At 38.3% G+C, this 449,140-nt stretch overlaps 2 protein-coding genes across 7 annotated transcripts; one reads left to right on the forward strand and one right to left on the reverse strand.

Moving 5' to 3' along the window:
* The first annotated feature begins 91,236 nt into the window (after positions 1-91,236).
* Positions 91,237-188,155, forward strand: dy (dusky). 5 transcript variants are annotated; one of them, XM_067782873.1, is made up of 6 exons: positions 93,958-95,458; positions 95,641-95,673; positions 95,736-96,712; positions 130,498-130,694; positions 181,109-181,298; positions 181,363-188,155. In XM_067782873.1, the coding sequence occupies exons 4-6, from the start codon at positions 130,635-130,637 to the stop codon at positions 182,979-182,981; spliced, it is 1,869 nt and encodes a 622-aa protein (XP_067638974.1). In that variant the 5' UTR covers positions 93,958-95,458; positions 95,641-95,673; positions 95,736-96,712; positions 130,498-130,634; the 3' UTR covers positions 182,982-188,155. The 5 variants fall into 5 exon arrangements, with proteins under 5 accessions (XP_067638972.1, XP_067638974.1, XP_067638973.1 ...); XM_067782871.1 differs by adding an exon at positions 91,237-91,509 and having other exon boundaries at positions 95,296-96,712; XM_067782872.1 differs by having other exon boundaries at positions 93,958-95,673.
* Positions 188,156-207,940: 19,785 nt separating this feature from the next.
* m (miniature) lies at positions 207,941-439,250 on the reverse strand. Of its 2 annotated transcripts, none has more exons than XM_067779048.1 (7): positions 438,341-439,250; positions 281,769-281,871; positions 265,982-266,135; positions 265,788-265,915; positions 218,436-218,583; positions 218,137-218,259; positions 207,941-209,776 (listed from the first exon to the last, which is right to left on the reverse strand). In XM_067779048.1, the coding sequence occupies exons 2-7, from the start codon at positions 281,841-281,843 to the stop codon at positions 208,383-208,385; spliced, it is 2,022 nt and encodes a 673-aa protein (XP_067635149.1). In that variant the 5' UTR covers positions 281,844-281,871; positions 438,341-439,250; the 3' UTR covers positions 207,941-208,382. The 2 variants fall into 2 exon arrangements, with proteins under 2 accessions (XP_067635149.1, XP_067635148.1); XM_067779047.1 differs by lacking the exon at positions 438,341-439,250 and adding an exon at positions 390,345-390,733.
* Positions 439,251-449,140: the final 9,890 nt, after the last annotated feature.

Raw genomic sequence — 449,140 nt, forward strand, 5'->3', positions numbered from 1 at the left:
CCCCTGGTCCACCTTAATGGGGACATCTCGAAAAGGCGTCCACCGATAGACCTAAGGCCCACTCCCTCTTAAAATGCTCAGTAACACCTTTCATTTGATACCCATATCGTAAAAACAAATTCTAGAGTCAGCCCTGGTCTACCTTTATGGCGATATCCCTAAATGGCGTTCATCCATAGAACTATGGCCTACTCTCTCTTAAAATACTCTTTAATACCTTTCATTTGATACACATGTTATACAACCACATTCCAGGGTTACCCCAGATTGATTTTCCTTATTTTGTCTCCATAGCTCTCAACTGAGTATGTTATGTTCGGTTACACCCGAACTTAGCCTTCCTTACTTGTTTTTTTTTAATTTCCTATGTACTTAGCAGTTGCTGTTTTTATACTCAGCTGAGCAGAGCTCACAGAGTATATTAATTTTATTCGCATAACGGTAATCCGTAACGGCATAAACTAATCGAGATAGATATAGACTTCATTATATCAAAATAATCTGGGCGAAAAAAGAAATTCATTTAGCCATGTCCGTCCATCTGTCCGTCCGTCCGTAAACACGATAACATGGGTAAGTTTCGAGGTATCTTAATGAAATTTGGTATATAAGTTCCTGGGCACTCATCTCTGATCGCTATTTAAAATGAACGAAATCGGACTATAACCACGCCCACTTTTTCGATATCGAAAATTTCGAAAAACCGAAAAAGTGCGACAATTCATTACGAAAGATACGGCTAAAGCGATGAAACTCGGTGGGTGGGTTGATCTTATGACGCAGAATAGAAAATTAGTAAATTTTTGGACAATGGGCGTGGAACCGCCCACTTTTAAAAGAAGGTAATTTACAAGTTTGCAAGCTGTAATTTGGCAGTCGTTGAAGATATCATGATGAGAGTTATCAGGAACGTTACTCCTATTACTATATGTGTGCTAAATAAAAATTAGAAAAATCGGATGACGAAAACGCCCACTTTAAAAAACAAAAATTTTAAAAGTCAAAATTGAATATCTTTACAGTATATAAGTCAATTATGTCAACATTCAACTCCAGTAATGATATGGTGCAACAAAATACAAAAATTTAAGAAAATTTCAAAATGGGCGTGGCTCCGCCCTTTTTCATTTAATTTGCCTAGAATACTTTTAATGCCATAAGTCGAATAAAAATATACCAATCCTTGTGAAATTTGCAAAGGGCATAGCTTCTATGCCGGTAAATGTTTTCTGTGAAAAAGGGCGAAATCGGTTGAAGCCACGCCCAGTTTTTATACACAGTCGACCGTCTGTCCTTCCGATCGGCCGTTAACACGATAACTTGAGCAAAAATCGATATATCTTTACTAAACTTAGTTCACCTACTTATATGAACTCACTTTATGTTGGTATTAAAAATGGGCGAAATCCGACTATGACCACGCCCACTTTTTCGATATCGAAAATATCGAAAAATGAAAAAAAATGCCATAATTCTTTACCAAATACGAAAAAAGGGATGAAACATGGTAATTGGATTGGTTTTTTGACGCAAAATATAACTTTGGAAAAAACTTTGTAAAATAGGTGTGACGCCTACCATATTAAGTAGAAGAAAATGAAAAAGTTCTGCAGGGCGAAATCAAAAGCCCTTGGAATCATGGAAGGAATACTGTTCGTGGTATTAAATATGTATATAAAAAAATTGAATGCTGTTGGAACAATTTTGCTGAATTAATAGAATTTTTTTAAAATTTTTTTAAATGAGGAAAATTCTTTCATATGATAATAAAGTCAATTCCAAACTCTTCAAGTCCTATTTTCCACACTGTGCAACATTGCATTTCACGATATTCCAGAACTTCAAGGGATTATTCATTAGCTGTTGGAAATAATTCCGTAACTGCCAATTTTTTTTTTTAATTTGTAGCTGATTTCGTTTTTTTATTTTTAGATCTCGTCATCTATTTATGTGGTCTTCGTGCGCCACCACAATCAGCCGAGCAGTACAAACGATTGTGGATTGCAGGTCAACCGAGGGAAATTCACGTTGGTGACTGTGAAATATTTCTAGCTAAGACTACGCATTAGGAATGCTACTAAACGTCGTAATTAGAGAATTACTGTATATTCGCGTAAACCTTCCCAATTATGTTTGTGAATATTTATAATCCAATAATAGAGTGAGCTCAGGAAAAGGGGGCACAAATTTTAAATAAGACGAACTCCTTCATACCACATATTGAGCATAATTTTTGATAAAACAAATTATACCATACTTTTAGGATTTTTTCTAGTAGCAAGGTTTTATACACTTTTCATTCCGAAGATGACATGATAACATTTAACCTTTAAGTCGCAACGGAAAGGTAGGGAGCCTCGGGATGGAGGACAGGCCTGGCTGGTCTATGTCTTCCTAAATGCAAAGGCTGACATCATTGCCTTACATTAAGAAAGAAAAGACTTTGCCATCAAGTATGGTCATTCGTACCTGTGAGCGACCGTACCGCGTAATCCGCATCAAAGTTAGACTCTACGCATTGACAGAGGAGGCCACCAACATGCGTAAGGACTAATTTTATGATAAACTAGAGTACGCCGCAGACTTTGTTCTAACCGAAAATGCATTTGCCTAAATTTAAAAATTGAGCCTCGCTTCCCGTTTTTGTTGTTGTTGTAGCGATAAGGTTACTCCCCAAAGCCTTTGGGGAGTGTTATCGATGTGATAGTCCTTCACCGGATACAGATCCGGCACGCTCCGGTAACACAGCACCATTAAGGTTCTAGCCCGACCATTTTGGGAACGATTTATATGGCCACATTAAACCTTCAGGCCATCCCTCTCTCCTCACCCCTAAGTTCCATGATGAGCTTGGGGTCGTCAGAGCCTCGCCTGTTAGTGAAACAGGATTCGCCACGGATAGTTGAGGTTGAAAATTGGGTTTGGAGAAGCTATATATTGTGCTAGCAACCTGAAAGGGTTGCGCTACGCAGCCCCACGGTTCCCGTATTCACTATCTATCCCATTTTCTTCTACTCTTTCTTCCAATTTTCTTATAATTCTTGTCCCTCCCTTATTCCATTTGTCTGCCTCCCACTTCCCAATCCCACCACCACTCCTAATCCCTTTCCCCCTACTCCTTCCGCTAAAGTCCACACTCCTATTCCCACTTCCAGCCCTAGTTCCACTCCCACTCTCGACTCAATATCCTCATTTATTGCATTTCTTTGCCAAATATCGAATACCTGCTTCACCTGGTCGACCGATTTCAATATCTTTGTTTGTGTAAACCCTTAGGGAACTATATTAAACCAACTTAAAAACTTAAAACGGCTCTCATTTTTTATCAATAAAAATAAAGATAGATAATTGACAAATTCCCAACTGCCCGATTATATTTCTCCCTGCGGTGTTATTGCTCTACCAGTAAAAAAAGGCATTTGTTATATCGTCGCTTCTGAAAAAAAAAATTTACTTCTTACCTCTCCCCATTTCTCTCCATGGTCCCTGTCTCTCCTCCGTATCTTCTCTCTATTACATTCTCGAATTTTCTCTCTTCTGCTCTTCCTCAATCTTCTTCTATTCTTCCTCATTTCCTTCCTTGTACATGTGTTCTCTCCTTTCCATCCTCCCCTCGCACTTTCTCATTGTTGGTTCAATTTGTTTGAAATGTATTGTTTCGTCAGCTTTTTGAAAAAGTAAAATAAGAGATTGGAGTGGGAATACAAAAGTAGAAAAAAGAGAAGGAGAGTTAGGGAGAGGTCAAAAAGTGTGCATAGATAACTTTTTATATCCTTCTCTTTTTTCTACTTTTGTATTCCCACTCCAATCTCTTATTTAACTTTTTCAAAAAGCTGACGAAACAATACATTTCAAACAAATTGAACCAACAATGAGATTTTCTGGAACATATAGGCCCCTGATCCACTTCCCGGAATGAAAAGTTTATGAAACATCTTTATCGCCTGTACCGAATTTCAAGATAAATAAGATTTTTTTGGAATAAGTCGGTCCTTGGTCCAATTCCCGGAAAGCAAAATGTCTCAAGTAATAAGATAGTCACGGAAGAACCCCTATATTAAATTTCAAGTGAATCGCACCAGACATTTTATTTAGAATGGGTCGGGCCATGGTAAACTTCCCGGGTCCACTCTTCTCTCTTTCAGAACCATCCTCGTACTTCAAGGAAAAATAAAAAAAAATTGCGAAATCGGTCCAATCGTTCTGGGGTTTTGCGCTTAGCTATCAAGGCATGCAAATCTTGTTTGTTAACTTCACTGCCGAAAATCAGGGGAGAACCCAGAACCGGATCGAAAACCTTGGCCGAAAACGGAACCCATACAAAACCACAACCCGAATCAGAACGCAAAGCTTGAACAAAAACCGGGACCGAATGCAGAACTGAAAGAGGACCGAAACCGTACCGGAACAGAAACCAGACGGAGATCAGACCAAACCCGGAAGCTTGTAGATAGAACCAGAAACGGATCGAAAACCGGAAACGAGACCGGAACTGAAACAGAATCGAAACTCGGACCAGAACCGGAACTAAAACCTGGCGGAAATCGGACCAAACTGGAATAGAAACCGTAAGCCTTCCGGATATGTAGCCAGAACCGGAACTGGAACCGACAGTAACTGAAACCATAACGGTAAACGAACTAAAACTGAGAAAAAACGGGAACCAAAACCGGAATCAAAACTGCATCAAACCCGATTCTAACAAAAAAAAAACTAAGATGAGCTTGAAACCACAAGCGTAAATCACACCGAAACTGATACTACAAATAACACAAAATTAAAACTAAAAATCGAAGTATTATTAAGAATCGATTTTTCAGCGAAACCAGAAATAAAAAAATTGATCAAAACCTGTATACCATGTTCCAGATTCCAGGTTTGGTTCGAATATATTAAACTTAACCGAACTTAAATTGTGAAGAAATACCGAAATTAAAGTCAGATTTAAAATCTAAAAAATACGAAATCGAAACTGCAGTCGAAAATTATGTAGTTTCAGGCTGAGGAGTGAACAGGGTCAACGGGCATAACGTTAGTTGGCTTTATGACCATATGAAAAGGTCACATTAAAAATACACACATTCAACGATATTCACATTATGACCATCCTGCTTTTCCGAGATGGTCATAAATAATGAAAAGAGACTTTTCTTATTTAGAATGTTTGAATACGGCGCTCCTTTCCCTATATTTTAGTCCCTATCTAGTAAAAAATTGGACAAAAGAAATTACCCAACTAAAAGTGCGATTTTTTATTCTAAATTTGCGTTTGTGACACTTTTTTTCTATATTCCTGTCTTAAAATATATAAATGTAAGGCGCGATAACCTCCGAAGAGATTTTAGGCCGAGCTTCTCTTCAAATTTGCGTCGTGCTCCTTTTAATTTTTCCTACAAAATGACGGGACGGGGCCCACATGTTTCCCGCCGACTCCGAACGGCATCTGCAAGGCAGATGAGTTTTCACTGAGAGCTTTTCATGGCAGAAATACACCCGGAGCGCTTGCCAAACACTGCCGAGGGTCGACCCGCTTAGACAAATTTTTCTTCTAATTGAAAAACCTTTTTTTAAAATTTTGATTTTTTTTGCCCGGGGTGTGAACCCAGGGCATACGGTGTGGTAGGCGGACCACGCTACCATCACACCACGGGGGCCCCCAAATAACCAAATATCCGTTTACTGTCACTTTTTTCGCATTTCACATCACACAGTCGCTCTCGAGCTCATCTATTTCATTGTTTGTTTATTAGTTTGTAAGTGTTATGTGTGATTGTGATTGTTGTAACATTTTCAATTTGCACTTTTCATTTAAAGTTGATTTGTCGAGAAGACGGATTCGAAAGTTCAATTGCATTTACCAAATATGTACAGTTATAATCTCTTTTTCTGTATGGAAGTGCGTGCTACTGTCACTCGGCGGCCGTTTTAATTGTAATTGTTAAGAGTTTCGCATGGATTGTTCCTACATTGTCAGCATTTTTTTCGCTGTTTTGTTTACATTATTGTGGAAATTTTGTTGTTGTGTTTGATTATTGCGCCTCTTCGTTTTGATGGAAAATTGCATTTGACTTAATTCCCATCACGGCGACATTGTGACAGGCCAAAGCCAAAAACTTGCCACAGATCTAACCAACAAGCTTTGAGGCTGCAGTTTAAGCAGTTGAGCTTTTCTTCATCTTTCATTCATCCATTTATCCATTTGGTCAGCGCGTGGTCTTTGGTTACCTGTTAGCATATGTACATAACGCACGCCTTGATTAAAACAGTGGTCAACTAAAAAACAGCGTTTTTCAGAAACTGAGAAAAACTTAATCCTTCTCCCATATGCGTTAATATAATTTTTTGTTTTCATCTATCATTTTTCGGTGTTTAGTGAACTTTTTTTTAGAGAAGTGATTCTGCAGATCAGTCACTATTGAATAAAGCACTGTCTAGTATGCAAAACTTCAAAAATCTAACTTTTTGATTTAGCTAATTTTCGCCCAAGTGTGCCATATGTGAAGCGTCATATTGTCACATCGGCTCTTTTGTTGTTTGTAGCAATGTCAGCATTGTGTTCATTCAGTTTCAGCTGTTGTTTGTTTACAGTGTTGATGAAATCTTAATTAGTCTGCCCCTTCCTTGGCATGCATTGACTTACTGACTCAGACGCTTAATGTACACATACTTATATATGTATACACATATATATATGGCGCATTTTATGCCAACTCATCTAGGCTTGGCAACGCCGGTTTTACTGAAATTTTTACATTTAGAAACATTTTTTAAGATTTATTTTGTCGAGAATTCGGAAAATTTTTTTAAATAGCCAGAAGACTTAGAGTTTCGGGACTATTTTTGAATGATTTCGGATAGTTTCCGGAGTTTCTTCGGAATTATTCGGTAAGATAATTTTCAATAACTTTCGGAGAAATTTTGGGAAAATTTGGGTATTGTTTTTGTGATAATTTCTGTACAACTACGGGAATGATTTCGGGATCAATTAGAGATTAGTGCTAACGTGCTCTACCTGCCACAACGAAGGTTCTGGGTTCACGTCCCAAGCGAAGCAGTGTATTCTGCCATGAAAAGCTTCTCAGTGGAAAAAAAACACGTCCCGCTGATTTGTAGGAAAAATTTAAAAGGGGAACGACGCAAATTGGAAAAGAAGCTCAGCCTTAATATCTTCGAAGGAAAATTGCGCAACGTGCTTATTTCCTACTTTTCAAAACTATTTCGGGATAATTTAAGAGTATTTCCGTATCATATTGCAGTTGCTTTTGAGATTATTTTGATTATATTTCGGGACCGTTTCGGGATAGCATTCGGGATCATTCCGTTGTTTCGGTATCACTTCGGGAAAAATTCGGAGTTGTTTTAAAGGTCATTCCAGATCAACTTCGGAACAATGTCGAAATGATTTCGGAATATTTCCCAATTCCTCTCGGAACTTTGTTTTTCAAATTGCTTCAACTTTGAGTCTATCCAACTAAAATTAAAATTTCTTTTCAACGAAATTGTATGCTTAATTTTTCTTGCGCGTAGCAGCAGGTAAAAGCTACTACTGACCTTTGAAACTTATCTAAAACGCATGTTTAAAAACCACGAAGATCCAAAAAAAAATGTTAAAAAAAACAAATTCGCTGATACAAGTGAGCCGTAATTTTTGATAAGGGCATAAGTACACTGTAAAAGTTTTTTTTGTGGTACTAATTATAGTTAATAAATTTATCCTGTTTACCAAATGAATATTATCATGTCTTATGCCATTATCAAAAACAACGGCTAAAATATATATATTCAAATTACAGCCAAATTCATTACCAAAAGTATGGGCGTGGAATGCCCCTTTTATACAAGCACTTACACTGCAAATGTTGCACACTTCAACGCTTCAAACAAACTGAAATTCTTTCACTTTCTAATTGTAGAAAATTACGCATTTCAACTGTCATGATTAAAGTTGACTTTTCTACATAACTTTCGGATTAAAAAAAATTTAACTTATATAAAAAAATCTTAAAAAATTATAAGTTGAAAATAAACTTAAGTGATTTAATGTGAAGCGATCAATGAGTCAGTATGAATGAAAATTTTACTGTAATTAAGCTGAAGGCTTTGAAAGTAGTGAATAATTTTTTAAACTTTCTCATAAAATTTATATTAAAACATTTTGCAGAAATTTCATTCATTCTCAATTGGGTCATAAGTGAAAATGAAAGCTGGGGGATTTGTGCACGTGAATAGCGTATACTTATATATGTATGTGTATGAATATCCATTAATTTCAATACTTATTAAATATAAGAGTAACGAAATCGATAATTTTTCTTATTTTAGCTTAATTAGTTTTTTGAGGAATTTAAATATTCTGCCTAATGTATTTTAAATTTCATTCTTATTCCCATCTTCAATGTCATTCCCGTCCCCCTTATCGTTCTCATTCTCATTGTCTTTTTTATTCGCATTCTCCTTCCCGTTCGCATCCTCATTCTCACTTTTATTCTCATTCGCATTCCCACTCTAATTTCCATTCCCATTCTCATTCATATTCTCGTATTCACTTTTAAGGAGGCTGGCACTTACTTATAGATCAACTCGATCTGATTAGCATTATCATCATTAATTGGCGCTTAACCGCCTAAGCGGTTTTGGCCGTTTCGCAACAATTTACGCGAGCCATGCCTGTCTCTGACGCCAATTGGGAGCACCAAGGTAGGTCAAGTCTTCTTCCACCTGCCTCTCTCAACTCAGAGGAGGTCTTCCTATTCCTCTGCTTCCGAATTGCGGTCTTCGTCCATTCTCATAATATGATCTATCCAGCGAAGGCTTTGGGTTTTTATTCGCTGCACGTCAAATGTCATACAGATCATCATTATACCTCCTTCGATACTCGCCGTCGGCATCACGGAAAGGACCTTAAATCTTCCGGAGAGAACACTTCATCTCATCTTCTCTCGCCACCATCTATGATTCCAAGCCCTACATCAGAACAGGTATGGTGAGCGACTTATAGATGGTGATTTTTGTTTATCTAGAGCGGATTTAACTTTCAATCGCCTACTCAGTCCAAAGTAGCACTCCGTTTGTTTTCTAAACTGACATTGTTTTTGCTGTTAATGCTGGTTCCCAAATAAACGAAGTCCTTCACAATCTCGCTTTAGTATTGTACACATTACGTTAGATATAAACTTATACGCGATATTAAGCAGGCTGATCCCTTGGTAATTGGCGCTATTTGCGAAATCACCTTTCTTGTGGATTAGGAAGAGTACACATAAGTTCCAATTTGATCGTATGCCCTGATCCGACCATATTTTGCATATGAGTTGATGCATGATCTTAACCGACTCTTCGTCTCCGTAATTGAACAACTTCGCGGATATTCCGTCATTACTTTTATTGTCATTTTCACTTAGTCATAGTTGGGTGCGGGAACGTGTTTTCCATCATCGTCGACTGGGCTTTCAGGTGCGTCTTCTCCGTCGCCTGCTGTCAATGAGGAGAAGTGTTCCCTCCACTACTTAAGCACACCCTGTACGTCAGTTACTAGGTCGCCATTATCGTTGCTGCAGTAATGTGCCCCGGTCTTTGAAACCTTCTCTCATCCGCCATATTTTTTTTTAGAGTTTTCGGGCAATATTCCTACCAGCCAGTATCTGCTTATTGGACGAATGGGCCATTAAATCGTGGAACGGCACATAGAACAACTTTCCAGCACTTAACACGCGCACTTCAAAGCAAATCCGAAGGGACATCATTCCATGCTATCACCAGTAGGAAGGAGCTGTGCTGTCCCCTCTACTGTGAAGCCTAACGGCGAACACCTTGTTACTAAGGCTAGAAAGAATCGGTGGCTAAGCTATCTCATAAAACGATGACATTGTTAGAGCGATCTGAAAACATCCGAAAAAATTTTCAGACTATACGAGCTACTGCAGACCGCATTAATCCTCGTAGAGTACTGGTCCCGTGCAAGCGGCCTCAAAGTGGATCGTGCGAAGACTGAAACTGTTCTTTTTCCCAGAAACTTTGAAATTCCACTACTTAAACCTCCTCAATTAAACGGAGTAATACTCTAACTCTCTAATAGATCCAGAAAAGCCATAACTGCACCCATTTGCCTCCAAATCCGTGTGGTTTTAAGCCCCACATTTCGCACTGGTTGTACTATGTACTAAACAGTCGTTAGACCCATCCTATTATGTAGTATTACTGTTTGGTGGCCGCCACTCGACAGAAACACCCCTTCAGCAGGTTGGTTAGACTGCAGCGATCAGCTTCAATACTTAAATCAGACTGTCCCTACCGTCCACACCCACAAAGGTGTAAGAGGTTACACTCAACCTTCTCCCAATAGCTCTATATTGTAAGCTCCAGGCGAGTTGTAATGCGGTAAAACTGAATGCAGCCCTGCCTTACAACGACATTAGAATTGGCCGTACCACCATCCGGGAGCCATCCCGGAAAAGTTTTTTCAACTTGATTATACTACTTCGACCCCTCCTCTAGACAAAATATTGTCCATCAGAATCTCAGAGCGACATGAATGCATACACAGAATCCACAGCAGTCCTTATGGATGGCTCCAAACTGAATGTGGTATCTACTCAAAAGATTTTTCGATTGGCTTAAGTATTAGGTTCCAGAGCAATTGCCGCGCTTTTCATGCGGCACTAACATCCAGAAAGGAGACGGCTCAACGGCTACAATCTAAGAATCTCACGTCGGTTGCAATTTATTTTAGTATCTTCAAGGCAGGAGGACTTCCTTAAAGTTTGCAATATAATGCAGACAGTACCTTAACGAACCTAACGGGTCACAGTGGTGTACTTGGGTACTGTGTTGCTGATAAACTGGCGAAGAAGGCCACTGAAAAGGCCAAGCCGCATCGTTTTTCCTCTTGCCAAGTGCAAACAAAACATCATGTCTACAATTACAGAGAAAGCTAATGTTAGATGGGCACTATAACCCATCAGTGAGGTGCCTCAGCAAATTCTCTGCACATAACTGAAAACTGAACTAGGTTTCTTATTAACCTCATTCGTCTCTCCTTAGGTCCACTATTCGGGATTATAACGGGAGAGTACTTACACGGCGAACGCAAATGAATCCCAATGAATGACTTTTGTTAAAGATCTAGTGACGAGAAAGAAATAGAGTGTTGAGAATTTCCTCTGCAGGTGCCCAGCTCTAATCAGAACATGCATGAAATATTAGAACAAGCACTTTGGCTCAACTCTTTACACATATAAAAGAGGAATGGCATTCGCTCATTCATTTGTATCACAGTAGGCCATTTGGCCTAAGTGTGCCCCACGGCCTCGCAGGGCCCAACATAAGCTATTATATTCCATGTTCCATTCAGTTCCCTTGTATCTGTTTTGTAAGTCATTGTTCAAAGTGCACCATTTTCTTACAAGTTTCGACGCTCTTAGAGTACGCAAATGCTGAATGGCCCTATGACCCTGCTTGCCTTTAAGCATATACACTTCTTGAAGCCACAGGCCCACTTTATTTCTAGTATCTCTGCTTAGGAGATATGAGGCAAGTTTGGAGAAGGGTTGGAGAATGTCACTTTTGCTGTTCGGAGAAGAGAGCTGTTCCGACACCATATTTTGCACCCGCTGGTCGGGTGAGATACGACGTCCTTGTTATATACCTCTCTTGTCTCTTCTCGAGAGCAACCTCACCTCAAAGTACTAGTCCAAGTTCCATGTGGGAAATACGTGTAGTCCACTAAGGCCATGTTAATTATCGTTCCAGCTTCAACTGAGGGATTTTGGTTTTATCATTGAAAATCATTAGTTCTTGCTCAGGTTTCCTCTGAGTGCGCTTGATGCGGCCGAGCTAGCTAACCTAGAAAGAGCGAACCCTGCAGGGTTTAACTTAGCTTTGGGGGAACAGAGCCGTTCAAAAGAAGACTTCAAGAAGTTGTTAAAACTTCCTTGGGCGAAGGTTATTGAAGGCTGAGACTCAACTTCAACATGAAGTAATATAAGTGAATTTAGAGAAATAGCAAACTTTTTCTCATCTTTTATTTTTTCCTTTTTTATAACCACAAACATTTTGAGGTGATTTACGTGATATGAGGAAATGAATTCGATTTATTGCCTATATTTTCGAGCGCACATTCAACTATGTAACACAAACAGGATTGGTTTAATGTGCGTGTGCGCCCATTAGCTTCAAGTTCATGGCGAAATCGCAGCGGCAATGCTTTTGCCCATTGGCACTTCAGAGCGCGCGTCACAAACTGCCGCCAACAAATACGACCAACTCGTATCTCCTCCTTCTTAGTCCCCCATATACTACACACATGGGCTATATCAATGAACTGCAGTGACAACGAAGACAGCAGGGATGAATGAGGAGCAGTGTATACGTAAAATAGTGATGCACGGAAAAGCGGTTGTTTAAAGAACTATAGGGTCTGATTCTAACATCAACTGAAAATAAAGACAAGACTTAATGAGATTGGATCCCAAACTTTGTACAGGGATTTAAAATTGACTACAGAAACCGTTACAGGAGGCTTCCTTTAGTCTCTGTTTTGGGTCGCGGTTGCGAACGACCTGGGGGTTGAGGGTACCAAATGGTGGCTTTTACTGATGACCCCGAAGTCCTTCTAATAGAGACATTTCTGAACACATGTGGGAGGGAGGGGGAAATAGGGCTTCGATGTGAGGAATAAAAGCTTGTGGATTATGTATACTCCAGCACGAGGCCAGGGTCACAACTCATACACTTTCAAGAGAGGAACGGAGTAGTTAATTAATATGCACTGAGACTCTTTTAAACTATTGCACGAAATGTTGGGTAGGGTTAGGGGGTGAGTATGGTAATGTTTTGCTAGGAGCTCATTGTTATATAAATTTTCCGTTTGCTCTTTGCCCTTGGACAGCTGTGCCTCAAGTCAGCTAAGCAGGCACTGATCTGACATCTTTACTCACCAAATATCGCTGCCTTTCCGGACAATTGTTAACTCCAATAGCTCGGCGGAACTGTTTGTCTATTCATGGTAATTGGAACGTTCGCTACCCAATGGAGTTCTTTACTCTTCCGTTTACCAATACATCCTCACGCTTCAATTTTCCCATCTATGACCTAGATTCAGTAAGTGCGACTTATGAAATATATACTTTTTACGCCATTAACTTTCAGACACAAAGATAGAAAATATAGCCACATCCCAGGCGTACGCAAGAAGAAATCCATTGAGGTAAATTGAAAATTATATAAGGGTTAATGAAGGTGTGGAAAATTTTGCGGGCAGTGTTGTACATTTTTACCTCAGTGAAAAAAAAAACTAAATTACCAAAATCATGATTACAGCCTAAAAAGGAACAAAATTGAAAAAAGGGGCCAGCGGCCCGAATGGAGAAATGGAGTTTGTACATTTTTTGTCCAAATGGACCAAAGTGGCAACCGTGCTGTAGTTTTCTGTTGCGACAAATTCTCACCACAGTAAAACAAAATTTTACCATAGCAATGTTTTTAGGGCCGTTTTCACCATCTCTGGTTGGTTGGTTGGTGTGCCTCCCAGATACCAAGTACCGAGCTCAAGTAGCGCATGGGGCGCCATTTTTATGCAAATTCCTCCTGGAACCGATTGCTGCTGTTCAAAAATGGCTCATCGGTACAACATTCGAACCATTAGTTGCGGACAATGAACCTGCTGATATCTTTTACAAAGCATTTCGCTACTTCCTTGAGTTCCGGCAGTAATTAAATGCTCATAGCTAAAACTAGGCATTGACACAGGGAGTGCGCGACAATTCTCTCAGCATGGAAGCCATGCGGCCAGTATCCGTGATACTAAAAATTTCTTTCCTTGAACTATTCAGTAGGTCCTCTGTTCTCCTACGATTGTAATTCGGCTAGGTTTGCTTGTTTATCTTGCAGGTGTCCAAGGAGTGCCAGTTGGAATCTGCCGTATCTAGTTAATATAGAAAATATCTGGAGTATAGCAATCCTTCAGATAGCTTCATCGATAATTCTGAATATTTTGTAGAACAAATCGCTCAAATCAATTGTGAATACACGAAAACAAACAAAGCAGCTGATTTTTGCTTACACTTGTTGGCGCTAACAATTATAAAACAGATGTGTCTGAAATAAGAGTTTGGTTAGGTTATCATCCGGAATCGGAACCGAACTTGAAAGATCCGCTTCATAAAACACACTGAGTCGAAGACCCCTAATACATGAAGATGCACGCATGTGAATATATGTAGTTATGTGATGCGACGTAAAAGTTGTCTCGATCGCAAGCCAAAAACCTGTCATCAGGTGACAGTGGCACTAGCAATAATCGACGCAACAACAACAACGACAGCAATTGCTGCAAATGTGGCAGCGATAAACTTTTCCTTCATTCCCTCATTGCGTATGTACAGTAACGCATGCGCGCAATGACATTGTTTTTTTTTGCCGTTTTTGCCTTTATCGCTTCGTTGGTTGTGCGCGGCACAGGTTGGATTGGTTTGATTTGGATTGGTTGGCTTTTGATTTTTACCTTTTACAGGTGCTGGCTACACGATATATAGGTTAGGAGGTCTTAAGAATTTGTATTGTTGTCTTTATTGTGTATAAATATTTAGTTGTCCGCTGAATGCTGATTGGAGGTTTTGATAACTGTAATAAGAGGACAATACAGATTAATCCGGAATGTCCCTCAACAGGTTTTCGTTGTTCTCTTTGTTGATGGGAAAGTATTTCCCTTACGGGAGGCGTAGAATGCCAAGAAATCTGGCAACTTTCACTTCTTGTTGCTTAATAAAACGAAGGAGATTTTAACGAAAGTTTTCAAATAAGTATTTGTAGCGCAAGTTGTTTCTTAAACTGATGATCTAGTCGACATAGCTGCAGTATTTTTTTTACAGATAAAAAAACAACAAAATGGGTGGACTTGGAGGCAACATCCCTTCATGCATACGCGGATTTTTACTAATTTAAAATTTTTCTTGCTTTTTTACGTTATCTATACATTCAAAATGAATGCCATTTTTCGTTGTGATTTTATAACTCAAGAACAGGCTCACCTATCCAAACCAAAATGTTAGGCTTTGTTCTGACTATTCAGTAGATGGTTTGTGTTTCGAAATTTTAAGAATCGGATGCCAGGGTCTCGAGATATAGGCCAAAACGTGGACCCGGATAACGTTAGAATGTGTTTGTACAATATGGGTAGCAAATGGGAGCTGTTGATGATTGCTATAGTATAGATTATTTTGCATGCCTCTCCGTGACTAGGGTCTCGAGATATAGACCAAAATGTGGACCCGGATAACCCTAGGATGTGTTTGACCACATGAGTATCCATTGTAAGTTGTTGATAAATGCTAATGAAAAGAGGGCTTTTCTTTCGCTGGGTAACTGAGGACTCGAGATATAGACCAATTGGGAACTCGCCTTCGGGTTAAGAGATTGCATTCTTATGTACTACAACCAGTTCGTGAATTGGATCAACGTTGTGCAATTGCTTTGAATACAAGACGAGAAATTATTTGTGAGCTACAAAGGTTCTCCATCAGCATAACGCATTAGTTCAATTCTTCAAAATTGCTCTCGATCGTATGCCATCTGATAATCACAAAATCGTAATAAGGGCTGATAGAACACCTTTTGGAGAGCATGAAAGGTGATTTAATGCACCGACAATTGATGAGGTTGCAATTGTAATTCTTGGTGATCAGTTTCAATCACGTGATATTATACTTCATCGCAGAAATGAGCAATTGCAACGTGTTTCGGAACTTCATCGTAGTTACGACGCATTACAATACCCAATATTGCATTGGAAAGGTGACGATGGCTACCATATCAATATACCAATGATTGATCCACGAACAGGTAAATAATACTTTCAGTGTATTGACATTTCATCATTTGTATAAATTTCTTAAGTCACATTTTGCACTTATTTTCAGGTCAACATGTACAGAAAAAAGTTAGTGCCATGAATTTTTATTCGTATCGATTGATGGTTCGTACAAAATTATATTTTGAGATGTTTACCACTCTATATCATCAGTACATCGTTGATATGTAACTTAACAAGGGGGCAGACACACTTACTTGTAGGAATGTGCTGACACCACACTTCAACAAACACAAGCAAAGCCAACGATCCGATATCATATTGTGTAAGCAGACAAAATGCAATCCATGGGAACTGCAGCGTAAGCGATATGATATGCGGACAAAATGCAAGCCGTGTGATTCGCCACACAAGCGAAAAATATTATTTTGGCCAACCGTGGGAAGTGCAGTGTCAGCAATTATGAAATGACTTAGATTAATGTAGAAGCTTAGAGCTTAGGTTAAGTGAATGATAGAGTCAGTCTGTTTTTGACATTGAACGGAAATAAATGGTAAATATTGTTAAGCGGAAAAACCTATTTTTATTTGGATCTTTTCAGGTTGCAATGGGGCCGCGGGGCGGCCCCCAACTTTAACTTTTTGGAGCCCTAGTCCTTGGGCTCCTTAACTGGCGCCCGAGCAGGGACCCACTGGCAAGTGGGTCCTTCAAAAAGGACCTCCTTAAATGTGAGGTCCATAGTGATTAGTGACAAAGTGATAGTGATAGTGGAGTGCTAAGAAAAAAATAATAATAGAAATTTTACCGATAAAGGAATAAAAAAATATAGAGAGGCAAGACCTCAGCTTAGATAATTTAAGGCTTGTACAGCCAATAACGAAAATACCAAAACCGAGATTCACCTTCGAGGGGACCCTCCGGTTATAACGATAGCTTAACTCTGCGATTCCCTTCGGGACCCTGCAGGGTATAAAAGCTCCTCTCCCCAGGAGAGGTAAAACGAATAATAAAAAAAACAAGTGAATAACAAAAAGTTGAGTGAAAAGTGATGCTACACGCAGTAAATTACTACGTCCAATCCTAAAAGCCCTCAGAGGGCTATACAGGAATAATATTAAAATAAACGAGCCTGTGACCCCTAAGATCCTCTGGCGCGCGAATAAAATTCAACACGAAAATTGAAACATTTTATAAGTGAATTATCCTACGGCCCCACTATTGCTATTCCAAGTGCACGTATAATCACACTGGCTAGGTGAGTCCGTATACCTATACTTCTAGGACGGACCTCACCATACCAAAGGCCGAAAAATGGTTAACGACTTCTGTGACCGTGTCATGTACAATTTTTTTTTTTTGCAATATGCAACTTGCCACTCCCTTCAGGATACGGCAAAAATTTCCTTCTGAAAAAGTTAACCCGAGCGTACACATAAGAACACACTGGGCCGGCTTTAAAAGTTAACCCGAGCGTACACATAAGAACACACTTGGGCCGGCTTATCCTTTTGTGAAGTTTCCAGGGTACACATCAGCGCACACTGGAAACGGTCACTCGTTACTTGCGATACTTTCAGCGTACCCATAAGAACACGCTAATTATTCGCAATATGTCCAGGGCGTTGTGGAGCAACTGTGCTTTAGTAGGTTGCCTTCAATCTGATTGTCGACGACTAAAAAGGAGTGACACAGCCTCCCCTGACCAAAACCATAATTATTTAAAGACTAATGTACTGTGAAACGCCAACTTGGTACATGTCGCCGTTGCCATAAGAACACGGTAAAAGTTTCACAAATGTAACTAAAGTCCTCTTTTTCTTTGCAGGAAACTGTCAAAGTGTAAGGACAACCTTAAAACTAAAACAAAAAACAAATAAATCGTCTATGCTATAAGGACTATCCCGTCAGGTGATCGCGAACGCCAGTAAATAACACAAAAAAATAATAAAAAACAATTTTTAAAGAGCCACCGTGTGCCAAATTAAAATTTAAAAATATGTTTTTTAATCTCAAACTAAAATTTTTTTTTTTATCTGAAATGGACGCTTTAGCCACGAAAGTTAATGAACTTAATGGGGGCATTAATGCTCTGCTCGAGCAGATTAGGCGGCTTGAGACACGCCTTGGGGGTATAGAAAGCAACGGTGTTGCTCTGAACTCTAGGCTAGGGGAAATTGAATGCAATAACGCGAGTTTAGAACAAAATCTTGCCAGAATCGATGAGCGATTGGGAAGAGTAGAACAGGGTGGCGTAAGAACGCAGCCACAGGGGGTATTGGCAGCGGTGTGAACACCACTGTCGGAGCAAGACCTAAACGATATTGGCAGACTCCCCGACTGCGTGAAGGAGCTGCAAGTTTTTGAAGGCAGCCCTTCTCAATACATCTCTTGGGTTCACAGCGTTGAAGGAATTCTGTCGGACTACGATATCGTCAAGGAAAGGCCCCTGTATCGTGCCATCCTGCAACATATTAGGCAGAAAATCCGTGGCTTTGCCGATGCAGCACTGGTAGCATATAATGTTTTCGATAGCGATTGGGTAGAAATAAAAAGGGTATTATCACTGCATTACGCAGACAAAAGGGACATTAGGACTTTAGAGCACCAACTGAATCAGCTAGCTCAGAGAGGTTCAAAATTAGATGATTTCTACGCAACGGTCAATCATCAGTTGTCTCTAATAGTGAACAAAATCAAGTGCGATGACTATAGCCAGGAAACCGTGTCGGTCCTTGTGGAAACGTACCGTAACAGGGCACTCGATGTTTTCCTACGGGGCCTCAGTCCAGAATTTTCACGTATGCTTATAGTGTAGAAGCCAAAAACACTGCCAGAAGCGTACACGGCCTGCCTTGACATCCAGAACCTAACATTAAGGAACACAATAGTCCATGCAAACACTCCAAATAGAGTAGTTGTCCCCACCAATACCCTGTCGCAAGTTACTCAGAGACCACCGTTACCTCCTCGATCACGGTCTACATACAACTGGACGAATCGGAACAATACTCAAGGGAATGGCCGGTCATCCTACAACAGATTCCAAGGCAATCAAGGGACGAACACCGCACCTCCTGCTAGACCCGCAGCCCCAAGACCTGCGGAAAGAATGGATGTCGACGACAGTGTTCAAACCAGACAGGTGAACTACATGAACCGACCGACGAATTACAACGCCTTCAAAAGGGGACCTGCATCATTGATTGAAAAGATGCCCAAACAGCAGAGGCTCTACAACATGGAAGCCAACAGCGCAGATGTAGAAAGCGGACCTTCGACATATGCTGAATCGACAGAAGACAACTTCCAGCAGGTAAATTTTATGGCGGACGGGCCACCAGCCTATTTCATATGAGCACTACCGCGCAATCCAGTATACCCTATCTCACTTGTTTGACACCAAACAAAGTAGCCCTAAAGTTCTTAGTTGACACAGGGGCAAATAAAAATTTTATAAAACCTGAATTGGCAACTAATACAGTCCCAGTCAATCCACCTTTCTCAGTAACCACCGTAGCGGGACCTGTAGTAATAAACAAAAAAATCAGCGGGAGATTTTTCCAAAATGCTGGTAACGAAGCTATGGTGACCTTTTACGCACTTCCTGGTTTAAGCTCGTTTGATGGGATAATAGGCGATGACACCCTCAAAGAACTGGGTGCCGTCATAAACAGGAAAAAACATGTCCTTACAATAGATCCCAATATAAGAATTCCGCTCAAAAACAAAGTCGTAGGAAGCCTAAATTTTTTTGAAACTGACGATATACCCGACGCAATTCTCCCAAGCCTAAAAGCCATGATAGAAAAGTATTCTCATTTGTTCGGTCCACTTAACATCAAATCAAATATTAAAACCACAGTTCGAGCTGAGATAAAGACTACCACGAATGAGCCCATATACACGAAAAGTTACCCATATCCTGCAAACATGAGGGAAGAGGTAGAAAAACAAATTACTGAGTTGCTTGAAGAAGGAATTATACGACCATCCAAAAGCCCGTACAATTCTCCTATTTGGGTAGTTCCGAAAAAACCCAAACCCTCTGGTGAAAAGCAGTATAGAATGGTAGTGGACTTCAAACGTCTGAATGCAGTCACCGTGCCAGACGCCTATCCTATCCCAGATATTAATGCAACGCTGGCCAGTTTAGGGAACGCAAAATATTTCACAACTATAGATCTGACCTTAGGCTTTCACCAAATCACAATGAAAGAAACAGATATACCCAAAACAGCGTTTTCAACAATGAATGGAAAGTACGAATTTCTGAGATTACCTTTTGGGTTAAAAAACGCTCCGGCTATATTCCAGCGAATGATTGATGACGTTCTTAAAGAGTATATAGGGAGGATATGCTACGTGTATATCGACGACATTATTGTCTTTGGAAAAAGTACCGACGAACATTTAGTAAATTTAGAGATAGTGTTTAAACGGCTTGCGGATGCTAATTTGAGAGTGAATTTGGAAAAAACTAAGTTTATGAGAACGGAAGTAGAATTTCTGGGATATGTAATAACATCCGACGGGATGAAGGCAGATCCTTCAAAGGTCCAAGCTGTAGAGAACCTCTCACCCCCAGAAACGCTTAAGGAACTAAAAAGTTTTTTGGGAATGACGTCGTATTACCGAAAGTTCATTCGAGATTACGCTAAGGTTGCTAAACCCTTGACCAATCTCACACGCGGTGAGAATTCGCAGGTCAAGGCAAACCAATCTAGAAGAGTGCGTATCAAAATGAATTCCGAGGCCGTTCAGGCCTTCGATACTCTAAAAAAACTACTCGTTTCCTCAGATATTCTCGCATTTCCAGATTTCGGAAAACCGTTCAACCTTACCACCGACGCCTCAAACTATGCCATTGGTGGGGTGCTATCCCAAGGAGAAACAGGGAAAGATCGACCCATCGCCTACATCTCAAGATCTTTAAGCAGAACAGAGGAAAACTATGCCACAAACGAGAAGGAAATGTTGGCTATAGTTTGGGCTCTAGACAACTTGAGATCCTACCTCTATGGGGCGAAAAAAGTTAGAATTTTCACTGACCACCAGCCTCTCACTTTTGCGTTAGGAAGTCCAAACTATAACGCCAAGTTGAAGAGGTGGAAGGCTAGAATAGAAGAGTATAACCACGAACTGATTTACACTCCTGGTAAATCGAATGTCGTGGCGGATGCTCTCTCCAGAATTCCATGCCAGGCAAACCATTTGACAGCACCATCGGAACCCAACGATGCACCAACAGAAGCTAGAAGTGACGAGGGGACAGCTCACAGTGCTGAACAGGATTCTTCGGACCTTATTCCACACGTTGAAGCCCCTTTGAACGTTTTCCGAAACCAAATAATTTTTACAGAGGGGAATGCAATGACTTGTGTTGAAAACCCACATCCAGGATTCACTCGTCATTATGTGAGACTAGATGTAATTGAAAAGTCCAGCTTAACCGAAGCCTTGAAGGAACGCCTAAACCCGGCACTCATAAATGGAATAAAGATTCCAGAAAGTTACTTACAACTCCTACAAGAAGTATATATAGAAAATTTCCTTTTATACAAAATTAGGATAACTCAGAGGGTGGTCGAGGATGTGGCCAACGAGGATAGGATTTGCGGTATAATAGAGACAGAACATAGGAGGGCCCATAGAAACTCAAAAGAAAATAGGGAACAAATCTTGGAAAAGTATTATTTTCCCAAAATGGCTAGTAAGATAAAAGTTTCACTTCTAACTGTGAAGCCTGCCTTGTTAACAAGTATGATAGGCATCCGGCAGTACCACCGATAAAAGAGACCCCAGTGCCGAAATATCCATGCGAAATAGTGCATGTGGACATTTTTGAAATTCAAGGGGAGAAATTTTTATCTTGCATAGACAAATTTTCAAAATTTGCCAAGCTTTTTCACATTAAAAATAAAGCATCCGTCACTCTCCGCGCTAAGCTAGCCAAAGTAATACACTATTTCACAACTCCTAAAATGATAGTCACCGACAATGAGAGGGGATTTATGACTCCATTGGTATGTAACTACATAAGAGGTTTGGGAATCGAACTATATCAGACTCCAATTCAAAGAAGTGAATTAAACGGCCAGATCGAAAAATTCCACTCTACCATTATTGAGATTTATCGGTGCCTCCGGAAAGAAATTAATAACGCTAGACCAAAGGAATTGGTGTATATTGCTGTCGATCGTTACAACACAACAATACACTCTGTAACAAAGAGGAAGTCTAGCGACATATTTTTCAACAGAACCGAAAGAATTAACTACCAAGGCCTAACCAACTTCAAAAGTAGGGTCCACAAGGAGATCAGGGAACAAATCAAGAGAAACCAGGAGTTAAGAAATCTCCGATTGAATAAAAAAAGGAAAAGAGCTAAGGAATTTAGGCCAGGAGATGAGATTTACGTCAGGGATAAACAGATAAAATCAAAACAAAAGGCACTTTACAAAAAGGAAACGGTTGGTAAAGACAATACAGTGACATTGCTCACAGACACTGGCAAAAGGATTCATAAAGCGCAGCTAAAAAATACGCCAAAAAAATAAAAAAAAAAAAAAAAAAAAAAAAGGAGAGAAAAAAGAAAAAAAAGAGAAAATGAGATAAAAAGGTCACCACGGGAAGTCAACAACAAAAAGATTTCCCAATAAGGGACCCAAAGATTTGAAATTCTATAGCACAGACGACGCGAAAAAGGCGTCAATTTCAAGATCAAAGATCTTTTCTATAACAAACCACATAAGCGATTAAAGAGGCAACATAAAATATTGCAAAAAACAAAAAAAAGAAAAAACAACATCAAAAAAATACAAAAAAACAGAGGAAACGATTTTTCGTTTAAAAAATTTTTTCAATGAAGCAATATCTGCCCACAAGAATATTAACTACACGCTTAATAAAAGAGGCAAAATAAAAAATAAATTTTTTTCTTAAGAAATCTGCCCACAACAGAAAACTAATTATGCGCTTACTAAAAAAGGCAAATTAGACAAATAGAGAAAAAAAAAAAAAGAAAAAAAAAACATAAAAACTTTAAAGAAGGGGGTAAAGAGGAAACATTTCAGTAATTCTTAGAAATATTATCCTCTTTCCTCAGCTTCTTTACCACGAGTTTTTGTAAGGCGGCAGGATCCAAGGGTAGTAGCCTTTAACGCTACCTTTCAAACAAAAGTAAAGAATTACAAACTACCTCCCTTTCATATCCATGCTCTCGGATCCTGTGGACCTTCCAAGTACCACGATGGGTAGCCGGGGACGGTGGTAGAATATAGGAATACATTTAAACGCAACAAAAAACACATAAATAAAATAATAAAATTCAAAAAAGCACACAAAAAATTTAATTTTTTTTTTAACTCTTCCCTTAGTGTGGAAAGATTTTTTTATTATACAATAGAATGTTCTTTAAATAATAATAATAAAAGGAAAAAATACAAAAGAAAACAAGATTTACATTATGTAACCATTTGTTATTAGTTCACCGTCCCTGGGATAAATAATAAAAGTGCCTAAAAACAAAAAATGGTCAATACTAATCTTACCAACACTAATGAGTTTTTTTTCTCTCCATAATGGAACACATTTTATTTTTAATATCTGGCGTGTACGGCCTCAACATCTACAATTATGGCTCCCCACTAGTAACTATTGAGCACGGGCGTGGTTGGATCCTGAACGGACACTTCAGTTTAGTCCATGTGGTCGACCTAAACTACTTCAACATGGCTTTGGTCAAATTGATGGAGTCAACAGAGCACGATATTACAAGCAGGGCTGTGCGGACTGTGCTACAATTCCACCTAAATCAAACTAAGCTGCGTCTCGACGAACTACAAATAAGCAAATCACGAAGGGTACGTTCCATTGACTGGATTGGTTCAGCATGGAAGTGGATAGCTGGGTCTCCAGATGCAGCGGATTGGGACTATATTCTTCGAAGCATGAATGACGTGATAATAAACAACAATCACCAGTACCGGGTCAACGAAAAACTATTCAACGGTACCCGCGAGGCAATCGAGAAAGCAAACGAAGCGATGCTCCACATTAACGCTATAAGCAAAAACATTAGCGAGGAGAATATCGAACTACTTGACCTAAGAAAAGTCCTTATCTTGAAGGAACAGGTGTCAGAAGTCGTCCAAGCGTGCCAAATGGCGAAATCTGGCGTAATCAACACAAATCTTCTTGATCGAGACGAGATTGGAAGGCTCATAATGGAGGAAGATTCCCTACCATATCAGAACACCATTGAAGCCATAGAGTACGAGTCGGCCTCCGTGTATTCAAACGGTAGAACACTTTTGTACGTACTCTCAATGCCAAAGGTAAAACCAGATGGCTACCGACTCCTAATAACACGGGCCGCTGTTATAAAAGGACAACACGTTGACCTCAGCTATAAAAAAATGCTAATAAACGAAGTTGAAACGTTCGGGGTGACCGAGGATTGCCCTTCGATCAGCAACACAACAATTTGCTCTCCCAAATCCCTGACTAAACTACGGGAAAACGGGTGCCTAGCTAGGCTAGTTAAAGGTGGCGATGCCAAATGCCGCTTTGAACCAGACATCACCAAAACCGTCGAGATGATCACAGACTCAACAATATTTGTTACAAACTTTGAAGGCCTATTACAAGGGAAGAACTACTCCACAACCCTAAATGGAACGTACGTCATTATTTGGAACAACGAAACAGTCACGGTGGGAAATCAAACATTCACCAGCAGATCAGTACGCACAGCGCAGGCCCTGCCACCGCCCTTGGTAAACATCACGAGCGAAGGACTAAAATTGAACCTTAACTACATTCACGGCCTGAGCATGGAAAATATTAATCAGCTTAAACAACTTGGCAATAATTTTCACTTTTCGCTAATTTTTGACGCACTTGCCTTGGCCGTTCTAGCAGCCGTATGCTACATTATCTGGAGAAAACTCACTACTACAATCAACTTTCCTAGACTAAATCAGACCACAGATCAGGACCAGCCAAGCCATGCAAAGGATCCTTCTGAAAAAGGAGCTCACCTGCGGGACGCAGATGTTTAAAGGGGGGGTACTTAACAAGGGGGCAGACACACTTACTTGTAAGAATGTGCTGACACCACACTTCAACAAACACAAGCAAAGCCAACGATCCGATATCATATTGTGTAAGCAGACAAAATGCAATCCATGGGAACTGCAGCGTAAGCGATATGATATGCGGACAAAATGCAAGCCGTGTGATTCGCCACACAAGCGAAAAATATTATTTTGGCCAACCGTGGGAAGTGCAGTGTCAGCAATTATGAAATCACTTAGATTAATGTAGAAGCTTAGAGCTTAGGTTAAGTGAATGATAGAGTCAGTCTGTTTTTGACATTGAACGGAAATAAATGGTAAATATTGTTAAGCGGAAAAACCTATTTTTATTTGGATCTTTTCAGGTTGCAATGGGGCCGCGAGGCGGCCCCCAACTTTAACTTTTTGGAGCCCTAGTCCTTGGGCTCCTTAACTTGTATGCCAAAATAGAAACAGAACGTCTTCATTTTATTCGTTTCAACCAAGCAAAATTAAGATCTGAACAATATATTCATTTGCAAGATGCGATAGCGAATGATGCTAATATTAATGACATCGGACGTTTAACTATATTGCCATATTCGTATATTGGTAGCCCACGGAATGTGAACGAATATGCACAAGACGCAATGTGTTATGCACGAAAATACGGTAGACCGGATCTGTTCATTACATTTACATGTAATCCGCAGTGGGATGACATCAAAAACAATTTATTTGCAGGACAGTCGACAACCGATCGTCATGACATTACTGCGCGTGTTTTTCGGCAAAAATGTAAAGCACTTATGGATTTAATTGTGAAATTATATGTATTTGGGGAGGTGCGTTGCCATATGTACTCCATCGAATGGCAGAAAAGGGGATTGCCGCACGCACATATACTAATTTGGCTGGTATATAAATAACTCCGGATCAAATCGATAACCTTATATCAGATGAAATTCCTGATCACACTGCTGATCCTTAGTTATTTCAAGGTGTCGTTAAAAACATGATACATGGACCGTGCGGTGAACTAAATGTGAATTCACCATGTATGATTGATGAAAAGTGTTCGAAACGATACCCAAGGCAATTTACTTCAGACGCAATAACGGACAATGACGGATATACGTTGTATCGACGTAGCTCACCTAATGATAATGGCAAAACGGTAGAATGCATAACCAGGAAGTTGAAGTTGATAATCGTTGGGTGGTTCCGTATTGTCCATTATTATCGAATATATTCAATGCTCATATAAATGTGGAATATTGTAATTCTGTCAAATCCATTAAATATATTTGCAAGTATGTAAATAAAGGGAGCGATATGGCAATTTTCGGTGTTGCTGGTGATAATACAAATGATGAAATTACTCAGTATCAAATGGGGCGCTATATTAGTAGCAATGAAGCTGTCTGGAGGATTATGTCGTTTCCAATGCACGAAAGACATCCTGAGGTTGCCCACTTGGCTGTACATCTTGAGAATGGCCAACGTGTTTATTTTAATGTAGCAAATGTATTGGAAAGAGCAGCACAACCACCAGCAACTACGTTAACGGCTTTTTTCAAATTATGCGGAACTGATACATTTGCGATAACTTTGTTATATTCTGAAGTGCCTCAGTATTACACATGGAATGTGTCTTCGAAAAATTTCAAAAACGTAAACAAGGAACAGCAGTTCATGGGCATCGTGGCATTTTTTAAACAGATGCAATTGGGAGAATATATACAGTACATCCAAAAAATGTTGAGGGTTTTTATTTGAGATTGTTATTAATTAACGTGAATGGCACAAAATCATTTCAAGAATTGAGAACAGCAAACGGTCATTTGTGTCAAACATACCGTGAAGCCTGCCAACTTTTGCATTTGTTGGAGGATGATGCACATTGGGATTCAACACTTCATGATGCATCTATTTCGGCTCATCCTCAACAAATACGAATGCTATTTGCCATTATATTATAAACATGTATGTCATCAAATCCACTTGAATTATGGAACGAACAAAAACATTATATTGCAGAAGATATATTAATTCGTATGCGTCATCATGCAAGAAATCCCGATTTGTTGATAACTTTGGAAATGTACAACGAAGCTTTGATAATAATTGAAGATATGTGTCTAACGATTGCAAATAAAACATTAGTACAATTGGGTATGATCGCACCAAATCGTCAGATGCATGATCTGTTTGATCGTGAATTGCAACGTGAGCAGGAATTTAATTCTAATGATTTGCGTTTATTTGTACAATCGAATATAACCAAAATGAATATTCAGCAAAAAACATGTACATGACACAATTATGCAAGCCATTTCCAATAATGCAGGTGGATTATATTTCTTGGTGGTAAAGGCAAAACGTTCGTTATATCACTGATTTTAGCGACTATTCGATCGGAACAGAAAAATGCATTGGCACTTGCATCTTCGGGAATTGCTGCTACATTATTAGAAGAAGACAGCACACTCTGCATTAAAATTGCTATTGAATGTACAGGTGATTGAAACTCCAACTTGCAATATTTCAAGAAATTCTGCTATGGCAAAAATTCTGCGATTAACGTCAATTATTTTATGGGATGAGTGTACAATGGCGAATAAAAAATTACTAGAAAAATTTAATCGAATAATGCAAGATTTACGTGGTAATCAACAGTTTTTTGGTGGTGCTTTGATATTATTGTCAGGGGATTTTCGACAAACATTGCCTGTTATTCCTCGATCAGCTCCTGCTGATGAAATAAATACCTGTTTGAAGTCATCAGTTCTTTGGAGATATGTACAAAAATCGACACTGAACATTAATATGTGTATTCACCTACAAAATGATCCAGCTGCCCATGAGTTTTCAAAACAATTGTTAGAAATTGGTGATGGCAAAATACAAATCGACAGAACCAACGGATTGATCACTGTACCGAACAATTTTTGTACAATTACGAAATCGATAGATGAATTGATTGAATGTGTGTTTCCAAATATTCTTCCGAATTACAGAAATCATGATTGGTTGAGAGAACGCGCCATTTTAGCACCGAAGAACATTCATATCAATGCCATTAGTTATCAAATTCAAGCAAAACTCCCAGGTGTATTCACGACATATAAATCAATTGACAGTGCTATGAATCAAGATGAGGCAATGAATTATCCAATTGAATTTTTAAATTCATTAGAACCGGCTGGCATGCCAACGCATTGTTTGAATCTGAAAGTGGGTTCTTTGATTATATTATTGCGAAATATTAATCCATCCAAACTGTGTATTGGAACCAGATTGGCAGTGAAAAATTTATTGCCAAATTTTATTGAAGCTACGACCTTAACTGGTAAATCAAAAGGAGAAGTTTGTTTAATACCGCGTATCCCTATGATTCCAACTGATATGCCATTTGAATTCAAACGATTACATTATCCTGTGCGTTTATCATTTGCGATGTCCATCAACAAAGCCCAAGGGCAAACACTTAACGTTTGTGGTGTGAATTTGGAGGAATCATGTTTTTTCACATGGCTTACTTTATGTTGCCTGTTCCAGAGTGGGTACCCCGCTGTTTGTTTATTCATGCTCAAAATGGAAAAAAAAATATTGTTTATCCAAATGTTTTGGATTAAGTTTTAAAATAGCTAGCAAATAATAAAATATCTTTTTTTTGTAATAAAATAGTTTGATTTAATATTTCACTTTATAAGTAGCGAAGCACGTACCGGGCCGTTATACCAGGTACAAACACACAACAAATTGGCAATTTATACCATTTGGGCAATTTATTACGCAATTTATCATATAATAAATTGTAATAACAAATTGCCAATTTAAAAAAAATTACGTAATAAATTGTTTCAAAATGCAAATACAACCTTGTAAAGTGTGTTTATTGAGTAGATTTAAACGTCAGTTGCGCATGCCTCAAATACATGGTTGGCTCATCTCATCAGCTTATATTATTTTTTTAATTTCACTGGAGTAGGAATTGTCAAAAGAGGATGGCAAACTCAAAATGAAACCAAAACATTGAACACATTTTCTTACAACACACAAAAATTTCAAAGTTTTATGTTTTCATTCCATTCCATTCGCCTAATTTCAACACGCACATTTTGACATTCTTAACAAAGGTATGTTGTTGAATTGTATGAACACCACTCAATTTAAATTGCCTCAATTTATTTTTCTGTTTGAACATAGTATTAGTCACTATATATTTACTTTACTTAATTGGCGCTTAACCGTCTAAACGGTTTTGGCCGAAAAAAATGTAAGGCGCGATAACCTCCGAAGAGATCTAAGACCAAGCTTCTCTTCCAATTTGCGTCGTGCTCCTCTTGATTTTCCCTACAAATTGGCCGGACGGGACCTACATGTTTTATGCCGCATCCGAACGGCATCTGCAAGGCAGATGAGTTTTCACTGATAGCTTTTCATGGCAGAAATACACTCGGAGCGCTTGCCAAACAGATTTGAGGGGCGATCCCCCTTAGAAAAATTTTCTTCTAATTGAAAAACCTTATTTCTAAAATTTTGATGAGGTCGATGAGGTATGTCTTTCGTAAGAGGCGACTAAAAATAGATTTCAAAGGGTTGTGTATCGCATCCCTTTCAAGGGGTTGCCAGCGCAAGATATAGCTTTACCAACCCAATTGTCAACTTCACCTATCCCTAGTGAATCCTGTTTCATTAAAAGCCGAGGCAATGGGACCCCGAACTCCTCATGGATCTAGGAGGTGGGAGGGCGATATGGCCTAGAAGGACGCATGTGGTCATAACAAATCGTTCCCGAGATGGTCGGGCTTGGTACCGGAACGTACCGGATCTGCAACCGGAAAAGGATCATCAACATCGGTAACACTCCCCAGGGCCTTCGGGAGAGTCCTTATCGCTACAACAACAACAACAACAACATGCGAGCTTAAGCTTTCACTTACTCAGATTTATTTGAAAAAAAAATGAGTAATAGTTTCCCCAGAAGATTTCGATTGAGTGGAGTTGAGTGCTCCTTCTTCTGATCTACAATACCAGGAAGGGTTTCAAAGGGTATGGCACCTCCTTAATATCAACCCTCGTTTACGGGTTCATATTAATTGGTGTTCGTATTTGGTTTGCAAAACAGACCGGGCAGACCTTGCCATGCCCGAAGTTTGCTTTGTCTGCATAATTTTAAAAGACCGTAGATCCGTTGACGGGTAATCCAACGCCGCGAGTTTGGCTGGTATCTTGTGGAACCGCCAAAGTCGTTGGTTGATGTCTATGGTCAAAACCAGTAATAAGCTGCAGTGATATTACTTCACAATAGGGCCGAGGTGAGATCAAGAAATAAAAAATCTTTATTTTAATTGAAGAATTTGTTTAAAAAATTTGATATTACTTTGGCCGGGGCGTGAACCCAGGATCTTCGTGTGGAAGGCGGAGCCCGGTACCATCACACCCCGACGGCTGCCGGGAGAGGGATAGTAATAGATAATACTTCTTGCGTTAGATAATAGTTAGCAGGAACTGGGACCTAAGCCCATTATGTGGTTATACACGGCGGTCATAAAAAAAATTCTACAGTACGGAGCGTTGTGGTGTCCAGCACTGGAAAAGAAATAAAACATTAAGAAACTAAACTTGAAGCAGCGGGCAGCATGCGCCGGGGTAACAGGAGAAGGCTGAGTGCAACGGAAGCGCCAAATGTTATCCTTAACCAGCTGCTATTGAACCTTGATATACACTTGACAGCTACAAGCTCAGCCATCAGACTTTGGGAGCTTAGAAGCTGGAACGAAAAGCTGTATCCTAAGTATGCTCCCAAAGTGAATGCAACGGCAGATTATATTTCACACAAATTGACCTTAGACAAGAATCTCAAGGTGAATTTTCCCTCAAGAACAGATTGGTAAGGCAACATAGTTTACAAAGAGAGTGTAACCTACTCTAAACTGAGGGGTACAAAATGGCCTGTGGTGTGGGTACGGGTGTTTTCTCCGAACGGCAAAAGGTCGCAATACTCGTCTGTTTTCCATACTCATCCAGTATCTTCCAAGCAGAGATGCAATGTATAGAGGCGGCCGGTATTTTCTTGTTAGATAACCAGGTAAGCGACAGTGAGATAGTCACCGATTTTCTGTGCAAGTGCGCAGCCATAGCGAATATGATGTTCCAAGCTCAAGGTAGTTTTGAGCTGCCCGACCTAGCGGCGGTGTCAAAATGTTCCATAAAGGACATCAGTAGGTTTATTGATCTGATTAAATGGTGTGGAATTAACACACACAGAGTACATTACGTAATTTATTATAGGGAAATGTGCACCAAAATAGCGCCTATAGCGCAACTTGAGCACGGTCTCTCCGGACGGGCAGCACAGCAATCAACCAATTAGCCAATAGATAAAAACTTCTTAAAAATCATACAGATAAACCAAAGTTAGGGCGCCCGTCGCATATATTAAAAAATTTCAATATACATCTTTCGGATTAACGTTCAATAATTTTATAAAAGTGACCTTTTTTGATCCACTCTAATGTAAGTTATGTGGAATTTACTAAATATGCTCCTTTTTACATATAAGTTATAAATAAGCACTTCCACTATTTTTTGATGGGCGTGATAATTTGAAGAATTTAGGAAAGTAAGAAACATATTTGAATAGTTAATTTACAAGTCAAAATCTCGATCTCGACTTTCTTCTTTTACACCGCAACATGTGATAAATACATATCAAAATCATTACATATAAAAATATGTACATACCTACGCATGTACAAAACATTAACAAATAGCCGAAGTACTGGTTGTATTGGCAATAATACCGGCACAACCTAACAGCCTTCAGACGGCAGGCAACAGCCGGCGGCAAAAAAACCTAAAACAGCAACAAAATCAACTGCAGGTAATAGTCAATATACAATACTATAAACAACATTCTAGTGGTAATAAATGTTACCACACGTTTCTCCCTCAGCCATCACAAATATGTAAGTTGCGCATGCGCATAATTTGCATTTGTCTGGTCATTTGAATGACATCTTCTGCAAGCACTGAATTCAAGATTCACAAGACGTCTTTTACGGGGAGTAAAGTGTTTGTCTAGTCGGATAAGTAATTATTTGCTCAAGGCATTTATATGCGTAACCGTTGTACATACACCCACTTTCTCATGGAGAAAAGTGTTGTCAGGAACTGCAAATATGTAGATACGTACTTGTATGTATGTATCAGCAATGTGGTATGTATGTAAATAATGACAAAAGGTATTTGGTTGTTGAACATTCCTAGGTAGGTTTATTTATCTTTATATGTATATTGATGATATAAAAAAATACCTAATAATCAGTACACGTTCACTTAGCTTCATTTGGTGAATCGGAGAAATTGTAGCGCTGCTGTTAGGGAGCATCTTTTTATTATTTACATAACTTCAATTGGCCATTGGGTATGAATGCTGTTAAGTGAATAGTTAATTTGGATAGTGAATTTATTATCGGCTTACATCCATCTGCACTTTCATACATACACATGTATGTGTGTCATGTAGAGAGAATGAAATTCACTTTCTATGCTTTGTGGAGATTTCATGAATTAAGCGCTGGTACAAAGATAAGAAACTTTTTATATTAAAATTTTTATTATAAAACTTAAAAAAAAGTACACCTAATATGACGGTGGTTTGTGTATACAAATGGTGTAAAAGAAATTTTTTCTCTCCATTAAAATATAAATGCCGTCATCTTCTTCCTCTTGTAGCAATAGGGAGAATCTCCGAAGGTTTTGGGGAGTTTTATCGATGATGTTGTGGGATCGGGCCTACGGACGGTGTGAAGATCGCGCAGTATATAGACTTTCTGATATCAAGACCGTAGTTCACATTGGGGGTGGACTGTGTTGGCACATTGGGGGAATGAAGTTCTTAATTTATATTAATGATATAGTTAACGCTATTGAAGGTTGTGAAATTAAACTATTCGCTGATGATGCATTAATAATGATTAGTGAGAATAATATTAATTCTGCACTTTCTAAAATACAACATGAACTGAATAACCTGTATAAATGGTTGTGCGGAAATAGACTGAAACTTAATATAAATAAAACGAAATTTATGATAATAACAAGGAGGAACGTTAATGAGGATATAATTGGTTTAAAAATAAATGATGAAAGCATACAAAAAGTTGACAGTATAAAATATTTGGGAATTATAATTGATAACAAACTAAAGTTTGAAGAACATATAAACTACACAGTCCAGAAAATTGCGAAAAAAATTGGGGTTATGCAGAGAACATCCAAATATATTCAAAAAAAGTACAAAATAATTATATATAAGTCCATTATAGAACCGCACTTTGTAAACTGCCCATCTATTCTATTCATTGTGTCAGACAAAGAAATAGATAAACTTCAAAAGATGCAAAACAGATGTATGAGATTTATTCTTAAAAAACCTAGAGATACTCGTACGGCTGATATGCTGAGAAGTTTGAACTGGTTAAGTGTAAAGCAAAAGATTTTTTTTCACGCTATGAAGTTTATATTTAATATTAAAAGTGAAAATGTACCTGAATATCTAAGTAAAAACGTAGTATTAGTTAAGCAAACACATAACATTAATACAAGGAATAAACACAATTTCAAACTGCCTTTATTCAGAACTGAAATAGATCAGCAAAATATTTTTTATAAAGGTCTAAAAAGTTTCAATGAACTGCCTATAGATATAAAAAGTTGTAATGAAATCGGGGCTTTTAAAGCAAAACTTAATGAATATTGTAAAACCTTAGCAATAAGATAGTAAATTGTAATATAATTTAATTTATGAATTAGGCTTTTTTGCCGTAATAAATAAATGAAATGAAATGAAAATGAAGTATCCGAGAGGTTCATCAATGCCGAGTCTGTCAAGGCTAAATACCGAAATGTAGTGACTAGTCGTGGCTTTCCAGAGGTGACCCCGTTTTTATACAGAAAGCTACGGATCTAGACTTGAAGGGTGTCGAATTTACCCTTTTTGTTTACCCTAACCCAAGGTGTCATGTGAATACGCGCGTATTAGGTGGTTTGCAGTAAGGGGTTTCCTACTCTATTCGAACGGAACCTCCCGAAAGGTCTCGTCTGAGTAGGTGACCAACGAACACTAAACTCTTACGGGGAAAGTCGACAATATGTGAAACCGAAAAGGCCAAGCCCTCCGAGGGCACGACCGGCTCGGATAAAAAGCGAACGGACTACCCGTCCCAGAGTAGGCCCATGGCAACAGTATAATACAGCCCAGAGGCGCCGCTCCAAACTCCTCGGCGAGGAAAAGCGTGGACCCTGTGAATTCGAAATGCGCTTTCCCAGCAGAGGTCAAAAGAAATAAAATAATTTAAAAAAAAATTTTAAGTTAAACGGTTTTATTGAAAACAATACTTACATGAAGTAATAATAATACTAAAAGCTAGAAAATAATTAGGTAGATCCTAGGTACTAGTCATCACACTCCTCATCAATCTAGGCCGTTGATCAGACAATTAAATAAAAGCATTGGGCGCATGAAATTTCTAAAAATGTGAGGCGTAGCATAACCTGATCAAAGTTCAGTTGGTATTACTTATGGCTATCAATAGAAATTTGACGCGTCCAACGCTTTTATTTAATTGTCTGATCAACGGCCTAGATTAATGAGGAGTGTGATGACTAGTACCTAGGACCTAGCTAATTGTTTTCTAGCTTTTAGTATTATTATTACTTCATGTAAGTATTGTTTTTAATAAAACCGTTTAACTAAAAATTTTTTTTAATTATTTTATTTTCAAGTTTTTAGTCTTTATTTAATTGGCTATTATTTCTTATTCTATTTAGTTCATTTAGGGACTCATTATTACAAGGACTCTTTCCTGACAATTTGTTACAATATAAGTCCTCAATACATAATCCTTCCAAAGACTTTACTCGACTCTGCGCCACGTGTGCTTGTCCCTCCTCCAATTCCAAAATATTTTGATGTCACTTCTACCGGACTGTATGTAATATTTGTTCCAAATTTGAGCCAAATCGGACATCATAGGTCGCTTTCTATTCATGTAAGTATTATGTGTTCCATATATGAGCCAAATCAGACCACAAAATATCTCGATCCTTGCGCCATCTAGCGTCGATTTTTTTACATATGTCGCTTTCTATTCATGTATGTATTATGTGTTCCAAATATGAGCCAAAATGGACCACAAATAAGATTTTTGTGAATATCTCGATCCCTGCGCCACCTAGCGGCGATATTTTTCATAGGTCGCTTTCTATTCTTGTATGTAATATATGTTACAAGTATTGTATGTAACATTTGTTCCAAATTTGAGCCAAATCGGACATCATAGGTCGCTTTCTATTCATGTATGTATTATGCGTTCCAAATATGAGCCAAATCGGACCACAAATACGATTTTTGTGAATATCTCGATTCTTGCGCCACCTAGCTGCGATTTTTTCATAGGTCGCTTTCTATTCTTGTATATATTATGTGTCGTAAATATCAGCCAGATCGGATCACAAATACGATTTTTGTGAATATCTCGATCCTTGCGCCACCTAGCGGCGATTTTTTTCATAGGTCGCTTTCTATTCTTGTATGTATTATGTGTTCCAAATAAGAGCCAAATCGGACCACAAATACGGCATTATATCATTGTCATCGGGTTCTGAACTATATTCCAAGTTTCAATCTTGTAGCTTATCGGGAAGTTACTTAAATTTCAATTACAAAATTCGTGCCAACCAGCTTGTCAAGTCAAGCTAAATAAAACCGTTTAAAAAGAAATCCCCATCCTCCGTCATAGCCCACCGCGAGTGGCGTGCGCTTGAGCAGGTCCCTGCTATAGAATTGACGGCGGAACAAAAGGCTTCCCTAGAATATGCAACGAAGATTTTCGCCGCGAGCTTGTGGTAATAGGTTTGTGCATGGTCTATGACAGTGTTTTGGAAAAACACCGGGGCCTTGCACCTGTTATCCGCGATAAGGAGGGGGAGGGTCACGAAGAACCTAGAAACACCTCGAGAGTACTAGGGAATGATGCCTCCACCATCTCCCAGTTATCTGTAGGCATGGATGGCCCATAGACAGCATCGTAAGTGAACTTGTGGAAACCCTCCCACTGGTCGGATGCAACCTCGCCACTGACTCCGAGAATTACACACACTCGGTCTCGAGTATGGTCACATTCGGCAAATGGGTGGGTTTGACAGAGAGCCAACTACTGGACTCTGAAGCGGAGGAAGAAGCTCATGACACAACAACTATAGCTGCTACCCAACGCGAAGAGCCAGTAGAAATAGCGCTAATCCTCGAGGTGAGTGTCCTTTAGAGTATTTTAGAGTATATTATCTCGGTAGCAAAACAAACTTTTTTGCCGCAAACAGAGAAGAAGTTCTAGATATCACGCTATTCTCGTCCGTCTTGTCGGGTCTTATTAGGAACTGGCACGTTCTAGACGAGAACTCTTTCTCCGACCACAGATATATACGTTTTTGCCTCCGTATGAGAACGCCCACTTCTGCAGCTTACAGGAACAAACGAAGCGTCTGAAGCCCAGTATATTACACTTGATATACACTGCGATCGTAAGGCCTATTTTATTCTACGGCATCCCAGCATAGTTACCGGCGCTTGAAAGGAACCAAGAAGGCAAATTCCAGATGGGCGCTGAAACCCACATGCGGGGTGTCCACGATGTTGATGGGCCTTTGTTGGATTATAATTCGGTAGCATGTTGAACCTTCTAGGTCATGAACTCCCTCGTTCAGTTGAGGACTTTGGTCGCCAGAGCATCACTCGCTTAACTCGCCACGGCAGGTGAGTTTAAAAATATGGTTGGAGAAGCTATAAATTGCGCTGGCAACCGCTCGAAAGGTTTACGCTTGTTGTATTAACACTTGTTGTATAGACACTCCCCATGTACTAGCCCAACCATCTCGGGAACGACTAATATGACCACATTATACTTTCTAGATCATTCCACCCCCTACCCCCTTTTGTCATGAGGAAGGTTGGTTCACCGGAGTATCGACTGTGAAATATATGTGTGATACATTCATATTTGTAACAGGATTGCCAGAGCGTAGGTGAGGTTGATAGTTGGGTTGCGGAAGCTCTGAAGCTATAAAGCTTTGAATTGCGCTTATCAACCCCTTGAATCCCAATTGAAACTGGACGATTTGGCAAAGGCTTCACATTTTTTCAGAATAATTCGTGAATACTCCGAAGGCAATAATCATACTTAACTGCTTGAAATTTGCCATTACCATGATCTTCTTATAGTATCAACTTTTTCTCGGAAAGTGAACTGGAAGACGACCTATTCTAACACATTTCTTCTATGGGGCGATTTCCTTCAACTGAGAAAGGAATAGGGAGATAAAAGAAGAGAGAAGAGCAAGATGGTAGAGAGATAGTGAAGGTGCGGGAGGGAGATGAAGAGGAAAAGATTGTGGTGTAAGGATATAGTTATTGAAAATGGAAGAGAAGAGCGAGAAAGGAGAAGATAGTGGGAGTGGTCGATGGGAGTATCATGAAACTATTTCAAATTATGCAGGTAAATCCAAGAAGGGAAGGACATATGCACGATATGAGAAGGAAGAGTCAGATAAATTAGAACGGACGTAGACTGAGAAGCAGAGATAAATGGAAAGGAAAATGAAATGGTATAAGAGAGAGACAGGGAAAGAAAAGGCGGAAGTAGAGGTAGATAGAAAGATAGGCACAGGATGAGAGAGGGCCGACGTAGAATAAGGCAGAGAGGTATAAGGGAAAGTGTGAGGGAGAGTAAGTGGGAGAAAGGAGAGGGCCGAGAACTACTAATCAAAGAAATCATGGGACGAGTTACCCATGTTGTCGAAGGCGAGTACTGAAGGTGGTATAGTGATGAGCTGTATCAGCTCTACGCAGATACGAAGATAGCTCAACAAATAGAAGCCTAAAGGCTTCGATGGCAAGGTAATGCTATGCTAATGGATGAATACGCCCCTGCCAATAAACAATTCCTATCGAAACTCTTATTTAGAAGCAGAGGAGGGAGTAGAAAAATAAAAAATAAATAAATGGCGCGATATACCTTCGAGTAGTTAAGGCCGAGCTTCTCTTTCAATTTGCGATGTGCGCCTTTTTAATTTTTCCTACAAATGGAGTGTTTGCCAAGCCACTATCACGGTTTTAAAATGCTTATAAAAAATTCTTTCTAATTGCGGACCTAGAACCCAGGGTCTTCGGTGTGGAGGAACGGAGTACACCTCCATACAAGTTGGGAGACACAGGTGGAGAAAGACTTGCTCTTCCTTGCCAACTTCAATGGGCTTTAGTTATTTTGAAATAGGGATAGCTTGTGTGGCTTTTCGCAAAATGGTCTAAATCGCCTAGACGCCCAAGCACGAGTTACTGAGTGAATGATTTAATATGATAGATGATCACAGCTGAGTATAATAATATCAAATATTCGGTTAGACTTAAACTTAGAGTTCCTCATTTGGTACTTAAACATTTTGTACACTTTCGCTACGCAGATTCATCTTCACTCAAAAATACTTGGCGGAATTATCTACGAGGAGAGTTAGGTAGAGTTTTTGGGCGGCTCCTCTTACATGCCGAATGTATCTCATTTTGCGATTATTTGGGTTTAATATCAAAATCATACTGCGTCAAAGGATGTACTTTACTTGTATTATTCCATTACTAGTCAAACCATTCTCCATTACTGTCATGCTTAGCTACTTGAACCGCTCATTTCACCAAACGCAGCCAATAAGTCATTTGCAAATCTCTCAACATTGCTACAAAGTTGCATTATGAATGTCACGAAAATTAAATAATTTATGTGCCCACACGTTTAGGGCTAAAACTACTAACAATATAAACAATAAATATTAAACACAAACGACAATGTATGAACTGACAAATAGAAAACAGAAATAGTGTTAACCTCTGTGCGGCCCAGCCGCACCCATAGCTGTTAATCTCTTCTAAAACTTGCCGCAGTGTGTGACAGTGCCTTAACACCCAAACAATAATTAAATTTCACATACAAATATTTTCAATTTCTCTAACATTTCGAAGGCGTGTGCCGAAGCACTTTCTTCCAAGTGCGTGTCAAATGCCTTTTAGCGAATGTGTCAATTGCTGCGACGAAACGCCTTCAAAGTTAACGCATCACTGAAGATGAAGATGCCAAAATTTACACTATGTGACGGCAGAGTGCCCCAAAGGTGACTGCGCCTGTCAAACAAATTCATAATGTATTATTGGAATTGAGTATTTTGTAAATGTGTACGGACTGTGTGGCAATGAATGAAAAATATGTCGATGTGTATGGATGAAGATCAAACGCATCGTAGAACTCGTTACAGGCTTGAAACACTACACATTGGTTTATTTACTCCACAGTATTCATGTCGAAATAGAAGGTACTCCGAGCAGCAGAGTGAAGTTCGTTGAGAGGTTGAAAAGGTTTTTTAAACGGTTTTATTTAGCTTAACTTGACAGGCCGGCTGGACGGCCAGCCGTTGTGAACGAATTTTGTAATTAAAACTTCCCGATATTCAAAAAAATCGTATTTGTGCTCCGATTAGGCTCATATTTGGAACACATATTACATACAGTTCGGTAGAAGTGACATCAAAATACTTTAGAGTTCGACTTAGATTGTAACGAATTGTCAGGAAAGAGTCCTTGTAGTAATGAGTCACTAAATGAACTAAATAGAAAGAGAAATAATAGGCCGCTTCCCAAGGCAGTCGGTTCTATGTACCGGAGCAACTCGGGATTTCTCCCGACCAAGGACTGTCAATTCAGTGTAACCCCATTTAATTTGTTGCGTCCCTCCCACAAATTGTCATCCTCCCAGCAGCTCCTTGCAGCGGGACTGATCCATATTCTTTTGCTCCGGGAAGGTATCGAATCCAAACCGGGTCCGTCTCCTGACCCCGGTCCTGAGAAATGGTTTTGCTGCATCTGCCGGAAAATAATCTTTTTAGGACGGTCATACTCTGTTCAGTGTGTCTCGCGTAAGGGATGGTTGCATCGGACAGGTTGTTCTGGGCTTGATCCCAAAACCCGGCGTCCACGTAACTTTTATAAATCTTTTGTGGCTCCTTGCTGTTCACGTCCAATGGCGTCCCGTATTATACGCCTTAGCGCCCCCCACTACCTTCCAGCAGCCCAGCTGCTCAGCAAGATACAACTAATACCCGCTGCTGCTCGCGCCCCGCGGCGCCACCAACTCAAACAGCTGCTAACACTCATAACTACTATCTTCGTAGTAGAGTCGGTAGCAATGCTGAGCATCAGCCCCTACCCCCGTCTTCTCCCCGCTCTTTTCCGGCAGCAATCGTGTAGGTCAGGGAAACAGACTCTTAGTCCCTAACCCCGTTTGACAGCACAGAATATATATGGGGTATTCCATCCCATTTCGACCAATTTTGAACCCGACCCCTTTAGAATTGGCTGAAAGTGTTTCTTCTTTTCTAGCTTACGAAAGACGTTTTTCAGAATTTTTTCAAATTTTTTCATTCAACTCAAAAAAAGTTATGAATTTAACAAAAAACACCGTTTTTGTTTTCAAAATGCTATAACTTTTTCAAAAATTGACCGTTTGGGATCTTTTTTTTTTTAAATTTGTTTTTAAATGTACTTTACGGAAAAAATATCAAAAAATTTTTAAAGTTTTTTTTTTGTAATTTTTCAGTTTTTCGAGATTTTTCGAATTTCGCCATTTTTTTTTTCTCATAAAAAACTTCAATCAATACTGCAATCATCCCCACTAATCCCGGCTTAATAACCAAACTGATTCATAACTCAAATGAAACTCTACTATTGGCCGCCAGATCGCGTGCTTAATCACTAACTGATTGATAGCTCAACTCAAACTGAATTACTTTTTACTCGCTTGTGCCGCTTTTATAGTTTACGCTGCCTACATCTAGGCTCTTCTATTTCCAGAACTTACCAACTATTTCGAGTGTTTATAGTTCTCATATAGTTTCTACTTGTTTACAATTTTCTACTTTTCAGCGTCTCTCAGATGTATGTGAGTTTGTAGTTTACAGTCTCTCGCACACACATAAGCGTATAAGTAATTGCATCTGTGTGTGACATCTCTCGGCTGCCTTATATATGTGTATACATGATTTGATTATTGACGTAAACACCGCTTAGCATGGCCTTAGCATCGCCTTAGTGATGGTATAGCTTAGTGATGCTAATATCCGTGACACTGCCCTCCACCTAAGTCTGATCGTCCCGATCAGATAAATCTCTCGATCTAAACGCTGCTAATCTCTACAAATGAACCACCCTTCTATTTCGTGGTTTTCCAATTGTTTGTATGCGGTAGATGGCATCACTGATCCTTTTTACAACTTTGTACGGGCCTTCCCAAATGCACCGAAATTTGGCTGGAACGCCTTTCCGCCGGTGAGGGTTGTTTAACAGTACCAAATCTCCCTCCAAGAACCCTTCCGAATTATTGTTCTCATTGTACCTGCGTTTGATCTTACTACTCATTATCCTTAGTTGATCCCTCGCACTCTGTTGTTTGACCAATGAACTACTTCGCAGAGCTTGCGCTTGACGGATTGGCTTGACAGTATCGTTCCGCCGTTTCCCAACAGAAGTGCGCGATGGCTTGAAACCACCCTTGCATGCTTCCTGCAAAATTCTTGCAGTCGTTTTAGTGCGTCCACTAGGGTTTGTCAATGCCGGTGTTTTTCTCGCAGGTACTTTTGATTTCGCTTTGTTTGGCCCATTCGTTTCATCAACCTTTACCTTTGACTTTCGTGGCCTTTGTCGACTTTTCTCCACCAGTACTCGATTACTGCTGAAACCTTTTTCCAAACTGAAGTTAATTGGCACATCCTGGTTCTTATAATGCATAATCCTTTTCTGCATGTCGATCCTGATGTCATAGTCAACTAGGAAATCCACTCCCAATATGGATTCATCAACGATTTCTGCCACAACGAATTTGTGTAGAACCATGACCTCCCCAATTAAGACCTCACATACCACTTCTCCCTGGACTTGGTTATACTCGCCAGTAATCATACGCAATCTTGCTCCAGGTAATGGCTTTACTTTCTTGTTGACCAAATCAGATCGGATCAATGAATGAGATGCGCCCGTATCTACAGTCAGTACACGCTCCTTGCCATCCACATTTCCTTTGACGGTAAGACTGCTCGATTTCCTTCCAGTTTGCGAGATAGGTATCACACAACATTCCATAGCTGGGGCAAGTCCTCGATTTTTACATTTGACTCGCTCTTGTTTATCTCCTCCAGCTTTGCGTTTACGACCAGCAAAGTTGGAACTACCATGACCGGTTCTGCAATGACGTGCAAGGTGACTTGGGTTACCGCACTTGAAACACTTCATAACTCCGGCATTTTTTTGTTGTAATCCCTTCAGTGCTTCCAAAATTGTGTCTACTCAATCTGGTCTTTCCACTTCCACAAGATGAGCTTTGTATGCTGGTTTACTCAATAGTGAGGCGGTTTTCTGAGTCAATGCATGTGATACCGTCTCTGCAAATGTTGGCTTTGGATTTGCGTATGTGGCTCGCTTCGTTTCGACGTCCCGTATGCCATTTATAAAGCTCTGAATTTTTACTCTTTCGGTGTATTCCACGGGTGCGTCGGCATTCGCCAAATGTGCAAGCCTTTCGACATCTGACGCAAACTCCTGCAAAGTCTCATTAGCTTTTTGGTAGCGGTTTTGCAAGTCTATTTGGTGTATCTGCTTCCTGTGTTCGCTTCCGTATCACCTCTCTAGAGCACTCATCAATGTTTCGTAGTTGTTCCGCTCTCCCTCGGGAATAGTTTGTAGGATTTCAGCAGCAGATCCTTTCAATGCCACGAATAGCGCAGCAACTTTATCTTCCGCACTCCAGTTGTTCACTGCTGCGGTCTTCTCAAATTGAAGCTTGAATACCTCGAAAGGAACAGAGCCGTCAAAAGATGGAGTTTTTATCTTCGGATTGCTCGCTGGACCAGCTGAGCGATTTAGTTGTAACTGTTGCATAAGACCTTTCAACGCTTCTATCTCGGCATCAATTTTGTCCTCGAGTTGTAAAATTTTTGCATCCTGCTCGTCCGGTTTCGCAAAGAGCTGCGATGATAACTGTTCCGAAATGTTTGTCGACATTCCAGATATACGTGCCTCTTGCGCTTCCAATTGAGATGACATATATGTCTTCTGTTCTTCTATTTGAGATGACACTTGCGACGCCATTTCGGAAATGCGTGCCTCCTGTGACTCCAGCTGAGATGCCATTGTCGATGTTTGTACAGATACTGTGTTCGTCACTGTCTGCGGTGTTTCGTTTTTTTTTCCATTTTTGTTGTTGTTTTGTCGCTATCATAATGAAAGTCATACTCCTCAGCATTGTAGATTCCTTCAAATACCATAGCTACACTTAGTCCTTTTTGTAGCTGGGATTTATCGCCAAAAGTAGCCACTCCACGGACTTCCAACTCCTCCTTCAGTTGCTGGATCGTCAATTCACTCAACTTTGGCATGTCCAAGTTTATTCGAAGTCTTCGGAATTTATTCAACAATTCCTCTTCTGACACCAATTGTAACGAATTTGCTGCAAATCCTCTTATTTGTCCTTTTGCTAGGTTCGTATCGCTAAACTGTTGAATAAATAACTCCAATATTGAATAATGGAAAAATGGCCTTTATTAAAGTACTTCACAATAACACTTATACTTTGCTACTCGCTGGCTTAATAACGAAACTGATTCATAACTCAAATGAAACTCTACTATTGGCCGCCAGATCGCGTGCTTAATCACTAACTGATTGATAGCTCAAATCAAACTGAATTACTTTTTACTCGCTTGTGCCGCTTTTATAGTTTACGCTGCATACATCTAGGCTCTTCTATTTCCAGAACTTACCAACTATTTCGAGTGCTTATAGTTCTCATATAGTTTCTACTTGTTTACAATTTTCTACTTTTCAGCGTCTCGCAGATGTATGTGAGTTTGTAGTTTACAGTCTCTCGCACACACATAGGCGTATAAGTAATTGCATCTGTGTGTGACATCTCTCGGCTGCCTTATATATGTGTATACATGATTTGATTATTGACGTAAACACCGCTTAGCATGGCCTTAGCATCGCCTTAGTGATGGTATAGCTTAGTGATGCTAATATCCGTGACAATACGTTTGGAAGAAATCAAAAGCAGACAGGATCAAGTAAGCAGGAAATGCGTGAAGAGAAGAATGGGGCGGCAAAATTTCTAAGATCATGTGCAAATGAATATGAATATGAACGCATCAGCAGGAAATAGCGACCCAAAGTTCCTTACGTAACTAGGTGTTGGGGGGATGACCTGGAGCGCCAACGTCGGGCTATACCTCAATGATGCTAGAAAACCGATCGTACCGAATATATATCCCGCAAAGGACCGATAATATACCGATAATGTTTCCCAAAACCTTCGGAAGATTCTTTATCGTTAAAACAACATCTACAACAAGAGTTACGAAGATGTCGCATTGCCTTGGGAACGACGAAACCAGTTTGGAGCTTCTACGAAGATCAAGTCTTATTACACCTGTCTCTCATAACTCTAAATACCCTCTCCTCTTGCGCCGAAATAGGGCATCGATCGCCGTGGTGTGCTCCACCTACCACACTGTAGGCTCTGGGTTCAAGTCCCGGCCAAAGTAACATAAAAAATTTAGAAATAAATAACTTTATCAATTAGAACAAGTAAGGAAGGTTAATTTCGGGTGTAACCGAACATTACATACTCAGTTGAGAGCTATGGTGGCAACATAAGGGAAAATAACCATGTAAGAAAATGAACCGAGGTTAAACCTGAAATGTGTTTGTATGACATGTGTATCAAATGAAAGGTATTAAAGAGTATTTTAAGAGGGAGTGGGCCATAGTTCTATAGGCGGAGGCCATTTAGGGATATCGCCATAAAAGTGGATCAGGGTTGACTCTAGAATTTGTTTGTACGATATGGGTATCAAATTAAAGGTATTAATGAGGGTTTTAAAAGGGAGTGGTGGTAGTTGTATATGTGAAGGCGTTTTCCAGATATCGACCAAAATGTGGACCAGGGTGACCCAGAACATCATCTGTTGGATACCGCTAATTTATTTATATATATAATACCACGAACAGTATTCCTGCCAAGATTTCAAGGGTTTTTTATTTCGCCCTGCAGAACTTTTTCATTTCATTCTACTTAATATGGTAGGTGTCACACCCATCTTACAAAATTTTTTTCTAAAGTTATATTTTGCGTCAATAAACTAATCCAAATACCATGTTTCATATCTTTTTTCGTATTTGGTATAGAATTATGGCATTTTTTTCGTTTTTCGTAATTTTCAATATCGAAAAAGTGGTCCGATTTCGGACATTTTTTATACCAATACAAAGTGAGTTCAGATAAGTACGTGAACTGAGTTTAATAAAGATATATCGATTTTTGCTCAAGTTATCGTGTTAACGGCCGAGCGGAAGGACAGACGGTCGACTGTGTATAAAAACTGGGCGTGGCTTCAACCGATTCCGCCCTTTTTCACAGAAATAAGTTATCGTCCCAGAATCTGAGCCCCTACCAAATTTCGCAAGGATTGGTAAATTTTTGTTCGACTTATGGTATTAAAAGTATCCTAGACAAATTAAATGAAAAAGGGCGGAGCCACGCCCATTTTGAAATTTTCTTTTATTTTTGCATTTTGTTGCACCATATCTTTAATGGTGTTGAATGTTGACATAATTTACTTATATACTGTAAAGATATTAAATTTTTTGTAAAAATTTAACTTTAAAAACTATTTTTTTAAAAGTGGGCGTGGCCGTTCTCCGATTTGGATAATTTTTATTAAGCATACATATAGTAATAGGAGTAACGTTCCTGCCAAATTTAATCATGATATCTTCAACGACTGCCAAATTTCAGCTTGCAAAATTTTAAATTACGTTCTTTTAAAAGTTGGCGGTCCCACGCCCATTGTCCAAAATTTTACTAATTTTCTATTTTGCGTCATAGGTTTTATTTATATTTATATTTATATTTATATTTATTCAAGTCTATGAAATACAGGTTTCTTACAGACTAAAAGCTATGCGTATCAAACAAACGTAAAAACTTAACAATATATTACAAAACTTTATTCAATATGTTAATAAGTTCACACTTAGATATTGAGAAGTCAAGCGAGACAGGGTTAGAGATCCTGTTAAGTTCATTGATAGCTTGAGCGATGGGAGCATTTCGAGCGTAATCAGTTCTAAGAATTTGCTCATAGAGGGGAACAACAATACGCAGAGATCTCCGCGGAATGTTAAAACTAATCCGAGCGAGAAGGGATGCACAATCTATGTCTCCACTGATAATGTTGAAAAAGAAAGATAATGAAAGAACAACTCGCCTTGTCTCCAGCGTTTTCAAATTTATTAGAAGTAACCGCGAACTATATGTAGGCATCGGCTCAGAGAAGTTTAATAAGCGTAGCGCGAACCTAAGAAATATTTTTTGGACCCTTTCAATTCTATTTATTGTTGAAATATGGTATGGTCTCCATATTATAGCACCATATTCCAAGTTTGACCGAACAAAGGCTGTAAAAAGTAATTTAAGAGTATAAGGATCCGAAATTTCGCACAATTACGCCTAATAAAGCCCAAAAGTGAGTACGCTTTAGGGATAATAAAGCTTATGTGGCTATTAAAAGAACAGTTCGAGGTAAAAATGAAACCAAGATCCTTAGTGTAGGGTTATATTTATATTCAACTTTAAATGTACCTACTTTAAATAAATTGAATTTTTTTTTTTTTTTTAATGTGGTATTTAATATATAAATCACTATTTAATAATAAGCACTATCTATTTTTATAAAATATTTTTATTTAATCGCTCCTAAAAATAGGTTACAAAACGTTTTTAAATATTTCAACCGAATGAAAATTTTTGAAAGACAATATTTTACAATTGAAAAATAAAAATTAACAAGAACAAAAAAATTCAATTTATTTAAAGTAGGTACATTTAAAGTTGAATATAAATATAACCCTGCAATACCCCCCTTCCGGAGATTTAATGTTAAATAAATTAAAAGTAACTTTCTGTTTTGTTTTTGTGTTAGGTATCTGTATTTTATCAATCATTGCTGGTTTTAAACGATCAATAGGAATAGATTTAATTTCATTGTTTATTTCAATTTTAAAGTTTTTAATATCTTTTTCAATAACTCTATAAGGACCTTCATACGGATGTTGCAAGGAATGTTTGTTTATTACACGTACAAAAACAAAATGACAATCTTTTAAATCTTTTGGAACAAAAATATCACTAGAATTTTGATGATGTTCCAAATTTGATTTAAAATTTTTAAAATGTTCACGCAAACTACTTAAAACATCCGTTGAAGTTATATTCTCTGTAGTTGAAACAAATAATTCACCAGGTAATCTTAAATTTTGTCCATAAACCATTTCAGCCGGTGTTGCTGAAATATCTTCTTTAAAAATCGATCGCAAACCCATAAGTACTATTGGTAACTCTTCATACCAATCTCTGGATCCATTCCTAGCCATTATTGAAGATTTAAGCTGTCTATGAAAACGTTCTATCATTCCATTAGCTTGGGGATGATAAGGAGAAGTTGTTATTTGATGACTTCCAAGAAGTTTCGTTAATTCTGAAAACAAGTTTGAAGTAAATTGAGATCCCTGATCTGTTGTTATTTCTAATGGAACTCCAAAACGTGAAATATATTCTTTAAAAAATTTATTTACAACCGTAACTGCAGAAATATCTCTTAGTGCGAATGCCTCTGGCCAACGTGTAAATCTATCAATTATAGTTAATATGTAACGATATCCTTTTGAAACAGGTAAGGGTCCAACAATATCTAAGTGAATGTGTTCAAATCTAGATTTTGGAATTGGAATTTTCATAACTGGAGATTTTGTATGACGATGTACTTTCGATTTTTGACAACTTATACATTCTTTAGACCAAGTATTAATCTCTTTATTCATTTTAGGCCAAAAATATTTCTTAACTATCAAACGACGTGTAGCTCTACTACCAGGATGTGAAATTCCATGTAACATATCAAATATTATTTTTCTTAAATTGTTTGGAATGAAAGGCCTAGGATTTTCTCCTGACACTTCGCACCATATATTAAAGTTAAGAACAGGAATTTTTATTAGTTTCAAATTTAAAAATTTTTGCTCTGAGGTAAGTTTGCTTAATTCACTGTCTTGTTGTTGTTCACTTTGTAAAATTTTTAAATTAATGTCCGAATTATTAATCGCTTCTACTTCAAACGCACGAGATAATGTATCAGCTACAACATTTTCTTGTCCTTTAATATACCTAATGTCATTCGTAAACTGAGCAATGAATTCCATATGTCTAGTCTGTCTTGGACTGCGTTCTGTTTTTGAATTTAAAGCAAATACAAGAGGCTTGTGATCTGCGAAAACTGTAAATTCACGTCCTTCTAGAAGGTAACGAAAATGTTTAATGTTCAAATAAATAGCTAATAGTTCCCTATCAAATGCACTATATTTAATTTCGGATGGAGACAATTTCTTTGAAAAGAATGCAAGTGGTTCTGACTTATTATTAAACGTTTGATGTATGACACCACCTATTGCCGTATTGGATGCATCTACATTTAAAGAAAGTTTGCATCTTTGTTAAAATGATTTAACAATATCGCAGATGCAAACTTTTCTTTAATGCATTCGAAAGCTTTATTAGATGTATCGTCCCAAATTAAAATCTTGTCTCGCTTCTTATTTGTTCTATTAATTAAATCATAGATAACTGTCGTAAACTCTGCTAATTTTGGTATATATCGATGGTAATAATTAACCATACCAATAAATTTTTGTGCCTGCTTAATAGATTTTGGACGATCAAAATTTCGAATGGCTAAAACTTTTTCTTCTGAGGGTCTAATTCCCGTTTCAGAAATATTATGTCCTAAAAAGTCAACATTTGTTACGCCAAAAGTACATTTACTTGGTTTTATATTTAAACCGTACTCCGTTAGACGCTGAAATAGTACGCGAAGATCTTTGAAATGTTGTTCCTCATTTTCGCTTGCCACTAAGAGATCATCAATATATGTAAAAACAAAGTCTAAATCATTAACTACTTCATTAATAAATCGTTGAAAAGTTTGCGCGGAGTTCCTAAGCCCGAAAGGCATTCGTACAAATTCAAACATGCCAAAAGGCGTAGTGATTGCAGTTTTATAGATATCCTCTTCTGCCATTGGAATTTGGTGATAAGCTCTTACCAAATCTAATTTTGAAAATATTTTCTTATTTCTTAGATTCATGTTGAAGTCATGAACATGGGGCAAAGGATAACGATCAGGAACTTTTACGACATTTAATCTTCTAAAATCTCCACAAGGACGCCAGTCATTTAACTCCTTCTTGGGTACAAGATGTAAAGGAGATGCTACTGCTGAATTAGAACGTCTACATATCCCTGTCTTTACTAAAAAATCGAATTCAGTTTTAGCTAATTTGAATTTAATGGGGTCTAAACGTCTTGGTTTAGAAAATGGCAAATTTCCTTCAGTGACTAATCTGTGAACTGTTGTATGTCTAACTGGTTGTGAATAATCTGGTTCAGAAAATAAAGAAGGAAATTCTTTTAGTAACTTTGTAAATTTGTTATCAACAGCGAAAACTTTTGGTAGCGAAACATTACAAACACATGAAATTGTGTTAACTGAAAGACTTGTTATCGGATCTACTAAGCATTTGCGTTTAACATCAACTAAGAGACCATATTTACACAAAAAATCAGCACCGATAATTGGTTTAGCTATATCCGCTATTAAAAACGTGAACGGAAATTCGCGACGCAGTCCTAAATTAATATTTAAAAGTTTTTTACCGTATGTCGAAATCGTTGAACCGTTAGCTGCAGTTAAAATAATATCTGATGACTTTTTCGAACTTGAAGATTTTGAAACCGGAAGCACTGAAATTTCTGCTCCACTATCTATTAAAAAATTAAGTTTGTTTGTTTTATCAAAAATAAATAAGCGACGTGTAAAGGTGTCTAAATGTCCGTTGTTTGTCGCCGTAACAACGGATAACTTTAGTTTGACGAACTATTATTTTTAAAAGCGCATGGTTGTTCGCACTTCAAAGCCTGATTACCAAACTTATAATGATACCTACAGAGCCAATTTTGGTTGTCACGAGACTTTGATCGATATCTAGAAGGACTTCTAAAACGATTCTTACTAAAAGATCGGGACCTTGAATAATTTTGACTTATCTGATTTGTAATTTCACTGATCTCTAATGACAATTTTTCAAAATTTTTGCACATCATGTTAGTTGTTTGAACCAAATTTGAAATAATTGTATTTTCGCTTTTAGAATTTGGAAAATTTCTAACTGAGGCTATTTCATTTTTATTATAAACTTCCCAAATATTATCGGCTAATTTAACTAATTCACTTATTTCATTCAAATCCGAACTAGTAAGAATAATACTTAATTTTTGGGCAACTTCCTTATCCAAAGCTTTTTAAGAATTTCTTTGCTAAAATTGTTTCCAGAGAGTAGCACTAGAGACCGATAAAACTCAGAAGGTTTACGATCTCCCATTTCTGAATCGGATAACACTCGATCTAATTTGGCATTCTCACTTAATGAGTGCCGTTCAATTAAAATTTTCTTTAATGCAGAAAATTTGTAATTTTCAGGAGGATTTTGAATAAAATCAAGAATTGTCATAATTACATCCTGTGGAAGTGCAGTTATGACATGTTCATATTTTGTCCCTTCCTGAGTAATGTTCTTTCGACTAAATTGCATTTCAGCATGGATGAACCATGCTTCAGGGCAATTAGTCCAAAATTGGGGAAGTTTTACCGATGTAGCAAAAATTTCATTATTTTGATTCACATATGGATTTGGTAAATCATTTTGATAATTTTCATTATCCAAATCAATAAGTGAATCGTTTACTTGATTTCGTGGTGTAGATGTACGTGTATTATTTGATGGTGAATGAAACATTGTTAATAGAAATAACTACAAAAAGTATATTATAGGAAGAAATAAAAATGTCCGGAAAGGAGCGTTTATAAAACCCAAATTATTAATCTATTTTGATACATATACAGATATATATAAATAATATTAATACTAGATACAGCTCACCAAATATTTGTCGCAATGGTTTTAAAATTGATTGATGAGTTTAGACAATGTATTGTGCAATGGCTTTAAAATTGATGGATGAAATTGGACAATGTATTGTGCAATGGCTTTAAAATTGATTGATGAAATTAGACAATGTATTGTGCAATGGCTTTAATTGTTTTGTATTTGTAGCTTTTGTTGTTGTTGCTCTTGCAATGTTTGATTGAAAGGCTGATGTTAATGATGCAGCGGTAACGCCTGAAATAATGATAATCCAAAAATACGTGGAAGACGACGTCGTGCAGTTGAAAATAAACTAATTTTATAGAAGTGAATCTAGTTTTTGGACCACCACGTCTACGTCAAATACGCGTTAGAGAGGGCTCTTGTGATGTTCACGATATATTTGGTATATATTTTCAACTTGTTTTTCAGATAATTCTTCGAGTAGTGAGGACACTTCACACTAGTTTAAAGGTACGAATTACAAAACTTTTAGCGAGTTAGAGCTGGACGTTGCAAGATGTTACGCACTTTATTTGAAAGTGAATTTAAATAAATCTCTTCGCTGGTCTTTTGTAAATCAATTAAAGTTTGTTCAAGTGCACCACCTTTAACAATTTGTTTAAGAATTTGCTGATAAAAACGTAATAAGTTGGATATAGTAAACAGAACTATGGTATCGTTTTCGGAAGTCAATATGGTTTCCACTCGCATAATATATAAAAGAATTAAAATTTGATTCGTTGTTTTTGAAGGATGGTTTTATGTTTGGCTGGCTAGATCGCCAAAGTGGTATTTAATATATAAATCACTATTTAATAATAAGCACTATCTATTTTTATAAAATATTTTTATTTAACCGCTCCTAAAAATATGTTACAAAACGTTTTTAAATATTTCAACCGAATGAAAATTTCTGAAAGAAAATATTTTACAATTGAAAAATAAAAATTTACAAGAACAAAAAAATTCAATTTATTTAAAGTAGGTACATTTAAAGTTGAATATAAATATAACCCTACACTTAGTTTCTTCTAAAGAATCTAAAAAAGAGTCATCAATCATATACGTTGAAGGGAAAACATTTTGTATCTTCGCGTACGTTATTTTGAAGCACTTTTTTATGTTTAAGGAGAGGTGAGAGTTTAAACACCAGACCTGCAGTTTATCAATATCTGCCTGAACCTTATTAATGTCGTGACGGTTTTGAATATTAGAATATATTTTTAGATCGTCAGCATATAATAGGTATTTAGCGAAAGAGAAGCAACTGCTTATGTCATTTATGAATAACACAAAGAGCAGTGGGCCTAAAATGCTTCCTTGAGGAACGCCTGAACACGCTATAAAAGGTTGTGAGTTGGTGTTATCAACAGTGACCACATATTGCCTATTAGATAGATAAGATTTTATCCACTTTAAAAAAACAGAATGAAATCCCAGGTGTTCAAGCTTACTAATTAGCACCACGTGTGATACTTTATCGAAAGCCTTGGAAAAGTTAGTGTATACGCAATCAACTTGAAGACCAAGTTGGAAAGACTCGAAGCAGTTTTCACTAAATTCAGTCAAATTAGTAATTGTAGAGCGATTTGGAATAAAGCCATACTGAAATGGTGTTATTAGACTTTTTGTTGCAAAATATATTTTCTCCTTTACAATAACCTCAAAAAGCTTCGAGATTGTGGACAGCTTTGAAATCGGACGATAATTACAAACATTATTCTTATTTCCACTTTTTAAAGTAGGAGTAATGCATGTAATTTTCCTATCTTCCACAAAATAGCCTGAAGCCAGAGACATATTAAAAATAATTGTAATTGGTACAATTAACGCTGGCGCATTTTTGAGCAAAAAAACCGAAATACCATCAATATCAGTTATTTCTGAAGGCTTAAGACCCATTACTCCGTTTAATACAACCTCAGATGAAAGTCTGAGAGATCCAAAATTTACGGAAGAAAAATTGTCTCGTGAACCATCCACAAATTGGGGGTTACTATCATCCAATATAAAATTAGAGCTAAAAAACTTCGCGAACAAATTTGCTGCATCAGTTAAGTTACTAGCCGATTCGTTCTCCAAGAATATAGCAGATGGAATACTAGAGATAGATTTTTTTGATTTGATGAAACTCCAAAATGATTTGGGACAGGCTTTTATAACCGACTCAACATTAAGTATATAATTCCTATAAAGAAATTTATCCAAACAGTTAAATTCCATCATGTATTTCTGATATGATTCAAAAAATATAAAGTTACCAGTAGCCTTGTACCTTTTAAAAAATTTGTTCCTCAGATTCTTCAACTTCTTCAGGCGACGATTGTACCATGGAAGTTTATATGTTTTTTTCCAGACAATGGGAACCCATTTCAGACACACTTCAGATAATATGTCTTTAAAGATACAAAAACTAGCTGAGACATCAGATGTAGAAAATAATTCCTCCCAATTAAGCTCAGATAAACATAAGTTTAATTCAGAAATTCAACTCACCTACCAAGTTTCATCGCTTTACTCGTCTTTGGCAATGAATTATCGCACTTTTTCGGTTTTTCGAAATTTTCGATATCGAAAAAGTGGGCGTGGTTATAGTTCGATATTGTTCATTTTAAATAGCGATCTGAGATGAGTGCTCAGGAACATACATACCAAATTTCATCAAGATACCTCAAAATTTAATCAAGTTATCGTGTTAACGGACGGACGGACGGACGGACGGACATGGCTCAAACACATTTTTTTTCGATCCTGATGATTTTGATAAATGGAAGTCTATATCTATCTCGATTCCTTTATACCTGTACAACCAACCGTTATCCAATCAAAGTTAATATACTCTGTGAGCTCTGCTCAACTAAGTATAAACAAATTCTTCTCAGTGGTGTCACCCCTTGGCAGCACTCTGAGTGTATTTCTGCCTAGAAAAGCTTCTATATAACATAAAACTGCACGACTCAAATTGGAAGAAAAGCTCGGCCTACATCTCCTCGGCGGTAAATGGCAAACAAATTTGCAACCACCCCCGCTTGTTTAGTTGAGGTATCTACAAGTACGAGTCTTTCTATGAATAACCTCAATTCGGCTCATACCCGCGCTACTATCATCTCACAGCACGCATAGTAACACAATTAAACATTTTCGATTTCATATTCGTTTTCTATTTTAATTTTGATTGATGCTTTTGTTTTTTTACAAATTAGAAATTGAAAAGCGGCAGCAGTATTGGTGGTGTGGCTCCCGCTCTGTACAGAAGTCATAAAATCATAAGAAACATCACTCATTCGCAACAATTTTTTTTGGTTTTTGGTAAATATTTGCACAAATGAAATGGAAATGCGTTAATAGTTAAGAGCAAGCGCGTAAAGGCAATTAATGGTTGAAGGTATAAGGCGTGTGACACATTTTTTAATGTCGGTTTCAATGTACGTACATACATATGTATGTATGATCGTTGGTATGTTTTGTACCATATGTAAATAATTTGTTGTTTTATGAACTCGAAATTTCTGACATGCCACCAAGCGTAAGAGCGATGCGGGATCATATCAGAAGAAAATTAATTAAGTGGAAAAATGCTTGATATTGCGGTACATGTAGTACAGTACGCCTGGCTAGAGTGTGATCGTCCAAATTCCACTTTCGAGTTCTCTTATAGACATTGGAAGCTTTCACAATACACAACAGTTGCTCAATTGCTAAGTGATCTCGTTCTGAACGTACCGTTGAGTTTTGCCAATCCGTTCATTTGCTTGGATTTTATTATTTTTAACAGTTCTCTGCCTTTCAAAGTGCTGTTTATGAATCATGCCTTACGTTTTCATGAAACATAGTTTTTATCACAAAACTGTGTTGAACATTTTGCCAACATATAACTAATTGTGTGTTCTGAAAGCGCCGATTGTGAGATTCGGCCAATAACAGCACCATATGTTAATAACCAAGTTTTTTATGAGAAAGCCCCTAATTATTACATTGTAGTCAAACATATCCCTACACCCTGAAAATATGGGTACCGATGCGTATACGTAACATTTTCATTAATAGATGGGTAAACAACTTTACTCACGGTATAAGGAAATCCAGAATGTAAGCATGAGGGAAGAGTAAGCGTAAGTGTAGTCTTTGAAAGTGGTTAGTATATGGTGGAGTACAGAGTGTAAGCGCAAGGTGAACAAAATTTAAAGGAAGGGAAGGGAAGGAAAGAAAATGTCTGTTATAGGTGTGTTATTGATAGGTCATAGACGAATTATCGATTTGTTATCGGAGTGTTACACATTTTTTATAGATAACAAATGCTGTTGATGAGTAATTGTTTGTTATCGCAGTTACCAACATTTTATCAAAAAATTGTCGTTTAGTTTCGGAATGTACTAATTCGTTTTCAGAGTGTTATCGAAAAGTTATCATTTTACTACTGATTTTATCGCAAAACTGTTCATAACAAGCGGAAATCACACGAGGTCCACAGCGACTATTCTTATTGCGTGTGAGCTGCCGTTCAGATTGTATTTCTCTGCAATCATTGCTCAGAGACAATTAATACAAAAAAACTTGTCGCGATTGACCTCCAAGTATATTTATTTTTATTTAGGGCTTGCAATGCTCTAGTTTTTCCTATCTTAGCTTCAGCATTTTCTTTTTTTTTATAGAAAGAACAGACGCTCATATTTTTTATGGATGAAAATGCGAACTGGTAGGTTTTGAACAGGTTTGCGTCTCTGCCTTGATGCAAAAATTGTGGCATCTCTCAGGTCAGGTTAGGTTGAACTGGCCTCACATAGACTGAATTTCCCCATAGTGTCTTCCTACATCTTAGCTTATCGCCCTATATCAATATATGTATATATTGTGGCGAATTTTGACATCACTTGGCTGTTAGTAAATAATCACGCAACAACAAAAACATGAAGCAGCCACTCTTATGTACATGTACATACTAAAGCTAGCAACACTTATGTACAAGGTAACGAAGAGATATCTCACACACACAGATGTAGTCATCAGCCGAATTAGTAACTCACACATACACACGAATATGGCTATCAGAAAACGATAAACTACAAATATACTTGTATATAGCTGGTAACCAAGCATGAGGTACAACTGTTCTCGAAACAACTAGATCTTAGGAGAAGTATGCGGAAGAGGCAACAGAGAGAATAAAAGCAGCGCAAGCTGAGGAATGACTAATCAGTTTTGATTTAAACACGCTATTGGTTGTGAAGTATAATTGTGAAGTACTACTCCCAAAGTTATCTGAATAAAGACCAGTTTGCAATACTGAATATTGGAGTAATTTGTTCAACAGTTTAGCGATTCGAAAGTTAGCAGAAGGTGCATAAATATCAGAAATCCCCAGAATTCGTTACAATATATTGGCGCGAATGCAGCTTAATCACGCTTCCTCCACAGTTTCTGCTGTTTTTTGAATGCTCTAACTTCCGCCTGAAAGACACTGAAATAATATGGTAGCATGTAGGATCTACTTATTTCTTGATCGACCCAGTTAACAGCAGACCCGACCCTTTCAATTAACTTAGAAATATCGGTATACATATGCTCTGCCATTTCCGCTCACTTGCACTAACCCTTCGACTTTGTCGTGGTCCCACGATCTCTTTCGCAGCTCAAGCACGGGACCATGTAGTCTATTCGCCCTGTATGAGACGCCGCTATGGCCATACTGCCTGAAATGATTCCCTTCTAGCTGCCAACTCCATTCCAAAATTTTCTTCAAATTTCACTCTTAGGGAAACAGCTTATCACCAAAAAGCTTGCAAGAAACATATAAAAAAAAACTCCTTGCGCTTTTTCTGCAGAATTGCACAGAGGTCTTTTAATAAAAGTGAGTACACAAAATTCTACTGACATCTGCAAAACAAATATGTAGAAAGTGAAATAATTGTGAAGGAAGAGCCAGAAATACATGTTCCGACCTATAAGTTCTCAAATACCAATTACTACATATTAGGTTGCCTTTCATCCTTTCACCAATAGCAGTCGGAAATGTCAACGACATATTTTTCGAATTCTTTTTTAGATATAAATTAACTTGTTTCACATTTAACGATACTTGCCACATATTCGCACGGGTTCACATATACAGACATACATGCAACCATGGCCATTATGAACAAATGCTACTCCACCTGCATTCGGCCAGCTGAACTCATAATTATTGCATGTAAATAATAAGTGAGGGTATAGGGGAAACAAACAAAATATTTAAACTTAAAAAATATGTTGAAAAAAACTGGAAATAAAACAATGGGAAGCAGTGCTGATGAATGCGAATGAATTTGTGTTAAATTGATTAAATAACAACACGCGATGCAACAACACCAAATAATTTAGTAGAATGGGAAGTATGTATGTACATATGTAGTATGATGAAGTAGAGGCAGGAGAAGAAAAAGAATATACACAAACCATCACTAAGACAGCTTTGTTGCTGGTTAGCGGACGGATTGATGCTCGTTGTTGCCATAGCAACAACAAAACTTGCAACCAGTATGGGTATACGTGTCTGTCCGTTCGCTTGCAAGTTTTTCGCTTTGTTGTTACTGTAAATCTTTGCCTCCTCTTATAAATGTACATAAATGTGTATGTATGATTGTATGCTGACACGTGCAGCATCGGTGAGTGCTTCGGTGCATTGTTGATGTTTTTGGTTTGTTTTTTAATAAAGCTCATTGTTTGTTGCTGTCTTTGTAATAGTTTGTTTGAGTCCTACAAATCATTACTTAGGCCTTTCATTCCCATCATCCACCATTCACATCTTCCAAGTTGCTACGCTGCTTTCTTTGTTGTACATTCCTATTCCACTTATTTCTAGGTGTGTGGCCTACAGGCGCGGATGCAAGAAAACTTTTTGAGAGTGGCGTTTTCGGCGTTTATATATAAGCGGTGGCTGAATTTAACACATTTCCATCTACAGCTGTGTCTTATGTTTGAATGGTGGAAAAAACACAATGAGATATCAATCAGTACAGGAGATCCGCCCTTCAGGCGTTCAGCGCTCCACACGGATCCACTCGGATGTTGTGTCATAGGTCAGGAGGCACTTACTTACTTAATTGGCGCTTAACCGCTTAAACGGTAATGGCCGTCCAAAAAGGCGCGTCAGTCGCTCCTTCTCTCTGCCAACCGGCGTCAATTGGTCACACCAAGGGAGTTTAAATCGTTTTCCACCTGGTCCTTCCAGCGGAGTGGGGGCCGCCCTCTACCTCCGCTTCCATAGGTGGGTTCTGATAGAAACACTTTGTTGGCCGGAGCGTCATCTTTCAATCGCATAAAATGGCCTAGCCAGCGCAGCCACTGCGTTTTAATTCGCTGGACTATGTTGATGTCTGCGTAGAGCTCGTACAGCTCATCGTTAAATCTTCTTCGGTACTCGCCATCGCCAACACGTAGAGGTCCATAAATCTTTCGAAGAACTTTTCTCTCGAACACTCCCAGAGCCGTTTCATCTGATGTTGTCATGGTCCATGCTTCTGCACCATATAGCAGGGCGGGTACGATAAGTGACATACAGAGCATGATTTAAGTTTGCCGAGGACTTTACTCATGATGGGTATTGTGACTGGACACTGCCTTCTGGTGTCGCATGCCTTTAAATTAGGCTGGCCTGTGATAGAAGATGTAGAAAGTGCGGTTTGGAGGACACGATTGAGCACGCTCTGTGCTGTTGTTGTTGGTGTTGTAGCGATAAGCGCACTCCCCGAAGGCTTTGGGGAGTGTTATTGATGTTAATGGACCTTTACCGGATGCAGATCCGGTACGTTCCGGTACCAAGCCCGACCATCTCGGGAACGATTTGGTATGACCACATGCGACCTTCTAGGCCATACCGCCCTCCCACCCCTAGATCCATGAGAAATTCGGGGTCACCAGAGCCTCGGCTGTTAATGAAACAGGATTCGCCACGGATAGGTGAGGTTGACAATTGGGTTGGAGAAGCTATATATTGCGCTGGCAACCCCTTGAAGTTGCGCTACATAACCCTTGAATCTATTTGGTATTTTAGTCGCCTCTTTCGACAGGCATACCTACCGCGGGTATATTCTAACCCCCTAACCCGCTGGGGGACACGCTTTGCCCTTGTGCACAGCAATTGCCAGGCTAAGATTAAGGCTATGTATAAGGAGTGGTACAGCTGTTAGATCTAGAAGAAACAAGAGACATAGGGCCCAGAAAGTTTCTGGTATTAGCCAAGAGGGCGATGTTATTTTATAACAAACATAAGTCCTGGTAAGAATGTGAACTCATTCAGACTATGCGAGGTCCTCACAAACATGCAAGTTCAATTATATCTGCTTCGATATATGAAAACTCTGACGCCCCTAGAGAGCTCAGGACACGAACACTTGTTCAACCGCTTCTTCCTGCAGCCCACATTTCCTACATCTTCTGCTACTGACGGCGCCTAATTATCATGCATGCGAAGCTCGAAGGTTGTGTCCAGTTATTGTGCCAATCATGAGCACTCTTGCCTCCTTTTGATTTCCATCTAGTAGATTGGAAGGTCTACCGTAGTTTTAATGAGTACTGCACTCGATTTCGGGTACCGATACGAATAGCTTTTGCATTAGGTAGTTTTAGTTCGACGCGAGGTTATTTTCTCCCTTAAATGCCATGTAATCCTATCAAATTTCAGTAACCTCAAAATCTCCCCCATCAACATGCTGGATCCTCCATCAGACAGGCTGCTGAGTTCATAATTCGTTCTCTTTTTTTTCAAATAAATGTCTGGTTAAATTGTGCGTGGCGTACTCCTTTAATGTCAGTTTCTTCAGCTTAAGCTGTAGTCATTGGTGCCGTTTGTCGTATCACTGTAGTCGTATCCCGAACGTAATCAGCTGTTTATCGTTACGACGGTAAGCCGAAAACCAATTGGTTGGTTACAATACGGTTACGACCTTAGCGGCACCAATAATCGATTACATTTATTCTCATAAGGTTGGTCGAATCAGCTGTTATAAGGTTACCGATACGGTTACTGATAAAGCACCAATGTCTGCAACTTAGCGCCCTTCAGTTACCTTGAGGGGCTTGCAGCAAGTCACTCCGTGGCGGTACATGTCAAATAAAAAATATGCACCTATGCCACAGCTACAGTTTGAGTTTGAGATCCGAGTGAAATATCTATGAGTAATATGTGGCATGAGCAACAGTACGTAGTTTTGCAAGACCCGCCAAAACTCCCTAAATCCACGCCCGTCGCCGCACGTGATGTATTCCAACAACATTTGCACATTGCTTTTGCACTACATTAAATCCAGCAATTCATTCATACAAGTGACTACTATACATGTGAATGTGTATGTTTGTGCGCATTTACTTCCATGTTGAGCTTAGCTAAAGAAAAGCGGAGCTTGCCGGCCGGTTTTTTCATCGCCTTAACCCATTTTCTCTGCTTTTAATTCCGTTTTAATTTCTTTGAAAAAGAAAAATGCTTTTCACCTTGACTCAAAATCTTGGTAAATAAATTCTTTTATTGCCTTAATATTTTAAGCTTGTTTTCACTTAATCACTCTCCCGTTTTTTCGTTGTTAACACTTTTAAATTATGGGAAGTAATTTTGAAATATTTGAGTGACAGACTAAAATGAGTTGCAGCGACTCACGCCGTGTAACCATATTGAAAGAAGAAAAGTACGGCAGCTCGTTTTGTTAGGTTGAATCTGCATTACATTTTCTTCTTTTTGAACGGGTATGTACAGCTGTTCCCCAAAACACAACATGCGTACACTAAAGCCGTGGAATATAAGGAATACTCCTTGGGAGTATTCTTAGACATTGCAGAAACTTTCAACAATGTCTCAAGACAGCCGATCATGGAGGATCATAAGTATATTGAAGTACATCCATACCAATTCAGATGGATTGGTTGCATGCTTAGTTGAAGGAAGATCACTTCGCATGGCGGGGTATTGTTACTTCTGCTGTGGACGCTGATAATCAACCAAGCCGGCGGTTCGATGTGGGACCCGTGAAACTTATGGCGCACGCATATGACGTTGCAGTTGTCTTTAGTGAAAATTGCAGTACAGCAATTGCTATTTGATAAATCGGACACTTCAGGATATAAATATCTGGTCATTTAATTCCGGGTTGAGCGGAGGTAGAGAAACCTTGTGGCAAATATCTAGAAAGTAAGTTGTCGTGGAAGCTCAACATGGAGGAGAAAGGGAAGAAAACCTTGACTGCACTTTATGTATGTAAAATAATGCAGGGATCTACGTGGGGCCTATAGCCCTCTCTTTTATTGAATATTTACAGCGACCTGTAGAACTGGTGGCGAAGAACACAGCGTTAACAACTGCAACTAGAGTCAAGCCTCGGAGCAACTTGTGCGCAGACTATTCAGTTATATTAGTATAGCGTCATCAAATATTGGACGGACATACTTCCTTGTTTCCTCCCCGCGTTTCGATGGACCTCGTAGAGCCACAATATAGGTTGAAGATTTGCACAAGTGCGCTCAAATGGCACACCAGGCGATACACGCTGATGGTTCCAAAGTAGTGAAAGGAGTTGGGTTTGCGGTATACTGTGCAGATCCGGAAATAAACAAATCCTACACGCGATCAGATCACTATAATATTTTTCAGACGGAAGACTTCAATCTCTCATAGCACAACATCTAAAACTGTCTTAGAGCGTTAGCAATTTCTGGAAAGAATCGGGATAAGGAGAGAGGTACATCTATATTCGATCCCTGGGTATGGGGTAGAAACCAAAAAAAAAAAAAAGGATGAGCTAGCTTATAAGGGCGCATCGCTAAAAGCTTGTATCGTAGACGTTACAATCAAATTGGATTAAAAGAGGTCGAGCCCTGCCCATGATCGATCAAGCAGGAAAGGCGCGAAAACAAGCGAGAGGCGGCAAATGTCTTAAAAGCTTGTATTAATAAAGTTACTCTTATCATTGGGAAGGGAGGACTATAGGCTCAGGATAGTTGCTCTGACTGGATACTGCCTTCTGACGTCACATGCATTTAAATTAGGATTGGTCAGTGATAGCAGATGTAGGTAGTGCGGGTTGTAGGAGGAAATGACATAGCACGTTTTGTGCTGTTCTTGTGTTTTGTGTGTTGTTATTGTAGCGATCGCGACACCCCCTCGAAGGATTCGGGAAGTGTTATCGATGTTAATGGTAATTTGCCCGATATAGATCCGGTGCGCTGCATTAACAAACACCGTTGAGGTAGTATCCCGACCATCTCGTGAACGATTTAATATGACCACCTTCTAGGCCATACCAACATCCCGCGTCCACCCCTTTAAGTGTATTGAGGTCAGTGTCCTGAATACTCATCTTTTTAAGGCGCATAAAAATACTGCCTTAGACCCAAGACATTTTCCCAAGCTGTGAGTGCAGCACATCTTCCGATTCTTTATTAATTTGGATGATATGGTATGGTATGGATTTTTAATGCTGCCCGGTATTGGGAGGGGGTTCTTTTAAGCTCCCTGTCTCGTTGTTCCCGTTCCAACGTTAGTTCTTTGTACGGGCTGGTAGACTGCACACTATCATCGCTATCACGTCCGATCCCCGGCTTGCGACACCATTTTCTTTTCAATCTCCTCCTTACTTTGTTTAGAAGCTTATGCGTCCATCTTGGATGTACGGCCACCTGCCCGACAAGGCGGGCTTAGCGATTTAATGTTGGAAGTGCCGATACAAACCGTCCGCCACAACAGCGTCACTTGCTGTGGTAAGGCGATCATTACTTCCCGAGGCCACCCGGTATCGGTCCGCATAACACCCTGGTTTAGGAGGTTGGCAGTTCTTGGTCACTGACATCTCGCTGCCCTCCTATGAAGCTAAACTGCGTAGATTCAGGCCCTAAACCGCTCAGTCCCATACTCGGGCGCTATGGAGTTTGGCTAAGCCCTTACACAAACGACAAGATTCTGCTATAGAGAGGGCTCTTTGCTCTTAAATCGATAGAGAAAGAATGACGTCGTTACTTAAATTGTAACCGTAACAGTGAGCGAAGTAGTCATTGTAACACCAGTCTTGACCGTAATCCTAACCATTACGTGTTCGTCCTCGCCCCTTTGTCTTCTCTTGTTGTTTGGTATTTTAATCCCTCTTATGACAGGCATACCTGCCGCGGGTATATTCTAAGCCCCCTAACCCGCTGGGGATTTGAAATTACAGAAGTCTGAAATTATATAAGGGTTGAAGAAACTGACTGTCTTATCTTCATAATTAACAGTATCATTAGAAACAGCATCATCTTTACAATCGACATCATTATTATCATTGCAACTACTCTTCGTTTCCTTCTTCCTCTTTTTCAGATATGTTAGGTACTGGACGAATCTGCAACCACTCAATTTCTGATGAACTTCCAATTTTTAATCGCTCTAGTTTGTTTTGATTACGTCTATCCGTGTCACCACTGATTTTCGCATTTTCAGTTTAAACAATCCTCACTGCTAGCGATGACAATGAAATAAATTTCAAGGCTGACAGCTGCTCATAAATAGAGACAACGTAGGACAGGGTTGCGATGACAGGCATGGACTGGCTTTCATAACGAAAGCGATCTGCGTCTCCGACGGTCTGCGCCCAGTAGCACAGTTGGAAGTAGGGAGTAGCCTCCAATTATTGATGAATGACGCTGATGACTTGATTTATGTGTACTTCCTGGGTCTTTCTCTCGGTGTTCAGTTGTGCGCATGTGGTCATACCAAATCGTTCCCGAGATGGTTGGGCTAGTACCGTTATGGTGCTTGTTACCGGAACGTACCGGATCTGCATCCGGCAAAGGACCCACATCATCGGTAACACTCCCCAAGGCCTTCGGGGAGTGCCCTTATCTACAACAACAACAACAACAACAACAACAACAACTATATTACCAGTTACCAGTGGATGCATTCCTCCATAACGTAAGTAAATATTGTTAAAAATAAAAAAAGAGCCATTAAGAGGGCGATTTCTTGCGTAAATTTGTCAGAGTTAAGATCATAACAAATTATTGAAAAACTATTTGCCTGTTTTATTTAAAGTATTAACTCGAATGGATTTGTGAAATATGAAGTACCATATCCATATTTACATACATACAACCATAAAACACTGATAGTGTAATTCCATCGCTAAGTACGTCTTTTATATCTATAAAACATCTCGTAGCGGTAGTAGATGTGTAGGCGGTTGCAGTGGGTTTGTGGAAAAGGTGTTTTCACTTTGTCATTGTCATTGTTTTATATTTCCTCATTGTTTTACAATTTATGATGCGAGTACAAGTATGCACAAATTTTTAGTCGTTCCGTAGTATTTTCTGTGTGAATTTTGATTTTGTTAGCAGATGTTACGATGTTGCTCATGACAATGTTGTTGTTGGTGGTAATATTGTTGTTGATGATGATGATGATGCTCTAGAGATGATGACAGACCATTTGTTGAAGGTTATATATTTGTACAAACAACAACAACTATGAAAACTGCTATCAAATTATAACATATGTACATATATAAACATATATCTATACATACATATGTAAGTATTTATATAGTTGACGTTGCATTACTTGTTACTTTGGGTTTTTTGTTTTATTAACCGTTGTTTTGTTGAGCTTCTGTTCTTGTCACAGAGCGGCATGTTTGACAAACGATGGTTGAGACACGGCCACTGATGGCGTTGATGGAGTGTCAATGTAATGAAAAATAAACTTATAAATTATGAGAGTGACCCAAATATTTTGTTAGAAAATAGAAAAGTGAAGAGCAAAGCTAATCGTATATGTAGATATATGTACATGTGTACTTACTTCCATATATACTTTTGTGTTTCAATGTAAATATGTAGATAAAAGTACATAAATAAAAACTATTCTGTTTATTGATCCACATATGTATGTATTAGCGTTGCCAAATGTCCCGTATTACCCGGGACCTCCCGTATTTTTCACAAATTTTAAAGTGTCCCGCCGGGAAATGCTATGTCCCGGAATTTTCACAATATCAAAATTAATAAATTATAATCTGCTACGAAACATGGCCATATTTGCGGCTTCGATTGTATTCAGCTCATTAGCATGCAACACTGCAAAGAAGAAAAATTCATCCCTACTGTTGTTCTGAATATTGTCAATGTTTGACATTTCTCACACGTAAATATTCATTTTGTATGGGGAAGTGTTGTGTTTTAAAATAACGTATGGAAAATGAATCCATAGAATAATTCGCATTAAACACAGTAAACGTATTAATCGTTAGTCTGTTTCATAAAAATATTTGTTATAAATAAATGAGTTTAAAAAGTTTAATTCTATCTAAAAATTATTTTGCCGAATGAGCAACCCATACAAATGTATAGGTGTTTCTTATTTTCAAATGTCCCGGGAAGTTTTTAAAGTTTATAAAAATCTGGCAACCCTAGTATTTATGTGTGTGTGAGTAGTATAATATTAACAAGTAAGGAAGGTTAAGTTCGGGTGAAACCGAACATTACATACTCAGTTGAGAGCTATGGTGGCAACATAAGGGAAAATAACCATGTAAGAAAATGAACCGAGGGTAACCCTGGTATGTGTTTGTATGACATGTGTATCAAATGAAAGGTATTAAAGAGTATTTTAAGAGGGAGTGGGCCATAGTTCTATAGGTGGACGCCATTTAGGGATATCGCCATAAAGGTGGATCAGGGTTGACTCTAGAATTTGTTTGTACGATATAGGTATCAAATGAAAGGGGTTAATGAACATTTTAAAAGGGAGTGGGCTTTAGTTATATAGGTGGACGCCTTTTCGAGATATCGCCATAAAGGTGGACCAGGGGTGACTCTAGAATGTGTTTGTACAATATGGGTATCAAACGAAAGGTGTTAATGAGTATTTTAAAAGGGCGTGGGGCTTAGTTCTATAGGTGGACGCCTTTTCGAGATATCGCCATAAAGGTGGACCAGGGGTGACTCTATAATGTGTTTGTACGATATGGGTATCAAATTAAAGGTATTAATGAAGGTTTTAAAAGGGAGTGGTGGTAGTTGTATAGGTGGTCGCCTTTTCGAGATATCGCCATAAAGGTGGACCAGGGGTGACTCTAGATTGCGTTTGTACAATATGGGTATCAAACGAAAGGTGATAATGAGTATTTCAAAAGGGCGTGGGGTTTAGTTCTACAGGTGGACGCCTTTTCGAGATATCGCCATAAAGGTGGACCAGGGGTGACTCTAGAATGTGTTTGTACGATATGGGTATCAAATTAAAGGTATTAATGAGGGTTTTAAAAGGGAGTGGTGGTAGTTGTATAGGTGGTCGCCTTTTCGAGATATTGGCATAAAGGTGGACCAGGGGTGACTCTAGAATGCGTTTGTACAATATGGGTATCAAACGAAAGGTGTTAATGAGTATTTCAAAAGGGCGTGGGGCTTAGTTCTATAGGTGGACGCCTTTTCGAGATATCGCCATAAAGGTGGACCAGGTGTGACTCTAGAATGTGTTTGTACGATATGGGTATCAAATTAAAGGTATTAATGAGGGTTTTAAAAGGGAGTGGTGGTAGTTGTATAGGTGGTCGCCTTTTCGAGATATTGGCATAAAGGTGGACCAGGGGTGACTCTAGAATGCGTTTGTACAATATGGGTATCAAACGAAAGGTGTTAATAAGTATTTTCAAAGTGGGCCATAGTTCTATAGGTGAACGCCTTTTCGAGATATCGCCATAAAGGTGGACCAGGGGTGACCCTAGAATTTGTTTGTACGATATAGGTATCAAATGAAAGGGTTTAATGAACATTTTAAAAGAGAGTGGGCCTTAGTTCTATTGGTGGACGCCTTTTCGAGATATCGCCATAAAGGTGGACCAGGGTTGACTCTAGAATGTGTTTGTATAATATGGCTATCAAACGAAAGGTGTTAATGAGTATTTTAAAAGGGCTTGGGGCTTAGTTCTATGGGTGGACGCTTTTTCGAGATATCGCCATTAAGGTGGACCAGGGGTGACTCTAGAATGTGTTTGTACGACATGGGTATCAAATTAAAGGTATTAATGAGGGTTTTAAAAAGGAGTGGTGTTAGTTGTATAGGTGGTCGCCTTTTCGAGATATTGGCATAAAGGTGGCTCAGGGGTGACTCTAGAATGCGTTTGTACAATATGGGTATCAAACGAAAGGTGTTAATGAGTGTTTTAAAAGGGAGTGAGCCTTAGTTCTATAGGTGGACGCCTTTTCGAGATATCGCCATAAAGGTGGACCAGGGGTGACTCTAGAATGTGTTTGTACGATATTGGTATCAAATTAAAGGTATTAATGAGGGTTTTAAAAGGGAGTGGTGGTAGTTGTATAGGTGGTCGCCTTTTCGAGATATCAGCATAAAGGTGGACCAGGGGTGACTCTAGAATGCGTTTGTACAATATGGGTATCAAACGAAAGGTATTAATGAGTATTTTAAAAGGGAGTGGGGCTTAGTTCTATAGGTGGACGCCTTCTCGAGATATAGCCATAAAGGTGGACCAGATGTGACTCTAGAATATGTTTGTACGATATGGGTGTCAAATGAAAGGTGTTAATGGGTATTTTAAAATGGCGTGGGGCTTAGTTCTATAGGTGAACGCCTTTTCGAGATATCGCCATAAAGGTGGACCAGGGGTGACTCTAGAATGTGTTTGTACGATATGGGTATCAAATTAAAGGTATTAATGAGCCTTTTAAAAGGGAGTGGTGGTAGCTGTATATGTGAAGGCGTTTTCCAGACATCGATCAAAATGTGAACCAGGGTGACCCAGAACCTCATCTGTTGGATACCGCTAATTTATTTATATATATAATACCACGAACAGTATTCCTGCCAAGATCTTAAGGGTTTTTATTTTCATTTCATTCTACTTAATATGGTAGGTGTCACACCCTTCTTACAAAGTTTTTTTCTAAAGTTATATTTTGCGTCAATAAACTAATACAAATACCATGTTTCATTTCTTTTTTCGTATTTGGTGTAGAATTATGGCATTTTTTTCGTTTTTCGTAATTTTCGATGTCGAAAAAGTGGGCGTGGTTATAGGCCGATTTCGGCCATTTTTTATACCAATACAAAGTGAGTTCAGATAAGTACGCGAACTGAGTTTAATAAAGATATATCGATTTTTGCTCAAGTTATCTTGTTAACGGCCGAGCGGAAGGACAGACGGTCGACTGTGTATAAAAACTGGGTGTGGCTTTAACCGATTTCGCCCTTTTTCAAAGGAATAAGTTATTGTCCCAGAATCTAAGCCTCTACCAAATTTCACAAGGATTGGTAAATTTTTGTTCGACTTATGGCATTAAAATTATCCTAGACAAATTAAATGAAAAAGGGCGGAGCCACGCCCATTTTGAAATTTTCTTTTATTTTTGCATTTTGTTGCACCATATCATTACTGGAGTTTAATGTTGACATAATTTACTTATATACTGTAAAGATATAAAAATTTTTGTTAAAATTTGACTTAAAAAAAAATTGTTTTTAAAAGTGGGCGTGGTCGTTTTCCGATTTTGCTAATTTTTATTAAGCGTACATATAGTAATAAGAGTAACGTTCCTGCCAAATTTCATCATGATATCTTCAACGACTGCCAAATTACATCTTGCAAAATTTTAAATTACCTTCTTTTAAAAGTGGGCGGTGCCACGCCCATTGTCCAAAATTTTAATAAATTTCTATTCTGCGTCATAAGTTCAACTTACTTACCAAGTTTCATCGTTTTATTCGTCTTTGCCAATGAATTATCGCACTTTTTCGGTTTTTCGAAATTTTCGATATCGAAAAAGTGGGCGTGGTTATAGTCCGATATTGTTCATTTTAAATAGCGATCTGGGATGCGTGCGTAGGAACTTACATACTAAATTTCATCAAGATACCTCAAAATTTACTCAAGTTATCGTATTAACGGACGGACGGACGGACGGATGGACGGACATGGCTCAATCAAATTTTTTTTCGATCCTGATGATTTTGATATATGGAAGTATATATCTATCTCGATTCCTTTATACCTGTACAACCAACCGATATCAAAGTTAATATACTCTGTGAGCTCTGCTCAACTGAGTATAAAAAAAAAGTTAATATCTTTACAGTATAAAAGTAAATTATGTCAGCATTCAGCTCCAGTAATTATATGGTGCAACAAAATGCAAAAATAAAAGAAAATTTCAAAATGGGCGTGGCCCCGCCCTTTTTCATTTAATTTGTCTAGGATAATTTTAATGCCATAAGTCGAACAAAAATTTACCAATCCTTGTGAAATTTGGTAGGGGCTTAGATTCTGGGACAATAACTTATTTCTTTGAAAAAGGGCGAAATCGGTTAAAGCCATGCCCGGTTTTTATACACAGTCGACCGTCTGTCCTTCCGCTCGGCCGTTAACACGATAACTTGAGCAAAAATCGATATATCTTTACTAAACTCAGTTCAAGTACTTATCTGAACCCACTTTGTATTGGTATAAAATATGGTCGAAATCTGACTATGTCCACGCCCCCTTTTTCGATATCGAAAATTACGAAAAATGAAAAAATGCCATAATTCTATACCAAATACGAAAAAAGGGATGAAACCTGGTAATTGGATTGGTTTATTGACGCAAAATATAACTTTAGAAAAAAACTTTGTAAAATGGGTGTGACACCTACCACATTAAGTAGAAGAAAATGAAAAAGTTCTGCAGGGCGAAATTAAAAGCCCTTGGAATCTTGGCAGGAATACTGTTCGAGGTATTACATATATAAATAAATTAGCGGTACCCGACAGATGATTTTCTGGGTCACCCTAGTCCTCATTTATGTCGATATCTCGAAAACGCCTTCACATATACAACTACCACCACTCCCTTTTAAAACTCTTATTAACCTTTAATTTGCTACCCATATCATACAATCACATTATAAAGTCACTGGTCCACCTTTATGGCGATATCTCGAAAAGGCGTCCACCTATAGAAATAAGGCCCATACCCTTTTAAAGTACTCATTAACAACATTCGTTTGATACCCATATCGTACAAACAAATGCTGGAGTCACCCCTGATCTCGCTCAATCTTGTTGGGACATCTACTGTATATGCCTCAAACTGTACGTCCTCATATGACCTATATTTGTGCCAAATAAATGTGACGACGAGGGATACCGTAAAAGGATGTTTAACATCGATATCTCAACTCGTTTCGTAGAGAGCGGCAACATGTGTATCAACCGAGCGTTACGTATTGGCAAGGTGATTTTTTATATTTAGCATGCTTTGCACACAGAGTATATAAACTTTGATTGGATAACATTTGGTTGTACAGGTATAAAGGAATCGAGATAGATATAGACTTCCATATATCAAAATCATCAGTATCGAAAAAAAATTTGATTGAGCCATGTCCGTCCGTCCGACCGTCTGTCCGTTAACACGATAACTTGAGTAAATATTGAGATATCTTCACCAAAGTTAGTACACGAGCTTATGTGGACCCAGAATAGATTGGTATTGAAAATGAGCGAAATCAGATGATAACGACGCCCACTTTTTATATATATAACATTTTGGAAAACACATAAAACCTGATTATTTGGTAAATAATACATCTAGAATGTTGAAATTTAACGCGTGGACTGATATTGAGACTCTTGATAAAAAATTGAATAAATTTTTTAAAATGGGCGTGGCACCGCTCACTTGTGATAAAATCAATTTTACAAATATTATTAATCATAAATCAAAAATGGTTAAACCTATCGTAACAAAATTCGGCAGACAGGTTGTCTTTACTATGAGAAATGCTTTGAAGAAAAATTAACGAAATCGGTTAAGAACCACGCCCACTTTTATATAAAAGATTTTTAAAAGGGTCGTGGACGAATAAAATAAGCTATATCTTTGCAAAAAAGAGCTTTATATCAATGGTATTTCATTTCCCAAGTGGATTTATAACAACAAATAGGAAAAACTTCAAATTTTAAAAAATGGGCGTGGCACCGCCCTTTTTACGACTAAGCAATTTTCTATGTTTCGGAGCCACAACTCGAAGAAAAATAAACGCATCGTAATAAAATTGGGTACCCAAATTTTCCCTATAGCAGGAAATATTTTTAGAAAAAATGGACGGGATCGGTTAAACACCACGGCAACTTAGATATGAAACAAGTTTAAAAGGGTCATAGACTAGAATAATAAGCTAAACCATAGCAACAAATAGTTTGATTCAATGATATTTCACTTATCAAGTTTTATTGTAAGAGGGAGTGGGGAGACATTTTTTTAAACGGGCGGTGCCACGTGTTATGTAGAAAAGTAATTTATCTGAAATTAAATGTACAATTGAAGCTCACGCTGAGTATATAAAGTTCGGTTACACCCGAACTTAGACACCTTTACTTGTTTTTAATTATCTTTACTGATCTCCAAAATATACATACAAAAGTTGGAAAAGTTATAATGAGCGCTTCCTTTTTCAGTCGAATTCTTTTACAATCTTTGCTTAGGACTGCTTATTGTTTTGAAAACGAATCAGGCCGAAGGTAGAACCCCTCGACAAAGGTGTAGAGGGCGAGAAAAAAGGAAATGAGAAGATAAGCAACTATTATAACTTATGCTTTTATTTTTTTTGAAGACAAAAAAGTTATTTAGCACGAAGAAGACCCCGATAACATCCTCTAATATATACTAAAATAATTTTTTTAAAGGCTATGAAGACATTTGTTCCTTAAGGAAATGCCGCGTTCTTCCACCCCTTTGCATTCATCAGGGTTAGTGTTTGCTGGTACTGTTTAAAATACTCTGTTATGATGGCGGGTGTCCGGTTTGTTGGGGTTTGTAATGGACTCTCTGAAGGTCATTCTTAAGTCCTGTTTGTCCTATGTAATTTTTTGACATTCGTAGGTATGATTGTATACGCCATTTCTATCAAAAGAGTTCTCTGAGTTTGTATTGGAGATCTAGGAAAAGGAGGAGACCTCCACTGAGCTGGGAAATGCTTGTGGAGAAAGACTTGACCACCGTTGATGTTCCCAATTGGCGTTAGTTATAGCCAAACAGAGATAGCTGGCACAAGTTTTTACGAAACGGCCAGAATTGCCTAGGCGGATAAGCGACAATTAATGAATAAATGAATGAATGTATTTTGACTTAAAATGTTTTCCTTTGCCACTACATTGGTTTCTTCTGTGTTTATTCTCTAGGGCCTTATGATTACATAGCTTGCAGCTATGTTGTGTGATATTTATTCAGTCCAATCACGCAATCCATCGTAAACTCTTTTTTCGGGATTCGTAACATTCGAATTCGTAATATTGCTAGGATGGATTGCATGATTGGGCTGTTTGTTTTAAATATTTTTCGTGTTTCGTAAATTTTCTCCATTGGCAAGAACTTGTCGTGGAAAATTTCAAATAAACGTCAAAAGTTTACGTTCCGAGTGAGTTCAGTGCTGCCACTGTACGAATTTCGAATTTACTTATTTATTTTCGGAGACGTCGAATTGCGTAAGAGAAATTTCGTAACTTTCCCGAAAAAACAGTCTACGATGGATTGCGTGATTGGTCTGATTGTGAATTTTGATATTATCTATACATTAATACGCTAACAAAATTTCCATACAATCAATTGACAAGCTGTTTCGCATACTTAGCATACGTAAAATCATATAAAAGTTTTATGAATCGATTCGTATTGATCAGCCGCAGTGCATAGGCCTATTTTTGTTAACAAATATTAGTCTATTTGTTTATAGTTAATAGAAAAAGTTTTTGTAAATTCGAAAATCTGTGCAACTATCGAAATTGCCATCTGTAGGACGCATTATGTTCACAAACCCCTCTGAGTACATAGCTCCAAATTCTCAATTGTCGCGTTGCTCAAATGTTTCATCTCTACATATGTATATATTTGTACACGCAAAACGGTGAGAGAACTACTGCTTCGCTCATTTCCAGTTCAAATAAAATATTGTTTCCCATTGTTGCCTTTTATCTATATTGGTCTGTACCAAAATCCTTAAAAAATTCTTCTAAAATAATTGTTAGCGCACAAAAAACTTTAAAGAGAAGTAATAACTTAACCGGCCTATTTTTTTTGGACAAATTTTACTTACACGTAAAAGCATAGGTCTTTATTTCACAGATTCTTTGTTTTTCATTTCAGTTGCTTTAAAAAAAATGAAATCAGAAATAATGAGTCAACTTTTGTTCAAACTCACTAAATTTATTTATTTATAGCAATTAATTGCAAATTTATCCCAAATGTTTTTTGCATTTCCAGATTTTATGCTCATTTTATAGTGAAGAAAAAATAAATAAATTTGCTACAAAGATATTACACTAAAATTTGTATATTGTCTTTTATGCTAATTTATTTTGATATTTCTTATTTTATTTTATTATATTATCTTTTATTTCAACTTAGTGTATTATTATTTAAATGCATTTTGATTGAATCGGAAAATTTCACGTTGTATATTAAACGAAAAAAAACGACCCAAAAACGTTTCGATTTTAGGTCGAAATATTGCATAGGCAGTATATTACCCACTATCTATTTATATATTAATACGCTAACAAAATTTCCATACAATCAATTGACAGGCTGTTTCGCATACTTAACATACGTAAAATCATATAAAAGTTATATGAATCGATTGGTATTGATCAGCCGCAGTGCATAGGCCTATTTTCGTTAACAAATATTACTCTATTTGTTTATAATTAATAGAAAAATTTTTTTGTAAATTCGAAAATCTGTGCAACTATCGAAATTGCGTGGCGTGAAATAGGCTAAATTCCTTAAGCACATTTCTTCGTTTTTAACTAAAAGTTCGTGGTTTTGAATTATGACACTATTGAAGTAAATGGACGATATATGTATATGGGAGATATAGGCCTACTGGCGAACCGAGCACACAAAACTAACTTCGGTAGTGCCCCAACGTGGACCTCCTGCTAAAAAGCAAGTAATTTCACCTTAATTCTATGTCAATTTTTTTTGATTTCATATATTTTTTATATTTTTGTTAAAGGGGCTCCATACCAAAACGTTATAATTACATTTGAAAATTTTGTAGAAAATTTAAGAAAATACAATAACAATTACAATGTCTTAATGAAAAATTTAAGTAAGTTAGACCAGTTTGCTGTATTTCCCCTCACTGCTTAACTATTAACGCATTATTTCACCACCCCCAACACTGGATGCATAGATTGAGTTGAAAAAAATAAGAGTTGGTCGAATTTCGACCACAGGCGATACTAGTTATTATTTATCGCTTCAGCAGCTTTAAGAAGCAAATTCCTCAAAACTATTACATATACAATATTTTGAACTTAACTTGATGTTTGTATGACGAATAATGATGCAAACATTTAACAATGAACGTTGTCAAATTGACTCGTAGAATTTTTACCATCAGTTATATTATCTACATAGGTCTATGCCAATAGATTTATTTATTTATTACTTAAACGAGAACATGTTTCACTTCCAATATATCTGGCAAATATGTCGTGTAAGCATTGCTTAAATGAGCTCGTAAATTATGGCAATAGAAACGCTTGCAACGCCGCAAAGCTACCCCGCCCAACCCCCTACAAAGTTTGCTTGGTAGTACAGCTGCTCATGCGTGCTTACGTTGTGCGTTAGAAACCATGAGAGCAATTGTAAGGCTCAACGATAGTGCAGATTCATATTATGGTGTGGTGAAAGTAACAAGATACACGTACGTATGTACTCTCGTTGGTTTGCTCATTGGCCAGCCATTGCATCGTGCAGCGCATGCGTCTGCAATGACCTTTGTATACATATGTATGTCTGTAGCTTGCCGCTAAGCTGTCGCTGATGGTGATGATGATGATGACAAGTGTGTCTGCGCATAAGCTTATGATCAAGTAGACAACTTGAATAACTTAAATAGTAAGCATAAGCAACCCGGTAGTTAAACTTACAAGATTTTATTTAGTTAAATATTTATCGGCTTCTTTCTGTTTAATTGCTTCTGTGTTACGCATGAGTGCTACCTGATTAAGGGTTGACATGATTTAGTTATACCCATATTGGCGAAGGATAAATAGGTTTATAAGTTTATACATCTTCTTCTTCCTCTTTTTAATACCCACGTGCCCAGTGTCCGCGCTGAGATCTCGAATGATGGGCACCCTACGCCAAGTAACCGCTTTTCGGCCAGGATGAAATCACATCATGGAAATAGTTTCGTTCACCGTGGAGCAATCCAGCTGGATCTGTAGTCAGAATGTGTTATTTTTTACCTTCGAAAGCGACACTTATTAGTTCTTATTTTAGCTTCTGATCACCTGCCTATGCTCCCTTCAATTGAGCGACCTGCCAATTTTATCACCTCTGAGAAGCGGACTTTCATTAATTTTAACAAGTAAGGAAGGCTAAGTTCGGGTGTAACCGAACATTACACACTCAGCTGAGAGCTTTGGAGACAAAATAAGGGAAAATAACAATGTAGGAAAATGAACATAGGGTAACCCTGGAATGTGTTTGTATGACATGGGTATGAAATGGAAGGTATTAAAGAGTATTTTAAAAGGGAGTGGGAGTAGTTCTATGGGTGGACGCTTTTCGAGAAATCGCCAGAAAGGTGGACCAGGGGTGACTCTAGAATGTGTTTGTACGATATGAGTATCAAATAGAAGTTGTTAATGAGTATTTTAAAAGGGAGTGGGCCTTAGTTCTATAGGTGGACGCCTTTTCGAGATATCACCGTAAAGGTGGACCAGGGGTGTTTGTACGATATGGGTATCAAATGAAAGATATTAAAGAGTATTTTAAAAGGGAGTGGTCCATAGTTCTATAGGTGGACCAGGGGTGACTCTAGAATGTGTTTGTACGATATGGGTATAAAATGAAAGGTGTTAGTGAGTATTTTAAAAGGGAGTAGCTCTAACTTGTATATGTGAAGGCGTTTTGGAGATATCGACAAAAATGTGGACCAGGGTGACCCAGAACATCATCTGTCGGATACCGCTAAGTTATTTATATATGTAATACCATGACCAGTATTCCTGTCATGATTCCAAGGGCTTTTGATTTCGTCCTGCAGAACTTCTTAATTTTCTTCTACTTAATATGGTCGGTGTCACACTCATTTTACAAAGTTTTTTCCAAAGTTATATTTTGCGTCAAAAAACCAATCCAATCACCATATTTCATCCCTATTTCCGTATTTGGTATAGCATTATGGAATTTTTTTAATTTTTCGAAATTTTCGATATCGAAAAAGTGGCCGTTTTCATATTCGGATTTCGCCCATTTTTATTACCAAGATAAAGTGAGTTTAGGTAGGTACGTGAACTAAGTTTTGTAAAGATATTTCGATTTTTGCTCAAGTTATCGTGTTAACGGCCGAGCGGAAGGACAGACGGCTTCAACCGATTTCGCCCATTTTCACAGAAAACAGTTATCGTCATAGAAGCTATGCCCTTGCCTTCACAAGGATTGGTAAATTTTTGTTCGACTTATGGCACTAAAGGTATTCTAGAAAAATTAAATGAAAAAAAAAAAACACAAGTAAGGACGGGACTTCATACCTTTCATGAATGGGGCTGAACAATAATCTTATACCGTTCGTAATCTCCAAATAATCGGATGATAAGATAAGAAATATATAGTGAACAGATGTACATACCTAATCCATTTTTAAGATAAATATAAAATAAAAAATGGCAAAAAACCCCCTTATCTGAACGATCGGTTGTATGGGATATATACTATATATAGCTCCGATCAAAGTGATTTTTTTTCAGAAAATCTTCTATGATATATTAAAATATACATCACCGAGTTTAACGTTTGTACTTTCTAAATTGCGGCAGGAATGACCAAAATCGTCCTATCTGAACGATCGGTTGTATGGGAAATATATGTTATAGTGGTCCGATCCTACCAGATCCGGCAAATGTCTATTATAATACAAAAATACATCCTTGTGCAAAATTTCATTGAGATGTCTTAAAATTTGAGGGACTTGTTTGCGTTGAAGCAGACAGACGGACGGACAGACTGACATGGCTATATCAACACAGTTCGTCGCCCTGATCAATTCGGTATACTTAATGGTGAGTCTATCGTCTATATTTCTCAACGTTACAAACATCGGACCAAAGTTAATATACCATTTCATGTTCATGAAAGGTATAAAAACGGAGCCACGCCCATTTTGAAATTTTCTTTTATTTTTGTATTTTGTTCCACCATATCATTACTGGAGTCGAATGTTGACATAATTTAGTTATATACTGTAAAGAGATTCAATTTTTTGTTAAAATTTGACTTAAACATTTTTTTTTTAAGTGGGCGTGTTCGTCATCCGACTTTGCAAATTTTTATTTAACACACATATAGTAATAGGAGTAACGTTCCTGCCAATTTTATCATGATATCCTTAACGACTGCCAAATTACAGCTTGCAAAACTTTAAAATTACCTTGTTTTAAAAGTGGGCGGTGCCACGCCCATTGTCCAAAATTTTACTAATTTTCTATTCTGCGTCATAAGTTGAACTCACCTACCAAGTTACATCGCTTTATCCATCTTTGGTAATGAATTATCGCACTTTTTCGGTTTTTCGAAATTTTCGATATCGAAAAAGTGGGCGTGGTTATAGTCCGATTTCGTTCCTTTTAAATAGCGATTGAGATGAGTGCCCAGGGACCTACATACCAAATTTCATTAAGATACCTCAAAATTTAATCAAGTTATCGTGTTTACGGGCAGACGGACGGACGGATGGACATGGCTAAATGAATTTCTTTTTTCGCCCAGATCATTTGGATATATAGAAGTCCATATCTATCTCGATTAGTTTATGCTGTTACGGGGTACCGTTATGCGAACAAAGTTAATATGCTCTGTGAGCTCTGCTCAGCTGAGTATAAAAAATCCAATTGGGATGACTACAAAACCTTTATAAACCAATCTTTTTCCATGACTAAAGCATTATTAACACTGGAGGAAAATAGTTTAGCCCGTAGCAGCCCGTAAATTTTAACATTGGCAGCGAATCAGCAATTAAGGCTGTTATCTTTATAGCAACCCTCTAAAAGTGTGTTAGAGTGTATGCAATCCCTGGAAAGAATCGGGACGGGAGAAATATATATCTATATTGGATACCGGGGTATATGGGAATAGATGGAAATGATGGGCTGCAAATTGTCAAAGATCATTTGCGGTCTTATAACCTTAGATTCACAAAGTTACTCTTATTATTGAAAAGAGAGGAATGTGGGCCCATTTTCGGTATTCGGGCTGTACGCTACCTCCTGGTGTCACATGCTTTTAAAGTAGGTCTTGTCAGTGATAGCAGATGTAGGAAGTGCGGGTTAGAGGAGGAAACGGTGAAGAACGTGGCACAGCTAACATATCTGGAGACAGGAAGTAGTTAGAATGGGCCCTAGAAAGCTTCTACTATTTTCCAAGAGTACGGAGTTAGTTTATAACATAGGTCCTGGTTGCTGATAGGTTTTTCAGTTTGGTCGTTGAGCAAACTTTTGGCAGAACTATGATCTCATTCAGTCTATGTGAGGTCCTCACGGAACAGCCCGTGCAACCTAACCTTTAATGCGAACAGAGTTGCAGGTAAAAGCTTTTATTCAATAAAGCAGACTCAGTCGGCTTTATTGAAGTTAATATGAGTCCGCGTGTTAATTCACACAAAGATGGTTATTAGATACTTTTTCTTCTTTAGTTGAATTAAAGTGGGAAATAAGTTCTCTTAAGGTAAAACTTGCTTTGTTTGTTTGTTTGCTTTGTTTGAAATAAAAAGTAGTTCTGAAACTAGTTAATGTATCTCATAACTAAATGCCACGTAATTTCGCTGAGGGGAAAGCAATTATTAAGCGAATCGGGAGCCAGCGTGACTTCAATGGTTTGTGTAAGATGTGTTCATGAGAGTTGTGATGCATGTTGCGGTCGTTTTATGATGCGTGAAACGTTCATATGGAAATTATGAAAAGTCACTTAAGATTTGCTCTACTCATAAATATTTTAAAATAATATATTTTTAGAAATTGAAAGGACACATTGAGAATGTTAATTTTAAATTGTTATGACCGCAACGTAATGATGGGCTTTATTTAGGTAATTCCATGACCACGGGTATATCTGATATACACGCCCAATTAGATATGTAATTGTAAAAAAAAATATGAATATATTAATTTTTTGAATTTCAAAGTTTTTTCAAATTCCAGCCTTAAAACCACAAATTTTAATGTTAAATATATATCAACTTTGGTTCTGCCTTAGCAGGTTGAACGCGCTCGCAGCCGGGCGGTTCCATTGATATTTGGGGAGGGACAGATGATCTGCGCCATGACGTTTGCTCGCGAACATTGAGAATCTCTTGAGGGGATGTTGTCCTGTCCGCACTTGGAACAGATCGTTTTTATGAGGCTCGATCATTGGAAGCGGCGGTGTCCGTGTTCCTTCCAGCGCCAACAGCATTCCCTACCATTATACTCTATTTGGAGGTGAAACAGGCCGTTGAGTACCACTCTTCACATTTTGAATTTCTCGGTTTTAGGGGTGGTATTCTTCTGCTGGATCAAGAAGCTTCTCGATCGCCCTCAACTCGCTGCGCTTAACGAAAATGTAAATGTGGTTTTCTGCTAAAGAGTGGTTCTTTGTGGACCATATATAGGATCAGTGTTGAAGGATCAGCGTTTACATAGCAAGGAAGTTGTCTCTGGCCTTGGTCGAATGGCCTTCTCTTAAGGTAGGTGCCCCTTCGGTTGAAATAATGTCGGCATCTCTGTATCTCATTCCATATGTTGATTTGTTGTTTTCGGATTCGATACCATTGGAGTGCTTAATAGTTCCTACAGGATTGGGAGGAGTCAATCCACAGGGATGCGGATGCTGTGAGGTCTCCCCTGAAAAAGTCTGAGGTAACGTAGTTGTTGCTAGACGAATTGCACCTATTTTATGTGAATCTGCAGTCGCTGTTTAATAGGCCTTTCCTGCTTAATGGATCATATGCAACTCCTGCCTCCCTTCCACTAAAAAACTACCCCAATAGCAGCATCGCTTGCAATTCTACACATCCGCCTACAGGCTTGATGGCCAAAAATACAGCGTTAGCCACTGCAACAAGCCTTCAGGCGTCGGGCAGCTTGAGTGCAGGCCGTATGGCCATAGCAGTATAGTGCCATCTAATATTGAGCAAACGGATTATGTGGTCTCGTGCCTGAGCTTCGAAAGAGTTTGGAGGGCCACAGTTGAGCCGGAGGTTTGGCGCCATGCAGAAATGGCAGAACATACTATTCACGTGTATATCGATGATTCCAAGCTAACGGAAGGGGTCTGATATTTGCCACACATAAACAAGTAGATACTACAGTGTGCCAGATTGCTACAGCGTCTTTCAGGCGGATGATATAGCCGTGAAGAAAGTAGCAGAAATTCAGGAGGAATCGTGCTTAAGCTGCAGTCGCTTCAATATATACATCGTTAGTCGGGCGGCGATTAAGGCAATCATCTCTCATAGTACTTCATAAAGAATAGAATGTAACGAAATTACCAATGAGTTGGCAAAGGAGGGTGCAGCATCGAATGGACGGTTTACATATCCCAATCCGTTTGGGAGATATAAAAATGACTGTCTTCTGCCTAAGTTGCATATGATCCATCAAGCAGGAAAGGCGTGAACAAAAGCGAGGCAGCAATTGGGCTGCGTCCTTGAAAACTTCTAATATTTGGCAAGAGGATGGAGTTATTCTATAACATAAATCTTGGTACCTGATTGGGGTTCTTACGTTTTGTCGTCAAACAAATTCTGGTAATACTATGGACACATTAAGTCTATGTATTATTGACCAGCTAGTTAATCCTAATCTAACCTGTCTCCCTTTGATCCATCCCAAAAGGATTGGGAAGTTTACCGTCGGTTCTTCGAGTGCTGCACCCTTCTTTGCCAACTCATCGGCTCTTTCGTTACATTATATCCGTTTATGGCCGGAACCCAGTTAAAATGTATCGTACGGCCTGAACGAATTCTCGCCAATGCTGATTTGCTTTCCAGGACACTTTTTGATGAAGTACAGTTTGAGATTATTGGCATGATCGCCGCTTGACGATCAATATACATACATATATACTGACGCCACTGCAGTTAAAGCACGCTTCCTTCAGAGTTTCTAATGCTTTCATTACGCTACAATTGTTGCTACAATTGCGCAGGGAATAATGCTTTGCGCCAGCTGGTAGAAGTGAAAATTGTCGTGCTTTCTGTCTTGGCTATCACTGGATGTCAACGGCTGCTAGCGCATTCGTCAGCTATTTTTGTATTTCTTTGCCGTATAGTCAGGCGTGAACTTATAATTGTTGTAGAGGTGAGAGCATTAACATACATACATAAATTTTATTAAGTTGTAATGCTTGAATGAATAAGAAATTTGAGATTGAGTTGACATCCATAATACAGAAACTGTCTTCGGAATTTCAATGCTTTATTAATATTTATTTGTTTTGATCGTTCACACTGATCTGCATGAATTTTAAGTTTGTTAAGTTTTTAAATGAAATCACTTCGCTGTTTTGAATCGTTGATAAGCCAATACAACTCCAAAATTAGGTACACATACACACATACACTCATGTCATCAATGCGGAAGACAAATAAAGGCTTTGTTATATGGAAGTTTCTTGCAGTACATATTTCCACTTTCTCCCCTTGGAACATGTTTTAAAACTCTTGAGGCCTAATTGTAATTCTACGGCCGTTATAGTCCTTTCCCTTTCCTCAACACTTGTTTTTGTTTTGTTAGTAAGCTTTACTCTAAATAAAAAAGTAAGGACGGGACTGTCTTCTGCTGTGCCGAAGACTTCATACCTTTCATGAATGAGGCTGAACAATAATCTTACCCCGTTCGTAATCTCCATATAATTGGATGTATAAGATAAGAAATATATAGTGAACAGATGTACATACCTAATCCATTTTTAAGATAAATATAAAATAAAAAATGGCAAAAAACCCCCTTATCTGAACGATCGGTTGTACGGGATATATATTATATATAGCTCCGATCGAAATGATTTTTACAGGAAATCTTCTATGATATATTAGAATATATATCACCAAGTTTCACGTTTTTATATTGGAAATTAAGGGAGAAATGGCCAAAAATCTCTTATCTGAACGATCGGTTGTATGGGATATATACTATATATAGCTCCGAACAAGGAGAAATTTATCAGGATATCTTGTATGATATTGCTGCAGGAATGACCCAAATCGTGTTATCTGTATGATCGGTTGTATGGGAGATATATGTTATATTGTTCCGATCCTACCGGATCCGGCAAATGTCTAATATAATACAAAAATACATCCTTGTGCCAAATTTCATTGAGATATCTCAAGATGTGAGGGACTAGTTTGCGTTCACACAGACAGACGGACGGACAGACGGACATGGCTATGGTGAGTCCATCTTCTATATTTCTCAACGTTACAAACATCGGACCAAAGTTAATATACCATTTCATGTGCTTGAAAGGTATAAAAATACTTTTATAATTTTGTTTCGCGATAGCGATGCATACTTTTTTGCCCTCATTATTGACATCGAAATAGTCGGGTATTTACTTCTGGGTAGTCGCTAGACCGGTAAATAATAACTTCCACAAATCAATTTCCTAACTCCTTGTTGCAACAAAAAAAGTGAAAATTGAAGAAATGTGGAAATGTGAATGAACCAAAAGTTCTAAGTCTAAGATCGTATTTCACTTTGGTGGTTAACCAAATATTTAAATATTTATTTTTAGAAATATTATTTTATTTACTTTTGAGTTTAAATATTTTCAAACTAATTAGAATTTTCTTTTTTTGAAGTTATTCAAAAATTTTAAGTTAACATGAAAACTCAATTAAAAATTATTTTAAAAATTAAAGTAAAGAATACAAAGTAGTTAACACTATATTTACTCCTATATAGTGCTAAACTATATTTTTATAAAAAATTTATTTCACAGTCAAATTAAATATTTTCACATTTTAAAAATTCTAAAATAACTGATTTGAAAATTTTCATTTTGAAATAACATTAAAAGTAAAATAACATAAAAATAATTTACAAAATTAAAGTATATTTTACAAAGTAGATAACCCTACATATACTCCCCCTCCAGTGAAACCAAAAATTTATTTTTTAAATGTTAATTTACAGTGTATATTGATTACTGTAAGAATTTTGTGTTGTAGTTTAAAAAATTTTTGAATTTTGTGTTGTAGATATATTGTATTTTTATTTTTAAATTGTCAGAATTTTGAGAAATGTATTTTTGTGTTAATTGCGTTAAAAGTTTATGTTGGTATTGATGTAAGTACTCAATCTTTTGATGATTCGATGTACTTGATAGTTTATTTTATTTTTTAATTTTCGGTAGGTGTTGTTATTGTTTACTAATTGTAATAACATTTTATCATATTAATATTAAGTTGTGTTATTGCTATGTTGTTGAGGCTAAAAATAACTTAATAGCTGTTTGTAAAATATTGTCAATTATAATTATGTTTTTGAAGAAATTAGAATGAGGTTGAATGATAGTAGATGGCAAATTTGTGTGCACAATCATTCAAAAATTAAAATCTTGTATTATGCAGAATATATGTTCAATATATAATTGTACTCTGCATAATGTTGGTGATAAGGAATGAAATGTTGATTCCTTTATTCGTTTGAGGTAGATATGAAATTGTCATGATTTTAATTTCAATATGAAAGAATTGATATGTCAATAAAAATTATTTAAAGAAATCTTTTGAGATTTTTAAAATTGATTATAGCAATTATTTTTATTTTAAAAATTTAAGGTTATTTCTTTGCTCTTTGGGTTGTTAAATATAAATTTACTTGTATTGTGACGTTTGTATGTCTGTTGTTGTAAAATTTCTTAAATGTGTTAATGATATATATTTTTGATTATAAACTGGAGAAAGAGTATAAAATATAATATAAATAATAAATTTACTATTGTTTTAAACCAATTACTATAAATTTTTAAATAATGTAACATTATTATTCTAAATGCAATTATTTTTTTTAGATTAAATTTTCATTTCATTGTGTAACAAAAATTGAAGAAACAAACTTCTTTTTATGAATATAAATATTTTGTTGGGTACACCTTCCTTTAGTTAATTATACATGAATTTTCTTTTGTATATGATATATATATATTTTTAATTAGTAATTGTAAAAACTAATATTTTTAGTCATATGTTTTTTTGCATTTATAGGTATATATCCTCGCTAACAAACATGTGCAGTAGAGCGTGAGGGATGTGATTGTAATCTTGATTTGTTTATTGTTTGACCCGACTGGCTTAATGGTTGGTTAAGTGTCCAAAAATATATTTATTATTTCTTTTGTTTGTATAATTAATTGGAAATGCATTTCAATCTCGATTTGTTGCATTGTTAAATGTTGCTTGCATAGCGCGTCGTTTATCATTTGTAATATATATTGCAGTTAGGAAAAAGAAGATAGCACCCAAAACTTCAATAAAACTTGTCGAAAATAATGAATATTGTAACGCTTTAAATTTAGTTATATCGGTATCTTAGAAATTCGCAGTCCTCAAGTCAATATCTTCATTATTATATGATAAGACACTTGAATCCGTAATAACATCTGTGATATTTTGATGTACATATAAAATTGGTAGTAACTATTTGCAAATAAATCACTAATAGACTAAAACAAATTTAGGTCCGTTGGTAGAATCGCCAATATATTTGGTGGTTAACCAAATATTTAAATATTTATTTTTAGAAATATTATTTTATTTACTTTTGAGTTTAAATATTTTCAAACTAATTAGAATTTTCTTTTTTTGAAGTTATTCAAAAATTTTAAGTTAACATGAAAACTCAATTAAAAATTATTTTAAAAATTAAAGTAAAGAATACAAAGTAGTTAACACTATATTCACCAAGGATCTAATACTAGATATTGATTAGACTAGGGATGGGTTTAACATGCACTACACTTTTTGGTTATCAAAAAAAAAAGTAAAATTTATTAGCTACGAGGGACTTGAGAGTTTTTAAACACCGCATCCTTAATAAATAATTGTGCTGGTTGAAAATTTGAGGTTTTCTTCTAGCTCAATATTCTTAGCATCCCCTGAGAAGGACGGAAGCCTTCAGTGTTAAAACCTTTAGCTCATATCTCAAAACTTGGTCAATGTGGTGCTTATTGAGCTTTAAATTGGATATGTTCTGGAAGTTCCGCTAATTTCGACAAGAGCTATCCATTAAACAGGTATACATTATTTGTTGAGAGATGCCAGCTGGAAATAACTATTACGGTGGGATGATCGATGGCCGGCACAAGTCCAGCAAAAGATCGATAGAGTAGCCAAAGAAAGCAGTCGACCAAAAAGCAAAGTAAGCAATGGGGAGACGACAATTGTTGGCGTAGTAAAGCTGTCGAAAAGCGTTGAGCAACGGGTAACCAATAGGAAGGATGAAGCGACGGAGAGCGAACTAGTAGTGGAGTTGGAGGGAATGGAGCGCAGGTATCTGTTTCCGTGGAGCTAATTATGTAGGGTAGATACTTCGTTCGGTGGAGGGGGGGGGGGGGGGGGGGGGAGTAATCTACAAAGAAAACTACAAGGATTCATAGGACAATCTGTGGTTTGGAAAAAGTGTACCCACCTAAGATGATGCTGTACTGGTTCACTTGCTGAACAAAACCGCCTCCAAAATTGCACATTATATGGTACTTTCTTCATCCGATTCGTAGGCTTAGGGGCATTCAATCTACATGCGCAGCAGTAGATCTTCGTACTCACAAATCTACACACTTTCGGAGACAAAACTGAGGGGAGGGGATATTAGATGTGTGACAAAATTCGGAGTTGGACTAAAATGGCAATTAAAAAAAAAAAAAACATTCCATATTGTTGGTTGTAAGGGACGGTCTTGAAACACTATGGGATGAGCCTTGTAGTATTTGGAATGGTCCTCCACGTGATGCCATAGTCGTGTATGTAAGGAAATGAAATGATGAAATATATGAAGTTGTATGCAAGTATGAACATAGCACTGGATTATGCTGTCTTTATCATGTGTGAATGTGTGAGGTTGCTGCGGCTCAAAATTGACAACAGCAGCAACATTTAACGCTAAGAAACCCTGACCATCATTCTTTGCTACGAGACGGCCAAAATCGCCTAGGTGGATGGTTTACAAATAATTACGCTGATAATAATATTCGGGGTTATGTTTTGGGCTTCGGGCCTTCCAAATAAAAAGAATTTGAAATAAAAAGCTAAAAAAAGTCTCGAATGAGATCAATATTTTTTGTTGCCAACCATGGCCATACATGCCGGCAACGGTGACTGCTTTGTTGTGTAAGTATTGGTATCAATTCCAATTACGGAAACAAATGAGGATGTCTGGCACGTTCGAGAGACTACAACGACTCCTGAGCGTACCATAATGCATCTTATCCGCAAGCGCAATCACACGCACACAAACATCTAAACCAACTTTATACATACCTACAAAAAAATATGAGTCTAGTAACTCCATTGAGGCTTACGTTCAACGACGGCGTCATTATAATCAACGTTTGTGTTACTTAAATTGTGGATAAAAAATCATGAACATCATTGGACAGTACAACAACACAGGAAAACATTGGCGAGCATTTCCGTAGCGGAGGCAGTCTTATACATACCAAAAACTCATACAACAATTCCATCAACATTGTTGCCGGCGATGCGAAATTACTCCAATTTCAAACAGGCTCAGCCATTTTAAGCAAACAGGAACAAACTTTAAAAGCTCAAAGTGACTTGAATGGCGATGAAATCGATGCAACCTACCCTAAGTTGTTGTACACCATTTGTATGTCGTTATATATGTATGTATACCCTGCAAAAATTGTTGGATTACGAGTTCAATTTTCTTCATGTTGGAGTACTCTAACAATACTCCTTTGCAATGCGTTTGCGGACCACCATCAGCCGTTCATTGCTCGTTTTTTAACGACAGTGATCACGACACGATGACGATCGAACAGAGTTGCCAAAAGTAAAATATTGAATGCAAATAACTAATAATAAAATTTTACTTTGGCAACTCTGATAAAATGCAACAGCCCTGCAAAAATCGTTGGACCATGTGGTCCACTGGAGTACTTACCATTCTACTCCACTGTAATGCAGCGATGGACCTACTCATGTTTCTACACGAACATGTTGTAAGCCGATCATTCCTCGTTTTTAACGATTGTAATCACTACACAATGTTTACTGGACTGTGGGTACTCCATGGATTACTCTGATGTAATGCGGAGATGGAGTATATGGTCCGGTCCTAGGACATCGCAATGTTAATTGGACCATATTTTGTGTATGAATTGTGGTTAATTTTGGAGCACTCGCTTGGTCCATAGCGAGTACTCCATACATGCATGCATGGAGTACTCGCGATTTTTGCAGGGTATTCACGCAAATGCTAAATAACATAAGAATATTCGTAGTATAAAATATAAAAGTTGTATTGCCCCTCTTCATTTACTTTCATTTTAAATTAAATTCACTTCGATAATTCTTTCCGACACAATTCCTCTTTAGTACTTTGGCATATGATCCTCGGTGGGTGCTCCAAGGAGTACTACAGTGAAAGTACTTTGGAAAGTACTCTCACGTATGTACTCTATGGAATACTCACAAACAAAGCGAGAGTGGGATCACCTACTCCTCTCCTAGGACATCGCATTGTTAATTGGAGCACATTTTTTGTATGAATACAGATTAGATTTGGAGCAGTCCTATACTCCCAAAGGAGTATTCCTTACATTATTTATAGAGTACTCGCGTTTTTTGAAGGGTATATGTACGTAAAGCTAGTTAGGTTAATAGAAGTTCAGTTGTGGCGTTTATCCGGTCTATGGAAACACATTCCCAAAACACACATATTGGTACACATATAGAGGTAGTTCCACGCGTAGTTAGACTAACAACAGTTTTGTCCACCTCGATTTATGCCCTCCAATTGACCATTCACGCAAGTGGGATCGTCTATTTGGCTGGCTTGCAGGTTGGTTGTCTGTCTAGTACATTGTTGCTGTTGTTGTTATTGTGCCAAAGTCATCAACTTATATTGCTGCGATGAATTGATACATAAATAACAAGCAGTAGATACAAAAAAAAAAAAAAAAACTATAACAACCTAATAGTTATTGGCATTGGCCACCATCACCGGCTTGGCTCAACATACGGAATAAAAGCGCGGGGCAGGCGCAGAGGGGGTTGGCGGTGTAGAAAAAAATCGACTACTAAATGTGGAAAAACGTTTTGCAAATATTTTATGGAAAAGTAGGACACGCAATAAAATCACAGCAAATTGCATGAATGAAATCTGATCGATATTAATTTGTGTCTTTTTATGGTATTTTTACGACATTCGTAGACGCTCCAACTGCAACGAGCATGCACAGAACATTGTTTTATTGCCGGATTTATTGTATTTAGTTTTTATTGCTTAATATTCGTGTGTGCTTATTGTAATCTTTCAATTATTCTATAGTAACAGTAAATCAAACAAGATAATAAAATAGACAAAAAAAAAATACACTTTCATTTACTTCGTTCATTGGTGCTGCGCCGTCTATACGATTTTGGCTACTTAGCACCAAACCGTGCCACTTTTCACTTCTGCGCGACAACCGAAGCCAGTCGAAAAAAAAGGAGCTCCAAGTAATCCCCCACCCCTTTTCGGACGCATAAATGTTGGTAACTCTTTACGCTTAACTATTGATTGATGTGTTGATATGAGCGCAATCAGAAACCAAGAGAAAAACTCAAGGAGTGAACATAAACCAAACCAGAACAGGACTTACAAAGAATTAAGTGAAAGGGGGAACATGAAAAGAAAAAAATTCAAAGTACATACTGTAGAATAATTATATCGAGTTTGCTTTTGTCAATTGAGTCCAATAAAACCTCGGATTAAGGGTCAATCAGCACATCTATTGTGAGAGCGTGCATGGGAGGTATTTTTGTCCATTTTGAATGCCCTCGGTGAGTGCGGGGTGGCAGCAAATTCAACCAGATTACTTCCTAGCAGTTCTCAACCAACCACTTGCTTTCTTTGATAAACATAAGTAGGAGCGAAAGATCTCCTTTCCCAACCTAGAAATCTGTATGGTCTTGTTTGCAATCGGACATAAGCAGATGTGAAGTGATGAATCAACTCCTCTGTCTCTGCATCGTGGAAACTTCTGCGGGGAGAGCTTCGGTAAGTGTTTCGGTATTACAACAAAAAAAAGGCCACCTATGCTTAGTTCTGAATTGTTTTTGAAAAGAAATTTTGGCTATTCATGCAAGCGTGCGTATGAATATATTTTTTTACTCTATTACAAAAACTAAATACACTAGATAGAAAGTATTCCTAAACAGATAAACTGATAGTCATAGTGACGTGAATGGACCAATTGCTTTAATTTTGATTAAAATATCTATTTTAGAGCCAAGTTATGTATAACGCAACGAGGCAATTTTTTCGTGTAAACAAAAACTCGCATGATAAGAGCATTCATTCTCTTCATAAGAAGAATAATCCGACATTTGCTTTGGCTAATGCTGCTTTCACACTTTGCAAGTGAAATTATTTTTCCCACGTTTTTATACCCAGCTGTACTTGTATACAGGGTATTATAACTTTGATTGGATAACGGTTGGTTATACAGGTATAAAGGAATCGAGATAGATATAGACTTCCATATATCAAAATCATCAGTATTGAAAAAAAAATTTGATTGAGCCATGTCCGTCCATCCGTCCGTCCGTCTGTCCGTTACCACGATAACTTGAGTAAATATTGAAATATTTTCACCAAATTTGGTACACCCTCTGGACCCAGAATAGATTGGTGTTGAAAACGAACGAAATCGGATGATAACCACTCCCACTTTTTATATATATAACATTTTGGAAAACACAAGAAACCTGATTATTTAGTAAATAATACATACATGATATTGAAACTCTTGATAAAAATTTGAAAATTTTTTTTAAATGGGCGTGGCACCGCCCACATGTGATAAAATCAATTTTGCAAATATTATTAGTCATAAATCAAAAATCGTTGAACCTATCGTAACGAAATTCGGCAAAAAGTTGCCTTTACTATAGCGAATGCTTTGAAGAAAAATTTACGAAATCGGTTAAGGACCACGCCTACTTTTATATAAAAGATTTTTAAAAGGGTCGTGGACGAATAAAATAAGCTATATCTTTGCAAAAACGAGCTTTATATCAATGGTATTTCATTTCCGAAGTGGATTTATAACAATAAATAGGAAAAACTTCAAATTTTAAAAAATGGGAGTGGCACCGCCCCTTTCTATGTTTCGGGAGCCATATGACTTCGACGAAAAATCTCACGGCGTTATACATAAAAATGGTGCTCATCTCTTATCGCATATAATATCCATGTTATCAATATTGGTGATATATGCAAGTAACAAATATTCTCCAGCTGGCTCCCACGTGCCAATTGAAATCCAAACTGCAAATCTTATCAAAACAAACTTTTTTTTTGCCTACGAAAAGCAATGAAAATAGTGAAAAAGGAGAAAATACGGAAAATTGGTAGCATAAGCTTCAAATGCTTTAGACTTACATACAGAAACATATAAATAAACAAGGTGAGTGTTTATTGAGTGCCAAGTTAACAACACCAATGGACACCAGCTTAAGCAACTTAAAAGTCAAGCAGTAGCAACAAGAAAGTCAACAATAATAACAACAAACATAACAACAAGCAAAAGTAAAATGTGTAAGCAACAAAAGCGAATGAGACAAAAACCGACCATCTTCAAGAGCAAGCCGAGTAGCCAGACAGGCGGATGATTAGACAGACAGTCAAGGTGTCGGTTACTGTCAATATTAAAACCAAATCAACGACAAACAAAAACAAAAACAATTTCATTCAGTGTGCAAAAACAGCATAAAGCAACAAAAACAACAAATAACAATACTTTTAGTGTTGGCAGCAACAGCAGCAATGTGATCGTCAATGAAACGAAAAATTTTCGCCGCCACTATATTGCGCGACTTTCTTATATTGTTGGTGTTATTGGTTGGTGCGCAAGCGCATATGCGAAGTGTTTCGCTATGTGAAAGCAGGTGCATTTACCATTCTGCGGTTACCCACGGCCACGATCAGACGCGCCCAATAACGATGTCGCGATAAAATTATTCCGATATTACTTGATTATAATACATCAAACCGAACGATCATTTGGGATGAACGACTTTTGCAATTGAAAAATTATTTTATTCTAAAATTGCAAAACTATTTACGAAAAAATTAAAAAATCGAGTTAAAATTGCCGACGACAACTTTTAAATAACCAGACTTAGATAAATACATACATACATATTAGTGCAAGGATAATTGAGTGCTGTTTATTATTACAAGTGAAGAGGTGTTAAATATTTGAAAAAAAAGCTAGATTCTTAAGGACATACGGCGCATGCTAAACAAGTTTAAATCCTGTATAAGTCAACGACGAAAGTTGAAGATTCTAATAAAATAAAACAAAAAGACAAAATTAAAAGTTAAAAAAATAGAAACAAAAAATTAATAAAAAAATAATAACACAACCCAATTTTATAAAAAAAAATTGGTTAAAAAACTGAACGACAAAAATATAAAAATTAATTAAAAAATTAAAAAAAAAATTAAAAAAAAATTTTTAATTTAAGTAACTTAAATATTAAAAAGAAATTAAAATTTTAAAAACTAAAATCAAATAAATAAAGCCAAATACAATATTACAAGTAAGGACGGGACTGTCTTTGACTGTGCCAAAGCCTTCATGCCTTTCATGAATGGAGCTGAGTAATAACCTGATCCCCTTAGTAGTATCCGAATAATTGGCTGTATAAAACATGTAACTTATAGAGAAGAGGTGCATGTACATATACACGATATTTTCGGCACATAAAAAAAAAAAATATATATGCCAGGCGATATAACATCTGAATAGATTTTAGGCCGAGTTTCTCTTACAATTTACGTCATGCTCCTTTTAATTTTTGCTACAAATTAGCGAGACGAGACTTACATGCTTTACCCTGATTCAGAGCGGCATCAAGGCAGATCAGTTTTCACTGTGAAGCTTTTCATGGCAGATATACAATTGGAGTGCTTGCCAAATCACTGCCGAGGAGCGACCTCGCTTTAGAAAAACTGTTTTTTCTAATTTTAACAACTTGTTTTCAAAATTTTTGATGTTGCTTTGCCCGGGGCTTGAACCGAGGATCTTCGGTGTGGTAGACGGGCACGCTAATAAATAACAGATCGTTAATCTTCACTGTCTGAACGAGATAACTATGTGATAGCTATGACCATGAATCTTTCATCTGAACAATAGGTTGTATGGAATATGTACTATATATACTACCGATCTATAAGATTTTTTTATACAACAATATAAGCCATATACGGACACATTTGGTGAGATTTTAAGCTTATCGCTGTTAAAATTGGACAGAAATTTCAAAGAGATTCTTACCTGAAGAATCGGTTGTAAGAAATATATATTATATATACAACCGATCTCTACGATATTTTTGGACAAAAATTGGAAGTTGCTATTTCTGAGGCAGATATTAGAAAAGCTTCTTTCCTGAACAATCGGTTGTAAGAGTTATATGCTATATGTACGACCGATCACTAAAATGATACACCTGCCGCACAAAAATAAATGCTATATATGAAGTAGTTTTATGAAATTTGCACAATCAGTAATAAGGGATATATATTTTTTTTAGACAACAATATATGTACATATGCGTAAGAATTTGGAGAAATTTGAAGCTTTTATCTGATAAATTGAGGAAAAACCGGTTGTGTAGGGGATATATGCTATAGTGGTCCGATCCGGCTGGCTACGATAAATGTCTGAGCGGCCACCTAAATATACCCGTTCACCAAATTTTATCAAAATATCTCAAAAATTGAGCGACTAGTTTGGGTTCAAACAGACAGACGGACATGGCTAAATCAAACCAGATTGTTAACCTGATCGATTCGGTACATTAATTAGTTGGTCTATCTCTTCTCCTTTAAGGACTTACAATTTCGAGCGTGACAAACATAATATACCATTTCCTTTTCATGATAGTAAGAATATGTGGGGTGGAACCGAATATTCTGAACACGGTGTATATTTTAAGTAACAACACTGCAGTTTGCTTACTTATGTGAAGTATATAGCACCGAGCAGAAAAATAGCAGTATCAATTTTTTTTTCAAATATTCTTTAATTGAGATCTTCTTTCTTGTAACTCTCTTTTATACCAAATAATAAAAGAAATATGTTACGTATGCTAAAACAACGGTCTTCATTTGTACCGTTGGTCTGTTCAAATTTTAATTCGAAAATAGTCTCTCAGAAGCGGTCCCTTTGGTTGTTGATTGGTAATCGGTTCAATCCCTTTGCGCCCAACGTGGGGCTCAATAATTTAATAGTTTAGAACAGGGATGCACCTTAACGTTAAGCTAATCGTTTATCAAAAAATTTCCACCGTTTCCGTTGAAACACTTCGAAATATTATCGATAAAGAAATTATCAAAATAAATTGTATCTCGTTTTTAACCGAAACGAAAAGCTTTCGTTAACGTTAAAAACGTTAACAAAAACGTGATACTTTATGTTTGAATTGTGCTGGCAATGCTACAGCCATGGTGAAGCCGTAAGGTGGCAACAACGAGCGCACATACACACACAAACTCTATGTAATTTGTTTGTGTAATTCGTTGGTGGTAATGTCAAAAATACTCTGAGAAATGTTCGTACTGTCAAAATTCAAGAGAAAAGTTGCAATCAGCTTGGCTAATGCTTTCACCTTTAATGACTCCGCCATCAATCAGCTTTGCCAGCATAGTTTGAAATTAATAATCAACATAAACGATTTGATTTCGTTTTGATATGGCAGAAAACGAAACGAAATCATTTCGTTAATTTGACGATCTTAACGTTAATAAACGAAACGAAATGAGTTCGTTTCGTTTATTAACGTTGATTATCGTAACGAAATGATATCGTTTCGTTGGTTAAGCATGCCTGGTTTAGAATATCTTGTCAGTAAACAATTTGAGTGACTGTAGTTGTTTTGAAAATTTGGGTGTATGTATATCAAAATAAATGCACTGGCAGTTTGCAGGTCAAGTTAAATGCTCGAAACACAAATAGTAAGAAAAAATGGTCAAGTTTAAAAGAACGCCATGAAATGTTCTTGCGGGAAATAATGCATTAGAGTGGCAGGTATGCATCTACTTTATATCTTCAGAAGAGTATGAGGTTTTAATAAGGGAATAACCTACAAAATTTGAATTTTCATAATATAATAAAAAAGCGATGCAACAAATAAACAATAAATAAAAAATAAATGTAAGGCGCGATAACCTCCGAGGAGATCTAAGGCCGAGCTTCTCTTCCAATTTGCGTCGTGCTCCTCTTGATTTTCCCTACAAATTGGCCGGACGGGACCTACATGTTTTATGCCGACTCCGAACGGCATCTGCAAGGCAGATGAGTTTTCACTGAGAGCTTTTCATGGCAGAAATACACTCGGAGCGCTTGCCAATCACTGCCGAGGGGCGACCCCGCTTAGAAAAATTTTCTTCTAATTGAAAAACTTTATTTCTAAAATTTTGATGTTGCTTTGCCCGGGGTGCGAACCCAGGGCATACGGTGTGGTAGGCGGAGCACGCTACCATCACACCACGGTGGCCGCCAAATAAACAATAACACTATATAAAAAGAACTTTGTTAAAAGGATAAATATAATTTTTTAACAATAATGTTTTAATAAATTAAATTGAAAAAGAAAACTGAAGTAAGGAAGAAAACAGATACAACCAGGGTAGACTAATAGTTGGGCAACTACATTTTTAGTCGAGTTGTACGTAGGTCGATTCTCGATGAAAAATTTTAAAACATTACGAAGTTGTCCGACAATGATTACCAAGCAATTTTCGAAATGGTATCAACGCAATATGCCAGTATATGTTTTTTCTTTTTAGTTTTTCACTAAAAAACAAGAATGATAATTTAATAAAAATTTAATGTTAAGCAGTGTTAAGCACATCAAGTTAAAGAAAAACTATTAATTCCAATAAATTTTATATTCTCAAATAACAAGTTCAACTTCACTTTTGTCATTGGCCAATTGAACTTATTTCGTTCTTTCATTTTCTGTAGCAAACGCTGCTTTAGCTACAACTACAACTACAACTTCATAACTCAGCATCTTTATCTACACATCACCTGCTGTCATCTATTGTGCACATCTTATAAAACTATCACTACATACAATCCAATATAACTACCACTTTTACTTGATGCATCTCTGCAAATAAAAAAAGTATTAAATCAATCGAAGACAAAAAAGATTTAAAAACTTTGAATGCTGCATTTTTTCGCCATTTCCAATCTGTGATTTTTTCTACCTTTTCTACAAACTTTTATTTCAATTTTATTTTCATACTCTTAATACACTTGTTGCGCCACAAACGACATCCGCGTGCTTTTGGTGCATGTGGCAAGTATTTGACTGCTGAAGGTAACAATAACAACAAAGTAAGTGAGTGAATTTGTGCATGTGTATTTGTGTGCGGTGTATATGTGTGACCCATTTACAGGCGCCAAGTAACCAAGAAAACCGAGTGAAAAGGGCAAAAAAAAAAAAATTGTTAACAAGAAAACTTTAATAAAGCAGTAGAATTAAAAAACAATATAACTAAAACAAAAGATAAACTATGCGCTATCACCGAAACCACAACAGCAATAGCAACAATAAATACAGAAAAGCACGTGAGTAACCACAACAAAAGTGTGGGGAAGTGTTACCAAGATTTGTAAAAACGAAAAAAGTGAAAAAAAAATCGAAAACAACAATTGCAACAGCAACAACATCGACACGACAACTACGCGCGCTTCTTTGCTATTTTCACTTAAGGAATTCCCAGCAATAGCAACTAAAACAACCAGCGAACAGCAATAAATTGTATATCTCATATTACACGCCAACAACAACAACGATTCATGAGCCGCGCCAAAAGTGCAACAATTGAGTGCCTTCATCGTGCATTATTGGTCAAACTTAAAAGCAAAGCATAAAAGCGACAAAACACTCGGAATAACACAATAAAAGAAGGAATTTGCATAATTCATTTTGTTTGCTTTTGTTGTTCCTGTTTTTATTTTCGCTTTTCCAGCTGTCATGGAAAATTATTAAATTCGGCAAAATTCATAAAGACCTTTCGCCAACTTTTGCAAATTTTATGTTTCACGCACAATAAAAATAAAAGAAAAACACAGCACGCCAACCATTAAATTGAAGCGTGTGAATAAATTTTCTGCATTCGCTGCGCATGCTCACATGGAATAGGAGTAAAAAAAACATTTTAATTGCTGCACCTTCGCTGATATTGCCTGCGGCGAACTGTTCCTAACAACACCATCGCCACCGCTAGCAAATTTCAGTTGGTTTTATTGCCGTGAAGGCTGGCGGCTAGGCTCGTGTAGGCGTTTTTCCATTAACTAACGAACAAATTGTATAGACTATAATAAAGCAAAGCGACGCTAATCGAATTTGCTTTCGGGAGATTGCAGTTGAGTGAGTTATGACTTTTGTATATTTTGTCCATATGCAAAATGGTAGCAAAAAAGGGAATGCATTTATATATTTACATGCAAATATATGTATTTAGAAAAGAGATTTACCTACTTTTACAAAGCTATGTCGGGAGCCTTTCCTTCCCATTCTTTGTAATCACCGTAGTAACAAATCGTTACCGGCTGTTAAAAAGGAGTTTATATTAAGCGTTAATTAAAGTGACACTTATAAATGTACCCGTAAAAAAGATGTTTTAAAAGGGTCTACCACGTTATCCCCAAAATCAAAATCCCCAAATCAAAATCCCCAAAATCAAAATCCCCAAAATCAAAATCACCAAACTCATAATCCCCAACACAAAATCCCCATTTTATGTGTGAAATAAATTCAAATTAGGTTTAAAATCGTCGCGACCAAAAAAGGCTAATAATCCATACCAACTTTCTGTATAGGCGGCCCTCGGCCGCGCTTATAAAAAACAAATAAGGAAGGTTAAGTTCGGGTGTAACCGAACATTACATACTCAGTTGAGAGCTATGGTGACAACATAAGGGAAAATAACCGTGTAGGAAAATGAACCGAGGGTAACACTGGAATGTGTTTGTATGACATGTGTATGAAATGAAAGGTATTAAAGAGTATTTTATGAGGGAGTGGGCCATAGTTCTATAGGTGGACGCCATTTAGGGATATCGCCATAAAGGTGGATCAGGGTTGACTCTAGAATTTGTTTGTACGATGTGGGTATCAAATGAAAGGTGTTAATGAGTATTTTAAAAGGGAGTGGGCCTTAGGTCTATAGGTGGACGCCTTTTCGAGATATCGCCATAAAGGTGAACCAGGGGTGACTCTAGAATGTGTTTGTACGATATGGGTATCAAATTAAAGGTATTAATGAGGGTTTTAAAAGGGAGTGGTGGTAGTTGTATAGGTAAAGGCGTTTTCCAGATATCGACCAAAATGTGGACCAGGGTGACCCAGAACATCATCTGTTGGATACCGCTAATTTATTTATATATATAATACCACGAACAGTATTCCTGCCAAGATTTCAACGGTTTTTTATTTCGCCCTGCAGAACTTTTTCATTTTCTTCTACTTAATATGGTAGAGTCACACCCATTTTTCAAAATTTTTTTCTAAAGTTATATTTTGCGTCAATAAACCAATCCAATTACCATGTTTCATCCCTTTTTTCGTATTTGGTATAGAATTATGGCATTTTTTTCATTTTTCGTAATTTTCGATATCAAAAAAGTGGGCGTGGTCATAGTCGGACTTCGGCCATTTTTTATACCAATTCCAAGTTAGTTCGGATAAGTACGTGAACTGTGCTTAGTAAAGATATATCGATTTTTGTTCAAGTTATTGTGTTAACGGCCGAGCGGAAGGACAGACGGTCGAATGTGTATAAAAACTGGGCGTGGCTTCAACCGAATTCGCCCTTTTTCACAGAAATAAGTAATCGTCCTAGAATCTAAGCCCCTACAGAATTTCACACGGATTGGTAAATTTTTGTTCGACTTATGGCATTAAAAGTATCCTAGACAAATTAAATGAAAAAGGGCGGAGCCACGCCCATTTTGAAATTTTCTTTTATTTTTGTATTTTGTTGCACCATATCATTACTGGAGTTGAATGTTGACATAATTTACTTATATACTGTAAAGATATTACATTTCTTGTTAAAATTTTACTTTAAGAAATTTTTTTGTTTTAAAGTGGGTGTGGTCGTTCTCCGATTTTGCTAATTTTTATTAGCCATATATATAGTAATAGGATTAATGTTCCTGCCAAATTTCATCATGATATCTTCCACGGCTGCCACATTACAGCTTACAAAACTTTTAAATTACCTTTTTTTAAAAGTGGGCGGTGCCACGCCCACTGTCCAAAATTTTACTAGCTTTCTAATCTGCGTCATATGTTCAACTCACCTACCAAGTTTAATCGCTTTATCCGTCTTTGGTAATGAATTATCGCACTTTTTCGGTTTTTCGAAATTTTCGATATCGAAAAAGTGGTCGTGGTTATAGTCCGATATCGTTTATTTTAAATAGCGATCTGAGATGAGTGCTCAGGAACATACATACCAAATTTGATCAAGATACTTCAAAATTTACTCAAGTTATCGTGTTAACGGACGGACGGACGGACATGGCTCAACCGATTTTTTTTTCGATCCTGATGATTTTGATATATGGAAGTCTATATCTATTTCGATTCCTTTATACCTGTACAACCAACCGTTATCCAACCAAAGTTAATATACTCTGTGAGCTGTGCTCATCTGAGTATAATAACCCTGGGCTACGCCATGCCAAGTCCGGGTGTGTGGTATAACCGTGGCTACCGCCACTGTGATGTCCTTCTGCGTAGTACACGCTTCTGTTAGCTTGTTCGTATTAGACCGAATAGCAGTCCTATATATGGATAAGTAAAAATATGTATTGCCAAAACGTGAATATATAGTTATACATACATAAATATGAATGAAAGAGGAAGGAGATATTGCTATTTTTTACACGGTCATGATGTTTATCATAGCACTGGGATTTTGTGTTTGGGGATTTTGATTTTGGGGATTTTGAATTTGGAGATTATGTGTTTGGGTATTTTTTTTCTTTGGGGATTTTGTGTTTGGGTATTTTTTTTTTGGGGATTTCGTGGCACTCCCGTCTAAAAAAGAAAAGTTCAGTAAAAACGAGATAACTCTTATGAAAACTATATGGTGTGTCTCCTTTTTACTGCCGGCCATTCATATGTATGTACTTATTTGCCCTAAATGTCATGTACATATACATAATATTAGAATCAGTCAGTGATGCTCTGCGATCTTTGTTTTTATCGATTGTGTTTGATCTTTCAGCCCGTTACTGTATGTGTAGGCTTGAACAACTTCTTAATGTTTTTTATGAAGATATTAAGAGTGACGTCACCCAAATGGGAGATTCTTTGCCTCATCAAAGCGAGGCATTAGTGAGAATGTGAACCGGCGTTTCATCCTCCAGCTCACAAAAGCAATGTGTATGAGATAGTTCTAACTTACTTAGGTGATATCGTAGACTACAGTATGCCGTATAGTACTCAGTGAAAGTTCTCTGGTTATATTAATTAGTTTTGCTGATACTCTCATTGCTGGGTGTATAAACAACTTGGTCTGTCTTTGCCCTGGGCATTCAACCCAGTGTTGTCTGAACTGCTTTTTTCCCCAGTTACTTATGGTTTCCTAGTGTGTGCTCTTGTGAGTCCACAAAAGCGCTCTGGATCATAGAATGCTGTTATAGCACCCTGCTTGTCTAGGTAATCTGCCTGTTCATTACCTTCATGTTCCAGATGCTCAAAAAGCCTAACAGAACTCTGTTTTTGGCTACCAGATCATTTAGGACTTCAATGCATTCACCCACTAGCATAGTAGTAAGGAAGATTGCAAAGCACGAATACTGCCTGGATGTCTGAAGTAATTAGGACACTCCTCGAGTATAAGCCTCTATGTAAATAATCTCTACCTAAAACTTCTATTGTGTTGATTTCTGCCTGAAAAATAGTGGGGTGGGATCGAATTTGTATCGATATCTTGAAATTCGTCCTATAAATACCAGCTCCAGTCATGAAACTTTGATCCATTCTTGAACCAGACCTCTGAGTATAGTAAATATTGTTTCACTGTTTCCAAAAAGTTCAGGTCACAATGAATACCTCAAAATTCCAAGAGATTCTGAGGGGAGGGGCCATTACATCACGTAGTTGTAAAATGGGATTATCTATGAATTTTCCTATTACTTTCCTATGCCCTGTGAAGTTTCCGAGCTTAATCTCAAAAATACTTAAAGTCTCAAAGAAGGAAGTGTTGCCTCTTTCTCTACAAGAATAGCGAAGGGAGGAATTCCCACTAAGTCGGTAAATGCATCAGAAAGATGTCATCGCACACCCATTATGACAATACAAACTAGTCGATGCGGTTTGCTTCATTTTGTATTTGCTGTTCTTTGCGTGGTCTTCGACCACCAAACTAAGGAAGCATAAGGGTCCTATTGGCTTCATTCGCTATCCTAGCAGAAATCGAAGCAAAGGCGACGTGAGGATCGTGGGGTAAGCTGAAGATGTGGTAATCCTGATTTCGGGCTCATTCCCTTCCGAGATGAGAGAAATTATGAAAAGAACGTTGAAAAGAACAAGTACGTTTAGCTTAATTCGGAGAAGATAGCACAGTAGAAACTGCCTACTTTTGAATTGCTGAGGCTAAACGGCCAACAAATAAAATAGTATATAAAGTAGTACCAAGTATCTGGGACTAACAATTGGTTGTGGCGGGTGGATATTCAGAAAGCGCGTAACGGTATTCCTAATTTGCTTCCGACGGGAACATTAAAAATCTACATCCAGTTATGGGGGCTACAATATATTCTTCTACTCTCGGTCTTGCTAGAATTACATGGCGAGACTACAATGAAAGTACCGTCACCCATAAACTTACAACAGTTTGCACTAGTTATTGGGCTTAACTTACGCATACGGAAAAGACGGGCAACATGTTAACACAACAACAACATGGGTAACTACCAAAAACACTATTGAGTATTTTATTTGTAAATTCTCGATTCTAGGTAGAACACGTCTAAAAACCTCCTAAGCCAGAAATAGGGATTGAGAGTCGGGCGCTTAAGAGCTTAAGCCATTTGGGCTGTTTCAAAATAAGTCACGACAGCCATCCCTGTTTCGCGGCAACTGACGACCGTTGGGAGCACCAAGGAGGTCAAGTCTCCCTCCACCTGCCTCTCCCAACTCAGGGAGAACACATCGCGGTGTAGACTGAAATACTTTTTTAGTCGGAGCGTACTCGTCCAATCGCATAACAGGACCTAGCCAGCGAAGATTGAGTTTTTATTCGCTGCACCATCTTCGTAGCTACGTAATGCTCATACAGGTCATCATTATACCTCCTTCGATGCTCGCCGTCAGCTTCACGAAAAAACTATGAATCTTTCGGAAAAGTTTTCTCTCGAACACCCGAAAGGCCTTCTCCTCTTCTCACGACACCAATTATGATTCCGAGCCCTACATCAGGACAGATATGATGACCGACTAGACTTGTGATAGCTTACAGTTTAATTATTTTGCAAGAAGTCAATTGCATCTTTAATCAAATATAAATATCCACTCTCAAGGATGTTAATGCTTTGACTTGTGATCTCAAAGTTATGTTAATGCTTTGACTTATGATCTCAAAGTTATGTTAATGCTTTGACTTATGATCTCAAAGTTATGTAAATAATAGGGGAAGTGGTAGATAGAAGCGGATTTTTTTTTAGATATTCCCTTGCGTGACTGGGATTTAAGAAAAATTTTCCTTTTCTTTGAAATCAAACGGTCAACCAAGAAGTAAGATCCAGTGTTTGCTTGCAAACTCGATACAGAAAAACAAGCAACACAAGTTACGTACGTTATTTTAGAGGAAAATCTCAAAGGATTTTTATGTTTTTCAAACGGTTTTATTTAGTTTGACTTGACAGGTCGGCCGGGCTGTGAACGAACTTTGCAAGTAAAATTTAAGTAACTTCCCGAAAAGCTACAAACTTGAAACTTCGAATATTGTTCAGAACCCGATGACAATGCAATAATATGAAAAAACACCGATAGGTGGCGCATGGATCGAAATATTTCGAAAATTCGTATTTGTTGTCCGATTGGGCTCATATTTGGAACACATAATACATATAAGAATAGAAAGCGACATATGAAAAAAATCGCCGCCAGGTGGCGTAAGGATCCAGATATTTAAAAAAAGCGTATTTGTGGTCCGATGTTTTATACTCATATTTGGAACAAATATTACATACAGTCCGGTAGAAGTGACATCGAAATACTTTAGAGTTCGACTTAGATTGTAAAAATTGCCAGGAAAGAGTCCTTGAAGTAATGAGTCACTAAATGAACTAAATAGAATGAGAAATAAGAGGCAATTAAATAAAGACTGAAAACTTGAAAATAAAATAGTTAAAAACAATTTTTTTAGTTAAACGGTTTCATTGAAAACCAAACTTACATTAATAATAATAATACTAAAAGCTAGCAAATAATTACGTAGGTCCCTAGGTACTAGCCACTCCTCATAAATCTATGGCGTTGATCAGACAATTAAGTAAAAGCGTTGGGCGCGTCCTTCCTTTCTTTTATTTCTTTTCTTTTCCTTTCCTTTCCTTTAATTTCCTTTCCTTTCCTTTCCTTTCCTTTCCTTTCCTTTCCTTTCCTTTCCTTTCCTTTCCTTTCCTTTCCTTTCCTTTCCTTACCTTTCCGTTCCTTTCCTTTCTTTTCCTCCCTTTCCTTTCTCCTCCTTTCCTTTCCTGACCTGTCCTTTCCTTTCCTTTCCTTTCCTTTCCTTTGCTTTCCTTTCCTTCCCTTCCCTATCTTTATTTTCCTTTCCTTTCCATTCCTTTCCTTTTCTTTCTTCTCCTTTCCTTTATTTTTCTCTTTCTTTTCCTTTCCTTTGACAAAATCTGATTCCAATCGTAAATTTTTATAAAACTTGATGTTTTCAACAGGAATTAAATAGTTAACCATGCCTAAAGTCCTAAGCTCGAAAGCCGGTGATTCAGCTGTATTACAAATAAGTAACACAAATTAACAACAACAACAATATTCGATCACTTTGTTGTTGTTATTTTTTAGAGTGCGTGAGCAGTGAAATCCGTCGGCCTACAGATGTGTCATCAGTTTTACGTTGAAGTTTTATTGGTGTCTGTTTCGTAAAAACCGATGAGTTCAAACATAACAGATTGCTGTCACTTCAATAGCAAATCGAATAGTTTTAGACAACAAATCTATAAGCTTTGCATAATAAACCGAATAATTTCTAGACTGATTCGATAACTTTTTGTTATAATACCATATTCTTGCAATGATGAATTGATGTCACGGCGCGAACATATCGATACAATTTCTATTAACAAATCGATAAATCTTTGATAGTATATCTATAAATAACTTTTTGGTAAGATATTCGACCTTTCGATAGTAAGTCTATTAGTTTTCAAAAAAATGGAGACCTTTTCGATAACAAGTATATAAGACGCCGAGAGAAATTAGATAAAATTTTCGGTTTCATTTTTAGCTTCGGGTTTGATTTCTAACGTTTTATTTCCTCTCCCTCGTTTTTCTTTTCCTTTCCTTTCTTTTCTTTTCTTTTCTTTTTTTTCTTTTATTTTCTTTTCTTTTCTCTTCTTTTCTTTTGTTCCCTTTCCTTTCATTTACTTTCCTACATTTTTCATTCCTTTCCTCTCCTTTGCTTTCCTTTCCTTTCCGTTCTTTCCTTTCATTTCCTTTCCTTTGCTCTCCTTTCCATCCCTTTCCGTTCTCCTCCTTTCCTTTCCTCTCCTTCCCTACCTTTATTTTCCTGTTCCTTCCATTTCTTTCTTTTCCTTTTCTTTACTTTCCTTTCCTTTCCTTTCCTTTCCTCTCCTCTCCTTTCCTTACTTGTAGTTTACTTCATTTTTCTCTTTCTTCTCCTTTCCTTTCTTTTCCTTTCCTGCCCTTTTCTTTCCATATCTTTTCTTTTCTTTTCTTTTTTTTCTTTTTTTCTTTTCTTTTCATTTCTTTTCCTTTCCTTTCTTTTCTTTTCGTTTCTTTTCTTTTCTTTTCTTTTCTTTTTTTTTTCTTTTCTTTTCTTTTCTTTTCTTTTCTTTTCTTTTCTTTTCTTTTCTTCCCTTTCCTTTTCTTTCATTCATTTTCCTTTCCTTTCCTTTCCTTTTCTCTCCTTTCCTTTCCTTTCCTTTCCTTATCTCATATTTTCTTTTCTTTTCTTTTCTTTTCTTTTCTTTTCTTTTCTTTTTTTTTTTCTTTTCTTTTCTTTTCTTTTCTTTTCTTTTCTTTTCTTTTCTTTTCTTTTCTTTTCTTTTCTTCCCTTTCCTTTTCTTTCATTCATTTTCCTTTCCTTTCCTTTCATTTCCTTTCCTTTCCTTTCCTTTCCGTTCCTTACATTTCATTTCGTTTCCTTTCCTTTCATTTCCTTTAATTTCCTTTCCTTTGCTTTCCTTATCTCATCTTCTCTTTTCTTTTCTTCCCTTTCCTTTTCTTTCATTCATTTTCCTTTCCTTTCCTTTCCTTTCTTTTCCTTTCCTTTCCTTTCCTTTCCTTTCCTTTCCTTTCCTCTCCTTTCCTGTCCTTTCCTTTCATTTCCCTTAATTTCCTTTCCTTTCCTTTCCTTATCTCATCTTTTCTTTTCATTTCATTTCTTTTAGTTTCTTTTTTTTTTTTGCTTTTCTTTTCTTTTCTTTTCTTTTATTTTCTTTTCTTTTCCTTTCTTTTCTTTTCTTTTCTTTTCTTTTATTTTCTTCCCTTTCCTTTTCTTTCATTCATTTTCCTTTCCTTTCCTTTCCTTTCCTTTCCTTTCCTTTCTTTTCCTTTCATTTCCTTTCCTTTCCTTTCCGTTCCTTTCCTTTCATTTCATTTCATTTCCTTCCTTTCGTTTCCTTTCTTTCCTTTCCTTTCCTTTCATTTCCTTTCCTTTCCTTTCATTTCCTTTCCTTTCATTTCCTTTCCTTTCCATTCCTTTTCCTTTTGTTTCCTTTATTTTAATTTCCTTTCCATTCCTTTCTCTTCTTTTCATTTCTTTTTATTTTCTCTCCTTGCCTTGCTGAGAAGAAGCATTTGTTTTTATCATCCCTCATCATTATCGATTTTTTTATAATTCCGTTTTTTTTCCTTTTCTTCTTCTGTTCCATCTTCTCTACATTCGTTTCTTTTAAGCTGTTGTTTCACTTTCATTTTTATATGTCATCGATTTGTTCTTCTGCTTCCAATATTACGCTATGGACTTATTCAGTCTATGTGAGGTCCTCACAGAGGGGCAAGTTCAACTTCTGTATTTCTCCATATAATATACCAAGAGCACATCAATATAGCATTGTACAATGTATACTCTTAGATTTTAAAAGAAAATGGTTTCTGTTGGCGCTAATGTTCAGCGCTGACATCAGATTCATAAATCTTCTTTATTGAATAAATTCTTTCCTATTTATATAAAAGTTCTTAACCTATACGTATATACATTCTTATATTAATAATTACATACTAGAGGTGCATGACTCAATAGTGAGGAATGATTTGTTAGCGAATTATTATATTGACTTACATATTGGGTATGACGCATTAATGCATTAGATGACTTGGTGAACGCGAATGAACTTATGGTAGTTACCTGCGTCAATGAACGTATGTTTGTAATGTTAAGCGTGTTTGAAGTGAGGTGAATTCCACGCGATACTACAGCATACCACTTCCAAGCACTACGCTTACGCTTCGACTTACCTTACGATTACATTAATTTTAAAATACCGTGAGCAAAGGTGTCTACACATCAAAAAGGGGCTTTGTCGATGTGTGTTATTTATTATAAGTAATTCATAATTACTGTATACCTCGTCTTGGAGAAAACACTGATTTATTTATGATTCTGCGAATCAAATATTTACAAAGATAAAATAGATGGAAACTGAGTAAATAAAATAAAAGTGCAAGTAAGTAAGTCTTGTTTTCCTGTTCCTCAATGGCAAGCAAACAAATCACTTAGCAATAATTCACATTCATCACCACTTAATTCAAGTTACACACTTCAAACGTTTGGCACGATCACCTCAACAATACATCTATGATATATAGTAAAGTAATGGTGTGAAAACATTTATTATATGCACGAAGGAAGAGCGGGGAGTAGAAAAACATATAAAAGTAAACAAATTCGCACACACAATTGAATCGAAAGCGAAAACGTGAGCGTTAGCAAACAAAAGTGAGATGAAGTCGCAGGCAACAAATACACTAAACCATACGAACATGAAGATGGATCTTGTACAAGTTGTTGCTGCTTCTTGTCGGCTTATTGACCACCACCTTCCGAGTAAGAAGTGTCCTCTAAGTTTTTGTGTATGCTATTGTGGGTAACTTTTACTATGCATGTAATGAAATTTACGACCATATGTGAATATGATTTCTTCATAATTTATGTACATACTCGCATGCATAAAAAAAAATCATGATATGCGCGAAGCTGCCAAATACAAACGGCGTTGTTGGCAATTGAAGAAATTTGATGCTCATATTACGGGGATTGTGAGCGGATGAAGACGTGAGCGTGTAAATTGCTAAGATTTACTTCAATTTAAGCATAATTAACAGTGTGTTACCAGCGCGCAAATTTACAGCTCTAATAGAAACACGGTTGCCATATCGAACATAATTTTGGTTGTAAAAGTTGGGCTGAGTGAAGCTGGCACCCCGAAATGTGAATTTTATGGTAAAAACCATGTTATTCGTTTGCCTGCCTAAGCGAAACGGCCACTTTCTTAACAAGGGAGCTCAAGTCTTTCTGCACCTATCATCCCCAACTCAGGAGAGGTCTCCCGTTTCCACTGAATAAAAACTACTGAAATACTTTCTCCGTTCATGCGCATAACATGGCCTAGCCAGCAAAGCCTTTTATTCGCTGCAGTCTTCCGGGTAACTTTTCTTTCGAGGACGCCAAGGTTACGCCAGGATTGCCACACCTTTTTTCGTTAGCTCGCCCTGGGAAGGCCCCAGCAAGAAGAAAAGGGATACTAATTAGAAGAGGAATGAAACCAAAACATGCCTGTTTGGAGAGAGTTTGAGAGAAGGGTGGACAAAAGTAGCCTCGGCCGTGTAAGGGGCTTCTAATATAACCGCGGTCCCATACCTGCGTAAGAGGTGGCTGAATTCCAAACTCCAGAGTTAAGGAGTAAAAAAAACTGTTCTCACGACAGTCGAATTAGTAACAGAAGGGCGATTCTGTTACTAATTGGACTGGGAGCGGAGGCGGAATACCAAGAGAAACTTGGAGAGATAGGGAGACAAAACAGGGGTGTGAAAAAACAGACACAGTGAAAGGGAAATGGAATGTGATAAGGGAAAGCAAAGGGAAAAAGAGAAGGTGAGAATTAGACGAAAGGGGAGAGGAACAATAAGAGAAGGTGGAAGGGAATTAAGGTACATGAGAAGAGACGAAGAGGAAGAGCAGTAAAAGGAAGAGAAGGGGCATTAAAGAGGGTGGGGAGGGAAAAAGAAGAGGAGGAGGAAGTGGAAAAGATCAGAGAGTTCATCTACACGAAGGTTTTTATTAAGTTAAAATAATTTTTGTACGATGTGCCTCTCCAAACCGAGGGACAAGGCGCGTTTTAATGAATGCCCAAAGCCGTTTTAATGGTTTAGCGCCAATAAAGTAACATAAATTATGACCTTTCAGTTTCTGTTATAATTTGTATACCCAGATGTACTTGTACACAGGGTATTATAACTTTGATTGGATAACGGTTGGTTGTACAGGTATAAAAGAATCGAGATAGATATAGACTTCCACATATCAAAATCATCAGTATCAAAAAAACAAATTTGATTTAGCCATGTCCGTCCGTCCGTCTGTCTGTACGTTAACACGATAACTTCAGTAAATATTGAGATATCTTCACCAAACTTGGTACACGAGCTTATTTGGACCCAGAATAGAGTGGTATTGAAAATGAGCGAAATCGGTTGATAACTACGCCCTTTCTATACATATAAAACATTTTGGAAAACCCAAAAAACCTGATTATTTAGTAAATAATACACCTAGAATGTTTAAATTTGACGCGTGGACTGATATTGAGACTCTTGATAAAATTTGTGATAAAATCAATTTTACAAATATTATTAATCATTAATCAAATCTCGTTAAACCTATCCTAACAAAATTCGGCAGAGGGAGAAGCTATATCTTTGCAATGAAGAGCTTTATATTAATGGTATTTCATTTCCCAAGTAAATTTATAACAATAAATAGGAAAATTTCAAATTCAAATTTAAAAAAATGGGCGTGGCACTGCCCCCTTTTAGACTAAGCAATTTTCTGTGTTTCGGGAGCCATAACTCGAAGAAAAATTAATTCAGAATAGAAAAATATGTATATGGGATATTCCATCCCATTTCGACCATTTTTTTTTTTATCAATTTTATTTATATAACAAAAAAATGTAAGAAAATGATTTTTAAGTATTCTACGATTAAAATAACCAGGATTAATGACTTACACAGTAGACATGTAAGTTTTCTAAAAATAATGTAACAATTTATGAATTTATTTTCTGGCGTTTAAATATTTTACAAATTCTTTGTGCTTCTGAATTTGAAAAGTTTTTCACATACAAACAACCATTTTTGTCAGAAATTATGCAATGTAATTGTTGAGTTCCTGTAATCGATTTTGTTCTCAAAAATCTTTCATTCAAATCTTTTACTGCTGTATTATAATCATCTTCTGGGGAAAACTTGACTGTAATGTTTGGCAAGTTGTCAGGATCAGAAGTCCATTTAAAAAGTCCTTCAGGTGTCGTTATTTGATTATCAATCGCGAGTTGGAGACTTGCTCTTGCTGCATATCGTTTGGTAATGCCACCAATACCATCACACGGACCTTTGCCATGAGCAGTCGCAAAAAAGTGCCATTCGGCAGGAATGTCAAAATCATCTTCATGATAATAAAAACTAACAAAGTTTTTGAAGTTTTTAAATTGTTGAGGAGCTCCATCAGAAAAATAATAAATCTTGTAACAACGTCCAGGAAATGGCATCATGATTATTACAATCTGAAATAATTGCTAAGCTTTTATATTCAAGTTTGCCATTTACTTTATTATAAATTACTACCGGAAAATTGTTGCCTGGTTATTGTTCCAGTGAAAACCAGATGCCGCATTTTGCACTACGAATACGTAATTTTCTGCAAAATCACAAATAATAATAAATTCATTTGGTTTCAATGTTTCTTTCAACGGTTTTAAAAATTTAGCTTGTTCTTTGGCGATGAATGTGAGGTAGACGAGTTTTTAAGTCACCACAAAAATCTTCAACAAATTCTTATTTAGGCTTAATAAAAGTTTCTAAACTGCTTCTCGGCTTTGATGTCCAATACATAGATGTAATATTCTCAATTTCGTGGTTCTCAAAACATGTCAGTAAAATATTAATTAATTCATCTACCCCTGGACAGTTATTACATCTACCCAAATAATATTGAAACGATGGAGTTTCACATATAATCATGCTCAAGCAATCGCTATAGTGTTGAACGGGCTTTTCTGCATTTCTCGTTAAAGAATTAATATTAGCACCTGAAATGATTAAGTTAAATGAAAATTTACGCATTTATAATTATTAATAAATTTGATATTTACCAAGCATCATCAATTTAACGTTTTGATGGATCGTACATACACAGATGGTGTGTGTTCCACTTGCCCCTGCTAACACACAATATTTAGGTCGCAAAGCAGCAAATTTCGAAAATCCAATTTTCTCTGCAGCGTTTACTTCCCGAAAACTTTGGTATATTTCTTTTAAGTTAGACAGGACAAGTCTTTTTTGGACGTGCACTCGATTACCATCGTCACTTCGAACTGAAACAAAGTCTTTCATACCTGGCATCAGAGCACTGTACTCATCATCGTTATACAAATTTTGAACTTTCAATTTTACTTCATCTTCAATTTTCCTCCCTATAAAAAAAATGTAATTGAATTTTCAATTGTATTTCAAATATTAATTTTACGTAATATATATCTATAATCGATTCAGGTGTTGAAAGTATACCATTTTCTTCAACCAACATTTTCGCAAGCCTTGTCATATGTCTTGATGAATTCATAGTTTCACAAATACGCCTTTAAGTCCATTTTTCTGGTAATAATGTTAATTTTGTATTTTCAAAGACTTTTGTTTCTTTATCGTTGAATTTGTCACACAGCATTTTAATTAAAGCACGAAAATTTTCACCATCATCATCGATCGATTCTTCATCAGTAGAAGAGAGTAAATCCTTTTTCAAGTCCTCAGATATTTTATTTACATACATATTTGGTTGTACAAAAATTGATTGTCTTTTGCCGTCTTGATTGAATTGGCGATTGATTCAACAGTTGTAAAGCACGGTTTATTACAGGTAATTGAGTTGCAGCGCTAACTTGGGATGCCGAGGTTGATTGTAAATCATCTGTGTTACTGTCACTATCAATCTGATAATTGTTTTCATAACTGTTACTTGCGGGTTGCTTAACTATTTTCCAAGCTTCTTTACGACATGAACTGCATAGTAAATAATATTCACCTAATCCTAACACTACTTTCATAGCGTCAGTCGCTGGACGCAAACCAATTTTTTTATAATGAGACTCCAACTCAAAAGGATTGCAACATCGATCGAATTGTTTATTTGAAGCCATGATATTTCGATGAAATTATTTTAATAAACGTAGATAAGTATTGAATACGAATGTATGTGTATATCGGCCTAATGCAGTTGCTGGACAGCGAAAGCGAGTCATTTTAATCGTAGATTACCATAATATATAAAGAAAAGAATACTCAAAAATCATTTTCTTACATTTTTTTGTTATATAAATAAAATTGATAAAAAAAATTTTTATTTATGAAAATTTTTTTTTTCAATTAAATAAAAAAAAATATAAAAAAAAATCGACCCACTCCGGGATTAGTGGGGATGATTGCAGAATTGATTGAAGTTTTTTATGAGAGAAAAAAACAAAAAATGGCGAAAGTCGAAAAATCTCGAAAAACTGAAAAATTAAAAAAAAAAACTTTAAACATTTTTTTGTATTTTTTCCGAAAAGTACATTTAAAAACAAATTTCAAAAAAAAAAGATCCCAAACGGTCAATTTTTGAAAAAGTTATGGCATTTTGAAAACAAAAACGGTGTTTTTTTAAAAATTCATAACTTTTTTTGAGTTGGATGAAAAAATTTGAAAAAATTCTGAAAAACGTCTTTCGTAAGCTAGAAAAAGAAGAAAAACTTTCAGCCAATTCTAAAGGGGTCGGGTTCAAAATTGGTCGAAATGGGATGGAATGTGCAGCCTTTAACACTATTAAGCACACAAAACAAACAACAACAGCATTTCAAGTGTACAGCTGGGTATGTAACGTTCAGTTTCACCCGAACTTAGGATTCCTTAGTTGTTTTAATTAAAATTTTAATTGGGGTAACAAATATTTAAAATTGAACAAAATGGCAGCCTGCGAACAATGGAAACTTTGCCAGAAACAGATAATTTCAAGCTAGTTTAAAAGAGCTTCGGCGGCTTTTTATCGGTGACAAGAGATACCGTCAGGTAATTGTTTTATTGTCGGCTTATTATTATCGTCGGGTCATGGGCTTCGTTTCTTATTGGTTTACAATCGACGAATAACAAATACTTCATTGGCTTTATATTGAAGTTTAACGGTATCTTTATAACAAACCGATAAGTCTGCATAATAAATCGATAACACACCGAAAAAAGTTCTTAACACTCCGATAACAAGTTAATATCATTTCGAAAACAAATCAAAAGCTGTTTGATAACATATCGAAAACATTCCAATCAATGATCGATGAATTTTAGATAATAAATCGGTAAATTTTCGATAACAGATCGAACATTTTTTAGAAAAAATTGATAACTTTTCGCTTAAAATTTTTTAATAAGCAATAACAAGTTTTTACAGTGCAATATCAAATTGATGGCATTCGATAACAAATCGATAACTTTTTGATATCATTACTCAACTCATATGTATTCTGTCCTATCGATAGCAAGTTAATAACTCGTCTGTACGTCGTCGTCTACACACCCATAAAACGCGATACCTCGTCGATCAGAAATGAATAACGCCCAAATCCTGTCGATAACAAACCGATAGTTAGCAACCCGTTAACTCTTGATTTCGTTGTCTTTTCTTGCCTTGCTTTGGCTTTTCAACTACGGTGATAACCACAACCATCGCTATAATCATCCACATCATTATTGACATTATTATTCTACTACCCTTTTTCTTACTTCTATTGTTCTGTTTCATCTTCTTAAAATATACTTCGTTTTACCATCTCCTTTGTATACCAACGATTTGATTTTCTGCTTTCGCTTATTTCCTATTACGCATATGCAATCTACGATTACGCTTACACTTAGCCTACGCTTACATTCTGTATTTTCCCGTGTGCAACGATGTTCACTCATCAAAAATGATGAGATTTTTAAAAACGTATTTTGGCTATAATATCCGTATATATATGACCCTGACAGGTATTACATTATAGTTTATTTCGTTGGCGAAATATTTGACACAACATTTAACTAAAATATACCACTGTTTTGTGATTAGTTTATATTGAAATCTTACTTTTGCAAGTGCATTCTTCCATACGTAGCACCTACAAATGAAAATGTGTGATGTGCTTTAGATGTTGAAATATGTGTATGTTTGTAGTAAAAGTAAGCGTTCAATTATATATTCAATTGAAAGTGTGTCGAATCTTTGCATACACACTTACAAGGGCGGATACACGGGGAGAAGGGGGGGGGGGGGGTTGTTTTTGGCTACAGAATTTCGTATTAGGTTTTATCAATCCGATTATGGACATTCAAAGAAGCTAGACCATTCGCAGTAAAAAAATTGATCAAAAAGAGTTTTTAATTACAAGCAAATTGGTGTTTAAATTGTCAAAATTGGTGGAGCCTATCGGCTGCTATTCAACTTTAAAAGAAAAAAGACAAAGAAGATTCAAATGGTGATAATTAAGGATACAGTTTTTTTTTTGGAAAAATCGAAGACGGGCATTTGTTTGTGTTTGTTGTTCGATAGCTATTAAATAATACCTTTCTTGCTCAAAAATAAATTATGACGTTTTTCGGTAATCGCTTTCAGAAATTTTCGCTCTGTGAGGGCGATGCAGGCCTTCCGTACCCGCTCTTCGATGCATACTTTCCAATTCAACTTGCAGTCAATTGTTAATCCCAGATACTTGGTACTCGATGACAGGGTTAGTTGCTTGCCGTTTAAGAATGGTAGTCTGAAGGCAGGTGGCTTTTACTTGTCGGGATTTAACCTAAGGCCACATCCCTGTGCTCACCTGCTGAGTTTAGCCAAGGCCCTTTCCATGATTTCGCTCATTACGGAGGGGAAAGGACCAGAGACCAAAATCGCCACGTCGTCGGCATACGCCATGATCTTAACCCCCCTGCTTTAAGTTTTCTTAGGATTTCATTTATGGTGATCAACCAAAGCAGAGGTGAAATAATCCCACCCTGTGGTGTGTCTCTGAATACCTGCTTGCCAACAATGGCTCCGCCTAACTCTGCTGTTATTTCGCGGTTGCGAAGCAGGGCTGAAATCAAAAGCCGTAGTGGTTCTTCAACCCCTGCCCTACCGAGGGCAGCCTCAATCGCTTCAGTAAACTAGTGAGGGTGTCAAGTGCACAATTTTAATAAAAATATGCTTTTATTTGAACAAATACTTTATTTTCTTGTGTTTACAAGTTTGTACTAATTATTTAATTAAAACCGAAGTTATCTCAAAAACTAAGGTCACAGCTTATTTCGTGCACTGCGCCCTGCCTTAGAAAAACTACTTTTTTTTAGTTTAGTACCTCGCAATGACCACTTTTTTGTTAAACAACATCTTCAAGATGATTTTCCATAGATGCAATTAGTTTTTGAGCGGCTTCGGGTGTACCTTATGCCTTCCTTCGACAAGAGTACTTATTAAATCGCTAATCTTACTAATCTGCCTTTGCCGTGTAGCCGATTCCAAAATTGACCACAAATTTTCAATGGCATTTAAGGCGCAGATTGTGGAAGTGGTTTCATGCGGTGCGAACAGTTCGATATTACCCTTGCCTGCACAATCCCGGCACTATCCTGGATATGTGTTAAGGGTATTTGTCTTGGTTATTGCGAAATCGATCACGTACACTTAAGTTAGGGGCGATTTGCAACAAATTGCCTTTCGTAAGGTTAAATACAAATTTTTTTCCATTGTGGCATCAAAGAAAGTTATTTTGCCAATTCCAGAAGCAGCCAATTAGGCCCAAACTCATCACACTCCCACCGCCATACCACACAGTTGCCTTATTTTTTTATTTTTGAGCTCTGAAATTGCTTTTTGAGATCTGTATTTGCTTTAAACCTCACTTTAATCATGCCATATAAGCCAAATATATAAAAATATTGATTCAGTGATGATACGTGCGGTGTTAGGCAATTTCAGAGCTCAAAATTAAAAAAAATAAGGCAACTGTGTGGTGTGGCGGTGTGTTGAGTGTGATGAGTTTGGGCCTAATTGGCTGCTTCTGGAATTGGCAAAATAACTTTCTTTGATGCCACAATGGAAAAAAATTTGTATTTAACCTTACGAAAGGCAATTTGTTGCAAATCGCCCCTAACTTAGGTGTACGTGATCGATTTCGCAATAACCAAGACAAATACCCTTAACACATATCCAGGATTGTGCCGGGATTGTGAAGGCATGGGTAATATCGAACTATCCGCACCTCATAATCCACTTCCACAATCTCTCGCCTTAAATGCCATTGAAAATTTGTGGTGAATTCTGGAATCGGATACACGGCAAAGGCAGATTAGTAAGATTAGCAATTTAAAAACTACTCTTGTCGAAGGAAGGCATAAGGTACCACCCGAAGCCGCTCAAAAAGTAATTTCATCTAAGGCAAAATCATCTTGAAGATGTTATTTAACAAAAAGATGGTCATACGAGGTACTAAACTAACTAAAAAGTAGTGTTTTCTAAGGCAGGGCGCAGTGCACCAAATAAGCTTTGACCTTAGTTTTTGAGATAATTTTAGTTTTTATTAAATAATTTGCACAAACGTGTAAACACATGAAAATAAAGTATTTGTTCTAATAAAAGCATATTTTTATTAATATTGTGCATTTGAATTTTTTTGACACCGTCACTAGTTTCCTTTCTATATAGCTCTGCAATTTTTTTTCTGTAGCTGCACGAAATAAGCTGTGAGCCACTGTATATAAAGCAAAACCTGACGAAGAAGAACACAGAGATTTATAAGTAAGAAATGTTGGTCAATTGAATGTCTATATATATAGATTTATATATATGTATTTTTAATAAGTCTTTATAGAACTGCGAAACTAAACTAAGTTATTTTAATTCCTTTATAAATTGTACTGGGTCCTGAAGAAGACCACAATAAATAGTCGAAACGTCGGCAATTAAATAATAAAGGCGTTTTTCTAATTATTTAAACTGAAAACCCGAATATAGAAATTTATAAATATTTGATATTGGATTGCTCGGTTATTGTATGAACAAGTTATTTCTTCTTTATTATCCGGTTCTGATTTTAACTCAAGTATTTTTTACGGCGTTGAGACGCTCTTGTCCTATCGTATCGGGTTCTGGAGATTTTGATGTTCGAAAAACGAACGACAATGCATCGAGCGCATTTTAAACGTTTCGATCGCAAATTCGTTGCATCCACATTTTGACTTCAGAGACAAAATCACTTTCGGAACAAGCCAGTAATTCTTCATTTAAGTTGTAGACTTCTGTGCATTTCTTACCCTTCGTCGAGTTCTTGCTTGAGGGTTAACTGGTCAAAGCTTTGGAAAATTGATTTGGGCTTTTCGAAGCGACTTTGAGGGTGACAAATGTAAGTGTCAAGAAATGGTACATTAAATTTGATTATATTTTAATCACCAATTCTTTGATGTCCAATATTGGAGCAGCTTTTTGACTATTGCATAAACGTGGCTTTTTGATTTCAATGTCGTACTTGAAACACCTTTCAACGACCTTCTCAAAGGATAAGGGCCGGATTATGTATGACTCCATAACACTTTGCGTTGCAGTCACACACATTCACAGTCACCACTATATAATACCAAACATTTCATAAGGGCTTTCTGATTTACTGTCACTCACTGAAGTGAATTATAGGAATTTTGGTTCTCACGAGATAGAAATACTTGTTCCGTTTTTCATGAGTCAGCGTTTTGCAGCTTTTCCTTGAATTCATTCAAAGCATCATCTGCCAATTTTGTAACTCCCCCAGGTCTTGATTTTCAACTGCAATTCTCGGATGAAAGGCAATAGTCGGAAATTAGAAAATCAACGCTTTCGTAAACTGCCAGCAACAGGTATTTGGCGTTGGTTTATGATTTTTGTTTATTAAATTCCTTGCAAGATGAGACGGTAAAGGGCATACTCAAGCAATACACATTCGGTCCTTTTTTAAACGATTTACGTACATGACACCCTAAACTTCACGTCAATACCAAAAAATATTTTTTTTGAAAAACAACCAAATAAAACCACCTCTGGCCTTAATTAAACAATGAAAGGTTTTGAGGAATTGTAAATAAAGGATTTCCTCGAAATTTCAAAAAAATGGAACCCCCCTTCCCAAAGTCCTGGATCCGCCAATGATGCCAACAGATAACCAAATTATTTGAATTGAATTAAGAGAAATGAAAAGTGATTTCAATTGCATTTGTTTAATTTTCATGCCAAAATGTAATATAAACATTGTAAAGCTACAACAATTAGCATAATTAATTCTCGATGATGGTAAAACAATGTTTGGTAATTAAAAATTAATGCACACACAAAGTTGCAACCAATAAACGAAAGACTTAAGACTCGTGTTAATTATACTCAGTTGAGCAGAGCTCACAGAGTATATTAAGTTTGATTGGATAACGGTTGGTTGTACAGGTATAAAGGAATCGAGATAGATATAGACTTCCATATATCGAAATCATCAGGATCGAAAAAAAATTTGATTGAGCCATGTCCGTCCGTCCGTCCATTAACACGATAACTTGAGTAAATTTTGAGGTATCTTGATGATATTTGGTATGTACGTTCCTGAGCACACATCTCATATCGCTATTTAAAACGAACGATATCGGACTATAACCACGCCCACTTTTTCGATATCAAAAATTTCGAAAAACCGAAAAAGTGCAATAATTCATTACCAAAGACAGACAAAGCGATGAAATTTGGTAGGTGAGTTGAACTTATGACGCAGAATAGAAAATTAGTAAAATTTTGGACAATGGGCGTGGCACCGCCGACTTTTAAAAGAAGGTAATTTAAAATTTTGCAAGCTGTAATTTGGAAGTCGTTGAAGACATCATGATGAAATTTGGCAGGAACGTTACTCCTATTACTATATGTACGATTAATAAAAATTAGCAAAATCGGGGAAGGACCACGCCCACTTAAAAAAAATGTTTTTAAAGTAAAATTTTAACAAAAAATTTAATATCTTTACAGTATATAAGTAAATTATGTCAACATTCAACTCCAGTAATGATATGGTGCAATAAAATACAAAAATAAAAGAAAATTTCAAAATGGGCGTGGCTACCCATTAACACCTTTCGTTTGATACCCATATCGTACAAACCAAGTCTAGAGTCAACCCTGGAGCACTTTTATTGCGATACCTCGAAAAGGCGTCCACCTATAGAACTAAGGCCCACTCCCTTCTAAAATACTCATTAACACCTTTCGTTTGATACCCATATTGTACAAACGTATTCTAGAGTCACCCCTGGTCCACCTTTATGGCGATATCTCGAAAAGGCGACTACCTATACAACTACCAATACTCCCTTTTAAAACCCTCATTAATACCCTTAATTTGATACCCATATCGTACAAACACATTCTAGGGTTACTCCTAGTCCACCTTTATGGCGATATCTCGAAACGGCGTCCAACAATGGAACTAGGGATTACTCCCTTTTAAAATACTCATTAACACCTTTCATTTGATACCCATATCGTACAAACGCATTCTAGAGTCAACCCTGATCCACCTTTATGGCAATATCCCTAAATGGCGTCCACCTATAGAACTATGCCCACTCCCTCATACTCTTTAATGCCTTTCATTTGATACACATGTCATACAAACACATTCCAGGGTTTCCCTCGGTTCATTTTCCTACATGGTTATTTTCCCTTATGTTGTCACTATAGCTCTCAACTGAGTATGTAATGCTCGGTTACACCCGAACTTAACCTTCCTTACTTGTTTTTATATCGCTTCAATGCGTCGCTATCTATTAATTATAATCGCTTAAAAGCTACAAAAAGAAAGCTCACTAACTATTTATGATTGTAATAATTTAAATTATTGAATTAATAAAATGTAAATGCAATTAAAATAGTCGCGCTTGCATATGTATGTATATAAGTGTCATGTGTAGATGAGTTTTGTTTTCTTTTTCTTTCCATCAATTGAACAAACCAATTCGCTTTATATTTGCTGAGTCTATGCAAATTCATGTGAGTAGCTAAGTGTTTGAAAATTGTATTGATTGTCGTAAAAAAATTTCGAATGGATGAGAATAAAATTTAATACCAACAAATGTATTGAATTCCAATTTTGTAGAAATAATAGTTTTTTTACGATGTGTTAATGGAATGAAACGAAAATTTAAACCAATCAATGATATTATTTTACTTTGCAGATGGCGCGCAGATATCGCTTACACTTTAACATTTAATAGCAAAATTTTTGTACGCGATCAAGTTTGAACTAAAATATTTGAAATTTAGAAATTACAAAAACAATTAGTGCTTATAGTAAATTTATTATGCAAACAACAGCAAAGCAGTGAAAATGTTTATTTGAAACAGAGTAATGAATTCAAATGATTTTAATATTTTATGGTAATAATCTCATAAGATTTTAGTTTCAGTATTTAAGAAAAATTATTTTTCAATATTTAGTATCTGTGGCTAATCTTCGCATCCGTTCAGTGATTGACAATTATTTTTGAGTCGAACATTTATAAAACAATGTAACTCATTGTACATATAATAATGAATTATTGACCTAACGAAAAATAGTCACTGGCTCACATACAGTGCTGGACAAAAACAAAGCACCACAATTTTTTTGTTTTATCGACAAAAAACCTATGCTGTAATTAAAAATGTGAAGAGCGGAAATTATGACTTCAATGAGCTATATAATGTCCTGGTGAGTGCAAGGTTAGATTAGGTTGGATTGAAAGGAGTGGACCAAGAAGTTGCATAACAGCTCGACACTTTGGCCGCCAATGGATCCAATGTGATGCCCTGAACGGTAAGTAACCCTTACTTACTTATCAGCTACCGCGGATTTAACCACTTTGTAGAGCTAATAAATTTAACTATCGTCCTTAGCTTAGAAAGCTCTGTAAGATCATTAAAAAATGGTTAAAGGAGTGTAGCCAACCTCCACCCACTTAGTGCTAGAAAGTGGCATGGAAGACGATCCATGATTTAATTTTCTTCAATTCATCTACATCTGCGGCAGTAACCGTGAAACCCGCGGTATGCCTGTCGTAAGATGCGACTAAAATACCTAAAAGATTCAAGTAGCACAACCATTTCAAGGGATTGCCAGCGCAACTTATAGATTCTCCAACCCAATTGTCAACCTCACCTACCCGTGGCGAATCCTGTTTCTTTAACAGCCGAGACTCTAGCGACCCCAAGCTTCTCAGTGATCTAGGAGGTGGGTTCCTGAGATGGCACCGTAATGGTGCTTGCTATCGGAACGTACTGGATCTGCGTCCGCCGAATGATTATCAACATCGATAACACTCCCCAAAGCCCCCACAACCATCTTAATGAGAGATCTGAAACATTCAATCATCGACTTTGTTTTGTCGAAACATAGTCTAAGGCCAATTGCGCGCTCTAGTTGTCCGAGAAAATTATGACTTTTTTACCGTCTTTAGGCATAGGTGATTTATAGAACCTGCAATCACCTAATTGCTCTCCACTTCCATGAATAGGAGTACTTAGTTAACGGTCACCACCCAAAGTAGCGGAAAGGGAGCGCCCTTCGCCAGGTGCGCTACCAAGGTAGCTTATGTGGCTCCCTTATCCTCTTAATCGGGCAAGCCCTATCTAAAGCAGTCTTGTACTGCTGAATAAAGGTGCTGACGAGCTCTTTCTGCTCTTCTTTATTTGTGCACCACCTTACCCATTAAACTTTGAGGTTCCAAGACAGAGGGTGGAGGGGGGGGGGGAACTATCCAGTGCAGGATGAGTCGTATCAATAGTTTGTGATTTTGTCCTAGGACATAGATTGTATTTATCTGTACGTCAGGAAGATATGGTATTATGTTAAACGCAGAGAAGGTGCAATGGAGACCTAGAGAACATGAAACCAGCCGTTTAGGGTTAGGGAGCATAACCATTAACAGTTAGGTAGCACAAAAAATGTAATGACGTTGCGAGCTCCTCAAATAAACCTCCAATACATTACCGTTGCGTCCAGAGAACTTTTCTTATTATTGAAAAGTAAACTTCTGCGCAAGCATCGAATGCTTCAGCAACCCATCTATTGCGTAGGACACATACACCGGCGAACAGAAAAATGGCAGTGGCTATTTTTATCAAATTTCGACAACTAAATACTTCTTTGTTTATTTTCGATATTTTTACAAACAACTTATATTAATTTTGTAACAAAAATTATGCAAACCAATCTCGAAAACGTTTTCGAACAACTTCGAAAATTTGAGAACATTCAAACTTTTTGTTTCTTTTTGTTTTTGAGTTCTCTGCATTATTTTTCATAGGCAGCAATTTAAGTCTAACCAAGTACAAGTTAACAACTGATTTCCTAAAATCTTTTTTCCGAATGGTGTTGTTAATTCTGTGTACGTATTTTTATAAGGTTCAAATCTGAAACATCTTTTGGTAAAAATCAATGCGAATTAAGAGAGACCTTCAACTTTGCTTCGTTATACTAAAATTGAGTAAGTAACACTACTGCATAATCGAAAAAATTCAGAGAATATCAAATAAAAAGTTCGAAATTTTGGAAAACGTTTTTGAGATTGGTTTGCATACATTCAGTTAATAAATGAATAGAAGTATTTTAGTAATCAAGCTATTAAGACTAAGGATGAAGGACTAATAGTGGAACGGCCTGAAAATTGTTTCATTTCTGCTCGTTTTTGTTTCATCGAGTCTGGCGCGCCATAGAAGGTTTCGCTTCAATGATTACTTTTCCAATGTCTTATTTAAAATGTCTCAGTTAACGTGTTTAAACGTATATTTTTTCCCACTGAACATTTCTAAAATGCATTGATTAAGTAATTGATAACTACATTAAGCAAAGTGCTTAGAAATGTATGCAAGTTCAGACTTATAAATACATATTGATTGCTGCCCACCAAAGCAACGGTTCAGCGCACCGCTGGCTATTTACTTAATGGCCACGTCACAATCACCATTTCCATATAGATACGTTCAACGCAATCTTATGCATTTCATTGTACGTTGTTTTATGGAGAAAGGCAAATCGGGCGACACGAGCGCCATCTGACATAAAAAAGTTGGCAATCTTCAAATTTTGCTCCATGTAAAGCATAATCAGAAAAATTCAACATTTGCTTTGGCTATGAGTGCTTTCACACATTGCAAGTGAAAATATTATTACCACTGTTTGGTACTTTTCTAACGTTTTTACCAACTAAAAAGGGCATTTTCCAAAAATATTAGGAGACAAAATATGTTATCAAGTATTTTCTTGCATTATAACAATGTTTATAACAGTGCTTCGCGCAGTTTTGTATGTGAATGGGTCTGAAGTTTCTTTATATTTAAGAGCGCAACATCTTGCGTGATTGTAGCGATGTTACTAGTAACGTCCCAATGACGCGTGATCTAGATACGTATAGAAATTTCGATGCAAATGCAGCAACAACGTTTTGATCCTGATATTTATAAGGTTCAATTTCGTTTTGTTTTCTGTAGTAGATTTTTTGACAACTAACCACTTTTGAGTTGGTAGCACTGAAATAATTATGTGTACAATGCGTATACATTAAAGATTCCACCATATTTAAAAGCAACAAGTAAGGAAGGCTAAGTTTGTGTTTAACCGAACATTACATACTCAGCTGCCGAATCACAGCTTGCAAAACTTTTAAATTACCTTCCTTTAAAAGTGGGAGGTGCCACACCCATTGTCCAAAATTTTACAAATTTTTTATTCTGCGCCATAAGGTCAATCCACTTACCAAGATTCATTGCTTTATTCGTCTTTGGTAATGAACTATCGCAGTTTTTCTGTTTTTCCAAATTTTCGATATCGAAAAAGTGGGTGTTGTTATAGACCGATTTGTTTAATTTTAAACAGTGATCTGAGATGAGTGCCCAGGAACTGACATACCAAATTTCATTAAGATACCTCAAAATTTACTCAAGTTATCGTGTTTACGGACATATACTCTGTGAGCTCTGCTCAGCTGAGTATACAAATACGGCAAGAGTAAACACTGTTAGGGAAAAGAGAATGTGGACCACCACCATCAACCAAACAGATGTTTTATATTAGTGCTGCCAGCTCTCATAAAGTTAATCCAGATCGTTCCAATGAGATTTGACCATGAGCCAGAGCTCGATAACTCAATGGAATGCTCCTACTGTCATGCATAAGATTGCGTTGAACGAACCCACATACATTTATGAAACAGTTCATTCTGACGCGGCCATAACATTGATTGCTCGCTAAATGCAATGGTTAAATGCACATTGGCCTCTAATCAATTGACTATTATAATTTCTTATAAACTTATTAAGTCTATCGCAGCCACTTTATGTAACACACAGTATGTACATACATATATATCTTGTTGTATTTGTGTTTACATTGCCACTGGCACTTAGCCAGCGCTGTAATAAACACAGAAGCCATCAATGGACAGAATTAATTTCTCTTTTCCCAACGGTATTGTTATTATGATTTTCACTTGTTTACTTTTCATTCATTTAATTTGGTAAATAAATTTATCTTAATACATGTGTGTATGTATGTCCATATGTCAGTGCTCTGCAATGTTAAAGTTTAGAATATCATCATATCTTCTCTGGGTTTGAGGTCAATTGTTGGTAGCGTTGGCACTAAAGTTGCCTTAATGAATGGGCTGAATAAAACTTTATTGTTTTTGTAAATTGCTCGCATTTGCTAAACTCTTAATCTTTTCACTGTTACTTCTATTGCATTTTATTCATGTAGATGCGTACAACCGTGTGTGTGAATTTCTTCAAAAATTAGACCTCTGTAATTAATGTTTGGTCAAAGAGTTGCGTTGATTTCAATTGGGTTATTGTGTTGATAGTTGAACATTTTAATTGAAATGTAACAAAATTAAAAACTCAGTAGCTTTCACGAACTTATGAAAGATAAAGGGTGTATCTGGAAATAACACTAGAACACAATGCTACAAAAAAGACAAAAGTGCAAATAACCAGGAGGTCATACCATATTCTAGTAGCAAAGATCTAAGAATGACTGAATACAAAATTTTCCCCGGACACCCCCAAAATCGTAAGTTAACGGCAAAACCCCGTTTTTCGTAACTTTGGACTCTTGCAAGCCTTTGACTTTGTTGGCTAAAACCTGATTTTCTCTCCGGATCGGGTAACAAGAGATTTAGATCTTTCCAAAGATATATGTGACCCGGCCCATGAAAAGGTGGCTTATGACACAAAAAAGAAATTGCGAAAAACAGCTGTTAAAGATAAACAATGCATTTCTTCAGTTTCTTAGTAGTTTTTATTTTGCATTATGAAGAGTCATGCTCAAAAGGCAAAGCACAAACCAGTTTCTGACCGATATTTTGGCTCCATTGCCATCGAAAAAAATGCTATCAAAAAATCTGAGGATGCTTCACCATCCACCAAAGTGGCGTCGAAGGAACCAAAGGCTTCAGCGTCTTTCATTTGTGCTCTTCTTTCTCTACATTTTTAGTACACTGCTAAGCAAGTTAGGACTTTTTAGTTTTCACCACGTGAAAGCGCGTCTCAAAAATTTTGTTTGAATCATAAGCCACCTTTTAATAGACCGGGTCACATATATTAATTAGGAAAACATGACAAAACTGTGAAAATTTTCAGATTTTTTTCAATTTTTCTCGGGTTTTGTCCCTTTTGGTGCTTTCTGTATGCACTAATTATTTGTAAGAATACTATACCAAACCTGCATTTCATCGTAATTGTGAATACACACAAATGTTCACACATATCTTAAAAAGCGTCTCCGCCACGAAGAAAAAGGTAAACTGTTTAAAATCGGTTGGTATCTACAAAAAAATACAGTCATATTAATCTGCAGAGGGTGATTATAAACTTAGACACCAATAGGCCAAGTAAATATTTCTTAGTCGTTTTGATACACATTTAAATGTTTTTCATATTTTCTTTTCATTAAAATTTTGATAAATCAGTCAGTTTTTAGCATATATAAGTAGATTTATACTAATTACTCATAAATAATTTCCAATTATGCTGCAATGCAGGGTTCGTAAAGTGTTCTTATAAATTATTGCATAAAGAAAGCACCAAAAGTGACGAAACCCGAAAACAGTGAAACAAATCGCGGGTTCGAATCGAGCTCAAGGCCTAACAATAATTTTTTTATCATTATTATTGTTATGATAAATTTTTTCTTAATTGAAAAATTTTTAAATTAGAATAGAAGAAAGAAAAAATTTTAGACAACTGCCAAAGATCCATTTCGGGAACTGCTAAATTCCTTCATCGGCAACGTTTAGGCGCCGCTGCTATAACCATTCAGCCACCACAGCGGTTTTTTGTTTGTCTTCATTAATCCTACTTCCATTCTGGTTCGTGCCAATTGATATTCACAACACTGCGACATCTGTTGCAGAATAGCTGTGAAAATTGGACTTGTTTGTTGGCAATGCTGCCATAGTGTCATATTTTATTGACACTTTTCTCCCCGTGCTCTGGGATGTATTAACAATTTTTGTTGTTATATCGGCCTACTGATTTTAAGATCGCGGGTTCGAATCGAGCTCAAGGCCTAACAATAATTTTTTTATCATTATTATTGTTATGATAAATTTTTTCTTAATTGAAAAATTTTTAAATTAGAATAGAAGAAAGAAAAAATTTTAGACAACTGCCAAAGATCCATTTCGGGAACTGCTAAATTCCTTCATCGGCAACGTTTAGGCGCCGCTGCTATAACCATTCAGCCACCACAGCGGTTTTTTGTTTGTCTTCATTAATCCTACTTCCATTCTGGTTCGTGCCAATTGATATTCACAACACTGCGACATCTGTTGCAGAATAGCTGTGAAAATTGGACTTGTTTGTTGGCAATGCTGCCATAGTGTCATATTTTATTGACACTTTTCTCCCCGTGCTCTGGGATGTATTAACAATTTTTGTTGTTATATCGGCCTACTGATTTTAAGATCGCGGGTTCGAATCGAGCTCAAGGCCTAACAATAATTTGTTATCATTATTATTGTTATGATAAATTTTTTCTTAATTGAAAAAATTTTTAAATTAATTAATGAAGACAAACAAAAAACCGCTGTGATGGCTGAATGGTTATAGCAGCGGCGCCTAAACGTTGCCGATGAAGGAATTTAGCAGTTCCCGAAATGGATCTATACAACGAGCTTTGGCAGTTGTCTAAATTTTTTCTTTCTTCTATTCTAATTTAAAAATTTTTTCAATTAAGAAAAAATTTATCATAACAATAATAATGATAAAAAATTATTGTTAGGCCTTGAGCTCGATTCGAACCCGCGATCTTAAAATCAGTAGGCCGATATAACAACAAAAATTGTTAATACATCCCAGAGCACGGGGAGAAAAGTGTCAATAAAATATGACACTATGGCAGCATTGCCAACAAACAAGTCCAATTTTCACAGCTATTCTGCAACAGATGTCGCAGTGTTGTGAATATCAATTGGCACGAACCAGAATGGAAGTAGGATTAATGAAGACAAACAAAAAACCGCTGTGGTGGCTGAATGGTTATAGCAGCGGCGCCTAAACGTTGCCGATGAAGGAATTTAGCAGTTCCCGAAATGGATCTTTGGCAGTTGTCTAAAATTTTTTCTTTCTTCTATTCTAATTTAAAAATTTTTCAATTAAGAAAAAATTTATCATAACAATAATAATGATAAAAAAATTATTGTTAGGCCTTGAGCTCGATTCGAACCCGCGATCTTAAAATCAGTAGGCCGATATAACAACAAAAATTGTTAATACATCCCAGAGCACGGGGAGAAAAGTGTCAATAAAATATGACACTATGGCAGCATTGCCAACAAACAAGTCCAATTTTCACAGCTATTCTGCAACAGATGTCGCAGTGTTGTGAATATCAATTGGCACGAACCAGAATGGAAGTAGGATTAATGAAGACAAACAAAAAACCGCTGTGGTGGCTGAATGGTTATAGCAGCGGCGCCTAAACGTTGCCGATGAAGGAATTTAGCAGTTCCCGAAATGGATCTTTGGCAGTTGTCTAAAATTTTTTCTTTCTTCTATTCTAATTTAAAAATTTTTCAATTAAGAAAAAATTTATCATAACAATAATAATGATAAAAAAATTATTGTTAGGCCTTGAGCTCGATTCGAACCCGCGATCTTAAAATCAGTAGGCCGATATAACAACAAAAATTGTTAATACATCCCAGAGCACGGGGAGAAAAGTGTCAATAAAATATGACACTATGGCAGCATTGCCAACAAACAAGTCCAATTTTCACAGCTATTCTGCAACAGATGTCGCAGTGTTGTGAATATCAATTGGCACGAACCAGAATGGAAGTAGGATTAATGAAGACAAACAAAAAACCGCTGTGGTGGCTGAATGGTTATAGCAGCGGCGCCTAAACGTTGCCGATGAAGGAATTTAGCAGTTCCCGAAATGGATCTTTGGCAGTTGTCTAAAATTTTTTCTTTCTTCTATTCTAATTTAAAAATTTTTCAATTAAGAAAAAATTTATCATAACAATAATAATGATAAAAAAATTATTGTTAGGCCTTGAGCTCGATTCGAACCCGCGATCTTAAAATCAGTAGGCCGATATAACAACAAAAATTGTTAATACATCCCAGAGCACGGGGAGAAAAGTGTCAATAAAATATGACACTATGGCAGCATTGCCAACAAACAAGTCCAATTTTCACAGCTATTCTGCAACAGATGTCGCAGTGTTGTGAATATCAATTGGCACGAACCAGAATGGAAGTAGGATTAATGAAGACAAACAAAAAACCGCTGTGGTGGCTGAATGGTTATAGCAGCGGCGCCTAAACGTTGCCGATGAAGGAATTTAGCAGTTCCCGAAATGGATCTTTGGCAGTTGTCTAAAATTTTTTCTTTCTTCTATTCTAATTTAAAAATTTTTCAATTAAGAAAAAATTTATCATAACAATAATAATGATAAAAAAATTATTGTTAGGCCTTGAGCTCGATTCGAACCCGCGATCTTAAAATCAGTAGGCCGATATAACAACAAAAATTGTTAATACATCCCAGAGCACGGGGAGAAAAGTGTCAATAAAATATGACACTATGGCAGCATTGCCAACAAACAAGTCCAATTTTCACAGCTATTCTGCAACAGATGTCGCAGTGTTGTGAATATCAATTGGCACGAACCAGAATGGAAGTAGGATTAATGAAGACAAACAAAAAACCGCTGTGGTGGCTGAATGGTTATAGCAGCGGCGCCTAAACGTTGCCGATGAAGGAATTTAGCAGTTCCCGAAATGGATCTTTGGCAGTTGTCTAAAATTTTTTCTTTCTTCTATTCTAATTTAAAAATTTTTCAATTAAGAAAAAATTTATCATAACAATAATAATGATAAAAAAATTATTGTTAGGCCTTGAGCTCGATTCGAACCCGCGATCTTAAAATCAGTAGGCCGATATAACAACAAAAATTGTTAATACATCCCAGAGCACGGGGAGAAAAGTGTCAATAAAATATGACACTATGGCAGCATTGCCAACAAACAAGTCCAATTTTCACAGCTATTCTGCAACAGATGTCGCAGTGTTGTGAATATCAATTGGCACGAACCAGAATGGAAGTAGGATTAATGAAGACAAACAAAAAACCGCTGTGGTGGCTGAATGGTTATAGCAGCGGCGCCTAAACGTTGCCGATGAAGGAATTTAGCAGTTCCCGAAATGGATCTTTGGCAGTTGTCTAAAATTTTTTCTTTCTTCTATTCTAATTTAAAAATTTTTCAATTAAGAAAAAATTTATCATAACAATAATAATGATAAAAAAATTATTGTTAGGCCTTGAGCTCGATTCGAACCCGCGATCTTAAAATCAGTAGGCCGATATAACAACAAAAATTGTTAATACATCCCAGAGCACGGGGAGAAAAGTGTCAATAAAATATGACACTATGGCAGCATTGCCAACAAACAAGTCCAATTTTCACAGCTATTCTGCAACAGATGTCGCAGTGTTGTGAATATCAATTGGCACGAACCAGAATGGAAGTAGGATTAATGAAGACAAACAAAAAACCGCTGTGGTGGCTGAATGGTTATAGCAGCGGCGCCTAAACGTTGCCGATGAAGGAATTTAGCAGTTCCCGAAATGGATCTTTGGCAGTTGTCTAAAATTTTTTCTTTCTTCTATTCTAATTTAAAAATTTTTCAATTAAGAAAAAATTTATCATAACAATAATAATGATAAAAAAATTATTGTTAGGCCTTGAGCTCGATTCGAACCCGCGATCTTAAAATCAGTAGGCCGATATAACAACAAAAATTGTTAATACATCCCAGAGCACGGGGAGAAAAGTGTCAATAAAATATGACACTATGGCAGCATTGCCAACAAACAAGTCCAATTTTCACAGCTATTCTGCAACAGATGTCGCAGTGTTGTGAATATCAATTGGCACGAACCAGAATGGAAGTAGGATTAATGAAGACAAACAAAAAACCGCTGTGGTGGCTGAATGGTTATAGCAGCGGCGCCTAAACGTTGCCGATGAAGGAATTTAGCAGTTCCCGAAATGGATCTTTGGCAGTTGTCTAAAATTTTTTCTTTCTTCTATTCTAATTTAAAAATTTTTCAATTAAGAAAAAATTTATCATAACAATAATAATGATAAAAAAATTATTGTTAAGCCTTGAGCTCGATTCGAACCCGCGATCTTAAAATCAGTAGGCCGATATAACAACAAAAATTGTTAATACATCCCAGAGCACGGGGAGAAAAGTGTCAATAAAATATGACACTATGGCAGCATTGCCAACAAACAAGTCCAATTTTCACAGCTATTCTGCAACAGATGTCGCAGTGTTGTGAATATCAATTGGCACGAACCAGAATGGAAGTAGGATTAATGAAGACAAACAAAAAACCGCTGTGGTGGCTGAATGGTTATAGCAGCGGCGCCTAAACGTTGCCGATGAAGGAATTTAGCAGTTCCCGAAATGGATCTTTGGCAGTTGTCTAAAATTTTTTCTTTCTTCTATTCTAATTTAAAAATTTTTCAATTAAGAAAAAATTTATCATAACAATAATAATGATAAAAAAATTATTGTTAGGCCTTGAGCTCGATTCGAACCCGCGATCTTAAAATCAGTAGGCCGATATAACAACAAAAATTGTGAAACAAATTGTTCATTCTGAAAATTTTCACAGTTGAGCTATATATCGCTGGAGAGGTCTAAATCTCTTCTTACACAATACGGAGAGAAACTGAAAACCAGGTTACAACCAACAAAGTTATAGGCTCATAAAGGTCCGAAGGTACGAATAACGGGTTTTATACCCGTAACTCACGGTTTTGAGGGTGTTCGGGGAAATCATTCTAAGACTTTCGAGATCTACTGGAAAAATGGTATGCCTTTCCAGGTATTTTTTTGGTGTCACACATTGTAATTTAACTGTGGTCATTAAAAAATTGATCATTTTGGCTGACATTGTCAGCGTGTGCTATGTTTTCATTCAGAAAAGTATCTGAAACCACATAATCTCTTATTATTATATATTTGAAACAACTGAAGTAAATCCTATTTTTCTACTATGAAAAATAATTGTAAATGAATTTATATAATGCAATATGCTTTGCTTTTCATTTTATTTTACAGTTGTCATATTGCAGCTTCAATAAAAATATCAATCCACAATATTTCTTGCATATCGACGTGGTGAAAAAAGGCAACAGTAGCAAATAAAATTAAGGCTTAAAGAACATATACAACAACAATAACGAAACTTTAACACAATGAGAAAAATGCGGATCAAAAAGATTTGGTTGACTTTAATGTTTTTCCTTTCACTGCAGGTGAGTTTTTATGTTAACAAGAAAACTATGGATGGATTGTTATTATCCATTAAGTTAGTCAAATAGATTGACATTCAATCAATCCGGTTGTCAATTGAGCTTTAAGCATTTCAGCTAATATGTACATTAGGGCGGGTAGATTTGTGGGGAGGCAAAAAAATCGCCCATTGCTCTGTGAAAATCATATTCTAGGGATCAAAATAAGAAACTTTGCCGAAGGAACCATACCTCTAAAACGAGTCTGATGCCCCCCCCCCCCCCAGATAGGGGTAATTTTTGAAAAATCCCACTTCGCCCATTTAGAGTGCTCCAATCGAGTCCAAATATATGACCGACTCACACTAACTTTGTAGGTCCGACCCACCGATGCCAGTGGCACACCACCTGGAACCCCCCTAGGAGTTCACCATACAAACATTTCAAAAAATCGCCGGTTTTGCACTTTACATGAAAAAATCAGCAAAATGCCTATGTTTTTTCTTTTTGGAGTTAATTTTTCTCTTTAGAAATTTATTTAGTCAGAACATATGTAAATGAAAAAATGAATTTAACTTAGTAATAGAAAAGAAATTAAAAAAAAATTTTAGAAATTACCGTTTTTACAACCCTTTTAAAACCAAGGCATCACTGTGATGCATTTGCATGTCGTAAACATAGTTGTGTGGGTTTTTTATTCAACCGTTTTAAAAAATGAAGGTATCACTGTGACACAATTGCAGATCGTAAAATTGCTTGTGTTGTTTTTTTAAGCCATTTCATTCTTATTACCTCGTCTCGTAGACCATATATAACGCAACAGTTTTTGTGAATGCATTAAGTCGTTGTGTAGAACTCAAAGTGTGAAGTGCTAATTTCAGATTAAAAAATATTTCAAAAAAAATAATAAGTGAAGTGACCATTCCAAATCAAAAAGTTTACAATGAATCCACCATCCTCTACACCGCAAGATGAAGCAACTACATCAACAACTATCGGCAACCCAATGAGTCATATACCCAAGCATGATGTTACTGTTTTTGGTGTGTCTACTGATTTAACTGATCTTAATTTACCAACCCATCTGGATATCTTGAGATATTATTTTTACTTAAGCGAACGTGCTAAAACAGAACAAAAAAAGTTTTCCCATAAATCATTCACTATTCAAGTACAAGATAAGTTGATTGGAATTTGGGAAAAACTTGGTATGGAAATAATGCTGAAAAAAGTGTATTTAATAAATTGAATAAATTGCTTGACAAGTATCAAGAGCAAATCAAGAGAAGAAACAACATCCATTTCACGATTTCTAGAACCTCGTTTACGCAAAATTGTCAATCAAGTAATTAAAGATAATTCATATTATGCGCATTCGGAAAATATCTTGTTATCAATGTTGTTTGATGATAGCAAAGAAAAGCGCGACTGTGCCATCAAGAAAATTCTACGCTATCGAACCGATGTTGACGAGCCAATGGAACTTAGAGTTTATAAAAAACCAGATATAAACTTTAATTGCACAAGTTATACGGAAATGATCAATTTGAATGATATAAATATCGTATTTGAACCACCATTCACGCGAAGCATTCGGTACGATATATTGAAAGAATATTTAAATCAAGATGATCCACCGTTTAATGATCCAAAAATTCCATCACACATACAAGGAACGGAACGACATGTTCAATTGCTAGCTAGCGTTTCCAAACGGGTTATACCGGAAAATGTAGAGGCTGTTATGGCGACGACATTAGAGAGCCGTGCGAAATTGCCCAGAATTGAAAGTAAAAAAGACTTCAAACAATAATTTTTTTAGTTTCTTTTCTATAACTCACTTAAATTAATTTTTTCATTTACATATGTTCTGACTAAATAAATTTCTTAAGAGAAAAAATAGATATTATTATAAATAAATAATAAATCTAATCTAATATCTAATATCTAATCTAATATATATTATAAATGGGAAAGTTTGGATGTTAAGATGTTTGGATGTTTGGATGTTTGTCCAGACGTTTGTCTTTGTGACTCAATAACGCAAGAACGGCTGGACCGATTTGGATGAAATTTTGCACACATATAGCCAATAGTCTAGAAGGATCTACTAGCTATATATTTTTCAAAAGGGGCGTGGTCCCCGCCCCCCAGGAACAGTTATAATTTAATTATTATATTTTTTCGTCTTTGCGACTGAATCACGCCAGAAAGGCTACACGGATTTTGATGAAATTTGGGACACAGACAATAGTCTACTAGCGAAATTTTTTTCGAACATGGAAAGAGGGGTGGGGGTCCCAAGACCCCTTCTAGAAATTATTTTTCATAATTTTTACACATAATAACTTTACGTATACTGGCCTTCACCAATATCACAGACTCAAGGTGTCAAATAAGTCGAGGGCTTACAAAGTAAGCAGTGACACCCTCCGCCCGCCCCCCTTTATCTTCCCCTCTGGTGTAAAATCCATAAATTGTTATAACTCAATCTAAATTTTCTCCTAAATCAATAGTTTTTGGTATCTGGTACATACAGAACGAGATCTAGACAATTTTGGAGGAACGATCAGTGGGCCTCTCCTCTACTTCCGCCATCCGCCCTCCATCAATTGTTTTTATTAGCACGCTTTTATTAGCTTTACCTGTATGTTTCTATCTAACTTTTTATTCGCTCCAATGCGCCTGCTGCCTTATTAACATGGTTTTATAATTAGCTTCACCTTATTTGTAATCCCGTAAGGGTCATATCGAGACCCTTCCGGGATCATTTCTGGATGATTTTCGGGATCCGTACGGGATCCCGCCGGGGTAATTTCGGGACTTTTTCGGGACTATTCCGGAATAATTTCGGGACTATTTCGCGATCATTTTGGGACCCTTCCGGGATCATATCTGTATAGTTTAAGGGATCCGTCCGGGATCCCGTCGGGGTTATTTTGGAACATTTTCGGGACTATTCCGGAATCATTTCGGGACTATTTCGCGATCATTTGGGGACCCTTCCGGCATCATTTCTGGATGGTTTTCGGGATCCGTGCGGGATCTCGTCGGGGTCATATGGGGACTTTTTCGGGATCATTTGGGGGCTCTTCCGGCATCATTTCTGGATGGTTTTCGGGATCCGTCCGGGATATCGTCGGGGTCATTTGGGGACTTTTTCGGGATCATTTGGGGGCTCTTCCGGCATCATTTCTGGATGGTTTTCGGGATCCGTCCGGGATCTCGTCGGGGTCTTTTGGGGACTTTTTCGGGATCATTTTGGGGCTCATCCGACATCATTTCTGGATGGTTTTCGGGATCCGTCCGGGATCCCATCGGGGTCATTTCGGGACTTTTTCGCGACTAATACGGGATCATTTGGGAACCCTTTCGGCATCATTTCTGGATGGTTTTCGGGATCCGTCCGGGATCCCGTCGGGGTCATTTCGGGACTTTTTCGCGACTAATACGGGATCATTTGGGAACCCTTTCGGCATCATTTCTGGATGGTTTTCGGGATCCGTCCGGGATCCCATTAGGGTAATTTCGGGACTATTAGGGGATCATTTGGGAACCTTTCCGGCATCATTTCTGGATAATTTTCGGGATCCGTCCGGGATGCCGACGAGGTCATTCCGGGACTATTTCGGGATCATTTGGGATACCTACCGGCATCATTTCTGGATGGTTTTTGGGATTCGTCCGGGATCCCGTCGTGGTCCTTTCGGGACTTTTTTTTCGACTAATACGGGATCATTTGCGGACCCTTTCGGCATCATTTCTGGATAGTTGTCGGGATCCCGTCACGGCCATTTCGGGACTATTAGGGGATCATTTGAGGACCTTTCCGGCATCATTTCTGTATTGTTTTCGGAATCCTTTCGGGATCCCGTCAGGGTCATTTTGGGACTTTTTCGGGGCTAATACGGGATCATTTGGGGATCCTCTAGGGGTCGTTTCGTGACTTTTTCTGTTTTATTTCGGGATCATTTGGGGACCCTTCCAGGATAATTTATTGATGGTTTACCGGATCCATCAGGGTCATTTCGGGACCATTTTGGGATCATTTGGGGACCCTTCCGAGATCATTTCTGGATCCGTCCGGGATACCGTAGGAGCCATTTCGGAATTTTTTGTTACTTTTCCGGATCATTTCTGGATCTGTGCAGGATCCCATCTGGGTCATTTCCGGACTATTTCGGGATCATTTTGGGATCCTTCCGGAATCATTTCTGTATGGTTTTCGCGATCCGTCGTTGATTCCCTCGGAGCCATTTCGGAACCTTTTCTGGAGTATGTCGGGGTCATTTGGGGATTTTTTTGGGATCATTTGAGGCTCTTCCGGCATCATTTCTGGATGGTTTTCGGGATCCGTGGGGGATCTCGTCGGGGTCATTTGGGGACTTTTTCGGGATCATTTGTTGGCTCTTCCGGCATCATTTCTGGATGGTTTTCGGGATCCGTCCGGGATCCCATCAGGGTAATTTCGGGACTATTAGGGGATCATTTGTGGACCTTTCCGGCATCATTTCTGGATAATTTTCGGTATCCGTCCGGGATGCCGACGAGGTCATTTCGGGATTATTTCGGAATCATTTGGGATACCTACCGGCATCATTTCTGGATGGTTTTTGGGATTCGTCCGGGATCCCGTCGGGGTCATTTCGGGACTTTTTCTCGACTAATACGGGATCATTTGGGGATCCTTTCGGCATCATTTCTGGATGGTTTTCGGGATCCGGGATCTCGTCGGGGTAATTTGGGGACTTTTTCGGGACTATTCCGGAATAATTTCGGGACTATTTCGCGATCATTTGGGGACCCTTCCGGGATCATTTCTGGATGGTTTTCGGGATCCGTACGGGATCCCGCCGGGGTAATTTCGGGACTTTTTCGGGACTATTCCGGAATAATTTCGGGACTATTTCGCGATCATTTGGGGACCCTTCCGGCATCATTTCTGGATGGTTTTCGGGATCCTTCCGGGATCCCGTCGGGGTACTTTCGGGATCATTTGCGTACCTTCGAGAGATAAATTCTTGGTGGTTTCCGGGATCATACGGGACTTTTTCGGGGTTATTTTGGGTCCCTTTAGGCACCATTTCTGGAAGGTCTTCGGGATTCGTCCGGCATCCCGTCGGGTCATTTCGGGACTTTTTCGCGACTAATACGGGATCATTTGGGGATCCTTTCGGCATCATTTCTGGATGGTTTTCGGGATCCGGGATCTCGTCGGGGTAATTTGGGGACTTTTTCGGGATCATTTGGGGACTCTTCCGGCATTATTTCTGGATGGTTTTCGGGATCCGTCCGGGATCTCGTCGGGGTCATTTGGGTACTTTTTCGAGATCATTTGGGAGCTCTTCCGGCATCATTTCTGGATGGTTTTCGGGATCCGTCCGGGATCTCGTTGGGGTCATTTCGGAACTTTTTTGCGGCTAATACTTGATCATTTGGGAACCCTTTCGGCATCATTTCTGAATGGTTTTCGGGATCCTTCCGGGATCCCGTCGGGGTACTTTCGGGATCATTTGCGTACCTTCGAGAGATAAATTCTTGATGGTTTCCGGGATCATTACGGGACTTTTTTGGGGTTATTTTGGGTCCCTTTAGGCATCAGTTCTGGAAGGTCTTCGGGATTCGTCCGGCATCCCGTCGGGGTCATTTCGGGACTTTTTCGCGACTAATACGGGATCATTTGGGGATCCTTTCGGCATCATTTCTGGATGGTTTTCGGGATCCGTCCGGGATCTCGTCGGGGTAATTTGGGGACTTTTTCGGGATCATTTGGGGGCTCTTCCGGCATCATCCCTGGATGGTTTTCGGGATCCGTCCGTGATCTCGTCGGGGTCATTTGGGTACTTTTTCGGGATCATTTGGGGGCTCTTCCGGCATCATTTCTGGATGGTGTTCGGGATCCGTCCGGGATCTCGTCGGGGTCATTTGGGGACTTTTTCGGGATCATTTGGGGACTCTTCCGGCATCATTTCTGGATGGTTTTCGGGATCCGTCCGGGATCTTGTCGGGGTCATTTCGGGACTTTTTCGCGACTAATACTTGATCATTTGGGAACCCTTTCGGCATCATTTCTGGATGGTTTTCGGGAACCGTCCGGGATCTCGTCGGGGTCATTTAGGGACTTTTTCGGTATCATTTGGGGACTCTTCCGGCATCATTTCTGGATGGTTTTCGGGATCCGTCCGGGATCTTGTCGGGGTCATTTGGGAACCTTTTCGGGATCATTTGGGATACCTACCGGCATTATTTCTGGATAGTTTTTGGGATTCGTCCGGGATCCCGTCGGGGTCTTTTCGGGACTTTTTCTCGACTAATACGGGATCGTTTGTGGACCCTTTCGGCATCATTTCTGGATAGTTGTCGGGATCCGTTCGGGATCCCGTCACGATCATTTCGGGACTATTAGGGGATCATTTGAGAACCTTTCCGGCATCATTTCTGGATAGTTTTCGGAATCTTTTCGGGATCCCGTCAGGGTCATTTCGGGACTTTTTTGGGATCATTTAAGGATGGCTTTCAGGATTCGTCCGGGAACCCGTCAGGGTAATTTCTGGACTTTTCCGACACTATTTCGGGATCATTTTCGGACCTTCCCAAGATCATTTCCGGATGGATTTCGGGATCAGTCCGGGATGCCGTCAGGGTCATTTTGGGACTATTAGGTGATCATTGGAGTACCTTTCCGGCATCACTTCTGGATGGTTTTCGGTATCCGTTCAGGATCCCGTCGGAATCGTTGCGGGACTTTTTCGGGATCATTTGGAGTCCCTCCCAAGATCATTTCTGGATGGATTTCGGGATCTGCCCGGGATCCCGCCAGGGTCATTTAGGGATGCTTTCGAGATCTCGTCAGGGTCATTTCGGGACTATATCGGGATCATTTCTGGATGGTTTACGGGATCCGTCCAGGATCCCTTAAGGGTCATTTCGGGACTATTAGGTGATAATTTGAGGACCTTTCCGGCATCACTTCTGAATGATTTTCGGTATCCGTTCGGAATCCCGTCGGAATCATTGAGGGACTTTTTCGGAATCATTTGGGATCCCTTCCGGCATCATTTCTGGATGGTTTTCGGGATTTGTCCGGGATCCCGTCGGGGTTATTTCGGGACCTTTTCGGGGCTAATACGGGATCATTTGGAGATCCTCTAGGGGTCGTTTCGTGACTTTTTCTGTATTATTTCGGGATCATTTGGGGACCCTTCCGGCATAATTTCTTGATGGTTTGCCGGATTCATTAGGGTCATTTCGGGACCATTTTCGGATCATTTAGGGACCTTTCCGAGATCATTTCTGGATCCGTCCGGGATGCCGTAGGAGCCATTTCGGGATTTTTTGTTACTTTTCCGGGATAGTTTTTGGACCCTTCCGGAATCATTTCTAGATCTGTGCGGGATCCCATCTGGGTCATTTCCGGACTATTTCGGGATCATTTTGGGATCCTTCCGGAATCATTTCTGTATGGTTTTCGCGATCCGTCGTGGATCCCCTCGGAGCCATTTCGGAACTTTTTCTGGGGTATGTCGGGGTCATTTGGGGACTTTTTCGGGATCATTTGGGGGCTCTTCCGGCAACATTTCTGGATGGTTTTCGGGACCGTCGGGGATCCCGCCGGGGTCATTTCGGGACTTTTTCTCGACTAATACGGGATCATTTGGGGACCCTTTCGGCATCATTTCTGGATAGTTTTCGGGATCCATCCGGGATCCGGACGGGGTCATTTCGGGAATATTTCGGGATCATTTGGGGTATCTACCGGCATAATTTCTGGATGGTTTTCGGTATCCGTCCGGGATCTCGTCGGGGCATTTGGGGACCTTTTCGGGATCATTTGGGGGCTCTTCCTGCATCATTTCTGGATGGTTTTCGGGATCCTTCCGGGATCCCGTCGGGGTAATTTCGGGACTTTTTCGCGACTAATACGGGATCATTTGGGAACCCTTTCGACATCATTTCTGTATGGTTTTCGGGATCCGTCCGGGATCCCATCAGGGTTATTTCGGGACTAATAGGGGATCATTTGGGGACCTTTCCGGCATCATTTCTGGATAATTTTCGGGATCCGTCCGGGATGCCGACGAGGTCATTTCGGGATTATTTCGGGATCATTTAGGATACCTACCGGCATCATTTCTGGATGGTTTTTGGGATTCGTCCGGGATCCCGTCGGGGTCATTTCGGGACCCTTTCCGCATCATTTCTGGATAGTTGTCTGGATCCGTTCGGTATCCCGTCACGGTCATTTCGGGACTATTAGGGGATCATTTGAGGACCTTTCCGGAATCATTTCTGGATAGTTTTCGGAATCCTTTCGGGATCCCGTCAGGGTCATTTCGGGACTTTTTCGGGATCATTTAAGGATGGCTTTCAGGATTCGTCCGGGAATCCGTCAGGGTAATTTCTGGACTTTTCCGAGACTATTTCGGGATCATTTTGGGACCTCCCCTAGATCATTTCTGGATGGATTTCGGGATCTGTCCGGGATGCCGTCAGGGTAATTTTGGGACTATTAGGTGATCATTTGAGGAGCTTTCCGGCATCACTTCTGGATGGTTTTCGGTATCCGTTCAGGATCCCGTCGGAATAATTGCGGGACTTTTTCGGGATAATTTGGGGTCCCTTCCGGAATCATTTCTGGATGGTTTTTGGGTTCTTCCGGCATCCCGTCGGGGTCATTTCGGGACTTTTTCCCGACTAATACGGGATCATTTGCGGACCCTTTCGGCATCATTTCTAGATATTTGTCGGGATCCGTTCGGGATCCCGTCAGGGTCTTTTCGGAACTATTAGGAGATCATTTGAGGACCTTTCCGGCATCATTTCTGGATAGTTTTCGGGATACTTTCGGGGTCCCATCAGGGTCATTTCGGGACTTTTTCGGCATCATTTAAGATTGGTTTTCAGGATTCGCCCGGGATCCCGTCAGTGTAATTTCTGGACTTTTCCGAGACTATTTCGGGATCATTTTGGGACCCTCCCAAGATCAATTCGGGACTATTTCGCGATCATTTAGGGACCTTTCCGGCATCATTTCTGGATGGTTTTCGGGATGTGTAGGGGATCCCGTCGGGGTCATTTCAAGACTTTTTCTCGACTAATGTGGGATTATTTGGGGACCCTTCCGGCATCATTTCTGGATGGGTTTCGGGATCTGTACGGGAACCCATCATTTCGGGACTATTTCGGGATCATTTGGGGACCCTTTAGTGGTCATTTCGTGACTTTTTCTGCAATATTACGGGATCATATGGGGACCCTCTCGGCATCAATTCTGGATGCGTTTCGGGATCCGTTCGGGATCCCATCAGGGTAATTTCGGGACTTTTTCGGGACTATTTCGGAATCATTCTGGGACTCCTCCTGGTTAATTTCCGGATGATTTTCGGGATTTGTCCAGGTTCCCGTCGGCATCATTTCGTTACTATTTTGGTATCATTTTGGGACCCTTCCATGATCATTTTTGGTCTCTTCGCAACCGGTAGTTTAGCACACATGCCTTTTTAAATTATGAGCTTTTATGACCATGGATTTGCTGCAAATTATTCCAAATTAAAATTCCAATTAAAAGTATATTATAAATGGCAATGTTTGGATGTGAAGATGTTTGGATGTTTGTCCAGCCGTTTGTCTTTGTGACTCAATCACGCAAGAACGGCTGGACCGATTTGGATGAAATTTTGCACACATATAGCCAATAGTCTACAAGGATCTACTAGCTATATATTTTTCAAAAGGGGCGTGGTCTCCGCCCCCTAGGAACAGTTATAATTTAATTATTATATTTTTTCGTCTTTGCGACTGAAACCGCCAGAATGGCTACACGGATTTTGATGAAATTTGGGACGCAGACAGTAGTCTACTAGCGAAATTTTTTTCGAACATGGAAAGAGGGGTGGGGGACCCACGACCCCTTCGAGCAATTACTTTTTAATAATTTTTACACATTATAACTTTACGTATACTGGCCTTCACCAATATCACAGACTCAAGGGGTCAAATAAGACGAGGGCTTACAAAGTGAGCAGTGACACCCTCTGCCCCCCCCCCCCCCCCCCCTTTATCACCCCCTATGGTGTAAAATCTATACATCTATTGTTATAGCTCAATATAAATTTTCTCCTAAATCAATAGTTTTTGGTATCTGGCACATACAGATCGAGATCTAGACAATTTTGGAGGAACGATCAGTGGTCCTCTCCTTCTACTCGCGCCATCCGCCCTCCTTCAATTGTTTTTATTATCACGCTTTTATTAGCTTTACCTGTATGTTTCTATGTAAATTTTCATTCGCCCCAATGCGCCTGCTGCCTTATTAACATTGTTTTATTATTAGCTTCACCTTATTTGTAATCCCGTGAGGGTCATATCGATACCCTTCCGGGATCATTTCTGGATGGTTTTCGGGATCGGTCCGGGATCCCGCCGGGGTAATTTCTGGATGGGTTTCGGAATCCGTTCGGCATCCCGTCGGGGTTATTTTGGGATATTTTCGGGACTATTCTGGGATCATTTCTGGACTATTTCGCGCTCATTTAGGGACCTTTCCGGCATCATTTCTGGATGCGTTTCGGGATCCGTTCGGCATCCCGTCGGTGTATTTTCGGGATTATTTGCGTACCTTTGAGAGATAAATTCTTGATGGTTTCCGGGATCATTACGGGACTTTTTCGGGGTCATTTTGGGTCCCTTCCGCCATCATTTCTGGATGGTTTTTGGGATCCGTCCGGGATCCCATCAGGGTAATTTCGGGACTTTTTCGGGATCATTTGGGTCCCTTCCGGAATTTCTGGATGGTTTTCGGGATCCGTCCGGGATCCTGCCGGGGTCATTTTGGGAATTTTTCTCGACTAATACAGGATCATTTGGGGACCCTTTCGACATCATTTCTGGATGGTTTTTGGGATCCCGTCAGGGTAATTTCAGGACTATTTCGGGATAATTTGGGGTACCTACCGGCATCATTTCTGGATGGTTTTAGGTATCCGTCCGGAATCCTGGCGGGATCATTTCGGGACTTTTTCGGAACCATTTGGGGTCCCTGCCGGCATCATTTCTGGATGGTTTTAGGTATCCGTCCGGGATTCCGTCGGGGTCATTTCGGGATTTTTCGGAACCATTTGGGGTCCCTTCCAGCATCATTTCTGGATGGTTTTCGGGATCCTGGCGGGGTCATTTCGGGACTTTTGCGGGATCATTTGGGGTCTATTCCGGCATCATTTCTGGATGTTTTTCGGGATCCCGTCAGGGTCATTTCGGGACTATTTCGGGATAATTTGGGGTACCTACCGGCATCATTTCTGGATGGTTTTCGGTATCCATCCGGGATCCCGTCGGGGTCATTTCGGAACTTTTTCGCAACCATTTGGGGTCCCTTCCAGCATCATTTCCGGATGGTTTTCGGGATCCGTCCGGGATCCCGTCGATGTCATTTTGGGACTATTTCGGCATCATTTGGGGGACCTTCCGGCATCATTTCTAAATGGTTTTCACGATCCATACGGGATCCCGTCGGGGTCGTTTCCGAACTTTTTCTCGACTAATACAAGGTAATTTTGGGACCCTTTCGGCATCATTTCTGGATGGTTTACGGGAGCCGTCCGGGATCCCGTCGTCGTCATTCCGAGACTACTAGGTGATCTTTTGAGGACCTTTCCGGCATCATTTCTGGATGGTTTTGGGTATGCGTCCGGGATCCTGGCGGAGTCATTTCTGGATCATTTGGGGTTCTTTTGGCATCATTTCTGGATGGTTTTCGGGATTCGTCTGGGATCCCCTCGGGGTCATTTCAGGACTTTTTCGATATTATTTGGGGTACCTACCGGCATCATTTCTGGTTTGTTTTCGGGATCCCGTCGGGGTCATTTCGGGACTATTTCGGGATCATTTGGGGTACCTACCGACATCATTTCTGGATGGTTTTCGGGATCCGTACGGGACTCCGTCAGGTTGATTTCGGGACTTTTTCGGGATCAGGGTAATTTCTGGACTTTTCTGAGACTATTTCAGGATCATTTTGGGACCCTTCCAAGATCATTCCTGGATGGATTTCGGGATCTGTCCGTGATCCCGTTAGAGTCATTTAGGGATCCGTTCGAGATCCCGTCAGGGTCATTTCGGGACTTCTTCGGGACTATTTCGGGATAATTTTTTGGTGGTTTTCGGGATCCGTCCGAGAGCCTGTCTGGGTGATTTCGGAACTTTTTCAGGGCTAATACAGGACCCTTGGGGACCCTTCCGGCATCTCTTCTGAAAGGATTTGGGGATGTGTACGGGAACACATAAGGGTAATTTCGGGATGAATTGGAGACCCTTTAGGCTTTTTCTGTATTATTTCGGGATCATTTGGTGACCCTTCCTGCATCATTTCTTCATGGTTTGCCGGATCCATCAGGGTATTTTCGGGACCATTTGGGGACCCTACCGAGGTCATTTCTGGATCCGTCCGCGATGCCGTAGGAGTCATTTCGAGATTTTTTTGTTACTTTTTCGGGATAGTTTTGGGATCCTTCCGGGATCATTTTGGGATCCCGCAGGGACCATTTGGTGACCCTTCCTGCATCATTTCTTCATGGTTTGCCGGATCCATCAGGGTATTTTCGGGACCATTTGGGGACCCTACCGAGGTCATTTCTGGATCCGTCCGCGATGCCGTAGGAGTCATTTCGAGATTTTTTTGTTACTTTTTCGGGATAGTTTTGGGATCCTTCCGGGATCATTTCTGGATCCCTGCGGGATCCCATCGGGGTCATTTCCGGACTATTTCGCGACTAATACGGGATCATTTGGGTCCCTTTCGCCATCATTTCTGGATGGGTTTCGGGATCCGTCCGGGATCTCGTCAGGGTTAGTTCAGGACTATTTGGGGATCATTTGGGAACCTTTCGCGCATAATTTCTGGATAATTTCAAGAATCCCTCGGGGATTCCTTCATGGTCATTTCGGGACTATTTCGGGATAATTTTGGGGTACCCACCGGCATCATTTCTGGATGGTTTTCGGTATTGGTCCGGGATCCCGTCGGGGTGACTTCAAGACTTTCTCCGGGTCCGTCCGTGATCCCGACGGGGTAATTTCGGGATCATTTGGGGTACCTACCGGCATCATTTGTGGTTGTTTTTCGGGGTTCGTCCGGGATCCCATCGGGGTCATTTCGGGACTTTTCGGGATCATTTGGGGTCCCTCCGGCATCATTTCTGGAAGGTTTTCGAGATCCGTCGGGGATCCCGTCGGAGTCATTTCAGGACTTTTTCGGGATCATTTGGGGTACCTTCCGGCATCATTTCTAAATGGTTTTGGGTATCCGTCCGGGATCCCGTCATGGTAATTTCGGGACTTTTTCGCGACTAATACGTGATCATTTGGGGACCCTTTCGGCATAATTTTTGGATGGTTTTCGGGATCCGTCTGGGATTCCGTCAGCGTCATTTCGGGACTATTAAGGGGTCAATTGGGGACCTTTCCGGCATCATTTCTGGATCATTTGGGGTACCTACCGGCATCATTTCTGTTTGGTTTTCGGGATCCGTCCTGGACCACGTCGGGGTCATTTCGGGACTATTTCGGGATCATTTGGGGTATCTACCGGCATCATTTCTGGATTGTTTTCGGGATCCGTACGGGATCCCGTTAGGTTCATTTCGGGACTTTTTCGGGATCATTTAAGCATGGTTTTCAGGATCCGTCCGAGATCCCATCAGGGTCATTTCGGGACTTCTTCGGGACTATTTCGGGATCATTTTTTGATGGTTTTCGGGATCCGTCCGGAAGCCCATCTGGGTCATTTCAGAACTTTTTTAGGGCTAATACGGGATCATTTGGGGACCCTTCCGGCATCACTTCCGGATGGATTTCGGGATCTGCACGGGAATCCATCAGGGTAATTTCAGGACTTTCTCGGGACTATTTCGGTACCATTTGGAGACCCTTAGGAGTCATTTCATGACTTTTTCTGTATTATTTCGGGATCATTTGGAGGACCCTTCCGGCATCAATTCTTGATGGTTTGCCGGATCCATCAGGGTAATTTGGGGACTCTTCCGAAGTCATTTCTGTATCTGTCCGGGATGCCGTAGGAGTAATTTCGAGATTATTTTGTTACTTTTTCGGGATAGGTTTGGGACGCTTCCGGAATCATTTCTGGATCCGTGCGGGATCCCATCTGGGTCATTTCCGGACTATTTCGGGATCATTTTGGGACCCTTCCGGATTCATTTCTGAATGGTTTTCGCGATACGTCGTGGATCCCCTCGGGGTCATTTCGGAACTTTTTCTGGACTATGTCGGGATAATATAGGAACCCTTCCTGGATATATTCTGGCTGGTTTTTGAGATCCGTCCGGGAGCCCGTCAGGGTCATTTCGTAACTTTTTCGTGACTATTTCGGGATCATTTTGGTACCCTTCAGGGATTATTTCTGTGTGGTTCTCTGGATAAGTCTAGAATCGTGTCGTTGCCATTTCGGGTTTTTTGGGTCTATTCCGGGAACTTTTGAAGACCCTGTGGAGGCATTTCTGTATGGTTTTAGGGATGCGTCCGCGATAGCTTTGGGGTCATTTCTTGGCTTTTTATGGATAATTTCGGGATCAATTGGGGATCCTATCAGGTTATCAGCTCATTTATTTCTTTTTTTACCCAATTACAAATATAAAATGCATTACACAGAAACAAAATTGTAAACAGATAACTTGATAAGCAGGCTAACGTGAATAGCCCATATACTTCATTTTCTCCTTGCGGACGGGGCCGCGGGTAAAGGCTAGTATATTATAAATGGCAAAGTTTGGATGTGAAGATGTTTGGATGTTTGTCCAGACGTTTGTCTTTGTAACTCAATCACGCAAGAACGGCTGGACCGATTTGGATGAAATTTTGCACACATATAGCCAATAGTCTAGAAGGATCTACTAGCTATATACTTTTCAAAAGGGGGGAGGTCCCCGCCCCCTAGGAACAGTTATAATTTAATTATTATATTTTTTAGTCTTTGCGACTGAATCACGCCAGAACGGCTACACGGAATTTGATGAAATTTGGGGCACAGACAGTAGTCTACTAGCGAAATTTTTTTCGAACATGGAAAGAGGGGTGGGGGTCCCACGACCCCTTCGAGCAATTACTTTTTAATAATTTTTACACATTATAACTTTACGTATACTGGCCTTCACCAATATCACAGACTCAAGGGGTCAAATAAGTCAAGGGCTTACAAAGTGAGCAGTGACACCCTCCGTCTCCCTCCCCCCTTCTCTCCACCTCTGGTGTAAAATCTATAAATTGTTATAACTCAATATAAATTTTCTCCTAAATCAATAGTTTTTGGTATCTGGTACATACAGATCGAGATCTAAACAATTTTGGAAAAACGATCAGTGGTCTTCTCCTTCTCCTCCCGCCATCCGCCCTCCTTTAATTGTTTTTATTAGCACGCTTTTATTAGCTTAACCTGTATGTTTCTATGTAACTTTTCATTCGCTCCAATGCGCCTGCTGCCTTCTTAACATGGTTTTATAATTAGCTTCACCTTATTTGTAATCCCGTTAATGTCATATCGAGACCCTTCCGGGATCATTTCTGGATGGTTTTCGCGATCCGTCCGGGATCCCGCCGGGTTCATTTCGGGACTTATTTGGGACTATTTCGGGATTATTTTGGGACCTTTCCGGCATAATTTCTTTAAAGTTTTCGGGATCCGTCCGGGATCCCGTCGGGGTTATTTTGGAACATTTTCGGGACTATTCCGGGATAATTTCGGAACTATTTCGCGATCATTTGGGGACCCTTCCGGCATCATTTGTGGATGGGTTTCGGGATCCGTCCGGCATCCCATTGGGGTATTTTGGAACATTTTCGGGACTATTCCGGGATAATTTCGGAACTATTTCGCGATCATTTGGGGACCCTTCCGGCATCATTTGTGGATGGGTTTCGGGATCCGTCCGGCATCCCATTGGGGTATTTTCGGGATAATTTGCGTACCTTTGAGAGATAAACTCTTTACGGTTTCCGGAATCACTACGGGACTTTTTCTGGGTCAGTTTGGGTCCCTTCCGTAATCATTCCTGGATGGTTTTAGGGATCCGTCCGGGATCCCGTCGGGGCCATTTCGGGGCTATTTCGGGATCATTAGGGGTATCTTCCGGCATCATTTCTGGATGGTTTTCGAGATCCGTCCGGGATACCGTCGGGGTCATTTTGGGACTTTTTCTCGACTAATACGGGATCATTTGGGACCCTTTAGGCATCATTGCCGGATGGTTTTCGGGATCCGTCCGCGATCTCATCAGGGTCATTTCGGGATTATTTCGGGATAATTTGGGGTACCTGCCGGCATCATTTCTGGATGGTTTTCGGTATCCGTCCGGGATCCCGTCGATGTCATTTCGGGCCTATCACGGAATCATTTGGGGTACCTTCCGGCATCATTTCTAGATGGTTTTCGGTATCCGTCGGGGATCCCGTCGGGGTCATTTCGGAACTTTTTCTCGACTAATACAGGATCATTTGGGGAACCTTTCGGCATCATTTCTGGATGGTTTACGGGATCCGTCCGGGATCCCGTCGGCGTCATTTTGGGACTTTTGCGGGATCATTTGGGGTTTCTTCCGGCATCATTTCTGGATGGTTTACGGGATACGTCCGGGACCCTGTCGGGGTCATTTTGGGACTTTTGCGGGATCATTTGGGGTCTCTTCCGGCATCATTTCTAGATGGTTTTCGGTATCCGTCCGGAATCCCGTCGATGTCATTTCGGGACTATTTCGGCATCATTTGGGGTACCATCCGGTATCAATTCTAGATGGTTTTCGGGATCCGTCCGGGATACCGTCGGGGTCATTTCGGAACTTTTCCTCGACTAATACAGGATCATTTGGGGACCCTTTCGGCATCATTTCTGGATGGTTTTCGGGATCCGTCCGGGATCCCGTCGGGGTCATTTCCGGACTTTTTCGCGACTAATACGGGGTCATTTGGGGACTCTTTCGGCATCATTTCTGGATGGTTTTCGGTATCCGTCCGGGATTCCGTCGGCGTCATTTCGGGACTATTAGGGGATTATTTGGGGACCTTTCCGGCATCATTTCTGCATAGTTTTAGGGATCCTTTCGGGATCCCTACGGGGTCATATCGGGACCATTTGGGGTACCTACCGGCATCATTTCTGGTTGTTTTTCGGGATCCGTCCGGGATCCCGTCGGGGTCATTTCAGGACTTTTTCGGGATCCGCCTGTAATCCCGGCGGTGTTATTTCGGGTCTATTTCGGGATCATTTGGGGTACCTAGATGGATGGTTTTCGGGATTCGTCCGGGATCCCGTCAGGGCCATTTCGGAACTATAAGGGGATCATTTCATTTTTCATCTTTCTTTAAGGGGATCATTTCACCTTCCGGCATCATTTCTGTATACTTTTCGGGATCCGTCCGGTATCCCGACGGGGTCATTTCTGGCCTATTTCGGGATCATTTTGGGGTACCTACCGGCATCATTTCTGGATGATCCGGGATCTGTCCGGGATCCCGTGGGGGGAACTTCGGGAATTTTTCGGGATCATTTGGGTTCCCTTCCTGCATCATTTCTGGATCGTTTTCGGGATCCGTCTGGAATCCCGTCGGGTTTATTTTTTTACTTTTTCGGGAAAATGTCAGGGTAATTTCGAGACTGTTCTCGGATCATTTGGGGATCATTCCGGGATAATTTCTGGATGGTTTTCGGGATCCCGTCGTGGTAATTACGGGACTTTTTCACGACTATTTCGGGTTCAGTTGCCCTTAAAGATCATTTTTGGGTGGTTTTCGGAATCCGTCCAGGATCCCGTCAGGGTTATTTCGCGCCTTTTCGGGACTATTTCGGGATCATTTTGGGACCCTTCCGGGATAATTTCTCTATGATTTTCGGGATCTGTTCGGGATCCCTTCGTAGTTTTTTCGCGACTTTATCTGGGATAAATTGCGGACCCTTTAGAGATCAATTCTGGATGGTTTTCGGTATCGGTCTGGGATCCCCTCAGGGTCATTTGGGGACTTTTTCGGGACTATTTCGGAAACATTTTGGGACCCCTCCGGCATAATTTCTGGGTGATTTTCGGGATCTGACCGGGATCCCGACGGAGTTTTTTCGGGACTTTTTCCGGACTATTTCTGGATTATTTGCAGACGTTTCAGAGCTCAATTCAGGATGATTTTCGGGATCTGTCCGGGATCCCGTCGGAGTTATTTCGGGATAATTTTGGGACCCTTCCCGGATAATTTCTTCATGATTTTCGGGATGTGTCAGAGTTTTTCGTGACTTTTTCGGGACTATTTCGGAATATTTTGGGACCCCTCCGGGATAATTTCTGGGTGATTTCGCGATCTGTCCGGGATCCAGTCGGAGTTTTTTCGGGACTTTTTCCGGGCTATTTCGGGATCTTTTGCGGAACCTTCAGAGATTAATTCTGGATGGTTTGGGGACTTTTCCGGGATCATTTGGGGATCCCTCCAGAGTCATTTCTGGATGGTTTTCGGGATCCCGTCAGGGTCATTTCGGCCTTTTTCGTGACTACTATTTCGGAATCATTTTGGGACCCCTCCGGGATAATTTCTGGGTGATTTTCGGGATTTGTCCGGGATCCCGTCAGAGTTTTTTCGGGACTTTTTCCGGACTATTTCGGGATCATTTGCGGATCGTTCAGGAATCAAATCTGGATGGTTTTCGGGGTCCGTCCGGGATCCCGTCAGGGTCATTTCGGGACTTTTGGTGACTACTTAGGGATTATTTTGGGACCCTTCCGTCATCATTTCTGGATAGTTTTCGGGATGTGTCCAGGATCCCGTAGGCATCATTTCGTGACTATTTTGGTGTCATTTAGGGACACTTCCGGGATCGTTTTAGGTCTCTTCGAAACCGGTAATTCAGCACACATGGCCGTGGATTTGCGGCAAATTATTCGTAATTAAAATTTGGTATATTTTATCTTTAATATCTAACACAGCTTTTTCGTTCTATTTTTAAATGAATCCTGTAACGAACTGTTACAACTATAATTACAATTTTTGTAATATTTTAACCAACTAAATACCCGAAAAAGCAACACTGCTTTCATTTAAAAAATTCGTTTTGGTTTTAGCTAATTGTAGTTTCACTCCTTTGTTCTATGAGTAGTAATTCTTTCACCCCTGTCATATCAATTAATTTAACTTAAAAACAAAATATATTGTTTTTAATTCGAAAAAAGTGTATTGTACTATTCATGTAAGCGTGCCTATCAGCTTATTTAGTTCTTTTTTACTGTATTAAAAAATAAAATACATTGACAGAAACAATTTTTAAACAGACAACTTGATAAGCAGGCTAACGTGAATAGCACATATATTTTATTTTCTCCTTGCGGACGGGGCCGCGGGTAAAGGCTAGTATCAAATAAATTCAAAGCCTTTCTTGAAATACCTAGGAGTAAACATTGACTCAAAACTAACTTTTAAGGAGTAATTCAGGGCGGTGGGGGAGAAAGTTTCTGGAGTAAGTGGAGTCCTAACGCTAATAATGAACAACATCGAGTGGTCCAGACGAAGCTAGCCGTCAGCTATTATCCAGCGTAACCAGCTCGATAATATTATATACATCGCCAGTATGGCACGAATCTAAAATGGCCAACCAAAAATATATACTAGCAGCTATACGAATATATATGAATGATACGATCGACAATACGGTGAACTAAATTACCACCTCACACAGATATTGAGCAGGCACGGTGGCTTCAAGGAATATTTACATAAGCGTAGGATACAGGAGAATATTTCTGTCCGCACTGTCCCTCCAAATTGGAAAGCGCAGAACACGCAATGTTTCACTGCCCTCGTTTTCACGGCGAAAGACTCTCTGTACACAGAGTTTTTGGGGAGGAGCCTTCCATTAGGAATTTAGTTCCCCGAATGTGCAGACAAATAGATTGTAGGACTGCTGCTGCAATCACATTCAGACGAAGAAGAAGGAGGAGAGGGAGATAAGCAGAGGAATGGGGAGGAAAAGGAAAGAAAATGGAAGAAGGAAATGAAGATAAAACTGGAGAAAGTGTGAGGGAAAAATTTGAAGAAGAGCAAGCTAGAAAATGGACGGCAATGAAGCAAATCAATGATTGAAGGAAAGGAAAGAAAGTAGGGGTATATTTTATTATATTTATTTACTACAAAAACGATTGTGCGAAAGATGAAGCCCACATTGAATTGGGTAATTGGACCTTATCAGTGCGGCCTCATACTGGTAAATCTACCATCGACCACATTTTCACTATGAGCCAAATCTTGGAAAAAACCCGCAAAAAAAAAAAAGAATTGACAAACTACCCCTCTTCGTCGATTTTAAAGCCGCCTTTAAATGCCGCTGTGTTTGAATTTGTTTTCCCCGCAAAACCATCAGCTAACTCAGAATTGGGAAGAACCTATCCGAGCCGTTAGAAATAAAACTAGATTTCAGATAGGTTGACCCCCTTATCGTGCGATTTCTTTAATTTGGTGTTGGAGAAAATTATACCAGCTGCAGAACTTATCCGCTCTGGAATAATATTCTATAAAAGTGTGCAATTACCGGCGTATGCCAGTACCTGAGCACCTGCGCCGTAAGCTCCGCTTACTCCAAAGTAGAAAAGGAAGCGAAAAATATGGATTCGATGGTGAATCAGGACAAAAGGAAGTATTTGCTGTCATCGAGCCAACAGTCAGCGCATTAACGCCTTGGCATTTACGACACTGTTGGCAGCCATAATTTGGAAATCGTAAAGACGTTACATATTTGGTAACCAGCATCAGCACAAAAAACAATATCATAGAAGTTCCAATGATGAGGAATTGAAATGAGAGAGAGGTAGAGTGAGTCGAAGTGAGGGGGAATAGTAATGGAACTGGGAGCGTGAGAGGGTGCGAGAGTAGATTGGGTTTTGGAGTAGAAGTGAGAAGGGTAATTGGACTTACATAGGAGTGCAAGTGGAAGTGGAATTGGGCTTGGGAATGAGAGTGGGATTGGGAGGGAGAAAAATGGTATAAGGGATGGAGAAGAATAAAAAAAGGAAGATAAACAAAAAAAAGGGGTTAGAGAGTAAAGAGAACATCTAACCATGAATGTTATTTTTTTGTTTTTAAGTGGGAAGTGCTCTCTATACAACAAAAACTAACACTTATGGTAAGTGGTTTTGCTTCTAAATATAGGAGAAACGAAGTTTTAAAAGTTCCTTAGGGGCTGCTGCAGGTCGTTCGCGAACAATCTGAGTGGCCCGAAGGTTTAAGGCAAATATTTAAACGCGGGTGTCGTCTATACCCTTTTTTTAATTTTTATGTCGCACACCTAGAACTCAGGACCCAAGGAATTTTTCGTACAAACCTAAGCATTTCATTCATCGATAGAAGAAAGATGTTTCAAAAGTTTGACTGTTAAACGAATATTGTAGACAGGATTGTTATTTTTGTAGTTAGCTTAATATTGCTCAACCAATTCACATAAATCTTTTGGAATATTTTGAAGAAGTCAAAATGCTATTGAAAAATTAAATCTATAGTTTAAGTAGCGAAAAAAACTTATATAAATAAGGTGCTAAGGAAGCTTTCCTTTGTAAGTAATATCGCCGACACTTAAATTTAAGAACGTTTTGTAAATATATGGAGCTGTTATATATCAAAACTAGTGATCTTGGACAAAAAAAAATGAATTTTTCTTTTACCGCCAAAACGTATCTTATTCCACCAGTATCAAAAAGTCAGTTTGAGTGAAAAGTAGAGTTAGCGACTTTTATCGCAGCGCTGAGGATGGATTGAAAATGTATACAGGTTTTTGGACTCATTAGGTTTTATTTTAAGTCTTCTTCTTTTTTTCGAAAGTTTTGGGGATTATTATCGATGTTGATGGTCCTTTGCATCCGGCGTTCCGATACATTTCAGAAATAAGCACCATTAAAACTATTTAGGTTATATTATTATATGATCCGTGATCGAAATAAATTTTTTAAATGGCAATACCTCTGAAAAGGTTAATCGGATTAGGAAAATATGTGAAATGGCAGCTACCAGTACTCATTAGATCCATAATTTATTATTATTTTCATGAATCTTTTGACAGTTTTTTATATATCGATTAAGTGAAATTGCTCTTCGATAGGTGATCGTATACCACGATACGGGCCCTGGGCCCACGTATTGAAAAGCAATTCAACTCAAACGATAAATATGAACCTGTGAAGCTATTCGTAAAAATGATAATATATTATGAATCTAATAAAGACTTATAGCCACTATTTCGCGTTTTATCTCAATCCCAATCACTATTCCAGTGCTATTGTGATTTGAAAATTGAATTCGATCACGGATCGTATAGCAAAATACAGGCACAGGATTCTTTTATAAGTTAAAGGCCTCGTAGAATAAAATTAACAACTTAATGTCTTGATAAACCGCGTATTAAAATTTATATTAAAGTTTACTCGTTTTTTCTACTCAAGCAAAAATAATTGATACTCTTATTTAAGATTTAGGGGGAAAAAATCAATATTATTAATTTTTTTTTTACACAGAACAAAAGTATGTATGTATATGTTTTTCAATTCATATGAAAAATCATGAATGCTTAAACGTGATTCTGACTTACAACATTGCATATATTTGACAATTTACACAAATTGATGTCAAATATTTGGTCCAATTGTCTTCGACATAATAAAAGTCCTTCTGATAACCACTTAAACAGCACTAACTAAAAATCTTCAAAAAAACTTCAGTAAGCTTTAAAGCTACCACGAAACAAGTTACACATATACTGAAACAAGACAGGACGTTCGTAACTACTAAGAAATCTCTAATTCATTACTTTTTTAAATAAATAATCGATTTTGAAAATTGATTAATAAACAACACAAAATAACTTGCTATTCTTTATGAAGAGCTCATGTGCTAGGTTTGAAATTGTGGGTACAACGGGTTATATCTCCTTTTTAATAGAGAATGTAAGGGTCCACTTTTCCAATAAAAATATTTATCGCTCCATCTAGCGCTGAGTATTTGAGCTATTGGAGAATCGCTTATATTGCGTAGTCAGTTAGAGATTTTTATGGTGTGCTTAGTTCAAAATTTAAGATTTTTAAGTTAGACCTCTTTTGTTGTTTTTATGTGATAAATGGGATAACTACACAATAAGGTAAACGGTCACGAGCCATTCAATTTCCAATTTTTTAAGAGTGATTTTACTACAGAAATACACTTGCCTTGCCGAAAAACTTCCGAGGTTCCAACCGCTCTCAGGAAATGTCCAAAAAAGTTATCGGTTTGCTACCGGCTTGCCATTGCTGTGTTATCGGACTGTTATTAGTTTATTATCGCATTTATATTTAAATTTTTTTGGTATCTGCCTTATACCAAATCTATGAGTCGTCGTTAAAAAATCGTTGCAAATTGGTAATCTTTCGATAAGAAATCGATAACTTTTCGATAACAATTCAAAAGTATTCTGATAAAAAATCGAAGATTTTTCGATAGCAAATCGATATTTTTTGATAACACATCGACAACATTTCTATAAATACCCTATAAATTTTCGATAGTTAATTGGTTGGACTCAGATAAAAAATCGATAACTTTTCGGTAACCAATATATACCTCTTTTATCGATTAATTTTCGATAAATAAGAAATACATTTTTCTTTAAGCTAAAAATTGATAATACCCGATAACAAATCGATAACCTTTTGATAGCATAGCGATTACCTTCCCATACATAATTAAGAACTTTTTGATAGCGTTTTGATAAAAAACCGCTAACTTGTTGATATTAAATCGATAACTTTTCGATAATATACCGATAGCAAATTTATAACACTTCGATAACTCGTCTGACGGTTCTTATTGCTTTCCTTTCCTTTTCTTTCCTTTCCATTGTGTTATTTTCCTTTCCTTTCCTTTCCTTTCCTTTCCTTTTCTTTCCTTTCCTTTTCTTTTTTTCCTTTCCTTCCCTTTCCTTTTCTTTACTTTCTTTTCCTTTCCTTTCCTTTCCTTTCCTTTCCTTTCCTTTCCTTTCCTTTCCTTTGTTTTTCTTTCCTTTCCTTTCGTTTCCTTTTCTTTTCGTTTCTTTTCTTTTCTTTTCTTTTCTTTTCTTCTCGTTTCTTTTCTTCTCTTTTCTTTTCTTTCTTTTTTTTTCTTTCCCTTCCTTTCGTATTTATTTGGTGGAAATTTTCTACTTTTTCCTTATTCTAAAATTATTAATAGGAGCCACTTTGAGTTTTCGGATATAGAAGGGAAATTGAGCTACTAAGCGCTGACTCATAATATCGAGCGCGTTACTTTCATAAAACCAGAGCATATTCAAATTAAATTAATAACTTATTTAAACTTTACAACCTGATTAAATATGGAAATGGCTTGCGGTTAAAATGTTTTCCAATGTCCACGCTAAATATTTCCGTTAAATTGGTGCAACGAAAGCAAGCAAGCAAATTTTAAACGAAAATTCGTGTCGAAGAACAAATGTGAAAAAGGCAAAAAAACAAAAAATGTGATGTCAATAAAAATTGATGAGAAACGCCAGCGGCTTATAACCAAAAAGTAAAAAAAAACAACGATGCCATCACAATGATTTGCATATTCAAATATAATTTGATATGTTAAGAGAAAAATTGATACAACGGCAGCAAACCTAACCACAGACAAGGCGACGCGTCGTCATTTGATGTGGCAATGTCTCTGCATGGTTTTGCTTGTTATCTTCCTGCTGGCGTTTGCCTGTGGTAGCGGTAACCAAAAAAGCTTTACCGCTGAGTTTGTTTTTCTTGTGCATGATGATGACGTCGCTGATGATAGCACAGAAAACCAGTTAACCAAACAAAATGCGCCACGCTGCTGACCTCCAATGTGCAGCGCCGAAAAAGATAAAAGTTGGGAATAAATGGTATGAATAAATAAAAAAACGTGCAAAAATGTAAAATGAGTTGAAATACTTACATATGTGTGTATGTGTGTTCTTATGAGTAAGTAAATTCCGAGCAGGTTAGCAAACCAGCACAGCAGACATCCGAATGCCGAAAGGCATAATGGGACGCTGGTGATGCGCGGCATGGAGGCCGCAGTACTGCAGTGGCTGGTGAATTTCGCGCATACATACATACATGAATTGTTAAGTTGCTGTGTTTTTGGCAACATCCAAAATAAGGAGAAAGTGCACAAAGTTACGACGAGAACGTGATGGATATAACGATGATGATGGTGATGCTGGGCCGCATTCACTATAACTCTGCACGTTCGGATTTTTTGGGGAAATATTATGAACGACACAAACTTGACGAAAATTGTATGCAATCTTGTTCATAGTATAGTTTAAATTGAGTTTTTGTAACCCTAAAAGTCCCACCATCGTGATGTGGTCAGCGCGCTCAGTCCATATGCCAGATGTTGTAATCAACCTGTGACAACCAGTGTTAGGACGATGCTGTTCATGATTGAAAATAATCCGATCAAAAAATAAAAAATATAAAAAAATGCCTTGCTTTTACACTCAAAGTTTGGTTAGTTTAAGTGCAAAGGGCGTAAATGGGAATTCCCTGCATTTATACTCCAGAAACTTTTTCCCCAACTTGGGTGCGACCCTATGCGTCCAACCAAGTATATCGTACTTACTAAAATCTATGAACAAATTCCGTTCTTGACTTTTCGTTGGAGTGGACGTGCAGTGCCAGCCGAAATATATTCGGTGTTGAATCGATGAAGCTGAAAACAAAAATGGCCTTGAGAATCGCTTCTGAGCTCCCTTCAGCCAAATTCGCGGAGTTGGGGTCCCTAAACTTGAGTTAGAGAAACACTTTGCCGTCGTTGAATTATTAAAAACGCAAAGTCTTTTATGCTCTGTAACAGAGATCCTCTCTGAGAGTGTGACTCCCTTCTTCTCTCAATAGGCTATAAACCTATCTTCCAACGGCCACGCATTTTCCTGGGACTGCGTTTATCATTACTTAAGCACATTTGAGCTAAGGCAGCCGTGTTGCCCTTTTGCGGGAAGATCGTTCTTCGCATGCTTACTGACGTCATCTCTCGCTTTCGTAGTTCAACTTATTTATAACAATGCTTGGGGATACTGTCTCTTTAACCCTTCTTCTAGCTGTTCGAAGTGATTGCATTAAAAAAAGGAAGCGTATGTCGCCGAAGTGCACGCAGTATAGGCAGTTCGTATTTTAATCTGTTTTATTCTTTGAAGATATTCACGAAATAAGCCATAGCCAGAAGTCGACCTCTCTATGTAGCTGTTTCAATCATAACTTCAGCTCTAGATTAGTTCCTTGGCAAATTTTCCGGCACTGCTGCAGCTCCCAGCGTCGTCTCTTTTCAGACCTGCACTGCAGCAATGATAAGAAGGTGTTTTGTGTCGTCGCCGCAATGGCAAGGACGGGATCTGCAGATACCGTGCGGTAAGTTAAGGTGATTTAAAATGCCCTATAAAAGAGTACAGATCCAAAGCTAATGTATTGATCGGTTAGGATAGCCTATAATCTTAGCAGTCTTCGCAGGCACCTTGAAAGTGTTCTGAGAAGGTTGTATTGCTATCTTGCAGCACCCCATGGCTTTCCGTAAAGCTGCATGGTGGTAATTGGTCTCTTGGGGAGAATCACGTTCTCCGTCTTTACTGACGCCATTTAAAGTCCAAGGATATTCACCCATCTATTTAGATATCATATTACTTGATTTAATTTAAGCTGGGCCAACTTGCAGGTCCTTGCTGTAATTATAGCAAGAAACCTGCTTTCTGACATGTACACGCATTTCAGAGGTCGGAACCTAGCACCTTTTCCGGAACAGCTCCGCCTGTTATCCTCACCTTTCTCTGCCCCTTATTTGTTTCGCGCGTTAGTCAAAGATCGTTTGAGTAGTCCCTCAATACCGCAAGAAGATAAAAATTAAACAAAATCCAAGGCTCGAGGTATATCCTCCGAGGAGCTTTCGGGGTGAGCTTCTCTTCTAATTTGCGTCGTGCTATTTTTAAATTTTTCCTACGAATTATCGGAACGGGGCCTACATGATTTATGTAGACACCAAACGTCACATGCCCCATTGTACACTGTGCTCTTTGATTGTAAGACTACAAGACATTTACGTTTAACAACTTTGGCTGTGTTTTTTTCCATATTAGCACTTGAGACTTTAGCAACGTCAAATGCACATCATTATGAAGCTAAATTAATAATGACATTGGCTGGAATATTCTGCACCGCCGTCAAGGGAATATCTAGCGTTATGCTGCAGATCCAGTTGTGAGGTCAAAAGCCAGTCAGCTCTGGAAAATATGCAATGCCAGCTATGTGAGAAGCATCGTGACAATGGAAAGGAAGAGTGTCTATTGATTGTTCGTCGTTGTGTACCTTGACGCATCAGTTGGTAGATTTTCGCTTTCAGTTTATGTACGATGATGCCTGGCTTCTGACTTTTCTGTTGTAACTGGCAAATGAAAAGTGAAATCTTCCTTAATTGCTATGATTCAAGAGGCAGCTACAACAACAACAATAAAAGTAAGCTAACAAAAAGTAGAAATTAAAAAGCAAACAATGCAAATGTCAATATGTCTGATTTAACGGTTAAATGCATCGCGTTTTGGTTGTACCTACGCCTCAATTTGCTGCTACTGCTGCCGATAATGCATTGACAGTCGTTTCAAGTCAAGCGAAATGAGTGCATTTCACGTTTCAAACACAATGTTACGCTTGATAAGAGCGTGAGGTATGCTTTGGCGTATGAGTGACATTAGCAGTAAAATTTCGCTGTCAAGTGTGCATAAGATCGAAGATGCAGTTCATTTAAGGCTTGTACCTTGGCAGGGTAAAGTCAACATAAGTATTCATGTTTGGGATTACGGAAAAAGGTGAAATACATTTTTTATACGAATTTACAACACAATTATGCATTTTTTTTGAAAATATGAATTGACGACTATGAACCCTGTCGTTAATCCACAAGCTTCCTCATCATGAAACCCAAACCTTTTCTCTCCTTTTCCTGGCCAATGTATTTAGTAGCTGCTGAAAGGCCATATTGTCTACATGCCTTGCATCATTCATTGCATTTTGAAGGTCATCATCAAAATAAATAGTTCGTCTTTTGATTGAAAACTTATTTTTGAAGCGGGCCCCAATCCCGGTTGACAACCCTGACAAGGTTGAGCTGGCCGGTCAATAAAGACCTCACATAGAGTGAATGTGTCTATAGATAATTTCCTTTTTATAGACAGTACACACGTCCGCTTCTGGTGAACAAACACTACATATCTCAGCGAGTTCTGAAGTCGAGCTTAGGTGTCATACGGCTTGGTTACCGCATCATGCTCCTAGAATGTTCATTTTTCCCAGAGTGCACGAACGGCAACGTACCAGTGCCGACAGGGTATAGTCGCATGGCTGGGTCTGATTGTCCGACGAACAACCCGCTTACTAGACTGTGTTCAGATTTTCGAAACAAATTCTGATATGGCGTTCTTTAACCGATTGCTGAAGTACGACATTTCTTAAGACCAATTTGATCTGTGCGTTTTTCAAAAATTTACTGAAATAAGGCAAAACGGCAGACGAGATGGGGTGATATTTTACGCAGCAGTCGGCATCAATCTTTTCATTATTATTAGATGTTACTCTACGCGATACTGCTATATGTGGTCCGCTGAAGCTATCTTAGCAAGAACAGTGAAACATACATATAACTATGTAATACATACATGGAAACAGATGTTTTTTTGATATTGCTTGCCGTGCGTTATAAGTATAGAGAGAAGGTTAGAGAGTAATAAGTATGTCGTATCCAGGCATGAACACCCTGTAGGGTAGTCAGTAACTCTCAATATAAATATCTGGTTCAGAACTAGACCTAAACTACCAAATTAGTACTAGTTCTATAGTTATAACATACATTTTCTCTAGTTAAAATATCGCCAGTGTGAGTTTTTATATTCATTTACAAAAAACGGCTACTAGTTTTAAGGAGATTCGACTATGAATATGCCTTCTTACCCTACACTTTAAAACCTTTCCTTTACGTAAACTCCATAACATATATGTAAGCAAATTGGCAGCAAAGGGGTGTAATTTTTTCGGCATAGTACATTTAGGCAATGACAAGGAGTGTAAAAGAGCAGTTTCGGGGATCCGAAATATGTAATTTTTTTCTTTACACACATTATTATGAACGTGTTTCTGCGCAGAAATACATTGTATCGCGTAGTCGGTTTTAGACCGATGCAGTGATATTTATTCACAAAGCGACCGAAGACCGGCACAGAAAGGTACCATCTAAAATATTTAAAATTCTCGCCTGGATCAGTACTATCTTAAAAAGTAAGTTGTTATTTCCAATGCAGATATTTATGGAGTGGTTTGGAACCATCGAAAAAGGGAATAAAATCCTAATAGAAGCGCCATTTAGAGTTGGTTCGGAATCAAGGAAGCAGTGCAAACAAATGAAACTGATCTAAACTGTAAATTTTTACATTAGTTCGGAGCTAGCTGGTTCGGAATCAAGGAAGCAGTGCAAACAAAAGAAACTGATCTAAACTGTAAATTTTAACATTAGTTCGGAGCTATATAAAAAGTGCCTACAAATTTGTAGAGTGGAAATTTTTGCCTAGTTCGAAACTACAGAAAAGGCAATGCAGCGGGGGTAGTTTCCAGCCTAGGAATTCGCCATGTTAAATTCACCAATTCACAGCGAATTAGTTGTGGTTTGGAACGCACTAGAAGCGCACCAGTTAGGATATGTGTGTATCCCACTCTTTATGGAACTTGTCCACTACTTTCCTTAAGTGCTCCTCCAAGGTTACGAGTTTTTCGAATGCCCAATGTCGTACACATTTTTTGGAACACAGCTGATTCAAAATTCCTGCCTTGGTCAGAATATAATTCCACTGGTACCCCATACCTTGCAGCCCAATTGTTTTTAAACACCCAATTGTTTTATACCTCTGGCCATTTGCTGAAACAATCCATAACTACCAGTACATATTCGTTTCCGCGGTTGTTAGTAGGAAATGGACCTGCGACATCCATACCGATCCTTTCAAATGGTGCACCTGAGTTGTACTGCTTCATCTGGCCATGACTTCGGGTTTTGGCCATTTTGCTCTGCTGCAAACCTCACAGTTGGCAATCCACTCAGTGACCGACTGACGGCAATCAACCCAATAGAATCTTTGCTTAATTTTCTCCAGCGTCTTCGTGATTCCAATATGAACTTGAATCATTACTTAGCTCGCTGAGAACGTCAGAAATCCTCTCCCTAGGGACTACTATCAGTTTCTTCTTGCACAGGCCATCACACTCCCCCATATTCGATGCAGGCAACCAGATATCAATTGTAAACTCTTCCACTGGTCCCAATATGACTTCGCAATAGGACTCTCTGCTGACATCTCCTCTTTATTTGGTATTTCGTTTCGTTCGAGCCCGTGTATAACATGTGACAGATCTGTATCTTCTAGCTGGCACTTCCTTAGTTGTTCCTTGTCCCGTTCATGGGAACACGTTATAGTCATAAACCGGACACCTATGATGTCTTCCTTAGCCTCAGCTTTCGAACAGTGTTTGCATTCCAAATTCCATGGCCTTCGTGACATTGCATCGGCATTTCCATGGGTACTACCTTTTCGATGCTCAATGGAAAAGTCATAGCTTTGTAGTCGCTCGATCCACCGTGCCAATTGTCCTTCCTCATTACGGAACTGCAGAAGCCGTTTCAACGCTGCGTGATCTGTCCTGACGCGGAATCGCTGGCCGTAGAGGTATTTGTGAAAATGTTTAATGCACTCTACCAATGTCAACAGCTCTCTCGGTGTAACCCAATAGTTCCTCTCTGGTTTTCCAATCGAACGGCTGTAATATGCAACTACCTTCTCCTGTCCATCGACCAGTTGTGATAAAACGCCTCCTATAGCATATCCACTCGCATCTGTCTTATCTACATGTGACCGCGAAGGTGGACAAAAATACTAACATCGACTGTCTTGAAACTTAGATGTTTTGATGTCAAGTTACAGCTAAAACTCCAACTAAGAGAAGTTCTTAAGTTGTTTTGTGATAAAAACAACATTCTGCCTCACACACTTCTTCAAAGTATACCTATTTTCTACATACTATTTCATTTTGGGGTTTCTCACGTAAAAGTGGTCGCAGTTAAAAAATTTTTTAAAATACATTTTTATTCCTAGCAAAATCAACTTTTGCACTTTGCTTCATAAAAAAACATTTATACAAATATTTTTTTTTTATTAATAAATAAATATATGATTAAACATACAAAAATCCGAAAATTGGTAAACTTTGGAGACAAAGAAAACCCAAGTCGGTGAAAGTCGGGGACATTTTTTTTGTTTATGGTAGTTCGGACCTTCTACTAACAGAAACAATCGAATTTTCTTTCGTCTTCTTCCGCCTCGCGAAAATCTTCAATTTTGAAAAAGTGACTAAATGCTTTTTTTTGGTACTGCTTTGGCATTAGACGAAAGGCGAACAAAAAGATAATATAAATATGTGACATATTCATCTTCATCTGCATATTTAGCTTAAGCACAAACAAAAAGAGCTTTGCGAAAATGTACATTAGGGTGGTTCAATTGTTTTTTTTTTTTTTTTTGATTGATTTCTTTTATAATTTTGCTTACCTAATTAACCACTTTATCTGTGAAAAATTTCATATTTTTACTATTAGTGGAAGATAGCACCATCAACGCGATTTTAAAATTTCATGTATAACTTGTATTTGACATATTTTTTCTACCCATTAAACAAAAAAAAAAAATTTGGATTAAAAAATGTAAAACAGCAATGGGCACCCTTTATATCTTAACCGATTTTTCTTAAATTTAAAATTGAAAGTAAAGTATGAGTAACAATATACTGAAAAGGCCAACGTTTTTTTAATATAAACTTGAACCACCTTAATGCACATATGTACGAGTGAAAACAAGTGACCGCAGCAGGTAAATCAGCACTTGTTGATCTCACTTCAAAATAAAGTGTCGAAAGCCAAAGCATAAAACTTTTATAATAAATAAATAAAAATGTCAATTAAAATCAGAAATAGTGATATGGTAGATTTATGGTTAGAAACACCCCTTAAAGAAAGAATATCAGTCATTTTTTTGTTTGTTTGTGAAAAGTTAACTAATATTGAATGTGATAGAAATAATGTGGGGAAAATTGTTTATAGATTCAATTATGACATGAACAACAAGTGGAAAGAAGCTGCCTATAAAAAAGAGCGATTTATTTAAATGGAACTCATCTTGGCTTCAATGGGCAGTCTTTGAAACTGAAGATCCCGACAATGTATTTAATGTATGCTTTGTAGTGTGACAGTTTGTAATTGAATATAAATTTCAGATACCAAGCACCAGTGCGGGAAAAAGAGGTAGACCGCAAGTAGAGTTTTCAGTACCTTCAGAAAAGTCATCATCGCGAAAGATAAGTAAAATACCTGAAGAACATAATAAGGAAGAAATTACTTATGCTGCGCGGAAAGTAACGAAAAGTGAAAAAGAGCCTGATAACACTATAAAGAAGTGTCTTGAGCCCTTTGAAGCGCTGGCCTTATGTTTATATTTAGATTTATCAGAAGAAAAATATAATAAACTACGCAAAGTTAATAATATGCATACGGATTGTTTCCCAAGCACGTATGAGTTAAACAAACTCAAACACAATTTAGTACCACATATAGAAGCGACGGGAACTTCAGCAGAAGTGAATTTAAAGCCTCTTCTGCATATTACATCAAAACACATCATAGAAGTTTGTTCAGACAAACACCCAGTGGGCAAACTTTCACTTATATGTAAATGGGGAATGGATGGTAGTTCTGGGCACAGTCGATATAGGTAAAAATTCTCGGTGGAAGACCTCTCAGATGAATTTATTTTCGTAATTGCTTTGTTACCAATTAAGTTCGTATAAAATCAATTAGTTTCCAATGTATATATTGTAAATTTTTTAATTTTTTTTTACAATTTAAGGCTCATCGATTCCTCATCAGGTAATGAAATATGGGTCAACCGAACCACTCTTCTACTCTCTTCTATAGACCAGTGAAATTTATTTATATGAAAGAAGGAAAAGAGGTAAATCCTTCTGATTATAATAAAATGGTTCAGATTATTTATGATTTGGAATGCGATATTTTCAAAAATAAGAAGGGAATAGCTGAAATTTCCTACGTCATGCACTGCACTATGATTTACGGTGCAGTAGCTAATGTTTTAACAAATACCAATTCTTCGAGCAGATGTTTTATATGTCATGCAAGCCCAACGGAAATGAACAATATTGAAGAAAACAAAATACCAAATCCAGATCATTATAAATTTGGGTTATCAACCCTCCATTGCTGGATTCGATTCTTTGAATGTTTACTGCACATAGCCTACTGTCTGCCTTTTAAGAAATGGCAAGTCATAATAGAAAATAAGACTAAATTTATTGAAACTGAAGCCCGTATACAAAAATAATTCAAAGATAAAACAGGTTTGATAATTGACCAAGTCAAGGAAGGGTTTGGCCCAAATTACTTACTTACTTAATTGGCGCTTAACCGTCTAAACGGTTATGGCCGTCCAACAAGGCGCGCCAGTCGCTCCTTCGCTCCGCCAACCGGCGCCAATTGGTCACACCAAGGGAGTTTAAATCGTTTTCCACCTGGTCCTTCCAACGGAGTGGGGGCCGCCCTCTACCTCTGCTTCCATAGGCGGGTTCCGATAGAAACACTTTCTTGGCCGGAGCATCACCTTTCTTTCGCATAACATGGCCTAGCCAGCGCAGCCGCTGCGTTTTAATTCGCTGGACTATGTTGATGTCTGCGTATAGCTCGTACAGCTCATCATTAAATCTTCTTCGGTACTCGCCATCGCCAACGCGTAGAGGTCCATAAATCTTTCGAAGAACTTTTCTCTCGAACACTCCCAAAGCCGCTTCATCTGCTGTTGTCATGGTCCATGCTTCTGCCCCATATACGGGACGGGTACGATAAGTGACTTGTAGAGTATGATTTTCGTTCGCCGAGAGAGGACTTTACTTTTCAATTGCCTACCTAGTCCAAAGTAGCATTTATTGGCAAGATTGATTCTTCGCTGGATTTCAGTGCTGATGTTGTTGTTAATGTTGATGCTGGTTCCCAAATAAACGAAGTTTTTTACTATTTCGAAATTAAGTCTGCCAACAGTAGCGTGGTTGCCAAGGCGCATATGCGCTGACTCTTTGCTCGATGACAGCAGGTACTTCGTTGGCCCAACTAATGATGCAAATACAGCTCGATATTTTTTTTGAAAATATTGACGTTGCCGCAGAAATTACTCGTCTGGATAAGTCACTAATCCATAATTTTTCTCTGGTGCTTAGAGTCCTCTCTGGTGGAGAAGAAATAAAAAACCCAAGAGTTTAATGTTTTGTTGATCGAAACAAGAGAGTTATACCTAAAAAATTATGGTTGGTATAACATGCCAAGTTCTGTGCATAAAGTTTTAGTACATGGATGTGATGTAATTAAATACTTTGACTTACCAATAGGTAATGATTTTTAAGCTATGTTTTGATTTATTTGTCTTAATCTGTACTTCCACGTTTTTTGTCAGGTTCTTTATCAGAAGAAGCCTTAGAATGTTCACACAAAAACTGGAAGAGTACAAAGCAATACGGATTTAATGACCCGTTTGATATTATCATCAGATCCATTAGTTGCATTTAAAAGTAATATAAAGCAGAGAAACAAATATTCGAAGGGTTCTGATCTCAGCTTTAAAAAATATATTGTTGAAAGTGATGAAGCAGACAACGACATGGAATCTTCTGAAGACTCTGAAACTGATTGATTATAAAAAATAGTTCTGTTTTTATTTACATAGTCAACAGCGATTATGCTTTATTTTAAATCCATATCAAAATCAAAAAAATTTTGTTTTTTTACAGAACGGGTAAAATGTAAAAAAACCGACTTAATTTTTAAAATTACCGTAATGTATTAAATTACCCTAATGTAAAGGTGCGACAAATTATAACTAAAAATTATATTTTTCTGAACATTTACAAACAATTATATGCCACATTTCACTTTTATATAATAACGTGCAAAAACCCGTTTTTTTCAATCAGTTCTGGCGAGTACTTCGGTTTTTATAAACATATGTCTACGATGATTATGGCTTATTTTACCTTTTTATCAAATTGTAAAAAAACAATTTTTTTTAAATTAATTGGTAACCGGGATTGAATAACAGATTTTTTGTCTGAAATTGGCGTGATATAGTCCTTTGAGTTGTGAAGTTTCGGCCCATTCTGACTACTCATTCTACTTATATCAACACATGTCCGCAATAACTATTTTCATACAAAAATTCGAGAAAAACTCGGTTTCCTCGAAATTAGTAACCGGTACAGAAAAACCGATTTCATTTTTGAAATTAGCGTGGCATAATACTTTAAGGTGTGAACTTTCAGCCAATTTGGACCACTCCTTCTATTTTTGTCCATCTTTTTTATGGAGTCGCGGCACTGTGGACAAAGTTTGGTAAAAATCAGCGGTAATATGTGCACAGCCCAAAGAAACTTCTTAGTTCAAGCAGGTTCTGTGGTCTTGGCCAATCCTTTACAGCTTCTATCTTTTCATTGGCAGTGCAGATGCCCTCTGTCGTTACCTTGTGACCCAAATAACTTACTTCCTTTTTAAACAGTGAACACTTTTTGGCACTTAGTTTCATACCAACGCCAGCTATTCTCTGGAAAACTTCCTCCAAGTTCTTAAGATGTTCATCAAAGTTCTTACCCAATACGATGATGTCATCCAGGTACACCAATCATGTTTTCCAATGTAGTCCCTTCAATACCTGATCCATGAGTCTCCAAATGGCATCACTCTAATTGCCAAAGACCATCTCCGACACTGAAGTCTCTTTTCTCTTTGTCTTCCTCTTTCAACTCCACTTGCCAGTAGCCACTTTTCAAGTTCATTGTGGAGAACCATTTCGTACCAGATTGTGAGTCCAGAGTGTCGTAAATTCTTGTCAATGGTAGCTATCCTCTTTCGTAACGTCGTTCATCTTCCGGTAGTCAACAATATGACCTGGGTCGCCGTACTTGAAACATTTCATAACTCCGGCATTTTTCTGTTGTGATCCCTTCAGTGCTTCCAAAATTGTGTCTACCTAATCTGGCCTTTCTACTTCCACACGATGGAATTTGTATGCTGGTTTACTCAATTTGAGGCAGTTTCCTAAGTCAATGCATGTGATACCATTTCTACGAATGTAGGTTTTGGGTTTGCGTATGTCACTCGGTTCGTTTCAACATCTCGTATTCCATGGATAAAGCTCTGAATTTTTACACTTTCAGTGTATTCCATGGGTGCGTTAGCATTTGCCAAATGTGCAAGCCTTTCGACATCTAACGCAAACTCCTACAAAGTCTCATTAGCTTTTTGGTAGCGGTTTGGCAACTCTAATTGGTATATCTGTCTTTGCTTCCGTAACGTCGTTCTACAGCAGCCATCAACACTCCATAGTTATTTCTACTACAATAAGGAAAATCGGCCCAGTAGATTGTTTGTTTTAATCTAAGTAATTACGGCCCTTTGATTAATTGCATAGTAAAGACAAAGATGAATTCTTTAAGAGTTAAGGAATTAATTTCGGTTTTACATAAACTAAATGCTTGAAGTGAACTATCTCGTTAATCCGGTTGAGCTAAGCCACCTGTTTAGGGCCTGAGGCCCATGTATAAGTTGCCTGATTACTCAACAAAATATTTAGCACTTTTCGCAAACATTTAAATTCGAACCTCACTAATTCCACTTTCACTTTCATTAAATCTTGTGTAACCAATGACTAAAATACCTTCCTAATACCCAAAAATGAATACCAAATACGTAATTGATTTGTAACTTACTAAAGACTGTTATGAGTTTACATTTCTTTTCTTCAACGACTGTTGCGAAATTAAGTCAAAAAAATTGGAGCAAAAAAAAGTAATTAACATTTGAGTAGCCAAAACAAAGAAAATGCAAATTAAAGTTCAACGAAACAAATCGTAATATTCGAAGGTAGGAATTGAAAATGAGACAAAGTTTTATGACGCTGGTTCAAAATTTTTTAAATTAAGTCCAATAAAGAGCAAGTTGGCGCACATAAATGCTAAACAAAAATTGGTCTAGGTTTATAAACGATAGTCAGATAATGAAATTGTGAGGCGAAGGAGACTGACACAAAATGGGGTTGCCTTATGTTAAACGAGCTGAGGTAAAATCTTCAAAGTTTCCAGTTCGATTAAGCACCTTGACATTCTCTAATATGGCTTATCTGCCTGCTTAAAGTCATTTGCATACTAACATACATAATTATATAGGTAATTACGCGAAAATATTTGTAAGCGGCAAGAACTACAGAGTAACATTTTATCACTTCTAACGACTCTATACAAAATTTTTAATTAAATGAAATTCAATAATGACTTTCGGCGGCGAAATCATGCGGCAAATAAAAAGGAGTTTAATACAAAAAAGAAAACACAGAAATAAAGTTAACGGCCCAAAGTGCTTGCACAAAAAAAACAACCGAAAACCACCTTGGACCATGGGAATTTTAGCCACTTGAAGAAAACAAAAAGCAAAAGTGAAGCTAAAATGAAAACGAAATGCCACACACGATAAAAACACGTCCGCAACGCTGGTTGTAGCCGACAAGGAAACGCGTCCTAAATGCAACCTGTTCCAAGCATATTCAACACCAACAACATTATAAATAAAATTAACAAGTTAGGAATTCTACGTGAAATTTTACTATACCCAGCTGCATGTTTCGGCAATATCTTATAAAATTAACTGCAAAGTTTGGGATAATTTTAAACGGTTTTTTGTAATACTTATATCTATGTATGAATTTGCAAAAAAACCTTTTTTTTTGAGTGTATGTGAAACTTAATTAGGGTCTTAGAAAGATATTTTAACATGAGTAGTCTTGTTGATACAATCCAATTAAAATCGGTGGGGTAACAGAAGGTCTACGGCCATAAGGTAAATTAAGTCACATGACCTGAAATGAGAGCAACACCTGCTAAACTTACCAGTGGCTTACATTTTGCTACGTTTGGGAGCGGGAAATATAATTGACCTTTTGGCATCTTGAAAAATATGGGTTGACTTTATGACCGTGTAAGAAAACCAGCCAGCTGGAATTAGACGTTGCGACCTTTTCATATGGTTATAACTTAAATCGAACTTGTGGTCGTTATTAGTAGCAAGATCAATGAAAAAGAATTCCAAGTATTTTCCCAACTAATAACCCCAGCGGATTAGTGGGCTGAGAATATATACGCGGCATGGCATACTTGTCATAGGAGGCATCTAAATGGGTTGTGCGCTGTGTTTACGATCGGCCGCGCAAAACCTGAAACAACTAGGTCACACTCCCCGGATGAGACCTCTTTTCCCGATGGCGACCAAGAAAAATTTAAAGGACTATTAATCGAAAGCTAGTACCTGGAATATTCTTTCAGAAGGAAGTAAAGTTGTTAGCTTGCTTGATGTTCTCGTGAAGGCAAAAGTTGCCATCAGGAATCTGCAGTCAGAAAATCCGGCCTCCTCACTTACTTGGCTGTATTCGGATTGAAGAGCGCTAAAGCAAATTGATCACATCGAACTTGACGGCAGACATACTGTTGATATGTCCTAGAAAGTGGTATGCTGTGAGGGCTAAATATAGATTTGGACAACTTCCTTGTGGTGGCAGCGAAGAAAGTGCACAGTTTCCGAAAGTTCTACCAAAAAATGACGTAGATGGCAGAAGGTTTAAAAATTGAGGCAGACTCCTTACCAAGAAGTGCTACATTGTACTGATTGAGCAATTGAAAAGTAAAGTCCTCTCTCGACGAACAAAACTCAAGCTTTATAAGTCGCTTATCATATGATCGGGATCATGGACGGTAGCCGAAAGATTCATGACCCTTTCACTGATGCCCATGGCGAATATTGAAGAAAGTATAATGATGAGCCGTATGAGATCTACGCAGATATGATGATAGTGCAGCAAGCTACGCTGGCTAGATCATATTACGAAGAGCACCGGCCGAGAAAGTATTTCAATCGACACCCGTATTCCAAAACAGAGGAAGGGGAAACCTCCACTGAGTGAGGAGAGGCATGTAAAGTAAGACTTGATCTCCCTTGAGGCGAGAGTTCCCCCCATTAGGGAGAGAAGTGAATAGCCAGAAACCTGGGTATCGCAACGGACATCTGATTGATGAGGCTACACCTCCCAGGGGCTTGAGGGGTCATCTCCGTAAGCATTATGAGAAAATACGACAGCTGGAAACATAGCCATATGAACCAAAAAAGCACAAGCAGGTCCTCAGTGATATCCACAAATAGGCGTCGGACCTCTATGTCAGGAATTGCCCGGCGAAGTCAGTTTTTAAAGAAATATACCCAGAACTTGTAGAAGAGGAATGCACTCCCTAGGGAAACGCGCGTCACTCTAGCTCAACTTCGATCTGGATACTGTAACAGGTTAAAGTTTTACCTATTCAGAATCAACCCCAATACACAAAACGTATATCCGTCTTGCAATTTGTCCTCACAAGACACCAACCAGCTCTTCAATTGTAACGTGGAACCAACGCCTCGAGCACCTCTCTCACTATGGTCCACCCCTTTTGAAACTTCAAGTTTCCTTGGACTTCCGTTAGAGGACATTGATGACAATTTATTATAGGTCGCGCCTATTGAATGGGACGAAGCACTGCTACAACACCAACAACATCTCTCTTGGGTCTTCGAAATGGCGCCAGTAATTGCGTGTGCTTCTGGTGTCGAACTTAGCTGTCCATGCAATAAGCTTCTATGCGGGAGTATCTCCCTACAGCAATGACTTACTTCAAGTGTTATTCTGATCAAATTTAATGACAGGGAATTTTAGTGCTCCTACTAACCTCCGAACGAGCAATTTGGAGATTTAATGGTTAAGCTACATCCAAGGTTTCAGGATCGCTGACAGTCAGTGATGCCATTGATGTACGTGGTGATTGGTAATTTGAACTGAGCTCATGTAAACTAGATGTCCGTTGATTTTGGCATTTACAAAACAAATTATACGTTATACGACATTGGAGATATCAGAGAGATATTCGTTATGTACTACTTAATACAGCTGGGTATAAAGAAATTGAAAACTCGGACTGATATTAAGGAAAGTTTGGCAGAGATGAGCTGGTAGTGAATCCAACAATTAAATGAGCCTGCGCCACGCAGACTGGCTGCATTGTTGATTGGATTTTTGAATGACTCTTCATTTGGCAGAGTGCGCAGATTAAGGCATTTTGTTGCACAGCTTTAATGTTGTTAGCATATAACCGAAATGAGGATATTACTTTTTTCAATTTCTGTCAACTACCTCTGATTTTTGTTGTAATTGTGGTTGTTGTTAAGTTGTCAAACGACATGATACGCACCAAACGCACCTTTGCCGCACCGGCGCTTAATATTATGCATTTGTGTCGCTCGCGCATGCGCAAATGTGCGTAAGAGAATGCGCGCCGAACAGGAAAATATATTGTACAAAAAAGGATGCAAAATTCAATACCAAACATGCGACAAAAAAACAGAAACTGAAAAGGTGGCGCGAAGAAAGCAAAACAGACATAAAAATCGCAAATGAATGATCAGCGTGAAACGGCATTTAACATATAAGTTTGGTATTTTAGAATCGCTTTGGGTGAACCTGTTCGCGGTGGCCGCTTTTAACCTACTCAGCACATACAAACTCGTACTTTTACGAGCGTTTATGTTTTATGTGCTGTTTTTTTGTTGTTGTACACTAACATTCATCCTCTTATGGATGTTGCAGGATCGCAGTCAATGAGAATCGAGGAATTCGTAGCATTAAAAAGATGTCTGTCTGTCTGCTTAGGTGGTGGTGGCAGCCGCTTTTGGTAATGGTTTTAGTTGCGTTTTTTTGTCGTTTGCCAAAAATGTTGCTAATACTACTCGTATGTATGTATGTGCATATATGTATGTATTTCATTTTCTACTTGCATTACGGCTTTTCTAAAAACATTGTCGATTTTGTACATCACTGATTATATTGTTGAAGTGAAAGTTGTTTACTTTTGTTAGTTTGTCGGCTGATTTCATGGAAATGATTACTATCGCGTCACATTCTATATACTACATACTAACATATGTATGTATACACTGTGTATATCCGCACGTAGTAAGTGCGTGTGTAAAAATAAAGTCTTCGATCTAGTTGGGAAGGATGTACATATTAGCGGTTTACGCCGATCACTTTATCGGCGGCGGCGGCGGCATTGGCGGCGCGCCGGCGTACGTCGGTGTTCTTACTTTAAAAAGCTTGATTTTTCTATTTAAAAAAATAATATGATCATATGTATTTAATTAGCGAGCTTTGCTCATATTGCTTTATACAATGGTTTTTGTAATTGATATTAGAGAAAAATTGTAAGTTTACTAACGGCGATGGTTACTAGGACATGTTTCTGAATTTCACTTCTTCATCAGCTAGCTTTTCGGGAGCTGAGCGTTGAACTCGAATCTCCAACATTAGAGACCAATTATACAGCGAACAACGGGACATTCATATGGCCTAGCAGCTGAAAGGCTTGCACTGATATGAATGTTGGAGATTCGAGTTCAACGCTCAGCTCCCGAAAAGCTAGCTGATGAAGAAGTGAAATTCAGAAACATGTCCTAGTAACCATCGCCGTTAGTAAACTTACAATTTTTCTCTAATATCAATTAAAAAAATAATATTTAGGAAAGGGTTTGTTTGTATGTATTTAAGGAAATGAACGTGTTGGCCATTTCGGAAATATCCGGGGTTTTTGCCTCAAGATCTCGAAGACCGTTCAAAAATTTTCAGGAGTAGCTCCTTGCGGAGGGATTGTCCCTCGTTCGCTTACTCCAGAGGGGCTTCGAACCTAACCACGGTCTTTGGAATTGGTACTGCTGCGTCTGTTGAAAAGAAATAGAGATACATAAAATAGTCACACTTTTGTCAGTATATCTCGTGCAAAGCGTAGTTTCACCTAGGGATAACTCCTAATAATCGTCGCGAACACAATTTCTTTATATCATTTGTGGCTCCTTGGAGGTCACGCATAAAGGTGACTTACGGTTGCTATTAATGGTCTATTAATGCTCATGACTCTCGTGGCACAGCGCCTCCAGTTGTTTCGGCTGGTTTTAAGAGCTATTCCCGATTTGCGAACAGAAGCAATCCCGACCACCAGTCTCTACCACGCCTCCTGACCCTCACACCATATGCCAACACAGAAGCTATAGGACTGCGACTTCGAACTCATATCTTCGTTGACGTCATTTTCCTAGAAGCTCTAGGTGTAGCTCCGAAGACTTTCCAACGGATGCTTTTGTCGCGCTATGCTGCCGAGCTACACCAAAGAAACACCTTGAAACGTTAGGGAGTTACTATTCGGCTAAAGATGCCGCCCTAGAAATCATAAGCAGTCTAAGTGGATGTCATTGCGTAATGGGTGAAAATCGTATAATCTTCGGCGCATCTATATAATTAAAATTTTACAAGGACCCTGGATACAATTTTTAAAATGTAGACCAAAGTTTGCAGACGTTTGTGTTCACAGCATTGAGTTCAATAGTCTTCGTTAAATAAAAACGATATTTTAGAATGAAAGTCGACCGATTTTAAGTTGAAAGATTTTAACTTCTGTTTTCCGGCCTTATGATAAAGAGCTCAGTATGGATGACCGCGTAGCTTCAGTTTTCAGACTAGTTCGACTGTCCACTACGTAGTAGCACACACGGTCCTTAGTTCGACTGTCGTGGGAAAGCTTTTGCTTCACCACTTTAATTGTTCTTGCGAAGGAAAAAGCCTCACCTGGTAAATTTATGTGCCTACGTATTCACATTTGTAAAAGGAGCCGTAACGTGCAGGTGATATATAAACTTGGTTGATAGACTATAATCAATGTGATTCACTCCAAGGGACTAGTTTTGGATAAGGCCGCCATCTTTAGGAAATGTCAAACCGGGAGACTTGGGTGTTGAAGCATGAAGTGTGAGAATAAAAATTTATATTAACACAACAGATGTTTGAATGTAAGCCCAAGTGATTTTTCAAACCCTTCTCATAAGTACATATATCCTCAACTTAAATATGAGGTAAGAATCTTTTCAAAGGAGTGTTTATGCCCCAAGAACCTAATAAAGGATTTTGCATCACTGATTTCGCTTATTCTTTCAGCCAATCGCAATATAATTTTTTTTTTAAATCGGCACCTTTTTTGGGTATTTTGCTTTTTTTAACAACTTGACAATTTGAAAATATTTTCGCCTTGGGTCATTTTATTTGAATTCATTGTTCTTTATTAAATTTTTGAAAAAAAAATGCAAAGTGAGCACATAAATTTATTATATAACCTTTCTTTTAGTGTTTTGTTTTAATAACTTGGTGATCGGTAATTTGATTTATATATATATATAGGACAACCCTTATAATCAGAAATAAGACTAAAAAACAATGCTGGGGTCTGAACATCGCTCGAGACGTATACACCACGATCGCCCTGACATTTCAATTATGTGGCCGTGGCAAGTTTGGAAATGTGTCAGGTAATGAGTGACTTACTTTCGAACGGAAGCTGCAAGGTAAATCAATTCTTTCTAAGAGCCTTTCATGGCAGTAGTACACTCGGAGTGTTTGCCAAACCACTACCGAGGGCCGACCCCGATGTGATAAGCGGACCACGCTACCAGCGTACCACGGCGGCCGCAAAAAATACGCAGTTCGAAAATACGCTATCAAAAAATATTTTTCAAAAACACCCTGTTTCAGGATTTGTTTTACAACCGTATTATCTCAGAGTTCATTTGAATAAAGTCTTATCTCAGATAAGAGACCTATTTCACGTAATCATTTGTTGAATTTATGCTCAGATAAAGCGTTTTCCAATTTTGGGATAGGGAGTTTTCAAAACATATCCTGAGATAGGGAGTTCTTCAAGTCAATTTATGAAATAGGGCGTATTTTTCAAAAGGGAAACGGCAGGCAGCCGAGAATTGGCTAATATTCCACTCAGTAACTGTACACATTGTATATTGTAACCGCATAACCAAGTCGAAATAAATATCAAATTCCATCTGCTACGTCTACATCAAGACAGCGATCAATTAAAAAAGTCGCAACGTATATAAGCCAGTGTAGTCTTTATTTTGCACAAAGTCTTTTCTTACTCATTAGTGGAGGTATTATTAAATCGAGTATACAGTTGGGAAGCTCGATGGTACTCATAGTTTCCAAATTACAGATTTTTGAGTTATCTCCCTTAGATACAGGTCTGCGATTCATCAAAATGGTCAGGGTTTTGCACTCTGTTCGTTAAGCTCTTTCCGTCCGTAAAAAAATCGCGTTGGTTTTGAGATATCTTATTGATGTTTGGATTTATATAAGTTCCTTGCCTCCCAGCACACATCGCTTTTTGGTATGAGCGAAATTGCACGATAACTTGGCACACTTTTTACTTCTTTTATAATAGGTCAGTCACATATTAGTCACCAAATTTGAGTACAAAAATGGGATATCTCGCAAACGATTTTTGAGTAACTTTCTTCAGAGCTAGGGTTTCGAAGCTTGGAATATACTTTAGAACCCAAAGACAAGGCAACACGTCAGAAAAATAATTTGCTAGATAGCGTTCCGATTGTGATGTTCAAAAAAATTGGTCGGCTGTGGAAATTTCGCTGTGGAGTTTTAAGTAACTTTCTGGTAAACAAAGTATCTGAAATTGTGAACGTAACTTAGAGCCATATTATAATGCAATATTTAGGAGGAAACATTTTTCTATATTGGAAAGGAATTGAGATATTTAAAGATATTCAGAAATCCTACGGCGCATTTGAACTATTTCGGTTGATTTTTAATTTACTTCTTATATCAATCCTGGTGCACGGGTTGGGATCATGTCTGTTGTAGGGAGAAGATGCGATGGCCTTTTGAGTATTCGAAAGAAAATTTCAGTGGTCGATTTATGGTTCTTCCTGTAATGCCTGCGCCATCATGTGCTTGTATAAAAAGTCTATTAAATCCACATATCGAGTGCTGGGTGAAATATCACTCGAAAAAACATCCTCTCTCAGAATTGACATTGGCCACGCATCCTTCAACCGATTTCTGGGAAAGGGCATTGTAGGTTGTTTAAAAAATTTTTTTCGGGTAGGGCGTTCTCGAACTGGCAACGGTTATGAACTCTGAATGAGCTCCGCCGATTTTGCTAAAATTTTCAAGCCTTGAGAGTGTCTCCGTTATGTTGTTTTTTCGTGAAGTGGACAAGAACTGACCCATTACAATAAATCTTATTTAAACGGTTGAAACTATGCACAGGGGCACCTTTCTGACTAGCTTAACTTTTGACATACTTTTCTTTCCTAATCTAAGAAATCTCAATTTTGGTATGACTTGCTACAGATGCACCTCTTTGATAAGGTTAATATTTAAAAAACTTTCCTTTCCGTAAAAAGACCAGGGGTCCATATTTTGCAAAGTATTTTATTTTGCGCTACAATTTGTTAGAAATTCGGTACAAAGGTAGCCTTTCGAATAAATAATGATGCTTTTCCTTCCCGGAAGTGGACCAATTTTGAGAGAGGGAGAGGGAAGTGGGCGTAGGGGGAGAGGGCAATTTAAAAGAAGAGATGGAGTGTATAAGAATAAAGCAGGAAAAGGCGAGAAACAGAAGAAGTGGGAGAAAAATGGCAGAGAAAAGGCAGTGGAGTGTAAGTGGACGAGAATTAATCATGAGCTATAACTAAATCAAATGAAGTTTTTACTTAATGCTGATATATGAAATAAGTTTAACTGCGGCTGCAATGCCCTGGGTAATATCTAGTTATATATATTTAAGTACATATGTAGGAACAATATATAACTATGATTGTGATTGCATCTTGCTATGCGTACAAAGTTAATTGATTGAGTATTGTCATAGTAAATGCTGGCCTTTTTGTTGAGTAGAAGAAAGTACTGCGGATATATAATACAGCCGTATTCGCAATACTTGTCAACTACATACATATTTAAATTTTCCAAAGATTTCTAGCATTAACTATTCCAAACGCTTCTAAAACTTACTGTGGTTGAAGCATTGCTCATCCGCTTACAATTTATCAAAAGTAAATGTTGCTGCAATTTGATGTGTTGATGAGCAAGTAATGTCATGATGTCATGCTAGAGGCATATATGTGTGTACAAAAGGAGATTTATATACTTGCAACGTCAAAACGAGCCACAAATGGTATAATTGTTACCTTCAATAATAGTAATTTAGCACAGACGGTAATTTCCCCTATAGGCAATGTTGAAAGACTACAGATCAACAGCATAGACATCGTGTAGAAAAAAAACATGCACATACGATTGGATGCACTTGCACAGGCATACACTGCCTAAGCCATTCAATATAGCTCCGGTTTTGCGCCTAGTTTGCGCATGTGCAACATTTCCTTACCTGCCGCTTTGGAGTATCTTTATACATTTAATATATGATATTTACAATTTTTTACAACAATATGCAGTGCCTTATATGGTTAGTAATATTGTTGTGACACACGCATACTTTATGCACAATTTTCTACATAAATATTTAGATTCATTCATCTTAAATTCAAAGGTTACTGTTGATGATGGATTGATACACATCAACAATAGCAAACAATGTCGTATTATCAGCGAGTTTAGCACGCAGATAAATTGTCACCATTAATGTTAAAAGAAAGTCTACCAACAACTATTACCGGGAAGCGAAGCAACTAAATGCATAGCAACAAAAGAAAAGTGCGCTACTAAAGAAAAAGGCGAGAGAAAAAAAAAACTTGCACAAGAAACCCAGATTAGTAAGACTCAACAAACATTTAGGTTAGAAAACGATTAGAAGGCGAATCAAATTCTAATATATTTCTCTAAGGTAGAAGGTTAGAGGACGATTTGCGAAACTGTCGCGAATTATAGCATTCTCGACAAAAAGGGGACTTCGTTCTCCATATCGAGAAAAGGGTTAGAACTCTAATCGAATTTTAACGTCAATTTCTAATGAGTATTGAATGAAGTGATGCGCAATTAAGTTCAATTAATTAAAATCGGCGGAATTTTCATTGTTTCATTATATCAAATACTTTTATTTGGTTATAAGCTTATGTATTAAGAATGAACATATCTCAAAGACTTTTTCTGTTATACTAAATTAAAACCGTACTTAAAGATTGAGCACAGCGTTGGTTTGAGGTACGGATGAGGAAGCGTTTTCTTCATGCCGTTCAAATAGCCCTTCAATAATCTGCTCGCTTTCCTTTTCTTGATTAATTTTCACTTACTAGTATTTATTATTATAAATAAAAAAACTTATTTCGCAACTTATAATATATCAACACAACTTTTCACTGTTTTTATTTTGTTTATATAACCCTAAGGATGAGTGATCATGTCGTGCAAATAATCGATAAGTGTGACAATGATCATAACATCGCATTTCTAGTGTTTTTCGAATCGTTTCACAGTCGAATTCTAACCTAGTTCTCTAACCTAGTTTTCGAATCGAAATGCGTTAGAGAACTACATTAGAATTCTAGTGTAAAATAACAATATTTCTCTAACGTTAGAAACTGTGTTTGCTGGGGATTTATGTGAAAACTCAGCGCTGTGATAGCTCTTAATATTTTGTAGTATGTATGTATGTATACATGTCAACAGGTCGGTGGTACGCGCTTACTAGCCATGAACTAATTTTTTATGGCGTACACAACGGGAAACAGTCATAAGTGGAAAAGTGAAATTAGTTCATCATTTTGCGCTTTAGAACAAAATAATTATTAAACTTTGTTCGAAATATGTTTTTGATATCACGGGAAAGACTATAAATCTCTCAGAGAAATTTTCCGTTGAATATCCAAGGGTCACCCCTTATACCTTTGTACCGTTGATGAGAACTTTGCTCGCTGAAAGAGGACTTTAATTCTAAGTACTTACTCAGTCCATAGTAGCACTTGTTAGCAAAAGTGATTTCTTCTTCAATTTCTAGGTTTATTTTGTTTTGCTGTTGATGCTAGTTGTCGGATAGACTAACTCTTCCTTTTATCCGTTTGGCATTTTTTTTTTTTGGCAGAAAGTACTCTTCTTCGCGCCTTGGCAGCCACCACGCTGTTGACAATTATAAATTCGAGACCGTGAAGGACTTCGCCTATCTGGGAGCCTGCATTAACAGCGAATACAATATCAGTTTAAAAATTAAGCGGAGAATAATAACTCTTACCAATAGGAGTTGTTTTGAATTAAGTAGGCAATTTAAATAAAGTCCTCTCACCACTAACAAAAATCACGATCTAAGGCTTGTGCGCTGTCCTAATATATGGGTCAGAATCATGAACGGTTTCGAGAGATAATGAGATGGCCCTTGCAGCGTTCTAGGTAAAAGTTTTCCCGAAGATTTATATTCCTGTTCGTGTTGCCAATAGCGAGAATCGAAAGACGTATACAGATGAGCTGTAAGAGCTTTGCACAAATATGAAGATAGTGCAACGAATAAAATTGGCTGAGTCATGTTATGCGAACGGATAACGCCGCTCCGGCCAAGAAAGTATTACAACCGATACCCGTATTTGGGAGTATAGGAAGTTGGAGACCACTACTGCGTTGGGAGAGGCAGGCGGATGAGGACGTTAGTTTTTGGCGTCAGTTACAGCGAAAGAAGCATAGCTGGCATGTTTTGTTTCGAAACGACCAATACCGCTTAAGCGGCTAAGCGCTAATTAATGATGACTTCATACTTCTTGTTCTCGTTTGTCGAAAAACACAGTTTTTCGCCTTTTCGACCAACCCAGAGAAGGCAGAGTTTACGGCATCATTTTCAAGGTCAATGATATCAATTTCATCAGAATACGCTTGTAACTGTACGCTCTTGTGCCATTGCAGTTTAGATCTGCTGATGGAATTCTCTTCTCTAGCATCAAATTAAAGAAGCCCTACAATAAGTAGCCGCCCTGTTTCCCAATGCTTACAGAGCCAATAGTGTTGTCCAGCGTCTTTTGGAACATTAGTTTAAGCAGCATTGCCAATGTTGTTGTTAAGTTGAGAACGAGGCGCACCCTCCCTTTCTCTCTCGATGATCTTTACGTGGGTTGTATTCATGATTTGACGTATCGTCACATTTGTTCAATATTGAATTTTTCAGATTTGAAGCAACGCTGATGAGTGCCAGAAATGCTTCTGCTTTGGCTGATATATGCTGAGAAGCCCCAGCAAAGCTTCGAATTGGGTTGCAGAGAAAATGAGAAAGAAAGGGAAGAATTGTTTCCTCTTAGATCTTCTAATTAGCATCAGTAATCACAAAGCCGGAAGGGCTGGATAAAGCATAAATTACACATGTACATATATGATGGTGTATGTCTATAATATTCATTGTATATATTTCCCAACCATGTTGTTAGGGGTTTCCGCTTAAGTGAAATGAATTAAACAAGTGTAAAGAAGAAAGCGAAAAGCGTGCTGCTGGAGTTTTGGTCGTAAAGAGAGGGCATGATCATGTAATTTCAGTCATCCGCCTCCGTGATGCTCATTCAAATGAGGTTCTACAAATTATCATTTCTCAAGGCCTACTTGCCGAGGCACAAGGCACGCACTGACTTCTTTCAAGATTGACTAGAAAATACATATTACCGCTGCCCACACAATAGCAATGCTACTCAGCGACTTTGCCGTAGTAGTGGGCAAGTAAGGAGCAGCATTACCTGACAGGGAAGGATTGGCTTACACCGCGGCAGCGCGTTATATAGCCGACTTATCGCGGAACCGAATTTGTCAAGGCATACCGCAATTGGGGGTTGGTTCGGAAATATTTTTTGGGACTATTTCGTCACCATTTATTAGGGATCATTTGCTTTTGACCAAATTTGCTTTTGGTTTAGTTTCGAGATTTTCGAGACTACTTCTGATGGTTTTCGGGAGTGGTTTCAGAAGATATCGCAATTTTTTTCCTACAACGCTAAAGCAGAATAGAGGCCAAATTACCCATTCGATAGGAACAGACAATCATTTGCCTTGGTAAGCTTGAGTCGTCGATTTTACAAACGTCACTTGAGGCGATGATTTTTGTAGCGTTTTTTTACACCAATCGTCTCGAGAATGGGCTAGTCCACCGTGAATAAAGCTACAAACGGGCATGTTATCCACCTCTCTCGCAAATCTAGCTCTTGTTACCCAGAGTGCGCCAAATGACGACGTTAAGGGCTGAATTTGGCATAGTTACCTAACTCTACCTTCTTTGCCAGAAGTACAACTGCTTCGAATAGAGATTGAATAGAGAATTAAATATAAACACTTTTTGTATAGTTGAAGATTACGAATGACGACTATTTACGTGTTGTTAATGAAAACTTCTTATTTCCTATTTTAGATTGCGCTGGCAGATGACGTGGAAGGAGTTAAAAAGATGAGTGGCACAGAAGAAATATCCGATCATGAAAATGAGGTAGACCAGATGGCGCTTGAATCGGGACCCGAACCACAGCTACAACCAAAAGTAAAGTATCAACATAATATGCAACAACAACAACAGCAACAACAACAACTTGGTCCTGCACGAAGTAAGTTTCTGCTTTTAGGATGAAGAGTACCAACAAACAACTAATAAAAATTCCAACATTTTAGGCAATCATCAGAGTATTCCACTGAGTCTTGGTCAGCCATTCGGCCCACCGCCACCACCAGTACAGCTCGCCTACCAAGGACCACCTCCACCGTTACCACCACAACGGCCACCACCACAAGTGCATGTGCCACAAGTAGCGCCCGATTTAAGTGTTAGCGCTTCGAGTAACAATGAGATTTGGTCTTCCCCCGTACAGGATATGCCAAAAATAGTATCCTTGGATGTTAAGTGCGAGAAGAATGGCATGAAAGTATTTGTAAAATTCGATAAACCTTTTTACGGTATAGTCTTCTCGAAAGGTCACTATAGCAATATAAATTGCGTGCATTTACCTTCTGGACTTGGCCGCACCTCGGCTACATTCGATATTGGTTTGCATGAATGTGGCACTTCGGGTAACACCGAAAACGGTTTGTATGGTTATGGACATGAATCGGGTTCAGGTACATATTTCGAGAACATTATTGTCATACAATACGATCCACAAGTGCAAGAGGTATGGGATCAAGCGCGAAAGTTGCGTTGCACTTGGCATGATCAGTACGAGAAGAGTGTGACATTCCGTCCATTCCCTGTCGATATGTTGGATGTAGTACGCGCAGATTTTGCTGGTGATAACGTTGGTTGTTGGATGCAGATACAAGTGGGTAAGGGGCCATGGGCTTCCGAAGTTTCGGGATTAGTGAAAATTGGACAAACAATGACTATGGTGCTGGCTATTAAGGATGATGATTCTAAATTCGATATGCTTGTGCGAAACTGTGTAGCACATGATGGCAAACGTGCACCCATACAACTGGTAGATCAACGTGGTTGCGTTACGCGTCCAAAATTGATGTCACGTTTTATTAAAATAAAGAACTTTGGCGCATCAGCTTCTGTGCTATCATATGCGCACTTCCAAGCCTTCAAGTTTCCCGATTCGATGGAGGTGCACTTTCAGTGTACAATACAAATATGTCGCTATCAATGTCCCGATCAATGTTCTGATCCCAATTTGCAAGAAGTACATCACTTGCAAGTCGGTCCCGAGTCGCAATATGGACCACCACCACCACATTTACACGTCGACACATATCATGTCACTAGCGGTATTGGTAAGCGAAGAGATGAGCGACGCGTACAACGTCGTTTACGTGCCGTTGATCCTGAACCCGAAGTCGGACTCAATCGCATTATTAAAGTTGTTTCTTCGGGTGATCTTACTTTCCCGATTGATGATCAAGCCAATAGTACAACATCAACATCACCACAAATGATGGTATTTCCTGCGCGCGAAGATGGCCTAATTTGTATGACAACGCCTGGATTTGCTATCACTTTGATTATATTGCTTGGCATTCTTATGACGTCCTGTATAATATCGGCTATACTTTATATACGCTTACGGCCGTTCTCCGCATTTGGTCACTCGGAAAAAGAACGTGCTGTGGCTTATACGAATCCACAATTAGCGGGTGCTATGCCAGTCATACAAATACCGGGACCCCCACCGCCGGTTGTTAATCAAGGCACGTTGACTAAGGGCGTTCTTTCGAAGGGCACACTCACAAAAAACACCCAGCCGAAGGGAACACTCACCAAGGGTACACTCACCAAATCCCGAACGCATACATGAGCAATGAAGGCTAATAACGATACAACAAATACGAAATGGACTCGAAAACACGAGATTTCTTTAGATTTTTTACTAGAAGTACACGAACTGCATAGAGTTTGCAGCCCCCATTTGGGTGACCTGATTGTTGGCTGCATTAGCTGGGTACTGAAGTCATTGTTACAGCAAATTCAAAGTGGTCTTTTTTTCATTTGTCAATGCACTTGGGGCATTGGGGCGCTTAGAGGGTTAAGTTATTAGTATATAAAATAATTTAATTTAAGTTTAGAGTTAATAGTACTTGATCGCTTTCACGAAGTACTATGTCTTATGTTATGAGTATTTGTTTATTAGTTAGAAAGTAAGTTACTTAATTATGATGATGCATTTTTTCTTTCTTAAAACTTGGATTTCTTTCGACGAGCCTTTCGAGTCTGTTTGGGCCTTCTAAATTGGTGGCAGTTTAGCGCATTAAGTTTTAGTTTTAACTACAATAGTTTAAAAAAAATAGTCCAGCTTTAATGGTATTTATATATACAAATATATGTATAGTACAATAATCTAGTATATGCATACAAAGGAATCCGGTGCTAAGCCATACTCAAAGTTCAAATGCATCCAATGGGCCTGCGGTTGGAAGCTCTAAGTATACTGACAATAGTACATTAAAACCTTCAAAAGTACATATAAGAAACTTGGAAATTTTGGGTTAATAACTAGCCTTAAAGTATAATGCTTGGTTTTCACTAGGTTTAACTTGACAACAAACTCGGGCATATCCATGAAAACTCCTTGTCATACAAGGTCAAATACCTTTGCCGTCCATTATGAATACAAAAATGTCAATTAAAATCACCAATAAGTGAAAACAGCAGCTGCCCAAAGGTTTAGCAAAGATGAGATTGGTAATTCAGTTTCGTTAGATAACTGGCGTCCTATAACAAAAATGCCACAGCGTTTGAAAAATCGAGAAATATTAAAACGTGTTGTAAAATATATGAACAAAAAATTTAGCATTGGTTTTAACCATGCACTGCTTCATCGACTTCGAGTCAGTTGTGCGACGTAATGGAGGCTCCTTTCAGCCTAAATGACCCGCGAGTCACTTAAAGTCAGTTTTAGATGACAGTCAATTGACCTAGTAAAAACCAAGCAATATGCTGCTTCATTATAAATTAATGAGACACCGGGTTGCAAACGGAAAAAACCGCCACCATGTTGGCAAATGAAGTTTCATTGTAAAATTTGCTATACTAATAGGCAATTCCCGTTTGCACTTATTGGTTATTTTAGTTGTCTCCTTGTGGTCAAAACGGACGGTAAACACATTTGTTGACCAATGACAAGCCGCTTTTTTCATATGGCATGGTTTGCTGTCAAATTGGACGTAGTGAAAACCAAGCATTACGAGCCAAATATTGAAGGCCTCAGTTCACTTTGAATTTCACCGGTGTCTCACATTATGGCCGCTAGATTTTGCACATTTTGTATCTGTATGAAAAATACATAAAAATATATATATATCAGTATTTCCTATTACCAACAATACGCATTACAGTCACCAAATATAATACAACATAAATACCAAAATATGTTTGACGCATCCTAAAACTAAATATGCAACATTCAATTCATTGCTGATTAGACAAGTTTTATATCTAAAGCATAGAAGTCAAACAGAAACGATCACCTGATTTTTAAATCAGTATCGTGGTCTCATCAATCGCTGCAGATAGCCGTATGCGCCGCCATATTGAAGAACATCCTTCCAAAACGCAAAAAGAAGCCACCTAGAACATCCTTTCAGCCAGCGAACACAATGTTGATCAATCGTTGAGTGATGATTTTCTGAATGCACCGTTGAGTATTTTTGATTCACTCAACAGTTGAGATTTTACGTCATACAATTTGAGCATACAATTTTTTCGCTACATATGCGAACGTGTTTATTCGGCTATCCGACAGTTCTTTGACATTTTAAAGTGTTGGTTTTGAATACAACTTTTCCTCATAATAATATTATTGTGAAGTGTGAAAAATAATTTAAAAATACCTTTTTTTAAAATGTTGGTATAATTATTTCATTTGGGAGTTGGTCAGAGAACGACTTTCTATCAGTCAACTGACGGAAACATGTTTGCAACGTATTCATAAAAATATTGTTCGCTGTAAGGACTCAATGATTGAAATCGTACTTATCGATGAAATTGAATTTGTTACTACCTTTCATTCAAAAGTATATTGTGACCATGATACAAAAAATGGAGGTAGTTCCATTTAAGCTGCAGACATTGGTGCTCTATCGGTAACCGTATCGGTAACCTTATAACAGCTGATTCGACCAACCTTATGAGAATCAATGCAATCGATTATTTTGCTGCCGCTAAGGTCGTAACCGTATCGTAGCCAACCAATTGGTTTTTGGTTGACCGTCGTAATGATAAACAGCTGATTACGTTAGGGATACGACTACCGCGATACGACATACGGCACGAATGACTCCCGCTTTAGTGTGACGTTAGCCACTTGACTTTTACGGGGACAATGGCAATTTCACCAAAAACAAGCTACCAGATTGAAAAATATTATGAATTTTTCTAATTTTGATGGATTTATATTTACGAATACGACTAAATTACTTTCATACTTATTTTAAATAAAAAAGAAAAAAATGAGCCCCATGCCTTGGAAATATTTTAATACGAAATATCAACATAGAAAAGAAGGTTTTTAATAAGTTTTTCGAGCTCTCGAAAATTGTTTTGGTGGAAGAAACACGGATCGAAGTATGCAAAGCAAGGGAAGAAGTAACCTTCTTAAATGTTCGACGTTCGTTCAGAACATTTTGACAAAACATACACTGCAATTTCTTGATAAATTGGCTACAAGTCCACATTTTTTATATTTTTATTTATTGTATAATTCAAGCGTTGCGCTTTAGGAGGGCATTGTTAAACCATTTTTTAGGGAGAACATTACCCTGTAGCTCTGCAGGTTAGCCACTAGTTATTGCCCGTTGTACCAGATCACCTTGGGGCATCCCCGCCTATACACATTATGTGCGCTTTTAGCATTGACATAGATGTGCAGACTTTGGAGGTACACTTTTTCTGAACGTGCCTTGAGAAATATCCACTGTCGTTGCATGATAATAGGGCCATGCTAGAACAACAGGATTTTTCATGTATTTTTTTTTTCTGTCTAGGGGTCAAGCTGCCATAAAGATATGAGTCATTAACCAATGTATGAGTCATTATCCACTATTTTTCGATGCACGGTTTACTGTATTCTCAATATATATATATTCACATAAATCGTGCCAAAGCATATTATTATTGTCTCAGATGACCATTGCGTTTTCATCCTAAAGGAAATTTCCATCTCGAAAAACCACAATTTCGCCTTAAACAGTAACGATATGGCAACGCTTCTGGCAAACAACAAACATTATGAAACTTCAAAAATCCCCAAATCCGAAAAAAAAATTTGAGTGGAACTACCTTCTTTTTTGTATCATGTTTGTGACTTCTCAATTTATTCTTATATATTCGTTTCTCTGGTTTATCAAATAAACTAACGCACATAGTTAGTTTTATGTCCCCATAACAATAGTACCACAGCACACCTTTGGTTACTTCCCCATCTTTTATATCGGCTTCTTATCGGCGGGTTACAGATTTGTGATCGATTTTATAAAGAAGTTTATAGGCACCTGTTTCCTAACAAATCAATGAGAAGTCGTTAACAAATCGATAATACGCCGCTAACAAATAGAAACTCCGATAACAAATCGACTACTTTTCGACAACAAATCGACAAATTTATTATGTTAAATTTTCTATATTAAGTCGATAACTTTTCATTTAAACATCAATAACATTCCAGAAACAACAAATTCGTAGTACTCCAATAACAAATCGATAACTTTCCGATAATAAATCGATCATTTTTGATAGCAAAGCCTTTACCATCTTAACATTAACATATGTATTTCTCTCATTTTAATTTGTAAGACACTCATTCTATTTCTGGCTGTTCTTCCCTCATTGCCATTTATACCGGATTTCAAATCCGCTGATACCATCGAGTTCCAGCTAAAACCTATCATTGCAGTAGTGTGATCCCTGTCTCATGTACTCGATCGATAGATTGGGAGTATGTCCATCTTTATGCCATTTATGCACTCCCTCCTTTAATACTCTTCTAAGGTTCTTTTGAAACGCTGCATCATACTATCTTAACGAGAAAATAGTAGTGTTGATTGAGTTTTTCGTATGCCAGGTGACTTCCACATTTTGTAGAACCCTTTTGCTTAAAAATTCCTCCCTAGGTCGGAATGTAACTTCATTAGTGCATCATCGTTTGCTAGTCTAATGCTTCTGCCATGGTTTCTGCTTCTTGATTTGGGATTGGGTATAACTCTGGTCGTTTTCTGAAAAAATCCATAACTACTGTGTGTTTGTTTCTGAGTTTGCTAGTAGATTGTTTAGGCTTGATTCTGGATTTAAACAATTTTCCTTTGATTCTCGTAAGCACAATCTAAATAACTTACGTTAACAAAAATTTAAGTCAAGAAAGTTTAAAATTTATTTCAGATTTTCATTCCGTCAAGTATTATTGATTTGCTGAATGTATGTATGTACTTAAATGAAATTCTTTCGTAACGTAAAACTCGATCCTTTTTGTACTCAGTACTCATATAACGTCATTTACCTCTTTTAAATAATGCTTTACTATATCTACTTTTATAAAATAAAATTTAAAAATAAAAACTTAACTATATTTAGGTTAAAAATTTAAACATATATTTAAAAAATAAAAAAACATCATAAAACAATATAAAAAACTAATCAATTAATAATTAATATTATTAATTTAAAAACTCGAATTAGTCACTAAATATTTTAAGTGCGTTCATTAGTTCGAAGGTAATTATGTTAGCAAAGTAGCAGCTACACCAATATTTTAACTTAAAAACTAACCAACGAATAAAACAAAATATTATTTTAATATATTTGTTTCATTTCATTTTTGAGTTTTTTCTCTTGTGACTGAAAACTGTTTGTGCAGATGTTAAATAATCACAACTAGCTAATGTATTTCTTAATTATTTATTTTCTTATTTATTTAAGTTAATAATTTATTTATTGAATAAAACAAATCTTAAATGTACAATGTTTATCTTAATTAAAATTTATATTTATGCTTATTTATTTGTACTCTTAAAAAAAGTTAAAAAAATATTTTTCTTTCCGAAATGTGTTTTTTATTTCCTTTGCGATTCCGAGCCAGGAAAAGTTTGTTTTGATTAATTAAAATTTAATCAAAAATTAAAAAAAAAAACAGTCTACTACTTTGTGATCGGATGGTTCTGTCACTCCTGATAGATGGAAGACTAACCTGACCAGCATATACATATAACGAGAAAAAATTTTAACCGATTTCTTCTGAAATACGCATTACGCGTGCCCATCACAAGCTTTCAACCCGCTCGCTTTAGGGGTTTGTTAGTCCAATATTATATGAGTAGCACATGATTTTTGCGAATTTGTAACTCTTTGACAGCAAGACTTTTCTACTTGGTTAAAGATTTGCGACTTGTCATTTCTTTTTATCACACTCGATCAGATTGGGTTATCTACCAAAAACATCACTAGAGCTGCTAACCCTGGGCAACTTACCTCCTTTTAATTGCAATACTTGCGTTTATCAGCGGGGACGCAGTATAGGAAAATGTTTCTTCGTGAAACAAATAATTTTAATGGCTCTTAGCTCGGCTGATTGGCTCAGGTTTTTCAAACCGGTTTAACCAGATTTTTTTCCGAAAGTTTCAGCCTTATTTTTCAGGCTACAGAAAGAGATTGTTTCCCTAGTAAAGTATATTTATAAATAGTGCGAAGATAACGCGCTCGCGCGCCTCGTACTTCCACCATGAAAATTTTCTCAGCGAGTCAGCATAAAAGATGTAAAGGACCTGACAAAGTTGACAGCGTTATGACGTGCTATAGTCATAACCATATTTTTACTTATCCATAACAACTGACATCGGTTATTGGTGCCTTAACCTTAAATATGTGACATTTTAATAAGAAAGAGAAAATGCAAAAATTACGAACAAATTCCACAAATAATAAGTCACTTCGTCAAAACGTATCCAAAACAAACAAGTAAAGGTGTCTAAGTTCGGGTGTAACCGAACATTATATACTCAGCGTGAACTTTAATTGTACATTTCATTTCAGACAAATTACTTTTCTACATAACACGTGGCACCGCCCCACATAGGTAGATTTTAGACATTTAGGCGGCCATAATTGAATTTCTGAAAGTTTACACAATTACAAAAAAGCACTCCCACAGCTTAAGAATAGACAGGGGAACAATAATTCTACCCCTTTCCATCCATCACATACCTGGCGTTAGCTGTCAAGTAATCGGAAGTTAGCTATTTCTGAAACGCGTGTTATGTTTTTTTTTTTAACATATGTGAAATCGCATGTTTTAACGTGAATATTTTAACTTTTAAGACACTCGAATTGAGTAATTGTGATGGATTCTGATATCTCAGGTAAATACTAAAATTATTAATGGTGTTTATGATTTTTAAAAGTTATAAATTCATAAAGAACCTTTTTTATTTAGGATGTTACAAAAATGTTTTTAATTTTTTTTTTCTTTTTTTTTTTTGTGTTCAAAACCAGTTATGATATGTTTCCAAGTCCGTCCAAGTGAAAATTATTTCTGAACATGGTATTTCGCACAATTAGCTAGCCAACTGCATTAAATTTAGCTGCAGATACTTGCAGATAGGGGGTTAGATAGAGGGTTTGATACACCCTTCTTGCTGTACAACAAGAAAAATAGCCTCACTGCGCAGATATGTTTAGTGTTACACAGTGTAATATCTATTTTTTTAATATAACCGATTAATTACGCAAATTATTATATTTTTTTATTTATTAAACAGTTTTAAGAAGATATAGGCAATAAAATATTTTTTGCCACCTAAAACTTGAAAATCTACCTATGTGCGCCCGTTAAAAAAATAAAAATATCTCCCCATTTCCTCTTACAATAAAACTTCATAAGTCAAATATCATTGATTCAAAACTATTTTTTGCTAAGTTATAGCTTATTATTCTAGTCTACGACCCTTTTAAACTTGTTTTATATCTAAGTTGCCATCGTCTTTAACCGATCCCGTCCATTTTTTCTAGAAATATTTCGTGCTATAGGGAAAATTTGTGTACCCAATTTTATCACGATCCGTTAATTTTTGTTCGAGTTATGGCTCCCGAAACATAGAAAATTGCTCAGTCATAAAAGGGGAGGTGCCACGCCCATTTTTTAAATACGAAATTTTTCCTTTTTATTTATGAAATACCATTGTTATAAAGCTTTTTTTGTAAAGATATAGCTTACTTATCACTTATCGTACCCGTCCTGATATATGGGGCAGACGCATGGACCATGACAACAGCAGATGAAGCGGAGTGTTCGAGAGAAAAGTTCTTCGAAAGATTTATGGACCTCTACGCGTTGGCGATGGCTAGTACCGAAGAAGATTTAATGATGAGCTGTACGAGCTATACGCAGCCATTAACATAGTCCAGCGAATTAAAACGCAGCGGCTGCGCTGGCTAGGCCATGTTATGCGAATGAAAGATGATGCTCCGGCCAAGAATGTGTTTTTATCGGAACCCGCCTATGGAAGCAGAGGTAGAGGGCGGCCCCCACTACGTTGGAAGGACCAGGTGGAAAACGATTTAAACTCCCTTGGTGTGACCAATTGGCGCCGGTTGGCGGAGCGAAGGAGCGACTGGCGCGCCTTGTTGGACGGCCATAACCGTTTAGACGGTTAAGCGCCAATTAAGTAAGTAAGTAATAGCTTAATTTATTCGTCCACGACCCTTTTAAAAATATTTTATATAAAAGTGGGCGTGGTCCTTAACCGATTTCGTTAATTTTTCTTCAAAACATTCCTTATAGTAAAGGCAGTGGCGTAGCGACGGGAGTTTTTGGGGGTTTAAACCCTCACCCTCTTGCCTCAGGATAAATCACATTATCACATTTTAGGTCGTTACAATTCAAATATTTGACGTTTTTATGTCTATGTTAATAAATTTATTTATAATTCGGCTACGTATTTACTTTGTTGGTGATATTATATTTTTAATATGCAAGCATATGTATGTACGAAGTGAACACTTGTATATTTTAATCATATTCTGTTTCATAATAATTCTGCAATGAAAAGATATCGTGACTTCTTCAACGGCATATCAGTTATTGAAAGCTATACAATCTGCAGAATTTCAAACTTCAATTGTTGTCAGCACCGCGATTTTGTCCGTTACTCTATCGTTGAATCAGCAGTTTCAAGAAAAGAAAATCGAAATGAATAAAGCCATACGACTTTGCGATTTAGTACACGAAGAGCTCAAAGATATGCATATATCAGCTGGCGAGAAGTTCAATAATATGTACCAGACAGTAGAAGTAGTATGCTTTTCTAATGAAATCCCTATTATTTTGCCTAGAAAAAGTGATCAAACAAACGCGGAGGATCACAACCGTATACAAATTTTTATCCCATTTCTAGACTCAGCAATTCAGAATTTGGAATTACGATTTTTGAACCACAAAGAACTTCTGATGTCTTTTGACGCATTGCTTTCAAATGATGTCAACGACGTTCAAGCAAAAAATTTAATTTCTCGATATGCAAAAGTTTGCATTGTCGTGGTAATGAAAATATTGGCATGTCTGAAATAAAACTTTGGCAACGCCTTCTGAAATCTCTTTATGCCCAAAAATCAGAAAAAAGCTAGAATGCTCACGATTTGTTGGAGGTAAGTTGGTACATTAACAACACAGTCCGGGGCTACAGGGGAAAACCACTAATGTGTTTTTTACAATTAAAAAAATGTAACATTCAGTTTATTTTTTCATGTAAACTTCAAATTATTTTGAATGTGAAATTTACATTGAAGAAAAATGTAAAGTTTACATTATTTTTCCTGTAAATCTAACATCTCTTTGATGCAAATTTTAAATTTAAATAATGTTAAATTTACAGCATTTTTTTGAAGTACACATTTCCTATTTTGAAATATAATGCAAATTTGACATTATTTTCCATGAGGAAAACACATTATTATAATGGAATATTTACATTTTTTATGTCAAATACACATTTCAAAAATGTAAAATTTAAATTATTTGATAAATGAAAAAATAATGTTTTTTTCACATTTTAAAATGTAAAAAACACATTAATGTTTTTTCCGTGTAGATATGACTTTTTTAAATAAATTTTTTTCTATTAGATCAGTTTCTTCTTTTGAATTTTATGTACGTATACGTAAGACCTCATGCATAGGCTCAAAAAGCATGAATTCTACTTATTCCTGAAGGATGTACTTCTTTTTTTTTTATCAATTTATCTATGATAAATGTTACAGGAATGCGATGGCTTTTCCTTAATGTGATGTGGCTTTTCCTAATGTTCACATGTTGTTGAAAATCTTGAGTACGCTTCCAGTAACAACGGCAACGAACGAGAGATCTTTTTCAACTCTTAGGCTGACTAAAAACTATTTGAGAAATACGGTGAGTGAAAATCGATTGAATGGCTGTGCATCACTAAACATCCACCGTGATCAAATTGTCACCGTTGATGAAGTTTTAGATGAAATGGCAAAGAAAAGCCGACGCATGCGCTTGAGTTTTTAATATAACCTTTTTCATATCATATTCTAAATACACGTACTTTAATGTTAAAGCTAAAGACAATTTTTTTTTTATTTATTTAACTGAAAAAAATTTTTGGCTCAAACAAATTTTTTTTCGATACTGATGACTTTGATATATGGAAGTCTATATCTATCTCGGTTCCTTTATACCTTTAAACCGTTATCCAATCAAAGTTAATATACTCTGTGTACAAAGCATGCTGAGTATAGAAATAAAATATCCAAAAAGTTGGTGAGTCCACCAATTCAAATATTCATAGGTTATGGATATGGCGAATAACTAAAAACCAATTGGTTGGCTATGGTATGATTATGGCTAGGGCGTTATGATGGCCCCATTGACCAATTACAAAGATTTCCCTAAAGTTGGTTGGATCAGCTTTTTAATATGGATATGGATACGTAAACTTTGCGAGGACTTTAAATATCACTACGCCAATTTGTAATAACGAACTCATGTTTCTTTTTCATTAGGTCAAATTTGACCAGCAACTTGGCTATATCAATAAAAACTGCTTACCATACAACTTCAAGTGCATTTTCCGCCCGTTTTGACTACAATTTGGCGATTAATTTGTTCAGCGGTATGGCAAATTTGACATTCAAATTTCATTCGCATTTTTTTCATCAATAAATAATGCCACAGCGTGTGAAAAACCGGGAAATAATGAAACGGGTTGTGAAATAAATCAAAAAAATGTTAATGTGACATAATGGAGACGGGTCAGCTTGAGGCAGCTTTTCACGTCATTTTGACCTAATAAAAGCAAGCATAATAAAAACTATTTTACCCTAAATTCTGGCTAAAAACAAACATACTCCTTAATATCGAGTTGAAACAAAAAAATTTTATAGTTTGCACAAATTATTTTGGTAAATAGACTGCTTTCTTATTACTTTTTTCGTGTTTTCATATTGAAATATTTTAGGCGATTTATATATCACCACCGATATGGTATCTGCTTTGTGGATATGAACATCAGGGTTATAGCAAATTTTTCATTGAATTTCAATCCACCTTGGACACATTTATTCACATCAAACCGGTTTGCACCCAAATGACATTTTTCAAATAACTCGAAGACCGGATTTGAAAAAAGTGGTGAATAATCGAACACCCTGCTGCATATTCGTATTCTAATGCTTAGGTCAAAATAGCTAACTTATTTAATAATGTGGGAAAAATTTAAACAACGTGACATCAGGACGGACCAGGCGACAGCTGTTTTCATTATTCCTTGTAGATCTCTTTAAAGCCTTTTTCCGGGAGTGGGACTTGAACACGCACTCCTAGGAAGGTTGAGGTTTTAAAAACGCATTTAGCCCGTTTTTATCAATATGCAATATGGCAAGTTCGTGATCAAATGAGACCTAGTGAAAACCAACCATTGGTTTGATGGTATACTCTGCATTAACGACACTATTGTAGGCATTTTAAACGGAAATACGCTGGCAATGCAGTGCGTAACATTGTCGACGTGAGAGTTGCATACTTTTAGGCTTGAGTAGCAAACATTTACTGATCTGCCTATAAAGCTAGAACTCCATGCATTTACATTTCGACATTAACATTTTCAAAGCGTTTCTAGCGTTCATCATTCTTGCTAATGGCTTGAATTGTTACTTTGTTCAGAGCATAATCCAAATCAATGTCAGAGGGTGTTATCAAGGACTCTATGGTGTACATTGCACACTTATATAAGGACATTATAAACGAATCGTTTGATAGTGGCATTATTCCCAGCTGCTGGAAGATATCCACAATAATACCAGTGGCAAAAGTAAAAAATACAATGAAACCTGACGAGCTGCGTCCGATTAATACCCTACCTATTGATGAAAAATTATGGAAAGAGTGGTGAAAAAGCAACTAGTAGAATACCTAGACGATCATAATATAATCATACCAGAGCAATCAGGCTTCAGGAAAGGCCACTCCTGCGAAACAGCATTGAACATGGTAATTGCAGAGTGGAAAGAGGCTGTTGCTGATAAAAAGGTAGTAGACTTAAAGAGGGCGTTTGAAACAATCGATCGAAATGAATTGCTGAAGTTAATGGATAAAATGGGGATCAAGGGAAAAGCTTTGGAATGGTTTCGTAGTTACCTGAGTAACAGAAAGCAGAGGACGGTAATTGGAGACGCAGTTTCATTGGTTGTTGATGATATCATTGGGCTGCCACAAAGCTCAGTACTTGCTCCGATATTGTTTATAATTTACATCAATGATATAAAAACTTGCTTGAGAAATTGTAAAATAAGTCTTTTTGCGGATGATGCATTAGTTAGCATCAGTGACAAAAATGTAGATTGCGCTGTCATGAAAATACAAGAAGACTTAAATAATTTATTTAAGTGGCTGTGGAGTAGAAAGCTAAAACTTAATATTGATAAAACTAAGTATATGATATTTAACAAGAGCCATAATAACTTAATCCAATCTAGTCTGAAAATAAAAACCAATGCAATTGAAAGAGTAGATCAAATGAAGTACCTCGGTGTAATAACACTGGTCGACGGCCAAAATTTACCAGAGACGCCGTTATGAAATTCGTATGTAAAACCACCCCCTGATTTCAAAAATCGAGTTAATTTTTGATTCTATTGTACCGTTTTTGAGATATTTGCAATTTACCGTTATTCGAAAAAACCAAAAAGATTGCTCCCTTTAATTACGTATATCTCACCAAGCGGTCAAGCAATTACAAATAAGTTTACAGAATCGGAAAGACGATAAAATTTGCTATAAATTCATCATACATTGTTTTCGAGATATTAGCTCATCATTTCAGATTTTTGTTTTTTTTATGAAAAAATATGAAAAAAATTACTTTTTGCGAGGGCAGCATTCCAAAACCACGACTTTTTTTCCAAATATTTTTTATTTACGTAAAACTCTGTTTAATTAGAAAAAAGATAAGCTATCATCGAAGAAAACCGATGCAAAACTGCGTAAGTTATAAGCGATCAAATAAAAATACCCAGGTTACGCAATTTCAACGTATACCTCAAAACGTATGTATGGTATAAAGAAGAGTGAAATATCTAGCTATGCTCTGTTTCTATTTAGTTAAAAGTTCAATTTATGAATGAAATTACCCATATTTTTAACTTTTTTTTTAAATTTATTTATGTTTGTACTATATTCTAACACACTTTATCTTAATTTTATTTTACTATGTAGTCGAAATAATTATGTGTTCGACTTTGACGCTTATTCAGTTTAGGATCGGTTTCTCTTATGAGAAACCAGCAGTAATCACCCATCATTGCGACGTCCCAGAATCCTTTATATCGATTTTCAATTAATTTCATTTGCTGATGAAACCTTTCGCCATGTTCGTCACTTTCGTCGCCAAGATTTGCCGGAAAAAAGCTCAAATGTGAGTGCAGAAAGTGAATTTTTAACGACATATTTACGCCTGGAAAGAAAATATTAGTTAGGTAAACAAGTTATAGAATTTTGGGAAATTAATTTTAATAAGCCTTTAATATTTACCCATTTTCGCATAATTATTGATTAAGTCGTTCACTATCTGCTCGTAGTTAGGGCTTTTGTGTCTACCGAGAAAAGAAGCAAAGACGTTTTCAAAGGATTCCCACGCTGCTGCCTCAACTGATGAGAGTAGTCCTTTGAATTGATTATTGTTGATCAACTTTTTTATTTGTGGTCCGACAAAAATACCTTCCTTTATCTTGGCTTGAGAAATATCTGGAAAAATTGTTTCAAATAGTCGAATGCTTCGCCTTCTTTGTCCAAAGCCTTAACAAAGTTTTTAATGAGACCGAGCTTGATGTGTAAGGGTGGAAGTATGATTTTCTCTTTCTTGACAAGAGGGGTGTATTTGATGTTGTCTACACCAACGGTAAACTCGACTTTTTCCGGCCAATCCTTTCTGACGTAGTGGTCCTTACGAGCTCGGCTATCCCACTTGCAGAGGAAGCAGCAGTGCTTAGTGTAGCCACTTTGTAGACCGCATAGCATTGCAACGACTTTGAGATCAGAACATATTTTCCAATCATGCTCTTCATATTTGATAAATTTGAGTAGTTTTTGCATTTCCTCTTAGGTTTCCTTTGTATTTACTGCATGTGCTAGCGGGATAGAAGGCTTTTTGTTACCAATATGCAATAATACAGCCTTTAAACTCAGTTTACTGCTGTCTATGAACAATCGCCACTCTTTTGAATCATATGTTTGACCAAACTCTTTGAATAAACCAGGAATGCCGTTGCAGTAGCATATACTGTCTTTCTTGGTATAGTGTTTGGAAAATGGTTCGTGACGAGTTCTATAATATATCACCTTAACATCGGATGATACAAATTTAAATTGTTGCATACGAGAAGTGTGGATCTCGGCCTTTTCCTTGGATAGTTCCAAATCTCTTATCCAATCATTAAGTTGTGCTTGTGATAGAACGTTTCTCTCCTTTCCCATGCGAAATTCAGTACAACTTGATTCCCCGCACTCAGATGTTACTGTTGACAATGGAACTGAATCCGCAACTGCCGTTGAATGTAGTACTGGTAATGTCACTGTAGGTACGCTGACATAGATTATTCTTCTTGATCTTCCAACGCCAAGTACTTTTGTTTGACAAATATAACACTCTATTGAATGGCATGTAGGTTCTCTCCATATCATTGGTGTATCAAATTTTATTTGTTGTCCGGATTCCGACTGAATCAATTCTACTCGACACGATGTACACAAAGTGTTCGGTGTCCATGGTTTTTCAGCATTTTTAGGCTCAATGCCAAAATACTTGGAGTATAAAGTTTTGATATGATCTGAGAACACTCGTCGTCGCCTTATGATAGTGTATTGGCCACACATGAAACAGAACATATCTGGATCGTTATTAAACTCAAATTATCGCGTCCTTTTACTCATTTTATTTTTTTTACTAAATCATGGTTTTGAAATTTGACTTATGAACTGAACTATCTACGGCGAGCCTTGCAGATGTTATGAAGTTTCAAGGCGCATTAACTCATATTTATACTCGGAACAAGAATAAAATTTAAAAAATCAAATCTTACCTAGACAGAAAGGTTCCTTTTTATACGAAGCCGGGAAAAGAAAATACTACCTGCTTTAGATGTAGGCTTTAAAAATTTTCTGTGTCTTATAATTTTGAAAATCTACCTGCATACTTACCCATAAGTGACGGAAATACATGTTTATAACTACATGCCTACAGCAGCTTTCGAACCCAACCACTCTTCCTTTCGATGCAACCACTCTACCTACTATAAAACAATTCGAGTATTGAAAGTACTATTTGATTTACTTAAAGAAAAAGTATTATCATTGTTATGGTGTTATTCGTTTATCCGGATAATATCCCATTTGCACTTTATACCTTTAATATAATGTATTTATTTATTACGGCTTTCCTAAGCCTAACTTAAATCTATTTTACATGTTTATAATTGTCTTCTGGACTATGCAATCTAGAATAGTTACATCTATGTCCTACCTTGGAGTACTATGTATGTATACATACATTGAAGTTGCGCAACCTGGGTATTTTTATTTGATCGCTTATAACTTACGTAGTTTTGCATCGATTTTCTTCGATGATAGCTTATCTTTTTTCTAATTAAACAGAGCTTTACGTAAATAAAAAATATTTGGAAAAAAAGTTGTGGTTTTGGGATGCTGCCCTCGCAAAAAATAATTTTTTTCATATTTTTTCATAAAAAAAACAAAAACCTGAAATGATGAGCTAATATATCGAAAACTATATGGTTGAGCAAAAAACAATGTATGATGCATTTATAGCAAATTTTATCGTCTTTCCGATCCTGCAAACTTATTTGCAACTGCTTGACCCCTTGGTGAGATATACGTCATCTTTTTGGTTTTTTCGAATAACGGTAAGCTGCAAATATCTCAAAAACGGTACCATAGAATCAAAAATAACCTCAATTTTCGAAATCAGGGGATGATTTTACATACGAATTTCATAACGGAGTTTCTGGTAAAGAAAAAAAGTTGAAATTCGTGGTCCAGTGTAATTGATGAGAAACTAAGTTTCACAGAACATATGAATCATTTAGAGAAGAAAATTGCACAGAAAATATGATTTATGTATCGAACATGTAAGCATATTAGCCAACATCACAAAATATTAGTATATAGATCAATTGTAGAACCACATTTTATTTACTGCCCATCAATACTACTAGTAACAAATGATACGTTAATTAATAAGCTCCAAAGACAGCAAAACAAAGCAATGCGTTTGATACTAAAATGCTCTTATAGAACATCAAAAAATATTATGCTTCCTATGTTAAATTGGCTTAGTATTAAACAATTAATCTGTTATTACTCTTTGAAGTTTATACATTACATAACACAGGGAATATTACAAAATTATCTGAGTGATAGGATACAGTACAGTCATGAGATCCATAACTATGGAACTAGGAGTAGCAGAAATTTAAGACTGCCCAAAATAAGAACCGAGTTCGCAAAAAAGACCTTAGAATACGAAGGCTATAAAATGTATAATGAACTACCAGCAGAGATAAAGGACTGTGAAAACGTTGCTAAGTTTAAAGAAAAACTACTTCTATATTGTAAAAATTTAAATATGTAATACTAGTTAAACAATGAATTTACTCATTTCTTTTTAATGAAATAGTTTTAAGAAACAATTATGAATTTTGTAAATTGTACTATACAATGAATTAGGCTTTTTTGGCCGTAATAAATAAAATAATAATAATAATAATAAAATCTTGTTGACGCACCATTTTCTACGCCTTCTAACTAATTATTAAACGAACAAAATATACGTATATAATGAAATTCCAAACAAACCTTTCCATATTTGGTATTAAAAGATATACAAACACCATTTTAATTTTATTTATAACTTATTTTATTATAAAATTTATCCATTCTCATCATAAATATAGTGATTAATTATTACTAAATAAATAATATAAACAGACTTAACATTAATATTTCATTTTCAATTGTGTTGAACTTTCATTAGTGTTGATCAAAGAAAAATAAACAAAAACTAAATTTTGACTTTTTAATTCACACTCTTCATTTTTGAGGTTTGGGTACACCATGTAAAAACCTCCAGTTCATTTTTTATTTTGTAAGAATAAAAAACAAAAAGTAACTGAATAAAATTTGCGTAGACTCTTCTCGCTGGGTATAAAATACCATGGGTATTAGTAAATAAATATACTGTTTTATGCATAAAAGTTTAAACAACTAATGTGAAAAAAATGTTTTTAAGTATAATCATACAGACATATATCTTATAGCACCGATTTAGTCAATAAAAAAATCTTTATGCGTTTAAAGAAAAAAGAAATAATTTAATAGGGGTATTCTCTCTGTCTAGAGTCTATAGAAAACGTAGACAGTTTTCCATTTTACTCTCAAAAGATTACTATACGCAACAACAAAAAATTTTCTACGGTCTCTACGTTTTCTATGCTGAAACTCATGTTTATTTGAAAATTTATAAAGGCCCAAACCCGTTCGACTTTTGCGTGGCGTCACTTTGAAAGAACGCACTTTTGAAGTTTTCCTGCCACATCAAACGCAAAAGAAAAACTCACAAAAAAAATTTTATTTATTGGAAATTGTATACAATCAATTGAAAACAAAATCAATTCAAGAAAAATTCAAAGGCTGAAAGAAATGAAGTGACAACGCCAGTTAAATGTAAGTTTTTGAATTCCTTTTTCGTTACTTTGGCGTCTCCGTCGGATTGAGAACATACTCATGAAGACGTGTGTGTTCAAAGTCAGCTGTTGAATGTATTTGCACTTAAATGTAATAAAAATGTTGAAACTGAATTTTAAGTTAAAAATAAACAACAAATTTCTTTGCGCGGCAGTTTTGTAAACTTTTTAATGCATAAAATATACATTTCGTATATAAATTTTGGCGCTAAGTAAATGCAGGTTGAAATCGAAAGGATATTAATTGCGTAAGTGGTGCGTTCTCTGAGTGTTGTATATTTGGTCTAGAAAAAGTTGAATATTGTCTACGTTTACTGCGCTTCCTAGACTGAAAGAATTGCTCTAATATGTTTAATTGTGCGAGAAAAGAAAACGAACTATTTACTACTTACATAAATTTGTATTGCATTACTTATTTATATTTAATTTAGTGTGCTTATTGGGTTTAAATTAAAGTGCCTCACTTTCAATGTAAGGAAAGTATAGGAGTTATGAAATTTTACATTTTTAACTTAAGACGCGAAAATATTTCTAAGATTTTTTAATGATTATTTAACTTATATTATGCAAACACAGCGAATTGTGTACAAGTTCTTAAATGAATGAACAACGATTGCGCCGTTTAGACAGGATAATTTAATACCTGTGTAATCCTTTATTGCGAGCGTCAATTAGGTGCAGAGTGGACGTAATACTAATTGAGCCAATTCAACTTTTTGATGCCTTTCATGAACAAGAGATAATTTTTTATCTTTGGGTCGATAATCTTAAATATAAGAAAGGGGGAAAAATCGACTAATAGGTACCTATACTGAATGAAAATGCTTTTTTTAAATGCTCGTCTCTTGGCAAATTATTTTCTAAGCCTTAGATATATCTTTATTAAAATTGGAATGTGGAAAAATTACTATAATTATCATACAGTTTCCGTACAACTAATAATTCTGAAAAAGTGAAGCATAACTCATCAAATTCAAAAGCTAAGAGTACTTTTAAGCAAACTTTAGGGTAATATCTATAAATAGAACATCACCATAACAGTGGGTACTGAGGTTCGCCTCCCAGTACCTGAGAAACAAGCTGATGAAGAATCTGGCCTAGCAACCTAGTCATGTAGAAATTTTTTAATTTTTCTTTGAATGACAGCTGTAAAGATTACGCTACTATAACTTAACCCTTTCACCCCTGAGTTTTTTTTCGAAATCAGGCGGTGTTTTCATCATTACGACAGCTAATCCTGTAATATGACTAAAATATAAGATGTTTGGCATACCTGAATCCTTACCGTTATCCTGGGATATATAATCCCAATAACATTTATTAACATTTATAGGTGGGACCAATAAGTCCCATTAATACCAAAAGGGGCCAAAAATTTGTACACATCTCAAGGTATAAACAAATATTGGGATATTATTATCCCACACAAATGCATTATTGGGATTTATATGTCCCAATGCAGTTATAAATATAAAAAACCTACTTTTTTCATTATAATTTCTTTCCAATTTCAAAGGAATAATATTTATTCACACCTAAACTTTACAGCAAGCGGTATATTACGAATACAAACGGTACCAGATAGACGTTTCACACTGAAATACAACGCGTTACTGATGAAATTTCACGACATGTCTGTGCAAAATATTGCGTAACGGGAAATTTGATGTCAATAATGACGGAATGCGGTTACTGATCATCAAAGAAGTCTTCAAGGTTTTATTGGGCACATTTCTATGCGTAATTGGATAAAAATTAAAAGTTATACACATATTTGAAGTTTGCTGGGACGTATTGTCCCAGTAGGGGCGAAAGGGTTAAGGCATACCTACTAAGAATAATGGTATTTGAAATTTCACATACTACTACTAAGTAGAAATCGCATGCGCATGCACCAAACCTCAGAGAAACCAAGAAAATTACCTACTGAACAGACAGTGATCAATACTCTGTTCTGAGCTGTAGAACGCCACCAATGATACGTTTTTCTCTCTTAAAATGCCAGATAATTCATTCTTATTCGGATAAGTTGGCAACGTTCCCGTAATTATTATACCACGTACAAGATGCACGAAGGAAGCTACAACAGACAAGAATATGCACAAAAGGGTGGCAAGACTTGTGCGCACTCTACCTGGGAGCAGAACAAATGCAGGTAATACTTCAAACAAAAATCAACAGCTATTAGAAGTTGGTTTCGAAACCTCCGTATGTACAACTCCGAAAAATTTAGTTAACGATAAAAGCTGAAGATCAGACTCCCGACTAATATAACGTGTTCAAATTTAGCATGCGACAGAGAAAGGATATAACAAGGTACCGTTGCTTAGCGTAAGACAAACAAACGAGACAACCTCCGAAGAGATTTTAGGCCGAGCTTCTCTTCCAATTTGCGTCGTGCTCATCTTTAATTTTTCCAACAAATTGGCGGGATGCCACGTACATGTTTCACGCCATCTCCGAACGGCATCTGCCAGGCAAATGAGTTTTCACTGAGAGGCTTTTGATGACAGAAATACAAACGGAGTTATTTTGTTTTGTTGATTTTCCGACAATCGGAGTGTTTGTCAAATCACTGCCGAGGACGGCCACCAACTTTATGGCTTTGAACTCTACGCAAATGCACTTATGCGTGGTTTTCTTTCGGTAAAATTTGACACAAGTTTGGTCATATGAATGAAAATAGATTGTCATACGACGTCAAATGCGTTTGCCTTCCGATTTGCCCACAAAGTGCCAATTAAGTGGACCAATAAGTGAAAACGGCAATTGGCCAAGGGTATGGCAAATTTGACATTAAAACTTAATTCGCCAACATTTTGGATAGTTTTCTTTCGTATGCCAACTGGAGGCATGTGAAGCAAAGAAAAATAATAATAGAGGTTGTGAAATAAATGAACATCAAATTTGACGTTAGTTTTAATCACACACTGCTTTGTCGATTTCGAGTTAAAAGTGACTGTTTTCTAAGTGGCCTAGAACCCCACTTTTCCAGAGTTCCAGCCGTTCTGCCGGGATAATATTTGGTCAGCCGACAACACTTGGTCAGAAGCGTTTGACAGTTTTTGACAGCGTTCGACGTGGTTGGCCATAATATATGTATGTATGTAATATGTAATAAGTTTCATTTTCCAGCATAACAAATAATTTTTGGCAGATTTTACGAAAGTTTAAAACACAATGCTTGGTTTTCACTAGGTGAAATCTGAGCAAAAACTTGGCCATATCAATTAAAGTGGCTCGTCATACAACGTCAATGCGTTTGCCGTCTGTTTTGACTACAAAGTGATAATTAAATTGACCAATAAGTGAAAACGAAAATTGCCCAACGGCAAGTTTGACATTCAAATTTCATTTCCTAACATGTGGGCAATTTAGTTTTGTTTGCTCACTGGCCATAGTACAGGTTTACAAGAATGATATGTATGAGAAGGAAGCAATTCCTTTCTCTTTCTAACACACTGCCGTTTGAAACTTCGGTCAGTGTCAAACTATTGTGGAACTCATTGGAACCTGCGTGGAACATGAGTTTGACACTGAACGAAGTGTCAAAATTACCGGGGTTGCAGTCGTGGAAAGCGACGCAGGGAAACAAAAAAAGGAGCGGAATATCAGATATGGGTTGCTGTGATGATACATTTTTTTGAACTAATTTAGTATGGAAATGTAGTGCACCTATATGGGTCCTACAGAAAATTATACAAAAGTCTTGAATTGGGTTATCTGAGGACGCGTAGTTATTCCAGTATTAAGAATACAAACACGGGTGCTAAGTTTTTATACCCGCTCAAAAGTTCTCCGCGAAAAACAGTCTGAAACCGAGGTCAACTGCAATAACCCGTCCAAAAAAGTGGAAAGAGATATGTAAAGACGCGTTTTGTCCTGTTATCAATAGTCCAAAGGCGAAACAGTATTCGAATTATTGGAAGCGAGGCAAAAACGCGTCTATTAATACCTCCCACGATAGTTTTGATCGTGTTTAAGCAATCGTCCCCGGTAATAAAGTATCACAATTTGTTAATTGAAATTGTCCAAAACATATATATTTTAAGGGGAGATGTAATAAAGTGCTCGTTTCAAAGTAAATAAGGATATTTCTTATTTTACAATAAAAATTTTAAGCAGTTTTCGTTAGCAGCTACTACACTTTTCTTAGAAAACGAACAAGAACAAGCATTTTATCAGGTGAGCGTGGCTGTGTATGTGCGTGCTGCTACATATCCTACTTGTAGACCTGTACTATGTCACTGACGTCCCATCAGTAAATAATGCCACAGCGCGTGAAATCAAAGAGGATAAATACAATAAGAGCCGTCACTCGTTATTTTTTTGGCATTTACTCGATCTATACTGAGAGGTAGTCGCTACTTTTTTTTTGGGCGAGATATTTATAAATGGTTGTATACATTTTCATGGGGTATTTGTGTTTATTTTTCCGACTGTATTTAATTAACTATTTAATTCTTTTTCCAAAAAACACGTTTGCATAAAGTGACAAGACCACATGGATAAATGGGAGCTAATTCAAAAATGTCCCTCGTAAAACAAAAGTAGCGACTACCTCACAGTTTACATCGAGTAAATGCCTAAAAAATAACGAGTGACGGCTCTTATTATATTTATCCTCTTTGGTGAAACAACGAGACATAATGAAATGGATTGTGAAATAAGTGAACATAAAATCTTTGTGTGGGTTTTGACCACGCACTGCCTTATTGACTTTGAGTCAGTATCTAATCACAAATCACACACAGAAGATTGCGCATTCACGAGTTCAAAATTGCTTCGTTCTGGGCAGCTACGTCACAGTTGACTGCTTGAGCGAATGAAAGAAAGAGAGAAGAAAACAAGAGCTAAAGAAAAATGACGTAAAAATTGCCTATAAAAGCCAGCTAATCTTTTGTTTACATGTGCAATGCGCGATCTTCTGTGTGTGATTTGTGGTATCTAATGTGACATAATGGAAAAACCTTTGACCCCAACGGACCAGCGGGCTAGCTTAAGGCAGTTTGTCATGCCGGTAAATTTAACCTTATGAAAACCAAGCATAACAAATTTTTAGTTTCCTGTAAATTAATTGCAATATTTTCGGGTGAGGCACCCTAATGTACGTATATGTGCATGTATGTGTGTATTTACGTGTGTTTGTAGTATTTATTTGCTATTGCATAAATGCCCGAAAATGCTTTGTAACATTAACTTCAACTTCAACTTTAGCTACGAAAAAAAAAAAAAATTAAACGGTTTAAAAAGTTTTATAAATAAAAAAGATCTGATGAACAGAGCTACATAAATAAAAGGACGAAAGTTTTAATATTCCCTAATTACACTGTATTATAGCATTTTCAGGTCAAATGAAACTTTTTTCATTTTAAATGAAACTTTTTTCAAGTCATTTCAAATGAACCTTTTTTGATTTCAAATGAACCTTTTTTCATTTTAAATGAAACTTTTTTCAAGTCATTTCAAATGAACCTTTTTTAATTTCAAATGAAACTTTTTTAATTTTAAATGAAACTTTTTTCATTTTAAATGAAACATTTTTCAAGTCAAATGAAACCATACTACTAAGGATATGGTCAATATATTTATATCGTACTTTATAACGCTATTTATCAAATTTTTCTTTAAGACAACTATGTCTAATTAGCCACATTGAAGGCAAAATTTTTGCTTAAATTTTCTTTGTGAATTTAAGCTGCAGTTAAGGTCGGCTTAGTTTAGCCTTGCCTTTTGATCGTTTTAATTTTTTAATAGATAAAGTAGCAGGGTTATACGCTAGGCAACTTTAACCACCCACTGAAAATAAGCACCTATATTTTTTACTTGTATCTACTCTTATATATAAAGCACATTCTTCTACATATAATTCGTTAATAACGTAGGAATAAAGCAACGTAGAGAACAAATATAAGGTATTATGCTTTTCTCTTTGACCAACGTCTTACCAAACAACATAGAACGATAACAAGGCATGGAGAGATCTTTTTTAACTATGCTGAAAAACATAGCGGTAAAAAGTGATCTTTTCTACTCTATGGCGTAGTTGCATTGCACTTTACTCGTTTGGGCCTTTGAAAACATATATATTTGTTTTTATTCCATTATTTTTCATTGTATATTGTATTTAAATGTAATACTTAGAATGGGTCAGTTTATTAACCGATATCGCGCCATCTATTTTTCGATAGGATTTGGGGTCAGGAAAAAAGTTTTACTACGCATACTCAAACAAATAATTTCAAGCCTGCGAAATTAGATTTTTTTTTTTTTTACTTTTTTTTACTTCGATTTTTAAGGGTTTTTTCATGACCTACAAAAAAAAAATTCGGAGATTAAGTTTCCTTTAAACTATTCTGATCGATTTCGTTGTAGTGCGAATAAAAACAAAGTTTATTCTACCTTACGGCCCAACGTTTCGCCAAATTTCCTTGGCATCATCAGGAGCGTAATATTTTTAGATGTGGCGGTTGACAAAATTACAAATGAAAACTAAATAAAATTTACGAAAATTACACCATTAATTACATAGAAAATCGGTACCATCGATTTGTGGTACACTTTGTCACATTAGACACTATGAACACTATAAAATTTTCATTTGATTGTATAATTTTCATGTATACCAACGTTTTTAGCGGACGCTTTTGGGTTGGACGTATGACATTTTTTTTAGTAGGTCATGAAAAAGCCCTTAAAAATCAAAGTCAAAAAAAGTAAAAAAAAAAAAATGAAATTTCGCAGGCTCGAAATTATTTGTTTGGGTATGCGTAGTGAAATTTTTTTTCCTGACCCCAAATCCTATCGAAAAATCGTTCGCGCGATATCCGTTAATAAATCGACCCCTTCTAATATATATATTCTAAGTATTACATTTAAATACAATATACAATGAAAAATAATGGAATAAAAACAACTATATGTTTTCAAAGGCCCAAACGAGTGAAGTGCAATGTAACTACGCCATAGAGTAGAAAAGATCACTTTTTACCGTTATGTTTTTCAGCATAGTTAAAAAAGATCTCTCCACAGTCCACATGCTCTACTATATAGTTGGTAAAAGTAATGTTTCTCTCAATGCCTTGTTATCGTTCTATGTTGTTTGGTAAGACGTTGGTCAAAGAGAAAAGCATAATACCTTATATTTGTTCTCTACGTTGCTTTATTCCTACGTTATTAACGAATTATATGTAGAAGAATGTGCTTTATATATAAGAGTAGATACAAGTAAAAAATATAGGTGCTTATTTTCAGTGGGTGGTTAAAGTTGCCTAGCGTATAACCCTGCTACTTTATCTATTAAAAAATTAAAACGATCAAAAGGCAAGGCTAAACTAAGCCGACCTTAACTGCAGCTTAAATTCACAAAGAAAATTTAAGCAAAAATTTTGCCTTCAATGTGGCTAATTAGAAATAGTTGTCTTAAAGAAAAATTTGCTAAATAGCGTTATAAAGTAAAATATAAATATATTGACAATTACCTTAGTAGTATGGTTTCATTTGAAATGAAAAAAGTTTCATTTAAAATGAAAAAAGTTTCATTTAAAATGAAAAAAGGTTCATTTGAAATGAAAACAGTTTCATTTGACTTGAAAAAAGTTTCATTTGACCTGAAAATGCTATACAAAAATTAAAAAAGGCAAAAATGTGATACGGCAATTTAAAAAAAAGACAGACCTCTAAAACAATAAACCACCATCCCTTTAATCGCAAAACGTCATATTTTTTCAGTGCACTAAAAATAAACTTATGGTGCATTATTTCGAAGCCCTCTAACTTTAATAATTTCCATACTGACTGCATTCGTGTCTTTTTTGTTGGCTATCGCACAGTGTTCGTGTTGTTCGAATTTTCTTTCAGTCATTCACATATAAAATCAAAAAAATTTTAATATCTTGCAAATAATTGTTTTTAAATTCTTCGATTTAAAATCCCCCTTCCTCTACTGCACTGTCTCGTGCGTTACCGCTGCGGCTGCTGCTGCTGCTGCTACCGCCGCAACTGTACCGCTTATTTGCTGACATTGTTGTTGTTGTTCTTGCATATGTCGCACGCGGAAAAGTCTTAAAGTCATCCATGATGCAAATGTACCCGGCGCTGGTATTGGTGTCTGCTTTTCGAGCGCCTCCTTCTGCAGTTGATAGCGATAGAGCAGAGAACCGGCTATCAATGCCGAAACAATGGTGGCCGAAATAACTACAATGAAGAGTATGCTAAAGCCCGGTACCGGCATACAGATACCATACACGACTTCCTCGCTTATTTTGCCTTGGAACACTGTTACTGCTTCCTGTTTGGTATCTGGCGAGAAAGCAAGATCTGCTTCGGAGATGACATCATACAGTCCACTAACACCGACATCTGCGCTGCGTACTTTGCGATCAGAAATCACAATCGACCGCCGACGACGACTACTTGTTGCATTTTCTTCCGTATTGCTAGAATTCGATTTAATTGAATTTAGCATTATTTGCTCTTCATTCGCATCAAGATCAATGTGGTCTACACGTGACTTCGTTAAAGCTTCAGCTTGGGGGCGATAAACAGGATGTACTGCATCAGCATCTGGTTTGGGTTTCAGTGAACGTGGCCCAGCCATTGGAACGCCCATACGTTTTTGTGCTTCAAACTGACGTGGCCCGTGAGGAAATTTGCCACTCTTTTTCAATTCCATATATTGTGCCTCATCCAAATCGGCCAATTCGTCCTCACCAAATAATGAATCCAGATCTGCATCTTCGGGTTCTTCATGCACTGGTCGTGGTGACAGATTTGCATTCTTTTCATGCGTATTAAATTGGTCGAGTATATTTGCAATGCCACTATTAATCGATGAGAGTTGCTTGCGATTGTGTATAATGTCATCGTAGAAGATATCGTGATCGATCGCGCCATCACCGCCACCCATACCAACACCGCCTCCACCCCCACCACCCATACCACCACCATGACTAGCCATAGGAATACTATCATGTGCCGGTTGTTGGGCACTATGCATTCCATGTCCTATATCTTGGTTCAATTCATTATGGTTACCCTCGTTTATAAGTACATCTTTGCGTTCATTAACACTTCCGGTGAGTTGACAGTGATCAAGGCAACCATGCCGACAAATTTCAACTTTGCATTTTATATGTACGCTCAGTGCATCTGGAAACTTAAAGGCGTGAAAGAATGCGTAAGTTATGACAGTGGCACGTTCATCTGGTGCACGCGCCTTAAGGAAGCGTGAAATCATCTTTGGACGTAGCACGCAGCCAAATTCATCAGATAGATTGATAACATGACCTGAACCGTCCGAGGCCACGCATGACTTGACGCGCATATCGAATTCACCTTAAAGAAAAAATAGAAAGAGATGGTGATTAAAATTACGGAAAAATTTGTGAAAAAAAAAATGCAAATTGAGTTAAAAGGATAAAGTTTTGTAAATGGCGTCATCTAGCGCAGACATAATGGAAATGTATCTCTAAAAAATGCATTCCTCATATCATTTTAATTATTTAAATAATATGGGAAAAATAAGGAACAATCTATGAAATTCAAAAAAATTTGGGCTATAAAGTAGAGTTAATAAAAAATTTATTTAAAAATCAAACGTAAATCCCTCTTATCCTAAAAAGGCTTTTAGTTGAATTTATAAAAGTTTATTGAACAAATTTACCTTACGACACAATGAATAAGTTCAGAGATCCAATAAAGGATTTTGTTCTTATTGGGGTCAAATTCCAGAAAAACCATTAAAAAAGTCTATATATAGCTATTTGAATAAATGGTGGGCCCCTACGAAATTATTCACTTTGCATCATCCCATCTACAGTTTTATTAAAGCTACAAATTTCCGCTTGCATTTGTTTAAACAAGGCTTCGGATCGGTTCTTGAATTCCAGAATAAAAACTGTTCGTGTGGGAGTTCGTGTAATGCACAAGTTTATCCAAAAAGCGGTTCAAATTTCAATCACTATTTACTGTGTGTATTAGCAAAATAATATAGCTTCCGAACTCTATCTAACGAAGTTTCTTAAACTGAATTCGTGAGATGCTGCGCATTATGCAAATAACCGGAAGCCAAAAAGGAGTAAAATAATTTGAGAGAGGTTGAGCTAAAAAAAATGTGTGAGTATTAGGTACTCGGAAATTCGATAGTACCCCAATGTTTTAAATAAACTAGCGTTCAGGGGTTGAAATTAAACCACAACAAAAAATTTCGGACTTTTCGAGAAGAGCTTTCTTATGACTTCTTATCGATCGGCTTATTATCAATAGCGCATTATTATTGTCGAGTTATCTATTACTTTTGCTTGTTTTCGACGAGCTACAAATGTGTCATAAAACGTTATGTTGAAATTTTCTCGGTATCTTCTCCATAACAAATCGATGAGTGGGTGTTAACAAATCGATGATACGCCGATAACAAACTGGTAAAGTCTGTTGAAAAATTAATAGCTTTTCGATAGCAATCGAGAAATTGTCGATAACCATTTCGATCTATTCTGTCTGACCTTTGAGCTTATTACTGTATGTTGATGTTTTTAATATATTTAAATACCTCTTCAGGCTTTAACTTCAGATCACAAAGAGATTAAGAGGCACGTCACCTAAATGGAAGGGTCTCTGCATAACGTGAGCGTCGCATTAGCAGAGAACGTGAACCGGAATTTCATCCTCCAACTCCCCAAAGCGACAGATTTGTGTATCGGATGGATTTAACGTACTTAGGTGATATCGTAGACTACAATGTCCCGTATAGTACCCAGTGAGAGTTCATAGAGCCTCTCTGCTTAGTTTCATGAGATTGGCTGATAATCTTGTCGATTGAAGAACAAATAGTTTGTTGTTGTATTAACGATAAGTACACTCCCAGAAGGTTTCGGTAGTGTTATCGATACTGATGGTCCTTTGCCCAGTATAGATCCTGTATGTTCCGGTAACAAGCACCATTAAGGTACTAGCCCAACAATATCGGGAACGATTAATATGACCGCATTAAATCTTCTAGGCCATCCCGCCCCCACCCCCTATTTTCATGAGAAACCAGAGCCTCGCCTTCTAAATATGTGTATGATACATTCATATTAGCAGCAGGATTCTTGCTTTGTTTTTTCTTTTTATTGCTGTTCTTTGCGTGGTCTTCGGCGACCAAACTAATGTTTTGCCATAGATTCGAGTGCAGGTGAAGAAAGATCTTGCTGCTTTGTGTTAAGGTAGCATCTAGATCAGCATTCCATATGAGGGTTCGGTCCAGTGTTACCCTTATTCTTTTAAAAAACGGATGATACACCAAAAACAAATTGTTAAAATGCCGCATCTTTTTGATAATAATATAATAATTATATTCGATGAGAGTCCGATAAATAATCGAAAACCTTTTTGACAAAAGTAGCACAGTTTTCGATAGCAAATCGATAATATTCCCATAAAAAGATACTAAATCGACATCAAACCTTAAAATTGTGGATAAAGAATCGATAAATCATCTATACCTTGTCGATAACATACCTATAACAAAATTTTCCTCTCCCTTCCTTGCCTTTTCTGGGCTTGGCTTGTCTTCCCAACCGTTATTTTTATCCACATCATTATCGACATTATTATTATACCTTACTTTTTCTTCCTACTTTACTTCTATTACATATTCTTTATTTTTAATTTTTTCCCTTTGTCGTTACACCTGATCCATTATAAGCGATAATAGCTTTAGTTTGGTTATAATCTGGCTTCCCCACACTGTGAGCAACAATGTTAACACATCAAAGACAACCAGGGGCCGTGTAGCCACTTACGATCAGAGCTTTTTCATTCAAACGATAAATATGAGACTGCTCAACAATATTGAAAAATTAAAACACATTTCAGATCTTCCGGGTAAGCATTATCCCTAGTTTACATATCGTCGCCCTATATTTGGTACCCTCTATCAAAGCCCCATTTTTCAGGAGAGCAAAAACCAGTTTTGCAGTTACATATATGGTATGTAATTTGCTTATAATATGATTTGCTTATGGGTGATGAGAAGTCCCGTTTTGTATTCAAATCAGTTTTTTGTTCTAAACTCAGCTTAATTTAGTTTAAAACTTAGATAGGGAGTTTTGCTATCCGAATAAAAATATTTTTTTATAGAAAATGTGGTTGATGGAGGGAAATATTGGTTTTTTGAATGGAGTGTTTATGTTGAACCATGATTCAATTACTAGGGGTTTGTTCTCCAATGATGACAGAGCTTTGACACTCCCAATTTTAAAAATGTGGATGGGTTGCCTTTACGAAGTAAAGAAAACGGGGAATAATTGTATACCCTTCAGCGAAAATTGTAGTAGAAAAGTACCTTTAGTAGTATATTAGTAGTGATAATAAATTTGTAAACGCCAACAGGGAAATAATTCATTTTCTACTAAATATTTCGTGAATTGATAAAGAGTTATGTTGGTTTGCCCATTCTTTCAGAATTTGTTTCAAGAATGCCGCACGTCAGAATTTTATTCAAAAATATACCATCTCAAAATTTGTTTCAAAAACTCCCTATCTGAGCATAAGTTCCATGCATTTTTACATAAGAGGGAGTTAATGAAAAACATTATGAGATAAGGCGTTCTTCATTTAGTTCTGATATTAGGCGTATTTGTGACAAATCCTGACATGGGGAATTTTCAAAAAATATTTTGAGATAGGACGATTTCGAACTGGCAGCCGACATGCGGTGATACTCTACTCAGCAGCCGTAATGAACTTGCAAAAAATAAAAATAAAATAAAATGGCTTATTGTCTTAGAACTTTATTTTCCGGCCTTAACTTTGACAGAAGAGTTAAGCTTTTGTGCGGTCCTGCTACACAGGGAGTATTTACCTATTTTATTCTGAAATTTCGGAAAGCTCTTTTCCGTTTAAGTATTCATGGAAGTGCTGCGTATAAACCGTTAATTTAGAATATTCGGAACACGTTCGTTTGATACTACCTCACAAGGTCCGAATATTCCAAATAGGTATATACATAATACAACAGAATGAATAAGTTAACATGCTCAATGAGTACATTTCGTTATGGCATCTCCATTATTTACTAATGACATTTTTATGTGAATCGATTAACTAGCCGAGTTTTTGACCTTAAACGATGAATTTCGAATCGGTAAAGGTTTCGTATGTTCATAGGTTTACGAAAGTGCACGATTCCTTTGTGACCGTACCTTTCATAAATTTACCTGTGTTCGGTCGGATAATGGCATAGTTAATAAATTCATCATAAAGTTAAAAAAACTGTTCTAAGGAACAGTATTTGTCAACTGATTGCTTCCTATTTCTACTACTAATATTTTTCGAAAAATCGCAAAGAAACAGCACAGTTAACGGATGTCAACTCGTTTTGGGGGCAAAATGGCTGCAACTGATTGCTTCCTATTTCTACTACTAATATTTTTCGAAAAATCGCAAAGAAACAGCACAGTTAACGGATGTCAACTCGTTTTGGGGGCAAAATGGCTGCAATTGTCAAAAAATAGCCGCAGACGAACGGACGGACAGACCAGTCTGAATCAAAACATTTTGCAACATTAATAATATTGAATTATGGAAGTGGATGTGTATCCCGACACTTTTTCACCATTGCACCCCAACGTTATACGATTAAAGCTGTAATACATATGAATAAGAATACGAAAATGAACGCTGATAGAGGGTTTGCTTTTGAAAAAAATTTCATTGCTGATTGAGGAATTTTCAAAACTAGTAATTAATTAAGAATTAATACAATTTCAGCTAAGTTTAAAAGCTGGCATTAATGTCATATGTATATGAAAGGTGAGTCAGAGATTATTTTACCATCTAAAAGTATGGAGGGTATTGAACATAAGCCGACTCTATGTTATTAATCTGATTCACCATATGCAATATATTGTTATTTAAAAAACGGCAAGCAAGGAAGGAGATAGAGCTTGAATAGATAGGAGAGGGAAAGGGATAATTCCCGCAAAATTTTCTCACAACGCTGCGGACACACTGATGTTTTTACATACATACACACATATATATATGTATATATTTTGGGAAATGATTATTTTTGATTTCTTTGTTTGTAAGATAAAAATAAGAAAGACACAGACATTTAGAACATTATCTTATCACCGGAAATTGGCATGTCTCAAGATTTATCGAAAGGTTGTTATATGTAAATTTTGATGAATGATTAACTTAGTTACTGATTAAACTCCCATAATAGCTGATTTTAAAAGAAGAGCATTCCCTATTTATAAATTGAATGTCGACGCTTGATTAATCAGTTTCTGTTGTCATTTTGCATCGGAAAGTTCAGTGATGCAGTGTTACATGAAGATCACGTTATTGCTAGTTGTGAGTGTCATCTACTTGGTAGAGAGCTCTAAACTGAATACCACAGGAATACATCTCTACGACTTGGGAAATGCGGGCAACAGCGATGCTCAACTCGGATTACCATCTGCTGCCGATTTCGAACAATTCTACACTACGCTTTTGCTCAATTATTATAATAAGGAAAAGCAAAGAGATTTAATTGCTGGGAAACAAAATTTTACGAAAGAAGTTCAAACTGCGTCAACGAATTTAGAGCAGAACTCTTTTTTAACAAATTCTACAAACAAAGCAAATGTGTCATCATTCGCCAATATGGGGTATGCAGAAAACTTCGATTATTTATCTTCAAAACAAAATCTTTCGAAGCCAAACATGCAATCAAACTCTGAAGTAAATAAGCCACCAGCGCGACCAGTTGTACTCGAAGGCGCGCAAAATCAATATATCCCATTACAAACTTATCTTAATATGGCCCACTATATCTACCAAAGGCCGCAGCAACAAATGCAAAACCAAAATCACATGTTTCCCGCACCACTACAGGACTCTAATACATTCACATCAAATCTTCCTGCAATATCACCTTTACCAAATCCACCTAAAGCAGCTCTTGCATCAATGAATTCGTCGGTTTTGTTTGCGTTACCACAAAGTCAACAACCGAAACCGAAACCTCCACAGGCAATGAACACTGACGCAAATATCCGTACAAGATATCCGTCGAGTATTTTGCTGAATCGCCCTATACCTCCATCAAGTTTTACTCAAAGTCGTCCAGTATTGTCAAACTCGAATGTGATGTCGGAAGAAGCTAATAAAAATAAAGGAATTGTTGCTGCGCCTCATTCGTCTCTTTCAGATTCTATGTTGCCACCTGTGTCAATTATACAAATATAAATAATGTAAAAAAATGTTAACAAACCCAAGTGAAATGACAATAAATGATCGCATTAAATGAAATATAGAGAAAGGGAGAAAATACTGCTTGAGAAAGTGCGACGTAGGGTTTTATGCCGACTCCGCGCTACATTTTGTATGTTGCGCTTAGTTAGAATAAAATGGCTGTGGGTTAGAACTGTCGCAGTAGATCGGGGTGGAATCACAATTCAGAAAGAAGTGTGCACGTGGATTGCGGTCTTTATCGAGGTATTGTTGGATCTCCAGGCAATCCGAATCATAGGAAAATATCTAGGCAGCACCCTGACTCAAGTCTGCATCCCTAATTAAACAGATTTTGCAAGATTTTATTAAATTTCTGCCCTCAAATGGGTGGATACAGTAGTTATTGTCAAATAGGGTTAAATATCTTGGAATAATGCTGTTATTGTCGCCGCAAAAACTGCGGGATGTGGGCAGTCCTTTGGCGGAATCCGCATGGCGCTCATAGTGTGAACAACAAGTATTAACACATTTCCTAAAGAGGATTAGAGGGTTTAGAATATTTCCGCGTCAGGCATGACTGTCGTAAGAGAGGACTAAAACTTATACTAAATCGGACCCGAGATGATCGGTCTTGTATCTCAATGATGATAATTTCCTTAGCGCTAAAGAAGACCATATAGACTAAGACACATATTTTGAAGAAATGTGCGTGGTCAATGAACAGCGGTTGTTAGCCCTGAACATTTCGTTCGTGGGTGTCACCTTCATAAATATATCTTATTTGAACATTCGCAGCAGCACCAGTCTGTGGGCCCGAGAATAGATTCAACCCCTTTCGAAAGAAGAGAGTGAGGAGAAGTCCCGGTGCAAGGAATCACTTCGATAATGACAGCTCTTGATAAATTTAAGACAAATGAAACGGGGTTACTTTGAATTTGCTCCCCTTGGTAGGGGAAAGCCCCTGATGACTACTGCCAGACTGAACATAGTCTGACTTCATAATTGAGAAGCTAGCATATACACTTTTAAGCAGGGTTTCTTAAGATTTTGAAAGCACCACAGGCTTTAATTTCACTACCGAAGTCAATACACAGGCCAAGTTGGTTTACGGACTCATTTTTAATCCAGCTTAGATTTGTTTCTACACTGGCAGCGTAGTTTCATGACCTTCGTTCTTAGCTGCTCAAAAGGTATCCCCACATGTAGCCTTGGAGTTTATTTGGGTCAGACGACTTGCCTGGCGTTAATTGAGATTCCTTTAACTTCGTTATCGAAAAAGAGGTGGTGGCGAGCTTAGCTAGCTCTTTTAAGAGTCGAAGTTGTTGCAGAGCCTTAGCATTTGGACAGCTAGTTCTCCTAATGATATTGTAGTCGTATGCTGTCAGACTAAATATAATCGGCATTACCATTGCTTCTCAGAAATAAAACTGAGTGCTAATGGTTTGTAGATCTCATGAACTCATCGCCTTCTAGGACAGATAAATGTTTGCTCATAGCATCGAAGCACGCGAAAATTAAGCCTACTTATATCGTGGGACTTTTCTAGCTAAACCTAAGACATTCGATATGAAAAGCATGCCACTAGCCGCTATGCCGCTGCAGTTGTCGTCTAAACATAGCGGCGTAATTGATTAGACCCACTATCCATTAGCCATTAGCATGAAATTTAGTTACAATTCCGTTCACGCTATAATGTTCTCACATTACTCTCGTCTGCAGAGCTAATAAAAGCCCCGTGAAATCCAATCATTAATTGTAGACGATACGGCGTCACAAGCATTGATGTGGTAAATGTACTTACAATTTTGTCAGTATGTATCCGCAATGTACGTACATATGTATGAATGTAAAAATTGAAACGCTAATGATGATTGCTGGTGATGACAACAACCGCATCATTGCTTTTCTTTACTATACCCTCTCTTACATAAATAATTAGCCGTGTTTTTTAACACGCGTATATCCGTTTACGCTTAAACTTTATATTGACTGCTAAGAGACAAACTATAAATACACCTCTAAAATTGCTGCGCATAAATTTTGTCCTACTAAATTTCAATACGCATTATACTCAGATGTAACTGAAATATGTGTCTTTGTTTCACCCTGTACACTAATTCTATGTATTATATGTGTGTCCACAATTCATCGCAACTGATTCAGCTATATGTTATACCCTATGGCCATCAGAGCGTTGCGTCTCCGCTTTTCGGTACACCCTGTTGCTGTAGCTAGTTGTTTTACCACAGCCGCTAGATGGGTCTCCTAAGCATTATCTAAGCGAAGATAGGCGTTTTTTAACACGCGCAAACGAAACGTATACGCGCGTGTTAAAAAACACGGCTATTATCTATGTAAGTGCTTATGTGCGGAGATGCAAATGGCCATAATTTTGCACATGCAGAATTTCTCATGTTAGCAACTTTATTGCTCACTTATCATCCTTGTTATTAACTGTTTGCCCGATCGTATATTTAATGGGAACTTACCGCGATAATCATTTATGGCAACCACAAGTGTAAGTGTAGAACCTAGCGGCACAATACCGCTAACTGGTGGTGCCCATGGGCCTTTGCCGTGTTGTATTTCCATCCAACAGTCAACATTATCACCTTTTGGAAAAAAAGAAGAGAAAAAAATTAATTTAGTGAAAGAATACAAATTGTGCTGGATTAAACAATGGCATAAAATCATAAACTTAATGCTTTATCTATTTTGGAGCTAAATAAATAAATAACATCTTCTACTAATTAGATTCTAAGTTTTTGTGCATTTTTATTGAACTTACCGCGAAAATCCAGTTGTATTACATCTAAATCGGCAATAACCATTGGTGGTTTTGAAGCCGTCTTCTCATAGTCATTAAACCACTCGCAACGCAAGCGTTTCGCTTCATCCCAAACCTCCAGCAAATCTTTGTCGTATTGTACAACGACCTAAATATTGATTAGGAAAAATATATTTGTTTTCATTAGTTTAATTTTAGGTTTTCAGTATATATATATATGTATAGCAAACATTCTCAAAAAAGGAAAAATTTTGAGAGGCACCTCATTAAGTACATTTCAGCATATTTAGCTGGTGGCATACCATGGTGGCATTCTTAGGATTTAGTAATCAACAGGCAAAAGCCATTTAATTGTTTGGACGTCGACTACTTATGCATGTAAATATATGAATGATACAATGGCTATACAAATTTCCGAAAACTAAACCTTTTGTAGTTGTATTTATAAAAAGGATGAATATAAGCCGAAACTTAATTTTTTGCCCTGGGGCAAAAAAGCAATGGTTTTAACCAGGGATTGCATTCAACGGTTAACCAGAAAAAGGTATTCGGTTCATCAGGGGTAACAACTGATTTCCAAACACAAAAAAGGGCTTTCTCATTTCTGGATTGTTTGGGGATAGTTTTTGGATCGTTTCGAGGCGCTTTTGTTGTAATGTTGGGATCATGATGGGATTGTTTTGAGATCATTTATCATGGATATTTTCGGGATCAGGCGGATATTTCGGGATTATTTGCACAATTATTTCGGGACTATTTTGAGAATATTAAGGAAACATCTTGGGATCATTTCGGAGAAATTTCGTCATAATGTGTGGATTATATTATCGCCTATTTCGAGACTACTTTGGATTAATTTTGCAGGGTGCGGAAAAATAAATTTATGATAATTTGGGACTACTTTGGACTCATTTTGATGGGCCTCGGGAAAATTCATCAATAAAAGAAAAAACGACTTGCTATCGATAACAATTGTTATCGAAAAATTCTCGGATTTTTATCAAAAAGTTATCGATTAGCTATCGAAATATTATCCATTTTGGTAAAGCGATAACAAGTCTATAGTAAACCGATAACTTTTTGATACAAGTTTTTATTAACAAACTGACAGCTCTTCGGTAGCAAATCGGTAACTTCTCGATAAATCTTCGATAGCGAATTTTCAGCTCGTCTGTACCTCGTCGATAACACGACGATAAAAACTCGATAACAAATAGATAATAAAGCAATAAATCGTCAATAACAAAAGCTTTCGATAACAAACCGTTATTTCGTTCTTTTTCTTTCCTTTGCCCTAGCACATAAATAATTAACAGGTAAGTATGTTATTCACAGATACTTTGCAAACTAACATATACATATATATATTCCCTTGTTTTCTCTGTGAAAAAATCGGCATCACCGCTATTAAACAGTTATTTAGAGAGGGGTCATTCAGTACCATTTAAGAGTAAAAGCCTTTACCGCAAGCAGTGCGTATTAACGTAAGCGTAACAGCGTAACAGTAAACAGGCGTATTAGCCTCCAAGTGAACCTGCGTGAAAATGCACTAGCATGATATTGTGAAAGGGTGTCAGCGTGCACTAGCTTAAGGCAAATTAGCATTTGAGCATTTTGCCATAGTTGCGTATATTCGGATTAACGTTTCGCCGTTAAATCGTATAAACGTATCTATAGTCATATTCGTAAGCATAAAGGGTTAACATAGAATCATGTAAACATATTAGGGAACAAAATTCTTAACGCTTACGGACGTGAAGCGTAGAAGCATATTGTCGTACCCGCCTAAAAATCTATTCGTAGACGTAAACGTCTTGCAGTGTACGGGTGCAATATGGAGGCGAGAAATCATGAAAACGTATCTAATACGCAGATTAAGTAAGTTCACCAGAGTGAAAGAGTATCAACGTTTTGGCGTAAGTTCACATAAGTGTTGAGGCTTTAAAGAATAAAGCCTATTATTGTTAAAGCGTGTTGGTGTATATGCCCCTGTCGTATTGGCGTAACTGCGTTGCAGCGTATTATGGAGATTGCGAAAATTTGCGTATTTAAAGTCGCACTTATAGTCGAAGACATAGATGTAGTAGTTGCCGTAAATGTTAAGACGTAACCCCGGCCGGGGGGAGGGGGAGGGGGCAGCAAGGGCAATTGCCCTGGGGCCCGGCAAGGCAAAGCAGTATTGACAGCACTCTAACTAGGATTTCATAGATACATACATATTTTGTTGCTACAAAAAATTGTTAAGCTATTGCATAGATTTTATCGCGGGCTTTGAGCGTGTTAGCAACAGGCTGATGACATAAAATTGGATCTATTTATGCGAATATTGGTTGTTGTCTTTGGTGTACATTTATCTTCACTACTGCGCTGTAGATGGCACTGGTAACCGCCAGATGCGAGATGACCTGCACGTTAAGCTGGAGACATTGGTGCTTTATCGGTAACCGTATCGGTAACCTTATAACAGCTGATTCGACCAACCTTATGAGAATCAATGCAATCGATTATTGGTGCCGCTAAGGTCGTAACCGTATCGTAGCCAACCAATTGGGTTTTGGTTTACCGTCGTAACGATAAACAGCTGATTACGTTAGGGATACGGATACAGCGATACGACATACGGCACCAATGACTCCGGCATTAGATGATGCACACCAACACACACACACATGCTGTACATAATTGCCTTTGTTGCTGTTTAACTTAGTACAGTAATTACGTACATAGTTGTTCCCTTTGATTCCCTTTGATATGGGACCACCATTGACGCGGTATTTTCAAGATATTTAGAGGATATCAAATCTCAAACGTATGTTTCCTATTTCAGTTACCATAAACCTATAATTTCAAAGACAAAACTTGAATTTATATCAAAGAAAACAAAATGTTACATAAATATTATAATTGCATAAGTTGATAATATACAATAGCTTTACCGCGGCAGTCCCCGAGTGCCACACGTCCTTTTTATACCTTTCATGAAAATGAAATGGTATATTAATTTCGTCACGAAACCCAAAATTGTAAGTCCTTAAAGGAAAATAGATAGACCCACCATTAAGTATACCGAAATAATCAGGTTGAAGAACTGAGTTGATTTAGCCATGTCCGTCTGTCCGCCTGTCTGTTTGTATGCAAACTAGTCCCTCAATTTTTGAGATATCTTGATAAAATTTGGTGAGCGGGTGTATTTGGGTGTCCGATTAGACATTTGTCGGAACCGGCCGGATCGGACCCCTATAGCGTATATCCTCCATACAACCGATTTTTCAGAAAAAGAGGATTTTTGTAATATCTTACTCAATTTAACAGATTGAAGTTTCAAACTTCACCATGTACTTTCGTATATTGCACATATTGTTGCCTGAAAAAATTGATGAGATCGGTCGTGTATATAGTATATATCCCCCACAACCGATTGTTCAGATAAGAAACTTTTCGTAATTACTGCCCTATTTTAAGAGCTAGATGCTTCAAATTTCAACGAATGCTTACGTATATAGCATATACTAGCCTTTACCCGCGGCCCCGTCCGCAAGGAGAAAATAAAATATATGTGCTATTCACGTTAGCCTGTTTATCAAGTTGTCTGTTTAAAAATTTTTTCTGTCAATGTATTTTATTTTTTAATACAGTAAAAAAAAAGAACTAACTGAGCTGATGGGCACGCTTACATGAATAGTACAATACACTTTTTTCGAATTAAAAAAAATACATTTTGTTTCTAAGTTAAATTAATTGATATGACAGGGGTGAAAGAATTACTACTCATAGAACAAAGGAGTGAAACTACAATTAGCAAAAACCAAAAAGAAGTTTTTAAATAAAAGCAGTGTTGCTTTTTCGGGTATTTAGTTGGTTAAAATATTACAAAAATTTTAATTATAGTTGTAATAGTTCGTTACAGGATTCATTTAAAAATAGAACGAAAAAGCTGTGATATATTAAAGATAAAACATACCGATTTTTAATTACGAATAATTTGCCGTAAATCCACGGCCATGTGTGCTGAATTACCGGTTTCGAAGAGACCTAAAATGATCCCGGAAGTGTCCCTAAATGACACCAAATAGTCAGGAAATGATGCCGACGGGATCCTGGACAAATCTCGAAAACTATCCAGAAATGATGCCGGAAGGGTCCCAAAATAATCCCGAAGTAGTCACGAAAAGTCCCGAAATGACCCTGACGGGATCCCGGACGGATCCCGAAAACCATCCAGATTTGATTCCTGAACGGTCCGCAAATGATCCCGATATAGTCCGAAAAAGCCCCGAAAAAACTCTGACGGGATCCCGGACAAATCCCGAAAATCGCCCAGAAATTATCCCGGAGGAGTCCCAAAATGACTCCGAAATAGTAGTCACGAAAAAGGCCCGAAATGACCCTGACGGGATCCCGAAAACCATCCAGAAATGACTCTGGAGGGATCCCCAAATGATCCCGGAAAAGACCACAAACCATCCAGAATTGATCTCTGAAGGTTCCGCAAATGATCCCGAAATAGTCCCGAAAGTCACGAAAAACTCAGACCCATTCCGAAAATCATGAAGAAATTATCCTGGAAGGGTCCCAAAATTACCCCGAAATGACTCCGACGGGATCCCGGACAGATCCCGAAAATCATCCAGAACTGAGCTCTGAAACGTCCGCAAATAATCCAGAAATAGTCCGGAAAAAGTCCCGAAAAAACTCCGTCGGGATCCCGGACAGATCCCGAAAATCACCCAGAAATTATGCCGGAGGGGTCCCAAAATGATTCCGAAATAGTCCCGAAAAAGTCCCGAAATGACCTTGAGGGGATCCCAGACCGATACCGAAAACTATCCAGAATTGATCTCTAAAGGGTCCGCAATTTATCCCAGATAAAGTCGCGGAAAAACTACGAAGGGATCCCGAACAGATCCCGAAAATCATAGAGAAATTATCCCGGAAGGGTCCCAAAATGATCCCGAAATAGTCCCGAAAAGGCGCGAAATAACCCTGACGGGATCCCGGACGGATCCCGAAAACCACCCAGAAATGATCTTTAAGGGCAACTGACCCAGAAATAGTCGTGAAAGTCCCGAAACTACCCCGACGGCATCCCGAAAACCATCCAGAAATTATCCCTGAAGGATCCCCAAATGATCCAAGAACAGTCTCGAAATTCCCTGACATTTTCCCGAAAAAGTAAAAAAATAAACCCGACGGGATCTCGGACGGATCCCGAAAACGATCCAGAAATGATGCCGGAAGGGACCCCAAATGATCCCGAAAAATTCCCGAAATTCCCCCGATGGGATCCCGGACGGATCCCGGATCATCCAGAAATGATGCCGGTTGGTACCCCAAAATGATCCCGAAATAGGCCAGAAATGACTCCGTCGGGATCCCGGACGGATCCCCAAAAGTATACAGAAATGATGCTGGAAGGTGAAATGATCCCCTTAAAGAAAGATGAAAAATGAAATGATCCCCTTATAGTTCCGAAATGATCCTGACGGGATTCCCGACGGATCCCGGGAACTGTCCAGAAATGATGCCGGAAAGGTTCCCAAGTTATCCCCAAATAGTCCCGAAATTACCCTGACGGTATCCCGGACGGATCACGAAAACCATCCGGAAATGATGGCGAAAGGGTCCCCAAATGATCCCGCATTAGTCGCGGGTTCCGAAATGACCCTGACGGGATCCCCGAAGGATCCCGGAAACTATCCAGAAATGATGCCGGAAAGGTTCCCAAGTTATCCCCAAATAGTCCCGAAATTACCCTGACGGTATCCCGGACGGATACCGAAAACCATCTGCAAAAGTGGCCGGAGGATACCCCAAATGATCCCGAAAAAGTCCTGAAATGACCCCGACGGGATCCCGTACGGATCCCGAAAATCATCCAGAAATGATGAAGGTAGGTACCCAAATGATCCCGAAATAGTCCCGAAATGATCCCGGACGGATCCCGAAAACCAACCAGAAATGATGCCGGTAGGTACCCCAAATGGTCCCGATATGACCCCGTCGGGATCCCGAACGTATCCCTAAAACTATCCAGAAATGATGCCAGAAAGGTCCCCAAATAACCCCCTAATAGTCCCGAAATTACGCCGACGGAATCCCGGACGGATCCGGAAACTATCCAGAAATGATGCCGGAGGAGACCCCAAATGATCCCGCTAAAGTCCCAAAATGACCCCGACAGGGTCCCGGACGTCTCCCGTAAACCATCCAGAAATGATGCCGGTAGGTACCCCAAATGGTCCCGATATGACCCCCTCGGGATCCCGAACGGATCCCTAAAACTATCCAGAAATGATGCCGAAAGGGTCCCCAAATGATCCTGTATTAGTCGAGAAAAAGTTCCGAAATGACTCCGACGGGATCCCGGACGGATCCCGAAAACCATCTAGAATTGATACCGGAAGGTACCCCAAATGATGCCGAAATAGTCCCGAAATGACATCGACGGGAGCCCGGCCGGATCGCGAAAACCATCTAGAAATGATGCCGGAAGAGATCCCAAATGATCCCACAAAGGTCCCAAAATGACCCCGACAGGATCCCGGACGGATCACGTAAACCATCCAGAAATGATGCCGGAAGAGACCCCAAATGATCCCGCAAAAGTCCCAAAATGACCCCGACAGGATCCCGGACGGATCCCGTAAACCATCCAGAAATGATGAAGGAAGAGAACCCAAATGATCCCGCAAAAGGCCCAAAATGACCCCGACAGGATCCCGGAAGGATCCCGTAAACCATCCAGAAATGATGCCGGAAGAGACCCCAAATGATCCCGCAAAAGTCCCAAAATGACGCCGACGGGTTCCCGGACGGATCCCGAAAACCATTCAGAAATGATGCCGGCAGGTACCCCAAATTATCCCGAAATAGTCCCGAAATGACCCTGACGGGATCGCGGACGGATTCCGAAAACCATCCTGAAGTGATGCCGATAGGGTCCCCAAATGATCCTGTATTAGTCGAGAAAAAATTCCGAAATGACTCCGACGGGATCCCGGACGTATCCCGAAAACCATCTAGAATTGATACCGGAAGGTACCCCAAATGATGCCGAAATAGTCCCGAAATGACATCGACGGGAGCCCGGCCGGATCGCGAAAACCATCTAGAAATGATGCCGGAAGAGATCCCAAATGATCCCACAAAGGTCCCAAAATGACCCCGACAGGATCCCGGACGGATCCCGAAAACCATCTAGAATTTATACCGGAAGGTACCCCAAATGATGCCGAAATAGTCCCGAAATGACATCGACGGGAGCCCGGCCGGATCGCGAAAACCATCTAGAAATTATGCCGGAAGAGATCCCAAATGATCCCACAAAGGTCCCAAAATGACCCCGACAGGATCCCGGACGGATCACGTAAACCATCCAGAAATGATGCCGGAAGAGACCCCAAATGATCCCGCAAAAGTCCCAAAATGACGCCGACGGGTTCCCGGAAGGATCCCGAAAACCATTCAGAAATGATGCCGGCAGGTACCCCAAATTATCCCGAAATAGTCCCGAAATGACCCTGACGGAATCCCGGACGGATCCGGAAACTATCCAGAAATGATGCCGGAGGAGACCCCAAATGATCCCGCAAAAGTCCCAAAATGACCCTGACAGGATCCCGGACGGATCCCGTAAACCATCCAGAAATGATGAAGGAAGAGAACCCAAATGATCCCGCAAAAGGCCCAAAATGACCCCGACAGGATCCCGGACGGATCCTGTAAACCATCCAGAAATGATGCCCGAAGAGACCCCAAATGATCCCGCAAAAGTCCCAAAATGACCCCGACAGGATCCCGGACGGATCCCGAAAACCATTCAGAAATGCAGCCGGAAGAGACCCCAAATGATCCCGCAAAAGTCCCAAAATGACCCCGACAGGATCCCGGACGGATCCCGAAAACCATCCAGAAATGATGCCGGAATGGACCCCAAATGGTCCCGAAATGACACCGACGGGATCCCGGACTGATCCCGAAAACCATTCAGAAATGATGCCGGAAGAGACCCCAAATGATCCCGCAAAAGTTCCAAAATGATCCCGACAGGATCCCGGACGGATCCCGAAAACCATACAGAAATGATGCCGGAAGAGACCCCAAATGATCCCGCAAAAGTCTCAAAATGACCCCGACAGGATCCCGGACGGATCCTGTAAACCATCCAGAAATGATGCCCGAAGAGACCCCAAATGATCCCGCAAAAGTCCCAAAATGACCCCGACAGGATCCCGGACGGATCCCGAAAACCATTCAGAAATGCAGCCGGAAGAGACCCCAAATGATCCCGCAAAAGTCCCAAAATGACACCGACAGGATCCCGGACGGATCCCGTAAGCCATCCAGAAATGATGCCGGAGGAGACCCCAAATGATCCCGCTAAAGTCCCAAAATGACCCCGACAGGGTCCCGGACGGATCCCGTAAACCATCCAGAAATGATGCCGGAAGAGACCCCAAATGATCCCGCAAAAGTCCCAAAACGACCCCGACAGGATCCCGGACGGATCCCGTAAACCATCCAGAAATGATGCCGGAAGAGACCCCAAATGATCCCGCAAATGTCCCAAAATGACCCCGACAGGATCCCGGACGGATCCCATAAACCATCCAGAAATGATGCCGGAAGAGACCCCAAATGATCCCGCAAAAGTCCCAAAATGACCCCGACAGGATCCCGGACGGATCCCGTAAACCATCCAGAAATGATGCCGGAGGAGACCCCAAATGATCCCGCAGAAGTCCCAAAATGACCCCGACAGGATCCCGGACGGATCCCGGACGGATCCCGAAAACCATACAGAAATGATGCCGGAAGAGACCCCAAATGATCCCGCAAAAGTCCCAAAATGACCCCGACAGGATCCCGGACGGATCCCGTAACCCATCCAGAAATGATGCCGGAAGAGACCCCAAATGATCCCGCAAAAGTCCCAAAATGACGCCGACGGGTTCCCGGACGGATCCCGAAAACCATTCAGAAATGATGCCGGCAGGTACCCCAAATTATCCCGAAATAGTCCCGAAATGACCCTGACGGGATCGCGGACGGATTCCGAAAACCATCCAGAAATGATGCCGATAGGGTCCCCAAATGATCCTGTATTAGTCGAGAAAAAATTCCGAAATGACTCCGACGGGATCCCGGACGTATCCCGAAAACCATCTAGAATTGATACCGGAAGGTACCCCAAATGATGCCGAAATAGTCCCGAAATGACATCGACGGGATCCCGTACGGATCCCGAAAACCATCCAGAAATGATGCCGGAAGAGGCCCCAAATGATCCCGCAAAAGTCCCAAAATGACCCCGACAGGATCCCGGACGGATCCCGTAAACCATCTAGAAATGATGCCGGAGGAGACCCCAAATGATCCCGCAAAAGTCTCAAAATGACCCCGACAGGATCCCGGACGGATCCCGAACACCATCCAGAAATGATGCTGGAAGATACCCCAAATGATCCCGCAAAAGTCCCAAAATGACCCCGACAGGATCCCGGACGGATCCCGTAAACCATCCAGAAATGATGCCGGAAGAGACCCCAAATGATCCCGCAAAAGTCCCAAAATGACCCCGACAGGATCCCGGACGGATCCCGTAAACCATCCAGAAATGATGCCGGAGGAGACCCCAAATGATCCCGCAAAAGTCTCAAAATGACCCCGACAGGATCCCGGACGGATCCCGAACACCATCCAGAAATGATGCTGGAAGAGACCCCAAATGATCCCGCAAAAGTCCCAAAATGACCCCGACAGCATCCCGGAAGGATCCCGTAAACCATCCAGAAATGATGCCGGAAGAGACCCCAAATGATCCCGTAAAAGTCCCAAAATGATCCCGACAGGATCCCGGACGGATCCCGAAAACCATCCAGAAATGATGCCGGAAGAGACCCCAAATGATCCCGCAAAAGTCTCAAAATGACCCCGACAGGATCCCGGACGGATCCCGAACACCATCCAGAAATGATGCTGGAAGAGACCCCAAATGATCCCGCAAAAGTCCCAAAATGACCCCGACAGGATCCCGGACGGATCCCGTAAACCATCCAGAAATGATGCCGGAAGAGACCCCAAATGATCCCGCAAAAGTCCCAAAATGACCCCGACAGGATCCCGGACGGATCCCGTAAACCATCCAGAAATGATGCCGGAGGAGACCCCAAATGATCCCGCAAAAGTCTTAAAATGACCCCGACAGGATCCCGGACGGATCCCGAACACCATCCAGAAATGATGCTGGAAGAGACCCCAAATGATCCCGCAAAAGTCCCAAAATGACCCCGACAGCATCCCGGACGGATCCCGTAAACCATCCAGAAATGATGCCGGAAGAGACTCCAAATGATCCCGCAAAAGTCCCAAAATGACCCCGACAGTATCCCGGACGGATCCCGAAAACCATCCAGAAATGATGCCGGAATGGACCCCAAATGGTCCCGAAATTACACCGACGGGATCCGGGACGGATCCCGAAAACCATCCAGAAATGATGCCGGAAGAGATCCCAAATGATCCCGCAAAAGTCCCAAAATGACCCCGACAGGATCCCGGACGGATCCCGAAAACCATCCAGAAATGATGCCGGAATGGACCCCAAATGGTCCCGAAATGACACCGACGGGATCCCGGACGGATCCCGTAAACCATCCAGAAATGATGCCGGAAGATAACCCTAATGATCCCGAAATAGCCCCGAAATGGTCCCGACGGGATCCCGGACGGATCCCTAAAACCATCCAGGAATAATTACGGAAAGGACCCAAACTGACCCCGAAAAAGTCCCGTAATGATCCCGGAAACCATCAAGAATTTATCTCTCGAAGGTACGCAAATGATCCCGAAAGTACCCCGACGGGATCCCGGACGGATCCCGAAAACCATCCAGAAATGATGCCGGATGGGTCCCCAAATGACTGCTGTCACTGCTTACTTTGTAAGCCCTCGACTTATTTGACCCCTTGAGTCTGTGATATTGGTGAAGGCCAGTATACGTAAAGTTATAATGTGTAAAAATTATTGAAAAATAATTTCTCGAAGGGGTCGTGGGACCCCCACCCTTCTTTCCATGTTCGAAAAAAATTTCGCTAGTAGACTACTGTCTGTGTCCCAAATTTCATCAAAATCCGTGTAGCCATTCTGGCGTGATTCAGTCGCAAAGACGAAAAAATATAATAATTAAATTATAACTGTTCCTAGTGGGCGGGTACCACGCCCCTTTTCAAAAATATATAGTTAGTAGATCCTTCTAGACTATTGGCTATATGTGTGCAAAATTTCATCCAAATCGGTCCAGCCGTTCTTGCGTGATTGAGTCACAAAGACAAACGTCTGGACAAACATCCAAACATCCAAACATCCAAACATCTTCACATCCAAACTTTGCCATTTATAATATACTAGCCTTTACCCGCGGCCCCGTCCGCAAGGAGAAATTTAAATATATGGGCTATTCGCGTTAGCCTGCTTATTATCTGTTTAAAATTTTGTTTTCTGTCTAATGCATTTTATTGTTGTAATTGACTAAAAAATAGAACTAAATAAGCTGATAACCTGATAGGATCCCAAATGATCCCGAAATTATCCAGAAAAGCTACGAAATGACCCCCACGCTATTGCGGACGGATCCCGAAAACCATCCAGAAATGCCCCGAAAGGGTCTGCAAAAGTTCCCCGAATAGTCCCAAAAAACCCGAAATGACAGCGACACGATTCTAGGCGTATCCAGAGAACCACACAGAAATGATCCCTGAAGGTGTTCCAAAATGATCCCGAAAAGTTTCCGAAATGACCCTGACGGGCTCCCGGGCGGATCTCAAAAACCATCCAGAAAATATCCAGCAAGGGTCCCCAAATTATCCCGACATACTCCAGAAAAAGTTCCGAAATGGCTCCGAGGGGATCCACGACGGGTCGCGAAAACCATACAGAAATGATTCCGGAAGGATCCCAAAATGATCCCGAAATAGTTCGGAAATGACCCAATGGGATGCCGCACAGATCCAGAAATGATCCCGGAAGGGTGCAAAAACTATCCCGGAAAAGTAACAAAAAATCCCGAAATGGCTCCTTCGGCATTCCGGACGGATCCAGAAATGATCTCGGAAGGGTCCCCAAATGATCCCAAAATGGTCCCGAAATGACCCAGATGGATCCGGCAAACCATCAAGAATTTATGCCGGAAGGGTCCCCAAACGATCGCGAAATAAAACAGAAAAAGTTACGAAACGACCCCTAGAGGATCCCCAACTGATCCCGTATTAGCCCCGAAAAGGTCCCGAAATAACCCCGACGGGAAGCCGGACAAATCCCGAAAACCATCCAAAAACAATGCCGGAAGGGATCCCAAAAGATCCCGAAAAAGTCCCGCAATGATTCCGACGGGATCCTGAACGGATACCGAAAACCGTCCAGAAGTGATGCCGGAAAGGTCCTCAAATGATCACCTAATAGTCCAAAAATGACCCTGACGGCATCCCGGACTGATCCCGAAATCCATCCAGAAATGATCTTGGGAAGGTCACAAAATGATCCCGAAATAGTCTCGGAAAAGTCCAGAAATCACCCTGACGGGTTCCCGGACGAATCCTGAAAGCCATCCTTAAATGATCCCGAAAAAGTCCCGAAATGACCCTGACGGGACCCCGAAAGGATCCCGAAAACTATCCAGAAATGATGCCGGAAAGGTCCTCAAATGATCTCCTAATAGTTTCGAAAAGACCCTGACGAGATCCCGAACGGATCCCGAGAACTATCTAGAAATGATGCCGAAAGGGCCCGCAAAAGATCCCGTATTAGTCGAGAAAAAGTCCCGAAATGACCCCGACGGGATGTCGGACGAATCCCAAAAACCATCCAGAAATGATGCCGGAAGGGACCTCAAATGATCCCGAAAAAGTCCCGCAATTATTCCGTCGGGATCCTGAACGGATATCGAAAACCATGCAGAAGTGATGCCGGAAAGGTCCTCAAATGATCACCTAATAGTCCCAAAATGATTCTGACGGCATCCCGGACAGATCCCGAAATCCATCCAGAAATGATCTTGGGTAGGTCCCAAAATGATCCCGAAATAGTCTCGGAAAAGTCCAGAATTACCCTGACGAGATCCCGGACGAATCCTGAAAACCAATCTTAGATGTTGCCGAAAAAGTCCCGAAATGACCCTAATGGGACCCCGAAAGGATCCCGACAACTATCCAGAAATGATGCCGAAAGGTTCCGCAAATGATCCCGTATTAGTCGAGAAAAAGTTCCGAAATGACCCCGACGGGATCCCGGACGAATCTCAAAAACCATCCAGAAATAATGCCGGTAGGTATCCCAAATGATCCCGAAATAATCCCGAAATGACCTCGTCGGACGGATACCGAAAATTATCCAGAAATGATGCCGGAAAGGTCCACAAATGATCCCCTAATTGTCCCGAAATTACCCTGATGGGATCCCGGACGGATCCCGAAAACCATCCAGAAATGATGCCGGAAGAGCCCCAAAATGATCCCGAAAAAGTCCCCAAATGACCCCGACGAGATCCCTGGCGGATCCCGAAAACCATCCAGAAATGATGCCGGAAGGGTCCCCAAATAATCGCGAAATAGTCCCGAAATGATTCCGGAATAGTCCCGAAAATGTCCCAAAATAACCCCGACGGGATCCCGGACGGATCCCGAAAACCGTCCAGAAATGATGCCGGAAGAGCCCCCAAATGATCCCGAAAAAGTCCCCAAATGACCCCGACGAGATCCCGGACAGATCCCGAAAACCATCCAGAAATGATGCCGAATGATCCCGTATTAGTCGCGAAAAAGCCCCGAAATAACCCCGACGGGATGCCGGACGAATCCCGAGGACCATCCAGAAATGATGCCTAAAGGGACCCAAAATAACCCCGAAAAAGTGGCGTAATGATCCCGGAAACCATCAAGAAATGATGCCGGAAGAGCCCCCAAATGATCCCGAAAAAGTCCCCAAATGACCCCGACGAGATCCCTGGCGGATCCCGAAAACCATCCAGAAATGATGCCGGAAGGGTCCCCAAATAATCGCGAAATAGTCCCGAAATGATTCCGGAATAGTCCCGAAAATGTCCCAAAATAACCCCGACGGGATCCCGGACGGATCCCGAAAAACATCCAGAAATGATGCCGGAAGAGCCCCCAAATGATCCCGAAAAAGTCCCCAAATGACCCCGACGAGATCCCGGACAGATCCCGAAAACCATCCAGAAATGATGCCGAATGATCCCGTATTAGTCGCGAAAAAGTCCCGAAATGAGCCCGACGAGATCCCGGACAGATCCCGAAAACCATCCAGAAATGATGCCGAATGATCCCGTATTAGTCGCGAAAAAGTCCCGAAATGACCCCGACGAGATCCCGGATGGATCCCGAAAACCATCCAGAAATGATGCCGGAAGAGCCCCAAAATGATCCCGAAAAAGTCCCAAAATGACCCCGACGAGATCCCGGACGGATCCCGAAAACCATCCAGAAATGATGCCGGAAGAGCCCCCAAATGATCCCGAAAAAGTCCCCAAATGACCCCTACGAGATCCCGGACGGATCCCGAAAACCATCCAGAAATGATGGCGGAAGAGCCCCCAAATGATCCCGAAAAAGTCCCCAAATGACCCCGACGAGATCCCGAAAACCATCCAGAAATGATGCCGGAAGAGCCCCCAAATGATCCCGAAAAAGTCCCCAAATGACCCCTACGAGATCCCGGACGGATCCCGAAAACCATCCCGAAATGATGGCGGAAGAGCCCCCAAATGATCCCGAAAAAGTCCCCAAATGACCCCGACGAGATCCCGGACGGATCCTGAAAACCATCTAGATATGATGCCGGAAGAGCCCCCAAATGATCCCGAAAAAGTCCCCAAATGACCCCGACGAGATCCCGGACGGATCCCGAAAACCATCCAGAAATGATGCCGGAAGAGCCCCCAAATGATCCCGAAAAAGTTCCCAAATGACCCCGACGGGATCCCGGACGGATCCCGAAAACCATCCAGAAATGATGCCGGAAGGGTCCCCAAATGATCGCGAAATAGTCCCGAAATGATTCCGGAATAGTCCCGAAAATGTCCCAAAATAACCCCGACGGGATCGCGGACGGATCCCGAAAACTATACAGAAATGATCCCGGAAGGGTCCCAAAATGATCCCGAAATAGTCCCGAAAAAGTCCCGAAATTACCCCGGCGTAATCCCGGACCGATCCCGAAAACCATCCAGAAATGATCCCGGAAGGGTCTCGATATGACCCTTACGGGATTACAAATAAGGTGAAGCTAATTATAAAACCATGTTAATAAGGCAGCAGGCGCATTGGAGCGAATAAAAAGTTACATAGAAACATACAGGTAAAGCTAATAAAAGCGTGCTAATAAAAACAATTGATGGAGGGCGGATGGCGGGAGTAGAGGAGAGGACCACTGATCGTTCCTCCAAAATTGTCTAGATCTCGATCTGTATGTACCAGATACCAAAAACTATTGATTTAGGAGAAAATTTATATTGAGTTATAATAATTTATAGATTTTACACCAGAGGGGTGATAAAGGGGGCGGGCGGAGGGGGTCACTGCTCACTTTGTAAGCCCTCGACTTATTTGACCCATTGAGTCTATGATATTGGTGAAGGCCAGTATACGTAAAGTTATAATGTGTAAAAATTATTAAAAAGTAATTGCCCGAAGGGGTTGTGGGACCCCCACCCCTCTTTCCATGTTCGAAAAAAATTTCGCTAGTAGACTACTGTCGGTGTCCCAAATTTCATCAAAATCCGTGTAGCCGTTCTGGCGCGATTCAGTCGCAAAGACTAAAAAATATAATAATTAAATTATAACTGTTCGTAGGGGGCGGGGACCTCCCCCCTTTTGAAAAATATATAGCTAGTAGATCCTTCTAGGATATTGGCTATATGTGTGCAAAATTTCATCCAAATCGGTCCAGCCGTTCTTGCGTTATTGAGTCACAAAGGCAAACGTCTGGACAAACATCCAAACATCCAAACATCTTCACATCCAAACTTTGCCATTTATAATATACTAGCCTTTACCCGCGGCCCCGTCCGCAAGGAGAAAATTAAATATATGGGATATTCACGTTAGCCTGCTTATCAAGTTATCTGTTTAAAAAGATGTTTCTGTCCAATACATTTTATTTTTGTAATTGAGTAAAAAAAGAACTAAATGAGCTGATAACCTGACAGGATCCCCCAATGATCCCGATATTATCCAGAAAAATCCACGAAATGACCCCGACGCTATCGCGGACAGATCCCGAAAGCCATTTAGAAATGCCACGGAAGGGTCTCCAAAAGTTCCCGGAATAGTCCCAAAAAACCCGAAATGACAACGACACGATTCTAGACTTATCCAGAGAACCACAAAGAAATGATGCCTGAAGGGTACCAAAATGATCCCAAAATAGTCCCGAAAAAGTTCCGAAATGACCCTGACGGGCTCCCGGACGGTTCTCAAAAACCATCCAGACAATATCCAGGAAGGGTCCTTAGGGGATCCACGACGGATCGCGAAAACCATACAGTAATGATTCCGGAAGAGTCCCAAAATGATCCCGTATTAGTCCCGAAAAAGTCCTGAAATAACCCCGACGGGATCCCAGACGGATTCCGAAAACTATCCAGAAATGATGCCGGAAAGGTCCTCAAATGATCCCCTAATAGTCCCGAAATGACCCTGACGGGATCTCGAACGGACTCCTAAATGACCCTGACGGGATCCCGGACAGATCTCGAAATCCATCCAGAAATGATCTTGGAAACCCAAAATAATCCCGAAACAATATCTGAAAAGTCCAGAAATTACCCCGACGGGATCCTCACGGATCCCAAAAACTATCCACAATTGATGCCGGAATGTCCTCAAAAGATCCCCTAATAGTCCCGAAATGACCGAAAACCATCCAGAAATTATGCCGGAAGGGACCCCAAATGATCCCGAATACCATACAGAAATGATGCCGGAAAATACCCCAAATGATCCCCAAATAGTCCCAAAAAAGTTCCGAAATGACCCGGAAGGGATCCCGGACGGATCCCGAAAACCATTCAGAAATTATGCCGAAAGGGTCCCCTAATGATCCGATACCAGTCGATAAAAAGTCCCGAAATAACCCCGACGGGATGCCGGACGGATCCTCAAAATCATATAGAAATGATGCCGGAAGGTACCCCAAATGATCCCGAAATAGTCCCGAAATGACCCTGGCAGGATCCCGTACGGATCCCGAAAACCATCCAGAAATGATGCCGAAAGGCTCCCCTAATTATCCCGTATTAGTCCCGAAAGGGTCCCGAAATGACCCCGACGGGATTCCTGACGGATCCCGAAAAGCATCCAGAAATAATGCCGAAAAGGTCCCCAAATCATCCCGTATTACTCAAGAAAAAGTCCTGAATTGACCCCGTCGGGATCCCGGATGGATCCCGAAAACTATCCAGAAATGATGCCGGAAGGTATCCCGAAATAGTCCCGAAATGACCCTGACGGGATCCCGGACGGATCCCTAATCCCATCTAGAAATGGTGCCGGAAGGTACCTCAAATGATCCCGAAATAGTACCGAAATGACCCCGACGGGATCCCGGACGGATCCCGAAAACCATCTAGAAATGATGCCGGAAGGTACCCCAAATGATCCCGAAATAGTCCCGAAATGACCCCGACGGGATACCGGACGGATCCCGAAAACCATCCAGAAATGATGCCGAAAGCGTCCCAAATGATCCCGTATTCGTCGAGAAAAATTCCCGAAATGACCCCGACGGAATCCCGGACGGATCCTCAAAACCATATAGAAATGATGCCGGAAGGTACCCCAAAGGATCCCGAAATAATTCCGTAATGAACCTGACGGGATCCCGGACGGATCCCGAAAACCATCTAGAAATGATGCCGGAAGGTACCCCAAATGATCCCGAAATAGTCTCGAAATGACCCCGACGGGATCCCGGACGGATCCCGAACACCATACAGAAATGATGCCGAAAGCGTCCCCAAATGATCCCGTATTAGTCGAGAAAAAGTCCCGAAATGAACCCGACTGGTTCCCGGACGGATCCCGAAAAGCATCCAGATATGATGCCGAAAGGGTCCCCAAATGATCCCGTATAAGTCAAGAAAAAGTCCCGAAATGACCAAGACGGGATCCCGGACGGATCCCGAAAACCATCCAGAAATGATGCCGAAAGCGTCCCCAAATGATCCCGTATTAGTCGAGAAAAAGTCCCGAAATGACCCCAACGGGTTCCCGGACGGATACCGAAAAGCATCCAGATATGATGCCGAAAGGGTCGCCAAATGATCCTGTATTAGTCGAGAAAAAGTCCCGAAATAACCCCGAAGGGATCCCGGACGGATCCTCAAAATCATATAGAAATGGTGCCGGAAGGTAACCCAAATGATCCCAAAATAGTCCCGAAATGACCCTGATTGGATCCTGGACGGATCCCGAAAACCATCTAGCAATGATGCCGGCAGGGTCCCGGACGGATCCCGTAAACCATCCAGAAATGATGTCGGAAGAGACCCCAAATGATCCCGCAAAAGTCCCAAAATGACCCCGACAGGATCCCGGACGGATCCCGAAAACCATCCAGAAATGATGCCGGAAGAGACCCCAAATGATCCCGCAAAAGTCCCAAAATGACCCCGACAGGATCCCGGATGGATCCCGTAAACCATCCAGAAATGATTCCGGAAGAGACTCCAAATGATCCCGCAAAAGTCCCAAAATGACCGCGACAGGATCCCGGACGGATCCCGTAAACCATCCAGAAATGATGCCGGAAGAGACCCCAAATGATCCCGCAAAAGTCCCAAAATGACCCCGACAGGATCCCGGACGGATCCCGTAAACCATTCAGAAATGATGCCGGAGGAGACCCCAAATGATACCGCAAAAGTCTCAAAATGACCCCGACAGGATCCCGGACGGATCCCGAAAACCATCCAGAAATGATGCTGGAAGAGACCCCAAATGATCCCGCAAAAGTCCCAAAATAACCCCGACAGGATCCCGGACGGATCCCGTAAACCATCCAGAAATGATGCCGGAAGAGACCCCAAATGATCCCGCAAAAGTCCCAAAATGACGCCGACGGGATCCCGGACGGATCCCTAAAACCATCCAGGAATGATTACGGAAAGGACCCAAACTGACCCCGAAAAAGTCCCGTAATGATCCCGGAAACCATCAAGAATTTATCTCTCAAAGGTACGCAAATAATCCCGAAAGTACCCCGACGGGATCCCGGACAGATCCCGAAAACCATCCAGAAATGATGGCGGAAGGGTCCCCAAATGATCGCGAAATAGTCCCGAAATGATTCCGGAATAGTCCCGAAAATGTCCCAAAATAACCCCGACGGGATCCCGGACGGATCCCGAAAACTATACAGAAATGATCCCGGAAGGGTCCCAAAATGATCCCGAAATAGTCCCGAGAAAGTCCCGAAATTACCCCGGCGTAATCCCGGACCGATCCCAAAACCATCCAGAAATGATCCCGGAGGGTCTCGATATGACCCTTACGGGATTACAAATAAGGTGAAGCTAATTATAAAACCATGTTAATAAGGCAGCAGGCGCATTGGAGTGAATAAAAAGTTACATAGAAACATACAGGTAAAGCTAATAAAAGCGTGCTAATAAAAACAATTGATGGAGGGCGGATGGCGGGAGTAGAGGAGAGGACCACTGATCGTTCTTCCAAAATTGTCTAGATCTCGTTCTGTATGTACCAGATACCAAAAACTATTGATTTAGGAGAAAATTTATATTGATTTATAACAATTTATAGATTTTACACCAGAGGGTGAGATAAAGGGGGGGGGGCGGAGGGTGTCACTGCTTACTTTGTAAGCGCTCGACTTATTTGACCCCTTGAGTCTGTGATATTGGTGAAGGCCAGTATACATAAAGTTATAATGTGTAAAAATTATTGAAAAATAATTTCTCGAAGGGGTCGTGGGACCCCCACCCCTCTTTCCATGTTCGAGAAAAATTTCGCTAGTAGACTACTGTCTGTGTCCCAAATTTCATCAAAATCCGTGTAGCCATTCTGGCGTGATTCAGTCGCAAAGACGAAAAAATATAATAATTAAATTATAACTGTTCCTAGGGGGCGGGGACCACGCCCCTTTTGAAAAATATATAGTTAGTAGATCCTTCTAGACTATTGGCTATATGTGTGCAAAATTTCATCCAAATCGGTCCAGCCGTTCTTGCGTGATTGAGTCACAAAGACAAACGTCTGGACAAACATCCAAACATCCAAACATCCAAACATCTTCACATCCAAACTTTGCCATTTATAATATATACTAGCCTTTACCCGCGGCCCCGTCCGCAAGGAGAAAATGAAATATGTGGGCTATTCACGTTAGCCTGCTTATAAAGTTATCTGTTTAAAATTTTTTTTCTGTCTAATGAATTTTATTTTTGTAATTGAGTAAAAAAAAGAAGCTGATAACCTGATAGGATCCCAAAATGATAACGAAATTATCCAGAAAAAGCCACGAAATTACCCCGACGCTATCGCGGACGGATCCCGAAAACCATCCAGAAACGCCCCGGAAGTGTTTCCAAAAGTTCCCGAAGTAGTCCCAAAAAAACCCGAAATGACAACGACACGATTCTAGACTTATCCAGATAACCACACAGAAATGATGCCTGAAGGGTACCAAATTGATCCCGAAATAGTCCCGAAAAAGTTCCGAAAGTACCCTGACGGGCTCCCGGACGGATCTCAGAAACCATCCAGAAAATATCCAGGAAGGGTCCCTAAATTATCCCGACTAACTCCAGAAAAAGTTCCGAAATGGCTCCGAGGGGATCCACGATGGATCGCGAAAACCATATAGAAATGATTCCGGAAGGATTCCAAAATGATCCCGAAATAGTCCGGAATTGACCCAGATGGGATCCCGCACAGATCCAGAAATGATCCCGGAAGGGTGCAAAAACTATCCCGGAAAAGTAACAAAAAATCCCGAAATGGCTCCTACGGCATCCCGGACGGATCCAGAAATGATCTCGGAAGGGTCCCCAAATGATCCCAAAATGGTCCCGAAATGACCCTGATGGATCCGGCAAACCATCAAGAAATTATGCCGAAAGGGTCCCAAAATGATCCCGAAATAATACAGAAAAAGTCACGAAACGACCCCTAGAGGATCCCCAAATGATCCCGTATTAGCCCCGAAAAGGTCCCGAAATAACCCCGACGGGATCCCGGACAAATCCCGAAAACCATCCAGAAATGATGCCGGAAGGAATCCCAAATGATTCCGTAAAAGTCCCGCATTGATTCCGACGGGATCCCGAACGGATACCGAAAATCATCCAGAAGTGACGCCGGAAAGGTCCTCAAATGATCACCTAATAGTCCCGAAATGACCCTTAAGGGGTCATGGACGGATCCCATAAACCATCCAGAAATGATCCCGATATATTCCCGAAGAAGTCCCGAAATGACCCTGACGGGATCTCGAACGCACCCCTAAATGACCCTGACGGGATCCCGGACAGATCCCGAAATCCATCCAGAAATGATCTTGGGAAGGTCCCAAAATTATCCCGAAATAGTCTCGGAAAAGTTCAGAAATTACCCTGACGGGTTCCCGGACGAATCCTGAAAGCCATCTCTAAATGATCCCGAAAAAGTCCCGAAATGACCCTGACTGGACCCCGAAAGAATCCCGAAAACTATCCAGAAATGATGCCGGAAATGTCCTCAAATGATCACCTAATAGTTCCGAAAAGACCCTGACGGGATCCCGAACGGATCCCGACAACTATCTAGAAATGATGCCGAAAGGGCCCGCAAATGATCCCGTATTAGTCGAGAAAAAGTCCCGAAATGAACCCGACGGGATGCCGGACGAATCCCAAAAACCAGCCAGAAATGATGACGGAAGGGACACCAAATGATCCCGAAAAAGGCCCGCAATAATTCCGACGGGATCCTGAGCGGATACCGAAAACCATCCAGAAGTGATGCCGAAAAGGTCCTCAAATGATCACCTAATAGTCCCAAAATGACCCTGACGGCATCCCGGACAGATCCCGAAATCCATCCAGAAATGATCTTGGGAAGGTCCCAAAATTATCCCGAAATAGTCTGGGAAAAGTCCAGAAATTACCCTGACGGATACCGGACGAATCCTGAAAACCAATCTTAAATGATGCCGAAAAAGTCCCGAAATGACCCTGAAGGGACCCGGAAAGGATCCCGAAAACTAACCAGAAATGATGCCGGAAAGGTCCTCAAATGATCTCCCAATAGTTCCGAAAAGACCCTGACGGGATCCCGAACGGATCCCGACAATTATCCAGAAATGATACCGAAAGGGCCCGCAAATGATCCCGTATTAGTCGAGAAAAAGTCCCGAAATGACCCCGACGGGATGCCGGACGAATCCCAAAAACCATCCAGAAATGATGCCGGTAGGTATCCCAAATGATCCCGAAATAATCCCGAAATGACCTCGTCGGCATCCCGGACGGATACCGAAAATTATCCAGAAATGATGCCGGAAATATCCACAAATGATCCCCTAATAGTCCCGAAATTACCCTGATGGGATCCCGGACGGATCCCGAAAACCATCCAGAAATGATGCCGGAAGAGCCCCCAAATGATCCCGAAAAAGTCCCCAAATGACCCCGACGATATCCCGGACGGATCCCGAAAACCATCCAGAAATGATGCCGGAAGAGCCCCCAAATGATCCCGAAAAAGTCCCCAAATGACCCCGACGAGATCCCACACGGATCCCGAAAACCATCCAGAAATGATGCCGGAAGAGCCCCAAATGATCCCGAAAAAGTCCCCAAATGACCCCGACATACTCCAGAAAAGGTTCCGAAATGGCTCCGAGGGAATCAACGGCGGATCGCGAAAACCATACAGAAATGATTCCGGAAGGATCCCAAAATGATCCCGAAATAGTCCGGAAATGACCCAGATGGGATCCCGCACAGATCCAGAAATGATCCCGGAAGGGTCCAAAAACTATCCCGGAAAAGTAACAAAAAATCCCGAAATGGCTCCTACGGCATCCCGGACGGATCCAGAAATGATCTCGTAAGGGTCCCCAAATGATCCCAAAATGGTTCCGAAATGACCCTGATGGATCCGGCAAACCATCAAGAAATTATGCCGGAAGGGTCCCCAAATGATCCCGAAATAAAACAGAAAAAGTCACGAAACGACCCCTAGAGGATCCCCAAATGATCCCGTATTAGCCCCAAAAAAGTCCCAAAATGACCCTGACGGGATCCCGAAAGGATTCCGAAAACAATACAGAAATGATGCCGGAAAGGTCCTCAAATGATCCCCTAATAGTCCCGAAATGACCGTGACGGGATCCCGACAACTATCCAGAAATGATGCCGAAAGGGTCCGCAAATGATCCCGTATTAGTCGAAAAAAGTCCCGAAAGGACCACGACGGGATCCCGGACGAATCCCAAAAACCATCCAGAAATGATGCCGGTAGGTATCCCAAATGATCCCGAAATAGTCCCGAAATGACCTCGTCGGCATCCCGGACGGATCCCGAAAACCATCCAGAAATGATGCCGAAAGGGTTCCCAAATGATCCCGTATTAGTCGCGAAAAAGTCCCGAAATGACCCCGACGGGATCCCGGACGGATCCCGAAAACCATCCAGAAATGATGCCGAAAGGGTTCCCAAATGATCCCGTATTAGTCGCGAAAAAGTCCCGAAATGACCCCGACGGGATCCCGGACGGATCCCGAAAACCATCCAGAAATGATACCGGATGAGCCCCAAAATGATCCCGAAAAAGTCCCCAAGTGACCCCGACGAGATCCCGGACGGATCCCGAAAACCATCCAGAAATGATGCCGGAAGAGCCCCCAAATGATCCAGAAAAAGTCCCCAAATGACCCCGACGATATCCCGGACGGATCCCGAAAACCATACAGAAATGATGCCGGAAGAGCCCTCAAATGATCCCGAAAAAGTCCCCATATGACCCCGACGAGATCCCGCACGGATCCCGAAAACCATCCAGAAATGATGCCGGAAGGGTCCCCAAATGATCGCGAAATAGTCCCGAAATGATTCCGGAATAGTCCCGAAAATGTTCCAAAATAACCCCGACGGGATCCCGGACGGATCCCGTAAACTATACACAAATGATACCGGAAGGGTCCCAAAATGATCCCGAAATAGTCCCGAAAAAGTCCCGAAATTACCCCGGCGTAATCCCGGACCGATCCCGAAAACCATCCAGAAATGATGCCGGATGAGCCCCAAAATGATCCCGAAAAAGTCCCCAAGTGACCCCGACGAGATCCCGGACGGATCCCGAAAACCATCCAGAAATGATGCCGGAAGAGCCCCCAAATGATCCAGAAAAAGTCCCCAAAAGACCCCGACGATATCCCGGACGGATCCCGAAAACCATCCAGAAATGATCCCGGAAGGGTCTCGATATGACCCTTACGGGATTACAAATAAGGTGAAGCTAATTATAAAACCATGTTAATAAGGCAGCAGGCGCATTGGAGCGAATAAAAAGTTAGATAGAAACATACAGGTAAAGCTAATAAAAGCGTGCTAATAAAAACAATTGATGGAGGGCGGATGGCGGGAGTAGAGGAGAGGACCACTGATCGTTCCTCCAAAATTGTCTAGATCTCGTTCTGTATGTACCAGATACCAAAAACTATTGATTTAGGAGAAAATTTAGATTGAGTTATAACAATTTATGGATTTTACACCAGAGGGGGAGATAAAGGGGGGCGGGCGGAGGGTGTCACTGCTTACTTTGTAAGCCCTCGACTTATTTGACCCCTTGAGTCTGTGATATTGGTGAAGGCCAGTATACGTAAAGTTATAATGTGTAAAAATTATGAAAAATAATTTCTCGAAGGGTCGTGGGACCCCACCCCTCTTTCCATGTTCGAAAAAAATTTCGCTAGTAGACTACTGTCTGTGTCCCAAATTTCATCAAAATCCGTGTAGCCATTCTGGCGTGATTCAGTCGCAAAGACGAAAATATATAATAATTAAATTATAACTGTTCCTAGGGGGCGGGGACCACGCCCCTTTTGAAAAATATATAGCTAGTAGATCCTTCTAGACTATTGGCTATATGTGTGCAAAATTTCATCCAAATCGGTCCAGCCGTTCTTGCGTTATTGAGTCACAAAGACAAACGTCTGGACAAACATCCAAACATCCAAACATCCAAACATCCAAACATCTTAACATCCAAACTTTGCCATTTATAATATACTAGTCTTTACCCGCGGCCCCGTCCGCAAGGAGAAAATGAAATATGTGGGCTATTCACGTTAGCCTGCTTATAAAGTTATCTGTTTAAAATTTTTTTTCTGTCTAATGCATTTTATTTTTGTAATTGAGTAAAAAAAAGAACTTTATGAGCTGATAACCTGATAGGATCCCAAAATGATAACGAAATTATCCAGAAAAAGCCACGAAATGACCCCGACGCTATCGCGGACGGATCCCGAAAACCATCCAGAAACGCCCCGGAAGTGTTTCCAAAGTTCCCGAAGTAGTCCCAAAAAAACCCGAAATGACAACGACACGATTCTAGACTTATCCAGATAACCACACAGAAATGATGCCTGAAGGGTACCAAATTGATCCCGAAATAGTCCCGAAAAAGTTCCGAAATTACTCTGACGGGCTCCCGGACGGATCTCAGAAACCATCCAGAAAATATCCAGGAAGGGTCCCTAAATTATCCCGACTAACTCCAGAAACAGTTCCGAAATGGCTCCGAGGGGATCCACGATGGATCGCGAAAACCATACAGAAATGATTCCGGAAGGATTCCAAAATGATCCCGAAATAGTCCGGAATTGACCCAGATGGGATCCCGCACAGATCCAGAAATGATCCCGGAAGGGTGCAAAAACTATCCCGGAAAAGTAACAAAAAATCCCGAAATGGCTCCTACGGCATCCCGGACGGATCCAGAAATGATCTCGGAAGGGTCCCCAAATGATCCCAAAATGGTCCCGAAATGACCCTGATGGATCCGGCAAACCATCAAGAAATTATGCCGAAAGGGTCCCAAAATGATCCCGAAATAATACAGAAAAAGTCACGAAACGACCCCTAGAGGATCCCCAAATGATCCCTTATTAGCCCCGAAAAGGTCCCGAAATAACCCGACGGGATCCCGGACAAATCCCGAAAACCATCCAGAAATGATGCCGGAAGGAATCCCAAATGATTCCGTAAAAGTCCCGCATTGATTCCGACGGGATCGTCAACGGATACCGAAAATCATCCAGAAGTGACGCCGGAAAGGTCCTCAAATGATCACCTAATAGTCCCGAAATGACCCTTAAGGGGTCATGGTCGGATCCCATAAACCATCCAGAAATGATCCCGATATATTCCCGAAGAAGTCCCGAAATGACCCTGACGGGATCTCGAACGCACCCCTAAATGACCCTGACGGGATCCCGGACAGATCCCGAAATCCATCCAGAAATGATCTTGGGAAGGTCCCAAAATTATCCCGAAATAGTCTCGGAAAAGTTCAGAAATTACCCTGACGGGTTCCCGGACGAATCCTGAAAGCCATCTCTAAATGATCCCGAAAAAGTCCCGAAATGACCCTGACTGGACCCCGAAAGAATCCCGAAAACTATCCAGAAATGATGCCGGAAATGTCCTCAAATGATCACCTAATAGTTCCGAAAAGACCCTGACGGGATCCCGAACGGATCCCGACAACTATCTAGAAATGATGCCGAAAGGGCCCGCAAATGATCCCGTATTAGTCGAGAAAAAGTCCCGAAATGAACCCGACGGGATGCCGGACGAATCCCAAAAACCAGCCAGAAATGATGACGGAAGGGACACCAAATGATCCCGAAAAAGTCCCGCAATAATTCCGACGGGATCCTGAGCGGATACCGAAAACCATCCAGAAGTGATGCCGAAAAGGTCCTCAAATGATCACCTAATAGTCCCAAAATGACCCTGACGGCATCCCGGACAGATCCCGAAATCCATCCAGAAATGATCTTGGGAGGGTCCCAAAATTATCCCGAAATAGTCTGGGAAAAGTCCAGAAATTACCCTGACGGATACCGGACGAATCCTGAAAACCAATCTTAAATGATGCCGAAAAAGTCCCGAAATGACCCTGAAGGGACCCGGAAAGGATCCCGAAAACTAACCAGAAATGATGCCGGAAAGGTCCTCAAATGATCTCCCAATAGTTCCGAAAAGACCCTGACGGGATCCCGAACGGATCCCGACAATTATCCAGAAATGATACCGAAAGGGCCCGCAAATGATCCCGTATTAGTCGAGAAAAAGTCCCGAAATGACCCCGACGGGATGCCGGACGAATCCCAAAAACCATCCAGAAATGATGCCGGTAGGTATCCCAAATGATCCCGAAATAATCCCGAAATGACCTCGTCGGCATCCCGGACGGATACCGAAAATTATCCAGAAATGATGCCGGAAAGATCCACAAATGATCCCCTAATAGTCCCGAAATTACCCTGATGGGATCCCGGACGGATCCCGAAAACCATCCAGAAATGATGCAGGAAGAGCCCCCAAATGATCCCGAAAAAGTCCCCAAATGACCCCGACGAGATCCCACACGGATCCCGAAAACCATCCAGAAATGATGCCGGAAGAGCCCCAAATGATCCCGAAAAAGTCCCCAAATGACCCCGACATACTCCAGAAAAGGTTCCGAAATGGCTCCGAGGGAATCAACGGCGGATCGCGAAAACCATACAGAAATGATTCCGGAAGGATCCCAAAATGATCCCGAAATAGTCCGGAAATGACCCAGATGGGATCCCGCACAGATCCAGAAATGATCCCGGAAGGGTCCAAAAACTATCCCGGAAAAGTAACAAAAAATCCCGAAATGGCTCCTACGGCATCCCGGACGGATCCAGAAATGATCTCGTAAGGGTCCCCAAATGATCCCAAAATGGTTCCGAAATGACCCTGATGGATCCGGCAAACCATCAAGAAATTATGCCGGAAGGGTCCCCAAATGATCCCGAAATAAAACAGAAAAAGTCACGAAACGACCCCTAGAGGATCCCCAAATGATCCCGTATTAGCCCCAAAAAAGTCCCAAAATGACCCTGACGGGATCCCGAAAGGATTCCGAAAACAATACAGAAATGATGCCGGAAAGGTCCTCAAATGATCCCCTAATAGTCCCGAAATGACCGTGACGGGATCCCGACAACTATCCAGAAATGATGCCGAAAGGGTCCGCAAATGATCCCGTATTAGTCGAAAAAAGTCCCGAAAGGACCACGACGGGATCCCGGACGAATCCCAAAAACCATCCAGAAATGATGCCGGTAGGTATCCCAAATGATCCCGAAATAGTCCCGAAATGACCTCGTCGGCATCCCGGACGGATCCCGAAAACCATCCAGAAATGATGCCGAAAGGGTTCCCAAATGATCCCGTATTAGTCGCGAAAAAGTCCCGAAATGACCCCGACGGGATCCCGGACGGATCCCGAAAACCATCCAGAAATGATGCCGAAAGGGTTCCCAAATGATCCCGTATTAGTCGCGAAAAAGTCCCGAAATGACCCCGACGGGATCCCGGACGGATCCCGAAAACCATCCAGAAATGATGCCGGAAGAGCCCCCAAATGATCCAGAAAAAGTCCCCAAATGACCCCGACGATATCCCGGACGGATCCCGAAAACCATCCAGAAATGATGCCGGAAGAGCCCTCAAATGATCCCGAAAAAGTCCCCATATGACCCCGACGAGATCCCGCACGGATCCCGAAAACCATCCAGAAATGATGCCGGAAGAGCCCCCAAATGATCCAGAAAAAGTCCCCAAATGACCCCGACGATATCCCGGACGGATCCCGAAAACCATCCAGAAATGATGCCGGAAGAGCCCTCAAATGATCCCGAAAAAGTCCCCATATGACCCCGACGAGATCCCGCACGGATCCCGAAAACCATCCAGAAATGATGCCGGAAGGGTCCCCAAATGATCGCGAAATAGTCCCGAAATGATTCCGGAATAGTCCCGAAAATGTTCCAAAATAACCCCGACGGGATCCCGGACGGATCCCGTAAACTATACAGAAATGATACCGGAAGGGTCCCAAAATGATCCCGAAATAGTCCCGAAAAAGTCCCGAAATTACCCCGGCGTAATCCCGGACCGATCCCGAAAACCATCCAGAAATGATGCCGAAAGGGTTCCCAAATGATCCCGTATTAGTCGCGAAAAAGTCCCGAAATGACCCCGACGGGATCCCGGACGGATCCCGAAAACCATCCAGAAATGATGCCGGAAGAGCCCCCAAATGATCCAGAAAAAGTCCCCAAATGACCCCGACGATATCCCGGACGGATCCCGAAAACCATCCAGAAATGATGCCGGAAGAGCCCTCAAATGATCCCGAAAAAGTCCCCATATGACCCCGACGAGATCCCGCACGGATCCCGAAAACCATCCAGAAATGATGCCGGAAGAGCCCCCAAATGATCCAGAAAAAGTCCCCAAAAGACCCCGACGATATCCCGGACGGATCCCGAAAACCATCCAGAAATGATCCCGGAAGGGTCTCGATATGACCCTTACGGGATTACAAATAAGGTGAAGCTAATTATAAAACCATGTTAATAAGGCAGCAGGCGCATTGGAGCGAATAAAAAGTTAGATAGAAACATACAGGTAAAGCTAATAAAAGCGTGCTAATAAAAACAATTGATGGAGGGCGGATGGCGGGAGTAGAGGAGAGGACCACTGATCGTTCCTCCAAAATTGTCTAGATCTCGTTCTGTATGTACCAGATACCAAAAACTATTGATTTAGGAGAAAATTTAGATTGAGTTATAACAATTTATGGATTTTACACCAGAGGGGGAGATAAAGGGGGGCGGGCGGAGGGTGTCACTGCTTACTTTGTAAGCCCTCGACTTATTTGACCCCTTGAGTCTGTGATATTGGTGAAGGCCAGTATACGTAAAGTTATAATGTGTAAAAATTATGAAAAATAATTTCTCGAAGGGTCGTGGGACCCCACCCCTCTTTCCATGTTCGAAAAAAATTTCGCTAGTAGACTACTGTCTGTGTCCCAAATTTCATCAAAATCCGTGTAGCCATTCTGGCGTGATTCAGTCGCAAAGACGAAAATATATAATAATTAAATTATAACTGTTCCTAGGGGGCGGGGACCACGCCCCTTTTGAAAAATATATAGCTAGTAGATCCTTCTAGACTATTGGCTATATGTGTGCAAAATTTCATCCAAATCGGTCCAGCCGTTCTTGCGTTATTGAGTCACAAAGACAAACGTCTGGACAAACATCCAAACATCCAAACATCCAAACATCCAAACATCCAAACATCTTAACATCCAAACTTTGCCATTTATAATATATATTAGATTAGATTAGATATATTAGATATATTAGATTGTTGTCTGAAAAAATCATAAGGATCGGTGGTATATATAGTATATATATGGTGGTATATATAGTATATATATATATAGTATCTAATCTAATATATATTATAAATGGCAAAGTTTGGATGTGAAGATGTTTGGATGTTTGGATGTTTGGATGTTTGTCCAGACGTTTGTCTTTGTGACTCAATCACGCAAGAACGGCTGGACCGATTTGGATGAAATTTTGCACACATATAGCCAATAGTCTAGAAGGATCTACTAACTATATATTTTTCAAAAGGGGCGTGGTCCCCGCCCCCTAGGAACAGTTATAATTTAATTATTATATTTTTTCGTCTTTGCGACTGAATCACGCCAGAATGGCTACACGGATTTTGATGAAATTTGGGACACAGACAGTAGTCTACTAGCGAAATTTTTCTCGAACATGGAAAGAGGGGTGGGGGTCCCACGACCCCTTCGAGAAATTATTTTTCAATAATTTTTACACATTATAACTTTATGTATACTGGCCTTCACCAATATCACAGACTCAAGGGGTCAAATAAGTCGAGCGCTTACAAAGTAAGCAGTGACACCCTCCGCCCCCCCCCCCTTTATCTCACCCTCTGGTGTAAAATCTATAAATTGTTATAAATCAATATAAATTTTCTCCTAAATCAATAGTTTTTGGTATCTGGTACATACAGAACGAGATCTAGACAATTTTGGAGGAACGATCAGTGGTCCTCTCCTCTACTCCCGCCATCCGCCCTCCATCAATTGTTTTTATTAGCACGCTTTTATTAGCTTTACCTGTATGTTTCTATGTAACTTTTTATTCACTCCAATGCGCCTGCTGCCTTATTAACATGGTTTTATAATTAGCTTCACCTTATTTGTAATCCCGTAAGGGTCATATCGAGACCCTCCGGGATCATTTCTGGATGGTTTTGGGATCGGTCCGGGATTACGCCGGGGTAATTTCGGGACTTTCTCGGGACTATTTCGGGATCATTTTGGGACCCTTCCGGGATCATTTCTGTATAGTTTTCGGGATCCGTCCGGGATCCCGTCGGGGTTATTTTGGGACATTTTCGGGACTATTCCGGAATCATTTCGGGACTATTTCGCGATCATTTGGGGACCCTTCCGCCATCATTTCTGGATGGTTTTCGGGATCTGTCCGGGATCCCGTCGGGGTACTTTCGGGATTATTTGCGTACCTTTGAGAGATAAATTCTTGATGGTTTCCGGGATCATTACGGGACTTTTTCGGGGTCAGTTTGGGTCCTTTCCGTAATCATTCCTGGATGGTTTTAGGGATCCGTCCGGGATCCCGTCGGCGTCATTTTGGGACTTTTGCGGGATCATTTGGGGTCTCTTCCGGCATCATTTCTGGATGGTTTACGGGATCCGTCCGGGATCCTGTCGGGGTTATTTTGGGACTTTTGCGGGATCATTTGGGGTCTCTTCCAGCATCATTTCTGGATGGTTTTCGGGATCCGTCCGGGATCCTGTCGGGGTCATTTTGAGACTTTTGCGGTATCATTTGGGGTCTCCTCCGGCATCATTTCTGGATGGTTTACGGGATCCGTCCGGGATCCTGTCGGGGTCATTTTGGGACTTTTGCGGGATCATTTGGGGTCTCTTCCGGCATCATTTCTGGATGGTTTACGGGATCCGTCCGGGATCCTGTCGCGGTCATTTTGGGACTTTTGCGGGATCATTTGGAGTCTCTTCCGGAATCATTTCTGGATGGTTTACGGGATCCATCCGGGATCCTGTCGGGGTCATTTTGGGACTTTTGCGGGATCATTTGGGGTCTCTTCCGGCATCATTTCTGGATGGTTTTCGGGATCCGTCCGGGATCCTGTCGGGGTCATTTTGGGACTTTTGCGGGATCATTTGGGGTCTCTTCCGACATCATTTCTGGATGGTTTACGGGATCCGTCCGGGACCCTGCCGGCATCATTGCTAGATGGTTTTCGGGATCCGTCCAGGATCCAATCAGGGTCATTTCGGGACTATTTTGGGATCATTTGGGTTACCTTCCGGCACCATTTCTATATGATTTTGAGGATCCGTCCGGGATCCCTTCGGGGTTATTTCGGGACTTTTTCTCGACTAATACAGGATCATTTGGCGACCCTTTCGGCATCATATCTGGATGCTTTTCGGTATCCGTCCGGGAACCCGTTGGGGTCATTTCGGGACTTTTTCTCGACTAATACGGGATCATTTGGGGACGCTTTCGGCATCATTTCTGGATGGTTTTCGGGATCCGTCCGGGATCCCGTCTTGGTCATTTCGGGACTTTTTCTTGACTTATACGGGATCATTTGGGGACCCTTTCGGCATCATATCTGGATGCTTTTCGGGATCCGTCCGGGAACCAGTCGGGTTCATTTCGGGACTTTTTCTCGACTAATACGGGATCATTTGGGGACGCTTTCGGCATCATTTCTGTATGGTGTTCGGGATCCGTCCGGGATCCCGTCGGGGTCATTTCGAGACTATTTCGGGATCATTTGGGGTACCTTCCGGCATCATTTCTAGATGGTTTTCGGGATCCGTCCGGGATCCCGTCAGGTTCATTACGGAATTATTTCGGGATCCTTTGGGGTACCTTCCGGCATCATTTCTATATGGTTTTGAGGATCCGTCCGGGATTCCGTCGGGGTCATTTCGGGAATTTTTCTCGACGAATACGGGATCATTTGGGACGCTTTCGGCATCATTTCTGGATGGTTTTTGGGATCCGTCCGGTATCCCGTCGGGGTCATTTCGGGACTATTTCGGGATCATTTGGGGTACCTTCCGGCATCATTTCTAGATGGTTTTCGGGATCCGTCCGGGATCCCGTCGGGGTCATTTCGGTACTATTTCGGGATCATTTGAGGTACCTTCCGGCACCATTTCTAGATGGGATTAGGGATCCGTCCGGGATCCCGTCAGGGTCATTTCGGGACTATTTCGGGATACCTTCCGGCATCATTTCTGGATAGTTTTCGGGATCCATCCGGGATCCCGACGGGGTCAATTCAGGACTTTTTCTTGAGTAATACGGGATGATTTGGGGACCTTTTCGGCATTATTTCTGGATGCTTTTCGGGATCCGTCAGGAATCCCGTCGGGGTCATTTCGGGACTTTTTCGGGACTAATACGGGATAATTAGGGGAGCCTTTCGGCATCATTTCTGGATGGTTTTCGGGATCCGTACGGGATCCTGCCAGGGTCATTTCGGGACTATTTCGGGATCATTTGGGGTACCTTCCGGCATCATTTCTATATGATTTTGAGGATCCGTCCGGCATCCCGTCGGGGTTATTTCGGGACTTTTTATCGACTGGTATCGGATCATTAGGGGACCCTTTCGGCATAATTTCTGGATGGTTTTCGGGATCCGTCCGGGATCCCTTCCGGGTCATTTCGGAACTTTTTTGGGACTATTTGGGGATCATTTGGGGTATTTTCCGGCATCATTTCTGTATGGTATTCGGGATCATTTGGGGTCCCTTCCGGCATAATTTCTGGATGGTTTTCGGTCATTTCGGGACTATTAGGGGATCTTTTGAGGACATTCCGGCATCAATTGTGGATAGTTTTTGGGATCCATGAGGATCCCGTCGGGGTAATTTCTGGACTTTTCAGATATTGTTTCGGGATTATTTTGGGTTTCCAAGATCATTTCTGGATGGATTTCGAGATCTGTCCGGGATCCCGTCAGGGTCATTTAGGAGTCCGTTCGAGATCCCGTCAGGGTCATTTCGGGACTATTAGGGGATCATTTGAGGACCTTTCCGGCATCATTTCTGGATAGTTTTCGGAATCCGTCTGGGATCCCGTCGGGGTTATTTCAGGACTTTTTCGGGACTAATACGGGATCATTTTGGGACCCTTCCGGAATCATTACTGTATGGTTTTCGCGATCCGTCGTGGATCCCCTAAGGACCCTTCCTGGATATTGTCTGGATGGTTTTTGAGAACCGTCCGGGAGCCCGTCAGGGTCATTTCGGAACTTTTTCGGGACTATTTTGGGATCATTTTGGTACCCTTCAGGCATCATTTCTTTGTGGTTCTCTGGATAAGTCTAGAATCGTGTCGTTGTCATTTCGGGTTTTTTGGGACTATTCCGGGAACTTTTGGAGACCCTTCCGTGGCATTTCTAAATGGCTTTCGGGATCTGTCCGCGATAGCGTCGGGGTCATTTCGTGGATTTTTCTGGATAATATCGGGATCATTGGGGGATCCTGTCAGGTTATCAGCTCATTTAGTTCTTTTTTTACTCAATTACAAAAATAAAATGTATTGGACAGAAACATCTTTTTAAACAGATAACTTGATAAGCAGGCTAACGTGAATATCCCATATATTTAATTTTCTCCTTGCGGACGGGGCCGCGGGTAAAGGCTAGTATATATTATAAATGGGAAAGTTTGGATGTTTGGATGTTTAGATGTTTGGATGTTTGGATGTTTGGATGTTTGTCCAGACGTTTGTCTTTGTGACTCAATCACGCAAGAACGGCTGGACCGATTTGGATGAAATTTTGCACACATATTGCCAATAGTCTAGAAGGATCTACTAGCTATATATTTTTCAAAAGGTGCATGGTCTCCGCCCCCTAGGAACAGTTATAATTTAATTATTATATTTTTTCGTCTTTGCGACTGAATCACGCCAGAATGGCTACACGAATTTTGATGAAATTTGGGACACAGACAGTAGTCTACTAGCGAAATTTTTTTATTTTTTTTTTAAGAGGGGTGGGGGTCCCACGACCCCTTCGAGCAATTATTTTTTAATAATTTTTACACATTATAACTTTACGTATACTGGCCTTCACCAATATCACAGACTCAAGGGGTCAAATAAGTCGAGGGCTTACAAAGTAAGCAGTGGCACCCTCCGCCCGCCCCTTTATCTCCCCCTCTGGTGTAAAATCTATAAATTGCTGTAACTCAATATAAATTTTCTCCTAAATCAATAGTTTTTGGAATGTGGTACATAAAGATCGAGATCTAAACAATTTTGGAGGAACGATCAGTGGTCCTCTCCTCTACTCCCGCCATCCGCCCTCCATCAGTTGTTTTTATTAGCACGCTTTTATTAGCTTTACCTGTATGTTTCTATGTAACTTTTTATTCGCTCCAATGCGCCTGCTGCCTTATTAACATGGTTTTATAATTAGCTTCACCTTATTTGTAATCCCGTAAGGGTCATATCGAGACCCTTCCGGGATCATTTCTGGATGGTTTTCGGGATCGGTCCGGGATTACGCCGGGGTAATTTCGGGACTTTTTCGGGAATATTTCGGGATCATTTTGGGACCCTTCCGGGATCATTTCTGTATAGTTTTCGGGATCCGTCCGGGATCCCGTCGGGTTTATTTTGGGACATTTTCGGGACTATTCAGGAATCATTCCGGGACTATTTCGCGATCATTTGGGGACCCTTCCGGCATCATTTCTGGATGGTTTTCGGGATCCGTCCGGGATCCCGTCGGGGTACTTTCGGGATCATTTGCGTACCTTCGAGAGATACATTCTTGTTGGTTTCCGGGATCATTACGGGACTTTTTTGGGGTTATTTTGGGTCCCTTTAGGCATCATTTCTGGATGGTCCTCGGGATTCGTCCGGCATCCCGTCGGGGTCATTTCGGGACTTTTTCGCGACTAATACGGGATCATTCGGCATCATTTCTGGATGGTTTTCGGGATCCGTCCAGTATCTCGTCGGGGTCATTTGGGGACTTTTTCGGGACCATTTGGGGCTCTTCCGGCATCATTTCTGGATGGTTTTCGGGATCCGTCCGGGATCTCGTCGGGGTCATTTGGGGACTTTTTCGGGATCATTTGGGAGCCCTTCCGGCATCATTTCTGGATGGTTTTCGGGATCCGTCCGGGATCTCGTCGGGGTCATTTGGGGATTTTTTCGGGATCATTTGGGGGCTCTTCCGGCATCATTTCTGGATGGTTTTCGGGATCCGTCCGGGATCTCGTCGGGGTAATTTGGGGACTTTTTCGGGATCATTTGGGGCTCTTCCGGCATCATTTCTGGATGGTTTTCGGGATCCGTCCGGGATCTCGTCGGGGTCATTTGGGGATTTTTTCGGGATCATTTGGGGGCTCTTCCGGCATCATTTCTGGATGGTTTTCGGGATCCGTCCGGGATCTCGTCGGGGTCATTTGGGGACTTTTTCGGGATCATTTGGGGGCTCTTCCGGCATCATTTCTGGATGGTTTTCGGGATCCGTCCGGGATCTCGTCGGGGTCATTTGGGGATTTTTTCGGGATCATTTGGGGGCTCTTCCGGCATCATTTCTGGATGTTTTTCGGGATCCGTCCGGGATCTCGTCGGGGTCATTTGGGGACTTTTTCGGGATCATTTGGGGGCTCTTCCGGCATCATTTCTGGATGGTTTTCGGGATCCGTCCGGGATCTCGTCGGGGTCATTTGGGGACTTTTTCGGGATCATTTTGGGGCTCTTCCGCCATCATTTCTGTATGGTTTTCGGGATCCGTCCGGGATCCCGTCGGGGTAATTTCGGGACTTTTTCGCGACTAATACCGAATCATTTGGGAACCCTTTCGGCATCATTTCTGGATGGTTTTCGGGATCCGTCCGGGATCCCATCAGGGTAATTTCGGGACTATTAGGGGATCATTTGGGGACCTTTCCGGCATCATTTCTGGCTAATTTTCGGGATCCGTCCGGGATGATGACGAGGTCATTTCGGGACTATTTTGGGATCATTTGGGATACCTACCGGCATCATTTCTGGATGGTTTTTGGGATTCGTCCGGGATCCCGTCGGGGTCATTTCGGGCCTTTTTCTCGACTAATACGGGATCATTTGCGGACCCTTTCGGCATCATTTCTGGATAGTTGTCGGGATCCCGTCACGGTCATTTCGGGACTATTAGGGGATCATTTGAGGACCTTTCCGGCATCATTTCTGGATTGTTTTCGGAATCCTTTCGGGATCCCGTCAGGGTCATTTTGGGACTTTTTCGGGATCATTTAAGGATGGCTTTCAGGATTCGTCCGGGAAACTGTCAGGGTAATTTCTGGACTTTTCCGAGACTATTTCGGGATCATTTTGGGACCTTCCCAAGATCATTTCTGGATTTCGGGATCGGTCCGGGATGCCGTCAGGGTCATTTTGGGACTATTAGGTGATCATTTGAGGACCTTTCCGGCATCACTTCTGGATGGTTTTCGGTATCCGTTCAGGATCCCGTCGGAATCATTGCGGGACTTTTTGGGATCATTTGGGGTCCCTCCCAAGATCATTTCTGGATGGATTTCGGGATCTGTTCGGGGTCCATTCAGGGTCATTTAGGGATTCGTTCGAGATCCCGTCAGGGTCATTTCGGGACTTCTTCGGGACTATATCGCGATCATTTCTGGATGGTTTACGAGGTCCGTCCTGGATCCCTTAAGGGTCATTTCGGGACTATTGGGTGATTATTTGAGGACCTTTCCGGCATCACTTCTGGATGATTTTCGGTATCCGTTCGGGATCCCGTCGGAATCAATGCGGGACTTTTACGGAATCATTTGGGATTCCTTCCGGCATCATTTCTGGATGGTTTTCGGGATTTGTCCGTGATCCCATCGGGGTTATTTCGGGACCTTTTCGGGGCTAATACGGGATCAGTTGGGGATCCTCTAGGGGTCGTTTCGTGACTTTTTCGGTTTTATTCGGGATAATTTGGGGACCCTTCCGGCATAATTTCTTGATGGTTTGCCGGATCCATCAGAGTCATTTCGGGACCATTTTGGGATCATTTGGGGACCATTCCGAGATCATTTCTCGATCCGTCCTGGATGCCGTAGGAGCCATTTCGGGATTTTTTGTTACTTTTCCGGGATAGTTTTTGGACCCTTCCGGGATCATTTCTGGATCTGTGCGGGATCCCATCTGGGTCATTTCCGGACTATTTCGGGATCATTTTGGGATCCTTCCGGAATCATTTCTGTATGGTTTTCGCAATCCGTCGTTGATTCCCTCGGAGCCATTTCGGAACTTTTTCTGGGGTATGTCGAGGTCATTTGGGGACTTTTTCGGGATCATTTGGGGGCTCTTCCGGCATCATTTCTGGATGGTTTTCGGGATCCGTCCGGGATCCCGTCGGGGTCATTTCGGGACTTTTTCTCGGCTAATACGGGATCATTTGGGGACCCTTTGGATATCATTTCTGGATAGTTTTCAGGATCCGTCCGGGGTCCGGACGGGGTCATTACGGGACTATTTCGGGATCATTTGGGGTACCTACCGGCATCATTTCTGGATGGTTTTCGGTATCCGTCCAGGATCTCGCCGGGTCATTTGGGGACCTTTTCGGGATAATTTGCGGGTCCGGCATCATTTCTGGATGGTTTTCGGGATCCGTCCGGGATGCCGTCAGGACTTTTTCGCGACTAATAAGGGATCATTTGGGAACCCTTTCGGCATCATTTCTGGATGGTTTTCGGGATCCGTCCGGGATCCCATCAGGGTAATTTCGGGACTATTAGGGGATCATTTGTGGACCTTTTCGGCATCATTTCTGGATAATTTTCGGTATCCGTCCGACGAGGTCATTTCGGGATTATTTCGGGATCATTTGGGATAGATACCGGCATCATTTCTGGATGGTTTTTGGGATTCGTCCGGGATCCCGTTGGGGTCATTTCGGGACTTTTTCTCGACTAATACGGGATCATTTGCGGACCCTTTCGGCATCATTTCTGGGTAGTTGTCGGGATCCGTTCGGGATCCCGTCACGGTCATTTCGGGACTATTAGGGGATCATTTGAGGACCTTTCCGGCATCATTTCTGGATAGTTTTCGGAATCCTTTCGGGATCCCGTCAGGGCCATTTCGGGGCTTTTTCGGGATCATTTAAGGATGGCTTTCTGGATTCATCCGGGAACCAGTCAGGGTAATTTCTGGACTTTTCCGAGACTATTTCGGGATCATTTTGGGACCTTCCCAAGATCATTTCTGGATGGATTTCGGGATTTGTCCGGGATGCCGTCAGGTTCATTTTGGAACTATTAGGTGATCATTTGAGGACCTTTCCGGCATCACTTCTGGATGGTTTTCGGTATCCGTTCAGGATCCCGTCGGAATAATTGCGGGGCTTTTTCGGGATCATTTCTGGATAGTTGTCGGGATCCGTTCGGGATCCCGTAAGGTCTTTTCGGAACTATTAGGAGGTCATTTGAGGACCTTTCCGGCATCATTTCTGGATAGTTTTCGGGATCCTTTCGGGGTCCCATCAGGGTCATTTCGAGAATTTTTCGGCAACATTTAAGATTGGTTTTCAGGATTCGTCCGGGATCCCGTCAGGGTAATTTCTGGACTTTTCCGAGACTATTTCGGGATCATTTTGGGACCTTCCCAAGATCATTTCTGGATGGATTTCGGGATCTGTCCGAGATGCCGTCAGAATCATTTTGGGACTATTAGGTGATCATTTGAGGACCTTTCCGGCATAACTTCTGCATGGTTTTCGGTATCCGTTCAGGATCCCGTCGGAATAATTGCGGGACTTTTTCGGGATCATTTGTGGTCCCTTCCGGCATCATTTCTGGATGGTTTTTGGGATTTGTCCGGGATCCCGTCGGGGTCATTTCGGGACTTTTTCTCGACTAATACGGAATCATTTGCGGGCCCTTTCGGCATCATTTCTAGATAGTTGTCGGGATCCGTTCGAGATCCCGTCAGGGTCTTTTCGGAACTATTAGGAGATCATTTGAGGACCTACCCGGCATCATTTCTGGATAGTTCTCGGGATCCTTTCGGGGTCCCATCAGGGTCATTTCGGGACTTTTTCGGGATCATTTAAGGATGGCTTTCAGGATTCGTCCGGGAACTCATCAGGGTAATTTCTGGATTTTTCCGAGACTATTTCGGGATCATTTTGGGACCTTCCCAAGATCATTTCTGGATGGATTTCGGGATCACTCCGGGATGCCGTCAGGGTCATTTTGGGACTATTAGGTGATCATTTATGGACCTTTCCGGCATCACTTCTGGATGGTTTTCGGTATCCGTTCAGGATCCCGTCCGAATCATTGCGGGACTTTTTCGGGATCATTTGGGGTCCCTCCCAAGATGATTTCTGGAGGGATTTCGGGATCTGTCGGTCCGTCCCGGATCCCTTAAGGGTCATTTCGGGACTATTAGGTGATCATTTGAGGACCTTTCCGGCATCACTTCTGGATGATTTTCGGTATCCGTTCGGGATCCCGTCGGAATCATTGCGGGACTTTTTCGGAATCATTTGGGATCCCTTCCGGCATTATTTCTGGATGGTTTTCGGGATTTGTCCGGGATCCCGTCGGGGTTATTTCGGGACCTTTTCGGGGCTAATACGGGATCAGTTAGGGATCCTCTAGGGGTCGTTTCGTGACTTTTTCTGTTTTATTTCGCGATCATTTGGGGACCCTTCCGGCGTAATTTCTTGATGGTTTGCCGGATCAATCAGGGTCATTTCGGGACCATTTTGAGATCATTTGGGGACCCTTCCGAGATCATTTCTGGATCCGTCCGGGATGCCGTAGGAGCCATTTCGGGATTTTTTGTTACTTTCCGGGATCTGTGCCGGATCCCATCTGGGTCATTTCTGGACTATTTCGGGATCATTATGGGATCCTTCCGGAATCATTTCTGTATGGTTTTTGCGATCCGTCGTGGATCCCCTCGGAGCCATTTCGGAACTTTTTCTGGAGTATGTCGGGATAATTTAGGAACCCTTCCTGGATATTTTCTGGATGGTTTTGAGATCTGCCCGGGAGCCCGTCAGGGTCATTTCGGAACCTTTTCGGGATCATTTTGGAACACCTTCAGGGATCATTTCTGTGTGGTTCTCTGGATACGTCTAGAATCGTGTCGCTGTCATTTCGGGTTTTTTGGGACTATTCGGGAACTTTTGGAGACCCTTTCGGGGCATTTCTGGATGATTTCGGGATCCGTCCGCGATAGCGTGGGGGTCATTTCGTAGCTTTTTCTGGATAATTTCGGGATCATTTGGGATCCTATCAGGTTATCAGCTCATTTAGTTCTTTTTTTTACTCAATTACAAAAATAAAATGCATTAGACAGAAAACAAAATTTTAAACAGATAATAAGCAGGCTAACGCGTATAGCCCATATATTTAAATTTCTCCTTGCGGACGGGGCCGCGGGTAAAGGCTAGTATATATATATTTTCGCAATTTTAGCCCCATTTTAACAGCTAGAAGCTTCAAATTTCACCAAATGCTTACGCATATAGCATATATTGTTGTCTGAAAAAATCATAGAGATCGGTGGTATATATATTATATACTTCATATAAACTGTCATTTTTGCCCCTTTTTTACGGCTAGAAGCTTCAAAATTCATCAAATTTCATCAAATAGTTACCTTTAGGATATATTGTTGAAATACGGGATTCGTAGTCATAGTTTTTACACGCAGACCACAAAAAACTTGAAACTTTGCATCCTCACACAAAGTACCTACCTATTTTTTATTTTATATTTATCTTAAAAATCGTTTAGGTATGTAGATCTGTTCATTATATATTTCTTATCTTATACATCCGATTATTCGGAGATTACGAACGGCATAAGATTATTGTTCAGCCCCATTCATGAAAGGTATGAAGTCTTCGGCACAGCTGAAGACAGTCCCGTCCTTACTTGTTTTATACTCAGTTGAGCAGAGCTCAGAGAGTATATTAAGTTTGATTGGATAACGGTTGGTTGTACAGGTATAAAGGAATCGAGATAGATATAGACTTCCATATATCAAAATCATCAGGATCGAAAAAAAATTTGATTGAGCCATGTCCGTCCGTCCGTACGTCCGTTAACACCATAAATTTTGAGGTATCTTGATGAAATTTAGTATGTAAGTTCCTACGCACTCATCCCAGATCGCTATTTAAAATGAACAATATCGGACTATAACCACGCCCACTTTTTCGATATCGAAAATTTCGAAAAACCGAAAAAGTGCAATAATTCATTACCAAACACAGATAAAGCGACGAACCTTGTTAGGTGAGTTGAACTTATGACGCAGAATAGAAAATTAGTAAAATTTTGGACAATGGGCGTGGCACCGCCCACTTTTAAAAGAAGGTAATTTAAAATTTTGCAAGCTGTAATTTGGCAGTCGTTGAAGACATCATGATGCAATTTGGCAGGAACGTTACTCCTGTTACTATATGTACGCTTAATAAAAATTAGCAAAATCGGAGAAGGACCACGCCCACTTTTAAAAAAAAATTTTTTAAAGTAAAATTTTAACAAAAAATTTAATATATTTACAGCCTATAAGTAAATTATGTCAACATTCAACTGCAGTAATGATATGGTGCAACAAAATACAAAAATAAAAGAAAATTTCAAAATGGGCGTGGCTCCACCCTTATCAATCCTTTTGAAATTTGGTAGGGGCATAGATTTTATGACGTTAACTGTTTTCTGTGAAAATGGGCGAAATCGGTTGAAGCCACGCCCAGTTTTTATACACAGTCTTCCGTCTGTCCTTCCGCATAGCCGTTAACACGATAACTTGAGCAAAAATCGACATATCTTTACTGAACTTAGTTCACGTACTTATCTGAACTCACTTTATATTGGTATAAAAAATTGACGAAATCCGACTATGACCACGCCCACTTTTTCGATATCGAAACTTACGAAAAATGAAAAAAATGCCATAATTCTATACCAAATACGAAAAAAGGGATGAAACATGGTAATTGGATTGGTTTATTGACGCGAAATATAACTTTAGAAAAAACTTTGTAAAATGGTTGTGATACCTACCATATTAAGTAGAAGAAAATGAAAAAGTTCTGCAGGGCGAAATAAAAAACCCTTGAAATCTTGGCAAGTATTACGTATATAAATAAATTAGCGGTATCCAACAGATGATGTTCTGGGTCACCCTGGTCCACATTTTGGTCGATATCTGAAAACGCCTTCACATATACAACGACCACCATTCCCTTTTAAAACTCTCATTAATACCTTTAATTTGATACCAATATCGTACAAACACATTCTAGAGTCACCCCTGTTCCACCTCTATGGCGATATCTCGAAAAGGCGACCACCTATACAACTACCACCACTCCCTTTTAAAACCCTCATTAATACCTTAAAATTCTAGGGTCACCCCTGGTCTACCTTTCTGGAGATATCTCGAAACGGCGTCCACCTATGGAACTAAGGATTACTCCTTTTAAAATACTCCTTAAAACACCTTTCATTTGATACCCATATCGTACAAACAAATTCTAGAGTCAACCCTGATCCACCTTTATGGCGATATCCCTAAATGGCGTCCACCTGTAGAACTATGGCCCACTCCCTCATAAAATACTCTTTAAGGCCTTTCATTTGATACACATGTCATACAAACACATTCCAGGGTTTCCCTCGGTTCATTTTCCTACATGTTTATTTTCCCTTATGTTGTCACCATAGCTCTCAACTGAGTATGTAATGTTCTGTTACACCCGAACTTAACCTTCCTTACTTGTTTTAAATTCAAAATCACTTAACTAGAATCATAAGCATCCGATCAAATACTATGGGGCTTAGTCATAGTCAAATTAAATGTGATTTTAAGTTAGATAAACGTTTTTGACACAATTTTATAAGCGCTATCTGTCAAAAATGCTTAAACTAACTTAAAATCACATTTTATTTCGACTTCCCAATGACTTAAGTGGTCGCTTTTTTGTTTTCCATTCCGGCTTTTCAGCAAAATTTCCGAAAATAGCCGATCAGCTTTGACAAAGTCTTCAGGTTATTCTAAAGGAAAAGGGTGGAATAGGTTACACGACAAAATTCCTGAATATGAAAATAGTCAAAATCATAAAACTTGCTATATAGAGTGGCGCCAATATGAAATGAGAATTCGAAATGCAAGTTCAGTGGATTTTCTCTTAGAGGAAACCCTTAAAAATGAAGCAGCTCGCTGGAGAGAGATGCTTCGCAAAATTCTTGATGTTGTTTTATTTCTTGGAGAAAAAGGATTGGCATTTAGAGAGGATAATTCATTAATCGGAAATCTAAAAAATGGAAACTTTCTTGGTATTTTGGAACTGATCAGCAATTATGACCCCCTATTTTATCAACATTTGGAGAAGGTGAGGGAATCTCAAACGAAAAAGTATCGCTTCCAAGCACATTATTTGTCTGATGGAATACAAAATGAGCTCATAGAAATCTGTGCAAGTCAAGTAATTAGAAAGATAGAAGGCGAGAGAAAGTCCGTCAAGTATTACACAGTAATAGTGGATGCAACCCCTGATTCAGCGCATATTGAGCAGACTGTTTTTATATTGTGTTATGTTTTATTAGACAGGGACTCCGGAAAATGGAAAATCCAAGAACGCTTCTTAGAGTTTGTCGATTGTAACGCAAAAACAGGAAAAGCTATCGCTGAGCTGATTCGCAGCACTCTAAAAAAGCACAATATTCCACTGGATGACTGCCGTGGGCAAGGGTATGATAATGGCAGTAATATGAACGGTCATTAAAAAGGAGCGCAGAGTCATATCCTGAGAGATAACTCCCTAGCAATATTTGCACCTTGTGCTTGTCTTAGTTTAAATTTATGTGGAGTGCAAGCTGCTGCAGGACATTTTTCGGTATTATGCAGACATTTTATAATATCTTTAGCGCAAACCCTCTGAGATGGGAAATTCTCAAGGAAAAAACTAATTACTCCTTGCACAGCATATCACAAACACGATGCTGCTCGTGTGGATAGTGTGAAGCCTTTCGCAACTCATATTTCCCAAATATTGAAAGCTATCGATGAAATCAAGCTTTTGAATCTGAGTTCAGAAACAGTAACGGATTTGGAAGGTATTGAAGCATATATGGGGAAATTTGAGTGTATCCTCTTAGCCTCCATTTGGCTCAAAGTGTTGATGGTAATCAACCATCGAAATCTGGTACTGCAAGCTAGAAATGCCACACTGGACGTGGAAACAGAAAATATTCGTAGCCTGATTGATGAGTTGAAGAAGTTCAGCGATCAATGGTCGATCATACTTCAAGAATGTAGGGTTCTGGCAGGGAGTATGGGAGTTGTGAATACCTTCGCAGAGAAAAGAAGGAAGATAATAAAGCGCCAATTCGATGAATTACCTGGCGAATCACCTGAGTGTGATTCCGAAACTCAATTCAAACAGCAAGTTTTTTACCTTCTTTTGGATTGCTTGATTGGTAACATGACAAGACGTTTCGAAGCCGTAAATGACATTGCGATTAAATTTAGTTTTTTGTGGAAGTATCAGAATCTGACGGTAGAAGAGCTCAAAAAAAAGGCAGCGGCATTCTGCACGATTTATTGTATAGATATTTCTACGGATCTAATAGATGAAATCATTCATCTCAAAGCCCTCCACTTAGCAAATTTTGGGATGTGATTCGCTGCTACCATTTCAACTTCTGAACAAATTTCATGACTTGAAGATGGAAGTATTATTTGCGAACATCTGCATAGCATTAACAATATTTTGCACATTTCCAATCAGTGTGGCTAAAGGGGAGCGTTCTTTTAGTCTATTGTCTGGCGTGAAAAATTGTTTACGTTCTACTATGAGCCAAAATCGCTGTGTCAGAAACTCTGTACGGTGGACATTTTTTTGGCTTTACATATATTTGGTTGACATAAGTAAACAAAAAAAACTGTGTTCATGTTTTTTGTTTTAAATATTTCTTCATAACTAGTTATGGCGTCGGCCGATGTAGAGTCTGATACTACGTACAAACACACACCAAATTGGCAATTTATATCATTTGGGCAATTTATTACGCAATTTATCATATAATAAATTGCCAATTTACAAAAATTTTGTAATAAATTGTTTCAAACTGCAAATGCAACATTGTAAAGTGTGTTAATTGAGTAGATTTAAACGTCGGCTCAACTATATGGTTGGCTCAACTAATCAGCAGATTTTACTTTTTTCGTGTCGCTGAAGTAGGGATTGTCAAAAGAAGATGTCAAACTCAAAATGAAACCAAAAAATTGAACACATTTTCTTACAACACACAAAAATTTCAAAGTTTTATGTTTTCATTCCATTCCATTCGCCTAATACCAAGTATGCTGTTGCAGCTATCAAATTACTATTGTGTAAGCTATATTGAGTTGTATGAATACCACTCAATTTAAATCGAAATTGCCTCAGTTTATTTTTCTGTTTGAACATAGTATGATAGTTTTTTAATATTTTTATGTCAGCGAAAAAAATGTTAAAGCAAAAAAATAAAATAAATAAAAATCCGCCATCGGAAAATTCTGATACTCTTAAAAAAAATCTAAGCCATATCAGAATGCGTAGCTTGAAACAAGGAATTCCTTAAGCCATTTGCCTTCGTCTTATACATATGTATGTATTTTGAGATATCTTTTTAAAATTTAGTATATGGATTCCAGGGCACCCTTCACTTTTTAAAATAATAATAAATAAATAATGGATCGTAGACAGTATTATTGCATTGTCATATGAAATATGTAGATATTTTTGAAAATGGGCATTGCACTCGCTTTTCTTGAACATGGGTTTCTCTGCAGTTCGGAAACATCAACTCGAATGAGGAACCACGATAGCACTATGGACACATTTTGTCTAACCTAACCAACATACGGCACAACAACTTTTTACACAAATTATTATTTCAATTTTATTAATTTCGGTACTACGATTGAAGCCCACTGTTGGCTCCATTACTTGTTTGTTCAATTATGTAACAATTAAAATAGTTCGCACTCATTTTATTTCTAAATTAGTTCTCTTATTCATGCCAATGCTTTTAGGTCACTCAATGAGGTAAGATATTCATTCGTGTATAAGCATTACTCACCGTATTCTCATAAAATTGTCCATGCAAATCGGGCTTTGTGCCGCAACGTGAGTAAGATATCCGAAAGGAGAAAAATGTTTTACCCGTCGAGGGTGGCACATAAACACAACGCGGGTCACTATGTTGTCCTATTGTGGGAACACAAAAATTTTATGTAGGTTATTAAAAGTATATCAAACAAAAAATATTTATACCTTTTGAACTGACGATACCCTCGAATGGATGTGAAAATGTCAAATGCACATCCATATGATCCTTACCGCACATCACCTCTAAAGACACTATGTTTGGCATTCCCTCTGGCCTTTCCATGGGCCACAATTCATTACCAGCTAAGACTAAACTAAACTAAAAAGAGATGGCGTAAAAGAATAGATTAAAAACAAATACTTCCATGTAAACGTAAACATAAAAAATTAACGAGAGGTTGATAAGGGGATAACATCGTTTAAATGTATGTTATTACTGGAAAAAATGTGTATAATTTTAATTAATATTATTCACACAAATGTTACGAATCTGATACAAATATATAAATGTATACGACTGTGCTAGGAGAATACTCAACCCATTGACAGTCTGGCCATGTGGCAAGCAGACGTGCTGGCATTTAGGCGCTCCCGCATTGTCTTTGTGTCAGCTTATGTTTAGTTGAAAGTTGAGCGCGAGGTTATTACTTCGACAGGCCGACAAGTTGTCGTCAATCCGCCAGAGCGACACACATCTAGCGTAGCGTGAAAGAGTGTTAAGTGAGTTGCATGTGAGTGAGTTGAGATTCTTGATGAATGTGGCAACTGTGTCTTGACCCAATTTTGTCTTCTACCAATCGCTTATAATGCGCTCAGTGCAATACTTCTCTGCTTTTTTTGTCTCATTTCTTTTTTTCTTTTTGCACAAATGTTTGCAGCCTGGTTATAAATTAAAAGAATATTATGCGCATGTAAAAGTTAAGTGCAGCGGAAAAAAAGAAGAAAATATACGAACGCACGCGGCAGGCACATACAAACACACTTGGCCTGACTGGGAAAATGGGGGAAAATGGTTTGGCGAGAAGATACTTCTGCTGCAGTTTGTATGTTTTTTTAAGCGAGTTGGTAGCAGCTTCTTGACTTACTTTTGAGCTTCGTTCTTTTTTTTTTTGCCTTTGTGCTACTAAACAAATAACAATTTTACTTACTCATATTTACTTACAACAACCAACTACTGTGTTTGCTACTCAGTACGCTACTTCAGTGATCTAGTGCTTAAGGCATACATTCACACAAACTTTATTTCACATGGTAAATGTGTTTTTTCTTCGGCTTAAATTCATTTCTAATTGCAAATGCAATTTTCATGTCGTATAGTCAAAAAAAAAAAAAACCAAAAAAAGAGTGTATAATCTTTGAAATGTTGGTTTTGTACTTTGTTATACCGCGCTAATTAAAACCATTTTGAGATCCTTTTTATACTCAGTTGAGCAGAGCTCACAGAGTATATTAACTTTGATTGGATAACGGTTGGTTGTACAGGTATAAAGGAATCGAGATAGATATATACTTCCATATATCAAAATCATCAGTATCGAAAAAAAATTTGATTGAGCCATGTCCGTCCGTCCGTCCGTCTGTCCGTTAACACGATAACTTGAGTAAATTTTGAGGTATCTTGATGAAATTCGGTATGTCGATTTCTGGGCACTCACCTCAGATCGCTATTTAAAATGAACGATATCGGACTATAACCACGCTCACTTTTTCGATATCGAAAATTTCGAAAAACCGAAAAAATGCGATAATTCATTGCCAAAGGCGGTTAAAGCGATGAAACTTGGTAGATGGGTTGACGTTATGACGCAGAATAGAAAATTAGTAAGATTTTGGACAATGGGCGTGGCACCGCCCACTTTTACAAGAAGGTAATTTAAAAGTTTTGCAAGCTGTAATTTGGCAGTCGTTGAAGATATCATGATGAAATTTGGCAGGAACGTTACTACTATTACTATATATGTGCTAAATAAAAATTAGCAAAATTGGATGAAGAACACGCCCACTTTTTAAAAAATTTTTTTTTAAAATTCAAATTTTAACAAAAAATTTAATATGTTTACTGTATATAAGTAAATTAAGTCAAAATTCAACTCCAGTAATGATATGATGCAACAAAATACAAAAATAAAAGAAAATTTCAAAATGGGCGTGGCTCCGCCCATTTTCATTTAGTTTGTCTAGAATACTTTTAATGCCATAAGTCGAACAAAAATTTACCAATCCTTCTAAAATTTGGTAGGGGCATAGATTCTATGACGGTAACTGTTCTCTGTGAAAATGGGCGAAATCGGTAGAAGCCACGCCAAGTTTTTATGCACAGTCCACCGTCTGTCCTTCCGCTCGGCCGTTAACACAATAACTTAAGCAAAACCCGATATATCTTTACTAAACTTAGCCCACGTACTTATCTGAACTCACTTTATCTTGGTATAAAAAATGGCCGAAATCCGACCATAACCACGCCCACTTTATCGATATCGAAAATTACGAAAAATGAAAAAAATGCCATAATTCTATACCAAATACGAAAAAAGGGATGAAACATGGTAACTGGATTGGTTTATTGACGCAAAATATAACTTTGGAAAAAACTTTGTAAAATGGGTGTGACACCTACCATATTAAATGAGAAAGTTCTACAAGCCGAAATCAACAGCCCTTGGAATCTTGGCAGGAATACTGTTAGTGGTATTGCATATATAAATAAATTAGCAGTACCCGACAGATCATTTTCTGGATCAGCTGGTCCACATTTTGGTCGATATCGCGAGAACGCCTTCACATATACATCTAAGGGCCACTCGCTTTTAAAACCCTCATTAATACATTTAATTTGATATCCATATCGTACAAACACATTCTACAGTCACCCCTGGCCCACCCTAATGGCGATATCTCGAAAAGGCGTCCACCTATAGACCTAATGCTCACTCCCTCTTAAAATGCTCAGTAACACCTTTCGTTTGATACCCATATCGTACAAACATTCTAGAGTCACCCCTGGCCCACCCTAATGGCGATATCTCGAAAAGGCGTCCACCTATAGACCTAATGTCCACTCCCTCTTAAAATGCTCAGTAACACCTTTCGTTTGATACCCATATCGTACAAACATTCTAGAGTCACCCCTGGCCCACCCTAATGGCGATATCTCGAAAAGGCGTCCACCTATAGACCTAATGCTCACTCCCTCTTAAAATGCTCAGTAACACCTTTCGTTTGATACCCATATCGTACAAACATTCTAGAGTCACCCCTGGCCCACCCTAATGGCGATATCTCGAAAAGGCGTCCACCTATAGACCTAATGCTCACTCCCTCTTAAAATGCTCAGTAACACCTTTCGTTTGATACCCATATCGTACAAACATTCTAGAGTCACCCTTGGTCCACCTTTATGGCGAAATCTCGAAAAGGCGTCCACCTATAGAACTAAGGATTACTCCCTTTTAAAATACTCATTACCACCTTTCATTTGATACCCATATCGTACAAACACATTCTAGAGTCACCCTGGCCCACCCTAATGGCGATATCTCGAAAAGGTGTCCACCTATAGACCTAATGCCCACTCCCTCTTAAAATGCTCAGTAAAACCTTTCGTTTGATACCCATATCGTACAAACATTCTAGAGTCACCCTTGGTCCACCTTTATGGCGATATCTCGAAAAGGCGTCCACCTATAGAACTAAGGATTACTCCCTTTTAAAATACTCATTACCACCTTTCATTTGATATCCATATCGTACAAACACATTCTAGAGTCACCCCTGGCCCACCCTAATGGCGATATCTCGAAAAGGCGTCCACCTATAGACCTAATGCCCACTCCCTCTTAAAATGCTCAGTAACACCTTTCGTTTGATACCCTTATAGTACAAACATTCTAGAGTCACCCCTGGCCCACCCTAATGGCGATATCTCAAAAAGGCGTCCACCTATAGACCTAATGCCCACTCCCTCTTAAAATGCTCAGTAACACCTTTCGTTTGATACCCATATCGTACAAACACATTCTAGAGTCACCCCTGGCCCACCCTAATGACGATATCTCGAAAAGGCGTCCACCTATAGAACTAAGGATTACTCCCTTTTAAAATACTCAGTAACACTTTTCGTTTGATACCCATATCGTACAAACATTCTAGAGTCACCCCTGGCCCACCCTAATGGCGATATCTCGAAAAGGCGTCCACCTATAGACCTAATGCCCCCTCCCTCTTAAAATGCTCAGTAACACCTTTCATTTGATTCCCATATCGTACAAACACATTCTAGAGACACCCCTGGTCCACCTTTATGGCGATATCTCGAAATGGCGTCCACCTATGGAACTAAGGATCACTCCTTTTCAAAATACTCATTAACAGCTTTCATTTGATACCCATATCGTACAAACATATTCTAGAGTCACCCCTGGTCCACCTTTATGGCGATTTCTCGAAAAGGCGTTCACCTATAGAACTAAAGCCCATTCCCTTTTAAAATACTCATTACCACCTTTCATTTGATACCCATATCGTACAAACAATTTCTAAAGTCAGCCCTGGTCCACCTTTGTGGCGATATCCCTAAATGGCCTCCATCCATAGAACTATGGCCTACTCTCTCTTAAAATACTCTTTAATACCTTCCATTTGATACACATGTCATACAACCACATTCCAGGGTTACCCTAGGTTCATTTTCCTACATGGTGATTTTCCTTATTTTGTCTCCATAGCTCTCAACTGAGTATGTAATGTTCGGTTACACCCGAACTTAGCCTTCCTTACTTGTTTTTTTTGGTATTCACATGGAGGGCAAGAAATGAGTGACTATGAAAGCGGTAACTATATTTTCAAAACAATTTGTAGTATGTATTCTTAAAAGATCCGTCCCCTTGATTGAATATTTGGAGGACTTAGTCAATTGCCGACTTTTTTGGTTTACTTAGAATGACTATAATTAGTTTTTCTATCATAGTTAAGAAGCAGCATAGTCAGTAGAATAACAAACGGGCAGCGGTTAGCCACAATGCTTATATCAGGGATGCTACCATCCACACTACACTCACAAAGCCTCTTCTGATCAATCATCTCCGAATAGAACTGTATGGTAAGCTCCAGGCGAGTTGTAATAAGGTTAGACTGAATGTAGTCCTGAACCAACATCAGATTTGTTCATACCACGATTCTAGGAAAACTTTAGACAACTAGATTATATTATTCCGACCCTTCTTCTAGATAACAAACTCTCTATCAAAATCCCGGAGAGACACGCATTGAATGATATCTCCATTCCATATCCAAAGTCAACAGCAGTTTTTGTTGTTGCTGTTGTTGTGGTGCTTCGCCCCATGCAGTAGGCGCGATCACTCACAAATTGTCAACAATATCCTCCAAGGTAAGCAAAGTTGCAGTTTCAGCATGGATGAGGATTTGGTTCAACATTGCAATTGATGGATGATTAATTTATGTGGCGACGCATTACATGCAGGACACACAAACATTGCGTATGTCACGGTTGATTCTGTATAAGTAAGAATTTAAACTATTACAGTATCCACATTGAAGTTCTGCTAGAGTGACGCTCGTCTCCCAGAGAAGTCTGCTTTCCTCAACTGCGAGTTTCAGATATTTGACATTGAGAACGACGGGCATTTATCACCATAAAACTGCGCGGACTCTTTGTGGAGGGCCTTTTTATGCTCTTTTGATTCAAATAGCTTAACTCTGGTAGGCGATATGTCTTCGTAGTGCTTGCAGAGATGACCCCTTATTTCTCTAGGATGCAGCACTCTTCAATGAGATATCTGTTACTATGCCCCGGTTTCTGAGTAATTGACAGATATTTTAGTTCAGTATTTCGTTTCTCTCCTTTATAGAAATCATTTCCACCTCACTGTGTAGATGACTGATGTTCAGGTTGTTGTTTAGGTACAATTACGGACGTCACACCCAGTATTTTTGAATGTTGAAAAATCGGTAGCGTGGTGCTCCAATGACGATATACAATACTTCCGACAAAAAAGGAAGAAAGTTATTAGTTTTGGAGCATAGCTCACCAATGGTGTTGCCAGGAACTGTTGCCCTTATAGTCGGCGTAGGAAACAATGATAACTTTTCCGGAAACAATGATAACTTTTTCGGGTGGGAGTAATCGATAAGTAAAAATTTAAGAAAATTGGAGATAGAGCATCTCCCTGCTGCTACACTTGTCTAATTATTTTTGGTTTTGATCTTCCGCTCCTGAACTAGACCGATGCCAATAAACCACCGATGCTGATAAACCACACATATGAGATTGAAGTTGTAAAAAGCTTTTGTCAAGGCGGGTGCTACGAGTGCTGTTCTGTGGTGGGGTTTTTGTTTCAATCCGAAACTAATTTGTGTTTTGATTGCGTTTAGAGAGATGGCGGAGTTATGTTATTTTCTGAAGCCTTGCTGGTGGTAGGTCTCAAGTTTGCGGTGAAATAAGGTTATTGGCAATAGGAGATATATCGGACGACATGATTCTCCTTCGTTAGCTGGTTTCTCAAGCTTGAAAAGCGGTACCACCCTTGACATTTTCAGGGATGATCAAAGTGGACAGTGACAGGTCCTGAACCGACATCAGACAAGCGCCAGGTACTAAATTCCCTCATTGCCAATCTTTTTAAGCATCGGCATGGCAACCTCGTCCGGGCGCACTGCTTTATACGGTTTAGCGAATTTGATGGTTTCTTCAACCTCTTTGGTGGTGATGGTAATGGCAGACGCACTATGTCTATTGCCATTTCGTAGGACATCACATTGTTAAAAATGTCAGTTGTAAGCACTGCGGGGGAAGAGAGTTAGAAAAAGAACCATTCGTGCAATAGTTTGCAACAAGTGCGACTCGGAGAAGGGATTGTTCAGTAAAGTAATGGCCAACGATCTAGGTGTGGTCGGTATGTAACAAATTGTTTAAAAGACTTCGTTTATTTGGGATCCAGCAACATCAGCTCTGAAATCCAGCGAAGAATCACTCTTACCAATAAATGCTACTTTGGACTAGATAAGCAATTGAAAAGTAAAGTCCTCTCTTGGCAAATGAAAATCATGCTCTACAAGTCACTTTTCCTACCTGTCCTGCTATATGGCGCAGAAGCATGGACTGTGACAACATCAGCGGCTCTGGGAGTGTTCGAGAGGAAAGTGATTCGAAAGATCTACTACGCGCAAGCGACGTCGAGTGCTGAAAAAGATTGAGCTGTACAAGCTTTACGCAGACATCAACACAGTCTACCGAATTAAAACAAACCACTAACGCTGGCTAGGCCATGCCGTGTCAATAAAAATTGATTCTCCGGCTAAGAAAGTAAGTTTGTCGGAATCTGCCTATGGAAGGGGAGGAAGAGGGCGTCCCCCACTCCGCTGGAAGGACCAGGTGGACAACGATTTGAACCCCCCTGGTGGGACCAATTGAGTCCAGTTCAGCCAGCAGGAAGCGACTGGCGCACCTTGTTCAACGGTCATATTGAGTGAGTAAGTAAAATGTTTAGTCATTCCGTATTAGACGGTGGAAGAAGATTACTACGAAAGTCTAGTTGAGAAAGATTTAAGCTTCCCGGTTGTTTCAAGCAGCCATCAGCTTTAGCGAAATTGGAATAATGGGCACTTTATACTGACCAAAATCGTTAAGTCCGTTAAGAACAATTTAAGGATTGAAACAACAAAATCTATAAATAATGGAAACTAAATGTAAAAATCTTCCAAACCGAAAATAAGTTATTTTTTTCTGGTCGCCAAGGTTTAGGTTTAGTTTAAACTGGCGGGTCAGTAAAGGCCTTACAGAACGTGCCCATATTGTTACCAGAATTTGTTTGAAGGCAGTGTTCAGTTAAAATGCCCATCATGAGCCTCAAGTCTCATATATTTAGAGATATGAGCAACTTTGTCAGTCTGACGACTACGATTTCCACATTACCTTAGAAATTGTGCAGCCCCACGCTTCTGTAGAGGCTTTTCTGCTTGATGGATCGTATGAAACTCCTGTACCCTTCTGAATTCACCAAAACAGCTTGAGACATCTATCGTCGATTAATCGAGTGCTCCTTTGCTAACTTATCGTCCTTTTCCCAGTAAAGACATATGTATGGTTCGGCCTGAACGAAGTCTCTCCAATGCTTTGTTGCATTCCAAGACATTGACTTATGAAATACTGTGTGAGATTATAGCCTTGACCACCGCCTGACTATCAATAAATAACTTGACGCATCTGTATCTTCTTCCTCCAGAATATCTGCTGCTCTCTTGATGGCAGAAATTTCCGCCTGAAAGACATTGCCGTGATATGGCAGCATATATGATCTACTTATTTCCTGATCGACACAGTAAACAGCGGACCTTCCGTTCATTTGGAACTATCGGTTTACACGTGCATAACATGTTCATCCTCTCCAAGATGCCCTTCCAAACTCAGGCGCGTGACCATATAGTCCGGTCTCCCTATATTAGATGGCTATGGTCATAAGGCCTGAACTCAAGCTGCCCCAAGGACTTAAGCCTTGCTGCAGCAGCTAAGACTATTATTTCTTTAACCATTAAGTCTGCAGGCAGGATGTGCAGAATGGTCTGCCATGCTGCTGTCGGTGTAGTCTTTAGAGCTCCTGTTATTCTTAGCATTGTTAATCTGCATACTCCCTCTAATTGTTTGGTATACGTAACAACGTGCATCCTAGCATCGGTTCGGCCAAATATAAATATGTAATACTTTCAATTAGAGTCTAATATTCTTTATGCGATAAGGCTTACTAAGCAATTTCGAAAGAGAACCACCTTACAATTTTGAAATTTATTTTATTTGTATGTAAAATATTGACATGTTTATAATTGAATGTGTGTGAGAATATCTGAGAACACAAACTTTTTTGTATCATAAACTAAAGGAATAAACAAAAGGTGTAGCAAGACTAATTGGCAGACGTAGACATGCTGGCTCCGCCTGGTCTTCTAACAGCAATTTTATGGTAATAAGCTTTGGCGGGATTCCGTAAACACACAAGTGCGGCCTGGCAACAAATATTCATGATGATGTATGCTGCCAAACATACATAGAAAGAAGATTCACATGCAAATATGGATAAATATTTTTGCCATATTATAAGCACAAAATATTGCAACTCTTACTGCATATGAAAAAAACAAAAACAACAAAAGATGTGCATGTGCTTAATACTCTCACGCAGCAAACACAATTCTCGATCAAAACAAAAAATTCAGATAATAATGGTAGAAGTACATACATATGTATGCAAGTACATAAAAATGTTCTATAGTCAGCCAGTCAAGTTGCATGAAAACTGCATTCACTCTTCAGGTTCAATTAAGCCCAACGCAGTTGAAATCCAGCAAATTATTGGCTTAATTCAGCCACTGCTCGTTGGCACTGATTGCTGACTGCTACTGCTGGCTGGTAACAATGTTGAGCATGTCTATTGTTGTTGTTATTGTTGATTCTTTATTTGCCTATGCGGCAATGCAATTTTGTGGTGCAGTTTGATGTGTTGCACGAACAAAGTGTGCAGTGTAGAATTGGCAATGTAAATACGGTGCAGTGACTTTGAAAATACTGAAAATTCAAATTGACTAACTGGGTGGATGACTGACTGGCTGGTTGCATGGCGCGTTGGCTGACACATTTACTGCATGAATGCCGCTTAGCTGCACAGTGTGGTATTCACAATAGAAGATGGAAATTAAATGCCTCGTTTTACGAAAAGGCTGAAGTGCGAGGACCTTGAGCTGCTAGCCACCAGGAATAACGCGCGAATATTTTAGCAAAAAAATCGGCGACAGACGGAAGGTCATGGTATGCAATTGAAAAGTAACGTCCTCCCCCGGCAAATGAAAATCATGCTCTACAAGTCACTTATCGTACTCTTCCTGCTATATGGTGCAGAAGCATGGACCATGACAACATCAGATGAAGCAGATCTGGAAGTGTTCGAAGAATGGCCCATGACAACATCAGATGAAGCGGTTCTGGAAAAGTTCGAGAGAATGGTTCTTTGAAAGATTTACGGACCTCTAAGCGCTGGCGATGGCGAGTACCGAAGAAAGTTTAATAATGAGCTGTACGAGCTTTACGCAGACATCAACATAGTCCAGCGAATTAAAACGCAGCGGCTACGCTGACAAGGCGAATGAAAAATGACACTCAGGCTAAGAAAATATTTTTATCGGAACCAGCCTATGGAAGCAAAGGAAGAAGGCGGCCGCCACTCAGCTGAAAGGACCAGGTGGAAAACGATTTAAACTCCCTTGGTGTGACTAATTGGCGCCAGTTGACAGAGCAAAGAAGGGATTGGCGCGTCTTGTTGGACGGCCATAACCGTGTAACCGGTTAAGCGCCAATTAAGTATGTAAGATTGTTTATGCGTGATATATGGCTTTATAGTTACTTGACTTCTCCAACCCAATTGTCTGCTAACCAGATTTACTTAAGGTGAATCCTGAACAAATAAGCATCTGGCAATGCTCTGGTGACCCAAAAATAATTATGGAAAGAGGGATCGGGTGAGATGGATAACTAGAAGGTTCGCCATGATCATATCCAGTACTTTAACTTTTGTTTTCAGAGCCTACTAGATATCCGGGAAAGGACTAACAAACTCGATAAGACTTCATGAAAATAGGTTATATTTTATACATAAGCAATAACATAACAGGGGGGGGGGATTTATTAACTGCTGATTAAAGTAATCTGTATCGTGTATAAGCGTAAAGGCTCACCGAAGCTACCTGTCTGCCTCATTATTAAAAAATATGAGAAACAAAATTTATTACTTTACGATAGACAATTTAGAAGCTTCATTATCGCCTAGATGTTGCGGAAGCCCATATGCGTATGCGTATCCGTGAAGCAATGAGCACAGTAACGCAAAGAAACTTTGCTGTCGGGGAGCTTCACACACAGAAACAACAAATCATTTTTTGGTACGATAAGCAACAACGCAGAATGAGGGAATAAAAGGACGCTGCTTACAGGGCCAAGTTGTACACGGAATCAACATTCCATGTAAGTGAGCGTTATTACGATGCAAAGAAGTTAGAAAAAGTAAACTTGATGCGAGAAGCTTGTTAAGCTGACTGGTGCGAATAGTATTTGAAAATTCAACCGGCACGTGACGCAACATGTCAATACCAGACAAATACCTGCAGAGATAATGAGTGCGACCTGGTAACTAACATACAGATTTTCATGAAAGGCAAAATTTCCATCATTGTTAAATTGAAACGAAGATGAAATATCAGACTACCAGCTTATACATATGTTCAAAAACCATAACTGTCATGCAAGGTATCATAGGACGAACGCATTTTCCGACCGCATTCATCGTAACTACCTTCGGCCTGTCTCGATATACGTTGTACTCTAATTACGTACGCGGAAGTGTAATCACTTTAAATTTTGGGAGACCCATGGACTAGAGATGGACAATATTTGTAAAGAGCGTAATCTGACTATGCTTAAATGGAGCCAAATTGAACTGCCGTGTCGGTACTCAGCGAGTATCTCTCAAGCAGAAGTAATTGGTTTCAAGATGCTGTTAAAAACTCCAACGAAGATTTGATATACTACTTCACCCCGGTAGCGTTTTTGGCCATTAATTTCCCGATTACACATGCACAGTAACACGGGATTTGCTGCTGGAAAAACACGTCAAAAGACTGAGGAGCCAACTCAGTGATGGACTTTGAAGCTGCATCTGTCCAGATCAATTCAGTATAAAGTAGAAGACCTTTGGCAGGGTGTTGTTGAGTTGTGGAAATTGATAAGATTATGCTTTGTTGAATTTGTTTTAGAAGCACACTAATTTCGGCGTTTTGCGCCATTTTCAGTGTGATTTTTCGTTTAGAGGGAGAACCAAGTTTTGTTAGGACAATTCAAACGGTTTTTGGTTTATGACCAATAATATTTGAAATAGTTCAACCTATGCATACAATTTTATTATAGCAGCAAATTTTAGCTAAGTTTTTAGTGTTTTCCGAAATTCTATGAATAAATAATGGCGTAGTTATCGTCCAATTTGGCGGCTTATATTAAATAGCGGTGAGAGTTAAGTGCCAAGGTGCTCACATACCAAATTTCAACAAGATATCTCACAATTTATCCAAGTATCGTGCTCACAGACGGTCGGATGCACGACTGAACATAGTCAAATCAATTTCTGTTTTCATCCTGATCATTTTGATATATGGAAGTGTATATTTATCACACCTAGTTTATGACGTCACAAGGTAGTGTTATGTCAACCAATTTAATATACTCTGTGTACTTTGCTCATCATCATCATTAATTGGCACTTAACCGCTAAAGCGATTTTGGCCGGTTCGCCAAGGAATGTCAGGTCTTCCTCCACCTGCCTCCTCCAACTCAATGGAGGTTTCCCCTCTGCTTCCAAAATGCTGTGTCGACTGAAATACTTTCTTGCCCGAGCGTCTTCGTGCATGACATCGCCTAGCCAGCGAAGCCTTTGGGTTTTTATTCGCTGCACTACCGTCATATCTGCGTAAAGCTCATGCACCTCATCATTATACCTCCTTCGATACTCGGCGTCGGCCACACGGACAGGATCATAAATCTGCCATAGAACTTTTCTCTCGAACACTCCAAGAGCCATCTCATCTTCTCCCGACACCTTCCATGATTCCGAACCCTTCATCAAACAGGTATGATTAGTGACTTGTGGAGCGTGAGATAGGACTTTACTTTTCAGAGTTTCGAATTAATATCCGTCAACAGTGACTTGGCTGCCAGGGCGTGAATGCACCGATTCATTCTTGGACGACAGCAGTTACTTCGTCTTGTCCTCATTTACCGGAGAAAGCCAATGAAATCAATATTATCAGCATACGCCAGTAATTGTACGCTCTTATAATAGATTGTATCAACACAGTTTCATCTTCTCCCGCATTATGTTAAAAAAAATCGAAAGAAATGGAGCCGCTTTTTCTGGAGCCTCATTTGAATGAATCGGAGAGGTCCTTTCCAATCCTCACGGAGCTGGGGGTGTTGCTCAACGTCATTTGGTAGAGCCTTATTAACTTTGCAAGGAACTTAAAGCCAGACATATCAGCAAGCAAGCAACTTCTTTTGGTGCTGTCAAACGATGCTTCGAAGTCGACAAAAATATGGTGAGTGTCGATTCTCTTATCTTGAGCCTTCTTCCTTTTCTTGTATAGTGCGCACATTCAGGACACTGGAACTATGTCTGCAGTCAATCATTGCAAAGACCAAAGGCCCCTTCTTTGCTCACCCTGGCTACTAAGTCTGCCGGCATGATTTTTATCCCTTGTGGTTGACCCAAAGGAATGGTCTGTGCAAACCTCAAATTCATTACCAAAACGGAGTTTGTTAATTTTAGGAAATTGCATCAAAATGAAACTAATAGAGACCCCACAGCGGGGAAAATTATGTATAGAATTACTTGCCCACCCAGCTCGCTTGGCTGAACTTAGCCAGAATCATCTAGAATTACGAGGCAATTAAGTAGACTGCCAGGCGTGAAACCGCACAGGCAAGGTGCACCATATGGTTTATTTTCTGACAGCTTCTAAGACACCATTCGTAAATCTTTATCGGCCGGAAAGCAATTTTCTGGAAAATTTATGTGCGTCATTTCATTCACGGCTTTACTTGATCAGCTCAGCCGTATCATTTTTAGTTTTGCTTTTGCTAAACTTTTCACTCTTATTTCGGATTTCGGAGCATATATTCCGTGATCTTTGATGTTGGGAACCCCACCTCAGACAAATTTTTCGAAAGTTTTCTGGCTGTCTATCAACTCAATGAGGTGTAGTGTGGTCACGAAATTCTTCAAAATCACCCACTGTGTTGCGCTTTATCTCTGCTCAAACATATATGTATATCCACTTCTTCCTGTAACTAGCATTTTAACTTGACATGAAATTGGCCAGCATGCAAATTGGCCAAGGCAAGTGTGTCGAGTATGTTAATTTTGTCAATTTCATTATTTAGTTGTTCCTCTCGTTTACGCTCTCGTACTCGTCAGCTTTAGCGTTAACTATGCATTTTCTATGTTCATACTGTTGTTGTTTCTGACATGGTTGTACTAATGCATGTTTGAGCAGCTGTTGCTGCATGCCATTTACCATATGTGGATTTTGTTTGTTGCATGCGCAGATGTCCTTCCACCTCCACACCCCAAAGTCTTTTTAGAAAAGCAGATTCGTTGTGCTTTATTGTTGCTGATTTTTACCACAGATGTGATAGTTTCGGTATGACTGGGTTGACGGACCAGAATGCTGAACAGGTTTTGATTTTATAAAACGTACTCTTTCAAATGTGTTTGAGGTTATTTTCTTCTTGTTCTGTACCGGAATAAAAACTGCTGGAAGTACTTTTATATAATATCAGGATTCGATGGGTCGAAGTTTTGAGATAATCTATCAATTTTTAACTGAGTTTGAACTTTCCTCCTCCCTGTGTTGGGCAATTTTTACATTTATTCACACATTATTTATCTGTATGTGATTTGTACGGTGTGGAAATACGCCCTGAGGCCAGCTGGCTTATTGTGATACCACTGTTACAAACTCACTAGTTTTTAAAATTTTAATAACATTGTATGTACTGAATTTGGGAAACTTTTGATTATACTGCGCCTTCTCTTAGGGACAGAAAGGCGCGAGTGCGAGGAGCTTGAGCTGTTATCCTCCAAGAATAACTCCCGTAAATTTTAACAAAAAATTCGGCGACAGACGGAAGGGTTTAAGTTCGTAAGAACGAAAACAGCTACCTTGTAACCGATGTGCAGAGAGCACCTAGATTATGGACGAAATACATCTCTGCTCTCCTTAATGGAGGCAGCGATTTACCGTACAGGGATGACGAACCCGATTCCGCAATCGATGATGATGGAACAGATGTCGCCCCACCCGATTACGACGAAGTTAGAATAGTAATAACCAGATTAAACAACAACAAGGCCGCGGGCGCTGATGGGTTGTCTTCTGAGCTATTCAAATACCGCGGCGAGGATTGAAGGCGCAGAATCGGCACACATCACCTCTTCGTCGATTTTAAAGCTGGCTTCGACAGCTATGTCTCTATTTCGTTTCCCCGCAAAACGTATATTGCTGTGCAAAATGACGTTGAACAACCCTATCAGCTCAGTCAGAATTGGGAATGACCTCTCCGAGCCGTTCGAAACTAAACGAGGTTTCAAACAGGGTGACCCCCTATCGTCTGATTTCTTTAATTTGATGCTGGAGAAAATTATACAGAAATTAACCGCTCTAGAACAATATTCTATAAAAGCGAACAGTTACTGGCGTAAGATGATGACATTGATATCATCGGCTCGGTAAGTTCTGCTTACTCCAAACTGGAAAAAGAAGCGGATAGATGAGTTTGATTGTGAATGAGGATAAAACGAAGTACCTGCTGTCATCGAGCAAAGAGTCAGCCCATTTGCGCCTTGGCAACCACGATACTGTTGGCAGACTTAATTTCGAAATAGTAAAAGACTTCGTTTATTTGGGAACCAGCATTAACACCAGCAACAAAATCAGCTCTGAAATACAGCGAAGAATCACTCTTGCCAATAAATGCTACTTTGGACTAGGTCGGCAATTTAAGAGTAAAGTCCTCTCTCGGCAAACTAAAATCATACTCTACAAGTCATTTATCGTACCCGTCCGGCTGTATGGGGCAGAAGCATGGACCATGACAACAGCAGATGAAGCGGCTCTGGGAGTGTTCGAGAGAAAAGTTCTTCGAAAGATTTATGAACCCCTTCGCGTTGGCGATGGCGAGTACCAAAGAAGATTTAACGGTGAGCTGTGCGAGCTATACAGGTTTTTGCATTATACCATTTATAGAACACAATAACTAAGTAACCAAAAATGTTTATTTTTGGCGCTGTTTTATCTGGGGTTGCCTTAGAAATGTTACTCAATGTAATTTAATTGATGTACTTACCATTAAAGATAAAATAAATATATGACTACTGCTAAGGTCCCACAGTCGTGTAGGACCTTTTTGCGGGCTCCACATTTTGGAGCTGTTTGCTATATTGTTGAATCTGAAAGAAATAAAGAAAAACAAAATGCATATACATTTAGATTAAAAAAAAACATTAAAAATAAAATGGCATTAAAACTAATTTTAAATAACAACCAACTCGTAATATGTTTGGTTTGCCTACATTCGAACAATTTCCGAGTGCCCCATCATCGTTTTTCGCTTCTCTGTACTAGGTTTCATTTGATCTCTCTTTCTCCCGCTCCTACATCCTTCACGTTCTTTATCAGCACCATAAGGCATCTCATGACTTTTTTAATGAATATCAAATACATATTAATATAATTTCTTGTCGGAGTTAGGGAGGCGAATTTCGATGCACAATGCGTACTTAATTTTGTTTGATATTGTGCGGTATATGAGACATTCCACGTGAAAGGTAACTGTACACACTGAAAAAAAATACACCGAACACACACACATGCTATCAGTGTCTATCCTGATAGAAAATCTTTTTCGATAGAGCCCCCAGCCGATCATGTTTGTAAAACATGCGGGTTGGTGGCTTCTAAACGTAAATAGATTTTTAAAGGTTTAGCCTGGAAGGTTCATCAAAAGTAGAACTTGAATTAGCTAGAATATATCCAACGTGACCATATAGTAACGCTTGAAACAGGCGCTGCCTGATTGGAAAAAGTTACGATAAGCCGATGGTTTACTTTTAAATCTTTTAATTTCATCAAGTAATACCTCAAGGCGCACTTGCAGAACGCCAAATTATCTTTTTAACTCAGAGTAAACTTGACATGAGGGGTTGAACTCACATATTTTTGACACATTTTTATACCTCTCATGAACATGAAGTGGTATATTAACTTTGGTCCGATGTTTGTAACGTTGAGAATTATAGAATATAGACTCACCATTAAGTATACCGAATTGATCAGGGCGACGAACGGAGTTGATATAGCCATGCCCGTCTGTCCGTCCGTCTGTCTGATATCTCAATGAAGTTTGGCACAAGGATGTATTTTTGTATAATATTAGACATTTGTCGGATCCGGTAGGATCGGACCACTATAACATATATCTCCCATACAACCGATCGTTCAGATAGTAAGATTTTTGGCCATTTCTCCCTTAATTTAGAAAGTATAAACGTGAAACTCGGTGATATATATTGTAACGAATTTACTGCAATTCCGCTTATTTCAAATCTTCTACTAAGGTTCGAATCACTAAACTGTTGAATAAATAACTCCACTTTTCAATAATGCAAAATGGCCTTTATTAAAGTACAATAACACTACTATTGCCCGACAGATAGCGTACTTAATTCAAAACTGATTGTAGCACCTCCACTGCTGCTGCCTTTTATACTCTCTAGAATCTGCTAGTTGGTTATCTGCTATAATTATAACTACAGATGTACGTGCATAGCTCTCATATGCGCGTGTGTTTGTGAGCGACGCTTCCACAATTACAATTGCATATCTCAGATAAGATATCTGCATGTGTTTGTGCGTTGCTTTTCCGCTGCGTGTACGTACATATGTGTAGATATAATGATTGATTCGTTTATATAAATAAATAATGATTGATTTATGGATGTGCATACAATCACTGCTTAGCATCGGCTTAGAGATGGCAGTACCCCTTAGTGTTGCTAATATTCGTAACACTGCCTAAGTCTGATCGTCCCGATCAGACAAATCTCCCGATCTACACGCCGCTAGCATCTCCAAATGTACCACTATTCTACTCCGTGGTTTCCCAATGGTTGGTATGCGGTAGATGGTATCACTGATCTTCTTCACAACATTGTACGGGCCTTCCCAACTGCACCGAATCTTGGATGGAACATCTTTCCGCTGGCGAGGGTTGTATAACAGTACCAAATATCCCGCCAAGAAACCTTCCGAATTACTGTTCTCATCGTACCTGTGTTTCATCGTACTACTCATTACCTTGGTTCGTTCCTTCACACTCTGTTGTTTGGCCAATGAACTACTTCGTAGAGCTTGCGCTTGACGGATTTGCTTTGCATAACCAGTATCGTTCCGACGCTTCACAACAGGCTTGAAACCACCCTTGCATTCTTTCTCGAAAATTCGTTCCTTCGTTTTTGTACGTCCATTTGTTTTTGTCAATGCCAGTGTTTCTCTCGCAGGTACTTTTGATTTCGCTTTATTTGGCCCATTCGATCCATCAACCTTTGCCTTTGACTTTCGTGGTCTTTGTCGAGTCTTCTCCACCAGTACTCGATTACTACTGAACCCTTTCGCCAAACTGAAGTTAAGTGGTATATCCTGGTTCTTATAATGTATAATCCTTCTCTGCATGTCGATCCTGATGTCATGGTCAACTAAGAAGTCAACTCCCAATATGACCTCATCAACAATCTCCGCCACAATGAATTTGTGTAGAACCATGACCTTTCCAATTAATACCTCACATACCACTTCTCCTTGGACTTGATTATACTCGCCAGTGACCGTACACAACCTTGCTCCAGGTAACGGTTTTACTCTCCTGTTGACCAAGTCAGATCGGATTAAGGAATGAGATGCGCCCGTATCTACAGTCAGTACACGCTCCTTGCCATCCAGCTTTCCTTCGACGGCAAGACTGCTCGATTTTCTTCCAATTTGCGACACAGACATCACAGGACATTCAGTAGCTGGGGCAAGTTTTCTTTCTTTACATCTGACACGCTCTTGCTCATCTCCTCCAGCTTTGCGTTTACGGCCACCCACATTGTTGGAACTATTAAGACCAAGATCGCAATGACGTGCAATGTGACCGGGCTTCCCGCATTTGAAGCATTTGATAACTCTTCCACTCCACTTTTGCGATCCTTTCAGCACCTCCAATATTGCGTCTACCCACTCTGGCCTTTCTACTTCCACACGGCGTGCTTTGAAAACTGGCTTACACAGAAGCGACGCTGTTTCCTGAATCAGAGCTTGCGACACCGTTTCTGCGAATGTTGGCTTTGGGTTTGCGTATGTAGCTCGCTTTGCTTCGACGTTCCGTATGCCATTTATAAATCTCTGAATCTTTACCCTTTCAGTGTATTCCACGGGTGCGTCCGCATTCGCCAAATGTGCCAGCCTTCAACATCAGACCAAACTCTTGCAATGTTTCACCAGGCCTCTGGAAGCGATTCAGTAACTCCATTTGGTATATCTGTCCCCTATGCTCAGTTCCGTATCGTCTCTCTAGAGCGCCCATCAATGCTTCATAACAGCTCCGTTCGCCCTCTGGAATGGTTTGTAAAATCTCAGCTGCAGGCCCTTTCAATGCCATGAACAGTGCAGCAACTTTATCTTCAGCATTTCAGTTGTTCACTGTTGCGGTCTTCTCAAACTGTAGCGTAGAGACTTGGAAAGGAACAGAACCGTCAAAGGATGGTGTTTTTACCTTTGGATTACTCGTTGAAACTGCTGGGCGATTTAGTTGCAACTGCTTGATACGTCCTCTCAAAGCATCCACCTCGGCCTCGATTTTTTCCTCAAACTGTAAAATGTTTGTATCTTGCGCCTCCAACTTCGAGGAAATACGTCCTTCTTGCTCTTCCAGTTGAGCAGAGATCTGCGATGATATCTGTGCTGAAATTTGCGCCGACATTTCGGATATTCGTGCCTCTTGTGCTTCAATCTTCGCTGTTATACGGTTCTCCTGCGATTCCAGCTGAGTTTCCATCTTGGATGTAATCTATGTCGACATTTCTGACATTTGCGACGACATTGATGTTACTGTCGATGTTTGTGCAGATATTGCAGCCAAAATCATGTTCAAGTCTGTGCTCGTAACTGTTTGCGATGTTTCGTTTTTCTCTTCAATTTTTGTTGTTGTCTCGTCCCCATCAGGATAAAAGAAAAATTCGTACACATCAATTCCTTGCGACTCCATTACCTCTCGTAGCCGTGCTTGAAGTTCGGTCTTATTGCCGGTTGTATTCAATCCACGGTTCTCCAACTCCTTTTTCAGTTGCTGGATCCTCAATTCACTCAACTTTGCCATGCCCAAGTTGTATTCCTAATCTTTGGAGTTTATTCAACAATTCCTCTTCTGACACCAATTGTAAAGAAATTACTGCAATTCCGCTTATTTCAAATCTTCTACTAAGGTTCAAATCACTACACTGTTGAATAAATAACTCCATTTTTCAATAATGCAAAATGGCCTTTACTAAAGTACAATAACACTACTTTTGCCCGACAGATATCGTACTTAATTCAAAACTGATTGTAGCGTCTCTACTGTTGCTGCCTTTTATACTCTTTGATTTCCTCGTTGCATCTTCTAGGCGCTTCTTTTCTAGAATCTACTAGTTGGTTATCTGCTATAATTATAACTACAGATGTACGTGTGCTTGTGAGCGACACTTCATATTTCATATTTCTTTATTCAGTCTATGATTTACAAAAATCTTACAGACTATATTAAACATTATTAAACATAAGGTTTATTTACAGTAAACTTAATTTAAAATGGAAAATAACATATTTTTAAAACTTCGACGAGATATCGCAAAATCAATACAATAATTATTATTGATTGAGTTAATAGCAATTAGAGCGCGAGTGATCGGGCCATTAAGTGCGTAATTAGATCTAAACTGGTCAATTACAAACATATTATATTGGCGCAAAGTCCGTGATGGAACATAAAAGTTCAAAGACTAACAGTATCGGGCAATCAATATTGCCATTGGAAATATCATAAATAAACATTATAGATGTAATTAATCTTCTACTTTCTAATGTGTGAAGATTAATTAGCTTACACCTAGAGATATATGGAGGAAGAGGCAGATCGAAGTTTATATCGTATAAACAGTACTTCATGAATATTTTTTGCACACGTTCAACTCTCTTATTGTGTAGCTCATAATAAGGACTCCATATTATGGAACCATACTCAAGCCTTGACCGCACAAAGGCATTATATAATAGTTTTTTAGTATATGGGTCCTTAAACTCGGATCCATTTCTTTTAATAAAGGCCAGTAAGGAATATGCTTTGGGGATAATAAAATTTAAGTGCTCGGTGAATGTAAAACACGAATCAAATACAACACCTAAATCCCGAATTTTATTCACCCTAAGTAACGGCTTATTAGAGACATAGTAAGACGAAATCAATTTATTACATAATTTGGAATAAGTTATGTAATAACATTTGTTGGCATTCAGCGCAAGCTTATTTTTACAGCACCACTCATTAAAATTATTTAACTCAGATTGTAGTATGAGAGCATCAGACTCCTTCTTGATTCTGAAAAAAATTTTCAAATCATCAGCGTAAAGGAGATAATTGCATTGCTTGAAACAAGCACTTACATTATTGATAAAGAGAATAAAGAAAAGTGGGCCAAGGATACTACCTTGGGGCACACCTGAGGTTGCTACATAATGCGATGACTTTACGTTGTCAATAACAACAAAAAACAGAAAAAAACGAAACGGCCTTACTTTTACATCCGATGGCCAAATTGACGAATCGAGCAACTTATTGTAATTAGATGCTGAGATCCCAAGCTTAAAATTAACACTCCGTAAGGACTTTTCATCTACGTCCCTTTTCGTAAGTTTTTGGCATCGCATTAATAAAGGCGAAATATTTGCAGTTCTTGATACATAGTCAACTATAGTTTCAGCATTCACAGATGGCTCCCTTAGTTTCCAGTATAAAAACGTGAAACTTGGTGATATATATTCTAATATATCGTAGAAGATTTCCTGTAAAAACCATTTCGATCGGAGCTATATATAATATATAACCTATAGAACCGATCATTTAGAAAAGGGGTTGTTTGCCATTTTAATACTCAGCGTGCTTTGCACACAGAGTATATTAACTTTGATTGGATAACGGTTGGTTGTACAGGTATAAATGAATTGAGATAGATAAACTTCCATATATCAAAATCATCAGTATCGAAAAAAAATTTGATTGAGCCATGTCCGTCCGTCCGCCGTTAGCACGATAACTTGAGTAAATATTGAGATATCATCACCAAATTTGGTACACTAGCTTATCTGGACCGAGAATAGATTGGTATTGAAAATGAGCGAAATCGGATGACAACCACGCCCGTTTTTTATATATATAAAATTTTGGAAAACACAAAAAACCTTAGTAAATAATACACCTAGAATGTTGAAATTTGACATGTGGACTGATATTGCGACTCTTGATAAAAATTTGGAAAAATTTTCAAAATGGGCGTGGCACCGCCCACTTATGATAAAATAAATTTTACAAATATTATTAATCATAAATCAAAAATCGTTAAACCTATCGTAACAAAATTCGGCAGAGAGGTTGCCTTTACTATAAGGAATGATTTAAAGAAAAATTAACGAAATCGGTTAAGGACCACACCCACTTTTATATAAAGGATTTTAAAAAGGGTCGTGGACGAATAAAATAAGCTATATCTTTGTATCAAAAGCTTTATATCAATGGTATTTCATTTCCCAAGTGGATTTATAACAATAAATAGGAAAAACTTCAAATTTAAAGAAATGAGCGTGGCACCGCCCCTTTTATGACTAAGCAATTTTCTATGTTTCGGGAGCCATAACTCGAAGAAAAATTAACATATCGTAATGGAATTTTGTACACATATTTTCCTTATAGCAGAAAATATTTCTAGTAAAAACGGACGGGGTCGGTTAAAGACCACGGCAACTTAGATATAAAACAAGTTTAAAAGGGTCGTAGACTAGAATAAGCTATAACTTAGCAAACAATTGTTTTGAATAATTGATATTTCACTTATCAAGTTTTATTGTAAGAGGAAATGGAGAGACATTTTTTTTAAACGGGCGGTGCCACGTTTTATGTAGAAAAGTAATTTGTCTGAAATGGAATGTACAATTGAAGCTCACGCTGAGTATATAATATTCGGTTACACCCAAACTTAGACACCTTTACTTGTTTATTTTATATTTATCTTAAAAATAGTTTAGGTATGTACATCAGTTCACTATATATTTCTTATCTTATACATCCGATTATTTGGAGATTACGAACGGAATAAAATTATTGTTCAGCCTCATTCATGAAAGGTATGAAGTCTTCGGCACAGTCCCGTCCTTACTTGTTTAAACTAACTCTGTGCTAAATAAATTACTTGCCATTCTGCAAGTGGGTCTAAGACACCTCAAATACGAGTTAGGAAAAAAAGATAGTAAAATAATTTGTATGATGGGAAATTCGAAAATTTTTTAAAAAAGCGAGTTTAACCCACAACCCAATAAGATTTAGAGCTGATCAGTTGAGTTGACACTAATCCCGCTGAATGAATTTGGGATATTTTCGATAAAATTTGTTTTGCATATTGGGTTTTGTTTCCGTATGATTATTTCAAGATGGGATTGGACGGTTATTTCGAGATTGGATTGGAACATACTGGAATTTTTCCAAATAATTTAGGTAGTTTTCTGGATATTTTCAAGATCACTGGTCGTCAAGTTTCCGGATAATGATTGGACTATGTCCGGTAAAATTCAGAATTGCTTTTAGGGTCGATCCGAGACAGTTTCTTAACCATTTCGGAATTTGCTCTTGATAATTTCGAAAAATTTCGAGACTCTTTTTGGATAATTTTAGGATTGCTTTGGGATAATTTTGGTACTAATACGGCATCAACTTACGATTTCAGATAACTATGCGATGATTTTGGAGCTGCCTTCGTATTATTTCGAAACAACTCCTGTATAATTTTACGATAATTTGTGGATCAATTACGGACAATGGGGGCACTTTTACCGAATCGGAACTATTTTCGCGATAACTATGATTATATCGGGAGCTTAACAAAGTTTTGCTATTGATCTTTCGGCACTATTTTTGGATTGTATTCGGGGTTGTACTAAATAATTTCAGGGAATATTACGGGAAGAGTACCCCTCGTGGTGTTATGGTAGCGTGCTCCGCTTACCAAACATACCAAACAGAAAATCCTGAGTTCAAGCCCCGGGCAAAAAGCAACATCAAAATTTTAGAAACAACTTTTTTTCAATTAGAAGAAAGTTTTTCTAAGTGGGGTCGCCTCTCGGTAGTGTTTTGGCAAGCACTCCGAGCGTATTTTTTCCATGAAAAGCTCTCAGTGAAAACTCTTTTGTCTAGCATATGCTGTTCGGAACGGCATACAACAAGTAGGTCCCGTCCCACCAAAAGGTAGGTAATATTACTTGGTGATTGGGTTCATCTCGGATAACTTTGATAGCGCTTCACGATTATTTTGGAAGGATTGCCTAATTGTTTTACAGATAAATTCAATACTTTTTTGGAAACATCTTGATAATTTATCTGAATCGTTTGAATTTTTTGAATTGTCGTAACATTTGGGGGATTATTTCGTTTCCGTTATTATCTTGCGACTATTTGGTGGTTGTTTTTGGGATAACTTCGGTATGATTTTGCGAATATTTGGCATTATTGTATTTTGGAAATATTTCAGCATATTTTAAAAATCATTGCAACTCTGAGCAAGACCCATAAACTTTGATGTTAGGATCAAAATTAGCCTAGAAATTTTGGAAAAGTGAACAATGCACAATCTAAAAGTTTAATTAGAATTTTAGATTTAAAGAAATTTTATGTTTTATTTATTTTGGTGGTGATATAATAGCGGCTAAAGATCTGTGTAATATAAATATATCTCATAGTAGAATTAATGGCAGTGCCCTTGGGACCTTAACATATGAAAGTCACACATATATCTTTGATCATGGTACTCTTACGTTTCACATGGAACGACCCATCCCACACAAGCCTCTACATATACTAAATTATAAGTATTTAAATATATAGTTATGTAAAAATTTACTTACAAGTAGTCTTAAGATAACATCATTATGTAGTTAATTTGCTAAACTGACAGAGTAAGCATTGAATTCTCATTGAGTTTAATGAGTGCATACTTAAGTGTACTCAACTCTCCTTTCATTACCGACCCATCCCCTAACTGTAGTTATATATTCCATTATTGTAGCATTCACCTACTAACCGACAGCTACTTAAAATGACAACATCAGAAACTGCAACATCTACCTATACTGCATACTTTAAATTGCAACGAATTTTAATGATCTTAACCCACTTTAAAGGTAACTAACTACACTAAAGTGAATAAGAAGTTGGTTAGGTAGCAGTACAAGTAGTAAGTGGCCAAGATGTTGAGGAATACAGTTTGGGCTTATTCCGATTCCTGATGTGGTGGTGATTGTGTGACTTTGTGAGTTAATGTGTGAGCAGTATGACGAAAAACATGAAGAAAGGAAGGAAGTGAATAGGAGTGTACATGTGTATAGTGAAATTTGTGCATGAAACATGCATGAGGCGAATGAAAACGTTAACTTTGATATAGTACTAAAAGCGTTTCATTACAATTTTACACAGATTCGTAGCCCCAGGCAATCACACACATAAACAAATGTATACACGCAAAATAAAAATAAATATTCATTTCTAGCAAAGAGTAGTATAAGTTCTTATAAGATATTGTAACGTTTTTTTAGGAAATTCCTGATTACTATGCACCTTCTGCTAACGTTCGAATCTCTGAACTGTCGAATAAATTTATATTTTTTGAAAAATTACTTCCTTTATGACTACCAAAAATTATTTGGTCAAATCAAAACACTGCCGCTAGCGGGCTAACGTCTCACACAACAGTATATTTATTTTGCACGACGTATGCATTTCGAGAAGATCGAATAAATAACTCAAATATTCAGTACGGCAAGATGTTCTTTATTTCTACTTTACAATTCTCGCTTTCTTTACGCATAGCGTGTTAAAATCAAACTGATTGATTATCGCTTGCATCACGCTGCTTTTACACTCTCAGTTAGGCTCGTTCACCTATTTCTCATGGTATAGACCTTCACGAACATGGCTTCTGGTTTAGTTGTATCTTGTATCTCTTTGGTTATTTAGCTATATACATGTATATCTGTAGTTTATGTTTTTCTTCTAGCTATATGCGTACGTATATGTGAATAACAGCGTCTGCTCTTAACGTGATGTGTGATTGTTTCTCTTTCTTCTTCGCTACTACATATCGCTCATTTACTTCAATAGTATCATAACTCAAAAAACACAATTTTCCAGGAGAGATACCCAAAGATTTTAACTGCCATATGTTGCGCATATAAAGGCATATTTTAATTTTTATAGCACGTGGTAAATTTTTAACTAATCACAAAGATTTTTTCATACAATATAGATCATGATATTGGGTACGTTTATATATAATTAACTCAAAAGTGCTGCATATTTCGATGTGCGATACCCGTTATAACTCACTCACAGCTGTGAAGGCCTTATTTGCATATATGTGACTTATTTTCCTTTCGGCCTAATAAATATAGGGCCTCCAGAAACATGTTTTTTATGTCTATAACCTATAATACCATTTGATAAATATTTTCACGAACACCAGGTGGAAATGTCGAAGGATTTCATCTAAAGTTTATTCTCTTGGTTACAAATTCTGAGAAAAACAAGGCTACTAGTTGTCCTGGAAAGAACTAATTTTGACTAAGTTTAAGTCCTAGCAGCTGCGACCAAGATCGCCCAATTAGTTAGTAAAAATTCGGCTTATTGTCATAACACTCGTCTGAACCCACTTAACGCTACATCCGTTGAAGTACAAAGCCAACGTTGAAGCTTATAAAATAAACAATATTTGGAATCCATTATTCCGATAATTTGCACAGGGTTTTCAAAAAAGGGGATCTTGCATGTGTTCTAGCTAGAGCCGTGTATTTACACACTGTATTTATTGTTCCCACCACCCATGTAGCGCTGTCTCGCTGGATTCCCCCCTCCAAGAAAGCATGTTGTGCTGTGGTGTGGGAAGGAGAGGAAAAGAAGTAGGGTGGGAAGGGAAAAGATGTAGGAAGAGGTGGAAAGAAATGGAAAGAAACGTACAAAAAATCTTCCCCATTTGGCGGGCTAGTCCCAGAAAGAGATACACTGTTCTGAATTATTTTCGAATTATACTAAACAGCAGATTATTTGGTGTGGCAGCGCTACATAACTTTACCATTACTTATAAGCTGACTTTTTTTTTAGTTAGCTAGAACTGAGTAACATTTCGTGATCCGTAAAATTATAATCAAATTTTAGTTAGCTTTAATTGTGTACATTTTTGGTGGTCATTTTCCATATACTCTAATCTATACTGCTGTTGTTGAACGATAAAATGCTGCTTAATAGTTTGCTGTTATTCTTATACGCAACAATTCCCCACAGCAAATAAATTTGCATACAAAAATGCCAAAAGTACAACCAATATAACTATAATAATAATGTTGTATGCATATTCGTTGCAAAGCTTGTAAATATCTCTATCATTATGCAGGAGACCTACACACATACATACATACAGTGGTGTTCAATTTAAAATATTCGATTCTTTTCTCTGCTCCTCATTATTTGGCGCTTAAAGGACCAGAGGTTGAGCAGATGCATTGCGAAGAACGCCAGTCATCTCTTCATACCGATGAAAGATATATCCAAAACTCGCGCAGATCTTTAAAATATTTCGTAACGAGTTTGTTTTTGTGGTAGAAGGTTCTTCACTGCTCGCTTATATCGTTAGGCTCGTAGAAAGCTGACATGAGAGACAAGTGGAAAACTCATCAGGTGTGGGGTTCGTGAACAGTTTTTCGGCAGCTAAGTAGTGTTAATTTTTCTACAGAACCAATCAGGTCCTGAAGGGAAATTTATTTTGCTCTGCCCCAAGGGATTAACCGCTCGAACCAAACCGCTTTGATTTATGCGGCAGTCTGCAGCCCTGCAAAATTACATAACATTAAAAACAATTACAGGTTCGAATTCGAGTATAAGGCCAGAACAATAAGTTTTTCTATATGTATTTTTTTAAATTTTTTTATAGTTGACAAGTTATGCAAGTCTCTGAAAAATTGTCCATCTTCTATTCAAAATTAAAAAAAATATAGTTTTCAATTATAGAAAAATTAGAAAAACAATAAGTATCATAACTATTATTCTTCTGGCTTAACGATAAAACAAAATTTATTGAAAGCAAAAACAAAATTATGTTTATCAATTGCGACAGCTATTAAACCACTGTTTCAAGTTTTTCATTTCTTTGCACATTACTGTATGCAAAAATTACTATGCAGTCAAGGCGAGGGACTCGCTCGTTTCCATTAAATCTGTGAGTGCTTATGTCGCAGACTTCGTCCTATTCTAAGTACCTATGTATGTAAGTGACGCTTTTGGCATTCGCATTAGCTTTACATTTTGACTGCGTTGAACTTTTTATGGCTGCTGTGCTGTGCTCACATTTCACAATCGCTTTGCCGTATGCCGCATGCCACTTGCCACATGCCACACTAGCAACTAGTTGCAGTTGGTGGCATTATGGTTGCATGTTTTCCATATACCTACATAAAAATATGTACATACAAACATATATGTATGTATGAAGCCATGCTGCTTTAATCATAGTTGTTGCAAGTGCTGTGAAATTGCAGCAATTTCTAGCTTGTTGTAGCATAATTTTGTTGGCAACTATGATCGCTGTTGTGGCTGCCAGGCGATATCCAGTTACCCACGTTGTACACACACACACACACACATCGACCCGCATACATATATACTCCGTTATGCTCTGTTATTCACCGTCTGCCTATATTTGCAGCAACGCCTCATGGCAACAATTGTTATTTGAGTCTTTAATGCTTGTTATAGTTGTTGCTATTTCCCAATATGCGACGGGCGGTATATTGCTGCTGATTGATTAAAGTTAATACGGTCTGTTGTGCACATAGTTTCACCACACCGCATCACACCTCATCATAAAACAACATCTGCAACATTGCCAACAAAACGCCACCGCAATGGTTTAAGTGTTAGTTGGCAGACGGTCGGTCCAAATGCTTGGCATTTCAACTACATACTCAATATTTTATTGTAGGAGTTATTTGTAGTCGTTGCATTGTATAAATATAAAGCTTGTGTATTGTTGTTGGTGCTGGTAAGAAGTGTCTTTCTCTAGTTGGGCTCGTCTATTGTAAATGCACAGTGATTGTTGGCATTTAATTAAGTAATCAAGGTTACACGCATTGTGGTGGTTGTTGGCGTCATTAGGTGGGAGAAAGCGAGGTGGCAGGTACCGTAAATAGCTGGCTCAGTTCGCGCAGTGACTCTAAATTGATGAGCATAATTAAAAGGTTGTCTGCTGTTTAAATTTTGTAAATAAATTAAATTTTCAGGCTACAAGAATATATGGACTACTATGTGAGTGTGTGGGCGGTAACAAGGGACCTCGTGGTCAATCAGTTAATCAATAATACAAACTGCAGCAGGATACTTATACCAGGGTTCAGTTTTAGACAAATTTGTTGATAAGTAGTGCGTGGTTTGTTGCGTGATTAGGCGTAAGGAAACAAATATTTTTGTTAGCGTGATGCAAGCAATATATCGCACACCACGATCAAATAAGCGATTAACGCAAAAAATCGCAATGTTCAGAAAATGCGAAAAACTGACTGTCTCTCCCGTATGTGCCAAAGCAATTTGATTTTTTTATACTCCACTGAGCAGAGCTCACAGAGTATATTAATTTTGTTCGCATAACGGTAACCTGTAACGGCATAAACTAATCGAGATAGATATAGACTTCTATATATCAAAAAGATATGGGCGAAAAAAGAAACTCATTTAGCCATGTCCGTCTGTCTGTGAAATGGATGTGACACCTACCATATTAAGTAGAAGAAAATGAAAAAGTTCTGCAGGGCGAAATCAAAAGCCGTTGGTATCATGGCAGGAATACTGTTCGTGGTATTACATATATAAATAAAATAATTAAAAAAATTTTCAAGTTAAACGGTTTTATTGAAAACAATACTTACATGAAGTAATAATAATACTAAAAGCTAGAAAATAATTAGGTAGGTCCTAGGTACTTGTCATCACACTCCTCATCAATCTAGGGCATTGATCAGACAAATAAAAGCGTTGGGCGCGTAAAATTTCAAAAAATGTGAGGCGTAGCATACCCTGATTAAGGTTCAGTTGGTCTTACTTATGACTATCAATAGAAAACTGACCAACGCTTTTATTTAATTGTCTGATCAACGCCCTAGATTGATGAGGAGTGTACCTAGTACCTAGGACCTACCTAATTATTTTCTAGCTTTTAGTATTATTACTACTTCATGTAATTATTGTTTTCAATAAAGCCGTTTCACATAACATTTTTTTTTTAATTATTTTATTTTCAAGTTTATAGTCTTTATTTAATAGTCCATTATTTCTCATTCTATTTAGTTCATTCCGTGACTCATTATTACAAGGACTCTTTCCTGACAATTTGTTACAATATAAGTCCTCAGTACATAATCCTTCCAAAGACTTTACTCGACTCTGCGCCACGTATGCTTGCCCCTCCTCCAACTCCAAAATATTTTGATGTCACTTCTACCGGACTGTATGTAATATTTGTTCCAAATATTAGCCAAATCGGACCACAAATACGATTTTTGAATATCTCCATCCTTGCGCCTCCTAGCGCCGATTTTTTATAGGTCGCTTTTTATTCTTGTATGTATTATGTGTTCCAAATATGAGCCAACTCGGACCACAAATAAGATATTTTTTGAATATCTCGATCTTTGCGCTACCTGGGGGCGAATTTTTTCATAGGTCGCTTTCTATTCTTGTATGTATTATGTGTTCCAAATATGAGCCAACTCGGACCACAAATACGATTTTTTTGAATTTCTAGAACTTTGTGTCACCTAGCGGCGATTTTTTTTATAGGTCGCTTTCTATTCTCTTATGCATTATGTGTTCCAAATATGAGCCAAATCGGACCACAAATACGATTTTTGAATATCTCGATCCTTGCGCCTCCTAGCGGCGATTTTTTTTCATATGTCACTTTCTATTCTTGTATGTATTATGTGTTCCAAATACGGACCAAATCGGACCAAAAGTACGATTTTTTGAATATCTCGATCCTTGCGCCACCTAGTGGCGATTTTCTTTTCATAGGTAGCTTTCCATTCTTGTATGTATTATGTGTTCCAAATATGAGCCAAATCGGACCACAAATACGATTTTTGTGAATATCTCGATCCTTGCGCCACCTAGCGGCGATTTTTTCCATAGGTCGCTTTCTATTCTCGTATATATTATGTGTTCCAAATATGAGCCAAATCGGACCACAAATACGGTTTTTGTGAATATCTCGATCCTTGCGCCACCTAGCGGCGATTTTTTATACTCAGTTGAGCAGAGCTCACAGAGTATATTAACTTTGATTGGATAACGGTTGGTTGTACAGGTATAAAGGATTCGATATAGATATAGACTTCCATATATCAAAATCATCAGTATCGAAAAAAAATTGATTGAGCCATGTCCGTCCGTCCGTCTGTCCGTCTGTCCGTTAACACGATAATTTGAGTAAATTTTGAGGTATCTTGATGAAATTTGGTACGTAGGATCCTGGGCACTCATCTCAGATCGCCATTTAAAATGAACGATATCGGACTATAACCACGCCCACTTTTTCGATATCGAAAATCTTGAAAAACCGAAAAAATGCCATAATTCATTGCCAAAGACGGACAAGGCGATGAAACTTGGTAGGAGGGTTGACCTTATGACACAGAATAGAAAATTAGAAACATTTGGGGCAATGGGCGTGGCATCGCCCACTTTTAAAATAATGCAATTTTAAAGTTTTGCAATCTGTAATTTGGCAGTCGTTGAAGATATCAGGATGAAATTTGGCAGGAACGTTACTACTATTACTATATAAATAAATAATAAATAAAAACTAGCAAAATCGGATGAAGAGCACGCCCACTTTAAAAAAAAAAATTGTTTAAAAGTCAAATTTTAACAAAAAATTTAATATCTTTACTGTATATAAGTAAATTATGTCAACTTTCAACTCCAGTAATGATATGGTGCGACAAAATACAAAAATAAAAGAAAATTTCAAAATGGGGGTGGCTCCGCCCTTTTTCATTTAGTTTGTCTAGAATACTTTTAATGCCATAAGTCGAACAAAAATTTACCAATCCTTCTGAAATTAGGTAGGGATTCTATGACGGTAACTGTTTTCTGTGAAAATGGGCGAAATCGGTTGAAGCCACGCCAGTTTTTATACACTGTCGACCGTCTGTCCTTCCGCTCGGCCGTTAATACGATAACTTGAGCAAAAGCCGATATATCTTTACTAAACTTAATCCATGTAGTTATCTGAAATTACTTTATCTTGATATAAAAAATGGCCGAAATCCGACTATGACCACGCCCACTTTTTCGATATCGAAAATTACGAAAAATGAAAAAAATGCCATAATTCGATAGCATATACGAAAAAGGGATTGAACATGGTAATTGGATTGGTTTATTGACGCAAAATATAACTTTAGAAAAAAACTTGGTAAAATGAGTGTGACACCTACCATATTAAGTAGAAGAAAATGAAAAAGTTCTGCAATGCGAAATCAAAAGCCATTGGAATCTTGGAAAGAATACTGTTCGTGGTATTGCATATATAAATAAATTAGCGGTACCCGACAGATGATGTTCTGGGTCATCATGGTCCACATTTTGGTCGATTTATCGAAAACGCCTTCACATATAAAACTAAGGGCCACTCCCTTTTAAAACCCTCATTAAAACCTTTAATTTGATACCCATATCGTACAAACATATTCTAGAGTCACCCCTGGTCCACCTTTATGGCGATATCTGAAAAAGGCGTCCACATATAGAACTAAGGCCCACTCCCTTTTAAAATACTCATTAACACCATTAATTTCATACCCATATCGTACAAACAAATTCTAGAGTCACCCCTGGTCCACCTTTATGGCGATATCTCGAAAAGGCGTCCACCTATAGAACTAAGGCCTTTCATTTGATTCCCATATCGTACAAACACATTTTAGAGTCACCCCTGGTCCACCTTTATGGCGATATCTGAAAAAGGCGTCCACATATAGAACTAAGGCCCACTCCCTTTTAAAATACTTATTAACACCATTCATTTCATACCCATGTCATACAAACCTCTCTGAAGTTGGCAAGACAACTTTTACGTGGAAAAAATTACCAAATGGGAAAATTGCCGTGAACTCGCCGTAATTTATCCGTGAAAGAAAAAAATTGCCGCGGCCATATTTTAGAAAATATAGGGTGGCACGCCAACTTCACGTAAAAAAATAATTCTTGCACACAAATTTACCGTAAATTTGCTGTAGATAAGTGGCATAATTTATAATTTCGAAAAAAAAATATTTAAATTTTTTTATGGTGCACCGCCAACTTCACGCGAAGTTAGCGTGCCACCCTCAGAAAACCACATTAGCGACCAGCTAGGAAAATAATTCTTGCGCACGAATTTGCCGTAAATTTGCGGTAGATTAGTGGCATATTTTATAAATTCCAAAAAATTTATATTTTTTTTTTCGAAATTATAAATTATGCCACTTATCTACAGCAAATTTACGGTAAATTCGTGTGCAAGAATTATTTTTTTTACGTGAAGTTAGCGTGCCACCCTATATTTTCTAAAAATATTTTTGTTTCACGGATAAATTACGGCAAATTCACGGCAATTTTCCCATTAGGTAATTTTTTTCCACGTAAAAGTTGTCTTGCCAACTTCGGAGAAATGTCATACAAACACATTTTAGGGTTAATGTAGGTTCATTTTCCTACATGGTGATTTTTCCTTATTTTGTCTCCAAAGCTCTCAGCTGAGTATGTAATGTTCGGTTACACCCGAACTTAGCCTTCCTTACTTGTTTTCTCGTTGATTAGTCGATTGGAATTGCAGTCGTGGACAACGGCAGAAAAAGTTACGCATCCACTCGTCTTCCTCCTCATTCTCTATGCTTCTGAATCCCCCTATGCTTGTTGGTTTGCGCCACCGCCGGATCATTTGTGCAAAAGCGTAATGACCTATGATCACACCCGAAAGGACGGGCATGGTCATTAGGGCCTCGGGACCTTGTAATCAACGCTGATTGTCCACAGCAAGTTCTTTGCACTAATGAAATATTCTTTAATTCTCCTCAGGAGATAACCCAGTGGTGGTTGTACGAGCTATCCTCCTCACTTAAGTTCATACCAGAGCCTTTCCTGGACACATTATCTACAAGATGCCTTATGGACATCAGCGATTGTTCGATTTTAAAATAAAAAATGTTCACTGTAGATGAAAGTTTAAAATAAAGAAGGCCTCTTTCCACTCCTTAGGCACAAAAAATAATAACAAAATGCTCCAAATCAAACCAGGTACTTAATCGTAAAATTTTTTCTCGAATGTCTGCAAAATTTCGGTTTTGTGTTCGGCTCCTCTTTCGATTCAAATCTTGGCTCCCGTTCTAGTTCTGGTCTCAGGATAAGCTCCGGATTTTGTCTTAATTACAGTTTCAGATTCCAGTGTTATATTTGAATTCGGTTGAATTTTCGATTCTGAATTGTTCCGGACTTCAGGTAAAACGTTAGTATGGGTTTCGGCATAGTTCCCATTATCGAACTAGGTTTTTTCAGTTTGAATTCAACTTTCCGTTTCGGCTCCAGTTACACTTTGGGGTCCAGACTTGGTATAATTCCGTTTTCAGTTAGGGTTTCAGATTCGTTCTCGTCTATGGTTAAAATTCAGGTCCTAGCTTCACTTTCAATTTCGGACTCGGTCTTGCTTAAAGTCTAAGTTAAGGTGCCAAATACACTTTTCGTTTTGGACTCGGTATCGGTTACAGTTAAAGTACAGGTTCCGACTCCTGTTTCCATTTCGCAATTTGTTTCTGTTCCAGCATAAGTTCAGCTTCCGACTCTTATTTCCATTTTGGACTCGCCCCTGTTTGCAGTTTAAGTTCTTGCTCAAACTCCTGCTTTAGACTCGGTTGTGGTTTAAGTTGCGACTCCATTTTAAATTTTGGACTCGGTATCGGTGGCCGTTTAAATTCTGTCCAGTTTCCATTTCGATATCAGTACCGGTTGCAATATCAGTTGCAGTTTCAGTTCAAGCTTCGACTCCTTTTCTCATTTCAGTTTCGGGTTTCGGGATTGATTCCGATTCCAATTTCGTTTACAGTTTGAAATCTGTTCAGGCTCATTTCAGTTCCATTCAAGTTTAGGTAGCGGTTCCAATTTCGGCTTTCATTTTCCGTTCCAGTTTCGGCTCGGGATTCTGTATCCCACGAACGCGTGTTATCAATTTTTTATCGGAGCGCTAACTGTTTGTTATCGATAAGTTTTGGGTTTGTTATCGACGGGCTATTTTTTCGACGAACTATTGATTTGTTATAGATGTGTTATCGACTATTTGTCGGGTTTTTAATGAAAAGTTATGAATTTGTTATCAAACAGTTATCGATTTCTTGTCGGAGTGTTACCAATATATTATCGGCCGGTTGTCGATTTTTTAGTAACGTTTTATCTCTTTGTTATGAAGCAGATAAGCCGATGACTCGGCGAGAACAAACCGACAACTCAAGGATAAAAATTCGATATTGTGGCTTAACTTTAACCCCTATGCAAGCTCTAGTTTATTTAAAAACATAAGTAACCTGACTCACTTCATTACTTCTGCGTTATCAGTCCCTGATTCAGGCTTTAAGGTACTTAAAATTTGTCTCAATTTTCTCCGATTTCGAACTGACTCTATTTTAATTTGGCTCATAGGGTTATTATGACCCCCAGGCGAGATTAGTTTACTAAAATCGATAAAGAGCTTGAAGAAACTGCTAGCTAAGTATCGAATCAGGATCAGTAACCTACTTCGATTATTAACTAAGTACCTTAAACATTTGTAGGTCGAACTATTGGCTTATCAGCCAAGCAACAAGTCATGCAAGCCGCCCACCATAACCTTCTGCATGCCTTTGAAAATCCAACACTTAACCACAAACAATGCAATAATTTGTTGAATTTCTTTGTTGGGGGTTCACCTCAAGGGCAACTCATTAAATTTGTAGCAGCAATCAATATACATACGAACGAAGAACAGATCGTCAAAGATACATTTAAGTATATGCACTTGTGAAGTACCTAAGTGCATGTGCAATCGATCGGTGGAGCGGCTGAATCTATAAACTTTTGTTCAATGAGTGGCGGCACGTAAACGAAATCGGTAAATGCGGTTACAGCCAAAAAAAAAAAAAAATTTACGTAGGTGCATATAAATTTGATGAAGGTAATATCTCAAAACAAAGTAAAAGTAGAAAAATGTGTATGTCTGCAAGGTAGCTAAACATCAATGAAGATCAAATTTGAATTACGCCAATAACCCAAAAAAACGAATTGCTATACAAACAGAGCGTGCATGCGGATGCGTTTGTGATGGCAACACAAAAACCTCTAAATGTGCAATATTACCGTTAACATACAATCGTATGTACATAAATCAGTGATGCACAACGCCGGCAGAGCTTTGAATTCAAACGCAACTTTTTTGTGGTAGTATGTGTTCACATCAGGCATGGCACGTTTACTACTTGAAGAAAAAGCTACAACTGATTGACTACTTGCTTTATGGCGTTTTCTTTTCTTGAAAATAAAATAATTTAAAAAAAATTTAAGTTAAACGGGTTTATTGAAAAGAATACTTACATTCAGGAATAATAATACTAAAAGCTAGAAAATAATTAGATAGGTCATAGGTATTAGTCATCACACTCATCATCAATATAGGGCGTTTAGAGCTTTTAGTATTATTATTACTTAATGTAAGTATTCTTTTCCATAAACCCGTTTAACTTTAAAATTTTTTTTAAATTATTTTATTTTCAATTTTTTAGTTTTTATTTAATTGCCTATTATTTCTTATTATATTTAGTTCAATTAGAGACTCATTATTATAAGGACTCTTTCCTGAAAATTTGTTACAATCTACTCAGCGCCACGTATGCTTGTCCCTCCTCGAACTCCAAAATATTTCGATGTCACTTCTACAGGACTGTATGTAATATTTGTTCCAAATATGAGCCAAATCGGACCACAAATACGATAATTTTGAATATCTCGCTCCCTGCGCCACCTAGCGGGATTTTTTTTCACAAATCTATTTCTATTCCCGTATGTAATATGTTTTCCAAATATGAGCCAAATCGGGCTACAAACACGATTTTTTAATATCTCGATCCTTGCGCCACCTTGCGACGATTTTTTTCACAGGTCGCTTTCTATTCATGTATGTATTAACAGTTCCACATATGAGTCAAATCGGACCACAAATACGATTTTTTGAAATATTTCGATCCATGTGCCACTTATCTGAGTTTTTTTTATTATTGCATTGTCATCGGGCTGTGAATTATGTTCCAAGTTTGAAGCTTGTAGCTTATCGGGAAGTTGCTTAAATTTCAATTACCAAATTATGTTCGCTTCACAGAGTCAAACTAAATAAAACCGTTTAAAAATGTTACCCTCATGTTGCACTTTTAGATTCTAACTTTTTAACTTGTAGGTAATGGTATCCATTTACTTGTTCGCTGGTAAATATTTTATGAAAGTAACACACAAAGTTAAGAGATAGCCGATAATAACCAACAAGGTGACATTATTTTCAGAAAAGAAAACGTCATTACTAAATCTCTCACGCTGCGCTCATACGAACGCCAAATAGTTTTCCGAAGCTCTCGAGTGCATCACTGACATAAATGCTTGTGAGAAAACTTGAGTGCGTAGCCAGCCATAAGCTGAGGTGGGTACATAAAGATGTAGCTGATAGCGTCTGGTAAAATAAATGGAAAAAGAACGCCAATTGTATACAAAAACGAAAAATAATTCGTGACCTATTACTGCAACAATTTGTAAAGTTATAAATGCGCCACATAACCTGGGATCACATAATGGGCCGTCGCGCGATCAGCTACTAAAAGGCTATAAAATGACGGTAGGAAGGAATGCAAAGCGTAATGTGTGTGTGTGTGTGTTGAATAATAATGCAGCTTTTTGTTTGTGGCAGCGATACGCATTCGCCACGTTCGTCATAACAATTTGTAAATTATGATGAGATTGTTCAGAAAAAAGCTACGAACTTAAACAAGTGCTGTGGCATTATAAAAAAAGGCAAGCTATTGACCGAACACATAAAGTTGTTGAAATTTGATGTCGGTTGAAATTATGCTCAAGATACCACAAGAAGGGGCAAAGAGTGGGAATAACTACATATTTGAAAATGCACTGGTAACAAGTACGCCTCAGGTCACCACATTCTTCTTCTTCTTGTATCTGTGTCAGTTTAAATGTAGATACAGACGCTCTTGAAGCAAATTAAATGAGATCAGTACAAGCAGCAATTTTTTTGGGGAGGCTGGAATGTTGATCATTCTTCAAAGTGAACTTAAATAAATGGCAAACAATTATTTATGATGTAAATATGTATGTACATAAGTATTTCACGGTTCAGCGTCGGAGAAATTAAGATGTTGCAGAGATTGTATGCTGGAGGGTAACACGTGAATATGAATTCCTATGTTGTTGTGTATATTTAAATATAGGTTTTAAGCAGCGGTAAGAGTAATTTCATTAACCTTAACAATTTGCCTAAACCCGTATGCTTATTTATTTATTTATTTAAAATTATAGTCGACTCAAAAACAAAGCGATCGACTGCTAAGAATAGATTCAATTACAAGAAAAGATCGTACATAAACTTACAAGCCAAGAATTAAAGTAAATTATATGTAATTATACGCATTACAATTTCAATTATAATATACAGAAAGTAACAATGTTGTTTAAGAATTTATATAAGTGTGCCCAGTGGCGGGTCATAGTGAGGAGCTCAGAAAGGAGCCGGATGCCCAGTAGGGGGAACACATGAACTGCATGCAACGAGGTTAATAGTTAATTATTTATTTATTTCATTTAAAATATCAGGCCAAACACAAGAGTATGACAGTATGCAAAAGCAGCAAATGAATATTCGAAGCTAATATAGTTGTAAAGGTCATTATATCGTGAGCACCAAATCCGGATAGGATTATTTCTGGCAAAGTTTTGTCGACAAAGAGGCAAATGAAAAGGCACAAAGTGTTTAGAAGTCCGATCAGCTTTTGAATGAACATTACACCAATTAATATTCGACGAGTTTCAAGAGCTGGCAAATTAATTAAAAGAAGTCTATTCCTATATGGTGGATGATGAAAACTTGAATCCCAGTTGAGACCTTTTTCTTTTTTATGATTCTGGTTGAAGTACCGATGTATCCAATCCATCCTTATACGGAAGAAATAATTTCCGGCATATTAAAAAATAAATAAATTAGCTTGTATCTCTTAGTTTAGATAGGCGAGTATTGCATTACGTATAGTGGCACAAGTTCATTCAAGACTGATACAAGCCATTGTAGTGCGAGCACTAGAAAAGCAGAGGATTATTTTTATCAAAGTTTCGACGACAAAGGAGTAAATAACAAGTAAGGAAGGCTAAGTTCGGGTGTAACCGAACATTACATACTCAGCTGAGAGCTTTGGATCAAAATAATGGAAAATCACCATTTACGAAAATGAACCTAGGGTAACCCTGGAATGTGTATCAAATGGAAGGTATTAAAGAGAATTTTAAAAGGGAGTGGGCCATAGTTCTACAGGTGGACGCCATTTCAGGATATCACTATAAAAGTGGACCAGGGGTGACTCTAGAATGAGTTTGTACGATATGGGTATCAAATTAAAGATATTAATTAGGGTTTTAAAAGGGAGTGGCCCTTAGTTGTATATGTGAAGGCCTTTTCGAGATATCGACCAAAATGAGGAACAGGGTGACCCAGAACATCATCTGTTGGGTACCGCTAATTTATTTATACATATATATAATATCACGAACAGTATTCCTGCCAAGATTCCAAGGGCTTTTGATTTCGCCCTGCAGAACTTTTTCATTTTCTTCTATTTAATATGGTAGGTGCCACACTCATTTTATAAAGTTTTTTCTAAAGTTATATTTTGCATCAATAAACCAATCCAACTACCATGTTTCATCCCTTTTTTCGTATTTGGTATAGAATTATGGCACTTTTTGAATTTTTCGTAATTTCCGATTTCGGCCATTTTTTATACCAAGATAAAGTGAGTTCAGATAAGTACGTGAACTAAGTTTAGTAAAGATATATCCATTTTTTCTCAAGTTATCGTGTTAACGGCCGAGCGGAAGGACAGACGGTCGACTGTGTATAAAAACTGGTCGTGGCTTCAACCGATTTCGCCCATTTTCACAGAAAACAGTTATCATCATAGAATCTACGCCCCTACGGAATTTCACAAGGATTGGTAAATTTTTGTTCGACTTATGGCATTAAAGGTATTCTAGACGAATTAAATGAAAAAGGGCGGAGCCACGCCCATTTTGAAAATTTCTTTTATTTTTGTATTTTGTTGCACCATATCAACCAACTGGAGTTGAATGTTGGCATAATTTACTTATATACTGTAAAAATATAAATTTTTTTGTTTAAGTTTGACTTAACATTTTTTTTTTTAAGTGGGCGTGTTCGTCATCCGAGTTTGCTAATTTTTATTTAAAACACAAATAGTAATAGGAGTAACGTTTCTGCCAAATTTCATCATGATATCTTCAACGACTGCTAAATTACAGCTTGCAAAACTTTTAAATTACCTTATTTTAAAAGTGGGCGGGGCCACGCCCATTGTCCCAAAATTTTACTAATTTTCTATTCTGCGTCGTAAGGTCAACCCACCTACGAGGTTTCATCGCTTTATCCGTCTTTGGTAATGAATTATCGCACTTTTTCTGTTTTTCGAAATTTTTGATATCGAAAAAGTGGGCGTGGTTGCAGTCCGATTTCGTTAATTTTAAATAGCGATTTGAGATGAGCGCCCAGGAACCCACATACCAGATTTCATCAACATACCTCAAAATTTACTCAAGTTATCGTGTTTACGGATGGACGGACGGACATGTCTAAATGAATTTCTTTTTTCGCCCAGATAATTTTGATATATAGAAGTCTATATCTATCTCGATTGTTAATGCCGTTATGCGAACAAAGTTAATATACTCTGTGAGCTCTGCTCAGCTGAGTATAAAAAGGAACGTAGTGTCTGGAAACCTTAGGAGGAACTGCAAAAAACAATCGGCTGAGAAGGTCAGTAGAATAAATTTCTCCAATAATGAACTTATGGATGAACAATACCCCAGTATTATTGTTTGGTTTCCCAGAGTGGGTAAGCTAATAAGAAGAAGTCTACTTCTGTATTGTGGAAGGTGGAGACTTGAGTCCCAATTAAGACCACGTAATGCGAATGTCAAATATTGCTTTTGAACTGACTCAAGACGCTTTATATGATTTTGAGAAACAGGGCACCAAACGCATGAGCAATACTCGAGTATTGGACGGACCAGCGATGTGTAAAGAATCTTAGTGAGGTACGGATAATCGAACTCTTTATCCCATCTTTTAACGAATCCAACTACACCCAACGCTTTGTTGGCAAGAGATGAAATATACATTTTGAAACTCAGTTTCGGATCAAAAAGGGCACTTCCAGGACAATTCCTTGACTGACATAGTTCCTATTGTTAATGCTGTGGTTAACAAGTAAGGAAGGTTAAGTTCGGGTGTAACCGAACATTACATACTCAGTTGAGAGCTATGGTGGCAACATAAGGGAAAATAACCATGTAGGCAAATGAACCGAGGGTAACCCTGGAATGTGTTTGTATGACATGTGTATCAAATGAAAGGTATTAAAGAGTATTTTAAGAGGGAGTGGGCCAGAGTTCTATAGGTGGACGCCATTTAGGGATATCGCCATAAAGGTGGATCAGGGTTGACTCTAGAATGCGTTTGTACGATATGGGTATCAAATGAAAGATGTTAATGAGTATTTTAAAAGGGAGTGATCCTTATTTCCATAGGTGGACGCCGTTTCGTGATATCGCCATAAAGGGGACCAGGGGTGACTCTAGAATGCGTTTGTACAATATGGGTGTCAAACGAAAGGTATTAATGAGTATTTTAAGAGGACGTGAGCTTTAGTTCTATATGTGGACGCCTTTTCGACATATCGCCATAAAGGTGGACCAGGGGTGACTCTAAAATTTGTTTGTACGATATGGGTATCAAATGAAAGGTGTTAATGAGTATTTTAAAAGGGCGTGGGCCTTAGTTCTATAGGTGGCGCCTTTTCGGGATATCGCCATAAAGGGGACCAGGGGTGACTCTAGAATTTGTTTGTACTATATGGGTATCAAATGAAAGGTGTTAATGAGTATTTTAAAATGGAGTGGGCCTTAGTTCTATACGTGGACGCCTTTTCGGAATATCGTTATACAAGTGGACCAGGGTTGCCTCTAGAATGCGTTTGTACAATATGGGTATCAAACGAAAGGTGTTAATAAGTGTTTTAAAAGGGAGTGGGCCTTAGTTCTATGGGTGGACGCCTTTTCGGGATATCGCCATAAACGTGGACCAGGGGTGACTCTAGAATCCGTTTGTACAATATGGGTATCAAACGAAAGGTGTTAATAAGTGTTTTAAAAGGGAGTGGGCCTTAGTTCTATGGGTGGACGCCTTTTCGGGATATCGCCATAAACGTGGACCAGGGGTGACTCTAGAATGCGTTTATACAATATGGGTATCAAACGAAAGGTGTTAATAAGTGTTTTAAAAGGGAATGGGCCTTAGTTCTATGGGTGGACGCCGTTTCAGGATATCGCCATAAACGTGGACCAGGGGTGACTCTAGAATGCGTTTGTACAATATGGGTATCAAATGAAAGGTGTTAATGAGTATTCTAAAAGGGCGTGTTCCTTAGTTCTATAGGTGGACGCCTTTTCGAGATATCGCCATAAACGTGGACCAGGAGTGACTCTAGAATTTGTTTGTACGATATGGGTATCAAATGAAAGGTGTTAATGAGTATTTTAAAAGGGCGTGGACCTTAGTTCTATAGGTGGACGCCTTTTCGGGATATCGCCATAAACGTGGACCAGGGGTGACTCTAGAATGCGATTGTACAATATGGGTATCAAATGAAAGGTGTTAATGAGCATTTTAAAAAGGAGTGGGCCTTAGTTCTATATGTGGACGCCTTTTCGAGATATCGCCATAAACGTGGACCAGGGGTGACTCTAGAATGTGTTTGTACGATATGGGTATCAAATTAAAGGTATTAATGAGGGTTTTAAAAGGGAGTGGCCCTTAGTTGTATATGTGAAGGCGTTTTTGAGATATCGACCAAAAGGTTGACCAGGGTGATCCAGAACTTCATCTGTCGGGTACCGCTAATTTATTTATATATGTAATACCACGAACAGTATTCTTTCCAAGATTCCAAGGGCCTTTGATTTCGCCCTGCAAAACTTTTCATTTTCTTCTACTTAATATGGTAGGTGCCACATCCATTTTACCAAGTTTTTTTCTAAAGTTATATTTTGCGTCAATAGACCAATACAATTACCATGTTTCATTCCTTTTTCGTATTTGGTGTATAATTATGGCATTTTTTTCATTTTCCGTAATTTTCGATATCGAAAAAGTGGGCGTGGTCATAGTCGGATTTCGGCCATTTTTTACACCAATAAAAAGTGAGTTCAGGTAAGTACGTGAACTGAGTTTAGTAAAGATATATCGATTTTTGCTCAAGTTATCGTGTTAAAGGCCGAGCGGAAAACAGACGGTCGACTGTGTATAAAAACTGGGCGCGGCTTCAACCGATTTCGCCCTTTTTCACAGAAAACAGTTACCGTCTTAGAATCTAAGCCTCTACAAAATTTCACAAGGATTGGTAAATTTTTGTTCGACTTATGGAATTAAAAGTATCCTAGACAAATTAAATGAAAAAGGGCGGATCCACGCCCATTTTGAAATTTTCTTTTATTTTTGTATTTTGTTGCACCATATCATTACTGGAGTTGAATGTTGGCATAATTTACTTATATACTGTAAAGATATTAACTTTTATTTTAAAATTTGAATTAAAAAAATTTTTTTTTAAAAGTGGGCGTGGTCGTTCTCCGATTTTGCTAATTTTTAGAAAGTAGAGTAATAAGAGTAACGCTCCTGCCAAATTTCATCATGATATCTTCAACGACTGCCAAATAACAGCTTGCAAAACTTCTAAACTACCTTCTTTTAAAAGTGGGCGGTGCCGCGCCCATTGTCCAAAATTTTACTATTTTTATATTCTGCGTCATAAGTGCAACTAGCTTACCAAGCTTCATCGCTTAATCCGTATTTGGTAATGAATTATCGCACTTTTTCGATTTTTCGAAATTTTCGATATCGAAAAAGTGGGCGTGTCCGATATCGTTCATTTTAAATGGCGATCTGAGATGAGTGCCCAGGAACGGGCGGATGGACGGACGGAGGGACATGGCTCAATCGAATTTTTTTTCGATACTGATGATTTTGATATATGGAAGTCTATATCTATCTCGATTCCTTTATACCTGTACAACCAACCGTTATCCAATCAAAGTTAATATACTCTGTGAGCTCTGCTCAACTGAGTATAAAAAGCGGACGTCATTGTTACGCGTAATGGTGTTGGCAGCCTTGTCATCTAGAGGAAAAGAAAAAATTTGCCTCGCACCCCTAAAATGAGTTCCAAAGTTTATAAGAAACTATTGGGCGATGTTCTCGTTTGATTTTCAGATGATAAAGGGGATGAAGACAGCATTTTTCAACATGATAACACTGCCTTTCATGTTTTAAGGGGTCTATGAAATGGTTTGCGGAACACAAGTGGCCTGCATGGAGTCCGGATTCGACCCCGGAAGAAAATCTTTGTAGAGCAAAATTTATAGACAAAAAGTCTAAAGATCCCTCTACAGGACTCCATTTGAGTTAATTTGGATATTAAAGAAGCTTGGGAATATTTAAGCTATGCTCCTGCAAAATTTAGCCAAGTCGATACCCAATCGAATATATGAAGCCATTAATAACAAGTAAAGTTGTCTAAGTTCGGGTGTAACCGAAAATTATATACTTAGCGTGAACTTCAGTTGTACATTTCATTTCAGATAAACTACTTTTCTACACAACACGTGGCACCGCCCGCTGAAAAGAAAAATGTCTCTCCATTTCCTCTTACAGTAAAACTTGATAAGTGAAATATCATTGATTCAAAACTATTTTTTGCTAAGTTATAGCTTATTATTCTACTCTACGGCCCTTTTAAAAATCTTTTATATAAAAATGGGCGTAGTCTTCAACCGATCTCGTCCATTTTTTCTAGAAATATTGCCGGCTATAAGAACAATATGTGTACCCAATTTTGTTACGATATGTGGATTTTTCTTCGAGTTATGCCTCCCGAAACATAGAAAATTGCTTGGTTATAAAAGGGGCGGTGCCACACACATTTTCAAAAATTTTAGTGTTTCCAATTTATTGTTCTAATTCAATTTAGAACGTAAAATTGTATTGATAGAAAGCTCTTTTTGTGTTAAGATATAGCTTACTACTTTCGTCTACGACCCTTTTAAAAATATTTTATATAAAAGTGGGCGTGGTCGTTAACCGATCTCCTCCATATTTTCCAGAAATATTTCTTGCTATAATGAAAATATATGCACCCAATTTTGTTACGATATGTAAATTTTTCTTCGAGTTATGGCTCCGGAAACATAGAAAATTGCTTAGTCATAAAAGGGGCGGTGCCATGCCCACTTTTTTAAATTTGAAGATTTTCCTATTTATTGTTATAAATTCAATTGGGAAATGAAATACCATTGATATAAAGCTCTTTTTTGCAAAGATAAAACTTATTTTATTCGTCCACGGCGTGGTCCTGAACCGATTTCGTTAATTTTTATTCAAAGCATTGCATATAGCAAAGACAACCTCTCTGCCGAATTTTGTTACGATAGGTTTAACGATTTTTGATTTATGATTAATAATATTTGTAAAATTGATTTTATCACAAGTGGGCGGTGCCACGCCGATTTGAATTTTTTTTCTAATATCTATCTCAATATCAGTCCACAATTCAAATTCCAACATTCTATTTCTACCGAAAAGTACATTTAAAAACAAATTAAAAAAAAAAAAAATCCCAAACGGTCAATTTTTGAAAAAGTTATAGCATTTTGAAAAAAAAAACACCTTTTTTTTAAATTCATAACTTATTTTGAGTTGGACACCTTTTTTGTTTTCAAAATGCTATAACTTTTTCAAAAATTGACCGTTTGGGATCTTTTTTTTTTTTAATTTGTTTATAAGTGTACTTTTCGGAAAAAATACAAAAAAATTTTTAGTTTTTTTTTTCAATTAAATAAAAAAAATAATAATCGGCCCACTCCGGGATTAGTGGGGATGATTGCAGAATTGATTGAAGTTTTTTATGAGAAAAAAAAAAAATGCCGAAACTCGAAAAATCTCGAAAAACTGAAAAATTACAAAAAAAAAACTTTAAAACTTTTTTTGTATTTTTTCCGAAAAGTACATTTGAAACCAAATTTTTAAAAAAAAGATCCCAAACGGTCAATTTTTGAAAAAGTTATAGCATTTTGAAAACATAAACGGTGTTTTTTTTAAAATTCATAACTTTTTTTGAGTTGGATGAAAAAATTTGAATAAATTCTGTAAAACGTCTTTCGTAAGCTAGAGAAAGAAGAAAAACTTTCAGCCAATTCTAAAGGGGTCGGGTTCAAAATTGGTCGAAATGGGATGGAATACGCCATAAGTCGAACAAAAATTAACCAATCCTTTTGAAATTTGGTAGGGGCGTAGATTTTATGGCGTTAACTGTTTCCTGTGAAAATGGGCGAAATCGGTTGATGCCACGCCCAGTTTTTATACACAGACGTCCGTCTGTCCTTTCGCATGGTCGTTAACACGATAACTTGAGCAAAAATCGATATATCTTTACTAAACTCAGTTCACGTACTTATCTGAACTCACTTTATCTTGGTATGAAAAATGAACGAAATCCGACTATGACCACGCCCACCTTTTCCATATCGAAAATTACGAAAAATTAAAAAAATGCCATAATTCTATACCAAATACGAAAAAAGGGATGAAATATGGTAAGGTAATTGGATTGTTTTATTGACGCGAAATATAACTTTAGAAAAAACTTTATAAAATGGTTGTGACACCTACCATATTAAGTAGAAGAAAATGAAAAAGTTCTGCAGGGCGAAATAAAAAACCCTTAAAATCTTGGCAGGTATTACATATATAAATAAATTAGCGGTATCCAACAGATGATGTTCTGGGTCACCCTGGTCCACATTTTGGTCGATATCTGGAAAACGCCTTCACATATACAACTACCATCACTCCCTTTTAAAACTCTCATTAATACCTTTAATTTGATACCCATATCGTACAAACTCATTCTAGAGTCACCCCTGGTCCACCTTTATGGCGATATTTCGAAAAGGCGAACACCTATAGAACGAAGGCCCACTCCCTTTTAAAAATACTCATTAACACCTTTCATTTGATACCCATATCGTACAAACAAAGTCTAGAGTCACCCTCCAGAAAGGCCCACTCCCTCTTAAAATACTCATTAATTCCTTTCGTTTGATACCCATATTGCACAAACGAATTCTAGGGTCACCCCTGGTCCACCTTTATGGCGATATCTCGAAACGGCGTCCACCTATGGAACTAAGGATTACTCCCTTTTAAAATACTCATTAACACCTTTCATTTGATACCCATATCGTACAAACGCATTCTAGAGTCACACCTGGTCCATCTTTATGGCGATATCTCGAAAAGGCGTCCACCTATAGAACTAAGGCCCACTCCCTCTTAAAATACTCATTAACTCCTTTCGTTTGATACCCATATTGCACAAACGAATTCTAGAGTCACCCCTGGTCCACCTTTATGGCGATATCTCGAAAAGGGGTCCACCTATAGAACTAAGCCCCACGCCCTTTAAAAATACTCATTAACACCTTTCATTTGATACCCATATCGTACAAACAAAGTCTAGAGTCACCCCTGGTCCACCTTTATTGCGATACCTCGAAAATGCGTCCACCTATAGAACTAAGGCTCACTCCCTCTTAAAATACTCATTAACTCCTTTCGTTTGATACCCATATTGCACAAACGAATTCTAGAGTCTCCCCTGGCCCACCTTTATGGCGATATCTCGAAACGGCGTCCACCTATAGAACTAAGGCCCACTCCCTTTTAAAATACTCATTAACACCTTTCGTTTGATGCCCATATTGTGCAAACAAATTCTAGGGTCACCTCAGGTCCACCTTTATGGCGATATCTCGAAACGGCGTCCACCTATGGAACTAAGGATTACTCCCTTTTAAAATGCTCATTAACACCTTTCATTTGATACCCATATCGTACAAACGCATTCTAGAGTCAACCCTGATCCACCTTTATGGCTATATCCCTAAATGGCGTCCACCTATAGAACTATGGCCCACTCCCTCATAAAATACTCTTTAATGCCTTTCATTTGATACACATGTCATACAAACACATTCCAGGGTTTCCCTCGGTTCATTTTCCTACATGGTTATTTTCCCTTATGTTGTCACCATAGCTCTCAACTGAGTATGTAATGTTCGGTTACACCCGAACTTAACCTTCCTTACTTGTTTTTGTTGAAGAATATTTGGAAGTCGCTACAGAGGATTGAATTTTGTATTGCGCATGGTGTTTTTAACTATTTTACCTATTAACGGAAATTGTGAAATTAATACCTTACTATGGAAACGTATACCAAAAAACTTGAGGGGTATGAAGAGTATCAATGATTAGCATAACGGGATCCCTAAAAACTACCCCGACAGCAGCATTGCGTGCCATTCTACACATCCCGCCTGCAGACCTAATGGCCAAAAACATCGCCTTAGCAACTGCAACAAGGCTTAACGCCTCGGGACATCTTAAGTGCAGGCCATATGGCCATAAAAAATAAAAATAAATGTAAGGCGTGATAACCTCCGAAGAGATCTAAGGCAGAGCTTCGCTTCCAATTTCCGTCGTGCTCTTCTTGATTTTCCCTACAAATTGGCCGCACGGGCCCTACATGTTTTATGCCGACTCCGAACGGCATCTGCAAGGCAGATGAGTTTTCACTGAGAGCTTTTCATGGCAGAAATACACCCGGAGCGCTTGCCAAACACTGCCGAGGGGCGACCACGGTTAGAAAATTTTTCTTCTAATTGAAAAACCGTATTTCTAAAATTTTGATGTTGCTTTGCCCGGGGTGTGAACCCAGGGCATAAGGTGTGGTAGGCGGAGCACGCTACCATCACACCACGGTGGCCGCAAATGCCATAGCGCCATCTAAAATCGGTCAAACTGAATATATGGTCTGAGCCTCGAAAGAGATATTGGGGCCACAATAGATCCGGAGGGTTGGTGCCAGGGTGCAGAAATGGCAAAAATTCTATACATGTGTATACGAATGGTTTCAAATTAATGGAAGGAGTCGGGTATGCTTTTTACTACGTCGGTGCAGAAATAAGTAGATCTTACAGGCTGCCAGATTACTGCATCGTCTTTCAGACAAAAAATATAGCCGCGAAGAAAGCAGCAGAAATTCTGGAGAAAGCGTGCTTAAGCTGCAGTCGTGTCAATATATATATTGATAGTCGGGCGGCCATTTAGGCAATAATCTCACACAGTATTTCATCAAGAAGTGTTCTGCAGTGCAAAGAAGCATTGGAAAAACTTCGATCAGGCCAGACCATACATCTATAATAGGTTCCCTTTTATAAAGGTATAGAAGGTAACGAAATGGCCTGGCATGCTGGCAAAGGAGGGTGCAACACTCGCTGAAACGACAATAGACGTCCCAATCCATTTGGAAGAAATTGAAAGAAGACAGGAGTTGCATATGACCTATCAAGCAGGAAAGGCGTGCGTAGAAGCGAGGGGCTGCAAAATTTCTAAGATCATGTGCAAAGCCTACGATATTAGACTCACAAAGTGACTCATGTCCCTGAAGAGAGAAGACTTAAGGCTCACGATGGGCATAATAATTGCACTCTGCCTTCTGGCGTCACATGCTTATAAGTTAGGTCTCGTCAGTAACAGAAGGTGTAGGAAGCGCTAGCTGCAGGAAGAAACGGTTGAGCACGTTCTGTGTTCTGGTAACACTATGGACACATTCATATTATTGACCGACCAGTTCAACCTAATCTACTGTTTTACCTTTTCTGGTAAATTTTACCGATTTTTTGTCCTAAAAATAAATAATCTTTGAGGTTATAAACAGACCTTTTGGATAACCTACATTAAAAATTATATTTCAGTTTTTTCCTCTTTTATCATTTCATTATTACAACTATTTTTCTAAAAGTTTTACCTTCGGTAGCGACCTCTAAAAAGTTAAAATAAAAAACATATACGACATCAGTATTTTTGAGTAAATAATGATTTCACGGGGTGCCCCGTTAATTTTTAGAAGTTGAAAAATATGGACCACCCTAATATACATATTCCACCTTTTTTTTATAACTGCTGTTTGCGATTATCAAATAATACTTCGTTAGGTCCGCCCCTTACCCCTCTTTGTATGTAAATATGCTTACGCATGTAAGTACCCACATTTAATAACCATATATGTACGTATGAAAAAAAAATGTATATGTAAATAATAATTAGGTTAATGTACATTAAAACCATAACTGTCATTTATCACACAGCACGTCTTAGTGCCTATCGATTATGATTTGTAGGTCAATCTCGCGTAAATAAATCATTAGCAAGTAAATCGTGAGACAAAGGCACGAAAAAATTAACCCACAAACATTGCCCCTTAAGGCATTTGTACTTAATGCGTAACTCATTGTTCACTATGGCAGGTGTGTCTGTATATTCATATACTTTTTTATTTATTTTTGGACACGTTTTGTTGTATGGTTTAATCAGGCGTTTTTAACATGTTTAATAATTGACAATTTCAAAAATAAACACAAATTCGGTGTTAACGTGCAACTTTATGCCAATCATACATACACGTGGTTCAGAAATTGGTACACAAACTAGAATTGGGTACAGAATTTACGACCAATTCGTTCATTTATAAAATAAGCTAAAATCCCAAAAAAAAACTAAAACATCCACTATAAAGCGCCACTTAAACTGAAATATGAATCCTTCGAATCGTAAGAAATATTACAGTGCGCGGTGAATTTTTTTTGTGGTGATAGTCCGTGAACGGCAAATAAAACTGTTTTCCCTGTGCGCGCAAAGTCCAGTAAGGACCAAATCCGTAGTGTTCAAAATCTGTATGTGCTGTGGGGCAGGATGCCCATAAATCTACAATAATCGGTCGTACAAGTCGAAATTAAAATCATTAATACCATTTGGAAATTCAAGCTCAGGACAACGAGCAAATCGAGGGGAGACCATAAATCTAAAGTTAAATGGTGATAAGTCATCGGAGCGAAAGTGCTGGGATACCTTCTCCCATAACGAAAGCTCTGGCGAGCACAGGGGAATTCTTCCAGCCGACACACTAGTATTCACCAAACCATGCTATAATTTTCACCCATAATTCGTTCAAGAAACATTGCCATAAAACTATTGCGTGCCGGAAACCCAGCGAACAAACTACATTTGGAACCTTATTTGATTATATGGACATTTATATGTTTTATGTATATTTCTTTTAGTTATAAGATTTGTATTTGATTATAGTGTCAAAATATTAACTTTTTGAATATTAATTCGTGGCGGACGTCTACGCGTCAACCCAAACGTTTATTCAAATATACCGTTTTTTTGTAAATAGCGGCGAGAAAGTCCAGCCCCTAGGAGTCCCTTGACCACCAAAGAGAGCTCTTTTAGGTAGGATAGGACCCTGGTAGGGAATATAAAATTTGGTGCTCATATTGAGCGGTTCTAATGTTTGGTTTTTGGTAGCGTTGGCGGGAAGTCCCGAAGTAATTTGCGGAATTAATAATAATTAATCAAGTTAGAAAAAAAATGATTTCGTGTAAGCCGAATAAGGCAAAGTAAAAATTTCCCAGAAATTCCATATTTTACCGATATATGTATGTAAGAAAATTCTGTTTAAAATAATCATGTGTGGTTGAGTCCATCATAAAGTAAAATTTTATTTTATTGTTCAAATCGCCTGTCGTAAGCCAATTTTTATTGCAATTTTGAGTAAGCAGTAGATGTATGTATTTAGCTATATTTTATCTAATTAAAAATGTTATATTGAAGTGAAAAAGAAATTTAAGATGGCGTTCTAAATTAATAAGGTGGGGAGGGGGAAGATGAACAAAGGGTAGGAGGTTTGGAACGGAATGGAGCAAAGGTAAGATAAGGGGACCTGCAGAGCGATGCGAAGCGAGCGGTCCAAGGAAGGGTGGGCTTCTTGTGGGGTGAGGTGGGAGAGGAAATGATTAATGTGATTGTGACATCCGCCCCGCATCAAGGTGGAAAAAGGGTTCAGAACCGCGACTCCATGTACTGAGCTAGCTGGGGCAATTCCACCTTGATTGCGCAAAGGGGCGGATCCACAAATGTACGTGTACGTGACAATCATAATTAATAATGGCACTCACGACGTAATACAGTCGTCAAGCGATACGGACGTGTTTATTTTCGCTCCGTATTTATGTGCAATTTTTAATTGTTCACTTAACAAATGTTAATAATTTGTGCCTACTGCCACATTGAGATAGTGACTCTTGTTTTGGATTTCAATCCTGAAAGTATTATTTAAATGTTACAAAGGAACATGATATAATAAAATTAAATTAATAGTGGCAAAGTGTTATCATTAAATATCATTATGCCGTGCGAATGTGGACAAAAGGTTGAAAGAGGCCAACTGAAAGTGTTGTGTGCTAAGTGCAATGACCTCTTTCATTTGAAGTGTGTCAACATGTCGACGGATGATCTTGATTTTCTCATTTCGTCAAACAAACTTTATTTCTGCAAAGTGTGTTCGGTTGAGCGACGCGCGTCTATTCGTACGCCGCCACCTACTGCTCTCCCCACTATCGTTAACAATGTTGAGCGCAATGATTATTTAAGTGGTATTGTTAAAAGCATTGCCGACCTACGTTGTGATAACGCTCGTATACTATCGACCATGGATGCTCTAAAATGTGAAAACTCTCAATTATCACTAAAGTGTGTTTCTTTATCAGCTGAAATTCGCTCATTATACTCAGTCATAGAAGATAAAAATGGTATTATCTCTACGATGAGTTCTGAAATGAAAAATCTTGGCAGTATTGTTGCTACAGTTGCTAGTGATATCAAATCCATTCTCACTAGTGCTGCGGACAGCAATAAGCAAACAAAATCTGCAACAAAACAGCCTACAACAAAAAAAAAGGGCAAAGGCAAAGGCAATGAGTTGGCTGGCTCTACAAGCAAAATTAACTCGAAAGCTGTTAAGGCTGCGAAAACAATACAGGCAGCCTCTCTCGAAAATGCAAAAGCAATTCAGTCAGGCGTAACAAGCAAATCAACTTGCGAAGATGATACGACAGAAAATACAAAACAACCAACAGATGATAGCACTAACAACAACTCAGCTGTGCCAAATGTTCATTGTGCTATTGTTGATTTGTCTTCCTCATCCAGTTCTTTTAGTGGCGCTGCCGCTTGTTCTTCTAGTGATGCAAATATTAGTTCTGCTGCACCTGCCAATAATAAAACTGGGTATTCCAGGGTTGTAGCCTTCGGCCGTCAGGGATCAGTCGCTACTAACCTAACATCTATTAATAATTCTAGCTTAGCATCTAACAATAATAATAATACTTCAAATAAGTTCATAAAAGCACCCACCATTGTCGTAGGTAGCAATTCAAACGCAAATCTTAGCTTAGCTGTTCGATTGAAATGGTTGCATTTGTCGTCTTTTAAGCCGACGGTAAGCGCTAGCGATATTGTCGACTATGTCTCTCATAATGCAAACATCTCGCCTTCATTAATTCATTGTTTTAAATTAATAAAGAAAGATGCAGACTCGAGTTTGTTATCAAGATGTAATTTTAAACTTGGAGTCTCGCCTTCAATATATAATAAGCTTCTTGAGTCTTCGCTATGGCCATCGGACGTCAAAATTAAACCATTCCGTTTTTTTCAAAAAGCACAGGGCTCAACTGCAAAACCTTAGCTATATGCGGTAATATTAAAAAAAGTATAAATATCTATTATCAGAATATATCTGGGTTGAGAACGAAATCTAAAGATATATTTTTAGCCACTTCACGGTGCGACTATGATGTCTACGTCATTGTTGAGACTTGGCTTAATAATGACTTCTCTGACTCAGAATTTTTTGATCATAGTCTGTTTCAAACTTATCGAAAGGATAGAGACCCTATTAAAACAGGGCGTCTCAGAGGCGGTGGGGTGTTAATTGCTGTAAGGCGTTCTCTTCTCTCTTCTTTTGTGCCGCTTTCTAACGATGACTCTCTCTTGGACCAGCTTTGTGTCTGTATTACTGGGCCTTCTGGAAATTTATTTATCTGCGTTTCTTACATTCCGCCTTGCAGCACAGATTTGCTCTACTTTGCTCATGTTAATAATATATTTGACCTATATGAATATAATGTTGATAGTAATTTTTGCGTCCTGGGAGATTTTAATCTCAGCAAGGTTGTTTGGTCGAAATTACTAGAAGATGATATCTTAACACCTACTAATGTTCATCATCCCCATGAGATTAATTTTTTAGACACCCTTTTTAGTGCCAATTTAATTCAGATTAACAGTTTCGTGAACTAGTTAAACAATATTTTGGACCTAATTTTTGTCGATGAGAACTTCATAACTCACTTGACTGAATGTGTGTTTCCTATATATAAATCAGATATGCATCATGTAGCCCTATATTTATCTATTGAATTCTTCGACCTAGTGCCGAAAAACAATATAAATAATAATGAGCGCGCCTATAACTTTAAGGATGCAAATTATGAATCCTTAAACTCTCTCATATCTGAAATAGACTGGACATCTATTTTCTTTGCTAAAAATGCAACTGAATGTTTCTACATTTTTCTGGTAAAGATGGCTGACATATTCAGTAGGAATCTTTCTCTCCTACCAGTTAAAGTTCACAAACTACCCTGGTACAATACTAGGTTGAAAAAGTTGAAAAATCAAAGAAATAAGTACTTTAAATTATACAAGGATACCAGCGATACTGTTTTTAAAGATCGGTATACTTCCTATATGACGCAGTTCAATGTTCTTGATAAGTTTTTGTACAACAAATACGTTTCTAGAGTTGAAGATGAGTTGAAAGTTAATCCTAAATCTTTTTGGAACTATGTTCGTTCAAAGAAAGGTTGTTCTAATATACCTACCTGTGTCAAATTTAATGACATTTGCTCCAACAGTTTGGTCGATTCGGCAAATCTTTTTGCTGATTTTTTCAAATCTACGTTTGTTGTTGAGGCCGATAACTTTGATAACAGGTATCTTACTGATAGCCCCAAACCTTTAGACTTTGGGTCTCTGTCCTTGTCTGAGACCGATATTATCTTGGGTGTATCCTCCTTACAGACCTCAATCAAAAATGATATTGATGGATTGTCCTCTTTTTTTTTTAAGAAATGTAGTATTTCTCTTTGTGTGCCACTGTGCCACATTTTCAATATTTCGCTATCGTCTGGAGTTTTTGTTGATCGCTGGAAGCTGGTGTCTATCACTCCTATCTTCAAGTCAGGCAATAAAAATGAAGTAAAGAATTATAGGCCAATATCCAAACTGTCAACATGTTCAAAACTTTTTGAAAAGGTAGTTAAAAACAAAGTATCATTCGCTATAAATAAAATAGTCGATCCATGTCAGCATGGTTTTATTGCGGGACGTTCGACTACTACAAATCTGGCTGTTTTCTCTCAGTTTTGTGTCTCTGCGTTTAAGGATGGATGTCAAGTTGACACCATATATACGGATTTTTCCAAGGCTTTTGACACAGTTTCGCACAAATTACTTCTGTGGAAACTTGAAAACATGGGCTTTCGCTCAAGCTTTCTGTCGTGGGTGAAGTCCTATTTGGAAAATAGAATATCTTTTGTTGAAATCGAGAGAACTAAGTCTTATGAATTCTCAGCAACTTCGGGTGTACCACAAGGTAGCATCCTTGGTCCTATTTTGTTCTTAATGTTTATTAATGATGTTGGCTCATGCATAAACAATTCGAATTATTTGCTTTATGCTGACGACTTAAAACTCTTTAGGAGAATCTCCTGTACTTCTGATGCATTGCGTCTGCAAGAAGATCTGAATGCTATAAATAATTGGGCCTGTCAAAATAATCTGCGACTCAATATTAGTAAATGCTGCCACATGACGTATACTAAGTCTACGAATGTGGTTTCATTCGCGTACTCGATTTCAAATGTAACTCTTGCGTCAATTAATGAGTTTCGCGATCTTGGCGTAATTTTTGACTCATCTTTTACTTTTTGTAATCATGTAAACTTTCTCATACCAAAGGCTTATACCAACTTAGCTTTCTTGCGACGATATGCCAAGGATTTCAAGGACCCATATACCAGGAAAATCTTATACAATGCCTTAGTGCGTTCCAAGTTAGAGTATGCATCAGTCATCTGGAATCCCATATACTCCTCACACTCTTTAAGAATTGAAAGAATTCAGCGCAAGTTCATACGATTTGCTCTTCAACCTCTGCACTTTGTTAATCCCCTGCCACCCTACAATGCAAGATGCATGCTTATCAATGTCTTGCCACTTGAAGTTAGACGTCTTGTTCAAAACGTAATGTTTATTTTTGACATAATATCCGGTGCCATTGACTGCTCAGAACTACTTGGGCAGTTGAATTTCAATGTCCCTAACAGAGCTCTCCGCTTTCACAGTACATTCCGCGTTGAAGTGCTGCGTTCGAATTACTTCAGTTTCGCACCTCTTATAAGAGGTCTTGTAGAATTTAATCGCCTATCCAGAAGCCTTGACCTGGACTTTGCCATGCCAAGGTCTCTGTTTAAGGCACGCATTGAGTCCTATTACTTATCTCAGTAAATCTTACTTTAAAATTGTTAAAATAGTACTAAGTTAACCTGTAATCTAGTCAGTAAGGTTGTTACCATTTGACTTAATAAAGATATGAAATATGAAATATGTATCGAAGTCTCTCTTATTGTTTGTGGCGAAAGTTTCAGTGTTGATACATAATGACCAAAAAAAAAAAACAAGTATGGAAGACTAAGTTCGGGTGTAATAGAACATTACATACTCAGCTGCCAAATTACAGCTTGCAAGACTTTTAAATTACCTTCTTTTAGAAGTAGGCGGTGCCACGCCCATTGTCCAAAATTTTACTAAATTTCTATTCTGCGTCATAAGGTCAAGCCACCGCTTTATCCGTCTTTGGTAATGAATTATCGCACTTTTTCGGTTTTTCGTAATTTTCGATATCGAGGCGTAGTTATAGTTCGATTTCGTTCATTTTAAATAGCGATTTGATATGGGTGCCCAGGAAATAACGTACCAAATTTCATTAAGATACCTCAAAATTTATTCAAGTTATCGTGTTTACGAACAGACGGTCGGACAGACGCACGGACATGGCTAAATGAATTTCTTTTTTCGCCCAGATCATTTTGAGATATAGAAGTCTATATCTATCTCTAGTTTATGCCGTTACGGAGTACCGTTATGCAAACAAACTTAGTACACTTTGTGAGCTCTGCTCAGCTGAGTATAAAAGGTCTAAGGCGCAGATTTGTTATACTCAGCTGGGCAGAGCTCACAGAGTATACTCATTTTGTTCGCATAACATTACCCCTTAACGGCATAAACTAATCGATATATCAAAATGGTCTGGGCGAAAAAAAAAAAAATCATTTAGCCATGTCCGTCCGTCCGTCTGCCCGTACACACGATAACTTGAGTAAATTTTGAGGTATCTTAATGAAATTTGGTATATTAGTTCCTGGGCACTCATCTCAGATTACAACCATGCCAACTTTTTCGATATAGATAATTTCGAAAAACGGAAAAAAAGCGATAATTCATTATCAAAGATGGATAAAGCGATAAAATTTCGTAGGTGGGTTGACCTTATGACGCAGAATAAAAAATTAGTAAAATTTTGGACAATAGGCGTGGCACCGCTCACTTTTAAAAGAAGGTAATTTAAAAGTTTTGCAAGCTGTAATTTGGCAGTCCTTGAAGATATGAAAAAGAAATTTGGCAGAAACGTTACTCCCATTACTATTCTAAATAAAAATTAAAAAAATCAGATGACGAACACGCCCACTTAAAAAAAAAAATTGAGTCAAATTTTATCAAAAAGTTGAATATTTTTACAGGATATAAGTAAATTATGTCAAGATTCAACTCCAGTAATGATATGGTGCAACAAAATACAAAAATAAAAGAAAATTTCAAAATGGGCGTGGCTCCCATATATCGATATATCTTTACTAAACTTAGTTCACGAAAAAAAAATGCCATAATTCTGTACCAAATACGAAAATGGGATGAAACTTGGTGGTTGGGTTGGTTTTTTGATGCGAAACATAACTTTAAAAAAAACTATGTAAAATGGGTGTGACACCTGCCATATTAAGTAGAAGAAAATGAAAAAGTTCTGCAGGGCGAAATCAAAAGCCCTTGGAATCATGGCAGGAATTCTGTTCGTGGTATTGCATATATTGTAACGAATTTACTTGCAAATCCTCTTATTTGCCCATTTGCTAAGTTCGTATCACTAAACTGTTGAATAAATAACTCCAATATTTAATAATGGAAAAATGGCCTTTATTAAAGTACTTCACAATAACACTTATAGTTTGCAACTAGCTGGCTTAATAACCAAACTGCTAGCTTAAATGAAACTGACTTTCAAAATAACACTGCTATGGCTCGCTAGATACGCTAGGCTGCGTATTTGTTGCCTTTTATACTCTCTGATTTCACCGTTCGCATCTTCTAGGCGCTTCCAGAATCTACTAGTTTCCATCAGCTCTCAAACTTCTCAGCTGTAACTACAATTGCACGATTTTATAGCTTCTCCCATTGCATACTTTCAGGAGTATCTCAGATGTATGCATGTGTTTGTGCATTGATTCTCCGCTGCTCGTATACGTACATGGTACATATGTGTAGACGCAATTATTGTTTCGTTTATGTATACATAATGATTGAATTATTGATGTGAATTCACGTCACTGCTTAGCATCGGCTTAGAGATAGCAGCACCTCTTAGTTTTGCTAATATTCGTAACAATATAAATAAATTAGCAGTACCCGACAGATGGTGTTCTGGGTCACTCTGGTCCACATTTTGGTCGATATCTCGAAAACGCCTTCACATATACAACTAAGGTCCACTCCCTTTTAAAACCCTCATTAGTACCTTTAATTCGATACCCATATCGCACAAACACATTCTAGAGTCACCACTGGTCCACCTTTATGGCGATATCTCGAAAAGGCGTCCACCTATAGAACTAAGGCCCACTCCCTTTTAAAATACTCTTTAATACCTTTCGTTTAATACCCATGCCATACAAACACTTTCCAGGGTTACCCTAGGTTCATTTTCCTACATGGCTATTTTCCCTTATTTGACAAAGGAAGAAGGAAAATCGTTCCAAAAAACGTCACCCTTGGTCTACAATTTGGTCGATATTTCTCAAACGTATAAACTTATAAACCATCTACGAAACCCTACGAAACCAACTCACCTAATTTCTCAGCTGAGTATGTAATGTTGGAAACTTAACCTTCCTTACTTGTTTTAATCGAAATTCGAATTTGAACGCACTAATTACCACGAAAATGGCGTTGGTAACAATTTTATGAGTTTTCTGTGTTTTATAGCAAGTAGAGCCGGTTAGCGTCAAAGTTATTTTCACTTTTTTTTTAAATAAAAATAAAAATAAGAATAAGCGAAAAAATAGTTATTTTGTTAAATACAAATAACCACAAAGCAAGTAGCATTCGCAATTGATATAATTGCCTAGCAAAAAAAATATATATAAAACAAGTAAAGGTGTCTAAGTTCGAGTGCAACTGAACATTATATACTCAGCGTGAGCTTCAATTGTACATTTCATTTCAGACAAATTACTTTTCTACATAACACGTGGCACCGCCCGTTTAAAAAAAGTCTCCCCATTTCCTCTTACAATGAAACTTGATAAGTGAAATATCATTGATTCAAAACTATTTTTTGCTATGTTATAGCTTATTATTCTAGTCTACTACCCTTTTAAACTTGTTTTATATCTAAGTTGCCATCGTCTTTAACCGATCTCGCCCATTTTTACTAAATATTTCCTGCTATAAGGAAAATATGTGTACCCAATTTTGTTATGATATTTAAATTTTTCTTCGAGTTATGGCTCCCGAAACATAGAAAATGCTTAGTCATAAAAGGGGCGGTGCCACGCCCATTTTCAAAAATTTTAGTCTTTTCCAATTTAATGTTATAATTCAATTTAGAGAGTAAAATTCTATGGATACAAAGCTCTTTTCGCTAAGATATAGCTTACCATTTTCGTCTACGACTCTTTTAAAAATCTTTTATATAAAAGTGGGCGTGGTCTTTAATCGATCTCGCCCATTTTTTCTAGAAATATTTCCTGCTATAAGGAAAATATGTGTACACAATTTCGTTACGATATGTTAATTTTTCTTTGAGTTATATCTCCCGAAACATAGAAAATTGCTTAGCCATAATAGGGGCGGTGCCACACCTATTTTAAAAAAATAAATTTTTTTCCTATTTACTGTTATAAATCCACTTGGGAAATGAAATACAATTGATGTGGAGCTCTTTTTTGCAAAGATATAGTTTATTTTATTCGTCCAAGTCCCTTTTTAAAATCTTTTATATAAAAGTAGGCGTGGTCCTTAACCGATTTCGTTAATTTTTCTTCAAACCATTCCTTATAGTAAAGGCAACCTCTCTTCCAAATTTTGTTACGATAGGTTTAACGATTTTTTATTTATGATAAATAATATTTGTAAAATTGATTTTATCACAAGTGGGCGGTGCTACGCCCATTTAAATTTTTTTTTTTCAAATTTTTAGCAAGAGTCTCAGTATCAGTCCACACGTCAAATTTCAACATTCTAGGTGTTTTCTTTACTAAATGATCAGGTTTTATGTGTTTTCCAAAATGTTAATATATATAAAAGTGGGCGTGGTTATCATCCGATCTCGTTCATTTTCAATACCAATCTAGTTTGGGTCCAGGCAAGCTCGTGTACCAAATTTGGTGAAGATATATCAATATTTACTCAATTTATCGGTTAATAGACAGACGGACGGACGGACATGGCTCAATCGAATTTTTTTTCGATACTGATGATTTTGATATATGGAAGTCTATATCTATCTCGATTCCTTTATACCTGTACAACCAACCGTTATCCAATCAAAGTTAATATACTCTGTGAGCTCTGCTCAGCTGAGTATAAAAAAAGACTATTTTTGATAGAAATATTTATTGAAAAAAATTTACAAGAATTACTGCCTGCACTTGCGTTCGTATGCCACAATCGCGAGTTAACTATAATTTGCAGCAATACAACAGCCATAATTACCTCATTGCCACTACCACAAAAACTACAACAAAAAGTACAATTTGAATTGATCAAAAGGAATGAGAAAAGAAAAATGTTAATGCATAAAATCGAAACCACTTTCGAATCAAACGCAACCCAACCGTCAAAAAGCGCTGATTCGCCGCTTCCAACATCCAATATGCAGATGCTAACAGAGCTGTGCATCTGCTTGGCTGCTTAGCTGGGAGACTGGCATATTAACATAGAAACTCACTACACACTTCTAACTCATATGCATGTATGTGTGTGTGTGTGTGTGTGTGTAAGTATGTATTTTTATCGTCTCAAATGCATTTTGGACGCAGGGTAACACAAATGTGGCTGCTTGCCGGCCTGCTGAGCAGGCGCGCGTCGCTCATATGGATCGAATTGGATTACATCGCGTTATTAGTAACGGTTAATCAAGACAAGCATTTCATTTTCCAACGTTGCGCATGCGTCATCATCGAAGAAATTCAAATTATGCACTAAGCGTCAATTAGTAAGTTTGTATGTACGAATATATCAATGGAAGGTAGGGGCATCGACAGTTTGTTTCAAAGAGGTGGGCGTGAAAGAGGGAAAGGGGTGATGTTGGCAGCAACATGCTTGGCTTGCAATTAAAAACATGCTTTTGTGTAAGCGCTTATCAAAAATATAGATAAAGCTGAACTTGACGTTGTAGTTGTTGGTTTACTTTCTTCATTGCTGTTAATTTTAACTGAATTAGTTTCCTTCTTTTTTTACATAAACTTCTTTTTTAAAGACATATTTTGGGCGTCATGAGCCAACATGTTAATTACAAGTTTTTTGAAAGCAATTAAACGCCATTTAGTTTAGTAAATTAAAAGACTGAAGTCTGATTAATGAGTTTTTAAAAATAACGAATTTTTGGGACTAAAGCGCCAAATACACGACACGAACATTTCCGCGAACATTCCCGTTATGTCATGTTTCTGCGACCTTTTCTGTCGTGTATGGTGGTGTTTGCCAGTTCGCGCAAATGTTCGCCAAAAATCAAAATATTTTAATTTTTGGCGAACATTTGCGCGAACTGTTCGAGCGTGTATGGCGAAATAGCTCATAATCGTAGTAATTTCTGAGCGGAACAGACGTGCGCGGAAAAGTAAAATGGACAATAAAAAATTTCTGAATGAATTTATTGAAATGTATAAATCTTTGCCATCATTGTGGCAAGTAAAAAGCAAAGATTATTGTAATAGAATTAAAAAGAATAATAATTATGCGACTTTAATCGCAGCACAATTGTTGTCCGTATTCATCGCTGTCTGAAAGAGAACTAATGTTCGGCCAAAAGTTCGTATGGTGTATGGCCAAAGCTGCGAACAAGATTGCGGAATGTTCGCGGAAATGTTCGTGTCGTGTATTTGGCGCTTAATGCGTGCTGTTGAAGAGAAAAGAAATTTGACATTGTCGCTGCGAAGTTTGAAAATCTTCTCTCATTGAAATTAATGCTGTGGTCAATGTTGGTAAGTTTTACTATCTACAATGCTAGGGTCATTCACATAACCAAAGTTAGGTTGTTTAAATTGACTGCCTCCGCTGTCCAAGCGAAAACTCATTTAGGCCATTTTGGCTCCGCAAAGCACCCAAAAGATTATCTGTGGAGAAATTGGTACCTGGTCTTCAACAGGGCGGTACAATGGCATAGATCTACGCGTTCTATCTCCTCCTCATCCCTGTGGCAGAAGTAATTTTTTGCAGGCTCGTATGATCACTATGAGCGCCAATAAGACGGTGACCTGTTAGAAGTCCCAGTTAGGGGCTAATAGAGAGGCGATTAAAAGTAAGACCGAGTGCGACCTATTTTCGTCCAGCGTGGGCCAGATTTGCCTGGGCATCCTAAATGTTGATCCCATGGCCTTGTTCCGTGAACTGGGATCGCAAAAAGTGCTTGCTAGTATCCAGAGGAGGGTCCTTTGCTGGCTGATCAACAGCGCAGTATACCGAGAGGTTACTGTGACTTTAACCCATGTTGTGCTCAGGTTGCACTTAAACGCCACTAGTGACGATGAATTACAACATTGCAGAGATTTTGTGGCAGCTTGGCTAGCGGAAAAAAAGAAATAGATTAAGTCACCGGCAGGTTAATTTGCTATAAGCTCAGCTTGGAAACCACTAGAGTGTTCTGGTAAGCGTAGGCACTTATTTTTATTGAGCTTTCTTGACAATATTCCACTGCCAACTCCGTTTTTCAGTTTATAGTCGTCCGTGACCACGGACATTTTTTGCCCACTCGCTCCTCTCTGGTATCTTTGTGGAAAATTTGCTGTCTCAGCAAAGGGACGGTATTGTGTGTTCCAGCTTTAAGAATGCATCGGGGACTTGCTTCAGAACCTGGGCATGCCCAAACGTACATTCCCTTCAAGTTTCGGTTGCGTTGAGCCTAGTCGCGTTAAAATATAAATAAATTAATCAAGTTCTCAGAAAATGTGAAGAAAATGAGTTAACGGTAAAAATGTGATTTTTCCAATACATAAAATTTTTTTATGTATTTAATTAGCGAGCTTTGCTCATATTGCTTTATACAATAGTTTTTGTAATTGATATTAGAGAAAAACAAATACTGTAAAAATCCGAACAAATGTTACTAAGCTTTCAAAAGCGCGCCTAAAAATCATATCCACACCATTAGGAATAAACTACATACAGAGTGTATGTGCCTACATGGTGATCAAAAGGAATATAAACAAAAACAAGTAAGGAAGGTTAAGTTCGGGTGTAACCGAACATTACATACTCAGTTGAGAGCTATGGTGACAACATAAGGGAAAATAACCATGTAGGAAAATGAACCGAGGGAAACCCTGGAATGTGTTTGTATGACATGTGTATCAAATGAAGGGCATTAAAGAGTATTTTATGAGGGAGTGGGCCATAGTTCTATAGGTGGACGCTATTTAGGGATATAGCAATAAAGGTGGATCAGGGTTGACTCTAGAATGCGTTTGTACGATATGGGTATCAAATGAAAGGTATTAATGAGTATTTTAAAAGGGCGTGGACCTAAGTTCTATAGATGGACGCCTTTTCGAGATATCGCCGTAAAGATGGACCAGGGGTGACTCTAGAATGCGTTTGTACGATATGGGTATCAAATGAAAGGTGTTAATGAGATTTTAAAAGGGAGTAATCCTTAGTTCCATAGGTGGACGCCGTTTCGAGATATCGCCATAAAGGTGGACCAGGGGTGACCCTAGAATTTGTTTGCACAATATGGGCATCAAACGAAAGGTGTTAATGAGTATTTTAAAAGGGAGTGGGCCTTAGTTCTATAGGTGGACGCCATTTCGAGATATCGCCATAAAGGTGGGCCAGGGGTGACTCTAGAATTCGTTTGTGCAATATGGGTATCAAACGAAAGGAGTTAATGAGTATTTTAAGAGGGAGTGGGCCTTAGTTCTATAGGTGGACGCCTTTTCGAGATATCGCCATAAAGATGGACCAGGTGTGACTCTAGAATGCGTTTGTACGATATGGGTATCAAATGAAAGGTGTTAATGAGTATTTTAAAAGGGAGTAATCCTTAGTTCCATAGGTGGACGCCGGGTCGAGATATCGCCATAAAGGTGGACCAGGGGTGACCATAGAATTAGTTTGTGCAATATGGATATCAAACGAAAGGAGTTAATGAGTATTTCAAAAGGGAGTGGGCCTTTATGGACCAGGGGTGATTCTAGACTTTGTTTGTACGATATGGGTATCAAATGAAAGGTGTTAATGAGTATTTTAAAAGGGAGTGGGCCTTCGTTCTATAGGTGTTCGCCTTTTCGAAATATCGCCATAAAGGAGGACCAGGGGTGACTCTAGAATGAGTTTGTACGATATGGGTATCAAATTAAAGGTATTAATGAGAGTTTTAAAAGGGAGTGTTGGTAGTTGTATATGTGAAGGCGTTTTCCAGATATCGACCAAAATGTGGACCAGGGTGACCCAGAACATCATCTGTTGGATACCGCTAATTTATTTATATATGTAATACCTGCCAAGATTTTAAGGGTATTTTATTTCGCCCTGCAGAACTTTTTCATTTTCTTCTACTTAATATGGTAGGTGTCACAACCATTTTATAAAGTTTTTTCTAAAGTTATATTTCGCGTCAATAAAACAATCCAATTACCTTACCATATTTCATCCCTTTTTTCGTATTTGGTATAGAATTATGGCATTTTTTTCATTTTTCGTAATTTTCGATATGGAAAAAGTGGGCGTGGTCATAGTCGGATTTCGTTCATTTTTCATACCAAGATAAAGTGAGTTCAGATAAGTACGTGAACTGAGTTTAGTAAAGATATATCGATTTTTGCTCAAGTTATCGTGTTAACGGCCATGCGGAAGGACAGATGGACGACTGTGTATAAAAACTGGGCGTGGCATCAACCGATTTCGCCCATTTTCACAGAAAACAGTTAACGATATAAAATCTATGCCCCTACCAAATTTCAAAAGGATTGGTTAATTTTTGTTCGACTTATGGCGTTAAAAGTATCCTAGATAAATTAAATGAAAAAGGGCGGAGCCACGCCCATTTTTAAATTTTCTTTTATTTTTGTATTTTGTTGCACCATATCATTACTGGAGTTGAATCTTGACATAATTTACTTATATACTGTAAAGATATTAAATTTTTTGTTAAAATTTTACTTTTAAAAAAATTTTTTTTTAAAAGTGGGCGTGGTCCTTCTCCGATTTTGCTAATTTTTATTAAGCGTACATATAGTAATAAGAGTAACGTTCCTGCCAAATTTCATCATGATATCTTCAACGACTGCCAAATTACAGCTTGTAAAAATTTTAAATTACCTTCTTTTAAAAGTGGGCGGTGCCACTCCCATTGTCCAAAATTTTACTAATTTTCTATTTTGCGTCATAAGTTCAACTCATCTACCAAGCTTCGTCGCTTTATCGGTCTTTTGTAATGAATTATCGCACTTTTTCGGTTTTTCGAAATTTTCGATATCGAAAAAGTGGGCGTGGTTATAGTCCGATATCGTTAATTTTAAATAGCGATCTGAGATGAGTGCTCAGGAACCTACATACCAAATTTCATCAAGATACCTCAAAATTTACTCAAGTTATCGTGTTAACGGACGGACGGACATGGCTCAATCAAATTTTTTTTCGATCCTGATTATTTTGATATATGGAAGTCTATATCTATCTCGATTCCTTTATATATGTACAACCAACCGTTATCCAATCAAACTTAATATACTCTGTGAGCTCTGCTCAACTGAGTATAAAAAAGGCAACTCTTAGAGACCAATTGTACAGCGAACAACGGAACATTCATATGGCGTAGCAGCTAAAACGCTTGCACTGATATGAATGTTGGAGATTCGAGTTAAACGCTCAGCTCCCGAAAAGCTAGCTGATGAAGAAGTGAAATTCAGAAACATGTCCTAGTAACCATCGCCGTTTGTAAACTTACAATTTTTCTCTAATATCAATTACAAAAACTATTGTATAAAGCAATATGAGCAAAGCTCGCTAATTAAATACATATGATCATGTTGATATAATAGTAACAGCGGAAGTATTAAAAACAAATACTGTAAAAATCCGAACAAATGTTACTAAGCTTTCAAAAGCGCGCCTAAAAATAAAATTTTTTTATTTGCTATAACTTTTTTGTTGAAGACTTCATGAGAAAATACTCATATATAAAAACGTCGTGTAGTGAGACTTAAAATCTATCCCCATCAAAGTTTTTGTGTTATTAACTAATATTTTTTTCATTTCCCTAATTTTCCCACTGAAAGTCAAATCAAGACCACTGTTCGCCGTGGTGTGATGGTAGCGTGCTCCACCTACCACACCGAAGATCCCAGGTTCCCGCCTCAGAAAAAGCAACATCAAAAACTTTAGAAACAAGTTTTTTCAATTAGAAGAAAATTTTTCTAAGCGGGTCGCCCCTCGGCAGTGTTTGGCAAGCACTCCGAGTGTATTTTTGCCATGAAAAGCTCTCAGTGAAAACTCATCTGCCGTGCAGATGCCGCTCGGGGTCGGCATTAAACAAGTAGGTCCCATCCCGCCAATTTGTAGAAAAAAAAGGAGCACGATGCAAATTGGAAGAGAAGCTCGGCCTTATATCTCTTCGGAGGTTATCGAGCCTTACATTTATTAATTTTTTTTTTTAGTAGGGTAAAGAGCTCGTATGGTTTCAAGATCTTTGTTGGGAATGGAGTGGAAGGCACCGCTAGACAGTGGTCGGGCCCATAGGCCAAAATAAAAAACATCAAAGTCAAAAGTTTATCACCAAATGTGCCGTTAGTATCTCTTATTAGGACAACCTTTTAAAAGGTATATTTGTTTCAGTTGTATTCGACCTGTCTTTAAGAATAGCTTCAAAAGTTTGTTTTTAGTTTGTTTTTGCAGTGTGAGCAAGTTAAAAATAAAGTCAAAGTTTAAGCTATTTAAAAATACATAAAATCTCATTGTTTTGAAATTAATAAAAACAAGTAAGGAAGGCTAAGTTCGGGTGTAACCGAACATTATATATTCAGTTGAGAGCTATGGAGACAAAATAAGGGAAAATCACCATGTAGGAAAATGAACCTAGGGTAACCCTGGAATGTGTTTGTATGACATGTGTAACAAATGGAAGGTATTAAAGAGAATTTTAAGAGGGAGTGGGCCATAGTTCTATAGGTGGACGCCAGTTAGTGATATCGCCTTCTTAAATGTGGACCGGGGCTGACTCTAGAATTTGTTTGTAAGATATGGGTATCAAATGAAAGGTGTTAATGAGTATTTTAAAAGGGAGTGGGCCTTAGTTCTATAGGTGGACGCCTTTTCGAGGTATCGCCATAAAGGTGGACCAGGGGTGACTCTAGAATGCGTTTGTACAATATGGGTATCAAAAAAAAGGTGTTAATGAGTATTTTAAAAGGGAGTGGGCCTTAGTTCTATGGGTGGACGCCTTTTCGAGATATCGCCATAAAGGTGGACCAGGGGGACTCTAGAATTTGTTTGTAAGATATGGGTATCAAATGAAAGTTGTTAATGAGTATTTTAAAAGGGAGTGTGCCTTAGTTCTATAGGTGGACGCCTTTTCGAGGTATCGCCATAAAGGTGGACCAGGGGTGACTCTAGAATGCGTTTGTACAATATGGGTATCAAACGAAAGGTGTTAATGAGTATTTTAAAAGGGAGTGGGTCTTAGTTCTATGGGTGGACGCCTTTTCGAGATATCGCCATAAAGGTGGACCAGGGGGACTCTAGAATTTGTTTGTAAGATATGGGTATCAAATGAAAGTTGTTAATGAGTATTTTAAAAGGGAGTGTGCCTTAGTTCTATAGGTGGACGCCTTTTCGAGGTATCGCCATAAAGGTGGACCAGGGGTGACTCTAGAATGCGTTTGTACAATATGGGTATCAAACGAAAGGTGTTAATGAGTATTTTAAAAGGGAGTGGGCCTTAGTTCTATGGGTGGACGCCTTTTCGAGATATCGCCATAAAGGTGGACCAGGGGGACTCTAGAATTTGTTTGTAAGATATGGGTATCAAACGAAAGGTGTTAATGAGTATTTTAAAAGGGAGTGGGTCTTAGTTCTATGGGTGGACGCCTTTTCGAGATATCGCCATAAAGGTGGACCAGGGGGACTCTAGAATTTGTTTGTAAGATATGGGTATCAAACGAAAGGTGTTAATGAGTATTTTAAAAGGGAGTGGGTCTTAGTTCTATGGGTGGACGCCTTTTCGAGATATCGCCATAAATGTGGACCAGGGGTGACTCTAGAATGCGTTTGTACAATATGGGTATCAAAAAAAAGGTGTTAATGAGTATTTTAAAAGGGAGTGGGCCTTAGTTCTATGGGTGGACGCCTTTTCGAGATATCACCATAAAGGTGGACCATGGGGACTCTAGAATTTGTTTGTAAGATATGGGTATCAAATGATAGTTGTTAATGAGTATTTTAAAAGGGCGTGGGCCTTAGTTCTATAGGTGGACGCCCTTTCGAGATATCGCCATAAAGGTGGATCAGGGGTGACCCTAGAATTTGTTTGTACGATATGGGTATCAAATGAAAGTTGTTAATGGGTATTTTAAAAGGGAGTATGCCTTAGTTCTATGGGTGGACGCCTTTTCGAGATATCGCCATAAAGGTGGACCAGGGGGACTCTAGAATTTGTTTGTAAGAGATGGGTATCAAACGAAAGGTGTTAATGAGTATTTTAAAAGGGAGTGGGTCTTAGTTCTATGGGTGGACGCCTTTTCGAGATATCGCCATAAAGGTGGACCAGGGGGCTCTAGAATTTGTTTGTAAGATATGGGTATCAAATGAAAGTTGTTAATGAGTATTTTAAAAGGGAGTGTGCCTTAGTTCTATAGGTGGACGCCTTTTCGAGGTATCGCCATAAAGGTGGACCAGGGGTGACTCTAGAATGCGTTTGTACAATATGGGTATCAAAAAAAAGGTGTTAATGAGTATTTTAAAAGGGAGTGGGCCTTAGTTCTATGGGTGGACGCCTTTTCGAGATATCACCATAAAGGTGGACCATGGGGACTCTAGAATTTGTTTGTAAGATATGGGTATCAAATGAAAGTTGTTAATGAGTATTTTAAAAGGGCGTGGGCCTTAGTTCTATAGGTGGACGCACTTTCGAGATATCGCCATAAAGTTGGATCAGGGGTGACTCTATAATGCGTTTGTACAATATGGGTATCAAAAGAAAGGTGTTAATGAGTATTTTAAAAGGGAGTGGGCCTTAGCTCTATGGGTGGACGCCTTTTCGAGATATCGCCATAAAGGTGGATCAGGGGTGACCCTAGAATTTGTTTGTACGATACGGGTATCAAATGAAAGGTGTTAATGGGTATTTTAAAAGGGAGTGGGCCTTAGTTTTATAGGTGGACGCCTTTTCGTGGTATCGCCATAAAGGTGGACCTGGGGTGACTCTAGAATGCGTTTGTACAATATGGGTATCAAACGAAAGGTGTTAATGAGTGTTTTAAAAGGAAGTGGGCCTTGGGTCTATAGGTGGCGCCTTTTCGAGATATCGCCATAAAGGTGGACCAGGGGTGACTCTAGAATGCGTTTGTACAATATGGGTATCAAACGAAAGGTGTTAATGAGTATTTTAAAAGGGAGTGGGCCTTAGTTCTATGGGTGGACGCCTTTTCGAGATATCGCCATAAAGGTGGATCAGGGGTGACTCTAGAATGCGTTTGTATAATATTGGTATCAAACGAAAGGTGTTAATGAGTATTTTAAAAGGAAGTTGGCCTTAGTTCTATGGGTGGACGCCTTTTCGAGATATCGCCATAAAGGTGGACCAGGGGACTCTAGAATTTATTTGTAAGATATGGTTATCAAATGAAAGTTGATAATGAGTATTTTAAAAGGGCGTGGGCCTTAGTTCTATAGGTGGACGCCTTTTCGAGATATCGCCATAAAGGTTGATTAGGGGTGACTCTAGAATGTGTTGGTATTAATGAGGGTTTTAAAAGGGATTTGTGATAGTTGTATATGTGAAGGCGTTTTCGAGATATCGACCAAAATGTGGACCAGGGTGCCCCAGAGAATCATCTGTCGTGTACTGCTAATTTATTTATATATGGAATACCACGAACAGTATTCCTGCCCAGATTCCAAGGGCTTTTGATTTCGCCCTGCAGAACTTTTTCATTTTCTTCTACTTAATATGGTAGGTGTCACACCCATTTTACAAAGTTTTTTTCTAAAGTTATATTTTGCGTCAATATACCAATCCAATTACCATGTTTCATCTCTTTTTTCGTATTTGGTATAGAATTATGGCATTTTTTTCATTTTTCGTAATTTTTGATATCCAAAAATTGGACGTGGTCATAGTCGGATTTCGGCCATTTTTCAAACCAATGCAGAGTTATTTCAGATAATTACGTGAACTGAGTTTAGTAAAGATATATCGATTTTTGCTCAAGGTATCGTGTTAACGGCCGAGCGGAAGGACAGACGGTCGACTGTGTATAAAAACTGGACGTGGCTTCAACCGATTTCGGCCTTTTCACAGAAAATAGTTATCGTCTTAGAATATAAACCCCTACCAAATTTCACAAGGATTGGTAAATTTTTGTTCGACTTATGGCATTAAAAGTATCCTAGACAAATTAAATGAAAAAGGGAGGAGCCACGCCCATTTTGAAATTTTCTTTTATTTTTGTATTTTGTTGCACCATATAATTACTGGAATTGAATGTTGACATAATTTACTTATATACAGTAAAGATATTAACTTTTTTTTTTAAATTTGACTTTAAAAAAATTTTTTTTAAAGTTGGCGTGGTCGTTCTCCGATTTTGCTAATTTTTATTAGGCATATATATAGTAATAGGAGTAAGGTTCCTGCCAAATTTCATCATGATATCTTCAACGACTGCCAAATTACAGCTTGCAAAACTTCTAAATTACTTTCTTTTAAAAGTGGGCGGTGCCACGCCCATTGTCTAAAATTTTACTAATTTTCTATTCTGCGTCATAAGTTCAACTCACCTACCAAGTTTCATCGCTTTATACGTCTTTGGTAATGAATTATCGCACTTTTTCGATTTTTCGAAAGTTTCGATATCGAAAAAGTGGTCGTGGTTATAGTGCGATATCGTTTATTTTAAATAGCGATCTGAGATAAGTGCTCAGGAACCTACATACCAAATTTCATCAAGATACCTCAAAATTTACTCAAGTTATCGTGTTAACGGACGGACGGACGGACATGGCTCAATCAATTTTTTTTTCGATACTGATGATTTTGATATATGGAAGTCTATATCTATCTCGATTCATTTATACCTGTACAACCAACCGTTATCCAATCAAAGTTAATCTACTCTGTGAGCTCTGCTCAACTGAGTATAATGAATATTGATGTCAAAAATATTTACTTCATTTTGAAATAATATTCGTGTCTTTAGCTGTTTTTTTTTTGTTATTTAAAATTTCACCAGTGCCTCTATTAGTGGGTTATTTGTGGGTGGCACAAAGTTTTAGTTGGGATCATCATCGATCCTCACCTTGAGACTTATATTTTATTATTAGTCAAAGTTTTAAGATTCTAATGTGTTAATATCAGCTGCCACTTTCTGCCACTAACTATGTTTTGCGACAGTTTTCTGATAGCGTAACCCCGATAAATTATTGTTTTATTTTATATTTGCTCACATGTAACATACGAGTATTCAAGTATCATACTCTATTGGCTTTAAATGGATTTCATTTCGTACTCTATATTAGGACGATTTCTACAAAAGACTTAAAAATTGTGAGATCGCGCAAGAGTTATTCACTTGCCCTTGCTTGGTTCCATTACTGTCCCTCTTGATTACTTACTTTCCCGACAGCGTATAGCTCGCCTTGGCATGACTCAGCACCAAAAAAAAAACATTACAAAATAAAGAAAGCTTCTAAAAAAATTTGCCTTCTACTTTCAATCAAACATAAATTGTTTGCCAAATATTTGTTAAAACTAAATGACATTCCGCAAGATCTTAAAACGACTGTCATGATGTGAGTGCCTGTCGATTTGTCATTAAGATTTCCATTATAAAGACGCGCGTGCTTTCGCTTCTAGGCCACTTTGCTCACTTTCATTTTAGGTCTGATTTTTTTGAATTTACAGTTTTTTTTGTTTTCTTCTTTCATTTGGAATTTTTAGTCAATGGCTTTACAAACGTTCAACACTGCTTAAATGTTTTTTTTTTATTTTATTTTTATTATAACATCATATACATATGTATAAACAAGCATTTATACTTATGTACATATGTATGTATAACTGTAGTATATTCTTTATTTTCTCTTTCTTTTCTTAATTCATTCAATTGTGGTAGCAACCCAAACTCTCTTTTAGCGCCAATATTTACCTTAATAATTTATTTAACATTTTTTTAATTTGTGCTCATTGATGCCTTGTTGAATTTTAGCGGTTTTCATTTAATGACGTTGAAACCAAATTATGACACAGCCAATTTACACATTTACATGCATCTGTTAATTGGCTTAGGTTGTGGTAAAATTTCAGAGGGAAAAAGTTAATTGAAAAATTCTTCGAAAAAATATGAAATATGACTATGCAATAAATATCAAATGAAACGTTTTCTTGCGTCGTGTAGCCTTGATACCTAAAATAACGCCAGTAATGCACCATTGTGCAATATTGGAACAAATATAACAACCGATTCATTGTTAGTGTAAAGATATATTTTTTACTCATGGTGTTTGGGAGTTCAGAAGGTAAGCGTAAAGCAAATGTGAGGGAGCGGCTTGTAATATGGGCAGATACAGAATCTAAGTTCAAGGCAAGAGTACTCGCAATGCATGGGAGTGATATGTGCTATAGGGGAATACAGAATTTAAGTTAGAGGTTTGTTTGTTATCGAAGATTAACGGTTTATTATCGATCGATGTTATCGTTGTGGGCATGGTGTCGATTTATTTTTGACTAGTTATCAATTAATCATCTGTCGAGACGAGTTATCTGGGTCCGTATCGTGTGTTACGATTCGTATCGGAATCTATTCTTCACTCAATTTATAAATATGAAACTGCAAAACTATTTCTATAAATTATGATAAATTATATATCCAACTAGTACGCGAAGTCTCTAGTTCACATATTTCGTTATTCGGACTCACGATTTCAGAGCTATTTTGATTTAATATTTGAGTGAAAACTTGATTTCGATATGAATCGTAACACATGATACGGGCCCTGCTTTTTCAGCGAATTGTTATAAAATTACTAGCAAGTAGCGAAAAATGTCGGTCTTCTATCTACGGGTTATGGTCGTGTTTTTGAAAAATTATCGATTTCTTATCGAGGTTTTATCTAAAAAAATATCGATCTGTTGTTGAAAAGTTATCGGGGTGTTACCCATATTTTATGGGCGAGTTATCGCTATCTTATTTATTTTTAGCGATGAGTTAACGGTTTGCTATCGATGAATTATCGGCTTGTTGTCAAAGAAGTACCAAAACACTTCAATACAAATTTTTTAGCTTCAGCCACATTTAGTATAAGAAAACTTAAAAGTTGTGTAATCCGTGAATAAAAATCCCATTAAATGTCATGTCGAAATTAGGCATAGAGGTAGTCCTTGCTTTAATATTTACACTTTATGAAAACCAAAAGTTTGTGATGAAACATGGCGTGTACATAATTTTTTTGGAAAAGGGGCGGGGTACAGTCCACATTGATTAGAATAAAATTTAAAAGTTTTGCAAGCCGTAAATCGCAAGTCGTTAATATCGCTTTGCAATTTTGCAGAGCTATGGCTCTTGGAATTATAAATAGGTCTGATGAAAATATGTTAAAGACCACGATCACTTTAAAAAAAAAATTTATTAAATCTTCAATCTTAAAAAAATTTGCCATGCATTTATGGCACGTAAAAAACATCATTAAAGATACAGCTGTTGGTAATTATTTAGGAACGGCTCTTATTTAAAAAAAAAATGTTTCTAAGCATTTTCCATTTAAACACGTATTTGCATTACTTTTACCTCATTCAATTTAAGTATACAAAAAATATTAAAATTTTTAAAAACATATTAAATTCGAAATTTTTGCGGGGCACCTAATTTGAATAAATAAATAAACGTAAGGGCGATAACATCCGAAGAGATTTTAAGCCGAGCTTCCTTCCATTTTGCGTCGAGCTTCTTTTAATTTTTCCTACGAATTGGCGGTAGGGAACGTACTTGCTTTATGCCGACTCCGAACGGCATCTGCAAGGCAGATGAGTTTTCACTAGAAGCTTTTCATGGCAGAAATACACTAGTGCTTGCTTAACACTGCCGAGGGGCGACCCTGCTTAGAGAAATTGTCTTCTAATTGAAAAACTTGTTTCTAAAATTTTGATGTTGCTTTTCCCGGGGCGTAAGCCCTGGATCTACGGTGTGGTAGGCTGACCATGCTACCATCGGCGGCCGCAACTAGTTAAAACGAACTTTTTCACATCGATTGTGCATTGATGTATTAAGATTAACATTTTCAGAGTTTTCAGCAATTTTGGCTGGTTAGGTTAAATTCAACTGACCGGTAGATAGGACGTCATTAGACTGAATGTGTCCATAGTGCTACCAGAATTTGTTTGACTGCAAAATTTATGTTATAGACTAACTTCGTCCTCTTGGCAAATACTAGAAGTTTTCTAAGACCTAGCTTAATTACTACCTCGAGATATGGCAACTCTGCCGCTCCTGATATCTGGAGCTATGACCTGGTGGGTGCAGAAGACGAACACAGAACGTGCTCTTCTTCTTCTTTCTACAGAATGTTGTGACCAGTTAGTATGCCCATCGTGAGCCTTAAATCTTCTCTCTTCAGAGATATGAGCCACTTTGTGCGGCTAGTTTAAGAGTATAAGAGACAATTTCCCACAGCATGGCGAATTTTTCATTAAGATTCCATCAATTCTGCTGAGCAGGCTAACATCACTGCAACAGTAACATCTCAGCAGCATTATTGACACTCCCCATATTTCACTAACCGTTAAACATAGCGAGGACTGGGCTCTCCATCGAACATATCTTCTTTCATCAGGTTCTGTTCAATTAATCTTCGTTTCATTGCTCCATACGACATACTTTCATTGGTTGGGACTAAGTACATGAAAAATGGGATCCCGCAAAGGACACAAATCGTTTTCTTAGAATCTTGGCCAAAAGGCTATTTTTCCTTCCTACTCCTCCAGGTAGTACATATTCGATCACCTTTGGCAATTGTCCTCTTGGATTTATATTATATGCAACATAAATTTCATGTTTTTGTTTACGGAACTCTTTTTTGCTCGACTTTTTTAAAGATCATCATTATCCTGCGTTTTACTTCTATACGACTTTCCAGCTTTACGAATTCAGATGTACTGCTGCGGTTAACTTCAGCATTCTAATAATGTGCGCATCAGACGTTTGTAATTAGCTGACAACAGCTGTATGTTAGTGCAAGGTAGGAAAAGGTAAAAAAATTATAGATAGTACTGGGGTGGAATTTTCTAACTGTGGAAAACTGAAAAATGTATACTGATTGAAAACTCATTTGCACACAAATTAACACTTTAAATATTCATGTGATTCTAAAAGGTTTGTGAACTCTGTTTTGCTGAAAGAGCGCTTAATATAAAATGTCATATGTCAGTGAAAAAATATTTATCAAACGCCACGAAAATAAAAAAGTCATTCGTCAACGGTGAGTGTGAGTTTTGAATGTCACAATAGTGTATACTGGCTGCGAAGAAAACTCAAGAAGTTTCTATCAGTGAGTTTTCTTATGCAAAATTTGGCTTTTCAGAGTCAAAAATTTAAAGTTTACAAAATTTTCCATTATACACTTTAAAACTCACAGTTAGAGAATCCAGCCCCTGTCCCCTCCTTTTAGTTAACCTCATCACAAAACTTTTAATACTAAAGTCGAACAATAAACGACAAACTTTAAGGAAATTTGGCAAGAACATTGTTTCTATGGTACATTTCAACTTTCATATCATTTAATTTTTGTGACATTTCTCTTAACATCTTAATAAATACTACATATGTATATCGTCCGTTTCATTGTAAACAGATACAAACGCAAAGAAAGTTTTATCTTTTCATAGAGCTTCACATTCTGAATTCATACAAGTGGCGAATGTTTGATAAACACGTTCACAATAGTAAACAGCCTCGATCATGACGTAATAATAAATGTGATGTCAACAACATAACCTCACTTTTTCGGTACTTGTATTTTTCAGTATTTACTTGTATTATACTATGTTCAAACAGAAAAATAAATTGAGGCAATTTCAATTTAAATTGAGTGGTATTCATACAACTCAATTTAGCTAACACAACAGTAATTTGACTGCTGGTTGACTCATCTCTACAGCAACAACATACCTTTGTTCAGACTGTCAAAATGTGCGTGTTGGTATTAGGCGAATGGAATAGAATGAAAACATTAAGTTTTGTGTATTTTAAGAAAATGTGTTCAATATTTTGGTTTCATTTTGAGTTTGCCATCTTTTTTTGACAATCCCTTCTCCAGTGAAATGAACAAAATTAAAACAGCTGATGAGATGAGCCAACCATATAGCTGAGCCATGCGTAACTGACGTTTAAATCTACTCGATAAACACACTTTACAAGGTTGCATTTGCAGTTCGAAACAATTTATTACGCAATTCTTTTTAAATTGGCAATTTATTATTACAATTTATTATATGATAAATTGCGTAATAAATTGCCCAAATGATATAAATTGCCAATTTGATGTGTGTTTGTACATAGTATTACTAAAGTATTAAATTTTGTTTGCTTAATATTTTGTACAAAATTCCCCAAAAAATTTGTTTTCTTCAAATTTTTTTTTATATTCTTTTGGGGAACACAAAGTTACGTAAATCTTTTTGGCTAAACAATTCTAGTAGCAGCTTATATAGTTATAAAATCTACTCCGATCGTAGTAAAATTCAAAGGCAGTTCTGTATGATAGACAACGCTCTAATGCGTTTTGCATGCCGAACTTGTCAGAATAAGGCAAAACGTCAACGGGATGAGAACACCTGAAAATTCATTTCATCATGAGCCTCGACCACTGGTTCAATCGCTTTTCGATCGCATAAATCATTTGCTCAATAGTGTTTTTCAAACAATATTATTTACACATTTTAAAATGTTTGCTTAACTTGCTGCTCGCATTTAATCTATTAACTAGATTTTAGAAATGAACATTAATATGTGGTCTGATTTTCTGTATACACATTTAAAAGAAAAGCTGATTTGAAACACAAATGGGCAATTCATGGCACTTCAAATTAATAACCGCGAGCAAAAAACAAACCTTTCTTCCATTCTCTGGCCATTCGTAACAGCAGTTCTCCCTGTCAGCTATTATTTGACAGGTAGGTATGGCAATGGAGGAATAGAAAGATTATTCACTTGTAAAGCCTACGCCGCCGCCGCCGATAAAGTGATCGGCGTAAACCTCTACTTGGTAGCAATGGCATCCCTTTTCTTATACAAACTTACGTGGGGGCTGGGAAGGACCAACCGGGGGGTCAATATTTTCAGAAAAGAAAACGCCATTAGTGTATGACTAACTAACTAAGACTTCCTTACTCGTTTTATTTGTGATGATGATTTTATACATAAACCATTCCTCAACCAATTCATTCATTATAATGCATATTATTTAGAAAAGTAATGGCTGCTCTATTTTAATTATTTTTTGACAAAAAACCCCTACACAACATTAAAAATTAGTAGCAACTTTCATAACTTGATTGGACACTAGAGAAGCAGTTGCTTTTTGCAAGATTACGCATACAATGTTTATTGTTACCATAACGGTTAAATAGATTGTTTAAGTTTTGTTTGATAAATACATGTAAAACTATAAATCAAACGAAAGTGGCGCTTTACCTATCATCACAAAAAAAGAGATTGAACGATAAAAGTTGACACATAAACACTTTTTCTTGTGCAAAGTCAAGTGGAAATACCTGTAGCATTGCCACTTACTTATATGTAGATATGTGTGTATATGTTATTTTATTTTTTCGCTTCTTACTTGCATATTTGACAACATGTATTTTAAAAGTAAAAGTGTTTTCATGTTTTATATGTACATACACATGTACATACATAAATATGTGGCTGAAGAAATTCGCATTCGTGTTATCATCACTTTCATTGTTATACTCAGTTGAGCAGAGCTCACAGAGTATATTAAGTTTGATTGGATAACGGTTGGTTGTACATATATAAAGGAATCGAGATAGATATAGACTTCCATATATCAAAATAATCAGGATCGAAAAAAAATTTGATTGAGCCATGTCCGTCCGTCCGTTAACACGATAACTTGAGTAAATTTTGAGGTATCTTGATGAAATTTGGTATGTAGGTTCCTGAGCACTCATCTCAGATCGCTATTTAAAATTAACGATGTCGGACTATAACCACGCCCACTTTTTCGATATCGAAAATTTCGAAAAACCGAAAAAGTGCGATAATTCATTACAAAAGACCGATAAAGCGACGAAACTTGGTAGATGAGCTGAACTTATGACGCAAAATAGAAAATTAGTAAAAGTTTGGACAATGGGCGTGGCACCGCCCACTTTTAAAGGAAGGTAATTTAAAACTTTTGCAAGCTGTAATTTGGCAGTCGTTGAAGATATCATGATGAAATTTGGCAGGAACGTTACTCTTATTACTATATGTACGCTTAATAAAAATTAGCAAAATCGGAGAAGGACCACGCCCACTTTAAAAAAAAAATTTTTTAAAGTAAAATTTTAACAAAAAATTTAATATCTTTACAGTATATAAGTAAATTATGTCAAGATTCAACTCCAGTAATGATATGGTGCAACAAAATACAAAAATAAAAGAAAATTTTAAAATTGGCGTGGCTCCACCCTTTTTCATTTAATTTATCTAGGATACTTTTAACGCCATAAGTCGAACAAAAATTAACCAATCCTTTTGAAATTTGGTAGGGGCATAGATTTTATGGCGTTAACTGTTTTCTGTGAAAATGGGCGAAATCGGGTGATATCACGCCCAGTTTTTATACACAGTCGTCCGTCTGTCCTTCCGCATGGCCGTTAACACGATAACTTGAGCAAAAATCGATATATCTTTACTAAACTCAGTTCACGTACTTATCTGAACTCACTTTATCTTGGTATGAAAAATGAATCAAATCCGACTATGACACGCCCACTTTTTCGATATCGAAAATTACGAAAAATGAAAAAAATGCCATAATTCTATACCAAATACGAAAAAAGGGATGAAATATGGTAAGGTAATTGGATTGTTGTATTGACGCGAAATATAACTTTAGAAAAAACTTTATAAAATGGTTGTGACACCTACCATATTAAGTAGAAGAAAATGAAAAAGTTCTGCAGGGCGAAATAAAAAACCCTTAAAATCTTGGCAGGTATTACATATATAAATAAATTAGCGGTATCCAACAGATGATGTTCTGGGTCACCCTGGTCCACATTTTGGTCGATATCTGGAAAACGCCTTCACACCACTCCCTTTTAAAACTCTCATTAATACCTTTAATTTGATACCCATATCGTACAAACTCATTCTAGGGTCACCCCTGCTCCACCTTTATGGCGATATCTCGACACGGCGTCCACCTATGGAACTAAGGATTACTCCCTTTTAAAATACTCATTAACACCTTTCTTTTGATACCCATATTGTACAAACAAATTCTAGGGTCACCCCTGGTCCACTTTTATGGCGATATCTCGAAACGGCGTCCACCTATGGAACTAAGGATTACTCCCTTTTAAAATACTCATTAACACCTTTCTTTTGATACCCATATTGTACAAACAAATTCTAGGGTCACCCCTGGTCCACCTTTATGGCGATATCTCGAAAATGCGACCACCTATATAACAACCACCGCTCCCTTTTAAAACCCTCATTAATACCTTTAATTTGATACCCATATCGTACAAACATATTCTATAGTCACCCCTGGTCCACCTTTATGGCGATATTTCGAAACGGCGTCCACCTATAGAACTAAGGCCAACTCCCTTTTAAAATACTCATTAACACCTTTCTTTTGATACCCATATTGTACAAACAAATTCTAGGGTCACACCTGGTCCACCTTTATGGCGATATCTCGAAACGGCGTCCACCTATGAAACTAAGGATTACTCCCTTTTAAAATACTCATTAGCACCTTTCATTTGATACCCATATCGTACAAACGCATTCTAGAGTCACCCCTGGTCCACCTTTATGGCGATATCTCGAAAAGGCGACCACCTATACAACAACCACCGCTCCCTTTTAAAACCCTCATTACTACCTTTAATTTGATACTCATATCGTACAAACACATTCTAGAGTCAACCCTGATCCACTTTTATGGCTATATCCCTAAATGGCGTCCACCTATAGAACTATGGCCCACTCCCTCATAAAATACTCTGTAATGCCTTTCATTTGATACACATTCCAGGGTTTCCCTCGGTTCATTTTCCTACATGGTTATTTTCCCTTATGTTGTCACCATAGCTCTCAACTGAGTATGTAATGTTCGGCTGCACCCGAACTTAACCTTCCTTACTTGTTTTTTTTTTTGTATTATGGTCCGATTAAACCATCCATTCATCTGTGTGCAGGATTACTTAATTACGATGTGCGCTTATGGAGGGAAGAATCGAATTATAGCCTTAGCTAGTTGTTATTCGCAAGAATTGCTGGCAAAGTTTTGCAGAAATAGCATAATTTCGGGATTATTTCAAGACTAAGTGCGGCTGAATATCCTCTTCTTTATATTTTATTTTATTTTGAAATTTCGGGACATGTTTTATCCGCAGTTCCTTAAAACTTCTCAGTTTTAAAAAGAGCCAGGGGTAGCCTATTTTTGATTGTTTTTATTTATGTATATTTGTTGGTATTGGCAAGGTGAAGTTCAAGGTATCATGTATGTAAATCGTTTAAAAAATTACAAAATGTGTAGCGTGTATGCCGTCTTATCTTGTAAGGAATCTAATAAACAACAAGTAAGGAATACTAAGTTCGGGTGTAACCGAACATTACATACTCAGCTGCCAAATTACAGCTTGCAAAACTTTTAAATTACCTTATTTTAAAAGTGGGCGCTACCACGCCCATTGTCGAAAATTTTACTAATTTTCTATTCTGCGTCATAAGGTCAACCCACCTACCAAGTTATAAACTTGATATAGAATTACTATAAATTTGCCTTCGATAACAAAGCTATCGATTTTTTATAGATGGGCTATCAATTCCTTATCGAAAAGATATCGATTACATATCGAAAAGTTATGGTGGTGTTATCGAAAGGTAATCGGTATAATAAAAAGAAATTATAGATGAGTTATCGAAAGTATATCGATTTTTTTTTTTAAATTTTACTGACAACTTATCAAAAAGTTATCGATTTGCTATCGGTAAGTTCTCTATATGCTATAAAATAGTTAGTGATTTGCTTTAAAAATTATTTCGATTTGCTATCGAAAAGTTTTAGATATTTCATCAGAGATTTACTAACTTGTTATCAGCGTACTATCGATTTCTTACAAATACCAATACAACTTCAATATAAAATCGATGAAACATCTGTAAGCCATCCATAACAAGCCGATTATCGATAATAATCGATTGTTACCGATAAGAAGCCTAGCAAGCTCCTCTTCAATAGCCCAACAATATTTGTTTCTATGATAAATATTTATCAGAGAAGGTGGTGAAGGTAGAGCAGCGGACCTAACAACCGAATCTCATCGTTTTTAAGGCTGCTGATGATATTCGGGTATTCGTAGACGTCCATGGTCTGGGTAAAGATATGAGGTAAGTGGTCAAGGAAGAATTCGGAATACTTTTGCCTTGCTAGAAATATCGTCTTCATCTATTCTAGAATCGGTGTTTGTTTTGTAATCAAAAATGGAACTCCCTAGGCAAGCAAGTGCAACTTTCGTCTTTTATCATACCCGTTTTGATTTGAGACGAATAACTACGAACCTCGAATCCCTTTAAAAAGTAAAACGGTGTTGATTCCAAATAGACTACCTGCTGATATTATCAATGAGGATTAGTCCGAATCGAACATCTCTTTAAGGTGCTAGTTCATGCTACCCATATAATTTTTGCAATCGGGAATCGAGACGGTTGAGTCGTTCCACTCTCGTTCGGCATGTTACCGCGTTAAATCCGACCAAAGCCATATTGTTAAATTATTAAGATTAAATTTGCACAAACCATACCCTAGTGCCGGTAGGTCTCGGACTCTGAAGAAGCTTGCTACGAGCCTACAGTACATTACGAAATTAAAGCGCGACGGGTTGACAGGAAAGGGAGGACCACCGTGCGGTAGTGGGCGTCTAGGCCGGCATCCAACGGTAAGAGCTAAAACTATTTTGGATTTCAATTTCTTTCGGAAACAATGAAAATATATAATGACGCCAGCTTTTGTCCAAACCAAAGTTAACGTGGTATGACGGGAAATCCCTTCAAAATAGTTCTTACAAAGAAAATACCTACGGAGACTTGTGATTGCATGTAATTCGATATGACTAATATTATTTGTGCTCAGCGCCTTGAAATCTACCTAAGCGCTGAAGGGGAGAGGATATCCATATGGCGCCTTAAGTCGAATCCACCATCAAATGGGAGAGAGTTGAGATCACTAATAGCTAACCTAGATCTTACGTTCGATTATAGAAGTTAGTTTCTTTGAATCAAAACTGTACTGTGAATTCTTATAAAGAGGTCGCTGCTGCTAATGATGCAATAAATGGAACCACTCGAGTTTTTTAGGGTTACGGGTATACAGTATTTACTTGGGCAGCTCTGAGCTCAACAGCACTACTATCCAGAATGTTCTGACAGTGACTGAACTCGCTCTCTTGTTAACGGGACTCACTTAGCATATGCTGTCTCACTTGCTACATACTGTCTCTTCTTGGCACAACAATTTGAAAAGTGGCGGATCGTTTCGACCCAATGGTGACTCCATGCGCTCAGTGAAACTCTTCGGGAATGACGTGGTGAAAATTTCATCCTTGGTAATGTTAGGCTGATATTTTAGAATGAACTGATAGGTCAATAAAGATCTAATGTTGGCTGACAGTGCTACCAGAATTTGCTTGACAACTAAAAAGATAATATTCTTTAAGTACCTGAGCCTATGTTATAAAATAATTATCTCCGCGAGATCAAACATCTGTTCCACTCCTTATAGGTTGGAAACGCAATATACGATCTCAATATTTGCTCAATCGTTTATTCCTACAGCCCACACTTCCCACATCTGTTATCACTTACCAGACTTCATTTATATACGTGTGCTACAAAAGGCAGATCCCTGTTCAAATGCTCAACATGACCCATGAGTTCTTTCTATTTAGTAATAAGACAAAAATAGGTTTAATATTGAAATACTTGCACACAGTCGTCGACAACGTTGGAAATAGGATCCAAACTCGTTACAGACACACCACAGCTCAGACAGGAAAAAGCCGTAACCACACCAGCGTCTATTCTTCGTCTTCTTTTTTGGGATCAGTTCCTTATTCTTAGTTCATACGAAAATTTATTAAAACGGATTTCTAGCTCTTGACTGACCACAAAAGTGCAACTCAAGTATGTGATGATTTATGATTTTTTAACATTTACCACACACCGTCACCCAAAGTTCATATGTCCATAATATTTTTTAATGGTTAAAAATGTATGAAGCTTAAAATAAATTGACGTCTGCAATCCATCTTAATCAGCAAAATTCAATAAACAGCGTAACTGACAATACCTACCGCACACACAAGCAGCCAAATTCCATAAATTCAAAGCCAACCAAGTTTGGAGGCACTTATAATTGGCACCAGACTGCACAAAGTGCATCAACAACAACATCAAAAGAACATAGCATCGCAAAATCTTCAATAATAAGCTCGCTGACTGTGCAAAATGGATATGCAGCCAACGCATGCGCATAAAAATCGTTCAAGTCTAATGCATCAGCATTTAAGCAAAAAAGAAATGGCACAGATGGCGGGAAGAGGAACGGCGAAAAGGCATGGTTGCATACCAGACATGCCAGTGAATACGAAATGGCAACAAAGACTTATACGGGTATATATTTGTGAATTTTAATGTAGAAGTGTGGAGGCATTCAAAAATGGCAATAGAACACAGCAGAGCAAATGTTGCTGAGAATTGGCTTAAAAGATGCATACCGGCAAGTAGTTACATAGGATGTTCCTACAGATAGACGTGCGTATGTGCATAAGTAAAATTAAAAAATAGCTAAGCAATAACTGCCACATTAGCAAGCAGTTAACTGAATTGAATGTAGAATGCCTTTGTAGGTAAACTTTTTTAGCTTTAGAAAATTCACGGCGTATGCCGCAAAGGCCTTTTGTTTTCATACCCAATTGCTTCTTTACCTTTCTGCCTCTCTTACTAACAATTGCCAACCCCTTATCTAGGATGTTATGCGGATAGTGCCAATTAGTTTAGCAGAATGTAACCATTCTGATACCGGGCCGCCTCAGGAAGTAACAAACACCTCACCAAAACAAGGAGCACTGCTGCATCAATTCCCCTTCCTCATATTTAATAAAATACCACCGAACCCTCGATGTGGGCCGGGTGGTCATACGACAAAGATGGCCCATTTCAAAAGCTCACGAAGGCAAGGAGAGCAAGATTGCGAGAATATCGTCGCAAGCTGGGAAAGATTATATAGCCACAAGCGATGAATCAAGCGTGGTAGCGAAAGTCAACGAGCTCTGTTAAGGAGCGGCATTCGAGTCCTAAAAGAGAAGAATAGTGGAGAAGGAGACGAAGTAGAGATAGAGTAAGAGATCCCTCTCATGAACTAGGAAAGCATGACGAATTGTCCAGTGCTTGTAAGTCATTGACCTAATTGACCGCACAAGTAAGCGATAGGCATATGCTCATAAATCGGTAGAAGTAAAAATAAGACAGTTCGCTGACAAATGCTTTGCCGAGAAAGTCAATCGGCTTAGCAATAAGTATGAGGAGAAAGAGGATTCGAGCGGGAAAAAAATTTAGCGAATGACTAAAAGTTATAACACCGCTTTTAAAAAGAAGAAACGGATCATTCCCAAAGTCATGAGACAGTATATCCATATAGACAAAAATGAAAATCAAAAGCTGTCTCTCAGAGGGACTTCAGGGACGAAACAATTGCCTCGAAAGCACCAAAACGTAAGCCGCTTTCACCCTTGGATTAAGCGGTGTGGTACGGTTAGACTTAGTTGATAGTGTACCACAATACGGCAACCTTTCTGAATATCCCAGGACCAATAGTGTGCTAGTTTTAAATAATTCGGGGTAAACGGTATAAAATTATAAAAGTCTCCGTATAACAAGCGAAAATAATATCTGCAGAAAAACGGCAATAAGTGGTGCTCAACCCAAGATTTCTCGACAAACAAACATCTGAATCTGTGAGTCTCTTACAATACTGATTTTTGCCTAGGAAGCATTGAAGGTATCGAAAAAATATTGGATAACCCTATAAGTATTAGAGAGATTTCAAAGGTTTTCATCAAGGAAACTTAATGCTGAGTTATACGAGCTTGAGTTTCGGCACCCAAATGATTAAAGAATCTTCGATCTAGTAAGTAATCTTATCACTATTCGAATTTTGCAGTAGATGAAGGACGGAGTTATCCACTTAACAAAGGTCTCCCCTGGCGCTTCAAACCGTCTTCAGCAATTTCTAAGTCTTAAAGACTGGCGTACTGGCGTCCAATTCCATTTGGACGGTTAAATGCAAATTAATGTTGCTGAAGTGAAAAAACCTCATTACATTGAAAGTGAACAAAATCCCTTATTTTCGAAATCCTGGTATATGTTTTTGGACTCCACCAGTCTTAGCTTTTATAATTGTTTGTCTGTGAATGGCCAAAGGTGTTTACTGCAGTGATTTCTGTACTTTTTTTTTTTTTTGTAAATCGTTTTGACTACATGTAACATGTCAAAGTATCTCTGCGTCTAATAGTAGTAGACATCTCTAAAGATTCCTTTCATTCTTTAGTGTCTTAGCTGGTATAGCAAAGCGGGCAGACAAAAAAAAAAAAACAATATCAAAACGAATGTAGACAGCTACACGAAGAATAAAGAAATGTATAACTGGTAGAAGAAAACAAGTAAGGAAGTCTAAGTTCGTGTAAAACCGTACATTACATACGCAGCTGTACACTTGCAATGTTGTTATTGTTTGTTTCGTCTGCTTAATAATAAGCTATATCTTTGTTCAATAGTGTTACAAGGCTGCGAAACAATACATATACATACGGTTCTATTCTGAACTAATTTTTCTCCCGAAACACAGAAAATTGCTTGGTCATAAAAAAGGCGGCGCCATGCCCATTTTTAAAAATTTGAAGTTTTTACTATTTATTGTTACAAATCCACTTGAGAAATGAAATACCATTGATATAAAGATCTTTTTTGCAAAGATATAGCTTATTTTATTCGTCCACGACCCTTTTAAAAATCATTTATATAAAAATGGGCGTGGTCCTTAACCGATTTCGTTAATTTTTCTTGAAAGCATTCCTTATAGTAAAGCCAACCTCTCTGCCGAATTTTGTTACCATATGTTTAACGATTTTTGATTTATGGTTAATAATATTTGTAAAATTGTTTTTATCACAAGTGGGCGGGGCAACGGCCATTTTAAAAAACTTTTTCAAATTTTTATCAAGAGTCTCAATATCAGTCCACACGTCAAATTTCAACATTCTAGGTGTATTATTTGATAAATAATCAGGTTTTTTGTGTTTTCCAAAATGTTATATATATAAATGTGGGCGTGGTTATCATCCGATTTCAATCATTTTCATTACCAATCTATTCTGGGTCCAGATAAGTTTGTGTACCAAATTTGGTGAAGATATCTCAATATCTACTAAAGTTATCGTGTTAACGGGCAGACGGGCGGACGGACATGGCTCAATAAATTTTTATTCGATACTGATGATTTTGATATATGGAAGTCTATATCTATCTCGATTCCTTTATACCTGTACCATCAACCGTTATCCAATCAAAGTTATAATACCCTCTGTACAAGTACAGCTGGGTATAACAAGAAACAAATAATATCAATTTAAGAAAGGCTGTGTCCGTGGGCCCCCTGAGCGTATGAGTAACTAGTAAGACACAATCACAGCAGATCAGTACTACGAAATGCCTCCAATTTTGATTTGAGCGGAAATAGACGGGCAGCGGCCACCATTGTGTGCTTGGTTCACATGCTGAAAGTGCTCAGTTCGTAAACTGGTCAGATACAATTCGACCAGCGTAGTCCGGGAAAGTTTTAGTAATTTTAGACAAGCTTGGCCTAAAATCCGCCACAGCTAATTCGTCTCAAATTAACGCTATTATTATCGTAAGTAAGTGTGTATGTACGTATATAATTTACGTCGCCAAACGCTAATACTTCACCGCACATCGACACAATGCCGTCTGTCTGCCATCAGAGTTTTGCTAAATTTCACCGTTACGAGTTGACACAATGGAATTTATTTGCTTTATTCTGGGTGCGTTTGTGTGCAAAACAAGAAGCAGCAGTCGCAGAAGAACCAAAGGCAAACAAAACTTTGAACATATCTACAACTTCTGTCTGCGAATTTACCAAAGTTGGGCCTAGCTTGGAGTTGTTTACACACACATGTACAAACATACTTGTACCAATTCAACTTAGACTAACTAATGACTAGCTGAGTGCCTGCCTGATTTCAGCTTCATCCATTCAACTTGACTGACTACTGTAGTTACACTAAAGCACCAAATACACGACACGAACATTTCCGCGAACATTCCCGTTATGTCATGTTTCTGCGACCTTTTCTGTCGTGTATGGTGGTGTTTGCCAGTTCGCGCAAATGTTCGCCAAAAATCTAAATATTTTAATTTTTGGCGAACATTTGCGCGAACTGTTCGTGCGTGTATGGCGAAATAGCTCATAATCGTAGTAATTTCTGAACGGAACAGACGTGCGCGGAAAAGTAAAATTTACAATAAAAAATTTCTGAGTCAATTTATTGAAATGTAAAAATCTTTGCCATCATTGTGGCAAGTAAAAAGCAAAGATTATTGTAATAGAATTAAAAAGAATAATGATTATGCGACTTTAATCGCAGCACAATTGTTGTCCGTATTCATCGCTGTCTGAAATAGAACTAATGTTCGGCCAAAAGTTCGTATGGTGTATGGCCAAAGCTGCGAACAATATTGCGGAATGTTCGCGGAAATGTTCGTGTCGTGTATTTGGCGCTTAACATGTAAACTTTTTTCTTTTATTTTTTGTATTTTTTCTGTTTATTTGTTTTATTCTTCTTGACATATTAACATTTTTTCTGCTAAAGAATTTGTGACATCTGCTGGTTGTTATTTCCTTCCTGTTATGCAGCTTTGCTTTCGTATATGCGACATCTCAAATTATGTTGTTAAGCCATAAAATCATCGATAACTTATTGATTTGCTTCGTTGGCTACATTCGCTTTATAATAGTTACTAACACATTTTTTATATAATCAGGCATCTGAGCTTTGTAAAGGAAATTATATCGACAGAAGAGAATGTTTTTCTGATTTCTTGCGGTTTTTGGCATCATATTGAAAAACAGCACCTGCACCAACTCTGTTTTGTTTCAATCTGATGATCGTGTTACCGGGTGGTATGGCAATACAAATTAAATTTTATGGTATATAATAAAAAGCTCCCAGCCTTTACTGGGAGTTAATGAAGAAGCGAAATTAACTGGAGCTTACTCAGGGCTTGAGGTGAGTTTAATGTGGTCATATTAAATCGTCACCGAGATGGTCGGGCTTGTACCTTAATGGTGCTTGTTACCGGAACGTACCGGATCTATATCAGGCAAAGGACCATCACTATCGATAACATTGCCCAAAACCTTCGCGGCGTGTCTTTATAGCTACAATAGCAACAACATGTTATTGTATTATTTTTGATTTCTAATGAATAGCGAATTGCTATGATTGAGCTATCGGGTTGTTATCAGCTGTTTATCGCCAAGGCATCGGCTGCTTGGTCTCTGTTTACATACGCCAAATTTTGTAGATGGAACTCGTTATTTTCAAAACAGGAGCTAATAGGAAAAGCGGGCGGTCTCCGAGTCTCGTGCGCTCGACAACTCGCTTTGTATTGACTTCCTTGGCGGCCACCGTGGTGTGATGGTAGCGTGCTCCGCCTATCACACCGTATGCCCTGGGTTCAACTCCCGGGCAAAGCAACATCAAACTTTTAGAAATAAGGTTTTTCAATTAGAAGAAAATTTTTCTAAGCGGGGTCGCCCCTCGGCAGTGTTTGGCAAGCGCTCCGGGTGTATTTCTGCCATGAAAAGCTCTCAGTGAAAACTCATCTGCCTTGCAGATGCCGTTCGGAGTCGGCATAAAACATGTAGGTCCCCTCCGGCCAATTTGTAGGGAAAATCAAGAGGAGCACGACGCAAATTGGAAGAGAAGCTCGGCCTTAGATCTCTTCGGAGGTTATCGCGCCTTACATTTATTTTTTTTTTATAAGCTGACATGTTACTTTGAAATGTGCAACTTTTTTTTGGAATTCACGAATAGTCCACTCAATTAAGAGCAAAAAAGAAGGGAAGCGAGAATGAAAGTTGCAACAATCTGATAATCACTAAAATTCTTAAAAAAAAATTATTATAAAAATATTTGAAACTACTCACCACTTGGGTGTATGGAAAAACTACAGTCGAGGTCGAAGGTCAAGGAATACCTGCTATATTAAATGAACTGCCAATAGCCTTCAGCTATACTCTATCTTGAAAGCACTTGCTTACTCATGGAATTGCTCTACTGAGGAAACCTCATTAAAAACGCGCTAAGTACAACACCTCATAAATGGCGTTGGAACGTGTTAATGTTATGATGATTACAACTTTTACTACTTTTTGGATCGTAGTCTCTCAGAAGGAAAAAAATCATCGAGACGTTTTTCCTATATAATTTTATGATCTAAATGTTTTTATTATATTGTGACGAATATTAGCATCACTAAGCTGATACTAAATAAATAATTACGCAACAAGAAAAAAGCGGCCGCCGTGGTGTGATGGTAGCGTGCTCCGCCTACCACACCGAAAACCTTGGGTTCACGCCCCGGGCAAAGCAACATCAAAATTTTAGAAACAAGTTTTTTCAATTAGAAGAAAATTTTTCTAAGGGGGGTCGCCCCTCAGCAGTGTTTTCAAAGCACTCCGAGTGTATTTCTGCCATGAAAATCTCTCAGTGAAAACCCATCTGCCTTGCAGATGCCGTTCGGAGTCGGCATAAAACAAGTAGGTCCCGTCCCGCCAATTTGTAGGAAAAATTAAAAGGAGCACGACGTTATCGCGCCTTTCATTTATTTTTATTTTTTAATAAAAAATATGAAGCAGCCACTCGTATATACATACATGAACACATCAATCATCATTTACACACATATACAAATAAAAGGAAACGAAGAAGTAGCTCACACACAGGATATAGTCATCAGCCGAAATTGTTACTCACACATACACACGCATATATGTAGCTCAGAAGGCGAAACGTCAAGACTTTAGTAGAAATATGCGAATGAAGTAAGGGAGAGTATAAAAGCAGCGCAAGCTGAGTAGTCAGCAATCAGTTTGATTTAAACAAGCAATTAGTTGTGAATTATAAGTGTTATTGTGGAATACTCTCAGAGTAGTCTAGTAAAGACCATTTTGCATTACTGAATATTGGAGTTATTTATTCGACAATTTAGCGATTCGAACATAAGGTTTGGAGAAGGTTTCAAATAAGAGGAATTTACCTAAATTCATTACAATATTAATTTGTTGTCTTCAAGACCAATTTTATTATTTTGTAAAATGTATATTTTACAAGTAATTTACTCGTTTTCTATGTATACAAATTTAATATAATATAACTTGTAAATTACAAATTAATATAACAATTAATTATTTACAGACCACTAAAACCAAAACTTAACTAAATATATTTATATATAAATTTTAATGATAAAACATGCCGTTTTAAATGAATTCGCAAAAAACTCATTTCGTTGACCTTTGACCGTAAATATAACTTTTTCCATGCACTCGAATTGTGATGAGTTTCAAAATTGTATTTATAAATAAATAAAATAAATGTAAGGCACGAAAACCTTCGAAGAGATTTAAGGCCGAGCTTCTCTTTCAATTTGCGTCGTGCTCCTTTTCATTTTTCCTACGAATTGACGGGACGGGACATATTTGTTTTATGCCGACTCTGAACGGCATTTACATGGCAGATAAGTTTTCGCTGAGAAGTTTTCATAGGAGAAATACACTCGTAATGCTTGCCAAATCACTGCCGAGGGGCGACACCGCTTAGAAAAACTTTCTTGTAATTGCAAAAACTTGTTTCTCAAATTTTGATGTTGCTTTACCCGGGGCGTAAACCAGAATACTCGGTGTTGTAGGTGGAGGACACTACTCCACTACGGCCGCCAATTGTATTTATAATTATATTTTCAACAATAGTGCTGATTGTCAACTTGTCGTTAATTTCCGCTTCGCCTATTATCTAAGTAGATTGACCGGACTAGAATTTGTTTTTAAATTTTACTTCAAAAATTGAACATTAAACGTTTGTTTTTAAAATGCACAATATGTAAAAAATTTCTTTAGAATATTTAGAAACGAAGTATCAAAGAGTTGCATGAAAGAGTTGTCGCGTGTAAATGTAAAGCAAAACACCAAACGAGAAGTTGATGGTAATCAGCAACAAAACTTTTGTTTGTGTAAAAACCAACTTATAACTTTAAATCGATAAAACGATGAGAGTAAATCGAAAGCTTGTCGATAGCTTTTTGATAACATATCTATAACTCTTTTATAAAAAACCGATAACTATTTGATACTGAATCGATAACTTTTCGATAAAAAAAATTATAACTTTTTGTTACCAAGTCGAAAGATCTTCGATTTCAAATTGACATCTTTTCGAAAACATGTCGATAATACGCCGACAGCGAGCTTTTAACGCTTCGATAGCAAATCGACGTACTTTCATAACATATCGATAGTTTTTCGATATATTATCTATAATTTTTCGATAAAATCGATAGCTCGTGAATAAAAAATTAAAATGTATAACACTTTGATAACAAATCGATAACTCGTCGATAACATACCTATCACCTATAAACATTTGCCTTGCTTTGCTGTTTGATTTCGCTCATGTTGGTTGATGAGCGCAGTAAAATGCTTTATAGCTTCACAGATTCCGTAGCCCAATTGTCAATCTCACCTGCCTACTAGCGAAATCCTGTTACAAATATGAATGTATCATATAAATGTATCATATTAAGTCGGTCCTTAGATTGTCGCATCTGGAATGAGCGACTGCGTCACACAGTAGCCTGCTTGGAGTTCGTTGCTATTGACAGTTCATCCGGAGCTGCTTGTTTCGAATTTAATCAAGCTTTTAACATTAAGCCTTCTCACCTAACTTTATAAAAGATATGAAGATTCATTAGGAGACAATCCGCAGAAGTTCTTTGTGTTCTCTGACAAGTCTGCTGGCGGATAGGGCGCCCGAACTAGCAATTGGCTTTGCATGTCATATGCAATAGGGTAGCTATAACCATCGTCGACAGGGTTTTTTGACTATATAATAAAGATACAGCGTCTTGGTTGGTGGTAGCGTTCTCCGCCTACCGCACTGAAGATCCTGGGTTCATACCCCGGATAAAGCAATACCAACATTTCAGAAACAAGTTTTTTCAATTAGAAGAAAGCTTCTTTAATCGGGGTTACCCCTTGGCAGTGATTTGGCAAGCAACCCGAGTATATGTATGCAATGAAAAGCTTCACAGTGAAAACTCATATGTCTTGCGGATGTCGTTCGGAGTCAGCGTAAAACATGTAGATCTCGTCCCGCAAATTTGTAGGAAAAATTAAAAATGAGAACGACTCAAATTGGAAGAGAAACTGGGCCTAAAATATCTTCGGAGTTTCTCACGCCTTACATTTATTTATATTAATTAAGATACAGGATTTTAACGACTTTGAACTTTTTGATAGCTTACGGAACCTCAACTGGCGAATTTTGCCGATACGACTGAACCTTATCGGCAAAGACGACATAAAATTTGTAATTCTATTTTATCGTTCTTGACAAAGTCTTAACGGTAAACGATAAATTACTCTACCAGCGACGAGAATGCCGTCGTTTTATCTCCATTTTACGATTCTCTATATTGTGGGTTAAAATCAGACCTGATAAAAATGGTTACTAATTGTATTGATTAGGGGGTTAATTGATTATTTTAATTGGAGGAAATTTAATGATTTCTTGACCTCATGCTCCATATTTAATGATAATTTTCAAATCTATTGGAAAACAAGTAAGGAAGGTTAAGTTCGGGTGTAACCGAACATTACATACTCAGTTGAGAGCTATGGAGACAAAATAAGGAAAATCACCATGTAGGGAAATGAACCTAGGGTAACCCTGGAATGTGGTTGTATGACATGTGTATCAAATCGAAGGTATTAAAGAGTATTTTAAGAGAGAGTAGGCCATAGTTCTATGGATGGACGCCATTTAGGGATATCGCCATAAAGGTGGACCAGGGGTGCCTCTAGAATGTTTGTACGATATGGGTATCAAACAAAAGGTGTTACTGAGCATTTTAAGAGGGAGTGGGCCTTAGGTCTATCGGTGGACGCCTTTTCGAAATATCGCCATTAAGGTGGGCCAGGGGTGACTCTAGAATGTGTTTGTACGATATGGGTATCAAATGAAAGGTGGTAATGAGTATTTTAAAAGGGAATGGGCTTTAGTTCTATAGGTGAACGTCTTTTCGAAAAATCGCCATTAGGGTGGGCCAGGGGTGACTCTAGAATGTGTTTGTACGATATGGGTATCAAATGAAAGGTGGTAATGAGTATTTTAAAAGGGAGTAATCCTTAGTTCTATAGGTGGACGCCTTTTCGAGATATTGCCATAAGGGTGGACCAAGGGTGACTCTAGAATGTTTGTACGATATGGGTATCAAACGAAAGGTGTTACTGAGCATTTTAAGAGGGAGTGGGCATTAGGTCTATAGGTGGACGCCTTTACGAGATATCGACATTAGGGTGGGCCAGGGGTGACTCTAGAACGTTTGTACGATATGGGTATCGAATGAAATGTGGTAATGAGTATTTTAAAAGGTAGTAATCCTTAGTTCTATAGGTGGACGCCTTTTCTAGATATCGCCATAAAGGTGGACCAGGGGTGACTCTAGAATGTGTTTGTACGATATGGGTATCAAATTAAAGGTGTTAATGAGTATTTTAAAAGGGAGTGATCCTTAGTTCCATAGGTGGACGCCGTTTCGAGATATCGCCATAAAGGTGGACCAGGGGTGACTCTAGAATGTGTTTGTACGATATGGGAATCAAATTAAAGGTGCTACTGAGCATTTTAAGAGGGAGTGGGCATTAGGTCTATAGGTGGACGCCTTTTCGAGATATCGCCATTAGGGTGGGCCAGGGGTGCCTCTAGAATGTTTGTACGATATGGGTATCAAACGAAAGGTGTTACTGAGCATTTTAAGAGGGAGTGGGCATTAGGTCTATAGGTGGACGCCTTTTCGAAATATCGCCACTAGGGTGGGCCAGGGGTGACTCTAGAATGTGTTTGTACGATATGGGTATCAAATGAAAGGTGGTAATGAGTATTTTAAAAGGGAGTAATCCTTAGTTCTATAGGTGGACGCCTTTTCGAGATATTGCCATAAGGGTGGACCAAGGGTGACTCTAGAATGTTTGTACGATATGGGTATCAAACGAAAGGTGTTACTGAGCATTTTAAGAGGGAGTGGGCATTAGGTCTATAGGTGGACGCCTTTACGAGATATCGCCATTAGGGTGGGCCAGGGGTGACTCTAGAATGTGTTTGTACGATATGGGTATCAAATGAAAGGTGGTAATGAGTATTTTAAAAGGGAGTAATCCTTAGTTCTATAGGTGGACGCCTTTTCGAGATATCGCCATAAAGGGGACCAAGGGTGACTCTAGAATGTTTGTACGATATGGGTATCAAACGAAAGGTGTTACTGAGCATTTTAAGAAGGAGTGGGCATTAGGTCTATAGGTGGACGCCTTTTCGAGATATCGCCATTAGGGTGGGCCAGGGGTGACTCTAGAATGTTTGTACGATATGGGTATCGAATGAAATGTGGTAATGAGTATTTTAAAAGGTAGTAATCCTTAGTTCTATAGGTGGACGCCTTTTATAGATATCGCCATAAAGGTGGACCAAGGGTGACTCTAGAATGTTTGTACGATATGGGTATCAAACGAAAGGTGTTACTGAGCATTTTAAGAGGGAGTGGGCATTAGGTCTATAGGTGGACGCCTTTTCGAGATATCGCCAATTAGGGTGGGCCAGGGGTGACTCTAGAATGTGTTTGTACGATATGGATATCAAATTAAAGGTATTAGTGAGGGGTTTAAAAGCGAGTGGCCCTTAGATGTATATGTGAAGGCGTTTTCGCGATATCGACCAAAATGTGGACCAGGGTGATCCAGAAAATCATCTGTCGGGTACTGCTAATTTATTTATATATGCAATACCACGAACAGTATTCCTGCCAAGAATCCAAGGGCTGTTGATTTCGCCTTGTAGAACTTTTTCATTTTCTTTTACTTAATATGTCGCACCCATTTTACAAAGTTTTTTTTTAAGTTATATTTTGCGTCAATAACCCAATCCAATTACCATGTTTCATCCCTTTTTTCGTATTTGGTATAGAATTATGGCATTTTTTTCATTTTTCGTAATTTTCGATATCGATAAAGTGGGCGTGGTTATAGTCGGATTTCGGCCATTTTTTACACCAAGATAAAGTGAGTTCAGATAAGTACGTGGACTAAGTTTAGTAAAGATATATCTGTTTCTGCTCAAGTTATCGTGTTAACGGCCGAGCGGAAGGACAGGCGGTGGACTGTGTATAAAAACTGGGCGTGGCTTCCACCGATTTCGCCCATTTTTACAGAAAACATTTACCGTCATAGAATCTATGCCCGTACCAAATTTAAGAAGGATTGGTAAATTTTTGTTCGACTTATGGCATTAAAAGTATTCTAGACAAACTAAATGAAAATGGGCGGAGCCACGCCCATTTTGAAATTTCTTTTTTTTTTTGTATTTTGTTGCATCATATCCTTACTGGAGTTGAATTTTGACTTAATTTACTTATATACAGTAAAGATATTAAATTTTTTGTTAAAATTTGACTTTTAAAAAATTTTTTTTTTAAAAAGTGGGCGTGTTCTTCATCCAATTTTGCTAATTTTTATTTAACGCATATATAGTAATAGTAGTAACGTTCCTGCCAAATTTCATTATGATATCTTCAAACGACTGCCAAATTACAGCTTGCAGAACTTTTAAATTACCTTCTTGTAAAAGTGGGCGGTGCCACGCCCATTGTCCAAAATCTTACTAATTTTCTATTTTGCGTCATAACGTCAATCCATCTACCAAGTTTCATCGCTTTATCCGCCTTTGGCAATGAATTATCGCATTTTTTCGGTTTTTCGAAATTTTCGATATCGAAAAAGTGGGCGTGGTTATAGTCTGATATCGTTCATTTTAAATAGCGATCTGAGATGAGTACCCAGGAATCTACGTACCAAATTTCATCAAGATACCTCAAAATTTATTCAAGTTATCGTGTTAACGGACAGACGGACGGACGGACATGGCTCAATCAAATTTTTTTTTTCGATACTTATGATTTTGATATATGGAAGTCTACATCTATCTCGATTCCTTTATATCTGTACAACCAACCGTTATCCAATCAAAGTTAATATACTCTGTGAGCTCTGCTCAACTGAGTATAAAAATCAACCCAAACAATGAATACAACATATATGTAATACTCCTATATTGCTACAACGGGCTAGGTACATTCCCAAACATCAGAGCCCCGATATATTGCTGTTTAAACGTTTTTGTTTTTTTTTTTTGCAATATAGGAGTATTACATATGATGAATTTCATATCAAATCCAATATGCGTTGAACCCGACCCCCTCAGAATTTGATGAAATTTTGCATGGGGTTACATCTTACCCACCCAAACACAACCTCATTTTTAGAAATAGCATTTTCGAAAAATTGTGGGCATGGCAAGGTATCGAAATATCCGAAAATATTAGAAAAATTACGATAATAGGTACTTTTAAAGTGTGATTACTACGGAATGGCTTTACCGATTTCAAAGATCTTCATACCATTAGAAAGTAATGAAATAAGCTTTCAAAAAAATACACTGTAAAAATTTTTAGTACACTGAAAAAAATTTTTTTTTTAAATAAAATTTAAAACTGAAAAACACTTCAAAGATCAAGCGATTTTGAAAAATAAAATTTTATTTTAGAAAGGTCTATTTAATATATATAACATATCTGAAAACTAAAATGGGTTTTTTTTTTTTTAATTTTTTTAAGTAAATGCATCTCTTGGTTACTTTCTCATATTTGGATATCACGCGTAAATTAATCAACCAATTTGAAAAATTTTTATACCGTTAGAAAGGTATTAAAATCACCTTTGAAAACATATACTGTAAAGATTCTATATTACACTGAAAGAAAAAAAATTTTTTATTTTTTTTTCTAAATTTTTTTTTTTCAAACTGGGAAAACACTTCAAAGACCAAGCGATAAAAAAAAAAAATTTTTTAGAAAGGTAGATTTAATATATATAACATATCTGAAAACTATAAGGGAGTTTCTTTTTCTTTTTTTTTTAATTTATTTAAGTAAATGCATCTCTTGGTTACTTTCTGATATTTTGATATCACGCGTAAACTAATCAACCGATTCCCCAAAGCCTTCGGGGAGCAACCTTATCGCTACAAAAACAACAACAACAACAACAACAAATTTTGGAGAACATGAAATATCAAATCGAAAACTGCTCAAATAATTTGGATAAGCAAAAAATATTATCTCTATTACCAAACACCATGACATCTAAGGAAATTAAAGACATTTTTGAGCATGATTTATCTTACGAATTGATAAAAATTAGCAAAGATATACAAAAAAATAAAACAAAGTTTTCGGACGTCAAACGCTCTAGCGTGGACAGACGTAGTTTACCTGAACAAACTAGTAAGTAAGCAAATATTCCGAAAGTCAGCAGTATGAGCTGCGCAAAGTTGTATATTAAATCTAAATAAATAAAAATAAAAAATTAACTTTATCAAGTGTATGTCTATTTATTGTGCGTGTCTGAAAAATTTGATAATACGATTCTTGTTCGAATCTATTAGAATACTTAGTCATAGTATCTGTATCTGTATAACTTCCAAAGTATAGCTAGGTACCATTTTTGTCACACAATAATAGCAAAATAAAAAAAAGTTAACAAGAGATGGTTTTACTTATAAATTTTTTTAAAAGAAAAAAAACATCATTCTGGTTTTTATATTAAATCGACCTTTCTAAAAAAATTTTTTTTTAAATCGATTGGTCTTTGAAGTGTTTTCCCAGTTTGAAAAAAAAATGTAGAAAAAAATTAAAAAAAATTTTTTTTTCAGTGTAATATAGAATATTTACAGTATATGTTTTCAAAGGTGATTTTAATACCTTTCTAACGGTATAAAAATTTTTCAAGTTGGTTGATTAATTTACGCGTGATATCCAAATATGAGAAAGTAACCAAGAGATGCATTTACTTAAAAAATTAAAAAAAAAAAAACCCATTTTAGTTTTCTGATATGTTATATATATTAAATAGACCTTTCTAAAATAAAATTTTATTTTTCAAAATCGCTTGATCTTTGAAGTGTTTTTTCAGTTTTAAATTTTATTTAAAAAAAATTTTTTTTTCAGTGTACTAAAAATTTTTACAGTGTATTTTTTTGAAAGCTTACCTTTCTAATGGTATGAAGATCTTTGAAATCGGTAAAGCCATTCCGTAGTAATCACACTTTAAAAGTACCTAATATCGTCATTTTTCTAATATTTTCGGATATTTCGATACCTTGCCACGCCCACAATTTTTCGAAAATGCAATTTCTAAAAATGAGGTTGTGTTTGGGTGGGTAAGATGTAACACCATGCAAAATTTCATCAAATTCTGAGGGGGTCGGGGTCAAAATGTACGTTTTTTTCAGCCTTTGATATGAAATTCATCATATATGGAATACAATGACGATAATTTTTCATTATTTTTATATATTTTTTCTTTAATATTTATTTTTGATAACTTTGCTCCCATTAGGCATTTTTTTTTTTTGATTACTTTTGATTTCTTGTTTTGTAATGGAATTTTTCGGAACACAAATTGACATTGGCATTTAAAATAAGCGTCTATTTAATTTGTAACTAATCCTTATTAAAATTTAACAGGATTGGTAAATATATTCAAACTCTTTCAAAGTTTGAAGAAGATAATTATAAGATAAATTTGAGGTATTGTTGTTACTAAGCGGAGAGTTTTCGATATTGCTTAAAGCATACAAGCATTTTTTAAAGCAATTTTTAATTTATGAAATATTTTGGAAATTGCAACCTCAGGACCTACCCACCTGGTAAATATATTCAAAGCATTTTCTCCTGGGAGTAGTATTCGAACCCGCACTCTGGTGATGATCAATCTGTTGACAAACAGACACCACCAAAGCCAGGTCTTATTGCAGCACGACTTTTCAAAGCCTTTTTCTGCAAATATTTATATAAACGCAAGATTTATCTCAATTTATTAAGGAATATACTGCCTGTATATTTTCGTTGCAAGTTAAAAATAACGTACTAAGCCCAAGAAATATAGATTTGCTTTCAAACATTTGAATATCAAAATTTATATAGTCATTTTTACCAAAATTACGCCGGTAACTTTCATTAATGGTTTAACGACCAAGTACCTTTACTTCAATTAAACTGGAAAAAACTGCACATAATGTTGCAAGGAATTTCAGTTATTTGCAAAGAAAAAAACAAGTAATATGCATGCAACAACAAACTAAAGCAAAATCTACAATAACAAAAAATACCTAACAAGATTTTTGACTCAAATAAACCGGTCATGTCAGCAGCAGCGCGACAAATATTTGACCAAAATACAAACAAAATATAAAAGACTAAAGAAACGAACTTGCAACGGAAGTTATTTCATGCACAAGCCCATATATACATATGTACATACATATATACATAAGTATGAATGGCCCGCCATGCTGCAGAACTTGGGCAGCAGAAAGACATCAATACTACCGAACGACTATTGGAAAGAGAGAAAAACCTAAACTCCAATGAGCGGTAAAAAAGAAATTGCACAAATGTACGTGCAGTTATGCATAAAAGTTATGCAGTCGCTTCTGCACTGACCACTCTTAAGCCTGCCTTGTGGCAACAACAATTTCTGTGTTTGTTTGTAGTTAAGCAAGTTCTAAGCTTGGAACTCGTACACGCATCTCAAGTGCTAGTTTTTTGTGACATTCCACGCTTCTTGCAACATTCGTCTGCAACTTTGTTATCAGCGACGTTGTTGCCGCTTTTTATACTCAGTTGAGCAGAGCTCACAGAGTATATTAAGTTTGATTGGATAACGGTTGGTTGTACATATATAAAGGAATCGAGATAGATATAGACTTCCATATATCAAAATAATCAGGATCGAAAAAAAATTTGATTGAGCTATGTCCGTCCGTCCGTTCGTCCGTCCGTCCGATAACACGATAACTTGAGTAAATTTTGAGGTATCTTGATGAAATTTGGTATGTAGGTTCCTGAGCACTCGTCTCAGATCGCTATTTAAAATGAACGATATCGGACTATAACTACGCCCACTTTTTCGATATCGAAAATTTCGAAAAACCGAAAAAGTGCGATAATTCATTACAAAAGACAGCTAAAGCGACGAAACTTGGTAGATGAGTTGAACTTATGACGCAGAATAGAAAACTAGTAAAATTTTGGACAATGGGCGTGGCACCGCCCACTTTTAAAAGAAGGTAATTTAAAATTTTTGCAAGCTGTAATTTGGCAGTCGTTGAAGATAGCATGATGAAATTTGGCAGGAACGTTACTCCTATTACTATATGTACGCTTAATAAAACTTAGCAAAATAGGAGAAGGACCATGCCCACTTTAAAAAAAAAATTTTTTTTTAAGTAAAATTTTAACAAAAAATTTAATATCTTTACAGTATATAAGTAAATTATGTCAACATTCAACTCCAGTAATGATATGGTGCAACAAAATACAAAAATAAAAGAAAATTTCAAAATGGGCGTGGCTCCGCCCTTTTTCGTTTAATTTGTCTAGGATACTTTTAACGCCATATGTCGAACAAAAATTAACCAATCCTTTTGAAATTTGGTAGGGGCATAGATTTTATGACGATAACTGTTTTCGGCGAAATCGGTTGATGCCACGCCCAGTTTTTATACACAGTCGTCCGTCTGTCCTTCCGCATGGCCGTTAACACGATAACTTGAGCAAAAATCGACATATCTTTAATGAACTTAGGTCACGTACTTACTTGAACTCACTTTATCTTGGTATGAAAAATGAACGAAATCCGACTATGACCACGCCCAATTTTTTGATATCGAAAATTACGAAAAATGAAAAAATGCCATAATTTTATACCAAATACGAAAAAAGGGATGAAACATGGTAAGGTAATTGGATTGTTTTATTGACGCGAAATATAACTTTAGAAAAAACTTTATAAAAAGGTTGTGACACCTACCATATTAAGTAGAAGAAAATGAAAAGTTCTGCAGGGCGAAATAAAAAACCCTTAAAATCTTGGCAGGTATTACATATATAAATAAATTAGCGGTATCCAACAGATGATGTTCTGGGTCACCCTGGTCCACATTTTGGTCGATATCTGGAAAACGCCTTCACACCACTCCCTTTTAAAGCTCTCATTAATACCTTTAATTGGATACCCATATCGTACAAACACATTCTAGAGTCACCACTGGTCCACCTTTATGGCGATATTTCGAAACGGCATCCACCTACAGAACTAAGGCCCACTCCCTTTTAAAATACTCATTAACTCCTTTCGTTTGATACCCATATTGTACAAACGAATTCTAGAGTCACCCCTGGCCCACCTCTATGGCGATATCTCGAAACGGCGTCCACCCATGGAACTAAGGATTACTCCCTTTTAAAATACTCATTAACACCTTTATTTTGATACTCATATTGTACAGACAAATTCTAGGGCCACCCCTGCTCCACCTTTATGGCGATATCTCGAAAATGCGACCACCTATACAACAACGACAACTCCCTTTTAAACCCCTCATTAATACCTTTCATTTGATACCCATATCGTACAAACGCATTCTAGAGTCAACCCTGATCCACCTTTATGGAGATATCTCAAAAAGGCAAACACCTATAGAACGAAGGCCCACTCCCTTTTAAAAATACTCATTAGCACCTTTCATTTGATACCCATATCGTACAAACAAAGTCTAGAGTCACCCCTGGTCCACCTTTATTGCGATACCTCGAAAAGGCGTCCTCCTATAGAACTAAGCCCCACTCCCTTTTAAAATACTCATTAACTCCTTTCGTTTGATACCCATATTGCACAAACGAATTCTAGAGTCACCCCTGGCCCACCTTTATGGCGATATCTCGAAACGGCGTCCACCCATGGAACTAAGGATTACTCCCTTTTAAAATACTCATTAACACCTTTATTTTGATACTCATATTGTACAGACAAATTCTAGGGCCACCCCTGCTCCACCTTTATGGCGATATCTCGAAAATGCGACCACCTATACAACAACGACAACTCCCTTTTAAACCCCTCATTAATACCTTTCATTTGATACCCATATCGTACAAACGCATTCTAGAGTCAACCCTGATCCACCTTTATGGAGATATCTCAAAAAGGCAAACACCTATAGAACGAAGGCCCACTCCCTTTTAAAATACTCATTAACACCTTTCTTTTGATATCCATATTGTACAAACAAATTCTAGGGTCACCCCTGGTCCACCTTTATGGCGATATCTCGAAAAGGCGTCCACCTATAGAACTAAGCCCCACTCCCTTTTAAAATACTCATTAACTCCTTTCGTTTGATACCCATATTGCACAAACGAATTCTAGAGTCACCCCTGGCCCACCTTTATGGCGATATCTCGAAACGGCGTCCACCCATGGAACTAAGGATTACTCCCTTTTAAAATACTCATTAACACCTTTATTTTGATACTCATATTGTACAAACAAATTCTAGGGCCACCCCTGCTCCACCTTTATGGCGATATCTCGAAAATGCGACCAACTATACAACAACGACAACTCCCTTTTAAACCCACCATTAATACCTTTAATTTGATACCCATATCGTACAAACGCATTCTAGAGTCAACCCTGATCCACCTTTATGGCGATATCTCGAAACGGCGTCCACCTATGGAACTAAGGATTACTCCCTTTTACAATACTCATTAACACCTTTCTTTTGATACCCATAACGTACAAACGCATTCTAGAGTCACCCCTGGTCCACCTTTATGGCGATATCTCGAAAAGGCGACCACCTATACAACAACCACCACTCCCTTTTAAAAACTCATTAACACCTTTCGTTTGATACCCATATTGTACAAACAAATTCTAGGGTCACCACTGGTCCACCTTTATGGCGATATTTCGAAACGGCGTCCACCTATGGAACTAAGGATTACTCCCTTTTAAAATACTCATTAACACCTTTCATTTGATACCCATAACGTACAAACGCATTCTAGAGTCAACCCTGATCCACCTTTATGGCTATATCCCTAAATGGCGTCCACCTATAGAACTATGGCCCACTCCCTCATAAAATACTCTTTAATTCCTTTCATTTGATACACATGTCATACAAACACATTCCAGGGTTTCCCTCGGTTAATTTTCCTACATGGTTATTTTCCCTTATGTTGCCACCATAGCTCTCAACTGAGTATGTAATGTTCGGTTACACCCGAACTTAACCTTCCTTACTTCTTTTATTATTATAATTTTTTGTTTTGTTTTATTTTTGTGGTTGCGTTTAGTTTTGTTTGGCTGCATATCCAACTGCGCTATGTTTCATACTTGTCCTCCTTCAAAGACAACTTTCATTTAATACTTATTTTTCTTTTATATTCTGCTTTCCACCGGATTGTATAAATGTAAAATTTTTCTTAATACCGTGCCTTATTTGCCATTTTGACTAGAGAAGTCCCATAGACTTTCCCTCATAATTAAATATTTTCAATTAAGTTTTCAAGAATCAAAGAAGACACGATGGAAAATTTGTTTGAAGTGAAAATAATGATGTTTCTCTCAAACGGACAAGATTGCTGGACCCTTCTTTTCCAATCCATCGAACTTTTCACTATTCTAGCCCTTATAAACGGGAACACCGTATATGTATGATCCGCTTCAAGCGAATTCTCTCAAATCATTATTTGCTAAGTATAAAAGTTGTTCAAAGTTAGCTGATAGACCCCACTAACATTCCAGTATTATCGTACATGCATATGGTGTCGTCGGGTCTTTCTTCGCCCTCCCATCTACATTAAGTTTCTACAACATTTTGCTGTTTTGTAGGATTCATAGACATTTGGTACTGTGTTTCTGCTGTAGAGTCAACTCGCCAAGCTGAGTCAAGTTAGGGACCTAGCAAACTAATCACTAAACTTTGGTGACATCAGATGCCTAGACATGTACATTATGAAGCTCCTGATCTTTAAGAGAGTTAATTCTTAGCAGGCACTTGCCACTTATGAATAGTGAAGCGACATTTGCGTTCGTTGTGAGCTAAACAGATTGGGCAGATTGTTGTACTATTATTGTTCAGTCGCCGTCACGAATGAATACATCTGTGACTGAGAGGACACAATCACAGATCACGTTGTTCCGGGATATGTCAACTCTAGTCCTAGCTTAAAATCAGGGACGGAAAATAAAAATTATTTTTTTTCGGATTCGAAAAAGTCCTGATAAAAAAATTGTCCTAGGTGAAAATGATTGATTTGCCAGCTATTTCTATAGCAATATCATGTCAAATCATGCATCCTTATTATTTTTGGAACTTTTTCTATAAAAGTCCACATATAGAAGTAAAATCTGTATTTTTATTTTTTGAGTCCGATAGAACTAGTTAAACCCGGACTTTTAAAAATAAAAGTCCGGAAATAAAAGTTAAATCCGGACTTATATTTTTCAAGGCCAAAATAAAGGCCCGGCTTGATCGCAAAGAAACGGCGTATTCGAATTAAAAAAAATTTAACTAGTTCAATCGGACTCAGGTAATAAAAATCCAAAAATAATTTTTATCTCGATCCAAAATTAATAGTTTTGCAAGGAATTATATTATAAAAGGAATACTAGTTTCCACCCCTGCTTAAAATAGTTGAAAAATCTTCGGGAATTTCGCATTCATTGGTTTATATAGAACGCTGCCATCATTAATTGCGCTGAATATTTCCAAGAGGGAGGTAAAGATGAAACCAATTTTTTCACATTCTTTTATTTTTTGTTAATAGTTTCCGATGACCTCGGAAGCACTATTATTTTATCCAAAGGCGCCAAAAAATTTAAGAATATTTAATTTTGAGTCAAACACCGTTGGAAACCCCCACTGTGCACCATACAATAAGATAACAAGATGCTTTCATTGACTTTAGTGCTAATTCGCACAGCGCAATGATTATTCGCCACAAAATAGCGTGAAAAAGTATTGGTTTTTGCTTTATTCCTCGGCTGTCTGTACAAAATGAAAATCCTGCCGCCGCGTCGTAAGTATTTAATGCATTTTATGGCTTATTTAGCCAAGGCAACATCACGCCAAATTCAAGTCATTTGTGTTTCTATTGTGCCAAGCTTAGTTGACGCGGCTCGTAGATGTAGATTTGCTTAACCTCGCTTCGTATTTGTGTTAATCATTTTACAATTCCAGAAATTCAACAAATTAACTGTTCGGTAACATCATAACTAATTTATGGACCGACTTAATTCTTTGGAAAAATTCAACTAGACGTCAACTTAGATTTAAGAAAAAAATTTAAATGAAGAACCCGCAGCCGGATTCTGAACGTCACTAAATCTCCATCGCCTGAAAACGCTAAGTGCGTTTTGTCGCTTTTTGGCAAAATTTGCCATTCCAGTGGAAGAAAATTTTTTTAAATCTCAATTTTTGATTTATACTTTTAGCACATTGTAGCGATGAACGAGCAAATGAATTGGAGAACGCAATCAGCTGTCTTTGCTTACACAAAACTCGTAATTTATAAATTTTTAAACTTAAATTTGTGAGCAAAATAATTAATCATATATTCCCCGTTAGGTAAAGTTCAAAACTAGTGCGCTTTAGTGCATTCCGAACCTCTAAATCCTTCACATGCTTTCAACTACTCTTAGCATGCTGATGTCCTAGGCTGTGGAAAATTTCCTCGCTGAAATACATTTTCTGTAGTTCCGAACTTGACAAACATTTTCACCTTAGAACTAGTTCTTTTAAAAAAAGGAGTTACTATAAAACAAGTACTTATTTGGAAATTGAGGTCTAGTTCACAACAAGAATTTTTTATCACTACTTACTGACTTCCCTACAGGCGTATTCTTTGATGAAACATCTGTTGTTTGCTTTTTATAACTTGTGTTTCGCATATTATAAATTTTGCAAAACCAACTACTGTGTGCTGGAAAACTAAAGAAACACAACCAGTCAAATTCACCAATATTTGGCACATTCTTGGCTTTTTCTACCTCGCCAGTGCCACCCGACGATTAGATAACGTTAGTTTCAGCTTCTTGCGCAGTGCGCGGACCTTTAAAAAGAGAATGTTGGTAGACGAAAAATGATGATGATGAAAATAGTGGTAGAAGTTGGTAGATTTTTTTTTCAAGAAAACAAAGCTACAGTTTATATTTGTACAAAACAATCCATAATTTATTGTAAAACAAATAAAGCACATTTCACGGGAATGACACTTTTAAAAAAACATGTAAGGAAAACAAAAAAAAACATGTAAATTTGTATAAACATAGCCTTTGCCTATATGTTACTTGCTGTTTTTGTGTATTTCGAGCTTGAAACTGAAACTTCTTATTGCAACAATTTTCCAATGTACCAAAAATACTGCCACAAAATAACCAACTTCGGCATGTTATCGTTTACCTAAATTTTGTTTTCGTTCAAAACTATTCACAAAAAACTGATGAAAATAGCGCAGGAAAATATTTGTGTGTTCATTTACTACATTTATTTCATAAAAAATTTGAATTTGTGCACAAATTTTTCAAAATTGGTTAGTTTTTTGGGTCTGCTCGGCAATTGAGTACGTTTACCTAATGATCGCAGTATTTAGTTTCGATGCGAATATATTGAAATGTTGGCAAATTTTTGGGCTTTGGTGGTGGAAGTGGTAGAAAATGAAAATGGGTAAAAATTTTGGTAGATCCACCAATAAAGTGGTAAAGTCCGTGCACTGTTCTTTCGTTTCAAAATCGCGATTTGGCGAAATCCCATAAAATTCCGAGAGCTCGTTTGCTTTCGTATTTAAGCATATTTTTGCAGATGTAATTATGGCTTCTTCTACTTTCACTGAAACATTTATGTTTGTATATTTGTGTGAGTGTTTACTCATGTGGTTTTAGTGTAGTTCGAATATGGTTCATATAGCATTCGCTCGTTTTGGACATCTTTAAAAATTTACTTCGGTAAAACGCAAAACAAAAGGCCCCGGACAAAGCAACATCAATATTTTGAAAAAAGGTTTCCAATTAGAAAAAAGCTTTTTGTTTTCAAATACTCTGAATTCCCTTACGGCGTCGGCTTTAAACATGTATACGCCCTGTCCCGCAAATTCGTAACGATATTTAAAATGGCGCATGATGCAAAATTAAACAGAAGCTCCGTCGTAAACCTATAGACCCACCATTAAGTATACCGAAATAATCAGGTTGAAGAGCTGAGTTGATTTAGCCATGTCCGTCTGTCCGTCTGTCTGTTTGTATGCAAACTAGTCCCTCAATTTTTGAGATATCTTGATAAGATTTGGTGAGCGGGTGTATTTGGGTGTCCGATTAGACATTTGTCGGAACCGACCGGATCGGACCACTATAGCATATGTCCTCCATACAACCGATTTTTCAGAAAAAGAGGATTTTTGTAATATCTTACCCAATTAAACAGATTGAAGCTTCAAACTTCACCATATACTTTCGTATATTGCACATATTGTTGCCCGAAAAGATTTATGACATCGGTCGTATATATAGTATATATCCCTCACAACCGGTTGTTCAGATAAGGAACTTTTCGTAATTACTGCCTTATTTTAAGAGCTAGAGGCTTCAAATTTCAACGAATGCTTACGTATATAGCATATATTGTTGTCTGAAAAAATCATAAAGATCGGTGGTATATATAGTATATATATGATGGTATATATAGTATATATATATAGTATATATATATATATATTTTCGCAAATTTAAGCCCCATTTTAACAGCTAGAAGCTTCAAATTTCACCAAATATTTACGTATGTAGCATATATTGTCATCTGAAAAAATCATAGAGATCGGTTGTATATATAGTATATATATGATGGTATATATAGTATATATATATAGTATATATATATTTTTTTTACGATTTCTGCCCCATTTTAACAGCTAGAAGCTTCAAATTTCAACAACTGCTTACGTGTATAGCATATATTGATGTCTGAAAAGATTTATGACATCGGTCGTATATATAGTATATATCCCCCACAACCGATTGTTCAGATAAGGAACTTTTCGTAATTACTGCCCTATTTTAAGAGCTAGAGGCTTCAAATTTCACCAAATTCTTACGTGTATAGCATATATTGATGTCTGAAAAAATCATTGAGATCGGTGGTATACATAGTATATATCTCATACAACCGATTGTTCAGATAAGAAACTTTGCGCAATTTCTGCCCCGTTTTAACAGCTAGAAGCTTCAAATTTCACAAAATGCTTACGTATATAGCATATATTGTTGTCTGAAAAAATCATAGAGATCGGTGGTATATATATTATATACTTCATATAAACTGTCATTTTGACCCCTTTTTTACGGCTAGAAGCTTCAAAATTCATCAAATTTTATCAAATAGATACGTTTACGTCATATATTTTTGAAATACGTGATTCATAGTCATAGTTTTTACATGCAGACCACAAAAAACGTGAAGCTTTGCATCCTCACACAGATTACCTACCTATTTTTTATTTTATATTTATCTTAAAAATCGTTTAGATATGTTCAAATTTCACCAAATGCTTACGTGTATAGCATATATTGTTGTCTGAGAAAATCATAGATACCGGTGGTATATATAGTATATATCCCATACAACCGATTATTCGGATAAGAAACTTTTCGCAATTTCTACCTCATTTTAACAGCTATAAGCTTCAAATTTCACTGATTGCTTACGTATATAGCATATATTGTTGTCTGAAAAAATCATAGAGATCGGTGGTATATATATTATATACCCCATATAAACTCTAATTTTTGCCCCCTTTTTACGGCTAGAAGCTTCAAAATTCATCAAATTTCATCAAATAGTTATGTTTACGTCATATATTGTTGAAATACGTGATTCGTAGTCATAGTTTTTACACGCAGACCACAAAAAACCTGAAACTTTGCATCCTCACACAAAGTACCTACCTGTTTTTTATTTTATATTTATCTTAAAAATCGTTAAGGTATGTAGATCTGTTCACTATATATTTCTTATCTTATACATCCGATTATTCGGAGATTAAGAACGGGATAAGATTATTGTTCAGCCCCATTCATGAAAGGTATGAAGTCTTCGGCCCAGCCGAAGACAGTCCCGTTCTTACTTGTTTTTTCCTACAAATTGACAGGATGGGACCTACTTGTTTTATGTCGACACCGAACGGCATCTGCAAGGCAGATGATTTTTCACTGAGAGCTTTTCATGGCAGAAGTACACTCGAAGTGCCTGCCAAACACTGCCGACGGGCGACCCCGCTTAGAAAAATTTTCTTCTAATTGAAAAAACTTGTTTCTAAAATTTTGAGGTTGCTTTGCCCGGGGCGTGAGGCCAGGATCGTCGATGTGGTAGGAGGAGCACGCTACCATCACACCACGGCGGCCGCGATTTTTCACTTTTTACAAGCAACTTTCTTTGCGCATGGCTTGGGCTTATCATAGTCTTCTGGAAAAACATGTATTCTAATTCTCACTAATATATAAAGTCCTGGGTTATATTTGCTATAAGTACTTTTCAAAGCCTTCTGAGAATTTCCAAATCTTCCAAAATACTTCGCCCAACATCCTCATATCACCTGGAAAAGTTTCAACAAATTATCAGATTAAATACGAAACATCCCAAAGCAACATAAAAGCAGCATTTTTTTCTTATATAACTCATATAATTGAGTGCCAGTTGCTTTTTGGCTCTGGAGCAAGTCAGTGGCTTGGAGCGTGATCAAAGATCTTGCAATATGCTACTTGCGCTCCCTACTCCAGCCATTTCCTTTAAGGAAGTGAAGAAATAGACATTCGGATATAGTAAAGTATGACAGTGGGATGGTGAGTTGATATAAGATCAACGGTCAGAAGGTCAATTGACTTCAATGGTTCATAAGGTCTATTGATTTTACGATATTACTTATTGGAAATTTTCGCTTTAACTTATTACCATTTCGGGAAAAATACCATACCATATAAAGCAATTAAAGATCAGCACAAAAGCAAAAAAATTGTGCAGGCGGGCTTAGTCGTTTAGTAGCGCCATATTTTATTCCAAACTAACTTTAAACTTTTAAACGGTAAAGTGAGTACTTCAAACTTTGAGTTGAATAAGTTTTTCTTATGGCCAGTTTTTATCCGATTTCTGACTAGAATAGGACTGTACTTCAAAACAAACATATTCCTTTTTTTCATTCGAGTGAGTAAAAATATAGCGCAAACATTAAAACTTAACTGTAATTCAACAGCTGTTTATATTTTAATACTTGGAGATGCGAACCAAAATAGTTGAACTTATGGCCTCTTGAGAAAAAAGGATTTGACTCAAAGCAGCCCATAATGCAATTATGTTGTTTCTGTTGTAGCGATAAAGACAATCCACGAAAGCCTTGGGGAGTGTTATCGATGTTGATGGTCCTTTGCCGGATGCAGATCCGGTACGTTCCGATACCAAGCCCGAACATCTCGGGAACGATTTGTTATGACCACATGCGACCTTCTAGGCCATACCGCCCTCCCACCCCCTAGATCCATGAGGAGCTCGGGGTCGCCAGAGCCTCGGCTATTAATGAAACAGGATTTTCCATGGATAGGTGAGGTTGAAAATTGGGTTTGGAGAAGCTATATATTGCGTTGGCAACCTGAAAGGGTGGCGCTACACAACCCTTTGAATCTATTTGGTATTTTAGTCCCCTCTTACGACAGGCATACCTACCGCGGGTATATTCGAACACCCTAACCCGCAATTATCGTTGACATTGCTACCATTTGAAGTTTGTAACCATTTCATGGCCATAACTTCAATTGAACTTGTGAGCATTTGAAGTGGATAGGTAACTGGAAAATATCAGATAAGCAGTATTTTTCTGGCTGTAAGAACTCTTTCATAGAACAGGTCATGCGAAGTTTATTTCAAGTCAAATGAAACTTTTTTTAAATGAAATTAAACTTTTTTCTTTACAAATGAAACTTTTTTCAAACGAAATTACACTTTTTTCTTTTCCAATGAAACTTTTTAAAATCAAGTGAAATTTTTTTACTAACACCCTCACAGGTAGCTTATGAGCATTTGAAGTAAAAAAGTATGGACTTTGAGCTGTTTCCGATTCTTTCCGCGAATTTACGAAAAATTCACAGAAGAAGGTGGATACAATTTGCTTCACTAGAAATGGCCAGTATCTCTAGGTACGTTGTTGTACCACAAAAAGACACCATTATCCTTCCTCTACAAACCATTTTTGGGAAATAATATAAACTACCAAGTCCTTGATGTCATACTTCACCACCTGGTGTAGTTTATCCGGAAAGGGAGCTCCCAAACAGCGCTGTCTGGCGCCACTTGACTCCAGGCCGTCGCAGATGGGATGGTCCGCCGTTTCCTCCTCTTCATCGTCTGCAAAATTTCTACAGCATCGACGATATGGCACTTCTAGCATTTCTGTCCGTCTAACAATAATGCAGTAACCATTTAATACTCCTAAAAACATTTTATCGTGATGGAACCTCTTAATATCCCATTTTGACCATGCTTGCTTATACATATATCCGACACCCTGGGCTTTGCAGCCATATTTCGTTGGATTGACGGTAGGTTTACTAAACGTTCGGGGTAAGATCGCAAACCGTATCCCAAACTAAAAGTTATAGTACGCCGAATGTGAAATCAGAATGCTTTTAAAGGCAACAAATTTATATTTCTTTAACTTAATTACCTCAGAAAAACTCCAAAACAAATTAATCCAAATAGCCTATCAGCAGCAATTTAAAGTGCCTTGCGGTCTATTCTAATAAAACAAAAGGAGAGAAAGTACAATTAAGTTCATGGACAATCATTTCCGAAATAAATATAAATTAACTAATAGAAAAATTCCGTTTCAGCTTGATTTCCATAGCCGTAAATTGAAAGTTTAAAAAATATTCGGCCATTAGCGAAAAAATAAATAAAATAAAAAAGAAGAAGAACGGCGTGGCACAGCTTGGCTACCGGTGCCTTGAGCAAGCTACTTGCTTACTTGATTTCCTTACGCTCGGCTTAGCATCTAAACTAAGCTTAAATATTTATTTAAAAGTCGCCTGTCGACTGGTGGCATGCAACCAACAGACCGATAAAAAACAACAACAAATACTACAGCAATAATATAAATTATTATTAATTAGCGTCGGCGCGTTTTGCTTCTGCATCTGAGAAATATGGATCAGTGGATCAGTGGCATGAATAGCAAATAAAAGAGAAGCATGTAAGAAGCTGTCGCGCTGTGACTGGTGTAGAATATTAAAACATTAAGCATACATTTCCACACATACACAAACGTTAAATAAAAACCCACAAAAAAATGGCGAACGTGATAATATGAAATAATGGGCGCTTTAAGAGTACACTATTTTTGTTGATACGTTGTAAAGATATTTCCGCCAGTTGATTGATAGAAAATTCGTTCCATGAACAACACTTTAAAATGTCAAAGAACTTCCAGGCAGGCGAATAAACACGTTAAGCGAATGCAGCGAAAAAAATTGTGCTCAGTTATTTGACGTAAAATTTCAACCGTTGAGTGGATCGTAACTGCTCAACGGTGCGTTCACCTTTCAAGGGGTTGCCAGCGCAATTTATAGCTTTTCCAACCCAATTCTCAACCTCACCTACCCGCGAAGAATCTTGTTTCTTTAACATCCGATCTAGGGGGTGGGAGGGCGGTATGGCCTAGAAATTTTCATGTCGCGATACTAAATTGTTCACGAAATGGTCGGTCTAGTACCTTAATTGTACTTGTTACCAGCACGTAATGAATAATACTTACCAAAACCTTCGGGTAGTGTCCTTATCTCTGAAACAACAGCAATAACAAGCCTGTGTTTCAGTTTTGGTTTGAGGCAAATACCAAAAACTAATTTTTGGCGGGTACTACTGTAGTCATAAATTTACTACATTAAAAATTCTACACTTAATGCCAAACTGATGGATTGGAGAAAATAACTAGCGTGTACATGTGTACAGTAACAGTAAATAGAGAACAATAAGAATAAAATAGAAGTAAGACAAGCCAAAAAGAAGGTACGCAAACGGCATTTGTGCTTTAGAAATAGAGTAATAATAAAATGCACATCCCAGACGTTCAACTAGCTCACAAAGCAACAAGAATATATATACATGAACACGTTAATTTATGTTTACGTACAGGCTTACGAATAAATAACAAGTGAACGTGCGCGCATGAGCAGTAAGTCAAACAGGTAAAATTTGAAATCTGCGCATTGAGAAAAGTGAGAAATGCTTTAGTAGAAAAAAAAATTCAATAAAAGAGAGCATGAAATGACAGCATTACGGTAAAAATAACTAAAAATAAAAGAAAGTATTAACAAACATTTGAATTTACATAGAGTAAGAATAATACATTGTGTGAAATATTAACAAATCAAAGCATGTGTTTTACCTATCGCAAATCACGCAGCGGCTCTAAAACTCACTGCTTCAAAAATATCACAAATTAATCTTCACTTTGCATTCCACTAACACCGTATAGCAAGACCGCACCTGAACCATAAAGTAAGCTTATAAATCCTGACAAAAGCATTATACAATAAATAGGACCTAGATGCCTGATTAGCCAAAACTGACTAAAAGCTTGTCCGACGATCAAGATGCAAACCCAGAGCAGGAACCAGGACATGTGTAATAAAAGAGCTCTTACCTGTTGGAAAATTCGATTTCAGCGTGATCCCACATCACAGTGTAAAGTTCCCATATACTAGTTGGCGTTTTGGCAGGTCAATGAAATGTCAAGATATTGTAACGAATTTAGTGAAACTCCGCTTATTTTACACATTCTGCTAACGTTCGTATCGCTAAATTGTTGTATAAATAACTCCAATATTCAATAATGCAAAATGGTCTTTATTATACTACTTTTAAAATACTTCACAATAACACTTATACTTCGCAACCAATAGCGTGCTTAAATCAAACTGATCACTGCCAACTCAGCTTTCGCTCCTTTCATACTCTCTGCTGTCTCGTTCGCATACTTCTAGGCGTTTCATCTGCTAGAATTTTCTACTTGGTTACCAGCTATACGCGTCGCGTGTGTATCTGTAGTTTATAGTCTCTCGCATATCCATATGCGCGTGTATATGTGAGCAATGACGATTGCATACTTTTGTGAGTATCTCAGATATAGGCATGTGTTTGTGCGTATCTCTCCGTTGCTTGTATGTACATATGTGTAGATATAATGATTGATTTTTTTATGTACATACTGACTGCTTAGTATCGGCTTAGAGATGGCAATACGCCTTATTGTTGCTAATATTCGTAACACTGCCCTCCACCTAAGTCTGATCGTCCCGATCAGACAAATCTCTTGATCTAACCGCTGCTAGCCTCTCCAAATGAACCACCCTTCTATTTCGCAGTTTCCCAATGGTTTGTATGCAGTAGATGGTATCACAGATCATCTTCATAACTTTGTATCAGCCTTCCCAACTGCACCGAAATTTGGATGGAACACCTTTCCGCCGGTGAAGGTTGTATAACAGTACCAAATCTCCCTCCAAGAAACCTGCCGAATTTTTGTTCTCGTCGTACCTGTGTTTCATCTTATTACTCATTACTCTGGTTCGTTCCCTCACACTCTGTTGTTTGGCCAATGAACTACTTCGTAGAGATTGCGCTTGGAGGATTGGCTTTGCATAATCAGTATCTTTGCGACGTTTAACAACAGTAGTGTGCCCTGGCTTGAAACAACCCTTGCATTCTTTCTGCGAAATTCTTTCCTTCGTTTTAGTTCGTCCATTTGAGGTTTTCAATGCCAGTGTTTCTCTCGCAGGTATCTTTGATTTTGCTTTGTTTGGCCCATTCATTCCATCAACCTTGCCCAATTTACTTTCTTTGACTTTTGTGGTCTCTGTTGATTCTCCTCCACCAGCACTCGCTTACTTCTGAACCCTTTCTCCAAACTGAATTTAAGTCGTATATCCTGGTTCTTATAGCGCATAATCCTTCTCTGCATATCGATCGTGATGTCATGGTCAACTAAGAAGTCCACTCCCAATAGATATCACAGGACATTCAAGAGCTGGGGCAAGTTTTCGATCTTTACATCTGACTCGCTCTTGCTTATCTCCTCCAGCTTTGCGTTTACAACCAGCCAAGTTGGAACTACCAGGACCGGTGCTGCAATGACGAGCAATGTGACCTGGGTTACCGCACTTGAAACACTTCATAACTCCGTAATTTTTCTGTTGTGATCCCTTTAGCGCCTCCAATATTGTGCTCACCTAGTCTGGCCCTTCCACTTCCACACTGCGTGCTTTGAAAACTGGCTTAGACAGAAGCGACGCTGTTTCCTGAATCAGAGCATGTGATACCGTTTCTACGAATGCAGGTTTTGGGTTTGCGTGTGTCACTCGCTTCGTTTCGACATCCCGTATTTCATTAATAAAACTCTGGATTGTTACCCTTTCGGTGTATTCCACGAGTGCGTCCGCATTCGCTAAATGTGCCAGCCTTTCAACATCCGACGCAAACTCTTGCAATGTTTCACCAGCCCTCTGGAAGCGGTTCAGTAACTCCATTTGTTATATGTGTCTCCTATGCTCGGTTCCGTAACGTCGCTCGACAGCGGCCATCAATGCTTCATAACTGTTCCATTCGTACTCTGGAATAGTCTGTAAGATTTCCGCTTCATGCCCTTTCAATGCCACGAACAGTGCAGCAACTTTATCTTCCACATTCCAGTTGCTCACTGCAGACGTCTTCTCAAATTGCAGCTTAAATACCTGGAAAGGAGCAGAGCCGTCAAAAGATGGAGTGTTTATCTTCGGATTGCTTGCTGAAACAGCTGGGCGATTTAGTTGCAGCTCCTGTATACGACCTCTCAATGTTTCAATTTTGTCCTCGAGTTGTAAAATTTTTGTATCTTGTGCCTCCAGCTTCGATGATACCCTTATCTCCTACGCCTCCAGCTGCGAGGATATGCGTGCCTCTTGTGTTTTCGACTGTTCAGCCAACTGAGATATCATATATATCTTCTGTTCTTCCAGTTGAGTTTCCATCTTGGATGTAATCTGCGTCGACATTTCTGAAATACGCGTTTCTTGTGCTTCAATCTTCGATGTTATTTCTGACGACATTTCTGCAATATATGTCTCCTGTGATTCCATCTTAGATGCCATATATGTCTTCTGTTCTTCCAGTTGAGATGACATGCTTTCAGTTATACGTGTTTCCTGGGTTTCCATCTTTGTCGATATCTGTTATAACAAAGCTAATATCACATTATTCTCGCCGCTTTCTACTGGACTCGGACTTCCGTTCTTCTCTTCCATTTTTGTTGTTGCCTCGTCTCCATCAGGATAAAAGCCATACTCGTCCATATTAATTCCCTCCGACTCCATAGCGTCTCGTAGCCGTGCTTGAAGTTCTATCTTATTGCCGGTTGTATTCAATCCACAGTCCTCCAACTCCTTTTTCAGTTGCTGGAACCTTAATTCACTTAACTTTGCCATGTACTTGTTGTCCTCTAGAATTTATTCAACAATTCATATTCTGGCACCAGTTGTAACGAATTTAGTGAAACTTCGCTTATTATACACTTTCTACTGACGTTCGTATCGCTAAATTGTTGAATAAATAACTCCAATATTCAAAAATGCAAAATGGTCTTTATTAGACTACTTTTAAAATACTTACCAATAACACTTATACTTCGCAACCAATAGCGTGCTTAAATCAAACTGATCACCATTGCAGTCATACGAATGACACGTTGCGTGACCCATAATTTACCCCTTACTTTTTTTACGTAGTTTTCTAGGTTTGATCTTGAAACATTTCCTTAGCCCAGCTCCACCATAATATAGGGCTGAAGAAGCCGATTTTTGATAGAATATGATAGCTTAAACATTTCTCCTAATCTAAAACTATTTCAAGTCGACTGCCGGTTTTTGTTATTGTGACTGTAATGACCTTCGGTCATTTTTTAATCTCTATACATCAACATTTTGATGCAATGCGCTAGTCGGAGAGCCAGCCATGTGAAAAGATTTCAGAAAGGCTGATACTTTCTGATACGGTTAAATTTAAGTTGTGTTATGGCTAAAGTCAGCAGTCTCTGTTCCGGCATAACTAACTCGTAGTCGTCTACGAAGCTGCAAATTTAGCAGCAGAATGAAACTATTTCGGAAAAGCTCGTCCTGAACCGCCGTTATACCGAGAGTCGTAAAACATACCTTACATTACTAAAATGAAACCAGATAAGGATAACAGACTTTTTGGGGCAATAAAGAGGTTCTGGCTATATTACACTTGCTCGGACTGTGCCAATGCGTAGCTTTAAAAAAGTAAATTTCATGAAACCGCCAAAATTTACAACCTCGCGTTCATCTCAGTACGGTCGCGGTGTCGAGAGTGTCTAATACCATCAGCATACGCAGGCAATTGCCCATTCTGGAATAAAACTAATATATAGCACAGCACGGGAAAGAAATGGGTCTTACTGACTAAAACAAATTTTTTAAGTTGACTACAAAGCAGAGTGAAGAAGTTAGGGAAATAGATTTGAAAAAGAAAAACCAAGCATAATTGAAGATATCTCGTTGTGCGCGAGTTCACGCAACATAAGGGCATTCCACGCATAGTTGGTAGACGTAAGTTTAATATAAAAGGGATAATAAAAACGTAGAGACCTAGTTGGTATAAGAAAGTTAATAGAGCGCAGCAAGAAGGGACATTGAATGTCACCATTAATAACGCCAAAAATCAAAGAAAAAGACACTGTTGTGCTAATTTCTAAGGTTTGTAAATTAATAAGCCGCAGGCGGAAGCGATAGAGAGGGATCGGGTCGAAGAAATGTAGAGATCTAAGACAAAATTTAAGAAAAATCTTTTTTACTCTATCAACGCTGTCAATTGCAAACTCATGGCAGCATATTCAAAGATGAGTACAGCAGTTTCAGGGTATATGGATCAGAAAAATTTATATTGCACGCCTTAGAAAACCTCGAGAGCCATATAGGCACTAGAGATAATGCAATTTATATGGTTATTGAACGATAACGAGGAGTTGACGATGACACCTAGGTCCTTGTTCTCAAGTAGGGATTGAAGAGGAGCACCTGTGATGATGTTTGTCGTTGGTAGAATATTGCGAGGTGGCAGTAAAACACTTAAAGGACATACCCTCGATTGGCAATATACAGCGTCTATTCATTAGGTAGGAGCACAACCAATTTAGGAAGGTGGAGTGATATCCAATTTAAGCTAACTTTCATAGCAACAAATTGTGAGATGCCTTGTCGAATGCCTTGGGGAAACTCATTTAAAGACAATTCACTCGATGGCTATATGAGAACGCATCAAAGCAATATTCACTAAACAAGGCTATATTAGTGACTGTAGATCGGCCAACAACAAAACTATGCTGGTTTGGTAGAATACGGTGTTTAACTGCGAAATGCATGTTTTCCTTAACAATCCCCTCGAAGAGTTTAGAAATAATGGGTAACTTAAATATGGGCTTTTAGTTAGAAACATCATTATACTTGCCATTTTTGAAGATTACTTACTTACTTACTTAATTGGCACTTAACCGTCTAAACGGTTATGGCCGTCCAACAAGGCGCGCAAGTCGCTCCTTCGCTCCGCCAACCGGCGCCAATTGGTCACACCAAGGGAGTTTAAATCGTTTTCCACCTGGTCCTTCCAACGGAGTGGAATAGGCGGGTTCCGATAGAAACACTTTCTTGGCCGGAGCATCATCTTACATTCGCATAACATGGCCTAGCCAGCGCAGCCGCTGTGTTTTAATTCGTTGGACTATGTTGATGTCTGCGTATAGCTCGTACAGCCCATCATTAAATCTTCTTCGGTACTCGCCATCGCCAACGCGTAGAGGTCCATAAATCTTTCGAAGAACTTTTCTCTCGAACACTCCCAAAGCCGCTTCATCCGTCCATGCTTCTGCCCCATATAGCAGGACGACTGATTAAGGTTCAGTTAGTTTTACTTATGAATATCAGTAGAAATATGACGCGTCCAACGCTTTTATTTAATTGTCTGATCAACGCCATAGATTGATAAGGAGTGTGATGACTAGTACCTAGGACCTACCTCATTATTTTCTAGCTTTTCTTATTATTATTACTTCATGTAAGTATTGTTTTCAATAAAACCGTTTAACTTAAAAAATTTTTTTAATTATTTTATTTTCAAGTTTTTAGTCTTTATTTAATTGCCTATTATTTCTCATTCTAATTAGTTCATTCCGTGACTCTTTATTACAAGGACTCTTTCCTGACAATTTCTTACAATATAAGTTCTCAATACATAATCCTTCCAAAGACTTTACTCGACTCTGCGCCACGTATGCTTGTCCCTCCTCCAACTCCAAAATATTTTGATGTCACTTCTACCGGACTGTATGCAATATTTGTTCCAAATATGAGCCAAATCGGGCATCATGGTTCGCTTTCTATTCATGTATCTATGTCTTATGTGTTCCAAATATGGGCAAAATCGGGCCATAAATACGATTTTTGCAAATATCTCGATCCATGCGCCACCTAGTGGCGATTTTCTTTCACAGGTCGATTTCTATTCTTGTATGTATTAAGTGTTCTAAATATGAGCCAAATCGGTCCACAAATACGATTTTTGCGAATATCTCGATCCATGCGCCACCTAGCGTCGATTTTTTTTCACAGGTCGATTTCTATTCTTGTATGTATTAAGTGTTCTAAATATGAGCCAAATCGGTCCACAAATACGATTTTTGCGAATATCTCGTTCCATGCGCCACCTAGCGTCGATTTTTTTCTTATTATTGCATTGTCATCGGGTTCTGAACTATATTCCAAGTTTCATGCTTGTAGCTTATCGGGAAGTTACTTAAATTTCAATTACAAGATTCGTTCACAACGGCCGTGCAGCCGTGCATGCGGCCATGCGGCCTGTCAATTCAAGCTAAATAAAACCGTTTAAAAACTATTTAAATCTCGCAACATAAACGAATAGGTTGTTAAAGCGGATGTGGGCTCCTTATAGCAAAGGAAGCAACAAGACAATTCACTTATAAACTCGTATTCATATTGAATAGATATATATCCAATAAACATTTTTGTCAATTCTCAGTTTGAGATATATTTGAAAATCAATCCATTCTCACAAAAGGAAATGCCAGCAGAATTGAATTCAAGAATTCTGTAATGTAATTCAATAATTAGAAGTCGTAAATAAGAACTTGTTCTTTTACTAATATATATTCACAAAAAACCGAATAACTACCCTCAAACGGCTGCGAAACTGGTGAAATTTGTATCAGCGCAAAACGCGTTTTTAGTCAATTCGTTTCTGTGTACAATATCAGCAAAATTACATCAACCACATGAAAGTCTTAAACTTTTTTTTTTTGCAAAAATATCTTGACACGAGTAAAAGTATTACTTTGCCGCCTTCGGATTATTGCTTCCGAAATTAAAACTCGTTATTTGACACCTCTCCCGGAATTTTTTGACATGTATTAAAAATCGACGCCTGTGGTAAATAATTCCTTCCATTGAATATTTATTTCTAAATTTAATGCCAAAATTAGTATAGGATGCTACTATTTCTCAAAAGATAGTAAAATATCAAAACTCACAAATATCTATGAATGCGGAATAGTCTTAATTAAAGATTTCGCATATGTGGAGCCAAGTAACCATCGCACATTTAAAATTGTGTAATTTTCGTCACAAACATATTAATACGCATTCTAGGTATAATAAATTAGTTCCTGACGTATATTTGCTTGCCGGGGAGGCTTTTTTCACTTCCATTTAAGTTTTCACTTCCAGTTTAAATAGCAAATTGTTTATTTTTTGGAAACTATTGAGAGCGCCACCAACTTAAAACCTATTTTAAAAAATTAAAATCGCGCTAATGTTATTTTAAATTTAAAATACTTTTTTAGAGATAAAATAATATTTAAGTGGACTATAACAGACTTGAAATGATATTTAATTTAGAACCATGTTTAAACCAATAAAACTCTATTTTATTTCGACTATGACTACGGGCCAATATATTTAGATCAATAAGACCAACTTCTTAAATTAATTTCGCAGAAAAACGTTTTTGTACAATTAGAACAAATTTTAGCTTGCGGAGTCGCCCCTCGGCAGTGGCTTAGCAAACATTCTGAGGGTACTTCTGTAAAGGAAAGCTTCTCAGTGAAAACTTATCTGCCTTCAAATTGCAACTCGGAGTTGGCATAAAATTGCATTAAATAATTTGTAGAAAAAATTAAAAAGGAACAGAGGCTCGGTCTTAATTCCTTGGAACGATTTTCTTATTCGCAATTATCAATCAGTAGCTTAATTGAGCTCTACACTCAGAGAAAAATTGTTCTAAAACGAACGAAACAAGTTCAAAATTAAGAACATTCGTTGACAAAAGTCTGTTAAGAACGTTTTTTCTTAACTCGCGACCGATGGACTTGTTTTAAGAACAGTTTTTCCAAGCACACCGTTCGTATTTTATGACCAGTCTGGTATTGATGTGCGAACCTTCTGTGCTTATTTCAAGCATTACTTGTGCTTGATTTAAGATTTATCGTTCGCACGCTTCGAGAACGATTTGTGGTCGATTTAACAGTTTTCGGTCTCAATTCAAGAAAGGTTTGTGCTTGATCATTGGTGGGAGGAAGGTAATTTTTTAATTATTACCCATTTATTTATTTATTTTTTATTAATAAATAATTTTTTGGTTATTAATAAAAAATATTAATAACAAAAAAACTGTTATTAAAATCCAAAATTTTGAAAAAACGCATATTATGCATTTTTTCATATATTTCTCTTATCGAGAAATTTTTCTTATTTGATGATGCAATCTGAATATATACTTAAAACATTTCATAACAAGTTTGAGAATTACCTGTGCATATGTGAATGGAACTGGACGAAAAATAAGAGTTAAAAAAATAGAATATAAAAAAATTGTTTTAAAAAACTTCAGAGTTTGTCGGTGATCGAAATCGCGCCATACGATCGCAAGCGCAACATCATAGCCGCTGGGCGAGTGCAACTGCTCGATAGCTTGTGCCAAATGTTGTATTTAACATTGTAGTGCACACGAATTGTACCGTTTCTTTTTTCTTGAACTTAATTTAAGAACATTGCACTTAAATTAAGAACATCGTTCTCATTAATATAACATTTTTTTCACATTTTAAGACCAGCCGTTCTCAAGAAAATGGTTGTCAGTTCGAGAACAAGGTTGTTGTTTTGAGAACAGGTCGTTCGTTTTTCAAGAACAAAAAAGTAAGAACATGAAAAGCTTGAATTGACCCCGGTGGTGCTGGATTTTAGAGCGGCATTTTTCTCTAAATGTAGAATTCATAAAGCAGAACTCAGAGAAACGTATTGATAACGGTGAAGATCGGCATCCTAGATAAACACACAAAACTCTACGCATATTATGCTAAATGTACGACTTTCTTTTTTGTTAAGCAGACTATAGTTTCTATAAACTTTTCTTCAATTGCGATTGTATATCTTATCTATTGCTTTTTTTTTTTTGGTTTTAACTTTTTTTTATAAATAGAAGATATTCTGTTTCTTTATGTATCTAAGCATTTTTCAAATACTATGCACTAATAATAAACAACAATAATTATAAATCACAGTTGTATTGAGTTAATTAATTTAATTCGCACCTTATTAAGACACTTGTCAGCTTAGAGAGCAGCACAGAACTTATCGATTGTACTTCGCTGTGATGATGGTTAAAGATGATCTTTCTAGCAAAGCGTACCTTGAAGTTTTTAAAGACTCAGCATACAATACGCTTTCTTAATATTTCTTATATTTGTGATTTTTTGTTGTTGCTAGTCGCACTAAGTTTCGATATACTCGTTTCTTGTTTCACCTTTTATTCACTTTTATTTGTGTGTTTTCAAAATATTTCTTAATATATTTATCATAAAAATAAATTTTCCCTCTTTGTGTATTTTTTTCTTCTTAATAGCACAATACACACACAAACCAAAAAACAGTTATGCGCCAACGAGCCAACAGCAAGTGTTAAAGCCAAATAATTAGAGCACCGTTGCTGACTCTTTGACTGTTTTATTCTGGCTGAATGGTTGGTAGGTCGGTCAGTGGCGGTGTTTTTGTTCAGTCCCACTTGTTCTTCACCATTATTTTCTGATTTTTCTGATTACCTGTTTGTTACTCTCTTCTTTAAGTAGTTTAACAAAACACACTGACCACATGAAATAATTTTTTTTTTGTTTTTTTCACGCGCTCTGTTAGCTCAATTATACCGTGTCCAATACGAATTTTGAAACGCAACCGAGAACACGTGCGGACTTATCGAATGACAAACGCGAAATACGCGAGCCAAGGCGTTACTTTCGTTCGCTTTACTGGCACTTATGTTAGACTAGTTTATTGAAGTTGCTTCTGATCTTGCTCTTGCTGCTACTGCCACCTTTGTTGTGGCTGTTGGTTGATTCGCCGTTGTTACTGCAACTTGACTTTTGGAAACTGACGATCGTGCAGCTGGAATGCTGTGGCAGCTGCTATTGAGAGTCTACCATTTGAATTGGCGCATATGCACAGAAATAAAATTCTTTTTGACTGCCGCTTTCATTCAACAATAGTGCTAGCACTTTCCAGTCGAATGACAGGTGTATGAGAATCGCAACAGTTTTTATTAAGCAGTCAATACCTTGCTACTAGACTGTTAAATAACATTTCTTCTGTTATGATTGCTGAAGCTGATGCTGTTGCTTGTTGATCTTGTTGTGTTGTAAAGTTTTTTTCCGTTACATTATACCACGCACTCAAATGCAGACAAACTTATTATGTGTATTTAATTAGCGAGACATGCTCAAATTGCTTAATACAATTGTTTTTGTAATTGATATCAGAGAAAAATTACAAAATTTACAAACGGCGATGGTTACTAGGGCATCTTTCTGAATTACACTTCTTCATCAGTTGGCTTCTCGGGACCTGAGTATTGAACTCGAAATCTCCAACATTTATACTTCTTATTAGAGTAAAGGCAGATACCTTTACCTACTCAGCCATATGAATGCCGCGTTGCTCGCTTTGCAATTGGTCTCTATGTAGGTATTGCCTTTTTGTTGCTATTTCTTTATACACTATTAGGTACATACTAATTCTATATGTTTTTAAAACTAATTGTTATGGCTGAGTGGATAAAGGCATCTACCTTTACACTAGTAAGAAGTATAAATGTTGGAGATTTCGAGTTCAATACTCAGCTCTCGAGAAGCTGGCTGGTAAAGTGAAATTCAGAAACATGTCCTAGTAACCATTTGAAAACTTTGTAATTTTTCTCTAATATCGACAGCCAAATTTATTGTTAGTGATAATGAGTTCTTGTTTTTCTAACTTTATTTGTCAGAAAGCTGTAGGAGCATCAGAAAAGAAGTGAAAACCAGAGTTATGTCAATAAAATAAAATAAATAAATTCAAGATACTTTATATCTCCAAGGATGTTGTGGCCGAACTTCACTTCCAATTCGTTAATACAAATTGGTGGGACATTCAAATTTTATGCCAACTCCCAAAGGCATCCGTAATCAGATGAAATTTCGCTGAGAAACTTTTCATGGCAGAAATACATTCGCCGAGTGGCGACCGCTCTCAAAAGAATAAACCCTGCAAACCGAGAACCCGAGTATCCTTTGATGAGAGTCATTTTGATGTGTTGACCAATTACATGCTATTATTTGCGTAACTCGTTAAGGGTAACTACAACGTAGATTTGACCGTTGTCAGACAGCTAAATGAAGGCTCAATGAGTGGAAAAGATTAAACCATGTCAGAACAAGAAGGAGACAGTCGGGCATGTTTTGCGGTCGTGTCCTGCGTTCGCCACGCTAAGACACAAGCTATAAGAAGAGGCACAGCTATCTGATCCAGAAACAGCAAGTAGGGTAGACCCTAGGAAGCTTCTAGTTTTGGTCAAGAGGATGAAGTTACCGACTGGCTAATTCAACTTAACCTAACCTATCGATTTGCTATTGGTGTGTTATCAATTTATTATCGGCTTGATTACCGATTAACTGTTTTAAAGTTATCCATTTTTTATCGAAAATTTATAGATTTATTATCAAAAGCCAGCCGATTTGCTATCAAAAGTTATCGATTTTCTATCGACGGTTATCACTTTTTTATGGAAAACATCGATTTTTCATCGAAAAATTTAAGATATACTCAAACAATTATTGATTTGGTATCGAAAAGTTATTTGTTTGTTATCACAGTGTTACCAATTTGTTATCGGTGGGAAATCAGCGTGAGGGTGCAAAGCGGGATTTACTAAAACAAAAATGCGATTTCGGGCTGCCAGGGACAAGCTACCCTCTGGTTGAACGAAATTTGGGTCGCTATTCTTAAAACAGCCCTTAATCACTTAAAGTCTGCCGCCAATTATACCAAGAAATTATATGACTAAACCAGGGGTGTGCTCTAATTGCGTGAAGTATTTGCGACAAATTCTTTGCTTCAGAGAGGCGCGCTAAGGCTGCAGTGGTTTGTTTGAGAGCTCTGAAATTTATCCATGACAGAAACCACGTCTATTTGAGGAGATACATTCGTTGTTTACTTACCTACTTAATTGGCGCTTAACCATTTAAACAGCTTCGGACCAACTAGTAACACCAAGGGAATTTAAAACGTTTTCCACCCGGTCCTTCCAATGGAGTGGGCCGCCCTCTTCCTGTTGTAGCGATAAGGACACTCCCCGAAGGCCTTGGGGAGTGTTATCGATGTTGATGGTCCCTCGCCGTATGCAGATCCTGCACGTTCCCTTACCAAGCCCGACCACCTCGGGGACGATTTTTTATGACCACATGCGACCTTCTAAGCCATCCCGCCTTCGTTTCCCTGACCATTATTTCATTGATTAAGCTATTTGCTATGTGAGCTTGGAAGCACAATATTCGTGGACTTCTGGTTTCACCTATAGCTTCATGATAAATTAGCCGTTGAATTAGAAACTTTTAAAAGTCAAACTCTAGACAATATACATATTTATATGCAAGTGTGCATGTATAATTAGTTTGAATAAATGTATGGTACATATTTATCGATATATATATATATATAAAACTGATATCGTGTTAACCTCAACTCCTATTTAATATTTGATACGAAAATCGTCAAAAGAGATTAATTTAAAGCGGCACGAAGAGTTATAAGCAACCAAAAAATTATAAAAACCATAAAGTAAAACAATTTTTAAAAAGAAAACGGCAAAAACTGGTCCACACACTTGCGCGCACACTTGTTTATGCCACTGTCATGGCTACGGCCTTATCCAAAGTCGCTGCGGCAGCAACAAAGCAACAACTGCAGCTGCAATAGCAGCAGCAGCCTAATCCTCAATTCAATTAAGTTGAATTGTAAGTTGGAATAAACGAATCAAGTCCGTTCTGTTGTTCGTTTATACATTAACCGGATTCGAAATGCCAGTAATAATGGCGAAACAGTTAAGAGGGTATCAATGACGACAAAACAAGGCAAACACCAGGATCAAGGCGACCAGCCAATAACAGCAATAACTTCCAAAAAAAAAAAACACATTTCAAGCACGGGACTTTTAGCAACGAGCATGTAGCGTTCTATGGGTTGGCGCATCGTCCACTGAGATTGAGATGATCTGCAACGCTCAGCGGGCTGTGAATTGCTGAAAGCAAACAGTCTTGATTGACAACTTTTCCCTGTTGTGCAAAATAATGTAATTTGTTTTTAGCTGATGCTAATGTTGTGTGTGTATTTAAAGCACAGCTGCATTTATCTACAAATGATAGGCAGCTAAATTTCTTTTGTTCTATTTTCTTTACCGTTGTCTTGTTCCGTCTGCATTTTAAGCGTAAAGAATTTACAAAACCAGTACGGAAATATGATTTGCTATTTATCAACAACAACAGCGACAAGATTTATTAATAACAAAAAAAATGAATTTAACCCTTTCGGGACGGAACTCTACGCGCAGTGGAATATTTCGTTAAATGCAAAGCAACAGTTGTTCGGTCACCAAATAAAGTTTCTGCGGTGTCAAAGGGGGCGTGAGATAAGAGGCTGACTCGGGGGGTGGTGGTAAACCATTGTACCATCCGGGATGTTATGTGGTACATATGCGTACCAACCGTCCTACAAAACATACTAAACCATATTTTCTCTTACAAGAATATAACGAAAAAATTCATATTTTTTACATGTAAATAAATCACAAATTTTGCAATTTTACAGAGATCCAAACAATTGGTAATCAAATAAATAAATTTCAATTCAAATTATTATACTAATTTCAAAAATTATGTGTGAAATGATGCAAAGCAAAACTTACACAAGGGAACTTGGCACTCCTTACATATTGTTTTTGTCCGTGTTTGCTTTTTTTGTTTGCTGCAACTAGTACAACGGCGTCGAGTTTCACATTCAATAGGTAGATGTTTGTGTCCTGTAACGCGACGTACTGGTCCTGGGCGTACCGATCTGGCAACAGCTGTGACTTTGGAGCCTTCTTCTATGAGTGCCTCTGCCAAGGTCACCAAAAATGATTTGAAAGGCATTTTTCCTCTTCTAAGTTCATTATAAATGATCCAAGCGGTTACGGCTGCCATCATAAGAAAACGGTAAAAAACCTTTTTCCACCATTTATCCGACTTCCGATCATACTCGTACAGTCCACTCATTTGATCGGCTAAATCAACACCTCCCATAACTTGACGGTAAAACTGAATTACGTTTGGACATGGCACTTGGATTTTTTCCCCTGTTTTTAATGTTTTTGTAACAAATGTCATGCCTGGTTCATGGCAATTACTTATTACCAAAACCTCCTTCGTGTCTTGCCATTTTACGCATAAAAGACCAGACGATGTACTTTTGAATTCTGCCTCTCCTCGCTGAAGTTTCTTACTCGCAAACTCGGGAACGTTCTTCCTGTTACGCATTATAGTGCCAACGGCTGCATAAGGTAAAGTATTTAACAGATTAACTGATGTAAAAAAGCGATCGAAACACAAAGTAACATCGTTTTCTGAGATTGAACTGACGAGTTTATTTACTACCCTTTCTCCAAGGGTTCCCGAGCATTCTTCAAGGTCTTTTCCACAATAAATATTGAAATCGTATGCATAACCTGTTACAGCGTCACACCGAAGCCACATTTTTATACCTCTTTTTACCGGTTTTAGGGGCATGTATTGCTTTACCGAACTGCGGCCCTTGAATTTCGTCATCGACTCGTCTATACTTTGGAAACTGCTGTCTTGTCTACACTTTTGGAAAGTTTTTTTCAGACGTTCGACCAAATCATCTAGGTAATAAGTCTTACTACAGTCTAATGGTCTTTCCGGGCTTGTGAAGTACATCTTAGAAGCGATAAATAAGAATCGATCGCTAGCCATTGCATCTTGAATAGATTTGTTACCAAGAGATTTATGAAGCGACCAATAATCTTTCACGCATGGAAGTCGATTGTAGCACATAATGAACATGCACCCCACAATTACTTTTATTTCGCCAGCATCAGTTCTAGTCAGTTTTTGTTTTTTTCTTGCTGATTGCTCACTTTCTAATATCTGTATACGCTCATTCGTGCACTGAGCTATGTAAATATAAACCGATTTCGGAATAAGTTTTTGGAAAATCTCTCCAATACTTGCTGTGCGAGGAATATCTGATGAAATTTTGCAATTACGTGAAGTGCTTGCAGTTCGCTAAGGAAGAAAATGTTCCGGAGAGTTCCAGTCAAAATGTGCATTGTTTTGTTGGTCAGAGTCCAGTGTGTTTGTATCGAGGTCATTTATGTCCCCTATATTCTCGATTATGTTGTCATCATTTAAGTCTTCCACACTGGAAGAGCTTGACTTATAATTCTCGCTTGGAACAAAGTTATCGGAGCTTCCACAAGAAAAGTCTTCCAAATCGCTGGAACTTGCAGCTTCCTCCTCCAACAACTTACGTATATCCTCCGCATTCATAATACTCACCAAATCCTGTGTGGAGTCAATTAAAAAATAAGATGCATTCAATGGACTATTGGTACTATTATGTACCACTGAAAAAGACTACTGGTACACATATGTACCATCTGTTGAATTTCCACTAAAAATCTACTTTTAATGGCATTTTCTTACCGGTTTTACTTGAAATATGTTGTACTAACGTTAGTTCCCTAAAATATGTTGTTATCTGCCAATAAATCACTATAAATATAAAGGAATCCTTCAAAAAACGTCCACGTGCTGCACTTTTCGACCACTCTCAACAGAAAAAACACAAATCTGAGAATAACGGGAACGTAAAACTGTACTCTTAAGGCACGTACGAATTGCGAAAGTATCAACAGACAGCGTGGTACATTTCTAAATCCAATTGAATGAAAATTAAACATTTTAGAGATGTTTAAACTTTGGTGGTACACATAGGTACCAGCCGTACCGAAAGGGTTAATGTATTAAAAACAATTTTTCTAGTTAGAATTTCAAAAGCTATTATTTGCTTACTATACATTGGGTGCACAAATAGAAGCAAACCCGTATAAGGAATTCCAAACACTTCCCCCACCCCTCTCCTCCATTCACACTGGATGCGTACTTCTATGCTTCCACATCCTCTTACCTCTTCCTCTCCCTTATATACTCCCCCCCTTCGCCAATCATGGATAATAGAATGGAATAAGATATGGACAATGATAAAAAGAAGAAATGCAAGATAAAGTAGAAGAAAATGGGATCGGAAGTGATGGAAAGAAGCGAGGCTCGTGTAAATGTATACAAACCAATTTTCGGGCAGGACAAAGTTTGCCAGGTACGCTTGTGTCTATTTATCAGTATTTGAAAGGAAATGTATCTGGATCCTTGAAAACTGATTGATATCCACGTGGTCACGAATATTGAAGCTGTTCAAAGTATTCGAGCTGCTGTTAATAACAGAATATGAGAATATTACCATGTCTTTTCAGAAACTCTCAAAATTTCTCTCCCAAAGTAAATACTCTACTGCTAAGCATTATTCCATTGAATGTCTATAATACTCGTCATTGACCATCAACGTTCCAGACGCGAATCACTGCGCGTTTGCTTTTGACCTAACTCTGCAACATTTGATGATCTTGCTGTAGGCAGCTGGAATGTAACTTCTCTGCGCTTCTCTCGCCAACTTGCATTTCTTTATTATTAAATATGTATATTCTTGATTATACAAACAACATTCTTTAAGTTTCTCGCTCTATTCTCACGTTCTCAACCCTCTTTACCGCTGCTTGTCGCATATTATGATTGCACTCTATATTCGTGCACCTTACTCTCAATCGGTATGTTAATGTTTGGCGAGTGTTAAACGTAAACATGAATTTCCGTTCAGCTAACAAATTGCCTTCATCTCACCTCTCTCTTACAATCGTACTACTTTTTTCTTGAATTTTCCAACGGTTGTTTTTACATTTTCCTTAACCGTTCCATGCAACAAGTTAAGCAAAGGTGGTGGTAACGATAGCGGCTATGCTGGTTTATTGTTGTTGTGCATAAACAGTAAGTTGTGGACGGCAGACAAAGAGGTAGACGTTTGCATTTCTTGGAATTAATCGTTCAATATAGCCGCGATCGAATTCTTAGACTTTCTCATACCCCCACCAAACAACCAATCATGTAGATCAACCGAGTGAAAAGCTATCCGGTAACGAACAGCCTCGTATTGGCCGGTACCATCAGCACTACCTTGAGTTATTTTATTTACTTATTGTTGTTGTTCACTCTGTTGTATAATCGCCCAACGTTGGGTGAGAAAAGTTTGCAAGTTTATGCCGCAATGCTTTGGTGATCTTGAGCTGTGATCTTTTTTGTTTAACGCGCGCGATTAAATAATGTTCGAAGGAGACAGGTCAGTGGATTCCGTTTGTTGCTGCACTTTTTTAGTGCGCTTGATTCTCATATTTTTTTATTTTGTTGTTGTTATTTTCAGTCTTTATAGCTTGGGACACATTCGTTGCCTTTTGCTCATTGTTGTCTTGTGTTTACAGTTTTCTTTATTGCACCATCCTTTACCTTTCGCTGCTAATTCATGTAATTATTCACTTATTCGAGCTGGGAACTGAGAACTTAAATCGCATGGCAACGAATGTGATTTTGTTGCACTATGCTGCAATGCTAAGAACACGTAGATGAGTCTAGAGACACGAAATCGAATGCAAAGTATCGATACGGTACTCATTGCAGGTGTCGCTCTTCAAGTGTCGGGTATCGGATAGTAGATATAGGTACTAAAATTGTAATACAAACAAGTAAGGAAGGCTAAGATCGGGTGTAACCGAAAATTACATACTCAGCTTCTTTTAAAGTGAGCGGTGCCACGCCCATTGTCCAAAATTTTACTAAATTACTATTCTGCGTTATAAGGCCAATCCATCTACTAAGTTTCATCGCTTTATCCATCTTTGGTAATGAATTCTCGCACTTTTTCGGTTTTTCGAAATTTTCGATATCGAAAAAGTGGGCGTGGTTATAATCTGATTTCGTTCATTTTAAACATCTGAGATGAGTTGCCAGAAACATACGTACCAAATTTCATTAAGGTACCTCAAAATTTACTCAAGCTATCGTGTTCACGGACAGACGGACGGACGGACGGGCATGTCTAAATTAATTTCTTTTTTCGCCCAAATCAATTTGATATATAGAAGTCTATATCTATCTTGATTAGTTTATGCCGTTACGGGGTACCGTTATTTCAACAAAATTAATATATTCTGTGAGCTCTGTTCTGCCAAGTTCCAAAAGAAGGCTGGTTTATTAATAAATTATGAAGTAAAGCTAATTTCTGAGAGTTTCATGGAGATCGAGACCCTGGCAGCCACAAATTAAAGGCCACCTTCTCATTACAAAAATTTAAATGAGGTGTCCTGCTATTGCTTTGATTATGTATTATAAGAAAGAAAGCCTTTTAAACACAAAATTATCGTACTTGAACCAATTTTTTGATTTGTGATCTAACCAGAACCAGTTCATTTATTATTGAGGCTTGAGACAACTTATGTCTCAGTCTCCTGATTCGTAGCCAAAAATGTCTATAGGTACATTACTAGAGGCTGCTTACTTTTTGAAAGAATCAAACATAAAGAGCCGTCTAGTTTAGTTCTTTCCTTGTATATTTCCACCTTGTATCGAAAATTCGATACGATACTGGGGTCGAAATCCTTGATGCCAAAAAGTATACCGATCCAGTATAAAATATCGGTATCGAATGCCAAAGGTACCGATATGGTAAAGTATCGTATCGAAACTCGTGTCCCTAGCTGAACCGCCTTATCACTTTTTCATATATTTGGCTCCTTCAATCTTAACAACAATATGTGATTATAGCAGCCAATCAAATGAGTTTAATCTAAATAAGTAATATTTTTAGCAATATTGAATATTACTTTCTTGATTATGGATAAAAACCTAAAATGAAACGTAAATTACATACATACGCACCCAGGAGATTAAATTAACCAAAAACGGCCAAGTAAACGAAAGCACTTTGAACCGGGAAATAAAAAATTTAAAATTGCGTTTCTGGGGTATTAAGAATATGTGAGAATTTTTTTATTTGTTTACTACACTGAGCAAAATGCTTTAGTCATACATATTGACAGTTTTTGATTTTCTCTGGCCTTATACCAATTTCACACAGGCAAGTTTTAATAAGAACGCATGGTGCACTATTTCTAGTTGTGGATGAGAAAGCGTCATAAGAAAATGCGAACAGTTAGGTTAAGTTGAAGTGGCTACCCGAGGGCACACCTAGTCCAGTGATATTAGGCCCGTTGGGATACCACGAAAATACACCATTACCTTTCCTCTTTGAACCATTTTTAGGACCCGATAAAAGCTACCAGATTCTTGACATCATGCTCCACAACCTGACTCCTCAGATTATCTAGAAATGGAGCTCCCATAAAGCGCTGCGTTGCGACACTCAGTGCCGGGCAGTTGCAGATGAGTTGAACCACCGTTTCCTCTTCCTCATCCTCCTTACAACTCCTGCAGCATCGACGATAAGGTGCTACTAATTTTTCTGCAAGCCTACCTTTAAGGTAATGACCAGGTAGTGCCCCTACAAGTGTGGAAACTGTATCCTTACTTGGGTTGTACGCGTGGCGGGATCTTTTATGATCCCATTTTGGCCAGGTTTCCTTCGATGTCCGACACCTCGGCGTTTGTAGCTATCTTTCGTCGGCTTGACAGTGGATGTGTTTTATTTTCGTATTGGCCGAGAAGAATCTGCCTGGTTGTACCCTGCCTATCGATATGTGAGGCGTACGCCGTTCTGTTGAGCCATTTCTCGAAGAGATCGGAGACAGTTTAGTGTTAGTTCAGGATTGAACGAGTAGGAGGTAAGAGATTATATGGCAGCCTGGCTGTCGCTATAAATAAAGATTTCTAAAGTGATCGGGTAGTCTGAAGAAGAGCTGGAAGTCAAGCCCTTTGATTATACTCCACCTATAAATCTACCGTTTAGCTTAGAACCGTGTATATGAAAATGTGCCTACTGGGAATTTTTATAATAAAGTTGGTTTCCGCAAGTGTTGTGGTTGCACAGCAATCCGTGCTAGAAGGAAGAAAACTGTATTTGTTTAGTATACCAGAATGTCCTGTGGTCTTGTTGTTCTAGCAGCACAGCTCTCTTAAGCGCTGGGTTGAGGTTGCCGCCGCTTATGCTGATCATGCTAGATCTGTGGACTTTATCCAACAAGTTTAGGTTTGACGCCTTGCTAAAGGCTGGCTACCATACGACTATCCCGTACAGCAGTATGGGTCGGATAATCGCGGTATAACCCATCTGCATATATTGGCGGTGAGTCCCCATTTTTTGCCAATGGCTCTTTTACACGTATGTACATATATAATGCAATGAACGCTTTCTTTTGTCGCTGAATGACGTTTTGCTTCCAGTTCAGCTTTTTGTTCAGAACTAGGTCTAGAAATTTGGCCTTATCTGCCAGGCTTAGGGGCACACCATTTAGTTCTGCTAGGTTTAATAGTGGTATTTTGTATCGTTTGGTATAAAAGACAAGCTCGACTTTATCAGAAGTGACGCTTAGTCTACATCGGGAGGGCCATAGGGGAACCTCCCGCAATGCTACCTACATCAAGTCGCACAAAGTTTGAGCGAACTTGCCACTGTAAGCAATTGCTAGGTCATCAGTATATGCCATAATCTTCCCGCTATCCAACTAGTATTTCTTAACTATTCTCAACCACAAACGACGCTTTCTCATATATAATTGACTATTCTCATATTGAAGCGGCGTGTTCGTATTTTCAATTTAGTATTCTTATTTCCAAATGATGTTTTCTTATTTACATATGACGCTTTCTAATTTACAATTGACTAATCTTTTTTACAATTGACAAATCTTATTTTCAATCAATGCTTTCTCATTTACAACTAGCCATTCTCATTTACAATTTCCTGTTCTTCCCTTCTTTCAAGAGACGCTTTCTCATTTAAAACTGGAAATGCTGTAGACTCAATTTCTTATGTATGTCATAGAACGGTGCAGCCGGGGCTCTTATCATGTCATACTTATCAATTTGTTCAGTGTTTTATATAGCAGGAGAAATTTAGGTTAGGTTGTGTTATGCAGATATAAGCTCTTAGAGGCACCGGGAGAGAGACTTAAGAACTAGGTGAAAATCTGAATAGCAAAAGCCTTATACATATACATTCCTTATTATATTAACTCATTATTTCTATATCACATGTGCATTTAAAAAATACGTAAGACCTTATCGGGTTCATTGCGGCATTTCTCTCGGTATTATTCGGTATTTTCTGATCACTATGACTCAGTGGCTATGTTAAGAATGTTTTCGAGCTTATTTCGGGATCGCTTCCGAGTATTCTGGCGGAGTTTTCGAAACAAGTTCGGAACTGTTTTGCAAGTTCTTTATGTGACTATTTTGCAATCAGTTCGAGATAATTTCGGAATATTTTCAAAATCTTATCAGATATATTTAGGATGACAGATGTAAGAAGTAGTTCTGAGAAGCGGTATTTATCAAGAAGACGGAGTTATTTCATCCCATCCATAGGTTTTGATAGGGTTTTTCAGTTTGGTCGTTAAACAACACTACGAACTCATTCAGTCTATTTGAAGTCCTCATGAACCGGCAAGTTCAACTTAACCTAACCTATTTTAGGATAATTTTTAGATGATTTTCGGAAACTTTTTTGGGATATCTACAGGAACGTTTCTGAATCATTTAGAACTGTCTGCGGGACTGTTTTATTTTCCCTTCGGGAACGTTTCCGAAGGCCTGTTTCTGAACCACTTTGAAGTTATCTTCATAATTTTTTTTACTCTTTCAAAATCAATTTTGTACCTCTTCGAAACGGTTTCCGGGACTATTTCGATTGTGTTTTCTTGATTATTTTCAGACCATTTTTGAGACTGTTTTTGTTTAAAATCAAATATTATCCTTATCGACCAGTCGGGTAATCGAATAGCAACTTTGGCGTTGACTGAAGATCGCCCAGCTGGAATTCGATTTCAACATAGCGTACAAACGACTAGCTTCGAACATTAACGGTTTTATAAATTCAATCTTTGTCATTAAAACATAAAATTTTTTAACTCATATACTTGAGTGTTTTGCTAATCGATGATTAGAATAGTCGATTACCAAGACCTTTATTATTTCGTGACTCTTTTTGGGCAAAATTAATCTAAATACATCAGAACACTATTCGAGGCAAAGATTTGCGGATTATGAAATAGAAAACTTATTGAATTCTTCGTTTTTGCTGTTGTAAATGGTAAAAGCGCTTCCAGAAGGTTTAAGGGTGTATGAAAGTAATATATTTCTACATATGAATCCGAGGCGTTCTAGTACTGACTTACTTAATTGGCGCTTAACCGTTTGAATGGTTTTGATCGTTCAACAAATCACGCCAGTTGCTCCTTCTTTGAGTTAACTGGCAGCCGGTAACCAAAGGAACTTGATCTTTTTCCACCTGGTATTTCCAGTGTAGTTGGTGCCGTCATCATCCTCGGCTTCCAAAGGCGGTTTTGAACTAGAATATCTCCTTTTCTATTCGCATAACATGACCTAGCCAGTGTATCCGCTAGATTATATTAATGTCTGCATAAAGCTTGTAAATAAGCTGCTCGGTACTCCTCGTTGCCGTATGGTCCATACATCTTTCGAAGAACTTTTATCTCCAACACGTCACAACGTCTATTGTTGTCAGCGTGCATGGCTCTACATCATATAACAGGATGAGTACCTACGCTAAGCGAATACAGTAATGACATCTTCTGATATTATTTCCAACTTACTGTCATGGAAGCGTTAAGAATCACCCCTCAAGTCTACGGATCTCACTTTATTTATCTGGTCTCTCTATTCGATTTACTTCAAGTCAAGGTAACTAGAAGATCTATGATGAGAAGAGATTAACGTCATATCCACAGATCAAAACATTGAGTATCACGTCATTACCTTTTGCCGTTTCATTATTTTCCACGACCAGCTTATAAAGAAGAGCGCTAAATTTCTTTGATTAATGCGACTAAGGAGAGTCCAAGCACTCAATGAAAATAGAACCGCACCGGCCATCTGGTGATTTTGTCTCGTTCTATCCTGTACACATTTAATGGAATGTATTTGAGTAATTTCTTAATCCCAAAAGATTCTAAATGGTTCTTTCATAGTAAGGATATTCATATACATGTATTGATTTTAGAGACACGAGCAAAAACACCGACGCCAAAATAGCTATTGAATGTGCAACTTAAAGCACAAGTACTTTGTACATTTCCGCATTTGGATTTGATTCGAGTGCATGAAGCTAATTTGCATATCAACGCATCTTAACAAAGTGTTGGAGATTGCTTAATGCGTTTACGAACGCCGCCAAAGTACGTAGAATGAGACGAGTTGGTCAGCAAAGCGTAAAAGTCTGCAGACTGCAATGCAAGTAGTTAAACAAACAGACGGGAAAAACGAAAGACAATTGCAAACAAATAGACAAAATACTTGATTTGTATGTACAGAGCTGTAGAGGAATGGATGCACTTATTCCGATAGCCTGAGGTATAGTTTAGATATACTTGGGAGCTTTCATACATATGTACATATGTATTTACATATAGTTCCACACAAAAAGCGCAAACTCTTTGACCATAGCCACTACTAAATGAACGTAAAACCCTAATGCTGCGAAAGGAAGCACATTAAAGCCACATAGCTTCGACTAACAAAACGACTGACTACATTTACAAAATGCTAAAATCCAGGGATGCACCTTAACGTTAAGCTAATCGTTTATCAAAAAATTTCCACCGTTTCCGTTGAAACACTTCGAAATATTATCGATAAAGAAATTATCAAGATAAATTGTATCTCGTTTTTAACCGAAACGAAAAGCTTTCGTTAACGTTAAAAACGTTAACAAAAACGTGATACTTTATGTTTGAATTGTGCTGGCAATGCTACAGCCATGGTGAAGCCGTAAGGTGGCAACAACGAGCGCACATACACACACAAACTCTATGTAATTTGTTTGTGTAATTCGTTGGTGGTAATGTCAAAAATACTCTGAGATATGTTCGTACTGTCAAAATTCAAGAGAAAAGTTGCAATCAGCTTGGCTAATGCCTTCACCTTTAATGACTCCGCCATCAATCAGCTTTGCCAGCATAGTTTGAAATTAATAATCAACATAAACGATTTGATTTCGTTTTGATATGGCAGAAAACGAAACGAAATCATTTCGTTAATTTGACGATCTTAACGTTAATAAACGAAACGAAATGAGTTCGTTTCGTTTATTAACGTTGATTATCGTAACGAAATGATATCGTTTCGTTGGTTAAGCATGCCTGCTAAAATCCCAATCGGTTCTTTTAAAAGCAAACAATAAAGACAGCTTAAAGCTCATTCGCAGCATCCGTTGCTTCAGTGTATGCGTATATTTGTTTGTTAATTTTTCGTTTGTCTAGTCAAACATTAAAGAAACACCGCCACCGCCCATGGGAGGATCTTACATATTTGCCATATTCCAAATAGTAAAAGTAAGTTTACTAAATTCCCTGAAAGTTAGAGCTACGTTTTACAGCTCTTCGTTAGTGAGATACTTGAATGTTTGGACATTTATTTGTTTACATAACCACTCCATCTGTCGTTTGGTTGATTGTTTGTACTAATTCTCAAATGGAGTATTTATGAATGGTTGAACAGGCATGTGGGAGACTTCCACTGAGTTGAGAGAAGCAGGTAGAGGAAGTCTTGACCTCTCTTGGTGCTCCCAACTGGCGTCATTTATCGTGGCTTGTTACAAAACGGCCAAAATCGCTAAAGCGGCAATTACCCACCGACGTGTGCCGTACATACGAACGTTTGTCGTACGAAACACGTTTGACCGAACTCTCAAGCCCGTAGGAATCAATGTGTGCGTCTGTGTACATGTACATAACATATTTGTGTGTGTCTTGTTTACAGATAAGCACTGTTGCCATTGACCAGTTTGCATGCATGCTTATGGAAACATCAACTTTTTCCAATTTAATTTTTGATGTTGTAAAAGGCTGGAATTAATATTAAATAAATATAAATAGATTACATATTTATAATCTGCACTTTTACATAATTATTTCGAATTATTTTCATAATTTTTCAAACACTAATTAGGTGTTTTTGCATAAAACTGCAAACGGTCAAAAATTAGCGCACAAAAGTTTGCTAGGCAACTCTGTCTAGTGAGAGAGCGATCAGCTGACACGTTCTTACGGAAAAAATCAAAATTGTTTTGATTTCTACGTTCCAGGCTACGTACGTACGGGCGTTGCACGTCGGTGAGTTTTCGTTTACATTGCACACTCATAAGATAGGTCGTGTCAGCTGACACGTTTTTGGTACGTACGTTCGTGAGTAACTGCCGCATAATGGTCGCATAATGCGGCAGTTACCCACCGACGTGTGCCGTACGTAAGGACGTTTGTCGTACGAAGCACGTTTGACCGAACTCTAAAGCCCGTAGGAATCAATGTGTGCGTCTGTGTACATGTACATAACATATTTGTGTGTGTCTTGTTTACAGATAAGCACTGTTGCCATTGACCATTTTGCATGTATGCTTATGGAAACATCAACTTTTTCCAATTTAATTTTTGATATTTTAAAAGGCCGGAATACATATTAAATAAGTATAAATAGATTACATATTTATAATCAGCAGTTTTACATACATAATTATTTTGAATTATTTTCACAATTTTTCAAACTTTAATTAGGTGTTTTTGCATAAAATTGCAAACGGTCAAAAATTAGCGCACAAAAGTTTACTAGGCAACTCTGTCTAGTGAGAGAGCGATCAGCTGACACGTTCTTACGGAACGCATTATGCGGCAGTTACTCACGAACGTACGTATCAAAAACGGGTCAGCTGACACGACCTATCTTATGAGTGTGCAATGTAAACGAAAACTCACCGACGTGCAACGCCCGTACGTACGTAGCCCGGAACGTAGAAATCAAAACAATTTTGATTTTTTCCGTAAGAACGTGTCAGCTGATCGCTCTCTCACTAGACAGAGTTACCTAGTAAACTTTTGTGAGCTAATTTTTGACCGTTTCCAATTTTATGCAAAAACGCCTAATTAAAGTTTGAAAAATTGTGGAAATAATTCGAAATAATTATGTAAAAGTGCTGATTATAAATATTTAATCTATTTATACTTATTTAATATGTATTCCGGCCTTTTACAATATCAAAAATTAAATTGGAAAAAGTGGATGTTTCCATAAGCATACATGCAAAGTGGTCAATGGCAACAGTGCTTATCTGTAAACAATACACACACAAATATGTTATGTACATGTACACAGACGCATACATTGATTCCTACGGGCTTGAAAGTTCGGTCAAACGTGCTTCGTACGACAAACGTCCTTACGTACGGCACACGTCGGTGGGTAACTGCCGCATAAGGCACTTAATTTTACTGATTCCCTTAATCCATGCACCGCCAAACGGAGCTTTTATGCTAGGTTTTGTGCATTCTCTTTGAATTCTAAAATACGTTTGAAATTTCAAGCCTCCAGTTTGCCAGGAACTTGCCTTAAAATTTATTATCTCGGTCTCTAACGAACTCTTTTTGAGTGAGTGTGTGAGGTTGCAAGTTTGTAGCACAAAGGGAAATTCTGCATAATTTCAGTGTTTGATAAAAAAATTTTAAAGTCCCGACTGGGGCGCATCCTAACGGAATTATTCCCCTTATTCAAGGCCATGCCACAGGGTTCTCAAGTACCTATGAGGTAAAAGGCTTGTAGATTAATGGGAAGTCTCTCAAAAATTTATCGCAAGACTCTATCCGATCAGTCCGTTTTACTAAATATCTCGGTAATTGCGACACCTAGCGGAACTTTTTGTCTTACGTGTTTAAATCTTCATTATTTTCTGAACTACATTTAAAATTTCAAGTTTCTAGATCACTGGCAATTTACTTGAAACTCGATCTCAATATTTTACATAATCTTAAAACTTCGTCCACCTGTTAAAATTTCTGGTCGTCCTGAAGTAGTTGTACGGTTCAAAGTTTCTAGCTCAATGTTGAGTTATTAAGAAATCAATTGCAACTATCCAAATACTTCGTATGGATTTTCGAAAAATTTCTTAGTATTCCTCTCCCTGCAGCATCTAGAAAAGAGATGTCATAAAGAGGCCCTGTAGTTCTGCAGGTTTGTCACTAGGTATGACAATTCATATACCCTATGCAGCAGGTGCGTCGCCGTCTATACACTCTATATGCCCTTTTAACATTGGCATGTTGGAAAAGTGAGCGAACCAACCCGTTTCTTACTGAAAGGAGCATTCTGGGATATTTCGGAAGGATTTTATGATTATTTTGAGACTACTTTGGAACCACTGCAGAACCATTTCTGAATTGTTTTAAAGATCATATCGGGATTATTTTGGTATAATGTTCGGAATGTATATGTAGCATTTTGGGAGTGTTTTCGTAATCATTTCGGAATAATTTCGGATAGTATTCGGGACTATCTCTGAATAGTTTCAATGTAATTTAGGGACACATTGCGAAAGATTTCAGAACTGTTTCCGGATAATTTCGAGAATATTTTGTGATAACTCAGGAAAAGTGAGTGGTCATTTTAAGATAGTTTTGGGTTTGTTTTCGAGTTTACTTAGAGATTAATTTGTTTCTTTTTGCAATCATTGTGGAACTTTATTCAGATAATTTTGGTATCATTTTTCTTTGACTATTTTAAGACCTCTTGGAGACCTAAAAAAATACAAGGCGCGATATCCTTGGAATAGATATTAGGCCAAGCTACTGTTCTAATTGCATAGTACTCCTATTTAATCTTTACTACAAATTGTGGGACGGGACCATTGTTTGCCAAATTACTGCCAAGGAGCGACCTTGCTTAGAAGAACTGTTTTCTATTTGAAAAAACTTGTTTCTAAATTTTTGTTATTGCTTTGCCCGGGGCTCGGACCCGGGATCTTAAGTGTGGCGGAGAACGCTGCCTCCACACCACGGTGGCCGTGGGGACTATGTATATGTCAACATTTAGATACAAGTTTTTTTCAATAAGAAAAAAGGATTTTTAAGCGAGTTCGCCCCTCGGCAGTGATTTGGAAAAACAGAATAGATATACCTTGCAGCTGCCGTTCGGAGTATTCGTAAAACATGTAGGTCCTGTTTGTAGGAAAAATTTAAAAGGAGCACCACTCGAATTGCAAGAGAAAATCGGCCCAAATCTCCTTGGAGGTAAATCAAGTATTTGTTATTGTTAGATATTTTTTCAGGCTCATATCTCCTTTTTTAATACGTTATAACTACGAGTCTTTTCGACCTGGATCAAAAATATTTTGCATGTTGGTCAGATTTTTTTTTAACTGTTTTTGAGAAAATGGTAAATGTATTTGAGAGAACGACAAATATAGTAAAATTTTTCATTTTCTCAAATTCAATTTTCCATTTCTCAAATACAGTTGAAAAAGGTACAGTCACAACTCGCAATGAGTATAACCATAATATTTATTATGATCATATGTATTTAATTAGCGAGCTTTGCTCATATTGCTTTATACAATGGTTTTTGTAATTGATATTAGAGAAAAATTGTAAGTTTACAAACGGCGATGGTTACTAGGACATGTTTCTGAATTTCACTTCTTCATCAGCTAGCTTTTCGGGAGCTGAGCGTTGAACTCGAGTCTCCAACATTCATATCAGTGCAAGCCTTTTAGCTGCTACGCCATATGAATGTTCCGTTGTTCGCTGTACAATTGGTCTCTAAGAGTTGCCTTTTTTGTTTATATTCCTTTTGATCACCATGTAGGCACATACACTCTGTATGTAGTTTATTCCTAATGGTGTGGATATGATTTTTAGGCGTGCTTTTGAAAGGTTAGTAACATTTGTTCGGATTTTTACAGTATTTGTTTTTAATACTTCCGCTGTTACTATTATATCAATATGATCATATGTATTTAATTAGCGAGCTTTGCTCATATTGCTTTATACAATGGTTTTTGTAATTGATATTAGAGAAAAATTGTAAGTTTACAAACGGCGATGGTTACTAGGACATGTTTCTGAATTTCACTTCTTCATCAGCTAGCTTTTCGGGAGCTGAGCGTTGAACTCGAGTCTCCAACATTCATATCAGTGCAAGCCTTTTAGCTGCTACGCCATATGAATGTTCCGTTGTTCGCTGTACAATTGGTCTCTAAGAGTTGCCTTTTTTGTTTATATTCCTTTTGATCACCATGTAGGCACATACACTCTGTATGTAGTTTATTCCTAATGGTGTGGATATGATTTTTAGGCGTGCTTTTGAAAGGTTAGTAACATTTGTTCGGATTTTTACAGTATTTGTTTTTAATACTTCCGCTGTTACTATTATATCAATAGGATCATATGTATTTAATTAGCGAGCTTTGCTCATATTGCTTTATACAATGGTTTTTGTAATTGATATTAGAGAAAAATTGTAAGTTTACAAACGGTGATGGTTACTAGGACATGTTTCTGAATTTCACTTCTTCATCAGCTAGCTTTTCGGGAGCTGAGCGTTGAACTCGAGTCTCCAACATTCATATCAGTGCAAGCCTTTTAGCTGCTACGCCATATGAATGTTCCGTTGTTCGCTGTACAATTGGTCTCTAAGAGTTGCCTTTTTTGTTTATATTCCTTTTGATCACCATGTAGGCACATACACTCTGTATGTAGTTTATTCCTAATGGTGTGGATATGATTTTTAGGCGTGCTTTTGAAAGGTTAGTAACATTTGTTCGGATTTTTACAGTATTTGTTTTTAATACTTCCGCTGTTACTATTATATCAATATGATCATATGTATTTAATTAGCGAGCTTTGCTCATATTGCTTTATACAATGGTTTTTGTAATTGATATTAGAGAAAAATTGTAAGTTTACAAACGGCGATGGTTACTAGGACATGTTTCTGAATTTCACTTCTTCATCAGCTAGCTTTTCGGGAGCTGAGCGTTGAACTCGAGTCTCCAACATTCATATCAGTGCAAGCCTTTTAGCTGCTACGCCATATGAATGTTCCGTTGTTCGCTGTACAATTGGTCTCTAAGAGTTGCCTTTTTTGTTTATATTCCTTTTGATCACCATGTAGGCACATACACTCTGTATGTAGTTTATTCCTAATGGTGTGGATATGATTTTTAGGCGTGCTTTTGAAAGGTTAGTAACATTTGTTCGGATTTTTACAGTATTTGTTTTTAATACTTCCGCTGTTACTATTATATCAATATGATCATATGTATTTAATTAGCGAGCTTTGCTCATATTGCTTTATACAATGGTTTTTGTAATTGATATTAGAGAAAAATTGTAAGTTTACAAACGGCGATGGTTACTAGGACATGTTTCTGAATTTCACTTCTTCATCAGCTAGCTTTTCCACACCATTAGGAATAAACTACATACAGAGTGTATGTGCCTACATGGTGATCAAAAGGAATATAAACAAAAAAGGCAACTCTTAGAGACCAATTGTACAGCGAACAACGGAACATTCATATGGCGTAGCAGCTAAAAGGCTTGCACTGATATGAATGTTGGAGACTCGAGTTCAACGCTCAGCTCCCGAAAAGCTAGCTGATGAAGAAGTGAAATTCAGAAACATGTCCTAGTAACCATCGCCGTTTGTAAACTTACAATTTTTCTCTAATATCAATTACAAAAACCATTGTATAAAGCAATATGAGCAAAGCTCGCTAATTAAATACATATGATCATATTGATATAATAGTAACAGCGGAAGTATTAAAAACAAATACTGTAAAAATCCGAACAAATGTTACTAACCTTTCAAAAGCACGCCTAAAAATCATATCCACACCATTAGGAATAAACTACATACAGAGTGTATGTGCCTACATGGTGATCAAAAGGAATATAAACAAAAAAGGCAACTCTTAGAGACCAATTGTACAGCGAACAACGGAACATTCATATGGCGTAGCAGCTAAAAGGCTTGCACTGATATGAATGTTGGAGACTCGAGTTCAACGCTCAGCTCCCGAAAAGCTAGCTGATGAAGAAGTGAAATTCAGAAACATGTCCTAGTAACCATCGCCGTTTGTAAACTTACAATTTTTCTCTAATATCAATTACAAAAACCATTGTATAAAGCAATATGAGCAAAGCTCGCTAATTAAATACATATGATCATATTGATATAATAGTAACAGCGGAAGTATTAAAAACAAATACTGTAAAAATCCGAACAAATGTTACTAACCTTTCAAAAGCACGCCTAAAAATCATATCCACACCATTAGGAATAAACTACATACAGAGTGTATGTGCCTACATGGTGATCAAAAGGAATATAAACAAAAAAGGCAACTCTTAGAGACCAATTGTACAGCGAACAACGGAACATTCATATGGCGTAGCAGCTAAAAGGCTTGCACTGATATGAATGTTGGAGACTCGAGTTCAACGCTCAGCTCCCGAAAAGCTAGCTGATGAAGAAGTGAAATTCAGAAACATGTCCTAGTAACCATCGCCGTTTGTAAACTTACAATTTTTCTCTAATATCAATTACATAATATTTATTTATTTTTATAATTAGTAAAATTTATACCGTTTGACGGAAATCAGTTCCTAAATACGTTGCATTTAACCCGTGGATATGGCTACTGTTCAGGCACACATTATAAATTATTAATAAATTCTTTTATTTCATTCACACTATGCTAATTAAACAGCAACTCACTCAGCCAAGAGCGTAATAAATGATCACTCAATAAAACGCTCAACAGCATTCGCTACTCAAACATACAAACACACCTGCATTCATTCCTACCTAGAAAAAACAGTCAGCAATAGGGAATACTGTTATGGAATAGTAACACACACTGAAAGAAATGGTGCTAGTAAAATCAACAAATCGGTTCTGTTGTTCTTGACTTAATTCAACCGAGTTCTTTGTCAAGCGAACAAATTAGTTTAGTCATTTAAACAGAAGAGAAATTGTCGCTCTTAAGTTAACAAAATTCTGTAAAATTGACAGAGTCCTAATCAATCTAACTGATTTTTCTATTAACACGACTGATCCACTGTGCATACCACTGCAAAAAATTATGCGATTCCGGGACACCTAATTATCGGGTACAATTTACAAACATTTATACTACAAGTTTTGTACGAAACAATCAAGTGTGGCAACTCTACATGAGAGAGAAGAAATTGAGAATGAGCTGCAACTGAAAGAATTGATAATCAGTTTCGTGGCTACTATTTTCATTTCTTTGAGAAAAGTGAGGTGACACGCGGCGAAGTTCAAAACTATCTAATATCTATATATATAAAAAGAAGTGTACATTTTGATTGTCACTCCATAACTCGAGAACGGATAGAAAGATTGCCATGCAATTTTCAGGGAAGATACAGGAAGGAGAGATGATGGTTAGTTGATTTTGAAATCCCAAATCGGTTTAGCCATATATATATAACAAGTAAGGAAGGCTAAGTTCGGGTGTAACCGAACATTACATACTCAGTTGAGAGCTGTGGAGACAAAGTAAGGGAAAATCACCATGTTGTAAAAAGAACCTAAGGTAACCCTGGAATGTGTTTGTATGACATGTGTATCAAATGGAAGGTACTAAAGAGTATTTTAAGAGGAAGTGGGCCATAGTTCTATAGATGGACGCCATTTAAGGATATCGCCATAAAGGTGGACCAGGCTTGACTCTAGAATTTGTTTGTACGATATGGGTATCAAATTAAATGTGTTAATGATAAATTTTAAAAGGGAGTGGGCCTAAGTTCTATAGGTGGACGCCTTTTCGAGATATCGCCATAAAGGTGGACCAGGGGTGACTCTAGAATTTATTTTGTACGATATGGGTATCAAATGAAAGGTATTAATGAGTATTTTAAAAGGGCGTGGGCCTAAGTTCTATAGATGGACGCCGTTTCGAGATATCGCCATAAAGGTGGACCAGGGGTGACTCTAGAATTTTTTTGTACGATATGGGTATCAAATGAAAGGTGTTAATGAGTATTTTAAAAGGGCGTGGGCCTTAGTTCTATAGGTGGACGCCTTTTCGAAATATCGCCATAAAGGTGGACCAGGGGTGACTCTAGAATTTGTTTGTACGATATGGGTATCAAATGAAAGGTGTTAATGATTATTTTAAAAGGGCGTGGGCCTTAGTTCTATAGGTTGACGCCTTTTCGAGATATCGCCATAAATGTGGACTAGGGGTGACTCTAGAATTTGTTTGTACGATATGGGTATCAAAAGAAAGGTGTTAATGAGTTTTTTAAAAGGAGTGGGCCTTAGTTCTATCTGTGGACGCCTTTTCGAGATATCGCCATAAACGTGGACCAGGGGTGACTGTAGAATTTGTTTGTACTATATGGGTATCAAAAGAAAGGTGTTAATGAGTTTTTTAACAGGGCGTGGGCCTTAGTTCTATAGGCTGACGCCTTTTCGAAATATCGCCATAAAGGTGGACCAGGGGTGACTCTAGAATTTGTTTGTACGATATGGGTATCAAATGAAAGGTGTTAATGAGTATTTTAAAAATGGTTGGGCCTTAGTTCTATATGTGGACGCCTTTTCGAGATATCGCCATAAACGTGGACCAAGGGTGACTCTAGAATGTGTTTGTACGATATGGGTATCAAATTAAAGATATTAATGAGGGTTTTAAAAGGGAGTGGCCCTTAGTTGTATATGTGAAGGCGTTTTCGAGATATCGAACAAAATGTGGACCAGGGTGATCCAGAACATCATCTATCGGTTACCGCTAATTTATTTATATATGTAATACCACGAACAGTATTCCTACCAATATTCCAAGGGCTTTTGATTTCGCCCTTCAAAACTTTTTCATTTTCTTCTACTTAATATGGTAGGTGTCACACACATTTTACCAAGTTTTTTTCTAAAGTTATATTTTGCGTCAATAGACCAATACAATTGCCATGTTTCATCCCTTTTTTCGTATTTGGTATATAATTATGGCATTTTTTTCATTTTTCGTAATTTTCGATATCGAAAAAGTGGGCGTGGTCATAGTCGGATTGCGGCCATTTTTTACACCAATACAAAGTGAGTTCAGATAAGTACGTGAACTGAGTTTCGTAAAGATATATCAATTTTTGCTCATGTTATCGTGTTAACGGCCGAGCGGAAGGACAGACGGTCGACTGTGTATAAAAACTGGGCGCGGCTTCAACCGATTTCGCCCTTTTTCACAGAAAACAGTTATCGCCCTAGAATCTAAGCCTCTACCAAATTTCACAAGGATTGGTAAATTTTTGTTCGACTTATGGCATTAAAAGTATCCTAGACAAATTAAATGAAAAAGGGCGGAGCCACGCCCATTTTGAAATTCTCTTTTATTTTTGTATTTTGTTGCACCATATCATTACTGGAGTTGAATGTTGACATAATTTACTTACATACTGTAAAGATATTAACTTTTCTTTTAAAATTTGAATTTAAAAAAAATTTTTTTAAAAGTGGGCGCGGTCGTTCTCCGATTTTGCTAATTTTTATTAAGCAGACATACAGTAATAGGAGTAACGCTTCTGCCAAATTTCATCATGATATCTTCAGCGACTGCCAAATTACAGCTTGCAAAACTTCTAAATTACCTTCTTTTAAAAGTGGGCGGTGCCACGCCCATTGTACAAAATTTTACTAGTTTTCTATTCTGCGTCATAAGTTCAACTCACCTACCAAGTTTCATCGCTTAATCCATATTTGGTAATGAATTATCGCACCTTTTCGATTTTTCGAAATTTTCGATATCGAAAAAGTGGGCGTGGTTATTGTCCGATATCGTTCATTTTAAATAGCGATCTGAGATGAGTGCCCAGGAACCAACATACCAAATTTTATCAAGATACCTCAAAATTTACTCAAGTTATCGTGTTAACGGACAGACGGACGGACGGACGGACATGACTCAATCGATTTTTTTTTCGATACTGATGATTTTGATATATGGAAGTCTATATCTATCTCGATTCCTTTATACCTGTACAACCAACCGTTATCCAATCAAAGTTAATATACTCTGTGAGCTCTGCTCAACTGAGTATAAAAATCAAATTCTGTGTGTGTGTGTGTTCGCTATGGAAACGTATTTCCCACACATCAATCATCACCAAATTTTGGTTATGGGTTCCTTCGATCAACGGGAAGGTTTAGGCTCAAAATAATTTCGATATATAAAAGGGGCGTGGCACCTCCCATACAAAGGGAATCTTTGGTACTGCATACCTTTGAAGGTATACATGCCAGAACATTAAAATTCAGTAAGGAGTTATTTGAGGTCAATCCTTAACACCACCAAGAAAATATGGAATTGGGAAAAAGGGGGCGTGGCACCTCCCAAACAAATGGAATATATTATACTGCATATATCTGGATGTCGTAATGGTAGGATAATTAAAATTGGTAAGGAGCTATGTGAGGTTAAGTCCTAACACCTCCAGTAAAATATGGAATGGGGAAAAACTATGGCTGCCGTACAAACTTAAGTTATTTTAACACCTAAAGTTTGACTACATTGTTGAGTTTAGCTGTTATGCCTTTTGGACGTTTAGTAATCTGCCGCTGTTAAAAAAAATTGTTTAACTTCAGTCTATCTACATCTTCTATATGTGGTATTTAATATATAAATCACTATTTAATAATAAGTACTATTTATTTTTATAAAATATTTTTATTTAACCGCTCCTAAAAGTATGTTACAAAACGTTTTTAAATATTTCAACCGAATGAAAATTTTTGAAAGACAATATTTTACAATTGAAAAATAAAAATTAACAAGAACAAAAAAATTAAATTTATTTAAAGTAGGTACATTTAAAGTTGAATATAAATATAACCCTACAATACTCCCCCTTCCGGAGATTTAATGTTAAATAAATTAAAAGTAACTTTCTTTTTTGTTTTTGTGTTAGGTATCTGTATTTTATCAATCATTGCTGGTTTTAAACGATCAAGAGGAATAGATTTAATTTCATTGTTTATTTCAATTTTAAAGTTTTTAATATCTTTTTCAATAACTCTATAAGGACCTTCATACGGATGTTGCAAGGAATGTTTGTTTATTACACGTACAAAAACAAAATGACAATCTTTTAAATCTTTTGGAACAAAAATACCACTAGAATTTTGATGATGTTCCAAATTAGATTTAAAATTTTTAAAATGTTCACGCAAACTACTTAAAACATCCATTGAAGTTATATTCTCTGTAGTTGAAACAAATAATTCACCAGGTAATCTTAAATTTTGTCCATAAACCATTTCAGCCGGTGTTGCTGAAATATCTTCTTTAAAAATCGATCGTAAACCCATAAGTACTATTGGTAACTCTTCATACCAATCTCTGGATACATTCCTAGCCATTATTGAAGATTTAAGCTGTCTATGAAAACGTTCTATCATTCCATTAGCTTGGGGATGATAAGGAGAAGTTGTTATTTGATGACTTCCAAGAAGTTTCGTTAATTCTGAAAACAAGTTTGAAGTAAATTGAGATCCCTGATCTGCTGTTATTTCTAATGGAACTCCAAAACGTGAAATATAGTCTTTAAAAAATTTATTTACAACCGTAACTGCAGAAATATCTCTTAGTGCGAATGCCTCTGGCCAACGTGTAAATCTATCAATTATAGTTAATATGTAACGATATCCTTTTGAAACAGGTAAGGGTCCAACAATATCTAAGTGAATGTTTCAAATCTAGATTTTGGAATTGGAATTTTCATAACTGGAGATTTTGTATGACGATGTACTTTCGATTTTTGACAACTTATACATTCTTTAGACCAAGTATTAATATCTTTATTCATTTTAGGCCAAAAATATTTCTTAACTATCAAACGACGTGTAGCTCTACTACCAGGATGTGAAATCCCATGTAACATATCAAATATTATTTTTCTTAAATTGTTTGGAATGAAAGGCCTATGATTTTCTCCTGACACTTCGCACCATATATTAAAGTTAAGAACAGGAATTTTTATTAGTTTCAAATTTAAAAATGTTTGCTCTGAGGTAAGTTTGCTTAATTCACTGTCTTGTTGTTGTTCACTTTGTAAAATTTTTAAATTAATGTCCGAATTATTAATTGCTTCTACTTCAAACGCACGAGATAATGTATCAGCTACAACATTTTCTTGTCCTTTAATATACCTAATGTCATTCGTAAACTGAGCAATGAATTCCATATGTCTAGTCTGTCTTGGACTGCGTTCTGTTTTTGAATTTAAAGCAAATACAAGAGGCTTTTGATCTGTGAAAACTGTAAATTCACGTCCTTCTAGAAGGTAACGAAAATGTTTAATGTTCAAATAAATAGCTAATAGTTCCCTATCAAATGCACTATATTTAATTTCGGATGGAGACAATTTCTTTGAAAAGAATGCAAGTGGTTCTGACTTATTATTAAACGTTTAATGTATGACACCACCTATTGCCGTATTGGATGCATCTACATTTAAAGAAAGTTTGCATCTTTGTTAAAATGATTTAACAATATCGCAGATGCAAACTTTTCTTTAATGCATTCGAAAGCTTTATTAGATGTATCATCCCAAATTAAAATCTTGTCTCGCTTCTTATTTGTTCTATTAATTAAATCATAGATAACTGTCGTAAACTCCGCTAATTTTGGTATATATCGATGGTAATAATTAACCATACCAATAAATTTTTGTGCCTGCTTAATAGATTTTGGACGATCAAAATTTCGAATGGCTAAAACTTTTTCTTCTGAGGGTCTAATTCCCGTTTCAGAAATATTATGTCCTAAAAAGTCAACATTTGTTACGCCAAAAGTACATTTACTTGGTTTTATATTTAAACCGTACTCCGTTAGGCGCTGAAATAGTACGCGAAGATCTTTGAAATGTTGTTCCTCATTTTCGCTTGCCACTAAGAGATCATAAATATATGTAAAAACAAAGTCTAAATCATTAACTACTTCATTAATAAATCGTTGAAAAGTTTGCGCGGAGTTCATAAGCCCGAAAGGCATTCGTACAAATTCAAACATGCCAAAAGGCGTAGTGATTGCAGTTTTATAGATATCCTCTTCTGCCATTGGAATTTGGTGATAAGCTCTTACCAAATCTAATTTTGAAAATATTTTCTTATTTCTTAGATTCATGTTGAAGTCACGAACATGGGGCAAAGGATAACGATCAGGAACTGTTACGACATTTAATCTTCTAAAATCTCCACAAGGACGCCAGTCATTTAACTCCTTCTTGGGTACAAGATGTAAAGGAGATGCTACTGCTGAATTACAAGGTCTACATATCCCTGTCTTTACTAAAAAATCGAATTCAGTTTTAGCTACTTTGAATTTAATGCGGTCTAAACGTCTTGGTTAAGAAAATGTCAAATTTCCTTCAGTGACTAATCTGTGAACTGTTGTATGTCTAACTGGTTGTGAATAATCTGGTTCAGAAAATAAAGAAGGAAATTCTTTTAGTAACTTTGTAAATTTGTTATCAACAGCGAAAACTGTTGGTAGCGAAACATTACAAACACATGAAATTGTGTTAACTGAAAGACTTGTTATCGGATCTACTAAGCATTTGCGTTTAACATCAACTAAGAGACCATATTTAAACAAAAAATCAGCACCGATAATTGGTTTAGCTATATCCGCTATTAAAAACGTGAACGGAAATTCGCGACGCAGTCCTAAATTAATATTTAAAAGTTTTTTACCGTATGTCGAAATCGTTGAACCGTTAGCTGCAGTTAAAATAATATCTAATGACTTTTTCGAACTTGAAGATTTTGAAACCGGAAGCACTGAAATTTCTGCTCCACTATCTATTAAAAAATTAAGTTTGTTTGTTTTATCAAAAATAAATAAGCGACGTGTAAAGGTGTCTAAATGTCCGTTGTTTGTCGCCGTAACAACGGATAACTTTAGTTTGACGAACTATTATTTTTAAAAGCGCATGGTTGTTCGCACTTCAAAGCCTGATTACCAAACTTATAATGATACCTACAGAGCCAATTTGGGTTGTCACGAGACTTTGATCGATATCTAGAAGGACAATTTTTCAAAATTTTTGCACATCATGTTAGTTGTTTGAACCAAATTTGAAATAATTGCATTTTCGCTTTTAGAATTTGGAAAATTACTAACTGAGGCTATTTCATTTTTATTATAAACTTCTCAAATATTATCGGCTAATTTAACTAATTCACTTATTTCATTCAAATTCGAACTAGTAGGAATAATACTTAAATTTTTGGGCAACTTCCTTATCCAAAGCTTTTTAAGAATTTATTTGCTAAAATTGTTTCCAGAGAGTAGCACTAGAGACCGATAAAACTCAGAAGGTTTACGATCTCCCATTTCTGAATCGGATAACACTCGATCTAATTTGGCATTCTCACTTAATGAGTGCCGTTCAATTAAAATGTTCTTTAATGCAGAAAATTTGTCATTTTCAGGAGGATTTTGAATAAAATCAAGAATTGTCATAATTATATCCTGTGGAAGTGCAGTTATGACATATTCATATTTTGTCCCTTCCTGAGTAATGTTCTTTCGACTAAATTGCATTTCAGCATTAGTCCAAAATTGGGGAAGTTTTACCGATGTAGCAAAAATTTCATTATTTTGATTCACATATGGATTTGGTAAATCATTTTGATAATTTTCATTATCCAAATCAATAAGTGAATCGTTTACTTGATTTCGTGGTGTAGATGTACGTATATTATTTGATGGTGAATGAAACATTGTTAATAGAAATACTTACAAAAATAATATTATATGAAGAAATAAAAATGTCCGGAAAGGAGCGTTTACAAAACCCAAATTATTAATCTATTTTGATACATATACAGATACATATAAATAATATTAATACTAGATACAGATCACCAAATATTTGTCGCAATGGTTTTAAAATTGATTGATGAATTTGTACAATGTATTTTGCAGGCATGCTTAACGAACGAAACGATATCATTTCGTTACGATAATCAACGTTAATAAACGAAACGAAGTCATTTCGTTTCGTTTATTAACGTTAAGAACGACAAATTAACGTTAATTTGACGATCTTAACGTTAGTTAAAAGTCATTTCGTTTCGTTTATTAACGTTAAGAACGACAAATTAACGTTAATTTGACGATCTTAACGTTAATAAACGAAACGAAGTGACTTCGTTTCGTTTATTAGCGTTGATTATCGTAACGAAATGATATCGTTTCGTTCGTTAAGCATGCCTGGTATTTTGCAATGGCTTTAAAATTGATTGATGAAATTAGACAATGTATTGTGCAATGACTTTAATTGTTTTGTATTTGCAGCTTTTGTTGTTGTTGCTCTTGCAATGTTTGATTGAAAGGCTGATGTTAATGATGCAGCGGTAACGTCTGAAATAATGACAATCCAAAAATACGACGAAGACGACGTCGTGCAGTTGAAAATAAACTAATTTTATAGAAGTGAATCTAGTTTTTGGACCACAACGTCTACGTCAAATACGCATTAGAGAGGGCTCTTGTGATGTTCACGATATATTTGGTATATATTTTCAACTTGTTTTTCAGATAATTCTTCGAGTAGTGAGGACACTTCACACTAGTTTAAAGGTACGAATTACAAAACTTTTAGCGAGTTAGAGCTGGACGTTGCAAGATGTTACGCACTTTATTTGAAAGTGAATTTAAATAAATCTCTTCACTGGTCTTTTGTAAATCAATTAAAGTTTGTTCAAGTGCACCACCTTTAACAATTTGTTTAAGAATTTGCTGATAAAAACTTAATAAGTTGGATATAGTAAACAGAACTATGGTATCGTTTTCGGAAGTCAATATGGTTTCCACTCGCATAATATATAAAAGAATTAAAATTTGATTCGTTGTTTTTGAAGGACGGTTTTTATGTTTTGCTGGCTAGATCGCCAATGTGGTATTTAATATATAAATCACTATTTGATAATAAGTACTATTTATTTTTATAAAATATTTTTATTTAACCGCTCCTAAAAGTATGTTACAAAACGTTTTTAAATATTTCAACCGAATGAACATTTTTGAAAGACAAGATTTTACAATTGAAAAATAAAAATTAACAAGAACAAAAAAATTCAATTTATTTAAAGTAGGTACATTTAAAGTTGAATATAAATATAAGCCTACACTATAAAAATCAAATTCTGTGTGTGTGTTCCCTATGAAAACGTGTTTGCTATACTTCGATCATCACCAAATTTTGGCTCGAGATTCCTTCGATCAAGACGAAAGTTTTTCATATTTCAGAATTAAGAATTTTAAATTTAAGTGTTTTTGTTTTTTGGCTATGCGAAAGAACTATCTTAGCTCCCAAAAATGATCATGTTAACAAAATCAATGATCGCTTTCAAAATCAATTTCCTGGTGAAGTGACGAAATATAAATCGATCGACACCGTTACAGATGAAGATAAAATTGTGAATTATCAAAATGAATTTCTATACTCCTTAGAACCAAAAGGAATGCCTGTGCATATATCAACTTTGAAAATAGGCTCACCAGTCATGCTTCTTCGGAATGTAATCAAAGCAACAATCATCAGCGGTAAAAGCAATAATATAAAATAAGATACAATAAGATACAAGAATAAAATGTTTAAACAGAAAATTTCACCAAATATGCGTACAAAATTCAATTCAATTTTCAGAACAATAAATTAAATTATCAACAAACAAAACAGAAAAAATAACGCAACATCCATTCGATCTCGGGCGTCACAACGTGCGCCTGGTAAAGCTAGTATATTATAAATGGGAAAGTTTGGATGTTTGTATGTTTGGATGTTTTGATGTCCAGACGTTTGACTTTATGCCTCAATCACGCAAGAACGGCTACACGGATTCTGATGAACGCAGACAATAGTCTACTAGCGAAATTTTTTTCGAGCATGGAAAGGGGACTGGGGGTCCCACGACCCCGTCGAACAATTACATTTTAGTCATTTGTACACATTATAACTTTACGTATACTGGCCTTCACCAATATTACAGACTCAATGGGTCAAATAAGTCGAGGGCCTACAAAGTGAGCAGTGACACTTTCGGGACTATTCCGGCATCATTTCTGTACTATTTCGCGATCATTTGGGGACCCTTCCGGCATCATTTCTGGATGGTAAATAAGTTCTTGATGGTTTCCGCGATCATTACGGAACTTTTTCGAGGCCATTTTAGGTCCCTTCCGGCATTGTTTCTGAATGGTTTTCGGGATCCCGTCGGGGCCATTTCAGAACTATTTTGGAATCATTTGGGGTATCTTCCGGCATCATTTCTGGATGGTTTTCGGGATCCGCTCGTTGTACCGTCGGGGTCATTTCGGGATTTTTTCTCGACTAATACGGGACCATTTGAGGACCTTTCCGGCATCATTTCTGGATAGTTTTCGGGATCCGTCCGGGATCCCGTCGGGGCCATTTCGGAATCATTTGGGGTATCTTTCGGCATCATTTCTGGATGGTTTCCGGGATCCGTCCGGGATCCGGTCGGGGTCATTTACGGTCTTTTTCTCGACTAATACGGGATCATTTGGTTGGTTTGGATGGTTTTCTGGATCCGTCTGGGATCCCATCAGGGTAATTCCTGGAATATTAGGGGATCATTTGGCGACCTTTCCGGCATCATTTCTGGATAGTTTTCGGGATCCGTCCGCGATCCCATCGGGGTCATTTCGGGACTACTTCTGGATCATTTGAGGTACTTTCCGGAATCATTTCTAATGGTTTTCGGGATCCATCCGGGATCCAGTGGGGTAATTTCGGGACTATTTCGGGATAATTTGGTGTATCTACCGGCATCATTTCTAGATGGTTTTCGGGATCCATCCGGGATCCCGTCAGGATCATTTCGGGACTATTAGGTGATCATTTGAGAACCTTTCCGGCATCATTTCTGGATGGTTTTCGGAATCCGTCTGAGATCCCATCAGGGTAATTTCTGGAATATTAGGGGATCATTTGGGGACCTCTCCGGCATCATTTCTGGATAGTTTTCGGGATCCGTCCGGCATCCCATCTTGGTCATTTTGGGCCTTTTTCGCGACTAATACGGGATCATATTGTCAGGGCCATTTCGGGACTATTTCGGGATCATTTGTGGTACCTTCCGGCATCATTTCTAGATGGTTTTCGGGATCCGTCTGGGATCCCGTCGGGTCATTTCGGGACTTTTTCTCGACTAATACAGGATCATTTGGGGACCCTTTCGGCAGCATTTCTCTTTGGTTTTCGGGATCCGTCAGGCATCCAGTCAGGATCATTTCGGAACTATTAAGTGATCATTTGAGGACCTTTCCGACATCATTTCTGGATGGCTTTCGGTATCCCTTCGGGATCCCGTCGGAATAATTTTGGGACTTTTTCGGCATCATTTGGGGTCCCTTCCTGCATCATTTCTCGATGGTTTCTGGGATTCGTCCGGGATCCCGTCGGTGTCATTTCGGGACTTTTTCTGGATAATTTGGGGTACTTTCCGGCATCATTTCTAGATGGTTTTCGGGATCCATCCGGGATCCAGTGGGGTAATTTCGGGACTATTTCGGGATAATTTGGGGTATTTTCCGGCATCATTTCTAGATGATTTTCGGGATCTGTCCGGGATCCCGTCGGGGTCATTTCGGGACTTTTTCTCGACTAATACGGAATCAATTGGGGACCCTTTCGGCATCATTTCTGGATGGTTTTCGGGATCCGTCTGCGATCCCATCAGGGTAATATCTGGACTATTAGGGGATCATTTGGGGACCTTTCCGGCATCATTTCTGGATACTTTCCGGGATCCTTCCGCGATCCCATCGGGGTCATTTCGGTACTATTTCGCGATCTTTTCTGGCATCAATTTTAGGTGGTTTCGGGATCCGTCCGGGATCCCGTCGGGGTCATTTCGGGACTTTTTCTCGACTTATACGGGATCATTTGGGGACCCTTTCGGCTTCATTTCTGGATGGTTTTCGGGATCCGTCCGGGATCCCGTCGGGGTCATATCGGGGCTTTTTTGGCATCATTTAGGGTCCCTTCCGGCATCATTTCTCGATGGTTTCCGGGATTCTTCCGGGATCCAGTCGGGGTCATTTCAGGACTTTTTCGGCATAATTTGAGGACCTTTATGGCATCATATCTGGATAGTTTTCGGGATCCGTCCGGGATCCCGTCGGGGTCATTCCGGCATCATTTCTCGATGGTTTCCGGGATTCTTCCGGGATCCCGTCGGGGTCATTTCAGGAGTTTTTCGGGATCATCTGGGGTACCTTCCGGCATCATTTCTAAATGGTTTTGGGGATCCATCCGGGATCACGTGGGGTAATTTCGGGACTATTTCGGGACAATTTGGTGTATCTACCGGCGTCATTTCTGGATGGTTTTCGGGATCCGTCCGGGATCCCGTCGGGGTCATTTCGGGGCTATTTCGGGATCATTTATTTTCCGGCATCATTTCTAGATGGTTTTCGGGATCCGTCCGGGATCCCGTCGATGTCATTTCGGGAATTTTTCTCGACTAATACGGGACCAATTGGGGACCCTTTCGGCATCAATTCTTTCTGGTTTTCGGGATTCGTCTGCGATCCCATCAGGGTAATATCTGGACTATTAGGGGATAATTTGGGGACCTTTCCGGCATCATTACCGGATAGTTTTCGGGATCCGTCCGCGATCCCTTCGGGATCATTTCGGGACTTTTTGGGATCACTTAAGTTTGTTTTTCAGGTTTTACCCGGATTCCGTCAGGGTAATTTCTGGCCTTTTCCGAGACTATTTCGTGATCTTTTTGAGACCCTTCCAAGATCATTTAAGGATGGATTTCGGGATCTGTCCGGGATCCCGTCAGGGGTATTTAGAGATCCGTTCGAGATTCCGTCAGGGTTATTTCGGCATAATTTCTGAACGGTTTTCGGGATCCGTCCGGGATCCCATCGTGGTCATTTCGGGACTTTTTCGGGACTAATACAGGATCATTTGGGGACACTTCGGGCATCATTTCTGGATGGATTTCGGTATCTGCACGAGAACCCATCAGGGTAATTTCGGGCCTTTTTCGGGACTATTTCGAGATCAGATTGGGACCCTTTAGGGGTAATTTTGTGACTTTTTCTGTATTATTTCGGGATCATTTGGGGACCCTTTCGGCATAATTTCTTGATGATTTGGTGGATCCGTCAGTGTGATTTCGGGAATATTTTTGGATCATTTAGGGACTCTTCCGAGATCTTTTCCGAATCTGTCCGGGATGCCGTAGGAGTAATTTCGGTATTTTTTGTTAGCTTTTCGGGATAGTTTCTGTGTGTTTCGCTGGTTAAATCTAGAATCGTGTCGTTGCCATTTCGGGCTTTTTTAGGACTATCCCGGGAACTTTTGGAGACCCTTCTGGGCATTTCTGAATGGTTTTCGGGTACCGTCCGCGAAAGCGTCGGGGTAATTTCGTGGCTTTTTCTGGATAACTTCGGGATCATTTGGGGATCCTATCAGGTTATCAGCTCATTTAGTTCTTTTTTTTAATCAATTACAAAAATAAAATGCGTTAGACACAAAATTTTTTTAAACAGATAACTTGATAAACAGGCTAACTTGAATAGCCCATATATTTCATTTTCTCCTTGCGAACGGGGCCGCGGGCAAAGGCTAGTAAATTAAGTAAATTATAAAAAATAAAATTTGGTGAAAGTGCGTTTAATAAAAGTGTATAATGTTTAATGTGTGCCAGCATATTTGATGTACGCCCAGTTGAAGTTCGGTTAGTAAGTACATACATATGTACTTATTTGTCCGATTTTTGTTTTAAATTCAAAGAAAATGGAAACATTTTATATCAAATGTACGTACACAAATATAACTATAATGATAATTTAACAATATGGCGAAAATTTTTGAAGAAAAAGTTGAAATAAAGTTCTTGAGACCGACGCCAATGTGGTTCGCTAGAGCATGTATTAACGCGTGTGTGAATATGTGTGTAGCAAATATATATGTAGCAATCATGCTTATTTATGTATTCACGTATTTACGTATATATATGGCAACATACTTTCGTACAAAACTATCGATGGGAATTCGGAGCCAGTTTTGTTTATTTGAATTTAGATTTAAGTTATTATTATTTTAATTAATATTACTAAATATAGCAATAAAAACATTAGAAACGAAATGTACTTATATGTAATTTATACAAAAAAAAAAACTACGTAAGTTTAAAAATATATTTATCCGGCTTTTATTTTTTCCACAGGTATTAATATCATATGAACAGAAAATTCAGATGATTTAAAAGTTTACGCTTTTAATCTAGAAAAATAGAAATATCTGTTATTTCAATAGATTTCAATGTGTGTCATTTCGACAATATACTCTGTTAATTTAACATTTTGCACTGGTAATTTCAAAAGAACAGAAATCCTTTTCATATTAATAGTTTTGATTGGTATTCCTAGAGCGACATTATTATTGGTAATTTAACAAAACTATGGGTAAAGTAAAATGAAACACCTTTTTTTGTTTATTTGACTACTAAAACGGTCAATTACGAATCAACGATTTGTGCGCAGTTTATTCAACATCTTGTTGCGATGGATAAAAATTTACACAAATTTCGGTTGAATTAACCCGTATTTCGGTTGATTTTACCAGTATTTTTCTTTCAGTGTACGATCACGGATCGAAAACTATTTTCACTTAAGCGATAAAAATTATGCTATCCAACTATTTAAAAAATAATAATATGTTATGGATCTAGGGGGTACATGTTGTCCGTACTTCATATATTTATAATCCGATACACCATTTCGGAGCTCTTGTGTTAAAAATAACCGCATTCGATAACGGATCGTATGTTACGATTCGGTCCCTGATTTCACTAATGGCAGATAAACCTTAGAACAAATTAAAAAGAGTCCATCTTTTTTACGTTAAGCCTTATCTTTAAGGTAAAGCAAAAAATTAAAAATCAATGTTGTATTAACTTAAAAGGAAACATGATAAATAGAACCTATGTTTAGTCGATAAATTTTAGCAATATTCTTAAGGCAACTGCTTTCTTTTTGATTTTCTTATGGCATGATATATCTTATGTATTCTGGTTCAAAAACCTAATAATCATGTTATTGTACTCGCTGTATTAACTTGTTATTGCGCCTTATGTAAGACTAATTTTTAGTGGGTTATAAGCCTTATATAAAAGGTCCTAACACAACAAGCAGAATTTTATAACAACGCATTATGTAAGTCTTATTTTATTTGCTCCATAAGCCTAATAATAAGGTTTTAATATTCTTCCTAATGGCTTATAATAATTCCTTATGTAAGCCTTATTTTATATGGGCTATCAGCTTTATAGCAGGGATGGGCGTTATCAACAAATTTGAATAACCATTGACGAAAAAATAAAAAATAAATTTTATTCATTATTCAAGAAAACTTGAGTGATGAATAACATGTTATTCTTTATTCAAGCATTTCTTGAATAATGAATAACATTTTCTCGTTATTCAAAATATTCTGATTGATGATAACCACTCATTCTTATTTTTGCAAAATTTGTATAAAGAGTTGAGTTATTATTCCTTATTTACAAAATATGGAATAACAATAAAATTTTAGTTTTTATTCAGTTATCCAAAAATAAAAAAATAAACCATCGAGATGCCTTGAAAATATACCCATATGCGTAACCAGTTCGTGTGTAGTTCTGAAGATTCTTAGGGTCATTCCGGGATGGTTTTGGGGACTCCCTCGAGGTTATTTCAGGGTCATTTCGGGATGGTTTTGGGGACTCCCTCGGGGTAATTTGGGGGTCATTTCGGAATGGGTTTGGGGACTCCCTCGGGGTCATTCCGGGATGGTTTTGGGGACTCCCTCGGGGTCATTTCGGGGTCATTCCGGGATGATTTTGGGGACTCCCTCGGGGTCATTTCGGTGTCATTTCGGGATGGTTTTGGGGACTCCCTCGGGGTCATTTGGGGGTCATTCGTAGGTCATTCCGAAATGACCCCGAGGGAGTCCCCAAAAAGATCCCCTAATGACCTACGAATTACCCCGAGGGAGTCCCCAAAACCATCCCGGAATGACCCCGAAATGACCCCTAGGGAGTCCTCAAAAAGATCCCGGAATGACCTACGAATGACCCCCAAATGACCCCGAGGGAGTCCCCAAAATCTTCCCGGAATGACACCGAAATGACCCCGAGGGAGTCCCCAAAATCATCCCGGAATGACCTCGAAATGACCCCGAGGGAGTCCCCAAAACCATCCCGGAATGACCCCGAAATGACCCCGAGGAAGTCCCCAAAACCATTCCGAAATGACCCCGAGGGAGTCCCCATAAAGATCCCGAAATGACCTACGAATGACCCCCAAATGACCCCGAGGGAGTCCCCAAAACCATCCCGAAATGACCCCGAAATAACCCCGAGGTAGTCCCCAAAACCATCCCGGAATGACCCTAAGAAGCTTCAGAACTACACACGAACTGGTTACGCATATGGGTATATATTCAGGGCCTCTCAATGGTTTATTTTTTTATTTTTGGATAACTGAATAAAAACTAAAATTTTATTGTTATTCCATATTTTGTAAATAAGGAATAATAACTCAACTCTTTATTCAAATTTTGCAAAAATAAGAATGAGCGGTTATCATCAATCAGAATATTTTGAATAACGAGAAAATGTTATTCATTATTCAAGAAATGCTTGAATAAAAAATAACATGTTATTCATCAATTAGAAAATTTAAAATGATGAATAATTTTTTATTTTTTATTTTGATTTGTTTCATTTCAAAATGACTCAACCCTGCTTTATAGTAACTGGGCGACCGATCTTTGCTCGGCAATCTTCGAGTATGCCGCATAACATACTTTGTTCTACATGTCATCATTAATCACACTCTACTTTTTTATATGTACATATCATATATATTATTTCTAATTGCTGTTTTTATGTACGGGTCCCTTTTTCGTTCTTATTTGGAATCCAAATCTATAAATAAAGTTTTGGATGTAAAGATGGAGATTTGGGCTATTAGCGAGCTTTGGGCAATTTTGGTCGTAGCGCTTTTGTTTAGCTACATTTTATTAAAATAATTTGCGATAATAAACGATTGTGAGCACACAAAAAAATCTATTTGTACTATGGCACTATTGTGAATATTTGCACTGCATTACCGGCAGATGCTCTCATACGTCAGATGGCAGCGCAAGCTGTAAAATTTAATTGATTGATAGAACAGCTGATTTCTGCTGATATTTGATAAGAGACTTTTAGATTCGTTGCGCAAGAGGCGCACGGGTATGGCTCGTATTATATTTTTTACTTACCAATATTTGATTTCCTTAAAAATAGATTTCAAAAACATATCAAACACTAACCGCAAAATGAACTGGAATGAAAAATTTTAAATGGGTAATTCCAGCCTATATTATAAGGGATTGTTATGACAATTAGTGAAATAGAGAACTAAGTTATTTAGGTCATGCGCCGAATTATTAATTTAAAACATTTTTTTAGTTGTACACTATGAAAGTCTCACAATTTTATTACATTCCAAAAACTTGTAAATTTCACGAATGACAACTATCACTTATGACAAATATCAGTTAGTTTAATTAAATGTCAACTTACTTCCCTAAGCGCCATCTGTTGGTAAGTAGTTAAATGGTTGGATGTCGTTTTCAAATTGATCGTATGCCTCTAGTGTTCAACGGTAGCAAATTACCATGGCGAGATATCTTTTTGCTATGGTGAGATATCTTTCTAATAGTAATCTGGTAGAAATTGCAATTATTCATTTCATATTTGCCAAAAATATGCATTGCTAGAATTTCCCACGGTTCCTTGATATTGCGTGTCAATTTTATTAGCGTGTGTGAACTTAAGAAAATTAAGTCGAATTATGTGTGAGACCTTTTACGAAGATTTTTAACTTTAATGTTCTCCTTTAAAGCTTTGATAGAATATGATTAAGTAGGGTACTATTTCGTCTAACTACTTTAACCCTAAATGGCAACCCTACTCAAAAATGTCCCTATTGTAATGCAGAGTGAAATACCTTTCGTTTGATACCCATATCGGCATATCTGCAATTTTTTTTTTTTCAATTTCGAATAGGCGGCAACCCTAAATGGCAACTCTACTGAAAAATGTCCCTATTGTAATGCGGAGAGAAATACCTTTCGATTGATACCCATATCGTCATATCTCATGCAATTTTTTTTAATTTCGAATAGGTGGCAACCTTGTGAAACAGTTTGAGTGGCAACACCTAAGTAGAAAGTCTTAGAAGGTGATACATTATCTCTGTGCCAAATTTCATTTATATCGGTTGAGCCGTTCCAGATATCGTTCGGCTATACAAATATACAACAATTGCTCGTTTAAAGTTATAAGATATAACGTTATCTTTCAGATAATCCTTATGCCTGATGACATAGTTACAGAAAAATAATGTGTGTTATAAGGAATACGCCATACAGCTAATATCTATATATATATAATTCAAATTATGTATGTAGGTATGTCTCGACTTGTGTCCTAAACGGATCGACCGATCACAACCAAATTTGCACAACCCACTAGAAACCTTCCAAGGATGGTCATAGGCTAAAAATAATATCGATATAAAAAAGGGGCGTGGCACCTCCCATGCAAAATAAATATTTGGTACTACATAACTCTGAAGGTATTCATGCTAGAAAATTGAAATTCAGTAAGGAATTATATGAGGTCAATCCCTAACACCCACAAGAAAATGTGGGGTTGGGATAAGGGGGAGTGGCACCTCCCATATAAATGGAATTTATTATACTGCATATCTCTGGATGTAGTAATGGTAGGATAGTGAAAATTGGTAAGGAGCTATATGAGGTTAAGTCCTAACACCTCCAGTAAAATGTGGAATTGGGGAATAGGGGGCGTGGCACCTGGGGATTTTTCAGAACTATGGCTGCCTTATAAACTTAGGTTATTTCAACACGTAAAGTTTGATTGCAGATTTGGGTTTGGCTGTTATTCCTTTAGTGTTCTTTTATGTTATCTTCAGGGTTGGTATTTTTGGATACGCCTGGAGAAACCGGAAAAAAATTTTCTGTTTAATTTTATATAAATTGATGTAAGAGCAAAAAGAGAAATCACTATGGCAGTTGCTTTAAAAAGGGCCCATAATATCATAATATTTATGCTTCGTTATTTCGATTCTCCACCCTTATGTAGTGGGACAAGCGTTTTCATCACAAAACTTTTACGAATGTCATTGAAGCAATTAATTTTATAGGAAAATTTCGAAAACAAAAAAGTTTAAAACCAAGGATTCCATTGATAACGATAGATTTGTCTTTTCAATTTTAAATGCCTCAAATTTCCTATCCCTATCAATGAAGCTCAAGGACGATCATTAGCTGCGAATCAAGGGATTGATGAGCGCAATACAAACCTTTATAGATTCAAGGCTTCTGCAACTCAATTGTCAACTTCACCTACGCGAAGGGAATCCTGTTACAAATACGAATATATCATAAAACAACAGTCATTGGCTGTAGCAGAAGTCAATCTTACCAACTCATGTTTTACCCATGGCCAGTTACGCGTAGCCCGCATATTTTTATAGAAACGTGAGGTAAAACCCACGGGCATAAGCTAGTTCCTTATAAAATTAAAGGTGTATTCACTAAGGGTGAGTTTTGAAATGTAAATTTTTCTTTCATACAAATTATATAAAGAAAGAGTGTACATAAAACTCACACTTACAGAATCTACCCCCTGATGCCATAAACTTTTTAACCATATGAAATAAGCCTTGTTAAAGATTCAAATTTTTCGCTGGGTATCTAGCTGTAATACTATGTATGGACTTGTTTCACATGCGTATGTTCGAATGTTCAACGCAAAAGTTTTTGTTCACAATCTTCAGTTTTTAACATTTCATCAATTGGCATGTAACATTTTGTTTCTTTTCGCCAACTTGTTGCTGGCAATTTACCACTAAATTTTCATTTATTACCGACAATTCATATACACACTGCAGAAATATCCAAAAAAAAGAGTAAGAAAGAAGCTCAAAACAAAAACAATTTTAGTACAAACACATGAGAAACAGTTTTCGCATTTACCAGCAACGTCTTTGGCATTGGTAAATATGTTCGTTCTGATTCTTTTGTTGCCATTTTTGAGACGCCTGGTTTTTTACGATTGCCACGCTAACTGGAACATATTTATGGTGCTGCTGCTGGTGTTGTTGTATTATTGGTTTTGCTGGTTTAAATAGCAACAGTTGCCAATGATCTTTGAAGCACGTACTCGCATTTATGGGCTAAAGCAGCCGCACCAAAACCCAAATAACTCACCTGCGTACAAATAAAAACAAAATTTCGTTTTTGTTGTTGTTTTTTTGTTTCTTCAATTTATATCTTTGCCTAAGAGTTTGAGTTTTCGTTACATTAAATTTTGTGGTTTAAATCTATGCTAACATTTGCTCAGGCTTTGCTAATAATAATTTCATGTTATTTCTATTAAGATCTTTCGGTTTTCTCATTTTCTTTCTACCAGTTAGGTGTTTAACTGTAAAATTTTATGCATTATTTTAATTGAAAATTAATAAAGTTATTAATACAAAATCTTTTTAATGAACTTCCAACGGAAATGTTTTTAATTAGTTTAACCGTAAGCGGAAAAAAATGAACAAATATTAAATTTCTCTTACCAATTTGCCGTGAAAAGTAGAAAATAAAAATAAAATATAAACAATTTAACGCTATTTTTAACACGTTTATATTATCTTTGTCTGTATGTACTATGCACAGAAGCGAACACGAAATTATCAGTGGTAATTTTTATCAAATTTCAATTTTTATCAAATTCATCTGAAACAGTGTTTTCAAAGTATGCGAAAAAACTTTACGAAAATTTCGAACTTACTTACTTAACCGTTTAAACGGTTATGGCCGTCCAACAAAGCGCGCCAGTCGCTTCTTCTCTCTACCAACTGGCGACAATTGGTCACACCAAGAGAGTTTAAATCTTTTTCCACCTCGTCCTTCCAACGAAGTGGAGGCCGCCCTCTTCCTCTGCCTCCATAGGCAGGTTCCGACAAAAACACTTTCTTAGCCGGAGCGGTATCTTTCATTCCCATAACATGGCCTAGCCAGCGTAGCCACTGCGTTTTAATTGGCTGGACTATGTTTATGTCTGCGTAAGTGTCGTACAACTTGTCATTAAATCTTCTTCGGTACTCGCCATCGCCAACGCGTAGAGGTCCATAAATCTTTCGAAGAACTTTTACCTCAAACACTCCCAGAGCCGCTTCCTCTAATGTAGTCATGGTCCTTGCTTCTGCACTTGGATTTCAGAGCTGATGATGTTGTTAGTGTTAGTGCTATATCCCAAATAAACGAAGTCTTTGCTATTTCGAAATTATGGCTGCCATACGCTGACTCTTTGCTCGATCGTTTCGTCCTCATGCATAGTCAAACTCATCATTACCGCTTCTTTTTCCAGTTTTGAGTACGCAGAACTTACGGCGCCGGTGTTCAGGCCGATGATATCAATGTCATCAGCATATGCCAGTAATTGCACGCTTTTATAGAATATTGTTCCAGAGCGGTTAATTTCTGCAGCTTTTATTATTTTCTCCAGCATCAAATTAAAGAAATTGCGTGATAGGGTGTCACCCTGTCTGAAACCTCGTTTAGTTTCGAACAGCTCGAAGAGGTCTTCCCAATTCTGACTGAGGTGATGGTGTTGTTCAACGTCATTTTTCAAAGCCGTAAACATTTGCGGGGAAACCAAATTCAGACATAGCGGCATATGGGCAGGTCCTTTTCGCGCTGTCGAAGGCGGCTTTAAAATCGACAAAGAGGTGATGTATGTCGACCCTTTTTTCGCGTTTTTTTTTTCAAGATTTGGTGCATTGTGAAAATCTAGTCGATGGTAGATTTACATGGTATGAAGCCGTACTGATAAGGTCCAATCAACCGATTCACGGTGGGCTTCAATCTTTCGCACAATACATTTGACAGGACCTTATAACCGATATTAAGAAGGCTGATTCCACGATTGTTGGCACAGTTTGCTGTGTCCCCTTTCTTGTAGACTGGGCAAAGTAGACTTAGATTTCAATCGTCGGACATACACTCGTCCGACCATATTTTGCAAAGAAGCTGATACATGTGTCTTTCCAGCTCCTTGCCGCCGTATTTGAAAAGCTCCGAGGCCTTGGTGTTTTTTAATCTGGCTATTGCTGTTCTGACTTCATCATTATCGGGTGGGGGACACTTATTCCATCATCATCGATTGCGGGATCGGGTTCGTCATCCCTGTACGGTGAATCGCTGTCTCGATTTAGGAGAGCAGAGAAGTGTTCCCTCCATATTCTAAACTTAAAACCTTCTGTCTGTCACCGAATTTTATGGTAAAATTTTCGGGTGTTATTCCTGGTGGCTAACAGTTCAAGCTCCTCGCACTCACGCCTTTCTGCATTTGCTTTTTTCTTCCTGAAAAGGAGTCTCGCTTCAATTAGCGTTCACACACTCCTCTTGTTGCGCTCGCTTCTAACGTAGCCCTGTAGGCAGCGTCTTTTTTTTTTTTGGTTGCAACGCGCCATTCTTCATAGTGCCAGTTGCTTCTCTGTGGTCGCCGGTAACCAATTTTTCCTCGCCGGTAGTACTAAGCGCTGTGGAGATATGCTCCCACTGCTCCTGCATTCCGTCGGGTTTAGTTGTGCTCTCAAAGAGCAGGGTGAAAGTCGAGGTTCGAAATCATTTGCAGTCGGTTTCGATTGAAGCCTGAGGCGGGTGTGTATTTTGGCTGCAACGATATAATGGTCTGAATCGATGTTAGGTCCTCGGATCGTGCGCACCTCTGCACACTGGAGCCCGTCCGTCCATCACAACATGGTCGATCTGATTGTGTGTATTTAGATCGGGGACAGCCATGTAGCTTAATGTTTCCTTTGATGCATGAACCTCGTGCTGGATATGACCATGTTTCGAGCACCCGTAAAGTCAATCAGCCTCAGTCCTCTAGGAGAAGTTTCATTGTGTAAGCTGAACTTTTTGACAGTGGTGTCAAAAACACTTTCTTTGCCCACTCTGGCGTTAAAGTCGCCAAGCACGACTTTTATATCATGGCGGGGGCAGCGATCGTGCGGGCGTTCTAATCGTTCATAGAAAGCGTCTTTCACTTCATCGTCTTTCTCCTCTGTCAGTGCATGGACACATATGAACGATATATTAAACACATTTTGCTTTTATACGGATAGCGGCGAGACGTTCGTCCACAGGCGTGAACGCCAATACTTGGCGACAAATTCTCTCTCCCGCCATGAATCCGACGCCGAAACTGTGGTTATTTGTATGGCCACTCCAATAGATGTAACAGTATTTAATCTTCTTTCTTCCTTGCTTCGCCCAACGCATTTCTTAGATCGCGGTGATGTCAAATTTTGCTTTGACGAGGACATCAACCAGCCGGACATCTGCACCAATCCCATTCAGGGAACTGAGGTTCCAGATGCATGCCTTCAGATCATGTCAGAAGCTTTTCCCACTTTCGTGGACCACTATACACGGCTCCACACTCCAAATTTCGAAATTATATCTTAGAAATTTCTGGATTTTTTTGAGTATGCAATTTTGTGCCCATCAATTCTAGTCTTACATGATACAAATAATAGGTCTCTCGAAATTCGTTTTAAATTTTTGACAATTATTTTTGCGAAGGTTGTTTGATATTTTCTTCCATGCGAAAGGAGCATATTTTTTATATGGAGGGAATTTGAAACTCTGCTGTATTTAACAGACTCTTTTGACCTCCAAATCATTTCATAGGGTAAGATTTAATTCAAAAATTGTACGCTTGTTAAGGATTGATCGAATATAAAAATTTATATGTACATACAAAGGTGTAGCAATGGGAGGTCGAGTAAACAAAATCTAGGTTTTAGGGCAAAAGACCCTTTTTTTTAAGCGGAGACATATACTGGCATATAACTTTCCATCGATCGAACTTTTCATTCGATCGATTTATAGGTCATTAAATAGAGTATATACTTCTCCATCTAACGCAAACGTTAGTTTCTTTGACAGAAATATCTATTAAAAAGTTCAAAACAAACCAAAAACTAGAATTTTTACATTTTGAGTAACCGTTTATCATTTTGCTTTTTACTATATACAAAAAAGTATTGGCTAAGGGGCCATAAATAATTTTGCGTTCAAAAACTCATGAACATAGTAAAGCAGTTGTAACTTGGGTGAGATATTCCAATTTGACCCTTGTAGTCGACAAATATTTGTACTTCAAAAGCAGATAAAATTCAAAAGAAAAATGCAAAGTAGTTTGTTCTCCTTTCTTTTGTATCTTCATATCAAATTGTTGAATACATCATTAATACCTAAACTAATATTTAAAACTCGTATCTTGTTGGAATCAGAACTGATTTTAGATTTTCCTCAAGTAATCCTTTGTATTTATACGCAAACCAAAAAATCTAGAAAACTGTCATACAAAATGAAACAGGGGTACATAAATTAAATTTTTCGTTATATTTTGTAAGACTAAATAAATGTAAAAGCGCAAAAATATCCTCTTCCTGCCAATGTTTAAGTTTTGTTCGTAGACTTATGAAGAAATAATGTTATCGGCCAATATATGAATCGAACAATGAAAGAGGGGTTACGGATACGACCAATTTTAAAAACCAATAAAATATATTACCAGAACTTTCCGGAAAAATTTATTAAATTTTTGTAAAGAATTACACAAAGCGAATTCACTACCAGGTGCTGTTATCCCAACAGCAGGTTGCTTTTTCTTGATTATTTTCTATACAACGCCTTCTACAACAATATGTCAGTTAATCCAAATAAATGCAAATTTTCTTTTGATTTGACATTTTTTGCACGGCAAATCTTTTGAATTCGCTTTGCCATCACCTTGTATAGCTTCGCCTTGGAAAAATACAAAACTACTTTAGTCAAACCAAGCAGGTGTATACTAGAAGAATACTAGTTTGCCAAATATTTCAACTATTTCAATACAAAGAAAAGTCCCCCCCCCCCCCCCCCCCCTGGAACCGCACATGATATCATCGGAGTACTTACAGAGATGATGGTGATTGACTGTGTCAAAAGCTTTTGACAGGTCAAGTGCCACGAGTACCGTCCCATGATGGAGTTTTAGTTGGTTCATTCCGCAATACATCTGGGTCTTAGTGGAGTTTAACGCGGTGGCCATGCTGATGAATAAAATGAATGACATCGGTAAATACGACTCACTATCTTTATCTGAGTTTTCGGGCTTTGGCATTGGGATTATTCCTGCCATTATTGATTATTCTGAAAAGACAAAGGCTTAAATGACAAGAAGAAAACATGCGTTAGGTTGCTGATGCCCTTATGCCAAAGGTGTTTTAGCATCGGCATAGCTATTCCGTTTGGCCCCACCCATTTAAAAGGATTGGTCCTTTCAATGGCTTGTTCAATCTGCAGAAGTAAGGATGAGGTGGTATATGCGCGTGTTTGTGTTTATGTGCTCGTTGATTAGTACGAAAACTAGCGTTGTTAACTGAAGTATTGCCGGCAGAAAGCATTGGCGCATTTCATCGAGTTGGAGAAACAAAATCCAAATAAAATATTAACTCGTATGAATAACTCCACAGAATTGTAGTCAATAAACTATTCAAAAACTGATAAATATGATGATTAACTATTCAAACACAAACTAGAATGAATAGCCCCACAAAATTCTAGTCAATGAACTAGAGTGATTGCTGACTACTTTGGCTTTTGACTGCAGGGTATTGCTTATTAGAAAAATTTTTGGTAAAGGACGCGACACAAGGTTAAGGGTAGTATGAATTAATAAAATAAATATAAATATTTCCTTAATAAAAAGTCTCGAAAATTTTAAATAAAAGCAAATATATAGATCTGGGGCAGAACGGGATAACTATATAAAGAAGGGACAATATATTTTGTTGATAAATGATCCAAATTATCAAAACCGATTAAGCCTTTCTTTGAAATCATGTTTCTCTGTCCAGGGGAAACGATAAACTATTTTATTTCCACATCATACAAATATATAACTTTAAATCCCAAGCGATAGGAATACAGTCTTACTACATTTAATTTTTGATTTGTGGTGGACTTTATTTGTTATGCGCCCATAAAATTAATACACACTTAAATACAATTCATTTGATATGTTCGATGCATTGGTATTTAAGAAAAATGGTGATCATGTGACGATTGTGTTGTAAGAGCTAAAATGGCATTTCATTTGCTGTTACATCCGTGTTCTAGAACGTGAAAGGCGTATAATTCTAGAAATTGAAAACTAAGTATGGCACTAAACCAACATTCACCATAAATATTTAATGAATATGGATAAACTAAATTGTAAAACCAACACTTAGATACTCGAACGTACACAAAGTGTGCCTTGCACAAAGTTAAACATGCAACTTACAGTACGCAACCCTGCAAGAAATTTAATTACCAGAGACTAACCTTACTCGAACAGAACTAGGTAAAGGTTAAAAAACGGAACTACATTGATGGGGATTAAATTGAACTAAACCAAAAATAGAATATGGCTATGCAGTTCGGTAAGTAGTATGTGTACGTTTACCATGCTAAATATTGCGTCCACTAGAGGTTTACGCCGATCACTTTATCGGCGGCGGCGGCGTACGCTCTATTATATACCGGCGGCGGCGGCGTGAGCGGCGCGCCGATGTACGCCGGTGTTCTTACTTTTCTTGATTTTTCTATTAAAAAAAAAAATACTTAGGAAAGGTTTTGTTTGTATGTATTTAAAGAAATTAACGTTTTGGCCATTTCGGAAAGATCTTAGGTTTTTGTCCCAAAATCTCGCAGATCGTTCAAAAATTTTCAGGAGTAGCTCTTTGCGGAGGGATTGTCCCTCGTTCACTTACTCCAGAGAGGCTTCGAACCTTACCCCGGTCTTTGGAATTGGTACTGCTGCGTCTGCTGAAGAGAAATGGAGATACATAAAATGGTCACACTTTTGTCTGTATATCTGGTGCAAAGCGTAATATCACCTGGGGTTAACTCCTAATAATCGTCGCAAACACAATTTCTTTAAATCAATTGTGGCTCCTTGGCGGTCACGCACAAAGGCGACTTACGGTTGCTATTAATGGTCTAATACTCAGGACTCTCGTGGCACATGGCGCCTCCAGTTTTTTCGGCTGTGTTTAAGAGCTACAATTCCCGATGTGCGAACAGTAGCAATCCCGACCACCAGTCGCTACCACGCCTCCTGCCCTCACACCATATGCCAGCACAGAAGCTATAGGACTGCGACTGCGAACTCATACCTTCGTCGACGTCACTTTCCTGGAAGCTCTAGGTGGAGCTCCGAAGACTTTATAACGGATGTTTTTGTCCCACTATGCTGCCTAGCTACAACAGAGAAACACCTTGAAACGTTAGGGAGTGACTATTCGGCCATGGATGCCGCCCTCGAAATCATAAGCAGTCTAAGTGGATGTCATTGCGTAACTCATGGGTGAAAATCTTATAATCTTCGGCGCATCTATGTAATTAAAATTTTACAAGGACCATTGATAAAATTTCTAAAATGTAGACCAAAGTTTGCAGACGTTTGTGTTCACAACATTAATTTCGATAGTCTTCGTTAAATCAAAACGATATTTAAGAATGAAAGTCAACCGATTTTATGTTGAAAGATGTTAACTGCTGTTTTCCGGCCTTATGATATAAAAGCTCATTATGGATGACTAGTTCCACTGTCCACTACGTTAGGGTAGTAGCACACACGGTCATTAGTTCGACTGTCTTGGGTAAGCTTTTTTTCACCCCTTTGAGTGTTCTTGCGAAGAACAAATATTCAAAAAATTAATGACTAAAGGGCCCCTTACTGATACTTAGCATACACTTGACTTGACACTGTTAAATGAACATTTCATGTAACTGATTACTCAAAACTTAGCAACACTTAACTTGACTTAGAAGTCTGTTGCATTTTGATTTTCTATGTAAGTTCTAAGTGACGTTTACATTTTGAGATGCCATTTGTTTGTTTTCATTTAATTTTGACATTTTGTCATTCAAATTGACATTTATTTAAAAATAGATTTCAAACCTGGAAAACAGCTGATTATGATTCCAGATTGTATGCGCTAAGTGGAGTATAAACGTGGCTAACTTGCCAAGTTTACGCCAAGTCAAGTCAAGTCTATCACCCCTATTATGAACTCATACGATACACGATAAACGCTTGCAATCTGTTCTACCGTATTATGAAATAAATTCTAGCGCGTGAAACCCGATCGTTAGCGTTTATCGTTTATCGTGGCATTGCCATACGCTAACTATCGCATAAGCTGTTCAATTTTCTACGCTAGCTATCGTTGATAAATTTTTCCACGATACGTTGGGAACTATTTAAATAAAAGTAAATGTAAAATTATTACATAATCCAAAATAATCCAACTATAGCCTCATTCCCAACACTCCGTTGCAACACCCTGGGCAAGAAACCTTAAAGTGGCACAAACCTTCAAAATATTTGGGATGTGTGACCTATTTTTATGGGCGCGCAAACAGCCTTCTATCTCTGTTAAGACATACTCTGACAACAATTTTGTTTATTCAACTTTTTCTTTACTTTTAGTATGTCAAGTGAAGAGTTCATTTCAAGAAGATTGGATGCCATCTATGCAAGTTTCGTCAATTTGTTCATTTGAGTTAATATAAAAGGTAACAGAGGTTGTATAAAACATTTTATTATTACAGCTTTTAAAAACTTTTGCCACTTTTGCGTACAAGACAAATGAATTGTTAGTATTTACGTGTTGTTTGCTATCTGTTTCGTATAGATTCACAAAAATTTGTAAACAGTACTCTGCCGTCATTCACAATAGTACATCTATCGGGCGTGTGGAAATCTCAATATGAAAGCTGATTTTTACGATACGCTAGCAAGCGTTTATCGTCTATCGTATGAAATTTCATAATAGGGGTGTATGCTAAGTATCAGTAATGGGCCCTTAAAAGGCGCTCTGAGTGTTTACATCGCTTGTCCACCACCAAATTGGCTACAAGTGAACATCTGATAACTGAAAAGAGAATTTCTATGAAAAAAGGGGTTGAGCATCTAGTACTCGTAAAGTGAGATGCGTTAACTTAAAGGTGTGCGTCTAGAAAACGTATTTTTTAAAATTAACGATAGGTCGTTCAGGGGTTGAAGTTAAACTATTAGAGAGGTAACTTTATCAGGAGCAAATAATTTCGAACTGTTTAAGAAGTAAGCAATCGACACCGACAAACTATTGCTTTAATATCGTCTTGTTATCGAAAGCGAAATTATTGGTATCAGCCTGTAATCGGCTAGTTATTGACGTATTATCGGCTTAATATTAGTTTCGTATTCGGTTGTTATCGGCGGGTTACAAATGTGTCATCTATTTCATGTTGCAGTTTTATTGGTTTGTTTTGTATTACAAACCGATGAGTCGTCGATAACAAATCAAAACATTTTTGATAACATAACCATAACTCTTCTATAACGAATTGACTTTCCTATAGCCAGTCGGGCTAATGGATAACGCGCCTATATTCCATCGATAACAGACTGACAACTCATCGATAACAAACTGTTAATACTTCCATAACACAATTGATAACACACAGTCCGGTTTCAGTACCGGCCCACAGGAAGCTCCATGAAGATGGCAAAGCATGAAGTCTATACAGACTTAAGTATATATGTACGTCTGCAACTCAGGCCATAGGGAACAGGATCAATGTGTTAGATTTCTCACCACGATTGCCATTACATCAAGGCTCTTCAGCATAACCTTTAAATTTGCTTACTTGCCGACAAAGGAAACAGCCAGCACAGGTATGGATTAGGTTAGGTTAGAGTGGCTGCCTCCGCTGTCCGAGCGGAGACTCACGTAGGCCGTTGTGGCCCGTTGTGCTACCACGCGGGGGTCCCTATTTCCTGTTACCCTAATTTCGAAGAAGAAGAAAGTTTAGACCCCAGTGAGGCTAAACCAGCGCGTTCGCCTAATGAAACGCAAGATGTCGTTTGAGTTTATAGATTCAAGCTCCGCAAGGCACCCAAAAGAGTGTATGTGGAGGCATTGGTACCTGGTTTTTGACAGTGCGGGACAATGGCACAGATAGTGCTCAACGCTTTCTATCTCCTCCTCGTCCCTACCAGGTATGGATTACTTCTACGATAAAATAGAAAAGGCACCTGCATATAGACTCACAATAACTTACAAATTGTGGCTCAAAATACGGTAATCTGTAACAAGCGTGCACAAAAATTTTGGCTAACTGAGTCATAAGGTGATAAGTTAATAAGAATGATAACAAAAGCTGCCTTTTCCGAACTTCAAAATAATATTACCACACATATATCAGGTACCGCTTGTCTAAAGCTGAGCTAACCCATAGTATATCCAAGGTCAAATAGGGGTTCTAGAAAAAGCCACGTATTATTTATTTGCTAATAATATTCGGCACATTAGTATGCGACTGAAGGAGTATTTAAGTGCGGATGTCGGAGACTATTTCTAAAGTTCAATGATCGGTATTTGGCAACAGTTGGGCAAACGAGCGAGCAGCCGATCAGCTGAGGCGGACAAGGCCAGTAGAAAGTATTGAGAAGAACCGGTACGGCAATAGCTGGGTGACCAACAGTGGCAACAAGGTGGCAGAGCGCGTAGCAGAAGCGGAGCCGGAGGAATTGGATTGTCGATGTTAACAGAGGGGCTGAAGAAGTTGATCTTTGACGGTGAAAGGGGCTTTCTTCGGCAGTAGAAAACTCTGTTGGTGGTAGATACATTATTCAGCGGCACATACTGCTATGGGGCTGTGGCGCAATTACGGAGGCTATTTTTGAATACTGGCTCCCTCGCTGGATACAGTCACATAAGCACTAGGATGGCAGCATGTCCTGATAAAATATGTGTGTATGTGCAGTCTGTTCGAAGACTACGCATTTCCAAAGGCGCCAAATTCGCCTATAAGAAATTTAAATTTGAACGTTTTTGCATTGATAGGAGCATCACATCAAAGTTAGTCCAAAATACTTATTTTCAATACAAAAACCGCATGTTTTGGAAAGTAACAAACGAGTTAAATTCATGTTACGGTAAGAATTAAGATACCCACATTCTTATTTAGGACAGTAGCACGCTACTTGATAAGTGTCCGAATGGAGGGTGGAGTTCTAGCATATGGACACCGTAATCCGACCCGTGGGCTGAAGGAAGAAGTGCAGCTTAAAGGCAAACGGTGCACTATGTTCACGCTTCAAAATACGGCCCGAGACCCTTAGAAGATCCCGGTGCTCCATAGAAGCATACACATTTCTTAGAAACCTTCTTGCCGTCGTTAAAGCACACTTGAACCGAAGTTATCAAAACGCAGCCCATGGTGTACCACTGTAATTTTGCTGAGGAGGATGTAAATGGGAGAAAGGGTAATGGTCAAAACATAGCTGTCTTCTGACACGCAAATAGTCTTCTTCTGCTTCTTTTTCTTGTAAAGATAAAGAGACTACCCGTAAGATTTGGTGAAATTTATCGATGCTGATGGTCTTTGGCCGGCTATTCATCCAGTACGTTCCGAAAAATAGCACCGTTAAAGTACTAGCCCGAACCCTCTTAATCCTTACCATCCAAAGTCATTGCCGAGCGGAGAGGATCTGTTATGCCGTAGTATCGATCCAATTCCATTTGGCCAGTCGGCAGAGTAACACCTAAAAAGCTTTACATGGTTTTGGTAACCCACTCTCCACTTTTGCTACGTATTTTCTCAATCGGCTCTCGTACTAGCTGTATAAGAGACACTAGATTTGTAAATACGTTGTGGATATCTTTTGAGAAATATAGCTCCGCCTGGGAAACAAAGGGCTTTGTCTACAGGCGCAGGTTCATATATATATACAATCATTGTTTCGTACTACGATGCAACGTGGAGTTATAATAAGCGCCATTTTGACAAGAAGAGGTATGAGTACCACCCTACCAAAAACAAAATGAATTACGCTGAAAGCTATCTCATGCCGAAAGTGATATTTTTCCTACAGGGGGCTTAAAATAACCAAATAAACGAACACATAGCACTTAAAACGTCAGCTTTGGCAGCGTTCCATGCATGCGTGCCACAGTGGCAATACCGAAGTCAAGGCACAAAATATCCGACTAGATGGACACACATCAACAAGAGATCAACAGCTTAACGGCCCAAGTGCAATAAGCGACTGCAAAGACGACGGCGACGGCGTCAGAATGGTGGTGACTATTGTTGTCGTTGCAAATGTCAGTGCCACTATTGCACTATTTTTGTAGTTGTTGGTAGCTATTAATTATACCCAGCTGTACTTATACACAGGGTATTATAACTTTGACGGCGACGGCGTCAGAATGGTGGTGACTATTGTTGTCGTTGCAAATGTCAGTGCCACTATTGCACTATTTTTGTAGTTGTTGGTAGCTATTAATTATACCCAGCTGTACTTATACACAGGGTATTATAACTTTGAATGGATAACGATTGGTTGTACAGGTATAACGGAATCGAGATAGATATAGACTTCCACATATATAAAATCATCAGTATAGAAAACAAATTTGATTGAACCATGTCCGTCCCTCCGTCCGTCCGTCTGTCCGTTAACACGATAACTTAAATAAATATTGTGATATCTTCCCCAAATTTGGTACACGAGCTTATCTGGACCCAGAATAGATTGGAAAACACAAAAAACCTGATTATTTAGTAAATAATACACCTAGAATATTGAAATTTGACGTGTGGACTGACATTGAGGATCTTGATAAAAAATTTTAAAAAAATTTTGTAAGGGGCGTGGTACCGCCCACTTGTGATAAAATCAAATTAAAAAAAATAGATCTAGATCTAAGGCCGAGCTTCTCTTCCAATTTGCGTCGTGCTCCTCTTGATTTTCCCTACAAATTGGCCGGAAGGGACTTACATGATTTTATGCCGACTCCGAACGGCATCTGCAAGGCAGATGAGTTTTCACTGAGAGCTTTTCATGGCAGAAATACACCCGGAGCGCTTGCCAAACACTGCCGAGGGGCGACCCCGCTTAGAAAAATTTTCTTCTAATTGAAAAACCTTATTTCAAAAATTTTTGATGTTGCTTTTCCCGGGGTTTGAACCCAGGTCATCCGGTGTGGTAGGCGGAGCACGCTACCATCACACCACGGTGGCCGCCGATAAAATCAAATTTACAAATACTATTAATAGTAAATTAAAAAGCGTTAAACCTATCGTAACAAAATACGGCAGAGAAGTCGCTTTTCCTATAAGGAATTCTTTGAAGAAAAATTAACGAAATCGGTAAAGGACCACGCCCACTTGTATATAAAAGATTTTTAAAAGGGTCGTGGACGAATAAAATGAGCTCTTTGCAAAAAAGAGCTTTATATGAATGGTATTTCATTTCCCAAGTGGATTTATAACAATAAATAGGAAATTCTCCAAATTAAAAAAAATGGGCGTGGCACCGCCCCTTTTATGACTAAGCAATTTTCTATGTTTCTGTAGCCATAAGTCGAAGAAAAATTAGTTCAAAATAGAGCCATATGTATATGTATTATTGCGCAGCCTTGTAACACTATTAAGCACACAAAATAAACAACAACAGCATTTCAAACATACAGCTGGGTATGTAATGTTCGGTTTCACCCGAACTTAGACTTCCTTACTTGTTTTTCCTTGCTTTTTATTATTGCTGTTAAGTAGATCCAACCGATCTTGCTGATGCTTCAGACATGTTCCTGTACATTTCCAATGGAATTGGAATAAGTAAACATTTGCGGTCGCAATATTTGTTTGATGGTGATGATTGCGATGTCTACGTTTAGCTGTCTGACTTCGTCGTCCTGACCGTAGATTTTGACGCTGCTTGTTTTTTTTAATGCCCGCGACACAATGAAGTTTTTCGTTTAGATGCGTTCAACGCAATCTTGTGCATTCCAGTAACATCCCCACAGTTACGCAAGATGTTCCGTTTGTAAATATAAAGGAACTTCAGACTTCGCAATTGAAGTTTATTTCACCTTGGCCATTCACATACAAATTTTTGCGAATCACTGTTAGAAACATTCCCACTATACAAGAAAAATACTTGCTAACATATTTTGTGTACTATTCATTTGTTAAATTGCAATTTTTAACTGTCAAAAATTTTAGAAAATCAGCAATATGTGGGAAAAATAATTTCACTTGCCAATTGTGCCAGTACCCTTAGCCAAAGCAAATGTCAAATTCTTTTTCTTATGCTGTGCTTGCAGCAAAAATTGCAAGTTGGCTACTTTTTCAAGTCAGATGGCGCCAGTGTCGCTCAATCTACCGTTCTCCATAAAAATACGTAAAATCTACTCATAATGCAAAGGATTCTGGTAAAGGCATCTATGTGAAAAACTGCTTGTGTGACGGGGCTTTAAACGTCAATAGTACTTCTTGAACACGAGTGGTAAATAGCAAAACAATCGGCGTCGTTGTATTCAAAGTGTTAAATGCTGCTGTTGGATATTGTGGCATTGAAAAGCCTGAGTGAATTCAACGATTTTCGCTGTCCATCATCATTCGTTGCCCTGCTCTCGTCTTGTAACTCCGTTTGTTTTCGTATTTATTTTCTTAACGTCAGCAACATCATTTCTGAGTGTTTATTAAACAAATATTCTTGAATACTACTTAACTACTAGTAGCGACGCTTCTTTAAGTATAAAAGGAGTGGTGTTAAAAAAGTAATGAAGAAGTTAAGTATATCGAGCCAGATCATGGACGAGAACAAAATAAAAATATTGTGGACGCTCTGTTTCCCGCCCAATAACCCAAGAAACCGCAACGTGAAACAATTACAGAAAGGAAAAGCTTTAAACTGCCCTGCACATTAAGAATACTAGAAAAGCCTCAGGGCTTTATGGAACATCCGCAGAGACAATTAAGCTAGCTGCAAATATGTAACTACCCAGAACTTAAGATGCGTATGATGAAAGACATCACGGCTAGCTCTAAGAAAGCACTCACAGTCAAAGAAACGTAGAGATATCAGGCGGAGCAGCCTATGGTTCAGCATAAGGTTTCGATCTCTAAAATATTATTTACCACGGTCTCCTTCGATTGAGGGATGGCTGATCACTGTCTTCAGATGGCAACAGCAAAAACGGAGATCTTCATCCTTACGAAGAGGCGGGTTCCCACTATTAGCAGAACGAGGCTAGGCAGTAAGCTGATCTGACCAAGAAGCAATATACGATAATAGAACAGAAGCGAGTAGAGATGCTGTTGCCATACAGGCGCGTGAAGAATCTATTCGACGCTGGCAACAACAATGAAGCAGCTGCAGGAATGTGGACCACAAAAGTAATTTCCGAACACAGGAGTTCGAATTTAACCTGACACAATTTTTAACCGGATGCGCTTCCTGCCCTAATTATTTCCTTGGAATGGGAAAGGTTGAAACACCGAACTGTCTGTACTGCGGTAACACAGACGATGAACGATACATCTTCCTCGAATACAAACACTTCGCCCAACAATAAAAAAGGGTAGAATAGACATTTCGTGACACATCTTCAATAACATGACCTTTCGAAGTAACCTCTGAGATCCGCTCAGCTTTCAGGACCTTTACCTGAAATGTCCACACTCTTTGTGACATATATCACAATGGCTAGGACGGAGAAAGTGCAAAACGTAAACACGTTGTTGGTTTTGTAGTCTATGCCCCAACAGATGATGCTGCCGACAGATGATGCTCAACCTCCCATGACATCAAAATCATCCTACTCGACTTCAACGTTAGGTTGAGCAAATAAAAAACTTTGTCGGTTAAAAGCTGATAACCATTTCACTTAG

The sequence above is a fragment of the Eurosta solidaginis genome, chromosome 4 (genome assembly GCF_040869045.1).
Source record: "Eurosta solidaginis isolate ZX-2024a chromosome 4, ASM4086904v1, whole genome shotgun sequence".
NCBI lineage: Eukaryota > Metazoa > Arthropoda > Insecta > Diptera > Tephritidae > Eurosta > Eurosta solidaginis.

Coding starts and splice junctions, on each gene's coding strand:
- m (XM_067779048.1), bottom strand. CDS start 281,843: ATGTGGAGCCCGCAAAAAGGTCCTACACGACTGTGGGACCTTAGCAGT. Junction 265,916..265,981: donor GGGTATCGTCAGTTCAAAAG/GTATAAATATTT, acceptor TTCCCACAATAG/GACAACATAGTGACCCGCGT. Junction 209,777..218,136: donor TGCCATAAATGATTATCGCG/GTAAGTTCCCAT, acceptor TTTTTCTTTAAG/GTGAATTCGATATGCGCGTC.
- dy (XM_067782871.1), top strand. CDS start 130,635: ATGAGAAAAATGCGGATCAAAAAGATTTGGTTGACTTTAATGTTTTTC. Junction 130,695..181,108: donor TGTTTTTCCTTTCACTGCAG/GTGAGTTTTTAT, acceptor TTCCTATTTTAG/ATTGCGCTGGCAGATGACGT. Junction 181,299..181,362: donor ACAACTTGGTCCTGCACGAA/GTAAGTTTCTGC, acceptor CCAACATTTTAG/GCAATCATCAGAGTATTCCA.